This window comes from Lepidochelys kempii, chromosome 9 (genome assembly GCF_965140285.1).
Source record: "Lepidochelys kempii isolate rLepKem1 chromosome 9, rLepKem1.hap1, whole genome shotgun sequence".
Lineage (NCBI taxonomy): Eukaryota > Metazoa > Chordata > Testudines > Cheloniidae > Lepidochelys > Lepidochelys kempii.
The window spans coordinates 97696459-98251962 of record NC_136388.1 but is presented as its reverse complement, the minus strand read 5'-3'; the positions used below and the strand labels follow the sequence as shown (position 1 = coordinate 98251962).

General features: G+C 42.9%; 10 protein-coding genes across 43 annotated transcripts; 7 read left to right on the top strand and 3 right to left on the bottom strand.

Annotated features, from left to right (window-relative positions):
* Positions 1-12771: 12771 nt before the first annotated feature.
* On the bottom strand, positions 12772-46272 carry MOSPD1 (motile sperm domain containing 1). Of its 3 annotated transcripts, none has more exons than XM_073358490.1 (7): positions 46124-46272; positions 45082-45240; positions 38908-39165; positions 38639-38714; positions 33048-33271; positions 22002-22163; positions 12772-13329 (listed from the first exon to the last, which is right to left on the bottom strand). In XM_073358490.1, the coding sequence occupies exons 3-7, from the start codon at positions 39059-39061 to the stop codon at positions 13298-13300; spliced, it is 648 nt and encodes a 215-aa protein (XP_073214591.1). In that variant the 5' UTR covers positions 39062-39165; positions 45082-45240; positions 46124-46272; the 3' UTR covers positions 12772-13297. The 3 variants fall into 3 exon arrangements, with proteins under 3 accessions (XP_073214591.1, XP_073214592.1, XP_073214590.1); XM_073358491.1 differs by lacking the exon at positions 45082-45240 and adding an exon at positions 39432-39524; XM_073358489.1 differs by lacking the exon at positions 45082-45240 and having other exon boundaries at positions 46124-46270.
* Positions 46273-83235: 36963 nt separating this feature from the next.
* On the top strand, positions 83236-137262 carry LOC140916749 (integrator complex subunit 6-like). Of its 9 annotated transcripts, none has more exons than XM_073358474.1 (19): positions 83237-83489; positions 83569-83646; positions 106345-106494; positions 107740-107829; positions 108228-108411; positions 109246-109374; positions 112486-112649; positions 114050-114202; positions 116416-116548; positions 125105-125199; positions 125946-126056; positions 127629-127844; positions 128333-128456; positions 129081-129223; positions 129579-129810; positions 133173-133562; positions 135718-135811; positions 136239-136616; positions 136984-137262. In XM_073358474.1, the coding sequence occupies exons 1-18, from the start codon at positions 83379-83381 to the stop codon at positions 136336-136338; spliced, it is 2697 nt and encodes an 898-aa protein (XP_073214575.1). In that variant the 5' UTR covers positions 83237-83378; the 3' UTR covers positions 136339-136616; positions 136984-137262. The 9 variants fall into 9 exon arrangements, with proteins under 9 accessions (XP_073214580.1, XP_073214582.1, XP_073214581.1 ...); XM_073358478.1 differs by lacking the exon at positions 83237-83489 and adding an exon at positions 84739-84869 and having other exon boundaries at positions 83567-83646; XM_073358475.1 differs by lacking the exon at positions 83569-83646.
* A 14546-nt stretch (positions 137263-151808) lies between these two features.
* MMGT1 (membrane magnesium transporter 1) lies at positions 151809-158699 on the bottom strand. Of its 2 annotated transcripts, none has more exons than XM_073358484.2 (4): positions 158539-158699; positions 156299-156351; positions 155232-155335; positions 151809-154144 (listed from the first exon to the last, which is right to left on the bottom strand). In XM_073358484.2, the coding sequence occupies exons 1-4, from the start codon at positions 158618-158620 to the stop codon at positions 153982-153984; spliced, it is 402 nt and encodes a 133-aa protein (XP_073214585.1). In that variant the 5' UTR covers positions 158621-158699; the 3' UTR covers positions 151809-153981. The 2 variants fall into 2 exon arrangements, with proteins under 2 accessions (XP_073214585.1, XP_073214586.1); XM_073358485.2 differs by lacking the exon at positions 158539-158699 and adding an exon at positions 158471-158537.
* Positions 158700-164787: 6088 nt separating this feature from the next.
* On the top strand, positions 164788-199713 carry SLC9A6 (solute carrier family 9 member A6). Of its 3 annotated transcripts, none has more exons than XM_073358470.2 (16): positions 164788-165148; positions 175477-175676; positions 176042-176119; positions 177188-177264; positions 179098-179210; positions 182060-182165; positions 186923-187064; positions 187960-188065; positions 188474-188562; positions 188746-188859; positions 190603-190714; positions 191335-191488; positions 193415-193445; positions 195142-195221; positions 196991-197096; positions 197927-199713. In XM_073358470.2, exons 1-16 carry the CDS (start codon positions 164848-164850, stop codon positions 198200-198202), a joined length of 2085 nt encoding a protein of 694 aa, XP_073214571.1. In that variant the 5' UTR covers positions 164788-164847; the 3' UTR covers positions 198203-199713. The 3 variants fall into 3 exon arrangements, with proteins under 3 accessions (XP_073214571.1, XP_078710406.1, XP_073214573.1); XM_078854280.1 differs by lacking the exon at positions 164788-165148 and adding an exon at positions 165847-165881; XM_073358472.2 differs by lacking the exon at positions 164788-165148 and adding an exon at positions 167514-168157.
* Positions 199714-207465: 7752 nt separating this feature from the next.
* On the top strand, positions 207466-294710 carry FHL1 (four and a half LIM domains 1). 4 transcript variants are annotated; one of them, XM_073358469.2, is made up of 6 exons: positions 207466-207510; positions 286681-286862; positions 288382-288559; positions 290117-290286; positions 290925-291111; positions 293679-294710. In XM_073358469.2, exons 2-6 carry the CDS (start codon positions 286707-286709, stop codon positions 293831-293833), a joined length of 846 nt encoding a protein of 281 aa, XP_073214570.1. In that variant the 5' UTR covers positions 207466-207510; positions 286681-286706; the 3' UTR covers positions 293834-294710. The 4 variants fall into 4 exon arrangements, with proteins under 4 accessions (XP_073214570.1, XP_073214567.1, XP_073214569.1 ...); XM_073358466.1 differs by lacking the exon at positions 207466-207510 and adding an exon at positions 229923-230001; XM_073358468.2 differs by lacking the exon at positions 207466-207510 and adding an exon at positions 270223-270292.
* Positions 294711-296642: 1932 nt separating this feature from the next.
* Positions 296643-462439, bottom strand: MAP7D3 (MAP7 domain containing 3). Of its 10 annotated transcripts, none has more exons than XM_078854265.1 (21): positions 462333-462439; positions 340567-340668; positions 339642-339722; positions 337413-337576; positions 333017-333131; positions 330475-330504; positions 325006-325107; positions 320585-320683; positions 320042-320140; positions 318753-318878; positions 316616-316761; positions 315751-315881; positions 315309-315559; positions 307539-307674; positions 305238-305397; positions 303806-303910; positions 303455-303508; positions 302998-303085; positions 302242-302470; positions 300462-300757; positions 296643-298110 (listed from the first exon to the last, which is right to left on the bottom strand). In XM_078854265.1, exons 1-21 carry the CDS (start codon positions 462382-462384, stop codon positions 298103-298105), a joined length of 2574 nt encoding a protein of 857 aa, XP_078710391.1. In that variant the 5' UTR covers positions 462385-462439; the 3' UTR covers positions 296643-298102. The 10 variants fall into 10 exon arrangements, with proteins under 10 accessions (XP_078710391.1, XP_078710394.1, XP_078710393.1 ...); XM_078854268.1 differs by having other exon boundaries at positions 316616-316737; XM_078854267.1 differs by having other exon boundaries at positions 302242-302455; positions 462333-462438.
* On the top strand, positions 444631-478865 carry ADGRG4 (adhesion G protein-coupled receptor G4). 6 transcript variants are annotated; one of them, XM_078854275.1, is made up of 12 exons: positions 444631-444717; positions 450641-450855; positions 453706-453871; positions 456515-456663; positions 457582-457704; positions 459193-459238; positions 462248-462351; positions 463844-463965; positions 467241-467506; positions 472758-472859; positions 477046-477209; positions 478343-478865. In XM_078854275.1, exons 6-11 carry the CDS (start codon positions 459205-459207, stop codon positions 477111-477113), a joined length of 696 nt encoding a protein of 231 aa, XP_078710401.1. In that variant the 5' UTR covers positions 444631-444717; positions 450641-450855; positions 453706-453871; positions 456515-456663; positions 457582-457704; positions 459193-459204; the 3' UTR covers positions 477114-477209; positions 478343-478865. The 6 variants fall into 6 exon arrangements, with proteins under 6 accessions (XP_078710401.1, XP_078710405.1, XP_078710400.1 ...); XM_078854274.1 differs by lacking the exon at positions 444631-444717 and adding an exon at positions 449171-449246; XM_078854276.1 differs by lacking the exons at positions 444631-444717; positions 453706-453871 and adding an exon at positions 449171-449246.
* Positions 478866-502156: 23291 nt separating this feature from the next.
* BRS3 (bombesin receptor subtype 3) lies at positions 502157-506951 on the top strand. Its single transcript, XM_073358465.1, has 3 exons — positions 502157-502706; positions 504448-504799; positions 505460-506951. Exons 1-3 carry the CDS (start codon positions 502273-502275, stop codon positions 505853-505855), a joined length of 1182 nt encoding a protein of 393 aa, XP_073214566.1. The 5' UTR covers positions 502157-502272; the 3' UTR covers positions 505856-506951.
* A 10822-nt stretch (positions 506952-517773) lies between these two features.
* On the top strand, positions 517774-540290 carry HTATSF1 (HIV-1 Tat specific factor 1). 2 transcript variants are annotated; one of them, XM_073358458.1, is made up of 10 exons: positions 517774-518101; positions 521190-521388; positions 521734-521781; positions 523405-523559; positions 524634-524797; positions 526559-526658; positions 533443-533532; positions 534166-534303; positions 534783-534948; positions 540084-540290. In XM_073358458.1, the coding sequence occupies exons 1-10, from the start codon at positions 517931-517933 to the stop codon at positions 540089-540091; spliced, it is 1239 nt and encodes a 412-aa protein (XP_073214559.1). In that variant the 5' UTR covers positions 517774-517930; the 3' UTR covers positions 540092-540290. The 2 variants fall into 2 exon arrangements, with proteins under 2 accessions (XP_073214559.1, XP_073214558.1); XM_073358457.2 differs by lacking the exon at positions 540084-540290 and having other exon boundaries at positions 534783-536680.
* VGLL1 (vestigial like family member 1) lies at positions 540127-554986 on the top strand. 3 transcript variants are annotated; one of them, XM_073358462.2, is made up of 6 exons: positions 540377-540839; positions 542860-542942; positions 545633-545862; positions 546626-547042; positions 550762-550821; positions 551931-554986. In XM_073358462.2, the coding sequence occupies exons 3-6, from the start codon at positions 545652-545654 to the stop codon at positions 551969-551971; spliced, it is 729 nt and encodes a 242-aa protein (XP_073214563.1). In that variant the 5' UTR covers positions 540377-540839; positions 542860-542942; positions 545633-545651; the 3' UTR covers positions 551972-554986. The 3 variants fall into 3 exon arrangements, with proteins under 3 accessions (XP_073214564.1, XP_073214563.1, XP_073214562.1); XM_073358463.2 differs by lacking the exons at positions 540377-540839; positions 542860-542942 and adding an exon at positions 540127-540211; XM_073358461.2 differs by lacking the exon at positions 542860-542942.
* Positions 554987-555504: the final 518 nt, after the last annotated feature.

The following is a 555504-nucleotide window of genomic DNA, read 5'->3' as shown; positions in this document are numbered from 1 at the left end:
AGTGATAAACTCTAATTAGACGGCCTTCTTAAAACAAAATGTTTTTAGCGATAGGAACAAAGCTTCTTTGAGTCCCTATGGGTGCTCCTACTTCAGGTGCACATGCACCTCTCAAGACCTTGATCAGAGATTTTCCTTTAGTGTCCATTTGGCCTGCATATGTTCCCTATGTCTCCTCATAGTGGACACCAAGGCTATATAAGGATGAGGGGGGCAAACTGCCCTCAATTCCTTCTCAATCTCTGCCTGAGATGGAGCCTTAACATGTCCACCTTGAGTGTGCCTCAGCTATCTTTTATTCTGCATTTCTATAGCTGTTCATTAGGATCAGGTAGTACAGTAAGTTGTTAGTGATAGTTATAGTTAGAGGTAAGTAGTAAGAGGATTGTTTTGTTCCTTTCTCGCCTTAGGGAGCCTTATTTTCCTGGCCAGGCATGCCTGGCTCACCAGGTTTTAAACACTGCCCCTCCCCTGCCTAGAGGTTATACCTGTAGGCAATGGCCACTCCAAGTGTGTCCATTGCTTTGCGGGAGCCTCAAGTCTCCCAAAAGTGCCACTTCTACCTGGCCATCAAATCCAGGGCAAGGAAAAACAGGAATATGAAACTCAAGACTATTGATGATGGAATGCTTCCTTTGACCAGCTTCTGAGTCAGGTCAGGAGACCCCCGTACATCTGTCTCGACATATACAGCACCCCTTCAACCTAAGAAAGGGAAGACCTTGGAGGCTTCAGAGAAGACATCCAAAAAGACGAGAGTGTAGACTCATCTTAAGGAGCCAGCACCAAAAAAACCCATTTCCCCTGTGATAACTATGGTCTCTGAAGCCTCAACCTCTTGGCTTGGTACTGTTGAGTTGAATGACTCCTCCTCCAGTACTGGCAGGGCCAGAAAGTCCCAAAACGAACAGCTCCAAAAGGGCCTCAGTACCATCTACCAGGGACAAAGATGGCAAGCATAAGCATGAGAGCTCTACATAGATACAGAATTTGTATCCACATCTGATCCGTGATTCACAAAAATGGTCCGTGAATATAAAGCAGGTTTCTGCAGATTTGCAGGGCTCTAGAAATTTTGTGTCAGCAGCTGATCCACAAAAATGGTCTGTGGATGCAGATATCCATGGATATAAAGTGGATATCCGCAGATTTGCAGGGCTCTACTAAGCACTCAGTGGTACCAGACGCTATTGGTGCATGCATCCGTACACCCCTCATTACAGTAATATTAATGTTGTCTGCTGCATCCGTGGCTGCCGCATCAGTACTGATCCCCCTACATGATACCACAAGAATTCTGCTATACTAAGGATCTGTCTGTAATGGACGAACCAAACTCCCCACTCCTCCTGGGTATCCAAGAATCTCTCATTCCTGAGACTGATCTCCAGACTGCCAACTTCCTCCAGTACCACAGAACTTGCCACCCTTTTCTGCAGGTGCTTCTGCATTGGATGATATTGAGGAGGATGAATGAGACTTCCAGTTCGTCTCTTCTGATTAGGTTTAGGATTCTCCAACTTATCCTTTCAGGAACGCATTCTTTGACAGTCATAGGGAAGATTACGCTCATCAGCAAGGATGGTGGAATCAACCCTGCTTGCTATCCCCATTCCCATATGCCCCTCTCTCACCACTGGCCATAGTGGGACCTCTGGGCTGCCTATTGACAACAGTTCACCAGCCCAAAGGTACCATCTCATAGGGAGCCTAGACCTGAACAGTCCTATCTTCTCCAACCAGCCACCTTCCTCCCCACCCCCCACATGAGAGACGTCTGAGGAACAGGAGGCCAGGGCACCCCTGAAACACCTATATTATCCTTGTCTCCAGACAAGGTAATTATGCCTCTGCCACCATCCATGGCTAATGATTTTTGGCAATTTCAAGACCTCAGAAAGAGGGTAGCTGACACTCTTCAAATTGCACTTGAAGTCAAGGACTCGCAGCATAAACTGTTGGATATTCTGCAGACAGCGATACCCTCCAGGGTGGCATTACCCATTAATGAGGTGCTCCTGGATCCAGCTAAGACTGTGTGGCAAGTGAACTCAGTATGACAAAGACCAAAAAAGACTGGATCTCTTTGGATGGAAGTCCTACTGGTCAGCAACCCTACAATTCAGGATCGCAAACTATCAAGGAGTCATGTTTTACAAACAATATTAGATGTACAGCATTGATTAAACATCTGGTGCAGGAACATAGAGAGCCATTCCAGTCCATCATCTGAGTGTCAATTATTGGCCACAACTCTGCTCTTCAAATGTCCTTGGATGCTGCGGACACTACTGCCGGGGACACTGTCACAGTGGTGGTTGTGCGCAGGACATCAAGGCTCCAACTTTTGGGGTTTCCAAGAGACATACAGAACACTGTGGTGAGGACCTCCCTATCAACGGTTGTAAGCTTTTCTCGGAGACCACGGATGCGTCTGTGTACATGCTGAAGGACTGTAGGGCTACTTTATGATCCCTGGCCACCTACAAATAAGAGAGTTTGTCGGTCACAGATTACCCAGAGAGCGTGTCCTGCTCAGTTCTCTGGATTCTATAGATCCACTGGACACCCCAAGGAAATGACACAAATTTCAGAGAAAGAGGGCTGCTCACCCGCCCTGTACAACCACCCAGTCATCTTCAAAGCTTTCAAGTTTTGACAGGCTGGTTAAGGTTCAAATCCTGCACCTCTGGTTTTACAGCTGTGTCCATTTGCTCCCCTGCCCCCCCTTTGGAGATCACCTTTCCCATTTCCAACAGGATTGGAGGTGGATCACTACAGACATGTGGATCAAGGGGTCATGAAATCGGGCTGTATTGTCCATTTTATGTCACTCAGTCCTTTACAATTCTGGTTTTCCCATACCTCAATGACTGGTACTCAAGGCCATTCCTATGAAGTAGCCCTATCTTCCATCCAGATAGCTCTTGCTCTGTTTCAGGAATTGGGTCAAAAATCCAGTTTAACCCCTGTACAGAAGATACAGTTTATAGGCATGCCTTTGGACTCGTTGACAGCCAGGGCCCACTTTCTTTTAGATTCCTAACTTTGTCAAGTGTGGTATGGGTAATTCAGGGGAGCTCTCGGACCACAATAAGGAACTGTCTTCAGTTCCTGGAACACACATCAGTTTGCACCTTTGTGACTGATCACGCGAGGCTGTGCCTCCACGGCTTCCAGGGCTGGCTCAGAATGACCTATTCTACAGTCAGATGCACCTTGGACAGACAGATGATGGTTTCTGTACAAGTGAGGAATTCCCCAGACTGGTGAAAAGATCAACTCGACATCTGTGCAGGTGTTCGTTTGTTGCTCACCTCCATCCATAACTTTAACTATAGATGCATCACTGTTTGAATGATGCAGTACTTTGATTTGTAAGTATTTGTAACATTTCGGAAAAATAAATTCTGCATTTGAGTCTAAACCTGCTGCCATGAAGCCAGTTGCTATTGACGTAAATGAGGGCAGGAGCAGCCCCCTATTCTGTTACAAATCTATCTTCACACTCAGTTACTGCTCATGCACCATTTGGCAGTGGTCACTCCTGAAATGTTGTGCTTTTCATGCTCCTTGTTTTTGTATCCCTGCATCCACTGGCTTATGGTGGTGGAATCATAATTACCTTAAACATATCCTGTTTTCAGAAGATCCCTTTCTGGTCACCAGGTGGCAGTATGAATTCCAGTTGGTGCATTTTTTTCCTATTTACTCTAATTTTAGTAATTGGAAAAGATAATTTTATGGCTTTCGATATACAGTAACTGAGCTGGAAGCCTAACTAATGCTTTACAAGATTTACAAGAACCCTTAATGTTGACTGTAGAGGTGAGAATGGCAGCATGGTTCTACTCCAATCCTGATTGAATTGGGGCCCACCTGCAGGCTTGTGTGTGAGTGAACACAGATACCGTAGCAGCAAAATCATCAAACAGGACAGGGTTACAAATGCAGGCAGCCAAGATTACTTCTGGGCCAGGTAGGTAGCCCCCATCCCATGTGAGTCACCCCCAACCCCCCATTCACATCATGAGGCAAATAAGGTCAAATACCTCCAGTACCAGAAGACGCAGACCCATAAAATGGGCAAGTTGTTTGTAAGGATGGGAAGGGCTTATGCTCTCTGTGGCCACAGGTATTTGTGATAGATGAATCAGAGAATATGGGAGGGTTAAGCACGATTACCTTGTTTGTGCATGAATAGCTAGCTGGGTGATGGGCTTATTGATTGATTGTGCTTAATTTTTTGTGCACATTTAAAAAAAAAATCATCTCCACAGTAATCACCTGTGCCTGTCAAGGAGCCTATCAGACTGATCTGCTTCTGTGAGCATGGAATTCCTGAGTATTGAGCTGGGAGCCTGGCATGCCTGAGTTAGCATCCTCTTTCTGTGCCTCCATAAAATGTGGATGATATTTAACTGCCTCATAACCATATTATGAGGATTCATTAGCTAATATTTACTTCAAAGATACATAGTACTATAAACGTTGCTGAGTATTTTCCTGGTTGACATCATATAAGCTTCTCTCTCTCAAGGCTGTGTTAAATTAAAAAAAAAAAAAATCTATTGTATGTAATGTAGGCCCTGATTAATTATTACTCTCTCCCCTTGTGGATTTGATGTCTCTTCACACATTATACATAGAATCAGCCTCTTGTATTATGAAACCTATGTATTATTTTATCTGTGATCTCTGAACCTGTCTGAACTTTCAGTTGCTTAAGTTATTGAAATGTGTTCATTATGGTCCTTGAAAAATATTATGCTAATCCTGAAATTGTCACCTAGTGTAACTTTACATAGGCAAGCCTCACATAGCATCTATGCTCAAGTAATACCAGTGCCTGTGTGGCTTTTTTGCATTATAAATAGTACCATGAACCATGCACCATGTTGGGAGAATCCGTAAGGGTAACTGAGCCCATCCAGGCTCTAACACCGTCATCACTGCAGTTTCCATTGTAATTTATTTTAATGACAAGAATCCTTTCATTTGAATGGGTCCAAGTGCCAGCAGTGGAGGTTGTACTGTGGACCATTGGCAGGTTCCTGAGGTGAAGGAGTTAATTTGTTTTGTGAGGATGGACTCTTGAGATTCTAGTGCCCCACTGTAGAATTTGGCTTTCCAAATGATGCTGTTTACTTGTTTCTTGAATGACACCCAGTGCTGATGCCTTAATTTTGCCTGATAAGCTACTGGCTGTATCTATAGTTCCCTGAGTGGAAAAAGTGCACCCACGTACAGTATGTTAATTCTCTGTTTGTTACTTCGTCTAATCGTGTGTGTAAAACGGGAAACACTGACCATTTAAGATGCCTTTGATTACATTTCTTCTGCAACAGCATTTCTGAAGCACTGGTCTTGTTTGCTTCTGCCTCTATCTCCTCCCTCTTAAGCATAAGAGCAATGTGACTCAGAATGACTGCAGTTACTTATTATTTCTCTATTTATAGTCCATTACCATAGCACAGCAAAGCAGTCCTGCTATTCGGTTAGCCTCTTCCCTTCCATGTGAAAGAGGTCATCAGTACCTGATAGTGCTTCTAAAGTCATGGTTTTCATTAACTACAATTTCTTGTTTTGAGTCAGCAGGAAATGAGTTTACAGCAGGAGGCTCTGTTCAGGATATGGTGTTATGGTTTAGAAAAGACAGCCTAGTAATTCCTATGGAATTTCCTTGATACTTTCCCTTCTTGGCCATAGTTATTCCCATCACAAGTGCTACCTGTATGCAACTTCAGCATCCATGTTCATGTCCTATCTTGTATGCTTGTGACTCTCTGATGGATTTCTCTCTGTGCCCCCATTGTATGTTTGTGTATAGAACTAGAAAAGCTTTCTTTACTAATCCCCAAAGAGTGTGCAACATCACTGCCAGTGTTGTCAGTAGTCACATTTGGCACAGACTTCTGTACCTCATGCCTCAACTCCACGTCTGTTCAGCAATTCCATTGTTTATGATGCATCATAAAAGCCCTAAGAAACTTAACCTGTCTCCTTTGTGGTACAGCTTCCCTGATTTGTTTTGGACTGGGACAAGAGGTCTTTTATACACTGGGTCCATGGTTCAAGTGCTCCGTTTGCTCAGTTAATGGGGTCTGAACAGCTCACTCTGGAGAACCAGACAAACATGCTTCCTGGAGACACTGAGTGTTCAGCCTTGGAGATGATACAGGCATTTCCTATTCCAGGGAGACGTGTCAATACACTAACATGTTACAACATGAATTACTACCAAAAACTGGTATTTGTGAAAAAATGTCATTAAAATACATACAGGGAAGGCCTAGTGCCACATGCCCTACACCACCATATAATCAACACATTTTATAACCCCAGATAGATCGTTTGTCCCATTTCTAGTCATACAAATACTTGAGTCTACACTTCACACTAGAACTTACAGAACTCTGACATACCTTAATGCCCCCTGGAAACTCTGCTCCTTTTAAAATGTCTACTGTGCACTTAATAAGCAATATATTCAGGTCAGCAGCATACCTCCAGCAGCACACTTCCATTACAGAACAAAACAAGGGGCCTAGGTGCATACTGGCTGAGGTGCGAGTGCATAGTAAAGGGTCATTAGATGTCAGTGGGGAACTGGCTGCATTCTTTAACCATTGATCTCCAGAATTGTTACATTTTTGTCTTAGATTTGTGCCAGTGTGGTGTGTGGGTTTGGGGGGTGAGAGGTGTTAGCTGGACACTGGATATACTTTCAGCTAAGCTACCTTTGTTTGTGGATAAGTTTCTTATTACAAAGGCCATATATAGATGTTCTTCTTTAAAGCCTTTATTTCTAGAGAGGGTTCAAAGGTGGGGGGAGACGGGAATTGGCATGAGAGATAAAACTACAGCTTAAGGCACCAAACCCCCAAAGGTGTGAAATGTCCTTACTACAGAGAGCAAGTAAAAGGACTTTGCCTCATTCAACACTACGGCCTTCACAATGATGCCACTCTGCATTTCTCGTTAGGTTACATGTAACAAGCCAGAAAGCTGTGCGCTGAAACGTAGACTGCACCTAGACTAACTCTTGATTTAGTTGGGGAAACAAATATGACCTTTAAGTACCTTTCTGAGCAAGAGATGGCTTTGTTCTTCCCTTTCAGAAGGATGGTCACACATGTTATGCGAAGGTCATTTTCCCTGGGACCTGTTCTGCGATAACGTTTTCGTGAATAATGTGCTGGTGTCTGCATAGTTAATGTATGGCAGTTACCTGTTGCTGAATACCAGGTGGCTGATGTTCTGGCTGGGAATCCAGAGACAGAGAGGACTTCTGGAAGTAAGTCAATTATTTCAAAGGTTTTTTAGGTATGTAAAACTTCTGCTACCAAATTCTAAGCTAAGCAGTTACCATCCTGCATGGCGGGATGACTGGCAGGTAGGAAGCCGTTAACATGGGCAATGCAGTGTGTTTAGTAGTTGTTGTTTGGGTACATCTCTTCCATTTTTTGATATTTTGTCCTCCTAATTCATTTCTAAATGCACAGTCGAGGATAAGAACTGTTGAACTACATTAGAGCTGTTAAGTTTTTTTATGAACCTGTAGGTTGTGTGTGTGTATTGTGAACAGCTGTTATAAAATTTGGGCCTTCTCACCCTCCAACTCAGATAAATTGCATTTGTTTCTGGAGAGCTGTTACTAAATATCTACAATCATACACTAACTCATGCCCGCAGCCAATGTCAAGATAGCATCATTTTGATGCTCTTGGGATTCCTGGTAGCTTTTTGTTTTATTTATTATTATTATTTAGTTCATTGTACATAATAAATGTTGTTGCTGAATAAACAGATTCATGGGGTTAGTATATGGAGCAAGTGGGAAGTTTTTTTCTGAAACACAAGGGATGAGCTATTTCTAGAGGCAGGATACAGGGCTAAGATGGCCCGGCAATCTGTTCCAGTATCACATATTGTGTTCTAAGTGTTCAATAGGCAAACTGTGGAACTTACATTGATTTACTGAGGGTGGAACATTGGTTAACTGACTATCTACACTTTCTCTATTGTAGGCATACACATTTTATGATTTTCTTTTAGAGAAAATAGGGGCTTGCAAGCATTTCCTGATCCAGAGCACTGATCCAGATTAGACACAAGCACATAATGCAGAGCTTACAGCCAGTGGTAAATTAACAACCATATCAGGTATTAAGTGATGACAACATTGATAAAGTATTTCATCACTTAGTACCCAATAGGATTGTTCACTTACAATTGTGTGAGAGAGTTATATTCGTATAGCAGGTGCTGAAAGAACAGGGTGATTCAGTCTCTACTAATAAACATTTAAAGCAGTTCTAGCTCCGTGATCAAAGCATTTATCTGTTTCCAGAAGAGAAGGCTGTCTGGTTTGCGTCAGGAACGGGAAATGGCACAAACGCTTTTTCGGGGGGTGTATTCACTTTCTCAGGTTGCATTTCTGGGTGTTAAATGCCCTACATATTCCCTTCTTTTCTCAGCTCCATTTTGAATTGAAAAGCTCGTTTCCACCTACTTTGGATCGCATCAGGAAATGCACGCCCCCATTTTCTTAAATAAAGTGATTTCACACAGGGTTGGTGACTAACTGAAATGCGATTTAAAGTGAACTATGGGGCTGACTCCCACTGTGATTCTACACTGATTGCTACCAATACATCGTCTCCTACAGTTCCTGCCAGAACTGTCACCCTGCTACTCAAAGGTGCTCTGATGCAGTGACCCCTACTCAACTGTTAGAAATTCTAAATCTAAATGGCAGGGATGAGTCTACATGCTCTGATTCACTCCTAATGAAACGAAGTTTACGGGCCCAGTTGTCCTGTTTTGAAGTTAAATTACATCAAGCAGGGTTTGATTCTCTGTTTTTCTTGGCTCTTCACTGAGCCTGGATTACTAGAACATAGCACACTAAAACAAAGGGAAGGTCCAGATCTCTCTGCCAGCCAGGAAGGATCCCTTGTGCCCTATACACACTATTCCAGATGGGCTTCTCGGGTACTTCTAATACTATATTGCCTTTCTGAATCTATCCATCTGCTCACATAAAATCCTGCTTATCTCTTGCTGCCGCCACATTCCCTTCAAACAGTTTCTGTAAATCTCCCCTCAACTAATGCCAAAGTACCTGCTAATTTCCTGATGTCGTTTTCAATATTGGAGGTATATATGGGGACTGTACAACCCTCAGGAATCTCTCTTGAATATAATGAAGTTAAAGATTCACTTATTTTCTGCTCATTTCTTTTAAGTCAGGGTGTGTCACCTGCACTTCATGTTGGACTTGCATACACGGTTTAACCTTGCCATTTATCGGTGTACTAGCCGACTCCTTCTCTTGTGACTCCTGGAAAGAAATGCTTTCTTTATTATTTCTGAGAGACAATTACTATAACATTACCTCCTTTGTCAGTGCTTTGTTCTGAGTCAACCTATTTTTGTAAAACAATTGCACCTCTATAATTTCCTTGATGAAGAAACCTGTACTGCCAACATTCCTTTTCAGAGCCTTGGAATTTCCTGTTGTCGTAGAATCATAGAATATCAGGGTTGGAAGGGACCTCAGGAGGTCATCTAGTCCAACCCCCTGCTCAAAGCAGGACCAATCCCCAATTAAATCATCCCAGCCAGGGCTTTGTCAAGCCTGACCTTAAAAACTTCTAAGGAAGGAGATTCTACCACCTCCCTAGGTAACGCATTCCAGTGTTTCACCACCCTCCTAGTGAAAAAGTTTTTCCTGGACTCTCTCCAATTTATCCACATCCTTCTTGTAGTGTGGGGCCCAAAACTGGACACAGTACGCCAGATGAGGCCTCACCAATGTCGAATAGAAGGGGACGATTACGTCCCTTGATCTGCTCGCTATGCCCCTACTTATACATCCCAAAATGCCATTGGCCTTCTTGGCAACAAGGGCACACTGCTGTCCTGCATTTTCAGTTAATTTCTAATCCTGGAGATGTTAATACACTAATTATGCACAACTGAGAACATTAGATAGGGCTGAGACTTGGTTTCTATGATGGTAAGCTCCTTGGGGTAGGGACAGTCTTTTTGTTCTGTGTTTGTACGATGCCTAGCACAGTGGGATCCTCCTGGTCCATGACTTGAGCTCTGAGGCTACTACAGTACAAAAAAAGATGAACATATCATGTTAAAGGTACAGTTCAGTGATTGCGTTGAGATTAACCACCTCACCTTTGATGTCAGAGCTGCCATGGTTACGCACACAGTAGCAAAACTTAACAGATTGTCTTCACACACAATAAAAATGGACAGGGTAATACACAACAGTATGTGTGTTGTTTTTCTCCTCTATCCACGTCTACCTTCTGTTACAGAGAAGAATCAGAAGAAAGAAGTGAAGTGATTTGAGAAGACGTTAATGTTGAATCTGAAGAAGGGTGACTACAGCAGTAGATTAAAAAAGGAGCCAAACTTGTGCTGCTTGGTAATAAAAGGATGACATGTAGAATAAGGGCAGGAAGAAAGCTACAGGAAGGGAGGAGTTGCAAGCGCTTTGGAGGACAGGATTAAAAATGATCTTGACAAACTGGAGAAACGGTCTGAATTAAACAAGATGAAAATAAGGACAAATGATAAGTACTTCAGTTAAGAGTACAAATACAACATGGGAAATAACTGCCTAGGAAGGAGTACTGTAGAAGAAGGTCTGGGAGTTGTAGTGGATCACAAAATAAATATGGGTCAACAATGTAATACTGGTGCAAAAAAAAGTGATCATTCTGAGATGTATTAGCAGTGGTGTTGTAAGCGAGATGTGAGAATTAATTCTTCCACTAGACTCACCAGTAACAAGGCCTCAAAGGGAATACTGTGTCCAGTTCTGGGTACCACACTTAAGGAAAGACATGAACAAATTGGAGAGAGTCCAGAAGAGAGTAACAAAAATTATTAAAGGTCTAGAAAGCATAGAATCACAGGACTGGAAGGGACCTCAAGAGGTCATCTAGTCCAGTTCCCTGCACTCATGGCAGGACTAAGTATCTAGACCATTGCTGACAGGTGTTTATCTAACCTCTTAAAAATCTCCAATGATGGAGATTCCACAACCTCCGTAGGTAATTTATTCCAGCACTTATTGATCTATGAGGAAAGATTTAAAAAAATTGGTTTGTTTAGTGAGGAGAGAAGACGGGGGGGGGGAGGAAATAAGTTTTCAAGTATGTAAAAGATTGCTATAAAGCGGAAGGTGATAAAATGTTCTCCTTATCCACTGAGGAAAGGATAAGAAGCAATAGGCTTAACTTGCAGCAAGGGAGGTTTAGGTTGGACATTAGGAAAAACTTCCTAATTGTAAGGGCAGTTAAGCACAGGAATAAATTACCTAGGGAGGTTGTGGAATCTCCGTCATTGGAGAGCATTAAGAGCAGGTTAGACAAACACCTGTCAGAGACAATCTAGATCAGCGATACTCAGACTGAAGCTCTCTAGTCACAAATTTGTCTCCTGCTGCTCTTTGCAGCACATGATAGTAAAACACTGTATGATTTAGTTATTAACCTAAGTTATTAACCAATTGTAGTTGATAAAATACTACTTGGTCAGTCACTTTACTGTGAGAATTATGTATACACACTAAATATTTCCTTGTCAGACTGTTTCAGTATGACTATATAGTACTAGAGTAAATGAAACAATGAATTCACACTATTGTAGCTCTTTCGGGTGATGTTGATTACTGATTTAGTTGGGGATTAGGTCCTGCTTTGAGCAGGGGGTTGGACTAGATGACCTCCTGAGGTCCCTTCCAACCCTGATATTCTGCAATTCTATGAATCTGGCTCCTGAACCACTGAGTATCACTGACTTAGATAATATTGAGTCATGCATCAGTGGAGAGGACTGGACTAGATGACCTACTGCAGTCCCTTCCAGTCCTACATTTCTGTTATTCCAGGATGGTACATGCCCTCAGCTCCCCTTGAAGTTAAGCTAAAGTAATAACATTATTATTGACTATTCCTACAAAGACTCATTATGTAAATTAATATCCAGGGCAGCTCTCACCTAAGTACTTCAACTTCACCATCTTTTGTGCAATCACTGTTAAATAACTTTTCATCTCTACGTGGTCTTTTCCTACCCCCTCTATACATAAACAGAGAGGTAATGAATTATATGCAGGGGGAAAGAAGGTTTTAATTTCCAAAATGTTTTTACCCAGCTCAAGGCATGGTATATAGGCTTTTCATAAATAAGCAATGTAAGATTTTTGTGAAAGAACTAAGCACATTCTTACTGGGCCCTAGGTAGGGAACATTCAGCTTGTCTTTCAAAGTAGACAGATACTTACTTTGGAGGTCAAAGAGAGTTGGTTTCTTTTCCAGCATGAGACAAAACAGAAATGTATAAATTCTTCCAAACTATAAAAATCAAAGCTGAACTTCAGTTTCTTACAAAACAAAAACCAAGTATATTTGTCTAACACGTGTACATAGAGGACCTTGGCTATGTTGCTACACGTATTCAGGTCATTACCAACGTAGTGGCAAGGTTTATTTCCGTACTACTTTGAAGTGGGAATCCTGGACATGTGAGTTTTCTCTTGCTGGATGTTATGTATCTATACTTAAATATCTTGCTACATTTGTATGTTACATGTATTTATAAAAAAAAATTACAAAAATGTTTTATGATTTACAGTTATGATGCAAAAAATGTCTATAACTGATTCCACAGTTAAGAAGACCCTATATCCCATATATTTGTTAATGATGTCAGGAAATGAGAATTAATTACTTCTCCATCTAAACTTAATGTATTTATTTCATAGTTTTTAAGTGATGGAATTTCAAATTTCATCTTAACTGACAAGCCTTATGTAAACTCTGATCATGCTGGTATTTATACATAAAATGTTATGTAGTAACCTCTGTACTTACAGCAATGGAATAAACAAATGAACCTTTCAGAATGAACAGTTTGCTTTTATAGTGATCAAACACCGATGTGAACATGGATTTAAAATAACAAATGTTGCTTTAATATGTCTTTTGTACAGTAGATGTAGATATAAAAGTTTCTTCAAAATAATTTCACAGATATCACTAAACATTCCATAGCTGTAACAGAAGCACCTAAGAGTCTTGTTGTTTATTTATAGTTATACATAGATAAAATATATATTACACTTTTGAAAGTATTTTAAATCACTGAATAGCTTTTCTAGCATCTTAATGCATCACATGAGAGTAAAAGGCAGTCCACATTCATGATGTAAATATATAGTAAGATAAGGTTGGGGTTCTTTTTTTACATCCAATTAAATCATTACTCATGTCCTCAAGATAACCATGGTGATAAGACCTGAAAGATGAGAAATGAAGAACAGTTTAATTTAACTGAATAAAGCATTCAAAGTAAAGGTCTAACAGTTTTCCATCACAGGCCAGAAAACAAGATAAGAGTGCATAAATCTACAGAGTGAAAATTTACACAGATTTCACTTAAATTATTTTATAGGAATAACTTTCAAATATTACTCAACAAAAGTTTGGCTTAATCAGAATCAATGATTGTTTAAAATGTTAGTTCTAAAGAACTAATCATGTCTAGATCATCCAGTCTGAACAGATCCAGAGATTTTAGTGGCAGAAGCGATGCACGTTCAGTGAACAATTATGGATCAGATTGTCTGGAAATTAACCTATTGTTGCTAGTCAGAGTCTGGGCAGGGACTGTCTTACTCTGCACATGCAGTACTTAGCACAATGAGGTCCTGATCTTGGCTGAGGCCTTTAGGTGCTTTTCTAATATAAATGTTGCTGGCACCACCTAAACTAAGTAACTGAAACATTGTTTTCATTTCAGCTCAATGCATTTAACAGCACCTTTATTTATAGACAGTCGTGTTGGGCAGCTTGACTTCCTGTCATCACTCACGCAGTGTGGGAAGTTCCCTCGGACTCTTCCCCAGCACCCATCAGAGTGTGCAACCAGCAGTAGAGCTACACTGAAAGGGGAGGGGCCTACAGGTGTTCGGCACTGTTGCTCTTGTATCCACTTGCTGCCTCCACTGCCAAAGGCCTTCCCCTATCAGCAGGGGAGCAGTTTTAAGAGAAGTGTCAAACTTGATGTTTTACAAATAAGTTCTCTAGCCCTAATCATGCAACCTTCACCTGCCTCCAGTATTAACACTGAACTGCCGACACTCCACTTAAACCTGAAATGAACCTACTCTGTTGGGCAGACAGTGATTGATTTTGTTTGACTTGGTTTGCTTGGCCCTAATTTTCTGACCGTCCCAGATTCTGAAACAGATAATATATTAGAGTCCAGGCCTGCAAGCGCAGAAGCACCTAATGCTGCACTGTGGTGAACCCTGTAATTGTTCCGTAGTAATTGATAGGTGGTGGAAAGAACTGAGTTCAAAGGCAGCTAAACACAGAGCTGCAAGTAAAGTAGTGCTCCCTGAACCGAAAAATATCCTTCCACAGGAATGCTCATGATATCCTCTCCCTCAGCACATCTTTAAAGTGGAAGTCCACAGTTAACTCTGAGATTACTGTACAGGGCAAATGAAAATCTGCTGGCCATTGAGAGTTTCACATCATCCAGGGTTTAAAATTAGTTAACCAATAGCTTAAAAAAACCCTTGCTCATGTGAAAGTACCAAAGGAGGTTAATACTCTGCACCTGGAGCATAGTCAGCCTCAGTGCAGGTAGGTCACAATGGAAAATTAATGTGATGGTGTTGGCCTGCTGCTGCCATTCAATGTCCTAAATTGCAGGTTCTTTTTAAGAGGTCCAGGATAGAGAATTCGTGGAGCAAAGTTGCAGGAGTACTTTCCCTTTGATCAGCATTCCAACCATTCACAAACCTAAACCTGTTCTTCATACTATGGTCTAGTCTACGCTACACGGTTAGGTGGACATAAGGCAGCTTATGTTGACCTGATGATGTCAGTGTCTACACTACAGTCTTGCTCCAGCCGATGTAAGTGGTCTACTACACCAACAAAATAACTCCACCTCCACGAGAGGCGTAGGGCTTATGTCGGTGTAGTTATGGCAACGCAGTGTGTGTGTGTGTTCCTTACATCACTGTTGGCAGGACCTGTGAAATTGACAAGAATCCAGCTCCACTCTCACTTCCCTGGAGAGCTGCGTGGCTGGACCCCACTCCCAGCTGGAAGCTGGGGCGAGAACCCAGGAGGCCCTGGCCACTCCCTGCCAGGAGCTAGGCAGCCTTATCAATTTCACGGCTTCCTGAGGAGCCCCAGGCGGCTTCCCGCCCTGCTCCTGCTGTGGAACAGGGAGGGGGCAGCCTGCCGGGAGCCCAGCAGGAGCTGCCAGCAGAACTGAGGAACCAGGCTCTCAGCTCCACACACTGCCCCTCTTATGTCCATGGAAGCGCTCCTGGTGAGCCACTGACCCAAGAAGGGTAGTGTGGACATGCACCACCATGGTAATTACTGTAGTGGCTGTAAGTCAACCTAATATAGGTCGACTTTTATTTCTAGTGTAAACACACCCTCTGGCAGGCCCTAGCATAGAAAGTTATGACTACCAGAATTGGAGAGAACCTGAGCTTATCTAACTCATTTCACAACACCAAATACTGGGTTTATTAAATAGTGCATAATGGCCACTTATGCCATGTGTCAGGGGACCATGTAAAGCATTTAACTATAAAAAAGTGACTATGAACTAAAAGCAAAGACACTTTTCTCTTTCCCACCAACCCACCTAGTTACTACAGGTATAAGTCTGAGAAGAGAAGATGCACCATCCTCTCTCCATGTCAACAGATGTGCACTTTGGACAAGCAAGCAAAGTACATTCCAGACTAGAAAAGGAGGACTTGTGGCACCTTAGAGACTAACCAATTTATTAGAGCATAAGCTTTCGTGAGCTACAGCTCACTTCTTCAGATGCATATCGTGGAAACTGCAGCAGGTGCCACAAATCCTCCTTTTCTTTTTGCGAATACAGACTAACACGGCTGTTACTCTGATTCCAGACTAGGAATCTTTTCACTCCCAGGAGAACACCCAGTCGTTGGACTTTTAAATCTTGAGATTATTAGCTCAAGCACCTTATCTGATCAGCTGCTGTAATGGTACAGAGGGGAAGAGACCAGGACCCAAACCACATAAAAACCAAACACCTCAAATTGTATCCAGAAGCAAGGAAGCTAATGCAGCTGTCTGAAAAATCATGTATTATCCCATTTCTAGCACTGCATTTTGCACCTGCTATAGCTTCTGAGTGGTTTTCAAGAACAGAGCATATTGCAATCATCCAGAAGTTACAAAGTCAAGAATTACTGGATGCAGATCTGAAAAACCTATCACCACAGCCTCATATGAAGATGTTTTTGGCTACTGACACCAGGTGAAAATGTTAAAAGAACATTAAAAAAGTTAAAAAAACACCAGGTGAAAAAGGTTAAAATGCACACCCACAATACAGACTTGGACAAAGGGTGAATAAACCACCTCCAGAAGGCGCAGGGTCCACCACACAATTGAGCTTTTCCCCACCATCCCACTACCATCACCTCAATTAGATCTAGCCTAAGCCCTGGTCTACACTAGGAGTTGAGGTTGAATTTAGCAGCGTTAAATCGATTTAACCCTGCACCCGTCCACACGACAAAGCCCTTTTTTTCAACTTAAAGGGCTCTTAAAAAATAGATTTCTTTACTCCACCCCCTACAAGGGGATTAGCACTGAAATTGGCCTTGCCAGGTCGAATTTGGGGTAGTGTGGATGCAATTCGACGGTATTGGCCTCCGGGAGCTATCCCAGAGTGCTCCATTGTGACCGCTCCGGACAGCACTCTCAACTCAGATGCACTGGCCAGGTAGACAGGAAAGGCCCGTGAACTTTTGAATCTGAATCTCAATTCCTGTTTGGCCAGCGCGGCAAGCTGCAGGTGAGAACAGAGCTCATCAGCAGAGGTGACCATGGTTGAGTCCCAGAATCGTAAAAGAGCTCCAGCATGGACTGAATGGCAGGTACAGGATCTGATCGCTGTATGGGGAGAGGAATCCATGCTATCAGAACTCTTTTCCAGTTTTTGAAATGCCAAAACATTTGTCAAAATCTCCCAGGGCATAAAGAACAGAGGCCCTAACAGGGACGCAAAGCAGTGCCACGTGAAAACTTAAGGAGCCGAGGCAAGCCTATCAGAAAACCAGAGAGGCAAACAGTCGCTCCGGGTCAGAGCCCCAAATATGCTGCTTCTATGATGAGCTACACGCCATTTTAAGGAGTTCAGCCAACCGTGTGCTTTGACTCCTTCAATGGAGAGGGAGGCAACACGGAAGCAGGTTTTGGGGACGAGGAAGATGATGATGATGAGTTTGTAGATAGCTCACAGCAAGCAAGCGGAGAAACAAGTTTTCCCGACAGCCAGGAACGGTTTCTCACCTTTGACCTGGAGCCAGTACCCCCCAAACCCACCCAAGGCTGCCTCCTGACCCGCCAAGTGGAGAAGGGACCTCTGGTGAGTGTACCTTCTTAAATAGTATACATAGTTTAAAAGCATGTGTTTAATGATTGATTTGCCCTGGCATTCGCAGCCAGTACAGCTACTGGAAAAAATCTGTTAGCGTGTCTGGGGATGGAGCGGAAATCCTCCAGGGACATCTCCATAAAGCTCTCTTGGATGTACTCCCAAAGTCTTATCAAAAGGGTTCTGGGGAGGGCAGCCTTATTCCATCCTCCATGATATGATGCTTTACCACGCTAAGACAGTAGCACGTAGTCAGGAATCATTGCAGAAAAAAGCATTGCAGCGTATGTTTGCTGGCATTCAAACAACATCCGTTCTTTATCTCTCTGTGTTACCTCAGGAGAGTGAGATCATTCCTGGTCACCTGGTTGAAATAGGGTGCTTTTCTGAAGGGGACATTCAGAGGTGTCCGTTCCTGCTGGGCTGTTTGCCTATGGCTGAACAGAAATGTTCCCTGCTGTTAGCCATGGGAGGGAAGGGGTTAGCCACGTGGTGGGGGGAGACAAAATGCGACCTTGTAATGAAAGCACGTGCTATATATGTAATGTTAACAGCAAGGTTTACCGTGAAATGTGTTTTTTTAAATACCACTGTCCCTTTTTTTTTTTCCTCCACCAGCTGCATGTGTTTCAAGGATCACAGGATCTTCTCCTTCCCGAAGCTAGCGAAGATTAGACGGCGAAAAAAAACACACTTGCGATGAAATGTTCTCTGACCTCATGCTGTCCTCCCACACTGACAGAGCACAGACGAATGCGTGGAGGCAGACAATGTCAGAGTTCAGGAAAGCACAAAATGACTGGGAGGAGAGGTGGCGGGCTGAAGAGAGGGCTGAAGCGGAGAGGTGACGGCAGCGTGATGAGAGGAGGCAGGATTCAATGCTGAGGCTGCTGGAGGATCAAACTGATATGCTCCAGCATATGGTTGAGCTGCAGGAAAGGCAGCTGGAGCACAGACCGCTGCTACAGCCCCTGTGTAACCAACCACCCTCCTCCCCAAGTTCCATAGCCTCCTCACCCAGACGCCCAAGAACGCAGTCGGGGGGTCTCCAGCCACTCCACCCCAGAGGATTGCCCAAGCAACAGAAGGCTGGCATTCAATAAGTTTTAAAGTGCTGTGTGGCCTTGTCCTTCTCTCCTCCACCACCCCACCCGGTGCTTCCCTCCATCACCCCTCCCAGGCTACCTTGGCAGTTATCCCCCTATTTGTGTGATGAATAAAGAATGCATGAATGTGAAGCAACAATGACTTTATTGCCTCTGCAAGTGGTGATCGAAGGGGGGAGGGGAGAGTGGCTAGCTTACAGAGAAGTAGAGTGAACCAAGAGGGCGTCCATCAAGGAGAAACAAACAGAAGTTTCACACTGTAGCCTGGCCAGTCATGAAACTGGTTTTCAAAGCTTCTCTGATGCGCACCGCGCCCTCCTGTGCTCTTCTAACCGCCCTGGTGTCTGGCTGCACGTAACCTGCGGCCAGACGATTTGCCTCAACCTCCCACCCCGCCATAAACGTCTCCCCCTTACTCTCACAGATATTGTGGAGCACACAGCAAGCAGTAATAACAGTGGGAATATTGGTTTCGCTGAGGTCTAAGCGAGTCAGTAAACTGCGCCAGCGCGCCTTTAAACGTCCAAATGCACATTCTACCACCATTCTGCACTTGCTCAGCCTGTAGTTGAAGCTCCTGACTACTGTCCAGGGTGCCTCTGTATGGCTTCATAAGCCATGGCATTAAGGGGTAAGCTGGGTCCCCAAGGATAACTATAGGCATTTCAACATCCCCAACGGTTATTTTCTGGTCTGGTAATAAAGTCCCTTGCTGCAGCTTTTGAAACAGACCAGAGTTCCTGAAGATGCAAGCGTCATGTACCTTTCCTGGCCATCCCACGTTGATGCTGGTGGAACGTCCCTTGTGATCCACCAGTGCTTGCAGCACTATTGAAAAGTACCCCTTGCGGTTTATGTACTCGCCGGCTTGGTGCTCCAGTGCCAAGATAGGGATATGGATTCCGTCTATGGCCCCACCACAGTTAGGGAATCCCATTGCAGCAAAGCCATCCACTATGACCTGCACATTTCCCAGACTCACTACCCTTGATATCAGCAGATCTTTGATTGCCTTGGCTACTTGCATCACAGCAGATCCCACAGTCGATTTGTCCACTCCAAATTGATTCCCGACTGACCGGTAGCTGTCTGGTGTTGCAAGCTTCCACAGGGCTATTGCCACTCGATTCTCAACTTTGAGGGCTGCTCTCATCTTGGTATTCTGGCGCTTCAGGGCAGGGGAAAGCAAGTCACAACGTTCCATGAAAGTGCCCTTACGCATGCGAATGTTTCGCAGCCACTGTGAATCATCCCAGACCTGCAACACTATGCGGTCCCACCAGTCTGTGCTTGTTTCCCGGGCACAGAATTGGCGTTCCACGGCATGAACCTGCCCCATTAGTACCATGATGCCCACGTTGCCAGGGCCTGTGGTTTGAAAGAAGTCTGTGTGCATGTCCTCATCACTCTCATCACCGTGCTGATGTCGCCTACTCGACCGGTTTCGCTTTGGCAGGTTCTGGTGCTGCATATACTCCTGGATAATGCGCGTGGCGTTTAATGTGCTCCTAATTGCCAAAGCGATCTGAGCGGGCTCCATGCTTGCCGTGGTATGGCGTCCGCACAGAAAAAAGGCACGGAACAATTGTCTGCCGTTGCTCTGACGGACGAGAGGCAACTGACCACATGTCTTACAAGGTTGGCTTACAGGGAATTAAAAATCAACAAAGGGGGTGGCTTTACATCAAGGAGAAACAAAAACAACTGTCACACAGAATGGCCCCCTCAAGGATTGAACTCAAAACCCTGGGTTTAGCAGGCCAATCAATGCTCAACCCATGGAGCTATCCCTCCCCGCGGTATTCCAGGCAGGACTGAATCTCCATTAAACTTTTCAAGGTGCCCCTGACAGACCACACCGAAACGACTGTCAGCCGTTGATTTCAGGGAGGGAGGGAGGGGGGAGCAAATGAACACAAAACAAATCTCGTCTATTTCTTGTTTTGATCCACTCCATCTATCTTTTACATCTTTGGCTGGCAGCAGACAATAGGACTACTAGCCATCCTCATCTCCTGGCTGCCAGAAGACTGTGCAATAGGACTGCCGGCAGGACTAAAGAGAATGACCTGGTCGAGTCACTGCTGTTTTAGTCCCTGTGCCCATGTCTGCCCAGGCACTCCTGACCGACCATACCGAGGCGGCCAAGAGCACCTTGGACATGATGACGATGGTTATCAAGCCTATTGCACCGTCTGCTGCCAAAAGGCAATGAGCTGCTGCTGTGTAGCAATGCAGTACTGCGTCTGCCAGCACCCAGGAGACGTACGGTGACAGTGAGCTGAGCGGGCTCCATGCTTGCCGTGGTATGGCGTCTGCACAGGTAACTCGGAAAAAAGGTGCGAAACGATTGTCTGCCATTGCTTTCACGGAGGGAGGGCCTAACGACATGTACCCAGAACCACCTGCGACAATGTTTTTGCCCCATTAGGCATTGGGATCTCAACCCAGAATTCCAATGGGCGGCGGAGCCTGCGGGAACCATGGGATAGCTACCCACAGTGCAACGCTCCGGAAGTCGACGCTAGCCTCGGTACTGTGGAAACACTCTGCCAAGTTAATGCACTTAGAACATTTTGTGTGGGGACACACAATCGACTATATAAAAACAATTTCTAAATTCTAGAACTTCTATAAATTCGACCTAATTTCGTAGTGTAGACATACCCTAAGTTTCAGGCTGCTCATCCTCATTTGAGTCCTGATCTCAGCCAGGCAATAGGAAAGCAGAGAGCGAGTCCAACGCTACTTTCCTTTAAGTCAGCACTGGTTGCTGATGAGTAACACAAGGCGCTCTCTCCATGAGATAAGTGGCTGCCTTCTCACTCCTTTCATTTTAAGGAGTAAGTCACAGGTTTGGGAATCAGTTGCAGGTATTGCCCCTGTCCATTCACCCTTTAAGTGCGGTTCTGTTTCTCATGACTAAAAGCTAGGGTAAAAGGAGACAGCTCTTCACATTAGATCTCTTCTGGGTTAGAGGGGATGAAGAGAAGGAATTTCCAGTATCAACAGATAAGATGACTGAACTACAATTTTACAGTGTAGAAGTCCTGGCTGAGAATACGTAGGAAACAGCAATGTATTTCAGTAGCTTTCTTTGACAAATGAGGTGGAGTAGACGCCTATATGCCAGGTTCCTGTTTTGAGGGTCAAATAAGACACTTATCCAGAACACTTATATTTCTAATGGTGAGGGCTTCCATCTCCATCAAATACTACTGTGACCTTCTATGCTAAGTACAAGTGGAGATGGAACAGAATGAAATTAGTCTTGACCCTGGCCCTGAGACACGAAAGTACATCTTCTCATCAAGCCAGCAGTGTATTTCACAGAAGTTCCTTTGATCGACATTTTGACTCCAGTAGAGACTGGAAAAAAGCTGTTTAAAAAATCCTTTTTAAAACACTTACCTAAAACATAAGCAGCTACTAGCTTTTGATTCACACTTAAATGGAGGTAGAGAGGCACCACGGATTCCACTTCCCCCAGTGTCGGTAGCATTAGTGCTCCAATGCATACTATTCCTAGGAATACTGTTAGTAAACTAGGTCCCGATGAGGCAGATCTGTTTTCTGAAAAACAAAAATGGCATTCATTGCAATGAAAGTCTGCAGCGCTTCAAATGTAAATGTTTTGCATTCTGGAAAAATGTTTATAGCGCATGTGTGAGAGATGTTGCATTTGTCATGCCCCTATGGTCACCTCATCTACACTCTGCCCATTTCTCCAACTCTACTGGGATTAATTTTAACATTTCAAATCACCAGCCCACTTTCAAACATCCTTTTTCCTGAAGGATTACAATTACAAATATGTTTCCTTCTTTTCCCTATCTCCAGGGCTCAAGTTACACTAGTGGGAGGTGCAGGATCTTTGATCCCATGGCACGATTATGGTCTAATAGCCCACGATATCACTGGAGAGCTGGGAATCCATACATTCCACTGATGTAAGACATTTATTTCTAGCACTGGTATATTTGGATATCAACCGTAATCACAACATTATGACTTACAGAAGAGCTGTTTTGGACATATATTAGAAAATGTTGTTGCTTATGATCCTTTAAAGCCATCCAGAAATGCAAGCTGGCACAGAATGCAGCAGACACTTGGTATGTGAAGGACCTTACTTCAAACATATTAGACCAGCACACCATGATCTGTACTGGCTGCCTCTTGGTTTCTGGATGAAGTTTAAGGTCCTAATATTGACTTACAAAGCCCTAAATGTTTTAGGAGCTGAGAAAGTGCCTCCCTCTGTGTGCTACTATAGCTGAGACCAGGAGAAGCCCTTGAGCGGCAGCCATGCATAAATGAGAGGGGTCTGCTGGCTGAACATTCTCAGCGAGGGCTCTGCAGCATTGGAATTCACTGCCCCACTTGGTCCTGGATCAAATGCCTTCAGGGTACATTGCAAACTCATCTTTTCCCCAGGCATTTCTGGGTGGGAAAGTGCTGAAAAGGGTGGGGGGGGATTGGAGCTTGGAAGCTGCTTCTGGGTGGGAAAGTGCTGAAAAGGGTGGGGGGGGATTGGAGCTTGGAAGCTGCCCAGTTTGCTATTGGTGGATTATACTGAATTTTACTGCTGCACTTGTGACGGATTGCTCAGCTATGTTGAGGGTACTGTGACAAAGCTCTGTCCTTGCCTCCATGGGTCCCACATTTCCTGGCGGATTTCGCTAGCCTCAGAGGCTCACTGTGACCCTCCACGTAACCCTTCTTTCTCTAGAGACAAGGGTCACAGTCTACTGAGCCACTTTCATCATAAGCCAGCAAGGGAGGTGAGGAGAAGCTATCCTTCCTTGCACAGTCTCTGTTGTCTCCCAGTCTCAGTGATTAATCAGGGGCAAAGGTGGGGCGGGGGGGGAGCCCGGGCCCACCCTCTACTCCGGGCTCCAGCCCAGGGACCCTAATAGTATCAGCTATGGTAGCTGACCTTTTAGAAACATGACATGTACAATTCCCTGGGCTACTTCCCCCACAGCAGCCCTCACTTCCTCAAGCTCCACTTCACCCTTACCTCAGGGCCTCCTTCCTTGTGCCTGATATGGTGTGTACTACTCAGCCTCTCCAACAGCACAACTTCCTCCCACAGCTCCTGACATGCACCCCCACCTGACTGCCTGGGAGGCTTTTAACTAGTTTCAGCCAGCCCCTGATTGGCTTCAGGTGTCCCAATCAACCTAGCCTTCTCCCTGCCTTCTGGAAAGTTCTTAATTGGCCCCAGGTGTCTTAATTGACCTGGAGCAGCTTACATTTCACTTAACCTGGCACCAGGGATTTGTTTAGTCTGGACCAAATATATCTATCTCCCACTACTTTTCTACAGCCATCTGGCCTTGCCCCGTCACATATCCGCCCTCCCCCCCCCCTTGCTCAACACCATAGAGTTGGGCATCTTGGGACGCCAGGCAGTATGCTCATGACAGACAATCAGCGTTGCCATGGTGGCATCCAGCCCTGTGCCATATGCGGAACTGGAATGGTTGGAGGGATAAGAACCACCTGGTGACCCTTGCATTCTTTTCCTTATTCTGCTGTATCCACTGGAGGGGTGCATGGTCTGTCACAAGAGTAAATCGCTGGCTTAAGAGGTAATAACGCAGCGTCTCAATAGCCCATTTGACAGCAAGGCATTCTCTCTTGACTACTGCGTATTTCTGTTCTCTTGGGAGAAGCTTTCTGCTTAGATAGAGGATTGGGTGTTCCTCTTCTCCCATCATTTGCGACAGAACTGCTCCCAACCCAACCTTGGAAGCGTCTGTTTGTAAAATAAATTCCCTGTTAAAGTCCGGGGCTATGAGTACGGGGTCATTACAGAGGGCCGTCTGAAGATCTGTAAATGCCCCCTCTGCTGCGTCAGTCCACTTTACCATGTCTGGACCTCGGGCCTTCACCAGGTCCATTAGGGGACTTGCCCTAGTGGCAAAGTGGGGAATCAACCATCGGTAGTATCCTACCATGCCTAGAAATGCACGGACCTGCTTCTTTCAGGTCGGCCGGGGCCAGTTTTGAATTGCCTCTAGCTTATTCGTTTGGGGCTTCACTATGCCCCTTCCCACAATATATCCCAGGTACCTAGCCTCTGCTAGCCCTCTGGCGCATTTAGAAGGATTAGCAGTGAGGCCAGCCCGCCTTAAGGTGCGCAGTACTGCCTCAACTTTCTCCAAGTGGGTTCCCCAGTCTGGCATATAGATGACATCATCTAGGTATGCAGCTGCATAACTAGTATGGGGGCGCAGCAGCTTATCCATGAGGCGCTGGAATGTGGCTGGGGCCCCATGTAGCCCAAAAGGGAAGATGGTGTACTGGAATAGCTTATCCGGGGTGGAGAATGCTGTCTTTTCTTTAGCTTCTTTGGTCAGAGGAATCTGCCAGTACACTTTTGTCAGATCCAGTGTAGTCAAGAATCGGGCACTACCCAGTCGGTCAACCAGTTCGTTGTTGCATGGTACGGAGTATGCATCAAACTGGGATATTTCATTCAGTCGGCGTAAGTCATTACAGAAACTCATGGTACCGTCAGGTTTAGGCACTAGAACAATTGGACTGGACCACTGACTGTAAGATTCTTCAATAACCCCTAATTCTAACATTTTCTTTACTTCAGCCTTGATTTCTTCTCTTTTGGCTGCTGGGATTCGGTAGGGTCTCAATGTTACCTTGGCTCCGGGGATTGTGCGGATATGGTGATAGGTCTCAGTCATCTGCCCTGGTTTTGTAGAGAACACATCTATGTTGCGATTAATCATGTTGGCTGTCTCGATCTTTTGGATTGGCGTCAAGTCAGATGATATCCTCACTTGCTCGTGTAAGTTATCCTCCTGGGGAAGGGTCTCCTGCATGACGAAGCATGCCTCTCGATCCTGCCAAGGTTTTAGAAGATTGATGTGGTAAATTTGCTCCGATTTCGGTGGCCTGGCTGCCGCACCTTATAGTTCACCTCTCCCACGGCTTCGATTATTTCGTAGGGTCCCTGCCACTGGGCCAACAGTCTATTTTCTGCTGTGGGCACCAGTACCATCACCCGATCCCCTGGTTGGAACTGTCGAAGCTTTGCTTGGTGGTTACAATGAGTTTGCTGGGTCTCCTGTGCTCTCTCCAAGTGCTCCCATACAATGGGCGTAACTCAGGCTATCCAATCTCTCATCTGCAGTTCATGCTCAACTATGTTCCTTCTGGGATTTGGCTCCTCTTCCCAGGCTTCTCTGGCTCTATCCAATATGTCCCGAGGGTGGCGCCCATATAGACGTTCGAATGGAGAGAAACCCGTGGAGGCTTGCGGAACCTCCCGGATGGCAAACATGAGGTAAGGCAATAGAGTATCCCAATCTTTCCCATCCCGGCTCACCACTTTCCTGATCATGGCCTTGAGGGTCCTATTGAATCTTTCCACAAGGCCATCTGTTTGTGGGTGGTATACAGAGGTCCGTAGGGCTTGTACATGGAGCAATGAACAGAGATCTTTCATCAACTTGGACATGAAAGGTGTCCCTTGATCAGTCAATATCTCCTTGGGTAGCCCAACCCAGGCAAAGATCCGTACTAGCTCCTTAGCTATTGTCTTGGAAGCTGTGTTGCGCAGGGGAACAGCTTCCAGGTACCGGGTTGCATAGTCCAGTACAACAAGCACATGCTGATGGCCCCGAGCTGTCTTCTCTAGGGGCCCTTCCAGATCCATGGTTATCTGTTCGAAAGGAACCTCTATTATTGGAAGAGATATCAAAGGAGCCCGCAAGTGCGGGCGAGGGCTATGTAACTGATACTCTGGACAAGAGGTGCACTGTCGCTGGACATCTTCATGTAATCCTGGCCAGAAGAACCTCCGCAGGATCCGTGCCTGGGTTTTCTCTACCCCAGGTGTCCTCCAAACAGGTGACTGTGGGCGAGACTCAATATGGCTTTTTGATTTTTTGTGGCACCAGAAGTTGTTGTATCTCTTGCTCCTGCATTTGCACCACGCAGTATAGGAGATCTTTCTTCACTATAAAGTAAGGTCTGGGACTCCGGACCTTCATAGAATATCAGGGTTGGAAGGGACCTCAGGAGGTCATCTAGTCTAGCCCCCTGCTCAAAGCAGGACCAATCCCCAATTTTTGCCCCAGATCCCTAAATGGCCCCCCTCAAGGATTGAACTCACAACCCTGGGTTTAGCAGGCCAATGCTCAAACCACTGAGCTATCCCTCCCCCATACCTTCCCATTCACGGGTATCCCATCGATCTCGGCCACCTCTTTCCTGGCGTTATCATATCTGGGGTCCTCTGCCTGGTCCTGCCCAAAAGTCTCTCTCCCGGGACTAACCTGCCCAAGCTCCCAGGGGCCAGCTTCTGCTTCTTCCAACAGCTTGCCGCCGTCATGGCTGGGGGCAGCTTCTGGCTCATCTTCTGTGGTGGAAGTTTCTCTGTTGGCCGCTTGCGTCCATCTGCCTACTTGGGAGGTCTTCTGGCCCCGGGTCAGGATCCGGGTTCCCAAGGCCTTTGCAGCCTTCCTCTCTTTTTTTGTCTTCTGGGTCTTTCGGGGGGCTGAGAACAGATCCTGAGAAATCTCAGTGAACATTGGGGGTTGACATTCCACCGGTGATGAATCGCTGTCCTCAGGGTCCCCACCTCCCTCCAGCCTCTCCAGGGGAGTAAAATATCAAACCCTAGATAGTCCCTCCCAATGACTACAGGATATGGAAGTTTAGGAACTACACCTACGGTCATCTCAATGGGGTTTCCCTTAACCTCTATCTCCACTGGGATGGTGGGGTCATGGCTCACGGCCCCATGTGCGCATGTCACTGCTACGCGTTTGGCTTGTAGTAGCTGACTATTTTTTACCAGCTTACCCGATATGAGGGTGATAGCACTCCCAGAGTTCACAAGCACTGTAGTCTCTGCTCCATTTATCCTCACTGGCCTGGTGTAATTATGCGGGGCTAATGCGACCCCCGTGAGGTGGATAAGGGAGCATGGGACCTCCCAATCCCCCAAGTTTCATTGCATAGGCTCCTCGGTGCTGGTACACTGTGCTGCTACGTGTCCCCACTCCCCACATGCATAACATCTGTAATTTCTTTTAATCACTCCCCTATCCCGGGGGTTAGGGGGTTGAGTCCCAGGGTTCCCCCCACTCAGGCCAATCCCTTCCTTCTGGGGCCCCCATTGGTTTTCAGCCCCCCCCCTTCTTCCACCTAGGACTCCCCAGGGGTTTGGCTGCCCAACCTTCCAGGGTTGCGGTAGGGTGCTTGCTTCGAAAGGAGCCTTCCTTGTGTAGTCGGGTCAGTTTCCTGGCTGTCATCCGTCTTTCTACCAGTGTGATCATCTCGTCATACGTGGATGGATTGTTCTGGCCTACCCATTTGCGGAGATCTGGCAGCAGTCCCCGCATGTAATGCTCAATGACCAGGGTCTCCAAAATCTCTTCCGGCCTGCACACCACGGGCTGTAACCACTTCTGTGCGAGGTGTATGAGGTCGAATAGCTGGGACCTCAGGGGTTTGTTCTCCTGGTATTTCCCATGGAACCTCTGGGCCCTTATCGCTGCCGTTACCCCTGATCGTGCTAGGATCTCTGCCTTCAGATGGGTATAGTCAGTGGCATCCGTGGCAGGCAAGTCAAAGTAGGCCTTCTGGGCCTCTCCACACAAAAAAGGGGCGACAATGCTGGCCCACTGCTCCTGGGGCCACACTTCATGCTGAGCAGTTCTTTTGCATGAGAGGAGATATGCCTCTACGTCATCTCCTGACGTCATCTTTGGAAGACGACCACTGGCCCTCAGGGTTCGCATCCCGTCGGACCCCCGGGCCTGGGTGGTGAGGATCTTCAGCTGGTCCACCACCTCTCTCAAGAGGACACAGTCTTGGGTCGCCTGGCTCATCAATAATTGATTGGTTTCCTGCTGTAGCCGCATAGACTCCTGTTGTGCCATTGCCTGAACCCGGGTGGCCTCCTGCTGGGCTGCCATGGCTTGTACCAGAGCTCTGATCACCTCCTCCATTGTGGTACAAAGCAAACAAACAAAAACAAAACAAAATCCAAAACCCTAGTGCACTTTTTTTTTTTTTAAACCTCTTCTGCCATGCTGTGAATGAAATCCCACTTCTAACACCAGTTGGGACAAAGCTCTGTCCTTGCCTCCGTGGATCCCGCTAGCCTCAGAGGCTCACTGTGACCCTCCACATAACCCTTCTCTCTCTAGAGACAAGGGTCACAGTCTACTGAGCCACTTTCATCATAAGCCAGCAAGGGAGGTGAGGAGAAGCTATCCTTCCTTGCACAGTCTCTGTTGTCTCCCAGTCTCAGTGATTAATCAGGGGGCAAAGGTTGGGGGGGGGGAGCCCAGGCCCATCCTCTACTCCAGGCTCCAGCCCAGGGACCCTAATAGTATCAGCTATGGTAGCTGACCTTTTAGAAACATGACATGTACAATTCCCTGGGCTACTTCCCCCACAGCAGCCCTCACTTCCTCAAGCTCCACTTCACCCTTACCTCAGGGCCTCCTTCCTTGTGCCTGATATGGTGTGTACTACTCAGCCTCTCCAACAGCGCAACTTCCTTCCACGGCTCCTGACATGCACCCCCACCTGACTGCCTGGGAGGCTTTTAACTAGTTTCAGCCAGCCCCTGATTGGCTTCAGGTGTCCCAATCAACCTAGCCTTCTCCCTGCCTTCTGGAAAGTTCTTAATTGGCCCCAGGTGTCTTAATTGACCTGGAGCAGCTTATATTTCACTTAACCTGGCACCAGGGATTTGTTTAGTCTGGACCAAATATATCTATCTCCCACTACTTTTCTATAGCCATCTGGCCTTGCCCCGTCACAGTACCTAAGGGCAAAAACTCCCCGAGCACCCCCTGTTCTGCAGCTGGGATGGCTGCTCCCTGGTCTGAGGCAGACACTTGGAATGTGGCTTCACAGAGCTGCCCAGGTCCATCCCTTCTCCAGCGGTGCAGTCTGACAGCTAATTACTATCGACCTGGCAATGGGATGTTTCAGCAATGCTTGGGGATGTGCCAAGCACACTGACTCTATTCCCTGGCTTATTAGGGCACAGGATCTTCCATGGCTGACAGTCAGCAAGGGAAGAATATTTAAAGATGCTGCACAGCCTGAAGAAATCTCCCTTTATTTACAGCTCCAAAACAGAGCTCAGCCAGGGATAGGCAGCAGGCTCCCTTAGGCCAAAAAGTTCCCCCCTTCTCAATTGCAATCAAGGGAGAAAAGTAGAATTGGCACGTCCCCATCTCTGCCCCCCAACCCTAAATGGGTAGGATCCCTGACAACTGTCCCTTTTCAGTGCTCAGGGTAGAAGAGGCCCCTCCCCTGCATAAAAGGTTTGGATTTTAAACTAAAATCCCAGCACTGTCTTCCTTCCATGATGGAGCTGCACCTGCACTACGGCTATAGAACACCACTAACCCAGTAGGGGACAGTGATTCAGCCACTAGAGCCCATTTTCTAATAACACACAAGGTCCAATGTTGCCAAAAGAGAACGCAGACAAGGATAGAACCCCATTCTTAGCACACCTTACTGGTTGTAGTACAGTAGGTAACTGTTCAAAGGCTCTAGAAACACTTAGTATTACTGCCCCCCCATTTTTTTAAAAGAGAGTTACTGATATGTTGGAGTCTGAAAGATCTTCCCACAGAATCTTTAGAGCCATTAGCATTTAGCCAAGTTTTATACCTAGTTTTTTGAAGTATGAATTCAAAGCATACATGAAAATGGCTCCTGTTTTCAAAATTGATTTTGCAGTTCTGAGAGGGATGCCAGCAATGCTGGTCCCATTTTAACCCTACCAATCAGATGTTCTTAGTTTGCATGTCTGTATACTCGTTATACTGTTCCTCTGCTCTGTCTGCTCCATTCTTGTCAGCAAACATATTATGGTAACAAACTAAATTCTTATGCACCGGCATGCCATATTGCATCAGCTCACTGGTCCATATAATCTAATATTCTGTTTCAAACAGTGGCCTGTACCAGATGCTTCAGAGGAAGGTACAAGGAACCCCGTAATGAAATAGCGTGACCACAGCAAAGTTTCTTCCCAATCTCCATCAATTAGTGGTTGATTTAAAACCAGAGGCATAAGAGATCATGTATGTGTCTGATTCAAATCCCATTGAAGTCAATGGAAACTCACCACTGGGTTTTGGGATCAGACCCTAAACCTGTTATTTTTTTTTACACTATCAAGTGGGAATACTCATGGTTACAATATCTTTTTTTAAAACTGTTCCAAGATACATTCAACTGAAGAACACAACTCCCCTGCCAATCTGGGACTTACATTATGTAGAGACAGTTGGTCACTATTTTGTTTTAGCAAGAGGAATTCTCTCATGCACACATCTTTCCTGAAATGTGATGCAAACTGGAGAACATCCAGAGGAGAGCAACAAAAATTATTAAAGGTCTAGAAAACATGAAGTATAAAGAAGATTGAAAAAATTGGGTTTGTTTAGTCTGGAGAAGAGGAGAGACATGACAATAGTTTTCAAGCACAAAAAAGGTTGTTGCAAGAAGGAGGGTGAAAAATTGTTCTCGTTAACCTTGGAAGATAGGACGAGAAGCAATGGGCTTAAATTGAAACAAGAGAGGTTTAGGTTGGACATTAGGAAAAACTTCCTGTCAGAGAAGTTAAGCCCTGGAACCAATTGCCAAGGGAGGTTGTAGAATCTCCATCACTGGAGATTTTTAAGAGCAGGTTAGACAAACACCTGTCAGGAATGGTCTAGATAATATTTAGTCCTACCATGAGTGCAGGGGACTGGACTAGATGACCTGTTGAGGTCCCTTCCAGTCCTACTCTTCTATAATTCTATGCAAAGTTACCTAGGGTGGGATTCACAAGTGGGACTTTGTATAGTTAATTATTTATACAAAGTGGGCAGCTTCAATAGGAGAGATCTGCTCCACAGCAGAGTGACTAGGGAATTCTCTTGGAAAGTGGGAGACCTAAGTTCAAATCCCTGCTCCATATGCGGGGAGAACTTGAATCCAGGTCTCCCACACCCTGCGTGCTCTAACCCCTGGGATAAAGGTCATAAGGGGGACACTGCCCTCACCATTTTGTGTGGGTTTAGACATGCCCTAAGCCAGTGGTTCCCAACCTTTCCAGACTACTAGACCCCTTTTAGGAGTCTGATTTGTATTGTGTACCCCAAGTTTCACCTGACTTAAAACTACTTGCTTACAAAATCAGACATCAAAATACAAAAGTGTCACAGCACACTGTTACTGAAAAATTGCTTACTGTCTCATTTTGTCTGTATGAAATTTGTTTGGTTTGTACTGTCTTCGCTAGTGCTTTTTATGTATTCTGTTGTAAAACTAGGCAAATATCTAGATGTACCCCCTGGAAGAGCTCTGCATGCCCCCAGGGGTACGTGTACCCCTGGTTGAGAACCACTACCCTAAGCACACCTACCAGATTGGACCCTGAAGGCAAGAGAGGCAGGGGAATGCCTATTTTGTGAATCCTGCTGGGACTTAGGTGAATTAGGCACTCAGCTGTTGGGCAGTGTCAGTACTTTAATGGTGGAAACATAGGAGCCATTGGATTCTAGGCACCTCTATAGGGTTAGGTGGCAGCTGTGCAGGGCTTTTGTGCAAGCCAGTGGTGCCTAAATGTTGGACTGAGGTGCCTAATTGCCACTTTCAGCACTTAAGTCCCCCTTGTGAATCCCACTCCTTGCCTTTTCTGGAATTAAGCTGTCAGAGAGATTGGGGGTGGTGGGGAGGAAGGTGCATTTTCAGCCAGGCAAGTAAAGATTAGAATTTTGTTTTAGAAGACAAAACAATTAAGGAGTTAAGCCTTCTCACCCTGCCACCCCTAATTTGCAAGAGCTCATGCTTCAGCCATAGCTGTTGGTACATCAGCTACTCTCTATACTACTGCATGTGCATAGCAGATATTTGTAACTCCACTTTTCTGTACATTTCAGAGGTAAAGGAACATGGCACAAAAGAAGTGCCATGTGTGGAAAGTGTCTGAAAGTATCTGCTGCTGGTCAGGAGGTGGAGAATTAAAGTTCTGACACAGACAAAAATACACTTGGAGACACACTTTGATAGAACAAATTAGTCTCCAAGGGCATGGTCCTGCAATCCTTTTGTAGCCACATCTCCTGCTGAAGTAAGTGGGAATTTGCTTGTGTAGAAGGATTGGCCCCTTAAAAGACCCATTACTCAAATGAACAAAACTCTGGATAGCAAATGTAACTTTAGGGGCACATGGTAGTTTATAGCTCTCTCATTTGACTAAAGAGGATATAAGCAACACAGCAATAGCATGGGCTTTGGAGCACCATAACCACTCTTAACAATAACCAGGGTACTCTTACAGGAAAGTAAAAATGGAGTTAATTTAGACTCTCTTTCTTATAGTTTAACCTCTTTCCAGTCATTTCAGCTATACCAAACTGTTTGATCTAGAAGAGGGCTAGGTAAGACTTTAACTACCTGGTTGACACAAAGTCTGCTCAAAAAAGACACTTTCAGCCAGATGTTCTTTTATTCTTTTTTCCTCTTCTTCCTTTTGCTGTTGCTCTTTTGCAGATGGAAGTAGTGTAGCAATGACTTCTTTTCGCCCTAATGCTTTCCTCTGGCTTTGCTCAGACACTTGGAGACGGAATTTGTCTATCAAACCATAGTGACAAGCCCGAACGTCTCTGTGACGAATCACACTGTAGATAAAAAAAATACATATATCAACATTTTTATGCAGAGCCCCTTTCAAGAGATTCATCTGCATGGTTTCAACTGCAGGGTTTGGGTCAGGATACCTATATTATGCCCACGACCACTATCTGAGCACCCAAAATTATGCAGTTCTATAGTATTTCATGTCAAGTCTCATACAGGACCCATAAATAGCAAAGCTTAACTAAATCTCTTCCGTACCTCTCTTTTATGAACAGTAGTTTGTTCACTTGGGTCTTCACTGTAGTTATAAATAATTATGAAAATGCATGTGTACCTAGTTTTAAAATCCCACAATATTTAGCCACCATAATGGGTATTGTAACCGCTTTTTTCCAAAATGCAAATTATTTACTTGAATGACCATAAAAACCTTTTGAGAGATATTAAGAGAAAATCCATATTTAAGCCAGTTAGCTTCAGGAAATGTGTAGTCTGACAAGTTTCAGTCCAGAGCAAGTTGCAAACTCCTATGAATAAAGCTTTCTAACTACACTGGCATTGGGTAGTGCCATTTTAACATTGTTCCAGGAAACTGATCACTTCAGCATTGAACTGATCACTTCAGCACAAAGAAGCCCATGATTTCTGCATTTTGGACTGAATTTTAAGAGACTGGATTTTGTGATCACATTAAGATACCCACAAAGGCTTGTTATTAAAATACTGGGTATGCCTAAAATTAACATGTAATTTAAGTAGGGCTTTCAAAAGGGAACAGAGAATTACAAAGGTTTGAAATACATCAGCCTGTAAACCATATGCTTATTGAACATAGGAGCTTCTTCGTAACCTCAGAAGCAAATGAGTTAGGCCATGATGGAGTTTCATCAAGTAAATTTATTTCACCCATGGCAAGTCAACTACCATTTGGTGAAGAGTGGGCTCTGTCTTGAGTAGATCACTGAGCAATGAAGGTTTGAGCCTTAAGTCCTTACTCGGCATGCACTTTTGCTTATGTCAGAGCCGCAGCTTCAAGCCTCTGATTTTTATGTTAAGACTTCTTGTGTTGCTTTAAATTCTTTTCTATTGTTAGTACCATGCTTCTATGCATCAGCATAAGCACAGTGTTATGTAAAGTTTCTGTTTGAGCATACACAGTTACTGTCAAGCAAAGAGATGTTTCTCTACAGACCCATATAAACAGATACATTCTCCTGTTTCTTACTGGAGAGCACTGCATAATTAGAAGCTCTGTAGAATATTGGTTTATCTGGCAAAGGGCCATATGTATACAGCACAGTTCATATCTAACCTCACAGCAATAAACATAGTTCCAAGAATGTTACCCATACTACAATCCATTGGTGATCTTCCTGAAAACACCATCCTGGCCACTATGGATGAAGAAGCCCTCTACACAAAGATGGACTACAAGCCGTCAGGAACAGTATCCCCGATAATGTCACGGCAAACCTGATGGCTGAACTTTGTGACTTTGTCCTTACCCATAACTATTTCACATTTGCGGAGAATGTATACCTTCAAACCAGCGGCACTGCTATGGGTACCCGCATGGCCCCACAGTATGCCAACATTTTTACGGCTGACTTAGAATAACGCTTCCTCAGCTCTTGTCCCCTAATGCCCCTGCTGTACTTGCGCTTCATTGAGGACATCTTCATCATCTGGACCCATGGAAAAAGAAGCCCTTGAGGAATTCCACCATGATTTCAACAATTTCCATCCCACCATCAACCTCGGCCTGGACCAGTCCACACAAGAGATCCACTTCCTGGACACTATGGTGTTAATAAGCGATGGTCACATAAACACCACCCTATACTGGAAACCTACTGACCACTATGCCTACCTACATGCCTCCAGCTTTCATCCAGACCACACCACACGATCTATTGTCTACAGCCAAGTTCTACAATACAACTGCTTTGCTCCAACTCCTCAGACAGAGACAAACACCTACAAGATCTCTATCAAACATTCTTACAACTACAATACCCACCTGCTGAACTGAAGAAACAGATTGACAGAGCCAGAAGAGTACCCAGAAGTGACCTACTACAGGACAGGCCCAACAAAGAAAATAACAGAACGCCACTAGCCATCACCTTCAGCCTCCATCTAAAACCTCTCCAACACATCAAGGATCTATCCTTCAGGATAGGACAACCCATCACTCTCACAGATCTTGGGAGACAGCCCCCCCAGTCTGAAGCAAATACTCACCAGCAACCACACACCACACAACAGAACCACTAACCCAGGAACCTATCTTTGCAACAAAGCCCGTTGCCAACTGTGTCCACATATCTATTCAGGGGACACCATCATAGGGCCTAATCACATGAGTCACACTATCAGAGGCTCGTTCACCTGCACATCTACCAATGTGATATATGCCATCATGTGCCAGCAATGCCCCTCTGCCATGTACCTTGGTCAAACTGGACAGTCTCTACGTAAAAGAATAAATGGACACAAATCAGACGTCAAGAATTATAACATTCAAAAACCAGTCGGAGAACACTTCAATCTCTTTGGTCACTCGATTACAGACCTAAAAGTTGCAATTCTTCCACAAAAAAAACTTCAAAACCAGACTCCAACGAGAGACCGCTGAATTGGAATTAATTTGCAAACTGGATACAATTAACTTAGGCTTGAATAGAGACTGGGAGTGGATGGGTCATTACAGAAAGTAAAACTATTTCCCCCATGTTTATTCCCCCCCACCGTTCCTCAGATGTGCTTGTCAACTGCTGGAAATGGCCCACCTTGATTATCACTACAAAAGGCTTCCCCTCCCCCCCCCCGCTCTCCTGCTGGTAATAGTTCACCTTAAGTGATCACTCTCGTTACAGTGTGTATGGTAACACCCATTGTTTCATGTTCTCTATGTATATAAATCTCCCCACTGTATTTTCCAATGAATGCATCCGATGAAGTGAGCTGTAGCTCACGAAAGCATATGCTTAAATAAATTTGTTAGTCTCTAAGGTGCCACAAGTACTCCTTTTCTTTTTGCGAATACAGACTAACACGGCTGCTACTCTGATATCTGTTACCCATACTGAGACTACTATCTGCCAAAACGGGGTCGGGTATTGGCTGCTGAAAAAATATTCTTGAAGACCTAACTAAAGAAATTAATATTTTCTGAGATGGACCCAAAGATAATCAATCAAAATTCCATAAAGATCAGCTAGAGACCGGAATGAGTTACTGATGCCAACTGTGTCCACATATTTATTCAAGTGACCTAATCATAGGACCTAATCACATTAGCCACGCCATCAGGGGCTCGTTCCCCTGCACATCTACCAATGTGATATATGCCATCATGTGCCAGCAATGCCCCTCTGCCATGTACACTGGCCAAACCGGACAGTCTCTATGCAACAGAATAAATGGACACAAATCTGACATCAGGAATCATAACATTCAAAAACCGGTAGGAGAACACTTCAACCTCTCTGGCCATTCAGTAAAAGATTTAAGGGTGGCAATTTTGCAACAGAAAAGCTTCAAAAACAGACTCCAAGGAGAAACTGCTGAGCTTGAATTAATATGCAAACTAAATACCATTAACTTGGGTTTGAATAGAGACTGGTAATGGCTGGGTCATTACACATATTGAATCTATTTTCCTAAGTTAAGTATCCTCACACCTTCTTGTCAACTGTCTAAATGGGCCATCTTGATTATCACTGCAAAAGTTTTTTTCCTCCTGCTGATAATAGCTCATCTTAACTAATTAGCCTCTCAGTTTGTATGGCAACGTCCAACTTATCTGCATGTATAATCTTCTTACTATATGTTCCATTCTACGCATCCAATGAAGTGGGCTGTAGCCCACGAAAGCTTATGCTCTAATAAATTTGTAGTCTCTGAAATTAGTCTCTAAGGTGCCACAAGTCCTCCTGTTCTTTTTGCGATACAGACTAACACGGCTGCTACTCTGAAACCTGTCACTGAATTACAGTAATATAAACTTTCTGTGCACTGGTATGTGTTGATCATTTCTGTGCTTTTAACAATATTGCTGTCCCTACCCACTTATGCTTTTTATGGGAAGTGCTAGTTGGTTACACCGTTGAAATTCCCAATCAGTCCTGATGAGGCCAATGCCACAGTACCAGATGGGCTCCTCATAACAGAGTAGTGTCATCTGCTTTGCAGAGAACCAAGAGTTCATTAAAAGTAGGTCTTTTGCTAATGGCATGTATTGGCCAGAAAATATAAATAATGCTTTTTGGAGTAAATAAATGTTTAATCAGAAAACCCAATTTCCTTTTTATTTTTATTTATTTATTTTGGATACTTCATTCTCATGAAGCACACACTGCAGCCTTGAAGTCATGTAGGTCAGCATGAAGCTAACATACAGAAGCTGAAACATGTCATGCTATTTTGAATTAAATGAATATTTACCATTTGTTCTGCTCTGAATTACAGAAGACAATACTGGTAAATCACGGTTAAAGCAAAAAACTAGAAGCCCTATTTAACATTTGGGGATTTCAAAGGTAACACTTAACTGGCCATCAGCCCTTCTCTGTGAGTGAGTTGGGGTCAAGGAAGGAGAAGAGAGATTTTTTTTTTTAAAAATGGTAGGTAAGAGTATCTTCACTGAACAGGACAGCAGAAGTATACTCGCTATGTTACATGGTCATGGAAAGCATTCATATTAGAATTTTACAGATTCTCACTTTGCCAATCTGCAAATAATTCTCACCCAAGCCTGGTAATCTCACCCATTTTAGCAAAAAACCTTATAGCAAAGTATTCTAGTGTGGTTCATATCAGAAAGACTTACTTTTAAAACTATACCACAGGATCTATGTATTAGCACTCTACTATTGTTTATTCATATTTACACAAGTAAAAAGGGGCACCTATCCAATGCTCCTGCCATAAATTACAAAAAAAGGGGGGGAAAGAGCCAGTAGAACCCAGAACTATGATCTTGTTAAATGAGTACTGTACACTTACCAAAATAATTTTACAACATACAGTTTGTGATTCATTGTCCTCGATTCATTGTTTGTTTACTTTTCTTGCTAATTCATAAAGTTTAGCACCATACAATGTGTTTCTGCTCATTAATATAACTTTGAGGTTCGACCAGATTAAATCAGGAACTCACTTTATATATTCAAGTATTTAATTTTCTCTGGCTAATTCAGAATTACCAAGCAACTTGCATAAGCACTACGATATTTTAATGTTCAATAAAATGTGAATGATGAAGTGGGACTAGAGGTTAACATTTTCTGTAGTGTAGTTTAAAATATGCCTTTTAAATAGTAGCTGAGGTTTAGACATACAATTAGCTGATGTAGTTATTCAAATCTTTAACAGTTAAGGAGAATTGAGCTATTTTTACTTACATATCAACACAACACTGAGGCTTCACTGCACCTGCAGCATCGACAACAACATATTTATTTGGAGTTGTACAAAGAACTGAAATGAAAAGGACACTGGTGGTTACATGGTATAAACCAGCAGTAGTAGAAATTTTAATAAACAGACTGTGGTAGAAGACAAATCTGAATTTTTGCATAACACCATAATTTTCATAACTTATGTTTGTTATATAAGCTACAGGTAGACTGATAAAGGAAACCTTAAATGAAACTGAACCTAAGAAACCCACCTTTGAATTTTAAGGCAAACTCATAGGGGTTATATAGAGTCAACACCTGTTTGTGTGTTGACTGGTCATCTGCATAAAATATAAGCTCCGTAGGAAACACAAAAACAGGAAGATTTCCTTCCACTAACTCTGGCTGTCTTTTTTGTTGCTGCATTGGCACCGAATCCTTCCTTCTGCTTCTTCTGCTCTTATGATTTTGTATCCCAAACAGATTTCTGGTTTTGAGTCATTTAAGAATTCCAACGCATTTTGGCAATTCTGCAGAAGAAAGGAAATGGAATGATGATAGTGTTTGTTTTCACAAGTCCATAGAACCTAATCAGACAGCAGATGATACATAGATACAGCACTTAACATTTGGTTTTGAGCTTGTTTATAATTATTTTAAGCGCCTTCAAAAATGTTTAAGCTAACATAACTTTACTCATCTTTGACATTTTGTTTTCGTTCATTTTAAAAACTGCAATAAAGTAAGTGAATATGTCTTCCTTTCATTAGTATTATCATTTGTATTGCTGTAGTACCTCATGCCTCAATCATGGACCAGGACCCCACTGTGCTAACAGCTCTACAAACACAGAACAAAAAGACAGTCCTTGCAGCAAAGAGCCTATAACCTGAGTATAAGACAAGAGACAACAGGTGGATCAAGACAGACAGGAGGGTACAAGGAAACAATGAGACAATATTGGTCAGCATGACAGCACACCAGTGGCCTAACTGAAACATCCCAAGGTACAGTACAATATGTTATGTATATCATGTTTGGATATGAGCCAGGTCACAGTGCAAACATTCAGAACAAAAGAATCAGGAAGACCTTCATTCTTTGTCTAATTGCATCTCTGAAGTCTGATCATAATAAGATTTCAGTGTAAAGGCAGTGAATTAAAAATCAAGTAGGATGTATAAGATATTTGTCATTATTCAATAGTACAGGGTAGGTTTTGGATTTTTCCATCACATTTACTGAAGCTAAATCTGTAGTTATTATTTAAGTTGATGTTAAGAATGATTGTTTTCCCTAGTGTGTAACCAAAATCTCCCCCCCTGAGATTTTTCAGGTTCATTTCTGGAATCTCAATCCAAATAAAACAAAAAACAAAACTCCACAACCTGTTCATATCACACTCCCAAATGTAATTTATAAGATAAAAATAAAGCCGCAATCATGCAAATACGTATACAGATGCTTGCCTTTATGCACTAAGTAATTCCACTGTAGTGAACAAGCCTATTCACAGTGCATGATGTTATGCAGGTGTTTAAGTCTTTGCAGGATTGTGGCCTAAAATAGTATTTCACTATGTTTTCTACAGGCTAATAGTCCTAGGAGGACACCAAGAGTCTGAGTGGAGACTCTTAGGCTGGGTGTACACTAGGAAATGTTCATTTTAAAAAATCCCACTTGTGCTGTCACCCACAGAGATGAGGCTCCTAGTGGTTTCCAGCATTTTACCACCGCATTGACGAAACCTGTTACTCATATGCAGCCTAACTGGTGGTTGCACCAGCAGTAATTTTGTTTCTAGAATTCCCTAGCGCAGACACAGCACAGCCCCAATGCTATGGATGGTAAATAAATGCCTAATTTTCTGTTTTAAATCATTACATTAAATTTCAAAGTGCCAATATTTTATATGAGAGCTAATTTTCACAAAACTTAGGCTTTTGATACCTAAACATCCAAAAGGGACTAAAACCACTAGTCCATGCTCTACCAGATGTACAGAATCTAGTTCTGGTTCAAGATGTATGTAAACACTTTTTAAAAGATATTTATTTTTTAAAATTCTCCAAGAGTAGGTACATATTGTCCTTCCCAAGGGCTAACTATTCTTATTCCAGTATCTCCTTTCAAAATCCAGAATTACTTTCCAGTAGACTAGAATGTTAATTATATTCTTTTGATAACAAATCCCTGATGATGATATTCCTGATTGATGTTCTATTTTTTTTTTCAGAACACTTTTTAACTAGGCTACATATCAGCAAATGGCAATTTAGATTCTGTGCACTTCTCAGAATTTTAGTAAATACTTTTTGTTTCAGAAGAGATGAATAAGCTCTGCAATTATTTTGCACAGCAAGTCTAATTAGTAGGACTTGAGCATCTTAATGTGCTATTGCTAAATAATATTCACTGTTTCATTCAAACATACAAGAACTGTATCAGGGTCTAACTTGAAAGAATGCTAGCTGTCATAAATATAAAGGGAAGGGTAAACCCCTTTGAAATCCCTCCTGGCCAGGGGAAAGCTCCTCTCACCTGTAAAGGGTTAAGAAGCTAAAGGTAACCTCACTGGCACCTGACCAAAATGACCAATGAGGAGACAAGATACTTTCAAAAGCTGGGAGGAGGGAGAGAAACAAAGGGTCTGTGTGTCTGTCTATATTCTGTCTTTGCCGGGGATAGACCAGGAATGGAGTCTTAGAACTTTTAGTAAGTAATCTAGCTAGGTACGTGTTAGATTATGATTTCTTTAAATGGCTGAGAAAAGAACTGTGCTGAATAGAATAACTATTTCTGTCTGTGTATCTTTTTTGTAACTTAAGGTTTTGCCTAGAGGGGTTCTCTATGTTTGGAATCTAATTACCCTGTAAGGTATCTACCATCCTGATTTTACAGGGGGGATTTCTTTATTTCTATTTACTTCTATTTTTATTAAAAGTCTTCTTGTAAGAAAACTGAATGCTTTTTCATTGTCCTCAGATCCAAGGGTTTGGGTCTGTGGTCACCTATGCAAATTGGTGAGGCTTTTTATCCAACATTTCCCAGGAAAGGTGAGGTGCAAGTGTTGGGAAGATTGTTCATTGTTCTTAAGATCCAAGGGTCTGGGTCTGTAGTCACCTAGGCAAATTGGTGAGGCTTTTTACCAAACCTTGTCCAGGAAGTGGGGTGCAAGGTTTTGGGAAGTATTTTGGGGGGAAAGACGTGTCCAAACAGCTCTTCCCCAGTAACCAGTATTAGTTTGGTGGTGGTAGCGGCCAATCCAAGGACAAAGGGTGGAATATTTTGTACCTTGGGGAAGTTTTGACCTTAACTGGTAAAGATAAGCTTAGGAGGTTTTTCATGCAGGTCCCCACATCTGTACCCTAGAGTTCAGAGTGGGGAAGGAACCTTGACACCAGCTCACAGGAATACAAAACTGTTTTTAAATAAACTATTTCTTACAGGCAATAGAAGAAGAGAGAATTCTAGGAAAAGTTAATTACAGTGCAATATACCGTAAGGAATTAAAGAACATAAGAAATAAGATACTAAAAGCTCTCATTAATATAAAATCTCTATATATGCATTTGGCTAAACTGCACAAAAGATTTTTTTCTAATGATTGTTTTAAACAGAGGTGGACAAACTACAGCCCGCAGGCCACATCCAGCCTGCAGGACCGTCCTTCCCGGCCCTTGAGCTCCCGGCTGGGAAGGCTAGCCCCTGGTCCCTCCCCTGCAGCCTCAGCTCACTGTGCCACCAGCGCTGTGGGCAGCGCGGCTGTGAGCTCCTGCCAGGCAGCGCGGCTGCGAGAGCCGCCGGCTTGCCCCGGTGTTCTAGACTGCGCAGCAGCGGGTCCTGGGAGGGGGCGGTCAGGGGACAAGGAGTAAGGGGGTTGGATGGGTCAGAGGTTCAGAGGGGGGCAGTCAGGGGGCAGGAAGTGGGAGGGGGCGGATGCCAGGCTGTTTGAAGCACAGCCTTCCCTACCCGGCCCTCCATACAGTTTCGGAACCCTGATGTGGCCCTCAGGCCAAAAAGTTTTTTTTGGATATTTTGAAATATTTTATTGGATTACTAAAGTTCCAATAAATGTGATTCTTTATTCTTCAAAATTACATTTTATTATTGTTTCTTTTTATTTTAACACATGCATTGGATTCATTGCAGATTCCCTGATCCTACCTCAACTCCAAATGTCATGTTTTTTGTTTGTTTTTTTAAATATACATATGTATCATGCGGTTGCTTCCACTTGTCATTTATTGGCTGGGTAAAAAGTTATTATTCAAACTGGTATCAATGGAAAATGGTAAGTTTTCACCAACGTGAAGGACAGCATACACTAGACTCTTTTGCATCATAGCAACATCAGCTAGGAATGTGACTATTTTTGTGACAATGCTTTACTGGCAAAAGCCTTTATGATGATAGTTATACCAGCATAAAAGTTCTTTTGCCAGTATAACTTATTATGTTTGCTGAATCTCTATAAACTATACTAGCAAAAGCACTTTTTATAAGCTACGTCTATACTGAAGGGTCTGCTGTGTAACTATAATACCTACGTCTTATATAGCACTTTTCATAGTAGATTTCAAAGTGCTTTATAAAAGAGGTCTATAACAGGAAAGCTCATTAGAATCAAAGGGACTATTAACAACACACAAAGCTAAGCATGGGCATAAATCTTTGCAGGATCAGGGCCTAAGGCCTCCTGCAAACTAATCAACACAGGTGGACTCCTGCACCTGTATGGAGCCTCAGTGATGACAATGAGATTCTGTAAGTGCAGGGATCCACATGCACACAGCTCATATCATCTTAGCAGTATTAGCTGTTTTGCCAACAGACTATACAGTAGGACAGCTACTCTACAGTGATGACTTTTCAGGTCAATAAAGGAATCTTCCTCCATAAGGTACCTAAAAGTACGCTGCTTGTGTCATGATAGCACTGGTTTGCCAGCATTTCCCTTAGAAACTCCTTTTTACAAGAGGTTTTAACTTGGCAGAGAAAAGCTGGACTAAAATGTAACTTATTTCTCCAAGCATAGAATTTTGATTTTGGGATACTTTTTAGTTTAATAAAAAAGTGAAAATAAAATCAGGAAGTTTTCAAATGTAAGATTCTGTTCTATTCATGTTCTTATAACCAGCTAATCATCATGGTTTCTGAGCACAGTCTATACTCCTTTTCTGTATTCAGGACTACAAATGGCTTCTTTTAAAAGGGGGAAATTGGGTAAGCAATTTATTCAGAACAATGAGCTAATCTTGAAAAAGGCCTTAGTATATACATTACTTTTCTGAGATTTTAAACCGCACATCTCTGATTTAAGAAGTCTTGTTACAATGTAACATGTACAAGGCATTGTACTGGAGCGATCATCTACTAGCTCAGTGGTTTTTCAACCCTGGGGTCCACAGACTACGTCTAAGATTTTCAAAAGTGTCCGCACCTCCATTCAAGATTTTTTAGAAGTCCACAAATGAAAAAAGATTGAAAATCACTGTAAAAGCTAAATAATGAATATTGTAAAAGTTTTCCCCATTGGTATACTCAAAGTATGTCAAGTTCCAAAATATGATCAGGATATTGATATGTTTTCATTATGTATATACACACAGTAAGAAACAGTCCCCTTCAGAATCATTACAGACTAAAAGACCAGTTAGAAATTCTTGTCCTTTCAGATTTGTCAAGAAATCCAATACAGTTTGATGTTAAAGTTAAGTATTAGAATGAGATTCCAACAGCTCAATCAATTTTTTTTGTTTATTAGGGTAATTTTAGATGGCCTTAATATATACCTACACAATCTACATGTTAAACTTCCTGTAATTACTTGGGAGAGAGAATTATCTAGTGATTAGAAGACAGAATCAGAAGCCAAGACAGCTAGGTTCTACTATTTCTAGCTTTCATTGACTCACTGTGTGATCTTGAGCAAATTAGTTAACCTCTCTGTGCCTCGGATTGTTAGTCTATAAAGGCCTCAATTTAGCAAGGTACTGAAGTATGTATGTTGTCCCATTTAAATCTATGGGACTACTCAGAAGCATATTTTGCAGAAGAGGAGCCAAAATGGTTGTACTACTATTTACCTACCTCACATGGCACTGTGAAATGCAAGTAATACTTGCAAGGTGCTTTGAGATCTCATAATTTCAAAGTACTGTATTATTATCTATTACATCATATTAATGAGATACAAGAAGCATGATTTTTCGCGTCTAATTTTATAAGTTTCTGCAGGAATTCTTTCCCTTGAAAGATATTTTAAATAATGAATGCAAAAATTATACTTGGCTAAAACTAGGTAGGTCACAAAGACAAAAACAAGGAAATTCTAAGTAACACTTGTGCACAGTTTCTGATCCATTCTGTTTGTTAGGTAATACAGAATTTTCAATAATGTAAATCAATCTCAATCTGAACTTCCTTATTTTTGTGGTGCTTACAATAGTTTTAAATGGAAACTGGGTATGTTAATACTGAATGTTGTTTTTCTCCAGGTCAGGTAAAGCTGTCAAATCAGGAAAAAAGAAATCCAAGCATCTGTTGGAAACTGACTTTTGAGTTCGGCTAGCTGGGAAAAATATCTGTTTTTCCTAAATGTACTAATGAGACAAAGAGAAGGGGAAGCATTGACACACCCTAACTTTTTCAAAATAATTTCCAGCCGTGAGCAGTAAAGCTATGTCATAATCAGCTCGCCCCTCGATGCTCCCCACCCCAGTTCGAGCCCTGCCCTACTTCGCAGCTTTTGATTTTCTAGGCAGGGGCGAACACGGCGGAAGGGCGAGTTGAGGAGGAGGGTTTCCAAGCCCCTCTCCCTTGCATGATGAGCGGGCAGGCTGGGGTGAGCTCCCAGCCCTTTCCTCCTTCACCCCAGGCAAGTGGCGGCTGGTCCCAGCTGGGCGGCTGCTCGCAGGACCCCGCTGGGCGCCTGCGGCCGGGAGGGTACGGCTCCCGGCGGGCCGGCCGCAGGTCCCTGCGCCGGCTCGGGGGCAGCCAGGCTCCGCAGCTCCCCCGCGCGGCGGCTCTGCGGCTGCACCACGTGGCGCAGCTCACGTGAGCGTGTTTACAGCGGCCGGACACGGTTGATGTGCCGGGACCTGTCAAGAGTCGGGGGGGGAGGGGGAGCGGCGGGAGCCCGACCCCGCGCTGCCAGCGGTCCCGGTCCTCTGCACCCGCCAGCGAGGCCCGACGCTGCCGCTGCCACCCCACGGCAGAGCGGCTACGCCCGGCTCCAACCCGGGGGGAATAGGACACGCCTCAGGGCCCGGCTCTTCCCCCCGATGGGCCCGGATCCGAGCTGCCTCGGGCCGGGAGCCCCCGTCCCTGCCCCCACTCACGGGTGCCGGGGTTCCCGCCGCCCCGCCCGGCCTGTCAGAAGCGGGCATCGCAGCCGCCTCGGACCCCGAGCCTGCCCCGGAGCTCCCCTGCTGGGGCCGGGGGAGCCGCGGACCCCCCTCAGCCCCTGCCGGCTCCCGCACTCACCCCTCGGGGCCCGCCGGGTCCTGGCTCGCCGGCTGCCTGTGCGGAGCCCCTTTGTCAGCCCCCCCGCCCGACACTGCAGGGAGCGTCGTCGCTATGGCCGCCGGGATCGTGGCTGACTCGCCGTCTCCGAGTGACGTCACGGCCCGCCCACCGCGCGCGCGCCCTGCGGCTCGCGCCGCTGCCTCTGAGCGTTCGCCTCGCCCCGGGGCTGGGGCCGGGCGGTTGCCGGGGCTCGTGACACGCCCCCTCCCCTCCCCTCCCCCCCCCCCCCCCCCCCCCCCCTCCCCTCGCGGGCCTCTTCGCCCCTGGCCGGGTCTGGTCAACCTGCCGGGCTGACCCCTTTTCTGTGGGGGTCACAGACCTGTGGTGATAAATGGGCCGCAGCCAGCATGTCACCTCGTCCCACGCTAACCTCAGGGACTGGGAAACAAATGGTGCACACAGTCTAGGTACCTGTGTGCCTGCCAGTTACCCTGGGCGTCCCTGTGCCCCCCCCCCCCCGGATTGTGGCCTTCCCTTGTTGTATTTTGGCTTTGTCAAATGGAACTGGTTTTGGTGGGACCGCGTCTTCCTGTGTGTGTCAGTACCCAGCACGCCCAGCGTTTGAGTCTGATTTGGGCCCTTATGCACTACGGTACGAACGCCTAATCCTGCCGGCTCGTTCCAGGCGGTCAGATGAACACCCTGCCGTTTGTTTTCAGTACCAATGAATATAAGTAAAACAGTTGAATGAGTTATATTTATATTGGCCTTTCAAAGAGCAGGATTCCAGAATCTTTTAGAAGTTACATCATGGCCGTCCCTCTACTGACCACTGAAATACGGCCACCTCTGATGCGGAGCACCGCAGCCATTTAATACTTCACAATAACAATATGCAACAGTTCAGGACAGGACAGGACAGGAAGTGACTTTTTGTCCAGTTGTAATTATAGGGGGATTTTAAAATAGGAAGAAAGGCATTATACTGAAACTTAGCCAAGATGATAGTGCTAACACCCATCCTCTCACAAATGTCTCCTATGTGTCATACAGTCACTAATGTCTGCACCAGGAATTGGAATCTTAGAACCACATATTATTTGCTTTTTCAGTTTATCATTAATTCTTAATGCACAAATTTAAATCTTTCCCGAATCTCTGAAAATTTATGCAGTGAAAGTATAATAGTGGCAAATATTCTGGTAATACGTAATATTTCTCTTTGAGAGACTTAAGTGAGCCAAAACAGCTTAATGTTCAGTCTGTTAAAAATTAGCTGAAGAATTATTGTTAAACATTTATGCTGGCAGACTTTTAAGTATTCAGAATACTTTTGGAAAGCTAGGACCCTTGTATTATGCACTAATCAAATGTACCATGTTTTCTTTGTTTGAAAACCTGTCTTAGCAGAAGATCCCTAATGCAGTAGTCAAGAACATGCTTCAAAAGCTGATACAGCTCATTTATAAAAAAAAATCCCTGGATTATTATAAGAATGCGTTTTCTTTTTCATTTCTCTTTCAGGATAAAACTTCTGGTTCCCCAGGCCACCTCACATACTGAATAACAATTGGCTCCACTGACTACCTGCTGCAAATTTGAAATGCGTGTTCATCTCCTGCCTAGTCTTCCCAACCATGACGCTTGCTTGTACTAAGTTATTTTGTTTACCGATGTTGTATTGAGTCTATTGGGTTGCAGGAATTACCATACTTGGTGAGACCAGTAGTTTGTCTAGTCTGATATCCTGTCTCTGACTGTGGCCAATACCTGAAGCTTCAGAGAAAAGTGAAAAACCTCACATATTGGACAATTGTGCAGTAACTTTCTCCTCGGGAGGTTTCCTGCTAACTCCAGGCAGTTAGGCCCAGTTCTGCAAAGGTATTTAGGCTCCTAACTTCCATTAGGGATCTGGACCCTAGTGACTGGCTTACATCTTGAAGCATGATGAGGGGTTTTACTCCTTATATATCTTTATTCTAGCTAGTGTAACTTCACAAAATAAATCTGGAACAGCTAACTTCACTGGTCATTTTTTATTTGTAGGGTGGTAGTACCTAAAGACCACAGCCCCATCATGCTGTATAAACATAACAAAGAGACCCTAGTACCTACCTCAAAGAACTTACAGCCTAATAAAAGGAGAGACAATAGATGGCTACTCTCTGATCTTATAATTAAATTGTATGCTCTGTAAAGTAGGCACAAGACGACTGTGAGATGATACTAGTTAGACTACATAAGCAGCAGTCACAGCACCCCATCTGCCTAACCATTTTCGAATATTTTGTAGGCACCATGGTATAGGAGAGTTTTAAGAAGGGATTTGAAGGAGGACAATTTGGTGGCTTTTTGGATATTTACAGGGAGCTCCTCACATGAATAAGGGGTAGCACAGGAGAAAGCAGAAGATGCTTGCTGGAAAATTTTATAAATGGGCATTCAAGACAGACTGACATCATTTGCAGAATAGAGGCAGGCTTCAGTGTCTTGATATAGTATAAGAGATAACAAGTAGGCTTTGAAGGGACTTAAAAGTGAAGACAAGAAAATGATCTTTGCAGTAGCATTTTGAATGGATATATATGGGACAAAGTGGGATTTTTCAAGGCCAGAAAGGAGGAAGTTGGAGTAGTTGGGATGAGAGATGATGAGGGTCTGGATAAAAGTTTACCTATGGGAATGGAGAAGAAAGGCCAGATTTTAGAGACATTCTGGAGGAAGAAGCAGCAAAATACAGCCTGGATATGTGATCCTAGAAAGAGGACTGATTCAAATGGTATGTCTGCTTGGGTTTTCTACTTTAAGTTAATTGATTGGGGACGTGGGATACCAGGAGGAAGCACGAGCAGGAGAGCGCGAGAGTGTAGGGCTCCTGCCTCACACTAAGAAAGCAGGACAAACAGCAAGTTATCTCAAGTGCCTATACACAAATGCAAGAAGCCTGGGAAACAAGCAAGGAGAACTGGAAGTCCTGCCACAGTCAAGGAATTATGATGTGACTGGAATAACAGAGACTTGGTGGGATAACTCACATGACTGGAGTACTGACATGGATGGATATAAACTGTTCAGGAAGGACAGGCAGGGCAGAAAAGGTCGGGGAGTTGCATTGTATGTAAGAGAGCAGTATGACTGCTCAGAGCTCTGGTATGAAATTGCAGAAAAACCTGAGAGTCTCTGGATTAAGTTTAGAAGTGTGAGCAACAAGAGTGATGTGGTGGTAGGAGTCTGCTATAGACCACCAGACCAGGGGGATGAGGTGGATGAGGCTTTCTTCCGGCAACTAACGGAAGTTACTAGATCGCAGGCCCTGGTTCTCATGGGAGACTTCAAACACCCTGATATCTGCTGGGAGAGCAATACAGTGGTGCACAGACAATCCAGGAAGTTTTTGGAAAGTGTAGAGGACAATTTCCTGGTGCAAGTGCTGGAGGAACCAACTAAGGGCAGAGCTCTTTTTGACCTGCTGCTCACAAACCAGGAAGAATTAGTAGGGGAAGCAAAAGTGGATGGGAACCTAGGAGGCAATGACCATGAAATGGTCGAGTTCAGGATCCTGACACAAGGAAGAAAGGAGAGCAGCAGAATATGGACCCTGGACTTCAGAAAAGCAGACTTTGACTCCCTCAGGGAACTGATGGGCAGGATCCCCTGGGAGAATAACACGAGGGGGAAAGGAGTCCAGGAGAGCTGGCTGTATTTTAAAGAATCCTTATTGAGGTTACAGCCTGACGTGACGTGTAGAAAGAATAGTAAATATGGCAGGTGACCAGCTTGGCTTCACAGTGAAATCCTTGCTGATCTTAAACACAAAAAAGAAGCTTACAAGAAGTGGAAGATTGGACAAATGACCAGGGAAGAGTATAAAAATATTGCTCGGGCATGCAGGAGTGAAATCAGGAAGGCCAAATCACACCTGGAGTGACAGCTAGCAAGAGATGTTAAGAGTAACAAGAAGGGTTTCTTCAGGTATGTTAGTAACAAGAAGAAAGTCAAGGAAAGTGTCAAGCAAGTTAAAGTTTAAGTATGGGCTGGATGAGTGGACTATAAGGTGGATAGAAAGCTGGCTAGATTGTCGGGCTCAATGGGTAAAAATTGGAAAAATTGGAAAGCGTCCAGCGGAGGGCAACAAAAATGATTAGGGTCCTGGAACACATGACTTCTGAGGAGAGACTGGGGGAACTGGGATTGTTTAGTCTGCAGAAGAGAAGAATAGGGGGGATTTGATAGCTGCTTTTAACTACCTGAAAGGGGGTTCCAAAGAGGATGGGTCTAGACTGTTCTCAGTGGTAGCAGATGACAGAACGAGGAGTTATGGTCTCAAGTTGCAGTGGGGGAAGTTTAGGTTGGATGTTAGGAAAAACTTTTTTACTAGGAGGGAATGCGTTACTTAGGGAGGTGGTGGAATCTCCTTCCTTATAAGTTTTTAAGGTCAGGCTTGACAACGCCCTGGCTGGGATGATTTAATTGGGGATCGGTCCTGCTTTGAGCAAGGGGTTGGACTAGATGCCCTCCTGAGGTCCCTTCCAACCCTGATATTCTATGATTCTATGAATTAACTTGAGGTAGTTAACACCCTTATAAAGGCTAATTTTGACTTTCTCCCAATGTTTGTTCCAGGCAACAATTGTTTGTGGTTTACCATAAAGATAAGAGAAGTGTACTTGGTGAAGACTACATCAAGTGACTGCCCATTTTGGTGCATGGGAAAATTAATCCCAGACTGCAGGTCAAATGAGGAAGTGAGAACAGAAACGTCGCAGTGCTCTCTCCTAAAATTTTTTCTGTAAACTTTGTCCATTGGGAGCACAAATTAAAGATAAGACATCCAGTTCAGTCTCTTGCTGTGTTATGCAATATACTTAATAAATCTATGCCAGGTCTGTGCCAGTAGGGACAGCTAAAGCAGTTGTCCCATGCTTTATGGGAGCCCAGGCCTGGGAATGTCCAGTGACTGGGATTGTGCAATGCAGCACCATGTCTGGTCATGCCTGCCGTAGCTGCTGAGGGAAGTCAGCAGTAGGAAGGTGTTTTGAAAATATCATGGAGACAGTATAAGGAGCCTGTACCTAGTAAAAGTATAGGGAAAGAAAGGGGAATGGCAAAATTAGGAGCAGATATAAAGGAAATTGAAAGAAAATCAGTTGGGCAAGTGGGAATCAGTTACAAATAGTGGGGGGTAAAAGAAAAATAGTGGAGAGGGGAGCAAAGACAAGGGACCTGTGGGGGTGCAGGTCAGTGTTCATGAGGTTGTGAGGGTTGAAACTTTATTTCTGTATCTAGTTCTGGGTCCCGTAAATCCTTGCTGATCTCATATCTTGGAGATGTCTCTGGGACTGCCATTTTGCAGCCTAAAAGCACTAGCCTGTTTTTGCCATGTGAACAGGGTGCCAGGTTTGTATAATTTTTGGTGGTACTGAGAACGGGTCCAAGCAGAGCCGTCCTGTCCATAGGACAGACCAGGGCAACCGCCCCGGGCCCTGTGCTTTGGGGAACACGGGGTCCAGGGCGGCCTGGGGGGGTAGCGGGGGGCCTGGCCCCGGCAGCAGCGAGCGACCAGCCCCAGCAGCAGCAGCGAGCGACCCAGACCCAGCCCGCCCTGCCCCACTCTGCTGGCTTGGGGGAGGGTGCGGAAGCCAGAAAGAGGCAGGGCCAGGGTTTAGGGGAAGGGGTGGAATGGGAACGGAGGGGAGCAGAGCAGGGGTGAGAAGAGGCGGGGCAGGGTGGGGACTTGGGGAAAGGGCTGGGCTGGGCTGGGGCCGGGTTGCTTGCTGCTGCCGGCACCAGGCCACCCTGGACCCCGTGTCCCCCTGAAGCACAGGGCCCTCCAAAGCACGGGGCCTGGGGCAGTTGCCCCAGTCTGTCCTATGGATGGGATGGCTCTGAAAATATAAGCCCAAACATTGGTGGAGCGAGAAGCACGGACACCATGGGCCCATATAACTTGCCACCTATGCATGTGAAGTATCGTATCCTGGTCACAGTAGAAAAAGTAAGAAATGTGAGAGTGGAGACAGAAAACACAGAAGGCTCCCGAATGATCCCACCATGTATGTTTTTTCATTGCTGTGGTGACTACACACTTGTTTATACAGTCTAAAATTATGGAGATCCATTACTACTTCTCTGTGTGAAGTATTCTGTTACATTGTCAGAAATAGTCTCTTGTGCTCAGTTCTTCTACCACCTTTCACACTTGTATAGCAAGGCCCTTATTCCAGTCTTTGTCAGTCATGGCAAAAGGACTTATTGTATGTAATGGGATATCAAATCCTTCAGCATCCAGATATAGTGGAAGTGGCACTACAGATTCACAAACAGGATCCACCCAACCCCCCAGAAAGGGCCTATATTGAATTTATCAGTATGCTATACATCTCTGATGTGGGTGAAACTCATTGTGGCAAAAGAGCTGGAATGCTTAATGGTGAAACATCTTACAGGTTTTGAGAGGGCCTTCTTAAAGTATGCTTTGAGTCTTGGGAAGTTATTCTTCAAGAGATGGAACGCAAACAGCTGGGGCTATTACACGAGAGACATGGCAAGAATTAAAGAATTATAAACTGGGGTGGGGAAAGCAGGGAGCTGTGGGAGAGGGAGGGAAGACTTAAATATTATTTCTCTTACAAGAGTTTTATATTTAGTTCTTAATTGTTGTGCAAGCCGTAGAAGCTTGTGCTTCTTCCCTGCAAATCATAAAAGGCCCTATGTTTGGAATTTTGCCATATTGCCATAAATCCTTGGAGTTTACATTTTCTTAGCAGTCCTCTGTTTTCTTTTCTATTCTGCAGCACAAGATGACAAATGCACTCTTCCCTGCAAATAGCAGTGATGGAGAGAGAAGAAAGAGCATCAGTATCTTTCTTGTTCTCTTTGACAGAAGGGAAGAGGGAATGGTTTGTGTTATTCTCTTTTATTTTGGATGCCTGCAGAAAGTGATCTGAGCTGTTCCAGTACATTCTGTCAATGAATACTGGTAGTATTCACAATAGAGGGTTCTTTCATTTTAGAAACCCAAAACATTACTTTAAGAGTTTCTTATTTTTTACTTGTACATGTTGCAGCATGTGAAGTTTCCAACCACCAGTGATGGCCTCCCACACATCCAGGTCTTTGTCGTTTGTGAGTTATACAATAATTTTAATTTTTGGTACAATGTGTATGTTTTCTGTAGGTTATAATGTGGTCCCTGAGAGCCAGGCACCCAAGCACAATGGAGGGAAGCTTGCTTTCTGTTTGAGGCATAATACCTCTTAGAAGTGGAGGAGGGGGAACAGTATACTGGGCATCAGTAGTTGCTGCAATATGCAAAAACTACTTTAGGTGAATACAACCTAGAGCAGTAGTTCTTAACCTGGGGTACACGCACCCGCTAGGGGTGCGAGATGCCCTTTCTGGGGGTGCGAGACATGCCGGATTTTTTTAGAAGGTAAATCATCGAAAACACAAATTAAGCACAGAGACGTAAGTACAACTACTTTGTTTCATCAAATCTATGTATTGATTAACTTTATAAATTTTTAACGATTACTGTAATATACAAACATAAAAAAATATATCGAGGTTTAAAGAACTGACCTACTTCAACGATTTTGGATAAGGGGTGCAAGAACATATTTTGAGAACCCGAAGGGGTGCAGGCTGCAGTAAAGGTTAAGAACCACTGGCCTAGAGCATTGCCCTCTCTAGATTACTGCACTGGAGACAATGCAGGTCAACCTCTTCTCTTGTGCTTCCAGGGTGAAATTCACCCTTGGTCACAAGGCCAGCACAAGGACTAGTTACCACTTAAACCCCTCTTTAGTCCTTGTATGGGCCTTCTACAATGGGATCAATTTTGCATTCAGAGTACAGAAGTATTATGCCTTACACAGGTATAGGGCTTCCCTCAGTGGTGCTTGGGTGTCTGGTATTATGCCTACCTCATGTGCAGCAGTGCTTGGGGGAAGGGGTGCTCAGGCACACCTGTACAAAGGCAGCCATACTGTAATTGATGCTTTGGTACCATGGTAATAGACATCTTTTAAAAACCTGAGATAGACAGAGATAGTTTAGCATTATATAGGCAGCCATCATCTCTGAGAAGTGTTAAGCCCATTTCTGCAGAGTCTGTAGGATCCTGCTGAGAATCTCTATTGTCCTGCTCATCAAGAAGCTGCAAACTCAGCATGGGCTTTGCACCTCTCAGGGATGTACACACACATCTTTTGTAAATAAGCAGTTATGGTTGTTTCATTAAACCTCTAATAACATCTTTATTTCATTTTTCTTCCAAACATGTTTACTTCAGCCACAACACGATATTTATTGTGTTGTCTTGAATGCAAGAGGCTATTCTGTCAGATTTACGACTATCATAAAATATGATTTTATCTGCATACAAATGGATGCTAGGAACCTTACAGACATTTCCCCTATCATTACTGAATAAAGAAAGCAATAAAGAATCTAATATTTACCATTGGGAAATACCTGCAGATCCTAAATTAAAACCAGATTATATATTTATCAATTAGATGTTATAAAAGCAAACTCTGCAGATTCACATAAAATAAATTATCAAAACCTTATTAAAAAGTGACTGAATTAAAGGCTTCACTTAATATAATTCACCTTGCATCTCAGTACTTCAAACCTTCCAAGTGTGGAACTCCTATGGGCCTTTCAGGATCAGTGCAGCCATCTGGAGGGGGAAGCAAGGTAGTATTACAGTGTGTTCTGCTGCCCATTTTACTGCCTAGGGTTTTGATGGGGGTTGGAGCCTGACTTCCCCCGAGAGCCTTTCAGGTGATGCCCTTAACCCCATCGTATGAGGTCAGAAAACAATCTGTCTTTGGGATGTAATGAATCTTGCACAGTTTCCAGTGTACTTACTTCTTCCCATGGGTCTTTTCCAAAGGAGGGAACAATTTGTCTCCAAGAAAACAAAATGATGACCAAATTCTGAGTCACATGAGTAAAGGCCTATTCCAGGAAGCTCTCTGCACATGGAGCTCCCACTGTCTTTGCTGAGTGATGAGGATGTGGCAATGGTCATTAAGGAAGTGATAATAAAATAAATCACCTTGGGCCAAATTCAGAGGTGATGTAAGTGATGTTACATGTTGGTAAGTGGATAAGGGAGGCTAACTAGCTGCACTCCCACCAGAAATCACAGTGTTGCTGTCTATCCTTCCCAAGGTTGAATAACTTCTCCATCACAATAGCATACAATTTGCCCAGTCCCAGAGTGGCTGTAGAGATGAATCATGGACCTGGATTTTTATAACTTTTTTTTGACAGTTGGGCCTTATTCTCTAGATTCAGTGAGCATTGTAGGTACATAAGGAAGACAGGATCATGCCCAAAATCTGTTACTTGCTCCTTTGGGCAAATCATAGCACTTGACTTGGAAAGCCTTCTCATATCTAGTACCTGATTTTAAGAGTCTGGGAATTGCAGAATACCAACATATGAATTGTTTTACATTTTCATTTTTCACACACAATATACATTAGACACTTGTGTAATATTTCCAGGATGTAAAAACTGCTTACTTATAACATACTAATTCCAAACAAGACTTATTCAGCAGTTCTCTTGTACTACCACTAGAGGTAGGACGACCTGCCAGAATGAATGGCAAAGAAAAATGTTCCGTTTGAAGCTCTGACAATATTAATATGAGATCCTTCAAATGGTGTTTTTGATATGTCTCTTTTAAGGCCTGATTCTATGATCTTTATTCATGTTGTGTAGCATTTATGTCTTTGAAATTAGTGTGACTATTTGTGGGATGAAGTACTACTTGATGTGAGTAACGTTTACAGAATTGAGTCCTTAGTTAAATAGCAGCAAAAGCCAATTCAGGCTCAGTCTTTTAGAGCAGGTCCACATACAAACTTGTAACTGAAATATCTATATCGATTTTAATTCACATCTTTATTATGTTGGTGCAATTTTGCATTTGGACAATTTTATTCCAAAATAAGGGTGTCCACATACTTGCACCGATGTAGCAAAAGGTGTGAGTTAAAACTGATTTAGTTATTTTGGTGCATGTTTGTGTGTAGACCAGCCATTAGCCTTACTCAGTCATAACCCCTTTTGAAGACAATGAGAGTTTATCCTGAGTAAGGAATACTGAATAGGGTTGTCATAAATATAAAGGGAAGGGTAACCACCTTTCTGTATACAGTGCTATAAAATCCCTCCTGGCCAGAGGCAAAGTCCTTTTACTTGTAAAGGGTTAAGAAGCTCAGGTAACCTGGCTGGCACCTGACCCAAAATGACCAATGAGGGGACAAGATACTTTAAAATCCGGAGAGGGGGAAAAGACTTTTGTCTGTCTGTGTGATACCTTTGCTGGGAACAGATCAAGGATGCAAGCCCTCCAACTCCTGTAAAGTTAGTAAGTAATCTAGCTAGAAAATGTGTTAGGTTGTCTTTGTTTTGGCTTATGAAATTTGCTGTGCTGGAGGAAATGTATATTCCTGTTTTTGTGTCTTTTTGTAACTTAAGGTTTTTGCCTGGAGGGATTCTCTATGTTTTGAATCTGACTGCCTGTAAGATTATCTTCCATTCTGATTTTACAGAGTTGCTCTCTTATCTTTTTTTGTTCTTCTAATAAAGTTCTGTTTTTTAAGAATCTGATTGGGTTTTTTTGGTCTTAAAAATCCAAGTCTGGTCTGTGCTCATCTTGTTTATTCTCAAGCCTCCCCAGGAAAGGGGGTGTAAGGGCTTGGGGGGATTGCTGGGGGAAGAGGAACTCCAAGTGGTCCTTTCCCTGGTTGCTTGTTAAATCACTTGGTGGTGGCAGCGTTTTACCTAATCCAAGGACAAAGACTTTTTGCCTTGGGGAAGTTTTAACCTAAGCTGGTAGAAATAAGTGTAGGGGGTCTTTTATGTGGGTCCCCACATCTGTACCCTAGAGTTCAGAGTGGGGAAGGAACCCTGACAAGGGTCGAGTATGGTATGTAAAGCCCTCAACATACTGGGATTTATAACTGCTTGAAACTGTTTTCAAACTTGACAGCTGTTGTAACTAAGGTGTAACAGTTGCAAAATTGTGTTGCAATGGTGTTCATTAGCCATGCTATAGACCAGTGTAGATATAGTTTCTGGAGTGTAGTCTGGAGCATGATTTTGTTAGCATGGATGGTTAGCATGGATGTTTAAAAAACAAAAAACCTCGCTAGGGCAGTACTAGCTGTGACCAAGTTGGAAAATAAATCTCAGGAGGGCCCTGTCTACACTAGAGATTTTAGGTGTGGTAATCCCTATTTCAGCTTCCTAGCATGCCTGTTAACACAGCACACAAAATTACTGCCTTTTGTGCCCTGGAATTGCAAGTACTGTTGGTTGCTCTGGGGAAGCTAACTGATTTGTTGCAATGCCAGTTTAGTCAACAATTGGCCGTGCTGCAGCTACTGCAGTGCACTTATACTTCCCAGGGCTTTTACATACCCTACAGTGACAGCTTTGACAGCTAAGAGCATTGGTTCTGTAACCTTTAAAGATGGCTGCATGTAAACGCAAGGGTTAACAAGGTGGCATTTAGCTGGTCTCAGCTTTGCCTGGCTCCCCATCCAAGGCAGGCCCAAGAGCAGTACTCTATTCTGTCTACTTCCAGAGCTGCCCGCCACCCAGTGCCCAAACCAGCAAAGACAGATACAGAAATATAATAGAAAACGCCAGTTCATCAAAGCCCTTTGAGGCTAAAGCTGTGCAGAGAACAGAAATTTCATTTCATGGAGAATTCTGAAATTTTGAAACTTTGGAGTGAAACCCAACAATTTAAAACTTCTCCACAAAAGATAATAGTGAACAAATTTAATGTAGGAATGATTGAGACACTTTAACAAAATCGAATCATTGTTTCAATTTCAGCATTTTATTTTAAGCAATATAATACAAAATTCAAAATGAACATTCATTTTGACTGGAAAACTGAAACATTTCATTGGGGAGGCGTTGACTTCACAAAGTGTTTTGACTTTGATGGAAATGTATTTTCTGATAGGAACTGTTTCCTCAATTTTTTTTGACCGGCTGTACTTGAGACACAGTGCCTCTCAGGGCATATCTCCACCATGGGCGCTCCAGCAGACCACCTGCAGCACTGCGGCTATGACACTGCAGTGCCTCAGTGTAGATGCTTCCTATAGAAATAGAAAGGATTTTTCATCAAAGTAATCCACCTCCCTGAGAGGTGATAGCCAAGCTGAGAGAATTCTTCTATCAACCCAACCACATCTACACTACACAGTGCTTAACTGTAGCACTCCGGAGTGTGAATTTGTCACACTCCTAAGCAACATAGGTAGGTACATCTAAATTTTAAGTTTAGACTAGGGTTAAGAAATTCTCCAGGACAGTGCAGCTCCCTGCCCTCTTAACATAGGCTTGTGCTCTAGTGACAAAATCTGATCCAGGCAATTCAGACATAAAAACCTATGCATTGATTTAGGGCTCTCTCCTATCAAGAGTTTTGCATTCTCCATATTTTTAATAGCTGTATTGATAGAATCCTACTGGTTCTTGTCACACAGGCTAAAAAATTTTTCTGAGAGGATAGAAAAAAAACAGGGCCAGATTCTGGTCTCATTTATCCCAGTGTAAACCCACAGTAATTCCATCGAGGTTACTCTGGATTTACATCAATGTGAGATTAGAATCTGGCCCACAGAATTTATTGAAAGAAGTAGGGGTACTGACAGTTGACTTTTTCTCTCTGCGGTTGTACAGTCACTAGCCTGAGTGTTCCAGTTTATTTACAGTTTCCCCAGATTTGCACTAAATGGAAAGCAGTAATTTGATTGCAGAGGGGGTTTGGGTTCTGCTCATTACATCCATTTTGTTTAGTACAAAGTTGCCAGGCTATTGTCTCCCAAAATTCAAGAAAATTGGAGGCAACCTCCCATTCTATGTCTACAGTGTTAACATTTTCAAATGATGCAGTTTATTGTCAAGCTGACCTTTTTGGTTTTCACAGCTAGGAGAACAGTTACATAAAAAGGATGAGTGAACAACAACAAAAGAGGATGGTTGGGGTCACATAATCAGAAAACCGGAACCACCTTCAGTTGTCAGACTTTATAATTTCAGTATGGGAGGCAGCATTGTCGAATAGTTAGAACACATGATTGGGAGTCAGGAAAGCTAGGTTCTGCCTTATACTCTGTGTGTGACCTTGAAAAAGTCACTTAGGTCCTGATTTTCAGAGATGTCAAGGAGCTGCTACTATCTTAAATACCTTACATTGAAGTAATAATAACATTTTGCACCGATACAATACTTTTCATTTGAGAATCTCAGAAAGTTTTATAATGATTGGTAAGCACAATTATCCTAATTTTACTGGTAGGAAACTGGGGCCTGTTTTTCAGAGATACTGAGCAACTGTAACATCCATTGATTTCACTTTTAAAGTTTCTCTATCAGTAAAATGAGTATAGACAAATTAAACCAGTTTTCTATAGCCTCTTGAGATTCTTGGATGAAAATTCTTGGATGAAAAACTGTATAAATCCAAATTATTTTATTTGAAGTTAATAGATAGAACTAACTGTATGTTGCTAAACTAAAATAATGACAAGCGCACAGGAAATAGGAAAGAGCTGTTGAGTCCTTTTTGCTTCTTTGTTTTGTTTTTGTCCAAGACACACGAGGCACTTTTGTACAGCCTTTACTCAGCTCGAACTCTCATAGAAATTCCCAATAACTCACATGGGAATTTGCCCTGAGTAAAGACTGTAGAATCAGGCTGGCCACCTTGCACTCCTCCTGTAGATATTTGCGCTCCTTGATGCTTCAGTGCACCTCTTTGGGAAATTATGTAACCGTTTTCGTTGGTTTTCATTGTTTTCTAATTTCATAGGTAACCCCCTTTGAGATGTTGATTGTTTAGGAGAGAAAAGACTTTATACTTAGTTAATATCATAGATTTTTCTCCTAGACATCTTGATACCAAGATTGCTGTTACAATGCAGCCTGAAGGCTTGTCTCCTTGTCAAGTTACTGTGCGGCAAGCCAGGATGTGAATCTACACTGCACCAGTTTGCCGCATAGTAATGTCTCATGTGAACAAGATCTGAAGTTCAGTATGGGGCTCTCTTTTGGTACAGTCTCCTTTGGTTTCTCATAGTAAGAGACAATGATTTGACTCTGCTATGAGATCTCTATTCCTAATGCTCAACTAAGAGGTTCTGCACAGCTCCATCCATAGTGGACGGTTCTCTTTAGACTCATGTGCCTCCTCAAGATGCTTTGAGATTATAAAACCTGGTGTCATAAATATAAAGGGAAGGGTAAACACCTTTAAAATCCCTCCTGGCCAGAGGAAAAACCCTTTCACCTGTAAAGGGCTAAGAAGCTAAGATAACCTCACTGGCACCTGACCAAAATGACCAATGAGGAGACAAGATACTTTCAAAGCCGGAGGGGGAGAAACAAAGGGTCTCGGTCTGTCTGTTTGATGCTTTTGCCGGGGACAGAACAGGAATGGAGTCTTAGAACTTAGTAAGTAATCTAGCTAGATATGCGTTAGATTATGATTTGTTTAAGTGGCTGAGAAAATAAGCCGTGCTGAATGGAATGGATATTCCTGTCTTTGTGTCTTTTTGTAATTTAAGGTTTTGCCTAGAGGGATTCTCTATGTTTTGAATCGAATTACCCTGTAAGGTATTTACCATCCTGATTTTACAGAGGTGATTCTTTTTTACTTTTTCTTCTATTAAAATTCTTCTTTTAAGAAACTGAATGCTTTTTTCATTGTTCTTAAGATCCAAGGGTTTGGGTCTGTGGTCACCTATGCAAACTGGTAAGCATTTTTATCAAACCTTCCCAAGGAAGGGAGGTGCAAGGTTTTGGTGAGGATACTGGGGGGAAAGACATTTCCAAACGGGCTCTTTCCTAATAAAATAAAACTGGTTAGACGTTTGGTGGTGGCAGCTAAAGTCCAAGGGCAAAAGGTAAAATAGTTGGTACCTTGGGGAAATTTTAACCTAAGCTGGTAAAAGTAAGCTTAGGAGGTTTTCATGCAGGTCCCACATCTGTACACCTGGCTTTAGGATAATTTTGGCTGCAAGATACCAAGTGGGAGCAGCAATGACCCAGAGGTGACATTCACCCTTCTTTTATGAGGACCAGGAGATAGCCAAGCCTGGATTTCTTGCACCATATGTGAAGCCAGTGGTGCAAGTAGAAATAATTTCTTACTGGTACTGTACTCATGGGAGGGACACAAAGGGGGACACGTGACTCCTCCCCACCCTGCTCCCAGCCCAGGGCTCCCACGCTCTCCCCGTCCCCTCTGACACCCCCCTTTGTATATACAAAAATCAATATGCTTAACTACTCACTTTCTCCACAAATATGTAGTATTCAGTCTGTTTATATGGAATATGGGAGTTGGGTGAGGAGCCATTTCAGCATATGTATGACTTATTAAAAGACAAATTTTAAGTAGAACTGTATCCTAAACTGCTTTATGGTATTGTACCCCAACATTGCATTTCAGTGAGGGGATTCAACTTCCTTTATAGGAACAGACTCCTGAAATTCTTACCAGTCCACAGAAGTGGTTCATAATCATGCAAATAGTCCCATTGTCTTCAATGGGATTGAGCAAATGATTTAGGGTTTACAGGATTAGGTTCCAAGTTTGTAAATTGTTCTGGATGAAATTGACAATGCCTGAGCTGTCAGATCAGAAGGAGCTTCATTTGAATAAAGGTGGGCAGATGTGTGATAAGTCTTAGCTCCGTTGCTAAGATGAGGAACATATTTTCAGCAAAGTTCTTGGCAGATTCCTGAGGCAGCTGGTTTAAGGCTGTCAGTGTCCAGCATTATAATCTTCACTTATAGTTCTCTCACCCACAAAGCTGGAAGCATTTGTTTTCTTTGTTTTGCTGCTCCAGTTCCAGTTAACAAAATGTGTTAGACTAGGTTGGCTGCAAAGAAGAATTCTTTGTACACTGGGGACACCACCTGATTCCTATCAGACTGTAGAACTGGGCTGACATCAGAATCCAAACATCCTCTGGTCAGTGCAAGCAGAGGTATTCCACTAATGATTTGGACTTGATGTGATGGATAATTCAGACCAATGGGGAGAAACAGAATAAAAAACACTGTTTAAACACCTTCTGTCTCCCCACCCCTCAAGATTCAAGTTTTGGACAACAAAACAGTGGAGGTGTACACACTGCAGTGCTCCTCCTGCTGATTTAACTCTGCAGCTATGCCGACAAAATAAAACCACCTCAACAAGATGCATAGAGCTTTTTGCAACAAAGTTAGATGGATGCAGTGTCAGTATAGATACTGCACTTGATTATGTTGCTATAAATGGCCTCCAGGAGCTGTCCCACAATGCCCATCCTGACCTCTCGGGTTAGCATTTCAAACTCTGCTGTCCTGCAGCCAGGTACACAGGCATCTGCCCCTTCCCCTTTAAAAGGCTGGGAATTTTTGAAATTCCACTTCATGTTTGCTTGTTGTGGAGAGCTCACATCGCTTCTTCCCAGCTGACCATGGTGGCCCACACAGCAAACACTCTCCTGCTTGGAGTACACCAGAGATGTTGGATCTTCTGGGTCTCTGGGGACAGGAGGCTATGCAGTCCCAGCTCCACTCCAGCTGTAGGAACTTCAATACCTGTGGTCAGATTTCTTGTGGCATGTTGGAGAAGGGCCATGAACGGGGCATGCATCAGTGCCATGCGAAGATCAAGGAGCTGAGACAGGCATGCCAGAAGGCAAGGGAGGCAAACTGTCACTCTGGTGCTGCACCAAAGACCTGCCACTTCTACAAGAAGATAGTTGCCATCCTCGGTGGCAACCCCCCCCTTCACCGCCAAGAACCCTGTGATACTTCAGGGGGACTGGAGATAGCGACCAGTGGACTGAACCCCAAGGACGAAGTGGTGGACGAGGAAGTGGAGTTGAAGGATGAGGTGGAACAGGTGCCTGGGTTGTCCAGCAGTGTGGCAATCTGGGACCTTTTATTGAGTCTGGAGGGTGCAGGGCAGTCCCAGTACTGGCACGCATGATGCTGGAGATGGGAGCTTTGGTAAGTGCTCACTTTGATTTGCTACTGGTTGGTTACATGAGGTAGAGCTGGCTTTTCTTTTGTTTTATGTGCTAGAAATGGGTTAAGGGATAGAAATGTACAAAACTAGCAGTGTTTGTGTCCACTTCCCATTCCCCAGGGCGGCTACGCAGTGGGGGCCCTGCGGAAAAGTTTGTTAATTCACACTGAGGTTTCACAGGAATCCCTCAGAGAGCTCTCTAGGAAACTTTCCTGGAGGTATTCTCCAATCCTGTACTGACAGTTCCTCGGCAGAGCTGCTTTGTTTCTTCTCCCACTGTAGGAAACTTACTTGTGCAGGGACCAAAGTGGCACACAGGCAAGCAGGATAGGGAACTAGCTGAAGCCGCATGCATGCAGGAGATGCACTCTTGCATCCTTGTTTACCCTCAGGAGTGAGATATCAGTTTCAAGGATCCCCACCTGTGGAAAATAGTGGCAGCATTTACAATAGTGTCCCTATTAGCTTGCAGTGATCCCCTTAAAAAGCTACCTAGACCCTTAGCCCCATCTTGGATCTCCTCCCCACTCATGCACTCGGGGCTGAACTCACCAAGTTTAGGGTGCTTGCTGAATTGTGTGCTTGCCAAGGGAGAGTGAGTGAGAAAGAGGTGTATTTAACTGTAATGATCCAATGTTGTGAGTGCACTCACAATACTGCATCTATTTATTGCTTTTTGTGCTTCTGCAGATGTGTCCTTTGAGGGGAACCCCAAAAACACCGGCGGAGTGGCTCTGTCAGATAAGGAGGCAACCCAGGAGTAAGGACATGTTTAGGGAGGTGCTCCAATCGTTGGACACCGCAGATCATGAACACAGAGTGTGGAGAGAGACAAAAATTGAAATTAGCTGGGAGAGGAATCAGGGCCAGGAGCATATTTTAGTGGGCAAGGAGCGAATGATAAAACTGATGGAGGACCAAACAGAGATGCTGAAGTCCCTGATTGCACTGCAGTCAGAACACATGCATGCTCACCTCCCCTTGCAACCTATACAGAACTGTGTGCCATGCCCTTCCCAAACGTCCCACACACATTCCTTGCAGGTTCGCAGCCAATCACAGTACCCCTTTCACTCCACCCCTTCAGACAGGTTACTTATTGACAGATGGACTTATCTATGAGAGCGTCCATTAAGAGAGTGCTCCTCAGTGTCATGTCCCTTTCAAGAAATTGAATTCTGTGTGCTGGTTATCGGTGTTTAATAAAAATGAACTTATAAAAAGAAAATTAATCTTTATTTTTCTCCTACACATGGTGGTTGCTGCTGGAATTCATACACAGTGGCTATTGTCACATTTGCAGACTACAAATTATGCTCAGGAAGCAATTATCACAAGGGTCATTCCAGGTGGCAAGTAAACAAGGCCTGGCTGAATGCATTACATAAAGACATATTACTGGGACTCATTGTCAAAATGCTGTGTCAAAGCCTCCCTGATTCAAATAGCCCCCCATGAGCCCCTCTAATAGTCCTGGTATCTAGCTGCTCAAAATAAGCCACCAGCTGTTGACACTCCACCCTGGGGAAACTTTTCTCCCTTAGCTTCACAAATATTATGCAGAGTACAGCAGGGTGCTATAACCCCAGGAATATTTTCCTCATGGAGGTCTAACCTGCCCTAAAGACAGCACCAACAAGCCTTTTATCTGCCAAATGCACGTTCAACAGTCATTCTGCACCTGCTCTGCCTGTTGAAGCACTCCTTGCTGCTGTCAAGGTTTCTGGTGTCAGGGTTCATGAGCCATGGGGGTAAGGGTTCGGCTGGGTCTCCCAGGATCAGTATGGGCATTTCAGCATCCTGCATTGGAATCTTCTGATCTGGAAAGAAAGTCCCTACTTGCAGCTTTCTATACAGGCCAGCATTCCTGAAGATGCATGTGTCATGCACTTTCCCTGACCGCTCTGTGTCGATATCAGTGAAACGACCCACAAATGCCCGCAATACCATAGCAAGCCCTTTCTATTGAAGTACTCTGTCACAAGATGGTCCGGGGCCAAAATTGGGATATGTGTGCCATCTGCTGCCATTGGTCTCATGTTTTTTCACACTTTTAGCTGCTTGTTCAGGCTGCCTCTCTCACTCTGTCCTTGCCTGACCTCAGTTTTTGTGAGATCTTTCTTAGATAGGGTTTATGCTTACAGTTATGTTAATTGAAGTGTTAGTTTACACCTACTAATCTCAATGAGGTCTTAACCCATAACAAAGGTATGACCAGTTCATAATACTACTTGATTATGAAGTACTGTGTATTTACTTTTGTAATTTAAAATAATTAGGAGTATGTTCAGAGCCTGTGAATGTGCACTAATTATTGTTCTAAATCTAAAGGAAATAATAGTTTGGAACTAGCTCTTTAGTTTGGTGGTCTATCCACTGTTGATTGTGTGTCTCCTAACAAACCGTTCCACTTTGGTGGAACCCAAAGTGCAGAGGGTACACTCCAGGGAGTTTTAGCATCCCCTTTAAAAAAAAATTCTAATTGAGGGTTTTTGGTTTTTACTACTCTCCCAAAATCTTCCATTTGATCATAGACAGCCAAATTGCCAGCCGAGGGTTGTGCTGGTAATTGGTCATGACCCCGAGGGCTGCATTTATGTACATACATTTGTATGTAACGCAACAGATTGCAGTTGCATTCCCTTTAACACAGAGGTGTGACCCTCCGAGACTACAGATACCCCCATGCGGCTCTGCCTTGATCCAAGAGGCCTCTTTTCTTGGAACCAGAGCACTGCGTGCTGAGACTTGTGCCACATTTAAAACATATAATTGTGGTGCATGTAGCTGTGAAATTGGTGGCTGCTCTTCTAAAGTTTCAAAAGTTACACTGCTCCTTGGGTGTAGAGCAGAGGTTCTCAAAAAGTGGTCCATGGATGAATGAAGGGCCACCCATCTAATTAGTGGAGCTGCGCAGGCGTGGCTCCACTAATTAGGTGCCTGGACCCTGGAGAAGGTGTAAGGTGAAGTGGTGGCCCTGGGGGGAATAGAGGGTAGGTGGGAGGGGGCGGATTTTGGGATGTGCAGGGCTGTGGCAGTCAGAGAAAGAGGTGACTTCCCTCAGACTTGCCAGGAAGAGACAGCCCTCCTTCCCAGCCTCAGCACTGTGGTGGCGGAGAGACCCGCTTCTTCCCAGCCCCAGCTTGGGGGCTGCTGCAGTGGGGAAGAGAGGGAGATATACGCCCCCATCCTTCCCAGCCCCAGCTCGGGGGCTGCTGTGGCGGGGGGAGAGAGGGCACATCCATCACATTAGAAAGGTAAGACTACTGATATTAAAATATGAGTTGTGTGCTTTAATTTGTAGAACAAAACAAGTTAATTATTAAGGGTTTTTTTATATAGCGCTTTTATCCAAAGCGCTTTACAATAGTTAAAAGAAAAGGAGGACTTGTGGCACCTTAGAGTCTAACCAATTTATTTGAGCATCAGCTTTTGTGAGCTACAGCTCACTTCATCGGATGCATACTGTGGAAAATACAGAAGATGTTTGTTTTTATACACACAAATCATGAAAAAATGGGTGTTTATCACTACAAAAGGTTTTCTCTCTCCCCACCCCACTCTCCTGCTGGTAATAGCTTATGTAAAGTGATCACTCTCCTTACAATGTGTATGATAATCAAGGTGGGCCATTTCCAGCACAAATCCAGGTTTCCCCCCCCCCCCCGCCCCACAAACCCACTCTCCTGTTGGTAATAGCTTATCTAAAGTGATCACTCTCCTTACAACGTGTATGATAATCAAGGTGGGCCACTTCCAGCACAAATCCAGGGTTTAACAAGAACGTCTGAGGAAGGAGGTGGGGGGTTAGGAAAACAAGGGGAAATAGGTTACCTTGCATAATGACTTAGCCACTCCCAGTCTCTATTCAAGCCTATTTCCCCTTGTTTTCCTAACCCCCCACCCTCCCACTCCCTTGGGTATCCAAGATGACACATCTTGGGCTTGATTCATTGGTGCTAATAACTCAGAACTTCAAATGAAGCCACTGGAATCTGCAGTTTCTCAGCATTTGGGAATCAGGCCCAAACCGGACACTCAAACATTGAGACACAAAAAGAATCTAAAATCCACTGAGAATTTGGGGGGAGGGGGGAGAGAAAACCTTTTGTAGTGATAAACACCCATTTTTTCATGATTTGTGTGTATAAAAACAAACATCTTCTGTATTTTCCACAGTATGCATCCGATGAAGTGAGCTGTAGCTCACGAAAGCTTATGCTCAAATAAATTGGTTAGTCTCTAAGGTGCCACAAGTACTCCTTTTCTTTTTGCGAATACAGACTAACACAGCTGTTACTCTGAAACCTTACAGTAGTTAGCTAACGGTACAAACAACATTTGGAAATATCATTAAGTGGTCTGCCAAGACCCTGAGCAATTTTCAAGTGGTCTGCGGAAAAAAAGTTTGAGAACCACTGGTGTAGAGTTTAGCAACCATTTAGTTGTCATTGCTCACTTACAGATTGTCCAGGGGAGACACTGTGGGTCAAATTCTCAGTGGATTTTAGATTCTTTTTGTGTCTCAATGTTTGAGTGTCCGGTTTGGGCCTGATTCCCAAATGCTGAGAAACTGCAGATTCCAGTGGCTTCATTTGAAGTTCTGAGTTATTAGCACCAATGAATCAAGCCCAAGATGTGTCAACTTGGATACCCAAAAACAGAGGCACCCAAAATCAGATCTGATTTTTGAAGATTGACCTGTGTGCTCTCTTGAGGAGTCTTCATCCTTTGTTTCCTGCTTTGTTGTTCTAGAAAGTAACTCATTCTGACTGATAGTACTGGTGTGTGCTATGATATGACATACCATTATGAAATATTTTAAAAGAAAAATATGATCTGTCTAATGGGAACTCTAGTGGAACTATTTGGTACCAAATCCATTTGAAATGTTCTTTTTGGCTTCCATCCTTCTGTCCATTACAACAGTGTGGGGCAACATTTAGTTTGGCTGCCATTGTGTGTATGCATAGGTAACGGTGACAATGTCATTTGAATAAATCACATATCATGTGCAATACAATTCCTCCCAGATGACCCACAGGAGACTTGTTAGAGCAGAGTTGCTCTCCTCTCTGCTTTTCTTACTTCTCAATGCTACCCTACAAAACTCTTTCCCCATTTTGTCTCCACACCCCCATTCTCCTGTATATTCTCACTCCTCCCCATGGCATTGCTGCTCAGTGTGCTGGATGATGCAAGCTAGCTAGGCAGGGACTCTGGAATCCATGATATAGGAGAGCCCGCAACCATCTGAACTGAGGTACTGACACTTGAAGGGCTTGCTCCAGCACCATTGCCTCTGTTCCCCAGTACAACAAACTGGTAGCTGCACTGAGGGGAACTCTCAAAGCACTGCTTCCTTAGCGTAGAGACACTCTACTCTCCTGGCACTGTTGCCCTGAAACAGCAGTGTCAGGAAAGCCTTTGAAGCATCAATGGGTTGGTTTACAAGCACTGAATTCCCCCCAATCCCAGGTCCCCATTACAGCTGTGGTCTCCTGCTTGGAGCTCTCCTGCTTCCCATTTCTCCTCCTACACACCTCCACTCAGTTCCCAGCCTTGATCACTCCTTATGTCCTCGTACATGTCTGCTGCCTCCTGGCTGATGGATGAGATACTGAGGAAGCTGTAAATGTGTATGTGTGAGGTGGGGAGGAGAAGTAGGGTTGCCAACCCTCCAGGATTGTTCTGGAGTCTCCAGGAATTAAAGATTAATCTTTAATTAAAGATTATGTCATGTGAAGAAACCTCCAGGAATACGTCCAATCAAAATTGGCAACCCTAAATGAGGCTAAAGGGAGCAGGAATGTAGGAGCACAGAAGGTCCACGTTGCTTTCTTGGCTTCTCAGGTTCTGTGTGGTGCGTGCACAGAGCAGGAGAATCGGGGAAGTGGTCAGTAATGACAGAGATTGGAGGTAGCTGGTACAAACTGACACTACAGTTGGCTTTTCCTTACAGAGACAAAATAGGCTGTGTTCAATAAGGGGAATAGCTTCCTTCATGCTCCACTAAGTTCTAAAACTGTCCTATCCCTGAGCTGTTATGAAAGTGTGGGGTGTGTGTGTGTGTGTGTGTGTGTGTTTGTGTTTCAGAGAGATGGGCGAGGGGAGGAAGGGAGAGGGAAGACTGTATGTAGGAACTATGATTGTTACCTAGAGTCCAGGAAAAAAAATACAATTGGGGTATTTTTAAGGGCTCATTAGTAATTGTTTCCTCTTACAAGTTATTAAATATTTTCCTGCATCTGATTTGACTGAGAGAGGCTCTTCTGGGGGTTATTTTCATTTTACTTTCCGTTGGCTCAAGTAAATTATTATCTTCACTTGGTTATCGAAGGCTGCTGATTGGTGGCTTTAATCTATTTGTGTTTTTGCTGCTGAGTGGGTATGTAAGTTTAATTATTGTCAGGGCACTCAGAGCTTTGTATGGGTTTTCTTTATTAATGACAAATCTAAAGAAAAATATTTAACCAAGAAAATATGATAGAGAATTCAATTGTCTCAGGAAGAGTGAATATATTAAATTTGGAGACTAAAATCAAACACTGAAGTGTGAAACAGGGGAATTTTAGTCCTGCTTTAAGTGCAACCGTCAATGTAACTAAAGCTAGGGACATACCATAATATTACCTTTTTATGTAACCATCCAGTTTGGTTGCTGCAGGGCAGGTGAGGGATTGGATGGTGGAGTTCTCCCGAAAAGTATTTCTAACTTAAGAAGTAGTCCACAAGAAAAACATCAGAGAACAACTGGTCTGGCTAGTGAAGAACATTTACTCTGTTAAGGTGGTACATAACAGCCAAGAGGTTTATTTGTTTTTAAATTGTTATTACAAACATCTCTTGCTTTTTTTAGACAAAAGCATCAAAGAATATTACCCAACAATGACAGAGTTTACAAGATTCGTTATTGCCTATTTGTACAGAAATAACTAGCATTTAGCTCTTGGAAACTGTTGAAAGCTTCAGAAAGGAAGTGAAAAGACAAATTCTGTTCTTGCAACCCTGTTCAGTTCACTGAGGTTGCACACATGTAACCGAAGAGCAGAACCTGGCTGCAAAGCTCTTGTATTTTGCCAGCAATAGGAAATAATGAAGCATAAAAATCTAAAGGTTGCAAGGGTGAGACAAAAAGCAAGAGAACTGTGATAGAGTGGAAAGCTCAGTAACTCATTCTGTATTGAGAAAGGCCAACAGGAAGAGATGTGAACAGTTAACGTTAACTATTTTTCAGGTTTGAATTTACCTTGTAATGACATAGCAGAAAGCAATGCTGAAGTTAGTCTTAATTAGTGTCACCTATCCTAGAGGAGAATCCTATGCTCCCACACTGCTGGAATGATACTGATTTACAGAGTTACCTCCAGAGTCAGTGTTCTTTTTATTTATAAATACCTGAAAACAAGGATTTATGTGCTGAAAAAACTTATATTTGATACAGAAAATCTGAACCCTTGAGGAGCACATTTATGGAGTGGTTTTAAACCAGATGGACAAAACAACTGAGATTAAGTTTATACGGACTAGTATGCTTGTAAGGTCCGTATTTTTTTTAAACTGTTTGGTTGCTGTTACGGTTTTGAAGCCAGTAAGAGCCAGGGTGGAAAGCTCTGGTTTTTTTGGTTGCTTTTTTAAAATTAATCTGTGTTTGAAGTGGTGATTAGTGTGTAGTATTTTAGTCTGTCAGATAAATATGTATAGTAAAAAAGTCCAGGACTCCTCACCTGTGTAAAACTATCATGTACCTAAGGCTTTACAAAATTGGGGCAATTACTGGTATGACAATACGGCCATGAGGGTTCAGTCTTGTATTCATACATCGTGCAAACCTCCCACTCAAGTCAGTAGAATAAGGATTTTAGAATCTAGCCTAAAAAGTCCATATATTTATTAACTGTAAACTGTAAACTTAAAAAGTTCTCAGAGAGGCCTGTCCACTGGCTAAGTGATGGAGCTCTTACTTGACAAATGGAAAGCTAAGGTATGAGTTCCAGTCTCTTGCTCTGAAAGCTGGCAAGAGATGGGAATGTTGCTAGGAAGTAGCCTGCTTAGCCCTGGGGCATGGGAGTGTGCTCCATCACTCTGCAGTGATTTCTCTGGCCAGTTGAGGAACGGCATAAAAGGGAGCCCTGTCCAGTCTGCCTCCTCCAAAAGTGTGGTGGCTGCAAACTATTCCCCACATCGAACATTGTTAAATGCAAAGCGATACTGACTCTTGTTCAGCACAGTTTGGATCAATAGCTTGTTAACTGTCCATTTTTCAGTTTTATCTAAGTCATAGGAGGTATAGAGTACTATATAGCTTAGGTGCACTTATTCACTGTATGAGGGTGAATGCTCTCACCTGGGGTATTCACTCTCCAGTAACTCCTAAAAGAAGAAAAATTACACACAAATGATAAAATAGGAGGTTGAGACCTGGTGTCTGGAAAGCAGATGCCCAGATACCCTCCAGTGACACTGCCAGACATGTATGTGTCTCAGTGAGACAGCTACATAAATCTAAAACACAGGAGTGACCCAGGACCTCCAGACCCAGGGGTAGTCACTCTCTTATCATGTTTCAGAGTAGCAGCCGTGTTAGTCTGTATTCGCAAAAAGAAAAGGAGGACTTGTGGCACCTTAGAGACTAACCTCTAAGGTGCCACAAGTACTCCTTTTCTCTTATCATGCAAAGTAGCAGAGAGCTATAGCTTTTGAGACTTTAATGTTCAGAGGGGTAAAAGGCTCCAAGGAAAGATGCCTGAAACACTCCCTTCTGAAAACTTTTGTGTATTTAATTTAAAGTTAAAATAGTGGAGAAGTTTGAGCTGCAGCTGTGAGAGACCACTTATACCAGGTAAGGGGAGTTCTAATGGGGTAGACACAGAGTGATATTCTTCCCCTCTGCTGCTCTTTGGACAGAGAGCTGAACAGACTCTTCTGTGTGATGGCCATTTAGGAGGAACAATGGACTGCTGGGATCAGATGTTTCCGTGACAGGTAGGAGCTAGTGTCTGGAAGAAGAAAGCAGCAAGACACCCAGGGGGTCAGAGGAGATAGAAAGCCTGATGGAAGGCACTAGGAAGCTGGATAGAGTGTGTGAGGAAAACAGCATAGGGGCCAAGGGGGTAAGAGAGAGGAAAGAGTTAGAGAGGGAACCAGCAGGATCAGGGAGAAAGTGAGAGCAGAGAAAACGAGCCAGTGTGTTCTCCTACAGGGATGGGTGTGATCTCACCATGGTGACGTGCTGTTAGGTTGTATATTAAACTCTCGCTCTCCTCAGGAGGACACATTCTTGTGCCAAAATGAGAACTGAAGAGAAAGCTTGTGTAGCTCTGGTAAGAGGTAAGCTGGTTCAGGACTGATGCACCTAGTAAATTCTCTGGGGCAGGGACCATCTTGTTGTTCAGTGTTTGTACAGCATCTAGCACAGTGGGCCGCGGTTCATGAGTAGAGCTCCTAGGCATTACAATAATACAAATAATATATAGTACCAAGGCATGTATGGAAGTGATAGGTGGGATGCCAGTCAGACTCAGCACAGGTGACTGCAGGCCCATGAGTTCTTAGTTACACACACAGTTCTCCCTAGCTGACATCGGGAAGGGATGGGTCAATGAGCCAGAAAAGACCTTTTCAGACTTCCAACAGTTAAAAGTATGCTTTGAAGACAGGCTGTAAAGTCTGCTGTTTTTCCCCTATGTGTCACCTCAAGTGAGATACTCCAGACGGGCTAGAGTAAATACTGAGGCTGAAAAGAATCTGCACGTGTCTTTGAATTGGATGTTGGAGAGAAGGTTTGTTTAGCGGTGTGGTACGGACTGCAGGAAAAAGAGCATTTCTTCCCCCTCTGGGGTATGGGGCACCGTAAAAGGCTTTTGCAACCAAGATAACTTCTTGCTGAATCATCCTTCCAAATGTAGAGGCAATTGTCACGGTCCCTTAAAGAATTCATAAAATATTTGTAATGACCCCAACTCCAAAGCACTGTCTTGGTACCAGACCCAATTACAATGTGTATTTGATTAGGTTAAACACAATTTGCTTTTATATAGCTGTTTCCTTTAACCATCTCAAAGGATTCTTATAAACACTAGGCCTCCTTACAATGCCTCTGTGGGGTAGGAGAGTATTATTGTATCTCTTCTCAAATCTATGCAAAGTATCTGGTAAGATCATCTTGCTTCCCTTTCATGATACCTACCTCCGCACCTCTGCTGCTCCGTTTTTTTATATGATACCAGGTTCAAGTTGTCTTTAGGGCCCTACATAACTCATTCCCTCCTTGCTTACCTTAGTCCCTTACCAGTTTGATCCTCCCTACCTGCTCTGTTTCTAATGATGCCAGCTTCATCACCCTGTTTAATTCCTTCTCCGGCAACCTTTCTGACATTTCAACCCACACGTGGAACGCAGACCCTGAACTTGTTCCAATAAGACAACACCCTCTCCTCATTTAAATTCTTCCTGGAGATCCATTTCTTCTACAATGCTTCAAGAAACTGCTTCTTCTTTGTCTATTAATATTTTAAAAATAAATTAATGGAGCAAAACCATTTTTTTATCCTGTGCACTAGCCTTTGCTGAGTTTCCACTTTATCCTATTAATGTTGCATGGGCCTTTTTCTCTTGTCCCTCCCTGCACCTATCCATTCGATCATGTCTGAAATTAGTTTATAAACTCTTTAGGGCAGGTCTCATGTCTTTTGTCTTTATTGGGAGATTCCCAACACAGTGTTGTTAAAATGATAAATAACATTATGCAGATGGGGAAACTGAGGCACAGAGGGTATGTAACTAGGCTGAGGTCACGTGGCAAGTCTGTAGCAGAGTCAGAGCTAGAACTCAGATTGCTTGACTCCTAGACGTGTGCTCTAACCATTAATTAATTCTCTCAGCTGTTGTTATCCTCTAAAAATGTTCTTTTTCCAAAATAATCTCATTTTAATCCAAGAGACCTTTTGTAATAAATGCTTATGATAAATCACAGTTCTATTGAACGTTGGTTTTTATGGTGGGTATTTTTCTTGCAACCATAGTGATGATGAAATATATTTATTGCTGTGGTCACAAGGATTTCATTTCATTGAATCCCGACATTGCCTGTTGATATGGTATTGGAGAATTTGGAGTATTCATCCCTAATTTAACTCATGCAACAGTTTTCTGATATCAGACTAGGAATCTTTCAATTTGAGAACCACCCAGAATATGTTCAGATAACACCTACCCCTATGGCTTGCCTTCAGGTTTTTGGTGTGAGTTTTGTGTCTGTCTATATCTTGTTTTGTGAGACTGATATACTAAAATGCGGTTAGATATTTACATATTCTCTCTGGCTGCAGTTCTTCAATCTGGAATCTCTGTAATGTCCACAGCTGAAATATAAGTCTCAACAGCTTGTGCTAAAGAGCTAAGCTCTCTATCTGGGAGCTGTAAGGGTATGCTTACATTACTGCTGGAGGAAGCCTCCTGGCCCAGGTAGACAGATTTGCGCTAGCAGGGCTTGAGCTTGTACACTAAATATAGCAATGTGATGATCTGTCTCAGGCTGGAGCTCAGGCTTTCCAGTCTAGGGTTTCTGGTGGCCTTGGGAGCCTGAGCTTTCTCCCAAGCTGGAATGTCCACATTGCTATTGCTATTTTTAGCTAACTCGAGTCCCTTTAGAATCATAGAATATCAGGGTTGGAAGGGACCTCAGGAGGTCATCTAGTTCAATCCCCTGCTCAAAGTGTGAGTCTCTTTACCTGGACTGGGAGACTAGCTCCCAGCTGCAGTGTAGATGTACCCAAATAAACCCATATCCTCTGTCAATCAGCTACAGAAGGGGATGTGTAACATATGCTGATGAGCAGGTTACATACCTTTTTTTTCCCCTGGAGTGAATTTCAGACTCCATGAAGGAGCATTTGTACTATTCATAAGGCTTATTTACAGCACAACATTGCTCAGTCGTGTGGAAACACAATCCAATCAAGGTAGGGTAGGATTGTCCTTTGCTACATGCCTTTTCAGTTTCTAGTACAATGGGGCCCTGACCTGGTTGAGACTGCTAGGCACTGCTGTGATATAAATGTTGAATAATGATGATGATGTCACTCTATGCCTTGAATTTTGGAGCTCTGGTTAAGGGAAATGCCTCTTCCAACTCTAGACAACAGAGCTCTGTTGACTGTAGGCTCTTTAAAGAATCTTTCCTAGTTTCAGGAATCCGTTAGGGTACTGATGTACTACAGGTTGTGTGTCTCCCACTCAAGAATATGGAGAGAAGTATGTAGCTTTTATCACCACAGGATATATTGAGTCATCTCTTACATCGTAGCTTGAATAATGTCACCAAAAACTACTCTGTAAATTCATTTGATTTAAGTGGTTGCTTTCCAGTGGGTAACAATACTTCATGCTTCTACTACGCCTTTCATCCAAGTACGCCAAAGCTCATTGGGTCTGAATCTCAAGACTGGCCGAGCTGTGCTTGGCATAGGACCAGAGAGTAGGAAGTAAAAGTGGCTTCACACAATTCTGAATGCGGCTGGGGGTCAGTTCATACCCTGGCAGCCTAAAGACTACTATAATGTTTGCCTTGCTTCCTGTGGTTCCAAAGGACCATTCCAACAGCTGAGAATAGCTGGAGCATAGACATACTCTGGCCATGCTCCCTTTCCCTGACTGTTCTGTGCTCCCTACCCTGAGGGCTGCAAGGGAGGTGGCACAGATCTGCTACACCGAGCAGGATTGTTTGTACACAGGAGGAATTCCCAACTGTCCAGATCTGCTGGCTTTGCAGCCCCTTTGTGTTGGTAAAGTGGTGTAAAAGGACCACAGTGAACCCAAGAATTGGGTCCATTGTCTCCCAATGTCCCTGAGAGATAAGTAGGAATTACGTCCCCATTTTTACACAAGGACACAGAGTGAGACATATAGAGTTAGTGGCTGAGCGGAAGTAGAAGCGACACATTTATCTGGCATTATCTGCAATCAGATAACGAAGATATAGTACAACTGGAACAAACACCTTCTGGTTTAATTTTGTATGTTCCTGTGTCTCGTCTTTTATCTTCTTACACCTGGCAACCTGGTTAAATATAATTACTAAGGAGGGTTTCAATTTCTTTTTGTCAAGAAACCACTGAACTTTTCAGTTGTTCCATTCTCATCAACTCCCAGCAATGTTTTTAAATGCTATTTTTCCTCCTGAGGGGATGTTCTCTTGAATGTTGAGACTAACTCTTCACACAAAGTTTTCCATGTCTGGGCAGCTGCTGCGTGTTTTGACATCCTGCTTTTTTGATTAATTTTTTATCTCTTCTGGGATATTTGGTTGAGACTTTGCTTGTCTGCCCTTATAGCACAATGATCTCAGAACATGGACAGCCAATCTCTTCCCCATCCCCTTGATTCAGGTCTTTAAAGCCAACTGGAAATTAGACTGTTTGCTGTTATGCAGGCTGAAGTGATCTGACTTTTGTCTTTGGGCCATAGGCAATGTTAGCCCCTTTCATGTGAAAAATATGTGGGAATGGGCCATAGGAAAACTCTCTACTGCGGTATCTCATGTGGAAGAAGGGGTTGGCAGCTATACAACAAGGTCAGCCATGACTCCTCTCCTAACTCTGTGGAATGCAGGAAACTTAGGTCAAATCTATTCTCAAACATATGGATCTCTATTTGGGCAATGTTAATCCATATTTTCCTCTGGTCTCTAGTAGCTCTCCAGGGACTGTGCTGTCATTAGCAGAGTGGTTACAGCTGCATATTGCCCATTCCCCTTGCTAATTTGCCAGATCCTCTTAACTTCAGCCCCGCATCAGCTGGACATGCACCTGACATCACATCACACGACATAAATGGCTTCCAGTATGCCTGGGACAGGAAGAGGGGATAATGCTGTGTGCACTCTGATCCCCCTACTCCTGTACTTATGACCGTTTTAGGCTTCATTTTCACTAGTGTGTGGAAGGGATGATAGCCAATATGAAAATCCCAGTCTTTCTTTGAATTATTTATATTGAATTATTTATACTTGTTATATATTGCTTCCATTATTTATAGATAAATATGACAGTTACCAACTGTAGGCATCAAATTTATGAACTGCCTATAAATCAGTGTGAAATGTGCTGAATTCAGGATATATTTAAACCTGTAGTATAATCTCCATCATAATTCAGTGCTGAAAATTAATTTACTTGAGCTTCTGAGAACAAACTCAGCAGTGTATGCATAACTCCCATGGAAGTCTATGGGACACTTGCATGTGAAAAGTCTTCAGGATCAAGTTAATATGGGATTTATCTCCAGCCTTCAGTTACTGCCATGTAAGGTGATCCAGAATCTATTGGAGTCAATGGAAAGACTCCCATTGACTGTAATGGGCTTTGGATCAGGCCCTGAGTTCTTAACCACTGTACAGATTGTGGGTGAGGCAAAGATATGAAGCATGTAACGGAGAGTGAAAATCTTTAAAAGGATAAGTGTATTTCCAAATTAGCAGCAGAACAATAACTGTGTGGAGGTCTATAATGTAATTACAAAGCCAGTAAAAATGAGTGCAGTCAGCATGACCGGCGTCACAGTCCAGCAACACACAGCAAAAATAAGGGCTTGATTTTTAATAGGATCTGTGGAATACACTGGCATAACGTGTCATGTCCCCTTCAACTGTCTGGACTACAAGTGGCTAACTGCCTACTACTGCTACTAGATAATAGGAGATAGCACTTTTCATCAGTCAGTCTCAAAGCACTTTACAAAGGAGGCCAGTATCCATTATCTCCATTATGCAGATAGGGAAACTGAAGCCCAGAGAAGTGAAGTGACTTGCCCAAGATCATTCAGCAAGCCAGTGGCAGAGCTGGAACTATAACCCAGGTCCCCTGAGTCACAGTCCAGTGCTCTATCCACACAAAAACACTATTAAAATTTCAAATGGCAAGGCTCTGTGATTTTAATGCTATAGGCTCTGGGGTCAAGTCCTGCTGATAGCACATGCAAGAAGATGATTAGACATGCGCACAATTTATGCAAGGTCCCATTGTGCTTAGTGCTGTTCATGCAGAGTTCATGTCCCAGAGAGCTGATAGTTTAAATACACAAAACAGACAAAGAATGAGAAAATATTTTCCCCATTTTGCAGATGGGGGAACAGAAGCACAGAGAAATTAAGTGACTTCCCCAAGTCACACAGGAAATCTGTGGCAGACCCAAGAATTGAATGTTGATGTGCTGAGACACAGTTTAGTGTCATAAAAGAGCATCCTTCCTCTTTGGTTTGCTTAACATCACCAGTAGCTTCCTTGCAGGCTTTAAACATTCCAGAATCTGCTCCTGCCATGTTGGTTCCCCTGGTTGCTGGAACTGAGGAAAGAGGTACTAGGTAACTTTTTCTTGCTCCTCAAATTGGATAAGCTTGTTCAGCCACAAACAAATCTTTGAGTTCACTTCCTGTAAATATATTTCATCCTCCTAGAGAGGAAATAGAGTGGGAGGCAGGTCTAGTATGAAAATAGTACTGGGAGCGAGACACTTCTGAACTCTAATTCTGGCACTGACACCAGTGCCTTGAGCAAGTCATTTAGCCGTTCTGTTAGTTTCCCCATCCACATGAAAGGAATAATACCTACCCCAGGGAGGCATTGTGAGGATTAATTAATATTTTTACAGTGATTTAAAGATTAAAAGTTCTATATAAATGATCTAAGTGTTAATTATTTAGGGCTGCTGGATCAAACAAGTGGTCAGGGTGGCTGGATTGCAAGGCCAAGATTGGGAGCATAGAACGTGGACTGAAGGATTTACCTGTCCAGGAACTGGCAGCAAAAGGAGATTTAAATTAGAATATTTCTTCCTGAGTGATCCATCAAATGCTTTTCAAACTCTAATTGCTCATCAGGTGCCAAAGTTGGGTTCCTTTAATGCTCAAGGGTGCATGGCTAGTGCCTTTCAGATCTTTTGATCTTGTTGGTGTTGCTGTCAGATAGAAACTAGCTGAGAACAAAGTATCCTATGAAGCAATACAAAGGTCAAGAAGCAAAGGTTGTTAGAGCTAAAATCTTGTTAGATGTGAAGTTAGGTCAGGACAGGGAATAGAAAAATAAGAGCTTGTCTGCATGGTAAAATGGATCAGATTAAAGCACACTAAATTATTCCGGAATAAAGTGATTTTTATTCTGGAATAGAGTATCCACATACTGCTGTTGTCTCTGTGCACATTAGCAACCATGGCGTCCATTATTTTCAACCATTATCAAAGTCACATCAATCTAAACTAAAATAAGTCTTGCATTTTGCCCCAAGTATTGCTAGACTTCAGAGAGCTCTGGTGGACTCCAGCTGGAACAAATTCCAAAAGCCATAGCTCTCATCTGAGAGCGCATTGCCTGCCACCATTCCTGGAAATATCAACCTCAGAAACTGAAAGCAAGATACTTCTGTCTCGACCTTTAACTGCTGTGATGAGGAAGGGTGGGAAAGGACTCTGAGATAACTGGGTTCCTGTCCACTCCAAGTCAAAGGAATCATGGGAGAGTTATGTGTTTGTAGTATCTTTTAGCCTCTTACATGGCCTAATGGATCATTGCAGATACAGAACCTTTGACCACTAGGTTGTTAGTTTGAATTGCTCCAGCTCATCTGTGATCAAAGATTACCATCTGTTCTGATCTGATCGCTATTCATTGGTGTGAGCAATTACTATGGGGTCACAGACAAGTTCTTGGTGGATGAATGTGTACATCGCAGTTGGTGTTAGCTGACATCTTCTAGAGAAGGACTGAATCAAGACTAAAGTGCCCTTTTCATACCTAGAATTTGTCCTTGTAGGGTCAAGGCTGAGACATGTTAGCAGGGAACTGTGGGAAAGTATGCACTACTTGTGTTGTACCTTGCCTGGATAATTTGGGATTCAAATTCTAATTCTATCAATCTGGCTCCATTCATGTGCACTAAATTTGCTTTAAAATATTTCACCCCCTTCAGTGTTTTCATCATAATTGCTAAAATTCAGAAGCCCTAATGACAGATGTACTTCTATTGCACAGATGTGACTATTGGGTCAGGCTCTTGAAAATGGAGCAGCCAAGTCACACGTTTGAATGTAACTTTGTTTTTTTGTTTTCATCATACAAGCTTTTTAAATGGTTCTCTCCCTTTATAGTCCATGACTGTTAAATAATTTGCTAAATTATGTGTAAAATATAAATACAGAAATTAAGCTAGTTATTAAAAAGGTATGGGGGGGACTTTTATAAAATCAGTATAGAGACAGGAATAACATTTACCAGTTTTAGGTTCAAAATGTAGATCTTGTGTGTGTGAAGGGATGAAGAGAGTATTTACAATACCTAGCAGGCCAAATTCATCCCTGAATTCAATGGAGTTACACCAGAGATGATTCTGATCAGTAGGAGTAGAAGTATATTCATGAACAATTTTTGTCTTTACTTTCAATTAAAAACGTTTTGGAAGGGATTTTAACTCCCCTCTCCCATGCTGTCAGTGTTGGTGAAAGGGAACATTATTGATCAAATACATCAGAAAAGTCAACTGAAATGGACTAGAAACAGAGAAACTGACTGATCTATTTTAATTGTTCAGGCTGCATAATGTGCAAATAGGTTTCAGAGTAGCAGCCGTGTTAGTCTGTATTCGCAAAAAGAAAAGGAGTACTAGTGGCACCTTAGAGACTAACCAATTTATCTGAGCATATAGCTCACGAAAGCTTATGCTCAGATAAATTGGTTAGTCTCTAAGGTGCCACTAGTACTCCTTTTTTTAATGTGCAAATAGTAAGGGGACGTATATTGTGACATTAATATTTATCTCTAAAAATTGTTTCCATTCAGTGGAAAGTGTTATTAATAACTGAATTATCTCTTTAAAAGGCGATTGTTGACAGTACCTCTTTGCAAAAAAATACTAAACACTTACTAGTGGGCATAGTACTACGTAGCTTCTTTGGCTTCGTTGTGGAAGCTATGCATGCTAGTTAGCACTACACTGGTAGTAGGTATATGGCAGCACCAGGGTTTGAACTACTGATAAGTTCAAATCAGGGGACTGCATGCACAGGGGTCCACCTGTGCAAAGCTTATTGCAGAATTGAGGCCTCAGTAGCATTTTTCCCTTTCTTTGATCCAGAGCATTTCATCCTTTCTCCTGCAGATGGAGGTTTTTTCCTTCCTTTTAATTGCATCTCCTTGCTTTTTGGTATCATTAGTTGCCACTTGCATGCATAAATTCAGTACATGCAGTAACTGTGGCAACTTTTGGTAGCCTAGATGAACATTATACTACAAATAACAAACAGTAACAAATGGAAGGGGTAAGGGATTCAGGACTCTTTAAAGTTTTTAGAGTCCAGAAATCCAGTGGCCCTGAAATCCAGTGCTTAGTTCAACTGCTGTGGTCATGTTAATGGGCCAGCACACAGTTAATGACCTTAATTTGGAGCCAGGGTCTGGCTTCTTTACTACACCAACAGAAGAGAGTGATTGAAACCAAGATGAATTCTAGCAGGGCAGAAGGGTTCACTGGGTTATTGGAAGGTTGGCATAATAGCCTTCTATAACCACTCTCATGCAATGCAGGGGTGGGCCAGAGCATTCTGCATCCTTGCTCTTCTGGACTCTCTGGTGGCTTGATAGGGAGAAGTTTGTAGGTAGCATAAGTAACACCAGCAGCCAGGTCCAGAATCAGAGACGTGTAAAGGTTGCTTAAAGACCCTCAGCTCAGAATTGGGGCCAGAGTTTGTATATTGTCTTTTAAAAGTTTGAGATGACACTCTGACTCCATATATTATTTCTATTTTCTTACAAGTAAATTGAACAATTTTCCAAATTAACGATAATTTCCTTTATCTTGGAGGACTTTAAATAGGATTAAGTTTTTAATTGTAAGAGGCTGGGAAGTTGTGTTTTTCTTTGAAGGTGCTGTTAATGTGTTCTTGTAAAGTGCTCTGTGCCGTTCTATCCAATATCTAGTCATCCCAGCAGCAGTAGATCTAAAGTTGAGAGGTGATTTTGCCTCTATAGGGCATTGGTGAGATCAATACTGGAACACTGTTCAGTTCTGGTGTCTGTTTTTAAAAGGATGTTCTATAGTTGGAGAAGGTACAGAAAGTGTCACAAAAATGATTTGAGGGCTAGAGAAAATGCCTTAGAGTGAGAGCCTTAAAGAGCTTGATCTGTTTAGTTTATGGAAAAGAAGATTGACAAGTCACTAGATTAGAGTCTCTTAAGTACCTTCACAGGGAGAAAATACCAGATATTCAGGGCTCTTTACTCTAGCAGAGAAAGACACATAACAAGAAGCAGTATCTGAAAGCTGAAGCCAGACATCCAAATTAGATATCATATTCTTAACATTCAGGATAATTAACCATTGGGACAAACTATTAAGGGAAGCGATAGATTCTCCCTCTCTTGCCGTCTTCCTCGGAAGACTCATGCCTTTCTGGAAGGCATGCTTTAGGCAAACACGAGTTACGCTCCAGCGAGCACACAAGTTATTGGGCTCTGGTGCAATGTAATGGCCTGGGCTCTGCCTGTCAGGCTGGGTGATCCAAGGGTCCTTTCCGGCCTTAAGCGCCGTGAATCTAAACTGCTGCTGGGAATGCACGTAATTCCGCCGCCCCCCCGGGAAATGCTGGAGGCAGCCTGCGCCGAGAGAGCCCGCGTGGGAGACCAGGCTGAGCGTGGGGGCCTGGGCAAGGAACCGGCTTTGCCAGGGACGGCAGGTAGGACTCCTGCTGCCTGTGGCCGGCCCCGGGCAGGCGCCAGGAGGCGCGCGCCTTGGCCTGGGAGCCCGGCATGGCCCACGGCGCAGCTCCCCGCTTTGCGGCCGCTCGCCGGGGCAACGCGGGGCCGGACCGGCAGGGACGTTCCCAGCGCAGCGCCGGCGACGGCCCCTTCCTCCGCCCGGCCCGGCGCCGCCCCCCGCAACCAAGCCCGCCCCTGCCAGGGAGGAGGGGGGGGCCCTCGCCCCAGCAGCTCCCCCTGCTCATGAATATGCAAACGACGGTACAATGGCCAGCCAATGGCGTGCGGGCTGGTCACATGGTGCCGCCGGAGGCTGAGGGGAGAGAAGTTGGGTCTCAGTGAAGCCAGGCAGCTCAGGCGGCGGCCACGGGCTGCGAGCGCTCGGGCTGCAGGCGGCGGGGGAGGCTGAGCCGCTCCCCCCGCGGGGCGCCCGGCCGGCCGGGGCGCTGCCGGGACCATGCCGATCCTCCTCTTCCTCATAGACACGTCGGCCTCCATGAACCAGCGGGCGCACCTGGGCACCAGCTACCTGGACGTCGCCAAGGGCGCCGTGGAGCTCTTCATGAAGGTGAGTGCGGGCCGGGCGGGCCGCCTGCCCCGCGCCCCGCGCCCGCCCGTTAACGCCGCCTTCTCTGCTCTCTCCGCAGCTGCGGGCCCGGGACCCGGCCAGCCGCGGGGACAGGTACATGCTGGTCACCTTCGACGAGCCGCCCTACTGCATCAAGGTAACGCCCGCCCCCGCGCGCCCGGCCCGGGGGGCGCAGCCGCCGGCGGCGGCAGCAGCCCGTGAAGATGGCGGACATTTTGCTTTTGTATGGAGGAGCGAGGCTGGCGGAGGGCGCTGCTGAGATGGAGGAGGGGGAGGAGCGTGATTCGCCACCCCGGCGTGGGGCGGGGCCGGGCCGCTGCGCCGCGCGGCTCCGCCCCGCCCCTGCCGCGCCGCCGCCCAGCGCCTCTCCTCGGCCCGACCGCTCGCCAGCCCGGCTGGACGCCGGGGCGGTGGGGGTCTCGCCCCTGAGGACCGGTCCCAGGGGGTCCCGCCCCGCCCTCTCTCGCCGGGGAGACCGGGGCGGGGCGGGTCTCGTCAGTCCTTCCCCCCTCATGCGCCAGGGCCCTGTTGGACCAGGACACTGTGGTTCTTGTCTGTCCCTCCTCCTCCTGGGACCCTATAGACGGGGACACCTGGACCCCGCCTCTGCACCAGGATCCCGTGGAACAGGACCGTGTAGGTCCTTTTCCACACACACAGCCCGATAGACCAGGACAGTGTCTCCCGCCTCCCCATGCCCGTGGTGCCGCTGCTCCTCCCTAAGCACTGGGACCCCAGAGACCAGGCTAGTATGGGTCACGGTCCCCCTTGCCCCAGGCGCTGGGATCTAGGGCAGTGAGAGTTCTCTCACTACACCTTGGCTGCTGCTACACAAGGATAGGAGGAAGGGGCTGCTGAAGCTTTTTCTCCTCTCCTCTCCCCCATGATCCCTATCCCCTTCCTTTACTGCCCCCGCTTTCCCCTCCTTTAGCGGAATTTGCTTCTGCCTCCAGTTCTGCTGCTGTTGCTCGGGAAGCCTAGACGGGAGTGTGCATTTCTACCCCATTGCCGTGCTTCGTGCACAAGGATTAGGGCAAAAGACTTCCCCCCCCCCCCCACTCTCTGCAGCAGCAGGAATGTATGTATTGGAGCAGCATCCTGGAAGCAATCCGTTTCCCTGTACACATGCGGCTTATATTGCAGCACAAAGATTGAGGCAACTGACTATTTCTTCCCCACACTTGCTGCTGCCTTTCTATGCCTCACCTTGGTGTGTCTCCCTCATTAGTTACTGAAGCAACAGACTGGGCCTGTCTCTTCCTCCTCCTCCCACACCTACTGCTAAAGGTGCAGCTCAGGAATTGAAGAGAGACAATGTGGTGCTGCATTGCCATGTGTTGTGACTTACAGCTGTTTAACGTGGGTGTAAAACATTACCATTCTGATTTGATAGTGTTACTCTGCACAGGTGTTTGTGATTACACACGGAAGTGCTGAATTTGACCCAGTGTGTGTGTGTCTTTCTCTTCCCCCATTTTTGCTTTTTCTCAGGATTGAGGCAGGTAGTCCATGGCTGCTGCACCTCAAGAACAATTCAAAAAAATAGGTCACCTTAGTGATATTTCTGTTTGCTTCTCAGACCATGACTTCCAAGTAGCTGAGATGTCCACATGAATGTAATTTTAAATGTCTCATTAAAGCACACCACAAAACTCTTCAGTGTTAGAGAGGTTTTGAAAACTCCTAAAATGGATCCATTGAATGGCTCTGGGCATAGGTATTCCATTAGCGTTCTTTTCTGTTTTAACATGTCAGTAATTACCATTAGTTACCATCTGATTGGCATTAGCCCAGCATAAAGTAGGCAGATGTCCACATAACAAACGCCACCATTGTTGGCGGTCCCAGCAGAGAAGCTAAGAATGGATGGTCTCTGCAGGTGATGGCCAAAGCATGTAGGTGGGACGTGGGTGTGCTTGTGTTGATGCGGTGTGCGTTGCAGTGCTTCTGTGGAAAGAGAAATTTATTTCTGGGGCCATGGATCTTCCGCCTTTAACCAGCACTAAATTCACACACTTGAAATGCAGTCTGCTCTCTGAAATGCTGATAACACTTTCATAGGTCAGCATTTATTTTGTGTTTACTACTCCACACCTATCCTCCCCCCTCTCAAAAGGGGTCATTTTGTTGTCTCTGCATTCATGAAGATCTATCTTGAGCTCTGGGTTAAAATCTCCTAATTTCTGGCAAAGAAATGTTAGCTGGCATTCTAATCTGACAACACTGGAAGGTTTTCTGCAGCACGGTTTGAAATATATTTCCCTCCTGTTCTCCACTCAGGACTAAATACAGCGAGCCTAGTCTTTGTCATGGCAGTCTTAGCTGTGAGAACACACTTTCCTGTTTTTGTTATATTGCACACAACATGATGTAAGGAAAACATTTATGGTTTTCCAGTGTCAATGCATCTACTTGTAACTCTGTGTAATAGGAATACTATATAGGCTATTATCACATGCCATGCAAGTCTCACTAAAGAAAATTCCTATGTTTGGAGTATTGTACCAATGAGTAGTGCTTTTCTACATACTACTAATGTTGGTACATAGCAATTGAAATACATGGGAACTGATGTGTTTTGTCCATAGTGTTTTGTGGCACACATTGCATCATTTAAAACAAAAATAACATGAATTGGGTACTTCATGTGAACAATAGTTACTTTCTGAAGCTTGGTAAGATATTCCTTTTCTTCTCTCTTAAGAATAAGCAGGCTTAGCCTGCAAATATTTTTTCATAATTCAGTAGTTTGCATATCATCAAAAGCATATGGAACATGATTGTATCCTGTATTGTAAATATGAAATAGTATTTAAATGGAAAATATCTAAGGACTTAGATCAAGTCTGTTTTCCTCTATCTCTAGTTCAAAAGTAGCCAAGCAGATTTGTATGTGTTACAAAATAAAAACTTTGCAAAGGAAATACTAATATCAAACGACAACAATAATGGTGGATATGCCAAGACCTTTTTTCTGGGTTGGGGAAGGAGAAAGTAACATTAAGAATGAAAATGTAAGATTACAAAATATATTCCAATATCTGTGCAGCAGCAGCTAATTTCCCTTGTCAACTGCTTTGCTCTCTTGTTTGTATCATTTATTGAGAGGGAATCACAATCTTGTTTGGTAACTTTAGGAAATACGCTGGACCCTCGCTAGAATGTGGGATTTGGGATCCATGCCCAGTACAGTGTTAACATGAGGACCGCATTAAAATGATATGCAATTAAAGTAATTAAATTTGGGATCCATGGCTGTGACCGCATTATATGCGAATTCGTGCTATATAGATGCGCATTCTAGCGGGGGTCCGGTGTAGTTTTTTAGCCCTTGCCATCAAGCGTTCCTTTGGTTGCAGGGGGGGCTGTGACTTCAGTGTAACTTATAGCCCTATAATTATTTTACTTTAAATCCACTGCCTTACTTGACCACTGCTAACGGAGGGTGCCCTATATAAAACAATGCTGTCACGGTCTATAATGTTTATACTAGCGAAGGCTTGCTGGTAGGCAGAAGAGGTCACCTGCTGAAATCAGTGGAACTTACTCTCTTTTCCATACCCCATGTGTTGTACGGAAAGCAATGCATAGTAAAGATGATGAAATATGATCTAAAATCTGTAGGGTTAAATAAAGACCAACATACTATATTTTTTTAATCAATTTTTTTTGGTATCTAGAGATGCATAAAACTGCACCTAAAATATCTTTTGTCAATGGACTTCGTGCAGAACCCACTGGAGTCTATGGAAAAACGCCCCTGACTTGGGCTTTGGATCAGGTCCTTTGTTAGGTTTTCTCTTGGTAGATGGCAAGTTATTTATTTTGAGGACGATCTAGGAAGCTTTATTTTTAGTACTTCAAAAATTACAACTTTTTTTTAAGAAAAGCACTAATTTCCAGATTAAAATACTTTGAGATGTTAAATGAGTTTGCTGATATGCTACTAGACAGAGGCTGGTAGCTATGCAGAGACAATAGTGCAAGTTACTTTGATTCTGATTTACTGTGTCATGTCCAGGAGTTGCTTACACTTAATTTGAGGTATTGCAGGAATCTCTCACTCCTGTCACACTCTTAATTCCCGTTTGAGAGAATGGCATGTTTGTTTTTGGTTCCTACTTGTAGATCTCCCCACTGTCTTAAGCAGGCACAACTGATTGAAGCTGTCATTTTAATCAGTTTTGCTTGGCTGTTACTGATCTGACGATGCTATGTGGAGCACCAAAAATTTCTTCTGGAAGGGGATGAGGAGAGAAATTTCCTCCTGCATCCCCAGCAACTGTTACTCTTGCCATTTTCCCTGATGGCATAGAAAACCGAGCTGAATATTGGTGTAAAGATAAGCATATATGGCTACAGATGTAGGTTCTGCGGGATGCTGAGATCTCCAAGTTATTCAGTCTTGCAATCCCTGGGCATATGTATAGACTTGTTTTGTTTCCTTTCTTAGGAAGACTGGTCATCTCTTAATTTATTTGCTGCTTTTTCACTAATAATATAAAATCTCATTTTGTCAATCACCTATTCTACAGTTTGTGAAACAGTCCCAAATTACTTTTGCGGCCTGTGCTCTGGGTAACTATTCAATCTCATGATGAAGTACTAGTACAGTCTTATCCAGACTAACTGGTTTCATGAACTCTCTTACACACTTGTGACTGATATGATTTCAGTGGGGCAGGTGACAGTGAGATGGCCTTCCCTTGGTTCTTGGCGGTGTTCTATATGGCATTTTTCCCAGAAATGGTGATTTTTGTTTTAGGTCATGAGACCTTGTTTTAACATGAACTGCTCCATAAATGATCTGCTCACAAATCCGAGTATTGGAACTATTTACAATTAATTTACTTCAGGGACTAGGATTAGGAGTTCTGTATTCCTGTTTGTATGGTCACATAGTGTATTACCTTCAGTTGGTGATCCAATGGGTTGGGCCCGTAGTTGGTTTCCTGAGACCTAGTGCAGTAATATGTAAATGTGATTTTGGAGCTGTTGCTAAACTAACTCAGAGTTCTAACTACAGTACATATTAATGAAGTTTACTGCCCCACAAAACTCTTCTACACAATGTATTCAATTAACATTTCTGTATCAACGCCTACTGTATAAACACATGAAATATGGGGGAGTTATGGAAGAAAGTGCCAAAATTTGTAGGAGAAACAGAGAAATGGGGGTCAAAGTGAGAATTTTTGGGAAGGCATGGGAACATACAGAAAATTGGATAAATAGTGGGGAAAGATCTGTGAAGCGCCCTGTAGGTATCTGCATGGAGCGTGAATCTGATGTACTAAAAAATAGGGATCTCTATGTGTTGGTAGTTGGAGGGTAGGGAACAGAATGAGAGGGAAGGAAGATTACTTCAACTGTGTTTTGAATGAACTAGATGAGGAATTGTGGATCTTGGAGTCAAGAAAAGAGTAGTGTGCAATAGTCATGACTAGAGATCGGTGCATAGACAAGAATTTGAGCCATCTTGATAGACAGAAAAGGAAGGATCTTGGAAATGTATAGGACGAATTGACAAGACTTGCTAGCCCAGAGCTCTAACTAGCGCCTGTTGCTCCTCTTCCTCTCCTGCTCTGACTGCAGGCCTTGTAACCTTTAGATGATCTCTCCAGTCTTGGAGGATGGTGACTTCTATGACTAGACTTTTTGGGTCTCTCACTGGTAACCTCTTCTGACTTTCTGAAACCATTATGTGAGGGTCTGTAACCTTTGTCAAGTTGGCTGCGTTTGTTGGCTGAAGGTGGTAGAAATTTCTGGAAGGCTCCTATGTAAGTGTCCACTTAAGGGTACTGAAATAATACCTAGCAGCTCGGTTACTTTTTAGGGAAGCTGGTGAGGCTTGGGATTAGTTTCTCTATTGTCAGTAGTCTGTCTTTTGATATGAAGTCTGAATACTTAATGATGTTAAACAAATCAGATTTTCTCTTTGTTCATCATGAAATGGTTGCTGCGTGAAGGCAGTGGGCACTACCATGACCTACGTGGCTCTCTGTGACGGAGAGTAACTGAGTGTACTCTGGTGCAGGCAGAGATCTGGGGTCTCTTTGTATAACTTTGGAGGTAGAGAATTCAGAGTCATTGGGTCAGAGAACTTGCTCTGCCTCTGTTATGAAAACTGTTAGGTCTTGAGGTGGACAGTAGTAAGAAAGCTGTTCCAGATGGCAGGTGCTGCATTTTATAAAGGCTCTCATGTTGGCAATGGCCAACTCATGGAGAGTCGAAAGAGGCTTGTGCAGAGGGCAACAAAGAGAATCCATTTGGATAGGCTGTAGCAAATCCATAGGCTTTTAATTTGAGGTAACTTGAACAGTATCTTGCACTGAATGGGGTTGTGTGAGGCTGGAAGTGAAATAGTTATGCTTTTCTGTGTATGTAAGAAATCTGGCAGAAGCATTCTGCTCACGTGGGCACCTGGAGCTCTGATTTAGAGCCATGGAGAAAGAAATTCCAGTAGTCTAAAGTAAGAGGAGATGAAGGATGGTGATTTCGGCAGAGTGGAAGTTGAGGCAGTGGTGTAAATGGGCAGTATTGTGGAGGTGGTTTTAGGCAGGTCACCAGTCACAAGGTATTGGAGGAGGAGAGTTCTGGGTCAAAGATGACGCTGAAGCGAGGGTGAGTTGAAGGAAATGGAGTTCTGAGTTGGGGGGTGAGAAGAAGAGGAATTTCTATTCCTTTTGGGCAAGAGGAACATTTTTCTCTTCACTTGTAGCTGAAGTAACGTGAGATGTCTTCAAAATTATCTAGTCAAGAGGCAAGTCAGAGGTGGGCAGAAGGAATCACTTAAATATTAATATATTTTAAGTATTTGTTATAAGGTCGTATAAAAGGGACAGTGTAGAGACATGATTTCTGATTTGTTCCATTTTGCCAAAAGTTGCCTTGTGCACACTACTTAAATGCTGTAAAAAAATTATCTTCCATCATGTGTAGTCTTCAGCCAACCCCCCAAAAACAAGTCCTAAGTTGAGTGAAGAATCTTGTTCTAACCGATTTAATGTAGCTTCCATTACCCTGGTATTCTTTTACATAGTCTTTTTTCCCCCCTTGAGTGGTGACTTTGAGCATGAACAAATAAATTACAGTAGGTAGTTTAAAACTAACAAATGTTCTTATTCTGTTTGTTCTCTTAAATTCATTTGCTTAACAGAAGTAATTTAGTTTGAAGGGAGATTGGGGCAAATCCCTAATGACTATTACCCCCTGAGAACAAAACAGGTTTGGAATCCACTTACTGTTGCTTGCTTGGGAATAATTGTCTATTAGCTGTAATAATTCCCCCACAGTTAGCTGTTCTGTCTCCAAGTGTAATCAGTATTTTTTTTGGTAGCTTGATTCAGTAGTCCTAAAGAAAGGTGACCAGAGGACACACTACGTGATTCTATTTTTAGTTGGACAATTTTTGGATTTAGCAAGTAAGATTAAAGCAAAATAAAATGGTGGGTATTTTTGCTGGGCGCGAGGCAGACTTCTGCATGCGGAGGCCCCCAGTGGATGCATTTTAAAATGTAAAACGGAGTACTAATTTCACTTGAACTTCGGGGGGGCGAATTATGAAATTTGTCCTCTAGTGGAAATACCATGGAATACTGGTAGCTTTCAGTTCAAAGGGATACTACTTGATTGATTTGATTGATTATTTAAATTTCATTTTTTTGGTAGAGCACTCTTTTAAAAAGTGTATACCTCTTGTTGGATAGGCCTACAATCAATAGCAAACATGCTCAGGCTCTTCTCCCTCCCTAGTCTCGATGCACATTGCTTCCTGCTATCTCCACTTTCAGCTGTGGTTTCTAGTAAACTTCCTCTTGTAGAACCTGGGGAAGGGGGTGCAAATGTCAGCAATGGCAAATTAGTGATACACAGTGCTGACAAATGCACAAAAAAACTGAAAAAGCAGAGGATTTTTTTTCTTTAGTTTACAGTAAGGGTAAGAGTTGTTTCTAGCAATATTTTTAGACCACTTTCAGATGGAAGTATGAGTTTTTTTTTAATCGATGGAGCTCTCTAAATTCCAGTTTATTCAGAAAAAATATGAAGAAGCACTGCGTTCTGATAAGGAATTGAATTCTAAATGGAGAAAGCAGTGTAGAAATGACACTGGTTCCTTGATGTAGTTATGTCCTCTGTATCCAGTCAGCTGTCAAAAGTCTTATTATTCATCTAACTGGAGACCAGTTAGCTTGTTTTCACTGGCTGCTTATAACCAATGAAAAGGAGAGGCAGTGTGGATTGCCACACTGATCTTATGTAAAGCATCTAAGCAGCTCTGTGTCTACTGGAATTTGCAAATTAAGGCCCTGATCCTGCATATGCTTACTTGAGACACTGATGGTATAAAATGATAGGATTCCTTGGAAAAGTTAAATTGACACTAACCCCTACCACTAATAGCCACTATGGCCATTTATTTTTTGTCTTTTTACTTGGCTCCCTATTTTATCTTGGACAGCTCTATAGACACATCCGATGGCTTTAAGGGCTTACTAGATAAAAGCAGAAATGTGTACACTAAGAGGCTTAACTAATTTCAAATGCTAAAGTCACTTTTTATAACAAGTTTAAATTGTAAAATCATAATACATATTTCTACCTAAGACTGCCTGCAAATAAGTGGAACGGCTTCTCTGTAGTGAGTAGGGAGTTGTCTCCACGTTTCTTTGCCAAATGCTCTTTGTTTCTTGTGTACTACATGCTGTTTTTTCATCAAAATACCAAGGCAGAATCCACAAGAATTACTAAATTATGATCTAGGCTTCTTAGCGTGGCTTTATAATCTATATAAAAATGTACATAATAATTAGATTGTAAACTCCTTGGGGCAGGAACTCTCTTTTTAAACTATATGATGTACCATTCTGTTGATTTCTAAATTGTGAATGTGTGTATTTATTAGCTTTTGCAATAATGAATACTATAAGATTGTAAATACTCTTCCTTTATTTTTAATTGCTTATAATGTGTTCATTCTCATTTGGGGTTTTGAAAATGTTTCTCCCTTAGGAGAATAGTCGACTTACTTTAAATCCAAGGGTACAAAAATGATATTTTGAACTTACTGTAACAAGAATACACAGAATTTAAGGCTGCCTGTGTTTGCATAATATGAAAATACCATTAATGTGAAAAGCTGCTTCTCTGATAAACTTCAGTTTCATGACTTGCGTGGATCTGTATTCCTGGGTAAAAGTAGTGCATATCTAGTGACTTAATTGTCTGGAATATTCTGGTTTCAGCTTTAACTATGGAGCCATAATATATACACAAAAATGGCTATTCAGTTGTAAGAGTCTGATTTACAGATTAGTTAGAGGGAGCTCCACTATCCAAAGATTCATTGTCTTCATGCAATACTTAGGGCCCTACCAAATTCGCAGTCCATTTTCGTCAGTTTCATGGTCATAGGATTTTAAAAATCGTAAATTTCATGATTTCAGCTATTTAAATCTGAAATTTCATGGTGTTGTAATTGTAGGGGTCCAGACCCAAAAAGAAGTTGGTGGGGGTGGGGGTTGCAAGATTATGATAAGGGGGATTGCGGTACTGTTATTCTTCTGCGCTGCTGCAGGTGGTGGTGTTGTCGTCTTCAGAGCTGGGCAGCTGGAGAGTGGCGACTGTGGGCTGGATGCCCAACTTTGAAGGCAGAGCCGCCATCAGCAGCAGTGCAGAACTAAGGATGGCATGGCATGGCCTGGCATGGTATTGCCACCCTTACTTCTGCGCTGCTGCTGGCGGGGCGCTGCCTTCAGTGACAGATGCCCAGCCAACAGCCACCACTCGTTGGCTGCCCAGCTCTGAGGGCAGCACAGAAGTAAAATAATCTTGCAATGACACCCCTGACACCCCCCGCCCCATTCCCTTTTGGGTCAGGACCTCCAGTGTTTCTCAGATTGGATTTCCCCCCATGAAATCTGTATGGTATAGGGTAAAAGCACACAAAAGACCAGATTTCATTGGGGAGACAGATACTGTTATACTGAGAAACATTGGGGAGACAGATACTGAGACCAGATTTCACCATTCTTGATGTGTTTTTTTCATGGCTATTAATTTGGTAGGGCCCTAGCAATACTGTACAACTTGATCAACTTCTTGAGTAACTTGCATTAGGAAAACGGGGGGGGGGGGAGGAATACCACCATTGTAAACCAACTTTATTTTAACTTAAAACTAACCATTTGATTACTAATGTGGACTGTGGGTTTAGAAACTTGCTACTGTTCTTTCTCCCCGCCCCCTAATTTATCTTATTAATGTGTTCTCTGTGGTGGATATATCACAATATTTGACTAGAGTACAGCTATTTCCAGAATCTATAACATCACCGTATAGCGCTATGTATAGAGCAACTGTTAACACTACCACTTGACTATATGCCAACTGTCACCTTAATACATAATCTCTGTTGTTGTTACACTGAAAACCTTGAGTAGACTTTAAATACTTAAAACTACACTCTATCAAATTCAGTTTTCATGGATTCCACTTAATATTTGCTGGAGACTCTAAACATAAAGATGAAAAGGATCATATGAGGAGCTGTTCTAAACACAAGCAACGAGTCAAGCTAGGGACAAGGTGTTAGTGAAGCGCTTGGTTCGTGTCTAGAATATGCATTTTAAGTGGTGTCCTTGTAATCACATTCTGTGTTCAATTTAGAATCTGTAACTGCCCTGATACTTGTATTGATCTATCCATTTCTCCCTAATTCCCTGTAGAGATTGAGGTACTTACATTTTCTGTGTAATGCATGGGTATTAAGAAGATATGTCTCTGGGATCAGTTGTTTTAGTTTGAATTTCAAACTGACATCTACATTTTTCTTTCAACTACTGATATTTTTAAATTTGTTTTTGAACTGGCCACAAAACAAGGTATGAAAATTTGTACATTGATGTTCAGCTAAAAAAATACTGACCAGAGAGTATTGAGGTAGGCGCATTCTTATTCTGTTGCCTTGTGCTTCTCTGCTTTTAAGGCTGTTATAGGCTGAGCTCTCTAATGTGAACTTTTTACAAGAAGTGATATTAACAATTCTATTCATGTATAGGATGTAAGCAGATATCTTCCTTATGCTTGCTGTTAAAGATAAAAGGACTTGAAGTTAATTTTAGTGCTATTAAGCTTCAAACAAAACCATAGTGTGTGTTTTTTAAAAAATTGTGTTGGCTAATGTTAGATTTTTAGTATAAGCAAAGGCCTACAGTTTAGCAATATTATTGTTAGTTGTCAGTGGAACTGACCAACATTTATCTAGGTATTATAGTGAGGTAGTAGCACCTGTGTAGTTAAGGTGAGACTCTTACTGTTTAACAGCTGACTTCTCTAAGTGCTGTGAAGTCCACATGCTTGCTTGGATTAACCTGACAATTTCTGTGCTTCATGAGGACCTGGAGTAGATTAGTGGTCCATATTTGAGCAAGCGGTTCCTGAGATACAGCCATCTCTTCCCCCAAGCCTCCAAAATCTTCAAAATCGTTTCTTATAACATGTTTTTGCACAGGGGTAAAGTTAATGGTGCAAGTTGGGGTCATTTGGGCAAGAGATTCTCAGTTATGGTCTGTCACATTATGAACAGCTTTTAATTTTCAAAATTCTGTAAAGTCCATGTGCATAGGGAGATTATTTAGAAAATTGGTTTTCCATAATGGGCTGAGGTGGACTTTGAAAGAGAAGGGGAGGAGAATACCTACTGAGTTCACACATCTGCAGTTTTATGCTATAGAGCGTTGTGCAAAGCACCTTCCCCTACACCAGACCCTGAAGTGGAGTATGGGGCTCTGCTCCATTTCCTCTTGATGCCTCCAGCTGGTAGATACGCTTCTTGCAGCCCATCAGTTACCACATACCTTCCTTCGTCCCTCCAGTTCTGCTTGAGGAATGGAGAGGCCAGGAGAAGCGTAGAGCTGCATCCTGAGTGGCAATGAGGAGGTGGTCCCGGGAAGTTTCCTGGTGTGTCTCAATCATGTCACCCTCACTGCCCCCACTTCCTCAAAAAAAGAAAAAGGGGGCGGGGGAATTCACTGCCCAAAAACTCGGTGCACTTGACATTCTGGAAGTGTACAAAGCACTTTTGGTTAACCTTGACTTAGAGTTAAAGATTTTGGTCTGTGAATGTTATTTGCACTGTTGGGGGTGTACTTTACTTATCAAAGTTTATAATCCAGAAGTACCTACTATTTCTAAATGATGGTGTCCCTATAATCCATCTTCATAAATTACTACATGAAACACATAGCTGATTTAAATACAGAATTAAAGTAGATCTCATACTACTTCAAAACCATACTGATATGGCCACTTGTTTACTGAGTGCAACTAATTCTGGATAGTTTTGTGTTCCTTGTCTAAATACTGATATATTTTGAAATGGTGGGTTATGATGACCTCTTTGTGTTTATATCTTTTCATTTACTTAAGCATATGTGATAGCCTTGATGTTGATGCAGCAAAAAAAATGGGGCTTTTGATCATAGCCATCTAAATGTCTAAAATATTGCAGATTAAACTCTGGATATCAGTTATTTAAAAATACAGATATTAAATGGGTAACGAGCTGTCTTGCTGACAGTTTGCTCTTTGATGGTATTGATTATTTTACTTGCCTCAGAGCTACATTTGAATATAATATTTTTATACATACATATATTATAAAAAACTAACAAAAAAAATCCCCTGGGCGGTCGTATGGTATCTCTGTTCTGCTTTCCTTGGTGCAGACAGCATTGTTCTACTCTGAATGCCTGCAGTTTACATTAAGCTGTGATTCAAACTTGCATTTTACAGTTTGATTTGATGATCAGAAGCTTTTTACTAGCAGATTTATGGGCCTCAGTCAGTACTTTTTGAGGATTAACTTTAATGCAGGGAAACACAAATGTTTAGATGAATTAGGATTTGGCTACTCAACTTGTATTTCAGTATTGCGTAAGAGGTCACTTTTACAAATAGATCAACGCATCCTGGGAACCACAGGCCAGTCAGCCTCACCTCAGTCCCTGGAAAAATCATGGAGCAGGTCCTCAAGGAATCAATTCTGAAGCACTTAGAGGAGAGGAAAGTGATCAGGAACAGTCAGCATGGATTCACCAAGGGCAAGTCATGCCTGACTAATCTAATTGCCTTCTGTGACGAGATAACTGGTTCTGTGGATGAAGAAAAAGCAGTGGACGTGGTGTTCCTTGACTTTAGCAAAGCTTTTGACACGGTCTCCCACAGTATTCTTGCCAGCAAGTTAAAGAAGTATGGGCTGGATGAATGGACTATAAGGCAGATAGAAAGCTGGCTAGATTGTCGGGCTCAACGGGTAGTGATCAATGGCTCCATGTCTAGTTGGCAGCTGGTATCAAGTGGAGTGCCCCAAGGGTCGGTCCTGGGGCCGGTTTTGTTCAATATCTAGGATGGCTCTAGACTGTTCTCAGTGTAGCAGATGACAGAACTAGGAGTAATGGTCTCAAGTTGCAGTGGGAGATATTTAGGTTGGATATTAGGAAAAACTTTTTCACTAGGAGGGTGGTGAAGCACTGGAATGCGTTACCTAGGGAGGTGGTGGAATCTCCTTCCTTAGACGTTTTTAAGGTCAGGCTTGACAAAGCCCTGGCTGGGATGATTTAATTGGGGATCGGTCCTGCTTTGAGCAAGGGGTTGGACTAGATGCCCTCCTGAGGTCCCTTCCAACCCTGATATTCTATGATTGAACTCCTCCTAATGCTACAGTGCTCACTTTATATTTATTTTTTACAAGTATTTGCACTGTGAAAAAACGGAAGAAATAATATTTTTCAATTCACCTAATACAAGTACCGCAGTGCAATCTCTTTATCATGAAAGTTGAATTTACAAATGTAGACTTGTGTTTAAAAAACAAAACAAACCTGCATTCAAAAATAAAACAATCTTAAAATTTTAGAGCCTGCAAGTCCACCCAGTCCTACTTCTTTGTCTGAGCAAATGGTTGAACAGGAAGTTTTGTTTACATTTACAGGAGATAATGCTGCCAGCTTCTTGTTTACAATGTCACCTGAAAGTGACAACAGGCGTTTTCATGGCACCATTGTAGCCGGCATCACAAGATATTTATGTGCTAGATGCGCAAAAAATTCATGTGTCCCTTCAGGCTTCAACCACCATTCCAGGGGACATGGGTCTGTGCTAATGACGGGTTCTGCTTGATAACATTCCAAAGCAGTGTGGACCGACACATGTTCATTTTCGTTATTTGAGTCAGATGCCACCAACAGAAGGTAGATTTTCTTTTTTGGTGGTATGAATTCTGTAGTTTCCGCATCGGAGTGTTGCTCTTTTAAAACTTTTGAAAGCATGCTCTACACCCCGTCCCTCTCAGATTTTAGAAGGCACTTCAGATTTTTAAACCTTGGGTCGAGTGCTGTAGCTATCTTTAGAAATCTCACATTGGTACCTTCTTTGCATTTTGTCAGATCTGCAATGAAAGTGTTCATAAAATGAATAACATGTGCTGGTCATCATCTGAGACTGCTATAACATGAAATATATGGCAGAATGCGGGTAAAACAGAGCAGGGGACATACAATTCTCCCCCAAGGAGTTCAGTCACAAATTTAATACAGTGTTTCTTTTTAACAAGCGTCCTCAGCATGGAAGCATGTCCTCTGGAATGGTGGCTGAAGCATGAAGGGGCATACAAATGTTTAGCATATCTGGCACGTAGATACCTTGCCATGCTGGCTACAAAAGTGCCTTGCGAACGTCTGTTCTCACTTTCTGGTGACATATTCTCCTGTATATGCAAACAAACTTGTTTGTCTTAGTAATTGCCTGAACAAGGAGGACTGAGTGGACTTGTAGGCTTTGAAGTTTTACATTGTTTTGTTTTTGAGTGCAGTTATGTAACAACAACAAAATCTACATTTGTAAGTTGCACTTTCATGACAGAGATCGCACTTCCGTACTTGTCTGAGGTGAACTGAAAAATACTATTTCTTTTATCATTTTTTACCGTGCAAATATTTGTAATAAAAAATAATATGCACTTTTATTTCAGTTACAACACAGAATACAATATATATGAAAATGTAGAAAAACATCCAAAATATTTAATACATTTCAATTAGTAGTCTACTGTTTTAACAGTGCGATTAAAATCGCAATTAATTTTTTTTAGTTAATCGCGTGAGTTAACTGCAATTGATCGACAGCCCTAATTTTTATTTAAATCCTCTACTGTGTTGGAATTAAAAGCAATAACATTGTGCTATTGGAAGGGAATCCAAAGCTGAAATGGACTGATTTAATTTCACTATCCCAAGTGGAATGCCTAACCAAAAACAAGACCTCATGAATGGTGAAAAGTAGAATGTTAAAACTGAAATAATTCCTGTATCTACAAGGCTGTAAGTAGCATAGGCAAACTATTTGTTTATCTTGATTTTCTAAAGCAATTTTTAGAGCAAATGACACTTCTGCCGACCTTTTTATATGTGTGTGAATACTTTGTGGAGTTTAGAGCAAATTATTTCAGTCTGTGAATTTACTTCACTTTTGATGCATTAAAATTTAAACATAATGCAGTGCTTCCAGATGGTATATGATCTCAGAGAAGGAGTATAAGCATGTGTCTAGAGAGGTGCTTCTCCAAGACTGGTTTAATAATGAAGATCACTACAAGCCTGCCAATATTTTTGGGAAGCCCTTAGCCATTTCTCTTTGGCCAGGTGTATAACTTACTTAATGTGCTTAAACTGAAAAGGAGCTCTTATTATCTTTTGCTGCTTTTGAAAGTCTATTTTAAGGGTTAATTCAAAGACACTAGATCGCTATCTAAACTGTTTTGTTCTAAGGAATGGTGGGGTGGGTTTAGGTTTCAGTGTTTAGGGCTCAAAATTGCTTGTTCACCATTAGCACTGTCAGCTTGGTGAGTGCCGCTCTCCCTGGCTGTTGAGGTTTTTCAAATGCTGGACTGTCTGAAGCACACAGGCAGAGTAAGAAAAATGACAAGATGTTTGGCACCCCAAAATTAAATTGCCTGCTAACTTGAAGGAGATCTTTATGTAGTGTCAAAGAACTGACTTTTTAGAAATAAGCTCTAGATTGAGAGAGCAGGACTGGATCCTCTAAGCAATCCAGTGGAAGGTAGAATATACAATGTAGTTTTATCTTGACCTAAAACTTAAGTTAGTCTAGACTAGCCCAAAGAGATGAGAGAGGACAAACACTGGATCACAGAATTGCATGATAAAACTACACTGTATGTTTTACCTTCCACTGGATTGCTTAGAGGATCCAGTCCTGCTCCGGGGTGTGAAAAAGAGATGTAGTTGAACATGCAAGGTTATCTTTCTTTAAAGCTAAATGTATATGCTATTTTATGTGTTTAAATTCCAGTTACCATCCTTTAATGCAGCTTGACACAAATCATGAGCAAAAAGTTAGTACTCTACTAAAAAAGCATGTCATTCACGATTTTCTAACCTACTAAAATGTAAAATTAACAAGAATCTGAAAATATTGAGTTACATAATTGTTTAAATAAATGTATATAGTTACAGTGTACTCTGCTAGGTAGCAAAAAGATGTACCAAATCTAGTGTAAAGGCTCTATTTAGTTATAAATCGACATGTTTTAATGGTTCTATCAACCAATGAAAGTGCACTTTTCGTTAGAAAATAACTGAAGTGTACAAATGGTGGGAAAATTGATTAAAATCAGTTATTTAAATCAGGTTCCTCCACCTTGTGATTTAAATCGCTTTGATTAAATCAATCCGTCCTGCTCTGTACATATCTAAAATCCAGGGACTCTGTCTGCTTATTATTCTCTTGCATTTTGATACTCTCATGAGGATGGTGCTTTTTGTCCAAACTTAAAGTGAACAACTAGGAAAACCTACTGTTTTTTTTTAATTCAAACATTTGTTTTGAAGATTCCCCCAGGCCTCTCAACTGAATCCTACACCAGTTACCTTAATTTTCCCAGCTATTAAAACTATTTATTTAAACTTAACTGACTCTTTAATTTCTTATCTTTCCTGTACTGCTTAGTTCTGCTACTTTATTTTTATTCACTTAGCTGGTGGACCCCCTCTCTTCCCTTGGCAGGTCTCTCCAGCTTTTGTCTGGAAGGAGACAGGATAGTTGTGAAGTGCTACCAGATGTCTTTGAGTGAAGAATTGTATTTCACAAGACAAGCTTCAGAATTCCAGAGGATGATATTTGAAAGTTCTATTTAGTGCCACAGAGGGCTGATTGACATCCCTTTTGCCCAATCATGGCTTGGGGCAGCAGGTGTGTGATTCTCACAAATGCCCAGTAAAGCAAGTACAGTATAAGTATTAGACCTTCATATTCACCAGAAGGTCATCCCATTAAAATTCAATTCTGTTCAGTTTTTCCTCTAAATTTTCAAGTAATGGTAAATTAACACTTCAGTTTATATGCCAAGATGTACTCTACTCAGTGTTAAATTCTGTGCATAAAGATGATCCAGTAGGAATTGGGTACTTGAAGACCTGAAAAAACTGAAGTCTCACGACTGGAATTATGTATAAGGAATCAAAAATATAACTGTTCTAGGGCTTTGACTTTATTCTTGTCTATTTGCATACATGGCCTCTTTAACTCTCCTTGTTTCAGTGTGTGCATCTCCAACTCCCCTTCATTTTTATAGTATTCCTACCTGCAGATGAAAATAACTATTCCCTCACAGTAGCATTTTCCAAGGCAGCAATTTATAACCCTAACCACTTTTGAAAGGCTGCTGCTGACACGAGCTCAGAAATGATTACTCTGAATAATTCTGCAGGATACTTTTAACAGTGTATTGAGGGGGAGGAGGAGCAAGAACACAGAAATCCTCAATCCCAGGTCCAGTGTCAACTCCTGGAGTACTCTGAATACCACTGTCATTTTTCAGTGTTACATTCTTAGGTCAGAGTCCCCAAGAGAACCATATTACAGAAGTGATCTTTGTACTATTCACTTGGATATTTTTTTAATGTCCTCCAAGCAAGCCTTGCACTAATTGAGAGAAAATGCTACTTTCGCTTCCACAGGCATTTATTTAAACAAGGTGTGGAGTTAGGGAAATCCTGTATTCCCTGCACTCACATGGAATAGCCCTATAGAATCGCTCATTACAAAAAAGAAATATACAAGACATCCTGTTAATATACTGAAGGAAATCCAGGTATGCTCTCAAGATCATTCAAAAGTTATGACATGAAAGAATTATGCTTCCATAAGCGTGTATTCTGTCACGTTCCCAATCCATATGTTAAAGGAGATCAGGAACCATGTATAACACCATTCTTCAGAGAACACATCTTGAGCTGGGCCTGGGACCTGATTTACAACCAAGAAATTTAACTCATTTGGCAGGCGTTCCTACCAAATGACGTTTAGCAGTTGTACTGAAGAGTTAGGAGGATTCGGAGGTCCTTTGTAATTGTTCAGTTAAGTCAAAAGAATTGGAGCTGGCCCAAAAATCCCCGCTGCCAAGATTCAGGGTGAAAGAACTTGTTTAGAGGCAACAAAATGAGGGATTTTGAAAGGTGGAGATTCTTCTAGCTGGTTATTAGACTATCTTGAAATATCTGTGGGGCAGATCTTGGAATGCAGGAGGGCTGTCTGCATTGCTGAGGTTGGGAACCTGTACCCAGTCCATACTCTCCCTCCACTTCTGGGGCACTGATACTAAGGAGTTCAGACTAGGTCTGAAAGCTCTTAGCCTTGGTCTTTCTCTGAGCATTTTGCTGTCCTACCCCTCAAAAAACAAACTTAGTTTGAAGAGATTAGAGAATATGCATACACCCTGCCCTTACTCACAGGGCTTCTAATCTAGCACTTTAAAGCACACAAGCAGGTGTCCTGCCATTGGAGATTTCTGTTTCAGAGAACAGAAGGTGGGGTAATAGCATCTGTTGGGGAGTTGCCTGACACTTTAAGATCATTTGCAACACTTATCTTGCATCAGAACAGAAACACCTTTTGGGAGGCCCTGAAGTCTGGAAATGAGTCTGTCTTCAGCTTCAGAGGATGAAATCTTCAGTTGCAGTTAGCTCTGTACCAAAAACTGCTTCTTTCAAAAGCTCTGGCTGCTTTTTTAAGACACTCCACAATCTACAAGTTTGTCAATGCATCTGTACAATAATAGACCACTGAACATGTAATTTGGAGGGTGGCTGGGTAGAGTTCAGGGGCAGGGAAGTTTGTTACCAAAACCACTGATGCAAGTCTGTTTTCGGGGAGGGGAAAAGTCCCGAACTTCATTTTTTTTTTAAAAACAATTTTTTAAATATATTTAAGGGGCAAAACAAGTGAGTTTTGGCTTCTCTCCTCTTTTTACAAACAAAAACACCAACCCAAACTAATCAGACTTTCGTATGTCTCAACTTCACATGGCTTCTGTTTATTTTAGAAAAGAAGCCGTATGAATGCAAGACCAAAAACCTTCCACTACATGTGGGGTTTTAAATTTGGTTTTAAAATGAAAGCTAGCACTCGTGCACGGTGTGAGACTGACTCCTGCAGATAACTTCTCTCTGCAGAACTGGTACATCACAAGTTGGTACACTTCCCTGTGTTGGCCTACTAATGTGCCGCAGTGTCTGTTCTGGAGAACTACTGTTAACCATGCCACAGTAGCTAAGGCTCTTTCTCTGTTCAATTCTAACCCTTTTTGAGACTCGGGGCTTTAGCTGTGGTGTGGACAACTGGATGGAAGTCTAACTCATTTCATGCTGGCCAACCAAATAGCCATTTTATGATATCAATTCTTGGATACTACCAAGCTGACCTGGATTCAAATTGCTGACTAAATAGAAATAAAAAATTGCCCTCAGTATAATCTTCTGAGTAATCTAGATTCCTTCCATTTCATTCACCCCATTTTCCCAATAGGGGTCTTGAATAATATTTTTATTTGGATTTCAAGATGTATTTAGGGCAAGGAGAATGTTATGTCCATTCATTTAGGGCCACGTACACTGTCACCTCTTTAAAAACTTTTTACAAACTGTGTCCTGCATGTTGTGTAATATAACTCACTCACTTCGATGCAACATAGAATTACTCTAAAGCAGTAGTTCTCAAACTTTTCACACTACTGTACCCCTTTCAGGAGGCTGATTTGTCTTGCATACCACAAGTTTCACTTCACTTGCAAACTTGCTTACAAAATCAGCCTAAAAAATACAAAGGTGTTTTAGCACAATATTACTGGAAAATTACTTACTTTTCTCATTTTTAATTACTTTCTCTATAATTGTAAAATAAATCACGACCCCCCCCCCCACAGGTTGAGAAACACTAATAGTATATATAACAGTATAAACAAGTTATAACTGTATGAAATTTTAGTTTGTACTGACTTTGCTAGTGCTTTTCATGTTGCCTGTTATAAAACTAGGCTAATATCTAGAGGAGTTGATATACCCCCTAGAAGATCTCTGTCCCCCAGTGGTACGCATACCCCTGGTTCAGAGCCACTGCTCTAAAGAAATTAGTGACTTTTTTTTTTAAATTTACATATAGCATCTTTCATCTAAATAGATCTTACATTTAAAGTTAAGGATGAAACTTAATTTTTTACTCTTCCTGTTGTGGCTGGAGATAGAGCAGATAAGGATCTGAGAACATGGTTACTGCTTATAAAAATATTTTTTGTTTTCTCCAAAGTGCTCTACAAACAGATACCCAAATTAGACATACATCATTGAAAGCAGCAGGAAGTGAAGAATATTTCATTGAATCTGCAGTAAGGACTGACTTAGGACAAGGCTTGAGTGTTAAGTTGCATTTAAGATTTTAATTATTTTTTGCCTTAGTCCTTATCACCAAGATTTCCTGGTCCTTACAACTCTTCTCCCAGAGCTTAACAGTCTGCTTCAGCTGAGTCTTTCTGCCACAGTCAGCACTGGCAGCTATCTCCCACTCTGGCCTTCTAACTGATAGCTGCAGAGGTTCTCTTCCTCTTGTCCTTCCCCCCCCCCCCCCGCCCCTCCTCCCCCGGTACTCAGTTGCCTAAAGAGACAGGAAGCTTTCTATGTAAATTCCTGTAGAACACATGACTAGGAGCAGACATACAGCTTACAACCACAGTTTGGAGTTTCAAAGGGCAGTAACAGGTGCATGGGACACAAGCATGCCTTCCAGGGCCCAGTACTCTGTTAGGTGGGCATTAGCAAAACTAACAATCATTGAAAAGGAGGACTTGTGGCACCTTAGAGACTAACCAATTTATTTGAGCATGAGCTTTCGTGAGCTACAGCTCACTTCATCGGATGCGTACCGTGGAAACTAGCAGGACAGTGGGGTGGGAGGAGGTATTGTTTCATATTCTCTGTGTATATATAAAGTCTGCTGCAGTTTCCACGGTATGCATCCGATGAAGTGAGCTGTAGCTCACGAAAGCTCATGCTCAAATAAATTGGTTAGTCTCTAAGGTGCCACAAGTCCTCCTTTTCTTTTTGCGAATACAGACTAACACGGCTGTTACTCTGAAACCAACAATAATTGAGTTAGTTTTACTTTGCTGCTGCTCAGGTAAGTTCTGAGCAGCATCAAAGGAAGGGATTGGCACTATTCAGTGTAGAGGACTCAAAACTGAGGCTTGGGGTAAGGGGTGGAATGACACTTGCACATGTACACACCTGCCTCCTTGCAGCAGCCAGGTAGCTGAGGGAGTGAACTATAAATATTGGAGAGATGTTCTGTACTCCCCATTGCAGCAGTCAGGAGTCTCTGGGATGCAGAGGACAAGACACAATGTCCCTTCTCCCTTCCAACAGTGGGGGAGGGATTGGGACCTTGCAACTATCAGTCTTCAACTAGAAAGTGTCTGTCTGCTAAAGAGATAGAAGGGTTCCCGGCAACAACCTGGCAGGAATCTGAGCCAGTTTCCAGCAGCAAGGAAGAAGTGACAGAAGAAAGTAGAGTTAGAGTTATAAGGTAGGACGTAGAGAAACTGGGGTAGGAGAAAAGTGTGCTTTTACAATATATAATATGGATGTGGAGGAAAAGTGTAGAGGAAAGCATAAGAGGCACGATCTGTATATGAACGTAAATGGAGTAAAGCCAGGAGGGAAAGGAAGTACAAGAAAAGTGAGAAGTATAGTGAGTCGCTTTTGTAAAACTTCTCGAAGTTGGCTGATTATACAGTATTAAAAGTCCTCAGTTAATGATACACAGCTGTCTAACATCTTTCTAGTTCTGGGGTGGGCACTGAGCAGGGAGCAAGAATGTGGCGGCACGGGTATCTCTCACGGGCTACTAGGCTTAGTCCTTGAGCACGTGTTGCATGTTTTTCTAGCCCTGGGTAAGGCTGTTTGGGGAGGAGTTGCAGAGCACCACAAGAGCAGCTCCGTGTGCTCTCCCTGCAGCTCCTTCATTCACCACCATGCCTTAGGTATTCATGTTCGATTTCTAAATGCCTTTCATTTGACACACTTTTTAAATCAAATGTTCTCATTCTCATGGAAGTACCCAAATAGTTCCATTAGTCACTTCTGCTTTGCTGCAGCTTTCATAAAAAGAGCTAAATAGACAGAGTCATTGTTTCAAAAACTTAATACTGTTTGTAGTTTGTTTTCTACTGTGTACTTCATGTTCTGTACACATTGCAGTTATGTGGGAAGATACTTGTGTGGCTCCTCTGATTTTATTTTATTTTTTTTATTTATTAAATCTATGGATCATACAAGCACAATAGGATCTACTTGCTAATGAGAAATGTAATCTGCCTCTGAGAGGAAAAGCGATGATCAGACCCTGCAGTTAATGTTTGCCAGATCACTAGTAAAATGACCAATAAACTGTCTTTTTTGTCTCTCTCTATATTACTACATAACAGGCTGGATGGAAGGAAAATCATGCAACATTCATGAATGAACTGAAAAACCTCCAAGCTTCAGGACTGACTACCCTCGGGCAGGCTCTCAGATCCTCGTTTGACTTGTTAAATCTCAATAGATTAGTATCTGGAATAGACAATTATGGACAGGTAACAAATGTTTGTTCTTCACATTTTATCAAACACTCTTTGTAACCATTGCTGCTTTGTGGATATTGTTAAATATCTGGAGCGGGGTTGGGGGGGTGATGGAGTATGAGTAAAATGAGGGGGCTGCTTTGAACTGGTTATAGTAAAACAATGGTCCATCTAGCCCAGTATCCTGTCTTCCGACAGTGGTCAATGCCAGGTGCTTCAGAAGGAATGAACAGAACAGGCAGTCATTGAGTGATCTATCCCCTGTCATCCACTCCCAGCTTCTGGCAAACAGAAGCTAGGGCCACTCAGAGCATGGGATTGCATCCTTCACCATCCTGGCTGATAGCCATCGATGGACCTATTCTCCATGAACTAATGTAGTTATTTTTTGAACCCTGTTATAGTTTTGGCCTTCACAACATCCATTGTCAACGAATTCCACAGGTTGACTGCGTTGTGTGAGGAAGTACTTCCTTTTGTTTGTTTTAAACCTGTTGCCTATTAATTTCATAGGGTGACCCCTAGTTCTTGTGTTATGTACTATCAATATTCATAAACTACAAATAATTCCATTTTTAAAACTCGAGTTCTCGTGTCACACACTAAGCCACATGGAAACGTGTTCTGTGTATATTTGTGTTCGGTGCATATTGTGTGTGCATGCACGTACACCTGGAATCTTAAAACTGTAGACATTTATCAAATAACTATTTCAAACTTTGCTATGTTGTATGTTTGCCTTCTCAGTATGGTATTTTAATGAACTATTTTTTTTTAAAAAAAAAGCCCAGTTTTAAAGATGATTAATTTTCCCACTGTTAAGTCTCCTGAATGTATTTTACAGTATACTGATCTTTTTATTTTCTCCTGCAAGGAGAGCCAGCTGGAATATAGATATATTGTTGCTATTTAGTGTCATAGAGGGTCTACTCCTAACACTCACTTTTTGCTTAAGTGATAGGAACCTGTGACTTTATGGGCCAGGGGGGTCTGAGTTCTATACTTGTGGTCAGTCTGAAGTTCTGTGTGACTTTGATGTGCAGTATCATTTCGGTTGTGAAGTTCTACATGTCCACAGATTTAAAACCATCTCACGCTTTTATAAGGACTGTTTGGCATTTTAAGTTCTTAAAGGCAGATACTGTGTTTTATGTGCTGTAAATTGATGAGTACGTTTACAAACCAACACAAGTTTAACTGAAGTATGGAATTAAATATTATTTGTTACTATTTTACATGTTTTTATTCTTTCTCTAGGGGAGAAACCCGTTCTTTTTAGAGCCATCTATTTTAATTACCATCACGGATGGAAACAAATTGACACATACTGCTGGTGTTCAAGAGGAGGTAAGACTTTCATAGTTGTTTTATTTTTTTAAATGGCTACGGGGGAACACTAACTCACTTTTAACTGTTAACAAGACTCCCAAAAGAATTTCAGTTTTAAAATCTGTGAATTTGCATCTTGGCAGTGTGCTAAAAGAATTATGAATTGGATTTATATTGGTGGTAATTCAGCTTCATTCTGCAGACCACTTTTTAAGAAAGGTGGACCAGCTTCTCTCCCAATGCCCCGCTGCTGAGTTCCATAGGCACTAGGAGTTCACAGACTATGGTTTGATAGCACTGATTAATAGAGCAGAAAACTGGTCCTTCAGTTTATCCATTATTTTGATGATTTGTTTGGGTACATGTCTTCAAATGAGCATCTGATCCCTTAAAGCTTTCAAATCTTTCTTTACTAGCTTCATCTTCCTTTGAATTCTCCTCTACCTGGAAGTGAACTAACCAAAGAACCATTTCGTTGGGATCAAAGGCTGTTTGCCCTAGTGCTGCGTTTGCCAGGAGCTTCTTCTGTTGAACCAGAGCAACTAGGGAGCGTACCCACTGATGAATCTGCAATCACACAGATGTGTGAAGTGACAGGAGGTAGTTGGATGTTATTTTGCTTTGGTTTCAACGTGGAATTTGTCTTACTCTCTAAGTTGTCTTAATGGGATGCTCTTGAGGGATGGAGGGAGAGAATAATTTTACATCTAATTTTTCTCACTTTGGACACTGACTCTACCCTGGCCAGTTCAACGTGTTAGCATAGCACGGTTGCATTTGGGTTTCTGCCTTGCAAGAGTATTTTAAAATTAAAAAATACTGGCTGTTTTAAATCTGACAGCTTTTCACTTTTTTCATGTTAAGCTTTGTAATCCCTTCCCCTTTCTTTATAAAAGGCTGGTCGTCGTCTTTGAAAAGTGATTAAAAATGAAACCATCTCACTCATCAGATCTGTTCCTTATGTATTCAGTAAAACCTGCTTCCTTTAATAACTAATGTTTACTTCATTAACCTTCTGGTGCTAATACAGCTAAAAGGAGTGAATTACACACGAATGAACAGAAGCATCATCAACAGCATTGAGCTGTGCAAACCGACTGCTTCCAATGGGTCTACACCATTGTCACTGAAGGCTTTTTTGGCCTGCAAAGCCTGTGTTATTGGTGATAATGCACAGGATGGAAAAGACCAACTTGTCTTTCACAGTCTGTATTGTTTGCACTGTGGAAGTATTGTGCCATGTCTGTTGATGATTTGAGTTTGTCACTAAAGCAGCAACACTGCAGTGGTGATTCCACATAAAGTTGAAAGAGCCTTGACGTATAATATAATTTTTATTTTTATAATAAACAGTATCCTTCCTTACTTACACAATTAAGGTTTGCTGAGACTTCTTTTCAGACTTTCGCTGCATTGCTCTTCTCTTACTTATAGGTCGCTCCTATTGTGTGCGGACACAAAGAATGTTGAACCAGTGTTTAGAATCTCTAGTTCAAAAAGTTCAGAGTGGTGTTGTTATTAACTTTGAAAAATCAGGACCAGACCCAGCTCCCATTGGAGAAGGTACAGTAACTATTCACTTCCATCTCTGTAGCTGTAATCTATGTACAAGTGGTTTTTTTGTTGCTTTGTAAGCTCAGTGTAGATCCTTAATGTGTGTGGTATCTGAGCTTTTTCCTTAAACGATCTTGTCTTAGGAATGAAATGCCATTATTGCTTGCTATCTTGTTGACTGAGGAACCACAGCTCAAAAGACAGAAATATCCAGCATTGCTACTTATTCCTGTTGTAAATAGTGGATGCAGTGTAGTTGTAACTGTCAGTCCCAGGATACTAGAGAGACAAGGTGGGTGAGGTAATACCTTGTACTTAACCAACATCTGTTGGGGAGAGAGACAAGCTTTTGAGCCACACCAAGCTGAAGAAGAGCTTGGTACCATATAGAACAAAGTTGAAAGCTTTTGTCTCTCATCAACAGAAGTAAGTAGTAGAGGCATTAATAACTGTATTGTGTTGAAATAATTGGAAAGCATCCTGGATGCATTATGCACACCAGTCTTGTGAATGCTATGTAGATTTTCAAAGCAGTATAGGGCTGACAATATATAAAGCTGTTTATTTTTTTAAATACCTCAAAATCTATCGTAAGAACTTCTTTTTTTTTTTTTTTTTAAATAAATTTGAGCTGTGTGTGAATTTTATTTGGGCTTCACTAGACTTTACCAGAGTTAACTCACCCTCTAGTAACTTGAGGTCTTCAGTATGTTTGTAAAAGCTAATGTGGATTTACTTGGAGTCAGCCTAGGGTAAAGAGCAACACGTATCCTGAAACAAATATTTGGGAGTGTACATGCTAGCCTTTTGAAACACATGAACTAGTTAGTGTTAATTGCCAGTCAGTGAACTTGAGGTCAAAATGTCTGGTGTTGACAAACCCTTGGTGCTCTCAGGCTGTCTCTGCGCTGAAGGAAGGTGCATTTTAACATATGTTGCATATGTGAAAAATACACCTTTGTTTTACCCACTATAGACAAGGCCTTTGAAAGCAACTGCAAAAGATACCTGCTAGATTTACAGTTCTTGAAGAATACCACCATGGATCACCGTTAAGGATTCTTCAGTATGTTACAAGCAACAGAATTTAATTAGTCTTGGAGATACTGCCTATTTGAAATCTAGTCATTTGGGGGGTGTAGAGAGGGCTTTCAGGTACTGCACCTGCAAACTTCTGTGGCTTTACCATTCACATTTTTCCCCCCTTAATGGCTTCTCTCTCCCCACGTTCGGTACGGTGAACCTCAGAAACAGAGGAAACTAACTATATACATGTGCTGTCAAATCCACAAAATGAATAGGGAAAAAGAAAATGTAATTCTATTGAATTTTTGTTTAGGTGCTATAGTGGACTTTTAAAAAAAAAAAAAACTTTAAATGCGGTTTTAAATGGATACACTGTAAAGGTGTCTGTTTTTTAATGTTTTTGGCATTGTGCTGCTTGAAACTGATCACACTGTAATGGATCGAAACTTTTCTTTCCTAACTGCAAGTGAAAATTTATGTGCCTGGACAGGAAGGGAGAGTGTGGGGGAAAAAATACATTTGTTGATCATGGGGCAATTTGTTCAGACTTGCAGAACTCGACATCTAAAATGGAGGAAAGAAACTGATCCCTTGGCATGTTTAGGAAGACTCCTTTCCCTACAACTTACATGCACAGAAAATCATACACTTAAAAGCAAACTTGAAGACACATAGAGTATGCAAGTAGAACAAAAAAATCAAGAGTATCTGTTGCTTTTGGGGGGTCCTTTAGGCATTCTACTGTGATCATCTATCACCCTTACTTTCATTCTGAGCCACCTTTTCTTCCCCCCTGCCTTTCTTTCCTGTTTGCCTGCCTGCCTGTTTTTCCTCATAATGCCTTTTCATCTACTTGGGAGAATATTTTAGACTTGCCCCCGGCATCCTGTGCAGTCCAGGTTGGCACTAAGCAAAGTCCCTGACATCTGCTGATCTGGACACTGGAGTCACAAGGTTGCTCTTGTATGGGAAAGTAACTGGATGAACTTGATTTAGTGTTGTTTTTTTTTCTCTTTTATCCGAAGCTATAAAACAGTAGAGTGTAAGTATCAACATAGCACAAAAGTGTCAAGAGAGCTCAGACTTGGTGTGCGTCAAGGAAGCAAATATGTTCAATCTAAACCAAGAGCAGCAGAAGTTTCTGGTATGGGGAAACGTAGCAGTGTTAGTGCTCTTCAAATTATTGTAGTGCACGCTACAAAAAATGGAGAAATGAATTGGTCTGTAACAGAAGGGCATGTTCTGTAATACCAGTCAACCATTCCTGAAACAAATCAAATCAAAAGCATATACCTGTGACAAATGCTGGAAACTAGGCTGGCAAGCTTAGCTATGCACCTGTACCTTGTTGAGCCATGTTCCAAACCCACATCTAGGTTTTGTGAAATCTGAGCTTATTTTAACTGTTTCAGTTTTAATATAAAATGGGGGAATGTACGTGAGGTAATAGGACATAATGCGCTAACTAACAAAACCCTTAAACTTGCATTTCTGTGGAGGAGGAGAAGAGTGAAATGACTTACTAATAAGGCATTAGGAACTTCAACAGACTGCTGAAAATTGAGACTGAATCTATTGCCATAGGATACATTTTACACCTCTAAAAATTTTGTCTTTCCCTGGAGAAGTTTTCCCATTTAATTTCAGCTAATACTAACATTATTCCCTGTATACTGTATCACCTTCAGTGAGACTATAAAATGTCAGTGACCTGTTTCTGTAGCCAGGGCAGTGTCAGAGATTCTAGACTTGTATACTGTACCATTTTTAAAGCAAGTACTTAATACTGAGTCTAAACCAACTTCATTTTGTGTAATACGCTGAGCAAGCAGTGCTGCACTTAGTTGAATTGCTGTGTAGCTGGAGCAGGACTGTAGAGTGTGGGCAAACATGCTCTTAAAGTGACTTTAAATTATGCCATTTTACATGCTGATGTAGATGTGCAGCCTTGATGTTAAGACACACATTGGCATCTTTGAAACAAATGAAATGGGACATTGGTTGTTTAATAAGAGAACTTCCTGGGAAACAAATGCATGCCATGTAGCTTTTTATTTTTCATTTTATTTTTTTTTTGCTTTGTTTAAATTTTAGATGGACTTGTTGATTCACCCAGGCCCATCAATTCATTTGCTTCTCAACCGTGGCATAGTTGTCATAAACTCATTTATGTACGACCTAACCCTAAAACTGGTGTTCCTGTTGGGCATTGGCCAATTCCAGAGTCATTTTGGCCTGATCAGAACTCACCAACTCTGGTAAGTAAAACCAACTAAAGAAAAGGATTCCACATCTCCTGATCGGATAGAGAGCTCTTAAATGAACAGTAAATTACCCCAGGCTTGCTTATGGTCTGGCTTTCACTAAAAAAAAAATGAATTGACTCTCCATGATGCTGATTGGTGAAGACAAGTCTAGAAATTGCATCCCACATCACTTCTGGATCCGGAAAGTTTATTGCAATAAATTTTCCATTCAGTAAACTAGTTCTTTTAATAGTTTTTAAATATTGCATCAATCAAGTTTTAATTCAATATCTTTGCATTTTGCGACTGTGGAAATGAAGTTTTTAAAATATTGAGTCAAAATTATACTTTGAACTAAATTATTTAAAGTGTTTTTTAAAAATGGGAGTAGAAAGTAGAGCCATGGAGTCTTAAACTATCTCAACAAAGGGGGTTAGAAGATGTAGTGCATTTTTGATGTTCCTTTTTGTGGAATCGCTCTTCCTGGTACGTAGCAGGACTCCATGTATATGATTCTTCTCTTCCTAGCAGGGCAAATTGTGGCAGGGAAGGAAGCAAATAATTGCATCTTCTAAATCGTGGGAACATGCAGCATGTGCTTGCTCTTTTCTGAAACACAGTCATTTTGTTGGTTATTGGCTTGATCTAGCAGCCTTTTTTTCATAGATCTATCTCTTCGAAGTGGGCACGTTATGTTTCTGCACTTGTGCGATTTGCTCAAGGTGCTAGTTTTTCCTTGGGGGGTGGGAAATCAATCACTAGGGAACATTTTGAGCAATCGTATTGGCCAAGCGGATATGCTCTCAAACACGGATTTCTGTGAACAGCAGGCTGAGAGAAAGAGTTCAGGTTTTCTTTAAATCATGTATTTGTGCACTTTGTGGATTGACTGGGATTTAGGACTTGAAATATTTAAAATTTTTTAATATTAACTACATTTTTCCCCCCTTTGTGGGTTAGGAGGGAATAGTGTGCCAATGTTGTTCAATAACTTGTGAATGATTTAGTTAATAGTCCATTATCTTGATTCATCTGGATCACATGGTAGGAATTTCACCTTCTGCTATTGTCAAAACTTGATGATTAACTTGGTTTTTTTAAGTGTTGAAGGCTAGTGAGGAATAAAGGGTGTGTATGGGAGGAGGTGCATTACTGCATGTCAGCTGTTTGTTTACTAAATGATTTTATTCATCTGTGTTTAGTAATACAGCTTGATTTGATTTATTAAAAAGAACGTATCAAAAGTGGAATACTTTAAAATAGTACCTTAGATTGGAGCTATATTAAATTTAAAAAAAAAAAAGCAAATTTCTGGGTGGCAGTTACTAGCATTAAAGAATTAACCTGATTATCTTTAACATCAGGCAGTTGGTGGACTCTAAGTCATGAATCTTTTTTCTTCCTTCTCTTAGCCGCCACGCACAGCTCATCCTGTTGTGAGGTTCTCCTGTGTAGATTGTGAGCCAATGGTAATAGACAAGCTTCCTTTTGACAAATATGAACTTGAACCTTCGCCCTTAACGCAGTACATCTTGGAACGAAAGTCTCCCCATGCCTGCTGGCAGGTATTTGCCTTTATTTGATTATTATAAAGTCAATAGGAATCCCTAGGCAGTGCTACGTTAATCTGTGTAAACCTGCAAGAAGGCAAGAGGTATGTCTGTTACACTGTTCTGCTAAGTTGAGTTGAGGAGATATGTAAAGATGCCAATTGCCTTTCAATTCTGACTAGATTTTTCAAGCCTTTGAAGAGGTGATGCCACTACAGGCGTCATCCATTCATTTAGTTCTGTTTTGAAGTCATAGCATTTCAGTGGCAAATGTGTCCCCCAGGTTCCACACTCAGATGAAATGCAACTTGTCCTTTGCGTGTTGGAAAAGAAAGAGATTATTGATTTCTATTAGAACTCTTAGATGTTATTTAAGTGACACAAATTCTAATGTTCTGTGTGGTAAGTAGTGGTTTTAACTTCTCCCGTCCAATTCATACCTCATGCTTAATGCACTGGATTGGTCCTGTGGAGGCTTTGTCACAGGCTTCTTCTGCATGGCCTGTGGCGAGTCCCTTAGACCCAGTCTACATTTAGGGCTTGTCTACACTTACAGTGCTGCAGTGGCGCAACTACATGGGTGACTGGACCATCACCGGTCCCTGAGATGCCTGACACAGTTCAGGAAGGCAGCAAAGCCAGTCCCTGGTATAAAAAGTTGAGAGATACTGGTGTACACCAGGTCTTAGAATTTAGGACGATATAGCTCTGGTGCACCTTGAGTATTGTAGCTATGCCGACTTCACCTTCAGTGTTTGATGCAGCTAGATCCACGGATGAATGCCTTTTGTTGACCTAGCTACTGTTGTGCAGGGAAAACCTGTGTGTGAGCGTAGGCGGCATCTATGCTACAGGGTTATTCTGGCATAGCTGCGGTGCTGTAGCTATGCCACTATAGTCCCTGTAGTGTAGACAAGTCCTTAATTTATGTGTGCTTTAGTTCCCTCTCTGTAAATGGGATTCTCCTCCCTCACAGGGATCTGTTGTGAAGATGAATTCATTTAATATACGTGAGGTACTGTGGTAATTTGGGACCATTTCATTACCTAGAAAGAATTTGGAAACCACATGGAAGTGCAGAGAGATGTTAAAATCCCTAACTTACAAATAAATGGTAAAAGTAATTTTGAAATGTAACCAACAGTAAAATAAATCACAGTGTTGCTTAGAAAAAAACTGAGGGAATGCAGTCAATCCAGTGAATTCCAAATAATGGCTTTAAAGCATGCTTGGCTATCTCATCTGCCCCTCAGTTCCCCTGACAAATTTTGTGAATGAATCTCTCTAGTTTATTTAAACTGCTTTTCTTTTCCAAGTTGTGTGAAAGATCCACTCAGACGAGGGAAAATGACTAATTACAGTGGGAACTATTTGACAAACTATACTCCAAGTGCTGTCGAATGCACAAAAGTTAAAAAACCTGGAAAAATAGTGGATTTTTTTTTTTTCATTTACAACAACCTTAAGTGTTTCTTGTAACATCAGTAGACAAATCTGCAGAAAAAAGTGATTTTTGTTGACTGTGTCCCTGTAAGAGTAAATAGTACATTCTAAATGGGACTTTCTTGTACTTCTGTATATTGCCACTAATAGAGAGTGTCTGTTTCTCAAACTTAGTACTCCACGTCATGGTTACAACCTCTAGAATATTGGCATCCTCCAAATTTAAGAGAAATTCGTATCTTAATAATCAGTCTTCTGAGGATTAATGCTCTGATTAACTCTCATGTTTACAATTGGCAATATCTCCTTAGTTTGAGAGTTTGTGTCAATGTATTGAAGAATGAAAAATCAGGCTTTTTATCAATTGTGCATGTGTTTTAGGGAGATAACTTTATAAATCAAATTATTAGAAAAATCTACCTGCAACAGAGATCAGGTATAGCCTGTTAAATGGTGTCAAGCAATGGAGCGTCCATTACTTCCCTTGAGTAATTAAATATATTGTCGACAAATCACTGGAAAATATGCTCTGGAGAGCAATCCCACCCTGCCGGGATAGACTAAATGACTAAGTATCTTTGCATCTCTAATGTATGTAATTTACAAGTCTAAGTGCATGTCCAGTTGTATGTACACAGGTAAAATCAAACTCGGCAATTTTCTAGCGTTTTCCCCTTCTCCTCTTTAAAAAGAGTCAAAAATCAGATTGCACTTATTCTGATAAATGTGCAACTTTTTAGAATGTTTTGTTTTAAATATAACAGTGTTCTTATGTTCTTTATCAGGTATTTGTGAGTAACAGTGGAAAATACAGTGAACTTGGCCATCCATTTGGGTATTTAAAAGCAAGCACTACTTTAACCTGTGTAAACCTCTTTGTGATGCCTTACAACTATCCTGCTTTACTTCCTCTGCTAGGTAGGTAATACAGTACATCGGACAGTTTAACAGCATAAAAATAAGGTTGGCTAATGTGCTGCCTAAATTTATTGGTTAAAATAATGGAGATCAGAGAGTATAGAATGTTGCAAACTCTTAAATATAATTTGGGAGGAGAGGATTTTCATACCCCCTCTCCCTTTTTTTTTCTCTCCAGCAGAGGAGGAGAGCTACCTGCTTCCAGTGCATGTTTGATGCTGTTCACCTCCTAGACACGTAGCCTCTTCCTTAACCTGGAGTAAGCTTCAACCTCCATTCTTTTCCCTCATGTAGGCTGTGGTATCTCCATTTTTTTTGCAGTTGCTCTTGTGGCATCCTACTTTTGGCTGGAAGGTCAGATGCAGGACTTTTTAGGGGTGTTAGGGAGAGAGAAGTCAACTACTGCAATTTAGAGTAGCAACCAGCAAGCAGGTCTAGAGCAACGAAGCAGCCAGCATTTCCCCTCGAGGACGAAATGTTTCATTTTCATGATGAGCTTGCTTTCCACAGGCGAGATGATATGAGAGAAGTGGTGCATGAATAGGTCCTGTAATAGCTATAGTGTAAAGACTTTGGTTCCCATGGCAAAATGCTAATGGCAGAGGGAATTGCTTCCTAGGTGCTATTGTTTCTTTCATTTATAGAGCCAGTGTGTTTTAAAAATTATACAAAATAACAGTGAAGATTTAGGATAAGAAATATTGAACTTTAAAACATTATTTCTCGTATTATATGGAACAGTCACATACATTATTCTGGCAAGAAAAAGGTGCAAGAATGTTTGTTTATATTCCTAATACACCTTATCACCTCATCATAATCCACCAGCAAATCAGCACTTCTCTTAGTTGAAAACATTAACTCATGGCTTGTATGTCAGCCTGATATTGATTCCAACACCTAGGACTTGCAGTTCAGTCTAAAAACGCTCGCTTTCTGAGAGCTGGTTGCTACCAAATCAGATGAACTGCCACTTCTATTGCAGATCTGCTAGTCCAGCTGAGGCCATCAGTGGATACAAATAAACTTGGTGTAGTCATTTTGATCTGCCACTTCTTCCCCCACCCTATTTTGAGAGGTGAAAAGTCTTCCCGTTATGTGTGGGAAACAGGAATGTGCGAGAGGCGCCTCTGCAACATGTGCAGTGCTCTTCTGCTGCTCACTACCTCAAGCACGTGGTGTACCTTATCTGTAAAATTTAAACTGCATGGTGCTGTTTAAACGACAGGGTGGGGCTTTTCAAATGCATGAGTCGTAAACAGGATGTTTACCACGGAGGTACAGTGATGGCATATCCAGTGTATGTATCTTGAGCTGTTTTGAACACTTCCATCCATGGAATGGGAGGCTTGGTGAAATTGGGTTCCGTGACCATTCTGCATGAACCTAAAACGAAGCCTTTTTTGCTGAATTTATATCCTCAGATCAATGGGAGAAATTGCCAAATACTTACCAACTGACAGTACACTCGTAAATCTTTCCAAAGACACTTGTAAAGATACTTGACATCTTTGATATGTGGGGTTTTTGTAGTTAAAAAAACAGCAAGAAGACTGGTTTGATTGCATAAACCAGTCTTTCCTTTTTCTGATCAGCAGGGTTTTGATGTTCTACAGGGGAGAAGGAAGAGTAACTTGCTCTAGTCACCCACGACTTCTCTTGCTCTAAGAGCTATTTTAATGTTTTCTGTGTCCACCATTCTGTTGGAAGAGCTCTGCATCTGGGGAATGAGACAAACATTGATGCTCAGGGTGGAATGCAGATAAATTTTCCCCCTTCCCTTTTTTCCACGATTGCGGGGAGGGGAGAAAATTGTACCGTACAAGAAGATAACCACCCTATCTAATTTATTGGCCCCCTGGTCTGTCAAGAAGTTTTCAAGAACTTGTGTGTTTTAAGTGTTGTTAGTTGCTTACAAGACTATTCTTTCTTGCATTCGTTTATTCCCACTGTTCCATTGGTGGGTAAGGGAAGGTTTTAATTTGACATCCTGGAACACAGCAGACAGGCCTGAAAACGAGGCAGAGCAAGTATGGCATGAGGAAGCCTGTGAATACCAGTGTTAAGAACGCTAAAGAAAATGGAAGATTTTGCCAAGTTGGTGAAGTGAATTGCTGGGACCAATGACTAGAAGATGTAAAATCATACCACAGTTAGAGACTTGACAGCTTATCTTTTTTTGCTTCTCAGGAGCCAAAATGTGGATTCTATATCTGGTCCCCAGCTTAAAGAGTGTGCATGCTTCAGTTGCACCTGATGATAGGCAATATATAGGGGCTTATTCGTGGCAAGGGATGTTTGTCTCAATTTTAAGACATGGACTCAGGAATCTGAAGCTTTGCAGGGAACCAGTGGGTGCAACTGAAAGGTGTGGCCATTTATGGGAGAGTGGAGCCAAACAGTCCAGTGTGATGGTCTGATCTGGGCAAGTTAATAGTATTGGTGTCTGGCTGACAAAACTCTGGTCTGTGGTTCAGAAAAGGAAACCCTGGCTTTTACAAAGCCAAAGAGTGACCATGTGGGATGTACTAGTGCATCTGGCACATGCATACTCTACCTCCTCCTTGTACTGAATGCCAGAGAATCATAGTGTTCTAACTTGGCAGGCTGTCCAATCTGAGCACCAGAAGAACACCAGAATAGCAAGCACAATCCTCGTCTGTTGCTTCTCTAAGTTTCACCTGACAATAAAATAAAAAAATCTGCCTCTGAAGGTATTTCTGCTCCTGAATAGGTCTCTGCTGTACCATGATATTACATGTATTGGGCCCGGGGATGGAATTGTCATGTTTTCTGATACATCAGAACTTTAATCCTATGACTGACCTATGCTTAGCAACTGTTTCTCTTGGTAATTTCTTACACCAGTTTCCAGATGTCTTCTCCTAACAAAGAAACACCATCTCTTAAATGGAATCATTAACGCCATTGCACTTACAGATCTCGTCCCATGTCTGCAGAAGAGCAGGCTAATTGAAAAGCCAAAGCCATAAAGCATAAATGAAGCCAGGGATTTAAAATTGGAACACAGCAAAGATCAAGGATATTGATGAAATCTAGGCTGCTATCTTGGCTGAGCAATTTAAACAACTCTCTTTCCTGACTGATCCTAGTCACTGAGGCACTAATGTGGAGGGCTAGCTTTGATGAGAGAACAGGGTCATGGATATTCTTCTGAAGAGTCATTGGAGGTAATGGGGAAATAGCAGATAATAAGAAAATTTGCCAGAAGGAAATCAATTCAACCCCCACGTTTGTGCTTACACGCACTCGAAACTGAGTGGTTTAGAAAATGTAGGTTTTCTGTGGAGAGCCTGTGACTTGGACCAGCTCAGATGATGCTCCCACAGACTTTTTGAGAAATTTCAAGAGGTGATTTTATATTTGAAAATCCAAAACTTGCCCTTTTCTCCCCCTGCAAGCTAAATGAACTGTTCTTGCATAGTATCACAGTCAGATACTGCTTTTACACTAATGGGAATAGGGAGCACCTCTATGATGGATTATTCCATACTTATATAACAGTGCCCTTGACTGGACTGTCTGTGGGGATGAGCATGCCATGATCTTTGGATGTAAAATCATGAGCCTCTACTGCATAAACTAAAGGACTATGTCCATTAGCTCGAAGGCAGTAAAAGGCGCATAATTGTCTATACATAGATTAGTCGCTAGAGGGGAACAAAGTCACGCTTTCACAGGTGTAATTGAACAGAATGTAACAGACTAATAATGGATGCAGTGTTTTTCCTTTTTACATTAATTAATCTGTTAAAACATTTTTATATTAACTTCAGATTATGCAAACTTGTTATCGGAACAAACTTGCTGTCACACAGGCTGCCCAGATAATTGGGATCCTACTGTATAATTAAAACTGTGTTGACTTTTTTTGCCACGTTCTTGAGTTAAAAGTAAACCAGCTTCCTGATCTGTTACTAACACAGAATTTTAAAATTTTCTAATTTGCTATTCACCATTTGCTGGGTTGGGTGTTTTGTTTTTTAAACCTTGTCTAAAGCTGGTAAAGAAAACAGACTGGTCAGTTTCATCTATGTTTGCAGTCAGTCCCTAGTCACACTTGGGTCTCTCGAATTATTATAGTATTAGCTTGCAAACATGTGAACCCATCCTAAGGTTCTAAGCCCCTCTTGTAAAATATTCAGTGCTCTCAGATCCCACTGACTCAGAAAACAGAGGGTATTCAGCATTCTGCAGGTTCTGGCCCACTGTCTGCAGGAGAATAGCTGAAGACAAATGTGACATATCTTTAAAACAAATATGATGAATAGGGTTGGCTTAAAATCTTTTTGTTGATAATAAATCTTAAATTGTGACCCTTAAGTGCTTGACAGTATCCTTTTATGAAAGGAATGGTATAACTAAATTGATGTGAAGTTTCTTTACATAGAGACTGGCATACTGCCCTGACCGAGCACCATGGCAGAGTACGTTTCAGAGGCTTACAAGCTGTAACTACTGGCTTGAAATATGAGCTTGTAGAAATTCAGATAATTTCACACCAGCAAAATTGTCATGAATTTTTAGAGGAACAGCCGTGTTAGTCTGTATTCGCAAAAAGAAAAGGAGTACTTGTGGCACCTTAGAGACTAACCAATTTATTTGAGCATGAGCTTTCGTGAGCTACAGCTCACTTCATCAGATGTTTTCCGTGGAAACTGCAGCAGACTTTATATACACACAGAAATCATGAAACAATACCTCCTCCCACCCCACTGTCCTGCTGGTAATAGCTTATCTAAAGTGATCAACAGGTGGGCCATTTCCAGCACAAATCCAGGTTTTCTCACCCTCCACCCCCCCACACAAATTCACTCTCCTGCTGGTGCTAGCCCATCCAAAGTGACAACTCTTTACATAATCAAGTCGGGCTATTTCCTGCATAGATCAAGGTTTTCTCACATCCCCCCCACCCCCATACACACACAAACTCACTCTCCTGCTGGTAATAGCTCATCTAAACTGACCATTCTCCAGGTTTAAATCCAAGTTAAACCAGAACATCTGGGGGGGGGGGGGTAGGAAAAAACAAGAGGAAACAGGCTACCTTGCATAATGACTTAGCCACTCCCAGTCTCTATTTAAGCCTAAATTAATAGTATCCAATTTGCAAATGAATTCCAATTCAGCAGTTTCTCGCTGGAGTCTGGATTTGAAGTTTTTTTGTTTTAAGATAGCGACCTTCATGTCTGTGATTGCGTGACCAGAGAGATTGAAGTGTTCTCCGACTGGTTTATGAATGTTATAATTCTTGACATCTGATTTGTGTCCATTTATTCTTTTACGTAGAGACTGTCCAGTTTGACCAATGTACATGGCAGAGGGGCATTGCTGGCACATGATGGCATAGATCACATTGGTGGATGTGCAGGTGAACGAGCCTCTGATAGTGTGGCTGATGTTATTAGGCCCTGTGATGGTGTCCCCTGAATAGATATGTGGGCACAATTGGCAACGGGCTTTGTTGCAAGGATAAGTTCCTGGGTTAGTGGTTCTGTTGTGTGGTATGTGGTTGTTGGTGAGTATTTGCTTCAGGTTGCGGGGCTGTCTGTAGGCAAGGACTGGCCTGTCTCCCAAGACTTGTGAGAGTGTTGGGTCATCCTTTAGGATAGGTTGTAGATCCTTAATAATGCGTTGGAGGGGTTTTAGTTGGGGGCTGAAGGTGACGGCTAGTGGCGTTCTGTTATTTTCTTTGTTAGGCCTGTCCTGTAGTAGGTAACTTCTGGGAACTCTTCTGGCTCTATCAATCTGTTTCTTTACTTCTGCAGGTGGGTATTGTAGTTGTAAGAAAGCTTGACAGAGATCTTGTAGGTGTTTGTCTCTGTCTGAGGGGTTGGAGCAAATGCGGTTGTATCGCAGAGCTTGGCTGTAGACGATGGATCGTGTGGTGTGGTCAGGGTGAAAGCTGGAGGCATGCAGGTAGGAATAGCGGTCAGTAGGTTTACGGTATAGGGTGGTGTTTATGTGGCCATTGTTTATTAGCACTGTAGTGTCCAGGAAGTGGATCTCTTGTGTGGACTGGACCAGGCTGAGGTTGGTGGTGGGATGGAAATTGTTGAAATCATGGTGGAATTCCTCAAGGGCTTCTTTTCCATGGGTCCAGATGATGAAGATGTCATCAATATAGCGCAAGTAGAGTAGGGGCTTTAGGGGACGAGAGCTGAGGAAGCGTTGTTCTAAATCAGCCATAAAAATGTTGGCATACTGTGGGGCCATGCGGGTACCCATAGCAGTGCCGCTGATCTGAAGGTATACATTGTCCCCAAATGTGAAATAGTTATGGGTAAGGACAAAGTCACAAAGTTCAGCCACCAGGTTAGCCGTGACATTATCGGGGATAGTGTTCTTGACGGCTTGTAGTCCATCTTTGTGTGGAATGTTGGTGTAGAGGGCTTCTACATCCATAGTAGCCAGGATGGTGTTATTAGCAGCCCAGAGCTTACTTCTCCCCTTATCACAATTATGAACAAACTAATTATATTGGAACTCTTCTTGCCTTAAATTGGTCTAAGATAAAGGCCAAAACAATTAATTTAACTCAGATGTTGGAACTTTCTCTTGTAACTGATTTACCCTGCCCTGTCCTTCCTTGAAATCTAAGGGGAAGGGAGGAATAGAGACCAACTCTTATGTCCTGCCTGAAACTTGTAGCCATTTTCTTTCTCATTTGGAGGGTAGGAATTGTTACACTGGCTGTCCACTCTGCACTGTTGTTGGCAACCCTGTCTGCGAGGCCCTGAGTGTAAACAGAATGAAGGTTCTGCAGCTACTCTTAAATGTCTGTGTCAAAGCTCTGTTTACATTTCACACAATCTTGTTGAAACAGCATTTTGCAACTCTGGTATCCAAACATCAAAATTCTCAGATTGCAAACATGCGCTAGTATGGGTACCCATAACTAGTTGAGCCAATGCATATTGTAAATATTAATCATACTATTTATGAACGGTTACACCATTAAGCTACATGTACTTTATATTCTAAAATAGCCTCCTTTATAGAAAGGAACTAAACCAGTAATAAAATATATCATTGGCTTATTGTGGCCGATGTTTCACACTACAACTTTGATGTCACAACACTGAATGCTGCTTCAGTTTTTTTGTCTCTTCATTAATTTAGCTGTGTGTGTGCATATGCAATAAAATATATAGTGACATCTGTACTGCAGACAGCAACTCCTGAAACAATCTCTTGTTTTCATAACTTGCATACCACCAGGACATTGAGTTCATATAAAAGAACGGTATGGTTAAGTTTATTTGAAACATCAGAATATCACTATGAAATAATTAAGTACATATAAACATTAACAGGCTTCTTTGCAATATAACAAAAAAGGATTGTTTTGTATTTGTAATAAATCAGATATCCAAGCATAAGAAGTTCTCACAGATCTAATTAGATAATACTGCCAATTATTAAATGTGTTCAGATTAAAAGGGAGCTTTAACGCCTTGGAAACACTCGCTCCATTTGCTTCAGGCCAGAAAATAGAGTAACTAAAGCAGCTGTAGTGGGGTATTTTTTTGTTTGATACAGAATTCATTTAGATTGGAAAATACCTGTAGTTAAGATGGGCTTGAGTGTGAGAAGATAGAAAATGTTGAAACATCTGTTCCATTTATGTAGAGCACTGAGCAAGTAAAATCTGCCTCTTCAGATAGATCTTCCTGAAAGTTCAGTAAGGAGAAAACGCTTTCCCTGCCATGTCTTTTCTTCTTACAACCTTCTCCTGTACATGTCCCTGTAGCCCTGCCCAACCTCCTACTGGATGTCCGTTCCCCATCTCCTCCAAACTCTCTAGCTTCCTTTCTGCCAGTGTTCTGCAGCCCTGCTGAGCAGAGATTATGAAATCACACATTGATAAAGTGGAAGGACAGGAAATGATAATGCAGTATATGGACTAATCCAGAACAGCACAAGAATTTTGAACTCTACGTACCCTTCAATAGCAAATGTTTGGAGATAGCGATTACAAATTATAACCTGTCCAGCAGTACAGCAAATAAATATGTCGTAGGGCTTGCTCCTGCTCTGATATGTAGCCACAATTCCATATCTTTCAGTTTATCACAAGTCAAGATTGAACTTTTAGTATAGATCAGATGCATGAAAGCTTCTTGAAATATGAGAAACAGCCATGGTTAATGTGGATTGGTTTGATCTGTTATGGGGAATCCTTACTTTTATTGAGGAATTCTGATAAAGAGCCTGAGGAAGATAAAACTGCTGTGATGCATATATTTTCTCCCTTCCTCCAGTTGATAGTTGTGTGCAGTATTTAAACAGTCCTGTTTAGTTTGCTTGTGAGATCATATCCACTGTAAGGTTGCTGTAATAATACCAGGCATGGTTTCCGGTGTCAAAACCATAGCTAGTATGGGGGATGCAAACCCTTTGAATCTAAGATTAAGGGCAATTGTTGTGGGGAAGCCCCCTGGAAAACTCCCCCAGGAAAACTGACTTATTGCAGTGTTGTTCAAAAAGTTAGTGTTGGGGCTGTGTAATCAAATCTTGTTTTCTCTGTTACAGATGACTTGTTTAAGGTTCACAAGCTTAAGCCAAATCTGAAGTGGCGACAGGCTTTTGACAGCTATTTAAAAACAATGCCTCCTTACTACTTATTGGTATGTATTTTTTCATATTTCATTTGTAGAAGTATTGGTGGCTGGTAACGGGACTCTTTGTCCCATTTTTCCTAAATTTTGAGCACTAACTATGAACCTTTAGTTAGTAAACCTTTTGTGTTTGCTTTGCGTGTGTGTAAAGGATAGTACTTTTTTTTTTTTTTTTAAATTCCCAAACTTGTTCTGTGCTACTAGCAACAGTAAACATTTTAAGATTAATTTTAAATCTCTATTGCAAAATTGTGCCAATCTGAAAATGTACTTTAGATTAAATTGCTTTGTCAAAAGTGAATATTAGACTACCTTTGTAGTTAAAGAGTGTGCAGATTACTGTTTACAGTTATTAATGTGTGTGAATTCCTAGTCCTCAAGAAAGTGATACCAACAGAACTGGCCCGACCAGACAGATGAGGGTGTACACAACATAAGCTTTTGTACGTAGCTTGGGCAATGCACCTCTATGTGGACTTGCATCATCCCGGCTATTCTAGTACTGAGCCTTTGAGTGAAAAGTGCCCGTGGTGCCATATTGCATGGTATGCTGGTAATGTGGCATAAAGCCTACTGGAAGCTAGCTAGACCACCGAACTCATCACACATGTTACTTGAATAGACTTGAATTCTAGTTTCGAAAAGCAAAAAGCTAGAGCACTAAACCAAGTGCCCTAGTTCCCTATACTTTATTTTTTAAAACTTTTTTTTTAAGATTTATTCTCTTAATGTTGTGTATTTTGTTTTCCTTATAGCCATTAAAGAAAGCCCTAAGGATGATGGGAGCTCCAAATCTGATATCAGATAATTTAGATTGTGGACTTAGTTACAGTGTTATCTCTTACCTTAAAAAACTCAGCCAACAGGTAGTATTGATAAAACCTTTGCAATTAGAAGTGCATTGATTATTATTTAGTTTGTGGTCAGATTATAAATCAGTTAATCTCTATGGGGTTTTCCGGTGTTGTATCATACTTTCTCTATAGCTATATGGATGAACCCCTGAACCGTTTTGGAGCCAGTCAGTGTGGCTTCTATATGTAGTAGAGTGGGATGGGAAGGAGAGGTTTTTGGTTTTTTTTCCAGCTACCTTTTAAAGCACCTGTTTGATTTCTGCTCTAAAGACTGTTGCCAACTAGACTTGGTATTTCTACTACTAATATTCACTCTGGCTAAAATAAGTTGCTTGTTCTTAGCCACTTTAAACTATGCCTCCATTGGAGACTGAGGCCGTAAGTGTCTATTCTGGATGTGCATTACTAAAATGTTTAAAGTTTGGCCATACGGAATAGCGCTCTTGTCTGAAAGTTAATATTAAAAGAAGAATTTTACAAGAGGCAGGATCATCTGGCTTCCCCCCCTTCCCCCTCCCCATTCAGCCCCATTCCCATCGTGTGTGTGAGTGAGAGAGAGAGAGAGAGAGACAGAACACTAAGCAAAGCAAATCTGTATCTTCAGTTCTTTCTTGAAAGTTCAGCACGGAGAAAACACTTTCCCTGTGATGTCTTGCTCCCCAGTCCCCTTCTCTGAGAGGCCCTTTATCTTCCCATTGTCCAATAGAGTGAGCTGTTACTCAGCATCTTTTGGTATTCTTCTAATAGTATCAGATTATTTAGCAATAGGTAATTTAAAAACCTATGGTCAGTGTTGGGGAAGTAATGCAGTTTTAAATATAACAAAAACCCCTCCACCTCAAAAAACGAACAGTTACAAGCAGGTTTCTCACATGTATTTACATCTAGCGAATGTTCAATCATCTGGTGAATTTTTTATGAGGGTTTATACAAATTCTTATTATGTACTTGGTGTATAGGATCAGAATGGCTTGAGGATATTATTGTAATGTTCACAGAAATCACAACAGATGACTCAGATAAAAATGTGCATTATATTGACATTGGAATAAAGGTAGCTAATGTCTGAGATGCTGTGTACTTGCTTTGTCCTTTAAAATTAGGGAAGAACTCTTAATGAATTATGATGGAATTATGATTTTTTTCAGTCTTCTTGTCCCTGTATAGTGAACTTTACTTAAAATAAGTTGTCAAGCAACCCCAAAAGTCTGAAACCATATAGTTTTTGAGGCAGGATAATTCTGCTATCTTAAATACTAGTATCACAATGTGTTCTGACTTCAACTCAGATTTTTCCCTTAAAGAAAAATGCCTCAGTTAATTCCTTCCTTTTTGTTGCTGCTGGACTTTCAGCAAAACTAGTAGTGTTTTGTAACCCCGCTACTCCCGTAGCACTAGCTAAAAGCAGAAATTTTCTGTGTTGGCATAGTGGGGCATGGTTGCCTAGAAACTGACTCTCTCTGGACATGTAATTCTCAATTCCTCGAGCAGTTGGGAGTCAAACTATAACTCTGTTGACCTCTTAAAGTAACTGAGAATTTTATACTTATTGATTTTCTCTAACACCATGTAATTCTGTTTTAGACAAAAATTGAGTCGGAGAGGATAATAGGTTCGGTGGGTAAGAAAGTGCCACAAGAGACTGGAATTAAAGTGAAAAATCACTCCAGTGGCCTCTCCCTGGTTCATAGCAGGGATTTTAAGCAGCTGCTACAGGGGATCACTGGTGACTCTCCATTGAGACTGGCTGAAATGAATGTTAAAGAATTTGCTGGCTTCCATATAGGACTCTTAAACAAGGTAAACATACTGTGGGTGTGCATGTCAATTGTCTCCTTGTGCTTGTCTCTCACATAAAGTAATTGCTCTTAAAAACTTCTGTTTATAGTAAAAGGAATTAAGAAGTTACTGATATCACAATTTAGGCATACATGTGGATAGAAAAATAGATAATGTTTTTCTGCAGATGCTTTGTGGGTCTGTTTTGAAAGTATAAATGAACAAAGACTAATCATCTTAAAGTGACAGTCTTTGCAGAAAGATACATCTGGTGGTTCCGGAGTTTTCATGGTGGTTAGTTCAGTGGAGCTGAGAGCGCTAGTGAGAGAGCTGAAATGTGTCCTGTAGAGATCGCTAAAGTGAGCAGCGTATGAGAGTACATTCTATCCATCTATGAAGAAGTCATACTTCATAATTTTTATACATAGTTAAAATCCTCCACTGTATGTTCTCTCTGTAGATGAAAATGGTTGGCTTAATTGAAATGTATATGCTTTGTTTAAAACTAGGATTTGAAGCCACAGGCATTCAGAAATGCTTATGATATTCCTCGTCGCAGTCTTTTAGATCAGCTAACTAGAATGAGAACCAACCTGCTGAAAACACACAAGCTTATCCTTGGACAGGATGAAGGTAAATAGTTACCTTTCTCTTGCTAACAGTGAACAACTGCACTGGGGTTATGCTGAAGTGAGTCGTTGTGCTCCAGACGTGTCTGTCTGTGCATGGTGTGCTGGGTCACTCGGATGCTGTTCAGAACACCTGTCTTCTTGCTGGGGAGTGGATTCAAAAGGGATACTTCGGCTTTTAACCTGGAGGAGAATTCAGTGCTTGCTTTAAATTTTAAACACAGGCTTCAGGGAGAGCTCTGTGGCAAAGAAGTGTGTTGTTTTTCTTTTGGTTTTTTTTTTTTTTGTGTGTCAGTGCCTGAGGCTGGGATGGGCATGCTATTTCCAATTTGCCTACCGCAGCCCTCCTTAAAGCTGGTGCTCAGGGCACGTCACAGTGGGGGCTGGAAAGGATGAGGTTGGGATAAAAGTTATTTGAATTATTTCTCTTCATCCCTTCTGTCCAAATCAAGTAATAAATGTAGCTCTCTGACAGCCATATCATTCCTAGTGCGCCATATCAATCATCAGCCCCGTAGTGCCCCATAAGAATACATAAGAGTTAACGCTAGCAATTTAAAATGTGTATGTTCTTTACATCATCTTGGTTTTAAAATAGACTAAGTAATGCTATGCTGTTCCACTGTAGACTGCCTTCACAGCGTTCCAGTTGCTCAAATGGGAAATTACCAGGAATACCTGAAGATGATGCCTTCTCCCCTTCGGGAGATTGATCCAGACCAACCGAAAAGGCTTCATACATTTGGCAATCCTTTCAAACAGGATAAGAAGGTAGGGAGGAGCAACATTCCTGCTTTATTTGTAGCTATTTTTCACCAGTACATGATATGGCAGGCTCCATAACATTTTCAGACAGTTCAGTGGAGAGTGGAGTCATTCCTTCAACTTCAGAACCATTCTCATTCTCTAAGTATGTTGTCTGAGAGAATTAGATACAAAGGCTCATGTTGCATTTGTAAGTGCTTTCCATTCTAAGCTGGTGTGCATTTGAAACACTGCACCTTATATTAGACATGTTGGCATTGTGTTTTCAGACAACTAAAAGCCAGCTGAGTTGAGGAGGCTTACTCTAGTTATATCAGTGAAAAATCTCTATTTCAAATAGAACTTTCTGGTCTCTTTTCAGGGTATGATGATTGATGAAGCAGATGAATTTGTCGCTGGGCCTCAGAACAAAATTAAGCGTCCAGGAGACCCCAACACTCCAGCATCGCTAAAGAGAAGACGCAGTATGTCGCCACTGTTGAGAAGACCACAGTCACCGCCTGTTATAACTAATCATGTTGGTGGGAAAGGACCACCCTCTCCTTCAGGATCACCGTCTTATCCTAATCTCAGAGCCATCCCAGGTCACAAAGGTACACTGAACTGCAGTTCAGAACCCTGCCTGGGTTACAGATGAAAGTACCAGTGCAAGAAACCATTGGCTACCTAAATGAGTTTGTAAAAGGGGGAGAAGGGTTATGTCATCATTTTTACAAGTGTTTGTTTTAATTAATTTCAGTGAGAAGATTTTAGTTTGTCCTCTGCTGGTGTAAATAAGTTGGCTATCATTAGAGCTGGTCAAAATCTTTTTGTTAAAGCAGTTTTGATGAAAAATAGCTTTTAATGAAAAACAAATTTTGGTGCAGAAAAATTTCTAATGGAAAATCAAACAACCTTTCTTCAGTTAAATTTGTGGTTTAACTTTTTCATTTGGAAAAGAAACAAAACAAAATTCATAGGAAACTTGGATGAAAACTAAACCAGTGAAAATGAGCGTTAATTTCCTAATGAAAAATGATATTTTTCTTCCAGCTTTATCGTTTCTGCTGAGCATGCTGAGACAGAAGAAAACTGCTTGCTGTCTTTCTAAAAGACGTGCTCTAGTTTAGCCAGAAGTTATGAGCTTGATACAGGAATTACTGGGTGAAATTATATGGCCTGCGTTGTATAGGAGGGCAGACTAGTTTATAATAGTCCCTTCTGGCCTTAAAATGTATGAATGTTGGTGACATTCAAAGTATACTTAGATTGGGGAACCTCAGAATGGCCAGGTCTGTTCTTTTGACATCAGATGGCTACTAATTTGTTTATTCGGTGTTCCTTCTTTCCTGACATCTAAGATCTGAAGATAGAAAGTACAATTTAAAGTTTGATACCTTTGTAATGGTCCCAAGATGCTATTGTGATGTATTAGCTTGCAGATCATTACTCTGTAGAGAAGATTTATTCTGAGGAATTGATTTGAGGAAAGACTAAAATTATATGTGCATGCTTGTCTAAGTGACTCTTAAGGGGAAGGAGGAACAAATCACCAAGGAGAGTGTAAACAGCAAATAGGGGGAGGAATACTTTTATGGAGATAAAATTGGGAAATTTAGGGCGAAGTATTTATTTATTATTATGGCACCTAAGAGATCCATGGTGCTAGATCAGGGGTCGGCAAACTTTTTGGCCTGAAGGCCACATCTGGGTATAGCAATTGTATGGCAGGCCATGAATACTCACAAAATTGAGGGTTGGAGTGTGGGCGGGATGGGGGCTCTGGCTGGGAGTGCAGGCCAGAAATGAGGAGTTCAAGGGGTGGGAGGGGGCTCTGGGCTGGGCTGCGGGGGGTTGGGGGGGTTGGTGCGGGCTCTGGCTCACGGGATGGGCTCTGGGGTGAGGCTGGAGATATGAGGGGTTTGGGGTATAGGAGGGTGCTCTGGGCTGGGACTGAGGGATTCAGAGGGCGGGAGGGGGATCAGGGCTGGGGCAGGGGGTTGGGGGCGTGCAAGGGGCTCAGGCTCCTGGCGGCACTTACCTCAAGCAGCTCCCAGAAGCAGCAGCATGTCCCCGCTCTGCCTCCTATGCAGAGGCATGGCTAGGTGGCTCTCAGTGCTGCCTCGTCTGCAGGCGCCACGCCCAAAGCTCCCAGAAGCAGTGGCATGCCCCCTTATGGCTCCTACGTGGAAGCACTGCGTGAGCCGTGCAGCTCTGTGCGCTGCCCCGTACGCAGGTGCCACCCATATAGCTTCCATTGGCCACGGTTCCCAGCCAATGGGAACTGCGGGGGGCAGCGCTTGGGGCGGGGGCAATGTGCGGAAAACCCCTGGCTGCCCCTACCCGTAGGAGCTGGAAGGGGGACATGCCACTGCTTCCGGGAGCCACACGGCAAGCCCCCGACCCCACTCCCTGTCTGGAGCACCGGAGCAGGACAAACCCCTGACTCTGCTCCCCAGCTGGAGCTCAAGGGCCAGATTAAAAGGCCTGACAGGCCGGACACGGCCTGTGGGCCGTAGTTTGCCCACCCCTGTGCTAGGTGCTGTACAAATACAGAACTAAAAATGGTCCCTGCCTCAAAGAGCTTACAGTCTTGAAGGAGTGGCGGAGGCACTTCTTGAGAGCAAGGAATAGAGATTATTTTCTCTATTTGGCACTGGTACAACCATTGCTGGAATATTGTGTCCAATTCTGGTACCCACAATTCAAGTAGGATGTTGATAAATTGGAGAGGGCTCAGAGAAGAGCCATGAGAGTGATTTAAAGGATGAGAAAACCTGCCTTTAGATTGACTCAAAGAGCTCAATCTATTTTGCTTAACCCAATTAAGGGGTGACTTGATTTCAGTCTGTATCGATTGGCACTTCAGTATGTAACAATGGGCACTTCACTCTAGCAGAGAAAGGTCTAACACAATCCAGTCGCTGGAAGTTGAAGCTAGACAAATTCAGACTGGAAATAAGATGTACTTTTTTAATGGTGAGAGTAATTAACCATTTATCAAACGTCATAGAATTATAGAATATCAGGGTTGGAAGGGACCTCAGGAGGTCATCTAGTCTAGCCCCCTGCTCAAATCAGGACCAATCCCCAACTAAATCATCCCAGCCAGGGCTTTGTCAAGCCTGACCTTAAAAATATCTAAGGAAGGAGATTCCACCACCTCCCTAGGTAATGCATTCCAGTATTTCGCCACCCTCCTAGTGAAAAAGTTTTTCCTAATATCCAACCTAAACATCATCTCTCTCTCCCTCCCTCCCCCCCCTCCCAAGAGTTGGTGCCACCTGGACTAGATGATTACGTGGCCTTCTGGCCTTGGAATCTCTGAACCCATGAGATGAGTAAAATGGTAGAATAGTCTCCCAAGGGGAGTGCTGGAAATTCCATCACTTCAGAGCAGTGATCCCCAAGCTTTTTACCTTACTCTGCCCACCCCGTCCACATGCCTCCACCCCTTCCTTGTGCCCTGAGCCGCAGCTGGGAGCAGAGCTGGGATCTGGGGCCAGAGCAAAGCTGGTGGCAGAGTGGGGCTGCGTGGTGCTCCCTCCCCGCCCCTGTGGGGGCTGGCCTGGGTCGCACCATGCTCCCCCCCTCCCCGCTCCATATTCCTCTGCGCCCTCCCCCCCCCAGGGGGTCACTTCCCACAGTTCGGGAACCACTGCTTTTGAGTTAGGGCTTGTCTACACAGCTACTTAAGGGAGTACATCAAAGTGCACTACAGAACTTTTACTGAATAAGTCACAGGGTCCACACAGCTGGCCAGTGTGCTGTACATTCACACCGTGTTTTCCTCACCCTAACATGTAGACAAACTCCTAGCCTTTTAAAGGACAATGTTGGGACAGTGCTGCACTGTGAAGGAAATAAGACTAGATGACCAAAGAGATCCTTTCCATTTCTTGTTTTAAATGCTATCTCCTGTAGGTGCTTTTAATGCTAATTATGAACTGATTATGATGCATAATTTAACTTACAGATGCCAACAGCAGTGTAGTTCAAGATGCTAATGGAGGGAAGAAGGCCGAAAATTGTCAGTCACTAGACAAACAAATTGACGGATTGTCTACACAAATGGTTCCATCAATCCCTGCTGCTATGGTAGATGATCTGCTACCGAATGACTTGGACTCTTTGCCTGATGAATTCAATTGCTTAAGTGAAGATGGACTTGATCATAAATCTGCCACCAATGCACTTGTTAGAGGACCTCTAAATTACAGCATGCCTGTTGATGACCAAAAAATGGTAGTGGAGTCCACTTCTGGGACTGTGCCAAACTCATTGCAAATAACACATACTATGTTGGAAGGAAACAATGCTGATGTCAAAATAAAAGTGATGAAGGAGGTTCGCAAACCTGGAAGAAGTAAGTTTCAAATGTCTATCTTGGTATGGTCTACTTAAAAAATAGAATTCATTACTTTAGAGTACATACAGTTTTATACCCTTAGATTTGGAATTGCTGCATAAACGGTGATTTTTGGGAGGGCTTTCTTGGACTGTTGAATAAATGAATTAGGGCGTAAGGGTGGTAGTGGTGGAGAAAACACTTCCTAACATTGTTGGACGTTGAATGGAATTTAATGGGAGCAGAACACTTAAGGTGCAGCACCTTTAAAGCATGCCATTTTATCTAGCACTAATTACATTTTTGAAACTACGTAATTCCACATCTAAGACATACTTCAAGAAAAATGGACTGAGTTATTTGAACATATGAAGTCTGACATTTTGTTGTGCTGTGCTACATTTGTGTATGCATGATGCACTTTTGCTGCAATATGTCCCATATTCTTCAATCTTTTGTCCCGAAGGGGAAGGCATATGTAACTAGCACATGTTTTGGAATGTTCCATAATTGGAACCCTACAGTTGATGGTGAAGTGAAATGTGTTTTGTTTTTGTTTTTTTTAAATTAAACATGAAAAGACTTTAAGATCATTAATGGAGTACAAGGATAGACTTAAAAAGAAGTGATTTGAATCTTACAAATCTACTAGGAGCTGAGTTCATAGTTCTGCTTCCATGAAAAATTTAGTGATATCCCCAACACCAAAATCCTATGAGGAAAAGCAACTCTCTCCTCTTTTGATGATTGTGGTTATGCTGTCCTTGCAGGACAAAAACAGCTCCAGAGCTTACGTCTTGGAGGTAAAAGCACTTGAATAGTATATTTGAAGTTAACAATAGAACTTCACTGATCTGCATATCTTATGATTCTCACACACTTGTACTCTTCCCACTTTTCAAAGATTGAATAGCAGGATGCTGCTGTAGTTGACTAAGAATGAATTACCTCTCCAAATTATGCGGCAGAACCTTTTACTAATATGTTGTGAATTATGATAAATACAGTAATTTAAAATAACAGAGGACTCTTTAATGCAGTATTCTTGGGTTCTGGTAATTGTTTGCTTACTAATTCCTCAAACTGAGGATTTTTCAATGGGTCTTTTTGTCACTTATGCAAATTGAGGTTTCTGCCACACAAAAAGTTACACATGTTTATTCTGTTAATGATGTAAGATCTTAAGCAACCTTTTGCTTTTAAAAGCATTTCAGTCCATCTTTAACATATAAAATAAATTGAACCTGAGTAGCTGAGTCAGGGTTTTCTTTGCTTCCTGTTTGGTGGAGGATGCCAGTCTAATCATACTGTTACCAAAGCTACACACGGTAAATGGTGACTTAGATTAAAACCATATATTAATATATGATGAATCTTCTGCCAAAACTTCTTACCTTAGAGCTCATGAAGTACTCATGAAAGTGAAAAGACCAGTAGCAATGGCTTAAACCAATCATGGGTCAGGTTGGTAGGCTGTAGAAGCCTGTTTACTTGTGACTCTGCCAATGCACCCTGGTCCCAACTTGTAATTCCTCTGCTGTTCTAGTTCTGGATCTGTTAATCATGCCAAAATATGTAGCTTTGTAATATGGCTAAATAGTAGGGAAGATGTCTTTGGTTTCACTTCTGATCTAATCTAGCTGCTACACAGTTCTGCCATGTGATTTTCATGCAATGGCTAAAATAGCTTTCATAAATTTTGGTTACATGGCAAATGATTCATAAATGGAGAACCTTCTGAAGGAAGAATCTTAACTCGCCTGCACAAGTCTAATCTTAAACGTGCTCCCAGAGATGGCCTTTCCAATTTAGCGTTGAAGCTCATTGGCAGTTGGGCATATGTGCACAGTTTGTGGTGTATAAAGTGAGAACAGGCCAGTTTACTGCAGGATCCTACTTTTCCCAGTGACAGCCAGTGGAAGTCAGCTTCTCAGGTGCAGCACTAGAAGTCAACCAGTACTTCAGTAGCTTTTAAATTTTTGCTATCAAACGCTTTCTGCACACAAAATACTGTTCTGTCTTTAGTCTTGCATATATTTTCAGACATAGCAGAAGTGCGAAGTTATGAGTCTCATTTCTTCTCTTGGATGATGATCTTTATTGAAGTCACATTTGAAAGATTAGTTTCTTAAATCTGCACTCTTGATTGACACAACTGTTTGGATTATTTTAGATTATGAAAAAATCTTCACTCTTCTTGAGGAAGTGCAAGGACCTATGGAAGTTCAGAAATATTTCATTGAATTTGCTATCAAGGAAGCAGCAAGGTTTGTATAGAATATAAAACCCAGATTAATTTTTTTTATTGAACATGGCAGTAAAATCAAAACTTTTCCAAGAATATTATCTTGTTTTTTTCTATTCCAAAATATTGGTCGTTTAATGAACTTTGTTTTTAGAAAATAAGTAACTCCATAAAAAATATTGATTACATAGCTCTGTAGTGCTGTAGATTTTTAAAATGTAGAAATGGGTCCTTGAAGAAACAGGGTTTGAGTTTGAGCCCATCTCTAATTTAAAGTACTATAATGAGGTCAGAAATATAAAATAGATGTCTGACTGAAGATGCAGAGATGCTCTGGAAATGTGATTTGTATGTTGAATGGGTGACTAATATGAAAGTCACTGTATTTTGGAAGGAAAAAATTAATATGAGCTGAACCAAAATTAAATTACTCCCCCTCTCTTTCTTAGGTTTAAAAAACGGGTCTTAATACAACACTTAGAGAGAATACTAGAGGAAATAGAGTTCAGCAGTCTACCCAACAGAGTTAATCATGTCCACAGTAGATAACAGTGTACCGGCAAAAGACACACGGATCAGGGATGAGTTTGCTGTGCCACAGAAGAATGAAGGAAGACGTGGCTGATGCCCTCACCATCTTGGCAGTCAAGTGATTTTACTGTCAGAGTCTGAGAAGAAGCAGTGGAGCTTTAACTTTAAGAACCTCTGTCGGCAGAAGCTGGGCTATAACCTTAAGGATTTGCTATGAAAGGTGTGGCTTTTTTCCTGTGGAGGGTGCTATTCGCTCAACAGGCTGAAGAAAATAACCATTGCTGCCCCTCCTGCAGGTGATGAGAATTTACTCATTTGAACATTGTCATTATAGACATTTACGTGCTGTAGGCAGCAGGTTGCATTAAAAATGGGGCCTGTCAAACATGCACACTGTCTGCACTCTTTTTGGAAAGATCCTGTGTGTTCAAAAACCTCCCAAAAACACCCACGTGGTAATATTGCATGTTGCCACCACAGAGACAAGGGTCGTGTTCCCAGGAACTGATAGCCATGCCTATAAACTTGAGTTTCAGTGTAGATTGAATCAGAGTAAAGAAACTGCTATTCTGTGTTAATGAAAGCTAAAGACAGCCCTGTGACTGTTACCACCTGATGGTCACTAAACAATCTACCTCAGACTCTCTTCTGTTTTGTCTACAGACATTATGAAAGTGCACCTGAGGCTTCCCAGGTCCCCGACTTCAGTTCTCTTTCATCCTGTGAGGAGGACGGAGATTCTTCAGGTGGCCTTGGCACACGCTGTGCTTTGGAAGCACTAAAAGGAAACGCTTTTAAAACGTGTATTTTAATGTTCATACAAAAGAGATTATTTTGAACAGTATTGTTACCAGATCACTAATTTGATATTTTAATTGTACAAAAAGAATTTTTGGAACACGTGTATATATATAAAATAAACCATTTATTAATTTTTAATAAGTGCATAATCTGACTGAGGAGTCTTTAGCAAGAAGTGTTGGTTCCTCTGATTGACTGGTACAAACAGAAAAATACTAATGTTTCAGTAGATCATTGTGATTGAGCCGGTAAGAACTGAGTGCAAATAGCACAGCAACATTAACCATAAATTCTTTTCCCCTTCAGTCACAGATCGTGGAAATAGCTGCTGAATTTGTGTACTTCCCAACATTTCCAATGTAAGGTCGTGTCTTTGGACGTGTATTAAATGCATTAGGAAGTCCCCTGCTTATCCAAAACCTCACTTATCAAAATTAATATCTTCCCCCATTTCATTCATAAATGGCTGTGCTGTAAAAAGTTGACTATCAAGCTTTAAAAAACAATTTTGGACAAAGCACATCACTTTTTTCATGAACACAAAGCAGATGGATCAAGATGACTGCAACACCTACAGTCAAGTAGGCTTAAAAAAAAATGGAGATAAAGTACCAATTATATGCCAATAGTAGGTGGCTTGTATGACAAAGGACCTGGTAAATATTTGGTTAATATTATAAAGTAGGAACCAAACCAACTTCAAGCAATTGCATCTACAATGGTTGTGTTTTGAAGAAGGGACTGAAGAAGAGATCATCTTAAGTATCTACAAGCTTCTATCTCGCAATAGAAGTATACTTTGGAATCTGGCCATCCAGGCAGAATGTGAAGGAAAATGGATTTCAGCTGGCAAGGCTATGCTTGGCTACAAGCAAAGAATTCTCTTTCTCCCGCCCTTCACAGGATGTCCCTCATCTGCCACCCCACTCTGAAAGATACAAGTTTGCTGTCAGACCCTGCCAGAAAAATATCAACGAGACAAATCCACCAGCAGCAAACCTTCACTATGGTATAAGATAATAAAGGGCTTATCTTTACATACACCTTGTGATAACAGTAACTGGATGTACACTTAAATGCTGCCTCATGTCTCTCAAAATCATGCAGTGCATCTCTTGAGGATCTTTAAGGAAGGTTGTCTGTTTTCATTATAAGACTTTTGTTCCTAGTATCTTACCCATGGTCAGAAATACAGTCAAGATCCTGAATTTAGAATATCTGAGTCAAGCAAAATACCCCTAGGGCTAGTCATTAAGAGCTGTGACCCTCCTTCTATGGCCCTTTAATTAAGATCATTAAACGGTTCTCCCCATTTCAAAAGACCACAACCCATATTTTTAATAAAACAAAGGGAAAGGAATCCAGAATATTGATTCATATTGCATAGTTTGTATTCAGAATATGGTGTTTACCATGACAAGAGCTAGCCACATTAAGCTGATCTCTTTGCCTTTTAACTTGTTCAGACTGATTTGGAATCTCCTGCCTGACTAAGTGAACAATATCTTTTGTTATTTCCGACTAGCTTAGTAAGTTGTAAATGGCAGGGAGAGGGGAATTTAAAAAAAAAAGAAAAAAAGTACAAGTTGATATGGATGGAAAGGTTAAAGGAGAAGAGTTCTTATCCAAGAAAGAAATGACATACCTTCAAAAATAAACCCTGCTAATGAGTCTTGTAGACTCATTGGTAAAGTAGGAGAAATCCAGTTCAACCAGGCATCCAAAATACACATGGCCTCAGCTATGTCATGGACTGAGTGTAACTCTAGGACAACAAGCTAGACGAACGCCGGAGTGTTTAGAGAAATAAAAGGCAGTGCTTACCGAAAAGCCCAGTCTGCTTGATGTCAGCCATGAAAATCCCATAGCATGTGGGGAAAATATTAATGGAACAACTTAAGACTCCGTAAGAAGAATAAATGTTGCAGAGCACAGAAAGTAGATCCACAAGACAAATATACCCCCAAGCTTCACACTGTATTTGACTGCTGAATGCAATTGGGACCGCTAGAAAGGTCATTCTAGGTTCTGCCATTCATTACAAGCAGAGTACGTGACTCCAAAAGCAGCAGCTGCATCCTAGAGAAACCAGTAATTTTTCTGCCTATGTAGACAATGTCTCTGTGCAACATTATGATAGTCCCCGAAGAAGGGATCACATCGTTGCCCGGGACTGCTAACCTATATGTAGTAAGGAAATGGGCTTCTGAAATCCACAAGTGCTTCCTCGTTGGCAGTTTGTTTTTTTGTTTGCGGCCTTTGCTAGGTTGATGAATACTAAGGTTGCACTGCTAAAGTGAAATGTGAAAGGTCTGCTAACTTCCCCACATTGTTAAATACACACACCTTGAAACATGATGCAATTTGGCCAGATTGTGTAAGTGTCTAGCTTACTGTTGCTAAGTGTGTATACTAATGGGCTGTTCAGTGTTTTGGAGCCTACTTTTCTTCATGTATCTTTTTACATTCCCTGACTTTTTGCTTTAACATGCACTCTCAGTGGGACATTAACTTTTTTCATCCTTTAGCTCATACCATTTTTTTTCCCCCCACCCAAGGAAACAAGCAAAAATGTCTTCAGATCTGCTCACGGGGACCAGGCACCTGCTGACACTCCCCTGTCACTGTTGGTCGTCATCTGAGCACTTACAGACAAACCTAACAAGCACATTATGCATTTGTACAATTAGACGTTGCTCTTGCCTGTACCCAAATGGCATTTTCAAATACCCATAACGCTCGGTATTAAACCGAGCAAAGGTCTTGCTCCTCACCTGAGGGACCCACCTGCATGTTAAGCTTGAACTATCAAAAGTCCAGCATCGGTGAGCTATCTGCATCTTGAAGCAGTTGGGTGGGAACAGTGCATCTATCTTCTCTTCCGCCCACCCTCCTCAAGTCTTGATTCAAAAATGGCTGATGGGGACTGCCTCCATACTTAATAAATAATTCCCTGGAAAGCTTCAGTTCAGAAGAGGACTCTTTTCAAAGTTAGGAACAAGTGAAAATGCATGGAAACCAATTGGTAAATTTAACTGTAGCATTTTCTACCAGCCAACACAGTGGCAGAACCTTAGGAAAATGTGTTTTGCAAGTAGAAAGCCCTTGTCATGAAGAGCCTGCCAGCCAACTTGACTGAAGATGACATACCAGAGACCATGCCAAAGGAAGGCCTGCAGATGGAGACAGGAAAGAGCAGTGTAGGTGGGCTTTGTAAAAAGAGATGGAAATGTTCAGCACACTGATCTAGAACAATGTTAATTTCAGTGCCTGTAGGAAAGGACTTCATTCTAACAGAAATGGAGAAAGGCAGCATTCTTGTCCTACGACATTGGGCCAGGGTAGAGGGAGTTTCAAACCTGGATCCACGTTACTGCCTTGTACAATTTCATTACCCCTGTCCTCCATTGCAAGGAAGGAAGGAAGGATGTGATATTCCAAACATTTTCAGACTAGCAATGCAGCCTTGATAAAGGGCAAATGTAACTGGTAATGGAAACTACTCTTTCCTTGCTCTCGCCCAACCATTTCTCTGCTTTTCCTTTTTCCCACTCAGATGAGATCACTTGTTTTATTTTTACCATGAAACCTTCTACTGACAGCCTTTGTCCTGATCTTACTTCTTACTTCTTACTGGGAATTGGTCCTGCTTTGAGCAGGGGGTTGGACTAGATGACCTTCTGGGGTCCCTTCCAACCCTGATATTCTATGATTCTATGATTTTATGATTCCCCTTTGTAGTAGGTACAACAGTGCTGCAACTCTTGTTTGGGTCTTTAGATAAAACCATCAGGAAAAGCAGCTGTGCTAAAGCTTTTTCCAGCTTAAAGTGCTCTAGCATATTTAGAATGTTCTTTAAAAATAAAACAGACTGGCTAATTCTTGGACCTAAAGGTATGAATGTGATGCTTGCAGCAGTGGGTAGTTTGGAAAAGTTCAGGACTGTTTTCATGGCCCTGTTAATGCTACCTAGTTATAAATCTGTCTACAATGGATTAGGAAACCATACGAGCAGACTGTTGTGAAGCACAACTCTGTCCAAATCGTGTCTAGTTTTTAACATTGCTGCTGATGCTGTTTTCTCCATAAATTTACGGCTAAGCCTAATCGAGAGCAGCTTGGTCTAGGGATGATCAGAGAAGGAAGTGCGGAGAGCATGGAAAATTTAGCAATCATGTTTGACCCTCTCTTATGTCTAATCTCAATCTTGTGCTGCAAACGGAGCCAATCGCTATTTGTCCTACACTGAGCAGACATAGATAATAAGATTTGAAGACTTATAATGTCTCCCTCAGTCTTCTTCTCTTTAGACTAAACATGCCTAATTCTTTCAATCTTTATAAATCACGTTTTCCAAACCTCTTATTTTCATTGCTCTCATCTAGACTCTCGCTCCAATTTGTTCACATCTTTCTTAATGTGTGCTGCCCAAAATTGGACACACTACTCCAGCTCAGGCCTCTCCAGTGCCGAGTGGAGCAGAATGATTGCCTTCCGTGTCTTGCATCTAATGCTCCTGTTAATAGATGTGCCATTTGTGTTTTGCACATCACATAGTCAATTACAAATATAAGCTAACAATAAACTCCAGATCCTCTTCTGCAGTACCTCTGCCTGGATAATTATTCCCCATTTTGTAGTTGTGCATTTGATTTTTCTTTCGTAAGTGCATTACTTAGCACTTGTCTTTATTGAATTTCATCTTGTTGACTTCAGACCAATGCTCCAATTTATCAAGGTCACTCTGAATTTTAATCCTGTCCTCCAAAGTGCTTGTGACCACTCCCAGCGTGGTGGTTGTATGCAGCTTTTATAAGCATACTCTCCATTCCATCATCCAAGCTGTTAATGAAATGGAATAGTATTGGACCCAACACAGACCCCTATGAGACCGCACTTGATATATCCTCCCAGTTTGACAGTAAACCTGGATTACTCTTTGGGTACAGTCTTTCAATCAGTTGTGCAACTGCCTTATGGTAATTTTATATAGACCACATTTCTCTAGCTCACTTACAATGTTAAATGTACAAGCATAAATAACCCACAGTACTCCATACATCCCCTGTGGGCAAGATAAGTTTAGTGAGACCAACTTAACTTTGATACTAAGCAGTCAAAACAAAACGAAAAACATGTACTGGCCTAGTGCATGTAATCTTGTCTCCTCAAGCAGCTGGTCCCAGTGACTATGCACCATATTATCTCTCTCGAAGTTTTTCTTTCCATGAATGCAAGCAAGAGAAGCCAGTGGCTTTGGTATTGAAGGTCCCAGTTTGACTGACATTGACAAACATGAGTAAGGACTTCCTCTTCCAACTTCAGACCTAACCCCTTTATACAGGTCCAGCTGCATAAACTTACTGGAAAAGCCACTTAGCCAGGAGAGGAGTTTCCTGGCACAGGCACTGCAGTACCAGCCTTATGCAGAACGTTGTAGGTTTTGGTATAAGGGGTGTGCTAGGGTGAGCTCAGAGGCATAGGCACGTGATGGTTGGACCAGGGACTGCACTGGCCTCCAGAATTCAAGGACACAGAGGCGGTGTAAAGCCTCCCTCTTCTCCTTAAGCCGTGTGGCACACAAACCTACGTGTTATTTGTATGTTTATGCAGCTGAGATCACTCATACAAGGTTACAGTTTTAACACGGGGGTGTTTCAGAGCAGCAGCTTATTTTAGAGGTTATTGAAACCATTTCTCCGATTTCACCATCCGCTTCCAGGGCTGTGTAGTCAAACTTACGCAACTAGGTCACTCAGTAAACCCAGAATCACAACAACACCATAGGTAGTGTTGCAAATGTGAATCGGAAGTTTCCCCCCGCAGGAACATGTATTCACTGCAATGCAATGTAGCTGTTTGCTAGTCAGGCTTCAGAATAGGTTTTTAGTGGGTATTGCCCCTTGAAGAGTTTCTTTTTGTTAAATAAATAAATCGCACATGGTGTGCATCAAAAGCTTTTCCCCCTGCTGAGGTGAGCACTAGCTTTCTTATGAAGCCAAATACAGGTTGCAGCCGAACTAAAGACAGTGGCCCAGATTCTGAACTTTTCATCTATAGGTGGAGATACACCTTTATGCTTCCCAAATTAAATACATTCCTTTAAAAAAAAAAAAACCTACTTAAAATCATGTGAAGGCCTTAACTTGCTATGCTGCATTAAAATCATTTCTATAAAACCAGTATGCAAGCAATACGTTTGCTGCCAAGCGGAAACCTCTGCATGCAGAGAAGCACATTGTCTGTCCCCATCTGTAAAATATTTGCCTAGCTCACAGGGGTATTGAACCTTGATTGTCAAGTGCTAAAACTTTCACTTGTGTTTGTTAGTCTCGGGTGTCTTTTGCTGTTTTCTCCCAGCTTTCTTGGAAATGGGTCCACTGTTGTGAGACTGACTGAGTTGGAAAAGCTTTCCCCACCAGCTGTGACCCATTTGCTTCATCACGGCTGCCTTGGTGGTCATTAAACGCTGTAGGGACCAGGCTGGTGGGCTCAGATTTTCCATGCAGAGGGATTCTGTCGGGGAGCTGTCCAATTGACTTTACGCTCAGAGCGGGTGTGGCTGCGGAGAGTTGCCTGTTGGAGGCTGGAGCTGGCTTTTGGTTAGATTTGTGAAAATATCTTTTCCCTCAGGAGTAGTGTGGTTTTGTTTGTTTTTACATTGATTTCAGGCTATGCTGAGTGTGATTATGTTGATCAGTATTCATTACATTGTCTGATTGCTGGCTGACCTGTGCCAGGCTGTTAGTCTGTACAGGGGAGTGCGTCAGGATGAGGAGATGCTTCAGAAACAGGGAAGTGTTTTTTTTAAAAAAAAAAAAAAAAAAAAAAAAGCACGAAGATTAAAAGTGATGAAAAAATTCTGCTGCGTGTGAATATTACCATGCAGCTGCACCATAGCAAGATCCCAGCCATGGAAAATCAAACGGGTTCTTCACTAGTTATTTTCCAAGCTGTGCAATGTATTAAATTCCTCAATGCACAGCTAGCACCTTTAATTTTTTTATTTTTAAGTGACTTGTTCAGCTGCAGCCTGGCTCTCCAGTTGCTGGTGGAATAAGGAGGCGGGGAGAAAAAAAAGGCAGTTCTCATTTTTCTGCAGTTGATTCTTTTTGAAAATAGCTTTATAGACACTGAGTCTCAGGGCACGCTGTGAGATGGGAAAGGACTTGCCCATGGCCATGCCCCATGCCAGTGGCAGAGCTTATCATAGAATGCAGAAGCCAGGACTCCAGCCTCTTCTCTAGCCACTGTTCTCTCCCTACTTGTTCTGTGGTGGTGTCTTTCAAAGGCACGGGGACAGTCAGTTGTGCACTGTGATGCACTTTGGCAAGAGTACATCCATGATTAGCCACGTGTGCTTTCCCATTACTGCAATATCAAGCACCCTCAGCTGAGTACTATGTAACCAAGAGGATAAAACAGCAACGTGGGGAGCTGGGCAGGCAAGTTGTCCAGTTCTACTGTTGCATGATGCTTCCAAAAGGAGGTGGCAGGTCAACGCCAGCCTCACAGCAGAAATGCTGCTGTTCGGCTGATGCACCCAGGAAACTTACCCTTACGTTAAGCTGGTCTGGTGAGCAGTAATGAAAATCTGTCTGGATTGGGTGGTTTTTCACTTCTTGCCCAGTAGCCTTGGAGCTGGCCCTTAAGAAGCCCTCGGTGCTGCCAGACAGGAAAATTGATACCACTGTTGCACCTATTTCCTTGTTCATTGGGAGCAGGGTGGAGCAGCATTCACAATCCCGGAGAACATTTCTGTTTCCCCTTTATCCGACTGACTGGTGGCAACGGGTGTCTCAGCCAGTAGACTGACACCTTCTCTCTGCTGTTTTGGGGGTTTTGCACAGTTGTAGCTCACACTAATAATAATCTTGCCGCTAACCCTGGCTTCACATTGTGCTTACCCCAGTGCAGGTTTCAAACTGGATTTTAGCTGCATCAGTGCAAGTCACTTTTTACACCAGAGCACCATGTCTACACTCGGGGTTTGCAGTAATGTAGTTAGTTACACCTCGCATAGACCAGGTCTGGGATGCAGAATGGCAGTCGTTAGCTACGGAAAAGTGGGGAGGGTTCAGAGAGAGGCACAGAGCCATAAAGGAATTTTAAAAACCTGGGCACTTTAGATGCATCTTGATTTTAAATCTACTTCTGGTCACCAGCCCAAGTCACTTTCCAAGCACACTTGACATTTCTCAGCCCTGGCAAATCCATTTTAAAAACCACGTGAATTATATTTTGCTAGTTCAGGGGCTTTTCAGTCTGGCATTAAAACGTGCAAATGTATAGTGGAAATCCTTGAGAAGCTGAAATCAATCTGCCTTAACCTTTTCTTTCAATGCAAAAAGCTCTTGCAGGGGGATGGTGGTTTTAAATCGACTGGGATTTTGTAGCACGCCAATTCTATTTCCGGTTTGTTCTTTGACATAGTGGCAGCAGTGCTCATCGTACCCTCAGACTAAACGCTCACGGGGTTCTCTGCACCCAGTCTGCTGCCCTAAAAGTAACAGGGTACTTTGATCCACCACACTAGCAGCAATGTTTGGGAGGTATTTGTTTGACATCCCGCTGGATGACCGCTGGTGAGGAGTGCCTGGTCCATTGCCAAGGAGGAAGTGCAAGTGGCTGGTGACCCATAAACACTGTGTGGCCTGGATGTTCTTGTCTCAGCTAACCAATTACTGCCCAGTCTCTAACCTCCCTTCAGAAGGATTGGATCCCTCTCCTTTCGAGGCCCTTGGATATGCCAGTGTTGGTCTGGTTAGTGACCTCCACAGGGCAATGGAGAGAGGTCAGGAGCTCATGCCAATATTACTTGGTCTACCAATAAATGGCCACATGCTTTCATGCCCTTTTGGAATCTGGGCAGGAATCAGAGGGAGGTGATTGGTGGACTCTCTCTCGGGGAATGTCCTAATGGATGGACACCATCAGGCTCCAGCTTGTGTGCCCTCTTGTTTAGCATGTCTGAGCTGTGGAGGGGAGGGTGAGGCATTCAGATGTTGGGATTCTGTACGGTAGGCGTGAAAGGAGAATTCCTGTAACTTCAGAAAACTATTTGAAGTTCATGACCTATTGGTATTTGTCCTTCCCATATAGACCCCATTCGACTCGCCTTTTGCCTGCCTGGATCAGCGGTGATCGCTAGAACCGCCAGGCAATCTAAAAGGTGTGAATCAAGCCCTCTTTTTAGAGAGAGGAGCCCCATCGAATGCTAAGCTTGTTGAAGAGGGGCTCAGACATTTGTTGTGATGGGCTGATTAACATACATACTACACTGCTGCTCTTTCTAAAGATGAGACCTACTGAAGTCACCAGTGGGCCTGGAGATTTGTACCACAAGTGATTTTTAATCTCCAACATCATAGTTAAGCATCCTCGTTAACTCTCCTCCAACTGTTTCCTCCAGTTATAGGGTCTCCAGGGAACTGGACTTTGCCAGCAGTTTTCCCTGCTGAAGGACCCTCCTGTTTCTAACCCTCTGAAAGCTGCAGTTTCCCTTCTACGCCCCCGGCTATGCTCTCACTGCTGGGGTTCAGATCGACTGAAAAAGGCAGTTAGGAAACTCCAGACCATCAGCCCCCGGACCAGACTTGCAGTGGAGGTAAGACTTACCTGGTGCTGTCTGGGGAAGATTGCTCAAGCTGCCAGACCTGAAGGTATTTCTGTGCCCTGGTCCACCAGGGATAGCTGCAGTGGTAGAGAAGGTTGGCCAGCAGCATGTTGTGTGCCTGCTGGCTGCCTGTGCACGCTCTCACAGTGCTGTGCTTTTAGCAATGGGAGATCTGGATTAATGAAAGGCTGCAGCTGGTCCTACTGGGAGTGCAGGTCTCCATAATGCCCACCAGCCTCTACAAAAGGGAGAATGGCCCTGCTCCCAGGAAGGGTCGTTCTGTGAATCAATAACTTACTTGGAGATAATCACATTGAAACTACTCCCCTCTTATGTCACTTCCAGCCACTAGACCAGGGGTGGGCAAACTTTTTGGCCTGAGGGCCACATCAGGGTTCCGAAAGGGTATGGAGGGCTGAGTAGGGAAGGCTGTGCCTCCCCAAACAGCCTGGCCCCCTACCTCTCCCACATCCTGCACCCCTCAGAACCTCTGACCCATCCAAACCCCCTGCTCCTTGTCCCGTGACTGCCACCTCCAGGGACCCCCCTTCTCCTAACCGTCCCTTGGGGACCCCACTCCCTATCCAACCCCCACCCTGCTCCCTGATTGCCCTGCTCCCTATCCACACCCCCACCCTCTGACAGGCTCCCATGCCTATCCAGCCACTCCCTGTCCCCTGACTGCCCCCCGGAACCCCTTGCCCCTTATCCAACCTCCACTCTCTGACCCCTTACCATGCTGCTCAGAGCACCAGGACTGGCAGCCGTGTTGCCTGGCCGGAGCCAGCCACACTACCCAGCAAGAGCTCGCAGCCCCACCACCCAGAGCACTGGCGGCATGGCGAGCTGAGGCTGCAAGGGAGGGGGAACAGCAGGGGAGGGGCTGGGGGCTAGCCTCACAGGTCTGGAGCTCAAAGGCCGAGCAGGATGGTCCCGCGGGCCGTAGTTTGCCCATCTCTGCACTCGAGACAATTGCCAATTTACACCACATGTGAAGCTGGCTTTAGGGACACCTAGAAAACTCCATGTGTTAAGCAACCACCTTAAAGTATCGCCAAGGTTTCCAGTACAGTCTTGTTTGACTTTTGATTAGAAACCCAGCCCTCTGCTAAGCAGCTGATTTCTGCCTAACCCTTACTACTGTTATACGTATTAGAATGCAGAGTTCTATGGTAATAGCACAAAGCCAGTGCTGCGAGCACAATCCAAACCAAGTAACAGTTTGGAGGTAGGGTGAGCAGACGCCCTGCTGTTGTCTCGGGAAGATCCCCTCTAGCTTTCCGACCAGCATATGCGAACCACACAAGAAAAGCCTTTCCTCACAAGATCCATCCCAGACCAAGTGCGAACTGGACCAAGGCTCTGGGGGCTGGATTTTCCCATGTGTTGTCATGTACATCAGCACAAGGTGGGGGAACAGTTACTAGTCTGATCTGATAGTACTCTGTACTGTAACTAAACCGTCTAAATGGCAAGGGCCAATCAGGCCGCAGGGCATTAGAGCCATAGGGCTAGCATGCAAGGCACACGAGCAGCAAAGTTCTTATCTCTGTCCCTCACTCTTGAGTCTCTCTGGGTTAAGGAACTCCCAATAATAAGTCCAGCACCCACCTCAGCGGAGACTCAGACTGGGCAGCAGCTCTGTCATGTGAGCTGAAAGGGAGTCTGCCTTTGGCAGAGGCACTGGGAGTTGTGCTTGGCTGGAATTTGCTCTTCACATTGCTTCATCGGTTGTTGTGTAAGCCTGGTAGTTAGCCACAGAAACTCTGTTATTTCAAAATTCCAGTAACGCCCCTTTCATTGTCTGTCTGCACAGATTAAAAGGGATGGTTCTGTGGCCTGGGGTCAGCTAGCAAACCCCAGAAGTTGGCCCTATGTGGCCAATTTTGATATAGTAGGTCAAAAAGCCTGGCTGGGACTAATAATGTGTTTCAACCTGGCCCCATGTAAAATACCCAAATGCTGAGTCTTTACTACGCGGGATTGTAGTGGACATTTCCAACTCCATTTCAGACCTATCTTTGAATCAGAGCTGTCAAGCCGGGTGGGCTATATGGAGATTGCTGGCACCATGGTGTGAACTGTAGCTACGATTATGCTGCTGTGTTTAAAAAGTGAGTACCATATATACTCGTTCATAAGCTGAATATTTTTGGTAAAAAAGTGATGCATCGAAGAGTAGGGGTCGGCTTATAAACGGGTCTACACCAAAATTTGATGATTTTAAACTCTATGAAATGATTGAATTGAATATCTAATACATTGTCATTTTGTTTACCTGGAGCGTCTGCAGGCATTGAGCCCCTCAGTTCCCTGTGGCTGCGGTTTGCCGTTCCCAGCCAATGGGAGCGGCGAACCGCGGCCCCAGGGAGCTGAGGGGCTCCGTGCCTATGAACGCTACAAGTAAACAAAACGTCCCGACCCGTTAGTGGCTTACTCTGATGGGCCGGGAGCCAAACTTTGCCAACCCCTAAAATATAGAGTTGGCTTATGTAAGGGTCATAAAGTTTTTACTATTTTTTACCTATCAAGCTGGGGGGGGGTCAGCTTATAAATGAACGGGCTAATGAACAAGTATATGTGGTAATTATATAAAATAAACCCTCTTGTCCTGTTTAAAGTCTGGGGACGGACATCTCAGACGATGCTGAGATGTGGGGAGTTGTCCTTTCCCCATGCTTTTAAAGTTGTCCTGATAGTCTCCTATCCGATGAAGTGAGCTGTAGCTCACGAAAGCTTACGCTCAAATAAATTTGTTAGTCTCTAAGGTGCCACAAGTCCTCCTGTTCTTTTTGCAGATACAGACTAACATAGCTGCTACTCTGAAACCTGGGTGACTTGAGAGGCTTCAGTGTGAACTGCAAGGCAAAGTAATGTGTGCCCTCAGGGCTGCATCATAAGGCAGGGAGCAGGTACAGGTTTTCTGCTTGTTTTAGCATTCTAAATATCTGACCCCCACTTTCCCTACCCATCCCCTGGGATCACGAGAGGCACTAACTAGTGATGACAAGGCAGCTGTAACCCAAGCTGCAGGTCTCCCTGCCCCTTTGAAGCAGGGGAGGATGCCGACTCCTAGGGTGCATGTACAGTAGAAAAACGTGCCTGTATGCCAGCAATGGTGAAGCTGCACTATGGTTGGCAGGGCTCAGACATTCTTAGCTGCTGTTTTCTGAGGCTGAACTGCCCTGAATGGATTCCAACCACCAAAAGGGGCAAACAAGTTCTCTGCAGGGTGGAAGCTCTGAGAGACACTAAACCCCAGGATAATTTTGGAGTTGCTGAGTCACAGCCGAAGGTGCTTGAGAGGCCTGTGGCTAAAGTACTAGTTCAGAGACATAGGTTGTAGGGTTCTTCCTTCATAGAGATGGAGAAGAGGCAGTGAAATGAATGCTGGAATTTGAATGGCTCTTCCACCAGGCACAAGGAGGTAAAAACTAAATGGTGCAGGAGCACTTCAGATTGAGAAGTCATTTGTGTCACCTGCTTACATGTAAATAGAGTCACTTATTCAGTGTCAAATCTTTGGTAAGGGTCTAACACCCATCTCACAGAGATCTAAACACTGCTCTAGGAAAATAGATTACAGCTGGAGGGGGGTGAAACCACATACCAAGTACTAAAAATAAAGCCACATCAATTAATCTCAGATTGTCTCTTGTTTTCCTGCACTAAAGAGATGTTTGCAGCTCTGTTACACTACAAACTTCTCCAGAGACTAATCAGTCTCCGTTATGACTACCAGAGCTGGAAGCAAAAGAAGAGTGTAATTAGTGGCTATTTTAGAGACATGTAACTGCTGAAGCCTATTTGACCAATCTTTGAGAAAAGACACTTCTACCAGCTGAGATCCATAAAAAAACAGACACCCTAACAACCTGTACCAGAGGAGGGGGGCTAGGAACTGTTAAGGTTTCCTCACAGAAGCTATTGCCCCTGTCCCATCCTCATTCGATCGAACAGTTGATTGACAGCACCACTTTTTTAAATCCAAAATCACTGGTGGACCTACATTAAATAGTGAGGAGCGGGAAAGATAATGCAGCACAGAAGTTCATCTGGATTCAAATTGCAACCAAAAGAATAGAAATGCTAATTAGTGACCCAGCTTGAAGGGATTAATCTTTGCAGTATTTAATAAAGCATGCTGCTTGAGCAGAAATATGCCATGTACACTAGCCAAGTAGATACCAAGAGTAAAGGCCCTGGAAATACTTGGATGAGCTGGGGAAATATTTCCATTTGGCCCACTCAAAGCTGTTGATGGTGCAACATATTTTTGTTTCCTTGCCACTTTTTGAGAACAGAAAATGGTCTACAGGAACGTAAGCGTGAATGCCCCAGGGATAAGTGCAGCATAGCTGGTTCCCAGAGCAAATCCACAGCAATACAGTGCCCCCCCCCACTGAATACTGTACTGAGGACTGTGTTTGTACTTAAGGTGCTGAATGGAGACAGGGGATTTAATAGAGTGAAGGGAGTATAGTAAACAAAGCTGAACAGTGATCTCTCTATTACAACCACATTTAAAGGTGTAGTTAAGCAAATTGAAATTTTTCTTTGCTAATTTTACAGCCTTCAAATACCTATTGGAATGGGATGAGTTAGATGTGAATACGCAGTTATGACCAGTGTTTATCTCTGGCCTTAGGAAGCAGGGGTGGAGCTTTCCTCAACAACTCAGACACCAAGGAGACAAGATCTTGAGTGCACATGCCTTCCAATGAGCTTGCTCATCATTAAATATAGTATTAATTCACATGTGAAGAATATATATGACTCAGGCTGTTGAGATATAGACTAGGAATGGTGAAGGCAGCCAGATAATGCAGGCCAATGATTTAGCAATCCTAAAAGCTTGTTTAGCTCCAGGACATGGTGTTGCTCTGATTCCCTTTTTATGTATTTGACACTGTAATGGAAAAGTGGCATGCAAGAACTTCCCTGCAAAGATGCTACAGGCAAAGTAAAGTTATTTCTTTAGAACTACTAGCTGGACAATTTCTTGATAACCCTCACTCACCTTGCTGTGACAAGGTGCAGGATAGTTGGGAGAAAAATCACCACTAAAAGCTTTGTAAGGATATGTTATTTATTGGACATTGCAAGATAAGAAAAAAATAATTTGTACAGCTTTGTGATGTAACCATTGTTGCTAAAGAGTAAAGCTACTCCTCATGTGGTTAAGAGGCCACATGTAGCCACCAAGGTGCTTTGCAGCTCTCAAACTATGCAACATTGAGGGCTTGAGAAATAAACATTTGCTCTGAGCAGGACTCCAGACTTCACGTTGTAGCGCATTTTGCACTGAGTGGGCCTTACAGTAGCATGAACATGGCCTCCCTAGATATTAAAAGGTGAGCAGCCCTGCTCTACAAGACATTATGCAAATAGTACACTGAACAATTGAAATATCAGTCTGCTAGGCTGGTTACATGGCTCTTGCCTTCTTTCTTCACCTCTTCTGTCATTAATCTAATGGCATGAGAATCTCATTCCATCTCCCATACCACTTTTGCTCCTCCCTAGCTAGCAAGTCACGATGAAGCCTAAGTCTGCATCCATTTCCTCCACATACCCTGCCAAGGCAAAAAGCAATCCTCTCCTTGTACACCAGCACTGTTCTAAGTTAAAAGGGCAATATGAGGCTGTTAGTGGTAGCAGCCATCAATTAATCTAGCTTATTTGTGACTCCCAAGGAAAGAGAGCCAAATGCACTTTGGGAAATAGCACAGTGGATTGGAGAGTAAAGTTTAAATGATCAGAATAACCCTTCTGAATATTTAACCAACCCAAAGAACCTTCAAGTGAAAATCCAACTACTCAGAGCAACCATCCATACTGCTGCTCTCACCATGGCAGCCCGGGCAATAGGATGGACCAGCAGAAGGTGCTTAGTTTTCCTACGCGTTTTGCCTTTGAACTTTCAGATTGCTGGGTTGAATAAAATAGATTTTTAAAAATAAAAATATTGCAGGGTGAGGTGAGAGAGCTTTAAGGGGGAATAAACAGAAATCTAGGTGGACCTGTAAAGCATCTTATGCAATGCACAGGGTCTTAGCTATGTCATGGAAGCAGAAGAGAAGCTTTCAGTTACCAATGGAAAATGCCAGAGTTGAACAAAGTTTAACAGTAAAACCAACCTTTTAAAAAAAAATTATAAAACAGTAACTGTTAAAGGCTATGTCATGTTTTAAGAACATGTGCCCTCAAAACAGTTATCTTAAGTCAGCTAATGGCTCAGAGGTAACAGTTTTGTTAGCTTAATTTGATGCTTCAGGGCTAGTTACACCATGCCCACTTAACCCCCCTTCCTGTGCTAATCCCTATAGCACCTTAGTATTGGAAAACACATACAATTTGTTAGAATGGATATTGTCTTAATACTTATGAAAACTGCTTCTCAGAATGCATGAAAGATAAACTAGTTTCTGGTGCCACTTATGGTACTGAAACACTACTCAGCCATTTCATGATCTTTCCTGTATACACAAGCAAAGAGAGCAATACAAATACAGTGAATAAACAAGCTGAGCGTATTAGATTATCTAAAAAGAAGCAAGTTGTCTCCCCCATACACATACCAGATGTAGAGTCCCAGATAATTTTGGGAGGAGAAGGAGAGAATCTACTTTTAAACAGGAGGATAACTAGAAAACAATAACTTGATAACAAAGAGTTAGAAAACCCGACAACCACTTTTTTCTAGCATTGTAAGAATGAAAGCATTCTTTTAGGTTTCAAACATACACCAAAAGGTGCATCTTAGCTTTCTGTCTGTCTCCTGTTCCTAGAAAGTCTATCTTTTCATGCTGCTAAATGCTGCAGTGCACTTACTGTTTCTGAAAGAGTTCCATAAAGGGTAATGCAAGCAAATCAAGAAAATAAATAGCACTAAAGCATTCCCTCTTTTCAAAGGATATTCATTGCAATAAAAACTTATTTGCCTTTTCTTAAGGATAGGAATAGTTTTAAATGAAAAAAATCAACCGCAACATTGTTTAATATATGAAAGTTCAAAGATGTTTCACAGCATAATTGTAGCAATAACTTACACTCCATTGCCAAGTCACAATTCAGTCATTTTCATTAACAGTGTACAAAGAAGGTCCTAAGATATAGATATATATATATATTTTATAAAGTCTGGAAGATCAATATAAATACTGCTCCAGAAATTAAAAAGTGTTTACATCCCCAACTCCATTACATCTCAGTGTCCTGTTCTATTATAATCTGTAAAAATCTTAACGGCGCAGAGGTTCAAGTTTTCGTAACTTCAGTGATGCGCTGGATGACAAAGCATCTTGGTTTGAAGAAGAATTCACTATATCTGGAGACTGGAACAGTACTCTACCACGATGATTAAATACGTAAAAAGATGGATGGTTCCTTAATGTGTCAAATGTCCTTAAAATAAACATGAAAAATAAATTAATGTCGATTTGGAATGATCATTTCACAAAAGTGTAAAAATCTGGTATTTATTGATAGAATAAGAAGTAAGTGCTGTTACCAAATGGCAGGGGTGCTAAGCCTCTAGATCTTACCCAAATTTTCTATGCCATAACATAAATGTTAAGAATTTTAAAGATAAGATGCTAGTGTTATGGAGATATAGATATGCCGATTGTTCAGTATACTGAAAACACCCACATCATTAATAAACTTTATTCTCCCTTCTACAGCTTCCTTATGTACAAGTGTTAATAACTACCTACAAAACATCACCCAAATTCCTCCCTCCTTTGACCTTGCCTAAGCCAAAATCCATATTCATGCCTCAGTGCTAATAATGCTGAGCGCCCTTAATTCTCACGCACTTCCTAGCACTTCACGTTCAGGCCCCCTTGTACTGCCATCTTTCATAGATTTACTTAAGTCCCATATTATTCAGACTATTCTCTACAGGAGCAGGTTTTCTGCCCATCTGACTTCCTATCCACCTCAAAATTCAATTCAAAACCCTTCACAGGTTTACACAATTCTATCTATCACAATTCAGCACTTCTATAGTATAACTAATTCATCATCAACACTCTTAGGAGCGGGTTTGTGCCATCCCTATTTACTGATGTGAAAACTGAGGCAGAGATGGTTGGTGGGAAGAGCTTCTGTCGCAGTCCTCTGCTGAGACCACAGGACAGGAGTAGTTCTGTAACCTCTTATTTCCCTATTCCTCACCTGCTCACTCCACTACTCCAACTCTGAGGTGGGTTTTTAGGAGGCTCAAGGAAGGAGGCAAGGAAGGGCAGAAAGTATCCCAGTCACTGCTGTAGCCTCATCCTATCTAGAACACTACATCCCACAGCCAGACATTGCGTGGTGGCTTCCTGGCTCTTCCTGTCCTTCCCAGCATCACATCTACAGCATGTTGTCAAGAAGCAGTGAGCTAAAAAGGAGAACCTTTCCGGGGCTGCTATTTCACAGGACATACTGAGTTTATTTATAGAGCAACAGAAAAACCTGTTAACGAACAGAAAGAACCCCAACGTACTTATTTTTTAGTTCTGAAGTGGCATCCATGTCTTTAAATTCTCCTGCAATATGTACTATTCCATAACACGTAACTGCAAAGGCCAACAGCGTTTGAAGAACTATCTGCAATAGAGAGAGATACAATACACCACACAGAGGTTGCTAAACAATATAAGAGAACCCTTGTACAAAATTGTCATCTTTTATTCTGTTTTGCTCACAATAAGCACATACACATTTTTCAACCAGTGATCTAGAAAACTGGGAAAATCATTTTAGACCCATTTTAGTGGGGGGAGGAAATTGAGACACAAGGATTAAGTAGCTTGCTCAAGGTAGCACTGCAAGTCAATAGCAGAAGCAGGAACAGAAGGGGGATTTCCTGGCACCCTACTTATACCCTCTGCTAGGCAGCTTGATCTAATTCAGAGTTCTTCAGGCAGATTCTGTATTCCTCACAGCAGTCAGAATCACTGTTCTGTGCACTCAAATTACTGCTTTAACAGGAAGAATCTGGTACTCAGACAAATTATGTAACCTCCGTAACACTGTCAACAAGGATGACAACTGGGCGCAACCTTTGAAGTCCGCTTCTGCATGTCATTTTCTTATTGGTCAACCAAGAAAGAAAGATACTAAAATAAGAAAACTGAAGTAAATGAAACAGGTTGTGCTGGGATAACAGCCGCACACTATAGTATTGAATAAACAAATGTCAGCCAACAAATGCCAGAGGGACGCAGATGTTTATGCTGCAGAGTATAAGAAACTTATGCAAGGACTTTCCAAGTTCTAACTTCAGAAGCCACGGAATTTCTAGAGGTGACGTTTCACCAACAGTTCTAAAGAAGGAGAAGGAAGTCAGGACTTATTCTGATTTGCAAACCCTCTTTGTAAGAGTTGTAATGCATTACTGGACATTAGGACTGGTAGGTGAAACATTCTCACGCAGAATGAGAACTTGAAAGATTGTACGATTAAAATACAATTATTCAAATAAAAAAACATGAACAGGAACAAAAGCAAGAGCCCAAACTATATTATTAGTCTTAAATCTTCCAAACACCATGAAAATGTGTAACTTACATCTATCGGCAATGTTTCATCTTCCTTTTCTGTTAATCTCATATAGGAACGATCTATAAAGTAAAGACATACTGGTAAATTAATTTTTTTTGTAATAAGGCAAATCAATATAAATTCCAAGAGTGTTTGGGTTTCTATGTATTATGCCATGGACTATTAACTCCCAGTAACTCTGCCATATTTAATCTTGTTTCCACGTTTGCTTCCTCACACAGCATATCTGATCTTCCAAACCTGCTCTGATAAATAATTTCAGCAATAATTTAGTCTCCTTTCTGCATAAGAGAGAAGAGGGTGGAAGAGGGCTGATGATGGAGCACACAGATGCAGGAAGAATTCTCTATGAATGCCAGATATTGCTACTTAAACTGTAGTGCAGCCAGCATTATCACAAAGCTACTTCAGCAGAAGGCATTAGATGTTCTATTTTATTGCAATATATATAGCCACTGTTCCCTATTGAACTGATCTAAATTGTTCATCATTACTAGTAAACTGAAGAGCATGTTTCTGCACAAGACAATCTGCAATTGCTTTACTACTTCAGCAGCATAATACTACATTTAATAAACGATTCCTTCTTGTACACTCTTAGGACATTGTATATAATATGTATATGGAATACTATTGCACATGAAGCACAAATCTCTTCCAGAATTCTTCAAAAATAGGTACACTTTCCAGATGGGTTGGCTATAACCCATTAAGGTACTAGCACTGTGTGTAAAGAAGAATCATTGAGGAATTATTTGTAAATGCTATACTTACTTATACTTATGTGATAGTGTGGAATTTTAAAAGCACATTTTGCCTTAACTTAGTCTGTCATAAAATTCAGATAACTTTGGGTTCTAAAGGATATCACCTTTTTCTGAATTATAAACATTATCCTAAATGGTTTACTCCATCTTGGTCACTCGGAGATGCACCCACTTACACCAGGGCTGAATTTGATCCACTGTGCACTAGGAGTTGAAATAATGTGACCATCCTCTCTAGCATCTTCAAATACTCTTGGCAAAATGGTTCTCTTGCCACAGATTGGAAACTGCACTGTAGCAGTTGCTGTGGTCAGACACTGACTAGTACTCCAAATGCATTGCTGCACCAAGGAACTAATGCAGCACTGACAAATGGTAGTTTCAAGTTTCAATACCTCGCAAACCATCAAGGTTAAATAGCATTTGCTTCTAGCATGGGCAACTGGAAAGATGCTCAACCTTTAAATCATATAATACTAGTTGTTGGCATGTTCCCCTATCTCCCCACCTCAATTCTGAGATGGTTTTAGCATCTGGTGTCCCAAAAACCCACTAGCATTGAAAAACAGTATTTTAAACAAATTGAGAATTTGGAATTATAAAGATATTTCTATATAGATAGTAATCAGAAATACGTAATATTCAGATTTGCCATTACCACAGCTAGAACCATTTTGATGGACTAGAATAAATGTTTTCAGGAAACAGTAATTTCTCCAAGCAAGAGCCCTGAATTAACGATCAGAAAAAATAATTGGATCTCTGACCGCATAAGTAAGCATTTTTGAGAAATGATACTGTTCAGCTTTAAACATATTAATGACATCTATTAAACAAACATGTAAAATTCATTTATGCACTAAAAAGAGATTAGCTACATTCTACAAATTCTTTTCCTACACAGAATATATTAAAAATGGACTCTGAGCTGCAATCTCAGCTCTGTGCTGTATCCCCCCCCTCCCCCCACCAGCTTTCTCCTTCCCGTGCCCTAGCCACACTGCTAGAAATGCTTTCCCAAATCTTCCGTTGAGCAAATGGCTTGAGGTCCAGTGACTCCTCAATAACAACCTGGCCCTCGATTGCCCTCCTGAACCTCTCTCCCATCTTTTAACTCTAGCCCATCCCCCGCCTGCCATCCTGGCTCCCACTATCACCCTGGTCCAGCTCCTGCATGCCAGACCTCACGCCATCAGCTCGATGCCGGCTACACGTATGCACCCAGATTCCATCCTCCCCCAAGCCCCACATCCCCCCCTTCCCTCCCCCCCCAAATCCCCTCCTCTCCCCCAAGCCGCCCCCTTTCCCTGCTGCCCGCGCAGTGAGTGTGGGGGAGGGGGGCTATGGGGGATAAGACCCCCCCCCATTTCAGTCCTGCTCCCCGCCCCCGCCAGCTGCCCCCCTGACCCACCCCGGATCCTTGCCCGCGGCATGCCCGGCCCGGGGACGGGGCGTCCGCGCGGGGCCCCGCTCACTCACGCTGCGCAGCGGAGAAGGCCGCGTGGGCCAAGGCGAAGAGTCCGATCCCCACCAGCCCCTTCCACAGCGAGGCGGCCGCCATTGTCCCCCACGGGCCACCGACACCCTCCCCTCCTCAGCCCGGCCGGCCACCGCCAGGGGCGCCCGCAACGCGACCGGCGCACCGAGATGGCGTCACCACGGAGCGGGCCCAGAAGGCCGACCGTGATAGGAGAGACGGGCAGGGCCATAGGTCGAGGGGCGGGGCCAAGAGAGCCAAGGGAGGGGCGGAGGGTCATAGGTCGAGGGGCGGAGCGCAGGCGTGGTGCTGGGGCGGGTTGGTGCTGCTGCGCATGCGCCTTCCTCTCCCAGGGCTGGTGGCGCTTGCGGAGAAGGCTGAGGGCGCAGCATCCCATTAAAGTGGGGGCGTTGTGGGGGGGACGGGACCCGGCCCGGCGCCCCTGGCCGCCTGCCCCCGCCCCGGGAGCCGCTTCTCCCCGGTCTCCCAACCGGCGGGGCCCGGCTGTCAGCCCGCAGGCTGGGGCGAGGCAGCAGCCCGAGAGGGGCCTCCCCCGCAGCTTTCAGAGGAGCAGCCGTGTCAGTCTGTATCCGCAAAAAGAACAGGAGGACTTGTGGCGCCTTAGAGACGAACCAATTTATCTGAGCATGAGCTTTCGTGAGCGACAGCTCACTTCCTCGGATGCATGCCGTGGAAACTGCAGCAGACTTTATATACACTCAGAGATCATAAAACATAATAAACAATGGTCACATAAACACCACCCTATACCGGAAACCTACTGACTGCTATTCCTACCTGCATGCCTCCAGCTTTCACCCTCACCACACCACACGATCCATCGTCTACAGCCAAGCTCTGCGATACAACCGCATTGGCTCCAACCCCTCAGACAGAGACAAACACCTACAAGATCTCTGTCAAGCTTTCTTACAACTACAATACCCACCTGCGGAAGTAAAGAAACAGATTGATAGAGCCAGAAGAGTTCCCAGACGTTACCTACTACAGGACAGGCCTAACAAAGAAAATAACAGAACACCACTAGCCGTCACCTTCAGCCCCCAACTAAAACCCCTCCAATGCATTATTAAGGATCTACAACCTATCCTAAAGGATGACCCAACACTCTCACAAATCTTGGGAGACAGGCCAGTCCTTGCCTACAGACAGCCCCGCAACCTGAAGCAAATACTCACCAACAACCACATACCACACAACAGAACCACTAACCCAGGAACTTATCCTTGCAACAAAGCCCGTTGCCAATTGTGCCCACATATCTATTCAGGGGACACCATCACAGGGCCTAATAACATCAGCCACACTATCAGAGGCTCGTTCACCTGCACATCCACCAATGTGATATATGCCATCATGTGCCAGCAATGCCCCTCTGCCATGTACCTTGGTCAAACTGGACAGTCTCTATGTAAAAGAATAAATGGACACAAATCAGATGTTGAGAATTATAACATTCATAAACCAGTCAGAGAACACTTCAATCTCTCTGGTCATGCAATCACAGACATGAAGGTCGCTATCTTAAAACAAAAAAACTTCAAATCCAGACTCCAGCGAGAAACTGCTGAATTGGAATTCATTTGCAAATAGGATACTATTAATTTAGGCTTAAATAAAGACTGGGAGTGGCTAAGTCATTATGCAAGGTAGCCTATTTCCCCTTGTTTTTTCCTACCCCCCACCCCCCCAGACGTTCTGGTTAAACTTGGATTTAAACTTGGAGAGTGGTCAGTTTGGATGAGCTATTGCCAGCAGGAGAGTGAGTTTGTGTGTGTGTGTGTCCCCGGGAAAAAAAAGAAAAAGGGGTGGGGTGGGGTGAGAAAGCCTGGATTTGTGCTGGACATGGCCCACTTTGATTACCATGCACATTGTGTAGAGAGTTGTCACTTTGGATGAGCTATTACCAGCAGGAGAGTGAGTTTGTGTGTGGGGGGGTGGAGGGTGAGAAAACCTGGATTTGTGCTGGAAATGGCCCACCTTGATGATCACTTTAGATAAGCTATTACCAGCAGGACAGTGGGGTGGGAGGAGGTATTGTTTTATGATCTCTGTGTGTATATAAAGTCTGCTGCAGTTTCCACGGTATGCATCCGATGAAGTGAGCTGTAGCTCACGAAAGCTCATGCTCAAATAAATTGGTTAGTCTCTAAGGTGCCACAAGTCCTCCTTTTCTCCCCCGCAGCGTGTCCCCTGATCGCTGCGGGGCTGGGGGCGAGAAGGGAGGTGGGTCGCTGCAGAACCGTGTGCTGGGCAGGGGGCTTGTGATACAGGCACTAGGGCTCAGACCCCTGAACCGCTTCTCCAGGTGCCAGACTGACGTTGCTGCCTACCTGGGCTGGCAACCTGATGTCCAGTTGTTTTGTAAGCTGCTGTTTGCCTGAAAGGCATGGACGCAGCCATAGGGTAGGTAATGCCCCAGGCAGGGACAATAGGCTTTTACCCCAACCCTAGAGGATGGTTGTCCCACAAGCATTCATCTTCTACTCCCAATGCATGGTCATCCCACTAAGCCAGGGGTGGCCAAGCTGAGCCTGAGAAGGAGCCAGAATTTACCAATGTACATTTCCAAAGAGCCTCAGTCATATGTCAGCAACCCCCCATTAGCTCCCACCCTGCTCCCAGCGCCTCCCACCCACCAGCAGCCCTGCCAAGCAGCGCCTCCCCATCAGCTGTTCCCTGGCATGCAGGAGGCTCTGGGGGTGAGGGGGAGGAATGAGGGCACGGCAGGCTCAGGGGAGGGGGTGGGAAGGGGTGGAGTGGGGGCAAGGGGTCTGTGCCAGAGCCAGGGATTGAACAGTGAGCAACCCCACCCCACCCCCACAGGATATTGGAAAGTTGGCTCCTGTAGCTCTAGCCCCAGAGTCAGTTCCTATACAAGGAGCCGCATATTAACCTCTGAAGAGCTGCATGTGGCTCCAAAGCCACAGGTTGGCCACCCCTACAGTAAGCCATCCCCACACCTTTATCCCAGTTTAATCACAGACACAACATGACAATGACAGGTTTCAGAGTAGCAGCCGTGTTAGTCTGTATTCGCAAAAAAACCAGGAGTACTTGTGGCACCTTAGAGAATAACCAATTTATTTGAGCATAAGCTTTCGTGAGCTACAGCTCACTTCATCGAATGCATCCGATGAAGTGAGCTGTAGCTCACGAAAGCTTATGCTCAAATAAATTTGTTGGCCTCTAAGGTAAACATGTTAATGTGTATTCATTTTTGAGCCTCTGGGTTTCTCCCACTTTCTATGCACAAACCAATGATTATTTGACAGCTTCTCTCTACTGTTTACTCAGGGGAGATGGTAGCACTTTGCCCTCCCTCATGATTTTTGTTCTGATATTAAACAAAAACCAGACACTTATGGGGACTGGTAAAGGACTATGGAGATTTTGTGAAGCAGAGGTTTAAGAAGATGGCTATGAGAGTGGTGTGTTTGTGTTAAGAAAAGGAGTACTTGTGGCTCCTTAGAGACTAACCAATTTATTTGAGCATGAGCTTTCGTGAGCTCATGCTCAAATAAACTGGTTAGTCTCTAAGGTGCCACAAGTACTCCTTTTCTTTTTGGGAATACAGACTAACACGGCTGTTACTCTGAAACCTGTCTTTGTGTTAAGAAATAGCCTGGCACTAAAAATGCCATCTCTGGTTTCCCTGATTTCTCTCATAATTCACACTATCTTAAATAATTCTGAGCAAATCTTTTTTTAAAAAAACCCACACTTTTCAGAATTATAATTTCATCCTCATTAAATTTGAAATTAGTTATGAGAACTTCTTGGGGCTATCTTTTATCTCCCACTTGGATAAATGTATCATTGTAGGTACATGTCTGGTTTGTTGTCTCTGCATACGTAGGCCCATTAAATCAATGGGAGTTCTAGCTGTGCAGAGTGCAGGATTAAATTTGTAGTCTTTTCTCAAGAAACTCTAATTAGAGTAGCTTGTCAGTGAGGGGGTGAGGATAGAAGATCATTACATTTTTTCTCCCGGTTGTTTAAAAAACAACATATTGGAGCTAGGAAGTAGATAGAATTTTGTTGATTCTAATGGTCTAACAAGATGTGCCTTATAGTAAAATGCAATGATTGCTTTTAATACCTTAAAGGTCAATTAGATGAATATTGACAACAAAAATATTTAAACAAATAGGAATATATTTTATATGTAATCTATGCGGAATACATGATGGCGTGGGAGAAAGGTTTTGTCACCATGAGTTTGGGATGAGTGCATTACAAGGGGTGAAGCTATGAGCAAATTATGCAGAACATAAAAAATGAGAGGTGATAAAATTATTCTACACTACATCATGCTCTACCTGCCATGTATGTTCTAAAAACTACTTAAGGATTGTTTTAGAGTTATTAATAATTTAAATGGGACTTTCTTGTATCCCTCCATCTATACCACCTCAGGCTTTGTCTGCGCTAGGAAATAGAACCATTTCAGCAGTCGGGGTAGCTATCCATTTCTCTGGTTCCGTGGACATTCCTGGGGATAGTGTGTAGCCAGACAGAATTATTTCTGTTCTTACTTGATTAAATGGAATCTAGGGGATGTTGCAGTTGAACATAAATTAGAGCTGCCCTGCGGCTGCTCTTATTTACTCTAAGAACAGAGTATCAGGATGCCACAGGACTCCTTGTTGTTTCTGAGAACAGAGAGTGCCAGAATAAGGGGATCCCTTTTGCCTCCCTCTCCATTCTTGTGCTTTGTGGAACTTGGGTGGGACAACAATTTAAGGTTCCTGTTTCTAGCCCTGCAGGGCTAATTTTTAAGCGGTTACTAGTCCATAACGATCTCATTTACGTTGGGCCTCTGGGATGTCGTAATTTTTGGGAAATACACATTTGGGGAAGAAGGAGGAAACATTTATCTGGCAGATTAATTAAAAGAGAGCTGCTGAGGACAGAGTTTGCAATGATGGAATAAGGAAATAGTTTAGCAGTCAGAGAGCATGTAAGGCAGCCAGAAATGTAAGAAAATATATTAATCACCGTTATAATTTATTGTATTATAACTTCGTATGAGATGTATGTATGCATGGATGTGTCTGTGTATTGAGCAATTGAAAGGAGAAAGTTTTTTCACACCATTTGCAGTTTTTTTATTGGTTCATTTTTAGTTAATACCTGTTTAACTTCAGTTTCTAATGAATATTTCAGAAAAAGGATGGCTTTGTTAAGGATTCAGTACTCCAACCACTTCAGTTAAGATGCTAGAACATACCTTTCTGAAAAAACACCTGTCCCTCCCAAATAGGGAGAAATGGACAGCCTGCGTATTTGCCACCTTTGACTGTCCCTCCTATTCGGCTGTTGTGAGGGTTATATCAGCATATATCCTATTCTCCAGGTACACAGCTCACACAAAACTACGCTTGGGGGGGGAGGGGGAAATCACACTAACTGCACTGCATTAATGTCACTGTACACAGAAGTGTTTTAGATCCCACTGACTGACTGCCATTGTGTTGCTTGTGGAATCATCTAGAGTTTTGAAGCTGCAGAGCTTATGAAATATTGTGATGTTTTGGTGTACAGCAGAACCTCAGAGTTACGAACACCAGAGTTAGGAACTGACCGGTCAACCATGCACCTCATGTGGAACCGGAAACACACAATCAGGCAGCAGCAGAGACCCTATAGTATAGTAGTGTGTTAAACATAAACTACTAAAAACAAAAAAATAGGGAAAACGTCATTATTCTTCTGCACAGTAAAGTTTCAAAGTCGTATTAAGGAAATGTTCAATTGTAAACTTTTGAAAAGAGCCACGTTTTTCGTTCAGAGCTACAAACAGTTCAGAGTTAGGAACAACCTCCTTTCTGAAGGTGTTGGTAACTTACTGTCGTCCCCTCTTACCCCGTGGCAGGCTGATGTGGTGCCATCCGATGCGAGGCACGGGCCCAAACTCTTGGGCAAGTCTAGGAAAGTGGGCTTTCGAGGGCACGAGGTGGCTAGCTATGAAATGAGGGAGGGGGGGGTGCTTTCTTCCTGGCACTGACTCAGCTAGAGAAAGTCCCAGTCCCCAGGTGGCCTCCCGCGAGCCCTGGGCGGTGACCCCCGGGCCCCCTCACCCCCGTGCAGACGGCGGGGCGCCGGCATTTGCGCTGACCCCGGGCTCTGCGCGGCGGGCGGCGGGGGAGCGGCAGGCCCCGGAGCGGTCCCCGCTGCGCAGCCAGGCCCCGCGCCCAGCAGCCCCGCCCCGCGCTGGCCCCGCCCCGGCGCCTGCGCCGAGCTCCGCTCGCCAGCCGGGCCCTGCGGACGGAGCCGGAGCCGGAGCCATGGCGCTGCGCGGCGGGGCCGAACGCCGGCCCCTGCGGGGGCTGCCGCCGCCGCTGCTGCTGCTGGCGGCGGGGCTGGGCGCGCGGGCCGGGGCGGCGGCGCGGGGGGAGGCCGCGGCCCGGCCCGTGGCCCTGGAGGAGGAGATCGTGTCCGAGAAGGCGGCGGAGGAGAGTCACCGGCAGGACAGCGCCAACCTCCTCATCTTCATCCTGCTGCTCACCCTCACCATCCTCACCATCTGGCTCTTCAAGCACCGCCGGGCGCGCTTCCTGCACGAGACCGGCCTGGCCATGATCTACGGTGAGGGGCGCCGCGAGCTGCCGCCCGGCAACCGGCCCCCACGCCCCTGGCTGCAGCCTAGCAACCGACACGCGGCCCCGAGCTGCCGCCGGCCCCCCCCCCCGACTAGCACCCCCCCAGTAACTAGCCCCCACACCCTGAGCGGCCATCCAGCCCCCCACCCAGCCACCCCCCCAATAACCAGCCCCCACCCCCTGAGCGGCCATCCAGCCCCCCCCAGCCCCCCCCCATAACCAGCCCCCAGCCCCCACCCCCTGAGCGGCCATCCAGCCCCCCCCCCAGCACCCCCCCAGTAACCAGCCCCCAGCCCCCACCCCCTGAGCGGCCATCCAGCCCCCCCCAGCACCCCCCCAGTAACCAGCCCCCACCCCCTGAGCGGCCATCCAGCACCCCCCCCAATAACCAGCCCCCACCCCCTGAGCGGCCATCCAGCCCCCAGCACCCCCCCCAATAACCAGCCCCCACCCCCTGAGCGGCCATCCAGCACCCCCCACCCCCAGCACCCCCCCAGTAACCAGCCCCCACTCCCGTAGCGGCCATCCAGCCCCCCACCCCCAGCACCCCCCCAGTAACCAGCCCCCAGCCCCCACTCCCTGAGCAGCCATCCAGCCCCCAGCACCCCCCCAATAACCAGCCCCCACCCCCTGAGCGGCCATCCAGCCCCCCCACCCTCCTCACCATCTGGCTCTTCAAGCGCGCTTCCTGCACGAGACCGGCCTGGCCATGATCTACGGTGAGGGGCGCCGCGAGCTGCCGCCCGGCAACCGGCCCCCACGCCCCTGGCTGCAGCCTAGCAACCGACACGCGGCCCCGAGCTGCCGCCGCCCCCCCCCCCGACTAGCACCCCCCCAGTAACTAGCCCCCACACCCTGAGCGGCCATCCAGCCCCCCACCCAGCCACCCCCCCAATAACCAGCCCCCACCCCCTGAGCGGCCATCCAGCCCCCCCCAGCCCCCCCCCATAACCAGCCCCCAGCCCCCACTCCCTGAGCAGCCATCCAGCCCCCAGCACCCCCCCAATAACCAGCCCCCACCCCCTGAGCGGCCATCCAGCCCCCCCCCCCCCCCCAGCACCCACCCAATAACCAACCCCCAGCCCCCACCCCCTGAGCGGCCATCCAGCCCCCCCCCCCCCCAGCACCCACCCAATAACCAACCCCCAGCCCCCACTCCCTGAGCGGCCATCCAGCCCCCCCCACCCCCAGCACCCACCCAATAACCAACCCCCAGCCCCCACCCCCTGAGCGGCCATCCAGCCCCCAGCACCCCCCCAATAACCAGCCCCCACTCCCTGAGCGGCCATCCAGCCCCCCCCACCTCCAGCACCCACCCAATAACCGACCCCCAGCCCCCACCCCCTGAGCGGCCATCCAGCCCCCACCCCCCAGCACCTACCCAATAACCAACCCGCAGCCCCCACCCCCTGAGCGGCCATCCAGCCCGCCACCCCCAGCACCCCCCCAGTAACCAGCCCGTAGCCCCCACCCCCTGAGCGGCCATCGAGCCCCCCCCCCCACAGCACCCACCCAATAACCAATCCCCATCCCCCACCCCCTGAGCGGCCATCCAGCCCCCCTCATCTAGCACCCACCCAATAACCAGCCCTCACCCCCTGAGCGGCCATCCAGCCCCCCTCATCTAGCACCCACCCAATAACCAGCCCCCACCCCCTGAGCGGCCATCCAGGCCCCAGCACCCCCCCAATAACCAGCCCCCATTCCCTGAGCGGCCATCCAGCCCCCCCCCACCTCCAGCACCCACCCAATAACCAACCCGCAGCCCACACCCCCTGAGCGGCCATCCAGCCCCCCCCAGCACCCACCCAATAACCAATCCCCATCCCCCACACCCTGAGCGGCCATCCAGCCCCCCTCATCTAGCACCCACCCAATAACCAGTCCCCACCCCCTTAGCGGCCATCCAGCCCCCCTCATCTAGCACCCACCCAATAACCAGCCCTCACCCCCTGAGCGGCCATCCAGCCCCCCTCATCTAGCACCCACCCAATAACCAGCCCCCACCCCCTGAGCGGCCATCCAGGCCCCAGCACCCCCCCAATAACCAGCCCCCATTCCCTGAGCGGCCATCCAGCCCCCCCCCACCTCCAGCACCCACCCAATAACCAACCTGCAGCCCCCACCCCCTGAGCGGCCATCCAGCCCCCCCCAGCACCCACCCAATAACCAATCCCCATCCCCCACACCCTGAGCGGCCATCCAGCCCCCCTCATCTAGCACCCACCCAATAACCAGTCCCCACCCCCTTAGCGGCCATCCAGCCCCCCTCATCTAGCACCCACCCAATAACCAGCCCCCACCCCCTGAGTGGCCATCCAGCCCCCCTCATCTAGCACCCAGCAGCCAAACCCCCAGCCCCCACCCCCTGGCTGCTGCCTAGCAACCAGCCCCCACCCCCTCAGCTGCCATCTAGCACCTAGCAAGCAGCCCTCAGCACCCTCATCTAGCACCAACCCCCAGCACCCCTCACCCAGCACCCACCCAGCAACCAACCCCCAGCACCCATCCCCGAGCTGTCACACGACTCTCAGCTGCCACCCAGCAACCAGTTGATAGCAGCCACCCTCCAGTCACACTTCCTGCATGAGGCCAGCCTGGCCATGTCTACGGTGAGGCGCCCCTCCTCCCTCCCCCAGCCATCCAGACCCACCCACTGAACTGCCACACAACACCCCACATTTAGCCACCCATCTGGCACCCGCTGCTGGCACATGTTGACTGCACAAGATCTGCCTGGCAACAATCTATAGCGAGACACCCTCCCAGGACCCAACCGTCGTCTGAGCCACCCAGCAAACAACCCCATCTCCCACCCACTGAGTCGGACCCATCCCTGTGCACACTGCCTGCATGAGACTAGCCAGGACATGAACCTCTCTATGCACTCTGCACCCAGCACCCCCCATCTAGTGCTCACCCTGCAACCCCATCATAGCGCTTGCCGTTATCTACAGTGATATACTTTCTGTGTGAGACGGGACCATGATCTATGGTGAGACTGACCAGGAAAATGCCCATCTGGGGTCTCCCTCTCTGAGCCACCATCTTAGCACCCACTGGTGCTGAGCCTCAGCACTCACTGCTGGGCACAATTCCTGCATAAGAAAGGTCTGGGCATGAGGGGTTGAACTAACTAACCCAGGGCTTCTTGAAAGGCCTATATAGTAGCCGAGGTGTGTCTTTAAAATTTGCAAGAAAATGTATTTTAGCTAAGAGGTCTTGGGAATATTGAAAGTGGTCTTTTCAGATGGGGGCAGCCTATTAAAAATGTTCCTGAGTGCAGGTGTCACTCTGTGACAACTGATTTCACATGGTTCTGACAACTGAGTAAGGAAGGTGCAGTAGGCTAAGAGGATGACAGAGACTTGCTCAGATCCTAGGCCGTGTTCTTTGCCTGGGAGGTATAGCATGTCACTTACTGGGTGGTAAGCTTTTTAAAAAATAAATAAATTATATATTGCATCATATCAAGAATGGAGATCTTACATCTAATGTCCAAAAGGGATCATGCTGAGGTGTTTATATAATTCCTGACCAACTGACACTTGTGGCAAAGAGGTTGCATGTAGAGGCCCTGTAGAGGCACTAATCCTGCAGCTTGTCTTGTGGAGGTGGACATCAGTGTGGCCCTGTGAAGAGCTATGCCTATATGAATCTCAGAGGTCATAGAGCTTGTCATCAATGAAAGTGTGAGTCTGTGGAGCCAAGATTTTACAAAATGATTAGTGTTTCTGGGTGCCCAGCTTGGGGCACCAGAGTGGGTCCTGACTGTCAGAAAGTGCTGAGCACCCTCCCGCTGAAAATCAGCTTCCTTTAAGGTGTCTTAAGTTGGGCACTCAGAATAACTAGTCACATTTTAAAATCTTGGCCTGGAGAATTAGTGCTATTTCTAACACAGAACTAAACTGTATAAAGGGCAGGAGGACCGGAGTTCTTTACCATTGCCTTTGCTACATTCTGTGATGCAGCTTATTGAGACTAGGGAAGTCCTAGGTGGCAGTGGATTTGTTACAACATAAGAATGTCTCATCAGGCAATGAAATTCCAGGGTTCCAATCCTGGGTTCTGTGGCTGGTTTATACTCAGACTGTAGTCCAATCACAACCTCTGTCAGTTTCCCCATTTGTACTATGGAGATAATACTTACCATGGTAGGGGGAGTGTTTGCACTGCACCCAGAAGACGTAAAGTACTCCGTTTGTTCAGTAGTGTTGTTAAACCATTATCGTCCTCATCTTTCTTCCCACACTATCAGGTGCATGAGGCAGAAGCCACACAGCACCAGTCATTCCTATCCTAGGCTCATTTTTACATGTCTTTTATATTCCAGTGTAATAATGCTGTTTCCACTGTTGTCAGATATGGAGTGTGCCTCTAGGTTGGCCACTCCATCTCTTGCCCTGGGGTTGCCAAAGAAATGCTTGTTTAGGTAGGCTGTTACCGGGCCTTCTTAAAATATGTCCCAAATATGACTCTCTTCTTTTGTCCTGCTTGTATTGTTGTAGGTAGTTTTGCCATGCTAGGACCTCTTCATTACTTATTTTTTAAATCCATTTTACTTTCAATACTCTATGCAAACACCTACATTGAAAACTGTTCAATTTGTTGTAATAAATGCCATTGAAAGGAAACCAGTTAACGAGGAGCATTGCAGAATAATTACCCCATAACAAACGGACTGTCAAGAAGATACAGTTGATCCCTTGTAAGTACCTGGAACGTAAATAAGAGAAAGGAGGCCCTGTTCCGTGTGTGAGGTGATGTAGGAGTTGACCTTAGGGCTTGTGTATTAGGGATTTTTGCACCAGTGCATCTGTGCTGCAGTTCTGTAAAGTGGGGCTTGCACCAGTACAGTGTACCTACACTGGGGATTCAGAAATCCCAAATGTGGACAAACACTTGAAGTGGTGCTTTCAAAAGCACCTGAGGAATTCAGGAGCACAAATCTCATTGATTTAAGGATGGGTGCTTGGCAGTTTGAGGGACATGCTCCTAAATCTCTTGGGTCATTTTGTAAATCTGCTGCATAGTGTTTGTCTTTGAGCAGATGGGACTGTTCCAGTTCACTTGTTAAGAGCACTCACCGTCCAGGTTGTAGTTCCACCTCTGAATACTTCTCTACAACGAAGCGATCAAGTGGGAAAAAGGCATAATTATTTGAGGTGTGAAGTGGCCTGTATAGAAGCAGCTCTGTGGAGGAAAATATCCTTTGCAGCCCTTTATAATATAGTGGGATGGGTACCAAAAAGGGTAATTTTTGCAAGGATGTATAACATGCTCTCTCGAATCATGTTGTTGTTTTTTTAACGGAGTGTGAGTCAAAATTGAACATTTCTAATCAATAACCGATTAGACTGTGTCTGTGATCTCTGCGAAGTATTAACTGAATTTTGGGGTTGTAATGGATAGGTAGGGTAAGGCCAATGGGCTATAGGACTTAGCTGAGTGATTTAAACTGTGCCATTCCAAGCCTTGTCTAGATTAGAGTTAACTCATTTGTTCTTAACTCGAGTTCTATATTCCCATTAAAACTAATCTGATGGATTGCATCCATGCTCTGTTGATATGCATGTATCTAGGATTTGTTCAGCCTCCTTGTGTCTACATTGTCACAGCATTCAACCATGTTAGTCGCAGTGATTTGTGACAAGCCTCCCTGAATTCCTGGATCAGCTGATTTTGCAGGGCTTTGTGATAGAGCTTGTCTGTTTATCTGGGGGTTATGCAGGGGAAAGTCACTTGAATGAAAATTCCCACAGTCCATCCGTTCACCATTTCCAGAAATCCATGGGGCCAGAATGCAGCACTCCATCTCTCTGTTGTCTGCTTGTTAGTTTCCTTCCCTGTGTGTTGCTTAGCTGTTTGTGAGCCTAGATTCCTGGCGTAAGCTGCAATGAAAGGTGATATACTGAGAATTCTCATTAGCAGTAGGAGGTGAGTTATCTGAGGAAGATGCACTGTGTAGTTGCAGGTATTTCAGGACCTAGGACTGACTGATGCAGTGGAGAGAGGGGAGATGGGCAGATAGGTGACTTTGTCATACATTGTGTAGTAGCACTGAGGACTGATTTGGATCAGCATTGGAATCTTGCCTTACCAGTGAAGCTTCATGGGCATTAACATGATTGAGATGACATGACTGAAACCAACACATTGAGGGGCTTAGGCGTATGGGCAGAGAGAGAGTTAGAGTTGAGCTAGAAGGAACAGTCAGGTTGTAACTTGACGACAAATCCTACTCTAAACAAGCCCTTACTAAGTATATGTTTAGGATTGAAAAGTAGCCTTCAGTATTTGGTATTGTAGCTAGTATTAAATGGCTCTTATTTCAGTTTTCCTGTCAGTTGTTAGTTCTAATTGGCGTTGCAGTATTAGGTGCTTGTGATTGAGCTCATCAAGCTGGTAGCTATCGTATGGCAAATGTCCTCAACAAAACAAGTGGAAAACACTATCCAAAAGTTGTGATTTTTATGCATTCAGCTTCTTGAGTGTTGTGCCCTATTTTCTCATTAATTTTAAAACAAAGGGAAGAAGGTTGTTTCCATTGATGTGCAAAAAACGGTGTAACCCACTGATGAGTATGTTACAAGACCCCCGATTCACAGAGGATATGAGTTGATACAGCCCCAGCTAGAGAAACTTAGTTCTTTAGCTCAAGTGGTAGTAGCTCATGCTTTTATTTCTGGAAATCCCTGGTCCATCAGCCAAGATGGCAATTGCACCGTTTTTGCAGACTTCATTTTGACTCCACTTGTGTCTTGAGGTTGTCATCTTTGTTCTGCCATTACCCCTTATCCCATCCCAGGGTTGCTCTCCCTTCATTTCTAGAGGATGAGTCATGTAATTTGGATTCTAAACTAATCTGTAATGTGCTTTTTTTTCCCATCTGCACTTTCCTAAACTGAATTTAGAGAATCAATAGCAGAACGAATAACACCAAATACATACTATTTCAGTGGTTGCGTAGGAAAACCTGGACCATTCTCTGTCTCTATGGCTTTGGGGGAAATATTGGAGATTTGCCTCCTTTGAAGACTGATCACAAGTGTGGAATTAGGAAAAATGAAGGCTAATCTCTTCAAGTGCTGTAGAGGCTGTTCGGACCCTAGTTGCTCAAAAGCAGCGAGCTAAAAACTGCACGAAGTAAACTACTTAAGCTTCATCTTTGCCTGTAAGTCCTCAGACTCTCAAGTAAATTGGGCTCAGTATTTCTGACCCATCAGAATTTGAGTTTTGGTACTGTGAAGCTGCTAACTAAGCATGGAGGATGCCAGCACAGGTGTAGCATATGTTGGGGCTGAAAACCTATCTGCTAATTCCATTAGAAAGCACTGATGTTTGATATCTTTTGGCTGCATCTCTTGCCAGTAAAACACAATGTTAGGGTTCAGCTTGTTCATATTTTCACTGTAAATTATAATCTCTCTCTCTCTCTCTCGATGAGTTTGTATCTCTCTCCTAAATTGTGCTGTAGGCTAAAGTCTGCCTGCAATAAAAGACGTAGGCACAGCAGTGAATTATTTCAGCACATTGGAAAACAGCATTTTGATGGTCTTTGTGCTTCACACAGATGCTTAAAACGACGCTCTCACAACCCAGGCATCAAAAATCTAAGATCATTACAGCTGTGTTCATAGACAGCACATGATCTTAATTTTAAACCCTAGCTCAGAAATATTCAGAAACACCTAAAAAGCCTATGGGCTTCCACTGTTTGTTGAAAGGTAAATGTGATGAAAACACTTAGCTTTAGCATCTTGTTTCAAAATGATCCACTTAGTCTACCATCCTCGCCGTTAAACTTTCCATGTCCTTTCTTCTGTGTCAGCAGGCTCCCCACCATCAATCTCCAGGCCAGATTTAGGGAGAGGTTTTTATAAGTGTTGCCAAACTAAAACATTAAACCCTCTCTGATTGTGGCGTCACCAGAGTGGAGCTCCAAGCCAGCAATCTTTGCCTGAGATTTTATACTATTCCCAGCAATGGTAAGCAGTAGTAACGCATATACATGGTACAGAGAGTGAGAGCTGACTGTGTGGCTCGAAAGCTTGTCTCTTTCACCAGCAGAAGTTGGTCCAGTAAAAGATATTCCTTCACCCACTTCGTATCTCTGAAATTTATTGCCATCTAGGGATTTATGCCTGGCACTTCAAACTAATGCTGTCTTGTAGCCACAAGATTTCTATTGAGAGGGTCAGTTACACCTAAAACCAATGCAAGGCAAACGGAAAGGTGTGTCCCATGTTTCAGTATTCATCTTCAGTGCAACACTGGACCATTGTCAAAACAGATCTATTTTGGGCATAGCCACATTGTCCCTCCCTAATAGGTAAATCTGAATGACAAATCTGCATTTAGAAGTGAGGCTGTGTCACCCAGTGGTTCAGACCCAGGGTCCTTGAGCTCTCATTCTGGTGTTGATTTGTGTATGTGTATATTTTTTTACATACTATTTAGTGATTCCGTTTATAGTAAGGGGACTTATTTTTGCTCTTTAACATGCTGTCTTTCAGACTCTTCGCTCTGTTAACACACACAATATACAGTATCTTTAGGGTTCAGATGGTCGTCTTAGCAAACATTATAGGTTTATCCAGCGCTTTCTGTCTCCTGCTTTCCATGGAACCAGAAATTTATTTGGCAGGAAAATGCAAGGAGCAACAGGTGTTGAGGAATTTTAACTTAGAAGCCAGTCTTGTTAAGGTGCCCCTAAATTGTTCATATGTGCACAGCGTCATGTACAGATCTGTTCGAGTTGGACTGAAAGCTGGACTGCAAAGTGCAGAAAGGCACCTGCTAGGAAACCAGCTTGATCAAATGAAGCACTGCTTTGCAAAGATTAAAAGACGTGGAGAAGCAGATGAAGAAAGACAAGATCCCTTAGAAATTCACAAAGCAAGGTGTCCTGTGGAGGGTATTATTAAGTCCTACCAGCTTTGAAATGTTAAAAATAATCCCTGAATGAACCTCCCGGGTTGTAAGGAGACTGAAACAAGGTTGACGGTTATTCTTACAGTTTCAAATATTCATGACAGTCCTAAAATCATCTCTTTCCAAGAAAATACATCCATTGTGCATACCAAGAAGAGCTTAACATCCCATACATCAGTCCAGTCAGATTTCTCTTTGGGTACTAGCTGTCGTGTACACAGGTCTGTATACAGAAAAATCTGGAGCAGGGCAAAAACCTAACAAGAACTTCTTTATTCTGGGAGCCCCTCTTATTAATTCTCAGTCACTTTGCTTTTGTGGGTTAAGCTAGGCCTTTCAGTATAACTTTAATACTGGTGAGTTTGTGCAATAAGTAGCTCTTTAAGATCGTCTTTATGCCAATGAAAAACTTGAAGATTCTTGTGTTCTTTGAGTGTTACGTAAACAATGAGTGTTTTCTCTATGAAAGGAATGCAGGGCCCTGTTCTTACTCTATGGCAAATATACCCCTCCCATCCCCTATGAACCAGCTGAGTCAATAACAACTCCTGAACTGGCAGCAGCAGAATGCTAGGTGCTTTCTGATCAGCTGGTTTGCAGTATTGTGGTTTTAGTGCACTGGCCTGCGATTTGTATAGTGCCCTTTCTTTGCAATACAGTTGACTGGCCAGGCGAAGGGAGTCTTAAACTCAACTCCACAGCATTCCTCTTCCTCATTTCCAGGTGCTACACTGCACTAAACACCTTCCTAATATGTTGGCAGGACTGAGTTCCACCTAGAATTCTAGTAGTGATACTGCCCTTTATTTTTATCAACCTAGAAGAGACCTTTTATCCTGGATAGATATCTTTCAATCCTCTAAAGCTTTTATGGTGCCCTAACATTGTAATACATATGTGTTCCTCACATTCTAAAAAGAATGCACAACAATCTCTGTGTATTTCCCCTCAGCAGTATAAGTATTTTATTCTTTTCTTTTATATAAGTCTTTATAGTTTGGGAAGGCGTCATGGGAAATGGGGCAGTTTCTGTGAATGAACTGTTTATACATGGGAGTTTCCAGTCAGTGGGATGTATATGATTTGTCTGCCCACATCTGAGGTGTGTTTCCTGGATGTAGTAGTTGCATCCTAAGAAATGCTAATTCTGTCCACCCTCGAGAGGCAGTGTGCTACCAATATGTGCATTCTGCAGGTCAGTATGCTAGGAAGAAGTTCTGATGAATTTTCTTTTTTAAAAGAGATTTGTGGTTTTACAGCTCTGAGAAGCTGGCAAGGAGCTAGCACAAATACAGAGTTTATCTTCCACATCTCCTGGTGGAATTTAGTTGGTTAATATTTACAGATGTTGCATGGCTAATGTTGTGTCTTTATTTCCAGGCGTGCTGATGGGCGTCATCCTTCGATATGGAATTCACGTTCCCAGCGACGTTAATAATGTGACCTTAAATTGCCAAGTGCAAACCAGTCCAGCTACTTTGTTAGTAAATGTTAGTGGGAAATATTATGAGTATACCCTGAAGGGGGAAATCAGCCCTCATGAACTTAATAACGTTCAAGATAATGAAATGCTGAGAAAGGTGAGCTGCTTAGCGTTTGGAAACTTTGCATGGCATAGCTCTTGGCAAATGTCCAAGACAGGATTGTTAAATGGGCCCAATCCTGTCCCCTTCGCAGTTGATAGGAGTTTTGTTCTCAGCTGCAGCAGGGGCAGGATTTGGCGCAAACTGTAAACCAGAACGTTTAATCTTACTACAGTAGCTAATTATATTGTAAAAGCTACAAATTAAAGGATTGCACTTCATATTACTCTTGTTAGTCTTGTAGCTTTCATGCCAAACTGTCTTGTCTGATTATATATAAAATATGCAACATATTCTGATTACTGTGATTTCTTTTGTCTCTTGAAATCTTAATTTCAACAGATTTTATTCTTTTTAAACAGGTGACTTTTGATCCTGAAGTGTTTTTCAATATCTTACTCCCTCCAATTATATTTTATGCAGGATACAGCTTAAAAAGGGTATGTGTCATTGCATTTCATTTTATTTGAAGGTCGTAGGTATTTAAAATTCTTGTAGCTCTGGAAGTACGGTAATACTGAACAAACGTTAGCATGCCTCATTTGCAGTGCACAGTCCTACGTTCTGCCTTAGTTATTTCTAGAGCGGTCATTGCCAGAGTGACTAAGCAAAGGTTCTCATGCTGTCCTATATTGTGATGTATATATATACAGAAAAAGGAGAAAAGTTTAAAAAATATAATTGTTGCTTGTATATTCTTTATCTGAAATCTCCAGTTTTTGTTCAAATTTGCACTCAGATGTGAGGGTGCCTGTTTGCTTGATCCCTTGTAAAATTTCTGTCTATTTCCCTCCCCAAAATACACAAGTATAAAGGATCAGGTATGGGAGTTCTCATAAAAAAGCAACAAAGACTGGGGAAATGGAAACTATAGCCATGTTAGAATATTGTGTATGGGTCAGAGCTTTCTCATAGGATCCAGAAGTTATTGAGGCAATTGTTACCAAGGCTTACAAAAAGCAGAGGTAGGGGAACTCAGCATTTTGGCCTGGGTCACTGAGGAGAACATAAGCTTCCTCAGGAGTTCCCCAGGAGGCAGCAGTTACAAACCATTTACAAGCACTTAAATCAAATTAGGTCATGGTGAAGCTTTTTTTGCAGGTTTGAAATAAGCGACAGGTTCCTTGTCCTAGCCAAATCTCTGAAGTGCTAATATGTAAGGAAGGAAACATGAGCCTGTTTGGCTCATGTAAAAGGAAATAATCCTTCCAGGCTTGGAAATCCCCCAGTCCTCAGCATCAGCAATCTGCTAAACAAGCTGCTAAAAGCAAACAATTAGATCATTTTGATTTATTTATTAGTAGTAGTATTGTGGTAGCACCTAGGGGCCAGATCATGGATCAAGGTGCTGTACAAACACACTTTGATTGCCCCAAAGAATTTACAATCAAAGTATAAGATGAGATATTGACAACCCTTCCTTAATGTGTATGGTCTGAGGAACATACAAACGGTTTGAATGCAAAGCATCAGTACAGCTGTAATGCAGTGTGTTTTTTCTCTTCTAGAGGCATTTCTTCAGAAACTTGGGGTCAATCCTAGCGTATGCTTTTCTTGGAACGGCTATCTCCTGTTTTGTGATAGGGTGAGTATTTGAAGTCCATCCACAGGTTTTGGCAATATAGAGGGCTTGTGCTCTGGTTGCTAGCTTGTGCCAACACTTCTATGGTGCTGTTACCTATGCTGGGTAGATTAAAGGTAGTATGGAGATGCCTACCCATTCTATAATCACATCTTCGCTTGCAGGGTAGACCTATCCTTGATGTGGAGTAAGATAAAGTGATATGATTTGAGCACAGGACTTAGAGCTAGAACTCCCGTGTTCTAATCCCAGCTCTGACCAGATACTCAACCTCCCTGTCTCAGTTTCTTTAAAGGAGGAATTAATACTATTTGCCTACCTTTCAGAGCTGTTGAAGATCAATTAGGGTCTGACAAATATTATACTGTAGTTCTTGGTTTCTAGTTACTACTGTAATAAATAGAATATTGATATAAAAATATTAAATTGGGTTTAAAAGGTTTCCAGAGATTTTCACAGGTCTTTAAATACCAGATATTACTTATGAGACTGGATCAGTGAAAGACTTGGTAGATATAAGCATCAAGTGAGGCACTGGTATGAAATATAGAGGGCCACACAAACTGCATAGCGGTATTTAAAAAAACAACACCACCCCAAACACCTGAACTGTAACAGTGTCTAAACTGAAAACTTGGCCTAAGAGTAAGAGGTTTCTACAAGTGTTGTTTTAGTGTTAGCAGTAAAAAAACCTCCCCGAGGGATTAAAGGCTTCAGGAGTTGCTTCAGGAGCAGTACGGAATGCTGCTGTGCTGTGATTCATTCTTCTGGTCCGTGGTAGGGCACAATGCTACTAGACTGGAGAAATGTAGCAGAAACCTACAAGATAATATCAACTTTTAAAAAATGAAATTGCATATTTTAATTTTCTTTGCCTGAAAGATAGGGAAGTACCTCTGGGGTAGAAGGAGTTACTCTAAGTAACACAGGATTAGGCTATTGAAGTAATCAGTAGATTTTTTTTCTTCTTTCCAGGAATACCTTCCCTTTTCCCCACACATGCTGTGTTTGATCTAACCTGTGATTAGTGATGTGATGCCCTTTAGCTAGTAGGATACAATATGTGCGTGTGTAGCAAGAGCTGAAACAAATTTGTGTTTGAAAATGTCCCTTAGAATATTGCAAGAGAGCAGGAGAATTACTGTGATGTGTTAAATTGGCAAGTTAATGGGGCTTGGGTTTGCTCCCGGATACTGTTGGTTATGCCATGCTATGATTCTATTTAGTATTATTCATTTATATAGACAGAGGGAACTAATTCTTATTCTAAGTAGTAAAAAGGTGAGAATTACATAGGATGCTTTCAAGAGGAGATTGTGGAAGATCAAAGCAACCTCAGCCTCCATCTAGACTTGTCTTAAAAAAAGAGAGAGAGAAAAAGAAAGAGGCTTGATACAAAGTCAGTGAAAGGTCATTACATTGACCAGTCATATAAAACATTGTAGAAATTAAACCACTTGTGAGATGGAGCAGGTGCGATGGTCTGTTTTACACATTCCACAAGCTGCTGACATACTTACCCTGTCAAATTGTTCCGTATTAAGTAGCTTTATGCACGGAGTAGTTCAGATGTTAAATCCATGTGCTGCTAACCACATACACAGCACTGGGTATGGATTAAATGGGAGTTGAGGGCCCTTAGCGCTTTGCCGACTTGCCCCCGTCAATGAACACAGCCCAGCCGGTCAAACTCTGCCGTTCTTGTTTAATATAAATAAAATATTGTGTATTGAGGTAACTTTACGGGTTAAACCTGCAAATTCAAGCGAATTGCATTGTTAAAACAATATTCACAAGCTTTCCAAATATCCAGCTATGTCTCTGCTTATTCAACAGGTCGCTCATGTATGGATGTGTAGCATTGATGAAAGTAACCGGGCAACTTGGAGGAGATTTTTACTTTACGGACTGTCTGTTGTTTGGTGCCATAGTATCTGCTACTGACCCAGGTATATTGTGATCATTGTTTCTCCTCTCATGTTACCAAAGTATTGTTCTGTTTTGGGTTGGGGGAAGAGAGATGTGTGGCTTATGGCATCTTTCCCTGAGTTTCGGAGTTTAAGCAAATTATGACTCATTTTTAGCGGTAAAATTGATCTCCATCAAGAAAAATAATATTTTATATATATAAATATATTATATATTTTATATATAAAAGCTGCCCCCCTCCAAAGCCTTGTCCTCACATTGACATCATTGGGAGGCTTTCTGTCGATTTTACTGGGGTTTTTGTTCAGGCCCACAGTGAGTGTGGCAGATGTAAGCCCCTAGCACCCTATGCAAGCAATCAGTGCTGCCCAAAGTGTGTGAATTCAGAGTGTTTTCTTGGTATGTGCTAGACAATCTCTATCCTCAAAGTTTTGCATGGACAGATTTTTTGGTCTTAATCTAAAATATGAACTGACTCTATCTAACCATAACAAGAACAATGGCGATTATTTAAAAACAAAAACGTATTCCAGCCTGCTGAGCTCTTTAGATGTACAAAGTGCTATACAAATGCTAAAGGTTGTTATATTTGAATGCAACAAGGTTTTTTTTGCTTGTTAACTGTCTTCATCACATTTGTACTCATCAGTATAATCTAACCTAAGAACAAAGAGCAAAAATGTGCCTTTTTTTTTTTTTTTTTAAAGTAGTAGAACTTGAATTTCTTCCATTGGTGCCTTACATCTCTGCAAATTTGAGTAAATCCTTCAGGGGTCTGAGACGCTGCAGCCTAGCTCTGCCTCCTGAGTTATAGCCGTTCTTATGTGTCTACATGGCATCTGGGAGGGCGCCTCTCAGGGTATGTCTACGCTGCAAAGTTGTTGACAAAGCTTTTGTCTTTCACGGATACTTAATAAAGCCCCCCCACGAAAGACAAAAGTTTTGCAAAAGACACAAGTGGCAGTGTGAACTCAGCTTTGTCGGCAGGAAAGCGCTAACACCGCTCACAGGGCTGGCAGTATTTTGTCGGCAAAAGTGCTGACAAAGTACCGACAGTGTTTACACACGCTGACTTTTAGCGACAAAGCTGTGTCAACGCAGCCTTGTCGCTAAAAGCTGCGTGGTGTAGACGAGCCCTCAGTGCGGGTAGACAGACATTCGTTGGCTGTGCTTTAGTGCTCGACACTAAACATAGCAATGTGGCCACTGCGGCACAGGTGGGCTTATTCGGGGGGGCAGGTGGGGTTGCATTCAGGTATGTAGCCTGTGCTGTTCTGGCCGTGCTGCTCTTTTTAGCAAGCCAGCTGGAGCTCATGTCTACCTGTGCTGAGAAGCACCCTCCAAGATGTCATGTAGACATACCTGCGTAGACCTGTTTAAAAGCTGATATTGACACCCTGTGTTGTACAGACTGGGCAGATTTTGTGCATGTGCAATGCTTGTGTCTTTTTCTCAATCTGGACAATAAAATGAATGCCAATGGTCATTCTTGCCAGATGGCGTTTGATTCCTACTTCTGCATCTCACCCATCAATTACTTTCCTTTTAAAAAAAATAAAACAAAAAAAACCACCGCGGCATCCTAAAATAATAGTCCAAAACATAACCTTTTAGTATAGAGTAACTGCATTGTTTTGGATCGTTACTGTACAGTAGCGTAGTATTTTTCAATTTACTGTAAAAGTTGTGCCTGTACACTTAATACAGTCAAGTGACACTGACAGTTACCCCTTCGTAGAACACTTTAAAATAGGAACTCAAATCCTTTCCCAGCTTCTCCCAGTGTCTTTTGTGTTGTCCGTTTGTTGAGACTGTTAATTCTTCTGGCCAGGAATTGTCTGTTCTGTGTCTTCTGCAGCGCCAAGCACACCGTCAGTGCTTAACAAATGATTCTCTTTATGGCCCCCATTCAGGAAAGCAGTTAAGCACGTGCTTATTTCCAACTGACTTCAGTGGGACTTAAACACATGTTTAAAATGAAGTATCTGCATTAGCAGCTTTCTGGAATGGGCATGTTTTCTTGAACCGACCTGCTTTTGGTCATTGGGTCCTCTGCTGCTTCAGCCTGCATAAAATATTACGTGGATTTTAATCTCATGTCAATCAATGAATGCCTTTGTTTATGTGTAAGTGGGTTAAAGCCCCTTAAATATGCATATCTGAGTTTCTTGCCTTTCATATGGTAATTGTTTTAAAAGGGCTTTTAGAGCAATCACATTGCATTAGTCCAAGCCCATGTGAGAAATGCCTCCGTGTGACTTTGTGTGACACAAGAGCAAGGATTGCTGTGTATTACATCTTGCTTATTCTAGACATTCTTATGATTCTCATGAAACTGACCGTAAAACTTGGTGCATTTTCATTACCAACTTGGAGTCAAACAGTTGCAGAAACAATAGATCAAATTCCAATCTCTATTATACTGCTGGAAAACCAGAGTAACTGAAGGCAGAATTTGGCCCATTGTTTTGTTGTTTCCAAAATTCTAACACGTACTGGCGCTTTCCTTGATGTTGGTTCATATTGATATTAACCAGCACTTCTAGGATCTTTTGATAAAATCAGGACTACTCCGAGGTTAAGGTCGAATTAAAAAAGGCCTCCAACAGGGGATAACTCTGCGTTATACAGGGGAGAAACAGATCCTTGTTCTGTATGTAAAAAATAACATAAACTGTAAAAAACACAAAGCTAAGGAGGCACAGGGCAGAGTAGCAAAGACTGCATGAAGCATTGCTACACTGAAAAGCAGACTAGTAAAATGTGAAGGAAGGCAGAATTCTAGAAAGGCCAAGTTTGCTTTAATATATATCTACATAAAGGAAGTAATGGCACCTTTTAAATGTCTCTCTATTTTTCTATTTGTCAGTGACTGTTCTTGCCATATTCCATGAGCTTCAGGTTGATGTTGAGCTGTATGCCCTTCTCTTTGGCGAAAGCGTCCTCAATGATGCCGTTGCCATAGTGCTGTCTTCGTAAGTGTGTTCTGTTTTTTTAATTGTTATGTATGTCACATGTGAGACTTTAAAAATCACCTGGTCTTGCATCAGAGAAAATAGAAATATCAATATTTATAATAATCAGAATTCATTACTAATCCTCCTAATACAATCCTCTCTATTAATCACCCTCTAATTAGCCTCACAATGAAAGACTGCTGCTGGGAATTGAAAGCAACACTGAGGCCATAATTACAGCTATTACAGTGCATGTTTTGGGGGTTTTTTTGCCTATTGAGTGAGTCAATAGGAAATCTTAACACCCACCTGTAATGTGAAAAAGGAACAACACGTCTGCTCTTTTGCTGCGGGATCCTGCTAATGCCACTTACCGGTGAGATCACTCTCAAATAATTCTCCACCCACACACACTTGCTTTTCCTCTAGTGGAAATATTTGGGAAAGCAGTTGCTTCCTTTCACCTTCCACCTGCGATTGCATTGAGAAGAAGACAGTCGTTGCAACTGTAGTTAATATCTGGACCGAGAGCACCAGTGCCAGAAATTCAGTGTCTCCCTAAATCAAGTGGATGCTTTCAAACTTTTCTGCATCTGTAACATAGTTTTCCTGCATATTCATTGTGTTTGTTGTCATGGAAGTTTTGTTTTGAAATACAGTATTTGTGATCATGGCAGATTCTTTTATGGTTAAGATTAATGCAGAAAATAATTTAGATCTTCTGAAATATTTGAGAACCCAGATTTGATAATTGTTCACATTTTAATTACAGTTTGTGGACCAACCCTGCACCTCATATCTGAGCAGTACTTACTAATTTGAATAGCCCATTGACATCGCTACGACTATTTGTATTAATCTCTCTTTGTTTTTATATTGGGTCCATCACCAGGGTATGTAAGTGTTGCATGATCCAGCCATGTGTAAGATGTGTCCCAACATAAAACTGAACATGAAAGGTGTGTGTTGCAAGGTTCTGGGTGAGAGTAGGTGGATATGTTGCACGTCACGATGAAATTCAGGGCTGGTCTACACACCCACTTGCCTATGTGAACCTAAATAACTAAATCAATTGTAATTCATCCCTTCGGTTGCAAGTTCTGTGTGTGGAGACTCATATCTCAGATTATGAGCATCCTCTTCTGATTAAATTAAATTGAAATAAAACAGTTTTATTCAGAAATCAGAGCATTCACTTGTACAACTTGCACCAGAATAAAAATGGTGTGAGCTACAACCCATTGCGTTATTTTGGTGCAAGTTTGTGTGTAGCCCTCCCCTTGAAATGGGGAGGAGTGACAAAGGTAGGAGTGTTTTAAGTGACCTAATACACATCCCCTTAGCAATAGTCCTGTAACCACGCTTAACAGATAGAAACACACTTTTAAAAATATACCGTAGGGTTGTAAGTATAGAGTGCATTACTGTAACTAGTTGATTACATTGGAGACCTAAATATATAATCTACAAGGATTTCTCTTTATGTAGATTTGATTCATACCAGTTGCTCAGAGCGTACTGACCAGGGTTACCTACCTTTATTAAGTTAGCTACAGAAATCTCTTCCTTGACACAGAAAAATGAACTAATTTTTAAGTGCAACAGGAGAGTCAACTCTCAGTCTTGCTTGTTGTTGGAGATAATTACTGTGCTAGGAGTCCAAAGCGCTGATTTGTTGTCTCCCTTTACTGGGGTAGTTTCTGAATATTTAACAAAAAAAAAAAAAAGGCAAGACTTTGGAGACTGCTTAGGTGAAATTTGGGATTTGCACGTAGGCTTAGATCCTGCCTGCCCCAGCATCTCCAGGACAGCTTTCCCCCTCTGAGGGTTTGTCTATACTACAAGTGCTACCGTGGTACAGCTACAATGCTGCAGTTGTGCTGCTGTAGCATAGTGTGGATGCTTCCTACAGCGATGGAAGGGGTTGTCCCATTGCTGTAATTAATCCAGCTCTCTGAGAGGCACTAGCTAGCTGTGGACGGAAGAATTCTTTAGTCAACTTAGCAGCTTCTACACTGGGGGTTTGGTTGGCTTAAGTTTGTCACTCAGGAGTGTGACTTTTCCAGACCCCTGAGTGATGTAGCTCGGTCGACCAAAGTTGAAGTGTAGTAAAACCATTTCCAATCTCCCCTCAGGGGAATGAGTTGAATAATTAGCTGTGTTGTGGTGCGTTTGCATTACCTACTTCGATTTCAGTCATTTCTTGCATGAAAGGTGCTTTGTAAAAGCAAATTCTATTCTGCTCTTACTTTCCTATTATCAGCAGCCACTGAAGTTAGACGTTTTAAAATCATCCAGTCTGCATACCTTGCATCCAGGTGTTTTGAAAGAGCCAATGAAGAAGCTCTCAGACCATTAATACTCATTTTCAATAAGTCTTGGAGCACAAGGAAGTTCCAAAGGACTAGAAGACAGCTAATGTTGTGCCAATATTTAAAAGGGGTAAACAGGCTGACCTGGGTAATTACAGGCCTGTCAACTGGATATCAATCCCAGGCAAAATAATGGAATGGCTGCTATGGGACTTGATTAATCAAGAATTAAAGGAGAGGGTAATATTGAATGCCAGTCAGCATAGGTTTATGGGTTTTATCTTTTTTTTGATGGGAGTGTAAGTTTGGTCGCTAAAGGTAATAGTGTTGATGTAAGAGAGACTTCTGCACGGCATTTGACTTGGTACTGCACAACATTTTGATTCAGGAACTAGAACACATCACCCATTAATGGATTAAAAACTGGCTAACTGATAGGGCTCAAAATGTAATTGTAAAGGGAAAATCATACCGAGCAGTTGTGTCTGTAGTGCGGTCCCGCAGGGATCAGTTCTTGGCCATACTCCATTTAGCATGCCAATGACTTGGAAGAAGATATAAAATCACTACTGGTAAAGTCTGCAGATAACACAAAGATCGGGAGGTGGTAAATAATGAAGAGGGCAGGTCACTGATACAGAGCGAGCTGGGCACAAGCAAACAATACATGTTTCAGTATACCCAAATGTAAGGTCATATATCTAGGAACAAAGAATGCAGCCCATGCTTACTGAATGAGAGACTGTCCTGGGAAGCAGTGGCTCTGAAAACGATTTGGGTGTCATAGGGGATAATCAGCTGAACATGAGCTCCCAGTGTGATGCTGTGTCCAAAGGGGCTAATGCAGTCCTTGGATGCATAAACAGGGGACATTGAGTAGGAGGAGAGAAGTTATATTATCTCTTTGTTTGGCACTGGTGCAATCACTGCTGGAATACTGTGTGCAGCTATGGTGTTCCCAAATCAAGAGGGATGTTGAAAAATTGGAGAGGGCTCAGAGAAGATCCACAAGAATGATTAAAGGATTGGAGAACACTTTATAGCGAGAGACTTACAGAGCTCAGCCTGCTTAGCTTGTAAAAGAGAAGGTTAAGGCGTGACTTGATCAGTCTATAAGTAACTACAAGGGGAACAAAATTTTGGTAATAGAGGGCTCTTCGGTCTAGCAGAGGAACAAGATCCAATGGCTGGAAGCTGAAACTAGACAAATTCACACTAGAAATGAGCAAATTTTTAACAATGAAAGTAATTAACCACTGGCCCAACGTAGCAGGAGTGGTGATGGATTCTCCAACTCCGGACGTTTTAAAATCAAGACTGGATGTTTTTAAAAAGCGCTGCTTTAGTCCAACCACAGCTATTGGACTTGAAGCAGGAATTAATGCAGGGAAGTCCTATGGCCAATGTTATGCATGAGGTCAGACAAGATACAATCTGGCCTTAAAATCTATGCCTTCAGGGACAGCAAATGACAGTAGGGATAGTATGTTTGACTTGTATGTGCCCATCTCCATGTTGTCTGGGCATCGTAGATAGATGCAGCATCCTGTTAAGTTAAACTTCACACAGTGGGCATCACAAACAGCCCTCCTTCATGTACCCCTCCCATGCCGCCAAACAATTTTAAATGAACTAATAATCATTCACAGCTTAGTGTCCAAAAAGGTGGCTTGCACCAGGATGAGGAGAGTGTCACTAAATTTGGGATATTGCATATCATCAGAAGGAGCAAGTTTCACAGTTGCGAGCCTCCCTGGAAACTTCTCATGGCCAGTCCCCAAAAGTGAACATTTGGGCTTGTTGGTAAATGTGCCTTGGCTGTTCCCAGGTGTCATGGTGCTCTTTAGGGAGATAGGGTCCAAGAGAAGGTGGGTCATAAGGGGCACTATAGTTTAGAATCAGTACCTTGAATTGTACCCAGAACAGATGGGAAACCAGCATAGTTCACAGAGCACAGGTGTAATATGCTCTCACTACCCACTCCAGGAAACAGGTGGGCTGCTACATTCTGGACTATGCTGAAATCCCAGCATGGGCTTCAAGGGTAGCCCCAAGTAGAGCATATTTTAGCAGAGTGGCATGGAAATGGCAAAAGCATGGATGACTGTGGTGAGGGGTCAGTATCCTCATGGAATGGCTCCTGCCTCCTGGCTACACTGCGGGTTACAAACAGTAGAATAAACCTCCTCAAAACCCAATAGAATAGGTGGGTCCAAAAGTACCTGTTACAGTGAGAGCTTGATTTGATTCCTCAAGTTGGTGCGATGTGTGCTGAGAAGTCAGGTGCAGTCACAGCATGGCTTCAACACACTACTTGAAGTCCCCTTTTTGCCTTTTAGCCCATGTTTCTCCATCTTTTCAAGATCGTCATCAGTAGAAGCCATGGCAACAGCCATTAGATTAACATGCAAATCCACACAGCTTTCTTATCCTTCCAAACTAAGAAGTGTTCATTTCTTCCAGTTCAATCGTAGCGTACCAGCCAGCTGGCGACAACAGCCACACGTTCGATGTCACAGCAATGTTTAAGTCCATTGGCATCTTCCTTGGGATATTCAGTGGTTCTTTTGCAATGGGAGCTGCTACAGGAGTAGTCACTGCTTTAATATCCTTTTCACTGGTATTTCAGAAAGTGTATTCCATGCTGTTAGAATGTGTTTCATATAAGCATAAGCCTTTATGATTTTCTGTTCTACTTTAACGAAAGCTACTAAAGCTGTGTGATTAGAGGGAAGCCATGTAATGTTACCAATTGTATAGAACATGGTCTGATTTCCTTACAATGCGCAGTTTCTTTCTACATCACAAACATTATATCATTGGGATAGTTAATATAGACCACTTAATTTTATTTGAAGGAGATTTCAGATATTACCCATTGTTCATAACTTGCAGCTTAGTTGATCTAAGTCCTGCACTTGTTATATAGCTTTACAAAAGATATATTGGGAGTTAAATTCAGTGTGACTTCTTCTGTGAGTCAGGCAAGCAGGATCTGGCCTGATGTATATACCTGGCACAATCAACATTTTAAAGGGAAGATAAATACTTTTGTAGTGATTTTAGGTACGCCTGAAGTATGAATTCCCATGTATATTACCAAGTTGGGGACAGTAAGTCATCAAGAAAGCTTTCTGTAATTCTTTAAATCAAGTTTACGTTACATCTCAATTCTTGGATTGAAGATTATGTGAAGTTAATTATCATAGGACTGATCTAACAGCTATTAAAGTCATTGAATATGCTCCCACTATAACTCAGTGTATAAAAAAGGGAGGGAGGGGACAGAGGGGGGTTATCACCATGTCCTTACTCTGCCACTGCCCTGCTGTTAGTATGGGCTCTCTCTGCTTCTCACCTTGCTTTTGGAAATGTGTTCTGATAGGTTTGGGCTCTACAATAATATAAATGTCTGATACTCAGAGTCTTCCTGTTTATTTGTTGCATGTAGTGTAGCTACAATCCGCTGTGTTAATATATTGTCCTTAACAGTCTTCAACGTCACCAAGTTCACCAAACTCCGTGAGTTCCCCTTGCTGGAAACCGGTTTGTTTTTCTTGATGTCTTGGAGCACGTTCTTGCTGGCTGAAGCATGTGGTTTCACAGGTAGGATACAGCGTGTTAGCTGCTACGAATGGATAGGAGAATTAGGGATTCATATAGCTGAGACACACAATAGCACATATGTGTTGAACTACTAAATGGCTTCCCTATGAGCAAATGTATTTATTGCAGCCAGTAATCTCACTCAGCATCAAGTAACTTACACTCCACCACAAAACTTATCATGTAGCCTAGGGGGAAAAAATCTAGTGTTTTTTGTTGTTTTTTTTAAAAATTTAAACAGTGTAAATTTCATGAAACTCTCTTGGGAGAGAAGACTAGAAGAAAGGAATGCAAAAGTTATAATTATTTCAATATTTTAGTGCTGCATAGAAATCAATAAAATATAAATAAGTAGCTCTGTTTCCCATTTTACGTACAAAAGTTTTAATGTGGCGTTGTGCTCCCCAGGTGTGGTAGCAGTGTTGTTCTGTGGAATCACCCAGGCCCATTATACATTCAACAACTTGTCTACAGAGTCTCAGCATAGAACTAAACAGGTAAGAACTGTTCAACCTCTGCGAATACCAAATTCACTTTTCTCTCTCCTTTGCAAGAATTAGTTGGGTTTTCTGAATGTGCCTGGCTTTTACTAAAAAATCACTGTTATGGACGTATTTTATAGGCAGGAGAGCACCTTTGTCTTATTGCAAGATAACTAACTACGTTTATTTTTTCTTTAGCTGTTTGAGCTTCTGAATTTCTTGGCAGAAAATTTCATCTTCTCCTATATGGGACTCACGTTATTCACCTTCCAGAATCACGACTTCAACCCTACTTTTATAGTGGGAGCCTTTGTATCCTTTGGAGCAACCCAATTTAGTGAGCATTTCAGGCAGGAGTAGGTCAGGGTGTAGTAGGGAGCATTTGGTGCATAGTAACGTGGTTCACACAGCCAGTTAGTGCATAGCATGTGAGTGTGCTGTAGATATGCACCCCAGCTTACTGCACGCTACCTGTCTGCATAGACAAGTCTGTATGCATTTTTGTCTCTGTTGATGATTTTTAAAGATGTCAGTATCTGCTTTTGCCAAACTTTTATGTCTGTTACTTTATTCCATGTCAGTGGATATTATAACCACCTCAGCCTGAAACTCTGCATTGAATTGTAAATGTGCTATTGAGGAACTAAGGGTGATCACGTGTTCCTGTGGTACTAAGCAAAACTAATGGTTTTGCAAGGTGGAACACTTCCAGGTAGAACAAACCATTTACATCCGACTTTCTCTGCTGATCAGGATCGACTGTTAAACTTGGCTAATATCTGAAAAACTCCTCTCAAATCAGCAGCATGAAAGTGTGAGCTGGTGCCTACAAGTAATGCGATAAAGACTTTGCTGTTCTGCATGGGCTAGTGCTAATGCAGACTGGGGACTTGTGCTCAGACAAATAAAAGGGAATCTGGGTGTCTCAGAACAAAGAGTGAGGGTTGTGAGGAGTTCAGTATGGGAATGTAGGGAAACCAGTACAGCCTTGTAAAATTGTGTTCTCCCGTTTGCCTGGGTTGAGTCACTTATTTTTGATGGACGAATAAAATATCGTTAGCTTTTTCTTTGTCAGGGTTGGAGAATAGATACTGTGGCAAGTGTGGTAAATGGTCATGATTTTTTGCAAGGCTGTGCTAATGTGCCAAGGGGATGGAGAGCAAAGTCCTGTCTGGGGAAATAGACAAGAGTAGTATATTGTGCACCTGCAGTGGAAACTGGCTTAGGGAACGGGGACTTTCATGAGCAATATGATGCAAATGTGTCTCATGCAATTCATGACATTCGGGAAAGAAAATAAAGGCTGGAAGGATTTTTGCAAGTTATTGTAGGCAGAATTGGAACCTGGCTTCAAGGTTATTGTTACCGTGGGGGACATCCGTATTAAAAGATACAGTTTAAAAGGGAAAGGCAAAAATGTGAAGGGGTTGGATCTCCAAGGCTGTGGAAACTGTGAGAGTATTCCCTGTTAACTGGACTCTTACAGCTTTTATTTCACGGGATGATCTGTAGGGACTGTGTCTTCTGTAGAGCATGTGTCCTTCAAACTCGAGCAAAGCTTGGAAATCTGGTACCCTTGGGAGTGTGACTTGAGCAGAGGGATGGACGTAGCTGGGATACCTTGAACTCCAGAAAGGTCCCTGAGGATGATAAAGTTGCTAGTTGACACACATGCAGCTAATAGTTTTTGAGGTTGAACATGAGCTGGAGAGGAGGGAGTGGAATGGAGAACTTGTGATTTTTCCCCCCCCCCTCTTCCCTGCTACGTAATTTGCCCTGTATTCTTTGTCTTGTTTCTTCTGTTTATACTTGTCTCTTTATGATTATCTTGAACTGCAGTTCTGGATTCTGCTTAGATAAGATCGTAGTTTGCCCCTCACCAGGATATCAGTGCACCTGAAGCTGGGTTACTATCCATTAATTGCAATGGATGGGACACTCTTCAAGTTTCTTAAGAATCCTTGTGTACAATAGAAATTGACTTTGAATGCAGATGTAGGGTATAGTGGGAAATGAACTGAAGAAAAAATATCCTTAATGTGTGTACGAATGTAGCTTGCCATCTTCCTGGGAAGAGCTGCTAATATATATCCCTTGTCCTTTTTACTTAATTTGGGAAGAAGAAACAAGATTGGAACAAATCTCCAGCACATGATGATGTTTGCCGGTATGTTACCCCTGTCCCTGTGTCTCTTCCCTGCCACTCCCTCTCATGAATGCACGAGTAACCACCCTGTTGAACAGCCTGAAACACCCTTCCTCCAACTTTAAACTCATCTGGGCTACATGTGAAACCAGGGCCTCACCTCAGATATCCACATCCTAGCTAGTTAGTATAAATGTGTCCGTTTTGAGTGCAGTTCTTCTCTGTGACATACAAAATGGTATAGCGCTTAAGGGGTCAGGATACATTCTTAGCTCTGCCATGGACCAGCTGTGACCTCAGGCAAAATACTTAACCTCTCACTGCTTGTTTTCCTCATCTTTAAAATGGGGATTGTAATGCCAGCTTCACTCAACTCATCAGGGCACTTTGAGATCCTCCAGTGGCTGGTGCTCTAGAATGCAAAAGATGATGAGAACTTGATTGCAGCCAAGAGTAACCTGGCAGGCAGAATGGGCATGGTTAGTCTAGGGAGAGGATTGTAGGATGCCAATGGTACGCATCTTAGATTAAATAAGCCCCTGTTTAGGAATTGTAGAAACCTGGAGATGGACAGTGGGAACCATCATGGGCTGCAGATTTCATGAGGCTACTGGAGTTCACCTCTTTGCCTTTCCTCTCAGGATTGCGAGGCGCCATGGCTTTTGCCCTGGCCATTCGAGACACTGCCACCTATGCTAGACAGATGATGTTCAGCACAACGCTCCTCATTGTGTTTTTCACCGTCTGGGTTTTTGGCGGTGGGACTACAGCCATGTTATCTTGCCTGCATATCAGGTGAGTGAGACCTTTGTCCCCCCTCCTCTCTTTTCCTAGAATGCAGTGACCCCCTTGGAATCCTGTGCAGTATTATTCTAGCAGGACTCAGTATTATTTGGTTCCTTCCAAGGTGCAAGTCTCTGTGATTTCCCCACTCTGGAATCTCACGGTTGGGCCTTAGAGCTGAAACAGTCGTCACTTCTAATCCCCTTATCCCATTATGGCAATCTGACATCTGTTTCTATGGAGGCAACCACCTTCAGCTGTGGACTTTAAGCTGTCTGCTGGCTGATACTCAGCAGTAAGTGCTGCTTAAGCATCGGGATCCTATAGCCTGTAAGAGTTTTTCACAGGTGTGGAGGATAGGGAGATCAAAGAAACCCACCTCCTTTTTTTCCTCTCTACCACTGTTCTCCCAAACATGCAGAATTTAGGATTTTTAAGGAGGGTAGATGCTTCCTTTTGTGATGCCCTGTATATGCACACACACCTTCTTGTGTCCGATGGCTTCTGCATCAAGTGATGACACCAGAAATGTTTGGGTGCATTGAATATACACGCTGGGTGCCTCCCAGCAGAGCCACCAAACCAAAAGGCATGGGTGTGCAGAGGAGTCAACCTTTGGAGAACTGCCATTCATTTTACTGGGAGTCTGAAAATGTTCCAGCCCTTTCAAATGAGAATACAAAAAACTGAATAAAGCCTAGAATCCTGTTTTTTTTTTTTGCCTGGAAGTAAAAAAAAAAAAAAAAAAGGCAGTTCAATCTTTGCATGTTCTCTTATGCTTGTATGGAAGACTGCTTTGTTATACAGGTGAAATGAATCCTCTTCACCACTGGGTGTTGCTGTAGATGGATACTGTGGTAACTGGCAAATATTCAGTAGCAAAGTAGAAACAGTAGGTAACTTGGGTTCTGAAATAAGATGTTCCTGATGGTGGTTACCCTTGGGCATTAGTGCACAGGTTCATTTTCGTAAACCCTGCCCACAACTAAGGCCAGTCCAGGTGGAGTCATCAAAACACCTCAGTCACTTTATCTTGGGCATCTACCATGTTTCCTCCCCCACCCACCACTGGATGAAATACTAGAAGAACTACACCGCCAGAGTTTTTCAAAGGAGCCAAAGATACACTTGCAAAAGGCAGAGTGGCTTCTGCAGCTAGTGTTCCTGTGAGGGATGGCCAGCCAGTGTCAGTAACACTCTGGGGAGAGCATGCTTCACCCTCCCCTTCCAATGCTCCTCTGCTGAGTCCCACCCCTTGTGAGAGCAAAAAACAGGCGTGGTACGTTGGACAGCTTTTTCTAGGATCATATTCATGATTACTGACACCCCCACATAGTTCTGTGTGTTGTAACTGTGGCCTCTGAATGCATTTACTTGTACTCAGACAGCGCTATTAGCACACTTGTGGGGAGAGAGGGCTGAATTTTGAATATTGCGAGTGAGGTGTGTTAGCATGCTCTGGAACCGTGCTCAGTACATGCACATCAGACCCGTTTCCTCGCACAGCTCTGGTGCCAGTTCAGGAAAACATTTAAACACATGGTACAGCTAGATAGTCTTCAGTGGGACTTAAGCATGTGCTTAAAATTAAGCAGGTGCTTTAAGTGCCATTCGGAATAGGGACATTGATGGACATCAGCCCTGAGCTGCTGTGATTGGTGCTAATCCATTTCTGGGGACGGGGGGGCTGAACAGTGTGTGGAAGCTGGAAATTCTGAGATAGGCTTGTGATGCGGATAAACGTTTGTCCATTATGGGCAGTCTCTCTCATATGACTGGAGCCAAATCTGACCCTACCCCTCTGATAGGAAAAGCTGATAAATGAGCTTAACCTGCTATGGATCCAAACCTAAAAGAGAGCGCCTCCAAAGACTGTCACACATGTCTGTGGGATTGTTTGTGTTCACGCTAACCATTTCCTTTTGTTCTCCTCCACAGGGTCGGTGTAGATTCAGATCAAGAACACTTGGTAAATATTGTTCCTTAACTGCTTTCACATGAACCTTTATCTAGGGACGTGCACCACATGTCAGGTAGCAGAAGGTTGCATAGAACCATATGAATGGTTTACATGTATATCCACGTGCTCTTTTTTTCTTCCACTCCAGCCCTGGGGTAGGTGGAGGTTTTTAGTGCCATTCGGTGAAGATGTGAAAGAAGGGACATGTCTAAACCTGAAAGAAGGTAGTGGGAAAAGCATCACAACACTCTGTATATTATCACTTCCATCTGTTCCCTGGTACAATCCCTCTCTCCCCGTGCTGAAAAAAACCCTTTTCTAAACTTAAGCATGGGAGCCAAAAAGCCTTTACACATTTTAATTTGATTTTCAAGACATGCTATATATAGGGTGCCCTAAAGTTGGAGTGTGACTGGGTTTTAAGACCAGAACCCTAATTTTCCTGCTTCTGAGGTGTTTGATCTTTAATAATACTTAAACCCTTCCTCTTCTTTATCCCAGCATGTAACGCTTTCCAGCAGTTTCCTTTGATGCTATCTTCTTTTCTGTGCCTGCTGGGCTATTCTTAATCCTTGGGTTGTCACGCACTGCTGTTTGTTCGCACCTCTGTTGCCTTGCTGCATTTGTTTATTTTGTAAAACAGGAAGTACTTACAGCTCTAAGACGAAGACTCATGCAGTGCCCAATCAGAGTTATTAAAGTGTGCTCTGATAAAATAGCATGTAACTGTTCTCCTTGTAGGTGTGACACCTGCACCATTAAGGCCTGAGCTGCTCTGTATTTGGAGTTCTCACTGAAATCACTGGGGTTCTGCTTGTGAGGATCCCATGCATAATAAGATCTGTAGGGGGGTACTCTGCTCTCTGTGATTACTAAGATACTGTTAGGAGGAGCCCAGACCCATCAGTCTGCAAGCCAAACTTCTTTGAAATATTTGATTGAAGGAAAAAAATCTGAATGCCATAAGCCACCCATTTCTAAACTGGAGGAGTTTGAGATATTGTTCAAGTAGCAAAAACAGTGAATCCATGTGAAGCATCTGCATATAAAAACCTCTTCTTTAAGAAATGATGTCATTTGAGTAGCAAATACTGCAGTGGATTAGACGTGTTCTGTGTTCAGCTTCTTGATTTTTCAAAAGTAGCACACTGCACTGGTGGGCATTAAAAAACATGGCCTCTGCCCCCAACAAGTTGGCTCAGTTATAGGGACAAATAAGATTAGACAAAGGGGAAGGGAATGGGAGGGAAGTCTTCACTTCCATTGGGAACGATGTGTAATTCCACTTCAAACTGTTGCAGGACTGAGGTTTGTGCTGGAAAGGTGGTGGAAGGAAGTGGGCTCTGAGGCTGAGGAGTACTAACACCTCTAATTCAGAGACTTTTTGGCTGGTCACATGGTACAGGCTGCACCTTCTTATTTCTGCTTCCTAAACTGTGTTAAAAGAAGCTTCTGATGAAATACCTCATTAGTATTCTATTGCCATGTAAGCAATTGCTGAAGGCTCCACAAGGATGTTACAGGACCGTCAAAAGAAGATGTGTGCATTAGAGAATGATGAATTAAGGAGCTGTGAAAAAGCTGGCGAACCCCTCTTCCTCGACATACACGTATAATCAGAACAGTGGGTTTTCATGCCGATCCGGTTCCAAGAGAAAGAGAATTGCATTGTGCAGTCATCGTTTAACTTGTGACTCTTTTGCAGGGTGCCCCGGAAAGTGAAAGGAGGAGTACGAAAGCAGAAAGTGCCTGGCTGTTCAGGCTGTGGTACAACTTTGATCACAAGTATCCTTAATGGAAATAAGAACACGTAAGAGCCAGAATCTGGCTCATCTGAGTAACCCTATTAACTCAGAGCATGCTTTGTCCCCTGGGAGAGGAGTAGCCAGCATTAACTGATCCATTGTTCTTCTTTACTTCTTATAGTGTCTGCACCTGTGAGAATTTATCCAACTCTTACCACCAACAGTTTTAGAAGAATGGCTCTTCTCAAAGCCAGGCTCACGACAAGGATCACGATATGGAATTATTTAAGTTCCGTGTGTGTGTATGGTTCTTGTGGCAAGAGTCCAGTAATAAGTTCAGAAGCTCTTCTCAGCCCTTTCCTATCCCGTTACAACATTCTGAATTTGTGCTGTGCTGTCTTGCTTGTCCTAATGCATTGCAATGAATTAATAGTGAAGTGATTTGCCAGGCTCTTACGAAAGGTGCTGTCTTCTGGAAAAGTGGTGGTGTTGCCCTTTTTAGAAAAGGGTGTTAAACTGGGACTGTGTTCTGGTATGTTCATTACGCTCGTTTCCCCATTCATTTGGTTGCAATCATGTTTCCTCGTTTGATTATGATTTGCATGGTCCCAAATATCTAGATTTCCTTTACAAATTATGTTTGGAACTGGTTGCTGTATTTTGGTTGAATACTTTTAGTTGAAAAGTTGAATAGTCCTTGTAAAATGCTCTGTATTCTTTAATGCAGGAAGTGGGAAGAAGGCTTTTTTTAAATAAAGAGGAGACATAAGCCTCTCGGAAACTAAATGGTTCCAACATTGAGCTTGTTCTGCTGAGCATTAGCAGGTCTCTGTGTTGCCTGTGCCAATAGCAGCTGCAGCTTTTTGTGCGGGGGAAAGCTACTGACTAGCATGTAGGAAGGAAGTGAATGCACCATGCAGGAGCAAACAGCTGGGCCCAAGCTCCAGCATGTGCATGCAGAACTAGATTTGGAATCCGGTCATGGTTTTAGTCTCCAACACTTTTTTGTTAACCCAATGATGGGATTTTCCAAAGTAACTTAGAAGCACAATGGGACTTAAAATCATTGGAACTTGTGTTCCTTAAGTCACACAGGGTGCATCTTCATTAGGGGGGAAAAAAATGTGTTCTTACCTCACGTTAGCTAATCTTTTAGTAGCTAATAATTACTGCTAATGGGCAGTAACTGACTGAAGATGAAATCCTAGTGAAGACAGAGCGGTTTGTAGTTTGTACATGAGTTAGGAAGCTAAGGTAAAGACTTGGAGAGCCTAGGGATTGCCTTGGCCTGCTAACTTGTGTGCAAACTAACTGCCGTGTCTTGTCACTATTTTACCTCTTGTTAGTTCCATGCAGTAGCTAACATGAGTGAAGAATGCCCCTCCTTTCCTAGAGAAGACAATGCCTTAGGCACTCTTGAAAATCCCACCCAAAACCTTTACTGTTTGCTCTTAAACACACCCAGAAAATAAAAGATGAAGTGACATTTTGTCCTGAGACAGTGTGCCGGAGACTGTTGCCAGAGAACAGCTATAGCATGTGAGAAGGGATACACGCAGCAAATAGCAGAATCAGCAGCAACGCAAAGGGTCTGACATAGACTGGACTGACTTCTTGCCTCTGTTGCTTGATGCTGTGTTCTCAGCAGGGCTGCTTGATGCTCTGTTCTCTTTCTTGGCTCCATAATCAACAGACATGTTTAAATCTTGTGCTCTGTCTGTCTCAGCTTCGTATTTCTGCCCCACGGCATTGTGCACTTTGATTTATAAATACAGCCATGCTCTGTCTCTGCCTTAACACACCCCACAGCTATCTGAAGCCTCTGTTGACGCACAGTGGCCCCCCTCTCACAACGACACTGCCTAGTTGCTGCGGGCCTGTTGCCAGATGCTTGACGAGTCCTCAGGCTTATGAAGTAAGTCTAGTACTAGTCTGCCCCCGTGTTGTCTGAATCGGATGTATTTATCTTTCTGTCTACTTTCTGGAGTATGTACATTGATTCCTTAAGTCCAATGTTTTGGGGTTTTTCATCTGTTATCTGAAGTTATAGAATATAGTAAAAGTATTTATTCATCAGCTTTTTCACATGAATAGTGTGTTGCCAACACATGGGTCACTGTTGGGAACTATCTTGGGACTCCTGCTCCATGAAACAGCTGATGCTGGGAGCTTTATGAAAAGTCAGACGCTTAGTCTGGCAGATGAGGCACCTCCCTTGTGCATTTTGCCTTCACAGCTGAAAATAATTGGTCACAAAGTGACTGTGGCCTCGGAGGTGGTTGTGTCTTCCATATCATGTGGTGATTGTGACATTTCCCACAGTGGGTGGATTGAATTAGAAACCAGAAAATTGCCAGTCAGGGTCAAACTGTTTATAGAATCATGACACCAGCAGTTCTTAGTACCCATAATGCATCTGGTCACTTGTGAACTGTTGTACGTGATAGCCTCTTATGGTGGACTCTGTCCATACCAAGGGTTTAGTGAGAAGTGACAGCTCAGAAGAAACATTGAGCTGAAAGCCCTTGTTGTCCTCACTCAGTTAAGCTAATGTCTTATGCTTGTGTGTTTGGATTGGGGAAGCCTTTGAGGGCACGACTTTGTGGTCAGAGATGTGAAGGAGAATCCATCACTGGATACTGCCTCTTGTCTGTTGTTGGTTGTTCTCAGACTTCGGGACCAATTCTAGCTATATGTATAAGAAACCGATAAGCAAATAAACTCTTGATTCTGTTTATTATTCAGAATCAAGAGCAACTGAAGGACGATGATTCCGACCTTATTTTGAATGATGGAGACATCAGTTTGACATATGGGGATTCTACTGTGAATGCTGATTCTATCACTTCTGGTGGCACGTCGAGGAGGATTGTGGGAAACAGTTCAGAAGATGCACTGGATCGGGAGCTGGCATTTGGAGACCATGAACTTGTAATACGGGGAACACGCCTGGTCCTTCCCATGGATGATTCCGAGCCTCCGTCAAGTTTGGTAGATAGTGCAAGACATGGCCCAGCGTAAGATTTATGTTGCTCGATTTAATTGACAATAATATCTGCATATGTGATCACGAAGAAATATGTACTACCTAAAATCTAATGCATGTCTCAGAATGTCTAAGCTGTATAAATATTATTTATATGGTGCCAGAAGAATATAAATATTCTCTACAAGTTGGCTTGTGAAGAGCAAGCTGCAGTTTCTTAAGCTGAAAGCCATGTTGACTGCATTGTGTAGAAAGAAACTGGTTTTTAGCATAATAATCTTTTGCACATGGTGGACTTCTTTTCAAGTGGTGTGATGTATGGCCTTAGGTCCCAGCTAGGTAGGGAAAGTGGCTGATTTCTCTGTTAGCATTCAGAATTCAGCTTGACACAGACTAGAATGACAAATGAAATGTTTCCTTTGCTTTGCTCTACCTAGAGTTGTTAGGGAGGTGTCAACTAAAGATGTAAATTGCTTATTAGTCGCATGACGACTGTTTTGGTCTCTCATATCTCTGATTGTCAAATACACACATTATAAAATTGGCAAAATCTCTGCGCAAAGATTGGCCTGATGGTCTAGTAGCCAGCCGTACTCTGCACTGCTGTATTTGGATCTGAGCTGGGGTCCCCATTTATCCAGGCCAGGAAGCGGTGTAAGGCATCATTGACTCAGAATCCTTTGCTCCTGGGGAGGAAAGGGAGCATTTTGCTCTGAAGTGACTCACCCACTCTACTAAGCCACTGTTTAGATAATGGGGCATCAGCAGAAGCTATTTCCAGCCGTCCTCTGGTCTAGGGTGGGTCACCATGATGTATGATTTTTCAGATGGGGGCCCAAAGCTTCACAGTTTGTGTTTTGCAGTTATATTTGAGGGAAAGAATTGATCACACACAAGCTGCATCAGGCTTATTGCACAGGCTTTGTAGTTGGTGAGTTTGCATTTCAGGTGTGTCTTAAACAGCTTTTCTAGAGATAACAAACACATTTTTAAGAGGTGATTGAGTTCTGAATTTTGGGAAGGGGCCATGTCTCAAGTGATTGAAGCCCTTTTACTCATTAGTCATTGAGGAAACTAAATAAACATACAAGTGTACTGTAGTTCCATGCTATACCACGGAGTCACACCTATCCAAACAGGAAGTGTAAAGGCTGTAAATTGAAACTGTAGATGTAGATTTCTTAAGAGGTATTTAGAAATTGAGGTGGTACTGGAAGGGAGTCGTCTGTCCTCCTGTCTAGTTGAAATTGTTGCACTTTGTTTGATACACTGCATGCTAAGGAGTTATTATACTCTCCTCCCTGATTCATTTTCATGTCTCTTACGGTTTATAATAAATGTTTGTGAGCTGCCATGTTTTTACATTTTTCCAAGGAAGAGCACAGAACAATTTGCTATTTCACATTAGTGTACTAGGATTTATTCTTCAATGATGGGAATGGCCAAAGGTGCAGTGAAAATTTAAGAAGCTGAGAACTCTTATTTCTTGCTTTCCCCAAGAAAAAAGTTCCAGCCTAGAACTTAACTGTGTATAATTTATTTTTAGTCGCACAATCAACCAGTCCTTTCACAGTCACAAATACACACACTAGGCTGATTTCCGAGTTAGCATTCACTCTGTTAAAACAAGAGCACACTTCCTCAAGATAGCATGGGACCTGATCCTAAGAGGTATCTGAGCACTCAAGTCCCATTGACTTTGCTTGGAATTGAGATCAGGACCTGAGACCCCACTGTGGTTTTCTTTGGATGTTTACCCACCACTGTTGTGGAGTGGGACATTCGTGCAAGGGGGAGGAGAAATAAGGAAATACTTAGACTTTGACTGAGTGTATATTTATAGTTCAGAAAATAAAATTACCTTTTCTCATTTTCTCAGGTCTAAATAACATTGCCTTAAAATTACCGAAGTGGAACTAATTTTTGCAGTTAAACTATCCCCAAGAATTCCCCCCCCCCCTCTTTTCAAGCAAAATGTATAGGTTTTTTCTATAGGACTCCTCCAGAACTGTGTACATTCTGCGTTTATATTTTAGGAAATCAGAATCTTCATTGCACCCAGTAAATGGCAGTTTTAGCTGTTAACATACCCATTTGTTGTTTAGTGCTAGCCAGTTTGTTCCCTGCTATGCAGGGTTTCCATGCAGTGTGAATTTTATATTATGTCTGTATCTTAACTTCATGTGTTTAAAAAAAAGAAAAAAAGTTAAAAAAAAAAAAAGTTAGTGTTGATTTTTGTTTGCTGCACTATTATACATCAAATATTCTTTTTATTTTGCCTGTTTAAAAAGAGGTAGGTTCAATAACTACCTCCTGTTTTTTCCTCTGTAAGCTGGGTGACTGTGAATTCAATTTACAAAGATCCACGCTGATACCATAGAATGTGGAAAACACAGCTATTGTTCAGTATGCCTCTGATAAGAGCACATCATCTGATTTCTTCAGTTACTAGGTATTCAAAGCAATTTGAGATTGCTTCCTAATCTCTCCCGGTGAAGGATCCACTGCTGTCAGAGCACTGTAAACCCCCAGCTTTGCCCACTTAATAGTTTCAGCGGAGAAATACCCAATCACTCCAATCCCAGTCAGAATCCTACTGCATAGAATTCCTATAAGGGGAAGTCTACACTGCGGCTTCGAGGGTGCTTCCCAATGCAAGTAGACAGATGCGTTGGCAGTGTGGCCAGGATGGCTCCAGCTAGCGATCCCAGTCCAAGTCTGCCCGACTCCTTCAGTACTACCAGTTTGTGCCGCTGCAGCCACGCTGCGCTTTTTGGCGAGCTAGCATGCGTCTGTCTACCTGCATTGGGAAGCACCCTCCCAGATGCTGCATAGACATTCCTAAGAGACCATTCCTGAAAATTGTTTGCAGTGTTGTTGTAGCTATGTTGGTCCCATCTTATGAGAGAGAGAGAGAGACACGGTGGGTTAGGTAATCAAAGATTGGACCAACTTCAACTCAAGAAGAGCTCTGTGTAAGCTCAGAAGCTTTTTTTTTTCACTAACAGAAGCTGGTCCAATAAAAGATACTACCTCACCTACTTTGCACTGAGTGTGCTAGCAGCTAGGGCCTCATCCAGTACTTATTGGAAGCAGTGACAAAAGCCTCACTGGTCTTGTGTAGCCTAGGACGAAAGGTGCGGTGTTAGAATGTGTTCGCACACAGCCGTTCTGTTTGGAACTGGTCAAGTTCAAAACTAGGCAATGCTCAACTTTTAAAACATGTTAGTTAGAAGGCGTTAGCTAATATATGCTACTGTCACACCTTAAATCCTTCCCTAGACCAGGCCTTTGATTTGGAGTTAGGGCCTGCATGTGTTGCCTCTATAGCCTAAAACCTGTGAGAAATCAAGACTCACCTGGCAATACCAAGTATCATCACAAGGCCGGAATTAACTCCTATTAATTAACTGTTGTTAATGTCAGGTTTCAGAGGAGCACCCGTGTTAGTCTGTATTCGCAAAAAGAAAAGGAGTATTTGTGGCACCTTAGAGACGAACCAATTTATTTGAACATAAGCTTTCGTGAGCTACAGCTCACTTCATCGGATGCATTCAGTGTTAATGTGTTTCTCTCTCCAACTTTAATACGTTAGCTACAGTATTTGAATTGCCAACACATTACTTCAGTCCTAGACTTTTGGTGTCAATTAACATTTTAATTGATGATTGAAATACTTTAGATAAATATTCTAGTGTGTATTTTTGTGTAGTCAGGAATTATATTGTGTGTTAAACATAATATAAGGACTGCTTTAAAAATAAAAATGGAATGAGTGAATCAATCAAAGCTGGGATTCAAGAGTGACTTTATAGAAACAGCTCAAACTTAATAGTAAACTATTTCCTTTATTCTGTTGTAGTGGGGAATTCAGAGGGCTTGATCTTCAGTGGTGTTGAGAACCTACAGTTTCCACTTACTTCAAAGGAAGTGGTGAATGCTTAGCACCCAGAAAGAAAAGGAGGACTTGTGGCACCTTAGAGACTAACCAATTTATTTGAGCATAAGCTTTCGTGGGCTACAGCCACTTCATCGGATGAGCTGTAGCTCACAAAAGCTTATGCTCAAATAAATCTGTTAGTCTCTAAGGTGCCACAAGTCCTCCTGTTCTTTTTGCAAATACAAACTAATACGGCTGCAACTCTGACACCTGTCGCTTAGCACCCAGCATTCAGGCCTGTAGATCTTTTGCCAAATATGTAAAACAGCCCCAGATGCACAATTTTACAATGCTTTTATAAAGATTTAGAGATGTCACCCCTTGCGAATCCTCTCATCTGTAAATTGAATTGACCTGGGTTTTGCACATGGAAAAGCACTGTTGATCAAGTTTTGATTTCTGCTAGTATTGTTGAATTGTCCAGTAATGGCATTAACTTCAGTAGTTGTGGTGTTTTGTGCAATTGGCTTGTGATAGTTGATGATCATTATTGCACCTTCTGTTTACGCTGACTAAATCTTTTACTGTTGCATTGTACTGTGAAAGAAGGATCCTAGGCCTATAAAAAGTTTTTTTTTTCCCCTTGAATAAGTCTGTAGTGTTTCTTTAATTCACAGGGAAATAAAAACCTGTAACAAAGACATGACATTTTTGTATTGTTAAAAGAAATTTTCACAGCCACGTGATAAATGGATAAATGATCAGCCACTGCTGCAAACCACTGACATTGCATAACGTGGTTTCTTCCAATTAGAGCTAATCTATTTGGAGCAGTAGGCTGGAATGTTAAAAGGTGTTCACAACTTGACTGTCCCAACATCAATACCAACTTTGGAATGTGGAAGGGAACTAGGGTGGGGAATGGCTGGTGCTGCACAAACCCGGAACAAAAAAAAAATCTTTGCCTGGAAGAGTTGACAATCTTTGTATAGGCTCAGAGGCAGCAGGTGAATACCACAGACAGCACAAGGAAACAATGGGACAATACTGGTCATATGGGAACTGGCCGTCGCAGTGTTGTTGTCATTCAATAGTACTCTGTAGACTGCACTGACTCAATCAGGGCCCTACCATATAGTTAGGGGTCGTGGTGCTGCCGGAGGTGTTGCTGTCAGAGACAACATAAAACAAAGGGGCTGACCACCTGTGGGTTCTGAAGACCCCACTCAGGTGTTAGCCCCTGGATCCTGGTTTAATTCTAATTACAATCTGCTCACCCAGATTTCCCCCTTGCAGCTGCATTTTGAGACTGCTCTCCTCTCCACTTCGTCTCCTACCCAGTTTTGTGGAGCCGTGTGCCGTTGGAGCAGCCATCGTGTTCCCCAGCTGAGGTGGCTTGGGGTTGGGTGAAGTGGTTCCTGTTTGCTGTTTAAGGCCTCAGAGGTCCTTCATCATGAAAGATGTTATGGAAACTTCAGAGATGTAATCTGGGGGTTGTTCTCATTCCCAACGCAAGATGAGCAGCTAACTTTGGAGTTTTTAGTGGCTGAAAATCCCTTATTCTCTGTAGCCCTGTGCCATTCATAAATCTTCATGGACTGCCTATTGCCTAAATTTGTATGCAGTGTGATGAGGCGTCCACCCCACACTGGCAGAGAAGGAGTTAAAAGCAGTTATTCTGTTGCGTAGGCAAAACAACGGACCTGTTCTCTTCTTAAATAAATCGACTCTTCTGTAAAACTCTAACCCACAGGGACTGAGGAAGGTAAATGAATCAGTGTATCGTTGTTCATGTGTAAAAATGTATGACTTAGTCAGGCAACGTCTTCCACCCCACACTGGCAGAGAAGGGGTTAAAAGCAGCCTGGACAGGCTGTGCAGGGAACAGCCAATAGGAGAGTGGCTGTGAAGAACCGCCAGTCAAGGCCTAGCAGGTCCATATAAAAGGGAGCTTCAAGGCAGAGTATTTCAGTTACTGCAGGGAGCTCAAGGGAGAGGACTTGGTTCCTAGAGGGCTGCAGGAGGGTAGCACCTCAGATAGGGCAGCTGCTAGCAGGGACCATGGGAGCTAGAGAGCACTCCTGGCTAGCTGCTGGGACTTGCAGGCTTGAGGCCCTGGCCACTAGCTACAGCAGTGTTTTTCAATCCGTTGGTCGTGACCCAGTACTGCGTTGCAGCATGTAAGGCACATGTCCTGGAAAAGCACTTCATGAACCCCCCTCTCTACGGGTGTATATGAAGCACTCTGTTGGAGATCTACAGGGCTGATTAATTCAACCTGGCGGCATGCTATCTCACTTCCTGTGAAGATATTAAAGCAGTTGTTCTGTTGCGTAGGCAAAACAACGGACCTGTTCTCTTCTTAAATAAATCGACTCTTCTGTAAAACTCTAACCCACAGGGACTGAGGAAGGTAAATGAATCAGTGTGTCGTTCATGTGTAAAAATGTATGACTTAGTCAGGCAATGTCGTCTTTTTAAACTGTGGCTGTACAATATTCTAAACGGTGAAGAGGTGATGGAAACTATGTAGCTTTCATCCTTACCCCGTTCGTGGCTAGAGCCCTGCACTCAGCAAAGGAGACATCTAATTTGTATTTTTTGAAGGCTTGTTGATTCTCCTCTGTGGTGGTGAGTCACCAGCCACTGCAGCTGACTGCCAAAGCACTGACTGCAGCCTGCAAGCAGCCTAGAATGCTTCTCACAGGCCCCAGAGACCAGAACTGCTTGCCCAAAGTCACATTTTGCCTTTGGAGCAGCCTGGAAATCTTCAAGCAAGTTCCTTTTCTCTGCAGAAATGTGTACAGCTGAATAGTGACCATACACTCAGCTGCTCAGTTTGATTTGCACAAACCTAACAAGTAAAACAGGTTACAAATGTTAACGTCACTATTACATGTAAATTTATTCAAGTTATTTAGAGGGGCATTAAACTCGGATAAAAAAACAAAAGCCTGTATTCAAAGAGAAAGATACTTACAGATTTACTTCATGCCCGTAACCTTTATATAGCATATTGGTGCTCACAGTATCTGGTGGCATTATATAAGGGACTGGCTTGTTAAGAGTTTTATAATGCGCATAAAATAACTATGTGTCAGAGTATAACAAGTACAGAGTAGGACAGTTACAAGGAAATAACCATATGCATCCTCCCACTGATCTGCTATGGTTGTTAATAATGCTTTCATAATAGAAAACAAGATACTCTGGCTTTCAAAGTGTGCAGTCACATTTTGAGAATTCAAATGTTTAAGTGTAAACCATAAGGAAATAAATTTTAATCCAGGACTCTGACTCACTGTAAAGATTGGTGTTGCTTGCCTTAGAAAGTAGACATGAAAAGAGCATATAAAATAATGAATGGTCTAGAGAAGATAGATCAGGAACTCCTGTTCTACTTGTCTCATAATGCAAACAAGAGGAAACTTGTAATGAAATGTAAATGGTCACAAATTCAAAACCGATAAAAGAATTTTTAACACAATGAAGAATTACCTGTGGAACCCACTGCCACAGGATGTCATTGAGGCTAAAAATGTAACAAGATTCAAAAAGGGATTGATCATTTATACTGATAGCAAGAATATTGAGTTATGACAACACATTCAGGAAGAGATCTTAAATCTCTTAGATCATTTTAGAGTTTAGGAGGAGATGTAAAGGTGGAGGCAGATTATTCCATATCTGTCTGCTGCAGGGTTCTTGCACCTTTCTCTGAAGCATCTGGTGCTGACCGGTGCTGGAGGCTAGACTGACCACAGTGCTGATTCAGTCTGGCAGAAAATATCATATTGCCCGTATATAAATCCACGGTATGCTTACATCTTGAATACTGTGTACAGATGTGGTCAGCCCATCTCAAAAAAGATATAGTGGAATTGGAAAAGGTATAGAAAAGGGCAACAAAAACAATCTGATTTGATGGCTGGAGATACGGGCAGCGCAGTATTCAAGAGAGTTACCAGGAACAGACAAGGAGACACAAGGAGAGAAACAGGAGTAAGCAGTGCATGGTAGTAACCACTGGGTCAGAATTGTGGCTATGAGACTGCAATCTTCCAGGGCGACATAGATCACGTTGCTTTGCACTTGTGGTTTATGGCACCAGAGTGCTCTGGTAGAATAAAGGCCCCATTCAGGAGCTGAGAGTTAAGAGAGGAGTAACCACCATCAGAGTGTATTGTTCCAGCTACCACTCCAATACCTTGTTCAGGTATTGAATTCAGTTCAGACTATCCCCTGGTTCTGTGGTTAGTGCACTCTCCTGACAGGTGAAAGACCCTTGTTCAAAATCCCATCCGCCCCTCAGGTAGAGGGGGTGGAGCTGAACCTCGGTTTCCCACCTCCCAAGTACTTCAACCGCTGGGTTCAAAGGGATCCTCCCATACCTGCCTCCGAGCTGGGCTGTGAGGATATTTGTAAGTACTATGGGAGGCAGGAGCTGCAGAGAAGATTCCTGAATGATATATAGAGAAAGCCAAGCAGGAAGGGGTAAGTGACCCTCAGTTGTACCAACTGGAAACAGTAATAAAGGAACTGCCATAAGAACGGCCAGACAGGTCAGACCAAAGCTCCATCTAGCCCAGTATCCTGTCTTCCGACAGTGGCCAATGCCAGGTGCCCCTGAGGGAATGAACAGAACAGGTAATCATCACGTGATCCATTCCTTGTCATCCATTCCCAGCTTCTGGTAAACAGAGGCTAGGGACACCATCCCTGCCCATCCTGGCTAATAGCCATTGATGGACCTATCCTTCATGAATTTATCTAGTTCTTTTTTGAACCCTGTTATAGTCTTGGCCTTCACAACATCCTCTGGCAAAGAGTTCTACAGGTTCACTGTGTATTGTGTGAAGAAATACTTCCTTTTGTTTGTTTTAAACCTGCCACCTATTAACTTCATTTGGTGAAGGAGTAAATAACACTTCCTTATTTACTTTCTCCACACTGGTCATGATTTTATAGACCTCCATCATATCCCCCCTTAGTCACCTCTTTTCCAAGCTTAAAAGTCCTAGTCTACTTAATCATCTTGCACTTCTTGCCATTTCTCTGTCTGGCATCCTTCCTGGGTGCACTAGATGGTGCTCTTGCAGCAGAGACCAACTGCACAGACCTCAATCATCTCCTCCGGCTCCTGGTCATGTCCTGCATGAGAAGGAAGCTGTGGGGGTGAGAGGTCTTATTTCTAACAGCACGGACGAAAATGTATGTCCCTGCTTTTGTCCCCGAAGCTCAATTCCATTGGCATCCCTGTCACAATGATTATGGCAGCAGCATTCACAAGGCCTTATTCCCTGTCCAGCTAAGGTATTTATTACTTTTACATCAATTAGCAGGTGCTCGTTGCTCCTGGCCTTTACGTTTACAGGAAGTGCTATGCACCACCCCCTGACTGCCACGCCATCTGCCTGTACAGTTTGCCTCTGTGGAGAAGCCTGCATTGAAATCTGCTATATTGTGAGTGAGACATTTCCACGGTGACTGACTTCTTTGCTTTTTGGGGCTGTGGTTACATTGAGTCTTTGGGCATTTTTCTACAGATAACTAAGGAACAGAGGCCAAGGCCTAAGTGCAGCCTGGATCTGGTTATTTCTGAGCTGGGTGCCTGTGTGAGGGGGAGAGTAAGTTTATGGAGGCTGATTTATTTCTCAGCATTCTGCCCCTGTTTGGTGAATCGCACCTTTCCCGTCCCTCATCCTGCTGCTTTTCTCATTGGGACTGGCTTTTTCTTGTAGACAATAGTTTTAAAAAGAAAGAAACCAGCAGTTTGTGAATGGGCAAGACAAGCTGATGGTGTCACCAATTTTGGCCACTTACAGTGGGATTTTCAGCAGCACTCAGTATTCGCCAAACTCTGCTCCCATTGGCGCTGCTGACCAACACTCAGTGCTGTTGAATTTCCCACCCTTAGTAACAAGTTTCTGTGCCTCAGGCCCCTTCCTAAGCTCTTCCACTCTTCCCTTTGTGGCATCATTCAGGCTTGAAACAATCGCAGCACTTAGGAAGCAACTTCTCTGCTTTAACCCACATTTCCTCTGTCCCCCCAGAAAAGAGGGAAGATTTCAAAGCACTTAACACTCACTAGCAATCTTGCCTTGCAGCATCCCAAACAAACGGCCCTTGTGAGAAGGAGGGGGTTGGTACAAATGATAAACTATTTAAAAATATTCAGCCTTAATACTGTAAGGTAGCAGGTCGCAGATTCTTTTGCTCAGCGGTCCACAGTGTGGCCAAAGAAATCATCCTGCACCTCCCATCCACTTGTGACTGCAAAGGATTATGGGATTTGAGGCATGGGGTGAGTCTTTGCTGGCTGTTTTTAGAGCATAAGATCATAAGAGCTGCCATACAAGGTCAGACCAATGGTCCATCTAGTCCAGTATCCTTTCTTTGGCGGTGGCCAGTACCAGAGCTTCAGGGAGAGTGTACGGAACTGGGAAATTTTGAAGAGCGACTCCCCTGTTTTCCCCTTCTGACTTCTGGCACTCAGAGGTTTAGGATTGCCCCGAGCATGGGGTTGCATCCCTGACCATCTTGGCTAAGCCACTGAAGGAGAGATCCTCCTAGTTCTTTTCTGAACTCGGTTATACTTTTGGCCTTCACAACATCCCATCGCAATAAGTTCCACAGGTTAACTGTGCATCATGGAAAAAGGTACTCCTTTTGTTTATATTAAATCTGAAGCCTATTAATTTCATTGGGTGACCACTGGTATTTGTATTGTGAGAACGGGTGCCAAACACTTCTCTATTCACTTTTTCCACGCTATTCATGATTTTACAGACCTCTTTCATATCCCCCCTCAGTTGTCTCTTTTTAAGATGAAAAGCCCTCATCTTTTTAGTCTCTCCTCCTATGGAAGCCGTCCATACCCTTGATCATCTTTGTTGCTCTTCTGAGAAACTTTTCCAGTTTCACGATCTCCTTTTTGAGATGGAGCGACCAGAACCAGGCACAGTATTCAAGGTGAGAGTGTACCATGGATTTATATAGTGACATTATAATATTTTCTGTTTTACATTCTATCCTTTTCCTAATAGCGCCTGCTATTGTTAACTCTTTGACTATCTTGGATGCTTTCAGAGAACTATCCATGGTGACTCCAAGATCCCTTTTTTGAGTGGTAACAGCTAATTTAGAACACATCATTATATATGTGTACTTGAGATTATTTTTTCCAATGTGAAATACATTGCACTTATCAATGTTGAATTTCATCTGCCATTTTGTTGCCCATTACCTAGTTTTGTGAGCTCCCCTCTTCACAGTTAGATTTGGATTTACTATCTTGAATAATTTTGCATCATCTGCAAACTTTTCCACTTCACTTGTCACTCCCTTTTCCAGAATATTATTGAGTATGTTGTACAGCATTGCTCCCAGTACAGATCCGTGGGGGACCCCACTGTTTACCTCTCTCCATTGAGAAAACTGACCATTTATTCCTACCATTTGTTTCCTATTTTTAACCAATTACTGATCCATGAGAGGACCTTCTCTGTTATCCCATGACTGCTTAGTTTATTTAAGAGCCTTTGGTGAAGGACCTTGTTCAAGGCTTTCTGAAAATCCAAGTACCCTATATTGACAGGAATCACCCTTATCCACATGCTTGTTGGTACCCTCAAAGAACTCTAATAGATTGGTGAGCTATGACTTCCCTTTACAAAAGCCATGTAGACTCTTCCCCAACAAACGGTGTTTATCTGTGTGTCTGATGAGTCTGTTCTTTACCATAGTTTCTATCGACAACAATTTGTCTGGTACTGAAGTCAGGCTTACTGGCCGGTAATTGGCATGATCACCTCTGGAGCCCTTTTTAAAAATTTGCATTGTATTAGCTACTCTCCATTCATGTGGTATAGAGGCTGAGTTTAGCAATAGGAGTTCCGTAATTTCATACCTGAGTTCCTTCGGGATTCTTGGGTGAATACCATCTGGTCCTGGCGCCTTATTACTGTTTAATTTATCCATTTGTTCTAAAATCTCCTCTATTAACACCTCAGTGTGGGACAGTGCTTTAGATTTGTCACCCAGAAAGAATAGTGCAGGTGTGAGTATCACCCTCACATCCTCTGCTGTGGAGACTGATGCAAAGAATTCATTTAGCTTCTCTGCAACGGCCTTATGTTCCCTGAGTGTCCTTTACCACCTTGGTTGTCTAGTGGCCCCCCTGCTTGTTGGGCAGGCTTCCTGCTTCAGATGTACTTAAAACATTTCTTACTGTGGGATTTTGCCTCTTTAGCAAGTTGCTTCTCAGATTCTTTCTGGACCTGCCTTATTATACATTTACCCTTAACCAGCCAGAGGTTGTGCTCCTTCCTCTTATCCTCATGAGGATCTGACTTCCAAATTTTAAAAGATGCCTTTTCCCCTCTACCGGCCTCCATTATTCTGCTGTTCAGCCACTGCTTATTGTCCCCTCATTGTCTTTTCTGATTTACATTTCATCTGAGTATCTCTTATGGTGTTTCTAATAGTCCCCAGGCTAACCCTGGTGACAGCTCCTTTTAATCTCCACCTAACGAGTGTCCTCATTTTTGTGCAGTTCCCCTTTTTAAAGTTAAATCTCACCGTGGTGGGGTTTTGGGGTTTTCTTGGTATTATCTCTCCTGTAAGGCTGTTAAATTGAATTCATTATGGTCACTGTTACTAAGCATTTCAGCTACAGTCGGACCAGACCCTGTGCTTCACTTAAGACTAAATCAAGCCTGGCCTCTCCCCTCTCATGGTTGGAGGGGCTGTGGTGGTTCCGTTTTAAGGTTGCTTCCCCTCTCTCCCCTCAGCTCTTGAGCAAATCAGTGTTTGTCATAGAGGTGGGGAATATTTTGGAGGAAACATCTTGAGAGTGTCTCTCTAACACAGCAGTTAGGGTGCTGAGGGTATCTGTATATATAACCTGCAGGAATGTCTAGCTTCATCTATCTGTAACTAGGAAATAATTGGACCATGAGATGATGGGAGAAAAATGAAGAGAGACTGAATTCTCACAAAGTGTTGTAATGAAATCTGTCAAGTGAGTGAGATAGTGCAGACAAGCTGGGAATATTTGTGTATTCTGTGTGTCCAGTGCTGACATAGCAACAATGCATAGTAACAGGCCTGCATTAGGTTAGACCCAGAAACACCACATTTCCCAGATGTGCAGACTGGCCATTACTTGACAGGATTCCTTCAGCATCCTCTGTGAGCCCTGAACAGTACTGTGGCCACTAGCAAAGCACCTTTCAGCTGAGGATCTCAAAGTGCTTGACAAACATTAAGTAAGTAAAAAATGCATTAAGCTTCCATGCATATCAGGTAGATAAGGACAGATGGCCTGGAGACCAGGGGACTTGCTCAAGGTCACTGAGCAACTTGGTGGCAACATTAGGAATGTTCTGGACTCCCCATCTCCTGTTCTAAGCCGTAAGTGACTCTGCAAGAAAAATTTTCCCATTGACCGTCAACCCTTCTCCATTACAGTGCCCTAATTCTGGTTTGCTTATGGCAAAAAATAAGCAATGCAGCGCTGCTGTGAATTTCTGACCTCTGGAAAGTCCCTCCCGTCTCAGAGAAGCCTGATGAGAAATGAGGTAGACTCTCAGCAACCTGGCTGCTTTGGAGAGGTGAAATCCCACAAGTAAGCCTAAACCATGGGATCCTTCAATGGATTGAGAGAAAACTAGCTGAAGCCTGGGAGACAGAATCAGAGCCTGTCCCTGTTTAAACAGCGCCAGAATAGGATCAAATTTGTTCCCTGGTTCTTTCCAGATCTTGCTCCGAATACCTTCTAATCTAAGAGTTTGGGGAAGTGATTTCACCGTGGGGTAAGTTCTGCCATGGAAATCAGTGGAGGTTCAGGAATGTAACTGAGGACCATGGTACATAATGCCTCACATAGTTGACAGGTGGTCATCCTCATGAATGGGGACAATTCAATACTTAAATTTGTCCTGGAGTTTCAGTAAATCTTGGGCATTCAGGGCATGATCCTGTGATATGCTAAATTTCTGCAATTCCCATTAACGTCTCTGGAAGAATCTCTCAGGATGAGGCCCTTTAGAAAGTACAGTCTTTTTAATGCATCATCAGATATTTAGACATTTACACAGGGAATTTTGTGTTTCTTAATCACCCTTTTGTAAGAAATTCCACTAGCCTCTTCTGTTACAAGAGAGGTAGGAAGATACAGCCGACAATCTGGAGTGCCATATATGGTTGTAATCCCCTAACTCTGGGTGTTTCATAGAATAGTATGGTCATTGGTCACATCCACTTTTAAGGTTGTGTGTGAATATTTCTTCCCTTTATGTCTGCATAAGCACTCGGGAATGTAGAACTCTGAATATTAAAATGTATAAATTAAAGTTGTCGTCTTTGTGCATCATGTCAGCTTTATTAATGGCTGTGACTAGGTTCTTTATTCTTTGCTATTACTGTGTATTACATCCAGCTGGAATGGCAGAGCAGTGCTTAGGATGAAATCTCAGTGTTATGAAGAAGAAACAACCAACCTGCTCTGACTGCTGAATTGGGTAGCACAGAAATGGAGCTCAGTCTTAGACAGTAGAAGACAGTAATAATTGTGGAATTCCCCCGACCAGTACTGTATGAGGCTGACTTTTTGACAGCTCTTAGATGCATGCCTTGGAGGCCTCTTGAACTGAGTCCTCGCCTCTCGTTGCGTCAGTGCACATCAACCCTGCCATGCAGCACCCCGTGCTGTTCCAGTCTGGGGCCCCTAGTACGGCTCAGTCATGGCCTATCCCACCTGCTGTCCCAGCGAGCCCCAGCCCAGTTCTGCATGTGCATCTCCTTTGCAGCATCCCTGCTTTTCCCATTTTGGGGATACCAGCTGTCCCAAGGCACCTCATGTCTGCCTAGGAGAACTTCTTGCTGCTCCATTTATGGGCCTCCCAACACAGCTCTACAAATGCACTTCCCTCCTAGCCTGCAGGCCCCTCATTCTGTTCAGCATGTTGGGGTGTTTTAATGCAATATGATCATGGATGGCTAGATCAGTTATTTTTTTTTGTTATGACTTCTAGTTAATACTGGATGAGCTAGAACAGATGAGGGGCATTTCAAATGCAATGTATTGTGTGGGAGAGAGGGTTTCCACCCAGACAATTGCAGGGAGATCATTGACATTTTCAGGACATTTTGTGCAAATCTTCCTATACTTTGTAGGTCCCTCTGCAATCTGCAGTAAGAGAGAATTGAAAAAACAGCTGGCATGGGCCACTGGAAATCTGTGCAGAAGGTTGCCAGATGTAATGGAAATTTTCCTCTCCTCCCCAGATATTATGGACACTTCTGGAAAACCTGCAAGAATTTTTGTGTGTAAACAAATACCCATGGAAACTCAAATAGAATCATAGAATAGATAAGTTGTGTAGTTAAATTATTTGTATCTTTGAGCAGCTTAACATAACTGTTTCATCACACATATTTCCAGTGGTCTCTGCTGTGAGAGGTGTAGCCAGAATTTCTCCATGACAGAAGTGTGGCTGCTCAGGAGATTTGTGCAGACCGTATGACGAAGAAGCTATGAACTTGCAAGGTGCACACAGATGAAACATTTTAAGTCCGGTGAGACTAGATCAGCGTTTGCAGCACCCCATGAAATGTCCGAGGCTGAACTGCTCACTATGGAAGAGGAATTAATTCCCTGACGACCTTGCTGCTGGGTTGAATCACAGTCCTGCTGTATCACACGGAGTCGTTCACAAACTGGGTTTTTCCAGAATTCGTGCTGGGTGGATCCCACAAAGATGCAGTCAGGAAGCCTTCAGGAAGCCCCGGGCCCTTTAAATCACCTCCTAAGCCCTGCTGCAGGAGCCCTGGGGTAGCGGCGGCAGGGCTCCGGCGGTGATTTAAAGGGCCAGGGGCTCCCAGCTGCGGCTACCACAGCGGAGCCACAGGCCCTTTAAATCTCCACCTGAGCCCTGGGGTAGCAGCAGCAGCCGGGAGCCCCTAGGACTCCCTTCTACTGCGGTAGTGGCAGACAGAGCCCTGGGCCCTTTAAATTGCCCTTGAGGCCTAGGGCTCCCAGCTGCCTCTGCAGGTGGTACCACTGGGGGTGATTTAAAGGGCCCGGGGCTCCTAGCCACCGCTGCCACAGCCAGAGCCCCGGGACCTTTAAATCTTGATTTAAAGGGCCCAGGTATTTAAATCTTTAAATCTTGATTTAAAGGGCCCAGGTATTTCTTCCAGTTGAGGCCACGCCCCCTGCTCAGGACTGCGTTGTACCGGTAAGTCCTTTAAGTTACTTTCTCCTCAACCAGTGGTCAGTCAGTCTTTGGTTGTAGCCTCCCACCCTGCTGCCCTCCCTCTCTGCCTCTAGGCTCCCTTCTCCTGGGAGCTGGGGGGTGGAATGGAGACCAGCCCCAGTGGTCAGCTCTGGTAGTCCAGCTGGCTTGTGTGTGGCTGTGAGAGGGGTTAAGGCTGGCAGAGTCCTCAGCGACCTGCACACCTGCTCCCTTATTTGCAAAAGCAGGGGGCAGGGGCAGAGAAGGGGACCATTTGAGGAGACAAGCACAGCCAAAGTGCAATTCTCATCTCAACAGAGAGGCCTCTGCTACATGCTCTCCACTTCAGCATAGCCTATGCTACACTAGCGGGTGCTCCCACCAGGGCTGTGCCCACTGGCAGTGTAATGGTGGGAGAAGTTAAGAAAACGCGTAGGTCCCGCTTCAAGCCCTACTCTTGCAGTTAGGCAGAATCATCTTATTAGACTCACAGAATCTTTAGGACTGTCCCTCGAGAGGTCTTCTAGTCCAGTCCCCTGCATTCATGGCAGGACTAAGTATTATCTAGACCAGTGGTTCTCAAACTTTTGTACTGGTGACCCCTTTCACATAGCAAGCCTCTGAGTGTGACCCTCCTAATAAATTAAAAATATTCTTTTATATATTTAACACCCTTATAAATGCTGGAGGCAAAGCGGGGTTGGGGTGGAGGCTGACTGCTCGCAATCCCCCATGTAATAACCTCACAACCCCCTGAGGGGTCCCGACCCCCAGTTTGAGAACCCCTGATCTAGACCATTCCTGACAGGTGTTTGTCTAACCTGTTCTTAAAAAATCTCCAAGGATGGAGATTCCACAACCTCCCTAGGCAATTTATTCCAGTGCTTAACCACTCTGACAGTTAGGAAGCTTTTCCTAGTGTCCAACCTAAACCGCCCTAGCTGCAATTTAAGCCCATTGCTTCTTGTCCTATCCTCAGAGGTTAATGAGAACAATGTACCTCCCTCCTCCTTGTAACAACCCTGTATGTACTTGAAAACTGTTGTCATCTCTCAGTCTTCTCTTCTCCAGACTAAACAAACTCAATTTTTTCAGTCTTCCCTCATAGGTCATGTTTTCTAGACCTTTAATCACTTTTGTTTCTCTCCTCTGGACTTTCTCTAGTTTGTCCACATCCTTTCTGAAATGTGGTGCCCAGAACTGTACACAATACTCCATTTGAGGCCTAATCGGCACGGAGTGGAGCAGAAGAATTACTTCTTGTGTCTTGCTTACAACACTCCTGCTAATACATCCCAGAATGGTGTTTGCTTTTTTTTGCAACAGTGTTACACTATTGACTCATATTTAGCTTGTGATCCACTATGACCCCAGATCTCCTTCTGCAGTACTCCTTCCTAATTATTCCCAAAATAAGCCTGGTTTAAACCAATGTAAGAATGTCCACTTCGCTTTTTTCTCCAGTTTCATAGAATCATAGAATATCAGGGTTGGAAGGGACCTCAGGAGGTCATCTAGTCCAACCCCCTGCTCAAAGCAGGACCAATCTCCAATTAAATCATCCCAGCCAGGGCTTTGTCAAGCCTGACCTTAAAAACTTCTAAGGAAGGAGTTTAACTAAATCAATTTAAAACTTCATGCCTTAACTTAAAATTGAGCAACTTTCACATGTAGACAAGCTCATACACAAGGTCCTGTATCATGGTAAAAATCCTGTCGGTGAAAGAGGGTTGAACTCCGAGTACCTTCAGAGCCCATTATTACAGCATCAGGAATGCTTTAGCCAGGAAATGGCATTCATAATTTCTGTTGTGCCAAACCATCTGTAGTTTTCCCATGGCTATTTATTTTTTGTATGTGAAATAAAGCCTGTAAAAAGCAGACAGATTTAGTTTCCGCATAACTATGAAACTAAAATGAATCACACTGTTTAAAGAGACGTGATCAAGTTGATTTGTTTGGAACTAATGTGTGGGTTTTTTAAAATCCAGTTTCTGATTACGGGCTTCTGTAAATAATTTTTGTTATGTGATTTGGATTATTTACAGGATGTGCAGTCAGAGCTTTGATTTTTTTTTTAAATCCAATCATTCTTTTTTGTAAAATTATATTTTTAATAAGGGCTTTTTGAGCAAGGGAGATGTTGACTCTGTGGGAAAGTGAAAGGACAAGCCGCAAAGTGCTGTCAAATGCAAGAAGTAAACAACAAAAAATAAGAATTTTCCCTCACATCTTTTAGCTGTAATCATCTTAGGGGTTACATTGGATACACACAGAAATGTGATTTTTCAAGATGATGATGATGCCCCTTTAGAACCTAGCAATCGCTGATTGTGTCTCTCTTCTCCCAGGTCACCCATAACAATCATGCAGTGATGAAAAAAACCTGAGAAGAGTTACAAAATGTTTTGAACTGTGTAGCTGCTGCAGCCAATGTGACACCATGTCAGTGGAGCCTTTTTCCTCAATGCATGTGTCTCTTAAACTAGCATTCAGAGCCAACCTTGCCACTCAGAGATTAGTGATCTCAGTTAATGCAGGCAGTTACCTTATGTTTGGGTTAGGGCAATTCTGAGGCAGATAGTGTGGACCATGAGGAGTGACAAAAGAGTTGTCCTCATTATTATCATTCTAACGTCAAAGTCTTTGGGGCTGTTACCATAGTTTAGCAAAAGGGAGTATGGTGTAGTGGATAAGACACTGGCCTGAGAGTCAGGAGGCCTGAGCTGTTTCCTGACTCTGCTACTGATCATAGAATCACAGAATCATAGAATATCAGGGTTGGAAGGGACCTCAAAAGGTAATCTAGTCCAACCCCTTGCTCAAAGCAGGACCAATCCCCAATTAAATCATCCCAGCCAGGGCTTTGTCAAGCCTGACCTTAAAAACTTCTAAGGATCTCCCGTGTGACCCTGAACAAGTCCCTTCAAGTAGCTGATTGCGATTAATAGTAAAATGTTGTTTTAAGAAGTTTGAATACTTAGTAAAGTGATTGATTTTGAAATCAAACCTGCTGCTTAAGTACTGTCCTGCTCCTTGCAGGATGAGGGCCTAAGAGCTTCCTACAGTGATGAACATCTGCCTGTGTGAGTTGGGTGTTGCCATCTAGGCTATAAATCTAACAGTTTTCCCTACTTGTTGCTATCCATCTGGATGTATAGATTGTTATGTGGTCTCCGTTACCATGGTATCTGAGCACCTTGTTTTATTTATCCTCCCAGTACATCTGTGAGCTGCATTGTACAGCTGGGAAACTGGGGCACAGCAAAAGTTAAATGACTTACCTGTGATAACCCAGGCAGTCCATGGCAGAGTCCAAGCACCCTAACCACTGGATCAGCCTGCTGCTCATTTCAGTTTTCATCCCAGTTGTATTTGTTTTTCCACCATCCTCAGCTTTTTAATTGATTTGACTTTAACTGAAGACTAAACAAAAATACATTTGTCATCCTTTTGGAACCTTCTCTGTTCCAATATTTATTATACATAAGTTAGCCCCAGGTGGTACTTTACAGCAATGTTGTCCAAAAACAAAATCTAAAGCAAAAGTTAACAAAATAGTCTGTTTAAATTTAGTTTGATGCCTGGAAGCCCTCTTTTCAAAACTTGATAATTAAGTTTGAGTTGCAATATGATAGTAATTTATAGGCATGGTGTTAGGGTAAAATCATACCGTTAGGCTAAAAAGCAATGTATGAATAGATTTTTAAATCCCTTATCTGTGTTAACAGTAAAACCGTAGACTAATAAAACTAGTTTTAAAAATCTTATTACCTTATCATCATTAGTACTTTTTTTACTTTAATTCTTTCAGACAGGTGTCCATCCAATAATATATCTTTGCAGACGAGGTTCAAGAAGTGATTGGGTAATCATGGCTCATTATGATTGTCTCATGCTTTGTCTATTTTGCATATTCAAATATTTTATGGAACTTTTTAATTATTCAGATGACTGAGATGTTTGCTGAAACCAAGGGCCCAGTCCTGCAAATACTTAAGCATGGGTCTGATCCAGTGCTTATTGAAGTCAATAGAAAGACTCCCACTGACTTCAACAGACAATGGATCAGGTCCTAGGTGCACAACTTTATTCGTAGGGGTAGTCCTGTGTGTGTAAAAACTGCTCACACGCTTAAGAGTTTGCAGGATCAGGTCCTAAATTAAAGACGTTAATTACACTGGCTGCTCCCCCCCAGTTTAGTTTGTGGGGTTGCTCAAAGCATCACAGGATTGTATAAGTTGCCTTGTTCCATCAAGCAGTTCAGTTTAGTATACTTGGATACATTTTGTCGCCCTTTAATCATTTGGTGTTAACCCTTTGGCTCCTGTGGGTATCTCCTATCTTAATCTCTCCTTCTAAGCTAGGGGTTTTCAAACTTCATTGCACCACAACACCATTCTGACAAAAAAATTACTATACGACCCCAGGAGAGGGGACTGAAGCCTGAGCCTGCCCAATCCCTGCCACCCTGAGTTGAGGGGCCAAAGCCCCACTGCCCCAGGTTGGGGGGCAAAGCCAAAGCCCAAGGCCTTCAGCTGCAGGCAGGGGGCCTGTAATCTGAGCCCCACTGCCTGAAGCTGAAGCCCTCAGGCTTCGGCCCCAGACAGTGGGGCTTGGGCTTTGGCTTCAGCCCCTGGCCCCAGCAAGTCTATGGCAGCCCTGGCAACCCCATTAAAATGGGGTCCCGACCCACAGTTTAAGAACTGCTGTTCTAAGCAGTAACTTGTGATAGAAATGCTGGGATTCTAATGACCATATAAGAGAAACCAAAAAGTCAAACCTTTGCAGAAAATCTGTAGAGTTTGAATAACCCCCTGGAGGCTTGGGAGATGAATTGCTGGGGAGACTGCCAAAAGTCCCTGCAGATTTATATTAACTTGGAGAGCATGGGTAGAAACCTGGGTTTGTGTTGCCCTTTCAAAATGTAGGATAGCTGAAGCAAGAAAGGTACCAGCTGAGTAACTCTTTGTTGGGATCTGATGCATCATCATCTTTATAAGTGGAAGACATTTTAGTAATTTTCCATGCCCAGGGACAGCAGTTCGTACTTGGAGAAACATTTATGGCATATGCCAAAAGGTGACACACACAGGATACTGCTCCTTCCATTAATCTAAAATCTGAGCAATCCCTGCCTGTTGCTTTTTAGGTGTGAACTAGATCCTCTCTTGCTATACAGATGTCCATAATGATGTGATCAGATTAATACCTCAATGTATTATTAACTAACCCCTTTAATCCTTTTAGCTGGTGACTTCCCAAGTGCTCAGAAAACATTTGCCCTGAGTCTGAGGTTTCTCTTCAGTGGATTGTGTAGGTAATGTTACACTACATTTGTATTTTGACATAATGTGGTAGGAAGCTGATTTATTTTATGGGCAGACCATACCTTTACTTTCCATGTATCTTTTTATTTTGCCCAGTAAATACAGGGGAAGTTCATCCTGTGCTAATTAAACACTTTAGGCAGAATCCTTTCTTGGCTCCCCACTTCTCACCAGATGTTCCAAAGCAGAGCGCTGCAATGAAGTTTCATATTAATTACTAATGTCCCATTCCTGCAATGATCTCTATGTGGACAGATGCCTGGGGCTCTGTGAGGGTTCAGGAGTTCACATGCATGGAGTTTATTGCAGGATTAGGACCTAAGACTGCACCACTGTTCTAGAATATATTAGAGAACTTTCACAGGTGAGGTCTTCCCTGACCTCTTACCCAGGGGTTTTCAGAACCCAAAGCAGTGCCAACTTAACTGTTTCTCTCCAGGTGGTGTCAGGAATAAATCAATGGGAACACAGCACTTCTGTCTGATAAATGATTGATACGAGCAAGTGTGCTCTTATCTAAAACTACTATTTATTAGATATTAAGCACACGCACACACATACGCAATAGATTTAGGACATCCCAGATATATTTACCCACAGTCTGAGATGGTTTCCAGTGACCACCAGCTGGGCTTCCAGCCGGGTGCTCTTTCTGTCCTGCTGATGGGGAGTTTAGATGTCAATTCCTTGCCCGAAGAAAAGCTCCCTCTGACTGCTTCGAGGTATTTACTTTCACCTAATCTTTTATAGCTAACTCTGACAAAGCACATAACCTATAGTGACTCCTAATGGGTCAACCTAATAGCCTCCGCCGGGTCACCAATTTTCCTAATTTCAACAAACTACTCATTTTCTCAAAACATTTCTAGTATTTCCAGCTATAACAACAATATGTCAGGGACACCTAAAACCAAGGTTGCTATTCACTCACTCTCTTCCATAACTTTCTTCCCCATCCTCCCATTCTGATTAACAAACTGCACGTATGCAACCATCTGACCTTGTCTCACAAAGGCCTAAGATTATTCCTAGCTATGTTATGTTTGGTTTTCAGCTGGCAGTGGCTAAACATACAAAATGGCTGACTGCGGTACTGTCAAGTTCTGAGGTACATGCAAGAATGTCAAGTTCTGAGGTAATAGACCCACAGTGATTAAAATGATCGGGGAGGGGGAACCTTTGGTGATGTGATAGCCTTATTTTTATAATTGTTGTTTGCTCGCTTAAGGTTAAATCCTACTTTCATTTGCAGCCTGTTACACCCTACTGAAGAGAACAGAATTGAATGGAATGTGGGCAAGAGATGATTTTGGCTCTGTCTAATTCACAAACGTTGTAATCTGTGGTGCATCATGCATGCATTATTGCAAACTAGTAAGGTTCTGCCAGTATCATGCTAACTTCTATTAGACACTTAAATGTGACATGATTCCTTAGCTGACTATATGTGTGTCGGGGGTGGAACCTTGCTTCTCTTACCTATGCTAAAATTCAGGGTCCAAAGCAGCTCCCATTGAAATCCATGTGTGTTTAGCCATTGACTTAAATGAGAGCAGGATATGGCTCTCTGGTCTCTGCTTTGTACTATCCCCAGGAAAGATGTTACAGATTGCCTTTGTTTTACAGGGCTCTGTATGTCATTAAATCATAGAGAGGTCATCTGGGTATTTCTCAGGGTGAATCTATATCTCTAAAATAGGCTGAATAGTCATGACTGAACATTGTCTTGGTAATGACATCATATAATCTTTATGATAGTAGTTCTTTGCACTTAGGCAATTTAACCCCTCTCATTTGAGGATCAAAACATCCCAGTAATACATGATTTACAAACTGTGATGCACTAGCTTAGAACAAATTGGAAACCGGTGTACTTATGTGTTTAAGCTCCATGGAAAAAGTGTAACATCACGGATGCTTTAACCACATTGTCATAAAAACAAACAACCCCACCCTTGGTCCCTGTGAGAAATGACTCTGAAATTTTCCTTTCAGCTTTTCCAGCAAATTGCCTGCTTGGTAAATGTTGCTAATAACCTGAAAGCTTATTAGTTTGTCTCCTAGGAGTTTTGTATATGTATTTCCATGGCAGTGTAACTTAGTCCGCAAATGTCATGTTGGCTACCCTCCGCTTTCTGCAATAACGAAAATGGCAGGGTACTTCAGTGGTTCACAAGTTTTATTCTGATTGTCCCTTGAGCCTGGTAGGTGTTTGATACCGACCTTGCCAAAGGGAAGGTAGCACTGTGTTCTTGTCCTGTGCAGGTTTGGTATTATAGGTAGGGCGACCAGACAGCAAGTGTGAAAAATCGAGTCACTTTTGGGGGAGGGGTATGGGAGGGAGTTAAGTGCCTATATAATAAGACAAAGTCGCTAATATTGGGATGGTCCCGATAATATCAGGACGTCTGGTCACACTAGTTATAGGAGGTCTGAGAAATAAGGGTGAAATTCCTGAAGAAGTGCAAAGACAAAGGGAAGTTCAGGCTGTTTCTCTGAGATCTCAGGAGACCAACCTTCAAATGTGTTTGTCTTCTACTTCCAGCCTTTCTGGAATGAGGACCAATGATAGCATGTGGATTCTTGTTTTCACTGATGGCAAATAAATATGATAATGCTCTACTTCGTATTAAAATACTTAAATCAAGAGACTTCCCTATCAGTGATGTTAGAATTCTTATGGGCTGTGCTACCTTGTAGCATGACAGCATCAAGCCAAGCAGAATTGGCCTGGGCCAGTACTTGGAGCGGGAGACTTCTATGAAATCCCTACATGCTACAAGAGGGTGCTTTGGTGATTCAGCAGGTGGTGCTCTGAGTTAGCACTGAACCAGTGCATTAGTATGGTATTAGGAGGTGCTGTGTTCCAGACTAATTTCAAATAGGGTCCTGTCTTCTTAGTCCATGGTATTTTTTTCCTAAGAATAGGAGCGTTAGCCTTGGTGCCCAACTTGTGTAATTGACTCCCCTTGAGTGTTAACTAAAAAAGCCATTCCTCACTAAAATATTGTGTAGTATGGCTGTGTACCACTGAAACAGCTCCTGTGTTTCACCCAAGAAGTGGCTGCAATTCAATGACAGAAAAACATCCCTGTGTATAATATGTACAGACTTGCAAAGCACAGTGTGGTCCTTTTGAAATGAAAGAGGTCATATACATCGAAGATCATTCTCATGTTAAATCAGACACCCTTGTGATGACTTCTTGTCATTTCCGATAGGTGCTCCTCTGATGCTAAGAACTGTAGAAACTTAGATCCAGATCTTGTGACCACTTACATGCAGGTGTAACCCTCATTATATGAGTAATCCTACTGAAGTCAATGGAACTACCCATGTGAGTAAAGTTGCATGTGACCGTAAATGTTTACAGGAATAGGGGCTGTGATGAGTCCTCCCAGAGCCTGAGTGTGATGAGTCATCAGAGGCAATTACCTGCAGGTCTCGTCATAGGCCCCACTCCATTCAACCGCGGTTCAGTCAATCCACAGGTGAGGACCCACCCAGTGGATCCCAAGGCAGGTATATAGGCTCCTAAGCGGAGCAGAGTCTCTCCAATCTGCTCAGTGTCACTACTTGCCTGAGAGCATTCCCATTGCCTGCTAGTTCTGACAGACTGCTCTAGACTGTGCCTGTTTCCTCGCTAGCCAGCCCCTGCCCCAACCTGCATCTGCCCCGGCAGTTCTGACAGGGCCTTAATGAAGTATAGGAGTACTTGTGGCACCTTAGAGACTAACCAGTTTATTTGAGCATAAGCTTTTGTGAGCTACAGCTCACTTCATCGGATGCATACTGTGGAAACTGCAGAAGATCTTTTTAGTGATCACTTTAGATAAGCTATTACCAGCAGGAGAGTGGGGTGGGGGGAAAGAAAACCTTTTGTAGTGGTAAACACCCATTTTTTCATGGTTTGTGTGTATAAAAAGATCTTCTGTACTTTCCACAGTATGCATTCGATGAAGTGAGCTGTAGCTCACGAAAGCTTATGCTCAAATAAATTGGTTAGTCTCTAAGGTGCCACAAGTCCTCCTGTTCTTTTTGCGAATACAGACTAACACGGCTGTTACTCTGAAACCTGTCATTAATGAAGTATGTATGCATGGGGCTGGGCTATATTTCCGCCCCTATTCTTTGTGATTTTTCACACCTCAGCTTTAAAATCCCTTTACCGGAATGGATAAAATATTCTCCCTGACAGTGTCGCAAACCTCATTAATGAGCCTCTGGGTGACACATGCTGTTACTTGGGGTTCTGTGTAGCACTTTGTAGAAAAGCAACCCTCTTTGCCATCTTTCCAAGCTCCAGGATTTCCAAATAAAGTGTTCTCCTGCAGTTAGCTTCTCAATGACTCAAACAATTGAATCGGCGTCAAGTCACCGTGCCCATAGCTCATTCTTGTTTGGCTAACAAGTCAAGGATTCATTTGTCTCCATTTTTATTATGTTTGCCAAAAATCAGTAAACACAACGAATGATTATTTTTCGGCAAGCAAGCGCCATAGCACCAGAGTGACTCAGAGCTGTCTTAGTACATCTGAAATTTACTGTGCAATTTTTACTATTTATTCCTGTCGAGTATAATTCACTTACAGAGGTTTCTCTGGCATCCTAGTGTGTGTGAAACTGTAATAGGAAAATATTTCCTATTTAAAATTAAAAGATAATTCACCTACATGCCTTTTCTTTATTTTAGCTGTTTGCTGACCCTCGCTAAATCAATTCATGTCTTTGCAAGAAGCAAATTAAGATCACAGTAACAGATGAATTTATAGTATGAGTATTTAAATATTTCTTCTTGTCAGATCTATTAGCTATTTCAACTTACAGATTTAGGGTCAGATCCTGCAGACCTTCACTTACAATCACGAATTGTCCAACTCAGACTAGTGAGTGGGGCTACTTGCAGTTGTACTATGCCTGGGTGTAGGTGGTTCCAGGACTGGATTCGTAGACCTTGCAATTGCTTCAGTGTGGGTGGGCCCTCATGCCAGAGATGCTGTCCAATTAAATCAATGGGAGTGGATGTGGGCATCAGGGTCCACCCACGTGCGTCTGATTTCAGGATTGGGGCCTTAAACATAAACCTGTGAAGAGCAATGAATAAATCAAAAGTAACATTTCAATCGGATGTAATCACCGGTAAGCTGTGATATTAACATCTAGTGTGTTATGTAGATCCACTAAATAGCTATCTGTTATCCCAGTACTCCAGTAAATATGATTCTAAGTTAAACAGCTGTGAGTGCAGGAAACAGTTCTGCTCTGATTACGGATTTAAAGACAGGATTTTACTCCCCTAAAGCTACGAATCTGATGTATAATACTCTGAATAAAGCAAAGAGCCCATCAACAGGCTAGCTATGCGCCTCACATTCACAGAGGTAACTCTACATATGTTGCAAGCATATTGAAGATATCTGCTGAGCAGACACATTGTGTTATGAATAGAATCATCTACAGCTTAGCATTTACAATTTAAGATTACCATCCAGAGATGATGGAGGCAACGGAGCAGGGAAGGATATAATGAACTGAGACACGTTGTTCTGTTTTATATAGGTTTTTATATCACACTCATTTCCAGTCGTGCATTGAGCAAAATGATTAATATCTGTTTCTTATTATTTGTTCTCTCATACTTTCCCCAGGATGAGAAGAGTGTGAAGTGGAATGTCTTGTTTTTGTGGGTGTTTTTTTTTTTTTAATGTACATGCGGCAATGTATTTATGATAGGGAAGACAAAGTCAAAGCAATGTGCCTTGAACTTGGAGTGGAAGGTTGTGAGGTTTGTGATGGTCCTTCATTTCTCGGGGAGTTCATTCCATAGTCTTGGACTGGCCCTCGAGAAAGTTTTGTTTCCCACACAGACAAGCTTTACCCTTACAGTGGAGAATTCCATGGTGCCAGAGGACAGGAATTGTTCACCAGAATTTTCATACCAGAGATCATTCAGATAGCTTTGGCCCAGGTCATTGAGCAACTTGAAGATAAGGACCGAGACCTGAACTTGATTGGATATTCTATGGGAAGCCAGCATTAAGAGAGGAGGACAGGTTTGATGTGCTCATGGTAGCCTGTGTTGCTGAGGAGATGTACTGCAGGGTTCTATTCTAGTTGGAGTTTCCTAAGTGATGTAGGCTTCATGCCCAGGTATATCGCATTGCTGTAGTCCAGCTGAGAAGTGACAAAGGCGTGAATAAATGAGGCCAGGTCACTATCTGCCAGCATGGAATGGTGTCTCCTAGCCAACTGGAGTTGGTAGAAAGTATTACTACTGAATGCTGCTATGTGAGAGCTTAGTGTCAGTAAAGAATCCAGGAGCACTCCTAAACTGTGGACTAAATTGCCCAACTGTGCGTGCATCCTCAACCAAAGGGGACTGCAACATGGCTGCAAGACTCTTCAAAATGCTTTCCTTTGTCCACCACTTCTGTCTGGCTGGGGTTCAACTATCTGAAGCTGAACCCGAGCTTCATCCACAAGCTGATCTCATCCAAGCACTGGGACATCTTGGTGGTATTGATCTAGTCATACGTGGTGAAGGATAAGTAGAGTTCTGTGTCATCGGCATATTGCTGGCTCTGGAGTCCGTGGTGTCTGAACTGTTCAGCTAACGGCTGTACATAGATGTTGGAAAGGGTGCGAGAGAGAATTGAGTCTTGTCGGATTCCAGAAGCGAGGGGTCTGGTTGTGGACGTATAGTTTCTCAGCAATACTCACTGGGTGCGTCCTCCCAGCTTCCCACATGTTAACACTGGATCTAGACAAGCCCACAGTCAGGATTCTATGTTATCAGTAGAGCAGGTTCAAATATCTTCAATGAAGTTTTGATTAAATGTGTTGGTTTTGACAAGATTTAGAGCAAGCCTACCAGTGAGTGACTCCATAGCACAGTGATTAGGGCCCTGCCCTGGGATGTGGAAGACCCAGGTTCAAGTTCCTGCCTGATCTAGAGTGATTTGGGATGGGAAAAACTCTGCTCTGATTCAAACATGAACTTGCATCAGGCTAGTACCCTAGCCATGAGGCTGGGCTCTTGTCTGACATGACCTGAACCCGGAAAACCTCCCTGAATCGAAAAACTCAGGGTTCAGTCTGAAAACAGATATTCTGTCACAATTTCATTTTTGTGAAAATGTTGGAAAGGTTTTTGTTTTCGTTCCACATTGGAACGCCAAACAAATTTTGAAACCTTGAAAATTGCTGCTGAACGGGATTGTCTTGCTGATGCTGCTGGTTACTGAGTAATTTTCATGTACAGCATCTCGTTTAGATAATCTTTTGGTGTAAGTATGAAAAAGCTAAGTCAGTAGGGGAGTTTCCTGTACGTAAGCCCTGCAAGAGTTCCAGACTGGGTCTTAGTCTGCTTATTGACCTCTCCAGCTGGGACATGCCTTTTCCAAGGGGATCGCATCTCTTTCCAAATCCATTAACCAAAGGATAACAAAGCATGGCCTCCCGTTTCAATGAAGGGTCTGGTCCCGCACGCCTTCTGCACCCAAAATGTTCAGTGACTTCGAAAGGAATTCCAGGTGCACTAGGAATGCAGTATCACCTCCGAAATAAGAAAAGGAGGACTTGTGGCACCTTAGAGACTAACCAATTTATTTGAGCATGAGCTTTCGTGAGCTACAGCTCACTTCACCTCCGAAATGTTTCATAGCTTTGTGACTCAAGCAGGGCTGGACTCCGGGAAACAAGGCATGAACCTCAGCTCAGTTTGTGCAGATGCCCATGGGGCAGGATTATAAACTGGCTGCTTGGGAGACACAGTGATTGCTGTATTGGATCAGACCAGGGGTCAGTATTGTCCACTGATGATGGCCGGTGCCACCTGTTCAGAGGAAGAAATGCTGTTGGCAGTGGAGGCAGTAATGGGATAAACCACCCATGGAGAAAGAACAGAAGACCACAAAAACAGCCACACTGGGTCAGACCAATGGTCCATCCAGCCCAGTGTCCTGTCTTCCGACAGTGGCCAATACCAGGTGCTTCAGAGGGAATAAACAGAAGAGATATAACCCTGGATGTTCCTGTTGTCCATTTAGATGTCGAATCCTCCTTTAAAATCCACCAAGGGTCTTGGCTGCAGTGATATATTGTGACAGTGAGTTCCACAGGTTAATTGTCCATTGTGTGAAAAAGCAATTCCTTGTAGTAGTTTTGAGTGTGTCAGCTGCTAGTTTAATTTAATTTTCCCCTTCTTCTTGAATTGTCAGGAAACGTTCCCCATCTACCAGAGAGATAATGGAGGGTATCTGTGCAAAGGCAGCCTTGGTTATAAGACTGGCATCATGCCCCAGGCAAGGGGAGTTTTCTGTTCATCATCTTGTTTTATTTTGACCTCTCATCAGCCAGTAATCCTTGAGAAAAGCCCATTGCTGACTACATATGTCTTTCATTCCTGCTGAGTTATTCCACTGTCTTACAAGTTAAAATACACATTTTTGACCCTACAGAAGGTTAAATTTCAACTAATCTATGGTATGAAAAACGTTGGTATTTCAAACACTCGTATTTTATGTGTGTGTGGCAAATGCTTTTCTCAGCAATGATAATTTGGGCCTTGAACCATCAATCATCACAACTAATGCATGTTCTCTAACAAGCTAGGAGGAACTCTGTTAAATCTTGACTGTGTGGGTTAGCAGACTATGCAAAAGTCCCCTGCTTTTTTGGAGAATAATAGTAAAATGAAAAGGGCTTGGAAAATGGAAATGCTACTCTGAGGAGTGTGTTTTGACAGTATGGCAATGTTTCAGTTTCCTTTTACTAGATGAACAAACATCCCTCCAGGGAAACATAGGCCCTGATCCTTCAATGGTCCCCTGAGTCCCAGCCCTAGCAACAGGCCCCTCTGCCATCCTTTTGATTGTCAGAAGGCCCATGACTCTGTGGCACTGAAAAAGCTTTTTCAAAAGACAAATGAAACACTAAGTTCCCTGCACCCTGCCACCCAGCAAAATGAGATCCACAAAGGGAAGCTTTCACAAAAGTGAATGTGACAAATGTATTTTTGTAGCCCAACTTGGGTGAAAGTAGAAAACAAGCAGAATAAATAGCAAAAAGCAAATGTCGATGTTTTCTGATTTAATGATCAAAGGTGGTGTCAGTAACATGGGTAAGGAGATTTGTTTAAACAGACACAATCTTTTTTAACCTGATACTGTTCCTTTTAATGAGCTAAGTATACCATTTGAAATAATATCTCCTCTTTTCAGAGTTTTGTTTATGCTGTGCTCTCTTGAGTCTGGATTTGTTCATTCCCTACAGGCTTCTTATTTAAACAACACATATTTCTCTGTACTGGAAACTCTGAATACAAATCCAAGGATGAAACATAATGCAACTGAACCATCAGTAAAAGCTTTAGTGTATGTTTGGATGGGCAGCGGAGGCTGATGGCTGAGTCAGGTGAATGCTCCTCAGAGAGGGAATATGCTGTTTGTTTGCACTGCATCTTCTTGCAAAACGGGGCTAGGAAAATAAGTACTTGGGAATAGCAGAAAATTAATGTATTCCAGTTCTAATGGGACCGAGGGGTTTGACTCCTACTGTAACTGAATTAGCTAAATGGTCCCCAGCGTTACGGACAATGTGCCTGGGCTACGTTGCTGAATAACCAACCTAGAATCACACAGCCTGGGCACAGATGGCGAGACGGTGTCTGTTAAATACATGGAAGCTGTTTAACGATATTTAATGCCTGTTGCAGCATCCCTGGCAGACACGAACCATCTAAAACACCAGCACGGCCCGTGCCTATTCTGTGGCAAGCAGGTACCCAGCAGCGGCCAGAGAGCGGGAAGGGCTTCAAGGCTGGCTAACTCCCCTGATCTGGCAGGGTGAGGGGTCGGCCAGGCCCGACTGCCCCTTTCCTTGCCTTGGGGGAGCATCTAGGCCCCCTAGGCAAGGAGCAGGGCCCCGCTGTGTCAGGTGCTGTACAGAGGAAGACCTAGCTTGCTTTCCTGGTGCCACTGCTCCTGGACGCTGCTCTGGCTACCCCCACTTTAAACCTGGGAGGAGGCCCCTGCTCCACGCACCCAGCAGCCTGGGCCCTCTCTCTAGGGGGTGCCCTCCTTGCTCCCGGGGCCCTGCCCCCTCCCCTCCCTTGCAGCCTGGGCTCCCCTCCGCGGCCAGGGGCAGCCTGCTCAGAGCAGCCCCCTCCTTAGCCCGGAGGGTCACCGGGCTGCCCCGCGCCCATTGCAAAGCCCCGGGGCCCCCCGCGCGCGCGGCCCCCGCCCGCCCCCTGCACGCGCGCGCGCGCCCGCCCGCCCCACCCCGCGGCTCTCCCCGGACGCCCGGCTCCCGCGGCTCGCGCTCACTCCAGCCGCGCCCTCCTGCAGCCGCGTCGCTCCCGAGCCCCGCCGCCGGCCCGCACGAAGGTGCGCGAGTCTCTCGCTCTCTAGCATCGCTGCGGGAGCTGGGCGGGGGGCTGCCCGCAGCATCCCTGCTGGGCAGAACGGGTCCTGGGGGCTGGGCGAGGGCGCCCTGGTTGCGAGCGGGGGGCTGGCTGGGGGGGCTCGCTGGGGAGGGGGGAGTTTCGCCGCCCGGGCTGGCTTGTGTCAAGCGCACCGGGCGAGCAACTCCGCTCCAGCGGGAATCGCCGGGGAGAGCGGCGCCGCGGGTCTTTGTGCCGGCTGGGTTTCGGCAGCCGAGCGTCCAGGCGTTTGCTTCTCTTCTGCCTCCTCTTTTTTTGGTCTGCTAGCTCGGGGCAGCCTCTTGCCAGGCGGCAGCTTTGCGAGCCAAGAGCACGGGTTTTCGGGTGTCGGTGGCGCCTGTTCTTTATTTGACAGTAAATTGCGGGTTTAGCAAGTATTTCACCCTGCTGCTGTGCAGCAATGCTTTGCATCTGGGGCTGGCTTCCTTCGTTCCTGTAGGAAGGGGGCAAAAGGGTGGTTGACTTGCCTGAAACGTCTGATAATAGGTGTGGGGGGGGGAACCCCAAACCCACTGTTTTTTCAGGGATCATATGATTATTAGGTTTCAGAGTAGCAGCCCTGTTAGTCTGTATCCGCAAAAAGAAAAGGAGGACTTGGGGCACCTTAGAGACTAACCAATTTATTTGAGCATAAGCTGTAGCTCACGAAAGCTCATGCTCAAATAAATTGGTTAGTCTCTAAGGTGCCACAAGTACTGCTTTTCTTTTTATGATTATTAGGTCTCAGAGTAGCAGCCGTGTTAGTCTGTATCCGCAAAAAGAACAGGAGGACTTGTGGCATCTTAGAGACTAACACATTTATTTGAGATACAGCCCACTTCATCGGATGCATAGAATGGAACATAGAGTAAGAAGATATATATATATACACACACACACACATCTACCTTTTCATGTTCTCTGTATGTATATACATATCTTCTTACTCTGTGTTCCATTCTATGCACCCGATGAAGTGAGCTGTAGCCCACGAAAGCTTATGCTCAAATAAATGTGTTAGTCTCTAAGGTGCCACAAGTCCTCCTCTTCTTTTTATGATTATTAGGTTTTTTTAAATACGGGGTGATGCAGCCTGGTGAAACCTGGAAGTAAGCTGTGAAAACTAGACCTGGTTATATATGACTATATAATTGCAATGCTAATGCAGGTAATAATTTTAAAAAGTCAGTCAATGTCTGTTGTACCCCCCTTCCTGCTCCCCACATTATGGCATTAGATACTTACCCAGTCCTGCTAATTCGAAACATGTTCATGGCTTTGATCCTGCAAACACACTTGAGAATAACTTTACACTTAGGCAGTGTAGTCCTAGTTGTATTGGTCCCCGGATATTAGAGAGACAAGGTTTGTCATCTTGACTTCAAAGGGATTACTCACATGAGTAAAATTATTCACAGATGTATTTGCAGGATTGGGACCTCTATTTCCAGTCTTTAGTAAGCAGGCAAAAGGTGTGTTAATGAATATGATTTCTGTCTTGTTCACATTTTATGGCTGCAGCATCATGTTTTGCTTAGGAGTGCAAGTATGAGTTTGTTTGCCATCTAGAAATTGATCTTGCGGTCATGTGAATATATAACCAACTTAATTTTAATTAATTAAACTGTAGACTGTAACAAGAATATTAACAAATCAGACTAAAACGGTTTGTTCGCCGATCTATTTTTTTATCTTCATTCTGAAAAGTCCTTACGAAGAGATGGATTTGTACTCTACAGCAGAGGAAATTGATTAAATTGTTAAACCGTGATATGTGCAAACCACCTCAGAGTAAATAGATGATACATGTAACCAAATATGGCTTCGGAATTTATAACTTCTACCTTGTTTTTTTAAAGAAGCGAGACAACAGCCTTTTCCCCCCAAGTGCTGCATTCTTGAATGCAGCCCAATTTCTAATTTCTGCTCAAGAACTTTGGTCAATAAAAATTCAATCTTGTGCGATAACTGCTAGAAAAATGCAGGAAGGCATTTCTACACTAACATCATACATGCAAAAATAAAAAGCCAGAGGAACCAAAGAATGACTTGCTCAGTTCTTAGCATGAATCTGTGTAGGCTTATGTGCCAACTCTGGGCTTGACGGTGCAGTCCATTTCTTAGCCACACTACCAGTGTCTTCCCTGGGAGATTTGGCTGAACAAGGACTATTGGATTGGGCTCTTTACGTGTTTCTTAACACAAGTGCTACTTTTGCAGTGAATTATGGCAATCCTCCATATATGCTGGTGCAAATCTGCCTCTGTGTGTAAATATTGGCAATTGTCCAAAAAAGGGATGATGTGTGAGGTTTTCAAGCTCTTGAAAATAAACACACGAAAGCTTATGCTCAAATAAATTTGTTAGTCTGTAAGGTGCCACAAGTACTCCTTTTCTTTTTGCGAATACAGACTAACACGGCTGCTACTCTAAAACACTAAAATCTGTCACTTCTTTTGGAAACTGTGTCTTAATTAAATCATACCCACCTATATTATCCAGCTGTATGGCATGAACAAGCTCAGTAGACATGTCATTAGGGGTAGCACTGAACAGCTGGATACTATAGTAATAGACCTGCCTGGGACTAATGCTGATCTGAATTTTAGGACAGTACTTTATAAATTGTCATGTATCTGTTTTGAGGTAGTGCTGACCCTCCAAGCCACATCGCACTAGGGACTGTACAAAGCTATAACAAATGTACACTTTTTAAAAACTCCCTCTCTCACCCAGAAACTAATGTTTCGGGCTCCGAATGCTTACATTACAAGGGGCTTATTCCATTTTAGGGTGTACAGCTCCCATCACTGTTTCTGTGTTACATGTGAATTGCCGAGAAACTTGTGTCCTATAGAAAGGACTTCAGGGTTCTGAAGGCTGTGGACACCCTTCCCCTGAAGTAACTCAGAAACAATCATTACAGGTACTGCTAATGTGCTGTGTTTGTATTGTGCCGACTGACTTGGGGTGCTGATCTGGGACTGTGGATTCTAGACTGTACTGTGATACAGATCTCTAATGCTGCAGGCTGGATATGGTATTGAAGCCTAGATTATACCCTCCCATCAGCAATAACTTAGGCTACTGATGCACTTTTAGGCTGGGATTTTCAAAGGTGTTTCCATGGGATTTAGGCACTTCATTCCCCTTAAATTCCTTTGAAAATTCCAGCCTTAATCACTTGGGTTATATTCCTTTGCTGAAGTTTTAATATCCTGGGTGGTAAATTATTCTCTCAGCACTTTCCACTAGAGCCCTGCAACAGAACTAGGATTCCACGGGTCCCACAGGACCCACTGCCATAATAGCAGAAGAGGATAAAATGTACTTTATTGCGGTTGGGATTGAGTGGGGAAAAAACCAACAGACTGGCAATTTGCAAGAAAACACTAAATCTCTTGTCAGTTTGTCATAAATAGAATTGCAGCAACGTAAATCAAGTTTTTCTTTTTTTTTTAAATAAAGTTTTTAATACTTAAATTTAAGCGAGGAATACAAAGAGATTTGATGTCTATTGTAGCAGGACTTAAAGTATTTTTTACATGGTTTAAGCAAGATTTGTTTTATTCTTTTAGTGGTAAAAATTGTGTCTGAATTTTGTAAATGTGTGCATATAAACCAACTTTTTTTAAAAAATAGCATAGGGGAATCTGTCTCTCTTGTGGGATCTAAGGTTTTTACAGGTGGAAGTGAGATAAAAACGCAAGGAACAATGCAGGCGCAGGTGGGAGTGGGTATTGTGCAGTGGAATTAAAAAAATAGTCCTGCAAACGGCTCTACTTTCCACTCTCATAGTGATGGACACACACTGAGCTTCCAACACAGGTGCTATTACCATGCACATTTTATATGTGGGGAAACTGAGGCATAGACCACATAGTGAGTCCATTTCAGAGCTGGCATTAAATGAGACCATGTTGCCTCTTACAGCAAGTTGAGCCTAACTGAACTGACTAGACAGTATGTAGCTGGAATCAGGGTGGATCCACGGCTCTGGACCCTATGTGCCACAGGAGTTCTAGGGAACAGCATTTGTATCATGCCAGGATATTGAAAAGTTACCATGTGGCATCCTGCTGAGGTGCAAACATTGCAGCATCGTCCCCTGTCCTTGTTTAAGGTGACCTGGAGTTAGTGCGTTGGCGTCTTTGAAAACATACCTCTTATCCCCCCGTACTTCTAGCCCATAGTCTTCTCTAGAGCTACTGTACTTGTGTATAGCACTTAAAAGCAGTGATGTTTTGTGTAACTCTATGCTGTATTTATGTAACTTTTGGATACATGGCAGCATTTTTGTTTGCAAAGGTAATGGAAGTACTTTTGTTATTGTAAACCTTACCAAATTAGGGCTTGTGATTTTGCAAAAGGAGACATTTTACGCTTTACAAACAAAACCGTTGAGTTCATGTTATTGATGTGTTACGTCTAGTTATAAAAGAAGGGGCTGGAGAAACCACAACAGAAATGCCCAAGTTCAGTCGCTCCCGTTCTGATTTTGGCAGAGTGACTGTGGGAGGAAGAAACACCTCATGTTTCATTTAGATTACTTTGATTTGGAAAGGAATTTTAACCAGATGTCTCTTGAGATACCAGGATTCTGAAGGATTAAATGTTCAGATAAAATGCATGTTTCCATTTTCACCGCATACTTCTGGAGGGCGGTGCCATATTTTAGCCTTGATCCAGCTGTCCCTGCTTCCACAGCATTTCATCTGAAGCCAGTAGATACTTTGCACAAATAAGGGCTGTTACACCTCTACCCACATATATACCGAAATCACGTCATTTCTGGACCAATAAAAGCATGATATGATTTCACCTGGAGTCAGATCTCTCAAAAGTCGCCTTGCAATTGGGGGTGTGATTTTGTGGGAGGAAAGATTTCCTAGTGGTTAGAGTGCTACTCTAGGGCTTGGGAGACCTGAGTACAAGTTCCTATTCCACCAAAGACTTTCTGAGAGACTTTGGGCAAGGCATGTATCTTCTCTGGGCCCTCAGCCCCCGATAATAGCACTTCCCTACCTCACAGGGTAGTGGTGAGCATAAATTAAAGATTGTGAGGTGTTCAGGTGCTGTGGGGATAAGGGCCAGATAAGTACCTAAGATAGGTAGGTTCTGCAAAGCTTTGAATGCCCCCAACTGCTGTTGCCTTTGAAGAAACATAGAGGTGCCCGGCAGGTTTGGACTGCAGATTCCCTAAGGCCCTGAGCCTGCAAAGACTTATGCATGTACTTAACTTTACACCCAGTGTGTTGTCTCATTAAGCAGGTGCTTAAGACTTGCATGATTGGGGCCTAAACTTGCCAGGCTAGTGAGAATAAGCTGTTCACCAGAAAACTTTGGGGGAAAAGACCCTCTAGATTCTCACTTGGCAAAGCTCACCAACTTCCTGGCACTCACCCATAAGGTTCAGTGTGAAAAGCAAACCTGGAAGCTGCCACTGTTTATGGACTAATGTTTGGCGAGTCAGATACTTTTTTGAGGACAGCCAAGTGTTTACTTTCCTTTACCTTGGAAGTTTATCCCATGAGCTAATTGAAGTTACAGGACTTTTCCTATTGATAGAAATTCATTTTCACATCCAGGGCCCTGTTCTGCAACCCCTGCATGTGGAGAGCTCCTGTTGAATTTAACTATTTGAGGGATCAGGCCCTAGTTGGGAAGTGAATGACACAATTGTGCTTTCCAATTATTTTCTCCTCCCATGGGCTATTTTGAAGCACTGAATGATTTTGCTACATTGCACTTTCCCATAATGTAAATCAATCCATCTATATTCCTTAAAGAGAAATCAAGCCCACCCCAACTGCTTCACATTAAAATCAACTTCCTGACCCAGTCTCCTTCGTCCTCCACATACACCCCCAGTTGTGTATATGCTGCTTTGTTATTGTAGGGTTGCTGATTGTTTTGAGGCAGTGGGCATTGATTAAAAAAACAATACAGCAAGACGTTAAATGACCCCAGAACAACACAAACATAAAGAATGAAGGGCCCAGTCCTGGGCACTGCAAATGCCATTGCAGTCAATTTCTTCAAAAGGAGTTGCGGGGGCTCAGTACCACTTTGGGGGTGTGCAGCTCCTTGCTGATTTAGCACTTTAATGGCCTTTTGCAGATCCATAAGATAAAGCTATGAGAAATATTGGCCCTAACTAGCTGGATTGCTAAGATGGTGAAAAAGGGTTTACATGAGAAGAGAGGCTGTGTGCAAAGCTCCTCATCTGCAGCTTGTTTTTGCTTCCCACTTAGTGAATGTTTTTCCCCTTCTGCAGACTCCACTTGTCTAGCTCATTGGCCTTTGAAGCTATATCTGACCCAGTGTTTAATTTGTAATGAAAGAAGTGCCAGGGCTCAAGCAGGTTTTTTTTTTTACTTTCTAACTGATGTGGCAAGCCCAGAGGTGCTGGGCTATGGACTGCCAAGCGCCAGAGCTATGAGCTGCCTTGAGGTGCTGGGGCTCAGCCCTGGCAAAAATTGAACGGATCTGACTGCAGCCCTCCCCTTGCAGTGGAAAGCATGCTGCAAACGCAAAACAAGCCATTGGCTTGGAAGTGGGGAAGCAGACATGCAAGTAACATTCATGGGAGGTTGTGAAAGGCAGCAGTAAATAAGGGCTGGTGACAAGGTTTGATAGAAACAAGATATGGAATATAGTAGGGACTTGAAACAAAGCGTGAGGTGGAAACAATGGAATCATAGAAGATCAGGGTTGGAAGAGACCTCAGGAGGTCACCTAGTCCAATCCGCTGCTCAGAGCAAGACCAATACCAACTAAATCATCCCAGCCAGGGCTTTGTCAAGCCAGGCCTTAAAAACCTCTAAGGATGGAGATTCCACCACCTCCCTAGGTAACCCAGTCCAGTGCTTCACCACCCTCCTAGTGAAGTAGTGTTTCCTAATATCCAACCTAGACCTCCCCCACTGCAACTTGAGCCCATTACTCCTTGTTCTGTCATCTGCCACCACTGAGAACAGCCGAGCTCCATCCTCTTTGGAAGCCCCCTTCAGGTAGTTGAAGGCTGCTGTCAAATCCCCCCTCACGCTTCTCTTCGGCAGACTAAATAACCCTGGTTCCCTCAGCCTCTCCTCGTAAGTCATGTGCCCCAGCCCCCTGATCATCCAAAATCAAAAGGTGGGAAAAAGGAATCAAGGAGCAGGGAAAACCAACAAACAAGAAAGATAGACTGTGAGAGTGAACAAAGGTACAAGAGAAACTGGTAGTAGGAGCCATGTTTAATCACAGCGTGTGTGACTAACATAGCTTCAGCATGAGACTATCATGGTGTAAGGGCACATCTCTGCTACTACTTGGCAGTGCCTTTATCAGCTGGTTATGGCTGACTCTACACGTGGTACATCCACACGCGGCTAGGCTATGACGAGCTGGTTAGAAATGGTGCCGAACTGGTAGTGAAGGCTTTAACCTGACTGTCTTGAGCTGATTGGGGTCCTAGAGATGCAACCTCCCTAAAGAATCTCTAGCACCGCTTTATAGCATAACTCTCCCCTGGGGGGAGGGGAGGGGAGAGATGGAAAGAGTATAATTGTCCATGCTGGTGAGGGAAAGCGTGCCAGACAAAATGAAGGGTAAAAGAAAATCCTTGGCGTTCAACAGGACTAGAGAAAGAGGGTTAGATGGAGCATTTGCCTTTTAAGATGACCAGTCACTTTTCTAAAGCATCATCTCCACTCATGTTTAGGGAAGTCCCTCCACCCCCACCGTCTGAGTACCAGTTCAGCCCTCTGGGTTAGAAGACATGGTGGTAAAAACACCTGAGTCCTGTCTACACTACGCCCCCAACAGTGGAGCTGCATTAGGGATAGTGCACTGGGGAGCTGGGGGAGAGGACTTCCTAAAAATGCTAGCAGTTGCAGTCCTAGGGACCTAGGCTCATCTCTGGCTCTTGTCACAGAGTTGGGAGTGCTCTGCTAGTCTGGTGCGGGTGTCTGTCCCCATTGCAAAGCCGCATAGGGTATGTTTGCATTGCAGCTGGGAGAGGTGATTCCCAGCACGGGCACACTGACTCAGGCTAGCTCTGCGCAAGCTAGTGTGCTAAAAATCACAGTGTGGTTATTGCTACTCAGGCTTGCTGCTCGAGTCCAAACCCCTTCTCCCCCGCAACTGCAGTGTAAACATGCCCATATATTTTGGTATTGTGAGCACCATAGCCCTGCTCATACTGCCCTCTAAAAAATAGAAGGCGTGGAAATTTCAGCCCCTCTGTTCAAAGCCTGTCTTGGGTGTATCGTTTCTTATGGGAAACTTTATCAGCCGGCAAGTGCTCGAAGGATGGATGTTTCATGCTTCTTGTTGAAGTAGGTCACAAATGATCGTTTGAAGCACCGAAGAAAAAGACCCAAGCAATATCAGAGATGCGTGAGTGTGCATTGCTGGGTGTGTTCAGAGACAATAGAGCCAATTCTGCAATACCAGAGCAGGGGGTGTGGATGTGGTGGGGATGGGGGGAAGAGATGGGACTGTTTGTTTAGTTTCTTATCAGTGATATTTATGTTGCCATCTTCCTTAGACACATCCTGTCAGCGCTTAACAGTTCTCACCAGAAGTTTGGTTTGTTTCACTTCTAAAAATATCTTCAAAGACTTTGTTTTGCATTGCTGCTGCACTATTAAAGCAAAAAGCCACAGCTAGATGCATTCTCTTGGGGTCAGGGCTACCCATTGATTCCAAAGGGAGTGTGCTAGACAGGGTGGATTTGATTTAAATCACTAGTCGGAAGACTCAATTTAATCATGGTTTTCTACATAAAAATGCATTCTTGTTGGTTGTTATAACCTTAATAAATATTCTTCACAACTCAGAGATGGATGTAGGTTTCATTTTTAGAAGGTACACACTATACATTTTTAAACAGTGATTTATTTTGAAAACTCTTCAGATTAGTTTTACAGCTATATCAGAAAATGAATGATTGTTTGGTTATTTCATTTACCGAAGGTAATTGAAGCAGATATTTATGAAGTCATTGGGAGGTGAACTGTCTCCAATTCAACAGATTAATCATTAGTGTTTGGAGGATTTTCTTGCCATGCTGTATTAGGAGAACATCACCAGACAGACATTTACATTGTTTTATTTAACTAAAACAACAACGTTAAGTATTCTGGATTTTTTTTCTTCCACAGCAAACATAATATTTTAACAAAAAAGCATATGTCCCTCGCTTCTCACATTTATCTCCAGACTTCTTCTCCTTGTTCAGATCTATTCCGCCCCCAACAATCTTCTATTCATTGAACTTTTTGAAACTTTGCACTTTTAGAGAGAGGTAAGGGAGTGACTCTGTGTACACAAATTTGCAGAGGGACAATAGGGTTGAGGTTTGTTATTTCTCAACTCTATCTATTATTTATTTATTTTAGAGTACTTGTGGCACCTTAGAGACTAACCAATTTATTTGAGCATAAGCTTTCGTGAGCTACAGCTCACTTCATCAGATGCATACTGTGGAAAGTATAGAAGATCTTTTTATACACACAAAGCGTGAAAAAATGGGTGTTTACCACTACAAAAGGTTTTCTCTCCCCCCACCCCACTCTCCTGCTGGTAATAGCTTATCTAAAGTGATCACTCTCCTTACAATGTGTATGATAATCAAGTTGGGCCACATTGTAAGGAGAGTGATCACTTTAGATAAGCTATTACCAGCAGAAGAGGTGGGGTGGAGGGAGAGAAAACCTTTTGTAGTGGTAAACACCCATTTTTTCACGCTTTGTGTGTATAAAAAGATCTTCTATACTTTCCACAGTATGCATCCGATGAAGTGAGCTGTAGCATTTATCTGCTGATGGGCAAACAGTCTGTCCTGATGAATTCAAATCCAGTTCAGAAAATCAAAATGTGAGCTCAAATTTAGTGTGGGATTAAAAGACAATCAGATATTGATGCATACGTCTCAGCCTGCCGGGCCCAATGCAGAACACAACATGTGACAAAGATCAAAAACACAGCTCACCAAAATATTCATGCAGGAAACTTATCATGCTGTGTGCTTCATCCCTTTTTAGGGTGTATAGATCTCTCTTGTCCATGAGTCTTTATTTCTAATGTAAATGGTTTCATCAGTAGAAGCAAGGAGACAGCAAACTGGCATGGAACCTAAGGAAATTTACATAAGAATGGCCATCCTGGGTCAGAGCAAAGGTCCATCTAGCCCAGTATCCTGTCTTCCGATAGTGAATAATGCCAGGTGCCCCAGAGGGAATGGACAGAACAGGTGATCCATTCCCTGTTGCTCATTCCCAGCTTCTGGCAAACAGAGGCTGGGGACCCCATCCCTGCCCATCCTGGCCAATAGCCATTGATGGACCTATTCTCCATGAATTTATCTAGTTCCTTTTTGAACCCTCTTATAGTCTTGGCCTTCACAACATCCTCTGGCAAGGAGTTCCACAGGTTGACTGTGCGTTGTGTGAAGAACTTTGGGACAAAGCAGAGAGGCACTTGAGAGGCATGTGCTGGTGTTTAATGGCACATTTGCACAATAAATACTTTACAAACAGGTTAATTGTGGACAGGGTGAACTGCAAAGCTAAAATGCGACTGAAATCAGTCCTGACTTCTGCACTCAACCTTCGCCGCTGACATGGCAGAGCAGGGCCCATAGGAGCATGTTTTAGCTGATTTTTTTTTTTTTAAGTATTTTTCTCATTTTGTAAAACCCTTCTGGTTCACCTCAAAGTATCACAGTGTGCATCATTTTGTGACATCACATAATACCATGGCTCTAATGATATAGTGACTGGCATCTCTGATACCTAGACTGATGCATTCTGGGACAGGAAGTACCAAAGGGATTTAATGAAAAAAACGAATGTAAAAGTTCTGTCTGTGCTGAAATGTTCCCGTGGTCTAGCTGGGGGTGGGGTGGGAGGGAGGAAGAGAGGGAGGGGAGCATTCAGCACAGAAATCTAGATACACTCCATTTTCATGGGAGCTTTGTTGTTTTCCTTAAATAAGAGAAGTGGCTTGGTTGATGCATGGATTTGTTTGCATCACACTGGAGTTTAAATAGCAGAGAATGCTAGCCAGTTGCTGTTAAGTGTTTGTTTTGCGGCACAATTGTCTGGGCAGAAGCTAGAAACCACTCAACAGAGCCCCAACGCCTACCTCAAAAACAGTGTGCTGGCGGTGCCTTGCTGCCCTCCAGAAGGGAGATGTAGCTAGCAGGGCAGTGAAACCCATCCCTGTCTGCCCCGTCCCTCCCCTGCATGGTGCTTGCTGATTGGCTACCAAGCTGAGATCTGGCTTTGGAACCTTCCCCAGTACTCTGATTTGGGAATGATCAATCTTTGGGTGCTTCCAGCAGTCTCAGGCCAACCCCCCACTTCCTACCAGGGGTAGCCATAGAAAGCACCAACACTTAGGGTAGCTTATCCATGGATGAAGGGAGATTGGAGTAGGAGGGAAGAATTAATGAGTTTCCTTTAAAGAAAAGCCCAAAGTTGTGGGAACCATTCAAACTTGGCAGGATTATCAGCAGTCACTGTTTGTTTAACTTGGGACTGGCTGTCCCTGTCAACTAGTACACTGTCAGCCGCTTTCTTTATGTTTTTTACATGAAAAATCAGATAAAATTTGATAAGGACAAATGCAAAGTACTCCACTTAGGAAGGAGCAATCAGTGGCACACATACAAAATGGGAAATGACTGTCTAGGAAGGAGTACTACAGAAAGGGATCTGGGGGTCAGAGTAAATCACAAGCTAAATATGAGTCAACACTGCAGTGTAACACTGTTGCAAAAAAAGCAAACATCATTCTGGAGTGTTGTAAGCAAGACACTAGAAATAATTCTTCTTCTCTGCTCTGCACTGATTAGTCCTCAAGTGGAGTATTGTGTCCAGTTCTGGATGCCACATTTCAGGAAGGATGTGGACAAACTGGAGAAAGTCCAGAGGAGAGCAACAAAAATGATTAAAGGTCTAGAAAAGAGGCCCTATGAGGGAAGTTTGAAAAAATTGGGTTTGTTTAGTCTGGAGAAGAGAAGACTGGGGGGGGACGGGGACATTATAACAGTTTTCAAGTACCTAAAAGGTTTTTACAAGGAGGAGGGAAAGAAATGTTCGTGTTATCTTCTGAGGATAAGATAAGAAGCCATAGGACAAGGGCTTAAATTGCAGCAAGGGCGGATTAGGTTGAACGTTAGGAAAAACGTCCTGTCAGGGTGGTTAAGCGCTGGAATAAATTGCCTAGGGAGGTTGTGGAATCTCCATCATTGGAGATTTCTAAGAGCAGGTTAGACAAACACCTGCCAGAGATTGTCTAGATCAGGGGTGGGCAAACTTTTTGGCCTGAGGGCCAAATCAGAGTTGCGAAACAGTGTGGAGGGCCGGGTAGGGAAGGCTGTGCCTCCCCAAACATCCTGGGTCCCGCCCCCTATCTGCCCCCTCCCACTTCCCAACCCCTGACTGCCCCCCTCAGAACCTCCGACCCATCCAACCCCCCCTGCTCCTTGTCCCCTGACCGCCCTCTCCCGGGACCCCCCACCCCTAACTCCCCCTGGGACCCCACATCCTATCCAACCACCCCTGCTCCTTGTCCCCTGACTGCCTTGAATCCTATCCACACCCCAGCCCCCTGACAGGCCCCCTGGGACTCCCCGACCCATCCATCCCTCCCCCACTCCTCCCCTGACTGCCCCCTTCCAGGGCCCCCATCCCTAACTGCCCCCCCAGGACCCCACTCCCATCCAACCCTCCCTGCTCCCTGTCTCCTGACCGTGCCCCTCCGCCCCATGCAACTGACCCCTGACTGCCCCCCAGGACCTCCTGCCCTCCCCCCCATCCCCTTACTCTTACCAGGCTGCTCAGAGCAGCAGGACTGGCTTATTGGAAAGCCTGGGAGGTGGGCGGGCGCAAGCCATGCTACCCGTGCTGCGGCGTAGCTGCGGGAGACGGGGGACAGCGGGGGAGGGGCCAGGGGCTAGCCTCCCCAGCCAGGTGCTCAGGAGCCGGGCAGGACAGTCCGGCCATAGTTTGCCCACCCCTGGTCTAGATAATACTTCGTCCTGCCATGAGTGCACGGGACTGGACTAGGTGACCTCTTGAGGTCCCTTCCAGTCCTACAGTTCTGTGATTCTGTAACCATTAGTGCAAAGACTAAGCATGACTCACTTTTGGGCCTGACCTGGCAGCCTTAGCACTCATTATCTTTCCAGCCTTTTGGCAGCTTGCTATGACTTCTCTTTTGTACCTTCTTTTCTGCATCTTCCTGTTTAAATCTGTTTCATTTTGATCTCTGTTTCTGTCTCTCTCTCCTTTGTGCAGTACTTCAGCTCACTGCTTGTGTTTGCCCTCTCTGTAGCTAGCGTTTTATATGGCATCCTGAAGGTACCTAGAGTGCCTTGCAAACACAACACTGATATATGATTATACACAGCTATCACTTCTTCCCTCACGGAAGTGCAGCCACCTCTGGAGTGGAACACAGTTGCTATGTAGTAGTCAGATACCTCCTCTAATTCCACCAGTCAGTACTGGTAGGGTCCAGTGAAATATTTTATTTGCAGAGATCTAGTCTTTTACTCCTAGTGTATTGAGACTTCTGCGCAATCATCATCTCCTGTTTCAAGTCTGCTGATTTGTTCCGAATTGCGGAATATCAGTACAGTTCCTTTGTTTGCTAGATTTTCCACCCCCTTCATATCTATATTTTAAACAAGTACATAAACATATAAATAATTGTAACAATCTTGGACGTTTCCTAGGAGGTTTTATATATCAAAGCTGACACTGTGAAATAATTCAACTCTCCTTACTCAGATCATGCCAAGCTCATAGGTGGCCAAACAGATCACAGAGAGCTAAACCAGCACCATCACATTCCTGTGTCCACCTTCGCTCACATCCAAGGCCCTGGGTCCTTGGGAGAAGGTTGGACCTAACTTCTGTGGCATTTGTAGCAGCAGAATGGAAATCCTGCGGCAGCTTCATTTACTTTAAAAAAAAAAAGAAAAAAAAAAGGAAAAAGTTGCAGTGAAAATGAACAGCTGTCAGTGCAGCAGCCCCTTGTGCTAGTTATTTGGGTGTTTTTGAATCTCCCACACATTTTCAGTGCTCAGTGTCTGCAGATCTTTGTACTGACAATGCATGATTGTGTTGTGTAGATGTTGCCAAGGGTGAAGCGATAGGTTTGGCAGCTCAGTAGCACACAGTTAGAGTTTTTGGGACTTGGGGAGGCATGAGAAGCAGTTTGCGGTTGTTCCCATTAGCTGTATATTCCTGCTGAAGTTAAGTGTTGACATTTCTATTGTAATCTTTAGGTTTTAGAGTTAACACCATGTTGAGATGAATGAGGCCGTTCATGGTTCTTATTGATAATGATTCTGATTCAGGAAAACATCACTGCATTGGTTTACCTTTGCTTCTGGTTTCAAGGTTACTGAACAATTATTGTCTATTGCTTTGCCTAGTATTGTGGGAGGCTCTTGAGCCTGCTTCTCCTTACCTTTGCACCAGTTTAAATAATGAGTAACTCCATAGTGGTCACTGGGGTTACACCAATATAAAACCAGTGTAGGTGGCAGGTCTGGAAATTAGAATTCCGGTCTCTTGACTTTTAGGTCTGGCCCCAATTCAGCCAAGTATTTAAGCACATCAGTGGCACTTAAGCATATGCCTAAGTGCTTTGCTGAATAAGTGTTTTTTTGAATACCTTACCCGGGGCCGGAGGTAAAGGAAACAACACCTTTTCTTCAATTTCAAAAGAAAAGAATGGTCTCTCAGTTTAAAAATGCACATTGGAGTGATTCATTTGGCAGGATCTTTTAGAACTTTAGACTTCCAGATAGAGCTGGTCAGAAAATATTTTTCTGTCCTGCAAATATTTTGATGAGAAAAAAATAATTTTTATTAGAAATTCTCTATAAAACTTTTCAGGTTTTGGTTTGAAAACTGAATGCTTTTGTGGATCCTGAAAGCCTAAAAGCTCGGGCAAGTTGGGTAAAATGATTTGGTTTTACTGAAGATGTTTATCTGACCAGCCAAAGATTTTTAGTTTGCCGAAAACTGATTTATTTATTTTTTGTGGTGGAAAAACCTGATTTTTTTTTAAATTGAAAATGGACATTTCCCACAGAAATTTCCTTTTGATGGAAAAGCCATTTTTGTTGAAAAAATATTTTGAATTAGAAATTCATCCCGTTCTACTTCTGGGACAGGGCAAAATGGACACATTTCTTTTGACTCTTTTTTGAATGCCACGCGTTGGAGACTATAATATGCTAAATACACTGGAGTAAGTCAATTGATTCTCCTCCCCCACTCCCCAGTGGTGTTACTGCTGATGTATTTTTGGAGAAGTCATGCAACTGATCTGTGCCATAATTTCTCCACCTGTAAAATGGGTATGATATTTATTTCCTACTTTGTGGGGCATTAGGGTCTGTAAAGAGTTTTGAGATCCCTGAGTAAAAAGTGCTTAATAGTGCTTATTAAAATATCATGAAACTTACTAGAGGAGGATTCTATCCCTTCCAGTTCTGTTTATCTGGGATGAGGCAGCGTAGCAGTATGGATTTCATGGCGTATATGAACTAAAGCCATGTCTTGCACCTGTTTTTCGGCTGCTGCATATCACAGACGGTGTTGTGCCACATCCTTGAACTCATGGTTGCCTTAGATCTGCAATACCAATATGTTCCATCGCCATAGAAATTACTGTAAACACGGTCTTAGGCTGTGCAATTTATTAGGCTAGGTCAGTGCTATAATGTGGTGAAACGTTCTGTGTATTTTTCTACCCGTTAAGACAAACAACTAATATATCTATTACAAACCGGGAGTCATTTGTTTTGGTAACCGGGTTGATTGAAACCTGAAATAGGCGATGAACTCATCTCTCTAACAATACAGTGTGCTTGAGACAGTGCGGCCAGACAACAAGAAAGCCGGTCCCTCGCCAGCAGTAACGCACTACGATAACCAGACATTCGAAGAGCTATGCAGGCCATGGTGCTACCTCACTTTGGCATAGCAGTTAGAACTGCAGAACAGAGCAAGAGTTGTTGCCCAGTGCCTGCCCCAAGGAATTAGCATTATCAGTGGCAAATGGGAATAGTTGTGGTTCCGCAAGTGACTTTGCTTGGCTCAGAATTTTTTCAGTATTGAGAGAAACCAGAGATTCACAGGATGAAGACCCTCTTAGTTCACAGTCTGACTCATGGAAATGCAAAAGTGGTGAATTGCACTCGGCCGAGTATTGTTCCCCCTAGTCCGGTGCCTGGGGACAGCCCCCAGCCTGGCCCTGCCACTGTTGCCGGTGCGGCTCCTGCTTGAGCAACGACAGGGCCGGGTACTGCTTGGTCAGGGCCAGTGCTGCCCCCAGCAGCTTCACTCGAAACAAGCAATTATCCAAGCAAAGGCTGGGAGGGAAGGAGGGAGGTGCCCTGCTTCCACTGGCTGGACAAAGCCCAGCTAAAATGGGTTTGAGCTGATGTTAGGTGCGTGTCTTGTAATGGTCAACTAGCTTTTTTCCCTCCTCCCTTCCCTGCCAGCTCTCTATCTTCCCCTCTCTCCACATACCTGTGCCAGACTGCCTTGCCTTTGCTGCCCCTTTCCATCCTTCCCACCCCCTGGTGTTTATACAGTTCATTATGGGGTGAGCGGGACAGCCGGCTGCATGGAGCCCATGTTCATGAGAGTGTCTGAAGGCTGTGTGTGTGTGGTGGTGGGGGACGGGGAAGGGGTGAGGAGTGCTTCCACATGGTCTCCCATCCCCCTGGCATTGTCAGCTCCTGTTAGTCACTCCCACACCCCTTGGTGGGTGGGACACAGAGGGGAATATTTGGTTCAAAGCTAGCATTAGCCCGTGATTCTTGCTTTCTCCCCAGGTGACCTCTCAAGTCTGAGGCTTGGTCTACACTACACCCTTGAACAACCTAGTTATAGTGTATAGCGACAGCGCTGTGTCGGCAGGAGGGCATCTCCCCTCGACATTGCTTCTGCCTCTTGGGGAGGTGGAGGACCTGTGCTCACGGGAGAAGCTCTCCCGTTGGTGGAGAGAGCGGCTTCACTAAGCACTACCGCTGCCCTGCTGCAGCACTGTGAGTGCAGACCAGCCCCTCTCTCTGAACTCTGACCCCCATCCCCAGTCCCGCTAGAGCATAGCGCCTACCCCTGAGACGCACCCGCTGGCAGACTCCGCCTCGCGAGGGGTGGATTTCAGGCAGAAGTATGTTTTCAGGCTTACTCGAACTGTAAACTCATCCGAACTGGCACATGCCGGTAGAAACAGGACCAGGCCAATGAGCAGCAGGGGAAAATGGGAATTTAAATAGCTATAGATGGTTAGCACACATCTTCGTCGGGAGCAGCACAACAGCAGGGCGTGGGGAGGGGAAGGCATCTGCCCTTCATCGAACCATCCAGCATCTACAGTGAAGGACCGAGGAGCCATTTTAAAAATGCCCTTAACTGGGTGCATGTGCAGACGGAATCCTTCCTGCACTGTCAGAGATCACTTACAGGATGGGTGAGGTTCTGCCATCCCTGTCAGGCCTGGGCCTGGCCAGTGTCTCGCCTCAAATTCTGACCTAGAGCTGCGGTTTCCAAAGTCACGATCATCCTGCTCACTGGAATACGTTGTCCTAGGAGGTAGTCATTGCCTTCGCATGTTGCTTGCACAATAAGCAATGCACAAAATATGAACAGATTTAAAAGTCTTCTTCAGGCATAGCTGAGCCCCTTGGCAGCCACCTAGAGCAAGGAAGCAGCATGAAGCGAGCAAAAGGTTGCAGGGCAGGGCATTGATGAGGGCAGATACCAGTTCACAAGGGATAGCTCCTGTGAATAGAACAGGAGGACTTGTGGCACCTTAGAGACTAACCAATTTATTTGAGCCTGAGCTTTCGTGAGCTACAGCTCACTTCATCGCATGCATTCAGTGAATAGACCTGCAGGGAACACTAGGTGTCACTAACAGCTACAGTAGTGAGGGGAAGGAGAAAACTCTGCTTGAGTTCACTTGTGCTGAGAGACCCAGAGCCCTGCCTTCTGCTCTGCCTACCAGAGCCAGCCCCACTCTGTCCCAGTTCTGCAGGAAAGCTGCTTTCATTGGGGTGCCACTTGCTCAGCCTGAGCTCAAGAAGAGCAAAGCGGACAGACTTAGAGGGTCCCTCTGCGGGGAAGGGAGTGAGGTGCTGCTCATCCCTCCCCGTTGGGCTGATGTGGGGAGAAAGATGTAAGGGGCTCAGGTTTTCTCAGAGGTGATGTTGGGGAGGGAGAGAAAGAGAAGCTGCTGGAGGAGTGGTCCGTGCCTTTGTTGCCCTCCCCACTTGGTTTTGGCACCCCACTCCCATGTGTGCTGCTATTGTGTGCTCTGTTGTAAAGAGCACCGCAATGCATCACAATACATGACTTCACTGGCAGTTGTCCCAGTGAATTAGACCACAGGACATTTGTCAGAGGGCTCATTAATGCATTCCACCGAACTCCTGGAGACAGAGTTACCCAGTGATATAAAACACGCAACAATGATCATTGGTGCAACTGTGGACAAAATCTGGACACTTAAAACAGACGTCAAGGAATGTACACTCTGTCTATAAATAAAATGACTTATTTGGATAAACTGCCTACCTCCTGCAAACTCTCTCAGCAATACCAGGGGGGCAAAGATGGTTTCTATAGAAAGTGTGTCATTTCTGTTGTGCTTTTGGAAGTGTCGGTCTTTTATTACAGTTCATAAACATAATGCTCATACCTTGGAATTCCTCCAGCTGGCTGTCTTCTACGATGAACCATTTGGCAAAATGAGCAACATAATCCAGTACAATAACCCACCGGTTAACAAACTCCATGATGGAGTTCTGTACCCAAAGACCTAAACAGTGATTGTCCAATGCACAGTAAAAGTTATGTGAAATGAACATAAGCTTGAAGTCTGTCAATATCGTGTATTATAAAACATGTTTAGGTTAGCAAATTATTTTCATGCAAGGATTATAATTAATGATATGATCGTCAACAAAAATGTTTGCTAGCCTGTGCGTATCACCCTTTTATATCTGATGAGCTGGGATGAAGTTTTGGAAGATATTTTCTTTAAAAGGCATAATAAAATAACAGCTCGTTCTGTGTCTTTTCATGAGTTCCTGAAGCATCCTGGTGAATAACACACATTGGGGATTGTCTGAAATCTCACTCTTCTTTCCTGTTGTTCTGTGGATGCCTTCCAGAGCTAGATCTTCTGAGCTCTCCTTCAGTAGGGTTGGAGCGTCTTTTTTATTGTTTTAAGTTAGGTTATTTATTTCACGTCTGTTTTAACTTTTTGCCTGTTTCCTTTGGCTCTTGCCTGGAGGTAGCAGGGCTGTTTTGTCACACCCAGCTGACTCTTAACAGATTGATTTGGACAGTAGTTCGAGAGCTTGCTGCAGTTGTGTTTAATGAGTTTGTGTTGTTTCCCTAATGTCCCTCTCCGGTCTGTGCCTGCTCTTTGTCCCTGAATTTACTACCCTGCTGCTCTCCATTCCAGTGACTTTTTTGTCATGTTACCATTTTAGGCCTGTCCCAGCCCTGCAGAACGGGTTTAACGCAGTCTCATTGACCTGAGTGGGATCACTCACATGCATAAAGTCAAGTATGTTCTCCAGTGCTTTGGTAGCTCAGGGATCATGTGTAAGTAATTGCTACCATTCCTGCCTGGCCTTTTCTCCAGAAGCCTCTCCACACCCTGTGGTTGTCCTGTGTCTTGTCTCCGCGTGGTTTGTGAAAGCGCCGGGGGGATTGCTGGCAGTGAGTAATGAGAATAATGTGTGTGAATGAGATGCTCTGTCCAAAACATATGTTGACTGGTGACAGCAGAGGCTGCTTAAGACAATCTGCTTCCATAGGCCTAACCTCGGTGGGCCGCCCCCTCCTATCCAGGGGGCAGGGACAGCTGGGGTGTGGGGTAGGATTTGCGGAAGAAAGAGGAGCAGAAAGACAAGAGCAAGGGGCAGATGGCGGGCAGGGGGTGCCACTTCTGTGGTCGCCAGCCACCCCAGGGGACCCTTGTCCTCAGGCTTGTCCAGGGAGAGGCCGTTGGTCGCTAGGTTGTGGGCTGGGACTCCCACTGGGCCAGGACCTCCAGAGTGCGCCCTGCACATATGAACAGTTCCGTCATGTAGGCGCTGGGTTTGTAACATTTTTGGTGGGGCCTAGGGGTCAGAGGCTGAAAGGAGCCCCTAAAGTATGATCCCCACTGACTGGCTCAAGCTGTGGCGCTAAACCTGGCTACAGCCCTGGTCTGGGTGGGTAAGTGACCCCCCCTGCCTCTCAGCATCTGGTATAAAGATGGATAGGACCTAAGTGACTCTTTTAAATCAGCACCCATATTTCAATGGAACACCTCAGGTAGACAAGAGAGACGCCCTGTGGCTTCCTTCTCTCCTCCCCCGGGTCAGTTCCCTCTTTGGGGTGACAGAGTGGCAAAGACAGCAGTGTGTTCCTCCATTAACAGGCTTCCCTGGAAGGACTCCCCTGAGCAGCATGTGCTCGGACTTGCAGCATGGGGTTCCATCTCTCCCCTAGTTGGGCTTTGCCCTCCTCATCCCGAGCAAACCCCTCTGGGTGTCAATCTTAGAGGCTGGGTGGGAGATCCCTAATATGAGGCTAGGAGAAGGGGACATACTGTATATGGTTGGAACAATGGTGGGATTATATAGAGGACTGGAAATTGGACACCAGGTGGGGATGGGGAGAGACCAGGACACAAGGGACGGATGGGGTAGGGTTCAAGACACGTGGGGGGGGACAAATAGGGTGGGAGGACTAAGACATGCGGGGGCTAGGAAAACAGGGGGAAGATGGGACAGGACACTAGAGAGGGAAGCTGTGGCACTGAGGGAGGCAGGACCCCAGGGCAGATAGGGTAGCAAGCAGGACACGGTCGGGCTAGGAGGACTGGGGAAGAGACAGACCTGGGGCAGATGAGGTGGGAGATAGATGGGGGGTAGGACCACATGTGGCAGACGGGCTAGGACATAGGAGGGAAATGGGGGTAGGAACCCAGGGGGCAGGGTCAGCTGGGGTGGGGTAGGATTTGGGGAAGAAAGAGGAGCAGGAAGACTAGGGCAAGGGGCAGATGGCGGGCAGGGGGTGCCACTTCCGTGGTCGCCAGCCACCCCAGGGGACCCTTGTCCTCACACTTGTCCAGGGAGAGGCCACTAGTGGCTAGGTTGTGGGCTCCCACTGGGCCGGCACCTCCAGCTGCATGGTCCATGCGGAGGCCTCTGCAGGAGTGTGAGTGCACACGAGAGTATGCACTGTGCGCACCTTGCTGACACGCACTGAGTTTGTCAATACACTTTGACCTAGACCCGTTTCAAAGAGAACTCGTTCGAAGCACATGAAGGACCGACTAATGCGCACAGGGTACACATGGACAATTAGTGCGCGCCATGGCAGGCTACCACGGGGAACATCACACTCTACGAATCTTACTAACCGAGACAGCTGCCTGGCTTGCATATGCCTAGAGCGGCCTCTGGATGACTGGCTAGTTCGCTATTTTAGCTCTTCTGAATGGAGGAGTCCATGGCCCTCGAGAGCTCAGAGCTGAGCACTGGCTTCGCTATTTGAAGGAGACAATCCTGTTATGTGCTTCTCCTCTGGAAACTGAGCCCCACGCACAGGGTGAAGACAGAAGAACTGGGTCCCTGGGATGGATGGTAGGTGTGCTTCACCCAGTGCACACAAAAGGTCAGATTTTTCTTCACTGTTTGCCCAGGTGTTATTCTCCTCTGACTTGACGGAAGCCCATGTGTGTGATCTGTGAGTGCTGAGATTTGCATTTTGGGGGCTGGGAGGGGAGGGCTGGAGCCAAGGGAGTTGCAAACTTTGCTTCATCTCCTTCCAAGAAAATGCTGACAGTCTCACTACGGCTGTAGGAACATCAGTGGGTTTCCTGGGCCTCGCAGTTTTAATGTGGTGGGCAGGGATGTCGCCCGTAGTTTTTGGGTGGCAGCTGGAGGGGTTTTTAATAGAAAGATGAAGAATGAAATGTTCTGAAAAAAATGCTCTAAAATAAAATTTGAGCTAAAATTATTACTCGGGGTCAGAGTGTAGCAAAGGCACGTTTCAGCACCTGGAGTCAAACGTGTGAAACGTTGGTTTGTTGTGTTAACATTTTCAGCTACAAAGAAGGGAAAATAATTCTCTCATTTTGTAATCCAGATTAGGGTAATGCTTTAATCTTATGGGGCAAATTAAATATAGCAACGTGAAAAACTCTGGCCCTCTATGGAGCCGTTGCCATCTATGCCATGGTTTATCTAACACAGATCTAGGTACAATTTCCAAAACCGCTTAACTGCTGCAGCAATTTAAATCCTCATTTCAAAAGTGATTAAGTGTTTAGGAGCCTAAATCTTACTGAAAGATGGGCTCCTAAGAATGTAAGTCTGTTTCGAAAATGGCTCCTAAATCACTTGGACACTTTTGAAAGTGTAACCCCTTTTTTCTACTAAAAGTTCAGATGCATTTTTAACACCATTATTGGAAATTTAAACTTCAGCATTTCCCTCACTTGACATTGTCCTGTACCCTTGGGCAAACCATACACAAGATGTCTCATTAGATCGCTTCAGAAAGCATGAATCAAGCCAAGATATTTTCCTGACCTTACATGTACATTTAGCTTCACTTACCTAACTTTATTATTTTGCTTCTGCATTTGCTTTTACCACATGTAAGGAAAGGGCAAATATGTTTTTATATGCTAGAGAAATAGTAACACAAATACACATGCCAACTGGATAGGGTGACCAGACAGCAAGTGTGAAAAATTGGGACGGGGTGGGAGGTAATAGGGACAGGTATAAGACAAAGCCCCAAATATGGGGACTGTCCCTATAAAATTGAGACATCTGCTTACCATACAACTGGGTAAAGTGTGGGACACAACCTTTGGGAAGGTTACAGTAGCAAGGGTCTGAATGTAAAAGAACAACTATAGGTCTGGGCTCTTCATCATTAGCTAACAATTGCCAAGTGTCACACAATTGTGAAGATTGTGTTTCTGATTCAAGTTTACATGTCCTATTCATCTAAGCACTCATGTGCATATGTTATATGTTTAGATGTTTGTTTTTTAACTAATAAGCACAGGGGTCTAAAAGCAGGTGAGCATACACTTCAACGACCATAAAAGGGAAGAGTTGTCGAGGGTATCTGAACTGGTGTGAGATGATAGGAAGCCATGATCATCACTAGGAAAAAAAGGTATGTAGCTGGACTATGAGACCTTTCTAAAGGTCTCAGCCCCTGGCAAGCAGCCCGGCTGTGCAGCCCATGGCTACTGCAAGCATGCTTCATAAAATATGAAGTGATTTATGGCAGGCTTTTGCGATAATATGGTCTCCTCTGTGATTGTGCATGAAAACTTTTCAAAGCAGCCGTACTTATTGTCCTGCAACCAGAAGACAAACAAAAGGTGGTTATTTTTAAAAATCTGTTCCTCTTCTGAACTATCTGAGCCAGGAAATGAGTCTGCATCACGGTGCATTTGGCTTTTAACCCACAAGATGTCTTGCCATCTCTGCCTTTGTCCAAGTGATAATCCATAAGGGGAATAATAGGCAATTACCCTCCAGCAGTTGGAGGATTGGGAACTCTTACAGGAACTCCACCCCCTACTCCCGTCCAGGATAGAGAAATTAAATACAAATGATGCTTTCTGAATTGCTCGCTGTTTGTTCTGCACCCTCTCCCCCTTGAAGTGAGGCTGTATTTCCCTTCAAGCTCTTCTTGAACCCCTGTGGGGCCTCCCATTTTGGCTCATTCTCAATCCCTGTTGGGCCAGTTGTTCTCCTGGTAAATGGGTCTGGACCTGGCTCCCTTCAGAGCCTCTCCTCGCCATCACTGAGTCTGCTGGATGGATCAGGAAGGAGTGTGGAAAGGCCCTTGGTCCTCCTGTACTCGCTCCAGAACTCTGCATAGGTGCCAACTTTTACTTTTCCCTGGCGGGGGGGCTTCATCCCTGCTCTTCCCAAGGCCCTGCCCGTACTCTGCTTCTTCCCGCTCCCACTCCACCCCTTCCCCGAGGCCCCTGGCTGCCCACCGCTCACGGCTCTCCACCCTCCCCCAGCCCTGGAGCACCCACGGTGTTGGCACCTCTGATCCCAGCTGCCGTTGGACTGGCCTGAGAGACCCGGGCTGCAGACCCAGCCTGGCAACGTGTGGTGCTCCTGCTCACCCCACGGAGCTGTGACAAGGCACTGGCAACTTAGTTTGTTAGGTAATTTTCTGCGGGTATTAATAGAGTGATCGGGAAATAAAAAAAATTCTGTTAAGGAAAGGAGAATTTACCGGCAGCATTGCCTCCCCGGCGTACATCCCCCCCATGGAGCCAGCCAATGCTATCAGTAGCGTTTTTCCGAGGCTGTTCTCATAGGTGGACCACATCTTGTAAGGGAGTGCGTGACTCATAGGCCACCTCTCTGCCCACTCAGGACAACACGGACCAGCTCTTCCCCTGGTGGCAGTCCAGTAACACCCCCATGGCACCTACAGTACTTGCTGACGTGGTGGAGTGATGCCAAGGAAATATTCACGTACATTTAGCTTCCTTAATGGCAACTTGGAAGGAGCCAACAGCAGGTGATCAGTACTCTGTGACGCCAGGCCACAGCTTGAGGAGCACTGGCTCAGACAATACCAGCCAAAAGGAAGTGTCTCCAGGCTGTATGAATGATTTATTGATTTGTATTCCTGTAACGCCTAGGAGCCCGCTCATAGGCCAGATCCTCATTGTCCTAGGCACTGTACAAACCCAGAACAAGAAGATGGGCCCTGCCTCAAGGAGCATACGATATCAGTATAAGATGAGACAAGAGATGCATACAGACAGATGAAGGAAACAATATTGGTCAGCATAATAGACAGTGGTCTCAGTACACCAGTGGCCTACCTGTTGTCAAGTTTTTTTGAAGGCATCATGGCTTATTTTTCCTGGTACAGGAATCGTTGCACAGTTCTGTTGTAGAAAATCACGTTTTGTTGACTGGAGATAAGCTTTTGTGGCTCACTCACATACAGCTGTTAAATAATACAGTTGTTATCACTTCCAAGTCGGTAACAAAAGAGTGAATTATCTCAGCTAAACCACTTAACAAGCGCCTTTGATTAGCATTAAAGTGCGAGTGTAGCCTGGAGAATTATTTCAGTTAGTAATGAAGAGTTATTCATGAAAATGAAATACACGCCACAGTAGGATGCTGTAACGCGGGTAGAAATAAACTCTGGTATTTCTGTTTAATTACTCTGGACAGCAACAAGTCAGGTGGGAACTGATATTTGATCTTGTTTTGTGTGTACTAGTTACCATCATAACACCATGGAAATTAAGCCCCTGCGCTGGCTGTGTGACGAAGGGATTAGTGCCCTTCTTCAAGTTGTTACTAAATATTAGCCTGTCCTTTATAGTGAAAAAAGGAGACTGCCTAGTTCATTTCAAAACAGACTTCTCTAAAGTTAGAATTAAAAGCAGCCATACCCATCCAGGGAGTGACCTTTGTGTCTAATCCACCCGACTGGGTCCCACGAAGGTGGACTTTGCAGTTATGTTTTTCCTTGTAAAGAATGCAGGACATACATGCTGACAATTATTTAGGGCAACCAAAAATACACTGTCAATCCTGCAGGCTGATCCCTTTTGACTGTCAGAGCAAAGATAGGCCCAGGGATACGTATGGTGAGGCTTTGGGGCTGGTTATTTTTAATGTGGACACATAACTTTCAGTCATCTCTGCCACCTAACAACTGAAAATATAGTTATCAGAGTGCGAGCTGCCTTCGTCTTGCTGCTTGTTCCATTGGGCCAGTTCCAGGCTGGCCGTACTCAAGTGCTGCTCCACTAAAGACTGGAGTGGGGCCTACTTATGCCAGGTCTGAATAACAATGATTTATTTTTTGTATGGTGGTAGCAGCCCTGATCATAGACCAGCCACAGTGTGCTAGACACTAGATAAACACAGAACATAAAGATGGTCCCTGCCTATTGATTATTCACATAAGCCATCAGGATTCGGCCCCTTACGTGATAAAATAATTTTGTAAATTGTAACTGTACGGTGATAGGTATAATGAAGTACAAAGGGGTGTGTCTGGGGGGGGATGTGCCAAAAGCAGGGGGAGGCAGATGCTGTACTTAACAGATGCACCAGGCATATGATACGGTGTTGAAATCAATGTAGATATATGAGACAAGAATGATGGAGAATTCTGTCGTGAGATTGTGGTGCCTTTTCCAGCTTGGGGCTCTAAGGTCAGTGCTATGACTCAGAGCAGTGCAATAGATCTGTGACATGCATCAGATAAATGCTACCAGCAAAACAGCATACAAGTGCTCTTGCTCAGTTTATATTACAATTACAGAGAACAAACTGCATGAAAAGAATACTGTTTAGGTTGCAATGTCAAGCCCTCAAAAATGAGCAAATGCCAGAATTAAGGTTATCTGTGCAATCCTAATTCTGACCTCTTGTGTATATGCATGTTCACAGTCATCTTTAATTACATGAGCACATGCTGTCTTTTCCACAGGACCCCACCCTCATTCAGGATGGATGGTGCTCAGGGTATGAATCAGGGTTGTATGGTTAATGAGGCTGCTATCTCTAGGTGCCCTGCTAATCCCAGTCTCCCCCACAAACCACCTTGGCTCCTCATCCCAGGCCCAGTCCACAGCCCCCCTCGGTGTCTTACCCCATTGTCATCTGCCGCCCCTAGGTTGAGATCTTCATCCCTCTAAGCTCCAGTGTGGCTGCCGCCTCCTTCTATTCCTCCTTGCCTGGGTGCCAGCAGGGGGCACTGTGCTTAGGACAGATGGCATCTTTAGCAAATGTAACTGAAAAGCTCTAACAACCTTTTATTGAGCATGTGTGTGTTGAAATTTTTAGAGGCTCATAAATTGGCAAGATTTGGGCGTTTCTTCACAGGGACAGCAAGAGGCATATCCTGGACACTGTGGAATCTGCTGCCAAATTTCAAGCCTCTGTTCCAAAGCCTGGGGACACTAGAGCTTCTCAGTGAAATGGTTGGAAAACAATTTAACATTGGGAAAAACAGTGTATTTTCCACTATCCTCAATCCGAGAAATGACTAGACTGTGTTTGCTGACATTTTCCAAAAATTACTCAGCCTGATGGAGACACCCTTGGAAAATTACAGCTCAAACTGTTAAAATCTGGCAAAATTATATAAGCAACTCAAAATAGGGTTTTATAAATAGAAATGCCAGGCAACCTTAACTATAGGTAGCACAGCCTGCTGCACCTGCAATAACCGACCCTCTGCTGAACTCTGTTGGTCCCAGACTGATAAAACCATCACGGATTTTAGAAACCTAGAAGTGGTTGTGTCCTGCACTTTGTAGAGGCCAAGGATTGAATGGGCATGGAGACTTCTCATCCCTAGAGCAGGTCTCTCCATGTCAGAGGTGAAGCAGAGTGGGGGAAACTTGGATGGTTTGCAATTCTTCTATGGAGAGAGTAAGTGCGTCTTCAGAGCTCAGTTTAACCAGAAACCCCCTAAGCCAAAGTTTTATCCTACTCATGCAGGAAATATATGGGCATAACCAACATCAGCAATTTGACTGCTGCGACCTTCATATGGTCACGCTCTGGCTGGCTGGTGTAGTACAGGAGCAGCATTGTGTACTGACACATGGGTTTGTGAGGCTAGGAGAAGATGCTAATTCCTGAATCTTGTTGCACTGGTGTCTGTTTCCAAGGAAATGGACTTGCCCAGCTTTCTGTTTGAATATAAATTCATATCCAAACTTCTTCCTTCATTGACCCTTTCAGTGAATTGTATAAATCCACCCAAGGGAAAGCCTTATACAGCTTGCAAACATGCTGGGAGGCATTCTAGATTATTTCAGTAACAGTTTCACTAATAACATGTGTGGTAGGAGCACACGAGTGGTCACTGAGTGTTCTGTGGCTACACATCAAACCTGCTTCTCCTGTAGGAGATTCCCCTAGGGGTTGTCCTGCCAGGATCTGTGTGTTACTGGATTGACAGGGAGTCATTCCACTTTTGCTCAACCCAGAAGTTTTAATTTCCAAAGGTAAGTGGAGCTGGTGGCCGGGTCCCGGGGGGACATGTAACTGATTAGTCCCTCAGCCCATAGCTGGGCTTAATGAGCCTTCCACTTGTTACTGCAGCTAAAACTCAATCAAGGATCCTTGTAATCTACCGCATTAGCTCTGCTAGGTGAATCAGACTGGAGCCTTGTTCTGGTCAAACCGCAGGGAGCTCTGGTGCGCTTGCCTCTGCAGGAAGATATCTTATGTAACCCTTCTGCCTGTCAGAGTTGGCAGCAACAAGGGCCGGGTTCAGTATCTAGGGGTTCCATTCCAATAACAAAATGCAAAACCGGCTCGAGCCCCCACCCAGTGACCTGGGACAAATATATACCACCCCCGCTGGGCGCCTCCAAGAGGCGATACTTCCCCTCTCGCAAGCACATAGTCCGAGAGTAGCAAAAAGACTTTTAATAACAGAGAGAAACAATGTGGCATTATGTTGGGGAAACACCACCAACAGGATTCGTAACACAACCCATGAGCAAAACCCACCCCAAGCAAATTGGGGCATGTCCTTTCCCTTTGGTTCGAAGTCCCAAAAGTCCAATGACCCAAAAGTCTCTGTCCTTAGTCACGGCGGCCCCAGAGTTCAAAAGTTTATCTCAGAGTTTTACCTCCCACCCTGAGTGGAGATTGAGGGGGGGTGTAAGGGGCACTGTACACGGTCCAACACTGATGGCCCCACCTCTCCATGGGGCTCCGCTCCGCTCGCCGTCCCGCAAACTGCTCTGCTCCACCAGCCGCTCTGCTCGCCGTCCCGCAAACTGCTCCACCATACAGCTTCAGGCTCCCCCGCTACTTAACACAACACTCAGTGATTCCAGCTCTTGGCAATTCCAGCTCTTTGGTGATTTCAACTTGTAGTAGGGGAGCCTCAGTGCTGGTGCACCGTTATCCCAAAGTGAATTCAGCTCAGCAGCCTGTAACTAGACTCCTAATGGAGTCAAAATTAGCTCTGATATTCCACAGTGGAGAGAGGAGGAAGTGCAATTAGCATGTAAGGCCCTCACCAGGGACCCCCAGGCCACCAAGTATTAAAACCTGTTCCCAGCACCCCCCCCCCTCTATTCACAGAGTTTTGGAACCCATGACCCTTGCCTAGCGAGTGCTACTTAGTTGATGGCGAGTCCCTCCATCATAACAAAAGGCCAAGTGCAGTTCCACTGTCCTTGATTCCCATAATCAGGGTAATAACAATTTATTCTTCCTGCCCCAATAACAGAGACACTGGGGATCCCACAGCAGCCAAAGTGACTATTTGGGCAACTATGGCCTCTTTCTAGGCGGGGTGGGTGTGCTTATGCAAATGAGATCAGCCCCTGAAGTTCTTTTCCACAACTTGCCGCACCTCACCACCAGATGTCAGGGTGGAGCTCATCCTGACTCTGCTTACACTTACAATGAAGAGCACGGCCTGCAGGCACCCAGCTGTGCTGTGGTCAGATCTAAGCAGAGTGGAGTTGGTTTAGTCACGGAATGGGATAGTTCTTAGGGACACAGTGCGGGTGATACAGAAATTGGCTCTCTTCTCTCTGAGTCGTTACAAAGCTGCTGAATTTTTTTGGGTGAGATATAAAGTTCCAGTCCTGAGTATTGTGGTAGTCAAATATCCCCTGGCACTTCTCTCAAGCAGAAAGTGTTACATCCAATGTCTTGGTCAAACAGAAACTTAGGTACAGTAATTGCATCATTGGGGATCCCAAGTTGGTAAATGACTCTCGTTCAGATTTGCTCAGGTTACTAGTGAAAACATGACTTTTGGAACCCTGTGATCTGAAAGTCAAGCTGGGTTTTCTCTGCCTGGCCCATCATCCCCAGTAACAGACCTTCTGCAGGCCAGCCTCTGCCCTCAGCTGCTTTGAACGAATCCAGAGCGTATTACTGTTTGCTGCAGGGTTTGTTGGTGCCCTTGGGTGGCATGCAGACACCCTGCCTGTCTGGGCTGCTGGAAGGCAATGTGTGTCAGGGGAGGCACAACTCCTCCTGCGGCTCCCCAAAGCTCAGTGGGAGCATGCAACTACAGCCCTGGCAAGGGTTCAGCCTGCTGTCCCCTGTGAGCCCAGCCAGCTCCATGGTGTAGTGCAGAAGGAGGTGGAGTTGTAGTCCTGCCCTATAGGGCTGTAGCCACTGTGGAACAGGAAGCCTGAGAAAGGAGGACTCCTTTTACCCTGCCCTCCAATCCCTCGGTCGGTGCCGGGGCACATTCTGGGCTCTGGTTGTCATTGGAGCAGGCCATCCTGGGCCTGCATGTTGTCCGGCGTGTCTGGCAGCGCACAGTGTTACCCATGCCCACGATTTGATTGCACTCTGTGATGGCGTGCCAGGAGTCGAGAGCTGACCCAGCACTCTGCTCCTTAGGGGACCAGCTATCCCCCTGGAGTGGACTTCACTGGGAGATGGGTGCTCAATGGCTTAATTAGGCTGGAGGCTGCTGAGCTAATGAGAATGATCTGCCCATCAGCGGGACACAGGTAAAGGCAAGGAAAGAAGTGCAAGAGAAGAAGGCTGGCAGGGGATACAGGATTAGGAGAACTTTCTCCTTCCTCCCTGGAGAGTGGGCTATGGGGGAAGTTTATGTCCACTTGTATGTTGTTGTACAAGGCTGTCCTGATGGAGGGGACCTAATAAATAACATGCTGGTGATTATCAACATGGAAGGTGTCCAGCCTGTTTGTGGTCATCCGAAGGCAGAGAGTGGAGCCCTGTCACATGCTCTCATGTCACGCCATGTTTTCTTAAAAGCCCTGTCTCCTGAAGGCATTGGATTAAGCAAGAATCGTGGCTTTCTTCTGAAAAAAGTAAGTTTCCAGGCCTCACGGTTGCAGAGAAAAGTTTGAAACGGGGGCCTGCGTTGAAGCTAGAGGCTCAGAAGCCGGAAGGCAGATGAAAGAACACCACATTTATTTATTTATTTTAAAATCTCATGATTTTTTTAGGGTGGTGGTTTTTGGTGATTTTCAATGCTTGGGATTGGCAGTGCTGTGTCTGCTGTACCCGAGCCCTGCAGGTCAACCCTCCTCATGCACCATCCTGCAGACTTACATCCCGAAGTCGAAAGGCTGCCCAGAGGCACAGCTATTCCTGAATCTGTTCCGGACACAGTATCTAGGCCAGCACTTCGCAGAGTTCCATTCTCGTGCTCCAGAACTGTGCACTGAGGCGCATTAACTAACGATGCACTTTAAGCAATAAAAATAAACTATTTTAAAGCGTGTATCATATAGAGCTGAGAATATTTTCAGCAGACTCATCCTAACCACACAGACCATGAGCTGTACCAAGTAGCTCTGCTGCAAGATGAACACTACTATTTGTTCTTTTTCAGTCTTTATAAAAGAGCCATTGGAAAGACAGAGTGGACTGGAAATCGAGAGAACTTGACTCTCTTGGTTCCACTGCTGACTTGGGGCCTGATGCAAAGAATTACATCAATAGGTGTTGGATCCAGTCTTGCAGTTTGACTCTGGGTAGGTCACTTAAATCAGAGGCTTGCCTCTTGTTGCTTCAGTGTCCAGCTCTGAACAATAAGGGTGAAAATATGTCCCTTCATCATGGGAGCATGTTCACAATTCAAGCAGTTCAGTTCGAGATCCTTGAGTGGAAGGAAACAATGACAAAAATATCAAGATGATCAACTAAAAGGAAAATCTTAATGCTCTTTCTGGGCTTTGTCTTATGTAGGCCTAGAGCAGTGGGGTGGGTTGTGTGTGGTCACAGGGATGGACAGTCCACCTGCTACCATGAGGAGAATTCTTAGGGGAGAAAAGTAACTGTAATACAAATTAACAGGTGTCAAATACACTGTCTTACATGAGTGTTCTCAGTAACTAGCAAAAAGAAAAGGAGTACTTGTGGCACCTTAGAAACTAGTAACTAGAAATCTCTTGATTTAGGGTGGGTTTGCAGGGTAGTGCTTCCCTCTGCCCCACACATAGAATCATAGAATAGAATCTTAGAATATCAGGGTTGGAAGGGACCTCAGGGGGCCATCTAGTCTAACCCCCTGCTCAAGGCAGGACTGATCCCCAATTAAATCATCCCAGCCAGGGCTTTGTCAAGCCTGACCTTAAAAACTTCTAAGGAAGGAGATTCCACCATCTCCCTAGGTAATGCATTCCAGTGTTTCACCACCCTCCTAGTGAAAAAGTTTTTCCTAATATCCAACTTAAATCTCCCCCACTGCAACTTGAGACCATTACTCCTTGTTCTGTCATCTGCTACCACTGAGAACAGTCTAGAGCCATCCTCTTTGGAACCCCCTTTCAGGTAGTTGAAAGCAGCTATCAAATCCCCCCTCATTCTTCTCTTCCGCAGACTAAACATCCCCAGTTCCCTCAGCCTCTCCTCATAAGTCATGTGTTCTAGTCCCCTAATCATTTTTGTTGCCCTCCGCTGGACTCTTTCCAATTTTTCCCCATCCTTCTTGTAGTGTGGGGCCCAAAACAGGACACAGTACTCCAGATGAGGCCTCGCCAGTGTCGAATAGAGGGGAACGATCACATCCCTCGATCTGCTGGCAATGCCCCTACTTATACATCCCAAAATGCCATTGGCCTTCTTGGCAACAAGGGCACACTTTTGACTCATATCCAGCTTCTCGTCCACTGTCACCCCTAGGTCCTTTTCTGCAGAACTGCTGCCCAGCCATTCGGTCCCTAGTCTGTAGCGGCGCATTGGATTCTTCCGTCCTAAGTGCAGGACTCTGCACTTGTCCTTGTTGAACCTCATCAGATTTCTTTTGGCCCAATCCTCCAATTTATCTAGGTCCCTCTGTATCCTATCCCTACCCTCCAGCGTATCTACCTCTCCTCCCAGTTTAGTGTCATCTGCAAACTTGCTGAGGGTGCAATCCACACCATCCTTCAGATCATTTATGAAGATATTGAACAAAACCGGCCCCAGGACCGACCCTTGGGGCACTCCACTTGATACTGGCTGCCAACTAGACATGGAGCCATTGATCACTACCCGTTGAGCCCAACAATCTAACCAGCTTTCTATCCACCTTATAGTCCATTCATCCAGCCCATACTTCTTTACTTGCTGGCAAGAATACTGTGGGAGACCATGTCAAAAGCTTTGTTAAAGTCAAGGAACAACACATCCACTGCTTTCCCTTCATCTACATGCTCTGCTTTATTTGGCAGGAAGCTTTCCTGGCTTTGGTTCTCTTATCCAAGCCCGAAATAGAAAAGAGGGATTGAACAAAAACTTGGATGCACAAAGCAGCATCTGATTTATAGCCCCCACTCAAATCTCCATGTCAGTTGGCTATCAGCAACCAGTCAAAGGTTTGCAATGTCCACAACAGGTGGAGTGAAAGTGTGCTTGGAAGGGGTTTGGGAGCAGAGCAGGTGGTGGCATGGAAGTAAAATGGGACTATCTCCGCTGGCTGGGGGCAGAGTCCTGACAATATTCCCGTGGAGTAAAACAGATGGATAGGCGCTTACACGTCCCCCTCTTTCCATGTCTGCTATTTTTCCACTTTTCACCCTCTTTACTTCCAGTGTCCCGCTGGCCCATTCCATCCTTAATTCTAGTCACTTCCCATCCCTGTTCGGCTTCCCTCCCTTTTCCTTTGTTCTTATGTTTTTATTCTTCCTCGCCCCAGGGCTTCAAGTGGTCTGAAAAAAGTAGAGAGGAGGTCTACCATAATCTGGAAGTAGCAGATTGTTGGTGAAACAGTTCTTAAAGTGCATCCCTCAGCAGTCTGGCTCAACTTTTACTTACTTATTTATTTTGCTGGCTCCTTGCAGCCCCTCCCACACTATCCCCTTTAAGCACTGAGTCTCCCACATTCATATCTAGGTTCTTAGATGGCATCTGACCATATAGTGTCTTCGCACCGTATATACATTAATGAACTTATTCCCAGTCTTCCTGTACCTCCGGCATATCTGGTTCTAAAAGCATCCCATGTATCTGTCTTGGGTGCCTTCTGACTCTCTTCACACAGTCGGCCACAATCTGGATCTAGTGCTCGGGGTGGGATTGGAGGTCAGGGAAGTGTCATGGGCTGATCATTGCCTTCTGCGATGGGAGGTGGAGCACACCTGTCCTGCAGATGTGAAGGAGCTGTAGTGTAGGGAGGCCCTCCCTAGCTGGCTGGAGCCTGAGGAATTCCAGATGGCTCAGAGGAAGAATGTAGTCTAACCCACAGACTGCTATTTGTGGTTTACTACAGCTGTACAAACATCTGTACAGCAACTGGCTTTGCTCCCATGTGTCACCATGGCTTATGTATGGCTTTCTACAGATGAACGCAGATGGCTGGGGTGCCCTGGGGTGGATAGCTAGGATTGAATCGGATTGAGTGCAGCATTTATAAGTTTTATAGTGCACTGTGGCTGTGGAGGAGGCAAAGAAATGCAGTTTTGCCTTTGCTGTATCATCCACAAGGTCTCCTGCAGCAGGACTTGGCCTGGGTGGTTTTGGCCTGGTGAGTCTGCGCTGCCTCTGATCTGTTACGGAGTCTAGTCCTCATTCTCGGGAAGAGTTTTCATGATGCTTTGTGGCTAACACCACTCAGAGCTGGATTGATCTGGCTTCTTCCATGGAGACACTACCATGGTGTGTCCGCGACAGGACAAGGCTAGTTCTTGTGCTTGAGCCTCTGTCAGTCTGTTTACTGAGGCTCCAGAAGTGCTAGGGGTGTTTTGTGCCACACCCTTTGGAGTTGGGTACATGTTCTCCTGGCTGGGGAAGGCCAGCGGGGAGGTGCTGGCTTCTCTTTTGGTGGGTTTGCTCATGGCTTCCTCCTGGGATTGGGCTGTGTGCCCACTGGCTGTGGAGTACCTCTTGTACGACTCCGGTTAAGGAACCACCACTTGACACTGTCTGTTTTACCCATTACTGAGCTGCCTCACTCATGTCGTTTTTGGGGAAGGTCATTGAGAAGGTGGTGGTAGGTCACCACTGACAGTTTCCGAGTCATCCTGGTTATGTGGGTTCAGACTGCGGTTGGGGGTAGGCACCGCATTGGCTTCTGGGGTTGATGATCTCCTAGCACTGGATGAGAACAGGGAAGGCGTCACTGCTGATTCTGTGGGATTGGTCAGCCTCCTTTGAATCTGCTGACCATGAGGTTTTGTTGGGATGCTTGCAGTTCCTGGTAGGGCTGGGTAAGTTACTCTTGAGTGGTTCTGTTCAGCCCTTTCTGGGAGTGACCAAAAGGAAGTTTGGGGCAATTTTTCCTCCACTCTGGAAGTCCGTGCAGGGCACAGCAGAGCTTGGTTTTGTCCCTTCTCCCCCTGCTCAAGGCCATAGGGAGAGTCAGTCAGGACCCCTGGCTAGCAGTGAGCTCAACATACTGATGGAAGTCAGTGTTTCCATCACATCGAAACTGGCTGGGGCCGTGGAAGGAATCACCCAGCATTTGATGGCCTTGCAGAATGGACGAGGGTGGGCTGGCTGTGAGAACTGTGCTGCTCCCGTCACCTTTTGGGTGGAGTTCAAGGGGCCTATCTTATACATCCTAGACTGGTTTGGGGCCCAGTGACTGGAGGTACCCCACTGATGCAGCTGAGATTAGCAGAGATGCCCTAGCTGGAGCTTCTTCCATTCAAGTGAGGGGGAGCTGCTGGCAGAGCGATTCCCATGAGGGCTCCATGACCCTGAAAACCCTTCCCTCTTCCGGAACCCGGTCCCTTCACCTTCCAGGCATGCTGCAACGTTCATCTTTCACTGCAGCTGTAAAAGGGATGTGAGGGGAGGACTGAAAACTGAAGGGATGTTTCCCATGAGATCTTTGGCTGAAAGGTGTGTTTTCTCTTGTGGGCGAGAATAAATTGGCTTTTGTGGCATTGGCAATTTGAATAAAAACATCGCATCGAAACATTTTTTGTTTCAATTCTGTGAGTACATTTTGGGAGCCACCAAGCCCTGTGCAAACTCTCTCTTAAATGTTCACTGCCTGGAATGACAACCCTCAGGCACCTTTACTGCACCTGCCCTCTGCTGTCACAGATGATTCCAAATCAGGGGGCAGAATTCCAAAACCTAGCTGGAGGGAAGTGAAACGATTATGGGGCAGTATGCGATGGGAGGAGGCTGAATTTGTCCAGGAGTCCAAGTCATCGGTGTATCCTTCTTTGTTTATCAGTCACTTCACAGTACTGTGTATAGCGCAGTCAACATACATGGAGCTTTAAAGTAAAATGTTACTCTGAAATGTAGGCATGATGTCCTGCCACCTCTCTATATTTATTGCTGCTCAGTTGTCTCTCATGATGGTGACTAATAGTTCATCAATGCCTGGCTATCTCCTATTTAAGTGACTGTTTCTGTCTTGTCGAGTGACAGATGGACATGTGAGAAGCCTGAAGCTGCTCGGGCCTTTTCTGGCAGGATGATTCAGGTCAAGAAAATACTCTGGAAAACACAATGTTGAATCACTCTTTATTCAGGTACATGACACGATCCCTTCATCATGCTGCCTGCTCAACAGCCACCGTGCTGATAAAATGTTCACTTTGGGGGACTGTCTCTTTGTGTAACTCCTGTATTAGCTGAAAAAATAAAGAAATCGAGGACTAAACTACCAATGTTAAAAATGGTAGCGCAGCTCAAATCCTCATCCTCAGTCCTCATCCTGGCCAGCAGACTAGTGCCTAACGCTACAGGTTTCAACGCTTCCTGAATTCAGCAAGACAGGATCAATACACAGAAGGAGAAAGAAGTGCCTGGGGCTGGAGGTGAACTCAGAACTCCTGTACCGTGAATTCCGGCTCCTGATTGCTTTGGGACGTAAGAACCTGCGTCCACTGCCCTTCGAAATTCTGCTGGTACTTGATTCTCCTGGCAGAATTGATAGGGAACTCAGGTTGGGCTGGCTGCTCCACTTTCAGTGTAAACTCCGGTGTCTCCCTGGAGCTTAGCACAATGTGGCCTTCTGGGCTCGGTGACGATCTACATAACAATAACAGTACTGCTGTTACTACCAGACAGTGCCCGAATAGCAGTACATGAGGTGGGAAGGGGTCTCGGTGATCACTGGGGGCGAAACACTGCTCTGGAGTGAAGTGTGAAGTTGCCTAAGGCCATAGAATCATAGCCTTGAAAGAGACCTCAGGGATCATCTGCTCTAACCCCCTGCTAAGACGCAGGATTGACTGTGTCTAAACCACCCAAGACAGGGGGCTCTCCAGCCTCCTTTTGGAAACCTCCAGTAAAGGAGCTTCCACAATCTCCCGAGGCGTCTGTTCCATTGTCCTGCTGTTCTTACAGTTTGGAAGTTTTTCCTGAGATTTAATCTGTATCTGCTATGCTGTCATTTGAACCCTTGTCCTGCCCTCTGTGGTAAGAGAGAACAACTTTTCTCCATCTTTTTTTATGGCAGCCTTTCAAGTATTTGAAAATCGCAATCATTTTCCCCCTCAACCTCCTCTTTTCCAGCTAACCATATCCAGTTCCTTCAGCCGTTGCTCATATGGCTTGCAGTCCATCCCTTTGATCATCTTTGTCAGTCGCCTCTGGCCCGTGTCTCCACATCCTTTTTATACGTTGGTGACCAAAATGAGACACAGCACTCCAGGTTAGGCCTGACCAGCACCGAATAGAGCACTACTGTCACCTCCTTGCAATTTGCATGCTCTGCCTCTGTGCAGGCAACCTAAAATTGCATTTGCTTTTTTTTGCAACAGCATCGCATTGCTGACCCATGTTGAGTGATCCCACACAACAGCTCCTTCTCAGCAGTGCTGCTGCCGAGCCGGTTCTCCCCCACTCTGTATTTGGTTTTTCTTCCCTCAGTGTAGCACCTGACATTTGTCTTTGTTGAATTTCATTTTGTTGTCTATTGCCCAGTTATGCTAGGACTACCAACCAGGAAACCAGCTGGGCCACCACCTCTGGAGTGAGGGAGCTGTGCTCCAGACCATGTTATCCTGTATTGTGCCACAGAAGAGGCGGCATATCCGGGGAGGGGGTCATGTGGGGTCACATATCCACCCCCCCCCCCCCAAGATTTGGTGCTTGGCTTGTATTGAGCATGCTCCCCCCCTCCCCCCCATATCGGTAGGCATGGGTCGTCTCTGTGCCACATGGTGATAACTTGAAATTTATGGGCTTACTATTATACACTGTGTTGAAAACTACACTCCTGGGATGAAGAAAAGGAGTACTTGTGGCACCTTAGAGACTAACCAATTTATTTGAGCATGAGCTTTCGTGAGCTCACGAAAGCTCATGCTCAAATAAATTGGTTAGTCTCTAAGGTGCCACAAGTACTCCTTTTCTTTTTGCGAATACAGACTAACACGGCTGTTACTCTGACTCCTGGGATGAAATCCTATGGCCTGCTGAAGTGAATGGCAAAACTCCTATCGACTTCAGTGGGGCCAGGATTCCACCCATTCTGTTCTCCGAACCTCTGCCTGTCCCTTTCTCCCTATTTGTCCTCTTCTCCCTCTCCATTGTGTGTGTCTGGGTGCAAAATACACTCTCACACCCTCACAGTCTCTCTAGTATACCTACAGAACGCTTACATGTGTACGTAATGCTTGTCCCTTCCCATTCATGAATCTCTTCACTCCCATTGAAATGCAGCCATCTCTGGGGTGGAACGTGATAGCTGTTTAAACATTGCACAAGAATGTTACACAGCTCTTTAGGCCAGGAAATGAAGAATACCAAATCTGTTTGAAATTACAGAGGATATTTTAGGGAGGCTGTAATTACTCAAGCTGGAATGTGGCGAGAACCACCAGCACTCACATATCCTAGGGGGTGTGGTATGCCAGAGAGTTACTGAAACAGTAACAAGAATGGTTATCCATGTGAACACCACAGACCTTGCCAAAATGATCCGCTATGTATACTGTTTATATAAAAGGAGACTGTGTCAGTTAAAAATGCCAGTTCTGATTCCTGCGGCCTTGTGAACCACGATAACAGTTTGTTAGAGTTTGATACGTTGCGTGGGAGAATTTTCTTAGCCAGAGCATTTTAGTTTCTTCTGAACAATCTGCTGGATCAACAATAAGTGGATTGGCTGTTTTTGCCATTCTGGAAATTAATGTTTTCAAAAATGGTCGTTTCAAGGCATCTTACACAACTTTTAGATGTAAATGACAGTTGTGAAGGAGGCTGGTTATGATACTGTATCTTTGCAGTGTGGAAGCTCCCGGGCAGAGGAGAGCTGACTGGTGTGACTATTATATGCATTGTTGTGGTACTTGGCCAACCTTCCTGTAGTTAAAATAGGTGACTTTCCAGATGTTTGCAGCACACCTAACATCAATACCGACACTGATCCTTAGAACTTTCTATTCCAATTGCTGTGCAAAGTGCAGGGGCCACAGAGATGGGCCTTGTTGAAAAGAATTGCAACATTAGCTCCCTGATACTCACAACTTCCTCTGAGTAGGTGAGAGCGGAAAGTTGAGCTCGAGAGGTTAACAGACTTTCCCACGGCCCCGCAGTCAGTCAGTGTCGTAAACAGGATTAGAATTCAGGAGTTCCTGGCTTCCAGCCCTGAGCTCAGACCACCAATGACCCTGTCTGTCTGCCATGCCTGGAAACAAACAGCTGTTCCTGTGGTGTTAGGGAAGCTGCTAACATAGCTTCCTGCCACTTCACACTGTAAACTAGTGGGTAATACTTGAGAAACGGGGCTTATTATAAAGACAGTAGAAGGCCAGCCTCAGCTGTGATTGTGAAAACTAATTGCATTAAGTTATGCAGGATTTTAAATACCAGAAGTAAATCTTCAGTGCATGTGAATTCCCCCTATTTGTGCCCTACTCACTGTTTAGGGGCCTTGGGTTCTGGCATGCCGAACTGTGGTTTTCCCCTTGACCTAGCAGAGCAGCTGATGGGGGTCTAAGAATGGCATTTTTAACTCATTCTGTTTTTTTAGCTGGACCCTAAATATTTTGCAGTCAGCCCTTTTTTTTTTTAAATAAAGAACAGCTCAGAATTAGTATAACTGAGACAGCACTGTCCCAAACCATCTGGGTCTATACATGAGGTTAACATGTTGTAACAGTTGTAAGCTAGTTTTCAAGCCAAGGCCAAACTGTACTTTAGCAGAGAGGTCAAGTTCCTATGGTGCTTCTCTGCCTTTAAAACTAATTTGGATGCTGAACTAGTTGTGCAGGTATTTATATGTTGTTTATGGTACTTTCACCAGATCCTATTCTTCTCCCTTGGATCACCTAAAATGGTAAGAATTTTTGACTGGGATTAATCTGTGATCTCTGGGGAGGGGACAACTGCGGGTGGGTCTTTCTGTATTAATAGCCTCCCCTTAAATGTATGTTATCAAACGAGACACATTCTTATCAGCCGAGAAACTCTGAACTGAGTTGTCTAAGGGCCTGCCTGTGAATTTGTTCCCGTAATAATGGCTTACCACAGACATTCAGGTAAAATGGAAATAGCACAGACTATTTAATAAGTGCCAGTCTTGTGTTTAAAATACCTTTATATTGTGCAACTTGCTTTGATAGCAGGATATTGTATCATAGAAGCGATTCTTTATTTAGTACATTCTTAGTGGTTTGAACGATTGGCAAGCTGTAATTAATGATAACCATTTGGGATTGTAACAATAGAAGTTATTACACTGTGTAGCCAAAGATATTGTTGATTAAGCTCTTTTGAAATGGTTTTAAATAGTAAATGCTTTGTTATACAGTGCAGTGGGAAGCCTGTGGTTCGACTGTGATTTTAGTAAAGCTATCAAATGATCCTCAGATTTGGGACGGGAGGGTGGGGAATGGCTTGTGGATATTTACTATGGAATGTGCTGGCTTTGTCATTATCATTGGTAGTAGGGGAAATGTACAGTAGCGGAGAAAGGAGGGAGGTAGAAAATATAACCATAGATGGGTTGCTACACTTCAGGGGAAGGATTGTGGTTACTATGCATTTCTTCTCTGTGTTCGTGGTAGCCTCCTTGATCAAACAGAGAGACCGTCTGCATTAGCAAGAAAGAGTAGGGTTCTCTCTCCCATGTACATTGATGGGAGTTAAGCAAGCATGTTTAGTGTGTACCCCTTAGCATACACCTATTTCATGGCTTATGGTCTGATGTGAGGAGGTCACTGAAAATGCCCTACATAAACCGACTGTTTGGGATTTTGATGGATGTTAGACATTTTAATAATTCGGTCAATTTCCTCAAGTTAACTGATTTTTTTTAACAGTCCAATGCCTTGTTACCTCCATAGCCTAAAGATGACAACTGCTTTTACCGTTCTGACTCTCATCGCAAGTTGCTCTGCTCTGAGAATATGTTGTATTCTCAGTTTGTAGCCCAGGTCCTGCTGACACCAATCTGAACTGCACACATGGAACAAGTGGAGTTCACAGCCCTTGAGGGTTAATTTGATGAGAATAAAAGATCCTTTCAAAATTAGAGGGGAAAGGTATGGAATGTAGCCCTGTCCATGCCCAGATTCTCAGGTGTCTTTTGTGTAATATGTGTGCAATATTCCTACAGAACGGAGTATTGGTCCTTCTAATCTTTTTTCATTACAGTAAAAATTAATGTAGGTGGTGTCACTTGAAGCACCTCTGAGTTAATAGAGCCACACATTTCATTTAGATCTTAGCAAGACGTTCATATTTTGTTAACTAGCAACTTATTATTAAAACACACCCTCAATAGTGAATACGGCTCCAAGAATGCCAAGTGTTACCATACGGTAGGTTCTTCTTACTGGTCTTGTGGACAAGAGACACTGGTGTGGGACTCAAGAGATCTGGCTTCAGTTTTCTGCTCTGCCACAGATTCCCTGCGTGACTGTGAGCAAGCAGCTTAGACCCTAATCCTGTAAGTGCTTGTGCATCTCAGGAGCCCCATTAACTTCAGTGGGGCTTCTCACATGTCGAAAGTTAAGAGTTTGCAGGATTATGGCCTCAAATCACTCTGCCTCAGATCCCCATCTGTAAACCTGGGTTACTAGCACTTCCCTACCCCAGAGATGTTTCAGAGTAACAGCCGTGTTAGTCTGTATTCGCAAAAAGAAAAGGAGGACTTGTGGCACCTTAGAGACTGACCAATTTATTTGAGCATAAGCTTTCGTGAGCTACAGCTCACTTCATCGGATGCATACTGTGGAAAGTGTAGAAGATCTTTTTATACACACAAAGCATGAAAAAATACCTCCCCCCACCCCACTCTCCTGCTGGTAATAGCTTATCTAAAGTGATCAGTCTCCTTACAATGTGTATGATAATCAAGTTGGGCCATTTCTAGCACAAATCCCCCCCACCCACCCCCCCAGAAGTTCTTGTTAAACCCTGGATTTGTGCTGGAAATGGCCCACCTTGATTATCATACACATTGTAAGGAGAGTGGTCACTTTAGATAAGCTGTTACCAGCAGGAGAGTGGGTTTGTGTGTGTGTATGGGGTGTGTGTGAGAGAACCTGGATTTGTGCTGGAAATGGCCCAACTTGATTATCATACACATTGTAAGGAGAGTGATCACTTTAGATAAGCTATTACCAGGAGGAGAGTGGGGTGAGGGGAGGTATTTTTTCATACTTTGTGTGTATAAAAAGATCTTCTACACTTTCCAGAGTATGCATCCGATGAAGTGAGCTGTAGCTCACGAAAGCTTATGCTCAAATAAATTGGTTAGTCTCTAAGGTGCCACAAGTACTCCTTTTCTTTCTACCCCAGAGAGGTGCTGTGAGGGTCCATTGTTATACCTGTGAGGTGCTCAGATGCTGTGGTGATGGGGCTGCATAGATACTGCAAAATGCGTCAGGAACTTGCAGTAGCCCATGTCTTAATAAAAGCACCTCTCATATATCAACATAGTAGCTTGTATATTGTGCTGGGTGAGAGCACACACACTAAAGCTTTGCAATGGAAGAACGTTGCTCTTGGTTAATCTCCTTGCACAAATGAACCTTAACCTTTTCTCTCTCTTTCCGGTTTGCCAGGGGTACGCACCACCAGCCTGCAATCCCCTTTTACAAGAGGTGCTATTAACTTCATGCCTCATGACTGATGAAGGGAAGGGTCCTTCTTTTTAAGTGTAGTCATTTGGCACCTTTGCGGTTTAGAGCAGACCAGATGGCATTGCATGAAGGGATCCAGAGTACAGTGACTGAGATCCCACACCTGGGGCCAGATCCTCAGCTGCCATACCTCAGCCTCGCTCTATTGCGGTCACTGAAGCTGCACTGATTTACACTAGCATCAAAAGAAAACACCCTCCTCTACCTGAGAATACTGTTTGCAGTGTTGTTATAGCTGTGCTGGCCCCAGGATATTAGAGACACATGGCAAGTGAGGTAATAGCCTTTGTTGGACCAACTGCTGTTGGTGGAAGCTTTTGAGTTTCACAGAGCTCTTCTTCAGCCTCCAGTGAGCTGTAGCTCACGAAAGCTTATGCTCTAATAAATTGGTTAGTCTCTAAGGTGCCACAAGTCCTCCTTTTCTTCAAGTTATAACAGGAGTTCAAGATATCCAGTGACACCTGTAATCCCCTTTTTGTTACGCTTCCAAGAGCTCAGTCTTCACTGGGAGCAGCAGCACCGATTTTCCTAAAGCAGCTCCAGAAATGAACTCCCTCTCGAGCTAGGGATTGAGTTCCCAGCAGCTCTGGTCGTGCTCCCTGGTGAGCTTGGCTACTGTTCCAAAGAGCTCTGTGAAGCTTGAAAGCTTGTCTCTTCCATCAACAGAAGCTGGCAGTAAAAGAACTGAGACTATGTCTGTAATGTATCAACGTACTAATAGAAGGTTAGTAGGTTAAGGTCTCGTCTTCCTTCCTAAGTGGCAAACAGGTTAATAAAGTTTAAGCACAGTTTCCCTATTCACTTTTACAGCCCAGCCTTTGAGTTCCTGTATAAAGCTTTATCGCATTTGTACATGCTCCCTGGAGACATTAACACACAGCCTATGCGAAGTGCTCTGCTTATCGGTTATGCTTAAGTTTCATTTGTTAAATATGTTCTGCAAATCATTGCTATGATGTGTTGCTTTATATAGCCCGACTGAATTCCAGGTAATCAAGCTGGAGGCCACAAAAGTCAGGAAAACGAGTTTTCTTACGTTTGGGGGGAGAGGGAGGGCCTCCCAGATGTGTTTAGAAATTAATGTTCACAGAGAGAAGTTGATTATTCAGTCCTGGATATTGTGTATTGCTCGCAGATAGAGCTGGATCAAGCGTGTCATTCTAAGCAGTGTTTATTTGCATGAATGAAATCGTCCTTGCATCCAATTTCAAGCGACGTTGTAAGTAGTGCTTTTTGGCTTTGTGTCCTTTGGAGAGAACATATTAAGAAATATAGAGTTGTTTACCAGATTGTAGAATTATTACTGACCATAAAGCCAAACAGAAAGCTCACCCTGGAAGTTGAGGCATGCTTAGCACAGTGCCTAAGCCCTGGTCTACACTAGGACTTTAGGTCGAATTTAGCAGCGTTAAATCGATGTAAACCTGCACCCGTCCACACGATGAAGCCCTTTATTTCGACTTAAAGGGCTCTTAAAATCGATTTCCTTACTCCACCCCTGACAAGTGGATTAGCGCTTAAATCGGCCTTGCTGGATCGAATTTGGGGTACTGTGGACACAATTCGACGGTATTGGCCTCTGGGAGCTATCCCAGAGTGCTCCATTGTGACTGCTCTGGACAGCACTCTCAACTCAGATGCACGATTGTTTGCCATTGCTCTGATGCAGGGAGGGGCGACTGACGACACGGCTTACAGGGTTGGCTTACAGGGAGCTAAAATCAACAAAGGGGGTGGCTTTACATCAAGGAGTATTTCAGGCAGGACTTCACGGAGGGTTCCGATAAGAAATGGTGCACCTAAGTTATTGTTCTTATTGGAACAAGGAGGTTAGTCTGGCCTCTGATTGATACATGGCTAGATTTACCTTGCTGCACCTTCTCTGTGAGTGACTGCAGTGTGACCTAGAGGAATGAATCCCCTAGACAGGGGGCGGGGGGCGGAGTTTTCAAATGAGTACAAAACAAATCTGGTCTATTTCTTGTTTTGATCCACTCCATCTATCTTTTACATCTTTGGCTGGCAGCAGACGGTGCAGAAGGACTGCATGCCATCCACATCTCATGGCTGCTCGGCAGAAGATGGTACAATAACAGCTAGCCATCCTCATCTCTTGCCTGCCTGGCAGAAGATGATGCAATAGGACTGCTAGCAATCCATATCACCTGCCTGCTCACCATAAGATGGTTCAATAGGACTGACTGCAGGAATAAAGAGAATGACCTGGTCAAGTCACTCCAAATTTAGTCCCTGCGCCCATGTCTGCCCAGGCACTCCTGATCGACCTCACACAGGCGACCAGGAGCACCTCGGACGTGACGATGACGGCTACCAGTCCTATTGCACCGTCTGCTGCCACAAGGCAATGGGTTGCTGCTGCTGTGTAGCAATGCAGTACCGCGTCTGCCAGCACCCAGGAGACATACGGTGACAGTGAGCTGAGCGGGCTCCATGCTTGCCGTGGTATGGTGTCTGCACTGGTAACTCAAGAAAAAAGGCACAAAACGATTGTCTGCCCTTGCTTTCACGGAGGGAGGGAGGGAAGGAGGGGCCTGACGATATGTACCCAGAACCACCTGCGACAATGTTTTAGCCCCATCAGGCCTTGGGATCTCAACCCAGAAGTCCAATGGGCAGCGGAGACTGCGGGAACTGTAGGATAGCTACCCACAGTGCAACGCTCCGGAAGTCGACTTTAGCCTCGGTACTGTGGAAGCGCTCCGCCGAGTTAATGCACTTAATGCACTTAGAGCATTTTCTGTGGGGACACACACACTCGAATATATAAAACCGATTTCTAAAAAACCGACTTCTATAAATTCGACCTTATTTCGTAGTGTAGACATACCCTAAGACATTCTAGAGGGTGAAAAGGATTGGTGTGTGTGAACTGAGGGATGACTTTGGAAAAGGAGCAGAAGCTCTTTTTGCATAATCAGCTAATTGACACCTTTTTGGTCAGATAGATTTACAGCTGAATTGTAACTTGTTTTCACATAAGTTTGCTGACATGGGATAAGGTCATTGGTGTGGCCTGCTGCCCTGCAGCAGTAGCCCAGCTCACCAGGGAGTGAGGTCAAGGCATTGCATTGCCATAGCTGCTGGGAACTCAATCCCTTGTTTAAGATGGAGTTCGTTTCTGGAGCTGCTTTAGGAAAATCGGTGCTGCTGCTCCCAGTGAAGTCTGAGCTCTTGGAAGAGTAACAAAAAGAGGATTACAAGTGTCATGGGATATCTTGGACTCTTGTTATTACTTGAGGCTCTCAAGGGAGTTCGAGGAGTTGGCACGTAATGCAGTAAATCCTCCTCTGGCAGTTCACACGCCCAACACCTACACTTAGCTTATCCTGCGCCTCATGGAGATCAGCCCAGGCGGGAAAGTCATTCCAGTCTGGTTGTTGCTTGTGCCTGTTTCTTCAGAGTTTCCCAATCAGTATTTCCTTCCCTCAGTGACTGGTTTATATGTAAAGCTGAAGGAAAATATGGATCCCAGTATATTCTGATGATGCATGTGTGATACTTTTGAAGTTAAACAATGCTGCTCAAACTCCCTTCATCTAGACACCATGGTCAGGGAAAAATTAGCTTGTAGAACAGTTACATCCAAAGAAGACACGTTCAGGGTTATTTCAAGCTCGAACACATGCACCACACTGTCTTGCTCTTGAAGGACGTGCTGCACCTGTAACATTACTGTATCCCTTGGTTAGTGCTTGCTTTGACGTGGGGAGAGCTGCTTTGCATTGCTGTAGAATGCAGGTTGCCCTGGCATTGGTCCATACTGTACACTGGAGAGCTGCTGAGCAACTTGTGTAATGCAACTGTGTAAAGCTGCACGCTGAAATAAAGCCAGGTGAAGGAAGACAGAGCCCAGGAGAGAGGGGGAATCCTGATATTTCCATATATCCATGTTGGGTTTGCGATCGATGACATGGGATTACTTTCCAGGCAACAGGGCCATGTCAGGGTTGAAATACCTGGAAGTTTGGGCAAGTTCAGTGGTAGGGATTGTAATAGGGGCAAGTGACCAAGGGGCTGCAAATCTCTCTTCTCCAGAATAATGAACTGCTGCGGCTGCTGCCGAGTCTCCAGTTGAGTAAGGGGCGGGGTAGAGGTGGGGTGTCAGGTCATCCATGCTGTGGCACTGTGCCTCCTCCCTGAGCCCACCAGCTCCGTGACAGCCTTGGAGCTATGCTGTTGGGGACTCCCTTGGCCCACACTGGCCCCTAGGGAGCTGGGGACTCCATGGAAAAGGTCATACGGCCTCGGGATTGGCCCAGTTCCACACAGAGAGGGGGGATGGCTGGCTCCATGGCAGCACCCCCTCTCCTGCTGAACCCTGCCGTCGCCTTCCCTTCGCAGGAATAGCAGGTGGACAGTGTATTTTCCCCTCTGGGCCCCTCTAGCTTTCACTCCCTCCCCTTGGAGTGTACTTGGCCTCCACGGAGAGGTCTGTGAGGGGTTTGGGAGGGGAAGGGATGGCTCTGCAGAAGTGGCTGGGCTTCTGTGTGTGCACAGGGGATGTGCTCCATATGCAGACTGGGAATGCTCCAGGCCATAATTAGTCCCTCTATTTACAAAAAATTGAACCCTCTGGTAGCTAGAATCTGGCAGGAGTTGTGTGCTGGCTCCTTTGCTTTTGGTGCTGTGTTTATCTTTTGCAGACACTAAAGCCGGGACGGTGGCATTGTTGTCTGTTGTTTGCACGTGATGCATTCAGGTGCAGCGACGCGGTTGCAAGGAAGGGCCATAGGTTTGTAGTGATGTCGTCTTGCTCAAGGGGATCATAAAACTAAGATGAAGAAATGTTCCAATGCTGCCTGCCCTGGACTACGCTTAATTCAATTTCTTTAAAATAAATCCTGTTCGGCTGACAAAGCTGTACATATTTGGCCATGGTCCACATGGTTCCCATATTTCTCATCAGTTTGCATGTTTCAGAAATGATACACATGTGGCTCTTGGCTCAGTTCCAGGATGTGCATGGGCTCGAAGCTGCATTGTCAACAAGAAAGCGTTGTCCCTCTGACCTTGGCAAGGCAGTGTTTCCAGACAGGAAAACTGGCCTGGGTCCCAAAAGAAATCTGTTCGCCCAGCTGCTTGGGCTTTATTTTATTAAAATGGAAAGAGAACAGAGACAGTGGACGCTGTCTTCTAGTCTCTGCCATTGACTCACTGTGCCACGCCCATCTCTCGCTGGGCGCCCGCTCACCTCCCCTCTCGAACACAGGAGGGGCTGTCTGATGGGAATACGCGGAGCGCGCGTCTGGGTCATGTGTGTTCTAGATTGGTCAGTGGGGTTGCACAGGTGTGACTGGGAGCAGTATGTTACCCAAAGCTGGAGGAGCCCAGAAACCAAACAGGAGACAAAAAGGAGGTTTTCTTCCTCTTGAAAACCGAGGCAGCACCAATGGGTGCAAGTCCCCACTCCTTTCCCCTTCCATGTTAATAACATCAGAAGAAACTGAATCCAGCGTGACCCGATGGTCATCTACACAAACGTCCGGCTCATGGCAAGTCACTGAGCCCAAGCAGGGAGCATCAGGTGAGGATGGAAGGAAACAGCAGGAAGGAAACAGCAGGTTCACCTCCACAGAGCCCCTCCGGAGCTTGGCAGCCAATGAGCGTTCCTTTCAACTCTGCTTTGTCTCCTTTGGTGAGGAAAGTAATTTTTGCTGCCAACTGGTTTGTAGTTAATGAGACACAACAGAGGGGGGAGGGGTAGCTCAGTGGTTTGAGCATTGGCCTGCTAAACCCAGGGTTGTGAGTTCAATCCTTGTAGGGAGCCATTTAGGGATCTGGGGCAAAAATTGGGGATTGGTCCTGCTTTGAGCAGGGGGTTGGACTAGATGGCCTCCTGAGGTCCCTTCCAACCCTGATCTTCTATGATTCTATGAAACCAACCTGCTGGTGTTAACTTGATGTTGATGAATCATAGAATCATAGAATATCAGGGTTGGAAGGGACCCCTGAAGGTCATCTAGTCCAATCCCCTGCTCGAAGCAGGACCAATTCCCAGTTAAATCATCCCAGCCAGGGCTTTGTCAAGCCTGACCTTAAAAACCTCTAAGGAAGGAGATTCTACCACCTCCCTAGGTAACGTATTCCAGTGTTTCACCACCCTCTTAGTGAAAAAGTTTTTCCTAATATCCAATCTAAACCTCCCCCACTGCAACTTGAGACCATTACTCCTCGTTCTGTCATCTGCTACCATTGAGAACAGTCTAGAGCCATCCTCTTTGGAACCCCCTTTCAGGTAGTTGAAAGCAGCTATCAAATCCCCCCTCATTCTTCTCTTCTGCAGGCTAAACAATCCCAGCTCCCTCAGCCTCTCCTCATAAGTCATGTGTTCTAGACCCCTAATCATTTTTGTTGCCCTTCGCTGGACTCTCTCCAATTTATCCACATCCTTCTTGTAGTGTGGGGCCCAAAACTGGACACAGTACTCCAGATGAGGCCTCACCAATGTCGAATAGAGGGGAACGATCACGTCCCTCGATCTGCTCGCTATGCCCCTACTTATACATCCCAAAATGCCATTGGCCTTCTTGGCAACAAGGGCACACTGCTGACTCATATCCAGCTTCTCGTCCACTGTCACCCCTAGGTCCTTTTCCGTAGAACTGCTGCCTAGCTATTCGGTCCCTAGTCTGTAGCGGTGTATTGGATTCTTCCGTCCTAGGCTAGGCTAGGGCCTGCTCCTGCTCCCACTGAAACCAAAGGCAATGCCCCTATTGACCTCAGTAGACCAGGATTCAGGCCCTTAGCTTGTAATTTCTGATAGTGCTGTTAGTGGAAACTTACCAGTCGCTTGGGACTGGCGAGTGGCTAAAGAGAAAGGAGCAGAAAACAAGTCCTCTAGCTGTCGAAGCACTGTCGTCTGCTGCCATCAGAGCACTTCAGAAATAAATAGCCAGGGTCAAAGGGACTCCTGCTGCCTGATGGCCATGGAAACTCAACCGCCTTGAAGGCTTGCACCAATCTGAGAAGTTTGCCTACCTCTTCTGCACCTACCTAGCCCTGTGGGCCCAATCTGTAACCCAGAATAGGAGCAAAGAAGCCATAAGGGAAGCCGAGTCTGTCCCAGTTCCTGCACATGGCATTGAATTTCATGAGACAAAGGGTTAAGGCAGGCTGTGCAACCAAAAACATCAATCAAAAGCCCAATCGCTGTTTTTCAAAGAGTAACTCAGGCTAGGAAGGTCTGACGCTTCACTGCGGTAATAGAAGGCTGCAGAGCTCACCACAGTAATAGCAGCCAATGCATTTGCCTGGCACTGTTGCCATTTCTTTGAATTTATGCACATTATGTAACCCTATCCCACTGGAATTGGTTCAGTAGATGAGCTGTGGCAGAATTGGCACTGGGAACGCGAATGTAAACTTCTAGTATCGGGTGCCTTTTTCTTCAAAGAGGTAATTTCAGAGTATGGTAAATTAGCAGGATCAAAGCTTGAATCTCTTGAGGGTTACTAGGGTGCCCATCACCATCGTTTGTAAGGGCTTCCTGGGCAAAGTAGAGCTGCATAGTGGGGTCCCTAAGGGTCTGTCTACACTGCATATGGGAGCCAGCCTCCCAGCCCAGGTTCAGGGACGTGTGCTAGCAGAGGTCATGCTAGTGTGCTGTAGATGTTGCCTTGACATTGTGGCTTGGGCTGAGCTCGGGCTGTCAAGCCCCCCACCCAGACCTGAGAGCCCAAGCTCCACCCCAGCCGTAGCATCTGCTGAGTGATTTTTAGTGTGCGAGGGTGAGTCCTGCTAGCACCAGTCTGAGGACCCGGCCTGGGAGGCTTGCTCCTAGCTGCGGTGTAGACATTCTCTAATGGACTTCATGGAGTCTCTCTTCCCTGGTAAGAACTTAGGAACACCCAGGCTGGATCAGACCTGGGGGCCATCTAATCCAGTCTCCTGTCTCCAGCAGGGCCCAAGTGCTCAGAGGAAGGTGCCAGACACTCTGCCTCCCAGGTTAGGGCTCAGTTTAGGTCTTTAATTTAGGCTCTGACCAGGGCATATTTACAGGGAGGTGCCACTTGGAATATACATCCATCATTTCCCTTTTCCCTCTGCTGTCTTTCTGAGGGATGGTGGGAGAACTTTCTCAAAGAAGGGGATTTCGCCACATGCCCTAAACCTGCTCAGATTCTGAATCAGTCCAACTTCCTCTGTCCTCCCACCACCAAGAACACTGTGTCTGGCCCACACGTGTCTCCTGGGACCTTTGAAAGAGGCACTGTCCCCGTGGGCATGGATGGCGCTGCAATGACGGATGTCCTGCCTGTGATGCCTGAGAAAGTGCTTTGACCTGACAACCCAAGCAGAATGGGAACCACCACCAGAGGGGTTGCAGCACAAGTGTAATATGCTCCTGGTGGCTTTTCCCATGGAGGAGGCAAGCAGCCACATTTTACACTAGCTGGAGCCTGGGCGTTGCATCCACATCCAGCTCCCAGGTGGCGTGAGCCCTGGACGTGATGAACATGTGCCCCGCAGTGGCCAGGTTCTTGCCTGGCAGGAAGGGGCAGTTTCCAAGGAAGCTGGAGATGGAAGACCATTTGTGCACCGTATACATTACCTCGCCTTCACGGTTTAGGGTTCAGTCCTGCAGATGCTGAGCACCGTAGCCCTGATCCAGCAGAGCCCTTGCCTTAACCTCGGGTGTAGCATGTGCCAGAACGCTTTGCTGAATCGGGGCCAGAGTGAGCAGCACGCTGCAGGATCAAGTCCCCAGCCAAGAACTGAGCAGGCCCCCAAGGTTTTGCACCACAAGGGCAATGAGTGGCAGCTGCCTTTGTTGGAAGTGGGGGAGAAAATGATGCAGCGTCCCAGCTCGTTCCTTGAAGTGTTCCCTCTTGCAGCTAGATCACAGGGGGCTTGTTTGGGTTTCATTTGAGCCGCATGCTCTTCACCCAGAGGCTGGGCTCTGGCAGGCATCACGACATCCTTGTGATGGTCGGTGGCAACTGTGGAAGGGTGAGATAGAGCTGGGTGTAGCTGGCACATTGTTGGCAGTGGAGCCCAGGCAGCTGTCTGTCTGTGTGGACTGGTGGATAGTAGCGTGGGAATAAGACAGTCCCTTGAGACTCAGCAGAAGGCGCCTTTCTTTGGGGGAAAAGCACAGAAACCCATTGCCCTTTGCTGGGCTGTGTTACAGAGGGATGATGCTCCCTCTTCTGCCCCAGTGAGGGTGTTGATCTCTATACTATATAGAGGTCCGAACTGAGGTCAGGGCCCCATTGTCCTAGGTACCGTATAAACAAATAGCAAGTCCCTACCCCAAAGAGCTTCCGGTCTATACAGACAAATGACGGGAGGGGACACAGGCACAGAGAGGTGAATTGACTTGCTTGATATCACACAGCAAATCATTGTCAGAGCCAGGCACAGAACACAGGTCTCCTGAGCACCAGCCCGGTGCCCTGTCCATTGGTCCATGCCAGAAGTACCACGGCTGTGTGGAACTCTGCAGCAAGCTCAAGCAGTGTGAGCAGCCCATGCCTCCATCCATTGCCCAGAGAAGGGCGTTGCTTAGTACCGCTAGGGCTGGCCCCAGGCCGTGCATGTTCGCAAGCATCCCTGTTCCATGGGGGAGCGAGGCTGCCGCAGTGGCTGTACCTGGGAGTGGCAGGTTAGAGACAGGTGTTTTGCGGAGAGGTTCTTTGCCCCCGTGGCTGCTGCTCTTTGAGAAGAGGCGGGCTGCTGGAGTTTGGAAGGTTTGTTTCTCTGACAGAGGCGCTGACAGCTGTTCTTCACTAGCTGTCATCACCCACAAGGGGCACGGCTCTGTTTGGCCGGTGATGGCTAGAACGTCCCTTGTGCACTTGCTCAGGTACTGGTACGGCCCCCACTTCCATACTGTGTAAGCACTTCACAACCTCTGGTCTGTTTGTCCTGTGAGGTGGGGCAGTGCTATCCGTCCCGTGGTACAGATGGGGAACCAAAGCACAGCGAGACGGGAACTTCCCCGAGGGCAAGCAGGGAAGCTGTGGTTGAGCTGGGCATTGCACCAGAGTCCCAGGCTAGTGACCTAGCCCCTGGGCCACCCTTACCCCCAAAGGGCTTCTGGAGCCCCATCCCGAGTAATGTGGCTGAACTCTGCGGCGGGGGGGTTAGTGCCAAGTGCTTGGGTGCAGTGTTTTTTTCTCTCTCTCTGCGTATTTCCCCCCTGTGACATGCTCTTCATGGCCCCTGGAAAGCCAGCATGTGGGGAGCTGAAGAGGCAGAGAGAACAGACTTCAGTCAACAGCAAAAACAGGAAGCAAGTACCATTTACCATGTTGAATCTAATTCTGTTTCCCTGCTGTCCCCTGCTTTAGGGCTATCAAGAGCCAATAATTGAATTTCCTCTTGGCGTTTTCTGTTGACAGGACTCAGCCTCATCTCTCTGTCCAGCTATTGCCAAGAAGGAAAATTCTTGTTTACTTTCATTACAGTAAACTGAAAAAATGAGCTGAGTATAACTGAGGGAAGCAGTCTGTCAGGATAAATTAGCAAAGACTGTTTTACATCCCCACGGCCAGAAGACCAATTGTTTTGGGAGGAATTTTCACATACACCCCTGCTGACCCTGGACACATGACTACAGGGAATTGTGGCTCAGTGCAGATGCTTATATGCCATGGTGACAGGAACCTTCCCTGGCTCCTATCTGTGGATAAGTATAGGGAACGGGAACAGAAGTTGTCCTTGGGGTACCGAGCAGGGACCCTGCCAGGCAGGGTTGGATGTCCATGGCGGGTGATCCCTGACTTCCAGCCAAGGTGTAGCTCAGCTGGCAAACGTTACTTCCGGTGGAAAAGTCTACAGAGTTATGAGAGCATCACATCTGCCTCCTGAAAGGCTGGGGCCAGGTTCAAAATGTAAGCTAGCAGCCAGATTTCTATTGCTGAACCCCTGAAAAGACAGAGAGGAAGCAGTCACATGTTAGCAGAGCCATGTTGGCAGGAAGTTTCCTTTAGTTTAGGGCAATTTCTCTCTCATTTTTTTCTTCATGTTAAACCTAAGACCAATGCAGGGTGCAGTTGGAAACATACTCAGGTACCCAGCACAGAAGTCCCTGACAGCACAGATGCAGGCCGTAATCATATGAAAGCGTCAAATTCTCTGTTTTGCTTGGATTTTGATTAGCTAGAGGGAGGTCCCTCTATGTCACCTTCCATCCAAGGGTGCTTTGCAACCAGGAATTAATTCAGCCGGTAAGGTGATTAAGTCTAATTACCCCATCTTGAGATGAAACTATACTTGCTCATGTGAAAAAAAAAAATCTACTCGCCCTCCTTTTATCATGATGATAAGGGAAAAACTGATGTTGGACTCATCAAAGAATTGCTTTCCCTGAGAAATGGCATGCGGAGACTTTTGCCAGTCTGTATTAGTCTCATTTTACAGATGGACAAACTGAGGTGTAGCAACACAAAGGTTTCCATTTGTGTCTGGACTCAGGCCTGGCTGCTGTCCCCATTTGTGGGCCCAAGTTTTGTGCTCTTGTATTATTGATGCAAGTGCAAATATTGATGCTGTCTCTGCATTGCAATTACAGGATTTCCAGCCTCTGTACATGCACCCCTTGCTCAAGTCCTCATTGAAATAATGACAGAGCCAGGAGTTAACTCAGCTCTCCTCACGCCCGCTCCTGTGTCTTAATGCCAGGCCATCCTACCTCTCACACATCCCATCCAACTCTTGGAGGGTGATCTAAAATGTAGGAGGGGGCTGATCCAAGTGCTCACTTTTCATTGTTAAATTGTGAAGAACTCCTTTAATTCTTAAATTACCAGGTACAATCTGTAGGACTCAATATGTGTAAATTCAGGTTACCGTGACTGACGTACTCTTGTGTGCAAGGACTGCTGGGCAGGCAAAGCTGGCGCTGACCTTTCTTTTATTGGCTTAAACTTAGTCCAGCCCCTGCCCCCCCCCAGCTCAAATATAAATCTGAAGTTTAAACACAGTTTGGGGATTCTGCTGCCACTGACAAAAATTCAGATTTTGGAGCAGATGCAAACACTGGCAGATTAGCCACAGGGTGGTGCACAGGGGCCCTGGCCAGCTGGGGTGGGGGGAGGCCTGGTTTCTGCTGCCGGGCCGGTGCGGGCCGGGGAAGCCCCCTGACCCCGTCCCTGGCAGAAGCCGGGGGATAGGGGAAGCCCCCACAGAGCACCCCCTTGACCCCGGTGCCCTGCAAATGTGCGGGGGTTGCAGGGGCAGCCCCAGCACCCGGACCCCTGCTGTGGCCTAGGACTGGAGGAGCTCTCACTCCCTGCTGCAGCCTGGGGCTGTGATGCAGGGACAGAGCGTTTCCAGTCGTGGGGGCCGCAGTGGGTGGGCGGAGTGTAGAAAGGCGCAAACGGGTTGTGGGGTGGGCAGAATGGGGGAGAACCCTGCATAGAACAGGGACCAGGCCCCGGTGAAGGGGCAGAAAAGGGTGGAGCTGTGGGTGGGGGCCACAGGTGGCAGGGGCGGAACGGGAGGGGGGGGAACCGCAGGTGGAAGGAGCCCCCACTTGCTCTGGCCCAGTGCCCCAGGAAATCTTAATCTGCCCCATGTGCAAGCCCATCATTAACAATACGGGGGGGGGGGGGGTCAGTAGCTCCTTGACACAGTAGGGCACACTGGCCTGCTTGTGAGGGTATCACACATCTCAGAGGCATGGTATGAGATGCCCTCTGGTGGCAACAGAGGGTAAGTGTGCCAATGTGCCCTCAAGAACACTGTAACTGGGATAGGACTAAAGATTGCCCTGAGGTGAGGTGAGGTGCGTGTGTGTCAAAGAGACAGATGTTCCTGGGGCTCAAGACCTTACCATGACTGCATAAAGACACGGGCCCACCCCTACACAATTTTAAAACCTGCCACCGCCAGGGAGGCCGCTGGTGTCATGGCTGTGGCCCAAAGGGCCAGGCAAGGGAAAGGCAGTGAAGAGCTAGCGGCATCTCGGCGTATGCAACGGCCTGCATCTGTGAAGGGGGCGCGGGCAGCCTTGGCAGCAATCACTGCTGTTAGAAACCCTGTTTAGAACACAACCAACATTTTCTTTTTCCATACGACGTCTGTGGCTGCACGGAAGCGTTTGCTCGTGATGATGGGTGCGTAAGAAATATTTGGGTGTGGTTTAAGTAACTGTTGAGTATAAGGCACTAGGCGCCGTGCAATCCTGACGGCCCACTGCCTGTCAAACGCTGAGGAGGGCAGTTGTGGGAAGAGGCTATGAGCCAGGCACGAGGACCTGCCATGCTTGCCATGAGCCAGCTGCTTGGCGATGCCCAACCATGAACCACTGCTGATGGACGACGCTCCCAAGGTATGGGTAGACCTGGCTCTTTTGTGCTGTCTAGGTCAGCGTTCCCTCAGGGCAGCTGGCCCCCGACCTGTACAGCTCTGCCCCACCTGCCCTTGAAGAGCTTTGCCTGTGGTGAAGTTTCACACTTAGCCCTGCTGGCATGCGTGCTCCCGGCACCGCCAGCCCTGCTCTCACACGATGGGTGGTCGCGTAGCGGTGGGCAGCCACAGGCCAGCGCTGTGGCAGAGCGCGCCTTGGAACGGCTCTTTGAGTGCAGTTCACCCTCCTGTCCCCCTGCAGGGCCCAGCAGTTACACCGTGGGCACCATGTCGGAGCGCTTTGATTGTCACTACTGCCGCGACCCGCTGCACGGGAAGAAGTACGTGCAGAAGGAGGGCCGCCACTGCTGCGTGAAGTGCTTTGAAAAATTCTGTGCCAACACCTGCATCGAGTGCAAGAAGCCCATTGGCGCCGACTCCAAGGTACAGTGGGCTGCTGCCCACAGCATCCCTATGGCAGTACGGTCTCAAAGTAGTGGCCAGTGGCTTCCCACTGGATTGTGGTATGAGGCGGTCACTGTCCTGGGGACAGCTGGTAGGCAGTTTGATTGCCCCCCCTTTGACTTCTTTTCACTCTTTCTGACCTGTTAAAATAAAGTGGGGGAGGGCGGTTGGCAGCCCAGGCTTGGAAGGGGGTCAGTGCTAATGGCAGGAGGAACGGGGCTGGCGGTGCAGACATCGCGGTGTGACGCAGGAACGCCGTCAGAGGGTTAGTACCAGAGTGATGGAAGGCACTTGGAGAACAATACCTGGGAGGCTGTTTCCAGCACAAGGGGTGATTTGAAATGACGGGACCAGCCTGGGAGTGGGCAAAGGGCACAGCATGGGGAGGAGGGAGGCGAGTTGGTGGAGCAGGCTTGTTACATCCTTTTGGACAGAGTGGGGAAGAGAGGCTAGGTACAAGGCATGTAACGTGAGTGGACCTGGAGAAAGAGGCTCAGGCTTCTGGAGGGACAGCGTAGGTGGCGATAGATGACCAAGGGCTAGAAGATCTGTTAACATCAGGCTGAAAGTCCATTCCCCACACACAGCTTTCAGCTGTAGTTTCCTGAAACTTTTATTTGAAAAGCTGTTATGGGCCATGTGTTCAGCTTGTGTCAATCAGCTCTGGCTTTCTGCTGCCATTTGGGGAAGCTTTCTGGGAACTCCAAGGTTCTAGTAAGATGGGCATGGGCTAAATGTAACTGTTTCTTCGGCAAGTGTGTGCGGTGAAAAAGGGCAAAACGGCACAGCAGACACTTTCCCCATATTTAGCCCCAGCAAAATGTCATCATTTGCCCAACAACAACTGTTTCTGGGGTTTGCACAGAATAACCTTGTGTTAGCAAGGAAGCTGAGCTGCCCACATTTCTTTTTAAGGCAGTGCCAGTAAATCAAATGCTTTTTTGTGATTTAGGCCTTGTTTAGAATTTTACTGGGAGCGGAAGTCCAGCTCCCCTCCGACTGCATTCTGACTGCAGGGAGCCTGGCGACGGCAAGGGCCCGAGGAACCCAAGACCACGCACTCTCAAAGGGGTGTATATTGCACTGGGTTTGAAACACCTTCCCTCACTGGAACCTAGCTTCAAAGTGTGCCAGGCCCAACTCAGTGCTTCAGAGAGAAATAGATTAAGTACCGTGCAGTCTACCCCCTGTGGACCTTTCAAATGAGATCTTAAAAACCAAGTGCCTATATATTATGATTGCCATTAAAGAATCCAATATTATCCTGGTGTCCATGACCAATATTTCCCGTTGTTCCACTGGTGTGCTGTTTGGTCCTCCACCCGAGCTGGCTGCACTGAGTCCTGCTAGACACGTGCGTGTGCTGGTAGATAACGCGGGGACGTATTTGGAGTGAAAAGGTGCTACAGTATTGTGAAATCTTGTCATTCGGGCTTTCGGAGATGCGGGGGGTTTATGGCACTGTACAACGATGCATTTTTGTTCCTGTCGTTCCTAGGAGCTGCATTTCAAAAACCGTTACTGGCACGATAACTGCTTCCGCTGTTTTAAGTGCTACGCGTCTCTGGTTAACGAGCCCTTCATGCTGAAGGAAAACAACAAAGTTTGGTGCAGCAGCTGCAGTGCCACGGAGGGTGCAAACAAATGCAAAGGCTGCTTCAAAGCTATTGTTGCAGGTACCCAGCTCGGTGCATAGTCCAAACCTAGGGTAAACGGATGTCCTGATCCTCGTAGGGACAGTCCTGATCGTTGGGACTTGGTCTTATACGGGCACCTATTACCCCCACCTCCTATCCCAATTTTGACACTTGTTAGCTGGTTCCCTTAGCTAACTCTGACTGCTGACTTGGGGTCCTAGCCAGCACAAACTGCCAGGGTCTTGCCAAACCATGGTAGGCTGCAGCTAATGGCCGTGCACCAGGCTGACCTGCTCAGGAAGATGGACCTGCTCCTGAAAACACCTAGAACCATGCCGTGGCCTAACCCCACCGTGGCCGTGTAGCCAGGTGGAGGGATAAAAAAAAGTGCCACCGGGTGAGTAAAAGCACCCCAGCGGGTGCTGCCTTTTTTTCGGATCGCTCCCCCTGTCCCCCCAGCTATGCCACTGCCCCACAGTCAGGAGCTAGGCAAGACAGTGCTCAAGGGGCAGGGTGACTGGCACTTGCCTAGCTAGTTCCAGCTTTACATGGTCTCATTAAAAATAAGCCCTTGCCTTTTTCTGTCTGTGATTTAGCCTTGTGCTTATACTGTACCCTCGCACTTGGTTTTTGACCCTGGTCCCTGAAAAACAAAAACGGCTCCCTGGAGGAGAGCACTAGAGCCAGGATTTTGGCACGTGCTCAGCTTCCATTTAGGCAGCAGAACCAGAGCCCACAGTTTCAAGAGCTCAGCCTGGTAGATGCCGAACTTTGCTGGCCATGTGTGTCTCAATCCGCATTGTGGCGGCCCGCCCCCGCCGCTTCCTGCACCTCCCATTGGCTGGGAACGGCGAACTGCGGCCACTGGGAGCCGTGCCTGCGGACAGTCAATGTAAACAAAATGTCCTGCGGCCCGCCAGCGGATTACCCTGATGGGCCACGAAAGTTGCCAACCCCTGCTTTAGAGCATGGTTTTGCATCCCTGCCCATCCTGGCTAATAGCCACTCATGGATCTATCCTCCATGAGTTTATCTAGTTCTTTTTTTGAACCCTGTTATAGTCTTGGCTTTCACATCCTCTGGCATTGTGTGAAGAAATATTTCCCTTTGTTTGTTTTAAACCTGCTGCCTACTAATTTCATTTGGTGACCCCTAGTTCTTGTGTTATGAGTAAATACCACTTCCTTATTTACTTCCTCCACACCAGTCATGATTTTATAGACCTTTACTGTATTGCCCCTTAGTCATCTCTTGTCCAAGCTGAAAAATCCCAGTCTTATTAATCTCCCCTCATATGCAAGCTGTTCCATGCCCCTAATAATTTTTGTTCTCCTTTGGTGAACCTTTTCCAATTCCAATGTATCTTTTTTGAGATGGGGCAACCACATCTGCAGGCAGTATTCAAGATGTGGGCGTACCATGGATAAGAATAGAGGCAATATGATATTTTCTGTCTTATCTATTCCTTTCTTAATGATTCCCAACATTCTGTTAGCTGCATGAGTGTTCGTGCAGCAATGGCCCTGAAAGCATTAATAGTGACCCATGTGGGCTGCACAAATTCCTATACCAGCAACCTGTTGCTTTCTGTTGCAGGAGACCAAAATGTTGAATACAAGAAGTCATTCTGGCACAAGGAATGCTTCACCTGCAGCCAGTGCAAGCAAGTGATAGGAACAGGCAGCTTCTTCCCCAAAGGAGAGGATATCTACTGTGCCTCTTGCCATGAACATAAGTTTGCCAAGCTGTGTGTTAAGTGCAAGAAGGTAAGTCACCATGCAGTTCTTGGGTTGGGAAGGGGCCCTTTGCCTATAGGAGCATTGAGTTGAGCAGAGGAGCAGGAGAACAAGCTGGACTAATCTTAACCTTTTTTTTAAATTGAGAAAATCATCAGATTGAGCAAAGATTTCACTGTAGTTGTCATAGTTTTTCCAGACACCAGTATTTAACCAAAGGAATTTGGGCTTAGTCTCTTTACCCCTTCATCAAAAGGAAAGCTTCCCTGCATAACGAATAAAGTAAAGCAAACAACATCCTCACTTCCACTGCTAAAAAGCTGACAGCTGTTGCTTGCTGATAATACTGGAATCATTAGTGCAAAACTGGTACTGTAAACAACCAGTGCTGTACAATATCTGTAACACTAACGGCTGAGAAATTTTCCTGAAAGTTCCTGGCCCATCAGAGTTCAGCACAGAGAAACTCAGCCAGCTCTGTGCTGGTGTCTTTTAGGCAAAAACCTCTCAAAAGAAGGGAAATCCTTCTGTCGCTGTTTGAAGACGGGAACCCAAACCCACCGTAGCAAGCTCCTTCACCCCAGTTCTGAAACCCAGTTGTCTTACCTGTAAGGATTTGCAGTGATGGTTACAGCATAACGCTTTCCTTATGTTCATTTCTGCCCTAGGCCATCACTTCTGGAGGACTCACTTACCAGGAGCAGCCTTGGCATTCAGAGTGCTTCATCTGTACTGGCTGCTCAAAGCAGATTGGTGGGAAACACTTCACTGCTGTGGAGGATCAGTTCTACTGTGTTGAGTGCTACAAGACAAAAGTTGCCAAGAAGTGTGCTGGCTGCAAGAACCCCATTACAGGTAAGTTGGTCAATTAGTGCATACTGAGACTCAGCAAAGGCAGCATTGTTTTATCCAGCCCTTCCTCCCTCTTACGGATTTGTCCAAGCACTTTCTCACCCCTTCACTCTGACCACCTCCAGAGCAGTCTCCTGAAGAATAGGCTTAAAATAGACAGAAGGAGGTGGCCTTCATTTGGGCTAAAAGAGGTGTAATACATTATAGTAAGAAACCAGAAGGCAGGTACGTGGATACAGTTTGGTTTCTTGGTGATGTTCTACATCACACACATTGTAACACCTGTTTTAAGTAACAACTAGTGACCTACACCTGCAGAACTGGAACATGATGCTAGTTTGCTTCCTTCTGCCTAATTGGATATAGGAATGAAGTGGAAAGCAGGGGATGATTTCCATTAACTCCAAAAACCCTCACAGAAACATTGTATAGACATGATTCTAAAACCCATTCATGATTCTAAGACATGAATGGCTTTTGGAGCATTCTTACAGCAGGCATAGGATTTGCTAGTTCATAGATCTAAAAAAAATCCATAGAAAGGAATAGAACTTAGTAGAAAATAACTATTTCCCTAAAGCCACCACCTTATCCTCCAAATCCCTCTTCAGCTCCCCTCTCCCACAGGGCATGTACAAAACCGCAGCCTGAGAATGGCAACCCAGGGAGCAAGCCATGTACATTTTTAGCCAGGAAGTAGCTATGATCCCATCCTGTTATGGTTTTACCATCTCCCTCACTGCACCTGCTTGTTTGCCTTATCCACTTGCAAACTCTGGGGCAGGGAATGTCTTGAATACATTGTACAGCACCTAGCATGATGGAGGCCTTAAGACTTGTTCATAAGCAGGACATACGTCAGAGTATTAGAACTGTGTAAATTAAGCTGCAATTCTATTGTCTGAGCTCCCAGCAGCCTCAATTAGCAGGATAATTGAAGCCTGAGTTTGGGAAGGTGCATTAAATACTAAGTCAGCTGAGGGGGATCACAGTTAAGGTCTCCAAATTCCTTAAGTTTAAATTAAGCAAGGGGCAGTATGTATGCACATTACTCCTGGGGGAATTCTGCATCACTGTGCACGTCATTGCACTTGCACAGATTTCTTTGCTTCCCCGCAGAAAAATGACTTCTGACAGGGAAATCGCAAGAGCAGTCATGTGCCCACTCACTGGCAGTAAAGGGAGGTTGGGTTGAGCACCCAGAGCAGCCGGTAGAAATGTAAATTACCAGCGGGGGCAGGGCTGGGCAGTCATGCATGCAAGACAGACACTCTGTCCCTCTTGCTTGCTAGCGTGGCATGCTTGGCGTGGAAGGGCAGGGCTTTGCGGTGTTTCTGAAGACATAGGTGTGGGGCAGGCTCTGTTCCCTCAGGCAGAGCAGAGTGTAGCAGCCTGCCTGTTTAGTGAATTCCCCCAGACATATAAAACAGTTGTAAAAATGTTAAGGCTCCTTTACATTGCCAGAGTGGTGTAAAGAAGCCTTATTGTAAAAGGACGGTGTGGCCTTATAAATGCTTATTGGTGCTTCAGTGATTAGAACTGGTCTAAATTTTTGGACTGAAAAAATTTCCTATGAAAATGTTCTCCATGAACTATTTGCTACTGACCTTTTTGGAGATGGTCAGTAGCCACTATAAATTGTGAGTTTAAGACCCCAGCCATCACTTGCTTTTCAGTTGCCTATAATATAACACTGAGCATATGGCTACATATATTTGTTGACTAATAACTAGAAGTAAATGGTCCATACTAGCTACATTACTATTAGACAAAGGGGGGCTGGTGATTTCCTCCAGTGCTCCCCACTCCCATTCTCCATCCATTATATTATAGTTTAAATAAATTACCAAAATAATTGAAACCAGCTTGATTATATTACATTTTGACAAAAAATATGCAGAATTTAAAAATACTGTGTGTAGAATTTTTATTTTTTTTGTGAAGAATTCCTGCAGGAGTAGCACACGTATTAAAAGCTGTTTTACAGGGAGATTGGAAAGAGCTGGAGGAAGGCTGGGTTTAGAGGGCAGGACCCACAGAAGAAAAGGCTTTTCACTGCAGGATTGGCAAAACTGTGGACAGGAGACAGGACTAAGCCACTTGAAGCAAGATCAGAATCAGACCCTAAGTGCATTCTTACGAGGCTCTAAGTGGTCTGGGAAACCCCTCTGGGAGAAAATGATTTTTTTTTTTTTTTTAGTTTTGAAACAAACCAGGTTTAAAAATGGAAGTTGTCAAGACAATGTGGGCAGAGAGGTGCTGCTGAAACTTAAAGGGGCCTGATTGCACCAAAAGCTGCATTCCAACTGCTGGGGTTTTCACCAGTCCTTTACCAGCAGAGTTTGAAATGGTTTGCTGTGGTAGACAAGACAGAGCAGAGCAGGGCATCTGGGACCAAGATCAGCTCTTGATAGGTCTGGTGGATTTTATACAGGTGCGGGAACATTGTTCTTTCTAGGAAAGCAACCAACTACTCTATCCTTTCTATAAGTCAATAGACATTAACAAAGAACAAGTTACTTTCTGTTGAAAGGAATGTTATTAATAACTCCTTCTATCTTTCTAAATAGGATTTGGAAAAGGATCCACTGTGGTCAGCCATGAAGGCCAATCCTGGCATGATTATTGTTTCAAGTGTACCAAGTGTTCCCGTCCTTTGGCTAACAGGCGCTTTGTCTATCATAATGAGAAAATTTACTGCGCTGACTGTCCCCATAGACTGTAAGGAGCAGCCTCTGCCTTTGCTGTAAAATGGATTGGAGCCTTGCTCTTGTATCTGAGCTGCTTCAGAAGGGCCTATTAAAGGAGCTTGCACATTAAAGCCTATCTTCTTCCATTTTACAGAATGGTTCAGACCTCCTGCCCCAGCATATTTCAGCTTGTTTGATTTTAGATTTTAAGGTTCTGCAGTAACAAAACTTACTCAACTGCAAAACTAACTTTGCTTTCATGACAATTAACACAAAAGCTTGAGGTGCCAGAATTTTAGGTCCTTAAATATCACCTCTTCTGCATGACGATTAGTACAAAGTAAAACAAACACTGATTTTGTAACTTAAGTTGAAGTTTTGACACTTAATGAAGTGGTTTTTGACAAGGAACATACAAATCTTTGCACCCACTGAAACCCCCCAAAAAAACCCATTGGTAAGAAGATGCAAAGACCACACCCAGGATCATAGATATGGTGCTTCGCAATTATACATTCATGAGTACTTTATATGCAGACATGCAGTTAGTAGCAACTAAACATTAATGCCTTTGCTTATACTACCATATAAAGCAAGTTACAGCAAGTATATGTTATGGCTTTGTTTATGTTTTGCTACTGTGGTTTAGCTAGGGAGAATGCTAAAAGAGATTTATGGCAATTTTAACTTAAGGTTTAATCCTGATTTTAAATTGGCTTGTCAGAGGGTTTTGCTTACCAGCTTTTTTACTTTAATTATGCTGTCTACACCTGGTTTACTAATTCACCACCTTCATGAAGTTATTCTTTGACGCATAACATACAAAGAATGTATATGCATTTTTAAAACATTGTAGGATAGCTCTCCTACCATGACAACACGTTATTTTAAGATCTAATAAAAATTGGATTAATGCTTGTTTGGATTCATGAAGTCTGGACGATTGTGTCTCTTCACTAGTTTCTGTAGGAAACAAATATCAAGGTGTGTCAAAGTCACTAAGACCCTCCCCCTTTACACTGCACAACTGTACTTGTTTTGAGGACCCCTCCTTCCCCCATTGCAGTTAACACTGAGTGCCAACCCCTACACTGCCAAGAGCATATTTAAATGTGCCTGTGGCCAACATACTGTAGAGTTACGGGAAAATTAACCTAAAATTGGTGTCTGTTCCTCTGAAATCCCTCTTCCAGATGTAATCTATTTTAAAATAAAACAGCGCAGCCTGAGCAACATTAAGCCATCTCAACTCCCTGAGTTCCCCTTGTGATTCAGGGCAGGGACAGGGGGATAGAAGGAGGTCATACAACACACACAAGGTTTTGAGGATGACCGCTATAGTGGGGACATGGGAGGCAGCTGAGCAGTACCTCAGACACACAGGGATGGGGTATGACGATTCCCTGCTCTGCTAGAGTCCAAAAGGATACTTTGTTATTCTCTATGCTCTTCTACAGGACATTACTCAAAGCTCAAACCATTGTCTTTATTGAACAAAATGAAAGACCTATGGCCCTGAAATACTCAATTTCTTGAAACTTTTTTCAATTTCACAGCAGCGATAATACTGACTGAACTTTGTCTTTCATAGAGTAGACCTCAGAATTTAACAGTCTAATAAAAAGAAAATATAAGCTGTGTTGTACTACAAAGTGACTCTAAACAATATTGAAGATTGTTTTTTGTGACAGGGTTTATATTTGGAGAAAGGAAAGAGTGTCAAGTTTAACAGTAACTTGGTACTAACTTATCTTCTCCAAATCCTGTCCTTTGGCACTTCATTAAAAGGAAATAATTTATCCTCTTGGTAATTAAACTGGTGTTAATTTGTAACATGCCACTAATGATCAATGGACCTCAAAAACAATGAGGTGTCCTTGTTACATCTTAGAGACTAACATTTATTTGGGCATAAGCTTTCGTGGGCTAGAACCCACTTCATCACTAGTAATAGTTTAGGGCAAGGGAGTTGCTGATAATCACTTACCTATGAGACTTCTAGTCTGTCAATGTTGGTTTCTACTTAAAATGGCAGAAAAACTTAGTTGCAGGACTATCCCTTTGTATATTTTAATTCTACATTGTGTAAGAATAGCTCCAGCCACCAATACTGGAAGTCACAAGAACCACGAAATATTCAGTTCCAATAACTGCTTTTCCCTATTAATTCGTGTGAAAAAACACGCTTGAGCCAAGTGCATTAACAGGAAGCATGTGAAAGTATAATTAGCATTAGGGCCTCACATCTTCCAACCCTCTTACAAACTAAAAATTCTTATAGACTGTTGAAGAAACTACAATGCTGATTGAAACCGTCCCTTTTGCAAGTTCTTTGCTTCTTCCTTCTGGCAGTGGTCCCCAAACTTTACCTGGCAACCCCTTCACCTCCACCCACCCCCGGAGACAGGGCCAGGAGCAGGGGATCGAGGCTGGGACCACAGCCGAGGCCAGGCCCAGGGGTGGAACTGGGTGGTGCTCCCTCCCTGGCCCCTGTGCAGGCTGGCCTAGGCCCTAGCCTTACCCCGCCCCACACACACTTTCGGGACCTCTGCCTTATGGAGTAGACACCAACTATAACTAATATACTAAAAAGGTATCAGGATTAGAAGTGTATTTTAGATCAGGGAGCATAACAAGATGAAGACACTAAGACTACCATGATACAAGTAAGTCGAACCATTCGAATTTTATTTGAATAGCAAAAATTAGTTTATGGAGTCTGTACTGTGTATTCGAGTGGTTGTTCTGGTCAACATTTGACTGCATCTCCAGGCAAAGCAGCTGGGGAAACATTTTGAGAGCTCTAGTAACCTAATGTTCAGAACTGCAAAAACCAACCCACTGTTCAACTGCAAAGTTTATTTAACAGCGCACACATATTTACAAACAGCTGTAACAGAGCATTCAACAAATAACATCTGCACAGAAAAAAATATCAGCATCTTGTTTGTTAGAATGATTGTCTCTGCCAGAAACAGCTATTATACAAAAATACATTTTTTTCTTTTTTACCTAAGGCACTGCTCTAAGTCTAAAACAGTTCTACTATAATTGGAATAGCAACGGATTGAGAAAGGAGGAAGAATGAGGGTTTCCTGTTTTAACTGTGGTGTTGAGAAAGGAACACATTTAGTTCCAGCAAGAACATTTGCATTTTAACACTGAAAACACAGCTGCCATTCAGATGATTAATTGGTACTGAAGTGTCAGCTAAGATTTAGGCAGGGTTTGAGAAAGCAATTCTTTAAAGAAATCATTATCCTGTATCTCTTACAAAGGCATAAGAACGGGACTGCACTTACACTTTTTGTAGCAGCCATTTGCAAAAGATAGTTAATCTCTTCATGCTGTAAAAAGCAAGTAACTAATGCAGCCTTTAGGAAAGGGAATACATATGCTATTTGCAGTCATTGTTATAAAGCTAGCACAGGAACATGTAGAATAATTAACATGAACAAAAAACAGGACTTGAATGGCCTAATACTGTTATGTACACAACATAATACTTACATGAGTGTAGATAAATATGTAATTCAAATGAAAACATTTTAAAAAGCATGACAAATGTTAAACTGCACTATAACAAACACGTTTAGGTACTCAACATTTCCGCAGTATATTAGTGCATATATACTCGTGTATATTGTAAAATTTTAGGACGTTCCAGTAACATTAAAATGTATTAATGATTGTACAATTCTGTATTTTGAAGCTACTAATATTTTCATATTAGAAATAATCCAAAACAGTTTAACCCAGTGTTGGATCAAAGAGATAACTGACCAATTTAGCTTTTCTTAAATATCCTATTAGTATCACCAACTGTACAGAGATGTTACGTGGAAAATAAAACAAATGGGATTTGGTTTTTATATGCACAGAATGCATAATTTTTATTTTAAATTTGCAAACTGCCACTTCAGAAACATGCAAAAATATTTGTCAGTGGCCAGCTGGTAAATTTCCAATGGCACACGGGGATGGTACATCACACTAATATGAAAATAAAAGGACCTGGAGACAGGTTAGTGGAGATTTTGTAAAAGGAGAACAAGTGATATTTAACAAGGAAAGCCTGTCGAACAGTCCACTAGACAAATGGAAAAGGAACAACAGCAAGGAAGTCTCCCTGAAAGTTTTCAAGGTGCAAATTTAGAAGTTTATTATCCCTTCCCTGCTGGTCTTTTTTGCAAGCTTGAAGACAGGTAAAGGTTAACAAGCAGCTTTTCAAAACAAGGCCTTCGGTACTTGATAAAACACTGGATTACTGAAGTGCAATCAGGTTATTTCCAGGACTCTAGTGTTCACAGTTCTGTCCAAAGAGCAAAGAAGAGGTGGTTAGTGTTCTCATGCTGTGCAGTATGGACTGTATACAAGACACCAAGTACATCTGCTATCTGTGTCAGGGGCCATGTCTAACATAACCAGCAGCAGATCTGCAGCTTACCTATTTCATTAACTGTCAGAACAGTGGTTTCTGTCTCGGGATAATAGCTGGTTAGTCCACACTGGCACATGCATAATCAAATATAACAAATGCAGTAAATTTTTCCTGATATAAGTGTGTAAATATATTAGTTTGTAAAATTATGTACATACCTGCTACATCACACTACCTCAAAACATATCTAGCTGAACACGGCCCAAAGCCCAGCCTAGAGACTATGGTTTCTCTAATTAAATACATTAGTCTTCTGCTTAACTGCATTAGTTATTAGCAGGCTCAAAATACTGTCATTCTATTTAGATTAACTTTCAAAATGCAGTAAGAATCTGGGGTGAACATTTCAAACCTCACTGGTGTTTATGGAAGGAGGTGTGAAAGCACCCAAACCTGAAGTCCTCCAAGTACCCACAGAAGCAATATAGCACTGGTACTGTGTACCTAGCTACTGTGTACCTAGCTACTGTATCTGAACTCCAATCTGGAGGGACCACAGCGGGAGCAAGCCCTTCGCTCCATTTCCATGGCCCAGTCACAATCTTTGGCCTCTCACCTAAGTGGTAACAAGGGTGCATACTGCAATGGAATATATGTGACAAGTACATGAAACACACAAACATGGACATCTATCCTCTGGGAACTGGACAGAGAAGACAGCTGTCAGGAGTTTGGAAATGTTAAATGCTCTAATTTTGGTGTGTCATGTCTGAAGAGATGACTCGGGTGGTGTAACCATTCCATTTCCACTAAATAGCTTTTCCATTTAGGACACCTATCCACATGAGTCCTTGTCAAGTGGATGGAGATCTCTTGTTATGAGCATGTTTTTGAACTGGTGTGTTGGAGATCCTAACTTCCAATGAAAAGAAAAAGAAGAAAAAAAAAAAGTCCAGTCCTATACCAGCTAGTTTCACTCAAATCTCTGACCCACCACCCTAATGATCAGTCATGGACATGGATAACTACAAATGATTTGATAAGACAACAACTTTTGGAGGATTCCCACTATTAGACTGGTAATTCTTGTCTCCTCCACACTTCACACTCAAGCCTATCAGCTTGAGGTCTGTAGACGCGTTTGCTTTTTATAAACCTGTTTGTGCAATTCAGATTTTATTTCCATAACCTCAGAAGTTTTGCTTGGGATGCAACACAGGTTTGATATACTGTTTTCTGCATTACAGATCTCTAACAAACAGCTTTTAAAAATTAATGCATTCTGTACTGAGTTTACCAGAAAGAAATCACAGTTCCTTTCCAGCAAAGTGTAACACAGTTAACACTTCCTCCCTACTGCTTATTGTCTAGTGTTTAGAGGGGAGGACTGGTAGTCAGGACTCTTGGGTTCTTTTCCCACCTCTATCACTAATTCACAGTGTGGCCACGGGCAAGTCTCAACTTCTGTCGACTCATCTGTAAAATCAGCACATCTACCTCAGAGGTGTACGAGGCTATTCCTAAATGAAATGCATCAAGTGCACAATATTAATTAAATAATCATTTGCTCTAGAAACAAACACCTGTTATTCATTTTATCCCCATATTAATGGAACATCTTTCATTCAGCACTAGCACCAAGAGTATGCCTGTTGTCATGTCTAGTCAAGCTCACACAACATGAAGAATTAATATTGCTTTACAGTAAAAAAAACAGGTGTTGCAGAACAATCTTCCTCTTGACAAGTGCCGAGTAACTAAAAGCCCTACAGACTTTGAAGTGGTAATTTTAAGACTCAAAACATCTCAGCCCCAGCAAAGTACAAGAATATACTTAAGTGGAAGGGCTTAAGTCAGAGGGGTCTAGCTCATGAAGGGTTTTAATAGTAACCAGCAGCACTTCAAAAATTAACATTTTTAAAAAATCACAGTAACCATGTAAGAGATTTAAGAACAACAAAAAATAAAAAAAAATTAAAAAAAGTTTTAGTCCTAGGGAGAGGTACAGAAGCTTCATTGTGATTGAGCTGTTCTTTTGGAAGAGCTCTCAGTGGGTGTGTTATCTAGCTGTAATAGTTAAGTCCCTTCAAAAGTCATCAACTAGTTACTCCTCTGACAAAAGGAAAATAAGCACAACAGTAAGAGCCTGTTGCTAGTTTAGAGAATACAAGAGATTCTCAAAAAAAAAGAAAAAAAGAAAGCACAAACATACAGTAAATATTTAACAAAGCTACCTTAATTTAGTGGGAGCAGGCGGTAGAAGGGAAGTCAGCATACATTACCTGATGCAGTCTCTATAGGTTTGGTCAAGGAATTCACCATGCCATTGTCCTCAAATGCTAATTTCGGACTAGAGGGAACTGTAGCAGCATCATTCAAGTTTTCATTACAGTTATCAGCAGTGATGCTGTCTGAACTCAGTTTGGTTGACTTGGAATGTACTCCAAGGTCAATAATTTCTTCAAAAGTCCATGCATTAGATTTTCCATTGAGATTCTGTATAAGTCCAATCGTATGATCAGTTTCATTAACGTGCAATATTTCTGAATTCTGGATAACCATTTCTTTTGCTGAAGGACTGGAGAAAGAACAAAACACATTTGTTAAGTGTGCTGGACACCTGACCCTTATTTACTAACAGAAAAGGGGGTCAGCCAATTAGAAACCCCTATATTCTCCTCAATGAATATTTTTCAGGATAAACTGCCCTGCCTGCCATGCGATTGTTATAGGAGTCAGATCAGAAGGAACAACTGCAGCAACATCCAGTCAGTCACTTCTGCACCAATAACCATCAGATAAGAGCACAACTCCACAGAACTGGTATAAAAAAAAGTCACAGGATCCATGTCCCTGCTTTAATAGTCTGTGTTTCTGCTTTGTTTTCAGATTCATTTTTGATAAACACATGCATTTACTGATTCACAAACTACTCTGTAAAAGTGTTATATTCAAACCATCAGTTTCAATTAATTTTTGAAGAAGTCATGAAACATTTACACTTTATATTCCGTCACTAGACACATGTGGCAAGAACAGAAATTTTTTAATTTAATATCAGAGTATTTTCAGTGCAAATTCTAAAGCATCATTAGGATTTGGACAAGCAAACAGAATTGCCCATGAATCTAGAGATTTTTCCAAGGACTGGATGGAAATTCTCTCTCTGAAAATGAGAAATGTATTATTAAAAACTAATACTAAAATTCCCACCAAGTGAGGTTTTTAACATTGTTTTAGCTAAGTTGAAGGTGTCTTAGAGAATCCTGTAGATACTCTCCCTTCTCTCTACTCTCTTGTTTGGAGATTTAGTAACAAACTGTCATCCAGCCCCAGGGAAAACTGTTCAGGTTGTTGCCTTTGTTTACAAGTAAGTTAGACATGTTTCTGTTTGTTTGGCAACATCTCAATCCACTTACCACCACCACCACCGTTATTGACATGGCACTATCAAAAACAAGCAGCTTATGCATTAAATAGCAAACTGACAGTTTGATCATGTAATACACTTGAGGCAGTGGGCACTGCTTCATAATAGAAAGTTTTAAACTATATTTTTCTTTATCAAGATACCGATGCTTTAGTAAGTTCTGAAGCAAACTTACAATCTCTGAATTTAGTTTCTGTACATTAAATCAATTGATCAGATGTGGACCTGTTCAATTTCACACCAGATTTACACTGAGGTATATCTCCACTGACTTCACTACTGTTACTCCAGACTCACATTAGATTGAGAGGAATCACGATCAGCTCCAAAATACAACAATGTATAATTATACAAGAAGGAATAATAATTTATATTTTATTTTATAATTTAATGTTACATTGTTTTATATATTTAAAGTGGCATATATCATTTTAAAAATACTAACTTGAAGTTTTACCTAGAGTAAATCAGGTGTTTCCTGACAACTACAACAAAACTCGACAGTCTCAAACTAAATTTTTGGCAACCTATGATCAGTACTAAACAAACTATATGAAGTGTATTTAAAGATTTCTTGCGTAAATTACAATCAGATGCAACCTTTACATTAGGACACCATCACACAGGCTCACCTATAACCCTTTAGCTGCGTAACATGCAAAGACCTTTCATTAGTCTCCTTCTGATAAATGTCTTGCTCATCTCCATTCATAAGTACTTCATCAGCCTCCATTTTTGACATATCTTGCATTGAAGATTCCATAGAAGTCAAACCACATGCAAACTCAGAACTACATTGTGTCTGCACCTTGATTTCTTGAGACAGATCAACACCATTTATCTTTTCTGAAAGACAGAGAGCTGCAATATATTAGGGTTGCGATTCCAAATTAACAACACACCAATAAATGCCTAACTGGTCTCTCCCCTAGCTGGAATGTTCTGAACATACAGTCTCATAAAACGAACATCTCTAATGGGAAATTGGCTATAATGATATTGAATAATACATGTATTTTTACAGTGCCAAAACAAATCTAAAATATTATTATTATTGTACAGTCATTCTCAAATCATACATTTTTAGTTAATAATTTTGCCTGTCTTCCACACTATGGAATAAATAATCTATTCTCATTTTTATACAGACCGCTTCCACGGCAATTGTGGAAATGGTGTACTTAAATTATCATACATCAGCATGAAAATTAACTTACAGTAAATATTGCCAATTGCTGAAAATCGAGTAAGGCCTTTCAGAGGATAAGTGAAGAAACAAAATTATTCGTTTATTAGGGAGTCCAGATCCCATTGAGACAATGACTACCCCACTTTAGAATATAAGCGATTTTAACCATTTTGGTCCTCATTTACCAAACACTGTTTACCTGGTTGATATGTTTTTTCAAGGCCCAACTCTCCCTCCTCTTCTGCATCCTCTTCCTCTTCCCCCTCATTAGCAGACTTCTCTTCATTCTGTAACAGAAATCTGTATTACTGCTAACTTCAACTGTTCTAAGTAACACAACAACACACAATATTTATTGCGAACCATCCACATATTATCACACAGGCCATGATTCAATACATTTTAAAGGACGTACATCCAGCTTTCATGCTGCAGAGACCCTCAGGAGTATTTAAGAATTGCCTTGAGTATACTGAGAGTTACTATTGGTCATTGCACAGGATCCTTGTGCTATGACTGGAAGCCATTTCATTTCAGTCGAACAGAACATAAAGATGCTTGTTATTCTTCTGAAAGTGAAGCATTTAATGGAAAGGTTCTGAAAGTAAAACATGAGAACTCCTTGAATCTATATAATGTCACAAACAAACAAGTACCTTGGCTTCATTCTGATCTGACTTCCGAGTTCTTTTCATTATTTCTTCAATTCTCTGTTAAAGCAAACAGTGAATTTGTCACAACATGGAAAAGGCTGAACTTTGATCATTTGGCTTCTTTTATCAACTTTTGTATTTAAAGGATTTAAAAATTCTTTACTCTATTTACCATTATAAATTTTCATCTTATAGCACAGAAACCAAAATATACCTTTAAAAATGCAATCTGATTTATTCACATACATATGCAGATGGTTTGTTTAACTTTATTCACCAAATTGCTTTAACGTAAGAGTCTCAACACTCTCTTTTAAATGCTCACTTAAAGGCTTGAAAGTAAGAACTATGCACCTTTTTCCTTTCAAGTCTCTCCTGCATATTTTGCTGCATAATTCTCTCTCGCTCCTGCCGTTGTCTTTCAGCTTCTTCTTGGGCTTTTGCTTCAGCTTCCTCTCTCTAAAATTAAGGCAGAGAATATGGGATGCAATACATAATTCAATTTTAAGGTGTCAAAAGAGCTATTTTATCATTAGTTATTTTGTAGATGTGAGAAATGGTTCATACCACCACTTAAGCATCTGGTGTGCAGTACATGTAAATACCTATTATCCTAATCCTGAAAATCTGAATTACAGATTTGCCACCTGATTCTGAAATTCACAGAAAAAATATTCAGTTAAATGATTATCCCAGTTCTTTAGATGTCCCCAGAGCTATCTGAATAGTTAAACCTGTACTTTAGAATGAAGGTCCATTTAAGGAAGATACTTTAGAAACCATGAGGAAAGCAGTTGAATTGCAAATATAGCAACATTAATTTACAACCTTTGCAGTCAGATATTTGTATTTAAGATAACTGGCACTGAATATCTTAGTGCTCCCACTATAACGGAATCTGTTGTTCACTATGATTGCAAGCCTTGATGGGGAGATAAGAGCATTCTTAACACTAGCTTATTTTTATAACAATTGTTCAGAACAGTAAAGTATGATAGAGACTGAGAATGAAAAGTTTATACGACAGTTATAGAGACAATATATACCAGAGATACAAATGGCTGTTAGAAATTCATCATACATTGAACAAGGTTCATATAGCCTGAAAAATATAATTTCATTCATTCATTCATTCGGAAGGATTCCTTTTCCAGGTTATACAGACATTAATTAGCCATGAAAGGCTATATCTAGGGATTAGTAGTATTTTCATTCATAGTAAGTGGGGGGCCATGGATCAGCATTCATGTCACACTGTGCGCCAGCACCCAGCCCGGGCAAGCTAATGATCCAACCAGTGGACCAAATTCGGTGATGAATCCTGGTCATGTGCCACCTGAGGCACATTGCACATATGCTAAGAAGTATTTTAATATCTGCTGTAACATTACCTTTTATAGAGAAGTTAGATCGCACAAGGTGCCCCAGACTCCTCTCTGATCTTTTAAAATGGGAAGCTCTGTAAGTGGCCCCAATAAAGATTATGAAGAAGCGCTATTATACTTTGGCTTTTACAGAGTTCCTTGCATTTACCTACCAAGCAGCTTTCGGCCACCAGTGCACTGAACATAACTAAAATGGTTATGAAATATCTGCTTCTTTCCCAGACCCAAAAGCCACACAATTTAGGAAGATTTCAATAGTTTTATCTATGGTATCCTATGTCCCTTTATGATTGGTCATTTTCCAACATGAACTGATCCAGGATCTAAAAAGGATGACTTAACAGCTTTTCCAAGGAACAGAGTCATGTTCTACATCTAGCAAGTAAACCTGTTAAACCTACTAGCTTTTCCTGCTCCTCCTGTTCTTTGCGAACTCTCTCTTCAGCTAGTCTTTGCTGTTCTTCATCATCAAGTCTTTTTTCTTCCTCCAGTCTCTGGAGCACCTCCTCTCTTTGTACTTTATCTTCAATCATTTTCTTTACCATTTCTTCTTCTCTGCTCCTAGTATTTCCGAGAAATGGATTACAGACTGGATATTATTTAAAGTGGGAGAAAGAAAGTTTAAAGCTTGTGAAAGATGCCAAAGGGTAGGTCTACGCTACAGCTGGGAGCATGCTATACATAGCAGCGTGGACGTTGCCACAGGGCTAGTCACACAAGCTTGGACCCAGGCGGGCTTGCTCTTGGGCAGCTAGCAGAGCCACAGCATCCATGCTGCTATTTTTAGCACACTACTTTGAGTGGAGCTAGAGCACGTCTGTCTACCTGGGTTGGGAGGCACGCTCCCAGCTGCAGTGTACACATACCCAAACTCACAGTTCTGAAGACCAAAGTCAGCTATAGTCGATTCTACTTATTACCAACCACCAAGAAGTTGCCAGCAAAAAAGTTGCCAATAAGCTGAAGGCAGGTTTGTGGGGCTGCAGCTAGGGAAGGAAATACTGGGACGCATTTTGCCAACCTGGTTGTGAGCAGAGCAGCAGCCAGGAGTGGGGTGGCAGCCCAAAAGCCAGGGCTTTACATGGGGAGGGGAAGCTGTGGGCAGGGCAGCAACGGGAGAGGTACCATGAAGCTCAATGGACCCCCAACACCGCTGCTCCCCATGGAAAGCCCTGGCATCCAGGCCACAGCCCCCTCCCAGCAAACAGAACTGGGACTCCAGCAGAGGTTACCCTGTTGGATGGAAATACAGAGGCCCCAGCCTCTTATCTCCTGTGTGGTCCAGGGTTGCACATAGGTTTGTGGGACTGTAGCCAAGGAAGGAAGAGCTGGGACAGGCTGAGGTCCAGCTGCAGGCAGGTTTTCAGGGCTACAGGCAGGGAAGGCATGTCCCAGTGCTTCCTTGGTGGCAGCCGGGGCCTTTCTTCCAAAAAAAGTTTTCAGTAAGTGGCATGCTGTTGCCAATATCTGAATCTCATTAACGTTAAAGTCAACAGGACAGGATTGGTTCCCGGCAAAATGTTGCTATTAACCAGAAGTTGTTAATATCAGGGTTGTTATTAAGGGCATCCACTGTGTCTAGCCATAGAACAGATAAACAAAGCAGCAAACAGTAAAAGTTTACTAACACCGCCATTCCATCAGTGTCTCTTTCAACTGGGAGTTGGAGGAACAGAAAGGATCTGTGTACAGAAAGGTAATTCATCCTTCCTGGACAGTTAATTCTTTGGACACTACCGATAACAGATAATACTTGTAGTCCAGCTCTCTGTACTGAGGCAGGACGACATGACCTATCTAATAGTCCTACAATTCTATGATACTGTCAAGAAGGGTGCCAGTTGTTCTGGTGATATGGACACTTGTCCACTGAGAACTGGACTAATAAGAGAAATGCATTGCATGTACGCTACCTGCCATCCATCACGTGGCATCTCTGTCATCATCAACCCGGGATGAATTTAAACTTGGAACCTAGAAGTCAACAGGTCTCCCAAGTTTGCCAAAGTAGAGTTTAAGAGGAATACATCAGACCACAAGAGTTAAGAACTGACCGGTCAACCACACCCTCATTTGAAAGCGGAAGTACACAATCAAGCAGCAGAGACCCAAAAAAGCAAATACTGTACAGGACAGTACTGTATTAAAGGTAAACTACTAAAAAATAAAGGGAAATTTTAAAAAAGGTTTGACAAGTTAAGGAAACTAGCTGTGCTTGTTTCATTTAAATTAAGCTCATTAAAAGCAGCATTTTTCTTCTGAAGAGTGAAGTTTCAAAGCTGTATTAAGTCAATATTCAGCTATAAACTTTTGAAAGAACAACCATAACATTTTGTTCAGAGTTACGAACAACCTCCACTCCTGAGGTGTTCGTAACGGAGGTTCTCCCGTAGTTTGAAGAGGATTTTAATATCTTATAAAGAAAATTAAATGTAACTGGAATAAGAAGCATATCCTATAATTTAAGTAGCAGAATCACTGGAGACTTGAAAGGAAGGGAAGCAGTCTGCCTAGAAAGTGACATCCCAATTTCACACAGACTTCTGACATTCACAAGGATATGTATTTCCAGCAAACTCTGCCATATGTACCTGCTTCTCTGCAGATTCTCGCATGTGTAGCTAAAATACATGTCAGTCAGGTTTACATGCCAATCAAATTTGCACCACAGAAAATATTGTTTTCCAGTATTTACAAGTTACCTTTCCTCCTCTTCTCTCTGAATTCTTTCCTGGTCTTCACGCTCTCTTTGCTCCCGGGCAAGACGTCGTTTCTCTGCTAAGATTTTAGCGGCTTCTTCGGCTGTTGTGGTTCCTGGAATAGTTTTGCTACTAGATTCTGTAATTTGAAAGAAGGTGCTGTTATATAGTATCATCCACTTCAAAACATGCCTTCACCACTGTGATCTGAGAGGCAAGTAACACCGCTTTGTCCAACTGCCCTACCATTATTAACGTAAGTACTCAACCAGTTATTCAAAGCACTCTGTATTCAACACATAGGGAGACTGGAAGAAAGTCCTAAATAGTTGAAAGAAAGCAACAATAGGATCCCAGTACCTTATTTACGCTGGAGACATACTACACTAACTCATTCCAGCAATACACCTTTGGTTGTTTTCAGATGTTACTACTGAAAGTGCATTGTGGTATTCCAATAATTTGAAGACCACTCAGGTTTAAATGCAAACAAGAACAAACTTTATTCCTGGGGTCTTACTGGCACCCCGCTAGGTTTCTCTTCCTCATGATCCCCACTGCGGTGTCTTCTCTTTCGCCTCCTGGTTTCTTAAGGGAGCCACACCTCATAAGCAACCATTCCCAAATACTACATGCATCTCTGCTACAAATAATGCTGTAATAATCATAACAATGAAAACAGAATATTTCCAAAAACAAATAATTATGTAACCTGCGAAGACTGTTCTATTAGCGCTTTTTAAAAAATCTGGAGAAATATTATTGTACGAGCAATAAACTTGTTTAGTCTTCCTTATAATAAACAGGACAAACATATTCTGGACCAAAAGAGGAAGCATCAATTTTAAAAATCCATTTTACAAAATTAGCAATATTTTTAGAACAACAACTATGCCTTTGTTTTATCAGTAAAATTCAGCTAGAGGAAAACAAACTACGATCTTAAATCATATCCACATAGTGACATTGCTACATTCTCATTTTACATGCAGATCAAAACATCTCTAACTGCCCTTTTTATATAATATCCAAAGATAATATATTACAAGGGCACAACCAAACTCTCTTTTATACATGCCCCCCACACACCCACACTGCCCTGGGGTCTGAGTACAAGAAACATGTTCATAAAAATATTCTGAAAAGCCACTTGACTAATTTATACTGTAAACAAACCCCTTGTTTTTAGGAAGTATACCCATCTTCTTGAAGTTTAACTGGTTTTAATGTAACTGATGTCTGATCTTTAGAACATTTAGGGCCTGATTTTCTGTTGCTGTAAATCAGCGTAGTTCCACTGAAAGCAATATGCCTATGCCAATTAATACTAGCTGAGATTCTTCCCTTAAAAAAAAAAAAATTAACATCCTTACAGATGGGTAGATAACTGCTGCTGTAACACTGATAAATCCTACAAGTCCAAATGATTAATATTTGGAAAATTCTTCAAATGAAAAAAAAATTTGACATTTCAATAAGCAGCAAAATCAACGCACTGACAAAAGTATTTTGCTTCTAGCCTGAAAAAAAAATTACTTCAATATAATGTGCTAATTTATGTGAAATTCAGACACTATTTATAAGTTTAAGACAGCACAGTGGGAAAGATTTCTCAAGAGTTGGGTATGGACTGTGAAGTCATTGTCCACTAACTGTAGAATGAAAGCATCAACTGCACGTATACAGCTGTGGAGTCAAGACAAAGTTTTGTGCACACAAATTGTGCTTGCAAAACTGAGGGAGTGTAAGTGTGTACACAGGATTTCAATTTCCTAACTAGTACTGCTGGAGAGTTTTTTTCTATGTATTTAAGATTTATACAGTCTCCGGGGCCTCTCCAGGGCTTTTACCACCTTTGACTTAAGAAATGCAATCATACTAGTACAAGCAAGAATAAAACTGTATCATCGCCAAACCCAGAAACAAGCCAGTCCAAAGAATACTGAAATACCCAACCTCCCCAAGCAACACCAAACCACACAGACCATCCCTCTGCACATACCTACCTCCCAAATTGCACAGGAGAGCAGTCAGGACAGGTGCAAAGACTGGTTCTGGTACCAATCATCTACCTCCTCAAATAAAAGCTTTGTATGCATAGCAGGAAGATTGACTCCATTAAAAACAATACTAAGGGAAAGTCTTTTCCTTCAAACATTCTTAAGCTATTTGTTGTATGAAAATTTGGGAAAGAAAAAACTTAAGTTGATAATACACAGAGCACAGCATGTATGTGCAAAGAGTTAGCTTACTAAACCTCAGAGAAGCCATTGCTTGCATCAGACATTGACGTTTTTGAAATGGACCTGGGGAGGCAAACATACAGAGGGAGGGGGTTGTTCACTTCTGGTCATGAAGTCTGGCTGCTACTGTGGGCTAATGTATAGGACACTGGACTGGGAGTCAAGACAGGTGCTGATCGCAGCTCTGTCACTAGCTTGCTGTGTGACATCAGGCAAGTGATTTCAACTCTGTGCCTGTTCCCCTGCCACCCTTGATCTGCCTCAGTTGTAGAATTTATAAGCTGTCTGGGGAAGGTACTGTCTCTTACTACAAGTCTGTACAGCAACGAGCACAACTGGCCCTGATCTAGGCACTACTATAATATAAACAATAGCAGAAGCTATTGCTAAGCCAACAGGATTCTTACACCTGCTCTGTTTATACACATAGCCAAAGCCAAGTCAATAAAACAGTGATGCCATCGATAATCAATCACTAAACTTGGGCAAACTTATCGCAAAACTGAGCCTGACTATATATTCCCATGAAGAATGCAGGCCCTCAGTGTAAAATCTCTACCTGAGGCAATACCATTTTAAGATTACAAGCTGTACGCCACCACATAAAATACAGTCTGAGTATGCAATATAAAAAAAGGAAGAAAACCAGTCACAGTAATGTTCGAAATAACAGATTACTGGGACAGGTCAGGATGGGGGAGGAAATAGGAAGAAGATGGGAAGCCAGCAGGGTGGGAGAGGCAATTTGCGGAAGATGCATATTTTCCCTCTTGAAGGTGGATCATAGTTTTCCATAAGGATTTCAGCACAGACTAACTCTGTGCACTCAAGATTAGGAGCACAAATTTCTGGACATGTAGTAGTGAGTGTACAAGCTTTGGAATATCCAAAGTCTCAGATATGCATGTACCAACATCATTTGGTGCACAAGTAAAGTATGCAGACATGTGGGTACCTGAATTGCATGTGGTCAGTTTTGGGTCACAAATTTAAGTCTTCCATGATCTTTGTCTTACTCAATTCCTCCATCTGCGCTACTTGGAGCTCCTTGCATCTGTAGAGCAAAAGAGGTCATCTTCCAACTCAGGAAAGTGCTTCTTCAGAGGGCCTGTATAATCCTCCTCTATCTTTGCATCAGTGGAGATGGAAGATGATGCACTTTTTATGCTCCTATGTCACATAATCCATCTACCCAAAGCCAGAATTTCAGACAGATTTAGTCGTTACAGAACAGGCCCCCCAGTACGAACACATGCATTAGCGATGTTCTCCCATTGTAGCTTTGTGCGCTACAGTGATATTCCTGATGATTTTTCATTTCTCAGTACTGTCTCATTCCTTTTCTGTACTTTTTAAAACAAGCTGCTCATGATTTAAAAGTAACCCAACAGGACTGCTGTTCAGTTGTTGGTGTTTGGTGTCACGCACTGTCAGCTTGTGGATTATGAGACGCACTCCTTGAAAGGAAGCAGAAATTGTGACACTTCCAGCCCCATTATGTGTGTAGAATTCCTTCAACCAACTCCTTCTCTGAGGATTCACTGTCGGCACTACTTGATGTGTCTGGGTTAAGGGGGTGGAAGGAGTGTGTTAAGTAGGCCTGTGGAACTGTTGCCTTTTGAAGAATTGATGATGGTTTACCCTCCTCCCTAGGTCTAGTGAAGCTACAGTTTCCTGTATGATGGATTGAAGAATGTTCCACATTACAGGTATCTAAGGAGGAGCCTGCCATCTCCTCACTGCAATGTGGTTTTTTACTTAGCCACTAAGATAATGTATACCTGTGTTGAAACAGTGTGATGTGTGGCATTAGACAGAAAGTTATCACCCATACCTCAGTGTGGGCTATTTGTTTTATCCTTATACCCTCTGACTCCTCAACAACCCAGACATATAATTATCACATTCAAGTTTATTACCCATCATAACACACAAGTTGACAACTCATATGAATGAGCACACATGTTTTTAAGTTGAAACAAGCCTTTTAACTCATGAAGAGAAGCTGTGTAAGACTGCTTAAAGTCACTGAAAAATAAGATGTGTTTTATTGCATAATAGCATATTTTAACTACCTACCAATGTAGACACAAAAGGAAAACAAGACAAGATGTGTTGACAGGCAATCAAGTCCACCATAGGGGGAAAAGCGACATGGAGATCCAAGTGTGACCAACTGGGAGATACCTGCATTGTTGTAATGACTATTATATGTTTCCCTGTTCACTTTTGGATGGCTGTCTACTTGAACTCCAAAGCTTAAGCCCAACTGGAGCTGGGAGTTGGCTGAGGCAGGAAACAAAACAAGGACTAAGAACTAAGACAGCCCCTCAGGTACACACCTTCAAGCCAAGTTAAGTGTTCAATGGAGGCTTTTACTGGGAGATGCCACTTCCAGGTGCCAAGTTAACAGGACTTGTTTTGCCAAGGCGATCATAAAGATCAAAAGTTTTAAAAGGTTCCACTGGCAGAAAGGGAGAGAGAAAGTGATCAGCAGGCCATGGGGCTGACACAAACTGGGAGAGAGATAGGAGCTAAAGGGTAGGAAGTCTCACCTTAAGCAGGGCCTAAACATCTGAGCCAGGAGCAGCTAAAAGGCTAGATACGGTCCATTTGGTGAGGTCTCCTTTTTTGTTATTTTTATTGCATGTCTCTGAATGTTCTGTTGTACAGTTATGTTAAACAATACTGTTTGAGAAGCTTGTGTGGTCCCTGTGTAACTGCTAGTCACAGCTGCCGGAGAGAAGTCAATACCAGCGTCTAAACCTCAGTTGGACCTGCTGAAGTAGTCACAACTGGTAACTAAGGGGCTGTAATCCAGGTCCTAGTCTAAAAGCGGGTGAATTGCAGAACTCTACCCCAGCGGAGATAAAGGCTTGAGGTCTGACATTTGTGAGAGGTACACTCAGTGAGACCCCCCTCAAGAAGGGACAATGGTGCAGCTAGCCCAGACACCATGACACTAAGTACACTTAAAGCTACCCTGAAATTAAGACTGAGCCCAGGACTTGATAGAAACTCAGGTGTCGCGGGACGACTCAGTGGTAAAAGCCAATGTCTTTGGGTGGTAGCCTCAGGAGCTGGTTGGGGTATGGTATGGTGCCAAAGCAGTGAGGTAGCCTGGCTAGATGGCCACTCACTGCCCTCAGTTTTTGCCCTCTGATGTCAACTCCACAGCACATGATTTTGAAAATGTGCAACAACTTTTACAGAACAGAGGGATCTGCCTCCATGTTCACAGGTAAGGCATGTAGGGGAATATCTGGCCAGGAGTGGACACCGCATACTCATAGGGAAAAGTTAAACCAACACTTCTGTGTTGATCCACTTCCATATTGCCTCCTTGCCTTATAAATGCCACAGAGAGTTAGGTAGAGAACTACTCCCAGCTTCCTACTGTCAACTACAAAGAAAGTGATCATCTGGTTAGCAGCAGAGCAAGATGGAAGGAGATGTAAATACAGGTCTAGAAGTTAGCCTGGGGAAGAGAGAGAGAGAGAAGAGGCACATAAGTAACGAGCAGAAGTGGCAACATGGGATACGGGGCTGAGTTCCAAACACAGTTTAGAAGAGGCAGCAGTGGAGGCAGGTCAAAGTCCTGGCAATGAGAAGGTAAAGCTTCAGAAGATGAGAGGCCCAGAGGTAGATAAGGATGTAGCAGGTGGGTTTGTGAAGGACAAGGATGATTCTGTAAGGGAAGACATGCATGACTGAAGCCAAAAAGTAACTGGTAGATACCTGTGAATAGGACAGACAGCAGGGATCAAATATCAGTGATGTGGATTACTGATCTATTTCTCATGTTCTAGACAGGTCTAAGAGACACATTTATTACAATCAGGAGCAAGGAACACTGTTTTAAGATTGATGTACAACTCCATACGACACTGACCATTAGACTACGACATTTAGCTATCTTTCCACAAGAATGTATGTGGGCAAAGCACAGTATAACACATGAGATCCCAAAGAATTTTTGGCAATATTTCACACCCAGTTTAAAGTGTTAACACAGGGAAATTTTCAGACATTCCCTCAAGCTTACACACATTCAGGAATACACATAAGTATCTTTACATGCAGTGACATGCATCAGGCATATGATCCCACTTACCCATGGTATTTGAAGGATTTTCACCCTCAGTATCGCCACCAGTTGCCTGTTCAAACTCCTTTTTCTGTTAAGTTTCCCCTATGACCTTCTCCACAGAGAAGTGCATGTGATACCTCATCAGAAGTCTTTCCCAGATTCTTTTCTGGAGATTGTAGAGGGTGTTCTTCCTGGTTGGAAGGGTAGAGGATGTGCTCATGTGGCACAATGAATGGGGTCAGGAGATTTATTTCCAACCTGGGAGAAGCATGTCTCTTTCGTTCTCCTGTGCGTGGCAGTGTTGTGCATTGTCTCCTGATGCTGTGGCGACTGCACATACATTGGGATCAAAATTTCGGCAGGCCTCTAACCATCTGGAAGCTAGGTCGCACGTATGCTACGATGAATGAGCAGTTGATTTTTCCTCCAGGCTAAGGCATATGCATGCAATTTTTAAAGTGATAGCTGGCTCAATTTCATAGGTATCTAGTTTACAGAACAAGGTTTCAAAGGTGTGTGCTTTAATTTGTATGCATTTCCTGCTATTTGAAACCACTTTGCACGTGTGTCTTGGATTTGAGAATCTAATCCAGTATTTCTAATGTACGAAGTGGAATAGGATTTGGTTTAGAAGTTACATTGTAAACAAGACTAAAAGTCAATACCTTTAGCTCTCTAGTCAAACGAACTGACTACTACATATGGTATAACCCAGCAATTTATAAAGCTACTGTATAATTAACAATTTGCAAACAACATCTTGTAACCTGAAGCATCCTCAAATCCCCGACACAATTGTTTTACAAACTACAGTATAAAGGGATTGTTTCACTCATCACTGAAATGCTGTCAGTTCTTGGGTAGAATGCACCACCATTCAGTTGTATTCAGTGAAACTACAGGAACTGAATATTAATACTTTTCACTTCTATAGTGCCTTCCCTCCAAGAAGTTCTAAATATTTTACAAATATTCATGAATCTCCATTTTACACATGTAAAAGTCAAGGCACAGAGAAGTTCCAGATAGAAAAGCATAAAGCAAGATCACACAAGAATTTGGTGGAAAGATCAGAAATAGAATCAGATATCCTGACTCCAAGGGCTATTATTCAACCATAAAGATATCCCTTCCTCACTTTGAAAAATACTGTATCAAACCAGAGACGCAGGGGAAATTTAGGAAGGAGACAGAACTTGGCTAGGACTTTTTCAGGAATTGTCAAGTCATCTTTCGTGTCTACGAGCAGTCAGGAACATAATTTGTGTCCATTAAGAAAGATTTAAGTTTCTTCTGGATTGCTTTAAAATTTTTTCCATACTTACAAAGCTCTCACTGTCTAACACTATTTATAGGTAATTACCACCATTAAACTTCAAACTGTAGTGGACCACCATAAAGATAAATGGAATAGACAAGTGGATCACTTAAGGCGCCTACCTTCTTTGGTCTTTGCAGCAATTGGGACAGTTTCCCTCTCAGAGGTTGGAGAAGTGCCATGCTCTTGTCCTGCTCCTTCTTCACACTTGTCCTTTGGTTTGCACTCCATTTCAGGTTTCTTTTTGGTAATATTCATAACACTTGGTGTGAGAGGCAGGCGTTGAATAGGTGCTGGTTTGGAGACTGTAGTGGGGGATGATGGTCTTTGTTTCAATACACTAGGTGAAGGTGGACGGGCTTTTTGATTTTGTCTGCAGAGAAAGGAACACCTATGAAGGCTTCACTGAAAGCCTGGAGAATGTAACTGATTTTATACACACAGCAATAATATGCACCTTCTACATTCATACTGGACAGTATCAGGACACCAAACCTGTGGCACAGGAAGTAGTGCTCATTTTGTTCTGAACGTGGTTTAGGATGAACACAGGTTTAAACATACCTAGCTGTAGAGGGAGATGAAGGACGTTTTGCCAAATTGGCAGGGGATGGAGATCTTCTACGAGCTGATATAGATGGCGATGGAGGGCGCCTCCCAGCAGGACTTGGGGACTGCTTTTCTGTCTCTGATTTCTGATCAGATACACAAACAGTGGTAATGTACACCTTCCAGAATATGTTGAAGACACCAGAGAAATGCAGAAGTGATGCCATCACAATATTCATTAGTCACATTAAGATACCCTTGGATTTTCCTTTATCTTCCTGAACATGGCTCTAGTTATGTTATATTAATGAGGCTTTAGGATTTATAATCAACAGCATCCCCTGAAAATAAAGAAGAGCTCATTCCACAAAATTCATATCCAGATTTCAAACATCCCAAAGTCTCAGGATGTTTGAATCTGGGGATTTGGATAAATAGATTATAAAGATAAATGCACAGTCTAGATCCAAGCTGATTTAGGTTTGGCTTTAAACACCCTGAAATTCTGGTGTGTTTGAAATTTTGGTTTGGAGACACTCTAAAATAAAGCTCTCTTTTTTAAGAAAAGAAGTGACTCTTCTGTATACCTATTTTTCCATTTGGAATTATTTTTACTAACTTGCGTAATTAGTAACCAAAGATTATTAAAACTTTAAAAAGAATCATCAACTTGTTCTTTTCATTACAATAGTATTTTGTGACATTATCCAACAATGTTTATTTACAATGTAAAATAAAGAATTTTCACTAACATTTAATTGTTCTGATGCAATAAAGAGTGCAGCTGACTAGGATTGCAAACAGTTATAACACGCCCCTAACCTGACCCGTCCAAAAAAAGAAAAACCAAGCCTTTCGTAAAAGGAACTTTTCAACAGACCTGTGCAGATTCTGGAGACCTGGTGTCAGACGAAGATACAGTGGTCTTCAATCTGTCAATGCTACGGCTGCGCACAGGCACTTTAGGAGTTTGGATTGGAGAACTGATGGAACTGGCTGAAGCTGAACGAGGACAGAGGTGAGATTCTATAAAGTTAGGAATTTGACAAGACAAAACAGAGAACCAAGTGCACAGCATCAGAACAGGAAAGAGAAAGAGCGAGAGAAAGAGAAAGAAAGAAAGATTGTGTGTGTTAGAACCCATACAGAGAAAACAACACTGGAAGTGCACATTGCAACAGGTCATGGACGCAAGACACCATCACCTCACGATTAGGAGTATGGAAGCTACAGCACCAAGAATGAAACCATTCCGAAAGCAGCAGTCAAGTGTAGATAAAAAAATAAAGTGCTTTTCCAAACAATGTCTACATTAAACTTTCAATACCTAAATGTAGTTTCCAATTTAGTCAAACTGTATCTTGTCATGATTACTTCTAGACTGACCATCAGAGTTCTGCTAAACCCTTGCATAGGGCAAAGAGGCATATCTCAGAAATGTATCACAATGCGTAGATAATGCCGTGTTAGTTATAAAATGTTTTGTTTCATCCAGCCCACATGGAATGATTTTTCATAAAATGTGTGACAAAGTGCAGTTACTATATTAATTATTTTAATCTTGTTTTATGCATTTCCTTATTCTATCTGCTGCCATTTAACAGTACTGCATATTTTTACTTTTCTCCCCAAACCACACACTTTATCCACATTAACAAAACAAGATTTAAGTATATAAAGAAACTAGAAATGTAAAGGGTTAATAATCAATTGTAATTACTTTACCACCTCCAAAACTGTCAGCCTCTTCACATATATTAAGATGTGATGAGAAAATATGATCACTGTATTGGATCGCACACTAAACACAGTAGTGCATATATAATATACAACTCATCTATGAAGTGTATATAATAATGTAAATTGAGATATTTGCAAACAGATTAAAAACTAGCATATCTAAGATTTTAGAATATCTAGGGATACAAAAATCTAATGACAGATGCCAGCTCCTAATCACTGTACTCTTATGGATAAAACATTTTATTTTAGTATCTACAGCATTCTTGTAGAGAGAACTGCACTGTTATGACCAATAATTTGATTTAGAATAGAGCAAAGAAATTATTACTGAAATTAAGTGTTAACACTATTGAAAGTACCATAAACTTGCTGACAGTTGAAGCAAAAGTCCTGAACCTTTGCTTGAATAACACTGAGTCAGAGCCACATCCTGGCTATCAGTACAAGATAAGATTTCCCTCATACGAAGTGAAGTAAAACATTTTGTGGAAAAATAAAATGCACACAAATAGCTGTGCAAAAACATGAACATAAATTATGGATCAGCAAAGGCAAGGACTGATTACAGACAGGTCAGCAGTGTAGAAGTTTCATCACTGTTAGTGAGGACTGTTAATTGGCTTAAATTATACTAAAAAAATAAAGATGGAGGAATGCATTTGAAAGGGAAAAAAAGACAAAAAATGTTGATTGCACATTGAAAGACTAAAAAAAACAGGGGGAATGAACTCCAACTTGGTGTGCATTACATTGACTTTACATTGAACATAGTACTTTCACTGGAACTTTCTTAGATTCAATAAAAGTCAAAGGTAACCTAGTCGTCTTGTTCCAGCAACTTTTGAGCTGAAAAATTTGCTCTCCCTCAGATAAGTCAATTTGTGCCCCATGGTTATTAGTCTCTTAGGCCTCCTTTGAAATGTTATTAGGGTTTCCAGTTCATCCTCCTAAGCCGTCACTTAAATTCAAATGCAGATCTCAGACAGCTCAGTGCAAAAATAAATACCAGTATACAATTCTCTGCAGAATGAATGAACTGGTATTGTAGCTTAAAAGCCAATACTATTCTATGAAACTGCAAAATAAACATGCAACATAAAATATGGATTGCATTTATTTTACCAAAGTAAACGTTAGTGAAGTATTTTATATAGTGATGTGTTAACTAAATGTTTGAATTGTGCTGAAAGGTAACATAGTTAGCAACTGTCATACCAACGCTTGCTTTGAAAGCAACTGCTATCACTTTCAGGCTTTTACTGCACTCCTGTTACCTGAAGGATCTTGTCCATCAGCCGATAATGTAGCAGCACTTTTACTCCTAGCTAAGGAGGCCTGTGTGGGGGCGAGGAGGCGACTGATTACATTACTCTCCAGAGGACTGATCTGGGAGCGACGAGCTGAATGATGGGAACAAATCAAAAAGGATTCAACATGAAGTAATATAATGAAGAAAGTCAGCATCAAAGAGAAAAGGAGCTTTGGGAGTACTGTTGCAAATCATAACATTAAAGAAAACTATTAAAGTAATGAACTATTAAAGTAATGAAGAGGGAAATACATAATAATAGTATAGCAGGATTAAACATTGCAATCAAATAGGATTGCATTTGTTGTCCTTGACTTACTACTAATTGTTATGTGCATAGAATGATATGTAAACAAACATAAAACACAGATGGAGTGCTGAAATTAAGTCAAAACATGGACAGCTTTCGATTCAGCTTTGCAGAGGTTATCTTCATTGGAAGTTAGGATGCAACAGAGGATATTACAACAGACTGGTGGCACAAACCAGAGAAAAACCTTGCAAATTATTGCCAACAGTTGTTAGCTATTGTTAAGTCTTATTTGCACACACAAGCTCACATATATAGTGATCTCATTGTCAACTCAATATGAAAAGGGGTTCCAAGCATTCTACCGTAGTTTTTTACCAGGGAAAGAGCTGCTAAAAAGGAAAATTTCAAATGTGCTAATTGAAAGGGAGATGTTTGTTAAAGAAGTTTGCATCCATTAGCTTCAAGTAGAAAATAGTTATCAGAAAGAAGTTCTTAATAAGGAGGTGTCTTGTACTTTAAGGATGGATGTAAAGAAAAGCAGAGACACAAATGAGAACAGATTTCCCCCTTAACTTGTGGGCACATAGTCCAGCTGCAGGAACAAAGAAGTTGCTTGTAAACTGAAAAACTAACAGAGCTTTTAAAGCCAAACAGAATAAGATACATGAAAAAATATTAATGTTTAAAGTGAAATTATTTCTTTATCTTAAATTTATAAAGATTATCTTTCCAAGTCTTAGCTCTTTGACTTGTATATATTGTCGTTTTGCTCACCTACTTCTAGCATGATTAAGTATAATTCACAAAAACCCTGACAGGATTTTTTGTCAGAGACAAAAAAAGAGTTTAATCTTTACTACTAAATAATTAGAATTCTCACTAAGTTTCCAGATATAGAGGAACCAGAAGAAACTACTCAAGCCACATAATTCTATCCAATTTTACTGTGCATTGCTTTTAAATAGCAAGATTAGGATTTAGTTTTATAAATAGCTAACCACCTGGTCTTTCTTCCTTTTTCACTTTCTCTAGTTCAGGAGAAGAATGAGGTTTACTACTTATTCTATTCAAAGACGTGCTCCTCTTCTTTTCTGTTCCTCCTAGAGAACAAGCGCAAAGGAATATTATTTTTAACAAGAGATTTGCATAATTGATTTTCTGAATTGCCCACTCCCTTTCTTTAAAAAAAATATTTTGCCAAGAATACCTATAAACCAGAATTGTTAATCATTATGCAATACTTTGATCACACAAGTTGTACGTATTGGTTTACTTCTCACCCACCCCAAGTACAGCTTCAGAGAAAACCCACTTGCATATAGAAACAGCAGAATTCTGGATACAACGTTTGATATTGCTAGAATGTGCGTAACGATACCAAAGTCCAAATGGTCATATTATATGCACAATAGTCTACACCGTTCAGAGTGGAAGTATTTCTAAACAAAGTTTGGACATTTCAGTTTAAACACAATTTAAATTTAAGAAGTATTCAATTTGTTATCTCCTATTTAAAAAAAAAAAAAAAAAAATGTTTCCTGCACCTTTCTGTTCCACCTGTGAACCTTTTGGTGGTGGCTCCTCAGACTGCAGAGAAACTTTGTTACTCAGCCTGTTTAATGAAGCACTTCTCTTTGTGGTACCTGTAAATGAAAGTGCAAATTACATGATTACATTTTATATAGAATCCTAAAGCGTCCCTTTAACCATCTACCTCTCTTTTCTATATACAGCATAAGCCATAGCAGTGTAATCAAATCTGATTGATTTATGAACCCTACAGAGCCACCTTGTGGCAAGAAATAAAAAGTGCATCCTCAAATAATTTGAGAGCACAAATCATTCTGAATTCTTAAATTTCTAATCTATACACCAAATTTCTGTTAACAAGAGAGAAAGAGGAAAAAAAGAGAGACACGAATCAATCAAGATTAAATAAAGAAGTGTATGATAAGGCTCTAGATGAACTGAAGAAAAATATGTTTGATTAACTTGTTTTTAAATCAGTTCAGTTTAAGAGTATAAAAATATCTATCTGGCCAGTATTATCAGGAATATAAAGAGTGCTTAAAACAGAAGTTCTACATAAAGATATATAGGTCTTAAAGGCATAAAACAAGATTAATCTGAATTATACTATTACATAGAACAAAACCGCTATGAAGCACATCCCAGTGTGCAAAATGGTTGTTATATTTTGACAGCTGGGTTCTAGTGGTGGGAGGAACTTGAAATTTCATATTCTCCCTACATAAGTACAGTTCATGTGGCTAATAAAGAAAAAAATGTTTGATCAGATTAAACTTTTTAAAAAAAAAACAAAACAAAACAGCATCTCAGATGACAATGTGTCAGGCTAGACCCAGCACACAAATTACAACCATACCAGCTGGGCACCTCTATGAAGCTGTAGTGGGACACAGAAGAGCTGCTGCAGAACCTGAAGAGTTGTGTACATTCCATGCATCATTCACCTAAAGACTAGCTGCTCTCTGGAAGCCAGATCAAGAGTGTATAATTGCTCTGACCTGTTGGGCTGGTATGAGCAAAATCTTGGAGTCTTGATCTAAATCTTTGTTGTTAGAGAAAATAAAGGTGAGCACTGGACATTTTCCCCAAAGAGTCTGAATATTCACATTGTTTCATGGCAATTGAACCTCTATTCCTACTCTGTGCTCCACCAAGGACACTCACTTAGGATTTCCAGTTCTCAGCCTTCATCCCTTTTCGGCAGAGACCCGCTACACAGTTCCTTGCCTTACACTGTGACATCCCCAGCTTGCCAGGCTCCCTAAAAGGCCAGCATCTGTGCTTTCCTTTTCTCTCAGATGGCTATTATCTTATAATTGCCTGCAATACATTGGTAACACACAGCTCCTTCTAGGAAAGCACATTTATTCTTAAGGTAAAAGCATTACAGAGAAAACAATAAAAAACCTTCATGCATGTAAAAAAAACTTTAACAGAGGTCACCCCCAACTACAACCTAGGGCTTTGGTAGGTTTTAGTCCTTCAAAACCCACAACTGGGTTTTCCCTATGGTTACAAGTTTATCCATCTTAGATCCAGAACCAAAAAGAAGGCCCCGAATCAGTTCAAGCACCGGCTATTTATCTAAAAGTCCTATCTTTGTCTGGTGACATTGGGAGAATCCTGTCTGAACCAGACTATGCAAGCCTCCATAGGACATGATACCTCTCTGGAAGTGTTATAACCTGAGTGATTTGCCATAATTATCCCGTACTGTTTTCACTTTCCGGAACAGCTGTGGTACTTCATTTGGGAAGGAAAAAATCAAATGCACAACTACAAAATAGGGAATAACTGTCTCGATGATAGTACTGCTGCAAAGTATCTGGGGGTTATAGTGGACTACAAACTGAATAGGAGTCATTAATGTGATGCAGCTGCAAAAAAAGGCAAATATGGTTCTGGGGTGTATTAACAAGAGTGTTGTCAGACAGACAGAGGAGGTAATCATCCCACTCTACTCAGCACTCTACCCCAGCTGGAGTACTGTGTCCAATTCTGAGCACCAGAGTTTAGGAAAGATGTGTACAAACTGGAAAGAGTTCAGAGAACAACAAAAATAATGAAAGGTTTAGAAAACCTGATCTATAAGGAAAGATTGAAAAAAACTGGGCATGTTTAGTCTTGAGAAAAGAAGACCAAGGGACGACCTTATAAAAGTCTTCCAGTATGTTAAGGATGGTTATAAAGAGGATGGTGATCAATTGTTCTCCATGTGTACTGTAGGTAGGACAAGAAGTAATGGGCTTCGTCTGCAGCAAAGGAGATTTAGGTTAGATACTAGGAAGAACTTTCCAACTCTCAGGGTAGTTAAGCTCTGGAATAGGCCTCCAAAGGAGGTTGTGGAGTCCCCATCACTGGAGGTTTTTAAGAACAGGTTAGACAAACACCTGTCAGAGATGGCCTAGGCTTACTTGGTCCTGCCACACGGCTGGAATTGAGGACTTCCAGCCCATTTCTAGGATTGTATGACTTCTTGCATTTCTCTTAAGCCACCTAATATAATAGGGTTTCCCAAAAATACTGGAGAAAGTTGCTCTGTCACAGTTTCTGTTATAGAACAGCAAAAGGTTTAGTAGCAATCCCTTTTGGCTGATAATTTATTAAATATTTTTTCCTGTGTGCGCTAGTGTGCATATAAACCATAATTTTATATACCTTTTTGTTTCTGGTTTGTAGCTAGAGCCTAATCCTGCAAACACAGATATATATAAATAATTCTAATTACAAGTAGACCCAGACTTCAACAGGGATAATCACACATGTAAAGTTACCCACATGTATACCTGTTTGCAGGACTGGGCCCTTAATCTGTCTCCATGTTAGGCTTCAGAAAAAAAAAAGTTATCCTTTCTCCTCAATTTATGCATGATTTTTGTAACAATAAGGGATAGTAATTTCTGGAAGGAGGGAAGCAGTCCACCACGACTGTCCTCTAAACGAGTTAGCATAGCATTCCAGAGGGTTCAGAGAGATCTCTCTTAGCCTTGAGATCATCAAAGAAAAAGGAAGTTATTTGTGGTGGTGGAATTCATTTTTAAGTTTCTCCTCTAAAAGCAGATTAGCCACCTTCCTAGTCTTACTATCAACTTTTCGGTCTGGAAAAGGCATTAGGACATGTACTTCATAAGAGGAACTGCAGTGAGACATAGAACTATAGCATTACTGGTAATGTTTACTGGGGCTTGTTCAGTTTTTTGTTTTTTTAAATAAATCACTTCTGTCTGAAAACATACTTAATGCTACATGTAACACTTATGTTCCCTGTAATGAAAAAAGGAGAAAAATAATTCAGTTTCCCCAACTTGTTCACTTTATGCATTTGATAGTATTTCCCCTATTAGTATGATGTTACACAACAGGAGAAAACTTCTAAAAATATAAAATACAACTCGTAAAACCACAAAAATTGACAGGGAGACACTGGAGTAAGTGTTATATCAGCAACTCATTTTTAAAAACTGACTGGATTTCAGGTTGATTACATCCTTCAGCAGTAGTAGACTCAGCAGTGTTTACCCCAGTGTTTTGGAGAGAACAGAGATAACCAAGAAAACAAACAATGTTCCATTCTGGGAAAAAAAAAACAACTTATGTACATCATTATAGAGTTTGTAAGGTGCAACAGTTTAATACAGTGGTTTTCAACCTGTGGTCTGCAGATCCCTGGCGGTCCGCAGACTATGTCTAAGATTTCCAAAGGGGTCCACACCTTCATTCAAAAATTTTTAGGGGTCTCCAAATGAAAAAAAGATTGAAAACCACTGGTTTAATACATTGGAACTAATGGTATAGGCATTCTGCATGGCTAATATGAAGATACATCCCATGAAACCGCAATGCCCAAAGTCAATGTGAAAAAGGGAACAGCAGAATTTTCACACTTTTTTTGCCCATGTTATGATACAATTCTTCATCTTATAAGGAATCAGGGCGCTTCAATATGTAGAGCATAAATTCAGGGCCATGCTACAGATTTTTAATGCCAAGATGAACATTTATTTCTGTTGTGAATATGCAACCGAAGATCTGAATCTATTTCATTCAGGAAAATAATTGTCATCTGTGCAATTTACCAAAAAAAAAAAAAAAATCCCCAAAAACCCAATTACTATGTTTAGTATTATCTAAAATTAAGTCTGTGATTTAAACCCTTAGAGTTGGTGTGAAATGGTTAATTCATAAATTGTTCACCAAGATTTGGCTTTAATAAAACTATCCTAGAAATATGAAAAGTGATCTTTACCATTACTCTTCTGCTCTAACACAGAGATCACAACCAAGGATTGGGTCAAAGACCTGCAGTCTGCTGGATTAAGAAATGGGGTAAAATGCATTTGAGATCACATGAGACACGAATTAACAAGTAGGTTGGAGGAACAGTAAACTCATCTACTTGCCAAGAAACTCCCTCCAAAAGACCCAAAACACTTACTCCGATCAGGAGAGTTTAGAAGCGCTGCAGAAGACGACAAACGTTTGTTGATGACAGCTTCTGTTTGTTTGAGGTTTGCTGTGGATGTGGAACGTTTGTTGGCTGCAGAAAGAAATGTTTATTTTAGCATTTATCAGTCAGAAAGTGTCCTTTAACATATTTCTCTGGGGATAAATTTGGAAGTGTAAGTATTACTTCCCAAAAGCCATTTCCAGTTCTGCTCTGTTTCTTTTACACAGTACTTCCCACTCAAGGATCTCAAAGCACTTTACAAACAATTCATAAACCACAAATCCCTTTGAGATAGGTTAGTATTTCCTGGTAGTGCATGCTAAAAGTAGCACAAACCAGCATGGTAAAACCCTAAAATTCTGCACATTATGTTGCATGCATATCAAATGTTAATGGCAAAGCTGGTTAACTTATTAGCAAATAAATCCATACTAAAGGGAAAATAGGGTTACTGTGGAAGAAGCTTCTTTTCCCTTTTCAAAAGGCTCCCCAACATGCTATGGCAGTTTCCTCTAGAAGCAGCCAATATGAGAATTTGACTGGATTGGCCTGCATGTATGTATGTGAATGAGCGTACAAACCCCGGAATTGCTACTCTCCCTGATACCACAAGAAACTGTTTTAAGGAGGCGTGAAAGGACAGCAAAGTAAGAGCAGACTGAGAAAGAAGAGAAGCTTCCTTTTTTAGGGCATTCCACTCCCACAGCATGATTTGAAAGATCTATTGTACAGCACCTGAATAGTAAATGCCAGAAAAGAAGATTTAAGTTTGGGACACTTTTTCTAAGGCAAACACAAAGGTTATTTTATAAGGGAAGATGCAAGAGAACTGAGATAGCTGCGACAGATTTTGGAGTTTTTAGATGAACTTCAGGAATTTTCTAAGGGAAACTACATCCACTAATAGTTATTTTCCATCACTTCCTTGCTATTTCCCTTTCCTTGTTTATTTATTTATTTATTTTACTATAGGATATGCACTAGGGGTGGGATTTTCAAAAACATGTAGCAATAGCCTGACTATTCACATGAACTTCAGCGATCAAAAAGTCAACTGACTCCAAGTATGAGTGGTATATAACATTGTAAAACTAAACCTTATTAGAAACAAGAGATATGTACGTGGTACTTGCATTTCCATTTGCAAGAAAGCTTTGGAATCCTAAACGGTGGATGTAACTTAATGAACTCTAATTAACCTGTCTGGCCAACACAATTTTAATAACTTGATAAGATGGCTTCAATTATTCCTTTAGTCTGGCCATTAGCAGGAAGAATGGTTTCTGAAGTCCTAGGGAATTATCTGACAAAAATTTTCATTGCATCAAATCAATGGTTTCTTAATTATTGGTGACTTCGTTCTGTGTTTGTAGGATTTTTTTTGGAAAAAGAAAGTTATAAATCATTTATATATAAAAAATTGCAAGAATTGGAGCAAGCATGCAACATAATGCTAGGGTAATTTTTCAAAGTGCATACACTGTCTACATAGGTACTGGAATGTGGTGTTAAACTTCGTGTCTGATGACCATCATATTCTCTAATGGCATGCACCTTTGTCTCTCAGGCACTTCATCATCTGGTTTTGTGATAGGGAACTTTCCGCAATTGCTGGGATTTTGCTGTCAAGGACTATGTATTTTTATTATGCAATGTTGCCATTTCTCCCAGGCTTCTTAACAGAATCTAACTGCATTTGTTAGCATGAACCACTTCTCTCTTAATACCATGGTACAGTAAAAGCTGTTTTATCCGGCACTTCACCAAGTGGAAAAGCTCTATAAACCGGCATTTCTGATCTTCATTGTAATTCCTGTTTATAGTCCCGTTGGCACAAGGCCGGTGGGGGGTTGGGGTGCAGGAGGGGGTTTGGGAAGGGGTATGGGGTGCCGGATCTGGGGGCCACTCACCTCAGGCGGCTCCCCGCAAGCAGCAACCTGTCCTAGCTGGTCCTAGATAGAGGCACTGCAGGCAGCTCTGTGTGCCGCCTCTGCCTACAGGCTCCACCCCCGCAGCTCACATTGGCTGTGGTTCCTGGTCAATGGGAGCTACGGAGCCAGCATCCAGGGCAGGGTGCGGGTAGCTAGCAGAGCTGCCTGCCGCACCTCTGCCTGGGAGCACCCGAGACAGGTTGCTTCTTGTGAGAAGCTGCCAGAGGTGATTGGGCCCCTGGATCCGGCACCACGAGTCCCCTCCCGCACCCAAACTCCCTCCCTCTTAGTAAACCACCATTTTTCACTTACCGGCACCCCCCATTCCCTGAACATGCCGGATAAAACAACTTTAACTGTAAAATGCTCGATTGTGGGTTTTTATTTTTTATTAATTCCTAACCATCAATGGGGAGTAATCCTGAATCATGCGCATTATATCGATGTACAATATTTTCCCCGTATATAGGGTTTGATCTTCCGGATGTTCTTGAAATGTCCAATTATGTATGGTTTACTTTTCAGTACACTTGTGAATCTACTGCTATCTCAGCCAGATATTTACCTTGCTTGGTCAAGAGTTCTAAATATTTATATTCACATGAAACTGGTTCTGATCATGACAGAATGTACCTGGAAAGGAAGATTGTTGGGGCTACATTTTCTTGGATCATGAATTACTAAACATGGAAGACTTTTCTGCTGTATCTGGAATAGCTTTGGTCTCCCAGCATATTTAAAAGCTGACCAACCTATCCCTGAATATGCCACAAGAACAGACAGTCAGAAGACAATATTGCAAATATTCTGTAACTCTCTTCTAATGATGATGTTAGAGAAACTGAAACATTATTAATCAATAATGTGATAATGCTATAGCAACCACAACGTTAGGCATTTTTCAGACACCGGAAAAGGGATGGTCCCGATCCCCATGTATTCTAAGGACTGAAGGTACACAGATGTTAGAGAAAGGGGAACAAAAAGATTTTTATACAAATCAATTTTGTGTATAGTGTAGGTAGCAGAGTAAAGGGGGGGCATTGTTTATACTAGCTAGCTATATTACAGCCTGAAGTTAGAGGCTATTGGCAACCTTTGAGATAGGGGAAAAAAGGAGGAAATGGATTCCAGGGTTGATTTTATACACTATTGCTTGGGTGAGGTGGCTGTACATCTGAAAACAATCTAAAGATTAGTTTAGGGATACAAAAACGTGTGATTGCACACCATTCTGGATAAGCATTCATTATCTATTTCTCTCTACATCTAAATGTTGAGTTCTGATGTGAAGGTTACTATTAACCGATTTCAGCATAGTAGAAGCAGGGAAAACCTACACTTTTCTTGCTCACTAGGCACAGGAAGACCCACAAAATATTGAACATGACAAGGGTGCAGTAATTTGTTTCAATTTCTCAAGAGATCTTAAAAATTAATCCAACACAGAATTTTAACTTCACAGAGTTAAAACTAGATAGAATCATAGAATATCAGGGTTGGAAGGGACCTCAGGAGGTCATCTAGTCCAATCCTCTGCTCAAAGCAGGACCAACACCAACTAAATCATCCCAGCCAGGGCTTTGATAGCAGATATGTGACTGCTCGACTCTGTGTCTCAGTGTAAACTGAATGTTCCAGTGCCAGGGCCTGTAATGTCTGCTTTACCTTTACCTCTTGCTGTTTCTTGGACAAGACTAGATATTTTAATCAAAACAAAAGCAACCAACCAAAAAAATCCCAAAAAATGAGATGAGAGATTTCAGATTAAGATTGTTTAGACTGATGAACAGACAAAACAGACCTTATGCAAAACCCATAAGGGTGAACTGCAAAACAAAGAAGGGGCATGTGCCCCTTATTGCTAATTGATAATGTATACACATATCAAGTCTTGTTGTTTTACATCAGAAATACGAGGCCTGACATTTTTGTTGGAAGACTCTGGTAATTTTTGATGGACCTGGATAGTGACATCAAGAACGAGAGGAGAAATACATTCAAGACTTATGTCCTTCAGGAACAAGATGGAAGTAAAGGCTTATTATTAGTGGCTGTCTTTAACGATGAGCAATAAAGAGCACATTTTGTTTTTGCTGTCATTTAGAAATGGGGAAAACAAAAAAGAGCAGAGACAAATATGACTTCCAGAAATAGGATAAAACTTGATACTCTAATTTGGCTTTCAAGAGAAATTAGACTGGATAGTGGAAAACAACTGGAATTAATACATGTATCTCAGGATCACATGTTTAATAGAGGCGAACCGATCCAGTCAAACTGGTTAATTTTTGGAAAAAAATGCCAGTCCATGCTGAGGGGAGCAGAAGAAAAGGGGAAAATGTGCTATGGCTGCCAGAATAAGATCGGGCAGTTAAATCATGCTCAGTTACACTTTTACTGAGTTTTCAAGCCTCATATTGTCAGTATTATGAGACAACTGGACTAGATTAGTGCAGCTACAAGCATGCACAGATTTTTTCAGTGCTCATAGACTTAGCTGGGTCTCACATGAGGGGGCTGTCATTTTAGCCCTCAGTTACAAAAATTAAATGTCCTTGATTACGCATAGGCCAGATCTACACCACAAGCCTTTGCCAGCGTAGCTATGTCACTCAGGGGCGTGAAGATGCATAATCCCTGACGGATGTGGCTGTGCCGGCAAGAGTGTCTAGTGTAGATGCAGTTCTACCAGGCAATTATTTTGCTGGAATAAATTTTTCCAGCAAAAAAGTTTGGCTGGTATAAATGGTGTCCACACTGAAAGTGCTTTTGCCAGTATAATATACCACCAAAGCCCTTCAAGTGTAGACTTGGCCTTAGAAACCATTTGAATTGTTTATAAATTAATTAGTCTATGAGTGTGTCTCAACCTCTTCCATGGAAGGTGCTAGAAAGTCAATGGAAAATGAATTTTAAAAGTTTGGAATCACTGTCACTCATTGGAATAACTGTCACTCATTGTTTTTGCAATCTCCTTCCACAGAAATTAAACATAGTTAAAGGAAAAGGCTCCCCTACATATCTGTTTGTACTAGATCATGAAAATGTACCATTTGTAAAATGTACCAAATTTGTGCACAGGGGAGTTTCTCCAGCTATTGTTTAAACTGTTTGCAAAGTACCAAATCATTGTTTACAAAATTCTGGTTTACAGAGTACCATATTAATATACATTCAGCATATACCCAGAACCAGAAAGATCTCCCATTTTTCCCCATGCTTTATATCCTCATCCTTGAGGCACTAAACTGCAGATAATACCCTGTCTCAGACTCCCTTATGATCTCACCAATGGAAAGGCCCACCTAAATTGGCTGGGAGGGATTGTTAAAGATACAGGGCATGCTCTACACAGAGGACCAAGTGTGCTGCTTCTGCAGTGCTCTGAGCCCTGCTGGCCCAGCTCCAGCTATGCAAAAGTAACTCCCCTTAACTCCAATCAGTGAAAGTGAGAATTCCAGTTCAAAAGGTTAGCGGTTAGTATAAAGTAATAGCAGAAGGCCATTTTAGAAATTAATACTACCAGCTCCACCTTCATCTGCAGTCTGTGGCTCTGTAGAAGAACAAGATTTGTAAGATAAATCACAAGGCTGGATAGCACTTAATAGAACAACAGAGAAATGGGGAAAGTGGAAATAATACTTATAATTGCTGTAATTATTATTTCAACACACACTTTTTAGGCCTTAAGCTCTAGACACAGCCTGACAGTCAACACCACAATTAATTCCACCTTGAGTATTTTTGACACAATTCCAACACTAGAGCAGAAAACAAAAGTGAGCTCAGGTATGTTTTTTTATTTCTGCAGTTACTTTTAAAATTCCCATGGACTTGCATGTATCACTGTCCTTACAACCTCCCTCTCTTCAACTGGAAATTGAGAAGTTATTATTAATAGCTCACTATACCAAGTTTGATTTTCCCTTAAAATATTTTTATTGCTCAGGAAAGTGAGGGCCTGATCATGTTTAGTGCCATACATTGTGAAGCCCTCCTTTCAGTTCCCATTATTTTCATTTCATTTCAGTCATAGATTCCAAGGCCAGAAGGGACCACTGTGATCATTTAGTCTGACATCCTCCGTAACACTCACCATAGACTGCCCCAAAAGAATTCCTAGAGCAGCTCTTTCAGACAAACATGCAATCCTGAGTGTTTTTAATTCAGTGATGGAGAATTGACCACAACCTTTCATAAATTATTTCCGTGGTTAACCATCCTCACTGTAAAATGTATGCCTTATTTTCAGTCTGAATTCGTCTCGTTTTAACTTCCAGCCATTGAATCGTGTTATACCTTGCTCAGTCAGATTGACGAGCCCATTATTAAATATTTGATTCCCACGTAGAACTTAGACCAATCAAGTCAACCTTTAGCCTCTCTTTATTAAGCAAAACAGACCAAGCTTCTTGAGCCTGTCGCTATAAAGCTTGTTTTCTAGTCCTTGAATCATTCTCGTGCATCCTCTCTGAACCCTCTTCAATTTATCAATATCCTTCTTGAATTGTGGGCACCAGAATTGGACACAGTATTCCAGCAACAGTCGTCAAATACAGAGGTTCAATAACCTCTCTACACCTACTTGAGGTTCCTGTTTACGCATCCCAGGATCGCATTAGCTCTTTAGCACACATCATACTAGGAGCTCTTGTTCAGCTGATTATCCACCATGACCCCCAAATCTTTTTCAGAGTCATTGTTTGCTAGCTTCCCTATCCCACAGGAATTGCCTATATTCTTTGTTTCTAAATGTATACATTTAGCCATATTAAAACATGTATTGTTTGCTTACATCTAACTTACCAAGCAATTCAGATTCCTCTGAATCAGTGACCTGTCCTCTTCATTATTTATCACTCCCCCAAGTATAGAACAGAAATATTTATTGAACACTTCTGCCTTTTCTGCAATATTATTGATAAGTTTACCAGTTCCTTTGTCAGGATTCTTTTTGTTCCTAATATACTTAAACAACTCCTTATTATCCTTAACTCTGCTGGACATAGATTTCTCTGTGTCCCTCTGCTCCCCTTATCAATTTTCTACAATTCCTAGCTTCTGATTTATATGCACTACTATCAATCTCACCTTTCTTCCATTTGTTAAATATTATTATTTTAATTTTTTTTAATAGCTGTCTTCATTTCCCTTCTAAAGCGGATTGGTTAACCAGCACAGCCATCTTCCTCAATTATGGGATTGTGAGGTTTTGTGTTCTTAAATGATTCCCCGTTATCATTCACAGTTTCTAGATCAAAGTCTTCCTCCCAGCTGATCTGGCTCATAATTATTTTCAAGCTTTGTGAAACTTGCCCTAATAAGGGACCAAGTATACATAGTACTGGTCTGGACTTAATTTTGCTTGTACATTATAAATGTGATCTAATCATGAACACTTGTACCTAAACTGCCATTAATATTTAGTTCTATGATCAGTTCATCTCTATCTGCTAGGACAAGGTCTAAAAGAATTCCCAATGTGTTGGCCACAACACTTTTTGAGTTAGGAAATCTTCATCTATAATGTTTAGAAATTCCAAGGATGTTTTAGTACTGCCAGCATGAGACCTTCAGCATATGTCATTCAGACTCAAGTCCCCCATGATCATGCAGTTTTTTCCTATAAATTATAGATAAGTGATTAAGGAGGCAGGTCATCCGGTTCTACTATTCTAATGTTGGGCTTCTGATAAGCAAAAATTGCTTATTACATCAAAATACATGATGGTTTAATAAGAACCTGTTTGAGACCAAGTATATTTAAAATGTGTAACCTCAGATGGGATTCAACACGGACTCCAGAGCTGAAAAGCTTGAGCATTAACCCCTGTGCCATCTTACCCATTTAACCTCTATTTAAAACACAGAGCATCATCAATTAGTATTCAAAGCAAGTCTATTAAAGGATGCATATTGTTTAATATAATGAATAACAGTATTAAACAGAAATCTTTAAAACAGCATTATAAATACTACTTTTGAATTAGTCTTCAAGGTATCTGAATTATAAATGCAACAACACTATAAATCAACATAATGCACTCAATTTCAGCAACCCTTACCAGTCTTGCTGTCTGAATTTGAAGTTACAGACCCTCCCCATGACCACCTCTTCTGTCGTGTTTCCAGACGTTGGCTCCGCTCCAAGGTACGATGCACAACTGCTTCATATCGCTCCTATTACCAAATAATATCTCTATATAAGGCTATGTAAACCATTATTAAGCACAACTATGCTCAACACAAAATAATCTTTCTTCCCTGAAGAGCGTGAAATCAAAAACATCTGTTTTACCTTCACCATGTGACCATAACTAATTCTAAAACAAATATGACGTGCTAAAAGACTGAAGACACCAATCATTTTAATATAATGCACAAATATTCCTCTAATATTTCACAAAGAGACGTACTACACTGAAGTGAAATTAGACTTTTAGGGTTAACGCATTCAAAGTGCATTTGATCAAGAATCTGCTGTAGCGACTATGTATCAGTTCAGATATATTATACAGAACAACTCTTATCTACAGATGTCTTGATTATCAGAGACTTATAAATAAATATAAAGTGGGAGGAAGGATTATAAAATCTCAAGTGTTTAAACTGTCAATTCTAGTTTTCTAACCAAGCAGCCATTAGGATATGAAACTCCAGAATTCTCCTGAAATAGATTATACATTTTTTCAAGTGTTCCTATATTAAACAATCTTAAAACTATTTGAAGGAAACTAGTAGAGATCTTTCTCTGTGAAAGAAGACCTTTAATTAACATCCCACTGGGCTTTAAAAAAAAACTTAGAATGTTGGCTAGAAGATTTTTTTTTTAAAAAGAAAAATAATTCTCTTGTAAGAAGAGAACTCATGAACTCCAAAGCACAGCTGTTGACAGAAAATACTGTTGCTTAATGAAATACCTAAATAAAGTACATTCTTTAAAAAAAACTGTTTAATATTAACAAATATTAAGGACACTATCTTTTCAAAGTACTATACAAACATCAGCTCATCTCTCTAAACATGAAGGAATTTTGACATCAACTTCAATGGAAGCAGGATGGGACCCAAAAGAAGGTAAAACTTAAAAGGAAATTTTATGACAAGCTGAAAGTCTGTTTTTACTTGTAAACTCTGGACTTCAGCAATAATTGCTGACACGACTAACATCTGGAACAGCACTGGAGTACAGCTCTCCCCCCATCTCAGGTGTTCATATCAATTGCTGGAGAAGGAAAACAAACCCCAGAACACTGAACTCTAGTCTTATCATATAAAAAGGGTTACACAGTTCACTTTTTAACAGACTTTCTCTTCACCATCCTCAAGGTTTAAAAGCATATGGCACTGCCTGGCTATGAAGATAAACAACAGGGTCATATCCTGGAATAGCAATGATTGAGAACTCCTTAGTCAGTATTTATCACCAACATGCTACAAGATACCAAGGGACCAGTTATCCAAACAATTTTCTCTCCTGGGGACAGAAGGCTTCTATTCTCCCTTAACATGAATTTCATAACAACAGACTAAAAAGTCTTTGCATCACTTTGGGGTTTCTTCAGTGACAAAAAACTTGGAAGGAAAGGCTAAAAATCCCCCAAGCTCTGAAGAAACAGGAGGTATTGTTTGCCATGCAAAGCTTCCCAGAAAAATATTCTTTGGACAGCAGTTTATCTACCTCTAAAGAAAGACAAGACACCAACTCCAATCTGGTTTATTTTACTGACTTTAGGTACAGTCTTGGACTCTTATCCTGTAAGCACATCCATGTGGACAGAACTCTAAGGTATTAATGACCAAAGTATCTAGACAAGGATCTATAGAACACACTGCTACTGGGATTCTTTTAATTATTTTTATTGCAGCAGAATTTAAAGGTTCCAATCAGGGCCCTACTGCACCAACATAATGACAGTATCTCAAAAAGATTACAATCTAAGTATTGTTGCACACACAACCTATATATTTTGCATAGCTAGTAACAATGCACTTGAGTCTTAATTATTGTCATTAAACAAAATAATGTTTTTTAATCTTAGTAATGAGGCTTTCATGATTAGTTTCAGGCAGGTGGCAACTAATTCTTCTACCTGTTTTCACTATGGTGATTGCTTTTTTAAGTTACCTTTGGGAGGTGACTAACCAGAAATGATTTGACTGAAACATGAAACAAAGAATGAAAAAATATGGTTTGCTATGTCCTTTACCATCCATTGTGCTTGGTAAATCTTGGCGTGAAGGAAGACATCTTAAATGATTTTTGTCAAACGATCTGGAAAAAGGGGTAAACCGTGAGGTGGCAAAATTTGTAGATGATCTAAAACTATTCAAGATAGTTAAGTGCCAGGCAGACCGCAAAGAGCTACAAAAGGGTCTCTCAAAACAGGGTGACTGGGCAACAAAATGGCAGATGAAATTTAGTGTTGATAAATGCAAAGGAATGCACACCGGAAAACATAATCCCACCGACACATATAAAATGATGGGATCTAAATTAGCTGTTATCACTCACGAAAAAGATCGCTGAGTCATTGTGGATAGTTCTCTGAAAACATCCATTCAATGTGCAGCGGCAGCCAAAAAAGTGAACAGAATGTTGGGAATCATTAAAAAAGGGATAGCTAATAAGACAGAAAATATCATATTGCCTCTATATAAATCCATGGTACGCCCACATCTTGAATACTGCCTGCAGATGTGATCGCCCCATCTCAAAAAAGATATATTGGAATAGGTTCAGAAAAGGGCAACAAAAATTATTACGGGTCTGGAACGGCTGCCATGTGAGGCGAGATTAATAAAAATGGGTCTTTTCAGATTGGAAAAGACACGACTACGGGGGGATATGATAGAGGTCTATAAAATCATGCTGGTGTGGAGAAAGTAAATAAGGAAGTGTTATTTACTCCTCATAACACAAAAACTAGGGGTCACCAAATGAAATTAATAGGCAGCAGATTTCAAAACAAACAAAAGGAAGTATTTCTTCACACAATGCACAGTCAACCTGTGCAACTCCTTGTCAGATGATGTTGTGAAGACCAAGACTATAACAGAGTTCAAAAAAGAACTAGATAAGTTCATGGAGGATATTAGCCAGGATGGACAGGGATGGTGTCCCTAGCCTTTGTTTGCCAGAACCTGGGAATGGGCGACAGGGGATGGATTACTTGATGATTACCTGTTCTGTTCATTCCATTCCCTCTGGGGCACCTGGCATTGGCCACTGTTGGAAGACAGGATACTGGGCTAGATGGACCTTTGGTCTGACCCAGTATGGCTGTTCTTATAGGTAAATATCGAACAGTTTATTTTAAAGTAAAGTATTTTCTGGTCATATTTCTCATTATCCAGCACCTGCCTTCACTTCCTGGTTGAACACAGTTTGTATGGGTTAGACTCTCCTCATTAGGCAAAACTAGAAGATACTCTTTGAGGTGCTAGGTTCTGTGTGTGTAGATGTCTGCATCTGATCCTCTTCTAAGGAGAGAATCTGGTAAAGCTCAGCTTAATATCAGTCAGCAACTGATTTGTCAGGGATTGTTTCCCTGATAATCAAATAAATGGTTTCAATTGGTTTTAATGGTTTCTCTGGAGAAAATCTGAAGCTAAAAAACAGCCCTTTTGTGTTCCAAGAGATGTAGTTCCATTAGACTGCAATTCCATCCTGAATCATCAACAGAACAGGACAAACATTTTTGCTTGTATTTCATCAACGTAAATTATTTCTTTAGCTGCTAAATTGAAACACCTGGGACTTAATTATCTCAAACAACATGAGCATAACAGCATTCTAGTGAAAGAGTTGCACACAAAACATGCACAAGAGGAACATCGGGCAACTGAAAATGGCACAAAATGTAAGCGCAACCAGTGTAGGATGATGCTTCTAAGAGTGCAAAATGCCCATATTAGGGCAGAGGGAGGACAAAGTGACAGTCATAAAAGGATGGCCAAAACAGAGTTCAAAGTAGCAAAGTATAACTAGATAAGGCAGAAAGAGTAGTCTGTGATCAGCAGCATAAAAGGCACCATGAGTAGTAACATAGGAGAACTGAGGCAGTGGGAGCCAGTTAGAACCCAGTGGAATACATATCAAGTTAGGAAACCATGTTAGTTTACTAGAAACACAGCAAAACTTGTCTACAAAATGAAAGTTAAAATGTCAGGGATATTTTCACACTCTATGTTAAAAATTATTAAGACCAAATTAAGATAACGAGCTAATGTTCCCTTTGGTACAGGGAGAGCTAGAACTGACTGGAATTAACTGAGAGTCTAAATAATGGACCACCATTGCAAAAAGTAACACGTGTGCTTTGAATACTAGAGTACGAATTGCAACTACTTTTAAAAGAACTGATCAATGTACTTATACTATCCTTAACTAATCTATTTCATAATAAGGATATAATTTAGACATTTTTCACAATGTTACGTAATAGCCATGAACAGTACCTTTTCCGCCTCTATTTTTTGTTTTCTTTTTTCTTCTACTGCAGCTCTTCTTTGTTCTTCTTTCTGTTTCTGTTCTTTCAATTTTCTCTGCTTTTCTTCCATCTGTTTTTCATACTGGAGTTTTGCTTTTTTTTCCTTTTCAAATATCTGTGTTTCTTTGGCAGCTATACATGTTAAAAAAATTTAAATAAGTAAACTTAAATCAAACTTTAAAAAGTACTCACAAACACTACAATTGACAAAGGTGAAAAGCTTACTAGTCCACCTCTACAACATAACACTCTAGCCGATCTAATTCTGATGTATAGTTAATCTTACATCTTAATCAAATAATGTTACATGTGACCTAACCTTCTATTCCATTTTGTTCCCAGCTTTGGGAACAGACTGGAACTTTTTCTGAAGTTTTACACTTTATGATCTGTATGTAAGTTCACAGAGAACGTGCCTTATGCTATGCATGCATCTGCGGTGCTGTCATAATGAAATTCAGTGTTGATAAATGCAAAGTAATGCACATCGGAAAACATAATCCCACCGACACACATAAAATGATGGGGTCTAAATTAGCTGTTACTACTCAAGAAAAAGATCACTGAGTCATTGTGAATAGTTCTCTGAAAACATCCACTCAATGTGCAGCGGCAGTCAAAAAAGCGAACAGAATGTTGGGACTCATTAAGAAAGGGATAGATAATAAGACAGAAAATATTATATTGCCTCTATATAAATCCATGGTATGCCCACATCTTGAGTACTGCGTGTAGATGTGGTCGCCCCATCTCAAAAAAAAAAAAAGATATATTGGAATGGGAAAAGGTTCAGAAAAGGGCAACAAAAATTATTACGGGTATGGAACAGCTTCCGTCTGAGTAGAGATTAATAACATTGAGACTTTTCAGATTGGAAAAGGCACGACTAAGGGGGGATATTATAGAGGTCTATAAAATCATGACTGGTGTGGAGAAAGTAAATAAGGAAGAACACACAAGAACTAGGGGTCACCAGATTAAATTAATAGGCAGCAGGTTTAAAACAAACAAAAGAAAGTATTTCTTCAAACAACGCACAGTCAACCTGTGGATCTCTGCCAGAGGACATTATGAAGGCCAAGACTATAAACAGGGTTTATAAAAGAACTAGATAAATTCATGGAGAATAGGTTCATCAATAGCTATTAGCCAGGATGGGCAGGGATGGTGTCCCTAGCCTCTGTTTGCCAGAAGCTGGGAATGAGCAACAGGGAATGGATCACCTGTTCTGTTCATTCCCTCTGGGGCACCTGGCATTATTCACTATTGGAAGACAGGATACTGGGCTAGATGGACCTTTGGTCTGACCCAGTATGGCTGTTCTTAGTATTAAAGCCTCACTAGGAAGCTGGACATCAGAGAGGAAAACTTAACATGGACTTCTGTGTCACATTTAACACCCATTTATATGCAATAAAAAAAAACCCTGAATCACTGAATGAGAAAACATGGAAGTTAACACATCAGAGCTCAGACTACAAGTACTTTCTCAAAAGTTCAGAATCTTCCACAACGTACTTCTGGAAATTATTGAACAGTTTAAGGGCAAGCCCACAAATAAAATAAATGAACCTGAAATTGAACACAATGGCAGAGAAGCCTGAGGCCAGCAGGAAGATGTTAACTAAATGGGTAAGTCACTGTACTAGTACGCAGACCGTCTCTGAGCTTTACCACACATGTAGATGCATGGCCCACATTTATACAATTTTTCCTGGATGAGATCATGGATTCACATCTAAAATGAAGTGCAATATAAATTTATTTGATAAGGACTCAATCCAGGAGTCTTTTATTCTTTTTAGAATCTTAAAAAAGAGATAATGTTGAAGGCAATCAAGCAGTTCAGATGGCCAAACATTTTTGGATCATTAATAATATTGTCTGAATGGTATTCTATACACAATATAAACACAGAAATCTGTCAAGGGTCTTTTGTCTATCTGGATACTTTTCTCAAAATTTCACACTTACCAATACTGCAGCATTGCTGGACTGGATGCTTCCAAAGATTGGCCACTAACATTTTACCACTATGTAATCTACCCCACAAAAGCTGGAAGTGGAAGTTTAAGAAGAGTGCCAGGTTCACAAACCCAAGAAGACTTTGGGAAAGAAATAATTTGTGGCATCGTATGTAACTTATACCACAAGCGTTAATACATATTATTTTAAATATGGTTAAACGTGAATATACCATTTTGCTTTTCCCGCTCTTCTCTTCGCTCCCGGGCTAGTCTTTGTCTTTCTTCTGTTCTCAGAGTGGAGCCATCTATCACTGTCAAAAAAAAGGAATTGTCATTGTCAGTCATTTAGAACACAGATTTAAAAAGAAACAAGCTGTTTTAAATATAGACTATTGAAATAATTATTGAACCCATTCTGAGAAAGGCACCTATTCACCATGGTATCATGTACTTCACACAGGTTAGAAGAGTACTAGCAAGCTTGTCCTCCAGTACAGGAAGAATGTATTCTGGAACTCTTCCTCCCCCCCAATAACCAATCCAACAATCTTAAGAGGACCAGCAAATACCAGACATAAGATTAAATGGCTCAAGCCATAAAATTAATAGAAAACCTAAACAAAGGAGGTGGGCCCTGCATTATGCTCTAACCACAGCCCATATTTCTGGCAGGTGTAAATTCCAGAGGTGAGAGGCTGTGACCAAGAATGACATGTCTCTAGCTCCCACAAAGATTACCACAGATACAATTAGCTGAAGTGCTACAGTTATAAAAACACATGTTGTGAAGAGCCAAAGGGAGAACGGTATTTCAGTTAAGTGGAGCCCAGACCACCTGGGTCTTTATAGACCGTACCAAAACCCTTAATTGCACCTGGAAGTGAATTGGCAACAAGAGCAGGGTATAGAGCAGACAAATTCATTTGTCTTCACTGTTCTGCCCTATTCAGGGTGGGCAAGCTGCACTAACTGAATCCTGGGAAGAGCAAGAGTGGAAGCCTGAGTGATGTCCTAAAGTTATGAGGCCAGCTCCCCAACTCTGAGTTCTCTAAAAGGAGAAAGCAAAGGCACTTCAGAACAGTTCTATCCAACCCTGTCAACTCCCACTGGCAAATCAGCGGAACTTTCAAGATCAATAATAGTCAGAGATTACACCTGGTTTTGTGGCTGTCTTTATGTTTATTGCAGTTTGGACTGGAACAGGGCTAATACCACTTTGGTTTCTTCGTTCTTCTGCTATTGCTTGGGCTGCAGCAACTGTAAAAAACAGTTTAAAGAGACAATTACTACCAATAAGATTGTCATCAACAGGGCTCATTTATTTATTTTATTCCTGAAATGTCTGGTCAGGTTTCCCTTCTCATCATTTTGCATGGATTTCCTGTTAACTATGGTGCCATCTTACACTTAAACTAGTCACCCTCTTCTTCCCGCTAGAATGAAGCGACTGTGAATGGGAAAGTAAATGCAAGGGGAGAAATATTCAAGGTTAAGAACAAAACAACCTATCCCCATATCTCTGCACACAATTAAGACGGAGAGACCCCTTTCATGAGTGATGTGCACAATACTCCCAATCTTCCCTCCATGTAAACCCCTGTAGCCAACGTAATGAACATAGAGCTAGAAGACCATTTGGATTCTTTTAGGAATCAACAGAAGACAATCTCAAGAACCACCACCAAGAAACCAGACACAAACATAAGACTTTATATTACTAAAATATTAAAAAATCTAGACCTATCTGTAGCAAAAGTTATCCTAGTCAAATGATTTAAAGTTTATAGTTGAGGATGGATAATTATTAAATTTGGTATTTTTCCTGAAAGAAACAGCATTGTCAATGGTCTTCCTTTAATTGGGTAGTATAAAATGTGAAGAAAGGAAGAACATTTCTCTTCTCCATGACAACTAGTTCTGTCATGATAATAATCCTTCCTAAGGCTGTGCCCAGGAACATTCACCTCAAAGTGTGTAATCCTGTGTGATATCAATGATAAATGCTAAGTACACCACTTATTCAGCAACTCTAAATTGTCACCCGCAGCTGTTGCCAGGTCTTGAATACCTCACTGCAGCACCTAACAAAAGCCTTCTTCAATCCTACCTATGTACACCTCTACCCCGATATAATGTGGTCCTCAGGAGCCAAAAAATCTTACCGTGTTATAGGTGAAACTGTGTTATATCGAGCTTGCTTTGGCCTCAAGCATTTCCGTTATTAATAGTCACTTCCCACCCCCTGACTGACCCCTCAGAATCCCCGACCCATCCAACCCGCCCCGCTCCCTGTCCCGACTGCCCCGCCCCCTATCCACACCTCTGCCCCCTGACAGGCCCCCCGGGACTCCCACTCCCTATCCATTGCCCTAGTTCCCCGTCCCCTGACCGCCCCGCCCCCAGAACCTCCAAACCATCCAACCCCCCCGCTCCCTGTCCCCTGACCGCCCCCTGAGACCCTCTGCCCCTTATCTAACCCCTTGGCTCTGGCCTGGCACCCTTAACACGCAGCTCAGAGCGGCATGTCAGAGCCAGACACGCTGATCCGCCGGAGCGTGCAACCCCGCCCCCAGAGAGCTGCTTTACTGTGTTATATCTGAATTCGTGTTATATCGGGTTGCGGTATATCGAGGTAGAGGTGTATTCTATTATATCTTTGAGGGTCTTTTCAAATAAATAAGAGATATCACATATTGGAATATGATATTCTGACCATTTGGCAAAGTATAAAAATGGGTACATTGCAATTTTACTAAGTACACGAAAGATTTAAAAATCAAAAAGCACATTTTGTACATTGTGTTCTCTGTTCACTGCTTTGAGTTGGATTAATATTATCTGCATGACAAATGCCACAATTTTTCCAACCACACAAGGGCAAACATGAGAAACAGGCATAACACAGTACAGGATACAGCAGGCATATCTGAATACAGGCAGAGATGCAGCACTTACTGCACTGGTGAAAATGATCAAAAAAGCCTTCAATGAATAGAAGACTAGAATATGACCAATCTTACAACACAACTGAAGAATAAAATTGAAAAGCCTTTTGATAATGATACCAAGCTATATATCCTCATCTCTCACAGAGACAAAGACGAGGGGGTATAATGATTTGTACGAGGTAGATCAAGAGAATTCAAACTAGTACAGGTGGGAAATGAACACTGCAGACCAAATTCAACCCTGGAACAAACAGGTTAAACATCTTATGACTTCAATCTCGCCAGATTACTTACACCAAGACTGACATTTTTACCTCAACACTCCAAAACATATTTTAAACAATCATTCTGCTGTGTTTTGTAACAGAATGCTTCTTGCATTAAGCGAGCTGTAATATAAACTGGAATAAAATGTTTAGGATGGAATTACCTATATGCAAATACTGCAGTACTTTTAGTACTTGTTGATTTACTATGTAAATGAAATTAAGTCATGACTTTAACTGTTGCCTCTGGTTTCAAAACCTCATTAAAGATACTTAACATTAAAACATTTAAGATGTATTTTCCATAAAATTTATTCATATACTCAATTTAACTTTTATGAAGCTGAAATTAACATGTGAGAAAAGCTTGTAAAAATAGGACTACATAAGTATCACAAAGTCATTAGTTCTACCTTCTATAACATATTTGCATTTTTAATGTGAACTGTGTCAAAAATCTCTTGAGATGGTATTTGTGTATCTCTCCACATGACACAAGAAAAACTGTTTTAACTTTTAAAGAGGAATATTTGGGTCCTAGCCACAGTAATACCACATTCATAAGTTTCCAATGTGCACATTTAAGATCCTATCCACTTTACCAATTTATTTGCATGGGCTGGGGAGCCGGCACGGGACAATGTGAGGAAACGTGGTTATTGATCACTGGTATTTTTGTGCATTTTCTTTTAGATTAATTTCTTCTAGTTAGTTAACACTAGTTAAGTGGTCGGAGCCAGGCTGCTACATTTGGGAGACAGCTTGGCATGTATTTCTAGGCATGTTTGACTAGGGCACACAGAACACAGGATAAGCACTTTTATTCTTATATAAAAATCCAATTAAATGTATTCCCTACATGGTCATTTTTAAATAAACACTTAATTGTTTAATTTTACATTTATTATCCTATTATTTTTCCATGGCACCTATCACCAGTATTCTAAGCATATTTTAGCCATGGCAAACTACTACCCAAGATTATCCTCCCCGCCACATATGAAAGGCATTTCAGGACAAAACTCCCTAATAATGAAGGAACTAGAGACAATTTTCTCACTGTGGCACCGAAGCAGTGAGACTGGAGTTGTGATGTGAGGCTGGGGAATAGTTTGGATGCCTAAAGTCAGAACAGTAGCTGCCTCTGTGGTGTTGTGGACATGACTAATTCTCTTTGTACAAGACAATAGCTTCCATAAACCAGTCACCACACTCGAAGCATAAGGAACTGGTTTATTTCTGAGGTAAGTCCTTTACAGTGACTCCACAAATTGATTCACCAATGGTATTCCCAACTGTTCTGTTACACACACAGCTCTTTTCAACTGGATTGTCCTATTTATTTCCTTATCTTGTGCTGACATGTATCTGAGATAGTGCATGGAAAAACAGTTGGTGTCTTCTCCAGAAGCCCCTTTCTTCAGCATGTCTAATGTGGGTGGCTGCACTGATGAGGTATAGAAATGGGCTAAAATCAGCCTCAATTTAGCTCCTCTTCACCCAAAGGACTGTCACATTCTATTCCCATCTTCTGTGTTCCACTCTTAAGGCTGTAATTGCAAATGCATTAGTCTGAAGGAGAGCATGAACATAATAAGATGATCAACCTCTGTATGCTAGTGGCAAGTAGGCACTTTGAGAGTTAAAATTCTTGTTTTGGGGAATTTGAGAGAGAGAGAGAGAGAGAGAGAGACTGACTATGTGATTCCGCTTCAGTTACATGATATGCATTGATAGTGGAATGGGTTACCTAGGTTTTTAAGGTCAGGATTGACAAAGCCCTGGCTGGGATGATTTAGTTGGGGATTGGTCCTGCTTTGAGCAGGGAGTTGGACTAGATGACCTCCTGAGGTTCCTTCCAACCCTGATATTCTATTCTATGATTAATTCTTCTCTCTCACAAGTACAAATTCCTCTTAAGGACAGTCTTGACAAGTTTTTCTTAGTGCTAAATAAACAAGTAGCTCCAAAACTCAACACTCCCAAAGTATTTCTAAAATGTCAACTTTTTAAGTCACATGCTTTTAGAAACATGTATTTTAATTTAGTGCTGGTGAAGGTACCTGGGGAATAAAGCCCTCTATTCCACACAAATTTCCTTACTCTACCCCACCAATGTGTCTCCCAATCATGATCTGGAGCCATCACTTCATACCCATTCAGCTTCGAACCATCTCAGCAAAGTTGTCAACCACGTTGCCATTTAGTATCAGTGGAGTGGTAGCGAGTCTCTGTGCAAAAGAGCTGCTTTTCCCATTGGGAAGTGTGCAATAATCTAACTTAATCTGAGATAACAGCAAGAATCGATGTATCAAGGTTTGCATCTGAACGAAACCGTGGCAAAAACGTCATCCTGGTCAATGCTGCTATGATTGTCTACCACAGGGGTTCTCAATCTGGGGGTTGCAATGTTATTATGTGGGGGGCCACAAGCTGTCAGTCTCCACGCCCAAACCTTGCTTCACCTCCAGCATTTATAATAGTGTTAAATATTTTTTTTAAAAAGTGTCTTTAATTTATAATGGGGGAGTCGCACTCAAAGGCTTGCTTTGTGAAAGGGATTACCAATACAAAAAAGTTTGAGAACTACTGGTCTAACAGAAGCTGTGGATTCAACATCACTTCCAGGTTGGACATTAGTTACAAATGGTAGAAAAACACTCTCAATTAAAGGAGCATATATAATCCTTGCCCAGTCTTCTAATTCCCTCCTCCATCCTACCAGCAGAACTTCGGTTTTACTCAAATTACGCATCAGCTAGCCCTCAGGCATACTTCCCTCTCTACCAAACAATAAATAAACCATTTCCCAGCACTGGCTGGGCCAAGACAGAGAGAGGGGTAGGTGCCACCAAATCTGCTGCAATTACCAGAATTCCATGCTTCCTTACTAACCCACTTAGGAACCCCATATAAACACTGAACAATGAGGCAACAAGCTAGAACCCACGAGGGTAATTGACCAAGCTATATTTAGGGAAACTCTCCAAAATATGAATATGAAGCCACTCAAGGGCACTCTGTCTACACTAACTATGGTTCTCAGGCAAATTGTTGTAACCATCTGCATGAAGTCGAATTGCAGAAGACACTTTTCCAGTTGTTCCCAATTTCCTTCTCACCTCTGCTTCAGCCCATCCAGTTTCTCTACTGCTGCCTCATCTACCCTACCCCCTTTCCCAAATTTAGCACTGAGGCTTTGCCTCTAATACTGCATTTGAAACGTATTTCAGTTTTTCTATATTCTGACGTTAGTCCAAGTGTCTTAATCAGATTTGATTTAGAAAGCACTGGGGTTTTCTAAAGTATTTTGATATGATAATGTATATAATAAATAAAATATACAATAAAGCATTTTGAAGAGGGCGTCTCTCTCTCCAAATCCACACATACATATTCCCCAATCCTTTATAAGATTTAAAATAAGTCATTAATTTCCCCCCCCCCACTTTGGCCATTTTTATTAAGTTGTTTATTGCATTCTGTTTACAAACATATTTATTTATGCACCAGCCTTCTGCCATAATTGAAGTATTGCCCACAAAAGAATACTCTGTTCAACTCGATCTGTTGTGTAGGTGTCAAGGTGGATTTCTGGATGTTTATTTGGAGGCCTAGGCTGTGAAAGAGGAAGATGGCGAAATGGGTAGCTTGAAGTGTCTCGCCATAAGAGTGGCCCTTGATGAGGCAATCGTCCAGGTAGGGGAAAAGCGCGATCCCATGTTTGTGGAGGTGAGCCACGACCATGGCTAGAGTTTTGGAAAAGATTCTCGGCACTCTGGAGAGGCTGAAAGGAAGAACTCTGAACTGAAAATGGTTGTGACCGATTGTGAGCTGGATGAACTGATATATGAAAATAAGTGTCCTGTAGGTCGAGGGCTGTGAACCAGTTCCCTTGATCCAGTGCAGGACTTATTGTGCCCAGTGTGACCATCTTGAATTTTTGTATCCTCACAGATTTGTTCAGTCGGCGTAGATCTAGTATAGGCCTACATCCCCTGGTCTTTTTCTGGGTCAGGAAGTAATGGGAGTAGAACCCTTTCCCTTGATGTTGCGTCAGCACAGGTTCCAATGCACCTAGCTGGAGAAGGTGAGCCACTTCTACGCGAAGTAGGTGCTTGTGAGAGGGGTCCCTGAAGAGGGACGGGGAAGGGTAGAAGGATAAGATATGAATAGGATAGAGTAACCGGATTGAACTATTTCGAGGACCCAGTGGTCCTGTGTAATACGCTGCAAGGCATGTTGGAAACTCTGGAGGTGGTGGCCAAATGGGCACATAGGCTGTGGAATCAAGGGGTGGTAACGCAGACCCTCGATCAACATTTCAAAATTGTTGTTTATTCCCAGATAGGTGGGAGGTGGTTGCTTGAGCTTGACTTTGTCTGCGCTTAGGGGATTTAGCATGATTCAAATTTATGTCGTATGGCTTGGGTTGAGGCCAATAATATTGCTGTGCGCACGCTCTTCGGTAGGGTTGGTATCGTCTCCTGGGAAGAGATGGGTGAATGCCCAGGGTGCGCAGTGTCGTTCTAGAATCTTTCATGGTGTGAAGTAGTTCATCAGGTTTTTTTTTGGAAAACAGTTGTATGTTTTCCAAAGGGGAGGTCCTCCACTTTGGTCTGCAGATCTTTAGGATGCCAGATGCAGAAAGCCATGAAGATCTGTGCATAACCACGGAAGTTGCAGTAGTACAGGCTGCTGTGTCCGCCGTGTCTAAAGAGGCTTGTTCTGGAAATCAATTGGCTCTCGCTCAGAATTGATTTAAAGTCCGCTCTCCTATCCTCTGGAATGTTGAAGGCAAATTCAAAAAGTTTACTGTAGTTATCAAAGTCGTAGCTGGCGAGGAGTGCAGAGTAGTTTGCAATCGTGAATTGCAGAGTGGAGGACGTGTAAACCTTGCGACCCAACACGTCAAGGCGTTTAAGGTCCTTGTCTTGCAGGGTGGGCTGATATTGTGGCTGTTTCGTCCTTTGTGCGACTGCATCCATGATGAGAGAGTTCGGCTGTGGGTGAGAAAATAGGAAGTCAGCATCCTTAGCAGAAACATAGTATTTACTTTCAGTCTTTCTGCAGGTTGGTAATAAAGAAGCTGGAGTTTTCCAGAGTGTGTCAGCTGGTTCCAGAGTGCTTCATTTATAGGGAGCGCGATCTTTGAGGGTGCAGAGGGTTGAAGGATTCTGAGGAGTTTGTGTTGTGTCTCCTGAACCTCTTCTAGGGGGATGTCTCGACTGAGTGCTACCCTCTTGAAAAGCTCTTGAAATTGTTTACAGTAATCCACGTTCTGTGGGGGCGGGGAGAGGGCTCCGTCTGGAGCAGATGGAGAATTAGGGTACGGTGAGTCAGGATATGGTTCATAGCTCATGTTCTCAGGAGGGGGTTCAGGTACTCTAGAAGTGGACGAAGCTGGAGATCGAGGCACAGAAGCAGGTAGTGGTTTCGTGGAAGAGGTCCGAGGATGAGTGGTAGGAAGATGTGGCCAAAGGTACCACTGAGGCCAAGGCATAGGGTAGGAGAACCCAGGTGCCATCCACAGGGGGGGCAAAGCTGGGAAACTGAGGCTGGTGGCTGTGGACTGTAGCCTGAGATGGAAGAGCTTCGGGTGGAGAGGCAGGTGGGGAGAACTCCACCTGCTGCTGTATATTGGGTTCGCTGTCAGTGAAGGTAGCCAGTTCAGTTGGTGAGAGTGGCTGTTTGAAGAGTGAGCCCTTTGTATTATGAGCGAAGAGTTAGGCTCAGGTGGCACTGAGAGGTCACATTGAGTGAGGAACTGTTGCTCCTGCTCCCTGGTCTGCGCTGAGCCTGGACTGTGCTCTAGCGCATTAGCAAGTGAAAGTGTCAGTGGTGCCAAGGGTCTGTGGGAAGTGCCCTGAAGGGGTCCGCTGCTGGTGCCGGGGCAGGAGGCAGGCTTGGTGCCAATGTTCTTCCTGGCACCGGGGCATAGCGCACAGCCGGCACCGCGGCTATTTTTAGCGCTGAGGTGCTCGGTGCCGTGGAAACCTTCCCTGTACGGGAGGTCGGGTTCCTGTCTCCACGGTCTGCGGGAGCTGCGGCTGAGGCTTTAGAAAGAGCTGAGGCGCCTGCCTGTGGTGCTGTCAGCATAGAGGGTAAGGATCTCGCGGGAGACCCTTTACCCTTGTCGGAGTCTCTCCTGTGAGACTGTTGTGCTTCTTGCCTCTGCCCCAGAGAGGGTGAAGCAACGCTCCCAACTGGTTCGGATCTGGCCGGGGAGCGTGTAGGAGCAGATTTAACTTTCCCTGTCTCCGAAAGCAGCTACAGGGATTTTTCCATCAGAAGCATTTTAAGCCGCAGGTCCCTGTCGCGCCAAGCCCTTGCCTTGAGGCTCATACAGTGGAGACACTTTGCAGGGATGTGGGTTTCCCTGAGGCACTTCACACAATGTGAGTGCCCATCTGACCGTGGCATGGAGTCCTGACAGGAAACACACTTTTTGAATCCTGAAGCCCCTGGCATTGTGAATTAGAAAGGGCAGGGGAGAGTGTCTCAACGAGAGACAAGCCTGAAGCGAAAAGGTTTTGTGTTTTTGTTTTTTTAACTAAGTAACTATGTAACTATACTAAAGGAAGGGAAACAACTAAGATGTAACTAATAACTATTTCTATATTCTATATTACTTTTTTCCTACAGAGAGCAGCAAAGAGAAGCAGCACTGCCCCGAGTCCCGTCTTCAGCTGGGGACAGCTGAGAAGGAACTGAGGGGGTGCGGGACACAGGCACTCAGGAAGATTCCAACGAGACAGGAGATACCAACTGAGCACCTGCGTCCCGACCAGGCACTGCTACTGAAAATCTCTGATCAACGGTGACGGGACACACCGACATCTAGAGTGGAGCACCCACAGGGACAGCACTCAAAGAAGTTGAAATTGTTCATTATGCTTCTTTGTGAAAGAGTGATTCACCAAGAAACATTTGTACTCTTCATGAGATTCTTCACTAGAACATACCAAAAAAACACTTGATCCAAAGAGGATGCTGTCCCACACAGTTTCCATGGGCCAAAAACCACAGAAGCCTCTTGCTAGCTAGAAAGCTCCCACCAAAAGCCACTTCCACCTCCCTCTAAAATAAACAAACCAAATAGTCACCTTACATATGTTTAAAACATGTCTTTTTAAAACAAGATATCAGATTCCAACAGTATTATCCTTGCACAACAAAGTTAAATTCAGTTGGGATACATCTTGATTTCAACTATTTATGTCATTTACATACAAAAATAGGCAAACTCTAAAATGCCCTAGTTCATCAATTAGTGTGAAAACAGTTTATCCACTAAAACCACAGATGTTATTATACTATTTCAAATTGCTTTAAAAATAAAAGATGAGAAGTTATACCTTACAGTACAATAACTTTAAGGGCAATGTACCCACAGAAGTGGATCAGACCCCTCAATACTTTGACACTGCAGGTCACCAATTTAACAAGTGGAAGGAGGAGCAGAAAGTTAAACTGCAGAGGTTTAAACCTCAACTCTGAGTGTGGAATTATTTTTAATATTTTTGGCTGTTGTGTATGCACTTAGATTCACTTATTACCATAGATGTTTCAGGCTCCTAATTCTATTCTCTTTTCAACACTATTTCTTTTGCGTATTTCTCACAGTATGAGCTTGTCTTCAGCGCAGCATTAGCTCAAGTTATTTACACTCAAATTAACTTGAGTTAAGCCAAGCGAGAGCAGTCACAGTGCAAAACAACACCCGAGCCACACAGAATGATTGGATTAGCAGCAAAGAGTAGCCTGAATCCCAACTGCATTACTAGTGCAAGTGTCAGCAGCACTCAACCCACCCCCCAAAAAGTCAGCTAGCTCCAGTTTAAAGCACTACTTAACTCATGCACGAGATTTACATACAGCTGCAATTCAGACTGGGGAAACACTCAAGTTATACCCAGAGCTAACAGTGCAGTGAAGACAACCCCCGTGACAACCTCCCTTTCATATCTACTTTTCCTTTGTAACATCCATTTACATTTTTCTCCCCCATAGCATTATCTTCAGCACTGGGAAATGGGTTAGCTTCCCACCTTTTTTCCCTTTCCATCATGTCTAGTTTCTCCTCTCTTGTTCTGAGCACCCCCTCTAAATGTTTGTCCTCATTTGCATGCTAGCTATTGTTTAATACATCAGAACTCAAACAAGCTCAAATCTGTACAACAGAGCCTAGGACTTCAAATCACAAGTGATTCAAGTCAAATTCTGTGAAAGCCCAACTTTGAGCTCTCTTTAAAGAGAAAATAATGGCTCCACTATGTGATATAAGTGAAAACTACTGCTAGTGCATTTTTAACCTTTATCCCTTCTTCTCCTTCCTTATTAAACTACACTACTTGTTAAAGTTATTTCTGCTTCTCAGCAAGTAAGCATGAGGTGCTACACAAGCAGTGCATCAGAGATGTACAGGAAGAGGCCAGATGCCAACATTGATCTCCATGCATGCAGTACCCACGGGCTCAAACCCAGTCATGCATCAGTACATCTTCAGTGCTGATCTGTTACCTTCTTATAGTTTAGATTGTCCTTTTACAACACCAGAATAAAACATTTGCTTTTCATTGCCTTCTGCAGGTATGAAATTTAAAGAATTAAACTCCAACATTTATTAAAACTGAAAATCACTGCACCCTAAAATCTTTGTTAAGGTTCAGTTTACAGACCCCAAACATGTAATAAAGAGATGGTCTCCACCCCGGAGAGTTTATAATCTGAATGTGTGAAAAGATGACAGGAAAAAGAAAATTAACAAGCAGAGTAAAGGCAGGAGAAGAAGTCAAGGTAACACTTAAAAAGAGTATGTTTTGCATAATAAATCAAAGTCTCAGTTCACCTTGCCTAGCCATTGTCAAATGGAAGAGGTGAGTCTTGAGGAGGAAAACTGGTGATGTCCGCCAGTTTGGTCAGAGAACTGATGAGCAAGGCCTATCAAATCTAGAATGTAATACGGACCAATAATCTGTTATTTAAGTCACAGCATTACATTTCTTTCAAACAAGCTAATGAAAGCTGAAAACTTTCAACTATAACAGGAAATCTGTTTAATTCCTGGTATCTACAGATATACATCTCTGTAGATTCCTACTCTTGGGTGTGATTCCAGTGCAAAATAAGTCAGGGGCTCACACTGTTTTAGACTGCAGAGCCTCTGACGCACCTTAGTTAGAGAATGTAGTTCTATGGCTACTTCAATACCTATGCCATCCCCCTGAATTCCCAGCGCAGCTCATTTCAATAGCATAGTGTGGTACGCTCACATTAAAGCCCAGTAAAAAGTACTAGGAGAAAAATATTTTCAAAATTCTCCCCAAACTATGAAGGAAGAAAGGTGGAGGAGCTGTAAATTGGAGATGAGGCATCTTCTAGTGGTAAACTATTTGCAAAGGTAACTCTCTGTGGATCCGTCTCTTGGATACTAACAGCTCAAAGAATATTTGAAAAATAAAATTAAGTAGAAAAGTAGATGCCATGCAAATAGAAAGCTAACTTGCTTTAAACAGAAAAACAACAAATGTATTGTATATCATAAATTACACACATATATACCACATTGACATTTATGGTGGATAACGAGGGCATTATTACAGGTACCGTATTTCTAATGCCAACTAAATTACTACAACTTTCAAATAAAAATACACCAAGTGATAACTATGATTTTCCTTTTCTTTATGTATAATTGGCTACCTGTGCTCAGACTCAACACTACTGTTCTCACTTATAGACCTGATATTACTACAAAGGTCTGTGTTATTGGATGGTCATGTGTACACCCACCAAAAGCTAATCACAAACTAAGAAGTTATCTCTGGTATCCGGTTTGAAGTATTACTGAACCTTAAATTTTAGTTGTGGTAAACTGGGAAACTGAAATGTATGCATCTACTTTATGTTTAGACTTCCTGAAGAATGTAGTAAAAACAACCCAAATGAAACATCATATTCTAAAAATTTTTTTTTTATACTTCACATTTGAACTGTACTATGAAGACATAAAAGGGACTTTTTTTTACAATTTAACTTATGGTTTCTGAAAGTCTGACAGGGTATTAGTATTTACTCATTTTAGGTAATGACTTCAGGAAAACAAGATCTCACTATTGCACTTCACAAACCCAACCGCCTGGCAATGTACAATACAAACACTAGTTTACTTACATGGGTATCATTAGCTACTGCATAAATATTGATGCTACAAGTAAACAGGTTAAAAAACAATAGCTGTGTGATAACTATGGCATCTTCTGACCATTATGTAAACATCATAAATAACTGGTTACAAAAATTATAAAGTTCTAATTAAATGTTTACAATAAAAACATTAATGAAGTGAACACATCAGAGTCCAGGACGTACTGAGAACAACCTGGCAACTAACCTTCACATGAGGTTTTGAAGTGTGTAAAACTATTGACTCAAAAGACAACTTGAACAGTGCTTCACTACCACTCCTCTCTTAACTTTAAATTAGACGTAGATAGGCAGTTAAATTCCATGATTTTGTTTAGTAAACGGTAGCACCCCAACAGATTTGCAATTGGAATAAAACCAGATATATTTTTAAATGGTATCCAGCACAGCTTTCTATGGTATTTTTCCTCACAACTGCAGCAGCTTTTAAATTCTTAAACAGAAATGCAATAAACTGGGAGGATAAAATGCTTCCCAAATGTTGTGAGGTTTTTAGATAGTAAATGATAGGCATGAGAAGCAGATGAAAACACTGGAACACACAACCAATTTAGGTCTTATTTACTCTAGACTATTTTGGATCCACAATTCCCAGTACCAACAGAGGCAGAGATCCAATAATGACAGCACCAGCAGAATGTATAGTTTAGACAAGATGAGACCAGAGTCTCTTCTACACTACTGCTTCATCTAGTACTATCACCAAGAGAGCCACTGGAAATTATGGATCTGAAAATTCTAGTACAGATGAAGCCTTAATGTGAAGGCAGAGTGATTTTGAGAAGATCAGTTAAAGAAAAACAAAATTAAGATTTAAACATTGTTAATATTTTCACTTGTCACTGAAGAGCTATTTTAAGCCTTTATTTTTATTTATAGTCAGCTGTGGTAGAATGTTATGAATTCTGTCACTTTGAAACTATTTTTCGGTCAGGCAAAATAAACAGCCTTTCATAATTTGGAGCAATTGAGGGAAAAACTTTCTATTTGCTATTTAAATAAGCCCTATTTAAAAGATAGGTAAGTGATCTAAGCTCTGGGTAGACATTGATAAATTCTACTCTGTGCATTTCTGAAACTTGTACTCAATTAAGCAACTGATGGGCTTACAGCAATCCCTGCACAGTTTGCAAGCTGTTGGTGTTTTCCCTACCTCCAAGAAGTACAGATCTCCAAATCAGCAATCTACTAATACTCTTACAAAAGTGGGTGAAGTATGGCCTGTAAGGTGCAGATTTAGCTAGACAAGTTAATTCTGCGTGCAGCTCCTACTGAAATCAATGGCAGACGCTGGCCATCAATAGATACTGTGGTGACAGATGTGCTAAATTATAGAAAAACCTGAAATCGATTAAATTTACTCAAAGTTTCTCAAGTCTTTTTGGACCTAATTCTGAGGGCATACTTTAAAAAATTTGACCTAGATGGAACAATCTGTATTTGAACTGCATTCTCAGTATTTTACCCAACAAGATTTGTGCCACATGTGTTTTAAATGCCTTTCTGGTTAATCAAATACACATTTAAAAAAATTAAGCAATCACGGATATCACTTTAATATTGACTGCAAAGGGATATTACTATACAATATATATCCTAGAACTTATCATCCAAGTTCTCAGATCCCATTCATGAACATTTGCTCTCAACACTCTGTTGTAGGTATTATAATTTGTATTTCAAAGATGGGTGCGCTAAGAAAGAGGATAAGTGACCTACCTAAAGTCACATTACCAGAGTAGGAGAAGTAAGAATAGGACACACGGGTAGTAATTTCCAGTCCTGTGCTTTTACCACATGACATGCAAGACTAGTGGTCTAAAAATCTAACACAGTGGTCTATAGATGTTACCTTTTTAATCAGAGATGGATCAAATCTTGATCCCATAGTTTCCATTTTATGTAACTTTCAGAGGACACAAGATGCAGAGACAGGCACTGGAGTTAGTCAGAGGAAGGCCACCCCCAAAAAAATGGAGGCTTGAGTATTACCAGCAGGAAACTGACAGAGGGGTGTGCTAGAGGAGATCTGGGAGAGGGGCACAGAGAAAGTTTTGGAGACTGCTCCTTACTGCTTTGCAGAAGCCAGCAGGCTCTGGACAATACAAAACAGAAATAGTTCCTTCCCTCTTCAAGTCGCAGCAAACTATGTGGAGATTAATTTATCACACGCCTAATAGCCAGAGATTGATCCATAAAATAGAGCCCAGAGCCTAACACAGAACCCAGGTACAAATCTCATCATCCCTCCATTTTTCATTTGCAGTACTTGAACAGCTCACCAGAACACTGCCCTTGGAATTCACCACCATCTCTTTCTCTTTTGTATATACCTCTGACTTGTTTCCACGCAAGTAAAGTTTTCAAACCCAACTGGAAATCATAAATAAGATATGAGAATTGGAGTCAAAATAATGAATTTGGTAGCCTTGTGTGTTCTGGGCTACCTATCTGAGCACTGCAGTTTTAAGACTAGTTATACATCCTTCAGACAGTGCAAATCACAGTTATAATTATCTGCACTATAACTACTGAAGAAGTTACTAGGATATTTGTTCTGAGGTAGACAGACAAAACCGGGCACATGGTAGACACAAAACCATCATTCTGTGCTTCTGAAGTACAGTTCTACTATGAAAAAGGATTATGTGAAAGTGACATTGTGAAGCTAAATAGTTATGTCAGTGATTCCTAAGCAAATTTGTTCAAAGCATTTTTTTTTAAAACTAGCCATACTGCAAACTAAACCTAAGATCAAAGTCAAGATGGGGTCCCTGTCTTTCTCACACATCTGCAATAGTACCAAAAATGTGCTGGTTAAGTGGAGCTGCAAAGGTATAACTAATTCCCTTCAGTGGGGCTGGACAGATCATTTGACCTTGCAATTTGAACACAGGCCCCAAGCCTGTAAATTGTTCCATGCTGGTATACCTCTTCCTTCACCCACATAGAATTCCACTGACTTCTATAGAGGATCCATTCATGTAGAACAACCTGCAGGATCAGGACCCTGGTTAGCAATTCTATTGATAGGTGAGAAGCAACAGAAGCCAGCTCATTCTCCTCCTGTGCTGATTCTGCAGTGGTAATTGGAGGGGGAAAAATAAACAAACTTTACTTTTGTGTCACTAACAAAGAGATAACTGAATACACAAATGGAGCATATCTGTTAAGTAATATGCTATTTTTATTCAGTCACTTTTCTGATTAGAACATCACATTTTATTAGAGATCCACATGGAGCAAATTTATGGGTTACATATTGAATGAATTTACTAATTTTTTTAATGGATATAAGCTCTGACCATATAGGTCTTGACTAGCCAAGAGATAGAAACTATGCCCACAGCAGATCTGTCAAAATATATTCACAGGAAGGAGGCACCATGCTGCTGTCCTAACTCAAATTTGCAAAGATTTCCAACTTGAGCATACACATCTCTGAAAAAAGTAGGATTTGGCACTTAAAAAACAACAACAACAACAACAACTTAATACCCATTCACACAATGATCTGATATACATCACGGAGCGATATCTCCCAATGAAACAGAAGTGAATGGCGCTAAGTTCCTGCAACGTAACAGCCAGTTGCCAACAAGATCACAACAGTCAAGATAAAGCATTTCGTGACTCAAACAGACTAAAAAGGCAAAAGCAGCCTATTCTAACTTAAAATCATTTCAAATATTAATATCTGATTATATTACTCAAGAAGTAAATGCCTTCTAACTGAGCAAACCACAGAAAGCAACAGTCTAACACCCTCTCTCAAATCTGTATGGGCTCAACAGTGTTTACAGAACTGAAATATGAGTAAACCCCCTTTTGTCCCCATAAGAGAATATAATTTTGATCTGATCTCTGGATATTTTCAATGGAGTTAGATGGTGCCTTTTATATGTAGCTGTTTATCATATTTTAGATCTAGGTTTAATACATTTCCTAAGCATGCATCATTCACGGAAGTGTTAACCAAATTCTATTTGCAGGACCAAATTCTGCTCTCATGCTGTCTGGCTGAAGGCAATAAGGTTGGACAGATGAAAGAACTTGAACACAATGGAATTGCAGAACTGCCATTAATGGCATGATTTGGCCTGCATAACCTCTTTATTACAGGTGATGCACGAAGAAAAAGCACACTTTCCCTCAGATTGAGTAGGCACGGTTGAGAATGCAGAAAAACCCATCTCTTTACTTTAAAGTTAGCAAATGTGAAAAGGAAGCTATTGAGAAATAAGAAGAGCAGAACCCCACAATGCCAATTTTCAGAGCTTGAAACAGTGACCAGACTTCTCCCAGCCAGAAGACTAAACCTACATCCAGAGGTTGCTATGAAAGACTGGAGGCATGGAAGAGGAAGCCAGAAAGGTCCAGTGTAAATGTTCTGCAAAAAAACCCAGACTCCATCCCAGCTACTAGGAAAGAGGAGGGTCTTTGGTTTCTTGGCAGGATGCTGTCCATACTGCATATTAGCATCTGGCTACCAGGTATTTGATAAGTCTGTAGCTCCCCTCACCCTTTGTCTGTTGGAAGGCAGAAAGTTACATTCCTGCACACACACACACCCCGCAAAATCGACAAGCCTCTTGAGGTCCTCTTTGTTGCTGTACAAATGCTGGCACTGGCAATGGGGGTAGGGTAAAAGGGTTTTCATTACTCTATTGCTCCTACAGCCTCCTAGTTTCCTTTTTTTCAGTCCTCATCTGCAAATAGCTTGTGTGTGTGACTTGGTTGCCACTCACAACTTTGCTAAACAGCAGAAATAAAAAGTGCCATGATTCTTGTCAATTTCACTGCTTCCCACAGGGTCCTGGATATAGGCTCTGGAACTGACCCTGGGCAGTATCACTCTCTGGCCACTTGGAAAAAACCATATTGGAATTGTCTGTTTGCAGACTCAAAAACACAGCACTACATTAATTCATGTTAGTTATCTCTGTAGCCAAAGTAATAAAATATGTTTTCGTTAAAGTTCAGATTCTGCTCCATCAATTTTCACTTCCTATGGGGAAAGAAAGGAAGAGGATTTTTCAAGCCCTGTCATTTTTAGTGTCTCTTTTTATTTTAATTTTGTTTTTTAAAAGAAGATCTTCACTTTAGAAAGGGAGGTGGGGCTGGATGGCGCTAGGAACCCTTCCCTTCTGGTTACCTGCATCTAGTCCAAGACAGCTGTTAACAAGAGTGGAAGCCATCTGCTTGGTGGTCTCTGGAAGGATTTGATAGTCTCCAGTCTAGTTTCCATCAGATAGGCATCCATCTCACAAAACACGATACAAATTAGTAATTTCAGCAGAGAGAACAAGAACAAAGTGGGCTCATAAAATAAATGACCCTTTCACTCTTAGTTACAGTCCCTTCAGGTCAGGACTGAGTTATGCTGGTGAAGCTGTGTTGCTATTACCTGTGCTCTCTCTAGTCTGTGGACAACAGATCTTGAGTCTGATGTCCTGGGTCAAATAATTATCTTTCACAAGCCACTAAATTAATCTTAAAAAACTGGAAAGGGGAATCAACACACAGAGTCCATATCGGACTTCTGTAACAAAGGAGGAAGAAAGACTTCCAGATCTGAGCTGAAGACTCAAGACCTTAAGACCAATTTGTAAGAGTCACCAGAACTCTTACATCAGTAATTGCATTGGTACATAAAGAAATCACAGTCACAGAAACAGACTGATAACTTTAAACACTGACAAAGTAAGTTTGCACACAGTCTAGGTTAGTTAATTTTACATCAAACCAGAGATCATAACTCTTTCTTTCCTTTAGTCCGTTCATTACGCTTAGTCTGGAATAATCAAAATGTTTTCATCTACACTGATTCACCCACAAATCTATAGTGTGCACACATGCACCATGACAAGCATAACACTCACTCTACACAGAACACAAAATGGATTAACAAGGACCTCAATATACATAACACAGTCTCAAACAGGAAAGAATCAAAGCAGTTTCTAACAAACTAAACTTAAATATATTTTGCCTTTACTTGTATCTTAATTCCAAAAAAGTGTTAAAGCCTCATTAAGAGTTTGATAGGGAAACAACATTTCAGAATTCAGACTGTCACGTACGTCATCCTTTGCAAGATATTGCAGCAGACACTGGGCATGACAACTGATGAGTGGTCTGCAAAAATCTAGAAAATTGAGACAAGACTCATTAAAGAAATATAACAGTTTGGACTTTCAAGGGATCACAAAAGGCAGACAATTCATTTTAAGATGAAGTCCTCAAGTGGCACTCATTCCTGTCTATGTATTGCAGACATCTCAAATCAGCAGCTCAAGTCTTGGAAGAAAATTACGTGCTGCAGTTTTATAGGCAAATCAGGGTTAGTGCAGGGTTTTTTTTTATGTAAATCAGATCCTGCATATTAATGCAACATCTATGCATTGGAGGGAAGAGGGGAGGTGAAGAAACCTGTGTTTCATATTCCACTCAGGAAATATTTTGAAGTTAAAACCCAGACGTAGGAAGGCCTGGGATTTTAAAGCTGTGAGAGACTCCGCAGAATCCCTTTTCCATTGCAAAGCCAGCCCTGCAGCACAGAGTAAGGAGGAGGGCAGGGGGAGATCAGAGGCAGGGTGGGGGGCAGCACAGATAAATAGGGGGGCGTGGGGAAGACACAAGAGGATCATGGTGTGGGTAGGTGGGAGAAAGGGAGTTGGGCTGAGACAGGGCGCAGGGCTCAGGCCATTGAGCGGAAGACTGGGGGCACTCACGATCTCCCCGAGGCCCAGGAGCCCGCCTGAGGGCCGCGTCCCTGGCCTGCTCTCAGGGCAGCCCCACAGCATCAGAGGGGACTTCCTCTCCTCCCCGCGGCGCCGGCTGCACAGGGGGCCCGGGGCCCCGCTCCCCGCCTACAGCCAGAGCCCCGGGGCGCGAGGCGCCCTGCCAGCTCTCACCCATCTGCTCCCGCAGCCCCTTCAGCGACGAGCCGCCACCCTCCGCCATCTTCAGCCTAGTGAAGGAGCCGCTGCCGGCACAGCCTCGGAAGAGCGGGAGGCGCAGTGCGCAGGCGCCGCGCCACTCGCGCCCGGCAGCGCTGCCGCGAGGGAGGGAATAACGCCCGCAGCCGGCTCCTCCGCTCCGCTCCTCAGCGCCCCGCCCCCTCCCGGCCACAGCGTCTCTCAGCCCCGCCCCCTCAGCCCCTCCACAGCGCCTCTCAGCTCCGCAGCCCCCTTCCCGGCCCCGCCCACCCAGCTCCCGCCCCGCCTCAGAGCCCCTCAGCCCCGCCCTCTCCCGGCCACAGCGTCTCTCAGCCCCGCCCCCTCAGCCCCTCCACAGCGCCTCTCAGCTCCGCAGCCCCCTTCCCGCCCCGGCCCCGCCCACCCAGCTCCCGCCCCGCCTCAGAGCCCCTCAGCCCCGCCCTCTCCCGGCCACAGCGCCTCTCAGCCCCGCCCCGCAGCCCCCTCCCGCCGAGCTCTCGCTACGGCCCCGCCCACCCAGCTCCCGCCCCTCCTCCTCGCCTCAGAGCCCCTCTCCGTCCTTCGCTCTCCCACCCCTCCCCCATCCTTCCCGCCACTCCCGTAGCCCCCTCATCCTGCCCCTTCCCCGTGCCTCTCCCTTTCCTCACCCCCCTTCGCTCGCCCTCGCCCCCTCGCCGTTTTCTCCCACCCCCCTTCCGCCCTGCCCCCGTCTCGAGAGCCAGAGGAGACCCCCTCCCCCCAGCTGCAGGGCGGGCCCCGTTCCCGCCACGCGGTTAGGGATCCTTTCAGGAAAGCTTCGGCCTCTAGCTCCCCTTTGCTGTACGTTCACCTCCAGAGCAACCGCTGAGCTGCGAGGACAGTAGGTGCCATTCTCCCTTCCGGACCGTGTAGTAACGGCAAAACCGTGACACCGGGGGCCCTACGTCACAAGATGGGCTAAAAATAATAAACGTTTTTTAATGAAAGCTGAGATCCCCATGCGATCTCTTGATTCCAGCAGTTGGGGCTTTAGGAGAGGCACCAGCTGTCCGGAGGCTTGTGATAAAATCATGAGAGCTGGCGCCACTTCACGTGGCAAAGTTATACGCTAGCACTGAGCTCCACTGGAGGGTGGGGTGAGCCTTTGGGGAGAAGGCTAGTCCATAGCACACAGCTATTTATTGGCTTTAACAATAAGGAATAAAACAAGAATATTAACTTTGAAAAACCAGTTGTGTTATTATGGGCCTGATCCTGAAAGGTGCTTAGTGCCCCCATGTCCCAGTAAAATCACCACTCAGGTTCAGTCCCTCTATGGGCACTTGTGGTTATAGGGCCCATATAGGCAGAATTCATGCACCATTCAATGGCATCAGTGAACTGTAAGTCTAAATATAGGCAGCCATGTTGGTTAGTTTCTGCTTCCCTAAGAATACAGGGGGGAAATTAACGTCAAATGAAGAAGTAAACGGTAAAAAATAAAAACCCTATTAAAAAGAGATGATACCTTTGCTAATGTTACACAGGTTTATCCATACTAAGGAACAACCCACAACAAAAGCTTTTTGCAAATCAGCTATGTCAGCCATCAGTACATGACAAGCATCAAGGTTTTGAATAGCTTAATTAACAAATTCAAAGAGCTGTAGATGTACCCCTATTAGGTCTAAAACTTAATTTTTCATTAATGAAGAGTTTATTTGAATTATGAAGTCCTTGCATGTGACCCACTCTTTTAAGCATTTGTATCAAAGATGATAATTTATGGCAACTGGATTATACTAATTATTAATTGTGATAAATATGTCACACAATTTTAGAAGCCAATAATCTATACAACTAGACATCCACCTACTCTGGACAATTCATCTATTAAACTTGTTTTCCACAAATCTACCTTTCCATCAATGAGACTAAATGAAAGCAAACATGAAACAGGATAATTTTTAGACAATGGGCCAAATTCACTCAATTTACATAGGTGTAAATCTGTAGAAACTCAATAGAGTTACACTGGTATATCTAAGAGCAGAATTAGCTCAAGATTATAAAATACTTAGCCAACTGGAAGAGCTAGTATGAATTTGTAGCTGTTGGCACTTAGGGTACCTGTGGCGTAGTTAAGCACTGGGTATTTCTTACTGCCAGAAACAGGGTACTGGACTAGATTGACCAGTGGTCTAAAATTTACATATCTCTGATTTGATCAAGCATTCTGCATTACTGAAATGTAGGCTGATTGGACGGTAACTCTGTGAACTGAAAAATCAACAGCCACAGATGTGTTCAGTATTTAGAAACATTAAAATACCCAGAAGTAGTTTACAATATATAGTGGGGAATGAGCACAAATGTCATAGGTGGGTTAGTATGAGTTCTCCAAATTTGCCAGTCCAGCTTCAGAGTATAAATCCTGCTAGCAGAATGAGGCGGAAAAAGCAAAGCATCATTTTCTCTGTCAAAGATGCTGGCAGGCAGACCCTGCTCATTTTACTGTCTTTTAGAATAGTCTAGGTCAGGCTGGGCATCAGATCTCTGCCCATCCAGGGACTGAGAGCCTGGTACTGACAGCTGATTCATGATCCTGTGGCAGCATAGACTACCACCACCATACTACCTAATAACAGCTTTATGGTTCTTGTGGGTTCCCTAAGCAAGAACATGGGCTAAAGCTGCTGGAAGCAAATATCAAACCATGGGTCGCTGCTCAGTCAGGTAATTTTGCAGGAGGGGATGGATCTGGTGGATGGTGTTGCTGCCAGTGTCTGCTCATGAGTTCCATTATTTCCATTGGATAATGGGCCAACAAAATAGGGAAGCCACAAGTGACTGATCACTTTGGGATTAAAACTCTATCCTACCAAGCTGGTCAATGTTTTTTAAACAGAAGATCTCATAATCTGAAAATGACACTGCACTCAGTAGAAGAGTTGTCTGCTCATGGATTTGACTGTGCAACCCATACTCACTTTGGTGGGCACCTTACTCTCTCAGTTAGTACCATAGCTCCATTGATCTCAGTGAGACTACTCATGTGAATAAGTGCTCACCAACATGAGTAAGGGTTGTACAATCTTGTCCCATATATTTAGCATTGCTGTCTGTACACCGTTCCAAATGAAGAACTAGGTATGAGTGAGGAAGTGAAGCCATTCTGGTGAATATTACTCAGGGCAGGTCTACACTTAAAACGCTGCATCAGCACAGTTGCACAGATGCAGCTGTGCTGCTTTAGCACTTAAGTGAATAGGCTCCTATGCCAACAGAAGAGCTTCTCCCATCTGTGTAGTTAATTCACTTCCCTGAGAAGCGGTAGCTATATCGACAGGAGAAGATCTCCCATCAACATAGCACTGTCTACACGGGGGGTTAGGTCGGTATATCTATGTTGCTCAGGGGTGTTTTTCACACTCCAAAGTGACATAGTTATACCGATATAGGTCTGTATTGTAGACCTGGCCTCAATAGCTTGGCTTAGTAGAATTGACTTAGTCCCCTAATAATATTGCCATTCTACAATAGGTCAGGATTATTTGTCACCTGTTTGTTGTTTTGCTGTCTCCTTGCATATTTATTTCTCTGCTGGTATAATTTCTGCACAACTTGCATCTGGGTTGTTACTACTTGGGAAGAGCATAAGGACTGTATTGTAGCAGTGCCCACACTAAACAGTAGATCCTGAAGTTCTGGTAGAAAATCTGCCTCCGAAATCAGCAAAGCTTGAAACCAGTGGGAGATTGGCCTGTCTGAGAGCTACTGGTTAGGCCATAAATGGGAGGAGTGGAGAGGAAGCAGTAATTAAATAATGCAGCATTTCAGAGGTGACTGCAAATAGAATGCTTAGAACTATTTTACAGATAGGCTCCATCTTAGCCTGAGGATTCTGAGTACAGATTTGCCTTTGTGTTGTTCTTTGTTATTGTTGCTTTCCCCTCTCTTATTGTCTGTGCACGTAAAATTACACTCTTTTGTTTTCTTTGCCTCACTTGGTTCCTCTTGATTTTATACAATGCCATCTAGTATTTGTTTTCTTTTAAATAAAATGGGCAATTTAAAAGTGGGAGAGAACAGAAGATTACTGAATTCCCAAAGATATTTTGATGTTTAGAATACGTAATAATAATACTTTGATTTTATATATTGCTTGCAATTGAAGATCTGAGAGTGCTTTACAAACATTAAGGAATTACTGTAAATCTCACAACACCACTGTGAGATAAATAATTGCAAGTGCATTGTCTTCATCTTCTACAAAGGAGGAAACTCACAGAGAGATTCAAGTCTCTACTTGACAAAGTCACCCACAAAACAGCATAGTGACAAACAGAACCCCAGTACCCTGACTTCCTGTTCGGGGTTCTTCTATTTTTTCCTTCTTTCCTTTCCTCATAGCTATTGTAGAAGATTTCCAAAATGTTGCTATGAGAGTTTTATAAAATATCACAATGGGGAACTACAATGGTGGGACTATATATGTGATTTAATCTAAATGTCTTCATGTCTTTGCAAGTCCCCTGAGTAGTATGCTATTGTGAGGATGTGCTTTTCCTATGTCTAGTGAATGTTCACAGTGTATATTCACTGTGCATTTGAAATCATAGAATCATAGGACTGGAAGGGACCTCGAGAGGTCATCTAGTCCAGTCCCCTGCACTCATGGCAGGACTAAGTATTATCTAGAGGCCAAATGCTACTGTCCTCTGCGTGATGGAAATTCTTGTAAGGCATTATGTAATAAAAGGGAGAAAATGTCACTATATCCATTTTTGTCTTCAAGGAAAATATCCCAGGAAGAACAATTCTGCTGTAAGAAACTCTTGCAAATTAGGGAACATGGGAGAGGCACACAGAAAGTTTTCATATGAGATGGCATCTTATGCTATTCTCCATTCAATAGGCTTAACACATCTGGGGCGCATCCCGGCTTTTAAAATAGTGCCTGCAATTTTTCACATCTAATTTTTTGCACACAGAAATGTCAGATTTGAAGGTGCAAATTGGATGTATCGGTATAAACTGGGGAATTACATCAAACCCAGTTTGCACATACAGATCTGAATTTTTGCATACACAAAAACTTAGATGTGAAATATTGTGGGCACAGTTTGAGAGCTTGATTTTACTTTTAGGTACCACAATCCATTTTTTATGAAAAAGGGAAAATATCAGATGAAACCCACAGTTGCAAGTGTTGGATACATTTCCACATGCGAACAACTTCACTCCTATCCCATACTGTCTGTTATTCACGGAATTCCAATTGCAATTAACTAGGACATCACCTTATATTCCTCCTCAGAGCCTAATTCTTACACAATGTCCATATTTTAATTATAAGGGGGGCGCAAAAAGGGGGACAAAAGTCTGTATCCTCATGTGTGCTTTTTCCAGTGCATACTGTCTTCTTCTGTATCTTTCTTTTAGACTGTAAGCAATCTGAGGCAATGATTGCGTTTTTGATCGTGCATCTTGTACACAAAGCAAATTGTTGGTGCTAAATAAACAACAGTAGTTGAGGTGACATGGCCAAATCTGCAAAACTGGCTGCCTAAACTTCATATGTAAAGTCAGCATCTGTTCATGCAAACTGGGAATTTCATGCATAAGTGCCCCTTGGCACATGCAAATTTCTATTCATATTGGATTGCAAATTCTTAATATTATTTATTATTATTTGCATTTCCATAGTGCCCAGGCATCCCAGTCATGGACCAGAATCCCTTGTGCTAGGCACTGTACATACACAGAACAAAAAGATGTTCCTTTCCCAAAGAGTTTACAATGAGTAATTGTAGAAGACATGAGTCATAGGGGGATTTGTAGTTTAGGTGGCTAGTTTTGAAAAATGTCTCTCCATGTCTGTTCCTGTGATTTGGAGCAGTACATTCCTCAGGTAAATGAATCATTTGAGCAGAGGGTTGGACTAGATGACCTCCTGAGGTCCCTTCCAACCCTTATAGTCTATGATTCTATAAATGTGAGGAGACTTAATTGTCTGAAGGTGCAAATTTCATCACCCTGAATGATTCTGGAAGCACTACATTTGAATGCCTGCTTTCCATCGTCAAGCTCATTCTGGCATTTCTGTTTGCCCTGCAATGCAGTTCTACTATTTTTTTTATCATTGCTAAATTATCCATAATTTCTATGTGATAGTGTGTCGATGCATTGAGTGATAAGAGTTTGACAATGTAAACTGTGATATGGTAATCTTATCAACCTTAACTCCAGACATTTTAATGTTATCATCATGTTCTGATGAGATAATATATTCCAGCAGTTGTATTTTATGAATGTTATATTACTTCACCTGGTATTATGAGAAGATACCATTATGCAGAGCTATAGGGTTATGCTAGCAATGCTATGGCTCTGACTGAGAGGGCATTTGCATTTGAAGACTCCATTTTCATTAGCTTATAAGTTTCCTCAGATCTGCCTAATGGGTTGAAAATGCTTGTTCTCAGTCCAGAAGCGATTACTTTATAGGAATTTTGATAATGCAAAGTAATTTTTCAGTTACCTGAGCATGAAAATAATGTTTCTTCTATCAAAGATTGTTTTTTCCTCCTGGGAATAACTCAAAGATGGCTTCATTTTAAGGGTCAGGTTCCAAAGGGACCTCCTAACTTGAACAAGAACAGGCAATTGTGCAAATCAGTGGCTGTTTGCATGCACAAATGCACGCTTTTGTATCTACAAATCTCATGGTTGCAGTTAAGGAGATTTCCCAGTAGCCATGTAACTCTGCCTTGTTGTTACTATTGGAAAAGTGGCAAAAAGACAGAACTTAATGGCCAGATGTAGGTGGGCCTGGAGAAGGCACAGAGTTTGAGCCCTTGTTCAGAAACTGAAGCTGTGGCTGGTACCTGTGTCCTCCTGAGTTTGTTGAGGAGAGTGGCTTGGAAACCTCTGACAGAGACTCCAAAAATGGACTTGTCAGGCACAATTCCTAATTGCCAAGATCCATGGAAGCTCTTTGCCTCACACAGCCACCTGCTTCCCCTGGCTCTCCCCGGACTTCTTGGCAGTGCTGGGCTTAATAACCTTGTTGCATTATCTTCATTCTCTGTGTGCAATTTCAATATATTCAGTGTGAAGCCTTGTGTCTGGGAGTTCCCATGCCAAAAGGAAGGTGGACTCCAGCCAAAGAGAAAGGCATTTCTCAGCATCATAATAACTTGTTCACAGGAATACTAACTATTTCTGCAAAGGCAGGAGTTATTTTAATCCCTGTTTCAACTTTCCTAAATGTTTTGGGAGTTGCTTACCTGAGCAACTCTCTCTCCATGCTGTATTACTCCCGTTGCGATCAGTGGAGCTGCTCAGGTACGAGCCCATTGCTATAAATATCAGGGTATTTGGGGGGATCTTCCCTTAACTTTGCAACTTGTTCCCTCTCTTGGTTTGCCAAAGCCCAGGCAAACCTGTAGAGGTTACCTTTTCTTGCAAGCTGATGCCTGGGCAGATGGAGGCAGTTGATAAGCCTGTTCAGTGGTGATGTTTCTGGTTAGAATGTACAGTACTGAGCGGTACTGTAAAATGTTGTTAGTGTGAGTTTAACACTATTATAGCTGCACAAGTACATAATGAATGGTACTGGCATAGATGGGTACCTACTATACTTAGAATGGGACAAATTAACGAGTAATGTCAGCAGGGTACATCTCCATTACTTTCCGTGGAGTTGCAATCTGCTTACTTTCATGATGAATTTGATCTTCTCCATTCAATTAGCCCAGCCCCATTGGATTCAGTAGAAATGGAGTTTGGGGATGAAATATAAATCTTGGCCAGGATGTACTGGGACATATCCTAGCTGTTTTGTGGGTTTTTTTACTATTTTTCAGATGACTGATTTTATTTCATACCAATATAAACAATACCTTGGCAAATAAAGCAGGTCCTATTTGTAAGAAATATATTTAGAGCAAAGGCCTCAGCATTACAGTTGCTACTTTAACATACAATCCTCCTTCCTGTTTTGGCTTGGAGGTCACTGCTTTGGCAATTCCCTTCTGGCTTCTTATGTGGTTTTGAGAAACCCTAATTTTACAGGCTGCTCTCCCATAGACCCTACCTTGTCCTCGCATGAAATGGGCCCTCTACTCCTGAGCAGCTGAGGCAGATTGGAGGGGGATCCTGCAGATGAACTCAGCACGGACAAAGTGGAGCCCTCTCCAGTATTTTACACTGAAATACTGTGACAGTCCTGTGTTCCAGTATAAAAAGACAGCAAGTAGATAAATGACTCCAGTGTTTGTTCATTTTGCTTAAAGAAGCTTCCTTTTGTTAGCCTGTTCCACACAATTATCCTTCTTTCAGTGGAAAATGGATCCCTTGTTTCCGAATTTAAATCCCAACACATTGTTATTTGTTCAAAAGATTAAAAATACTTTAGAGGCATTATCTAAAAGCTTTTACAACTTCAATCAAATATTTCTTCCAGCTCCCTGCACCCACATGCATTCACATAGGAATGATAAATATAGGGCCTGATTCTGATCTGACACGCACCAGTTTTACAGTGGAATTACTCCTGTTTTAGACAGATGCACTTAAACTCAGATTCAGGCCCTTCAGCTAATCCTCAGAACACTATAGCTCAGGAAAGAGTATTGTAAGAGAACAAGGCTGTGTTATCCGTCCAACCAGCTCCTTAAATTATTAAAGATATTATAGGCAACTAGACGTGAAATTGTGGCAGAGCCTTAAAAAACAAGCTTCAGTAGATTTGTGGCTGATTTTCCTGCCTGTTGGGCTTATTTTCAGAATTCAGTGCTACAGAATCACAGAGTGATATTTTCTCTTTTAACTTTGCACTGCATTGCAGGGAAATTGTTAGCATTTGCTATAAATGAGTCTCATTCATACCTCGATCTGATACATGTACGGTATCAACCTGGATTTCACTTTTCTTTAAACCTTGAATGGTGATGTAGAGTAGGAAGAGAAAGGCTAGGTGTTTCTTCTTGAGTATTACTAAACATCTTGCTCTCTTTTTCTCCGATACACATAAGTCCCATGATTCTTTTGATTTCACATCTTTTTTTAAATTTCAATTTTGGGCATGGGCATAGTTTGGGGGATCAGGGGATGCTGCCTTCCCAAACTGCAAGCCTTGGGCAGGTGCAGAATTTGCCGCCCCATGCATGGCCCTGTTGGCCTGACAAGAGCTGCCCCCCAAATACAGAAGTCAAATTATGCCTATGTTTTTGGGTAGTCTTCAAGGTCAAAACATTAAAGGAAACACTCTGCAGCTTCTAACTGTAATAGCAGGCAGCTCTTTGCTCTAGTGAACGGCTACAGAATGTAATATTCACTTAGGAGCATGCACACAGTTCCCTTTGTAATCAAAGGGATGTTTTTCCCTAACACTACATGTTCTCCAAATACATTTGTAAGCTGGCACAGAATCACAAATCCTGTACTAGGCTTTCAACCACACAGAGAAGATGCATAGTTCATTTATGAACAAGGGAATTTGTCAGTGACATTTATTTTTTTAAATAAAGCCCTAAACAATAACCAATTGCAATTAATATTATACAATTATCAACATCTAACATGTACAAAATACTGCACCCATGAGTAGTTTGCCTGCGGGAAATATTTGTGAGTACTGTCTGCAGGCCATAAAGCTTTCTATAAAAGTAATAAAGATAATGCAGATGCTAAAAGGTTTCAGAGTAGCAGCCGTGTTAGTCTGTATTCGCAAAAAGAAAAGGAGTACTTGTGGCACCTTAGAGACTAACCAATTTATTTGAGCATGAGCTTTCATGAGCTACAGCTCACTTCATCGGATGCATAAAGTGGAAAATGCAGTGAAGATGTTTTATACACACAGACCATGACAAAATGGGTGTTTATCACTTGAAAAGGTTTCCACCCCCTCCACTCTCCTGCTGGTAATAGCTTATCTAAAGTGATCACTCTCCTTACAATGTGTATGATAATATCGATTTGTGCCACCTCCAGCATAAATCCAGGGTTTAACGAGAACGTTTGAGGAACAGCGGGGGGGAGGTGAGGAAGGGAGGAAAAAACAAGGGGAAACAGGTTACCCTGCATAATGACTCAACCACTCCCAGTCTCCATTCAAGCCCAAGTCAACTGTATCCAATTTGCAAATGAACTCCAATTCAGCAGTCTCTCGCTGGAGCCTGGTTTTGAAGTTTTTCTGTTGTAATATCGCAACTTTCATGTCTGTAATCGCGTAACCAGAGAGACAGAAGTGCTCCCCGACTGGTCCATGAATGCTATGCTACAATTCTTGACATCTGATTTGTGCCCATCCATTCCTCTACGTAGAGATGGTCCAGTCTGACCAATGCACATGGCATAGGGGCATCGCCTGCACACGATGGCACACATCACATTGGCAGATGCTAAAAGTATTACAGTACCTACCTTTTTGTGTGCACAATAAATTAATCATTCTATCTTAAACAATTAACTTACCATCAGACATAACCAACCACATGCTTTGCAGACAGGCATCTTGCTTACATGGTTGCAGTAAGAACTTATGAAGTCTGTTGTTTTGACGGATGAGTGTTTAGCTAGTATTGACTTTAGTTCTGGGTTTATTTGTTTTTATGGCTTCTCACATAGGAAGCGAGTCCAATCCTGTATTTGCAAATACGGTTGCATGTCTTGCAAGTGTAATTGTTATTGAGGGGAGGGTTTGAGGCGTTGGCCTTACAACGTGCTCTCTTCTCCTTTAAAGACCTCACACACCACTCCTTAAAAGTGGACATGACCACATGGCACAGACCTCACCATCTGGGTCTGTCCTGTGCAATGAGTTCCCAGGTTTTAATGTCTATCTTGCATGCTTTGAGGTTGGCCTTCAAGGTGTCTTTGTACTTGAGGATGGGTCAACCCTCACAGCAGGTTCCCGTGCTCAGTTGGCTTTAGAATACCACTTTCGATATACGGAAAACCTCCAGGCAGACTGCATAATGTCTGAATTCCAGTGGATAAGCATATCAATCAGATTTCAGGTGGTATAAGATGCTTGTGAGCAGCCTCACAGCCACAGTAGGTGGCTAGCCACAGTACTGCATTTCTAAAACAGAGGTCACAAGGAGCTTTGGGGACTCCTATCTCCTGAGAGCAGTACCATTTGTTAGTTTTGCCTGACCTCCAAATGTCACCTGCAGTTATTTTCCCACTCAATGCAAACAAAGGGCCATATCATGCCATCAGATTTTAGGTGGTACCATTGGTTTCAAGGGGAGTTTTGCTTAAAAATGTATGGCACAGTATAGCCCGTATTAAAATGCACTGCATACTATAGCAGTATACAATCCATCAGCATGTGGGATGTCTGGTCTTAATATATAGTACAAAAGAAATCTTTGTTGTTTCTTCAGTCTGGAATATATCTCTGTCATGCTTTGGTAGAACAAGTTAAAGCCTGAATTATGAATATTGTTATGCTGGAGGTGTTAATGGCTGCCATCAATCACAGACCCTGTTAAAGCTGATGGGAATGCTAATGACCTTTCTTTCAGGCTAAATGGAAAGAGCAATTAAGCCCCTTTATGTAGTGATAGCTGGGAAATAATAGGAGGCTACAGCCCAAGGCAATGAGCTGCCTAGAAAAGCCTGAGCAGAGTTTAGCTGTGTGTTCTGAGAAGTTTACCAATCACTAGCTGCAAATGCAGGGGTTAGGGGTTTAGGACAAGCTCTATGTGTGTCAAAAGCAGAAAACCAGGAGAAAGAAAGCCAGAGGGAATGGAAGAGAAGCAGCTGTGAGAGTGGCCCTGAGACAAAACAGAGACAGAGCTCTTTTGGGCACAGGACTGGCTAGAAAGGCAGGCTTGGAAATAGTTAGCAAGGAAGGTGCCTCCTGTTTGTTCCTACTGGGTTCTGGGAAACAGGACTTTGTGTGCATGCTATGTAAATAAATAGGATTGCACCAAATAATATACTTGGGTCTTATCATCAGTTTCTCCTCCTAACAGAAACCAGCCGGAAAGGCCCCAAATATTGGCTAACTAAAAGAGAAACAATGTATATGCTTTTAAATCAAGTACATTTCCTCCCATGAAATAAATAAATTACGGATACTGTGTGGTTAAATGTGAACTTCTAGAATTAGAAATAGGCTCAAGTGCAAAATTTGGATTTAGATACAGTTTCTGAAATCCCAGACACTAGAAGTGTGAGGATCTGGGAGGTATGGGTTGGCCCATTGCAAAGATTAAGGTAGGGTGACCAGATATCCTGATTTTATAGGGGCAGTCCCTATATTTGGGGCTTATATAGGCACCCCCAGCCCCTGTCCTGATTTTTCACACTTGCTATCTTGTCACCCTAGATAAAGTACATTTTGCAAAATTCAGATCTGGATTTGGATTTCAAACACCTTCTTAGTCTGGAAGTTTTAGGATATAGTTTTGGCTCAGGACCATTTATATCTAGAATAGTAAGAGTTGAAGGTCATGCTGCATGGTATGTCACTGGAAAAATAATTTCCCTTATATTTAAAGTCTCAGATTAGACTAATGACCTCACTATCACAATAATGTTGGGATTCTGCATGCACAAAGGCTGGACTTTAAATATCATTATTTGTAAATTGTGCCATATGTCTTTTGAAAGGGCATTTTCCCCAGGTTTGCAGTAAACTCTCAGATTTGAACTATGCTCTCCATATCAGGATTTAGCCCCGATCCTGGACATGGATCCACATTGGCTCAGAAGTCATGCATGAATCCATTTACAGGACTCATCTCTGATTGTAAATTCTCTGGGGCACAGACTATGTATTATGTGTACAGTACCAAGCACAATGAGGCACTGATGCAAACTGGGGTCTTTGGATGAAGATAAAGTTGATGGTGATAATACAAATAACCGGTATTCTTAATATGCCTTTTTTTCAAGCAGGTATCTGTACTAGTAAACACCTGATTCATTATGTACATAATAATAATCTTAGATAACTAATTAAAGAGCTAAACCAATACACATAAAAAGATTGCATAGAAAAATCAATGTTTTCTTGGTGCAAAGATTAAAACCTGCCAAAACCAGCCACTCCTCAAAGCCCTGCTTTATTGTTTCAGATAGTTTGCTATGTCAGAATTATTTCAGAAATATTTCAAAACATATGGTTCTCCCAAGTATGTTAAAGATGTTCTCAAGCTATTCAAAACTTCATGCACGTTTACAGATAGCTGCCTCTGCACATCTACTTTCTTTATCTTGGCCCAAGTTTAAACTATACTTATATAACAGAAAAATTGAATGCCTTTAAGAACAAGGCCTCAGAGTGACTTTAGTGTGGTGGTATTGATTTTATGGACACAAACACTGAGACCCAGATTCTATTTTTAACTGTCTCTCTTGGTTAAAAAGGAAAAATATCAGGACATTTAGAAAATGTGAAGAGGAAGTAATGTAGTGCAAACTCCGGGGACTGTTAAAAGAAAGGAAATGAGTCAGTGAGTCGCTAAGTAAGGGAAGTTGTCTGTTTACACAGGAGTTAAAAGAGTTAAAGAGCCTGTTTATTAAATTTAAAATCTGATTTTCAGACCAAAGCAGATAGGATATTAGGATGTGTTTGGGATAAGCGTGTCCAGACCACTGAACCTTCTGAGGTTTGTCCATTGCTAGTACAGATACAAAATGATCAGCCACAGACATGGGCAAAAGTCAGAAGCCACCACAAGACAAACCCCTTTCCTGACTGTTAACAAACAAGAGCAAACAAACAAATAGGTCATGAAACCATTTTTTTTCCTTTGCAGATCATCTTTAACCCTGACCCAGGGTGACTGGGTCAACAGGAGTGATGGGATAATTTCTGATCAGCTGTAAGCAGATACAGAGGAATTGTATCCACTTACATGAGGTCTGAATATGGTCCTGTTGGTCAGTTTTCTCATAAGTTTGCTTAATTGATTTGGTCTATGGCTAGTTAAAATGTTACTACAGCTTTAAGGCACTCCTTATATGCCTTAGTTTCAAACATGAAAAAGCAGCAAGGCTTCTTCTGCTGACATGGATTGAATTCAGACTTTGGAAAAAATCTTGGGAATGGCAAATGTCTATTTGTGATCCAGTCCTCTGTACTTTCATAGCGGAATAGCTCACATAGTTTAGTCAGCAGCTCTGATTTCCCAATTGGAAACAACAGCTAGTGAAGAAATCCTTCCCATTAGTCTGAGAGAGTTGCTGCAACAGTTGTATCCTGCTGTCTTTCTCAGATCCACAGTCAGATGTTAATCTGAATACTGCAGAACTGAGAAATGAAAGTGGCCTTGTCCTAATGGTTTGTTTTTCAGGTCTTTAGCTGGCTCTATTCATAAATATATATTTTGAAATGTCTAACACAGCAGTAGGCATAATGATTAATACCAGATCTGGTTTGCTGTCAGAACATGAGAGCATCTGATATTTTTGACCAGCAACACCTTGGCCACAGCAGAAATCCCGCCATTAGTGCAAATATAGTTTGTGGTCCCTATTAGTGCAAATCACAAAACTAAAACACACTTCAACCTAATTCAGCAACTCGACTTGAGGAAACCATGGCCTGGGTGGCAGGAATGGAGGCACTTTGGCAGAAGTGGCAGGAAGTTTACACATCACTAGTACAGTCAGCAGTGCAGTCCATGACCACAAATCCGGACAGGATTTAGGGAATCCTACCTGGTGATGCTAGAACCACAGTGTTATAGTGTGCACTCACCACCAGAGTGCCCCCTGGGGTCAGGACATTGTGGGGAATCTTCCTCTCTAGCACCCCCTTGTGTCCTGGTTCCACAATGGTCTGCCACCTCTGTGGCCTACTCCTCCACCCATGTAAGCTTTCAGTCCAGTCCCCTTCCAGTGTTAACAGCAAACAAATTAAATCTTAACTCAAAATAGCCACCTGGGCATTAAATACCAGTCCTTCGTAGAGATCCAAGATTAAGCCCTTGACTAGGCCAGGTCCCTTGGATTAGGGCAGGGACAGCAAACCTTCCCTGTCCTGGCTTAATCCAGAATGGGCCCATAGTAAAAGCAGATAGAAAAGGAGTACTTGTGGCACCTTAGAGATGAACAAATTTATTTGAGCATAAGCTTTCGTGAGCTACAGCTCACTTCATCGGATGCATGTAGTGGAAAATAGTGTCCTATCTCGGGGCCTCTCCTTCTGCCCCTCCACCCCCATGAACATGATACAGTTCTGTTGTGACCTAGAATCCTATTTTTGATGTCTCCGACTCAAGGAATATTTCCAACACACCTCTGAACAGCATACTAACCCATAGAGACCTTCCTACCAAGACTACAAAAAGAAGGATTCTGGGTGGACTCCTCCTGAAGATTGAAACAACAGACTGGACTTCTACATAGAGTGCTTCCGCCGATGTGCAAGGTCTGAAAAAGTGGAAAAGCAGCATCACTTGCCCCATAACCTCAGTCGTGCAGAACACAATGCCATCCAGAGCCTCAGAAACAACTCTAACATCATAATAAAAAAGGCTGACAAAGAAGGTGCTGTCGTCATCATGAATAGGTTGGAATATGAATAAGAGGCTGCTAGGCAGCTCTCCAACACCACTTTCTACAAGCAATTACCCTCTGAACCACTGAGGGTTACCAAAAGAAACTACAGCATTTGCTCAAGAAACTCCCTGAAAAAGCACAAGAACAAATCCGCACAGACACACCCCTAGAACCCTGACCAGGGGTATTCTATCTGCTACCCAAAATCCATAAACCTGGAAATCCTGGATGCCCCATCATCTCAGGCATTGGCACCCTGACAGCAGGATTTTCTGGCTATGTAGAATCCCTCCCTAGGCTGTAAGCTACCAGCACTCCCAGCTATCTTTGAGACACCACTGACTTCCTAAGGAAACTACGATCCATCGGTGATCTTCCTGAAAACATCATCCTGGCCACTATGGATGCAGAACCCCTCTACACCAACATTCCACACAAAGATGGACTACAAGCCGTCAGGAACAGTATCCCTGATAATGTCTCAGCAAACCTGGTGGCTGAACTTTTTGACTTTGTCCTCACCCATGCCTTTTTCACATTTGGGGACAAAGTATACTTTCAAATCAATGGCACTGCTATGGGTACCTGCATCGCCCCACAGTATTCCAACATTTGTATGGCTGACTTAGAACAACGCTTCCTCAGCTCTCGTCCCCTAATGCCCCTACTCTACTTGTGCTACATTGATGATATCTTCATCATCTGGACCCATGGAAAAGAAGCCCTTGATGAATTCCACCATGATTTCAACAATTTCCATCCCACCATCAACCTCAGCCTGGACCAGTCCACACAAGAGATCCACTTCCTGGATGCTACGGTGCTAATAAGCGATGGTCACATAAACACCACCCTATACCAGAAGCCTGCTGACCGCTATGCCTACCTACGTGCCTCCAGCTTTCATCCAGATCACACCACCCGATCCATTGTCTACAGCCAAGTTCTATGATACAACTGCATTTGCTCCAACCCCTCAGACAGAGACAAACACCTACAAGATCTCTATCAAGCATTCTTACAACTACAATACCCACCTGCTGAAGTGAAGAAACAGATTGACAGAGCCAGAAGAGTACCCAGAAGTCACCTACTTCAGGACAGGCCCAACAAAGAAAATAACAGAACGCCGCCTTCAGCCCTTCACCTTCAGCTCCCAACTAAAACCTCTCCAACGCATCATCAAGTATCTACAATCTATCCTGAAGGACGACCCATTACTCTCACAGATCTTGGGAGACAGGCCAGTCCTTGCTTACAGACAGCAAGGCTTGAATAAAGACTGGGAGTGGATGTGTCATTACACAAAGTAAAACTATTTCCCCATTTTTATTCCCCCCCACACACATACACACTGTTCCTCACACGCTCTTGTCAACTGCTGGAAATCGCCCAACTTGATTTTCACTACAAAAGGTCCCCCCAGCCCCCCCTCTCCTGCTGGTAATAGCTCACCTTACCTGATCACTCTTGTTACAGTGTGTATGGTATCACCCATTGTTTCATGTTCTCTGTGTATATAAATCTCCCCACTGTATTTTCCACTGAATGTATCCGATGAAGTGAGCTGTAGCTCACGAAAGCTTATGCTCAAATAAATTTGTTCGTCTCTAAGGTGCCACAAGTCCTCCTTTTCTTTTTGCGGATACAGACTAACACGGCTGCTACTCTGAAACCTAAAAGCAGATAGTCGTTTATATCTGGCCTGGTGATCTCTGACTGATCTCTGTCTGTTCCTGGCCCTGCTGGATACATAAAGACCAACTCTCAGTGGTTTTCTCTGCATCTGATCATGGGATGGTAACCTTAGGTAACCCCTGGAGACCTGAACTCCTAGCCATGCACCCAGAGCCGTTCCTTGGGTAGGGTGAATGAGGGTGACCGCTCCGGGTCCCGTGCTTTGGAGGGCCCTGTGGGCCAGTGCGTTGGCCAGCGCGGTCGCTCCCAGAAGAGACAAATCTGTCACTTCTGCCCTGGAACCTGCACCCCCCTAGGGATAGCCCTGCAGGCATCTTCATAGGGTGGTGGGTGCCAAGGCAATGGTGCATCTGATAAGGGTAGCAAATTCCTAGTACACCTGATCACATATAGGCTTTGGAATTATGGCACCAAAGAGAAGGACAAGGTCTCAGCAGTCTAAACTAAGATCCCCTTTTATTGTGGAAGTCCTGTCTCTCCTAACCCCTGCTAGAACACTACTATACTGTATCTGCACTTGCTCTGTTTGAGGGCTGTTGCTCCATCACTTTCACAAACACTAAACCTACCCCTATGTTTTTACACAAATGTGTGAGTGGGTGGGGTTTTAAAGAGTGAAGAAACTAAGAGTAAAGACATTGGGCCAAATCCCTGGTGTAACTCCACTGGTTTGTAATTTCTGTGGGATTATATTAATTGATGAATCTGCCCTGTTGGCACAAATGATTCTGAAAATAGCTTTAAAAATTAACATTGTAGGTCAGTTTATAGGAACATTTGCTGCTATTCTTCAAGAGGGTGCTGGTGAGTTATGGGGAGTGATGGTAGAAATTGTTGACCCTGATTGGTTGGGAAGACAAGAGGGCTACTGTTGTTGGTTTATCTTCTTACATGTTGTGTTTGATTTTTACTGTTCTTACACCTAGAGCCTGGGATAGGGACAGCTTAAAAATGAAATAAATCCTGTCTAGGTGATGAGATGGATTGTATTGATGCGACACAGATAACAGCAGGGTTGCAGACAGTCTCATTTTGTTGATGAATCATTTGACGAACTGCTAGTTACGCTTGAGTGACCTTTTCTTTGTGTTGGGCTTAAGTAGTAACACCTACCTGAGAGAGCTGTGTTATGTGATCTGTCTCTAGTACATGTCACTTGACAAATACTATGTTTCATAGGGTGGTGAGAGAGTCGTGTGGCCAGATTCTGATTTCATGTGGGTGTAAACCTGGAGGAACTCAAATGAAGTGACTCTGAATTTGCCTCCAGAGCAGAATTCACCCCTCATTCTATGAAAACTAACTTCCTAACAACCTCTTTTTTCTTGACTTGCTCTCATTTTTTTAATAAACAGTTTATTTCTTTGGCTTTTATTCTTTCTTCCATTTCAGCACTTCCCTGGCAAAAACCACCTACTGGGCACTTAATAAAAGTTCTTTCAGCTATAATTGTGTGGGGTAACAGTGACACCCAGTGGGTACTAAGATTAGTGTCAGGTTTCGGAGTTGCAGCCATGTTAGTCTGTATCTGCAAAAAGAGACGGAGGACTTGTGGCACCTTAGAGACTAACAAATTTATTTGAGCATAAGCTTTCGTGAGCTACAGCTCACTTCATCGGATGCATTCAGTGGAAAATACAGTGGGGAGATTTATATACACAGAGAACACGAAACAATGGGTGTTACCATACACACTGTAAGGAGAGTGATCAGGTAAGGTGAGCTGTTACCAGCAGGAGAGCGGGTGGGGGTTGGGGGGGGAAACCTTTTATAGTGATAATCAAGGTGGGCCATTTCCAGCAGTTGAGAAGCATGTCTGAGGAACAGCAGGGGGAGGGGAATAAACGTGGGGAAATAGTTTAACTTTGTGTAATGACACATCCACTCCCAGTCTTTATTCAAGCCTAAGTTAATTGTATCCAGTTTGCAAATTAATTCCAATTCAGCAGTCTCTCATTGGAGTCTGTTTTTGAAGTTTTTTTGTTGAAGAATTGCCACTTTTAGGTTTGCAATCGAGTGACCAGAGAGATTGAAGTGTTCTCTGACTGGTTTTTGAATGTTATAATTCTTGACGTCTGATTTGTGTCCATTTATTCTTTTACGTACAGACTGTCCAGTTTGGCCAATGTACATGACAGAGGGGCATTGCTGGCACATGATGGCATCTATCACATTGGTAGATGTGCAGGTGAACGAGCCTCTGATAGTGTGGCTGATGTGATTAGGCCCTATGATGGTGTCCCCTGAATAGATATGTGGACACAGTTGGCAACGGGCTTTGTTGCAAGGATAGGTTCCTGGGTTAGTAGTTCTGTTGTGTGGTGTGTGGTTGCTGGTGAGTATTTGCTTCAGGTTGGGGGGCTGTCTGTAGGCAAGGACTGGCCTGTCTCCCAAGATCTGTGAGAGTGATGGGTCGTCCTTCAGGGTAGGTTGTAGATCATTGATGATGCGTTGGAGAGGTTTTAGTTGGGGGCTGAAGGTGATGGCTAGTGGCGTTCTGTTATTTTCTTTGTTGGGCCTGTCCTGTAGTAGGTACTCTTCTGGCTCTGTCAATCTGTTTCTTCACTTCAGAAGGTGGGTATTGTAGTTGTAAGAATGCTTGATAGAGATCCTGTAGGTGTTTGTCTCTGTCTGAGGGGTTGGAGCAAATGCGGTTGTATCGTAGAACTTGGCTGTAGACAATGGATCGGGTGGTGTGATCTGGATGAAAGCTGGAGGCATGTAGGTAGGCATAGCGGTCAGTAGACTTCCGGTACAGGGTGGTGTTTATGTGACCATTGCTTATTAGCACCGTAGCGTCCAGGAAGTGGATCTCTTGTGTGGACTGGTCCAGGCTGAGGTTGATGGTGGGATGGAAATTGTTGAAATCATGGTGGAATTCCTCAAGGGCTTCTTTTCCATGGGTCCAGATGATGAAGATGTCATCAATATAGCGCAAGTAGAGTAGGGGCATTAGGGAATGAGAGCTGAGGAAGCGTTGTTCTAAGTCAGCCATAAAAATTTTGGCATACTGTGGGGTGATGCGGGTACCCATAGCAGTGCCATTGATTTGAAAGTATACTTTGTCCCCAAATGTGAAAAAGGCATGGGTGAGGACAAAGTCAAAAAGTTCAGCCACCAGGTTTGCTGAGACATTATCAGGGATACTGTTCCTGACGGCTTGTAGTCCATCTTTGTGTGGAATGTTGGTGTAGCGGGGTTCTACATCCATAGTGGCCAGGATGGTGTTATCAGGAAGATCACCGGTGGATTGTAGTTTTCTCAGGAAGTCAGTGGTGTCTCGAAGGTAGCTGGGAGTGCTGGTAGCGTAGGGCCTGAGGAGGGGGTCTACATAGCCAGAAAATCCTGCTGTCAGGGTGCCAATGCCTGAGATGATGGGGCGTCCAGGATTTCCAGGTTTATGGATCTTGGGTAGCAGATAGAATACCCCAGGTCAGGTTTCCAGGGGTGTGTCTGTGCGGATTTGTTTCAACAATTTACATCCCAAAAGGTCCCCGTCCCCCCCGCTCTCCTGCTGGTAATAGCTCACCTTACCTGATCACTCTTGTTACAGTGTATATGGTAACACCCATTGTTCCATGTTCTCTGTGTATATAAATCTCCCCACTGTATTTTCCACTGAATGTATCCGATGAAGTGAGCTGTAGCTTATGCTTATGCTTAAATAAATTTGTTAGTCTCTAAGGTGCCACAAGTCCTCCTTTTCTTTTTAAGATTAGTGTATAATTCATAAACATAAACATCCCCAGGCTATGGTCTAATTTCCCATTTTCCCATGCTGCGTGTTGGACAGAGTAACTATTATCTTGGCACATTTCGTGCCAGGTTATAATGGATAGCTCCAGCTCTAACAATGCAAGGATTAGCATCCTTTCAGAATAAAATCAAAATGAAACCCCACTCAGTAATATTTTTCTTTGCATACATAAATGCATTGTAAGAAAAAGCCATCACTCATATTTGACACAGTTATATTAAAAAGAATAAACAAATTGCTGCTTTGGTAGCTTATATACACAATGCTATACAAATATACTGCCATCATCCGATAAGGGGATCTTGTTAAGATGGAAACCCTTGTACTGCATATTCTGGTCTCAAGATAAGTGTCAGGCCCCGGAGTGCTGTATCTAAAGTCTGCCTCACAGTGCACTTAATTAAGTCACTTGTACAGTAAGAAGAGTCAACACTTTTTCCTAAAAGCCCTAACTGGGCTGGTCCCTAGCATCATGGCCACCTCTCATTCAATGCCTCTTCATGGCAGCGCTCAGTGGATGGAGCTGGGGTTCAAACCCCTTGGTAAGGGCCTTGAGATCCTGCGCTTACGCCCGTAGCAGCATAGCTGTGGCAGTGGCATGGGCTAGGTTCCTGAGTACAACACCTCCCCCACACCCCAGGACTCTCAGGCAGCTAAGATGTGCCGCAACTCATGCTGCTGCGGCTACATCGCTATTTTTACTTGAGCTAGCTTTGATCTAGCTGATCGAAGCTAGCTCGGATATATTTACAGGAGCTGCAGTTACACCTCCTGATCACGTTGAAGCATGCCCCTAGTGCCACACCGCAGAGTGGAAGGTGGTAGCCAGCATACTCTTTGGGAATTGGGCCAGCTGGTGTATATCAGAGTAGTTCAATGGAGCTATACTGATTTATACAAGGCCTCTTATCTAGGCTGCTTGCATCCCTGCTTTGGAACATTTCCTCCATTTAAACAAAGTCTAAAGCTAGTGCCCATCAATCTCATCCCTAACACAAATCCCTACAAAATACATTTATGAATATACAATGGAGAGATGTCTCTACTCTGCCTTTAGCATAATGCTCTTCAAGAGGTCCAGGAAACCCTCTGGAAGGGAATCTGTGTGCAGAGCACAACTGCAAAGACAACAGAGCCCTTGCCGTATCTGTGGGCATATCTGCACAGCAGCTGGGAGACCTGATTCCCACTGACATACACGTGCTCGCTCTGTTATCTGTGTTGCATCAATACACTAGCGCGGTAGAAACGGCCGTGTGGCCGCAGCAGCGCAGAGGGCAGCTCGGGCCCGTCTGGCGCCCTCGGTGCGTACCCGGGCAGCAAGCCCGAGCTCGTTGCCTGTGCTTCCGCCGCCACACACTGCTATTTTTAGGCACTAGCTCAAGCACAGCTAGAATGTGTATGTCTACCCAAGCGGGGACTCACATCTCCAGCTGCACTGTAGCCTTGCCCGGGATTTCCCCAAGAGGGTTGAAGATCCTGGAGTCCTTTGTGGAGTTAATCCCATATTCTTCTCTTTGCTATTTATCTCAGGGACTTTATATGCAAAAAGCTCAGTTCTCTCAACCCCTCCTGGATTATTCATTTTTAGTATTTTGCACTTTGAGCACCTTTAATCCAAGGCTCTCAATATGCTTTATAAACATTAATTAATAAGGCCTCCCACAGATGGAGAAATGGAGGCTAAGTGACTTACTCAATGTCACACAGTGAAGCAGTGCTCAAGAACAGAGTCTAGTAGTCCTAACTCCCAGTCCTTGGCTTCAGCCACAAATTATATATTGCAACAGGATTTCTTTGGGAGATGGGATGTGATAAAATGAAGCATTACTATGCATCACAGTGTAACCACAGATGGCCAGCTTGACTGTGGGGGAAAAGAAAGCAAAAAAGAAAGACCCTCTTAAAGTATGTCTACACTTGAGCTGGAGGTATAATTTCTAGTGTAATTTTCATGCCTGTGCCGGCTCTGATTGAGTTAGTTTGCTAAAAATAGAAGTGTAGCTGCAGCACCATGAGTAGTGAGAGGGGCTAGTCACTGGAGTACATTCCTAGGGTCTCAGATAGGATCATACTTGGGTTGACTAGCCCATCCTAGTGCTTGTGCCACTGTAGCTACACTTCTGTACTTTCCACTTTATGCATCCGATGAAGTGAGCTGTAGCTCACGAAAGCTTATGCTCAGATAAATTGGTTAGTCTCTAAGGTGCCACAAGTACTCCTTTTCTTTTTACTTCTATATTTAGCACAGGAGCTTGATCAGAGTTGACACAGTTATGGAAATTACACCTTCCAGCTACAATAGAGACACACCTTAGGTTGGTGTGTATTGTAGTGGGCATGGGTTGTGTGTTGAATGCCCTATATCTAATAAAGATTTAAGCATGTGCCTAATTTTATTCACTGTGAGTAGCTCCCCTGACTTTCAGTGTGGGGGCCTCAGATTAATGGGAGTGTCAGATGTCCCTCTCAGGCTAGTTAGTGGGCCATACAGCACAGATTTCTAGAATAAATGACATTTATTTATTCATTTTATTTGCAAATCACTTTTCTCATCAAGAAGCCATGCCTCTTAGGTTTGTAATGACTAAAATAACTCTAATCATGGGAATCTCAGTGTCTGTATCCTTATCTCCCAGCTGCTTTATCTACTGTTGAAAAAAAATAAAAGGAGTACTTGTGGCACCTTAGAGACTAACCAATTTATTTGAGCATAAGCTTTCGTGAGCTACAGCTCACTTCATCGGATGCATACTGTGGAAACTGCAGAAGACATTATATACACAGAGACCATGAAACAATACCTCCTCCCAACCGACTCTCCTGCTGGTAATAGCTTATCTAAAGTGATCACTCTCCTTAAAATGTGTATGATAATCAAGTTGGGCCATTTCCAGCACAAATCCAGGTTTTCTCAACCTCCGCCCCCCCCCCCCCACAAACTCACTCTCCTGCTGGTAATAGCCCATCCAAAGTGACCACTCTCTTTACAATGTAACCCCTCCAACGCATTATTAAGGATCTACAACCTATCCTGAAGGATGACCCAACACTCTCACAAATCTTGGGAGACAGGCCAGTCCTTGCCTACAGACAGCCCCCCAACTTGAAGCAAATACTCACCAGCAACCACATACCACACAACAGAACCACTAACCCAGGAACCTATCCTTGCAACAAAGCCCGTTGCCAACTGTGCCCACATATCTATTCAGGGGACACCATCACAGGGCCTAATAACATCAGCCACACGATCAGAGGCTCGTTCACCTGCACATCCACCAATGTGGTATATGCCATCATGTGCCAGCAATGCCCCTCTGCCATGTACATTGGCATTGGCATTGTACATTACCCCCCCCCCCAGACATTCTGGTTAAACTTGGATTTATGCTGGAAATGGCCCACCTTGATTATCATACATATTGTAAGGAGAGTGGTCAGTTTGGCTGAACTGTTACCAGCAAGAGAGTGAGTTTATGTGTGGGGGGAGGGTGGAGGGTGAGAAAACCTGGATTTGTGCTGGAAATGGCCCAACTTGATGATCACTTTAGATAAGCTATTACCAGCAGGACAGTGGGGTGGGAGGAGGTATTGTTTCATGATCTCTGTGTGTATATAAAGTCTGCTGCAGTTTCCACGGTATGCATCCGATGAAGTGAGCTGTCGCTCACGAAAGCTCATGCTCAAATAAATTGGTTAGTCTCTAAGGTGCCGCAAGTCCTCCTGTTCTTTTTGCGAATACAGACTAACACGGCTGTTACTCTGAAACCTGTTGAGAAAAACAAGCTGTAATGTGATGAGATCATTTGCCATTGCCCTGAATTGAATGGATTCTGCCTTAGGCCTCAATCAATAGGCTGGTTTCAGAGTAGCAGCCGTGTTAGTCTGTATTCGCAAAAAGAAAAGGAGGACTTGTGGCACCTTAGAGACTAACCAATTTATTAGAGCATAAGCTTTCATGAGCTACAGCTCACTTCCTCAGATGCATATCGTGGAAACTGTTCATATCAAGCAAAGAGTGTTCAATAGCTTTTTGAGCAACAAATATTTGTTAATATTTCTTTTTTTAAATCAGCTTTTCTCCCCTTTTTTATACCCAAGTACCAGTCAAAAAGCAATCCTGCAAAAGAGTCTTGTGATGTGGTGCCTGCTCGTTTTCAGAGAACTGCATGGTAGAGAGCTTTAGTAGGGTTCTTGAAGTGTAATAATTCTGAAAGTGGTCTAATGAAACATGCAGAAAAGTGAAAATAAATATGGCTAAAAGCAGGGCTCCAGGGACGGTAATACGTTATGGGCTGTGAGCTAGTGGAGGCTCCGTCCAGCTCCACACAAAAACTACACAACTGGAGAGCCCAAAGGTTACCCATCTGGGAGCTTGTGGATTTAAGAAAGGCAGTTCCAAAATAAAACTACATATACCTACAAAAAGAGCCTTCCCTATAGACTTGGCTACTCCAAAGGGTCCCTCTCCTCTCCCAGACTTTAGGGGCTTGTAGGGTCCCGCTCCTCTCCCAGAACCTGGTTCTTTCTGTCAGGGGTTCGCAGGGTCCCTCTCACCTCCCAGACCCTTGTTCTCTCTGTCAGAGGACTCATGGGGTTCCTCTCCTCCCCCAAAGCCTGGCTCTCTCTGTCAGAGGGCTCATGGGGTTCCTCTCCTCCCCCAAAGCCTGGCTCTCTCTGTCAGAGGGCTGTTTCATCCCCAATCATCAGCATCTCAGTGAATCAGCCGTAACTAATCTGCAGCTGCCAGTTGGATTCCAACATCTGCTAGTTGAATGGGCAATAGGAGAATAGGTCCCCTGGCTAGTGGCTTGTCTTTGACCCAGTTCAGATGTGAATGGCAGAGTTTATCACCAAAAAGGAAAGGAGGACTAGTGGCACCTTAGAGACTAACCAATTTGTTTGAACATAAGCTTTCGTGAGCTACAGCTCACTTTATCAGATACATCCGATGAAGTGAGCTGTAGCTCACGAAAACTTATGCTCAAATAAATTGGTTAGTCTCTAAGGTGCCACAAGTACTCCTTTTCTTTTTGCGAATACAGACTAACACGGCTGCTACTCTGAAATTTATCACCAAAGTAATTTTTTGGTCAGTTCTGCTCCTTTCTGGTCAATACCTACGTTACAAAACCATCATCACAGCCAGCTCTAACTGGCTCCTTGGATTGCAGTCTCAGCAGACAGAACAAGAACTGAATGGGCCCCCCTGCCTTTACACTCCCAGAGATTGCTCTTCCTATCAAAGTCATAGTTCACTGGAGGGTTGATGCAGTGACTGCTTGCACTATTGCTGTTCCGCAGGTGGTATCTACTGTCTGGGCAAATAAAGGAATTCAACTTGCTGTTAACTTTCATCTGCTCTAAAACATGTGGGAAGGAGAGTCACAATGTTGAGTAATTTAAAGGTATCAGACATTATTAAATGCAGATATTTATCCACCTGAACTCCAGTAAGGATCACTGAAGGCCTGGCCAGTGACTGTATAAGTCAACTGTGCATGTAAAACTAGTTTTAAACAGATAATTTGATATTACACTTCTGTATTTCACTTAACTCTCATTACTCACTTATAACCCTCTCCGCCCAGCTCACCACCATCTCTCCCACCTCCACCTCTGCTTTCCCTCTCTTTCCTTGTTGTCACTATTACATATAAATCTCACCCAAGATTAATCTATTTGCTTCCAGGGCAGTAAATGTCCATTCCAAGGTCTCATCACATCAAGTTCTTTCCAAGGCAACACTGTATTCAGAATCGATGATTCCAGCAAATCACAGAGAGACTCTCCTACTAAAATCAGGTATGAAATTGACTTCATAATTCATGTCAGTGCCAGTCACTAGTACCACTGCCAGGGTTATAACTAAGGAGTGGAGGTCAGGCGTGTTGAATGGAGGTAGCTGTTTCTGTCCCAGCAATCAAATGTTTCAGTTCAGTAGAAACTTTTTGCCTCCTTTCCACTTAATTTGCCTTAAGAAATCTGGTGATGATGGTGCAATTAAGCCTGAAAGTCTTGATCCTAAGGTCCAATTGCTGGCAGGGGTGGCAAAGGTGGTGTTATGGTCCCCAATCCTGAGCCCAAGCTCAGGCCAATGCAGCCTCCCTGGCATAAGTCAAAGCAGCTTCAGAGCTGCTTTACCTCCTATCAGTTACAGAATGCCCAAGGGGCCATTGTCAAGCTGTGGATTGTTGAAATGCAGTGACGCTCCAACCACAATCTCTCCCCTTCCCACTGGCCATCCCTGACATACCTCCTACACTGGAGGCTACAAAAGGCCAGTCAGTCTAGCTCTACGCTACTTAGAGCTTCCTCCAAGCCAGGGGAATCTCCACACATCCAGTACTGTGAGCTTTCCAGATGCGATACCATTCACAGTGCCCATCACCATGTATCTGAGCAGGGCAAAGTAGCCAGAATGAGGAGCCAAGGACTTGGATTTAAACCTTCACCATCTTTAAGATCTAACAGCTCACTGGCATTAGTAGTTTCTGTACTTTGAGATACAGTCTCAGCAGCTAGACTTCAGTGTATGTAATAGTCATCATCAGGTTGAAAGTCATGATGTTTTTCACACCTTGAATGCAGCAGATGTGTCTCTAAAATAAAGCAGGTAAATAAAGACAATGTAGCTGGAAAGAGCCTTTCACTGAAATTGTTAGAACATGGAAACACAGCCAGAGAGGGCAGATGACACTAAACTGGGAGGAGAGGTAGATACGCTGGAGGGTAGGGATAGGATACAGAGGACCCTAGACAAATTAGAGGATTGGGCCAAAAGAAATCTGATGAGGTTCAACAAGGACAAATGCAGAGTCCTGCACTTAGGACGGAAGAATCCCATGTACCGCTACAGACTAGGGACCAAATGGCTAGGCAGCAGTTCTGCAGAAAAGGACCTAGGGGTTACAGTGGACGAGAAGCTAGATATGAGTCAACGGTGTGCCGTTGTTGCCAAGAAGGCCAATGGCATTTTGGGATGTATAAGTAGGGGCATTGCCAGCAGATCGAGGGATGTGATCGTTCCCCTCTATTCGACATTGGTGAGGCCTCATCTGGAGTACTGTGTCCAGTTTTGGGCCCCACACTACAAGAAGGATGTGGATAAATTGGAGAGAGTCCAGCGAAGGGCAACAAAAATGATTAGGGGTCTGGAACACATGAGTTATGAGGTGAGGCTGAGGGAACTGGGATTGTTTAGTCTGCAGAAGAGAAGAATGAGGGGGGATTTGATAGCTGCTTTCAACTACCTGAGAGGTGGTTCCAGAGAGGATGGTTCTAGACTATTCTTAGTGGTAGAAGAGTACAGGACAAGGAGTAATGGTCTCAAGTTGCAGTGGGGGAGGTTTAGGTTGGATATTAGGAAAAACTTTTTCACTAGGAGGATGGTGAAACACTGGAATGGGTTACCTAGGGACGTGGTGGAATCTCCTTCCTTAGAAGTTTTTACGGTCAGGCTTGACAAAGCCCTGGCTGGGATGATTTAATTGGGGATTGGTCCTGCTTTGAGCAGGGGGTTGGATAGATGACCTCCTGAGGTCCCTGCCAACCCTGATATTCTATGCTTCTATGAAAAGGGAAAAAGCCCAATGGCTTCTGAGGGCAACCGAGAAGAAAGCTCAAAGCCGAGGATTTTTCAGATGTGAAATGCCAAAGGGGGCTAGATGGTGCAGTGAATTAATGAATAGCCATTCACCTCTGGGGACAAATCTTTACCTATGTCAACGCTGAGAATGAAGTGGGTGAAGGCATGGCCACAGCATGCTGCATTCCAGCAATCCCCATGGGTATAAGAGCTCCTATGAGCCTTCACAACTTGATGCAATGTAGAGCAGCTCTGAAGGTTGCTCAAAGTTGTACCAAGGGTCTAAAGGGGCAGAAAGGTGATGGAAAGGCAGGGTGTGTTGAGCACTGCATAGTACAACGCGGTGTGCACCTGAATCTTGTATTACGAGCACTGCTGTTTTAAGCAAGAGCTTCATCATGGGAGAAACTGTTGCTAGGTGGTTAGTGTTTTTCATAACACTTCACTAACTCTTTTAATGTTTATAGGACTGCATCTTCTTGCATGTGCTTACACTTAATAGCAGCAATTCCAAGAATCTGACTGATATATTCCTTATATCTTTATCCTCCCAGGTAAAACCCATCAATGCCGCATTTAGCTCCCTTCTTTTTCTACCCAATAACGAAGCCTCAGAAAGTGATTTCAATTTGCAGCATTGTTGCTTAAGTGAATCACACAAGGTTAGGTTCTCTGCTGCATTCAGTTTATGCTGGGCACAGCAGAGAGGACTCCCTGATTCTCTCCCCAGACCTAGCCCCTTGCAAAGTTTAGAGTAGCCAGAGGGCTTGCTCTAATCTGCGCTAGCTGAGTATGGTCCCATAGAAACCATATGCTAGCTGTGGATTGCTGGAGTGCATTGGACTCTGGCTACTCCCCTCCCCCTGAATGGAGGGCTGTGGTGATGGAAGGCATAGGAACCAGCTCCACTGGCTTGATATCGGCTGGGGACTCCCCACACTGCGAGAGAGAATGGATGGTCCAGAGGTTAGGACACTAGTCTGAGGAGCTGGAGGTTCTATTCCCTGCTCTGCCACAGATTTCCTGTAAATAAAGCAAATCACTTAGTCTCTCTGTGCCACAGTTCCCCTTCTGTAATATGGTGATGATATTCCTTCCCTATCTCACTGGGTGTGGAGGAGAGGATTTTGAAGTGGTCCGATACTTTAGCAGGTGGGGCCATATAAGTAGATAAGATAGATTGATGGGGATCCACGGATGGGGTCTAAAGGGAGCAGAGCAGTGCCAAGAATCTGTCCCATATAGTTTGTCCTGCTACAGTGAAGTTTTCTGTAACAGATACAATTGTAATAATGCAGAACAAACCAAAAGACTAAAAAAGACTTTTATGAACATTGTTGCACCAGCATGCTGGGCCCGATACTCAAATAGCAGTAGCCAATGATTAAAGTGATAGTATGACCTTCAGCAAGCTCCAAAGTGGCTAAACTAATGAGGATAAAGTTTCTCCCGGTGAAGGAATCAGATCTTCATGAAGGATAGCAATACAATGGTGCTATGATGGCAATAAGAGAGATACAAAAGACAATGTTCAGGGAATTCTGCCGAACAGTGTAGCCCTGTGTTACTCTGAAAATGTAAAAGAAAGCTGGAATTATTTTGCTGAGCACAGAGGGGTGAAAGAACATACAAATGGGCACACTGGGCCAGACCAATGGTCCATCTAGTCCAGTATCCTGTTTTTCAACAGTGGCCAATGCCAGGTGCTTCAAAGGGAATGAACAGAACAGGGCAATTATCAAGTGATCCATCCTCTGTTGTCCAATCCTAGCATCTGACAGACAGAGGCTAGGGACACCCAGAGCATGGGCTTGCATTCCTGACCATTTTAGCTAATAGCATGGACCTATCCTCCATGAACTAATATAATTCTTTTTTGGACCCAGTTATAGTTTTGGTCTTCACAACATCCCATGGCAATGAGTTCCACAGGTTGACTGTACATTGTGTGAAGAAATACTTCTTTTTGTTTCTTTTAAACTTGCTGCCTGTTAATTTCATTGGATGAGCCCTGGGTCTTGTGTTAAGTGAAGGGGTAAATAACACTTCCTTATCCACTTTCTTCCCACCAGTCATGATTTTACAGACTTCTAACATATCCCCCCTTCGTTGTCTGTGTTCTTAGCTGAACAGCCCCAGCCTTTTTAATCTCTCTTCATCTGGAAGCTGTTCCATGCCCCTCATCGTTTTTGTTGCCCTTTTTCCATTTCTAATATATATTTTTTGAGATATGGCAATCAGAACTGCATGCTGTATTCAATGTGTTGCAGTATAATGGATTTACTTAGGGGCATTATGATATTTATTGTCTTATTATCTATCCCTTTCCTAATGGTTCCTAACATTCTGTTGGCTTTTTTGACTGCTGCACTTTGAGCGGATGTTTTCAGAGACCTATCCACAGTGACTCCAAAATCTCTTCCTTGAGTGGTAACAGCTCATTTAGATCCCATGCTTTTATATATATAGTAGGGATTATGTTTTCCTATATGTATTCCTTTGCATTTATCAACACTCAGTTTCATCTGCCATTTTGTTGTGCAGTTTTGTGAGATACCTTTATAACTCTTTGCAGTCAGCTTTGTACTTAACTATCTTGAGTAATTTTATATCATTTGCAAACTTTGCCATGTCACTGTTAACCCCAGTGGTAGGCAACCTGTGGCCCGTCAGGGTAACCCACTGGCAGGCCGCCAGACAGTTTGTTTACATTTGCATGGCTGCCCGCAGCTCCCAGTGGCCACGGTTTGCCATTCCCGGTCAATGGGAGCTGTGGGAAGCGGCGGCCAGCACGTCCCTGTGGCCCGCACTGCTTTCCACAGCTCCCATTGACCGGAAACAGCAAACTGCGGCCACTGGGAACTGCGGGCAGCCGTGCAAATGTAAACAAACTGTTTGGTGGCCCGCTAGTGGATTACCCTGACGGGCCACAGATTGCCCACCACTGGTTTACCCCTTTTTCCAGATAATTTATGAATATGTGAACAGCACTGGTCCCAGTACAGCTCCCTAGGGGACAATGCTATTTACCTCTCTCCATTCTGAAAACTGACCATTTATTCCTATCTTTTGCTTCCTGTCTTTTAACCAATTACTGATACATGAGAGGACCTTCCCTTTTATCCCATGATGGCTTAGTTTGCTTAAGAGCTTTTGGTGTGGGACCTTGTCAAAGGCTTTCTGAAAGTCCAAGTATACTATATTCACTGGATCATTCTTGTGCACGTTTGTTGACCCCCTCAAAGAATTCTAATAGATTGCTGAGGCATGATTTCCCTTTACAAAAGCTCTGTTGACTCTTCCCCAAAAAATCATATTCATCTGCGTGTCTGATAATTCTGTTCTTTACTATAGTTTCAAACAATTTGCCTGATACTGAAGTTAGTCTTATCGGCCTATAATTGCAAGGATCACCCCTGGAGTCTTTTTCAAAAATTGGCACCACATTAGCTATCCTCGAGTCATCTGGTACAGAGGCTGATCTAAGTGATAGGTTACATACCACCTTTAGTAATTCTCCAATTTCATATTTGAATTCCTTCAGACCTCTTGGGTGAATGCCGTCTGGTCCTGGAGACTTATTACTGTTTAATTTATCAGTTTGATCCAAAACTTTCTCTATTGACACATCAATCTGGGACAGTTCCTCAGATTTGTCACTTAAAAAGAATGGCTCAGGTGTGGGAACCTCCCTCACATCCTCTGCAGTGAAAATCGATGCAAAGAATTCATTTAGATTCTCCGGAATGGCCTTGTCATCTTTGAGTGCTCCTTTAGCACCTTGATCGTCTAGTCGCCCCACTGATTGTTTGGCGGGCTTTATGCTTCTGATGTACTTAAAAAAATGTGTTGTTAGTTTCTGAGTCTGTTGCTAATTATTCTTCCAATGCTTTTTTGTCCTGACTAATTATACATTTACACATATCTTGACAGAGTTTATGCTCCTTTCGATTTATCTCATTAGGATCTGACTTCCAATTTTTAAAGGATATCTTTTTGCCTCTAACCGCCTATTTTACTCTGATGTTTAGCCACAGTGGCATTTTTTTTGTCTTCTTACTATTCTTTTAAATTTGGCATATACATTTAATCTGAGCCTCTGTTATGGTGTTTTTAAAAAAGTTTCCATGTAGCTTGGAGTCATTTTACTCTTGTGACTATTCCTTGTAATTTCCATTTAACTAGTTTCCTCATTTTTGTGTAGTTTCCCTTTCTGAACTTAAATGCTAGCGTGGTGGGCTTCTTTGGTATTCCCCCCCCCAAAAAAAATGTTAAATTTAATTATATTATGGTCACGATTACTGAGCAGTTCAGCTATATTCATCTCTTGGACCAGATTCTTTGTTCCATTTAGGACTAAACCAAGAAATGCCTCTCCCGTTGTGGGTTCCAGGACTAGCTGCTCCAAGAAGCCGTCATTAATGGTGTCTAGAAACTTTCTCTCGGCATCCCGTCCTGAGATGGCATGTACCCAGTCAGTATGGGGATAGTTGAAATCCTTCATGATTATTGAGTTTTCTGTTTTTGTATTCTCTTTAATCTCCCTGAGCATTTCACAGTCACAATCACCATCCTGGTCAGGTGTTCGGTACTATATTCCTGCTGCTATACTCTTATTATTCAAGCATGGAGTTTCTAGCCACAGAGATTCTATGGTCCAGTTTGATTCATTTAAGATTTTTACGATATTTGACTCTTATGCTTTCTTTCTCATATAGTGCCACTCCTACCAGCATGACCTACTTTGTCATTCCTCTATATTTTGTACCCTGGTATTACCATGTCCCATTGATTGTCATCATTACACCCAGTGTCTGTGATGCCTATTATATCAATATCCTCATTTAATACTAAGCACTCAAGTTCACGCATCTTAGTATTTAGACTTCTAGCATTTGACACTTTCATCACATATACACCAAATACACTGGAAAATATTGTAATTTTAGACTGACATTGTTCCTTCCTAGCTCTATAGGACATGCTACCACAAGAGGGATGCAGCCCTGAGGCTCAAAACTTGGATATTTACACCTGGGACAAGCAGGGACAATAAGTGTTATGCAGGCAGAGTGCTCAGCCCCTAACCCTGGGACCAGAGGTCACCCATGCCCATCTGACATGAGTCCTGTAGTTCAGAGTTGCAGCTGTTTATGGACTATCTAATATGTTTAGTACATTCATGGGGTTCTTAGCTCTTTTGATTCCCCTGCTTCAATTGGTCTCGGAATGTGGAATTTGGGGAATTGAAGAGACATACATGCTGTTGCACTTCTGAACTCTACAATGAATTTTAAGGCTCTGGTTTAGCTGGTCATACATGCTTTTTTAGGTCCACGTGAGGCCACTGGTGCATTATGAAGTGTGCATGGCCAGCTGTCCATGCCATCATTTTAAATGATCAACATAAATCAGCACGGTTGGTGTATACAATGTTCAGTATGAGTGGATGGTATAGAAAACTTCAGTTAATGGGATGTGAAACCTTCAATGCCAGTTAATCTCACCCAAGAATAACTGATAACCATGAGTTATAATCAGGGTTATCCATAACTGATAATATTGATGTGAAACCTTCAATGTCAGTTAATTTCACCCAGGAATAACTGACAACCATGGGTAATAATCTGGGTTATCCATAACTGATAATATTTTTAATCAAATTAGAGGATTCATTCATTTTTCCTTGGACCTTTAGTATGCATAGAGTGACCTGCTAAAATCAAGCTGTATTAACATGAAAGGGACCCCAAAAATCTGAATTTTTTGTCACATTTGAAAGCAAATAATTCTTAAAGAGCTGTAACAATAAAATGATTTGGTTGATTCCCTAAAAATTTCCAAAATAATCTACTCTGGTTCAAAGATCCACAGATGGTGAAAAGATTTTCTCTGTCCAAAGTTATAAGGTGAGTGAAAATTTCAGTCTTACAATTGAAACCTATCTATGACATTAACATCTTGTATGGAGCAGCTCCCAAATGGTGGCACGATATATTATTATTTATAGCTTCAAGAATTTTGAAGGAATTTTCCTTCATAAAAGCATTCATCTTTTCCCGTTGCTCCTATTTTATTTTTTTAGTAAACTAATTTAATCTTTTACAATATAGCTCAGTAGATGGGTTACGTTTTATGATCTAATACGTTACTTGTAATCTATTCTTTTGCAGTCATTAAGCACTCTGAAGGTTAGTGATCAGAGGTCGCTCTGAAGTTCCATCCAGCCTGTTAGTTCTGCATATGGGCCCTAATTCAGCAAGGTGCTTAAGCACATGTTTATCTTTAAGCACATGAGCAGTCCCCTTGACTTCAATCACTGCAAACTTGAGTTAAGATTTTTGCCATCTTCTTAGTGACATCAGAGAAGAAATACACAACTCAGAATTGGTCCTCTGGGGGCATGAGTAGCAGTGGTTATTAAATCTGTCTCTGTAATATTGCTCTGCTCCTACATGAGAGCTTTGTTCTGCTCTTCATTATGAGCCAATGATATGAGCGGACTGCAGATATTCAAAGTACATTCAAAACCAACAGCAGCATTAGGTCAATCTTTTCTCAATTCTGTAAATATTCTCTTAGGGAGATGTGGCAGACACTCATTTGATTGGCATGGCCTTTTTTTGAATATTTAGATTTTTTTTATCCTTTTTCTCATTTTATTTAGATTATTGGCATTCCACAGTGCAAAACCACAATTTACCTTAATTATTACTTCTACCGTAATTACTGGCTCTCCAAATATTACAGAAACATGGTAGTAACATCAGCATTTGAACTTGTAGGACAGTTTCCATTAGAAATGATATTTTGAACCTCCCTCTCTAATCTTCTGCCTGAAGTTTAGTTTTAAGACATATGAGAATTGTGGGAAAAGATGGATGTTATTGGGATAAGACATTTTTGTCTAACTTTTCTATTTGTAAAAGTATGTATACAAATATCTTGCTCTATAAACTTGTATGCAGTGTAGTTGTAGCTGTGTCAGTCCCAGGATATTAGAGAGACAAGGCGGGTGAGGTAATGTCCTTTATTGGACCAACTTCTGTTGGTAAGAGAGACAAGCTTTCAAATTACACATTTCAGAGTAGCAGCCGTGTTAGTCTGTATTCGCAAAAAGAAAAGGAGGACTTGTGGCACCTTAGAGACTAACCAATTTATTTGAACATAATGCATCCGATGAAGTGACCTGTAGCTCACGAAAGCTCATGCTCAAATAAATTGGTTAGTCTCTAAGGTGCCACTAGTACTCCTTTTCTTTTTTCAAATTACACAGTTCTTCGTCAGATCTGGGTAAGGAACTCCCAGCATTACAGCAAAACGCAAGGTGGAATACAGTGTTTAGCATAAGTAGTTAGCACATATTGTAAGGGACCATTCAAGAGAGAATGGCTCATTAACACCTCTGAAGTCATAGGACAAAAAGAGGCGGTTAGTGAGTTACAGATTATTGTAATAAACCATAAATCCATGGGTTTTGATATCTAGCAGAGTAATGAATTTAAGTTTCCTGGCTCATCTTTTTAAAGAGTAGTGCAGGTTTCCTTTGAGGATGAAGACTGATAGGTCAGATACAGAGTGATCACTTTGTGAAAAGAGTTCACCCACAGGTGATAGTTTATTTTTGTCTTTTATCATTTTCCTGTGTGAGTTCATTTGAGAGCATAGTGACTGTCTAGTTTCACCCATATAATTATTACTGGGCCATTTAGTGCACCGGAGGAGGGTACACCACATGTTGTAATAGGCATGTGTGGAGCCAGGGACGTGCACAGGAATAAAAATTTGGCCACTTTTCAAGGGGCACTTTCTGTGCCCCCTGCAGCTGGAAGAGCTCACTCTCCCTGGCCCTGGAGTTCTGTGCCGGCCCCTGCTCCCCCGGCCCCCCGCCCGCGCACACCTCTGGGGTGGGAGCCATGGGTCTTGAAAGGTGTTTTGTGGGGAGTGTTGTAGCAGATACTGTAGCAATGGGGATATGTCTGCAGGTTTTGCATCTGTTGTTATGGCAGGGTCTGGTGCTGCTTTGAGTTGGTGAGTCCTTATCTTTGTGGAGCTTGCTTCTGATGATGAGCATGGAGAGATTGTGGAGGGGAGGGCTGAAGGCCAGAAGTGGGGGGTTCAGGAAAGATTTCTTTCAGGATGGGATCCCCACTGAGTATGGATTGTATTTGTTTGATGATACCCCACATGGGTTCCAGTGTGGGGTGGTAGGTGACAACTAAGGATGTGCTGTCAGAGGGAATTTGTTTCTGTACTGAAGCAGGCTCTCTCGGGGTACTTGGGTGGCCCATTCCATGATGCAATCTACTTGTCTGGTGGAGTGTCCTTGTTTGGTGAAGGTGGTTTAAAGTGTGTTAAGGTGTGTATCCCAGACTGTCTCCTCAGAGCATATTCTGTGGTATCCGAGTATCTGGCTGTAAATACAGATTTCTTGGTGTGTTTGGGGTGGTTACTGGATCTGTGAAGATAGGTGTGGTGATCTGTAGGTTTCTGATATATGGTTGTCTGTAGGGTTCCACTATTGAAGCTGATTGTGATGTCCAGGAAGTTGATGCTAGTGTGGGAGTATTTCAGAGGGAGTTTAATGGACAGATGGCGGTTGTTGAAGTTGTCGTGGAAATCTATAAGGGAGTTTAAGCCATTTGTCAAGAGGATGAAAATATCTTCGATGTATATCAGGTATATAATTGTTTTTTTGGTGCCATTTGCCCAGAAATTCTTCTTTAAGGTGGCCCATGAAGATGTTGGCTTATTGGGGAGCCATCCTAGTACCCATGGCTGTTTGGACAAAGTGTTTGTTGTTAAATGTATAATTGTTACGGGTGAGGATGAAATGGATGAGTTTGGCGATGTGTTTGGGGTGGATATCTGAGGGCTGTCCATTGTCTTGTAAATAGCTGAGGCAGGCAGCTATGCAGTCATTGTGAGTGATGTTGGTATACAGAGATGTGACATCCACGGTGACGAGGATGATGTTCTAAGGGAGGTTGTAAATATTGCAAAGTTTGTAGTGGAAGTCAGTTGTGTCCTGGAGGAGCTGGCCCTTTGTGTGGTGAGTGGTTTGAGGATGGTATGAGTCCTGATATTGTTGGATCATATTAAAGAAGTTCTGTATTAAAATCACAAATGAGTTTGATTCCCCATAGTTTCAATTCCAGGGTATTACTAATGAAGAGGTCTCTTGGTTTTTGGTGCTGTTTCTCTCCCTCTGTGTGTGAAACTTGCAAGCTGCTAATTGTGTTAGTACATTCTAAGACAGCGTCTGTTCTCAAAGCAATTCACAGAGAGAGAGACTCAAAGCAATACTCTAACAACAGAAACAGCACCCAGAGACTCCCCGCCCTTTTGTTGTATTAACAATTGTGATTAAAATAGAGATAGAGGATGTATGTGGATGGATGCTTGGTGTGGATAATAACTGAATGATCAGGGAGGTGCCAGCCTAAGAATCCAGTGTCCATCGGCTGAAGAAGGCGTCAAGTGGAAATAACCAGAGGACCCCCCGGAGGGCAGACTGGAATCCACCCAACAGCCTCAAGAATGGGAGAACCAAAGAACAAGATAACATCTTGGAGCCGTCAGGAATGTGCTATCTGCTGATTGATTCAGCAACAGCATGATGAAGCAATTCCCATAGACTGGCATAGGAAGAAATTCCTATAAAAATAGACTCTAAAAAGTGAGAACTTTGGGGTCTGATTCTGCAAACCAACTTCCAGGAGCATCAGATGAGCATCTGACAAGGCCCTGCTCCCTCCTCATGTCCAGGCCACCTGGCCAGTGACTTGGCATGAGCAACTCTAAGGCTGGTAACTATGATAACAACCTTGCAGAACCTGTGTGTGTGTGTGTGTTTGTATGAATGAATGTGAGAATAAATATGAGATTGAATGGAATGTTATAGCTATAACTAACTGCTTACTATGATTCTTTCTGTATTCACAATAAATGTGGTATTTTGCCTTTTTCCCTTTAATAAGATCCTGCTGGTTTTTATTTTATTGGTACAACAATATTCCTTCAGATATGGCCAGATACGATAGATCTGCCCAGTAGTGCAAGTAGGGTGGTACCTTCCAGTACACAGTACTGGCAAGAGATTTTTAGCAGGTACGGAGTACCGGAAAGACTTGGGGCTAGCCCTCCTCCCCTCTGTGGGGGGGTGGTGAAAGTGGGGCTGTGCTCTGGAGCAGAACGCAGCTAGGGAGGGCATTTATTCTTTATATGGTTTTAACAGCACAATATATGTGCTAACAAACTTAAACAAAGCCTTTGTTTAAGATTGCTAGCACATGTATTATGCTATTAAATTGGTCAGGAAAGGAGGGGTGGGGAGACGGAAGGTGTTTAAAAATGTTTTTGATTCTGTATTAGGGTGACCAGATGTCCCGTTTTTATAGGGACAGTCCCGATTTTTGGGTCTTTTTCTTATATAGACTCCCATTACTCCCACCCCCGTCCCAATTTTTCACATTTTCTGTCTGGCCACCCTATTCTGTCTCTCCCCACTGGTCTGAATTATCCATGACTTTCATACTGCATCGCATCAAGTCCAAATCATTAGAGGAATACCTTTGCTTGCACTGACCAGAGGATGTTTGGATTCTGGTGTCAGCCCAGTTCTGCAGCCTGACAGGAATCAGGTGTTGTCCCCAATGTACATATAATTCTTCTTTGCAGCCAAACTAGTCTAACATGCATTTTGTTAACTACAACTGGAGCAGCAAAACAACGAAAACTAATGCCTCATTTTCCAGCTTTGTGGGTGAGAGAACTATAAGTGAAGATTATAATGCTGGACACTGACAGCCTTAAACCAGCTGCCTCAGGAATCTGCCAAGAACTTTGCTGAAAATATGTTCCTAATCTTAGCAACGGAGCTAAGACTTATCACACATCTGCCCACCTTTATTCAAATGAAGCTCCTTCTGATCTGACAGCTCAGGCATTGTCAGTTCCATCCAGAAAAATTTACAAACTTGGAAACTAATCCTGTAAACCAGGGGTCAGCAACCTTTTAGAAGTGGTGGGCCGAGTCTTCATTTATTCACTTTAATTTAAGGTTTTGTGTGCCAATAATACATTTTAACATTTTTTAGAAGGTCTCTCACTATAAGTCTATATATTATAAAACTAAACTATTGTATGTAAATGAAGGTTTTCAAAATGTTTAAGAAGCTTCATTTAAAATTAAATTAAAATGCTGATCTTACACCACCGGCCCACTCAGCCCGCTGCCGGCCTGGGGTTCCATTCACCTAGGCTGGCAGTGGGCTGAGCGGGGCCTGCAGTCGGGACCCTGGCTGGCAAGGGGCTGGCAGCCAGAACTCCAGACCGGCAGCGGGCTGAGTGGGGCCGGCGGCTGGGACCCCAGACCAGCAGTGGGCTGAGCGGCTCAGTCTGCTGCTGCTCAGCCTGCTGCTGGTCTGGGGGTCCATCCGCCGGCTCCTGCCAGCCAAGGTTCCGGCTGCCAGCCCCGCTCAGCCCCGCTGCCGGTCTGGGGTCCCGGCCCTGTCCACATAGAGTAGGTACCTACCTTCTCCCTGGTTCTAGCCATTCTTTTCCATTCTCTGCACTGAGATGAGGGTGGGAGTGCGCTGAGTACAGGGCTGGAGGTGAAGGAGCAGGCTGGGGGTTGGGGTGCAGGGTCTGGCCAGGAGCTAGAATGAGGGAGGGGGCTCAGGGTTGGGGCAGGAGGTTTGAGTGTGGAGCGCTTACCTGGGCAGCTCCCATTTGGTGCAAGGGGTGCAGGTGGGAATGTGGGTGTGTGTGCGTGCAGGAGCTCCCATTTGGTGCGAGGGGTGGGGTTGGGGATGTGGGGGGGTGCAAGAATCAGGGCACGGGGTGGGGGGGCTGGGTATGTGGGGGCTGCAGGAGTCAGGGTAGGGGGCTGGGGGTGTGTGAGTAGGGTGCAGGAGTCAGGGCTGGGGGGGCTGGGTATTTGTGGGGGGTCCCGGAGTCAGGGCTGGGGTTGTGGGGGGGTGCAGGGGTCAGGGCACGGGGCTAGGGTGTGTGAGGGGTGCAGGAGTCAGGGCAGAGGGCTGAGGGTGTGTGAGGGGGGTGCAGGGGTCAGGGCTGGGGGTGTGGGCTGGAGTTGTAGAGGTGCTCCCAGCCCCCTGCCCTGAGTGGCTCACTGCAGGGGGCTGGAGGGGATAAGCCAATTCCACCCACTTCCTCAAGGTCCCCGGAGCAGAGAGCGCGAGCGCGCTGCAGCTCCACTTTTCCCTCTCCCCCTCCGTAGCAAGGGCCGTCAGCTGATCGGCTGCAGGGAGGGAGAGAAGGAGGAGCAGGAACCCAGCACCCCGGGGGAAGAGGCAGGGGGAAGCGGGAAGCTTGCCTGCCCTGCAAGGAGAGAGCGGTGGGCGGGGGGCGGAGAAGAGCAGGCTGGGCCGGGCAGGATTTTTAGTGGCACGCTGCTGTCTGCTGGGGTCCCCAGCAGACAGAAGCGTGCCATTAAAATTGGTTTGCGTGCCGTCTTTAGCACGCATGCCATAGGTTGCCGACCCCTTCTGTAAACCCTTAATCATTTGATCAATCCCATTGAAGACAATGACAGGTTTCAGAGTAACAGCCGTGTTAGTCTGTATTCGCAAAAAGAAAAGGAGTACTTGTGGCACCTTAGAGACTAACCAATTTATTTGAGCATAAGCTTATGCGCAAATAAATTGATTGAAGACAATGGGACTATTTGCATGACTGTAGACCAATTTTGTGGTACGAGTTTCAAGGGGCTGTTCTGTTCCTATAAAGGAAGTTGAATCTCCCACTGAAATGCAGTGTTTGGGTACAATACCATACAGCAGATTAGGATACAGTTCTACTTAAAATTTGTCTTTTAATAAGTCATAGATATGCTGAAATGGCTCCTTACCCAACTCCCATATTCCATATTAACAGACTGAAATACTACATATTTGGAAGGAAAGTGAGTAGTTAAGCATATTGATATTTGTATATTCAAACACCCATTTCATCACTGTACTGGAAAATATAGTTGAACTTAATTTTCTATGGAATTTGAAGAAAGTTTAACAGCCCCAATTGTTTTCTGTGTTAATCAGTGTGTACCTGAAAAAATGACATGCCTTCTAAGAGAAAAGAATCAGTCCACACTTACTGAAAAAAAAATTTCCTTCCAGTTGGTGTTCAGAAGAGTGCTACAAGCCACATACATAACCTCATGAGCAGAGGGCAGAGAGGATACCCTCTCACATTATGACCAGCAAAAAATACATAAATAATAATCATAAAATCTCAAAGAGGCAGAGGTCCACAGATTTGCAAACCTAAAAACCAGCAGGACAGTGGGGTGGGAGGAGGTATTGTTTCATATTCTCTGTGTATATATAAAGTCTGCTGCAGTTTCCACGGTATGCATCCGATGAAGTGAGCTGTAGCTCACGAAAGCTCATGCTCAAATAAATTGGTTAGTCTCTAAGGTGCCACAAGTACTCCTTTTATTTTTGCGAATACAGACTAACACGGCTGTTACTCTGAAACCTAAAAACCTGTGTTATGCTTCAAACCACCTCAGCACCTACCAGGTTTATGAACAATAAAAAGTTAACTGCAAAGGAACACTGAAGCCCATTAGCCTGAATGTGTGCCAGCCAGTCTGCCCTCACTGACTAAAGATGCAGTCACACCTGAACAGCTAAAAATTAACCTTGCCCTTTTAGGCTAAACAGAGTCATGTCGCTGGGTCCATCTCTGTTATTACATAACAGATAACAAAACTCTAGTGGGGAATGGTGCTGGCACATAGGGTCTCAGATACGTGGTGTGATTTTTCAGAATCTCTTTTGGGAATACTCAGGTATGTGAAATAGCTGGTACTTATGATTATGCTATTTCTATGCATGTATATTCATCTTGGTATCTGAAATTATGACTATTAGTTATGTTTACTACGTTTGCTCCTGTGGTAATGCCCACAAGGTATTTAGCCAGCACATGAAGGGACAAGTCAAGTTGAATGGCCCATTAAGGAACACTTAACTCACAATGGACCCTGGAAAACGTCTGTCTACACTTAATGGACTTTTTGTGAATGGTCTAACTAGAATATGGGTGGGGGTGATGGACATGTAACTTGCCCATGTGACTCCAAACACCATCTTTCACAGTGAGAACAGAATTCCCTTTACTTGGCACTTGGCAGAAGCTAAAAGCCCCTGGCTTGGAAACATCTCCATTTTGCCTCTTTCCTGCTCCGACCTCTTTCCTGCTCCAGCCTCTGGATTATGAATATATACTAATGGGAGCATTCTAACCAAGGGACTGAGGACTTTAAGGTAATCTGAAGCCTTCATATTTCCTTGATCCTTTGCAGCTGGACTTATGAGTTGGATATGGTACAGAAACTGTTCTAGCCTCATTGATTGCTGATTTCTCCCTTGCAATGGACAAAGATCAGATGTCTGCTGACTTCCTTACTAGTCAGCCGACTTTGATATCTGTGGTATAAGCAACATAGCACTTGCTTGAGTGGTTTTGTTCTTTCCTCTCCAAATGTCAAATCCTGTTCCCATTGAACTCAATAGCAAAACTCCTTTTGATTTCAATGGGAACAGTACATTGCTCCAAGAGATCAGAGAATGTGATTTTGATCAATTGCTTATTTGTCCAGAGCGAGTTCTCATGAATGTTCTGCCAGGCTGATTTTGATTGCCCCTCCTGTATGTCATCCTGAGGAAAATAATAAAACAATTTGGGCTGTAGTTCTATCAAGATGTACATGGCACACACAGTTCTATGCCTCTTTTCCATCAAACCCAGATGGTGCAGCATCTTTGCTTTTCTAGTGCCTGGCGGAGAGCAATACTTAGATAAAAGCAAGCTGGCAGAAGCTTAGTTTGGACATAAGGGAGGCACTTATGATAGCGTGTTAAGAGAAAGTGGGGTGCTTTCATTTAAGAAGTTTTCAATTTGGGGTGTTGCTGGATTCTCAATGACACCTGGAAGTACAGGTGGCACCAGGGGCCCAAAGCATCATTTTACAACTGCATCTGTTTAACAGATGCAGTTGTAAAATTTTAGACAGGTAAGGGGGGTATCGGAGGGGATGGAGAGAGAGTTGGGGCCCTAAGCAAGGGGCGGGGTGGGGAGGAGTCTATTGGAGGGTCACGTGGGGAGGTCACATGCCCCCCTTTGTGTCCCTCCCATGAGTGCAGTACCAGCAAGAAATGACTTCTACTTGCACCACTGGGTCTGCCTGGGTTTCCTTGTTTGTATATCTTGGGAAGCATGTAGACAGTCCCTGGGGTGGGTTCATAGGAGATGAGTTTGTAGACTTCTCTTGGAGTGGTTTATAAACTTTACGTTTATTTTACACATTTGTGCTTAATAAGAATTAATGTATTAATAAGGAGGGTGAAACATTTTGGAGTTATTAGATGCAAATCTGAGTCTCTGGAAGTTGTTTAAATGTTTGTGTAAGCATTATAAAGTGCTTGAGCCGTGGTGTAGAATTTATAAGCAACAGAAGAGAGTCTGGAGAACGTGCAAGTTCCATGGGACATAGAGTATAAGAGTGAAGAGTTTCCATTGTAAGCCCATTTTTATACCCTCTGCCGTACACTTGGACCATAGTGGGACAGTGGGCTGTGAAAGGTTCAAGTTTCTTGCATATATTTATCAAAGTTAAAAAATAAGATGTTAGTATATCTGACCCATAACAAGTATGTAGAGTGGAGGAGGTTTGGGGTAGTGGTTGTTATATGGTGGTTCTCAAATCAGTATATAATTGTGGAAGGGGATAGGCCTGATCCAAAGTCCACTGAAGTCAAGGGAGACATTCTGTTGATTGCAATGGGCATTGGATTAGGCCTATAGTGAGGGATTTTAACTCTTATTGGAAATGTACTGTAGGTGGGTATAAGCAAGCTTCTGGTCTAGAAGTGGAGGGTGATTATGGATATAGGCTCAGTAAGCTTTCTGGGGAAGGACTGGTGTCTTTGTTTGTATATGTCTGTGTAACGTATAGCACAATGAGGCCTCTTGGAGCTACTGTACCATAAATATAAAATAAAACAATAATATTAATAAAGATTAAGGCAAATGTTAATAAAGATTGTTGAAACTTAATGCCTCACTTCTAAACATTTAATGATATCAATATGTCCGACTACAACTGTCATAAATATAAAGGAAAGGGTAACCACCTTTCTGTATACAGTGCTATAAAATCCCTCCTGGCCAGAGGCAAAATCCTTTCACCTGTAAAGGGTTAAGAAACTAAGGTAATCCCGCTGGCACCGGACTCAAAATGGCCAATGAGGGGACAAGATTCTTTCAAATCTGGAGGGGAGGGGAAACAAAGGGTTTGGTCTGTCTGTGTGATGCTTTTGCCGGGAACAGATCAGGAATGCAAGCCTTACAGCTCCTGTAAAGTTAGTAAGTAAACTAGCTAGAAAATGCGTTAGCTTTTCTTTTGTTAGTGGCTTGTAAAATAAGATGTGCTGGAGTGAATGTGTATTCCTGTTTTTGTGTAACTTAAGGTTTTGCCTAGAAGGATTCTCTATGTTTTGAATCTGATTACCCTGTAAGGTATTTACCATCCTGATTTTACAGAGGTGATTCTTTTATCTTTTCTTTAATTAAAATTCTTCTTTTAAGAACCTGATTGATTTTTCATTGTTCTTAAGATCCAAGGGTTTGGGTCTGCGTTCACCTGTACCAATTGGTGAGGATTATTATCAAGCCTTCCCCAGAAAAGGGGTGTAGGGCTTGGGGGGATATTTTGGGGGAAGACGTCTCCAAGTGGTCTCTTTCCCTGTTCTTTATTTAAAACACTTGGTGGTGGCAGCATATTGTTTGTACCTAAAAGCTTGTACCTTGGGGAAGTTTTTAACATAAGCTGGTAAGAATAAGCTTAGAGGGGTCTTTCATGCAAGTCCCCACATCTGTACCCTAGAGTTCAGAGTGGGGAAGGAACCTTGACAACAACAATCTGAGTTTTTTTGGCTTAAAAGATATATACTTGCATTTTGTCCGGGGATACACATATGGCTACAGTAGATCTATCTACTAGAAAATAGGGAGACTCTAACAAGAAAGCTGTTTGTATACATCCATGCTTTTAACATTCAATCAGTTGTGATAGAATTAAATAACAAAAGTGAATAAATGTGATAGCAACTCTCCCATAATTACACATAGTTTAGTTTGGGGATCAAATATAAATGTCCAGCTGTATAAAGGAAGCTCAGGCCAACTGGGAAATGAATGTTCTCCAAACACCATTAACTGATGCATAATGCAGAGTTGAGGTATTCTGAAAAGGGCACACCCATTTACTTAGACAATGATTCATGGAGTTATTTGGGAAGGAGGACAGCCATTCTGTGCTGAAAGGTCTAACAGAAACAGAAAGCAGCTATTAAGGCTCGGGGCATATGAATCTTTTCATTTCAATAAAATGGTCGGTGGCAAGATATGCTAGTGAACCAGACACCTGCATTCCTCATTCTGACAATCAGACTCCCAGCAGACAGGCTTTCGACATAATTATAGTACACTGAAGTTTGGAAGATTTTAAAAATCTCCATAGCAACCTCCATGACAAAAATCTTTGCATATCCAAAGAGGAGCAAAAACACCCTAAGAAGGATAGTGCAACTGAACATTCTATTTGGGTCTGAACAGCCAAACGTGGTCTTTGTGGCGGAGCCATTTTGTACAAGCTTCATTTCATTACATTTAATTCATATGGAGATTTTTTAGCTTTTTGTGTCACGTCTTCCTCTAATCTTCCCAAAGAGATTTTTCACTCGAGGACCTGGGGCTGTTGGCTATTACACCAAACCTCTGATGTAACTTGTCAGAATGACGGGTAATTGATATTAACAAAGCCTATCCCAGCATGGTTCTCCAGGCTCTCTCAATCACCTCTAGTAAATACAAAAAAACCCATTATTTAAAGCACAGTAAAAATGTCAATGTGATTAAACCTACCTCTGAACTAAACACCAGAAAAACAAATAGAGGGGTATGGCAAGGGGGAGAAAGGGAAGTTCTGTGTGCTGTTCTGTGTGCTTTGTGTAACAGCACATAGAAATCACAATAAAAACACTTGCACCTCTAGGGATGCAAAGTAGCCATAAAGTCTTAACTGGTACAACCTGTAGGTGGTTTTTAAAAGCCTTGCGCAGGGCTACATTTGGAGAGTACCTGAACACAGCTGCCAAGTGTTGTGCAGCTCCATGAGGGATAGTTCACGCAAATTATTTCAAAATAGGCAATTTAGCTTATTAAATATTTTGTATATCTGCAGCATAGCGTTTTAAATAATTTGCATATCCATAAATTTGTATGGCCATAAACTTCAACATAAGGTCAACAACCCTGCCCAAGCAGGGGTGGGAGCAGGACATGGCACTGCACAGGGCTTGGCAGCTGTGGCAGGTGGATGAGACCTGAAGGGTGTCTGGAGAGTAGGGGGTGTTGGAGGGCAGCAGTCAGGGAGGCAATGGGTTTGTGAGGGTATCCAGGGGGAAGCCAAAGTAGCTGGGAACTGGGTGTAGTTAGGTTTGTGGAGCTGTCCAGGGGAGAGCTCAAGGGAGAAGCTGGAGACAGCGGGGCTTGTGGGAAGTGTCTGTGGAAGAAATGGGGGTACCTAAGGAAGGAGGCTTTGTGGGAACTAGGGTGGGATGCCTGGGGAAAGATAGAGGCAGATGGGTAGCGTGGCTGAGGATTGGATGGAAGCTGGAGGCAGCTGGGGCCTGTTTAGGCCTCTTGCTGAATGGGGGACCCAGTAATGCGTCCCCTTCACCTGCCTGGCTGCTCCTTCCCTGCTCAGGTCCAGCAATGGGAGCTAACTAGAGTGTGAAGTTTGGGAGCAAGAGGCAAGGCATTCTGGGCGGGATACTATCCACTCAAAAGGAGACATGAATGAGCTCCATCCAGACTCCTTTCAGGGCTCTGTTCAAACCTTACTTTTTCTCCAAAGCCCACGAACAATAACAGCAGTTGGAAGATGGAGATGCCAAGTGGAGAGGAAGAGGTAAAGAAATGCCAAGCTCTAAGATGGCAAGAACCTGTCCATCTTGAATTAAAATGTTATATCAATCTTCATACTGTATCAGATACCTAGATACCATGGAGAGAGAGTAAAATAACCTGATGGTACTCTTTTGAGAGACTGTCAGCCTCTGATCCATAGAGTCTTTCCTGGCAGCTGGTAGAATTAAATGGTTTTAGAACCAAGTAGTGGGGAGAATGAAGTATTGGAAGGGCAGATGGGCCCAGGAGAGGATCTTTGCTAAGAAGTAATGCACAGAGAGAAGAGGGTGGAGAACCATTCGGGGGAAATTGAAGCCACTACTCAGACCTCTGTCACTTTCTAAACAGAACCAAGCAGAAGATGCCTTAGCACATCTTTTTCAATTCCACTTGACATTTGACAATGTTGTAAACTCTGGACTTCGCTCTTCAACGCATATAAAATTTTATCCCCCATGGATATGCCTATGATGTCGTATAGGCTGCAGAGAAGGACAAAATGATTTGTCAGTGAAATGGTATGGCAGGAGTCAACAAATCACAGGTAGGGTAATAAAGGAGAAGGCAGACAGACAGGTTTGTTGTTACAGCAGATTTTTTAATAACTCTAAGGGGTGAGAACTCAAAATGGAGATGGTCTGCTATTCACTAGCTGATCCACTTAAAGCTTTAAAGCATCCCATCGGATTTCCTCTTTGTGCCAATAATGCACTTTGTTGTTTGAAAGGGTGACATGTGTGCGGTGTTTGGCAAAAATCTGCCTTGATTTTCATTTGCTGCCTCCCTACCAGGTGAGTTTTTGAAAAATATCTTGTAATGGCTATAAAGTTTTTATATATAAATGGAGTAAATGTATAAGAACAACTGCTTGTGTCAGACACTAAATAGAAAGTTGAACAATTTTTTTCTAATTGCTACATTTTATAAAATCTTTTAAACTAGTTTCACAAGTGCAGCAATCTGCTTTTTTCACTGTAAAACTGTGCAGATATCTATTATTAGCTCAGTTGCTTTATTAAACTAAATTTATGTTTAGTTAATCTGGCTACAGAGGGACCATTTCCATTTTCACAGTGCTCAGATTGTAATGACTATTTGCACAGAATGCAAGGCAATGTCCTCAGCCGGCATAAATCTGCACATTCCCTTGAAATCACTGATTTTATTGGAGCTATGACAATTTTCATTTGCTGAGGATCTGACCCCAAAGTTTACAAGTTAAATACAACATTGTTAATTACGGGCTCAATCCTGCAGAGCTCGCACTTGAGTCCCACTGAAGTGAATGTGGGAAATGCTGACAACTCACAGGAGTGTTCAGCACCTTCCTGAACTTCCAAGAGACAAAGCTAGCAGCTAGAGGCTTTTCTAGACACAGAATAGCACAGCTTTAACTAAGGTATTTTAAACTGACTTAGTCAAACTGGTGCGAAGCTCTGTGTAGACCCACTTATTTCAGTTTAAATCAGGCTTGCTTTGGTTTAGCTTAAATTTATTGAGAACAGGTTTAAGCTGAACAGAACTATAAGCCTCTTTTAAACGAAAATAATAGTGGCATCAGATTTACTAAACTGGTGAAAGTTTGTGTGCATACAAGGCCTAAAAATGAGAAAAGCTGATTTTGTTTGACTTAGTTCTTTCCCATATATTCTGTGCTAAATTAAAACATTGACTTTTCTTCCTCTCCTTCTTAAATTTAAAAAAAAAAAAAAAGTAGGGCCTAGTCCTCAGCTGGTGTTCCTAACAGGGCTCCCCTACCCCACTTTAAATTGTTTGTGCAGCTCAGTAGTGAAGAATTATTTGTTCAATCTAATCAAATCATGATGTTTACAAATACAGTATAGACACAGGTCCTGATGCTAAAAACACTTAAGCACATCAGTAACTGTCCTTACATGTTATCTCCATTCAAGCCCATTGGGTGGAAACATTATGGTACTTTAAAGAATCGTTTTTGAATGAATGTAATGCTCCTGTGAGCTGCCCAGCTGTCAGCCTGGGACACTGAAGCTGAGATTTGCAAAAGTAGAGGCCTATGTTGTTAGGCTCAAAGATCCACATTTAGGTAACTTACGTAATTATCTGGTCTGATTTTCAAAGGTGCTGAGCGTGCTGTAACTTCCATGACGTCAGTGAGAGTTTTGCCAATGACTTCAGTAGGAGCAGAAGCAAGTTCATGACGCCCAACGACATCACTGCATAAAGGGCCTGATCAGCCCCCGAGTGCCGGTTGTGCTGGTTCAGAAGTTGCAATGTACCGTGTGCGTCTCCTACACTAGAGAAGAATGAATCTGCTACTTGCACTGAAGCAAGATCTTTAGTGCCATGATGGAGGCCTGCAGAGATGGATTCATAAGTTGGATTTAGTCACCTAAATCCAACATTAAGGCACCACTTGTTTCAACCAATGCTCAGCTCACCTAACCCTGTAGGTACCTGAATTCCACAGAACCGTCCTCTAGATGCCTACATTTCTGGTGGAGGGCATGCACACAGTCACCTCAGCCCTGACACTGTCAAGCAGCTCAGCTCCTCTAACTCACAGCAGGATTCACAAGGTAGGTTCTCCCCCACCTATCTCGCCTGCAAGGCCTGATCTGGCTGATGCCCTCAAAGGCAGCTTCTGAGCACATCAACTGGATTGGGTCCTCCACAACACACAGAGGTTGGTGGTGCAGGGAGTGCATCTCCCAAATCCTCGCATCTCCCAAATCCTCACTGAGTGCCCTAATCTCTGTGCTCTAGAGTCAATTGCTCTTGTTTGCTCTCTGTCTCTCTGGCCTAGTGAATTAATTTTGTAGTACAGAGGGGAATAACTTCAACAGGAGAGTCAGAGAGCCACACCTCAGAATACCCCACAGCCCAGTGGTGAGGCCACTTACTTGGAAGGTGGGAGACCTGGGGTCAAGACCCTGCTCCACATCAGGCAGAATGGTATCCCACATGCTTGGTGAGTGCTCTAACCACTGGGCTAGAAGGGAGATATGATCTTCACAGTCTCTTCCTCCTTGGTTTTTCTCGAGAAAGGACTGACCTGGTTTGTGCACCTAACTCCCAGAGAGGGTTCACAGCTGTGAATCCTGGGTGGACAGAGGCACCTCCCTCCCGCCAAGGCTCAGGCCTCTAATTCCCTTTGAGGAGTGGGGTTTGGCCCCCACCCCTCTCCTCAGCATTTCCTGTTGGCTAGCTTAGGCAGCTCCCCACTCAGCGTGTGGGCTTCTGTGAATCCTTTTAAAGTTCCTAGCTACCCTCATGCAGTATATGGGGAGCCTGGGTGCCCTAATTCAGGGTTGTGAATTCCATTTGGCAGAAGGGTAACTAAAAGTTAGGTGCTGCAATGCTTAGCCAAAGTCCCCTTTGGGAATCTAGCCCCAGAGATGTTTTGGGAAGATGAAAGAGCAGCATTCTAGTCCCGGCTTCCCAGGAATCTGTGTGATATATCCAGTAACGTTGATAGAGTTAGCCAATAATTTTGTCTGCAGTGTGTTCATGTGTTATAACAACTGTCTGTTAGGAAACGGATGGAGGTTACCAGTTCACTTTTCAGCTGCTTTGAAGAGTCTTGGGTATATGCAACACAAGGAACAGACTACAAGTAACATCTTTTTAGTATCAAATTATTTGCTAATAATATTTAAATATTGCAAGGTCCAGGACTTTGACCTAAATGAAAAAAATATATTTGAATAGGAACAAGAAACTTCTAAACTTGATTCTAGTTGTCTCCTGGGCACATACCATTTTTAATACACAGCGTTATCTATGTCCTTGAGTTAAGACATTAGGGCTAAGAGGTTCAAATGAACCTAGAGAGCACTGAAATTCAATGGGATTTGGGTACCTAAATCTCTTAGGCTCCTTTGAAAATACCAACCTAGACTTACACAGTTAACACGAATTTTGCTAACAAGAGTTAAATTTCAGTCGTGTTAGGGGATCACAGAATCTCCAAAATATGGTCTAAATTGGAAGCAAGCAAGGTTGTTACTGAAAATATAAAAACAAGGGCTGTCAAGCAGTTAAAAAAATTAATCGCAATTAATCGCACTGTTAAACAATAATAGAATACCATTTATTTAAATATTTTTGGATGTTTTCTACATTTTCAAATATTGATTTAACTTACAACATAGAATACAAAGTGTACAGCGATCACTTTATATTTATTTTTGATTACATGTATATGCACTTTAAAAAAAAGAAATAGTATTTTTCAATTCAACTAACACAAGTACTGTAATGCAATCTCTTTATCATGAAAGTTGAACTTACAAATGTAGAATTATGTACAAAAATAACTGCATTCAAAAATAAAACAATGTAAAACTTTAGAGCCTGCAAGTCCACTCAGTCCTATTTCTTGTTCAGTCAATCGCTCAGACAAACAATGTCACCTGAAAGTGAGAACAGGCATTCGCGTGGCACTGTTATAGCCAGTGTCGCAAGATATTTATGTGCCAGATGTACTAAAGATTCATGTGTCCCTTCATGCTTCAACCACCATTCCAGGGGACATGCATCCATGCTGATGACAGGTTCTGCTCAATAACAATCCAAAGCAGTGCGGACTGACCCATGTTCATTTTCATTATCTCAGTCAGATGCCACCAGCAGAAGATTGATTTTCTTTTCTGGTCATTTGGGTTCTGTAGTTTCCACATCGGAGTGTTGCTCTTTTAAGACTTCTGAAAGCATGCTCCACACCTTGTCCTTCTCAGATTTTAGAAGGCACTTCAGATTATTAAACCTTGGGTGGAGTGCTGTAGCTATCTTCAGAAATCTCACATTGGTACCTTCTTTGCATTTTGTGAAATCTGCAGCGAAAGTGTTCTTAAAATGAACAACATGTACTGGGTCATCATCCGAGACTGCTATAATATGTATATATATGGCAGAATGAAGGTAAAACAGAGCAGGGGACATACAATTCTCCCCCAAGCAGTTCAGTCACAAATTTAATTAACACATTGTTTTAATGAGTGTCATCATCATGGAAGCATGTCCTCTGGAATGGTGGCCAAAGCATGTAGGGGCATGCGAATGTTTAGCATATCTGGCAAGTAAATACCATGCTATGCTGGCTACAAAAGTGCCATACAAATGCCTGTTCTCACTTTCTGGTGACACTGTAAATAAGAAGAGGGCAGCATTATCTCCTGTAAATGTAAACAAACTTGTTTGTTTTAGTGATTGGTTGAACAAGAAGTTGGGGGTTGGACTAGATGACCTCCTGAGGTCCCTTCCAACCCTAACCTTCTATGATAAGTAGCACCGAGTGGACTTGTAGGCTCTGAAGTTTTATATTGTTTTGTTTTTGAGTACAGTTACGTAACAAAAAAATCTACATTTGTAAGTTGCAGTTTCACAACAAAGAGATTGCACTACAGTACTTGTATGAGGTGAATTGAAAAATACTAATTTTTTGTTTATCATTTTTACAGTGCAAATATTTGTAATAAAAATAATATAAAATAAGAACTGTACACTTTGTATTCTGTTGTAATTGAAATTAATATATTTGAAAATTTAGAAAAACATCAAAATATTTAATAAATTTCAATTGGTATTCTATTGTTTAACAGTGCGATTAAAACTGCAATTAATTGCGATTAATTTTTTTTTAGTTAATCGCATGAGTTAACTGTGATTTTTTTTAGTCATGAGTTAACTGGGATGTCTTGCTTTATAAGAAGGCAGCAAGTCTAGAGGTTAGGGCAGGGGACTGGAAGTCAGGACACCTGGGTTGTTTTTTTTATGATTGCCACTGACTCTCTTCGTGATCCTGAGCAAGTCATTCACCTGTCTATGCCTCACTTTTCCCATCTGTGATATGAGGATTATACTGTTTAGTCATCTGTGTAAAGGGTTTTGAATTCCTAAAGTGCAATGAATAAAGTGTTAACATCTCTTGCAGAATATGTCTAGAAATGAAGACACCTGTGTGGAGTCCTGTACACCACTTTCCTGACAAGTTTCTTTGTGGCCTGATTGTCACAGCCAGTCTTTTCCTTCTCTCAGGTATAGTTATTTCTTATCTGTAAACCCTTGACTCTGAGCTGAAGCCCCCTGGCTGGTCCACAAGGACTTGGGAGGAGGGTGTGAAGAACCTCTACTACTAGCACCCAGGGGGAGAGAGGTACTTGGCCAGTCACCCTGCCCCAGCTGGCTGCTGGCATATGCTGCAGTCAACAGCAAGTGCTAGTCAGCAGCTGGACAAGGCATGTTTTGCACCTGCCGTAAGGAGCAGGAAATTGAGTTCAGCAGCACTTCCTGCCCTCAGGGATCCTGCCTGGTACCAGCTGAATGTATCTGCCAGTGTCCTGGTTCTTATTTGCTATGTTGGCTGCTTCCACCTAGGGCAGGATCTAGCCTCTGCTGCCAAGTGCTGTGCAAACACTGCAGCTGCAAAGCTGTTTCTCACCATGAAGCAAGAGCTTCTCACATGGATATAGCTGCTGCCTCTCGTGGAGGCAGGAGTTATGAAGCCTGAGGAAGAGCTTTCTCCCATCGGCGTAGAGTGTCTCCACCACAAGCAGTGCAGCTGTGCCACTGTCTAAGTGCTGTAGTGTAGATGTAGCCTCAGCTGCTGCTGAGCTGTGTTCTTCACAGCAAGGAAGAGATGGATTTACACTACCTTCACTCACACTCCTGCCCCAGCTCAGAACTGGCCAAAGGTCAGATTAACTCCTGATGCAGTTTAGAGCAGCCTGAGGGCTGATGTAAGTTATGGTTGGCTGCAGTGGCTCCTAAGGGATTGCTCTATGATCTGGAGATTGCTGGAGCATAGTAGTGCCCTGGCCACCCACGAAGGAAGGATGCAGAGGTCAGATTAGATTATCATGATGGTTCCTTCTGAGCTTAAAGCCTAAGAGTTCTGCCAACCTAATGTCACCTGGGGGTTACCCTAGACTGGGGGAATTCCAGGTAGCTGGATTCAGAGCCTTTTTATAACTATGCAAAGGATGACCAAGATCTGTGCTGTGTTCTCTTGCGCTGTTTGAGAACTGAATCTACTCTACTTGGGCTGAAAATGATGATCTCCCTCTGTCTGTCCCCTTCTATGACTCCATTATAGACCTTATTCTGCAGTCCTGACAGGCGAAATGTCCACTGACTTCATGCCCAGAAGTATGTTCATGGGGATTCCCAATGCTGGGTTGGGCTCTATGTTGTAAACCAACCAATTTAGATATAAGGGCCCAGATTTTCCTGTGCCTTGAGCCTTATTTACTCATTTACACCTCAGTCCAGTGGGTGTAAAATGCTGTCTTTCTGATTTCAACTCCCATACACCCTTACTCACAGGTGTCAACGGTGACACCACATGCAAGCCAACAGGCCTGATTCTAATCTGGACTGGTGTAGGTCAGGAGTAACTCAATTTAAACCAATAGAGCTGCACTGGTGTAAATGAGATCAGGACCAGCATACTAGAACATGAGGTTGGTACAATGACCTGAGCTTTGGAATTCAGGGACTCTCTCACACATTAGATACCAGGCCAGACTGTGATTATGTATCACAGCAATACTTTATTGACACCGTGGGAGAAAGAGGCTTTGGTAGAAAAGCAATGCTTCAGTTTTAATTGGCCACAGAGAGTTAGACCATAATTCAATCAGTACTTCTGATTTGAAGCATATGTAGCAGAAATTGGGGAAGTGTCTCCTGGTTTCACAAGTTCATGACGTGTGTAACCTTTATTCAAAGTGCAAACAATCACTTCAGCTTTACAGGTCTGGTTTGACTCAGGGGATTTACAATGCTTGCTGTGTATGGCTAGCAATCAGGGTTTGGTGTAAATGATGTCATTAGAGAAAGAGATTGGGAAAAGCATTGAGATATGGTAATAAAGGCTTCAGCCCCCATGTCAGTTGTCTCCTAAAAGGAATAAATAAATAACATGTAAACATGTTAGGACGATAGTAAGGCAAACCTGTAAATCATCACTCCACAGACAGTCTGACTTATACTTTGGATCTAAATAGGCCTCATTGTCCCTATGCTTTGCTACATACAAGGGTCCAAATTATCTGCTGGTGTTAATGGGCCAATTGGAGCAGTGATTATTTACACCAGTAGAGAATTTGGCTCATGGCCTCTCTCAGGTGAGGACAGAAAACTGAATGCTTTTATATGAATAGATTCATGTACTGGTGTTCTATGTTCTGTGGGGCTTTGTATAGAATAAAGAGTTCAGTTTTGCAGCTTAACTTAATTCTCTGATGGCAGCAGCCACCTTAACTCTGGGCTTTTGGAAGGGAAACCGAGTTTGATTGCTGGATTGCAGCTGATGTGTTCTTTTTCCATTAGCGCTTATTTAGGTTCTAAACAGATCATAAAGACAAAAGAAGCAACAAAATATTCCGACCCTTCTTCCTAACCAACTTCATAATATTTAATGACTACAGTCAGGTGCTGGGAACAGCTAGCAGCAGCAAGCACCCACACTGAGTAATGACTTCATCTTTGGGAGTGTAGCTCTAGGAAGCCATGGCAGGGTACGAGTGCCTCTTGTTTCTAGCATCGCTGAAGAGAGGTTCTCTGCATTGGGCTGGCAGCCAGGGCTTCTCTGATGCAAACAGCTGGAAGGGAAGTACCCAGGCTTGCACCTATGACTGAACTGCAGCAAACATTACAGGCTTTCCTAATTTTGTGTAGGACTGGGGATTTTAATTTATACACATTTGGGAAAGGTTATGGCAAGGTGATGACTCCAGTGGGACTATTTGTTTACTACTCAGTCTGATTAAAGGTTGCAAAATCAGGAACTTTCTGACCCAGGGTTGGGCAGGTGGATTGTTGCTGACAATACTGCAACACTAGGGCTAAGGAGATAAGGGCAGCAAGAGCTAACAAGTGTAAAAAAAAAAAAGAAGAAAACTATCCCAACTTTTCTGAATACTCCCAAAGGGCCCAATCCTGTTATTGTCACTTGCATAAATGTGCCCATAGAAGTCAAGGATATAAGACCCTCAGCATAGGCACCGACTTACCTGCTTTCCCCTAGGTGCTCCACCCCCGCCCCCACTCCACCCCTTCCATGCGGCCCTGCCCCTTCCAACCCCTTCCCCAAAGTCCCTGCCCCAACTCTGCCCCCTCCCTACCCTTATTCCAACTCCTTCCCCAAATCCCTGCCCTGGCCCCGTCTCTTCCCACTCCCTCCCAGCATGCCACCAAACAGCTGTTTGGCGGAAGCCGGGCAGGAAACGCTGAGAGGTAGGTGGAGGAGCAGGGATGCAGCGTGCTCAGGGGGGGAGGAGGAGGAGGAGGTGGTGAGGCGGGGGGTGAGGGGAGCTTGGCTGCCAGTGGGTGCATAGCACCCACTAATTTTTCCCCGTGGGTGCTCCAGCCCCGGAGCACCCACAGAGTCAGCATCTATGACCCTCAGTTCTCCATTCTGCTATGGCTCCTTTGCACCTCTCTGATGGTGCAAAGGGACTGGGAGCGATGAGGACGTGGCCAGCCATTCGTTCCCACAGTGTAGGGGGGGACCTCCTATAGTACATAACTGGCTTGGCAGGGCAAAAGGGCCAGTGCAGAACAGAGAATGAGGCCCATGTGGCCAAATTCTGCCCTAACATGCACCCATGGGATCTCACTGAAATTTGTGTGTGATCTGAATTCCAAACCCAGATCCAAATTCTGCCAATAGCTCCTATATTCAGAGTGGGCTGAAGCAAGACCTCTGATCCAAATACCTGCACTCAAGTGTTGGGGCATTTGAAATCCAGAGCTGAATTTTGTGCCCATTTCAATTTAACAGACTTGAAATCCCTGGCTTTTCTTTGTTTAATCAGACCCACTTAGGCTCTCTTTGTCAGTGGTGTAGGAGGCCTCAGCTCTGCATTTCAAAGAGAGAAGGAGCCAGAAATAGAATAACCCTTTAATTTTTTGATCATCTTGTGATATTGCTAAAGAGAGTGATTTGGAAAACGGCTGTCATGGGATGTGCACAATCCATTTACATGCAGCAATTATCCTAATAGAAAAGTACCTGAATGAGGTCATGTTGCATTTTTCTCTCTGAAAAGTGAGATTTCTTCTTCTTCTTTTTCACACCCCCCTCCCACATTTTTACAGAAACAAATTTCCTGAAAGGAAAAAAACTGGATTTATTTGGAAAGAATGATAAGTATGTATCCTTGGCCAACAACAGCATCCCCCCACTATGCCAATTCACTGTGTTCATTGATCTAAACAGAACCACAAATGTCAGTTCTTGGACAGCATTTTCATACCATAAAAACAACAGCAACTCCACTGACATAAATGGTCTCGAGCTCGGACTCAGCAGTGAAAACAAACATCTAAGGCTGTATCTTTCTGGCACAAAGATAGACATTGAGCTTGCTTTAACTCTTTTTATATGGCACAGTGTGTGCTGCCTATGGGATGGTAATAAGAGACTGCTGCAAGTCTACCACAATGGCAACCTATTGTCTGATAAAGTGATGAACGGAACCATGTGCCTGGAACCCGACGGGAGCTTGGTGCTAGGACATTTGCACAAAATCCAGAATGGCTACATCATTCGGGGCAGCAGCAGCTTCATTGGCAGCTTGTACTACTTTCAACTGTGGGACAGAATAAGAGAGCTGAGTGAGTTAAAGAAGTGTTCCCCAGGAAATATTATCAGCTGGAGGGAGGATTATTGGCACTTTGACAACATAGTTCCAACAACTGACCTTCATCTACGCTGCGGTGAGTAGTGAGCAATCATTTTTTCTCCTTGAGGATATAGGTAGTGATAAAAACAAGGCATATGTAGCATGAAACATAGAAATCTTCTGGAAATGACATTTTGCCATAGCACAGCAATATATAATGACAAAGAAAAGTAAAATCTACAAGCTTCACAGCTTTCACCTGTTACACTGTCTGAGGCCAAGAATGTTAAAGTGCTGTACAGAGACACTTTGAAAATAACTGAATTTAGTTACACTATAAATTGTAATTCCTTCAGAGCTTAACGTTGGACCTAGCATGACCACTAGACAAATGTTGTTGGCTTTTTCACTTGCATTTACAAATAACAACTCCTATGTAACATACAGATGCTAACTTTCATGGCTATCCAGGTTCAGAAAACCAGACCAAACCACAGAAACAACCTGGGCCAGATTCTGACCTCCATTAGGGACCATCAACACCAAACTGCTGCTGGTGCAGAGCAACTTGAGTGCTGGCATAACTGGCCGCAGGAGGATCACCCCAGCATACAAACATCCTCCAGTGGCACAGAGCTGCTGTAGAGGCTCCTATACCAACCTCGCTCCCTGAGGGTGGCCTAAGGGGTGTGGATGGGGGAAAATTGGTGTAGCCAGGCTCTTCCTGCACCCTGACTTTTCCTAGCTGGTATAACAGCTCCTCAGGGGTTACTGGCAGTTGGCACAACTTAGAGCAACCCCTCAGGCTGCTGTAAATTGTGCTGAGGGATTGACCTGGCATACAGCTGGCCCAGCACTGAGGGAGCTAAAAGGAGTTCAAAGACACTTCTGGATCTTCGCTGTCTGAGTTGCGCTGAGTACCTCTAGGCCACAGCTCAGGATCTGAGCCCTTGTAATGATACAGTCAAAAGTGACTGACAAATTCCCAGGCAACTTAACCCCTTTGACTTGAACAGAGTTAGGCCAGCAGTGAAGGTGACCTATCATGTCCCAACAGGTCCAGTGACATGCTCCCACATGACATGGGGCACCCCAAAACACTTTCCCTTTTAGCCTGTGATAAATGCTATATACTAGGAGTCTGTGTGTTAGCAAAAGGGGAGGGGCGAGGACTGGGGACTACACCCAATCTATACAGTATTGCAGACTATTGATTTATATTGTCTTGTTGGCACCTACATATTACAATTCCTTGAGATATTTTAAAATGCTTTCTTCTAACCAGATGGGAAGGCAACATCATAACTGGAATGTTAAAACAAATGGTTATAACTCATTTAAATGATCATGGGGGCCTTCAATTTGAGTGACATACTGGAGGGTCTCATGCTGCCAGTACGAAAACATCTTTTAAATTTCTAAACATGATAGATGACAATTTCCTAACTCAAAAAGTGTTGCAGCCATCCTGGTCCTAGCAGATAGAGGAACTGATCAGAGAACTAAAATTAATGTTTGCTAAAGTACAAGTGATCATACTTGATCACACTTATAATGTGCAAGCAGAATAAAGTCCAGACTGGTAATACATGTTCTTGGTGTTTTAAGATAGCCAATTTCACAAAGCTGAAAACAACTGAGCCAAGTCAGCTGGAAGGAATGATTTAATCAGAAAAATGTGAAAGATAATTGGCAGTCTTTTAAGAACACCTAATTAAATGCTGAAAAATCCACAACCGAGGAAGACGTTACCAGTTAAAAAAATCATACTGGTGTAGAGGGGAAGTGAAGGCAGCTATAAAGACAAATGGAAGAAAGAGGAAATTGGTAGTAATGAATATAAATCAGAAATTAGAGATTGTAAAAAACTGATAAGGAAAGCAGAGGGACATGAGGAGAAATCTCTGGTCAGCAGAGTTAAGGAAAAGAAGAGATTTTTTAAATATATCAGGGGAAAAAAGCATCCTAAAATGGTATTGGTCCATTACTGGTGGAAATGGTAGAATTATCAATAATAATACAGAAAAGGCAGAACTGTACTTATTTCTGTTCAGTATTTATGGAAAAAAAGATGATAATGTCATATGGTGATGAGACATTCTTTCCATTCCACTTGTATCTCAGGAGGACATTAAACAGAAGCTACTAAAGTTAGACATTTTTAAATCATCAGGTCCAGATAACTTGCATCCAGGAGTTTTAAAAGAGCTGGCGTAGGAACTCACTGGACCATAAAAGTTGATTTTTAGTAAGCCTTGAAGAACTGGGGAGTTCCAGAAGACTGGAAGAGAGATAATAATCTGACTTCAGTGGCAGCTGAGAGTGCTCAGCCCTTCTGCAAATCAGACCCCAGGATATCAAGATGGCACCCCAAAAATGAGGAACACACAATTAACAGCCCTCTGTGACAGGTTTGGTTTAAGTGACTTTCCCAGCATCATATAAGAACTCTGGGCAAGGAGGCTATCCCTGCAGAGAGGCAGGGATGGACTCCACTTCTCCAGGGCAACATTCAACTGCATTAACATTGAGAACATCCTCTCTTCCACCAGTCCTCTGCCTCCTTCACTACACACCTTCCAGCTTCTGCAACAAATGAAGCAGGATGTCTATAGACAACAGCCTCCTTTACTACACAACCCTGATTCACCCCAGAGCAAGTCCGTCCTGTGCACTCAGTGAGGCAGGGGTCCTATGGGAAAAATAGTATGTGATCTTCTTATAAGACTCTACCATAATGCTCAGGCACAAGGGAGCCAAATTAAGGCAACTTTAATCTTGGCATTTCCTAACTTTTGAATGCTTGACTTTGCATCTTTATTAATGTTATTTTAACAGTTTGATTTGGAGGGAGGGTATATTTTCCAGGTTTTTTTTTAAAAAAAGCAAACTGAAAAATTATAAACAGCAATTCCATCATGTGGCATCATCCTGATACCCACAAGTCATCAGCAGGGCTGGAACCTCTAGATCCACCACACAGACCTGTCACTTGAACTAACAGAGTAACTTATAGCAGTAGTAGGTTGTCATCCTCTATGTGGACCAGCACTAGAGGGAGATGAGATACACACTTTGCCAGTGGGATACCTGGATATCTGCTAGCAACTGAGAAATGGTGAGTTTCATTCCAGACTCTGATGGGAAGTGTTCTGTAGCGGGCACAGACTTTTCTTCCCATTTCCCCAAAGCTTGACCCCTTCTGCCCCATTTCCTCCAGGCTGTTCTTGTCCCAGTCCTCAGGCTTCTCATCCCAGTACCAGTTGCCAATCCTAGTTTCCCACTCTGGGCTCACTGTCCAAATCCAAATCTCCTCCCGGGCTCCTACTTTCTCCCCCAACGCCACATCCAGTCCCAGGCTCCCTTCTCAGCCAGTCCCAGTTGCCCCCTCCTGGCTCCTTGACCAATCTGTCTCTCCCTCCCCCACCTTCCCCCCACTGACTATCATTCCCAGTCTCCCTCCCTGGCTCTTCATCCAATCTCAATCTCCCCCCATCCTCTCTTTGGCTCCTTGCCCCAGTCTCTGCCTAGGCAGTCCCAGTTCTCCCCCTCCCACATACCTAGCTCCTTATCAAATCTCTCTCTTCTAACCCCCCCACCCTCCCAACACACACCTAGTCCCAGTCTCTTTGTCCAGCCCTCCTCTACTCTGCCTGGGTGACAGCTGCACAGTCATTGAGAGCACATGAGAGAAAGGGGCTCAGTTCTGGTATCTGGCCCCACTTGTCCCATAGCAGCTGGCAGCAGCAACTACAGGGAAAGTTATTCTGAGTTTCCCTAGTTCTGGGCTGGAGCATGTTCAGCACTCTGTGGGATCAGTGCATGTGTCATCTGTTCAGCACTAGGGCTGTGAGGGGATGGAGCATGCTCACCGAGGACAAAATGTTCAGGGGATTTAGCGGCAAAAATCTAAGTTTCCGCTAAGCATCTGCAAACTGTGATTTTTCAAAGGTTTTCAAACTTGGCCATATTTGGGCAGATTTTCACAAGGAGGGGAAAAGGCACATTCCTGATACCAGGGTGACTCCCCTACCTAATTTCAAGCCCCTGCTCTAAAGTATGGGGGTGCTAGATTTATTCCAAGAACAGGTCCTCAGAATTTTCTAACATGGGTAAAACATGGTACTTTTCTCCAGCCTTCTTCTTAGAAATGGCAGAACTGTTTTTGGCTGAAATTTTCTAATAAAATTCAGCCGGAGGCAGACAGCTGGTGTGGAAGATTTCAGATCAAACATTTAAAGTCTGGCAAAGTTATAAGCAACTGAAACCAGAGTTTTATGATGGGCAGTGCTACAAGCCCCACCTGTAATGTTAGGATGTTCAGAAAACTGGGTAGATGTTCAGTTAGAATAAAAAGAAAAGGAGGACTTGTGGCACCTTAGAGACTAACCAATTTATTTGAGCATAAGCTTTCGTGAGCTACAGCTCACTTCATCGGATGCATACTGTGGAAAGTGTAGAAGATCTTTTTATACACACAAAGCATGAAAAAATACCTCCCCCCACCCCACTCTCCTGCTGGTAATCACTTATCTAAAGTGATCACTCTCCTTACAATGTGTATGATAATCAAGGTGGGCCATTTCCAGCACAAATCCAGGATTTAACAAGAACGTCGGGGGGGGGGGGGGGAGGAAAAAACAAGGGGAAATAGGTTACCTTGCATAATGACTTAGCCACTCCCAGTCTCTATTCAAGCCTAAGTTAACTGTATCTAATTTGCAAATGAATTCCAATTCAACAGTCTCTCGCTGGAGTCTGGTTTTGAAGTTTTTTTGTTGTAATATCGCAACTTTCATGTCTGTAATTGCGTGACCAGAGAGATTAAAGTGTTCTCTGACCGGTTTATGAATGTTATAATTCTTGACATCTGATTTGTGTCCATTTATTCTTTTACGTAGAGACTGTCCAGTTTGACCAATGTACATGTCCATTTGTGCTGGAAATGGCCCACCTTGATTATCATACACATTGTAAGGATAGTGATCACTTTAGATAAGCTATTACCAACAGGAAAGTGGGTTTGTGGGGGGGGGGGGGGAGAAAACCTGGATTTGTGCTGGAAATGGCCCAACTTGATTATCATACACATTGTGAGGTGAGTGATCACTTTAGATAAGCTATTACTAGCAGGAGAGTGGGGTGGGGGGAGGTATTGTTTCATGCTTTGTGTGTATAAAAAGATCTTCTACACTTTCCACAGTATGCATCCGATGAAGTGAGCTGTAGCTCACGAAAGCTTATGCTCAAATAAATTGGTTAGTCTGTAAGGTGCCACAAGTACTCCTTTTCTTTTTGCGAATACAGACTAACACGGCTGTTACTCTGAAACCAGTTAGAATAAAGGCTATGGAATACTGTTTTGCTCAAAGACTAAGACTATAGTTTTGTAAACCTACTTACAAGAGGGCTGTAAAGTTTAATTATGTTTGAGAGTCTTGTGTCAAATCTTGGATATATTTTATAGGAACATTTGCATACCCTATATATTTCTTCCTTTGCTTTTATTACTACTTTAACAACTGAAATTTCTGAGCAATCTCTTGTACACTAAATAGAAACAAATAAACAAAAAGGCTCACTTGGGATAGTTATGGGTGTTACAAATATATGTGTTGCGATTTATGTGCCATTTGTCAGAATTACAAGGTTTCCATGAGCACTAATTTTTATGCATTGTTTATAGCGGACTAAAGCACAGAGGCTCTGTGAGAATGTTTGTAGCATTGGTATCACTGGACTTTAGAGGACAGAAGTCAGAAATAACTGTGCTTAGTAGATGCTATGTAATGAAATGCCATGTCACAGTGCTATTTAAATGCAAGTGACAGTCCTTGAATGGGAGTTTTGCTTGTGCATATACTATAGAATTTATGCTCTGAAAAAACTCATTACTGGTGACTGCACTGCAATTTGTTCCCATTTACAGGTGTTTGATAGCAGGACATCACTTCAGTTTACCGTGTTCAGTTAAACATAAAACTAGATAGCAAACATGGAGTTTTACAGGGGAACTGTGTAACTAGCTGTTCTGGATATTCTGCTTGAATACTGAAAAACTAGTGGTCCTGTCACACAAAGCCTTTCTGGGGAAAGTCAATGAAATTAACTCACATGAGTAAAGCAGGCCTGAGTCCTAAGGAAGTGCCTTTACTCTATATTGAGTGAGACAGACATCACAGAAATACTCTTCACTTAATTTACTCAGGTTTTGCCTTATGATGGTCAGTAAGAACGTTATTTGCCCTTAGCATGTCTTTCACCCAAAGAGCTCTCAGCACTTTACAGATGTTAATTACTTAGAAGGTGGTGAGTATTTTTAGCACTATTTTACAGATGGGGCAGCTGACTCACAGAGAGGAAAGCTGGGATTTTCAAAGGTCCTAAGGGAGGTAGGTGGTTAACTCTATTGATAGTCAATTGGAGTCAGTGCCTGTCTCCCTTGAGCCCCTTTAAAAATCCTAGCCCAGCTGACTTATTCACAGTCACACAATGAGAGAGCTGAAAGAGCAAGGAAAAGAATCCTGGAACCTCAGCTCCTTATCCCATGCTTCACTAGATCATAACTCCTCCGTCTGGGACTCGTCTACTGCAGCTATTTGAATATTGGGGACAAGGGACCACCATCTTAAGTGGCCTTACTGTGAGTCTTAAAAGAACTGTTTGCAGGACTGACTCCACTATGTTAGCCAGTCCCAATTCTCTGACATGGTTGCCCCACTCCTGGAAGTAGCCCTTACAATAAGATATGCAGGACATATGCACCAGGGACAAATTAAGGTTGAAGAAGAAACCATAATTCTGGAATTTCCTAACTTCTGAAGACCTGACTTTGCAACCTTAATATGTTCTTTTAACATAGGAAATTGCACACAAAATCTAGGTTTTTAAAAAACTGAACTGAGAAAAACAGAAATCCCATCATGTGGCATTATACTCGTACCTAACATGGTTGATCAGTAAGCCGAAACCTTAAGATCTAGCACACAGACCTGCCACTTGAGCTACCACAATAACCAGTAGCAGGTTGTCATCCTCTATGTGGACCAGCACTAAAGGTGGTTGGGGACTCTTTGCTAGTGGGTTTCACAGATAGTTGCTGACAGCGGAAGAATGGGTGACACTCGGGAATCTTGGGTTCCATTTCAGACTCGGGGGGGAAGGGTCCTCTAGTGGACACAGACTCTTCTGCCCTGTCCCCTCCAACCTGTCCCTGACTCAATCCTCTCTCTTCCCTACCCTTGACTCCTTGACCTAGTCCCACTCTCCTCATGCACTCGGTCCCAGCCTCCACTTTTCAGGCCTCTCATCCCAGTCCCAGTCTCCTTGCTCAGTAGATGCTGGTCTCACCCTTGCAGACTCCCCATCCCAGTCCCTTGACCAGCCAGTCCCAGTCTTTTCCTACCCCAACTTCCAGTGCCAGTTCTCCTCTCCCCCCTACCAGCCACCAGTACCAGTTTCCACCCACCCGCCCTTTTTGGTCTATCTTTTGTCCCCACTCCATTTAACTCAGGCAGCTCCTCCTCCGTGTTGCCTGGACCCAGCTTGGGGGTGGGATACTGAGGAGAGAGAGCCTCAATACTCTCAATTCAGGTACCCAGACCCAACATGGCCTACAGCAGCCCAGAGCTGCAATTGGAGGGAAGGTCCTGCTCATCCCCAGGCTTGAGCATGCCCAAAGTGAACAAAATCATGGGGGAACTTAGCTGCTAAAATCTCTACTGAAGATGGATGAACTACAATTTTCCCAAGGTTTATAACTTGGTTAAAATTTGTCTGGAGTTTCACAGGGAGGGCAAAATGCACATTCCTGACACCAGGGTGATCCTGCTGCTAAATTTCAAGTCCCTGCTCTAAAGCACGGGGATGGCCTTTCTGTCAGGGAAAAGAAGAGGTTACCAGATTTTTTTTAAAAAAAACATGGGCCAAACAACATTTTTCTCTAACCTTATTCTTGGAAACAGCTGAACCATTCTGGCTGAAATTTTCCAAAAATAAAGAAAAGTCAGCCTGAGGCAGATACCCAGCATGGAAAAAGTCAGCCCAAACAGTTAAAGTCTGGCAAAGTTATAAGCAACAGAAAACAAGTGCCTAACAATCTTAATAACAAGCAATAGTACCAGCCCCACTGATAATGACAGAGGACCTCACTTTCCAAAACTCAGTTAATCTTTCACAATTAAAAACGTGGGTCCTGATTCTGTTACCAAGTCAATGGAAAAACTCTCACTGCTTTCAATCAGAGCAAGAGCAGAGCCTTTAATATTAATTTAAAAGAATCTCATGGTAATGACCATGGACTGTGATACATAAAGCATACTGGATATTACAATTCACATGCTCACCTATTTGCTGGTCTAATTTGTACAGCTTTTTTATTGGAATTATGCATGTTTTGGAGAATGCCAAAGAGAATGCCATTTGCTAAAGCACTAAATTCAAACTCCATGATTTGGATATTATAATTTCAGTAGAATGGTATTTTTCTAGCTGCAGATCACATCTGTCATCTCTCCTCAACCCTCATTTTATGAGCAGAATTTTGAGCAGGTTAATCAAAACAAGTGATGTTATGGGATGCAGGTGTCTAGCCCTACATCTGTGAAACAGTAACGATCGCTGACATGTATGATAAACACAGATTTTCTTTTTCAGGTGATAATGAGGGAGAGGGGTTTGAATATGTTATATCGTAATTATACTTGATTTGTCATTATTTAAATGAAAAATGCATCATGAGATACGTCTCTAATTAGAGTGGGTTTGATTTTTGTTTAGCAATTTATGTCTCTTTAGTCCCCACCCCCAGACTTTGCTGGATCATTATACCTAACCCCCATTGACCTTGTACATAGCCCCAAGGCAACACTGTTTGAAACATGACACCATTAACACTAGAAACCCGAATGTAATCTACAGCAATTAAGTTCTGGTCATAAACTTCCATTATTTGGAGAAGAATCAGCAGCATATGTCACAGCTATAAAGACAAATTAAAACCTAGACTTTGTGCAAAGCACAATCAATTTAGTTTAGTGCTTGATAAATCTTATTCAAACAGCACTTTTGTATTTCTACAAACTAGTTGGGGAAAGAACTAAAATGAAAAAATAAAAATTTATTCTAAGAAGAGGGCCTGGTAAGGTGACATTTCACTTTTATGGTTTCTCATTACTTTCCCTAGATCACTGTAAGAAGCGGGAGTGGATTAAGGCTAAGTGAGACCAAGGTCACGATACCTTATTAATAGATTCCAAAGCCAGAAGGGACCATTGTGATGATCTAGTCTCCTGTATAACACAGGCCATAGAACTACACCAAAATACTTCCAAGAGCAGATCTTTTAGAAAAACATACAGTCTTGATTTAAAAATGGTCAGTGATGGAGAATTCACCATGACCCTTGGTTAATTGTTCTAATGGTTGATTACTCTCTGTTATAAAATTACGCCTTATTTCCAGTGTGCTTTGTCTAGCTTCAACCTCCAACCACTGGATCTTGTTATAGCTTTCTCTTCTCGAAGAGCCCATTATTAAATATTTGTTCCCCATGTAAGTCACCCCTTAACCTTCTCTTTGTTAAGCTAAACAGATTGAGCTCCTTGAGTCTATCACTATAAGGCATGTTTCCTAATCCTTTAATCATTCTCATGGCTCTTTGAATCCTCTCCAATTTAACAACATCCTTATTGAATTGTGGGCACCAGAATTGGACACAATATTCCAGTAGTGGTTGTGTCAGTACCAAATACAGAGGTAAAATAACCCCTTTACTGCTACATAATGTTCCCACTTTATGCACCCAATGATCGTATTTGTCTTTTTGGTCACAGCATCCCATTGGAGCTTATGTTCAGCTGATTATCCACCATGACCCCAATTTTTTTTTTTTGGTCAGTGCTTCCCAGGATAGAATCCCCAGTTGTGTAAGTATGGCCTATATTCTTTGTTCCTAGACACATACGTTTAGGCATATTAAAATGCATAGTTTGTTTGCACCCAGCTTACCTTCTTCTGTTCCTTCTCTCTCAGAGAGAACGTTGTCCTCCTTGCCCTGACAGGCACAGGTACAGTTACTGGGGGCAGATGATGGGGGTCTGGTCCTCCTCACCTTATTAGCCTATAGATATGACTGCAGGACTCATGCATTTTCACTCCTGGTTCCCTCTGCCACTTTATGCACATGGTTGCACCTCTATAGACAGAATCATCCTCCTTGCTTTGGGTGGATGACTTGATATGGCCCTCCTAGGGCTTGAACCTGCACCATTCATGCAGGATCCATCTTTTGTTTATTCCATGATTCATTGCTGTGTCAGGCCCTCTGAGAGTATTAAGACAAGCTCCCATGGACTTGGAGCATAAGTTAAGGGGCGGGGGGGAAGCTTTGGGAACCCCCTTGTGAAATCTCAATGTAAGGCTCTTCAGTCTGCCAGCTGCTGTTTAGAGCATGGACCCAGACTCACAAATCTCTGAAATATTAAAAAGAAAATCCTTGGTGAATGTGGATTCTGTTTTGTAGAGCAAAAAGCTTTTCCTATGAGATGTCATTCTTATTGTATGTGCCTCCTGGAGTTACTGTGTTGAATAGTGTCTCTGGCAGGAACCATTTGACTCATCCTGTGTATATTTTATAGGCCACAGGATTATAAGGGAGACATATAGTTAGACAAAATTTTTCTTCCATTGCTGCAGTCAACATGAAACCAGAGATAGAGGTTTGAATTAGTGAGATGTGGATTTCAGAGAGCTCAGGTTTATTTTAGGATTACAATATAGCTAAGAACATCTAGATTTCACATTCCCCTGTGGTACTGGGGGATGTGTTCTCCACTGCCTTGTTTTGCCTTGTCACTGTAGAGAAAAAAAGCACAGCACTTTCCTTTAGGGTTCCTCTACTTGTGTTATTTTTCTGGCTTCTTCTCGTCCATATACTGTGTGTGTTAAACAGCATTTATGGAAAGGGTTAATCATGCCCTCTGGTTGAAGGCCTGTATACCGAGCTTCTGGGTTTGGGTTTGTCTTGTAGTTGGTTGATTTGAGACTGAGGAGTGAGGACATGACAATTTGTTCCACATAGCGGAGCAGCAAATAATTATTTGGTCAGCTCAAGTTACTGTCCTACTGCAGTCTGCTGGAAGAAAGTACCTTGGAGTCTAGAGGAAGGGAGAAAATGGAGGTAGAGCAAATGAGACCTTTTCCTTCCAGAAGTTCAGTGGCCCCTCTGGAGTAAGAGGTCTGAATAAACAAAAGCAACCCCCAAAGCATATGCTTCACTATACCACAGTATCATGATCCATCAAGTACTGTGTGAAAAGGTGTCTGGTTTTTTTATTGCATCCTAGTACAGGTTGGGAGCAGCAACAAGAAGTCAGTCTCTTGGTTAAGGGTTGGGTTACAAGAGCAATATTCTACAAAAGGACAGCTGACTTCCCTGGCATCTGACAATGTCACAAACAAGGGTGTGAACTGACTGCTGGACTATGCTGTAATACTTGCTCTGGAGTGGCCTGTACACCATTATGTCTTTCCAACCATCCACCACTCTGTCTGGTGGACTGAAATAAGGAGACCCAGTTCTTTGCCAATTCTGAGTGAAGTGGCTCCACTGTTATTACAGATATCTCATTCCTAAAAGTACTGTTTCCCACTTGCAGCAATTCTTGGAATTGCACTGAAAACATGGACACACACCCAAGAGGAGTGGACCTTACACTGGACAAGAGCAGGAAGGGGTTAATGGACTGACTCTTGAAGCTGGCCTGTAACACCTTCTACTGCTATCAAGGCTGGAGGATATGAAAAAGGAGAAAGGAGACCCCAGAATAGGATTCCTGAAAGAGGGATTTTGAGTCTGAGGCAGTGAGGACCCAAGAAATGGCTTAACAGCTTGGAGCATGGAACTCTAGGAGTAACCGAGCTAGGGGAGAAAACTGGAGTCTGGACTTCATGCTGTCTGAGGCTATGTCTATCTGTAGAGTCTGGACTTCATGTTGTCTGTAGGCTATGTCTATCTTACAATGCTATAGCAGCACAGCTTCAGTGGAGACACTCACTACAGCGATGGGAGGGATTTTCCTGTCACTGAAGTTAATCCACCTCCTTGGGGAGGTCTGTCTACACTTAAAATACTACCGCGGCACAGCCAGAGTGCTCCAGTGTAGACACAACCTACGCCAACAGGAGAGCTTCTTCCATCGGCATAGGTAATCTGCCTTCCCGAGAGGTGGTAGCTAGGTTGCTGAAAGAATTCTTCCATTGACCTAGCACTGTCTACACTGAGGGTTAGGTCAGCATTGGTACATCTCTCTGGGGTGTGGTACCGATGTAAGTTCCCAGTGTTGACCAGCCCTTATTGTTCATTTTATTTGTTAATAAAGTCAGACCTCATAAAGAGATGAATTTTGCCTCTACACAGAGTGCATGGCCAATGCAGTAGAGAAAATGGGGGGAGGGGGCGGGAGTAAGTTTATAAGATTTCACAAAATACCAGCTCTAGGGAAGAAACAATTACTGAAGCAGAGCCATTCAATCAACATGCATCAAATTCAGTACTCATGGGCTCCAGCCTAAGTCTGAACATCAATACTCCAGTTTATAGCCCTGCAGCCCAGCTGTGAATGTTTTATTGCAATGTAGACATACCCCACATTACTCTTACTCAGGGCAAGAATGCCAGTCTCTGAATTTCCTCTGAGTTGAAAGAGGCATCAGAAAGTTCAAGCAGAGCAGCGCAATTGCACCAGGAAGGCAAAGTGTTGTGAGTGTGCTATTTTTTTTTTTAATAATCAATACCACCATGCAATGCATCTACAGTGATTCAGTTCATTGCTGTTTTCTGTTGAACATATGAGTTTGTATCATCCATTTTGCTCTTGTCTGGCTGACGATGAGGCAGGTTGCATATGAAATATAAAGACCTATCTGGTTTGACAAGGTGAGTCATTCTAAGGATAATTAGCGGACTAATTCTCAGCTCTCTCCATTTGGAAAATAACAGGAAAGCTGCCCAAGCGTCTATGATGGGTATCCTTTATGACATGTTATCATTAAACATTCAGAGGCCATGCATTTCACATTCTCTACTGCATGTTAGCCAGTCACCTCTTTGTATTCAGAAAAGTTTCCTCCTGGAAGCTAACATTTCAGTTTAGCCAAGTCAGAAGCAAACACAGATTTCAGTCTGCATTCTAATTGGAATGCAATATTCTCCAAACTTCTCTAGCATTTTCCTGATGAACGGCTCCATGCTACCTTTCACCAAACTGGGCAGAGGTGGAGGGGGTTATAGAAGACAGAATGATCTGTGCTGTATAACACCCTGCTCCCTGAGAAGTCCCAGAAGCCCTTCTACAGCCACTCCATAGGATTGCACATCTATTAATGTTATATATGCCATCATGTGCCAGCAATGCCCTCTGCCATGTACATTGGCCAAACTGGACAGTCCCTACTTAAAAGAATAAATGGACACAAATCGGACATCAGGAATAGTAACATACAAAAGCCAGTAGGAGAACACTTCAATCTTCCTGGACATTCTATAACAGATTTGAAAGTAGCTATACTTGAACAAAAAAACCTTCAGAAACAGGACTTCAAAGAGAAAGAGCAGAACTAAAATTCATTTGCAAATTTAACACCATTAATTTGGGCCTGAATAGGGACTGGGAGTGGCTGGCTTATTACAAAAGCAGCTTTGCCTCTCCTGGAATTGACACCTCCTCATCTATTATTTGGAGTGGACTACATCCACCCTGATCGAATTGGCCCTGTTAACACTGGTTCTCCACTTGTGAGGTAGCTCCCTTCTCTTCATGTGTCAGTATATTTATGTCTGCATCCGTAATTTTCACTCCATGCATCTGAAGAAGTGGGGTTTTTACCCACGAAAGCTTACGCTCAAAGAAATCTGTTAGTCTTTAAGGTGCCACCAGACTCGTCGTTTTTGTGGATACAGACTAACACGGCTACCCCCTGATACTTGTCTCCATAGGATTAGGCTTCCGTTGCTGTGGGGGTGGGAAGCAGCATCTCTCCAGCAGGTATTCTGTCAGATATCCATGTCGGGCTTAATGCTGCTTCTCACTCCCAGTCACACTCAGGAATGGGAACCAATGTCAGCATAACTCCTAAAGGAGTCTTTGTCAAGAGGAAGGGGTGAATGGGCAGCACCATGGACAGACAGACGCACGCCAAAGGCATTCCTTCCTCTGGATATCCTGGGATGTGTAGGGTTTGGAGACCTCCCTAATGAGCCAGGAGAAAAGAAGGCTGAGGGGAACCTGAGAACAGTCTATAAGTATCTCAAGGGCTGTTATGAAGAGGCTGGTGATCAATTGTTCCCCATGTCCACTGAAAGTAGGACAAGTAATGGGCTTCATCTGCAGCAAGGGAAATGTAGGTTAGATATTAGGAAAAATGTATTACTAATAGGGTAGTTAAGCTCTGGAATAGGCTTCCAAGAGAGGTTGTGGAATCCCCATCACTGGAGGTTTTAAAGAAGAGATTGACAAATGCCCATCAGGAATGGTCTCGGTTTACTTGGTCCTACCTCAGCACAGGGGACTGGACTTGATGATCTTTCAAGATCCCTTCCAGCCTGACATTTCTGTAAAATGCCTCCCTATCTCAAGTTAGAAGAGGATATCAGAGGTGAAGTGTAAATATATATTTATTTCTGGATCTCTTATTTCATCTCCTCATAGGAATATAGGTTTAAAAGAAAACATTTAACAGCTTAGTGGCCAGAATGGAGGGAGAAACTCATAATGTACATGATAATTTATGCTAAGAACATGTTATAATGATCAAGTTTTATTGTTCTTTAAGATAAATACTGACTTTGGATTTGTTTCTGTCAACAGTCTCTTTTTGGGTCAATAAATCATAGGACTGGAAGGGACCTTGAGAGGTCATCTAGTCCAGTCCCCTGCACTCATGGAAGGACTAAGTATTATCTAGACCATTCCTGACAGGCGTTTGTCTAACCTGCTCTTAAAAATCTCCAATGATGGAGATTCCACAATTTATTCCAGTGCTTAACCACCCTGGCAATTTATTCCAGTGCTTAACCACCCTGACAGGAAATTTTTCCTCATGTCCAACCTAAACCTCCTTTGCTGCAATTTAAGCCCATTACTTCTTGTTGTATCCTCAGAGGTTAAGAAGAACAATTCTTCTCCCTCCTCCTTGTAACAACAAATCTTCTGGTTCACTTCAAAGGAAGTCCGTATCTGCTTATTATCCTGCACCACCTGAGCACAAGTATATTCCTTGGTGTGGGGGTTCTGCGGAAGTCCCTGTAGTAAGAACAGTCCTCTGTTGTACTGGTCACTGCTGAAGTTTAGTCTCTTTTACAGTAGCTTTTCTCTTGCATATTCATTTTGCCTCTATCGATTTTTACATCTTTTATTTATCTTCTCAACAGGCTCAGAGGAAGCATCGTCAACAGCTGCTACTCCATTATCTCCACCCACATCTACTAATGGTAGCACTCCAAGTATGTGCCTTTCTTGAAGCAAGGGCTGTAAATGTTAAAGTGATCATCATTGATAAGTACCTGATTCACGTTACATCCATAGTAACACAGACTTTTAAAAATGTCCATTTATTATTGTTTCATGTAAAAATACGTATGATTCTAGATAGTGTGTAATGCAAAGTGAAAGATGGCCCTGATGTGTTCACTGGTGTGAAATTAGAGTGAAACAGTGGTAAGTTGGGCCATATATCTAATATCAATAAATATTACACAAGCTCAGCAGAAAGAGAGACCCTGTTTAACACACAGTGCCAAATCCTCAGCTGCTGTAAGTCAGTGTAGCTCCATTGGTCCCTCTGTCTTCTGAGGTCAGAAGTCTGGTTCAGCACTGGATTACTCTAATTTTATGCCAGTCTCATTCTATTTAAATCAGTGGAGTGACACAAGCATAGAACTGGATCAGCACAGTACTGAACCAGGCCCCAGAAGAGCAAGGAGGACACAACTTATGATAGAAAACTTAAGCAAATTAGTCTGATATTCCATAGCGCCATTACATGTACGTGATGCAATCTGTGTTTGGTTACAACATATTGGTATATATGAAAAGTTACCCTGAAATCTTCAATTCATGTTGGCCTTAAAAAGTAATTCCTAGGTGTTCATTATTCACCTGTAATGACATGAGTTGGTTTTCTCCAAGTTATTTTTCCCTAACAAGATTTGTTAGTACAAATGGGCTGATCCTGCAAGGTGCTGGTCAGCTTCAGGAGTTGATTTCAGCTGGGGTTGAAGATGCCCAGCACCTCACAAGATCAAGCCTAAAATGGAGGACTCCTGGTAGCAGCCAAAATGTGTCTGTATTTGAAGGTTATTATATTTGGATTAAGATGCATTTCAAAATGTTTTGCTTTCATAGCTTCCACTGGAGATGCAACAACTGAAGATATGACCATAACTGTTCCTGGATATACTACTGTACATTATACAACCATACCTGTCCCTGAGCCAACAGAGATGACAAGAGCTGAATCCTCTACTACTGCTGCAATACCTCAAACACCCAAGACCACATCAACGGTTAACCCTGATGGGACCACACATAAACTCACATCTTCTTCCATAACATCAATGCCCAGTACCACAGTTACCGTGCCCGGGACTACGCATCCATTGATATCTGCTGGGACCACAGCTTCACCCACATCCTCTTCCATAACATCAATGCCCAGTACCTCAGTTACTGTGCCCGGGACTACCCACCAATTGATACCTGCTTGGACCACTGCTTCACCCAAACCTAACGAGACTGTTCCTACCTCCAAACCTGGTGAGGCTACATCACAACCTATTGTAACTACATCTACCACTAAACCTGCTAGTATTTTGACTGTTTCCAGATCAACAGTGACAACCTTATCTACAGATACCAAAACCACATCCAAACCCTCCGAGTCCACATCTGTAGCTACACCTGATCTGTCCACTACAGATAAAAAAGGTATGGAATTTGCATAATTTTCTGTGGGTAAAGAGTAGTGGACTATACAGAATGTCAGATTTAGTCTAAGCTTCTACATTAAACCATGAAGAGAAATACCCCTTCTAATGATCCAGCCCTAGTAGCAAGGAAATGAGATGAGAACTCTGATAGTTCTTAGGCACTGTTTAGCCAGCTAAGAGCATCACATTTAATCCATAGTATACAATATCTTTCTTAAAATGAATGGAAACATGACAACCTGTTTGAGTTTCTCTTTTTTGCAGGCTCTCACATTGGTGTCCCTGCAGATTCATTGTGGGCACAAATTAGCAAGTCATGATTGTTTGGATTTGTTCGTCATTAGCTGCCTAGCTACCTGTTTAACTCAAGTAGATGTGATGCTTCCAGCTGCAGTTCATTGCTGATTAAACAAATACAGCTGCAGTTGTCTCCATATGATTATCTGGCTGTTAATCCCTGCCAAATACATCTATACATTTTGACTACATATAGTATGCCTAATTTGTTGAGATTAACTATTTTTCTTAGAAAAGCAATTTAAGCAGCTCCCTGATGTAAAGTAGGCAGAAACCCTCACAGCTGCTATATATCTAAGAGCTAGATTGTGCCTTTAAGATCAAATATATAGAAGTGAAAAGGTAAATTGCGTATCTTCCAACAGTCACAAAAGCAGAGCAATCTATCATTTGTGAAGACTTTTTTAGGTCTCTTATTGTGCATCTTCCCTACAATGTAAATCTAAATGAAAAGTACTATTATTTTTTATTAGAGAGAGAAGCTAAGTGAGGTAATAATCTTTTATTGAACCAACTTCTGTTGGTCAGAGAGACAAGCTTTCAAACTACATAGAGCTCTTTCAGGCCTGGAAAAGGTACTCAGAAGGCATGTCTACACAGGGATTAAAAAACCCATGGTTGGCCCCGTCAGCTGACTCAGGCTCATGGGACTTGGGCTCCAGAGCTAAAAAACTGTTGTGTAGACATTTGGGCTCAGGCTGATGCCTGAGTTGTGGGACCCTGCCAGGGCTGAAAGTCTCAGATCTTGGGCTCCAGCGTGAGCCCGAATGTCTACACAGCAGTTTTTAGCCCCACTGCCTGAACCCCAGTCAGCTGACCTGGCCAGGCCATAGGTGTCACAGCTAAATTCAAGGTGGAACAGATTGTTTAGCATAAGTAAACACATATTTCAAGGGACCATTCAATGTGAAGTGGCCTGTTAACACCTCTCCAGTCATAGGGGAAAAAGGGGGGGGGAAAGCTGTGGGTAGGGTAAATGGTTATAGGTTTATGGTTCATTACACCAATCTAGTATCTATTCGGTCCATGATGTCTAGCAGAGTTATGAATGTAAGCTCCCCTGCTTGTCTTTTGAAGGTGTTGTGCAGATTTCCTTTGAGGATGAGGACCAGCAGCTCAAACACTAGATGGGGATGGCTGAGTTACTGCAGAGAATTCTTTCCCATGGGTCTGGCTGGTGGGTCTTGCCGCATGCTTAGGGTCTAAGTGATTGCCATATTTGGGGTTGGGAAGGGATTTTTCCCCAGGTCAGATTGGTGGAGACTCTGTGGGGGGTTTCAACGTCCTCTGTGCATAGATCACTTGCAGGTTTGGTGTAAATGGTGGGTTCTCTGTAACATGAAGTCTTTAAATCATGATTTGAGGACTTTAGTAACTCAGCCAGAGGTTAGGGAGTCTATTACAGGAGTGGGTGGGTGAGACTCTGTGCCCTGCAATGTAGATAGTGATGGTCCCTTCTGGTCTTAATGTCTATGAGTCATTTTGTAAAAGGTGTTCATCCACAGGTGACAGTGTTTGTCTTATTTTTTTCCTCTGTGAGTTCATTCAAGAGGGTAGTGATTATGTGGCTGAAACAAGACAGTTATTGAGGCATTTAGTGTGCTGGAAGAGATACAGTAGAAGTTAGAACCTCAGAGTTACAAACACCTGAGGTATGAACGGACACAACCTGATTTGGAACTGGAAGTATACAAGTAGGCAGCAGCAGCCACACAAAACCCCCAAAACCAAATACAGTACACTACTGTGTTAAATGCAAACTACTAAAAAAAATGGGGAACGTGTTTTTTTTTTTTTTAAAGGTTTGACAAGGTAAGGAAACTTTGTGCTTGTTTCATTTAAATTAACATTGTTAAAAGTAGCATTTTTCTTCTGCGTAGTGAAGTTTAAAAAGCTGTATTAAGTCTATGTTCAGCTGTAAACTTTTGAAAGAACAACCATAACGTTTAGTTCAGAGTTAAACCTTTCAGAGTTATGACTACCCTCCATTTCTGAGGTGTTTATAACTCAGAGGTTCTGTTGTACACCACATGCTTTGCTAGGCATGTGTAACACCCATGGATCTTAAAAGGTGTGGTGTGTGGGCTGTTGATCATCATAGCAGTGGAATTATGTCTACAGGTTTTGCAGCTATTGTTCTGGCAGGGTCTGGTGTTGCTTTGAGTTGGTATGTCCTGGTTTGTGGGGAATTTGCTTCTAATGATGAGCTTGGAAAGGTTTGGGGGGGAAGATATGTGTTTGAAGGTCAGAAGTGGGGGTTTAGGAAAGATTTCTTTCTGGATGTGGTCCCATGGAATATGGGTTGTAGGTTGATGATCCTCTGTATCAGTTCAACCTTGGGATGTAGGTGACAATTTTGGGGGTGGGCGGTCAGAGGGGGGTTTTATTTCTGTACTGAAGCAGGTTCTCTCAGTGTACTTGTAGGTTGCCTCATGGAACGGGCCACCCTTCTCTGTCAGGGTGTACAGACCAGACTACATATATTAACATTTATTATTTGTATTTCAGTAATAGCCAGGGGCTCCTCTTAGGGATCAAGTGTGGCAGATGCAGTACAAACATGGAGTAAAATTACAAGCCCTGCTTCAAAGAGCTTATAGTTAAAGGCCCAGATCCTACAATGAGCGGTTTCTGGGCAGACCTCAGCGAAGGAGTTGGTGGGTGAGATTCCGTAGCCTGCGTTGTGCAGGACGTCAGACTAGATGATCATAATGGTCCCTTCCGACCTTAAAGTCTATGATTCTATGAAGTCAGTGGGGATCTATGCACCCATAGGAGACTGACCACTCAGAGCTCATTGCAGGATCAGGCTCTGAGTCATAGGGGGAGTTAGGTACCCAACTTCTGTTGACTCCAGGAGTGCCCAACAGTTGACAGACAGACACAGATGGGAGGAGACAAAGATACTAACATATTTTTATGCCAACTACAAAATACAGCTCTCCTTATTTCCCATTACGACAGTTACCTTCTATGACATCAAAATGAAGTTTTCTGTCTTCTACAAAACTCAGAGTACTCCTGATTATGATGATGCAAACAACTTTGCTAAAAACTGGGTAAGTAGATTCCCCCTAATTAAATTGTGGATAAGTATCAGGAGACAAGGGCATCTGAAAGAACAATATGAACTCCCAGGGCATAGCACAGAGAATTGTTCAGTTAACAAAAGAAACAACATTATGGAGTTTCATAACCATGTTATCTGACAGACTTGTCATAAAGAAACACAGTGGGAGAGGTAATATCTTTAATTGGACCAACTTCTGGTAGTGAAAGGGACAAGCTTTTGAGCTATCTAGAGCTCTTCTTCAGGTCTGGGAAAGGTAATCCTAGCATCACTACTAAATGGAAGGTAGAGCAGATTATTTAGCATAAGTAAATATTGTAAGGGACCATTCAAGGTAGAGTGGCCTGTCAAGACTTCTGCAGTCATAGGACAAAAAGAGGGGGTTAGTGGGTCACAGATTATTGTAATAAGACATAAACCTAGTGTTTCAGTTCAGTCCATGATCTGTAGTGTCTGGCAAAGTTACAAATTTAAGCTCCCAGGCTTATCTTTTGAAAGCATTGTGCAGGTTTCCTTTGAGGATGAGGACTGACTGATCAAGCTATATCTGACCTCTCTGTGAAGAATGTTCAGAGGTTAGAATTAGAGTGGGTCAAAAACAGGATGAATTTTGACATTATTGCTAACATTTTTGCAAAAATGTTTACCCATTTTTCAAAAAACATTGGAACTATGAATTTACAAGCACCTCTAGTTAAAATATTGACCGATGAAGTGAGCTGTTGCTCACGAAAGCTTATGCTCAGATAAATTTGTTAGTCTCTAAGGTGCCACAAGTCCTCCTTTTCTTTTTAATGAGAAACTTGTTTCTTTTACAGTTTAATGCCAGATTTTCTGAAGGTGAATTTGTTGTGACAAATTATTATGTAAAAACTGCAGGCATGTAAGTACTTGACCATAGTGTGTTTATTTACTCCACAACCTAACCTAAACTTTGGGAGAGTTTGTAATCAAGACCCTACTGACATTTCACAAAGGACCTTTCTGCATAATGGGATCCAACCGTGACCTGTAGGAGACTCCAAACTTTGTATTTTGGACATACTTCACCTGTGTCCTGCGCAAGGCAGGCAGAAAGAACATTTTGAGCCAAATTGTGAACTCATTTGCACCCATGTAACTGGAGTCACAGGAACAAGTTATGGTTTAAGATGGTGAAAGTGTTCATTGCATCTGGGGTTGTATGGATGTAAGTGAGGTTGGTCAGGATTTTGACCTATGAAAATTCAGAACCAGAGTGAGGTCACAGATCACCCACCATAGGCCAAATCTAATGTATCTAACTAGGTACTTATAGGGCTCATCACTGCAGTATTTGAGGCCCAGACCACGGAAGATATATAGGCCTAACTCCCATTGAAATAAATGGAAGTTAGGCACCAAATACCTTTGAGGATATAGATCTGAGTGCCTGAAGTCTGCTGCAGGATTTACAGGCTCAAAACTCTATTAAAAACCATGATATTTCTGCACCAAACTCCCACATTGATCTTTAGAGCCAAACCCATGTATGTTTATATTTAATCTGTAGGCAGGTGAGAGAAGTGGGGTTGTTTAGCATTTGCTAGATTGATGGAAGTGTCACTTGTACAGACTTTGATATATAGTTTTACCATTATGCACATTTTGACTTTCTACTTTCTCCTCCCTCATCACTTGAATGATGGAGGTTGTGGATGGCAACAATAAAATAAGACATTGCACGGTTTACATGAAGCATGTCAGATTCTGAAAATCTTAAGGGGAAAAATAGAAACTGTGAAATAGAGACAGGGAAAGGGGGATTAAAAATGACAACTACTGGATCTGCTGTAACCATATGCAAAATGCATTAGTTAAATGGCTCTTAGGAATTAAGGGGTTAAAATTTTTTAAAGTGGGAGCGAAGGGCTTCTAGACTATAGGATGAGAAACTGGCAGCTTATATTGTACCCTTAGTCGTCTTTCCTTCTGAGCTAATTAGCCCTAAAAAGCAAGACACTGATAGGAAAAATGACATGGCTAGAATGAACAACTGTACAGGATTTAAAATTGGTTTGGGACTTGGGAGGACACTATTGTAAAGAACTGGCTCAAGTGTGCAACTTCTGAATCATGCCATGAGCCCTATGCTATTAATAGGTTCTTAACAACTCCAATTTTAAGGGCAGGACCATGTGAAGTCCATTGCTGATGTAACCCTGAGAGGCAACTGGGAGCAGTGTGGTGACATCAGTGATTATTCATGGTGGACCACAGATTTGTTACAGTATGAAATATTCCTGAAGATAGAATGGGGCTGATTTTGTACCAAGGAAGTCAATGGTGAAGTTCCTACTGACTTCAGTGGCCCAAGGTCAGGCTCATTATCAGCTATGGGACAATTTCTTTAGCAGATTTTTAAAATATCTATATCTAATCTATATGCTAAGAAAACACTTATTCTGATCTGTTTTAGATACAGGAATAATTCTCCAGGAGGAAGTGTCCAGAGGAGAGCCGATGTACGTATTAAAAGACACAAACTCTACCTGTGTTGAGTTCTTCTCCTAGGATAACCAAGAAATCATTTTCCTCTTACCTTTTGCTTATACAATATTTTAGTTGCATTCTGAAAGGTAGAAACACAGATACTGTACATTAAAATGTAGTGTGACTACTCCGCGTAGGGATGGTAGAACCTCTAAAGATCAGCTCCAACCATTTTGCAAAATACCTGCTAGCCTTCTGGGGAAAGCCCGGCAGGCTACAGTGTGATTTTACACTCTAGGTATCCCTGCCTGATTTCCATATCAAGGCCAGGGGTTCAAGTGCCCATGGAGGGAGTTAGAAGTGAGACAAGCAAGCTGAGTTTGGGACTTGTTAGTGATATTTGACTGTAAACACAGCATGTGATTGCACCTCACACATTCCAGAGTAACAGCCACGTTAGTCTGTATTCGCAAAAAGAAAAGGAGTACTGGTGGCACCTTAGAGACTAACCAATTTATTTGAGCATAAGCTTTCGTGATGAAGTGAGCTGTAGCTCACGAAAGCTTATGCTCAAATAAATTGGTTAGTCTCTAAGGTGCCAAAAGTACCCTTTTTTTAACCTCACACATTGTTATTTTGTGGTTAGTAACCATGACAACAACAGTATTTTGCTCCAGCAGGGGCTTAGGCTGGCACAGCACTGTCCTCCTGCATCTGGTTCAACAAACTGTTTTTCCTGCTGCATTGATAGGACTCCTACCCACGCTTGGGTCCAGTCCTTCCACCTATCTTTGCAGTAAGACATCCCAGAGTGCATTGGCCCATGAGTTGTTGGTGCTGCTATCCAGCATGTCTTCCCTCTGCTGAAGTCCTATCGGATGGCTGCTCAGATTTTCCCAGAATGCACTGGTGCGAAGAGGAGTAGGCAGAGTGGGAGGGCTTGACCTGAGGACATGGATGTGGTTTGTGTGCGCACACAAACAAAACCATGTGACTTGTGACCAGGACTCTAAACAGTAACAGTTCTCGTTGGAGCAGGCATGAGGTTTTATCCACAGTGTGTTTTTCAAAAGCCCCTTTTCCTCCTCTCTCTTTCTGGCTGGTTGCAAGGTGCCATTCCTACTCTGACTCCGATCCATAGCTGAGCCAGTCTTCTGTCCCCGTTTGCAGCCTCACATCAGCAGCAACTAGCTGCCATGCCTTATTTTTATAGTAATCTTAATATAATGCACCATTAAAACTACTGCAAAATGCAAACTTGTACTGTACATGAATAGTCAAATATGGACATTTAAAGCATTGAGCGTGTTAGTAGCTACTGTTCACTTTCATTGAAAACCATTATAGTTACATTAAAGCCAGTTGCATTATTCTAACCTTATTCTTGTTTTGTTCTGTATTTTGTGAACTGAAGATGGAGGAAAAGCAGAATTCACAAAGGTAGGATATGTGTTTACAAATTGTATTGGTAGAATTTAGATTTAAGCACATAATGAAATCAATTCCCTCCTTCACTTTTACACAGTATATTGGTGCTGATTCAATAATAGGATGATCAAGGTACTTACTAATTATAGGGGGTTAAGTTCCTTAAAATATTACTTTTGTAACGAAGTAGAGCAAGACATTTCAGAATGATGAGGATACTTAACATAAGACAGCGGAACCTATACAAGAAACTATCCTTAAGACACACCCCAAAGAATCCCCTGACATACTGAGAATAGTTCTGCTCCCTGTGTAGAAAAAACAAGGAGTGATTGCTCAAGAGATGTTTCAATGCTGTACCATGCTTTGTACACTACTGGGCCTGCACAAGAAGAGACTGCAGTCAATACTCTCCCAGCTGAGGCTGTAATAGCCAGGTTTGGTCTGAGTAATGCTCTTATTCTCCACTCAGCATGTTTGGTGGCAATACTCCCTCACATGGTATGACTAGGCCCTCTGCTAAAGAGGCCACAGGAGGCTTAACTTTGGCAGAGTAACGAAGGCCTTAGAGACAAGTAGGTCTTGCTGGGGAAATGCTCACTCCATTTGAAACATACACAAACCAGTGGAGGAAGAATTGTACAATTCTTGAACTTTTGAGGGAAACACACACACAAAAACTCTTTGGTTTGTGGGTTTTTTTGGGGGGGGAAATGGAAGATGGTTACTTTGGTGTTTAATTTTCTAAAAATATGAGCACCTGTGATGTCACACCCCATCTATACTTAATTCTGGAAAGCTTAGTTGAGGGCCTGAGGTACCTCACTCAAATCCCCAGCTTTAGAAATTTCTCCTTCTCTGTAGAGGATTAGGAGGAGAGATGCTCTCAGGAGAGGTTAAGACTTTATGTTGCCCCTTTAAGATGAGGCAGTGAGCAATACCCTTTGCCAGCCCCTGGGCCAACCCCTGAGGGAAAGGGAGAGGGGCCCTCTGAGGGGGAAGAGCATATTAGCAGGAGATTGAAAGGATAGTCTTCAGGAAAAGAGTAGCTAATTCTTGACCTCTTGTGGGACCCAGACACTGGAAGAGGAAAAGCATCCGAAACACTTCAGCCCATGGTCCCTGCTGTAAGGTCAGGGCTGAGTGGGGACTGAGCACACAAGTCAGTGACCCAGAGCCACTGCAGCTAAATGGCTCATTGGGAGAAAGAGGTCACAAGAGCTGGCACCCTTTGTGGCAGCTGAGGCCTTGCAAGTAAGAGAGCTTGTGAGAGAGAAGGTTGGTTTGCAGCTTTCTCAGCCATCTTAGCATAGACCTCTCCAGTGGGCTGGCTCAGAGCAGGAACTGCTTCTTCCAGGTTGCTACAAGATCCCACTCCTGTCTTTCCTGGAGATTCAGGAAGCTCCTGCAAAATTTTCCTGCTTGTTCTGCAAACCATGGAGATGGGGTGGTAGGTACTGTCACTGGCCTGGTCTCAGTGAAGGATCTGCTCAACTGTCTCAGCATAGATCCCACCCACTCAGCACTCAGTAGTCAGGTTTCTAATGGGCTATTTGATTCTCTCAGCATGGACCTCTTCCACACACTGACTGGGAGCTGGGTCCTGCAGCCGCTCTGTCTGCCCTTTCTGAGAGGTGAGGGAAGGAGAGGTGCTGTCCTGTAAACTATCCTCAGAAAGCCACAAGAATGGTATTGTTTTATTTATTGAGTTTAGCTGTTTTGAGGAGAAAAACTTGGAAACCAACACTCTAAAGGGAGCAATGGAACCAGCTACATGTGCTGCTTGGAGGCAGAGAATTCTGGGCAGTGCTTTGAGGGCTGGTCCTATGCCCAGCCTCAGAGCTAAATTCTGTCTGGCTCTAGGTGCCAGGGAAATTGGGAATGCCTGGGGTGAAGCAGCATACCCTGGCAGCACACATCTTATCCAGGCTTTACAGTTTTGTTCAATGGCTTTTGGCACACCCCCGCCCCCATACAAATCATTTCAACGCCACAGGGAATGCCCCACTCTGAAGGCTGACAATGTAAGGTTCTATGGATTCTGCTTACAGTTAGACTTTAGAGTAATTACATGGTTAGCTTATTCCATATTCTGAACAACTGCTCAAACATTGCCTGGTTGGGATGTAGCAAAGAAGAGTGTACGATAAAGTTAGAGACTTATGCTCACAGTTTCACAAGAAACTGAAATTTGGGGCCAGATTCTCATGCCACAAGGAGTACCTCACGCCAGAATCAGGCCCTTGTTTCAATGGTAAGGTACTACTCAGCATAAAGTATCAGTATCTGGTCATTACTGTAGCATTGTAAACACAGTAGGCAATGAAATTATGCAATTCAATATAATGTTGAGTGTTAATGATTGTTACAGGATAGCCTGATGGTAAAAATGTATCATTGTGTTTTCTATTTGTAGCTATGCCTTCAAAGCCATCATAAAAGCCACATCCACTCAGTCACAAGAATGCTTGATTATTATGATAAAACAGTAGCAGGTGAAGTATGAAGCGGGGCCTTTGTCCATATCCGTGGAACCTGAAGATGTGATTGTCAGTGCAATTGGTAATATTTTATATATTAAGTTCTAATATTTGTTGCCAGACTTAAAAAACATGAGTTTCATGAAGGCTGGCCCAAACTCAAAGTTGGTATAGAGTCAGATTCCAAGGACAAAAGCGACTTATGATCAAACCTGACGTCATGCATGAATCAGGCCATAGAATTTTACCTAATGATTCTTGCATCAAGACCAATAACTTGCAGCTTAACTAGAAGATTTCTCTCAAAGATATCCAGGCTTGATGTAAAGACTCCAGGGGATGGAAAATTTATCACTCACAGCCCTTAGTAATCTGTTCCAATGGTTACTTACAGAAAATGAGGTATACATGGCTTCGACATCACTTAAGTCACCTGCTTACCCTGTGTCTGAATTTGGCCTGTTATATTTTACTATGCACTCTACTTCTGGACAAGTGGAGACAGACCTAAACTAGAGTCCTGGGTCTGGACATTTCTGAAATGCAGGAAAAGTGCATATGTGGTATGGCTCCAAGCATGGCAGCTCTGATCCTTTGCTAGAAACAAATCTCCTGATTGCTGGAGCTAGTGCTGATGCAAAAAATCAAGTCCCAAAACACACCACAGAAGGCAAAGCCCTTAGCATCACTAAGAGAAGGTTCCCCGTCTCCCCAGTTCCATTCTGCATCTCATGAAAATACACTGTTTAGAGGTGGAAAGAACTGGAGGTTGTACCACAACATGGATTCAATACTAAAAATCCTGGTTTGTGGATTTCATTTGAGTTCTCCATGATGTGCTTAACTCTTGCTGTATAGTGACTGAATGACCATATCTAATGTAGTGGGGTTTTTTGGGGTTTTTTTAAAGAAAAGAGGAATGGTGATAGCACAGCACTGGGAACCAGGATCCCCGACTGTTACTATCTGGGTGACCTTGAGCAAGACACCGATTCTTTGTGATAAATTTACCTGTACCTCTTTGCTGGCTATTACACCATGTATCTTAAGGAAGCTTATAAAAATAAATGAATTCACTCATGGTCAGCTATAACTGCCCTCTTTATAAATCACCTCCTGCATACATGTTGTTCTAGGTCACAGTTTTTATGATGATTGCCAAAAACTTATCTGTAGATAAGTTTAAAGCAGAAAATAATATTTGATCCCCAGAGATCTGATCCAAAGCCATTGACAGACCATGGGTCTCTATTGATGTCTCTATTGATGGTACTGGAACAGGCCCACATTTATTTGATTTGTTTTATTGACTTGGATATACTCCCTGTCAACCTTTAAAAAAAAATACAGAAGTAGGCAAGAGATAAGCAAGGAACATAATGTACTGTATTTAAAAAACACACATTTGACACCATTCATAAACAAGACTAACACACAAGAGGAGTTACAGGGAAAGCAGTCCTTGTGGAAAAGGCACTGATTAGGTAATGAACAGCCACCTACTTTGGTAAAAAATTATGGGTCAGGTAAGGGAAAAGTAATGAGCAAAGTAACCCTATTATTGATTCCTGTGGTAACTTCACCCTCCACATGGTAGAGGGCACATTGAAAGGGGAAGTAAATAAGGAAGTGTTATTTACTCTCTCATAAACACAAGAACTAGGGGTCACCAAATGAAATTAATAAGCAGCAGGTTTAAAAAAAACCACACAAACAAAAGGAAATATTTCTTCACACAATGCAGTCAACCTGTGGAACTCTTTGCCAGAGGATGTTGTGAAGACAAAGACTAACAGGGTTAAAACACACACAAACCCTGAACTAGATAAATTCATGGAGGATAGTTCCATTAATGGCTATTAAACAGGAAGGGCAGGGATGGTGCCTGTGTTTGCCAGAAACTGGGAATGGGCATCCGAGATCACTTGATTACCTGTTCTGTTCATTCCTTCAGGGGCACCTGGCATTAGCCATTGTCGGAAGACAGGATACTGGGCTAGATGGACCTTTGGTCTGACCCAGTATGGCCATTCTTATGTTTTTAACCCAGCACCTGCCCTGAGAAAAAAAAGTCTCAGGGGAAACAGAAGGCAAACGAAAATTTAGGCAGAACTTTCTTATATCAAGACAACAGGAGAGGCAAACATTATAGCTTTGTTCCAGCGAGAAAATATCCAGATTTTTAATGGGTCCTAGTTAAGCTGGAAGCCAGTGAAGACTCCCTTTTACCTCCAAAGCTGGAGCCGTCGAAGTCCCCGCGACCACTTCGTTGCGTGAAGACGAGGAATAGAAGAATTGGAGGTGGACCCACTTCACTGCCTTCAGCCCCCCCAGCCCCGGGGTCCCTTGGCATGCAGTACTCGGTCTGTGGAACCGGCACCGATGAAGAATTCTGCATCGCAGTCGGTGCCGGGACAGATAAAACCGGTGGGACCAAGACTGTCGAGGTCGGTAGGGACAGAGCTGAGGCTTCCGCCGGTGCCGGGGTTGGCTGAGGCTTTGGTGCCGAAACCATGTGAGTGGACGGGGCCACTCTGGTCGAGGGCGGTGCCGTCATCGGTGGTGCCGGTGCTGACTGTGGCACAAATGATGCCAAGGACACAGACGCCATTCTGGAGCGTGGACCACGGACTTGACCCTGGCTCTGATGGTACGCCCAGGGTGTGCAGAAGGGCCATGAAGCAGGTGGTTGCCACTGTTGTTGCCACAGTGCTGGGTATGGTTGGTGACTGCACCGGGACTGGGATTGTCTGCTGTGCGATCTGCTAGATCGAGCCGAGTCTACCTCTGACTCCGAGCTCTCCGAATAAGACGACCACGGAGGAGCAGTCCCCTGGGTTGCCAGTGAACTACGACTTGACTCCGGGGAGCGGCACGCTTCCTGCGTCTGTGCGGGTGGTGCCGGAGATGGAGACAGACGAGCCATCATGGTTGGCTTGCCCCTGGAGTGAAACAGAGGCCGTGCGGTCGCCCGAGATTCTTCCCTCCCTTGAGAGGAGGACGGCACCGGGAGATGCATCAGGTCCGTTGCCACCTCAAATGCCTCTGGCGTTGATGGTGGTTGTATGTCCACCAGATGGTCCGGGGACTGAGGGTTCGGACTTGACTGGACCCGAGCTGGGGCAGGAGTCGACGAGACCCTGGGTGGAAGCGAGGTGGATGCAGTCTGTGCCGAGCCACTTGCGGACAGCACCAGCCCCTAAGGCTTCGGGGGGGTGACTGGTCCCTCGCCAGCCTCTTCTTTACTGGCACCAGAGATGGAGAATGGTGCCAAACTGATGCCGACGCCCTATGAATAGTGGCGGTGCCGGTGGGCTTTTGAGTCCTTAGTCTGGCCCATTTTGCACAGCGTTGGCGCCGGAGCACTGCGCACCAAAGAGGACGTGCTCAGTGCTGGGTCGCTGGGTCCCGTGTTGGATTGCAGTCTCAGAGCCGCCTCCATGAGCGGGAGTTTCAGTCTCTGTTCTCTGTCCTTAAGGGTTCTTGGGCGGAAACCCTTGCAAATGCAGCACTTGTCCTTTTGGTGAGTCTCATCAAGGCACCACAGGCAGGACGAGTGAGGATCACACTTGGGCATAAACGTGCCACAGGACACTCAGAGTTTAAACCCCGGAGACCTGGGCATACCCCCGGAGGGGAAACTAACTATCTACCAAACACTGCTAACTAACTATAGAGAAAAAACTATTTACAGTAAGAGCAAAGACACTGCTAAGGCGCTTGCTGCAAGAGCGAGCAAAGTTCCAGCTAGCCGTCACGGGCGGTAAGAAGGAACTGAAGGGATTGGGGGGGGGGTGTCAGTGGAGCCCGATATTGGGCGCCCAGCCCGACCCTACTGACACTGCTTGGGAAAAATCTTCCGGCTGGCATGCATGCGGCACGCACACAGCTGCTTGGAATGGACATGAACAATCACTTGAAGAAGAACTGCATTTCTCTCTCCTGGAAACACAACCTGAGATTCGCAGACTTTGCGCTAAAGGAGTGAGTTTGTTGACACCTGATTTATTTCTCTTTTTAAAAGCACTAATTTCACACTAGGCTGGAAGCACTATGTGCATTAATGAGAGAAGAACAAACCTCAGCTCCCAAGGTTCAAAGTCTCCATGGTACAGGCAGACTCATCCTGTATGTCATTCATAAAGCATGAACTCAACCTAGCTCCATATGGGTCTCGAAGGCCTCCAGCTCAGTAAACCATCATAGCTGGGCACCATGTTACCCTGGGGCATAGGGGGATGAGGACTAAGCAACTTTGAATAGAGCAGAGGAGGGCTCCATACCAGCTCCCCACTGATCAGCACAGGGGTGGGGGTTGGGGGCATAGCCAGTGGGTTCATGATTACACACAAAATGGCTACAAACCAAGTTGTCATAAATATGAAGGGAAGGGTAAACACCTTTAAATCCCTCCTGGCCAGAGGAAAAACCCTTTCACCTGTAAAGGGTTAAGAAGCTAGGATAACCTCGCTGGCACCTGACCAGAATGACCAATGAGGAGACAAGATTCTTTCAAAAGCTGGGGGAAGGGAAAAACAAAGCCTCGCTCTCTCTCTCTGTCTGGGTGATGCTTTTGCCAGGGACAGAACAGGAATGGAATCTTAGAACTTAGTAAGTAATCTAGCTAGATATGCGTTAGATTCTGATTCCTTTAAATGGCTGAGAAAATTAAGCTGTGCTGAATGGAATGTAGATTCCTGTGTGTGTCTTTTTGTAACTTAAGGTTTTGCCTAGAGGGATTCTCTATGTTTTGAATCTGATTACCCTGTAAGGTATTTACCATCCTGATTTTACAGAGGTGATTCTTTTTACTTTTTCTTCTATTAAAATTCTTTTTAAGAATCTGATTGCTTTTTTCATTGTTCTTAAGATCCAAGGGCTTGGGTCTGTGTTCACCTATGCAAATTGGTGAGGATTTTTATCAAGCCTTCCCCAGGAAAGGGGGTGCAGTGCTTGGGGGGATATTTTGGGTGGGGGAGACGTTTCCAAGTGGGCACTTCCCCTGTTCTTTGTGTAACACTTCGGTGGTGGCAGCTTTTAACCTAAGCTGGTAAGAATAAGCTTAGGGAGTCTTTCATGCAGGTCCCCACATCTGTACCCTAGAGTTCAGGGTGGGGGAGGAACCTTGACACAAGTGGGGTGGCTCCTGTTCTACTGAGGAAGCCTGTTCCTGTGACTGGAAGAGCAGTTGTGGAGGAGCTGCCTTGTGTCAGGTCCACTGGCTGGGGTGGGGGGTTCTGTGCCCTTCAGCCCCTTGCGTACTTCCCCCCATGCACCAGTATCTTTTTGTGGGGAGGTAGGTAAGATCTGTGTGTACAGGACCTGCCAGAGTAGCATTTTCCATAGGGGTTAAATAAGAGGAGGTGGGGGGAGAAAAGGGAAGAGAGCACAAAACCCAGGGGATATAGTTTTCCATTGCACAGAGCTAAAAAACTCAGGAGAAGTGTGTTTGATCTTTCACCTTAAGCATTCAATGAGTGGCATCGATTTAAATGAAGAACAGGTTCCATAAGACACTAATGAAAAAGATGAAAGATGGCAGAAGTGAGTTTTAGCACTGGACTAGTAATCAGGATTTTCCAGTGTTAATCAATACAAATGCAGTTAGAAAGGATAAAATGCAATACAAAGCACAGATAGCTTGAGGTTTATGTGCTGGCCAACATGCATGCAGTTTAGTTCGCAAGTGTATCTGAAGTTAGAGCTGCTTGCACTCTAGTAACAATGGACTGAGAGTGAAAACTATTTTATTTGCACTAGGATTACTACATAAATTAACAGTTTCTGGAGCACATCTAGTGATTGCATCTTTTAACTATAATTGTGAAAAAAGTGTGTGTTATGGACCTGGGGCCAGATCAATGCACATTTACACCATCTATAACAGTCTTTTCAGCTACCGAATCAGTTTAACAAGCTGAGCATCTCTTAAGACCAGGTAAGCACTTCAGCTCTGCTATATTGCAAAACATTAAGTCACCTCTATGTTTTTTAATCTATTCCAGAAAAATGCAGAGGATGTTGCAGAACACCTTTTAAATCTGATGATAAACTTTGCAGCATTGGATAAGGTAGAAACTGAGGTTATTGTAAACAAAGTCTCTGCTATTTCGAAGTGTGATGAGATAAGCAGGCCACTTGCTGTGACTACGTTAAAAATACTGAACTCTATTTTGTGGAAAGAAAAGAATACACAGGGCTTGCAAACAGTGACCAATAGGTAAGTAAAGTATCTACTAAATCACTTGTACAGAAGTTAAAGAAATCACTAAGGAATAGCTTCTTTAAACAATGGGTTTCAGAGTAGCAGCCGTGTCAGTCTGTATCTGCAAAAAGAAGAGTACTTGTGGCACCTTAGAGACTAACATTTATTTGAGCATAAGCTTTCGTGAGCTACAGCTCACTTCAACAGATGCATCTCACAAAAGCTTATGCTCAAATAAATTTGTTAGGCACTTAAGTCCTATTGTAGGCACCACTGTGATCTACAACCCCCCTGCGCAGCTGCCAGTTAACTTACTTAGTGCCTAGATATTTGCTGTAAGAGTTCCCCAAATGCCTATGTTTCTGCCTCTGGTCATGTGCCCTGCATTCTTGGTGTCCAGACACATCTCCTGCCTAAGCCCCAGTGAGAGCCATAACCTGGGGGAAGATAGATGGAGGTGCATCTATTTTTCCTGGTAGGCCCAATCTAGTAGGGGTGCTCAGAACCCCCTACCATTCAAGATCTGGCCAGAGGAGGCAGTGATGTGGTTGCTGACCACTTTATGTCTTTTAGCCCAGTGGTTGGCATACACCCCTGGGAGGTGGGACACCCAGGTTCAATTCCCCCCTCTGCCTAAGGGGCTGAAAGGATTTGAACAGACACCTCCCAGGAGGGTACTCTAACCCCTGAACCGTGGGATACTCAGATGTGGGTCTCCCTCAATCTCTGCATTTGAAGCTGTTCCACTGTGTATAACTACTGATTGGGGGCAGAGAGAGTCAGACAGATGGACACTCTCCCACTTGGGGGCAAAGAGAACCACTCCTGCCATCTCTACTATATTATTGTGACTAAGATTTTCATACATAAGTGCCTTATGTTAGGTTCCCAACTCTGTATTTAGGCTCCTAAATAAGTGGTGGGATTTTCAAGAGTGCTGGGCAGGCAGCAGCTCCCCCCACTGAAGTCCACGTCGCTCAGTACTTTTGAAAAAAATCACTTTTCTTAACTGAGACCTGAAATGTGGGGCTGGGGGAACTTAACTTCAGACACTTATTTTGGAAGTGTTTGCCTGTGTCAATTGGAAGTGCCCCTTGCCAAGGCTGGTAAATGATCATGTCAGTCATCAGCACTAGATACAGTTACTTAAAAAGTTCTCTCTCCAGCTCTGACTTTGCAGACTGCCATAGTTTGCAAGTTTCTCAGTTTCACATGATGTTTTGCTTTCATCAACATTTTTGAAAGAGTTTCCAAGCAAAATGAAGCTTTCAATTTAAAGTCAGTCCATATGTCTGTCTCTTGGAGGAAGTGTATAAAATTGCCTACTGCAAAGAGCTGGGCAAGTGTGTGTGTGTGGTCTTTCTAAACAGGCAAAAAATATGCCAAAAATAGTTTAAATAATATGCCAGATGACACTTCTCAGTGTCATCATAAGCCTCTTGGCAATATTCTCTCACAAGAGAGTCTCTCGCTGCAGTGTGGGCGGTATGCCTGCTGGCAGTACAGAACCACCCCCGCTTTTTAAAAATGTGTTTCTCAATTACAAAAAAAGAGAAATACTGGTGAAAACTTTGTACCGAACTCCTCGGTAGAGTGTGAGCTTGTCGGGGCAGGGACCGTTGTCTCTTACAGGTGTTCCCTGGGGCCCTGATCCTGACTGGGGAGTCTAGGTGCCACCACACTACCAAGCAGAGATAATAATTTAGAAGTTATCTAGGGGGCAGAACCTCCCTCCCCCCAATCTGTTATTTTAGAACTATTTGAGTTTTGAAGAATTTAAGAAGTTACAACCTTGTTATTTAAAGAACATAGAGAGTCCATAGCAGGGACACATTGATCCTTCTGGCTTTAAGGAGAGGATTATTGTGATAAATCCTCAGAAGCACCTGCTTCTAAGGGGATCTATAAGAATCTGTATTACGTTAACAGATACAGATTATAAAGCCAGGTAGGACCATTGTGATAATCTAGTTTGACCTCCTATATAACAGGCCACAGGAATTAATTCAGGGAAGTCCTATTCAGAGTAGCTTTGAGCATTTCTTTTCCAAAGGTTAGTTACCCTAATGGTTTAAAAAAACCCAATCCAACCTTATTTCTAAGCAGAACTTGTGTAGCTTCAACTTCCAGACATTGGATCTCATTATGCCTTTGCTAGATTGAAGAGCTCATTATAAGTACCTACATGGGGAACAAAACTTTAAGACTGACCAAATCACCCTGTAACCCAGAGATGGCCCTGGACTGAAATCTTGGCTTGAGATGTTTTGGTGAAGTTCAAAGGCTTCACAGCTCTGGGCAGTCTATAATCTGAAGGAATCCTATTGTGGATCCTCATTCACTTGTCCTGACAAAGTATACGTCAAGCAGGTTCTCTCCCAATGGCAACTTGGAAATCAGGGCCAGATCAAGAAGTCTTATTAAGGTTTCCATCCACAACCATTGCAGTCTTAGCATACATTTTCCCACTCTACAGCCTCCTACTGGTTAACAAATCTCTACCAAGGCTAGGAAGATAAATGACATGTACTTTGACCTCAGGTCTTCCAAATGAGAAATGGAGTTGGCTTTATTTTCTTTAATAACCATAAACATTGCCAATACAATGCTATAATAGGGTGATGCTGTGGATAGTAGGTCTGAGCCTACAATCCTTATTCAGGCAAAGCTACCACTGGATTTCAATGGGAATTTTGCCTGAATGGAAACAGCAGGTTTTGGTCCTGTTTTCCATTGAACGTTCATGCCTGCCACACAGTCATCCAGGGGACAGAACAGAGTGTTTAGTCAATACTTCTGATAATCAGAAATATCATGGTAATAGAAACATTTCAAGATGTCTTTTTCTTGTTACACTTTATAAAGAAAGTTAAGGACTACTGAAGAGAGAGGTTTCAAGATGCCTTATACTGGGAGAAATGAATCAATAGTATTGGCTGTACTGGCTTTGGCTCTGATATGTCCAGATCCCAGTGGTTTCCAAGGAGCAGCCTTTGGTGTTACCTCATATGAGAAAGGCATTGATCCCACGGTGAGATGAAAGCTTTAGCTCATGTTCTTGCATGATGGAATGAAGAGACATGAATAAACCTACCTGCAATCAGACACCAATCCTCAACTAGTAATTTGGCTTAATTATTTAAATCAACACATACTGAGGCTCTAGCCCATATTTCTGTGAATTGACCAAAGAAAGTACTGGTTTAGAGTTCTTGCCACAATCCCATTCTCTCCATCATCCCCCTCAAACCTCTTTTCCTTAATATGATGTAATGACTAGAGAAATAGTTCAGTTTTATCTACTATATCTATTACACCTGAATATCAAATCTGATCCCTTTTCAGTTCAAATTCTAAGTCTGCCCTTTGGCTTTGGTGCTAGGACGGATTCTATACTGGGAGAGTTGGGTTTAATGGTTCCAGTCGAGATAGGTCAGAACTACTACAAGAACAAGATTTCCACAGTTCAAAGTTGTAGGAATCTTATTTAATCAGTTGATCATGACGTGTGTGTCCTTGTGGAGGGCAGTGGGAAGACAAAAAACGTACCACAAAAATGCCTTTCAAGATTTCAATACCAAAGAATCCAAACACAAAACCAGCCCTGGCTCTACATGAACCCTAAACTACAGCCTAAACTGAATCCATATTCACATCCAAACACCCCCCATTGTCCCGCCTAATTTTTTAATTAGCTCTTAAAAAAGAATTTTTTCCTCCCTTGTGTTTTGTTTCCAGTCCATGACAGTGATGGGCAAATTGGCCTGGGGAAAAACAATAAACAGTGCCTAGCTCTTGTACTGTATAGCACTTTTCATCTTTAGATCTCAAGCACTAACGGCCCCACCCTAAAACCTTATGTGCATCAGAATCTTCACTCTTTGTAGAATCATACTCACAAAATTTGAGGTTCTGAAGTGCCTGGAGAAGTTACTTCACTTACAGTCAGAGACAGAACCAGAAATGCCAGAAATTGTGTTAGAAAAGTGGAGCAAAGAGGATAGTTCAGATAAGCCTTATATGTACTCAAACCATAAACCCTTTGAGATCTATCATTAACTGCCTGTAAGGAAGCATGTAACAAGGTAAAAGTGCTGTTACAGCCTGTAAAGAGTTAAGAGGCTCCCAGCTGGTCACAGCTGTTTGGTGCAGAGTATAAGAGGAAGGGAAACCAAGGAGAAGGGTGTATACTTCCATGGCTGGCTAGAGCAGGGAACACTTCTGATGATTAATGCTGAGTGATTTTCAGTTAGCTTGCTTTTGTTTTGTGGATAATAAAACAAGCCCCCAACGAAGAGGTCTTATCAGAACGAATGCTTGGAGTTCCTTCCTGGCTGGTGAAACCACCCATCGTTTTACAGAGTGACAGACTGATCTGGAGCCACATGTTCCTGCATAGCACTGGTGACCTATTTTGCCTGGAACTGCTGCATTTGTGCTCCCTGCTCCTGCACAGTTAAGAGTATCTGGTTGTTGAAGTGTTTGCTCACCACAGGCATGCCCCCCTCTTGGCACAGCAGAATCTCCATCTTTACCACCCACTGCTGCTGGTCACTCCACACCTGTGTTGTTCCACCTCTTCTCACAACTCAGCCAGGTCATGCTTTCATTCCAAACATTTCAGGGTAACAAAGTAAGTCCAACAAATAATTCCAGGACCTTGTGTCAAGTGGACCCATTGGTTCTTACAACCCTCTCTCTGGGCTCTGAATTATCTTTTTTTCCTCCTTCCATTGAGAGGCTTCACACCACCTTCCCAGTAAGTGGCAGGGGAACACAGGCCCATCCTCTACACTGGGTTACAGTCCAGGGACCTTGGACAAACAACCGAAGTCTGTTTCATCAGACTTCCTGCTGTTGCCTCTCTGGACTCCTTCCCACCAAGTGTCTTTCCTCAGGCCTTTCCCCCAGCCCCTTCCTGGGCTCTTTGTAACAAGCAACACCTTCCAAGGTTGCTCCCAAGAGGTCTAGCTCCTACCCTTGTGAAAGGGTCAACCCCAGGAGCTTGACCCACTCCCACATCTTCCACAAAATGCCATTTGCTCATGCCCATAGAATACCTACAGAGCTCTTCTCTATTGCCCCTCATATTTCAGTCCAAACAACCTTTGGCATCACTGCTTTCAGGAAAACTTATGTCTGGCCCAAGCCTCCGTTCTAGCTTTGGACCCTCCAGTTCTAGTTTCTTGTTTCTTTCAGCCTTTAACCCACAAGACAGCCAGCTACCTGTCTCCTGGGTCTTGCCCTTGTCCTACTGCCCTATGCTCCTTCCTTTATGAAGACCCAGCTGGGTTTGATCAATTATGCCTATCACCCCTCCAGATACCAGCCAGCAGCCTAATTAGGCTCAGGATTCTGTTAATCCGGGATAACCAATGGGAGGTTTAAATACCCCATCATGATGGCCCTGTATTTGTAAAACATTCCCATCTTATGTCTGTTATTGACCCAATCCCACTATTGGGTGGGGTACAGGAAGGAAACAGCCGTTCACCTTTATCTTTGATTGCAGGGACACTTTTTTCCAGACGGAATAAAACATTCACAAAGAAAACAAATTGAAAGGGAAATTCCGCCCCCCCCCGCCCACCCCAAGAAGCTAGTACCTAGGGATATTACTGTGTATTAGGCCTGAGGCAGACATATCTCTGAGCATTTTATCTCTTTCATACAGACTGATATACGTGAAGAACCTTTTAAAAAGGCCTGGGCTGCTGTGTTTTTGCCAAGATTACTGAGGAGCTACTTGGGGAGCCAATCTTTAGATCCAGAATATCATTCAAAGATTCAGTTTAATTTTTTTGGAAAACGTCGCTCTTTGTGGTAAATATTGTCATTAGCGAACACTAGCCTAATAGTATTTAGATAAACTGCTTCTCCTAAACTGTGCAGGGAAAGGATCCTGGCAGAGTTATCTATTAGCTAGAGGAAGCTGCATTGCTGGGCACAATTAAAACTAGAGTGGACCCTGTAATAATAAATGTGGGGTAAGGTACAACCTTGCATCTGTGGGGAGCATACTGGATGGCCCAACTGGCCTTCTGTGTTTCTAGGCTTCTCTGATCACTGTCTACAGAGATTTGAGTAATTTTCATCTTGCCTATTTGGCGTTATCCCAACTCTTTTATTTCACAAAATAATCAGAACACAACCTAATCTCTCTCCTTCAGTATAAATTTACTGTTTCTTACAGAACATGCATAATACCTGTCAAATTATCCTTAAAAATAACAGCAACAATGATATGCAGTCTTGCAGACTGTTCTGTTACTTTTTGGAATTTTGTTGCACTCCAGATACTATAAAGATGGGCACACTAGAAAGCCTGGATATTATTTCAATTTATATTATGGTAGCACTCAGTGTACAAAGTGTTGCTTCTGCACATACAAGAAGACATTGTCTCTGGCTTGAAGGGTTCTCAATCTTTTGGGCTTCATGTCTAACATTTTAAGTGATATGCCACAGACTACCTTGTTGTAGGGAAATGGTTGTGAAACTCTTCTGGTCCAGTCAATATGGTTGCAGCTATGTTTCACTTTAGCTAATTAGAAGAGAGTTTGTCTCTGAATTTCCCACTAACTACATTTCCTAAATAAATAGCGGGAATCTGAATTAAATCAGGTATTCCCAGGTGTCCTCTCATTGATTCTAATAAACACAGTTTTCAAACAAATCAGACAGCAAACAGTTGGAATCCTAGTAGCCTGAACTCTTATTTTCTGTACATTTCCATTACAGGATAGCAGTCGCAGGAATGAAGTGTTGAACACCGATGTTGTGAGTGCCAGCATTGAAAATGTATCAATTCACAACCTCAGTGAGCCAGTGAATATTCTTCTACAGCATATAAAACCAAATAAAGTATAGCATTTTTATTTAATCACAAGCCTTTTCAATTAAATTCAATTTAATCTCTGTTCATCCTTAAAATAGGATTTCCTGTCTTGTTGTCCACTTGAAACATTCCTCCTACTGAACTAATCTTTGCATGCTGCAGGGCAACTGCAAGATGAACAGTTCAAATGGATTTCAGGCGGTCTGTCTAATTCACACAAGTTACCTAAGCATGCATTCCCTTACCAAATCTCTAGCTGGCAGTAAGGGGCACTCACTCTTTTCCCTTGATCTCAGGGAAACCAACACAAGTTGATTTCTCCCCCCCCCCCCCGCCTATTAATTAAGATTAAGAAACTATAATTCAGCACTTAGTGCAAAGAGACAGCAACATAAACACAAAAATGCTACACCCAGTCTGGGTGCTGGCATGCAGAAATATGACTTGATCTGCAGAAGTGGCCCACGGTATACTGACTGCACTTTTCAATCAGTAGGCCCTTGGCTAAAATTTAGTTGTGTCCTTTTGTTACAAAGAGTACATGAAAACATACAGAGTTTCAGAGAGGAGCCTGCTTTTTATTGCAGATCGTATTAATCAGAAACAACTTTTTGGAGTATTGTAAGGGCAGAAAGGCAGAGGAAAGCACTTTGTTTCTTCTTACAGCCTTCAGGTGCTACCTAGAAATACTGCATATTAACATTTAGGGTGAAATTCACCCCCTCCTCCTGCACAAAGCTTTGGTAATATTATGTAATACTTATATTGCGCTTTCCATTCATACCTCTCCATGGACTTCCCTAGGGTGGGTGGGTATCATCCTCCTCACTTGACAGATGGGAAGCTGCGACACAGAATAGCTAGGTGACTTGCCTAAAAGGTTTCACAGCAAATGTGTGACCAAGATGGTCTACTGGTCCAGGTGCTGTTGTGCCGCTGTAAGGTCCATAGTGTAGACATAGCCCAACTCTTACGGAATAAGATAAACATACTGATGGGAGGTTGGGATGATCTAGGAAAGTGGTAATGGGAAAACCACTGATCTCTAGGATGCCCCTTCTAATCTAGCCCAGGTAGGCAGTAAAAGTTGTTACCACCTGAGAGCTTTTTGATGGCACATGTGAGATTGCTGGTATTCTTAAGTCCAGCTCTCAGTGGACAGGAGTGCACATCCCAAAAACCACCAGCACATTTGGGAACCTTGCTTATGGTCTCAGCAGAGACCCAGGTGTGAATGAGAACAGACTGAACTCCACTTTTATTTCTAGATGGGCTACTTAGGTCAGACTTGAGACACATTGAGAGGGCAACATGGCGGAAGCTTGTACTCCAACTGGCCATGTAGCTGTTTTTGAAACAAACAACCTCTGCAGAAGTCTTTGCCAAACCCAGTTTTTGCCCCTCAGAGTGGAAAACAAATTAGGATTGATCACTTCTCATACAGTCAGAGTTAAAGAGCAAACATTAAAGGGAGTGTGCAGCAATGTCACAGCACTCACTTTCCTTTCTTTCAGAACAATGCTACAATGCACTGTGTGTTTTGGGACTTTACAAAGAACAGTAAGTACTATTTACAAGGTTGCCATATTTTAGCCATCACCATCCTGATGATGCCCTTGGCTACCTAATGTGCCATTACAAACACTGATGTCTGTAGTTCAGGTCAAGTGCATCCAGGATAGGTGCTTCTTACTGAAGTCTACACCATTGTGCACATGCCATCCCAAGTCTCCCCCGCACAGCCTGGGGTGGCCCACAGGCACCCTGCCTCAGTTTCTCTGAGTGCCCCAAGAATAATTCAGTCACAGCCAAGCTCTTTGAAACAATAGTTCCTCCTCTTCTAGGGTCTAACTTATTCCGTATAATTTAGCATCCACAAACATTCATTTCGGCTCACCCCTCAGGGTGAGGGTTGCACAGTCCACCTTCCTGGGACTGTGGCTTTATGTTCGGGGCCTCCCCAATCCATAACTCACCACTCAAATCTAGGATGTCACAGTCCTTCTTCCTGGGACTGTGGCTCATAGACTTCTTTTCCCCAGCAGCTTCTTTCAGTAACTCCCTTCCCTAGGGACTGTGACAGGCATCTGCCTTTTCTGGACTCTTTTTATTCAATCCTCTCCTTTATCAGTTACCAATTTTCTGCACCTGGGGAGGCAGGTTATGCTTGTCACAGATGGGCTGGGTTCCATCTTCCCTCAAAGGGCCAGCCATTCTATGACAACCAATATAGTCAGTGTTATTTCTGAGGGATGGTCATCTAGCAGTACTTGTAATGAGGCATCAACACAAATGGTGAAGAGTAAAACTAAGCTAAAAGCAGAGTAAAAGTAAATCTAAAACTGAATTTACTTAAGAGTAACACTGATTTGATTAATTTAAGTTTCAACTGTTTAATAAGTAGGTCTGATTAGCAGATATGAATAATAAACCCCCTATGGGCAGGCTAGGCATAAGATTGGGAGTCAGGATATAGATATGATAGTAATCACTGTATTATAAATGCATAAGACCAACAGACCTGGGTTTTCTGTTCCTGATTCTGACACTCATCCACTTGTAAATGGAGATAACAATTTCCTCCCTCACAGTGGTGTTGTGAGACAGTATTTATTAATGGTTGTTAAGGAGCAATAAGATATTCGGCTAGAAAGTGCTTTAGACACACAGAGTATTATTATAATCATCTTCACCTGGACATGCAACTGAACAGGACTAATTCAGTGGAGTATGGTTAGCATAAGGAGGTGCTGTTCATACCTCTAGCTCATTAACAGGAATGGGGTTGGACAAGTTATCCTTATTGAAAATGCTACCTGAAGGTTGCTGAGTATGCAGGTTGGGGCTAATTCTGCACTCGTTTACACTGGTGCAAATCAGGAGTAACTCCATTGACTGCAACGTAGCTACAGAGGTATAGTACTAGGGTCAGTGGAGAATCAAAGCTGGGGTGGGCTCAAATTCGGATTGGGATTCTGAATTTGCAGGAGTGTCTGGATCCAAGGTTTTGGTTTGGCCCATTATAAATAAAGGGGCCAGTCATTGAATTTGGATCAGGATTCAAATCTGAAAGTTCTCAGAATTTATGGGTGACAGGATCCAGGAATTGGGGTTGGCCCATCTCATTTGTGTTCTGCTTTTAATGTGGACTAGCAGAATAACTAACACTTTCTGGTAAGATAAAACAGTTCCCAGTAACAAAAGTACTTCCCTCCCCAAAACAATGAAATGCTCACAGGAAGGGCTAGCTGATCTCCTGGTTAGAAATGGCAGAAAATCACTGTCAATGCTCTTAAATCTACTGAGTGTGTAGGATGGATTTAACAAAAAATTAGAGTTAGGCTATGTCTAGGGTGACCAGCTGTCCCATTTTTAAAGAGACAGTTCCATTTTTGCAGACTTTCTTATATAAGCACCTTTTACCCCCCCACACCCCGTCCCGTTTTTTCACAGTTGCTATCTGGTCACCCTAGGTACGTCAACACTACAGACCTGTGCCACTGTAAGGTCTCTTACGTAGCTGGCTATGCCGGCAGGAGAGAGCTTTCCTCCCAACGAGTGGCTGTAGGTGCTCTCCCTCCGTTGTTCACACCGGCCCTTTTGTCAGTGAATATTTTGTCAGTCAGGGGGTGGGTTTTTTTCACACCCCTGACCAACAAAAGTTACCAACAAAAGTGCTAGTGTAGATATAACGTTGGACTACAAACAATACTAAAAGAGCTCCAAAACGCTTCAGAAGGGGGAGGGGTTGCTTTATGTCAGTCTCCAGTGAGCCCCTTTAGCCATTCATCTCTATCTGGAAGGGTAGGCTGGTCCAAAATAAAACCTTTGAAGGGGGGGGGGGGGCAAATAAAGCGGAGATTGGGAGTTCCTGGGAGATCACTTCTTTCTCCCTAAAATACATGATTCAAGCTTTACATATCATGGTTTTGCAATGAAAGATTAACATTCTTCTCAGAGTTACTCCATTAAGTTAATGGTGTCATTCTAGTGTAGCTGAGCGTGGAATTTGGCCCACACTTTCTGCAGATTCAGGAAGACAACAGTGTACTAATTTACAATCAGCTCACGTTTGGAACGTTTTCTGTGCACTCACCAATGATAGAAATTTCTTCTTCTTTTAACTGAGAGTTTAGATTCTGCAGAATCTGAATATGTGATACCAGCCACATAAATAGGTTATAAATAAGTCACACCAGGAGAGATCTGGTCTCCAAGCAGAATGTTTGACTCCCCTGACCTAAACTGTTCCTCCCCACCTTTCAAATATTTACCATGTCCCCACCTCCTTAGATGTAATCTAGCCAACCTCTCTCTCTATATATATATAAATATGTAGTACTAGAAATATTTCTTCATTCCCCAAGTTTCATCTGTACAAGTTTAGAGATTCTAATCTCTGACAGTAATTCAAAACGTGTTCTTGTGTGAAATCTCACCCATGTGAGCTGTTAGCTGACCCTGCTATCTGTACTACCTTGAGCTCATAATCACACCTCTTTCATTTTTCAGAGCTATAAATTACTGGATATGACTAACTGGTTAAAAATTCCTTTCTGTATTGTACAGATGGACTCGGTGGTTGGAATACATCAGGGTGTGAAGTGAAACACAGAGATATGAATTACACAATCTGTTATTGTAACCATCTTACCCATTTTGGAGTGTTGCTGGTAAGTACTCCATGAATCATCTCCAGAAGACATTGACGGCACTACACCAAGTCATCACTGGACTTGTGGGAGACCTCTTAGTTCCAAATTAGCTTTTAGAGAGCAAATTGTATTTGGCTGGAAGTCATACTAATAAAGAAAGCAAATAAAAGTAAGTTTTAAGTTAAAAAAGAAACTGAAGTCCAACTGCACACTCAGTACAAATTCATTTTACAGCAATTGTCATTGCCTCTTAGCTTTCATTGCATCTTTACAATTCTCCCTAATGAATATTACTGCATTAGCTGTTGTATTGGGTTGTATGGTAATGTTAGTTACCTGCCAACAGCAACTAATGTTGTTCAGTTTCCCTGAAAGTGTCACTAATTAAACTCTCTTAATCTAAAAATGTACCAGCATTATCATCTATTATTTACATAACACCAAAAGTGTGTTAAGTACTTTAACAAAGTTCCTGGCCCAAAAACCTTTATCAAAACAGACAGTGTACAAATGAAGGATTGAAAATGGTTGCAACGAAAAGCAAAGTGATTGGGGAATTCTGAATAAACTATGTAGCAGACACTAGCAGAATTTCCTCACCCTGCCATAGGAGAACCTGCCTGGGGGAAACACGTGGTCCATTTCCCTTTGGTATGTGCAATATAAACACAAATACACACCTGTGATTAAACTAACTGGTCCCTAGAGGTCATCATTACTCACCTCAAATATAGATGCAAGAGCCCTCTCTGGTAGTAAAAATGTTACTTCTATAAGAAGGAAATTTGGATGTTGTAGATTTCATGCAGCTTGTCCTATTTCTAAATAAAACAAGTCAGACTGAACCAAATTGTAAACTCACTATTCTCCATTGCCATTCCGGTTACATACACTGTAGGAACTGTTTTGACTGCACGATGTCTACAATTCTCAGTACAAAAGGAAACAAATTACTCTTGCTTGGTTCAAAAGTCACATATAAAGCATATAGCAGCAGGTTATGGCAGGCAACAAGATTCATGTCATGAACGTCATTGGGAAGGAATCTATGGGAGTGAGGCCCATTTCACGGAGTGTTTTTCACAGCCTGGCTCTTGAAAGTACTTTTAACTTGGTGAATCCTCCCACACTTTGAAGCATCTGGCATGTGTCTCCATCCCCCCCACTTTCAGCAACTCCCATTTTAACAAATGAGAGTTTCTTCTACAAAATGAATGTCCATTCAATATTTTTGCTGTATTACTTTAAAAGCCGCATGGAAGTCTGAAGTGCAATGAGAATGATGCTTTTGCAACTTCTTGGCAATTAAATACTGGATATTTTCACTGTCTCTGGTATTTCACTACATTCTAAAATGAGTGGTTTGTAAAAATAATACAAACATTTAGAAAAAAAAAGGACTAGAAACTGCTCTTTCCCTAATGTGAAAATGTAGGAAGCAATTGGATTTTTTCTGCATGACGTAGGCCAGTTATGAGTAATGACCAGAACTCTTTATATTTTGACCTAGGACTTAACCCGGACAGTGATAGATGGTGTGACTCATCGCATATTAACTCTGATAACCTATGCAGGATGTGGTGCCTCTGCCCTTTGCTTGGGGGTATTGCTGGTGATGCACCTAACTCTTGAGTAAGTTGAATCCTTTCTTTTATTTTTCCCCCCATGCAAAAGCAATAAATGACCCCTGCAGTCACTGCAGGAGTTTTCAGTAACATTGATGCTAGATCAGTCACAAGATGATGATGGAAGGATGATCTGAATATAATACAGTGGAATAGTGGTGATATAACACTTCATGCTTCAGGGCATAAGACAACCTCCAACTAATGGAGATTAGGAAGTGATTTCCCCTGTGAACATGTTATTCCAAAACTGCCTACTGCAGTGTTTCTTTCACCTTGCTCCGGAACATTTGGTACTGGCCACTCTTGGAGATATGGTATGGGCTGTATTCAACCACTGGTTTGAACCAGTTTGGCAGCTCTTGTGTTCCTGATATGGTGTCATGGCAAGAGGATGGAATATCCTGTACGTTCAATGGTTTGGGTCCCAATCTCTATATGCAGTGTTAAAGGAGGCAGAAAATAAAAGATTGTTCCTATTAAACACAGCCTTGAAATGTAGATCTCCTCTGGAAAGTGACAGGAAAAATGGCACCTGTTATTTAGAGTCATATCTTCTTACTTGAGTGACAAAACATAAGTTTTTCCTACTTGTAACCCTTGTTTGCACTGTAACGCCAATACAAATAAAAGAGAGTAAGTGGGTTGTTCTTCACTTTGTGAAATATCCACAGAATTGTTTGCTAAATTCTAGTCATGGGTGACTCTACCAATTTTGCTGCCCCAAGCAGTTGCCGCCGAATTGCCGCCGGGGGACATGGACTGCTGCCCCATTCTGAATGTTGCCCCAAGCACCTGCTTGCAAAGCTGGTGCCTGGAGCTGGCCCTGATTCCAGTGAGTTGCTCAGATTTTACAGATGGCATAATCTGAAGACAACAGGGTTGCATAGATTAACCAAGGATCTAATTGGCCTGCTGGTTATGGTGCATGACATGGAAAAAATATAGCATTTGCAAGAATCCAGAAGAGTTTGCAGGGCTTGCAGCTAGAAAAGCCTCTTTTTTTATTTTTAAACTAAACACATATCCAGTATTTGGAAATCACTGAGATACAATAATCATGGAATCCTACAACGATATTTTTAGAGACACTTTTCAGAGTAGAAGCTCACATTTACTCCCAAGTAAGATAGAAATCCACTTCTTTTTATAGTAAGCACCTACAGCCCGACATAGGCACTGACAAATCTGAATAAAAGAAATAATTTTGCTTGATCAATATGGATTTTTAAATGTATGGGAAAAGTCTCCAATAATATTGGGCCTTATGTTATCCTGAAAAAGTGGTAAGCACAGATTATGAGAACATAAGAATGGCTATACTGGGTCAGACAATGGTCCATTTAGCACTGTATCTGGTCTTCCGACAGTGGCCAGTGCCAGATGCTTCAAAAGGAATTAACAAAACAGGGCAATCATCAAGTGATCCATCCGCTGTCATCCAATCCCAGCATCTGGCAGTCAGAGGCCTAAGGAAATCCAGAGCATGGGGTTGCATACCTGATCATCTTGGTAATAGCCACTGATGAACCTATCCTCCATGAGGTGTCTGAGAGATTTACTATGAGACCTTATTCTCAAAGGGCAATATAAAAGGCTCTCAGTGTAAATGTGCATCAGGTCTACCAGAAAGGTGGATCACTCTGCCATTGATGTGTCTTAGAGTGCTGAAAAGATATTCAATGTGGTGGAATAGAAATACTCATTACATGTTTTGTGTATTTTGATGAACTAATATACCAACTGAATGATGATGAAGCAAAGTTATGGAGAACTATAGGAGGATCTTTTGGAAAGAAGTGTTTGTCTACATGAGGACTTACAGGGAAGTTACTGTGAAATAGCTTCTGTGTAACTTTAAAGCATAATAGCTATTCCCCACTAAAACTAGAGAGCTAGTGCAGAATAGCTCTTCAGCAATAGTTATTCCAGGCTCTTTCCACATGTAGAAAGCCATAAGAATTAATTTAGATTGAAGAGAAGCTCATAATTGTATAGTAGCATTGTAGATTTTAGACCTCTATTTCTTCTTGCTTTTTCATTATTTTTTATTTGCCTTTCTAAGTTAAAAGTCTGTTTGTCTGCAATCCTTTCAGTTTTAAGGAGTTCCTTTTCCATGTATGGATTTTTCTCTTCCCTATGTTTTTGCTGTTTTAGTCTCCTTGATGTACAAACGAAAGGTGAGCTGACACTTCTGGACTAGACGCTATGGGCCAAATTACCAGAAAAGTGCACATGCAGTTGTAGTTACTATAACTACTTGCAAACTAGGTGGTTTTGTGCACAGAGGTACTCATTTAAGCATCTAAACAACTATCCTTTGCTTGGCATTTGCAAATATTCCTTTTGGTGTGCACAGTCACAGCAACAGAGCATGCATTGTTGTGGGCACTTTAATGTACAGACACACCTGAAAATCTGGCCGTAATGTCTTACCTACTCACAGTTATAAGGAATAAAGTAGCATGCAGTGCAGGGTATACTTAATATTTGATGGGTAGCAAGAGGTGGTAACGCCTCATAACCACCTAAATGGGTTCATTTCCTTTCCCCATAGAAAGATTGTTTATTTTCATTATTTAATTTAAATTAAACTTAAATTTGCAAAGAGGAAGGATGGTGTTGTGTTTAAGACACTGGAATAGGACTCAGGAGACCTGGACACAATAGGGAGCTCAGGGCAAGTCACTAAATCTCTCTGTGGCTTAGTTCCCCATCTGTACAATAGAGATATTTATACATTCCTTCTCCTATTCTTTGTCTGTCTTGTGTTTAGATTATAAATTCTTTGAGGCAAGGCATGTCTTTTACTCTGTGTTTCTATAGTGTCCAGTGCAATGTGGCTCTAATCTCAGGAGGGTCTTTAGGTGCTGTCATAATACAAATAATATTGTATTAAGTAAAACATGGGCTATGGCTGTAAGACAATGAAGTTTTGTCTTTTCCACTCACTGCCATCATGCCAATTCTAGAATGCTCCTCCGAACATGGATATCATCTACTCCTAGCCTTTGCAGCACGGAACCAGCAGGGAATTGAATTCTGTCTGTTATTTAAGAAGTTAGTGTGTAGGGTGTGCCCTGATGTTGGATACTAGGGGAGTGTTTTTAATTAAAAACAAGTTTTTATGAAGCTTAGTTTTAAGTCACTTAGGCTATTGAATACACATTTTTATTACCTCCTGCTAGAGAACCAATGTGATAACCTTTCATTAATTGGCAACAAGTGCAACTGCACAATGACAATATTGGAAACTCTCATTTCTTTTCACTTTTATTTTAGCAAGCTTCGCAGAGATTATCCTTCAAAAATCCTGGTAAATCTCTGCACTGCACTGCTGATGCTAAACCTGTTATTCCTGGTCAATCCCTGGCTGTCATCATTTAACAACCAGGGCCTGTATATCACAGTGGCTGTGTTCCTTCATTACTTCCTGCTTGTAGCCTTCTCATGGATGGGCCTGGAATCGGTTCACATGTACTTTGCTCTCAAAGTCTTCAGAATATACATTCCAAACTACATACTGAAATTCTGCATTGCTGGGTGGGGTAAGTAAGCAGCTTATCTCTCTTGATATCTGTGCTTGGTGTACTGCTCTAATGTAGGCATTCCTCACATGAAAATGCACTTCACCACTACAAGTAGGATTCCCTAGCCCAGACAGGTCCTGCTGACAGCTACTCCTGGACACTTGCATGAGAGGAAAGTGATCAGGAACAGCCAGCATGGATTCACCAAGGGAAGGTCATGCCTGACTAATCTAATCGCCTTTTATGATGAGATTACTGGTTCTGTGGATGAAGGGAAAGCAGTGGATGTATTGTTTCTTGACTTTAGCAAAGCTTTTGACACAGTCTCCCACAGTATTCTTGTCAGCAAGTTAAGGAAGTATGGGCTGGATGAATGCACTATAAGGTGGGTAGAAAGCTGGCTAGATTGTCGGGCTCAACGGGTAGTGATCAATGGCTCCATGTCTAGTTGGCAGCCGGTATCAAGTGGAGTGCCCCAAGGGTCGGTCCTGGGGCCGGTTTTGTTCAATATCTTCATAAATGATCTGGAGGATGGTGTGGATTGCACTCTCAGCAAATTTGCGGATGATACTAAACTGGGAGGAGTGGTAGATACGCTGGAGGGGAGGGATAGGATACAGAAGGACCTAGACAAATTGGAGGATTGGGCCAAAAGAAATCTGATGAGGTTCAATAAGGATAAGTGCAGGGTCCTGCACTTAGGACGGAAGAACCCAATGCACAGCTACAGACTAGGGACCGAATGGCTAGGCAGCAGTTCTGCGGAAAAGGACCTAGGGGTGACAGTGGACCAGAAGCTGGATATGAGCCAGCAGTGTGCCCTTGTTGCCCAGAAGGCCAATGGCATTTTGGGATGTATAAGTAGGGGCATAGCGAGCAGATCGAGGGACGTGATCGTTCCCCTCTATTCGACATTGGTGAGGCCTCATCTGGAGTACTGTGTCCAGTTTTGGGCCCCACACTACAAGAAGGATGTGGATAAATTGGAGAGAGTCCAGCGAAGGGCAACAAAAATGATTAGGGGTCTGGAACACATGACTTATGAGGAGAGGCTGAGGGAGCTGGGATTGTTTAGCCTGCAGAAGAGAAGAATGAGGGGGGATTTGATAGCTGCTTTCAACTATCTGAAAGGGGGTTCCAAAGAGGATGGCTCTAGACTGTTCTCAATGGTAGCAGATAACAGAACGAGGAGTAATGGTCTCAAGTTGCAGTGGGGGAGGTTTAGATTGGATATTAGGAAAAACTTTTTCACTAAGAGGGTGGTGAAACACTGGAATGCGTTACCTAGGGAGGTGGTAGAATCTCCTTCCTTAGAGGTTTTTAAGGTCAGGCTTGACAAAGCCCTGGCTGGGATGATTTAACTGGGAATTGGTCCTGCTTCGAGCAGGGGGTTGGACTAGATGACCTTCTGGGGTCCCTTCCAACCCTGATATTCTATGATTCTATGACATGGGAGTGTAGCAGATAGTCCTTGCTGCTCCTCTTCTGCACAGGAATACAGGCATGTGGATTGTACTGTGCCTGCAAGGAGTATCTATACTCAAAGGCTTCATGGGTCAGCATCACCCAGCCCTGCTCTGCTGGAGCAAGACTGTTATTGGCCCCTTCCATGGATATGCAAAGAGAGAGGGGACTTAATGAGCTTCTTTCCCAACCTCTCGTGCCCCTGCACAGGGATCAATCACAATCCTAGTGATCCTGTGCATACCAGCTGCCTGAATGAAGGCAGCATGGGGGAAGAACCATGGGCCTGTCTCCATTCTGTGGCCAGGTAGAGGGGGATCACGCCCTCCATCTCTAAGGACAGTGTCCTGTAGCTGCCACTCCAACATGCACTTCCAGGGAGCCCTCTGAGTGAACTCTGGCTCCAATCAGAATATTTTTGGGGGACTCCAGCAGTAGCATGGCCCCATCCACTCTCCCGCCAAACAACAGGGCACTAAAGGCATCATCTATCCATTAGCAGGGAAGACTGGCGAAAAGGGGCTAACAAGCAGGTTTGCATTAAAAAAGAGCAGAATTTGACGCAGTGATTATAGTTCTGTTAAGTTGCCTGGATAGTTGCTAAACTCAGTGACTATTTTTAAATTCCACACGTACATCACCATCTATGTCATTAGATTTTGCACACAACTATGCTGATTATTAGCCTTACAAGAACTCTGTTTAGGCACAGCTCTTAACAGTGATGATGTCTGTAACAATCATTCTGGCAAACAAAAACAGGAGCTGAAAGGAACATGGTAAACAGGAAAGGAGTGGCACTGAAGATTTGTGGACAAGTACTATTTGAAAAATGTCAACCTCATTAGATTGTTACACAGAGTGCTACTACCAATTTGTCTTTTGCCATTCTAAGATTTTTCTAATGATTAGTAGGGGTTGTGTTTGAGCTATTATTTTAGTAGAGTGGATCCCTTCTGAAGATGTTTGAGAACTCGAACATTTTGCAAATGAAGATATTTTATGCCTACTCATCTGCAGTTTACATAGACAATTCTGCTCTGATGCACGTGATTTCAGCAGAGCCTTCAGGCGTGTTACTGAGACGAGACCTTGACCTACACATCTGTATCACTGCTGTAATTATTAATCATGGACTGTCACATCCAGGAGACTAGATGTCTCCCACTTCCAGATTTCCTTTTTTTGTTTTCTGTTTAAAATCTCTCTTTTCTCCCATGCTATTAGGAATACCAGCTGTTGTAGTTGTTACTCTCCTCATTATAAATACAGACTTTTATGGCAATGGATCATTTTCTAAAAACCAGAACTCATTCATTTTTTTGTAAGTATATTTGAAGGAATTGGCCCAACATCTTGTCTCCTTTTATTTCTTCTAGTTCATGCTAATCTCCTTCTCTTTACTTTGCCACTTTGAGTGTCAATTCCTCTTTCTTTTCGAAGAATCTCTTTGCTTCTGGAACATATTAACATAATCTCATAGACTCTTAAGGTCAGAAAAGACCATTATGATCATGTAGTCTGACCTCCTGCACATTGCACGCTGAGGCCACAGAACCTCACCCACCCATTCCTGTAACAGAGGACACAACTTTTGGCTGAATTACCGAAGTCCTCAAAGCATGATTTAAAGACTTCAAGTTACAGACAATCCACCATTTACACTAGTTGAAATCTGGCAATGACCCTTGCCCCATGCTGCAGAGGAAGGCAAAATAACCCCATGATCTCTGCCAATCTGACCCAGAGAAAAATTCCTTCCCAACCCAAAATATGGCGATCAGTTGGATTTTGAGTATGTTGGCATGACCCAACAGCCGGACACTTGGGAAAGAATTCTCTGTAGAACTCAGAGTCCTCCCCATCTGGTGTCCCATCACCTGCCATTAGGGATCTTTGCTACTAGCAGTCGCAGATTGCCTGCAATGGCATATAGGCAGCCTCATCATACCATCTCCTCTATAAAAACTTATCAAGATCAGTCTTGAAGCCAATTAGGTTTTTTGTCCCCACTCGTCCCCTTGGAAGGTTGATTGTAAATCAAGACAAACCTATTCCATGCGTTCAGTGGAGTCGCTATAAGAATAATTTGGTCCAGTGTTCCACAAGCTTATGTTAATTCCCCAGGGTTTTTGACCTTCTCATTCCTGTATCTCCTTTGTCCTTATCAAATCTCTCGTAATCTTGAATTCTTCAGTTAGATCACATCAACCTTTCTTCTTTTCCAGTGAGACTAAGCTACTCCTTTATCCTTTCTTCTGAAATAATGTTTACATCAGGAATACTCCAACTTGCTTTTTGCCATGCTCTGGCTAAGATGGTACTATGCCCGTAATAACAGATTGTGCATTTACAATCGGACTGGCCAGGGGGCAGAACATCGCTATGGCATCTCAGGAGCAAAACAGGGAAGGAATTATGTATCAGAGGCACTATTACTGCCACACTGGAGCAAGGGGGGAAGCAGGAATCTGCTACTGAAACATCATCTGAGGAAATTCTAACCAATGCCCATCCATGTGCTGTATTGATAACAGAATAGCTCCCTAATTAGTTATTTTCAGCTTTCTATGTTCTTCCCCTTTCCTGTAGTTGCTGGATTCAAGATGATATTGTCTTTTACACCTCCGTTGTGGCCTATTTCTGTGTAATATTTCTGATTAACATAGTGATGTTCATCAATGTTCTTCTTCAAATTCATATCATGAAATCAAAGCAGCAAATAAAATCCAAGAACTGGAAGCAGGACTTTCTCCATGATCTGCGAAGCATGGTCAGCCTGACATTCTTACTCGGCTTAACCTGGGGCTTTGCCTTTTTTGCCTGGGGATCAGCAAGGATTTTTTTCTTGTATGTCTTCACCATTTGTAACACACTGCAAGGTAACTTCTGTATGAGATGCTGATAGCAATATGGTGTATTTCTATCAGTTTATGGGTGTGATATATAAATACATCCAAAATGTCATCTTACCTACCCAAATTGGGGTGGTTGAGTAGCTTTGTTTGTATCATTTGGAAGTTTGGATAGTTTAATAATAAAAATCCTTTTGAGTAAGTGAGATGATATCCTGAACTTTATACAGTATATCACTGTCACAATTCAATACTAGTATGTAAGGACTTGCGGTAATGCCTTTGAAATTCAGGTCCCAATCTATGCCCTTTTCAGGGACACAGACACAATCCATTTCATCTGGGCATAGAAATGCATGCTTGGATTTTGCAGTGACTAGCAGACTGCCAAGAATGTCTGCCCTAATATCAAATCTGTAGAGGACTCTTTTAGTCATCTGTTAACTCATGTGCATTAAGGAAGAGAAGAATAGCCCTCAGAGTTCTGTGCTAATATAATATAGGCTGTGGATCTGCCTCTCTCAGACTCAGACTTTAAGGCCAGAAGGGACCATCATGATCATCTAGTCTGACCTCCTGCAAATTGCAGGCCAGAGAACCTCACACATACACTTCTGCAATAGGCCCATAACCTCTGGCTGACTTATTAAGTCCTCAAATCTTGATTTAAAAACTTCAAGTTACAGAGAATCCACCATTTACTCTAGTTCAAACTAGCAAGTGCCTCATGCTGCAGAGGGTCTCTGCCAGTCTGACTTGGGGGAAAATTCCTTCCTGACCCCAAATATGGAGATCAGTTAGACCTTGAACATGTAGGTAAGACCCACCAGTCAAATACTGAGCTGTATGATATGTCTGTGATTGAAGAGAGCATGAAAGCTTCAGAAATGAGGCAGGAAGCTAGGGAATCAATATGAAAAATACTGATTTTGTCTTCCTTCTTCCTTTAGGGCTCTTTATCTTTGTATATCATTGCCTAATGAAAGAGACGGTGAGGAAGCAGTGCCGAGTGCACTTTTGCTGGGGGAGGTTTCGGCTCAATAATTATTCTGGTAAGACACTTAAGTTTATTGTTTTGCTTGACTCATTTTTAAGCTATTAATGGCATAAGAATTAAAATGGAAATGCTTTTGTGTCACAAAAGTACTGCTCCTATTCTGGCATTTAAGATTGAGTAAGTTACAGTGAAGGATCAATTGCAGTATATTTTTATCTAATAACTTTTTTCCTAAAATATCTGAATTGACTTGAATATGGAAGTGCTTAGTGTTGCTGTCTTTATATACTGCACTTCTGTGGCACTTGCAATCCAAGGTTCTCAAAATGCTTTACAAATCCACCCCTTACAAGGCCTGCCACTGATGTCACATCCATTCTTCACCAGAAAGGTGGGGTGTCCCAATGTACAGGTTTTCCACAGTTCCCCCACTACAGTGGAAAAGTGTTAGGTCTTAACGTTCCTCCATGAATTCTTCATAGATTAGCTATTGAATCTATTAATCAAGGTCCAATGTGGTAAGGGGGTAACAGCATATAGATACGGGACAGATTTTCAAAACAGCTTCAGCCTCACCTCTAAAACTGCAGCTGTAATAGTTTATTGCATGTACAGATGGTATTTTTATACAGAATTCCAGTCATTACAGCAAATACAGTTTGCTTATACAAATCTGAAATTCTGAGCAAGCAAAAATCTTGGGCATAATTTTAGAGACTGTGTAATGGGGTCAGCACCCACCTCTCACAAGTGCCCCCCTGGTCAAGTGCGTGTGCTTGCAGTTTCTCGGTTTGTGATAATGGGCTGGTACCCACCTCTCGCAAGTTCTCCCCTTAGTCGATGGTTTCTTTGGCAGGTCTTCAAGTGTCTCAGCCTTCCAGAGAAGTCACACACACTGTCTGTAAGTGGAACAGAACAAACCTCTTCCAGGGGCACTGTTTTCCTGCAGCCCTCTCTGGGCTCCATCCCAGCAGCCAACCAGGAGCTCCTTCTTAGTTCTCCTGGACCCTGCCCAGACTGAACTGTCTGTGGTACTACTGCTCTTTCAGCCAGCCAGGAATCCCGGTCTCTCTCTTCCAGCTCCAGGCAGTAACTGACTGATTCTGTCACTGCTGCTCCTTTTTACATGGCCCTCCTGGCCACTCCTGCAGCCACTCTAAGCCGCTTGGAGGACTTCTCTTCTGCTTCTCTCTGGGATGGGGTGTGGTGAGACCCGGAGGCCTCCAGCAGGGGGCCTCTGGGCCTAGTCCACCCCGACACAAGCTGTTAAAAAATTTGGTATAAAATTAATAGAGTGTGGAACCCCTGGTTACTTCAGTAGCTCTTCTGATTTGACAGCTCAAGAAAGAGCAATCCATGCACTGCCATATAAATATTAATGTGTGTGTATAAGATATAATAAAATAATACTGTATGTAATCCATATACTATGCATCAGATTGTGCTTTTAAGGTGCAGGCCTGTGTTGTGGGTGGTGCAGCTCTCCACCACCCCAAGGGATCACAGGGGAAATACACCACCTCTAAAATGTGTGTAGCACTGTGGCAGGGTCCTGCTGGAGAAGCCCTTAATCAGCTCCTGCCATTCCAGCCCCAATCAGGGAGAATGGATTGGGGCTGGGTGAATCGCCCTATGTTTGCCTAGTAACTGACCACACCTGCCAGCCTCATTAGCAGGCGCTATAAGGCTGGAAGGAAGTTAGAGGAAGAGCGTGTGTGAGTGTGGAGACTAAGAGCAGGAGGTCAGGCTCAGAGGGAATAGGAACCCCCTAGTCTGTTACGGGCCAAGTCTGTGGTAGGCCAAGCAGTTGTAATGCCTGTATATAGTTGGAAATTGGTGGTGGGAAACTGATCATGAATAAAGAACATGGGTATTGCACCAGTCTGAAGTGTCCCTGATTCATGGAAGAGAGGGGCCAAGGGGCCGAATCCAGAGGGGTGCTGTGGGTACCCCATTACAAGCATGTTCTCTCCTGAACATCTGGCCAACCCGACTGGCTGGTTATAGAGAGTGGGAGGCTATGACCCTACCTCCTATCCATCCATCCCATCAACTTTGGAATGGCTAGCTAGGAAAGACAACAATTGTACTTAGTTCCTTTTATGGGGAGGCAGAGGCTCCTTGTATCCATCACCTCTTGCACAGGCATGTTAGAGCTAATATAAGAATTGCCAGCATGGATTAGAACCAAGGTCCATCTAGTTCAGTATTCTGTCACCAGCACCAGATGCTTCAGAGGAAGGTGCAAGAACTCCACAGAGGGCAGATGTGCTTTCCCTGCCCTAAGTCTCATCCTGGTCTCTAATAGTTGGAGATTGGCATGAGCCCTGAAACAAAGTTTAATATCCTTCTAAACTCTTTGTCATTAATTATGATAACTCTGGGTATTTTTGTTATCCCTATAAATGTCCAATTCCATTCTGAAACCTGTTAAGTTCTTGGCCTCAGTGACTTCATATGGCAATGAGTTCCACAGTTTAAGCACATTTTGTGAAAAAAAGTATTTCCTTTTACTGGTTTGAATTTCCCACCTTTTAATTGCATTAACTGTATCTTTGTTCTTGTACTATGAGTCGCGGAGAAGGGAAGCTCCCAATCTCCCTTCCCTAGAGCACTCAGTATTTTATAAACTTTTATCATGCCCCCTCTTATTCATTTCATTAGGTAAACTATCTCTGTCTTTTCAATATCACATCACATGAGATTTTTTTCCCAGGCCCTTAATCTTTCTCATTACCCTTCTCTGAACCCTCACCAGTTCTGCAATATCCTTTTTGAGATGGAGTGACAGTATAGGACAGTATAACCAGTATATCCAGATAAGGCTGCACCACTGATGTATATATAATATTCTGCATATTGTTCTCGGTCTCATTCCTTATGCATCCTACCATCTTGTTAGCTTTTCTGATTAGAGCTGCTCATTGAGCAGAGGATTTCATTGATCTGTCCACAATGACAACATACCAGAGTTGATACACTTAATTTAGAACCTTGTAAGGCATATCAGTAGTTTGAATTAAATCCGATGCTTAAATTATTGATTAAAGGATTAGAAAATGTACCTTATAATGATAGACTCAAGGAGTTCAATCTATTCAGTTTAACAAATAGAAGGTTAAGAGGTGGCTTGATTAGTCTGTAAGTACCAATGTGGGGAACAAGTATTTAAAAATGGGCTTTTCAATTTAGCAGAGTAAGGTATAACACGATCCAGTGGCTGGAAGTCGACACTAGAAAATTCAGATTTGATATAAAGCAGAATTTTTTAACAGTGAGAGAGTAATTAACCATTGGAACAATTTACCAAATGTCATTGTGGATTCTTCATCACAGACAATTTTTAAATCAAGATTGGCTGTTTTTTCTAAAAGGATCTGTTCCAGGAAGTATTTTGGGAAAGTTCTCTGGCCTGTTATACAGGAGGTCAGACTAGATGATCACAATGGTTCCTTCTGATCTTTCAATCTATGAAATTTTATTTCTCATTTTACTGAAACCTCCCTTTCTAAAGATTAATGTCACTATGTCTTTTTTTTTTTTTTTGGTTTGGCTAGACACAATGTAGCCTTGGGTGTGTGATTATATATTAACACTCAGAACATAGACAGATGCAATAGACATATTTGCAGATTTACAACAGGAGGGCTAACACACCGAAAGGAATAAAGGCAGAAGAGGAAAGTGTGTTGCAAATGTTCTCACATGCATCATAGTATATTATAAATAGTGATTAAAAAGAACACAGAGAGGGACTTTTATTTTATAGTTATGCAAATAATTCACCAAAGAGACAGTCTATGGAGGAGCTTCTAATGAAATAAACCTAGAAGAACACGAGAAAGCAATGGGACAATTACATCTTTTGAGTTGCTTACACTTCAAAATCTGGTTTATCAAAGCAAGATCATTTCCATCTGCAATAAACGCCAACAAAGCTCCAGCCCAGAATGACCAAACTGTAATATATGTCTCCACCAGAGACCCACGCAGGAGAATTAGTATATATGTTATATAGTACTGGAAACATTTCCCCAATGTACAGAGATTGATTCCTGTCTAGTGTAGTTGTGAGTGTATTACACAGTACCTATTTCCAAACTCTGCTACCTCAGGAAACCACTCAGAGTGCCATGGAGTAATCAGCTGCATCTCATGATATAGTGACCTAACTAACTGCACCCAAAATATTACCTCTTATATGTCCTTTTATTCCCAAACTCACCACTCTATAATTTCAGATTGGAGCAGGGCAGAAACATCTGTTGGATATAGACCAAGGAATTTGGAGCATAAACTATCATTTTGAAATCAACGAAGTCTCTGAAGTCTAATGCAACAAGCTCAACTTCCAATGGTTCAGTCTCCTTACCGGAAACTTCTTTGGATATGGACTTGAGAGCAGGTAAAAGGAAAGTAAAGTGCACTGATTTTTATAAATTCAGAATGTTACAAACCAACACCTGTGGCATAGGTGCCGACCCCGTGGGTGCTCCAAGACTGGAGCACCCACAGGGAAAAATTGCACCCACCGGCAGCCAAGCTCCCCACCCCACCCCACCTCACCTCCGCCTCCTTCCCTGAGCACATCACGTCCCCACTTCTCCTCCCAGCGCTTGACGCCACAAAACAGCTGTTTCATGTCGTAACAAGCTCTGGGAGGGAGGGGGGAAGAGCAGGAACATGGCGCGCTCAGGGGAGGAGGCGGGGCCAGGGTGGGGATTTGGGGAAGGGGTTGGAATAGGGGCAGGGAGGGGGCGGAGTTGGGGCAGGGACTTTGGGGAAGGGGTTGGAATGGGGGCATGGCAGGGGCGGGGCCAGAGGCAGAGGGGGGTCAAGCACCCACCGGTGCCAGCAGAAGTCGGCGCCTATGACCTGTGGTAGTCAAAGCCCAAGCTGTAGAAATAGAAAAAAAATTGCTACCATGTCTATGTCAGACCCAGACTTCAGGCTAGGGTTTCTGTTACAGCCAGTTTCTGCTAGGCACAGCAGAAATGGAAGGTTACCAAGGAGCTGGCTCTGGCTACCTGATTCTCTGCTCAGACTTACCGCTAAGTACAGATGGGGGCTACTCTAATTTATGCCATCTGACAAGAGTCGTCAAGGAACTGCTGAAGTGCATTCTACTCTGGGTTTGCCCCCTTCCATTCCCAACATGTTACATACCTGGGGGTTGCACAGGAGTGGCACAGGAGTCAGCTTTGCCAGCTCTATGCCAATTAGGGGCATCTTCACCCCCAAAAAAATCCCAGCAGGAGAGTTACACCTTAAAGGGGTCTGATTTTCAGAAAGTGCTGAGCACTCACACTCTGAAAAAGGAGTCTGAAGCTTAGCATGCAAAATCGTTCATCATTTTTGAAACAGGCCTTCTTTCTTTCTCTCCCAAGGAAGTTAAAGCATAGTGATATTCTGTTCTCCCTCTTATTTGGAAAGATTTGTTGTAATGAGAGCATTACATAGAAATCTGTATTTCTAAACATGTAAACAAGGGAATCAAACCATGCTTACTGAAAACGATCCTTCATTCATTTTGCCTAGCTGAGGTGCAGTACACCCTGGGCTCTGTAACTCCATCTGCTTAACAGGGAAAACATCCTCGGGCAAGAAGAATATCACCTGTGGATATATAACTGCACAGTACGCAGAAAACTAAGTTTGTGCAGTGATACCCAACCTGTTTTTTTTCTGCTTAGCTGAAGACTGTCCTATTTTGTGGCCTGTACAAATAAATGTTTATCCAAGTATTTATTTATTTTTAATTATAAAATAAGCATTCTGAAGATTGTTATAGGGCTAAAGTCCTGCTCATGCAACCCTTTTGGCTTCACTGGAGTTGCATTGCTGCACGTGTGGGGAGAATTTGGCCCTCATGTGTGTGGTGGTTAAGTCTTGACTTGATAATGGAATGCTGCTGAATGATGACGTATGTGATACAAAGATACAAATATGACAAAAGATACGTATGTGATACAAAGATCCATTAATTATTTTTGTAACTGTCTGATTTAATTGTTAATTAGCATCAGCATATCAAACCATGTTCAGATCCAAAAGCTACACTTAACTTACAATTAATAAAATGTAGAACTGGTAAAAAACAGGCTTGGAGTTTCCCAGTCAGAAAAACATGAAACAATAACTCTGGATGTGTAAAAATGTCTCATTTTTAGGGAGTGGCAAACTTTATGGATTGTGAGGCTATGTCTACACTATACACTTTGGTCAATGTAAGTTACATCAGTGTAAAGCCGCTGCAGTTAGTATATTGCTCATGCGCATGCATGGCTGGCTGCTTGCATCGGTGCTGCACATATTCACCAGGAGTGTTTGTGCTGATACACAGTGCAGTGCACCATGCATAGGTAATCCAGTGTGCCACTTGCTACCACCTCGTGCACCATCTTTTGGGAAATTTTCACAATATATTGTGAGACAGAAATGAGTTGTGCAGGGGTGACTAGGAGCAAGGGGTCAAGTTCCATCATGCAAATTTCTCATCCCATAATGCCATCCATAGCCTATACTTGTGCGTCATCTTTTTAAAAAATACCACAAACTCGTGGCACTTTTTGCTATCCACTATCTCTGACAGAAGCATGGAGGCTGCAGAGCTCTGCACTATTGTCATTAACATTGCAAACATAGGATGAACAATCCTCTGATATTTGCAAAGCTGCAGGAAGTACCACAACAATGGGGGACATGACAGTTTCTTCAAGGATGGATTGCTGAGGGGGACAGCCAAATCCAATTCAATGTTGTTGGTGGCATTCATGGAACAGCTGAAGATAGTGGAGAGCTGCTTCTGGGCCTGAGAAAAAAGTACTGACTGGTGAGATTACATTGTAATGTAGGTTTGGAACACTGAGCTGAAGAACTTTCAGCTACAGAAAACGAAATTCATGAATCTCTCTGCCAAGTTTGTCCCAGCTCTCCAGCACAGGGACACCAAAATGAGAGCTGCCCTGATAACTGAGACGCAAGTGGCAATTGCACTCTGGAAGCTTGCAATGCCAGTTTGCTGCCGGTCAGTGGAAAATCATTTTGGAATTGGAAAATTCATTGAGGGCTGTTGCCATGCAAGTGTGCAGGGCCATTAATCATTTCCTGTTATGCAGGAATGTCTTGGCAATGTCCATGGATGGACTTGGAGCTATGGGGTTTCTGACAACCAGCACGCACATCCCTATTTTGGCACCAGTCCACGTTGCCATAGCGTACATCAACAGAAAGGGCTATTTTGATAATAGTTATGCGAGTGATAGTGGATCATGGGAGATGCTTCACTGATATCACGTGGGCTGTTAAGGGAAGGTGTATGACACTCGCATCTTTAAGACCACAGGACTGTGCAGAAGCTTGCAATCAGGGACATTCTTTCCTGAACGATGGATTACTGTTGGCAATGGTGAAATGTGAGTAGTGATTCTGGCTGGACCCAGCTTACCCCTTACTCATGAAAATGTACACCAGCAACCTTGACAGAATCAAGAAAAGATTCAACTACGGCTCTGCAGGTGCAGAATGAAAGCTGAACGTGCTTTTGGTAGGTTGTAGGGATGCTGGCATTGTTTACTCACAAGACTGGATCTCAGAGAAAAAAATATCCCAATAGTTACAGCTGCCTTCTGTGTCCTGCATAATATCTGTGAGACAAAGGTAGAAAAGTTTCTGCCGGGGTGAAGGTGGAGCAGCTGTTTGGTGAGTTTGAACAGCCAGACACAGTGGACATTATGCGGCTGAGGGTGGCCTAGAGAAGCACCTTAACCAGCAGCCACAGTAATGTGGTATGGTAGAGTGTGCTCTGCCTGGCCCTGCAGTTTTGAGGGTGGTTAGGAACAGTGGAGTGCTTGGTGTACATGTAAGAATACCACACTATCTTTTAATGCACCTATGAATTCTGTGGTGCTTGCTGTACATTATAATTATTACACTGTGTTTTTCACTGAACCTATGAATTCTGTGGTCCTGTACAATTACAAGGAGTAGGTGCTTTGAGTACCACACTAGGCACAGTGAAGTAATAAGATAAATTAATTTCCCCAAAATAGACATGTACTGTGTACCAAAAACAGTGTAAAAGAAGAACGTGCAATTAAAACACAAACTTCTAAAATAAATTAACAGAACTTTAAAATGGGAAAGGTAGAAAACTTTCCTCTCCATTTCAGTCCATTTTGGCCTCACATACCCTATGAGAGCCACTGTAGGTGTATGAGATGCTGTTCTTACTGTCCTCTGGTGTGAAGAGGTAGGGGTTTAGGGATGTAACCCCTGATACCACATGGAATGTTGAGAGAGGGGTGTAGGGAGGTGCTAAAATGGAGTTCTTCATGGATTTCAAAGAGAAGTGAGTCTATGATTGTTGGACCTGTAGGTCAAAAAGAATCTGCAGCATTTGTGTTTTCTGCCTGAGAAGCCTCATTATAACCTGGTGCAGCTCCCTCTCCTTTTCCTGCTGGGATTTGCTCCTGCCTGCTCTTTCCTCCTCCAGGCTATCTACCATATTCACCCTCCAGGCCCCCTGTTCCAATGCACCACTGGCTTGCAAGATCTCACTGAACACATCCTCCCTAGTTCTATTCTTTCTCAACATCAGTGTCAAGTGTTCTGTGGGTGTGGAAGGGGCACCTCTCAAGACCACAACGGCAACAGCCACAGATAAAACAGAAAAATGTATCATAATATTTATGGTCACAATGAAAAGCAAAAGATAAGTTTCAGAATGCCTTTCTCTTATCCATATAAAAGTTTAAAATACGACACATTTATTGACAGGTTTCAGAGTAACAGCCGTGTTAGTCTGTATTCGCAAATGCTCAAATAAATTGGTTAGTCTCTAAGGTGCCACAAGTCCTCCTTTTCTTTTTGACACATTTATTGACACTTCTACTTTGGAGTGCCTGCACAGCACTGCTCTCCAATCCCAGCCAGGGTGAGTGTGGCCTCCCAAGAGCAGGAGGCCTGGGAGAGGGAATGGGGAGGGAATTTTCAGTTACATGACACAATAAAATTTCAGCCCGTTTCCATGAGTACAAGTACAGGGCACTTACAGCAGCCAGAGACAAATCTGAATGTATACACATGAGCAAATAGGTCAACACAAGGCAACTTATGTCAAACGAACTTTGTAACACAGACCAAGCTTCAAGTTTTATGGCTCAGCAAACTATTGTTTTGCTTCAAAGTGTAAGCAATATACTACATAGCACCTACCTCTATACATTTAAACCCTTCTTTAAAAAGTTTCTCTATTTAAAGGGAAGCCTATGCTAACTTTTAGGGACTGTAGAACACCCCTAAAAGTAAGGCTGAGACTAGAAAGTGGACTCTATATAGCATATCATATATATTTTTCATTGGGAATGTTCTTTTCACCATCCTCTCTTTTTGTGTTCTATTTTGCCTGCCCTCTGTTCCATTTTTCACCCAATGAGTTTGACAGAAATTTTTTTTCAGTCTTTCCTACAAGGAACATGTACACAACAATGTTCAGTTTGCAGCCAAACTTTTGAGCCACTTGGCCAATGTTTTTAAAGATGGGTGTCTAGTGTTGAGCATTTAAGTCAGTATTTATGCTCCTACATCAGTGTCCTTTCTGAGAGCTTTGAGTGTTCCTTGCTTCAGGAAATCAGGAGCCTTTGATTTAGGAATCTAAATACAGATTGTGAGGACCCACTCGAGACACCCATGTTTGAAAATGTTCTCCAGCATATTCACGTGAAATTTGAAATCACGCAACACTAAGTTTGCCCATCCCTACTAGTCATCTACTGTATAATGAACATCCAAGTACATGGCATGGGCTTGAGTGATAAATGAGTTTTGTTTTTTACTGTAAAAGTAAACTATTTTAATTTCTACCATTTCTAGAGCTGCCAAATCTTCTCTCTGGAGAAACATTTTGCTTCGAATTCATTAGGGGCTGAATGCCATCTTTTATTTAAGAAGATCATAGAATGTCAGCACCAATGGCTGGAATAATACTGGTTGGCAAGTACTTCCTGATACATCAGTCAACTTCCTTGTGTTGTTCGTGGCCTAATTCAGCTCCCCTAGAAGTAAACAGGAGTCTTTCCAGTGGGGGCTATGAGGAATGGATTTTGATGTTATGGTAAAAAATATTACTCCAAATAAAGAAACCATCCAGAGGAATGGTAGATACAGCCTTGCTCTTTTACTCAAGGATTTTTCAGCATGATATGGTTAAATCAGTGGCATGCATGCCAAACTGAATAATAGCTGCACTTTTGAATGCCTTCCTCCATATTGTTCCAGCTCATTATCAAACTTACGATGTTTGATAATTGCTCTCTTAAACAGTAAAAGACTAACCTTTACCAGAGATGAAGAAGTGAAGTAATATAATGGAATGATGTTTTAGAGTCTGTATATGAAATAGGAAATATAAAAGGTTCTTTTATTCAGTGAATAACTCCCACACAGCAATTAGTGGGGAAGATGAATATTTCAATGAACAGTAGCAACAGAAAGCCTTCTTGAAATTAGATAGATAACCTTCAGGTGCATGGTTTTATGGGGGAAAAGGTTAGCATATGAAAGCAAGCAAACAAACAAAAAGCCCCACCTAGTAATTACCCTTCTGTATCTTGAAATGCTGTTAATGGGGAAGGAACCTAATATGAGAAGCAATATAACTGTCAGAGATATGCTTGCATTGTCTTCCACTGCATGAGTAAGCCCAAGGCTACCTATTGTATTTTCAACAGTGCTGTGAATATTATCTCTATGTTTCACATCTACTGCTAGGTATCCTTTTAATACTGCTTATGGTGAAATATTTAAGCATGCCTGCTTTCTGCAGACTGAATACCACAGCAAAATGAAGTGCAGCACCTCCCAGTTCTGGGCTATGCTGCAGGCTGGAGAGGACACAAAGTCCTGGGGTTCTATACAAGTAATGGCAGCCTCCCTGGGTTGTCTGATGGGTTACAGGGATGCCTGGAATCTCCACAGGGTTTCATTGCATGCTGCAGCCTCCAACCCCATATTTGATGCCCCTAACCCTCAGCCACACCAGCACACCTTATGGGTCCTCAGGAGGCAGCCTTATGGCTGTCTTTACAGTGTCTGCACTGGGGGAATACACTAACAGCAAGAACCAGAGCTTTTAGGGTCACGTTTACAGCACCCCAGCCCTTTTACATAGCATAAGGGGCACAGAGCAGGGGTACCAGACTTTCTTCCTTAGCTTCTGTGGTTTCAGCCCTCATTGTCCCCTTATTTTTCTGATGTTGAATCTCTTTGTATATACATAAAAAGAAAAGGAGTACTTGTGGCACCTTAGAGACTAACTAATTTATTTGATCATGAGCTTTTATGAGCTACAGCTCACTTCATCGGATCATACCATGGAAATTGCAGAAGATATTATATACACACAGAGACCATGCAACAATACCCCCTCCCACCCCACTGTCCTGCTGGTAATAGCTTATCTAAAGTGATCATCAAGTTGGGCCATTTCCAGCACAAATCCAGGTTTTCTCACCCTCCGTTCCCCCCCCACACAAACTCACTCTCCTGCTGGTAATAGCCCATCCAAAGTGACCACTCTCTTCACAATGTGTATGATAATCAAGGTGGGCCATTTCCTGCACAAATCCAGGTTCTCTCACCCCCTCGCCCCTCTCCAAAAACCACACACACACAAACTCAATCTCCTGCTGGTAATAGCTTATCCAAAGTGACCACTCTCCCTACAATGTGCATGATAATCAAGGTGGGCCATTTCCAGCATAAATCCAGGTTTTCTCACCCCCCCACCCCCATACACACACAAACTCACTCTCCTGCTGGTAATAGCTCATCCAAAGTGACCACTCTCCCTACAATGTGCATGATAATCAAGGTGGGTCATTTCCAGCACAGATCCAGGCTTTCTCACACACTCCCCCCCGGGGGGGAACACACACATAAACTCACTCTCCTGCTGGCAATAGCTCATCCAAACTGACCACTCTCCAAGTTTAAATCCAAGTTTAACCAGAACGTCTGGGGGGGGGGGGGGTAGGAAAAAGCAAGGGGAAATAGGCTACCTTGCATAATGACTTAGCCACTCCCAGTCTCTATTTAAGCCTAAATTAATAGTTTCCAATTTGCAAATGAATTCCAATTCAGCAGTTTCTCGCTGGAGTCTGGATTTGAAGTTTTTTTGTTGTAAGATAGTGACCTTCATGTCGGTGACTGCGTGACCAGAGAGATTGAAGTGTTCTCCGACTGGTTTATGAATGTTATAATTCTTGACATCTGATTTGTGTCCATTTATTCTTTTACGTAGACACTGTCCAGTTTGACCAATGTAAATGGCAGAGGGGCATTGCTGGCACATGATGGCATATATCACATTGGTGGATGTGCAGGTGAACGAGCCTTTGATAGTGTGGCTGATGTTATTAGGCCCTGTGATAGTGTCCCCTGAATAGATATGTGGGCACAGTTGGCAACGGGCTTTGTTGCAAGGATAGGTTCCTGGGCTAGTGGTTCTGTTGTGTGGTATGTGGTTGTTGGTGAGTATTTGCTTCAGGTTGCGGGGCTGTCTGTAGGCAAGGACTGGCCTGTCTCCCAAGATTTGTGAGAGTGTTGGGTCATCCTTCAGGATAGGTTGTAGATCCTTAATAATGCGTTGGAGGGGTTTTAGTTGGGGGCTGAAGGTGACGGCTAGTGGCGTTCTGTTATTTTCTTTGTTAGGCCTGTCCTGTAGTAGGTGACTTCTGGGAACTCTTCTGGCTGTATCAATCTGTTTCTTCACTTCCGCAGGTGGGTACTGTAGTTGTAAGAAAGCTTGATAGAGATCTTGTAGGTGTTTGTCTCTGTCTGAGGGGTTGGAGCAAATGCGCTTGTATCGCAGAGCTTGGCTGTAGACGATGGATCGTGTGATGTGGTCAGGGTGAAAGCTGGAGGCATGTAGGTAGGAATAGCGGTCAGTAGGTTTCCGGTATAGGGTGGTGTTTATGTGACCATTGTTTATTAGCACTGTAGTGTCCAGGAAGTGGATCTCTTGTGTGGACTGGACCAGGCTGAGGTTGATGGTGGGATGGAAATTGTTGAAATCATGGTGGAATTCCTCAAGGGCTTCTTTTCCATGGGTCCAGATGATGAAGATGTCATCAATATAGCGCAAGTAGAGTAGGGGCTTTAGGGGACGAGAGCTGAGGAAGCGTTGTTCTAAATCAGCCATAAAAATGTTGGCATACTGTGGGGCCATGCGGGTACCCATAGCAGTGCCGCTGATCTGAAGGTATACATTGTCCCCAAATGTAAAATAGTTATGGGTAAGGACAAAGTCACAAAGTTCAGCCACTAGGTTAGCCGTGACATTATCAGGGATAGTGTTCTTGATGGCTTGTAGTCCATCTTTGTGTGGAATGTTGGTGTAGAGGTCTTCTACATCCATAGTGGCCAGGATGGTGTTATCAGGAAGATCACCGATGGACTGAAGTTTCCTCAGGAAGTCAGTGGTGTCTCGAAGGTAGCTGGGAATGCTGGTAGCGTAGGGCCTGAGGAGGGAGTCTACATAGCCAGACAATCCTGCTGTCAGGGTGCCAATGCCTGAGATGATGGGGCGCCCAGGATTTCCAGGTTTATGGATCTTGGGTAGCAGATAGAATACCCCTGGTCAGGGTTCTAGGGGTGTGTCTGTGCGGATTTGATCTTGTGCTTTTTCAGGAAGTTTCTTGAGCAAATGCTGTAGTTGCTTTTGGTAACTCTCAGTGGGATCATAGGGTAATGGCTTGTAGAAAGTGGTGTTGGAGAGCTACCGAGCAGCCTCTTGTTCATATTCTGACCTATTCATGATGACGACAGCACCTCCTTTGTCAGCCTTTTTGATTATGATGTCAGAGTTGTTTCTGAGGCTGTGGATGGCATTGTGTTCCGCACGGCTGAGGTTATGGGGCAAATGATGCTGCTTTTCCACAATTTCAGCCCGTGCACGTCAGTGGAAGCACTCTATGTAGAAGTCCAGTCTGCTGTTTCGACCTTCAGGAGGAGTCCACCTAGAATCCTTTGTTGGCAGCTTGCACGAGATAGGGTAGCCAAAAGGATATTCTAATGTGTACTGGGGATTTGGCTGGCACACGGATGCTCCAGGACTGGGGCAATGCAAAAGTTACTTAAAGCTAACTTTGCCCCTTCCCACAGCTGGTCCTGAGAATCTGGCCCAATATGTTGTTTACACTCTGTTTTCCAAATCTCTTCGCTGAATTGTGTGTGTATTCAGTTAGTGCCTAGAATGGTTTGTAATCTGGTCATGAAGAAACAAAGACTGTATAGATTTTTTTGAGGACTGGTGGTTCAAAAAATAATTTATTTTGATAAAGGTGGGATTAGTGAAAGAGAAAGTGAATCCAAATTTTAATATATGCAGCTATATGTACTGTACTCTTCACTTCTCCAATGGCTGGAGGAGCAGTGCAAGGATGATCCTAACTGATAAGTATATCCTGATAAAGAAGCCAGGCTATCTGAGCCTAAAGGAAAACGCTCTCTCTTTCCAACCTGCTACATTACTTACAATGATTTAATAGAAAGGTGACCTAATGGGGCATAATTGATTTTCTAAAAACTTTTGATAAGGAGTCTTACAAGAAACTCAAAGGAAATAAATGACCACAAGGAGAGGGATAAAAGAGCTAGATTAGAAACTGGGGAAGCAGTAAGAAGCAACGATGCTGGAGTGTTGACTGCTACTCAGCCAGGTCAGAAATAACTGGGAGTCCTGCCTGAGTAAGGAGGGCAGGAGCCATCTATCTTCCTCATGTTAGAGGTATAATAGTGGGAAGGTCAACAAGCATACTGCAGGCAATGCGGATATTTTAGTCCTCAGTAGTCTATTTTTTTTTCATTTTGAAGAGCAAAATCTGGAAGTAAACTTAAAAATACATCAACTTGCTTATGCAAAAAGCACAGCACCATTTGTTCTAGGAAGATGGTTAGCTTGCTTCCATTTTCCATCATGTGTCTAATGACTTTTCCAGCTAAACAGTGTATCATTTATGTTTCAAATGCAGCATTGTTTAGGTTGTCAGCAAGAGTGAAGATGTATAATTTTCTTTGGGCTTGAATAATATCTTCTGCACAGGCCCCATTACATTTGCTCTCCTTTAGCATATCTCCACTGACATTCTGTCATAGAATTGTGCAGTGATATTATTCACAGGAATAGGAGACGCACAAAGACAAATGTAATTAAAAATTGTTATGCTCTCATGATTCACACCTTAATCATTTTTAGTGACTGGAATAGCTTCTGATGCTGCAGTTCCGGTTTAGCATCTAAAATGAAGGCTCGAGGTTTGTTACAAAAACAAATTATTTTCCACACTGGGTTTTTAGTTGCATCTGCTGAATGTGTTCACTCTTGGGATATGCTCATCTGAAGCTCTTTTGATTTCTGAATTGTTCTTAGTTATCCTTAAATTGCTTGTTTACAGCTGGTACGTACACCAGAAAAACATGTTCTGCTTTAAACTGGCTCACATAGGGATTTTTTTAAAATGCATCAAGATTTTATGTCAAATCACAGCGGGTTATTAACACCAGGCTAGACTATGCCTTTAGACCCAACACTGAACAAGGGGGTGATGGGTAAGCTGCACTACCCCAGCAGTGGTCCTGGGAGGCATAGTGTCTCAGAGATATATCTAGGAAACAAAGTTCCCTCTCTTCTCTCTTGGTTTGGGCAAGTTAGATGTAGTAATTTGTTGCTGATAGAGTTTAGGCCCAGAAGGGTCCATCATGATCATATAGTCTGACCTCCAGCACACTGGAGGCCACAGAATCTCACCCACTCACTTCTGTAATAGACTCTAACCTTTGGCAGAGTTAATGAAGTCCTCAAATCATAGTTTAAAGACTTCAAGTTATAGAGAATCCACCATTTACACTAGTTCAAACCTGTAAGTGACCCATGACCCATGCTGCAGAGGAAGGCAAAAAACCCTCAGGGTCTCTGCCAATCTGACTCAGGTTAAAATTCCTTCCCAACCGCGAATATGGCGATCAGTTGGACCCTGAGCATTTCAGCAGGACCCAACAGGCAGACACCAGGAAATAATTCTCTATAGTAACTCACAGCCCTCCATAGCTAGTGTCTCATCATTAGCCATTGGGGATATTTGCTACTAGTAGTCACAGGTCGGCTACATACCATTGTAGGCAGTCTCATCATACCATCCTCTCCATAAACTTATCAAGCTCAGTCTTGAAGCTAGTTAGGTTTTTTGCCCCCACTGCTCCCCTCGGAAGGCTGTTCCGGGACTTCACTCCTCTGATGGTTAGAAACCATCATCTAATTTCAAGCCTAAACTTGTTGATGGCCAGTTTATATCCATTTGTTCCTGTGTCAACACTGGTACTTAACTTAAATAACTCCTCTCCCTCCCTGATGTACCCTGATGTATTTATAGAGAGCAATCATATCTTCCCTCAGCCTCCGTTTGGTTAGGCTAAACAAGACAAGCTCTTTGAATCTCCTCTAGTAAGATAGATTTTCCATTCTTCTGATCTTTCTAGTAGCCCTTCTCTGCACCTGCTCCAGTTTGAATTCATCTTTCTTAAACATGGGAGACCAGAATTGCACACAGTAGGCCAGATGAGGTCTCACCAGTGCCTTGTTTAATGGTACTAATACTTCTCTAGCTCCACTGGAGATATGGAGCCCCATGGATATTTTGGCGGGGTTGGTGACAGTGGACACAACCCCAAGGACAAAGCTGTGGACTAGTGGGTCAAGTTGGAGGATGATGTGGAGCACACGGCAGGTTCGTCTGGTGGTGCGGCGAGTCAGGACCTCTCCTCCACTCCGGAGAGGTCTAGCCAGTCCCAGCAGTCCATCTCTGGCATGCATGATGCAGGAGAGGAGAGCCCTGGTAAGTGATCTTTTTGAGTTGATTCTGCTTGGTTACATGAGGTAGAGCTGTTCTTTGCTCTTTATATTCTAGAAGTGGATGAAGCGATAGAAATGTACAAGACTACCTGTGTTTGCATGTGCTCCACGTTCCCTTGTGCAGCTAAGCAGTGCAGTGGAAGAGTGTGTTAATGCACACTGAGATTTCAAGGGAATCCTCCAGAGAGGTCTCTATGAAACTTTCCTGGAGGTACTCATCAATCCTCGACCGAAGGTTCCTTCACAGAGCTGCTTTGTTTCTTCCCCCATTGTAGGAAACTTACCCATGCCAATTGGCAATCACTTGTGCAGGGAACAGGTGAGAATCATAGAATATCAGGGTTGGAAGAGACCTCAGGAGGTCATCTAGTCCAACCCCCTGCTCAGGACCAATCCCCAATTTTTGCCCCAGATCCCTAAATGGCCCCCTCAAGGATTGAACTCACAACCTTGGGTTTAGCAGGCCAATGCTCAAACCACTGAGCTATCCCTCACCCCAAAGGGCAGCATAGGGACTGGGTCAGAAGCCGCATGCGTGCAGGGAGATACACCCTTGTATCCTTGCTTACCCTCAGGATTGAGATATTGGCTTCAGTGACCCCGGCCTGTGGAAAATAATGGCAGAATTTACAACATTGTTGCTAGTCACCTGCAGTGATCCCCTTAAGAAATCACTTAGATCCTCTGCCCCATCTTGACCGTGTTTGCTGAGATGTGTGCTTGCCAAGGGACAGTGAGAAAGTGATTCATATGAAAAAAGTGTTTACTATAACGATTCAATGCTGTGCGTGAATTAACAATCATGCTTCTGTTTATTGTTTCTTATGCTTCTGCAGATGTGACCTTCAGGGGAACCCCCTACACACCAGCAGAGAGCCTCCGCCAGATAAGGAAGTGACCAAGGTGGAGCAAGGAGGACATGTTCTGAGAGGTGCAGTACTCCTCAGAGGCTGAAAAAAGAGAATGCAGGGAGTGGAGAGAGACACTGAATGAAAAATTTAAAATAGAACAGAAATGAGAGCAGGGCCTGGAGCAGATGATAAAAGTGATGGAAGAGCAAACAGAGATGTTGGAAGTCTCTAATTATGCTTCAGGCAGAAAACATGCATGCTTGTTCCCCCTGCAGTTGATACACAACTGCTTTCCAGGCCCTCCCCAAATTCCTCCCACACATTCCTTGCAACTTCCCAGAATGTCTCAGTACCCCATTCACTCCACCCCTTCGGACAGCTTCCAAAATGATAGCTGGACTTACCCGCAACTATGAGAGCCTACACTGCCCTGCATTCTTATCTCCCTTCCCACCTAGCCTTTTGTGTGTGTTGGTAATTGGTATTTAATAAAAACAAACTCACAGAAAAACTCCTCACAATTACCACAAACTGGCACTTGTTTAGGCAACATAATCAGAGAGGCCAGAGATTGAATGTACATGGAGAGTAAATGCTTTTGTCAGAGACAGAGCATAGTTATAGCACAGGACTGGCAGTCAGAGTTCTGGGTTCTATTCTCAGCTCCATCTCTGTCTTTCTGTGTGATCTTGGCAGAATCACTTAACTGCTCTGAGACTGTGTTTGTTCCTCTTTCAAATGTGGATAACAATATTTCTCATCTCTTGGGGTGCTGTGAAACAATTATTAATCTTCCTGATTATCTTTGCAGTTCAGGATAACAAAAGAATTCTGTTTCTAGGACTGTCAATCTGATGTTATTCACCACTGAAAAATAAAAGGATGCAAAACTGTCTTCACACCTTTCATTTTAATCATTTCTACTTTTACTATTGGCCCATCTCTCTCGAGTGTTCACAGTCTCCATCAATAGGGCACAAAACATATTCTGAGCCATCAAAATGGGTGACCAGTGTTAAGGAAGCTCTAGCAATCATTTTCTTGGCACTGCATGATTCTGAGCAGCATCTGGTCACTAGTAATTATTCAAGGCAACCTTTTTATGAGAGAAATACATTTAATTAGTGTTGGAAATGCTACAGTATCCAGTGGTTAGAGCTCCATTCTAAATCACATGTGTTGTAAAAAGGGCACATGGGCCTGAGCAGACTTTTTGCGAGTGAAATACAAGACCTCATGGTAACATCTGATCAGAAATGAGCCTTTAGATTTGGAAGTAAACACAATTCTACTTTCAAATAGTAAAAGGTTTATCAGCGTCTCTAGAGGTAGAAATAACACCATCCCACTACTTCTGTCTTTCAAGAGGTAGCTCTGATAAGCTGTCAGAATCATTGCTTAGCGATGCAGCACCGAGAATGATAATTTATTGGTTAAAGCCTGAGAGAATGGCTTCCAAACTTGCTAAAAGATGTAAACCCAGAGTGTCTAGTAGAGGAGCTGGTGGAATTTAATTTTCTTTGTGATATTTGACAGGTGGTGAAAGGCATTTACCAGTCATTAGCTTGAAACTCCTACTGTTCTCCACCACTGATACATCACATCCTCCCAACCTTCTTGACAGCTTCTAAGAATCCCTGAATCCTAGTTTCAATATACGAATGGTCAGAATCTGTTTTCATATTGGTTTATTAAAGGGATTTATTTGGAAAATGAGAATAAGAAATCTCTTAATTTCTGTTAGCAGATGAATGCTCTGAAAATGAAATAACTCATTTGGAGTAATTCTTGTGGGCATCTTTAAAGCTTTAATTATGCATTTAATTTGGATCCAGGAGCTTTCTATTATATGCTAAATACTCTCTGATGCTTAAAAGCATTCAGTATTGTATATTAAGATTGAACTATACTATGCAACAGATAATTATCCTATACAGTATTTTGATTTTTAACCTGCAAGTAGGTTTCCCTTAATGATTTGCCTTTCATTTAGCAAATAACAGTCTTCTAATATCTAAAGAAAGACTGAACATCTAGGAATATCCCAGACATCTAACTGTAAACATTATTGAATCTTCAGTGGATATCAAAGGATAATTTACACAATATGTAATGATTTAACAATCATGCAGTAATGCATGTGTCTATTGCACAGGTTGTTAATATGCCTTAAATACGTTGGGCTAGAATGTGACTTGGACTACATGCCCATGCAGAGGAGTGAGAAATACCCATACGCTACAGTGTGAGCTACATGGAACTTGGGCCTGAATGCTGAGGAGTAAGCAGATGCTGGACGCCCATTCTGTCTCCTTTGAGGAAGGTGGGTGGGAACAGGTGAGGAACTGGTGGAGTCTTGGCGCCATCTCTCCTAGTGCCCTGCTCTGTGTACTTAAGCTGGCTTGGCAGTGATGTAATTCTGTGCTGATCCAGATCTGTGTGAATGACACAAAATTGAGAGGTATTGCCAATACTTAGGAGGAACAGAATATCATAAAAAAGGGTCTGGATAACCTTGAAAACTGGAGTAATAGAAATGGGATGAAATTTAATTGTGCAAAGTGCATGGTCATGCACTTAGGGACTAACAACAAGAATTTTTGCTATAAGCTGGGGACTTAGTTGGAAGCAACAGAGGAGAAGAAAGACTTGGGTGTACTGGCTGATCACAGGATGACTATGAGCTGCCAATGTGATACGGCTGTGAAGAAAGTTACTGCAATCCTGGGATCAACCCCATCTCCACCACCATGGGGCTCTTGGTGGTGGAGATGGGGTTGCCACCAAGGATGGCATCTAGCTCCTTACTGAAGTGGCAGGTCTTTGGCACAGCACCAGAGCGAAGGTTTGCCTCCCTTGCCTTCTGGTATGCCTGCCTCAGCTCCTTTTTCTTCGCATGTCACTGATGCATGATCTGTTTGTAGCCCTTTTCCAACAGCCAGAAGAAGTCTGACATAGATATCAAAGTTCCTATGGCTGGAGTAGGGCTGGGACTGGGCAGCCTCCTCTCCCCACAATACCAGCAGATCCAACAACTCAGGTGTGCTCCAAGCCAGAGAGAGTTTACTGTGTGCCAGGGTCAGCTGGGAAGATGCAACGTGAACGTTCAACACAGAGCAAACAGGAAGTGGAATTTCAAAAATTCTCGGGCCTTTAAAAGAGGAGGGGCGAATGTCTGTGTACATGGGTGCAGGACAGCAGAGTCTGAACTGCTGACTAGAGCAGTCAGGATGGGCATTGTGGGACACCTCCTGGAGGCCATCTGAGCGACATAATCAAGCACGGGGTCTACACTAACACTTTGTCGATATAAATTTGCCACAAAAAGCTCTACGCATCTTGTCGAGGTGGGTTTATTTTGTTGGCAGAAGGAGCATTGCAGTGTGTACACCATCACTGTTTTGTCGACGAAACCTGACTTTTGTCAACAAAACTGTGTAGCGGAGAGAAGACCTAAGACACAGCTAAGTATTTCTAGGCACAGACAATACAATTACTACCTAGCAAGCCGAGTTAAAATAATCCTAAAGAGCACAGGGTGGTTACACCAAATGGCATTTCCCTGTCTAAAAATTCTCTATACCTGCCAGTTTAGTTGTGAATCTTTTTCATGTATTTCAGATAAACAACAATCAACCCTGCCTGTCCAATAAAATGATAAAAATAAAATACAAATATACTGCACAGAATAATTACATATTAGACAAGTTAGTCCTTTAATAGGAATTATGACCCTGATTGTTCAATTCATGCTTGGTTTGCTACAGTGCAAATGGCTCTGGTAGGTATTTTTTCTAAGTGGGTATTACTGCACAGTTCATAGAAATTACTTAAAAGACAGCATGCATTCTGCATTAAAACAGAACATTTTCATTCAGAGAAACAATTAAATGAAGCACTCTGAAGTGGTTTATTTCTATGATCTTGGAGCAGGTGAGTTTAAAACGAACATTCATTTTCTGTAAAATACTATACTTTAAGAATGAAAGTCAGAATTACCCAAAGTGATTTTCTCTTAACACCTCAGGATACAGTTTAAAAATACCCTGCTCTTGCTGCTTACTGTTTAGGGTAATGATGTCATTCCCCTCTTCCTTTTCCCATTTGGATTTTCACAAAGGAAATCCATCGGAATCTCCTTTAATTTTTTAAAATCTGTTTTGCTTAAATTCAGACTGGAAAACAAACTATTCTCCTTGAAGCTGAATATCTACCATATGAGGTCTGATTGGTAGAGATCCATAATCATGAACAGTATGCACATTTTGTGGCTTTTCACATATTTTGCTGGATTCCCTAAAATCCAGGGGAGTTTAGTTTTTTCAAAGTGAAATTTCCATCTACTAGAACTTTGGCTGTGAAAATATTCTCTGCTCTATAAATCAGTGCCTGGATGCCTTGTAAATCTGCAGCCAGGACCCTTTCCAATTCAAACAATACCTCCATCAGAAATTCAAACAGCTTCCAATCCTCCCTGGGAACAATCAGTTGTATTGCAGAAGGAGAGTAATCAATTCCAGTGAGATCAGTGTAACCACATTTTGCCAATTCAACAAGTAAAACACCATTTCCAGTTCCAATGTCAAGCACAGAGCTGTCCAGAGGGATCTTTTGTTTTTCCATCCATCTGATTAAACGAATCATGCTTTCGTCTCCAAACCAAATTTCCCCAGCATCTCCACTCTCCTGAAAAATCTGTAATTCACTTTCATATGCAGCATCCCAGTGCTCTTTGGTCCCCAGGGAAGAGGGGCCGAAGTCGGGCCCCAGCCCCGGGGAGTGAGGGGCAGGCAAGCCTCTCCTTGACAGCTCTCACTGAGGATGTACGAAGCTGGTAAATATCTAAACTGTGTATAGAAAGAGCAGACCTAAGCAGAAAAACTACTGCTCGAATTTGGCATACTCATGTAAACTGGGGAGGAAAGCTGTACTATGCAACTACCATACATTAGAGATAAATAAAGGCAAGCTAAATGTGTCCCCATATTCCCAGGTAACATTGGTTTTTAAATTGTAAATATTATGGAATTGCCCTGATCCAAAACTCTGCATCAGAACCACTCCCCCCTCACCAGATTGTGACAGCTGGATTTAGATCCAGAGTCCAGATCCTTGGCTTTGGCTGAGGAGCACACAGTACAATTTGGGAGTGTGTGAAAAGAGGTCTTTATACCCTCCTTGTGCTCCCTCTTCCAGCATTGCTTTAATTTGTGCCAGCTGTTAGCAGTCCCAAGGGGTCAATATGGCAGCTGAGGACTGCCAGAGTGCAGGGAAACCAATCATATACCTCCTTTTCACTGAACATGCCCCCTATGCTAGCTGCTGGAAGAGGTGGTAGTTTAGGAATCTCAAAGCCACCAGAGGATCCCTTACGCTGAAGTGATCTTCCCAGGGTCACCTCCATCTGCTTAGGTTCAACATCCTCCAATAATGTGATGCCGAGTGGTCAAACTGCAGAGGAAAATCTGGGCCTTAGGGTACGTCTACAGTACAAAATTATTTCAAAATTATTCTATTCGAATTTTTGGAAGCGATTTTATACATTCGGTCTTGTGTGTCCCCACTAAAGTGCTTGAATTCGGCGGGGTGCGTCCACAGTACTGAGGCTAGCATCGAATGTAGGAGTGGTGCACTGTGGGCAGCTATCCCACAGTTCCCGCAGTCCCCACCGCCCATTGTAATATTGGGTTAAGCTCCCAGTGCATGACGGGGCAAAAACATTCTCGCGGGTGTTTTTGGGTGTGTGTTGTCAGTCGCTCCTCCCTCCGTGAAAGCTATGGCAGACATTGTTTCGCGCCTTTTTGGCGTGCAGATGCCATACTGCTTTCAGCAGACGGTGCAGTACGGTGCGCCGCTTCTCTCCTGGTACTATGAATCCACCTCACATTTCCTCTCATCTTTCTATGTAATCTCTGTAAGTATCGACTCTTTGTCTTCCTCATCAACCGCTTCCGCTCACAACTCTGCTCAGCCATCGTGAACTGAGCAGCACAGCTTTTGCTGCCAACTGTGCTCTCCCACTCTTGCTGCGCTACCGAGCTTCTCCATGTTGTCTGTCCTGGGCTCCCACCTCCGTGAAAGCTACAGAAGACAACCATTTCCCTTCGGCTATCGTAAACTGAACAGCACTTCTTCCGCTGCCACTCTGCTCTCCTACGTTTCACGCCCTTTTTCCAGGATTACCCGGGCAGGCGCCATTGCTACGGAGCCCGCTCAGATCTCCGCTGCAGTTTTGACCATTGTAAATACCTCACGCATTATCCAGCAGTATGTGCAGTACCTGCAAAATTGGGCAAGGAAGTGACAACAGCGCGATTACTATACTGATTAGGACATGGACACAGACGTTCCTAGAAGCATGGCATGTGGCAGTTGGGAGATCACGGTGGCGCTGGGCCAGGTTCATACCATGGAATGCTGATTCTGGGCCCGGGAAACAAGCACAGACTGGTGGGACTGCCTAGTGTTGCAGGTGTAGGATGATTCCCAGTGGCTGCAAAACTTTCATATGCGTAGGGCCACTTTCATTGAACTTTGTGACCTGCTGTCCCCTGCCCTGAAGTGCAAAGACACCAAAATGAAAGCAGCCCTCACAGTTGAGAAGTGAGTGGCCATAGCCCTGTGGAAGCTTGCAAAGCCTGACAGCTACTGGTCAGTCGGGAATCAGTTTGGAGTGGGCAAATCTACTGTGGGGGCTGCTGTGCTGCAAGTGGCCAACGCAATCATTGACCAGCTGCTATCAAGGGTAGCGACTTTGGGAAATGTGCAGACCATTGTGGATGGCTTTAATGCGCTGGGGTTCCCTAACTGCGGTGGGGCGATAGACGGAATGCATATCCCTATCTTGGCCGGGGCGGCCAGTACGTAAACTGCAAGGGATACTTTTCCATGGTGCTGCAAGCACTGGTGGATCACAAGGGACGTTTCATCAACATCAATGTGGGATGACCGGGAAAGGTGCCTGACGCTTGCATCTTCAGGAACTCTGGTCTGTTTGAACAGCTGCAGGAAGGGACTTACTTCCCAGACCAGAAAATTACTGTTGGGGATGTTGAAATGCCTATAGTTATCCTCGGGGATCCAGCCTACCCCTTAATGCCAGGGCTCATGAAGCCGTACACAGGCACCTTGGAGAGTAGTAAGGAGCAGTTCAACTATAGGCTGAGCAAGTGCAGAATGGTGGTAGCATGTGCTTTTGGACATTTGAAAGCGCGCTGGCGCAGTTTACTGACTCGGTTAGATCTCAGCACAACCAATATTCCAATTGTAATTGCTGCTTGTTGTATGCTTCACAAGATCTGTGAGAGTAAGGGGGAGACATTTATGGAGGGGTGGGAGGTTGAGGCAACTCGCCTGGTGGCCAATTTCGCACTGCCAGACAACAGGGCGATTAGAAGAGCACAGCAGGGCATGCTGCGCATCAGAGAAGCTTTGAAAGCCAGTTTCATGACTGGCCAGGATACAGTGTGACAGTTGTGTCTGTTTCTCTTGAAGTTACCTGCCCCCTATATATATGAAAGGAAATAACGTCACAATTGTTTAAAAACCTTTCTTTATTATTTGTTGCACAACACATTGAGAGAAATCAGAAGGTAGACCGGGGGGGAATAGGGCGGGAGGAGAAGAGAAGGACAAGTCCAGAAACCAAATCAAAATTTCGGATATGCCAGCTTTCTGCTGCCTGTGCAATCCTCTGGGGTTGAGTGTGTGGGTCACTGTAGCCTCCCTCCGCCCCGTGTTCTTGGGTGAGGAGGCTATGGAACTTGGGAAGGAGGGAGGGCAGTTATACAGGGGCTGCAGCAGCAGTCTGTGGTCTTGCTGCCTTTCCCGCATTAGATCCACCATACAGAGCATGTCAGTTCGCTCCCCCATGAGCTTGACCATAGCATCCTGCCTGCTCTCATCGCACATGTCCCTCCTCTCTTCGTGTTCATTTAACGCTTTACAGGACTCCACAATTGTTTGCCTCCACACATTCAGCTGGGCCCTATCAGGAGGAGAAAAAGGGAGAAAAGGATACATTTTAGAGAACAAAGGGGGCACTCTTTCTCAGTGAAACAGGCAATTCATAGTATACAGTACACGTTCTTTCTGTACAAGGTCGCATTTTGCCTCTTATACTGAAGTGCCTGCCACTTTGGTGTGAGTAAGCCATCACACACAGCTGGGCAACAGAATTAAACTTGCAGGCAGCCATGGTAAGCCCTAGGGGCACGCGGGGTTCTGCTTCTTCCGCATTCATTTCAATGCTTTCAAACTGCCGGTTCCCCTTTCCCATAGCAAGCAATGCCTGGTGGGTTTGCCATATAAAAGGAGGGCCTGCAGTCTCTCTGGGATGATCGCTTCATACATCACCTCCCACCCCCCGCACCCACCACGTGGCTCCAATGAGGCTCTGAGCAGGGATGAGCCCTTTAAACTAAACGCGAACAGCCCAGCACAGCTGGGTTTCCCCCCACCGCATGGCTCTGATCAAGCTCTCACTCACCAGAAGTGCCTTCTCCAGGGTCATGGTCCGGGAGCCCACCTTGGGAGTGTGGGGAGGCTGTTGGCTCCAGCGTTAAGACTAGTTCCTGGCTGGGGGGGGGGGGGGAACGGATTCCCCACTTGCTGCCTGTGCACTGTCCTCCTCCTCTTCGTCCTCCAATAACTCATCCTCCTCGCTCCGTGCAACTCCCCCCTTGTAGGTGTCTACGGACAGTGGTGGGGTAGTGGTGGCGTCACCCCCCAAAAATGCATGCAGCTCATGGTAGAAGTGGCATGTATGGGGCTGTGACCCAGAGCACCCGTTTGCCTCCCTGGCTTTTTTGTATGCTTGCCTGAGCTCCTTGATTTTTGTACGACACTGTGTCCCTGGAGTAGCCTCTTTATGTCATGGCCCTGGAGACTTTAGCGTACGTATTTGCATTTCTTTTTTTGGAATGTAGTTCTGCTATAACAGATTCACCTCCTCAACATGCGATGAGATCCAGTACCTCCTGTTCAGACCACGCTGGAGTTTGTCTGCGAATCCGGGACTGCGTAGTCTCTTGTGACGGTGGACTCTGCATGGTCAACTGTAATGGTGGACTGTGCTGATGGTCACCTGTGCTGATGGTGACCAAACAGGAAATGAAATTCAAAAATTCCCAGGACTTTTACTGCCTACCTGGCTAGTGGATCAGAGTTGAGAGTGTTTTCCAGAGCGGTCACAAGGGAGCATTCTGGGATAGCTCCCGGAGGCCAATAACATCGAATTGCGTCCACAGTACCTGTAACCCGGAACTTTGATCTCGATTTTAGCGCTACTGAGGTGGAGTACAGAAATCGGATTAAAGAGCCCTTTAAATCGAAAAAAATGGTTTGGTCGTCTGGACAGAATCAGTTTTATTTCGAATTAACTCGGCTAATTCCAAAATAACCGCGTACTGTAGACCAAGCCTCAGATTTTATTTTGTCTGCTCCAATCTCTCTAGTGGGTCTGAATATCGTGAGACTTTGGGGAAGTTCACGTCTGGATTTATATCTTAACGCTGCATCGTGGGCCAATCTTGAATATAATCCCAATGTGAGTTACAAATTTATCTCAGCTAAATCCCAGTTTTAGGTACACACATCTGGTTTCATTCTCTGTGCTATTCTAGTAGATGTTCAACAGTTTGTGGATTGTATTTGTCCCCCAGTGAATAAAAATAATGAAAGCAATTAGTTCCTAGTGTTTGGAGATACATACTCCTCCTTTACAGGGAATCTAAACATTTTACATAACTATGTGACATTAAGCTGTCACAATGTGCTACAGTTGCAACACTCCATATTAAGCATAATGTGCACAACTATGCCGGTGTGGGTGGACAATATAATCAGGCCATCTTCAATGGCACCTAAATTTGTGAGCAGCCTACACACTGTACCCATACAATGGGACTCATGAGGGATGATTGTGATAAGAACTTATTTACTAAAAAGAACCCAATAAAGGGTCCTAATTTGAATTTTTGACTTACATACTTTTTATGTATCCAGGACCTGTTTTTCTATACAGACTTGACCTGTGTGTATCCTGCATGCCCCTCTAATCTTTGAATGTCAAATATGGCATAGTGGTGAGTGCAGATATTTTGGCTCTCACACAGAAAAATCAGGAGTTTCCTGTATGGTTTTAGGATCTGATTTTTTTATTACTTTAAATGGAACAAGCTCAATTTATGCTAATTGGATTTTGTACTGAGATCCAGCAAATGCCCTCTATCAAAAATTCATATTGTATATAGATTAGTGGAGAGAAATAGACAGTGATTCAAAATATGGATGCTGTAAGGCTGCGAATGAAGGAAAATGTCCTATTGTCTAACAGCTAAATAAGGGAATGTGGAGAAAAAAACTCCAGATACAGATCTTTGCCCTTAATCATCCCTCCCTTTCCCAAGCTGAGGAAAAAGAGAGTTTTGCCTGCTTATATTAAGGGTATATTTGACCCAGTGGGTCCAATTCCCAATATCTTGGGGATGCAAGTCAATGAGGTCATCTCAGAGCAGAATTTGGTCCATAAATAAAATTTGACTGTTAATTGCCTAATCCGGGATACTAAGAGCCACAGCACCAATAACTTTGAAGTAGTGTAACATAAAGAAAGCTAATAAGTTACTGTTCTATCAAATTATCTGTGTTATCAGTTCTACTATCTACATGCTCAACAGTTTGTAGATTGTATTTGTTAACCAGTGAATTAAAAATAATTAAAGAAATTAGTTACTAATATTTGGAGATACAGACTCCTCCTGTATAGGGAATCAAAACATTTTCCATAACTATCTGGCTAAAGATCTGTATTATCAGTCCTACCAGTCATATCTGACAGGTATGTGTGATCACAAAATAACTGGCCTCAATTCTGCAACCCCTTATATATCTGCTTAATTTTAACCATGAGTCGTTCTAATGAAGTCAATGGGATTGCTCAGGTCAGTAAAATTAAGCACGTGTGTAAGCATTAGCAGCAATGGAGCCATAGTTTGCTGCCCTAAATTGTCTTTTGGCAGCCCACGGGATTACTGTGCTATACCTGAATTTGTCCACATTTCTGTAGGGCACTGATCTAAACAATAGTAAAAATCAACACAGCTTCATAACTCTATATCTTTTCCTACAGATGTTCATTTTCTGTGTTTCAATACATTTTTATCCAATATTAACACATGCTGCGGAGCACTATGTTGATTAGCAGACTTTACACTTACCTATAATCTTTTGAAAACTGGAAAGGTTTCCTATATAAGTAGTACAGGGTACATTTCTTTTGTAAAAATATTTTAACAAAGCCTTAAGGAATATTTACTAGGTAATATGCAAAAATAGCTGTTTTAATAAAAATAAAAAAGCATCTATTCACAAGTACCTCAATGAGAAAAAAAATGACTGCAGAACATACCTTTAAGAACCCATTTTCCTCTCTTTTCCTCCTCCCTCCCCACCTTCAGTGGCTGAAAAGCCAATCAAAGAATTCTCCACCTCCCACACAGTTCAGTACTGGATCTGGGTGCATTATCACAATCATACTTTGGGACTTTCGAGTGGTGAAAGAAATTATTTAACGCACTAAGGAATCTTAATTTCAAACATAATTCTATACCTTTTAAATGGTCTTTCTTGCCGACATGCTACAGGTTGAGAATTAAACATTTCTCATCAGTTTCAACTCAGCCTGGATAGAAGACACATTTAAAGAGATGTCTCTAGCACACTGGCATTCAGCTAATCAGACTTCACATGCATCGGTCAATATTACAGAACAACTGAGATCTATCACTGACAATGATATTGTAGATCAAGGATGGACTGAAGACTCCTTTCCAGGATTAGAAATACTGTGCACAATTTATGTTACATATGCTGTAATCATTTCAGTGGGTGTCCTCGGAAATGCTATACTCATCAAAGTCTTTTTCAAGATTAAATCAATGCAGACGGTTCCAAACATTTTCATAACCAGCTTGGCTTTTGGAGACCTGCTTCTTTTGTTAACCTGTGTGCCAGTAGATGCAACACGCTATATTGTGGATACGTGGCTCTTTGGAAGAATTGGCTGCAAGCTGTTATCTTTTATCCAGCTAACTTCAGTTGGAGTATCAGTGTTCACTTTAACTGTTCTCAGTGCTGACAGGTAGGTCTGTAGCAATTTGGTTTGTCAGGAAGTACTTGTGCATTAAGACAGAAATGAATAAAAAGGGAAGAAGCTAACACTTTGCATTAATTTGTAATACTTAGTCCTTGGATAGATAAATATGATGTTAAATGTTCCCATTAAAAGCTAGATGATTTTTTCCAGTAATCAGTAAAAATCAACTCCAATTTGTTTAAGTTAAGAGATCAATATTCTCTGAAAGTGTAAAAGAATTCTTTTTAATGAAGTGAATTTTAAAATAATTTTAAAAAATAAATCTGACCTTTTATTAGTTTTAAGTGATGTAAGAAAGACATTTTTCCCTCTACTGAATCAAGAAAGATAAAAGGCTTACAGCAGGGAAAAGATAGTTTGTATATTGGTGCTACCTAGTGGTGTACAGAAGTAGTCAATGAGGATGAACAACACATCCTCATGTGAAAATGACTAAGGATAATGGGAATCCTTCCATTCACTTCAACGGGCTTTGGATCAGGCCTTAAAACTCTAACTAAATTGACTGCCACTTAGAGGTAAAAGTGTCTACATATTATTTTAAATCTTGCTCTGTATACATGTGTAAACTGTCCTGTATGAGTGTGACCTGGCGTGTGATCACAAGAACACAGTGGGAAACAGATATTACACTGATTTTCCACTGAATGCATCCGATGAAGTGAGCTGTAGCTCACGAAAGCTTATGCTCAAATAAATTTGTTAGTCTCTAAGGTGCCACAAGTACTCCTTTTCTTTTTGCGAATACAGACTAACACGGCTGCTACTCTGAAACCAGATATTACACTGTATCCTATCATTTTAAGTTCTATGCACTTCTGCACAGATTGTTTTGCACAAGGAATCAGTGCCAAAGTTTTCTTTTGCCTGGTCCAAAAACATGAACAAACCAGCAGCAATCAAGGAATGGCTTGAAAATGGCAGGAAAATAAACATCCCTGAACTTATAAAGCCCCTTGCGAGCAGACTAGCCCAGCTGGAGTAGCAAAATGGTCAGTTTCCCATTCCCCCCTCATTCCAAGTCTGAGAGCTTCTTGGTCCTTCTCCTAGGCTGAACTAGACTGGAAGGAGCACTTCATCTTCCCTTCAGGTGCCTTCCTCTGCCTTTTGTTGCTATGTCTACCTCAACAAAACTTTAAACCCTTTCATGCTTACCTTTAATGTGGGGCATATGCAACTCCACACAAGGTCTTCATATTACATATCTTTGTAAATTCCTCATTTACCTCCCCTTGTGCACCCATAATACAGAATATACAACTCCACCCTCAGTCCCCCCAAATATTAACTTTCACACAAAACCCCTCCAAACACTAGATGGCACCTCTCCTCAGCATAATTTACAAAGCAAACTGAATTTGGAGTTTGCAGGCCAGTCTATTTTGGAGATACTGTATGATCATTCTGGGAGAGGAAAGTTTCAAGACAATTAAAGTCAATAGGATATAAGTACATGCTTAAAGTTCATCCTTGAGCTTCTGCCTTCCTTATAGAGAGACTAGCATCACTTCAAAACACAGAAGAACAAATGCATAATTATGTATATATCTAGCATTTTAAAAACTAAAACGGACCAAATTCACCCCTTTAAATTCCCAAGACAATTATGTCAACCTCAGTGGAGATATATCAGGCATGAAGTTGTCCCCACAAATTTAAATTATTGGTGCTCAAGACTGATGTTACTGCATTTTTTCTAACACTATGATGTTGGTTGTGTTTCTAGGTACAGAGCTATTGTTAAGCCCTTGGAACTGCAAACATCAGATGCAGTTCTGAAGACCTGCTGTAAAGCTGGCTGTGTTTGGATTGTCTCCATGATATTAGCAATCCCAGAAGCTGTATTTTCGGATTTATATTCATTCAACAATCCTGAAAAAAATGTATCTTTTGAAGCATGTGCCCCTTATCCTGTATCAGAGAAGATACTGCAAGAAGCTCACTCTCTAGTTTGCTTTTTGGTGTTCTATATTATACCGCTAGCTGTCATTTCTGTCTATTATTTTCTTATTGCCAAAACATTGTACAAAAGTACATTCAACATGCCAGCTGAAGAACATGGTCACGCCCGTAAACAGGTAAGGAAGGATCACAAACTAGGGTGCCCAGCTTATAGAAGTCTAAGCATACTGGCTGAAATCTTAATTTAATTTGAGTGCGAACATTTTACATATACAGTATACACAATAGACAAGTAACAAGCCTAGGTAAAGTGCAGCCTGTATACACAGGCAGCAATAGCCCTGATTCAGCAAGGCATTTAAGCATGTGCTTAAATACTATTGATTTAATTTTAAGTATGTGCTTAAATGCTTTGCTGAATAGCGATGAATTATGCTTTGCTGAATTAGGGCCACACTGCATTTAGGAGCTATGGCACCTTTCACTAAATTCTAAACACTGAGGGACGGAGCCTGCATTAGAATGCATTAGTTAACGTGTTAACATCACATTCTTAAATCCTTGTCTAGATGAGGCCTCAGTGGGTTCTATCAGACCAAAGGGTGGGAGAGGGAGTTTCATAGTCAGATGTTCCCAAGTGAAAATACCCTGTCCAAAGCCACAAAAATGTATGGGTGAAAATGAAAATGCTTTAGTTTCTGCTTTGTTTCCATGCTGACTTTCAATACTTATCGTATGTAGACTGATTTTTATTAAGGGTCTCAGAGCCCTCCAGGGAGTAGCATAATACATAAATACGTAATATTAATACTAGATATGCAATTATTTTTTCCTAGATTGAATCCCGAAAGAGAGTGGCAAAAACAGTGCTGGTGCTAGTCGGTTTGTTTGCCCTCTGCTGGCTGCCTAACCACATTCTCTATTTGTATCGATCTTTCACCTACCACTCTTCTGTAGATGCCTCTGCCTTTCATCTTATAGTCACTATTTTCTCCCGGGCTTTGGCCTTCAGCAATTCCTGTGTCAATCCCTTTGCTCTTTATTGGCTGAGTAAAAGTTTCCGGCAACATTTTAAAAAACAAATCTTGTGTTGCAAGGCAAGGCTTTCTACACGGCCTCCCAGCAACACACCTACCAGAGCTCTGTCAGCCACAGGCAGCACAAATGGCTCAGAAATCAGTGTTACTTTGCTAACAGATTATAGTGTCACAAAAGAAGAGGAGAGTGTTTAGTTCTTCGATCATGGAGAAGAACCAACATCATGCATTTCCCAAGATTCTAGTGCACCAGGACGCTGCTAGGAGCTACAAGTAAACAAAAGAATGCATCCTTTATACAGTCTGTGAAAGCATCTTCAGCAGGACGTCTTAACATCTTCAATTATACAATGGGGAAATCACACCAGTATGTGTGGGGAAAAGAAGAAACACAACTGATGTAAGCTCAGTCAAGAGGATAGTGCCTATTCCCCGGGAATGCTATGCATCCTTTCCATATGCCTGAGGTTTCTGCACCAAGCTGACAAAGTTAAGCTCAGTTAAACAAAGTTAAACTCACTTGAGCTGCAGGACTATTTTTGTACTGGCTCTGTGTTCAGAGAATTAGAATTGCTGTTATACTCTTGGCCACAGAGTAGTGACAATGAGCGCTGCCTTTTGTTGAGTACTTATGTTGTCTTTGATGTTTTTTAAAATGGAAGCAGCTCTCCACAGAATGACAAACCAGAGAGGTTTCTTATTTTGTCACTTTCCTTGCACCAAATATTAATGCTCAAAACTTTGGAGTGAAAGTTTAGGGGGAGGTTATTATTTTTCATAAACTGAAATTAAACCATGCTGAAAGTTGTAGCACGATGCTGAGACAGCACTAAGCTGTGGTCTACACTACAAACGAATGTCAGTATAACTGCGTTGCTCAGGGGAGTGGAAAATCCACCCCCCTAAGTGACGCAGTTATACCAACCTAGCTCCTGTCAGCTATAGACAGTGCTATGTCAGCTTCTCCTGTTGTCATAGCTGCTGTCTCTCAGGGAGGCTGAGTCCCTATGCCAACTGCAGAAACTCCCCCATCGGCATAGGTAGCACAGCTGCAGCACTGTAAGTGTAAACAAGCCCTAAGAATCAGAAGCTTTAGATCCTATTCCATAGTCTGTCACTCACTTGCTGTGTGACTCTGGAAAGTTGCTTACTGTATGGCCTGATTTTAAGAGGTCTGAGCTTCTACGCTCCTAATTAAGTCAGTGGGAGCAGCAGGCACTCACATCTGTTAAATGGGGATAATCATACTTACCCACCTTTGCAAAGTACTTTGAGATCTATAGATAAAAAAGTCCTATAAAAGGACTAAGTGTTATTATTTAGCATTATATTGATCAAGGGAGGAAAAATCAATCTACCCTATCAACTCAATAGTCAGAAAGAGCTAGAATAAGTGCTGGAAGTTAATTTACTTTATAGCAGTGGTTTTCAAACTTTTTTTCTGGCAACCCAGTTGAAGAAAATTGTTGATGCCCCTGACTCAACGGAGCTGGGGATGAGGGGTTTAGGGTGCGGGAGGGGCTCAGGGCGGGGGCAGAGGGTTGCGGTGCGGGAGGAGGTCAGGGCTCTTGGCTGGGAGTCCAGGCTCTGGGGTGGGGCCAGGGATGACAGGTTTGGGTGCAGGAAGGGGGTCCAGGTTTGGGAGAGGCTCAGGGCTGGGGCAGGGGATTGGGGCACAGGGTTGGGGGGCAGGCTTACCTTGGGTGGCTCCCAGTCAGCGACACAGCGGGGGTTCTAAGGCAGGCTTCCTGTCTGTCCTGGCACTACGGCCATGCTGCGCTGCGAAGCGGCCAGCAGCAGGTCCGGCTCCTAGGCAGAGGCACTCAAGCAGCTCCGTGTGGCTCTCGCCCATAGGCACTGCCCCCCACCAGCTCCCATTGGCCAGGAACCGGCCAATGGGAGTGTGGAGCTGGTGCTTGGGGTGGGGACAGCGCATGGAGCCCTGTGGCCCCCTGGGCCTAGGAGCCGGACCTGCTGCTGGCCGCTTCCGGGGCACAGCACGGTGTCAGAACAGGAAGGGACTTGCCCGCCTTAGCCAGGCAGCACCACCGACGAGACTGTCAATGGCCCGGTCAGCAGTGCTGACCAGAGCCACTGTGACCCAGTGCCTTACATTCCGTGACCCAGTACTGGGTCTCGACCCACAGTTTGAATACCACTGTTTTATAGTAAGTGTTAGATTTTTGTTTTCCAGGTTATTAGAATAAGTTTCTTTCATAATGGAAGGTCCCCTTGCTCTCAAGTCAGTTGACCTTCTAGATGAGAGACATACATGCCAGACAATAATGGCTGTAGACAAGCAGACTGTATAGCACTGAAAAGTTCAATATGACTATTGGCATGGGTCAGCTTCCCTGTCAGGGAATGCTGGGAAGCCAGCCTTCCTGGCTCCGAGAGTTACAAAAGTCCTGGAAGACAGACATTTTATGAAACTTCTGAGACCTGAACTAGAATTTTGCTTTACAGGAAATGAGTCAGGAAATCCCAATGGACCTTCCATTGTCCAAACTGAGGAAACAGAATTTCCATCTGAATAAGAAAGCTGGGGAGGAACTTATAGAAGAGAGACTATAGTGTAGGTGTTAGTTTGACAAAATTTGGTATGGGCAGGGTGGAGAAGTCATTTTATTTCCTAATTAGAAGGAAAATTAACTGTTGAAGATGCAACACGTTTGAGCAGCAATTACTTGTAGTGCCCCTAGCAATAGTGACTGGTATGTAGCAAAATGGAACACTGAATAAGGGGAACATAAAAGTGCCTTCAAGTCATGTTTACCCTCCCTCGCTAGTCCTGCGCCAAGCACAGCTTGGCTGGAGCAAAGAATCAGGCCCCATGTACCTTGAACAGCATTTAGATGCCTCCCTTCCCTTTGCCTCTAATAGGGATATGGGATAGGCCTACAATTGATAAATAAACCACACAAATATGAACAAACTTTTAGCTTCATGGAGTTGAACATGGGGAACTTTAAACAAAAGAAAGCATTCTTTCCTCACCTAGAGTTTGCGTTTAAATTCCATACTTTCATACCCCGCATTTCTGAAGGGCCTCTGGAAAGTGAATCTGCCATGTGTTTCCAAATTTTAGACACTTTCTCTGCTGACGGCTAAACTTTAAAGTATGTAATCTTTGGGTATTCCTCATAACAGCCCCTAGAAATGTCAGCTTCTAAGATTCACTATTTTCTTGTTTTACATTAGTTACTTTTTGCCTTCTTTCAGACTAGTAGCCGTGTTAGTCTGTATCCGCAAAAAGAAAAGGAGTACTTGCATGCATCCGATGAAGTGAGCTTTAGCTCACGAAAGCTTATGCTCAAATAAATTTGTTAGTCTCTAAGGTGCCACAAATACTCCTTTTTTTTTTTGCCTTCCGTATCTATTGTTCTAAATGAGCTAACTTGTTGCTATTGTATGCTTTTATAAACGTATGTTTCCGCTGTACATTGTACATTTGACAGTTAGGAATCAACTATATTGCAGGCCATGACAGGACCTAACCATTCCATCTGTCAGTGAATGGGATGTAGGCAGTTGTGCATAGTGCTTGAAGCAGGAGTTAGGCCTACTGGTTAGAGCAGGAGTCAATAGCCAGGGTCAGAACCATAGGCTGAGGCCAGATGCCAGAGCCAAAGGTCAAAGCCAAAGTCAGAAATTGGTGCCAAATGTCAGAACCAGGTTACCTGGAGGCAAGGCAGGAGCAGGATTGGGTCTGAGGCACATGCTATCATAGCGATGGGCAAATGCTCTGAGCAGCCGCCAAATTGCTGGGCTTAAGAGCTGGTCTGTGGACTCTTCCCAATAATCAAGCAGTCTACTACAGGCCAGCTGCACTCATTAGGTTGCCCAGAGACTGGCTCTGCTGCAGGCCCAGATTCTTGACACCATCATGTAACACACTATATGGTTTTATCGTTCTACCTTTTTTCAACAATAGTTATATTTGCACTCTCATGATACATCACTCTGATACAATGTATTGGTTAACATTTACTTTATCTGAACAATCTGATGTTACTACTCGGTCTATCCACCTAACAATCCATATGTAATGAATAATATCTCTCTAGGCTACCAACATTAGACATAGGGAAAAGGGGTTAAGTCTTCGTTGGCAATCTTTTCTTAATGTTTCTTTCTAGAAAACAGATTATAAGTGAAATTCAGCCCTGGGTAATGCGGATCTAAATCTACTCAAATTAAGGCTGTGATGCCCACTTACACCAGCACTGAATGTGATTTAGAAAAGAACTGTAACATGATGGAGTCTGGATTTATAATGCAAATTCATATTGAGATAGAGAATATGCAAAATATGTAAAAACAAAAAATAATTGAAAACTAGGGGCTCAATCTTGCAAAGCCTTACTTGAGTAAGTGCTACTAATGTAACATGAAGGCTTGCAGGATCGGACCATATATTATTTTATGAATGAGATATATCCCCAGGTTGCTTTTTTTTGCATGTATGTAAGATATAATTTAATCTAATGATGTTTTAATTTGCTTGGGCACATTTTGTGCACATTTAATAGCCTCGTTAACTATAAAGGCCCCAATTCAGCATAGGACTTATTAGGATTTAAGAAAGTGCTTAGATGCTTTGCTAAATCAGGGCCAAAGGATTTCTTCAGGCTGAAAAGTATTATTCAGCTGAACTTAAAACAGTCTAGCCTCCAGTAAAATAATTCCAGTGTCTCTTCACTTATCAAGGGGTTCCTTAGTTAAACGACCCTTGGCTCCAAATCCTGACTTTCAGTTTTGTGGAACTTGCTTGTTGCATTTGTATTATTTAGTAATTTTGACATAATATTTTAAAAATATATTTATATGTTTAAACCAAAAAGTTTTTTAAAATGACAGTCACTACAATATTACTGCTCTTTAGGTGTTGTAAAAATTACCCGCTTGAATGAGTAAAAGTGTAGACATTGTTAAAAGAACTGTTGCTAACATGAATATTATCAGTATTTCAATTTGTGCTTATCATAATGTAAGATACTGGCTTAGGACTGAAATCACCTTTCAGTCAGAAAAGCAAACCAAATCATATCAAAGCATGCATGTATTGTAAGAAGCTGAATCTCTGGCAAATAGAAATGCTGAAGTTATTTCATAAAAATCATCAATTTTTAATTCTTTTTCTTTTACGCTTCTCAGAAAAGAGTCTTATTTTACTGTAAGTAGTTTAACATGGGCTGCCTGCTGACAGTAATGTATTTCTGCTAAGCATATTACAACTAAAGAATAAACTAAAGTTGCACACAGCTAAAGTGTTTGTACATTTCAATCAGTGGTACTTATTCAAAAGAATACAGGCTCGATGCAATGGATGATTTTTGGCTCTGCAGCAGATGCTCTATTCAGCAGAAAGGTAAACTATTTCATGGAAGTCATTTTCTTTGTGAATATGGAGAGTATTGGCCTGAATTTTTAACATACTGGGCTGATCCTGTCATTTTTATGCAACTTAGACGGCCATTGAATGTAATTGGAACCTTATGTGCATAAGGACTACAAGGTCAGCCCTAGTGTAAGGCACAACCAAGTGTAACCTCTCTGGAAACTCAAGAATGGCCATTTAGATTTGCCCAAAGGCATTTTCCTTTAAAAAATATTCTGAATTCTCTGTCTGATTACTAAAGGGTGAAATCCTGTGGCCCCATTGAAGTAAATGACAAAATTCCCATTCACTTCACTGGAGCCAGAATTTCACACTGTATTTTTACTAACTGTCACATTCAGAGCACTAATAATCAACTCTGAAGAGCTGGGAACCCCCTTTTATCAATGAATGGAGTCACAGCCAGCCATCAAATAATCATGGTGCAACATCTTAACATTGTTTTGTAATATTTGTCTCATGATGCTGGTTTGAGATGACACACCTCATCACACATTGATGCAAAGCACTGATGCAAACGTTGTAAGATATGTGACTCTCTGAAACTCCCTTCAATAAAACATAAAAATCTCCTCTCTCTTCACTGCACCTTTGGCTGCTGTCAGCTAACCAGGAGATTGAAATGCAAAAGTTAGCACACAAAGACATCTGATCTCTTCTGGGGAGCTTTAGGTAAATAAACTAATCAATGTATTATACTATATATTTCACATTTAACACACGTATACTTGATGTATACTTGAATGTGTGGTGTTTTGTAAAAGTTTTATCTGAATGAGTTTGGGATGGCTGAAGTACTTACGAATCAATTGTACAGGTCATCCAAAAATCAAACCTTATATCACAATATATTCTCATGCATATTGTTTAATAGCACAGATTTTAAAGAGAAATTATTTTAGAGAGTTTTAAAAACAATTTATTGATACTATTCTAATATGTTTCTGCTTGTAAAATGAAACACCATTAGTACAATAAATCCAACAGCAGTCTATGAGAAGGAAAACGTATTTATAACAGATTTCTGAAACCTCTAAAATAGCTTTTCTATATATAATAATGTAGCAATTTGCAATCTGCTATCTCATGAGCTAGCAAAAGTACTGTGTTCCATTGTAAACTATCCTTGATGATTCAAGATATTGGATTTTAAACCCATCATTGCTCTAAAACTTAATACTGTGTGTTCTGTGTCTTAGGCCAGGACAGGGGAAATCCATGTTTGGGGAAAGAAAAAAACATTTTTAAGTGGTATCTCTTTGAATTTGCTGTGCGGTTGGAAGTGGTAGTAGTAATCTCAGTTGAGACAGATTGGGCTGCTTAAACTGTCAGCCAATTTATCACATGGTTCTGCAGTTTATCATCACTGGACATTATTACCACATATAGTAAGCCAGTGGATGTTTTACAGCTGTAACATATATGATACGGATAATGTCCTGCATTCAATAAGTAATTACTTACTAATAAATTACAAATTGTTTCATTTTATTCAACTCTTTTAGAATATATCTGAGAACAGACAACTGCATGGAAATTAATGAGACGAAATACAAAAAGGAACATCACAATTTTCTGAAGCAGCATGTGACAGCTGAAAAACCAGTTGTGTTTTGGCTTTCATTTCCTTGAAAAGCATGCTACACATCATACAATGTTGTAATCCTAACAGCAAAATACTGTAATACATATCAGTCAGCTGGTCAATGCTACGCTGTATTTAATTTTTTAAAACAGAATAGTCATATATGATTAAAAATGGGGACAAACAAGTATATGTTTCTTACGTATACCTCCTGTATGTTGGCAGGTTGCAATTTCAGCAGAAGATATGCTCTTTGTTTTGTCCAATTAAAAACAGCTAGGAAGCCTGTGCTGGCCAGCCAGAAGGAGTGCAAGATAAACTAAAAAAATAAATGAATAGAAGTTTGTTCCGAGTCATAAATGAAGAGGAATTTAAAATTTCACATTTAATGCTCATAAAAAATGTACTGTTAGGTCTAGATACTGAAGTCCTTTAATTATTCATTGACCGATTACATCAGAGAGAGCAGGGAAAGCATTCCTCACACTGCCCTGCCAGCAGGCCTAAGCCTCAACCTGGAGGAATCATGTTTATGTGTGAGAGGATAGTTTATTTTCCACACTTATTTAATGCTTGGTCTCTATACTGAAATTGACAACAGTGGTGCTAATTAATGTAAGATGTGGGGTGGTACTCTGATGTGGACATTTATCGACTGGAAACTGAACTGACACTACTGAACAGGCCATCCAACAGGCACATGATGGTAACTTTTGGACATGTACTGCCTGACTTTAAGAAATGCTGAGCACCGGTAATGTATATTGCTCAGCACTTCTGAGAATCAGACTCTTAATGATTTGGGATGGTCTCCTACTCTGCCCTGAGGTAGAAAGCTCTATTAACCCATTACCACTTCCCAAGTCATCCAGTCCTCCATAAATATGAGTTAAATACTTACTGTATTTGCCAAAGGTACTGATATGGGAAACTCTGTTACACACAGATCTGACAAAACAACCAAAGCAGTATAAAATGTAAGCTGTATTCTCTTCACAGCATTCAGAGACATTACTTTGTATTGATGTTGTTTCCCCTCTGCCTCCAAACAAACATCAGAATCAGTTTTTGTAAATGCTTACAATAATCTGATCTCAGTTACTCTTCATTTTCACCATTTTAACTGAAGTCAGAATCTGGATCAGCAGATGTCAAATTCCCTTAACCGGATCATTGTAGTTCTTCCTTCAACACTCTAATTTAGGCTGTGCTGAGCTTCCTGGATTAAAACAACACTTCATGGAAACAGCTTTTCCTGGCATGTGTGCGGATGCTTTTATTCAAAGATATGAAAATAAAATTTAGGTTAATGAAAAAATTGATGTTAATTTTGCAAGCTTTGAAACAAAAGTAACTCAAATGCCTCTCAGCTGTCAGTTTGTAACTGATTGTAAAACAGTCTTTGGACCACTATCATCATAGCTCTGCCAAAAGAAAATTCTTGAAAGATGTCACTAACTACACATTGGATGTTCTTTGTATACCAGCCAGGGATTACTGAAAGTCTATATTTATAGCTGTAGCAATCTTATATGACAGTCTGTTGACTGGCAAATTAACTGATCTCTGTCTCTCCTCAGAGCTTTACTCTGATTTTACTACCATTCCAGTGTATATGACAGTAAAGATATATTTGCTCCTAGAATATTGATTTCCAAAAAGCTTCTAGACTGCATACCCTTCCCATTATAGGGTAAAAAGTTTGTTTTGTAACTGCAGCAATCAACAGTTGCCAAGCCGTAAGGATTTGTTCAACTATGTTTTTATTTAGAAGAAGAGTTAAAATAAGTTATACAAATACTTCAATTTTGTAGTCCTAAGCCAAAATTAATGTAACAAAAGTCAACAGAATATGCTTTCTTTATAATGCACATAAAAACGTTTTCTAGTCATATTCTTTTGCAAATAAACATACTTGCAACTCAAAAAGTCTCCCGATCACCTTCTGAAAAATCACTAGATGATTTGGTCACAGTTTAGGGCAACTGCACCTGCATTCCCCTTCCATGGTCCAGCAACGACACCCATTTTTAGACTTCTGGCTCCCAGCTGTCATCTCTCTTGGGTAGAGACCTATGTCTCTTTCCCTTCTGATCGGGGGCTGCACACTTCCCTGTGTTATTGCCAGCAAGTCAGACTGCCTAAACACACTAGTGTCTGTGCTTTGCTCTCTCTTCAGAGGCAATAAACAGCATAATTGCCCTCAATTAGAAGTTACCACACAGCTCTTTCTAAGCAAGCACATTTATTTTCAAGGTTGAAAGCATTACAGAAAAAAAAACACATTAAAAACAACAAAAGAATGTACCCACATGCTAATAAGCTTACCAAAAATCAACAACTCCAGAAGAGTGTGTGATAGCAGTCAGTTCTTCAAACCCCACAAAGGATGGGGTTTTTTGGTGGTTATAAGTTCATAACAGCTTTACTTCATAACAAGCACGCTCATGCATAGTATTTCTGTGGTGCATTAAGAACTTTATCATTAAATGTTGTGCTTTATTAACCAAGTAGATGACTATTACTCTACAACAATAATTATAATAATACTGATACAGCATCCCCATCTTCTCCACAAATGCACTGAGAACATGACAAATGGAATTAAAATACAATAGACACTGATGAAGAATTAACTAATTTCCCACTTGAGTCAGTCTCTGGTACTGTCATTAAGAAAGCAATCTTCACCCATTAAAAAACAATTTAAAATTCAGAGTACAAATTTAGTAATTTGCACAGCACCAGTATAGCTTTTTGAACAGTGAGCCAAAATACATTCTCTAGAAGCTGTAAATACGAATAACTTATACTATTCTTTGATTTCTAAAAAGCAGATATTTGGGAGACAGTAAAAGTATTTTAGAAGTTTCAGCAAGGGACACTTCTGGAAGAGGGGACATTTGGTCATGTCCTCTGCTCCAACACCTGAGGCAACACAACATTTTGAAGCAATACCAGTGTATAGTCCTATCTTTTTTTGTTTAGTCCTGCCAATAAAACATTATGAAAATGGGCTTTCTATCAAATGGAAGATGGCTGCCTGCTCACAGAAAAACAGTGCAACACCAGAAGTAGGAATTATTGTTCAATTCTAGTATATTTTGATATTCTTGAATGATCAATGGCTATTACATCCATCATTGACTATTAGCCAAAATGGTCAGAAACGCAACTCCATGCTCTGGGTATCCCTAAACCTCTGAGTGCCAGAAGCTGGGACTGGACAACCACAGATGGATCACTCAATAATTGCCCTGTTCTGTTCATTCCTTCTGAAGCACCTGGCACTGGTCATTGTCGGAAGACAGGATACTGGGCAAGATGGACCACTGGTGTGACCAAGTATGGCCATTCTTATGTTCTTAATGATACACTGAAACACTAAAGAGCAAATTTATAAAGGCGTGTCTGGAAAGTTAGCTGCTCAATTCCAATGAAAGTAAATGAAATGGAGCTTGAAATGTCTGAGAGAAATCAACACTAGACACAAGATCCACAACTTAGGCACACTATAAAGCAAATAGGAAGCATCTTCTTGTACCAAGTTGTAGGAACTTAAATCCAACTTCCACTGCCAATGTTCACTGTGTTCCTGAATAAGTTTTTAATCTTTTGCTGATGCTGCCTACCATATATACTGATGAACTAATCAGGATGCATTGACATTTTCTGCATAAATGTGACAGCATACACAAAACACATTTCCATATTGAGAGTATAAATGTAGGCTGATAAGATAAAATAATATGAAACTGTATTTCTTACCTTAGTGAGCATTAAGATGGCCTCCACTATCCTTTGAAATGAACATCAGGCAGGTGTGAATGAGAGACATGTGAAGGCCAGTCTTGATTTCGATGGGACTATTGGGCATCCTTTGAGCTAAACCAGCTGCACAAGTCTACTGCTCATCAGCGTATGCTTCTACTGCATGAGTGGAGAGATTCCTGCGGAGGAATCACTAACACGGCAGTGTGCTGCTGCTATCATTCAGAAAAACTTTGCGAGTCATGCTGCCAAAGTGCACAGTGGACAAGATAAACAGTTAGCATCATGGCACAAGAGCAATGGCAGCAGCATGATGGCATCTCAAGAACACCAGGATATCACCACTGGGCATGCCTGAGGGGGCCATATGTGACACACAGCCAGGCTAAAATGATGGCCCACAAAGGATTAGGACATAAACTGCAGCAATGGGGCCCGAGAGTGGCAAAGGAGATGGCCTGTGCTGAAAGACCCTGTGGCAGGGCAGACCCTAGTGAGTAGACCCCACGCAGAACAAAGAGGACCAGGACAGACTGTGGAGAGGGGGAGAGGAAGGGCTTGCCTGCCCGGAGCAGGTACCAGGGTCCCTTTCCCAAAGCTGAATGGAGCAGGACACAAGGTCAGTGGTTCCCCCATCTTTTACTAAGGCAACCCACCAGCTGCACTTTGCCTTCTTTCACGCCCCACCATTACACATTCACACTTCTCTGCCCTGCTCCCGCCCGACAGCGAAGCCCTGGGAAGCGAGGGGGCTGGACAGCTCTTTCCCCTCACATTCGCCCCGCAGCGGCAGCCTGTCCCGCAGGGCTGGGCCCGGCTCCCTGCCTCGCTGTCCAGTGCAGGTCACCGTGCTGCTGGGGTTGGGCCTGGCCGCCCTCCCCCATGACCCAAGCAGCACCACAACACCCTGCACTGGGTCAGGCCTAGGCGGGTGGTGGGGAAAGGGGCACTGCGATGCGATGGGATGGGATGAGCTGGGCTCCCTCCCCCCCCAAGAAACCATGTTTGCCTAGGCTAGGAGCCAGTTAATCCAGCCCTCAACTGGTCTGGGACCCATCTAGAACCTTCCCAGGCCCCGCCCTTGAGGAAATACTGCGCTAGGCCACGCCCCAGGCGGGAAAAGAAGCCACGGGCTGCCTGCTCCCAGGAAGGGGCCTATCGCTCTCTCTGTGCCTCCCATTGGCCCGCAGCTGACCACGTGCTGGCCCAGCCCTTGCCCGTTGGCTCCGTTGAGCACGACCATTCCTTCCACCCATACCCACCTACACTCGCTCAGAATGGTTCCTCCCCTCCCCTTCCCTTCCGGGGGTGGGGCCGGCGGGAGGCAGAGAAGTCACTTCCGCTCTTGCGCACTGAGACCCGGGCCGGGCGGCAAATAAACAGGACTCGGGGGGTAGCGGCTGCCTCCCTGAGGGGAGGCAGGGGCGCGTTGCTCGCGAGGCGGCGGAGCTGCGGGCGGGCGGGAGGCGCGTTCCCCGGGCCCGCGGAGGCGGCGCCGCGCCCGGCCTGTACGATGAGCGGCGGCTCGGACGGGAACGAGGAGTTCTACCAGCAGCTGCGGCTCCAGCAGCTGTACGAGGCCCGCCGCAGCGGCGAGGGCGAGCCCGACCCCTTCACCTACGTGGACCCGGCGGACGGGACGGCTTACGAGTGGGACCGAGACAAGAAGGCCTGGTTCCCTAAGGTGAGGCGGGCCGGGGGGCGGCGGCGGCGGCTCGCACTGCCCAGGGCCTCCCCGGGGGCGGGGCGCCCGGGCTGGGGGCGTGAGGGCCGCGGCCGCTTCAGGTTCCCCTCGGTGTGGTGGAGCCTTTCCCGTTGGCGGGTGCGGGGCTCAGGGCCGAGCGCGACACCGAGTCCGGCGGCAGGCGCGCCAGAGCCCCAGAGAGGCTGGCGTGTCACGGCGGAGGGGGCCGATGCCTTTGCAGCACAAGAAAGCCTTGGCCTTCTGTAGCTGCTGCATCTTATTGCAAACTCATGTGTAACTTACGGTCTTCCCTCGCCTCTAGGTGTCCCCGCATTACTGTGTCCCGGGTTTCTCTTTCCCGCGGTACTTTCTTGTATAACACGCAGGGAGCTTTGGTATCTGGGTGGTAACTAAAAGGGGCGGCGGGGAGAAGGCTCTGATAGTTCTCAGGGCTTCCTTCAAATCTGCCTTTGCAGAAGATTTTTGTCTTGGCATCTGCAGCAGTGTTTCAGAAATTCCTGGAGGAATACATTTTTATTACATACTGTGGGATAAGTCTTCCCAAAGAGGGGTGGGAAGATAGCATTAAGAGCTAATTAAATGCAGGAGGAGTTAATCCCTGGGCAACCCAGTTATGAGAGTGGCTCAGGTGACTGGCTCAATTCACACTCCATCAGAATTTCTGCTGCTGTACTGGTTTCAGAGTAGCAGCCGTGTTAGTCTGTCTTTGCAAAAAGAAAAGGAGTACTTGTGGCACCTTAGAGACCAACCAATTTATTTGAGCGTGAGCTACGATGCAGACATTAGGGAAAGGAAATTGTATGGTGGGTCTGTAATTTGCAAGCCACTTCACACCCTTTTATAGAGCACTGCATATGGGGCTTTCTCCTTAGCCGTGATGTAACTGTAGGTCCATGTCGGGAGTCTGTATGCTTTCCCATTTTGTGTGTGTGTGGATCATACCTAATCATTTTAAGTTTTTTGATTTCTTAAGCCATAAGTATTTCTTCCAGTATTCTTTTGCTCATGGTTTGTGCCTCCCCTTAAGTGAACCTGATGACTAAATGTGCATTGAAATGATAATGATCTCTTAAAGTTTGTTCCACCAGAACAGGATTCAGAGTAGCACCCATCTTAGTCTGTATCTGTAAAAAGAAAAGGAGTACTTGTGGCACCTTAGAGACTAACAAATTTATTAGAGCATAATTTTCTTTTTACAGAACAGGATTGAGGGCCATTGGTCAGCAATTGTGAGAGAGTTTACACTTGCCTGTGCGGGGGAGAGAGGGCTTAGGTTCCAGTCAAAGCATTAAAAACCGTTCACAGTTATAAAAATTCATTTTTAAAAAGTACAGTAGCTGCTATTATGTTCATGGCTGGTATTATAATAAAGTTGTCTGCTTAATATTCCAGAAGATCAGTCCCAGCAACAGTTGTTTTCCCTTTATCTTCCTGGTTTGGAATAATAGGTCTCAGCTGGCCTTGGGTAAATGGAATACCAATATATTAATATTCCATTGAGGGCTTTTTATTAATAACCCCTTTAACAAAAATTGTTTTGCACTAGCAACCAGTCTAGTTTCAAGAAATAAAACAAAGTTGGAAATGTAGTCTGAAGTAATTTTAAATTCATTTTGTTGGAACATTTTTCTTCCCACTCAAATCTAAAAATAATGCTGCTGCAGGACACCTAGTTAGATGTATTGTTTCACTGATTTATTAAGTTATTTGATAAACAAAACTATTAACTATTCACTGAAAAAAAATTCAAACAATTTTAAAAAACTCTTTAAAATAAAATTCAGCTCCCATGAAAGTAATGAGCTGTTCGGATTGGCTGGAGCCAAATATAGTGCGGATTACATAGTGTAAGGGGGTAGAAGTGGGATTTTTACCCATGAAATCTTATGCCCAATTAAATCTGTTAGTCTTTAAGGTGCCACTGGACTCGTTCATAATGTAAGATTCTGCAAAGGTCAGTGCATCCCTCCTAAATTAGGCCTGGGCCTTTTGAGATGGACAGACTTTCTATTGCGTAACCAAACTCTTACACTTACATCGCGATATACTAGCGATTTATAAACACTGGAATTTAGCGTTATATGGTTCTGCAATAATTTGGCAAATCACTAAACTCCTAACCTTTTCTTACAACGCTGAGTTCTCATCTTTGAAAAGATTGTCTGAAAACTTGACCATATTGACAGTGGAAAAGTTGGTTTAAACAATAAGCGGTTGTAACCATTTTGTGATACTAAAATGTCAAACTAAACTTCAACTAGTATATTTTCTTGTCCTGTTACAACTATACAGTACTGCAAATAGTTTGTAAAAACCTTAGTAGTAAAACGTATCTAACAACAAATAAGGTATTGTAAATTTTGCATCTAATCTAATATAGTATATTTTTGGGGTGAGAGACCGATTTAGACACTGCTCATACACTCATTCTCCACAGGGAGGTTTGGTTGGGAGGGAAATAGCTAACATGTTCAGGTAATACTCTGAGCCAAAAATATATGATCTTTGACTTAATCATGTATTAGTGTGTATTGCCTATACTAAGATTTACACTATATTAACACCAGTCAATCTTCTCTGCAAACCTTTTTTCAAGAAGACAGGCCCACAAGTTGCAGTCAATTTAATAATCAGTGTTTTGGTTTTTGGCTGCCTGTCAATGTCACTTCTTCTCCTTGCTCATGGTCGAGAGCAATTGAGTTCTGTTCTTAGTATTCCATTTTGGGTTTCTTTCTGCCTCAGACAAATGTAACTCAGTAAGCGAAAGTATTAAAAGTTTTACCTTGGAAAGGGGGGCACTAATGAATGTGTGTGTTTGTCTGCAATATAGAAAAAAGTTCCTGAGTAGTGTGTGCCGACTTCTCAGTATGGCTTTACTAATACCTGGCATTTCTAAGTTTTCAGCTGCAGTGTCCATTTGAGCGTTTATATTTTCCTCTGTAAGTGAAGACATCTGGATTACTGTTTTAGTAGTTATCTTCAGAAATTCACCACCAGTAAACTTGTAATTTACTGGGGTTTATCTTTGAACTCTATTATAGATTAATATTTAACATTCCTTTTCTAGGTGACTGAAGACTTCCTGGCAACATATCATGCTAACTATGGCTTCCCTACAGATAGTTTAGACAGTTCCTCTGCTTCAAAGACTGAAAGTAAGCCAGCTGTGGATTCTAGGACAGCAGGAGCACAGCAGTCGGCAAATAAAAAAGCACCCCAACAAACAGATTCTAAACAAAAAGGAGAAAAAAGAAAACTCGATGCAGGTAAGGGTCTTCATTTTGCATAAGCTGGAAAATATACAATATTTAAGAAAAAATGAGCAAATGTAATTGTGCATTAGTATTATGCACAGTAGAGATGCTCAGGCATCTGTTCTGAAAATTCTTGAAACACTTCTGAAATTGCATAGCACTTATTAGTTATAAAAACCTATATTTCTAATGTGAAATATAATCAAGCTACTAATAGTGTTCTGAGTTCCCTAGGGTGAAGTGGAAGCTTCTTGGAAATTTAGTTAGTGAAACTGATAAATGAGAGCTTAATGTTAAAATCCTGTTCTATTTCTAGGGGGTTTAGCACAACTTATACAATTATGATTCTGTTTTTAGGATGGTTTCATGTTGAAGAAGACAAAAACACAAATGTGTATGTGACGGGTAAGTCATCACTTTTTTTTTAATATAGTGCCAAAGGTGTGTTAGGCAATTTATATAAATAATCTGCTCCAGAGCACTTAATAGTGTGGATCACATTTTAGGACATTGTCTCATTGATTGGCTCCCTCTTCACACCTTCATAATTGCACAGCCTACTTACGCTCACATTTGTGATCGTATAACATCCCTGTGACAACTACAGTAGTTGCTGAGATGGAAAAGTAATACTAGGAAAGTGTTGAATAAATTTACCTGTTTAAATACAATTTAGTTGGCTGAAACACGGGGAGAGAGCCCAGTGTGGCCAGCCCAGTACTCCAAGAGCCACCAGCAAGTGCTCCATAGATTGCAGTGGTACATTGACACAACTCATGAATCATTGGTCTAGACCAGGGGGCCTGCCAGTTAGGGTTAGCATTAGACTCACTGGGGTCCTCAGCAGAAAGCCAAAGTCCCACTGCATGGGGCTAAAGCCTGGGGCCCTGGCCCTGCCACCTGGGGCTGAAGCCAAAGCCTGAGCAGTATGGCTTCGCAAGGGCTCCTGTGGCAAGGGGCCCCAGGCAATTGCCCTGCTTGCTGACCCCTAACACTGGCCCTGGCTTTTATATACAGAAAAAGTTATTGTGGCACAGCTGGGCTGTGGAGTTTTTATAGCATGTGGGGGGGGACTTCAGAAAGAAAAAGGTTGGGAATCCCCCTGTCTAGACTAGGTCAAGATATAGTAAATGGAGGCAAAAAACAGAATAAATAGGGGAAGGGAAGACAATTTTACAGCAGTATAATGTAGCTTCACGAATGTTAAATCTTTTGCGCCTTCTCATGCTTGTTCTTAGCCCAAAGATGAATTTGTTTGAAAAGGTAATACAACTGGCTGTTTTTTGAGTTACATGAGCACAAGAAAAACATGCACCTGAAGCAGCATATCTTAAGAACTCTCCTTTCTCTAGGCTTGGCTAACTCAGGAATTCTTCATAATTTAAAAATATTTCAAATGCTGTTTTTCTTCTGCTCAAATAACTCATTTGTTTAAAAATTTTAAACTTCAGTATGTGCAAAGTCTTAAATGAAGGCATGTTGTACTAAATTAGGAAAAAATGGTAAGAATGACAATTGTACTGGCTCTGCAGTGTCTTAACTTTTTATCCCAGTTAAAGGGAAGATACCTAAACGTGTGCACCATGAAAAACTGTGCATTGGTTAATATATTTATTTGCCCATAGGGTAATGTGTTTGCTATGTCATTGTTTTGGGATATGAAGGAAACTTAAGTCCAAAAACACTTAATGCAACACAGACTTTACATCTACAGATCAGAAAAATCAGAAGTTAATGGTTACCATAGAAACCATCACATTTCCACAATTCACTTGCTTAAAAAGCAGAAAGATTACCAAACATTCAATTAACGAGAAATAAAACATGCTCAAAACTAAATTAGTGCACAAAAATTTATTTTTGTTCATGTAAAATCTCACCCATAACATTGCACTGACACATTTTTCATTTAATAACTGATTCATTCTTGTTTCCTTTTTAAAATGGGCTTAGTGGTGCTGAAAAACTGGATTTGGAATTCACTATATAAATACATTCTAGATTTATATGGTTGAATTTACTTTGCAGGTTTGCCTCCAGACATTACAAAGGATGAGTTTATACAGGTTATGTCGAAGTGTGGTATCATTATGCGAGATCCTCAGACAGAAGAACATAAAATTAAACTTTATAAAGACAAGCAAGGAAATCTTAAAGGAGATGGCCTCTGTTGTTATCTCAAGGTCAGTGGTGTACTCAGTGTAATATTACTTTTTTTTTTTGTTGGCTCTGCTTCATGACAAAGTAGTTCTTTATTGTCAAATATGAAAGGCTGCAACTTTTCTCCAACGAGGAGAGCTCTCTGTAGCTCAAAAGCTTATCGTCTTTCACCAACAGAAGTTGGTCCAATAAAAGATATTACCTCACTCACCTTGTCTCTCTAATATCCTGGGACCAGCATGGCTACAACACTGCATGCAACTTTTCCTGACACTTACCAACCACTGTTGGTTTTTATTAGATGTTGCTGATAGGGCGCTCTGAATGGGCATTCTGATGCCTTAAGATGACCACTGATTATAGTGGTGTTCACAGTCTTTACCTTGTGCTCCCACAGTCCATTGTATGCACCTGTTTTCACTCATTTTACTTAATTGCAAGCTTCTGGGAGCTCTTTGGGTTAGAGACCATCTTTTGTTACGTTTGTACAGTGTCTTCCACAGGGGGACCCTATGCACTACAAATATTAAATAATTAATACAGGGGCAGAATTCAGAAAAGCTGCATCACAACATTATGGCCATAGTATTGTCATGATAGTTTTTCTGAATTCTGTTAACTATTTGTATTTTCAGAATGCAGGCTGCAAAATACTGACTGAGGTATTTAACTAATGAGGATCTTTCCAATTGACTTTCAGGAAGGCTTAAGCTCCTGAGTCTGTCACTTTTGAAAGTGGGACTTAAGTCCTTTTGAAAATTTTATCTTAATCTTTTTTAATTCTTCCCTATAATTATAGTAGCTTACTAGAATGGTCATAGTTCATTTTTAGAAATGATTGGAATGAAGAGAAGTGGTGACTTGGTGAAGTTCAGTTGGGGGTGGGTGAGTGAGTCTGTTAAGTACACTGGTGAAATGTGGTTTTGGGCCAGAGTCGAGCAACACTAAAAGTAGCCCCTTTTTAACATTAATTTTTGTAAACAGGTTCAAGCTTTGTTTGGGCGTAGAGGAACTCATTTTTAATTTTTTTAATCAAAACCTTCTCATTGATTATGCTTGTTTTAAGGCTTACTATAATTTGATTTATCTTCAAATAGCGAGAATCAGTTGAGCTTGCATTAAGACTTCTGGATGAGGATGAGATTAGAGGCTACAAATTGCATGTTGAAGTAGCAAAGTTTCAACTAAAGGGGGAGTATGATGCAAGCAAAAAGAAGAAGAAATGCAAAGACTACAAGAAGAGGCTGTCTCAACAACAAAAGTTTGTAACTTTTTTCAGTAAAATGTTTTTTCTAAATGTCTTAGCTAAAACAGTTTTTTTTATATTCATTTATTCAATGTTATACCAATAATTAAAGATCAAAGATTAGGTTTAGAGTTATTTCATTGGGGTGGGGTGAGGAATATGAGTTAAATGCTGGCGTCTTGAAAGTCCCTTGGATTGTCATGTTTGGTTGGAGTCCATAGAGATCCAAAGACTTCCATTACTTTCTTCTGAATGGAGTGTTACAGCTGAGAGGCAGGAATTGTTGGTATGTTTTTTGGGTTTTTTTTAAATGTGATGGAAGTTTCTCTTCCTACGTTAGTGAATCTGCAGAACCCTGTAGAGTCACTTTTATTTCTTGTGATTAACATTGCTCCTATAAGGAGACAACACTGTTTAGCTTCCTGCATGTTACAGTTAGTTAAATTTAATAATTGCATTACACTTTCAAAAATTCTAGAGCAGTTAGCATGAGGTTCCAATTAGTATATGAACAAGTACACTGCTTTCTATTTTTGCCCATTTATACACAGACATCTGCTTTTAGCATTCAAATGTTTTTATTTAAAATTTTTCTTATGTAGAGGTGAGTTACATGTGATCTTAAAGAATCAAGCAAATTCTTACTGTTGGAAGCAAGAAAATTCCATATAAAATTTGATTTTGAAATACTGCACATTCCAATGCAAAGCATTTTAAAATTCCCTGGACTGCTGTTTTTCTTCAAGGAATAAATAGTGATGCGAATTTTATTATAATTAAAAGGAAGAGTTTAACTTGAAACTACTTAACATTGTTTTTTAAAAGTTGACTAGATTTCAATTATTATACCTGCCTCTGGGCTTCCGTGCCCATTTATTATTTTTACAATGTTTCTCTGTCCCTAGGAGAAACTGACTAGGCCTGGGAAATAGTGAAACTATGAAGGAGGTTCTGTCAAGTGCACAAAGAAAACAATGTATTTTCACCTCTGATCTTAGGTATTACTTTAAAAAAAAAATTAATACTTTCATACGCTGACTTTTAAATGGCTTGTGCTCCTTAATCAACTTGCAGAGTGACCTTCATAGAAATCCAAGAATGCTTCACCAGAAGCAGCAGGAATAAGCAATTTTACTAAATCAGACTTTTCTCTAAGATTGAGATCATAAATCTTAATGGAATCAAGCCCAGTTTCAGCTAAAGAATAGTACAGTAGGTACAATTCCTACAAGCCCCAACCATAGTCAAAATGAGAATTCACAGAACAGATAAATTAGCAACAAAATTCAGGGTGTGGCAAAGGGTGTGCATTATGGCACTATATTTTTGAGATAATGTACTATAAAGAACATGAAGACCTTGAAATGCAAGCAGTAAACGTTTACTGTAAGACCGTGTGAGCTTATAAGAGAATACAAATAAAATCATGTCAGAACAATTTTCAAAGACCTTTTTGGGAATCTTTAGATGTTTGTTGTACTTTAAAGCTGGATGTTCAGTAGACTACATTGACCCCTGACGTTAAATTTGGCTTGTCTACATGACATTCTTGTGCATGTTTATGGTATTTGAAGCTGCTTTGTAAGAGGAACAGTGATTAACTTACTGATCACCTTTCCATTCCATTTTGTAGAAGATTTAAATAATTCTTTAGAACCAAAATAGCTATCGCTACTGAAATCTGTATGTCAAATTAATGATTTTTTTTCAACAAATACTTGTAGAAACTGAAGAAAGGTGCAACAATGTCTTCTTACTATTGCTTCATTTCATTAGACAATTGGATTGGAGGCCTGAGAAGAAAGATGCCACAGCTCGAAAGCGACATGAGCGTGTTGTTATCATCAGGAACATGTTCCACCCAAAGGATTTTGAGGTAGGAAGAAGTAAATATTAGGTGAAGCTGGTAGTGCTGGCAATAGTCAACATTGCCCATCATTTACCATTATAAGACCCTGTTTTCAGTTGCTTATAACATTGGCAAATGTTAACTGTTCAGGCAAAAATCTTCAGCTAACATGGTTCATCTACTTCCAAGAACAAAGCTAGGGAAAAATATTGCCTTGCCCATGTTTTAAAAAAAAAAAAATCTTAACTACTTCCTTGAGAAGCTCTAATGCCTCCATGGTTTGGAGCAGGGGCTTAAAATTTGGCTGTGTGTGTGTGTCACACTGCTGTCATAGATGCCATTTGCCATTCCTATGGAAATTGACCCAAATATGGCCCAGTTAAAATCTGAAAAATTATACTTTGCACATGCTCAATAGAAACTTGTTATTTTGGTAGCAAATACTCTGAAGCTACCATTTACGCTGAGCATGCTCCATCCCAGGGCTGCTCTTGCCCTGCAATTGTTGCCCCTGGTTGCTGGAGGTTGTTGTGGCACCAGCAAATGAGAACAGAGACTGTTCTGTGTTCTGCACCCAGGCAGCTAGGGGGAAATTTAGGAAGCAGCCATATTGGAATGCAGTGGGAGGGGAGAACAGAATCATACAGTTGCCAGGATTGAAATGGTGCTTCAGCTTTATCTGACTTTTCATACTTCAGCTGAGACGACCTGAAAATACTATTCCTATGGAACTTATTTATTTTAATGACAGTGGAGAATATGGATGACTATGCTTATTTTCACTAAGCACTGACACACTAGCTGAGCTTTCGTAGTTTATTCCTCCTCCCCAACAGTTAAGGGATTTTTGATTAGCTCATTATAATGGAATCATGATGTTTATTGTAACTGGAATAATATCTGGCTCTTACAGTGCTTTTTATCAATAAATCTTAAAGCACTTTACAAAGTTGGTCAGTGTCAATGTACATTTTCAGAGCAAATTATATTACTCAAAAACAGTTTAGTTAATTGTTTTTGCCTGTTGTCATTTTGTTTATTTTATGATTTGTGTAAAATAAGTCAAAATTAAACCTACAAAAGGGAGGAAATTCACGGTTAATCACCACCTACTTCTGCACTTCACAGTGGCCCAGCTGCTGTATTCTATAGTGGTGGCCCCTGTGCTGGGGGTTTATTAAAACTAACAATGAAGACTTGCAAGCTTTAAAATTCTGATACATATCTTGGACAAAAGATTTGAAAAAGTCAGCAAGGAGTCAGTAGAGTACAACCTGTTTCTCACTGTCAGCTTAACCTAGTATCATTACACTTCATTGTGAATATCATGACAACCTGTCATGTTTAAGTAATCCCAGGTCTGTAGTTCTCCATTTGTTGGGACTCCTTTGTTGAAGAAGTGCAAATTGTATTTTTCTGCGAAATAGCAAAAATTGTTTAATCTTAAAATATTGAAGTTTAAACATTAAAAATTTGAATTTCATCTCTAACCTATTCTATGCAGTTGTGAATTCTCAAAAATCTGCATCTCATGGAGAAGGTAGAGGAAAGAATAGTGAATGTCAGGTGCTAGGAAAAGGGAAATATAGGGGATGGAGAAAAATCAGAACTCGATTTTAAAGTACACAGCCACATTCCCAAAAAAGCCACGTTTCAGTTGACCGTGTCACTTTTCATAGAATTTCCAACTCAGCTCTCTAAAGATCATAATTTAAATCTTCTAATTAAACTGAATTTATAAATGTAGCATTCTGTTTAAAAACATGAAGTATGTATGGGCATGCTCAAAGCTATTACCTCAACCTGCAGACATAGCTGAAGTTGATTGTGTTTTAATTGATTATATGGGGTTCATAAGAATGGCCCTACTGTGTCAGACCAAAGATCCATCTAGCCCAGTATCCAGTCTTCCGACAGTGGCCAGTCCCAGGTGCCCCAGAGGGAATGAACAGAACAGGTAATCATCAAGTGATCCATCCCCTGTTACTCATTCCCAGCTTCTGGCAAACAGATGCTAGGGGCACCATTCCTGCCCATTTTGGCTAATAGCCATCGATTGGACCGATCCTCCATGAATTTATCTAGTTCTTTTTTTAAACCCTGTTATGGTCTTGGCCTTCACAACATCCTCTGGCAAGGAGTTCCACAGGTTGACTGTGTGTTGTGTGAAGAAATACTTGCTGTTTGTTTTTTTAAACCTGCTGCCTATTAATTTCATTTGGTGACCCCTAGTTCTTGTGTTATGAGAAGTAGTAAACAACACTTCCATATCTACATTCTCTACAACAGTCATGATTTTATAGACCTCAATCATATCTCCCCTTAGCCGACACTTTTCCAAGCTGAAAAGTCCCAGTCTTCAAGGTGTGGGCGTACCATGGATTTATATAGAGGCAATATGATATTTTCTGTCCTATTATCTATCCCTTTCTTAATTATTCCCAGCATTCTTTTCACTTTTTTGACTGCCGGTGCACATTGAGTGGATGTTTTCAGAGAACTATCCACAATGACTGCAAGATCGCTTTCTTGAGTGGTAACAACTAATTTAGACCCCATCATTTTATATGTATAGTTGGGATTATGCTTTCCAATGTGCATTACTTTTAATGTTGATAAATGCAATTTCATCTGCCATTTTGTTGCCCAGTCACCCAGTTTTGAGAGATCCTTTTGTAGCTCTTCCCAGTCTGCCTGGGTCTTAACTATCTTAAGTCATTTTGTATCGCTAAGCTATGTGGCAGTCTCATCTCAAATATACATTTATATGAGTTGCAAAGTTTCACTAAAGTGCTCTTGCTCTATAAACTGGGACAAATATATTTAAAAATAATTTCAGGTCCATTCTTTGTATTAAAAAAAAAAATCTGGACAGTGAGTTGCTGATATTGCTAAAAGTTCAGTCCTGCAACATGTGGTGCATTGTGACCTGATCCATCAAAACACTTAAGGACATGCTTAAATTTAAGCATGAGTGGTCCATTAGAGTCAATGATCCTACTCATATGCTTAAAGTTGAGTGTGTCATTAAGTTCTTAGATGGACTGGGCCAGAATGATCAGCATCTTGCAGGATCAAACCCTGAATGACCACAAATAACTTAGGCCTTGTCTACGCTAGAGTTTTGTCGACTCAAGTTACACTGAGGTACCGCCACCACCATAGTATGTCCACACTATGCTCCCTGTGTCGGTGGAGTGCATCCACACTTGCAGCTCTTGCATTGACACACAGCAGTGCAGTGTGGGTAACTATCCCACTGTGCAACTGGCCGCAGGGTGCTTTGGGGAGGGTTTGCAATGCCTCATGGGGCAGGCACAGCATTACATGATGGTTTCTCAATCGGCATCCTACTAGATTGCCAGCTGCTTTTCAGCTCGTGAACTGGGGGGCGGAGGGGAAGGGGGAGACATGAGTGTGTCTGCACCATTTCTTTAAGTTCAGACAGCAGATGGAAGCAACCAGTCCTGAGGCAGAAGCTGGTGTACAATAAGCTGGTGTTCCCCTCACCCCAGCTCATTGAAGACCTGTACACCAGCAGGGGACATGGGACACCCCGACATCAGCCCCTGCCTCCCTCCCTGGCTCTGCACAGCAGTGTGTCCCGCCCCAAGCAGCAGCTTGCCCTGCCTGCCTGCTGCTGTGGTCCTAGTGCTGGGGTGAGCAGGATTCCACATGAATGTTTTGATTCTGTGATTCCCTCAGAGTACTCCCACAGTCTCCTCTCCCCACAGACCGAGGAGATCCATTCCCTCCCCTGTAGTCCAGACAGTGTGTTTGCTGCCAGGAGCTGGCCTGCTTAGCTGAGCAGTAGCTGTGTGAGCTCTCCACGCTGAGCAGTTTCAGAACTTCCTGGAATTTTGAAAGGGGAAGGGCACATGCCTGTGCAGCTGGATGCAGGGCACCAGAGTTCAAAACAGCGAGCAGGGCAGTCACAGTGGGAATGGTGGGATACATCCTAGAGGCAACATAATGAACGCCGTGTCTGCACTGATGTTTTGTCAATCTAACTTTGCTGCAAAAAGCCCTGCACCTCTTCTTGAGGTGGTTTTATTTTGTTGGCAAAGCAGGAGAGTTTTGTCAGCAGGAGGAGCATTGTAGCGTGTACCCCTCCACTGTTTTCTTGACAAAAGCTGCCTTTTGCTGACCAAACTAGCATGTAGAAAAGGCCTTAGTTCAAGCCCACATTCATGAGAAATAACTTTTGTCCATTTTCTTCACTTTATTTCTTTTCCACAAGCTATGCTATCTGTGAATTTGTGGTATGAAAACACACAAATTTATACCCTCTGATAAATTCTCTCAACCTTCAGGCTTAGGCAGGATTAGTCTAATAGTAGTAATTGCTCTGCTAAAACAAATGCTGTAGGAACATTGGAGAAAGGTGAGAATATTTTAATTCAGAAATTGTCTCCTGAAATGCCAAATAAAAAATTTGGCTATTTTTTCAGTGAATTCTGAAAAGCTAGAGGTATGTGCTCCAGCTTTCAAAATACATTTTGTCCACTACTACGGTACTTTATATCCCTTTAATGAGGATGTATTTAGGACCTGTATTTGAGACCTGTATTTTAAAAATCTCACAAAACTAGACTAATTTTAGTTTAGTATTCAAAATTAAATTTGTTTACATGCCAAATTCCAAAACTATCCCTGTGTACCATGGAGAACCCATTCCATAAATACTGTAGTGGTATTACATTTCCTCTAGTAGTTTGAGATAAAAAAATAATTAAAACTAAACTGTGGCATTGGACTGGAAGCAGTCTTAACTCTCAGCTGGTGTAATCTTAACAGCATGCAGTTTTTTTGGTTGCCAGTGGCAATTGAATGGGAGGCAGAAGGAAAGTAGGTTTTCCCTTTTCCCCAGTAAAATAAAGAAAATTACACCTGCAAAAAAAAAAGTTGCCCAAAAGAACACACACCAATAATGTTGATTTGGCAGCTAGCATGAATCCCTTAAAATACTGAGGATATTAAGTTCTAAAACATAATTTTACTTGATTCAGTGGATAAGGGAAATAGGGAGATTTAATGTTTGCATTTTAGTAAACTTTGGTAGATTCTTATACTCTTAAATCAAAATGGCTTGGTTGAAAAACCATCATGTGGGTTCAGAACTGGCTGAGGCCCTGTCTTCACTGTTAGGTGGTGCTTTTTTAGCCTCTCAGTAACTAACATTTGTGGTAAACTAGGTAAGGTCAGTACTCCACCATAGCTTCATGTTGACCTCCCCTAGTTTACCTTGCAGTAAAACTAAAGTGCATGGTCATCGCTGAGAACTAACATTTGCAAGTTACTTGTGGTAAAAATCTCACCTTCTTAGCTGTGAAGACAAGGCCTGAAAGACCATACACCGAGACAGTGATAAACAGCAGTGCATCTTGATGGAAAGATCTAATGGAATGCCAAAGGGATTGGTGGCAAATGTAATCTAATTAAACATCTTGATTTGGAAGAGGGAGTGAACAATATTAATGAAACTCAAAAATGATACTAAAGTAGGAGATGTTGCAAATACTAGTAGAAAACACTGAGTGTAGGAAAGAACAGAAAATTAGAAAGTGCAATTTAATTTGGAAAAAAGCAGTCCAGAATTTGAGAAATAATATGAAAAGGAATGCTGCAAGTGCACAAATTAGGTCTGAGTTTGCCATGTGATCCGTTTAGATCTGTTTAGTTCATAGTGGCTGGTGTAGTTTGCGCTTGTGTTGTAGCTATATTGGTCCCTGTGTAAGCTCAAAAGCTTGGCTGTAGCTGTAGGTCTGTGTAAGCTCAAAAGCTCGTCTCTTTTGCCAACAGAAGTTGACCCAATATTACCTCACCCACCTTGTCTTTCTAATAGTTTTGGGCATATGCAGAGACATTGCACTATGCGTTAGGAAGGTAATACGTATTCTTCATATTGCTGGAGTGTGGCCACAATAGGATGTGTACTCTGCATTTGGGGATAGTTTGACATGGTCTCTTAAGAATAGGAGGCTGCCTGATGAGTAGTTTCTTGAATAATTTCACTATTTTCTAGAAAATTTTTAGAAATTTAAGTTGCTTTAGATGTTCCAATCAATGAGGCCTTTATTGTGTCCTATTTCAATCAAGAAGTTTCCCTGATACCAATACTAAATTTGCCTTTATTCCAAGCTATTATCCCATTTCACAATACTAAATCTTGTTCATTCCTCAGAGGGTTTCTTCTAAGTGCCTGTAGATTTATGCTTCCACCACACATTTTAGTCTCAGCTGAGCAGTAACTGAGAGGCAGGACCTGACATTTTTAAAGCACATACCGTAGTACACTGGGAATGGAAAAGGACAGTCAGAAATCCTTTGGATTGAGATGTCATCCCAATTTCAATAAAACCAGAGACTTGTAGACTGGCTCTTTAAAACCAAAATAATTTCAAAAATCAATATGTCTGGTCACATTAAACCTTCAGCTCCTCCCTGGTCACTTTTGTTCTCTGAACTTCCTCTATTTCATAAAGCTTTCTGGGGAGGTGGTGTCTGGAAAAGAATGCAGTATTTGATTCCTAGAGGTAGACTTCTGTTAGTACTTAAACTGGTTTCCTATTTGTTTGGAACAAAGCTTCATGCTTATTTCTTAATATTTTCAATTGTCATTATTTTGCAACATACTATATAAGGGAAAGTACTAGTGGTTTTCCTGTATAATACATGGCTACTATTATTCCTTTAAACTGTAGGACCTTAGAGTGTGAATTCCAGTTTGCAGTTTACACACATTTAAGGGAATTTTCAGTTGTTGTTTTTTTTTTTAAACAAATCCATATATTTATGTATTTCTATACAGGAAGATCCTTTAGTACTGAATGAGATCAGGGAAGACCTACGGACGGAATGTGAAAAGTTTGGAGAAGTAAAGAAGGTTCTCTTATTTGATGTAGGTATTTTCTATTATGTTGAATGGTCATAATTATTGTAACCTTTTCAAGTCAAATATACATGATGTTCATGCTCCTTAAATTATGAATAAGATTTCTGGTTCTCTGAAATTTGTTTTTCATGCAATCTTAATTTCATTTTTCAAATTTTCAGTGCTAGAACTTAATTCAGAATTTTTTTCCATTTTAACAAAGGTGAAGTTAAAAACTGCACATCTGCATATTCTAGCTCCCCCTGTGTCTAGATGCAATATTCAGCTTCTCAAACAGATTTGGGGACATATGCATTAGAAGTTGAAAAGCATGCACCCACGAAATTGCAAGTAGCTAAATTCAGCTTTTTTTTTTTTTTTTTAACACTGGACTGTATACAAAAAGATTTGAAGTAGCTTTGTTTAAAATCTAAAGCTGAAAACCCTAATTGTGAAGTACTAAAGATCATGCTGCTTCAAAATCTGAAAAGAATGGAAGGATATGTATTTCAAAGGTATATGCACATGAACGGGCTTGTGCATATGTCTGCATACAAAACTGTACCTGATCTCTTACAAGGGCAGAGTAAAGATCTTTGGAACGAAATTTAATTCCCGTTTTAGAGATTTAAACGATAGGGTTTTGTCTTTTTCTTACAGCGACACCCAGATGGTGTGGCCTCTGTTTCATTTAAAGAGCCAGAGGAAGCTGATCTGTGCATACAAGCTCTCAATGGAAGGTGGTTTGGTGGTCGTCAGCTAAGTGCTGAAACATGGGATGGTACAACAGATTATCAGGTAATCCTTAATTTTGGGGTGTTTTTTTTATCAAATTGTAATTTCTAAAAATTCTTAACTGTTAATCTATTTAATTTTAAAAATAGAGGAAACAAAATTTAAAATTTAAGTAAAATCAGGAATTTAAATGTTCTTTTCAAAGGGACAAATATTAAGCCTGGCTTACCCACAGATGCCAATTATTTGGGGTCCTACCAGGCCTATTTTTTGTTCTATTAAAAATCCAATTTTCAAAGGCCCCAGTTATCTTAATTGTACACTGAAGGTAAACTCTTCAGTTATTCCTTGCTGTACAAACAGATCGTTAACAACTAGCACAATGGGCCCTGACCCAAGTGAAACCTCATGGTGTTAATGCAGTCAATGTTGATTATAATAAAGTAGCTGTGGCATAGTTTTACTAAGTGTAAACTACTAATTTTTTTTTTATACCAAGTGAAAAAATTGCTCCAACCTAATTAAGGTTTATTTATACACAGGTGGAGGAGACCTCAAGAGAAAGAGAGGAAAGGCTCAAGCTGTGGGGGTCATTTTTAGGAGAGTCTGATGCAGAAAAGCAGAAAATTGCAGCTGCTTCAAATTCTGCAGCTAGTGGTGTGAAACTGCCTGAAGATCAGCCTTCAAAAGATAATGGCACATCTAAAGGTGATGTGAATGATGAAGCTCATAAGAGAGAGAATAATGGTGAAGGCATTAATGAAGATGGCACTCCATCAACAGACAGCAGCCTTGCAGGCAGTGATGATGAAACAGATACATAACATCTCTAATATTTTATGAAAGCATGCTTTTTAGGGTGATGTTTGGATTTCTCTTATCCTGTGCTTCAGGGTGACTACAGACAGTGTTCATGTGTTTATATGCATATTTGATGTCATCAGCTTGTGCTTTGAAATTTTCATTAAAAGCAGTAGTTAATGAAGATCTAAAAAAAGTTCATATTAATTGGCTGCTGTTCAAGAGCACAGCAGAACTGACCAGGCTTCTTATGTCATATACTTGCTTGTCAGTGTTTAAATTATATAAATGTGAAGTGTATGTGAACTCCAGAGTTTGAACAATTACACAGAATCTAAAACATTTTAGTAATATACAAAGATATTAAAATCAATATTAATGTTTGCTTTAGTTCCTTACACTTTTGGAACTTGGTATCTTCCTTTTGACAGTTTTACAGAACAGTTGTTGCAGTAAGGCCCAATACATTCACCCTGTACATGCATTGCCATATTAGGCATTTTAAATAGCAGATCATGGAGCATGAAATTGTCGTTCAGTCTACAAAACTGAAAATTCTTGCCATAGCCTACACTGAGCCACAGATACATGAGAAGATGTTTTAAAATCAGAACGTTCAGTATAGAGGGGTGTCATCTCCTTCTTGAATCTTCCATTGATGTAAACAAGTTGTGAGTATTTTGAGATTAGACCTGTAAGCACTTCAACACTGGAACACTATGTAAATAAAACTGACCTAATCTTCAGTTTAAATTCGGATGGTAGAACGAGTATTTCCATGTGCTGAAAGCATGTAAAAATTATACATTGAACATGTGGTTTTGGGGGTTCTTTTGCCTTAAATCTAAGAAGTGCTTTTTCAGACTTTGGTAGGGTGTGGGGTCAATATGTACCATATTCTTTTTGAGATAGATGCTTTTGGTTTAGTTCACAGCCTGAGGGGCCTCTTCCCCCAAAGACTTAATAAAATTTAAAAGATTTTAACCTTTAATCCCAAGGTTGTCACACAGTGTATGAATATCAGGGAACATGTTTTTCAAAAATTAGTTGCCCTTTTATATTTTCTTGTTTTACTAGCCATTAAATTGACAAACATTTTTGTTCAATTAGGCAAAGAATTTCAAAACAATGCCTAAAGTTAGCCGCCTTAATTAGATGTGTAAAGTGGTCTGAAGTTCAAAAGTGATTTCAATGGATCAGCTTGGATGCTGAGCACTTTTGAACATTACTTTAGGCACCCTGTTTAAAAATGTTGGCCCTAGTTCCTGAACATATCTGTTAATATTTGGAACTGGCTCTGGATTATTTGAAAAAAGTAGAGTGGGTTGCGAGAGATTATGGATGTTAGTGCTCATGTTTCCCATTTGTTTTCCCTAACCAATTTTGATAGAAGACCTTGGTTGTCTTTAATTTATACTGTACTTATCTTTGATTTTTTTGAATTTGTCTGGACAATTACATTGTAGTAAAGTTTTTTTGATAATCAGTGTGTTTATGTAGGTTATGGCAATAAGTTTGTATAAATTAATACTTGCCGTTGTGGTTACATCTTATTTCCTTATGAGCAACCTAGATAAGAGAATAGTAGTTATTATCAGACTTGTAACCCCTGATTGTATTAAATTGATGGATACTTTAATTTATTATAAACTAGTGTGACAATTTTTTAATTTTTAAATAAAATACCCTTTGCGGATTTTTAAAAGTTGATTATGCCATTGAAAGGAAACCATTTAATACTCACTATCCCAGTAGATTCTTTTCCCATCTTTGAGCACATCATGAATTATAAACCTTAGCAAAATAAGTGCTTCTGATTTGTTTAGGGATTCTATATTGGTTAGCATATAATTATGCATAGTGTCAAATTCAAATTACTTCTAGCCCATATAGTTCTAAACCTAAAATGTTTCCGCTGGTACAGTATGTACTTAACCATTGTCATGACCACAAACATGTGAATGCTTAAAGCTTCTGTGTGTAACATGCAGCTTAATACCATGGGCATTGTTTTCAGTGCTTCTCTGTTCTAGCTCCCAAACTCTAGGCTTTGGACCTGTCAAGCTAGCATGCTGTTAGCTTTCTAGAGGGCCTAATTAATTATAAAAAATATTCTGGGCAGTTCAACGTAGCAATTAAAAAGAGAATCAAAATTGCTATAGAGAATGCTTGAGAAATTAATGTTTTACAGTACTATGCCTTATCAGTTACTGTCAAATCAGATAATTTGGTATTGACTATTTAACAGTATGCTTAAAAACCCATGTAAAACTAAGGAATTGGTGTATGTACAGTAACTTCCCCCTCAGTTGATTTAAAATTTGATTGCCCTGCCCAGCTACTGAAATTTAATGAGTGGGGTAAGTTTTTTAAATTCTCCTTATTTCAGACTGGAAACAGCACCAACAAAAACTAAAAAACAAAACAAAACCACTTTACTGGCGTTTTGAAATAATTTCTAAGAATATAAATTGTTTTCATGACTGCCTGAAATTCTGAACCATTTGTTTCCACTTCTAGCCAAACAGTCTAAATTGAGACATTATATTGAAGTTGGTACACCTCTCTTCACCTACCTTTTATACTTGGACAGGAAAGTAGGGAAAATATTTTTTTAAAGCTAGCAGCTTATTCATGAACTATACAAGAATGGTGATAATGTATAGAAAACAAATAGTGAGACACATGACCGTTTCCAGTGGGGTGTTTATGTAAATAGTGGTTTTAAGTTAGAGTACTTTCCCTTTTTATTATATACAGTAATTATGAAAGTTTTCATAATTCATTAGCTTATACGGGAAATTACAGTTTGCCATATGGTTATAGAGAATCATGTGATCACAAAAATGAATTTGAACCACATGATCATGAATCTAATATTTTAGTACAATAAGTTAGTGGATATGTCGAATTCTTAACTCTGATCTGCAGACAAGCAGAACCTGTAAATGTGTTATTGTTCAATGATTTTTTTTGACCTCTAGTAAGTGTTTTTATGCCAAGTGACTATGTAGTAATAAACTTCTAAAATACAATATCTACCCCCAAAATAGTTTGTTACATGGTTACAATCCAAAAGTAGCAGAAAACCTGAGTCTTGTCACGTGGCCTGAGACTCACAAAACTCTCACATAACCAGTCTCACTGAAGAAGACTACACTTGTGAGTACAGTTTTATAGGATTGAGTCCATGATCCCCTCAATTCAGTAAAGATGGCAAGATCAGGAGTCAATATGGGTTTCTAGTTTTCCTTATGTTTCATTCCAAAGTGCTGTCAATATACTGCTTTCTTTCAGACCCTACCTTAAACCTTAGCTTTTGAAAGCTGCTTTCTTAATCTGATGTGTGCTGTTTCTGCCTGAATACCTTTATGAAGTTGTTACAGTTAGCAGAGAAAACAGGTCTTGTCAGAAGTGAACATTTCAAGAAGTTATCCCCCCTTTTTTTAAAAAATATTATAGTGTCTTATGAAAAGGCCAACTGTTCCTGGTCTAGCAGTAAATTGAAATGATTTGCCCAGTAATCAATGTAGCTCTAATTCAAAGAGCTGCTTTCTGAAGATCCTGCTCATAGATTTAGATAGTGGTAAAGCACTGAGTGTATTTAAAATCATTTAAATACAAAGGGGTGAAATATTAAATAGTTTTCACTTATATAAAGTGTAGATAATATTGCCAAGTTCTAACCTATTCCTTAGTTTGTATTGAAGGGCCAAATTATACTGATCTGTCATTTAATAATTGAATAATAATATAATGATTCATAGATGCTTATGTGCATAAGAGGTGGTAATACTGTACTAAACCAATTACCGGTAAGTACAATGCAAAGATTAGACTGGAAACGGGGGGGGGGGAGCCCCAAAGGAGCAGATTTAAGTGTTTTTCACATTTGCATGTACATGTCTGAAGAGAGGAGGTGCAGGGATAGTTTAGTTTCATTTTGCATCAAAATGTTTGTTGCTCCTGCTGACTTTCACTTTTAAAATACAGCTGGATATACTCAACTCTTAACTGAATTTCAATCCTTAATATACGTTTTATTTTGTTCAGGGATTGCAATTTGCTTAAAATCATTAATGTATTAAATGCAGTGCATTTTGACCTAAAAACTTGTCCCAGATTTCATTCACAAGGCTAAACTATTTAATTTTTTTGAATATTTAATCCCAATTCACTAAAGTGTACAGGTATTAGGTGCTTCATAAAACTACACTGACCTTTGAATTCTACAGTGAATTAGTATCCACATCTTAAACTCTATATTACAACCAGACTAAATTCCTTCTAAGACATCACACTGCTTTAGATTTTTCATTAGACTCAACATCAGTTTTATTTTTTTCTGAAATTGAGAAAATATGCTGTAGTATGACAAATTAAATTTTGTATATTAAGGAAGTCATGTTAAATTGATGTGTGAGTGTGCTGGATTATGCAGGGCTTGAAGTTTTTGGTATTAAGGTATTCTGAAAGTGCTATCAAATATAGTTATAGAAATACAAAATGGCTTTCATGGCTAGTGTTACATTTTTTGCACTGACCCATTATGTAATACTACTGTAGTAATATTGTAAGATTGTCTTTCAGTAAATTAACTGAGTTGTTCTAATTGGCTTTCCCTTAAAGCTAAATTGAATTTGCCATTTAAAATTCTCTCATTCTGAAACGTAAATTTTTTAAATATTCCTTCATACTTATAATTTCTAGCCCTGTGACAGAATCAAAGAAGCTCTTGATTTGTCTTGAATTTTTTTTGTTTCTTAAAGGGGTTGTGTTTTATACTACCTTTTTAATAAACAAACTTATAAACAAGCCAGTCTTTGCTTCTCTGATCAGTGTTTGAAAGAATGTATTTAGGCTAATTTCTCATTCCATTTGTTATGTAAGCTTTTTGTTGATAAGACAGCATGAATGAATATTTATAACTTGTGGTTGCACAGTAATTTTAATGCATGTATACATATATACTGATATTTTAGAGCCAGACTTTGTATCTCTGGTAAGGTTACTTTACAATACTATATATTTTTTTCTCTCAGTACTATAAAAGATTCTGAAGATGGATGGGCAGACTGAAACCAAACTTCATTCCACCCTGTCATATTGCAGTTTCTGCTGGATAATTCGCATCAATTTGACAGGGTAGAAAGTGTTTAGGACAGAGAAAGTTAAGCAAGCAACTTAACTATTGTATTCTGTTGAACAGATGCTTTTTGTTGTACCCACATACATGGCTATAGCCATCACTTCAGTAGGACCAGAAAACAGAGGGATGTAAGGTCGGATAGGAGAAAGGGAAAATGGAAAATAGGGCATCTTAGGTGCCACTCCCAGCAACCTTTCCTCTTCAATGTTGAATACAATCTATGTAAATGACTTCAAGTATGTCTGACCTTTTGTAGGAAGGTAACATTTTTGACTCTGGTCATGTACCCAGTGGTTCTTTGCCACGTTTCTTTTTACTAGGAACTATTCTTCAATGCAGATATTGTCTCCTTGATTGTGTACACATTGTGAACAAAATCCTATTTTTAAAAGCCTATTTTCCTCATTCCTGAAACCTCCTAACCCGGTTGACTTGTTGGAGTGCATTTCATGCATTCTTAGTAACAAGGCTGAAGGAAACGCCTAGTGCAGTCACAGCTAGGGAGTTCACGCACACTCCCTGCATTCTGCTGCAAAGTGCACTACATCCATGCTGGGAAAGGATCACAGACTTCACTGAATGTCACAGCATGACTGTTCAGAGTGTTGATAGTCTCCCAGTGTGGATCAATTGAAGGCAGTAAAATAAGGTAAGAGAATCCTGTCATGGTACCAATCCTCTTACATTATCTTCTCCACATTTATTTGGTAAAGGGTGAGGCTTTTTCACTGAACTGTTTGCATGCTGCTTGGAAAAACAGTGAGGAAAAAGGAGAATTTTTTTCCAGGCAGTTCTGAGTCTCTGGGCAGCAGGGAACAGAGGACAAAGTTGTTCTGTGAGATGCTGTCTGTTTGAGAACCAGCGCAGAACTTGGTCATCTGCAGCAACTCTGACCATTCGGGTTCATAGGGACTTGCTAGCTACACACCTTTGCTCTCCAAGAGCAAATGAACTTTATACAACCAGAAGGTGGGAATGGACGACAGGGGACGGATCACTTGATGACTACCTGTTCATTCTCTCTGGGGCACCTCCACTGGCCACTGTCAGAAGACAGGATACTGGGCTAGATGGACCTTTGGTCTGACCCAGTATGGCAGTTTTTATGTTCTTACCTGCACCAAGTCTCACCATAGTTGGGGGAGACTCTCCTTGGGGACCCAATTTAAGGCAATAAGTCTCTTCTTGTATTTCAATAAGAGATTGTTTTAAAAAAAAAAAATCTTAAATCCTACCCTGTTTGTACTCTTCCACACTGAACCAATACATTCCTCTTAAATACATTTTGGCAGTTGTTTGTGGTAGGTAAGCAAACTAGTGGCTTCCAGCTCTGTGACCATTTGCCCTGAAAGCAATGTATGCTACTTCTTTGCAGTCTTCCTGCTGGAGATGGAGGAGTGGGAAGTTAAGGTTGGGGTAGTTAACATACTGTACAGTGCTCCCAAATCTTGTACTGTCAACCTCCCTATCACCCAAACCTTGTCCAAACAGTTCGTTCTAGGGGATGGGTAGATAGAGAGAGAAATTATATTGGCCATGATTCTGTTGCCATAAGTTGGCTTCAAAAAAATGTCATGGTTTTGGGTGCTCAGATACCATGGGTATGAGCATGGTATGAAAAACTAGATAAATACTAATTATCTTCTAGTAGTACTTTGGTGCCATCTTGTCTAGTGCTGTAACTACGCAGCCCTTTTCACTAAGTGAGAGGAGTTGAAGATGTTCAGCAACTCATACTGGAAAAAAAAACCTGCCTGAGGATGCAATTTAAAGTCATGAATAGATTGAGGATGGTTAACTAGGGTGACCTAGGGACATTATCAGTGATTTGTAATGAAAGAAGTAGTCCTTTGGCCTGGAAATTGAATGCTTGCAAACTTAATGAACTTTTAACATGTGTAAGCACAAATAATGGAGGCAATCGTCTTGGAACAGGTGTTTTCAAAAGAGCATTCATTAGGGGGGAGTCCAATGACAGTGTGCTTGCCATCCCTCTAAAAGGGAGGCATGGAATAGATTTGACCCCTGCAAGTGCTCTGGCAGCAAGTGACCCTGAGCATGATCCCTTCCACTAGACTGAAAAAAAAATCACCTGTGGACTCAGATGGAGAGAGACCCACTTAGTGATTCATACTAGAATTTACACGATGCAGCTGCCCGTGGGCCTGGGATTTCCCAAATCAAGGCAAAGTAAAAGCCACTTTTCTTCACTAAGGTAAATCAGCTGTGCTGTTTGGGGCAGAGTATGAACAATGACGGTGGAAAATCAAGTAGGAATAGTGTGCTTTTCTGGTGGTGTTCGAGTCCAAGCTCTTTGAGGCATGAGCCTTTCCATTTATTAATTTTTGTGATTGCATCTAGAGGCCTCAATCATGAAGCAGGACCTCTTTGTGCTAGGAAATGTGTATAAACATAAGGTGGTCTCAAAATTTTTAATTGCACCTAATTTTTAGTCTGAATATGTCCAGCTTTAACTTCCAGCCATTTGATTTCATTATGTCTTTCTGCTAGAGTCAGATCAGAAATTTAATTCCCACATAGGTATGTAAAGACTGATCAAGTCACCTCTTTATCTTTCTCTGGATAAGATAAATACTGAGCTGCTGTAGTCTCACAGTAAGGCAGGTTTTCCAGACCTCATTATTGTATCTTTTCTAAACCTTTTCTAGTTTGTCAATGTCCTTTTTAAAGTGTGGACACCAGAATTGGACACACTATTCCACCAAAGATTGCACCTATGCTGTATAGAGAGGTAATACCATCTCCCTACTGCCACTTGATATTCCTCTGGTTATGTATGCATCCATAGATCTTAGCTTTCTTAACTGCAGCACCATACTGGGAGCTCAAGTTGAGTTGGTTATCCACCAGCCTCCAAGTCTCTTCAGTATCACTTTCCAAAATACAGTCCCTTTGCTAATGATACACACTGAAACCGATGGCAAATTTAATCAGTGCTTACACCTATCCAGTAAAAGATTTTTTTTTAAAATGAGGGAAATACTGGTCTCAGTTTGCCTAGTATGAATAAATATACTCCTATCAGTGCCTTAGAATGTCCACTATATGGTAATCAAAGGATTTCTCATATGGCAATTTATAAATAGTTAAAATATCCTGCCTCTAATAGGGAAACGCTTATATAGATAGGGGCATTCATTTGTGTGTGGCAAGATGTAATTTAATCCTGAGTCAGGATTTGAAAGTCTTTGGGAATTCCCTGATTTGGAATATCTGAGCTGGGCCAAGGCTTGTTTCCTCCCCCAAATGAAATAAATATAGCATCATCAGTTTGTGTTTGGTTTGTCACTTGATAGTCTAATATGAACGTGTAAGGAACTATGTTTCTAAGCTCCACTGAAGTAAGTGTCATAAGAGAACATAGTGTAGGGTTTTCCTTTCCCTCTCTGAGATAACATTCGGATGGTAGCAAGACAATGGAGCCAGAGCCATTCTTTGAGATCTGTTCCTTAAAGGATCTCAAAGCATTTCCCAGACATTAGTGAATCAACTGTAATACCTTAGAGCAGAGTTGGTCAAAAAATTCAACACCACTTCCATTGCACAATGCTGTTCATCAGCCTCAAGGTGTTTTGTGAGAATGTGTTAACTTTGAATTTTTCCCTCAAATGTTGTCAAAGTGGAGTATTTAATTTAGACATTTCATTTTGACTTTAAAAAATTAACTTTATAAAATGAAGTTTAAAAAGTTTCAACCTTGTTGGCTAAAGTGTTTTGACAAGGTCATTTTAGAATTTTTGTGGAATATTTCAAGATTTGGCTTTGTCCTGCTTTTGGAGGAAAATAAATTTCAGCATGTCTGAATATCCTGGGGAACAGAAATTCCATTTTCTGACCTTCTCTGTGAGCTAGGAGAAGGTGATATCCCATTTTATTAATGGAATAAGTGAAGCGACTTGCTTGAAGGTCACACAGTAAGTCAGTATTGCCAACCCTTGTGATTTCAGCTGGGACTAGAAGTTGTCTTGCCATGACTATGAGAAGCTTCAGCCCTGCCTGTAGGGAAAACCTCTTCTGAATAGTTGCCTTCCATACCTGCCCACCTTCTGGGGAAGAGTAGCCAGTCAGGACTGGTACAGGAATTAAGACAAAAAAAATTAAGCCTCACAATTTGGTGGCCAAATTATGAGGTTGGTGGGGTTTGTTTTTTTAAAGTCTGACATTTCTGAATTTGGCATAGTCAGGGCTGAAGTTCCAGATAGCACAGAACTTTTGAGCTCACTTATTGCATCCATGCCACTTCCATTGACCTCTATGGGAATTGTGTGCCTGCAACAGACAATAACGGGACCCCCATAGTTCTAATTTCCAGGTTCCCATGCTAAACACTAGACCATGCCATCTCCTGCAGAGGTTGCAAAGAATAGCTCCTGTACTACAGTCTGTCCAGAGGAACAATAACTGATGCCAAGCAGGCACTCGCCAGCACTGATTTTAAATGATAGAAAATGAGTAGAGTGTGCCAAGCAAACAAATTTAACTTGCAGCTGTTCAGAAAATATAGACACGTGGTCATAAATCTAGAGCTTTTGCAAATACTTCTGACGCTGGTATGGCATAGCTATTACCTTGTATCCATCTATTTGCTTGTGTGCAAGCAATATTTTTACTGTATAAGCTTGAAAGTGCTATTTTAAACAAACGTTGGAGTGTGTTGAGGATCCCTCAAGTGCACTCTTTGATCCTCAGGCTAAATATTAATTTAACATGAAGGGTAATGGTCAAGTAGCTTCTGTAATGGTTCTGTGGCACCCCCATGAGACAGCACAGAGTGCCTGAGAGACAGGCACAGTGGTTGCTGGCTAAGACCATCTTAATACTATTTTTGCTGGCTTGGCCAGGTGGACACCATTCCTTCCTAGAGCTGATGCCAATGGACCACCAGGCTCCCTTTTTGTGACTTGGATAATACTGTGCAGGACACATGGAGTCTAGGCACAGTGCCTTCCAAAAGAGGACTGCTGAGTGAGTGAACAACTCATGTCACTGGTTCCCTCCCACCTCACCCTTTCTTTCTGCCTTATTTGGGAGCTCCAGCCATTGATCCTACACATGCATAGAAACTATGTAGCAGAAATAAATTTATCCATCCCCATACCAGCCTTTGCACCTATGGATTATAAAAAACTTACTGCAAGGACCAACCTGGCCAGTTGGCATCATTAAGCTCTTTTAATCCCTGTACAGATACCCATGTGCACCCATCAAATTTGAGCTAGCAACTATACACACAGGATTTGTAGGTCCTTGTGCAAATTGGTGGGAAAAGGGTGAGTGTAGCAAACAGGAGCCCAGATACAGGATCTGACCCTGCTTCTACTGAAAGCGGTCCTTCAAATTCTACTAGCTTCAGCGGGAAGACAATCAAACCCAACACTGGCAATACAATCTTGGTTCAGAAGTCCTTGTTTTTGTTCATAGGCACGGCTAGTTACTGAAGATGGAAGCAGAAAGGAAAAACTCGCCAACACTGAGTAAAAGCAAACAGCCTGTGAAAACAGAATGGGGGTCTCAGAGTGTTGTATTTACTTACTTTCAAGGGGACCTTAACAGTGTGATAGATGAACACTTTTCTAGAGCATTAAGCAATGCTAAGAACCCACAAGATCTGAGCACAAAGCACAAGAGTGAGGATGTTATCCTGAAGAATGGTGAGCAGTTTTCCATGAGTGTGTTTTTCAATGCAATGCTGCTGTTTAACTCACTAGAGAGCTATGCTGGGACATTTAGACGCAGAGGACCAAATTATCACATTTAATTCTGATCAAGAGTGAAATCATTCTTTCAAAGCCCTGATCTTGTACCTAGGATTTCATGGGTAAGCCATTGGGTCCAACTGCGTGGATCCTCAGTAAATCTCTGCATGGGCCCAAGTGCAGGATCGGGGCCCTACCTTACGAAGAAGGTCTCCAATGTATTACATCATTTCATATATATATATTTTTAAATTAAACTGGAGAGCGTTTGTCTTGCCATGACACAAGAAGCTCCAGCCCTCCACCCAAATTTCAGCCCTGTCTGCAGGGAAACCTCCTCTGATTGGCTACTCTTCCCCAGAAGGTGGGCAGGTAGGGAAGGTAGTTAATCAGGGCTGCTGCAGGATTTAAGACAAAAAATTTCAGACATTGAGGAACCCGATGCCACCCACCCCTCAGGAAAAATGCCTGAGATGTTTCATATTCACAGTTAGAGGTGATCGTGACTTTCTAGGTTAGTCTATTTTAGAGTAGATTTGTTTTTTAAAACTAGTATTGTAGTAAATAAGCCAATTATTGTAAGTTTCCTTTTATGTAATCTGGATGAAATTTTGCAGCCCTTACTTAGATAGAATTTCTATAAAAGTCCATTGGAATTTGTCTTGGAAAAGTAAATAAAGACTTCAATAACGCTTCGAACACTTTTCTTTAAAACTAGATAGCCACATGCCTCCCCATCAGTGGAATTTCTCTTCTCATTGGACCAAGTCATATCAATCATCTCCTGCTACAAACCTATCAAATTCTGATCTGAATTTGTTGGCTGCTGCTACAGACCACCATCAGGCATCAGTTCTGCGGAATCCTCCTATTCAGCCTGCAGATTTGTGGCACTTCCCTTCGATAGCTAATCCAAGTCTTACTGATTCAGGATATCCTCGCTCCTTGCCTGACCCTCCTATGGTGCAGGGACCAATGTCTGATGGGAAATATGGTTCTCTTCTTGATTTTCTGCAACAGGAAAGGTGCCCAGCATCTAGCCAGGAATCTACCGTGAAGCAAAGCTCTAGCTCAGCCTGTATTACTGGATCAGCTAGGTTACAAAATATGAGTCAAAGTTTAACTCCCGGGGGAGGTAAGAAAATATTTACTATTCCTTTTACTGTGCTTTGCCCTTGTAAATGAAAAATAAAAATCTATGCCTGAAGGTGGTAAAAGCAGACTCATTCAGTCTAGCTCAGGGGTGGGCAAGCTTTTTGGGCTGAGGGCCACATCTGGGTGGGGAAATTGTATGCAGGGCCGGGGCAGGGGGTTGGGGTGTGGTGTGCAGGAACGGGCTCAGGGCAAGGGATTGGGGCAGAGGAGGGCTGTGGGGTGTATGAGGGGGCTCAGAAGGGGTGCAGGATGAGGCAGGGGGCTCAGGGCAGGGAGTTGGGGGGCGGGATGCAGGAGGGGTTTGGGTTTGGCTCCGGCCCGGCCCCACTTACCTAAAGCGGCTCACACCAGGACCAGGGCAGGCTCCCTGCATGCCTGCCTTGGCCCCAAGCTGTGCCACTCCAGGAAGCAGCTGGCACCACGTCCCTGTGCGGCCCCTGGGGGAGAGGGGGCACAGGGCTCCATGCACTGCCCTTGCTATGCCTGCAGGTACCACCCCTGAAGCTCCCGTTGGCTGGGAACAGGGAACCGCGGCCAATGGGAGCTGCGGGGGGCAGTAGAATCATAGAATATCAGGGTTGGAAGGGACCTCAGGAGGTCATCTAGTCCAACCCCCTGCTCAAAGCAGGACCATTCCCCAACTCCCTAGATCCCTAAATGGCCCCCTCAAGGACTGAAGTCACAACCTGGGTTTAGCAGGCCAGTGCTCAAACCCCTGAGCTATCTCAGTACCTGGAGGCAAGGGCAATGCACGGAGCCCTCTGCCCCCCTCCACCCGGGGTCCCAGGGATGTGGTGCTGGTGTGGGGCCTGCGGCACCATAGGGGGCAGTCCCACAGGCCAGATCCAAAGCCCTGAGAGGCCGGATCCAGCCCACGGGCGCTCGTTTGCCCACCCCTGGTCTAGCTTCCTTTTAATCCAGTTCATTCTGTAGCCTGATCAAATAACGAAACTATAAACCTTTCACCTTTGTCTATTAATAATCACATACTTACTTATTGATTTTCACAGGTTCTTTCAAAAAAGCGGGCTATACAGAAGTTTCTCTCACAAAATTTCTCTCTTATTACAGGGCTGACTTGATTTGCAAGAGAGAGATACGTATTCAGTTGACCCTTTACATAGAAACTACATGTGTTTAGCACAATAAGCAATACACATTAATCAATATCACACCCCAATAATGTCCCTTTTATAGCAAGCTAAAATGATACAAGAGACAAGGTCATAAGTTAACAATTCAAAGCCCGTGGCTGAAAGTATTTTTAACGGAGCATCAATGAAATGTACTGTAGTACTTGGGAATTGTGTATTTGCTGCATAGCACCATAATTGTTTCCTCGAAAGTTTCTTGCACAGCTCTTTCCCCTCTGTTATGTTGAGGAGATACCAAATATGTAAGGAAGCTATAATATATTCAGAACACACACAAATGATTGCGCGCCCCTACCTCTTACATATCACTTTTCACCAGTAGACCTCAAAGTGGGTAACAAACAGCTGGGTGTGTGCTGGGTGCTCAGAGTCTGGCTATAAATGGAGTGGAATGTTTAGATATTATTTGAGCAATCTGACACTTGTGATTTCAGTTACTGTATATGGGGTATAATTAATGCTTATACAGCACCCATTAAAAAAATGTCCATGTGCCTAACTTTTTTCCCTTCCCCAGTTTCTGCTTGTTACAACAACAATTGGGGTAAAAGGCTGGTTCTTGAGCCATGCTTGTCTCCCAGCCAGACCCAGGAAATGGCACTAATATTCACTTCAAACACTACTGAATAAATATTTAACATGATGTTCAGTACACTCTATAGACAGGGTGTAATTCACACTATGGCTATAACCGTTCCTTGCTGAAAGGGGTTAAGGTAGTCCAGGGGTTAAGTCACTAGGATTTAGAAGACCTGGGTTCAAGTCCCTGCTCTGCCACAGCCTTCCTGTGACACCTTGAACAAGTCACTTAGTCTCTCTGTTCCTATCTGTAAAATGGGGTTGATAGCACTGCTATGCTCCCAGAGCGGACATGAGGATAAATACATGAAAGACTGTGAGGCACTCCAATGCTATGGTGATGGGGGCCAGAGACGTACGACAGAACAGCTTCAGACAAACTCAGCCAACAGAGAAATCTGGTAGTTAGTTATTTGTAACGTGGTTGCAACCATAGGTGATCCCATTCAGATAGGCACCATTCACTGAACAAAAAGATGATCCCTGCCCTAAGGAGCTTAGTGACTAAAATTTACACCCTTCAGGGACCCATGAGAGATGAGTTTAGTCCATTTCCCTGGCGCCCACATCGCAAAATCAGCCACTGCAGTTGGGACTAATTGGCACCATTATTAGTCTGTCCCGCCTAGGACTGAACAGACATGGACACTAAAGTTCTCCCCTTAATGTCCCTCCGGGCTAGGTTGGACACACTGGTGGGGATGCTGGCACTGCTGCTACCTATGCCATCCCTGTTCTCTGGATTAATACAGGACTCCTCTAGCCAGGGCTGTCAACCTGGCCCTTTCTCCCCATTAATTTCACAAGAAAATGGTTTTTAAAACTCCTTAAAAGAGACACTGTGGAACATTTAGCACATCTAGTATGGGCCGGACAGCTGAATGTCCATAGCTGGAAGGGGCAATGATATATCAACATAGCAATTTAGAGTAGAAGGTGTTTTTAAAAATACCCAGCCATGAATATAAACAGGTGAACGCTCCGCCTCCCATTTGCCTGGACAGGCTGCCATCCCAGCTCTGCTAAGGGTTCCAGCATTGCTAAAGTTAGTGGAGCTGAAAAGGAGAAATGAGATTCTCAAGTCAGACTGCGGAGAGTCTTTGTTCTCAGACCGCAGATGGAACACGCAGTGTGGGTTTTTGCAACTGAGATTTTTTGCTTTAGGTCCATTAATAGACGGATTTAGCTTTGTGTTTACATTGCACGTGTCTTTCCTAGATTTCTCCTTGCAGGGTGTAATGTTTGCCATTGTTAATATTTGCAAATACGAAGTGATGTTCTTACTACATTAAAGATGTGCTCTGGACCTATGGAATTCTAATTAAGGCCTGGCAGTGTGGGTCTGGGTATTAAAGCCTATGGAACTCACTCTTGCACTAACAGGAAGCATTTCGTGAAGTCTGGGTGAGCAAGCATAGGACCAGGACAGAGAAGCAATACTGCTAACACCAGAGCTGCTTGAAACTTTAAAAATCAAAAGGTCAGGGGAAAAACTGTTGGGGCGGGGGGAAAAGGTTGCCATTTTCCAACTACTGCCTTCCCTTTGATGATCTCACAAGGCTTTAATATGTTTGAAAAGCTCTAACAGCCCTGTGAAGTACACCACTGTGCAGATGGGCAATCTGCAGCACAGAAAAATGAAGTTACTTGCTCAAGTTCACACAGTGAGTCATTACAGCTCTGGGATGTGTGCAGCTCCTCCCCTGGCAGTCTATAATCAGGCCACAAGAATTCTTACTTCTAGTTCTTGGCTCTAACTGAGAGAGGATACTTCTCAATGCACTAGGGATGTTTTTCTAGAACTGCTAATGTTTACATTTATAAAAGCACATAATGCCATGCAATGGTCCTGCAACACCTGTGCCAAAAGCTGGGTTGCAAAAGCACAATGTTTCGTGTACGCACTACTGCCTGTGTGTTTGTTGTGTCACTCCAGCTTATGACATTTTTTCCCCTTAAAATTAAGAAAGGAAAGCCAGCTCCTATCAAAGCCCAGGAAACCCCAGCATCAGTCTTGCCAGTTCAGGTAGGTAATGGAACCAGCAGTTCTTGCATGAATAAATCTTGACTCAAAAATATATTTGTCTTGACTTCTCACAAAGTTAAAGCTTCATTTCCTCTCTTGGTTTTGGACTTTGTTTTAGAATTATTTTTTTTTAAACGAATACACAATGCTCTGCTACACTTACATTCTTGGGGGGTGGGGGGAGGAGAAGGCATGGGGAGAACATGTAAATGATGGAGCCTTTTACATCTCTGTTTATGGGCAAGTCTCCCCTCCCCTCCAACCGAGTTTCTATAATAGTGTCCCCTGCTAATTACCTGTAAGTGTTCATCTAGTGTATTGACCACATTTCATACTCTCAGAAGGATACAAAAGATGAGACCCTGGGCCTGATTCTGATCTCTCTTACCCTGGTATAAGTTGAGCATAGGTGCTAGAACTAGGAGTGCTACCACACCCCCTGGCTTGAAGAAGTTTCTACCATATCCAGGGTTTACAGTTTGGTTCAATGGCTCTCAGCCCCCCCCCCCACTATACAAATTGTGCCAGCACCCCTGAAATCAAGTGCAATCCCACTGCAGTCAGTGGAGTTACACCACTGTAAATTAACTTAGAATGAGCCCCTGTAATCTTCAACAAGGTATAGTTCCAGGTGTTACATGCTTCTAAGAATAGTCATGTTTCTTTGCGGAGATGGTGGTTTTGCTATGCTAGTCGGGACACCTCATATCTGTGTTTCTCAACTGTCTACCTCTTGGGCAGATTTACTCTCATCCTACACAACTCTAGTGCTAGCTCATTTCTTTAGCAGAGGTATTAGAAACACCAGACCCTACAGCAGCGGTGACAGACAATGCTAGTGCTAGCAGAGCAATAATCCCCAGATCCTTCAGGCTTCCATTATTGTTGCCTGTGTCTCACCTTAGCTCTTTGTCCCACATTTGGGAGGTTGTTCTGGTCACATGGCTTCTTTATACTTTCAGTGATGTGATTTATCTCGGAACTAAAATAGTCCCAATGAAATGACCGCCAGGTGCCAAAAAATAAAATTTCTTTAAAACATTGTAAGGATTCATGTATGTTCATGCTGTACTAGACACTGACTACTTTTATATTGCTGTATTTTTCAGGTGTCCAGTCTCACGATAGAAGACGAGACTTATACTTTTAGCCAATGGACGTTTCTGCTTTATGCCTGGAGAGTTCTTTTCATGAACTTTTATAATTTGCAGTTGTGAATCAGGAGGAAATAGACCACAGCTATTCTGTGTTTTTTTCACCAGCCAGTTGCATGTCTACACATGCTAATATGCTATTTTGTAAATGAGAGTGATTTACATCTAAGTAAATAACTTCCAGCCTATGTGATTCTACCATAGTAATTTGCCTTGTATAAATGAAATATATTTGACTAGAGAAGAGTTCCCCTTGGGCCCTCTAAGGACTCCTAGCACTTTAAAATCCCCCTACACCCATTTGTTTACCATCATTTGGAAAGAATAACCATCTATTGGCATTATGGAGGGATGCATTCAATGCCACAAGCTTTCATGTCCTCACACTGGCAAGTTCCCTGACTTGGCAGCTGGATTTGAACTTGTTTAAAATAGCTCTAGTGAGTCTGCTTACAAGGGGACTGAAAATAAGAAACAAGTCAACATAACCAAGTTCATTTCTTCCCATTCTCCCCTTTGTCTTCAGAGATTTGGAAAAATTAGGGACCCAGTACTTGGATTCATACTTTCAATTTCCATTGGCATCCATTGGAGACTCAAGGCAATGCAGGGTCAGTGGGTTATGTAGGGTCACATGCCCCCCAAAATTTACTGCTTAGTTGTTACTGAACATGCTCAGCAACACTGCTGAAGCCAGCTGCCCTCACTGTACCTCCCTCCCCCCCATCAGCAAGGATGGGTCATTTCTGAGGCTATATATGTCCCTTAGGGACCAATTCGCTCCTTGGATATACATGTGCAGCTCCTTTGGGCTTCAGTGAAGTAGCATTAGCGGATCTGGTAGGAAATTTGGGTTTTTATTGGGCAAGATGAAAGTGTTCCACAGCGGTAGAAGTTAGAGCTGGGGAGAACCTATTAAGTCATTGGCCTAGTCTTCTTGTTGATATTGACTTGTATCCTCCAGCACTTTATGTGGTTTAATTTTAAAGCAACTTAAGTAATTAATTATTGCTGGGCAGGTGGCAGCACATGGAAATCCTCTGACTCTTTTCACAAGCATGTCCTGTCCATTAATTCTCCCCCTCCCACTCTCCTGTGCTGCCTGCCCAGAAGACATACACATCTGCTACAATTACTGCATGGAAAAATCTCACTGGAGCAGTGTTCAAGTTCATATGTGTGACTACTGCAGTATCTCATGGCAGAAATACTGTGCAGGAGCTCTTTCTACCCTCACTAATGTAGGGCAACGGGTAGTGCTTTCTACTGTCCTCTGAAAGTATTCAGAAAGTAAAGATCCTGAGTATCTTCTAATGTGTGTATTTTCCTAATTAGAGTCACACCACTAATTTCTCTCATTAAAAAGGTAACTATCTTGAGCTGAATAAGATCAGAGGACAAGGGATTAAAGGATTCAAAAGTTAGGTGGGCAAAGAGACATGACCCAATACACAAGGCTCCTTGAACACTCCCATTGGTGAGTGGTTCTCCTCATCAATAATTCCTATTTGCTTCAATGGGGCTACTTGTGAGCAACTACTCAGTAGCAGGAATAGGGAGGTCCTTTGCTCTGGCCCACTATAGTTAATGATTTACCATTCAGCAGTTTAACTGAGACTGAGGGGCTTCTTAACTTATAAATTTTTGGGCATTTCCCCCCATCCCTTCTCCCATATCTATTCTCTGCATTGAAAGATAACCCATTTAATACACCAGAGGGATACTTCTTTCATGTGCCATCTCTACATAACCTATAAGGAAGTTTTACACTTAGAAATCTAGAGTTTGCAACTGATAGGTCAGATCCTCAGCTAGTATAAATATGCCTAACTCCATTTACACTCTATGACAATCTGGCCCAAGGTCTTTAAGGCCTGGTCTACACACAGTCATACCTATTTAACTAAGGGTATGTCTACACTATGAAATTAGGTCAAATTTATAGAAGTCTGTTTTGTAGAAAGCGTTTTTATACAGTCAATTGTGTGTGTCCCCACACAAATGCTCTAAGTGCATGTAGTCGGGGGAGTGTGTCCACAGTACCGAGGCAAGCATTGACTTCCAGAGCGTTACACGGTGGGTGGCTATCCCACAGTTCCTGCAGTCTCTGCCACCCATTTGAATTCTAGGTAGAAATCCCAGTGCCTGATGGGGCTAAAACATTGTCGCGGGTGGTTCTGGGTACATATCGTCAGGCCCCCCCTTCCCTCCCTCCCTCCCTCCGTGAAAGCAATGGCAGACAATTGTTTTATGCCTTTTTTCTTGAGTTACCTGTGCAGACGCCATACCATGGCAAGCATGGAGCCCGCTCAGCTCACTGTCACCGTATGTCTCCTGGGTGCTGGCAGACGTGGTACTGCATTGCTACACAGCAACAGTTTATTGCCTTTTGGCAGCAGACAGTGCAGTATGACTGGTAGCTGTCATTGATGTAGTCCAGGGTGCTCTTTTAACCGACCTTGCTGAGGTCAGGAGCACGTGGGCAAACATGGGAGTGATTTAGCCAAGTCATTTCCCTTTTAAGTTTTGTCTCATGGTGATTCAGTCTTTTCATCTGCAGCCAGGAGAAGATGATGGCCAGCAGTCATACTGCACCGTCTTCTGCCCAGCACCCAGGAGATGACAATGGCTAGCGGTCATACTGCACAGTCTGCTGCCACCAAGATGTATAAAGATAGATGAAGTGGATCAAAACAAGAAATAGACCAGATTTGTTTTGTATTCATTTTCTCCTCTCTCCCTCTGTGAAATCAACAGCCTGCTAAACCCAGTTTTGAGTTCTATCCTTAAGGGGGCCCTTCTGTTTCTCACAAAGCCACCCCCTTTATTGATTTTAATTCCCTGTAAGCCATGTCATCAGTCGCTCCTCCCTCCGTCAGAGCAACAGCAGACAATCGTTCCGCACCTTTTTTCTGTGCAGACGCCATACCCCGGCAAGCACGGAGTCCACTCAGATCACTTTGGCAATGAAGAGCACATTAAACACCACACGCATTATCCAGCAGCATATGCAGCACCAGAACCTGACAAAGTGAAACCAGGCGAGTAGATGATGTCAGCATGGTGACGAGAGTGATGAGGACATGGACACAGACTTTTCACAAAGTACGGGCCCCTGCAATGTGCACATCATGGTGTCAGTTGGGCAGGTTCATGCCATGGAACACCGATTCCGGGCCCAGGAAACAAGCACAGACTGGTGGGACCGCATAGTGTTGCGGGTCTGGGATGATTCCCAGTGGCTGCAAAACTTTCACATGTGTAAGGGCACTTTCATGGAACTTTGTGACTTGCTTTCCCCTGCCCTGAAGCGCAAGAATACCAAGAGAAGAGCTGCCCTCACAGTTGAGGAGCGAGTGGCGATAGCCCTGTGGAAGCTTGCAATGCCAGACAGCTACTGGTCAGTCAGGAATCAGTTTGGAGTAGGCAAATTGACTGTGGGGGCTGCTGTGATGCAAGTAGCCAAACGCTATCACTGAGCTGCTAATATCAAGGGTAGTGAGTCTGGGAAATGCGCAGGTCCTAGTGG

What these genes read in the sequence shown, in the direction of transcription:
- SLC9A6 (XM_073358470.2), top strand. Translation starts at nt 164,848, where the DNA reads ATGGCGCTGCGCGGCGGGGCCGAACGCCGGCCCCTGCGGGGGCTGCCG. An exon ending in CAGGATACAGCTTAAAAAGG is followed by an intron (nt 176,120 to 177,187) that starts GTATGTGTCATT and finishes TTTCTCTTCTAG; the next exon opens with AGGCATTTCTTCAGAAACTT. An exon ending in AGTATCTGCTACTGACCCAG is followed by an intron (nt 179,211 to 182,059) that starts GTATATTGTGAT and finishes TCTATTTGTCAG; the next exon opens with TGACTGTTCTTGCCATATTC.
- MOSPD1 (XM_073358490.1), bottom strand. Translation starts at nt 39,061, where the DNA reads ATGCAGCAACAAAAAAGACAGCCAGAGTTAGTGGAAGGAAATCTTCCT. An exon ending in GTTTGCCTTAAAATTCAAAG is followed by an intron (nt 38,715 to 38,907) that starts GTGGGTTTCTTA and finishes TTTTCATTTCAG; the next exon opens with TTCTTTGTACAACTCCAAAT. An exon ending in CCTCAGTGTTGTGTTGATAT is followed by an intron (nt 33,272 to 38,638) that starts GTAAGTAAAAAT and finishes TTTTATCTACAG; the next exon opens with TGTGATTCGTCACAGAGACG.
- ADGRG4 (XM_078854275.1), top strand. Translation starts at nt 459,205, where the DNA reads ATGCACTGTGTGTTTTGGGACTTTACAAAGAACA. An exon ending in CCCATTTTGGAGTGTTGCTG is followed by an intron (nt 462,352 to 463,843) that starts GTAAGTACTCCA and finishes ATTTTGACCTAG; the next exon opens with GACTTAACCCGGACAGTGAT. An exon ending in GTGATGCACCTAACTCTTGA is followed by an intron (nt 463,966 to 467,240) that starts GTAAGTTGAATC and finishes CTTTTATTTTAG; the next exon opens with CAAGCTTCGCAGAGATTATC.
- BRS3 (XM_073358465.1), top strand. Translation starts at nt 502,273, where the DNA reads ATGTCTCTAGCACACTGGCATTCAGCTAATCAGACTTCACATGCATCG. An exon ending in ACTGTTCTCAGTGCTGACAG is followed by an intron (nt 502,707 to 504,447) that starts GTAGGTCTGTAG and finishes TTGTGTTTCTAG; the next exon opens with GTACAGAGCTATTGTTAAGC. An exon ending in ATGGTCACGCCCGTAAACAG is followed by an intron (nt 504,800 to 505,459) that starts GTAAGGAAGGAT and finishes ATTTTTTCCTAG; the next exon opens with ATTGAATCCCGAAAGAGAGT.
- MAP7D3 (XM_078854265.1), bottom strand. Translation starts at nt 462,384, where the DNA reads ATGTCTTCTGGAGATGATTCATGGAGTACTTACCAGCAACACTCCAAA. An exon ending in GAAAAAGGAAGAAAGACCAG is followed by an intron (nt 318,879 to 320,041) that starts GTGGTTAGCTAT and finishes CCCATCATTCAG; the next exon opens with CTCGTCGCTCCCAGATCAGT. An exon ending in AGGAGGAGCAGGAAAAGCTA is followed by an intron (nt 303,911 to 305,237) that starts GTAGGTTTAACA and finishes CCTTAATTTTAG; the next exon opens with AGAGAGGAAGCTGAAGCAAA.
- HTATSF1 (XM_073358457.2), top strand. Translation starts at nt 517,931, where the DNA reads ATGAGCGGCGGCTCGGACGGGAACGAGGAGTTCTACCAGCAGCTGCGG. An exon ending in AGAAGGTTCTCTTATTTGAT is followed by an intron (nt 533,533 to 534,165) that starts GTAGGTATTTTC and finishes TTTTTCTTACAG; the next exon opens with CGACACCCAGATGGTGTGGC. An exon ending in ATGGTACAACAGATTATCAG is followed by an intron (nt 534,304 to 534,782) that starts GTAATCCTTAAT and finishes ATTTATACACAG; the next exon opens with GTGGAGGAGACCTCAAGAGA.
- MMGT1 (XM_073358484.2), bottom strand. Translation starts at nt 158,620, where the DNA reads ATGGCGGCCGCCTCGCTGTGGAAGGGGCTGGTGGGGATCGGACTCTTC. An exon ending in GGCCTTCTCCGCTGCGCAGC is followed by an intron (nt 156,352 to 158,538) that starts GTGAGTGAGCGG and finishes TTTACTTTATAG; the next exon opens with ATCGTTCCTATATGAGATTA. An exon ending in ACTTCAGAACTAAAAAATAA is followed by an intron (nt 154,145 to 155,231) that starts GTACGTTGGGGT and finishes GTTTATTTTAAG; the next exon opens with GACATTTGACACATTAAGGA.
- LOC140916749 (XM_073358474.1), top strand. Translation starts at nt 83,379, where the DNA reads ATGCCGATCCTCCTCTTCCTCATAGACACGTCGGCCTCCATGAACCAG. An exon ending in CTGCTGGTGTTCAAGAGGAG is followed by an intron (nt 107,830 to 108,227) that starts GTAAGACTTTCA and finishes TTTCTTTACTAG; the next exon opens with CTTCATCTTCCTTTGAATTC. An exon ending in AGCCATCCCAGGTCACAAAG is followed by an intron (nt 129,811 to 133,172) that starts GTACACTGAACT and finishes TTTAACTTACAG; the next exon opens with ATGCCAACAGCAGTGTAGTT.
- VGLL1 (XM_073358463.2), top strand. Translation starts at nt 545,652, where the DNA reads ATGGAAGCAGAAAGGAAAAACTCGCCAACACTGAGTAAAAGCAAACAG. An exon ending in AAGTTTAACTCCCGGGGGAG is followed by an intron (nt 547,043 to 550,761) that starts GTAAGAAAATAT and finishes CTTAAAATTAAG; the next exon opens with AAAGGAAAGCCAGCTCCTAT. An exon ending in CATCAGTCTTGCCAGTTCAG is followed by an intron (nt 550,822 to 551,930) that starts GTAGGTAATGGA and finishes TGTATTTTTCAG; the next exon opens with GTGTCCAGTCTCACGATAGA.
- FHL1 (XM_073358469.2), top strand. Translation starts at nt 286,707, where the DNA reads ATGTCGGAGCGCTTTGATTGTCACTACTGCCGCGACCCGCTGCACGGG. An exon ending in CCATTGGCGCCGACTCCAAG is followed by an intron (nt 286,863 to 288,381) that starts GTACAGTGGGCT and finishes TGTCGTTCCTAG; the next exon opens with GAGCTGCATTTCAAAAACCG. An exon ending in TGTGTGTTAAGTGCAAGAAG is followed by an intron (nt 290,287 to 290,924) that starts GTAAGTCACCAT and finishes TTTCTGCCCTAG; the next exon opens with GCCATCACTTCTGGAGGACT.